This window comes from Vidua macroura, chromosome 9, assembly GCF_024509145.1.
Source record: "Vidua macroura isolate BioBank_ID:100142 chromosome 9, ASM2450914v1, whole genome shotgun sequence".
Lineage (NCBI taxonomy): Eukaryota > Metazoa > Chordata > Aves > Passeriformes > Viduidae > Vidua > Vidua macroura.
In genome coordinates this window covers 21,988,692-22,419,131 of record NC_071579.1, presented here as the reverse complement: position 1 = coordinate 22,419,131, position 430,440 = coordinate 21,988,692, and the positions used below count along the sequence as shown (strand labels likewise).

The 430,440-nt window shown below is 43.6% G+C and overlaps 2 protein-coding genes and 1 long non-coding RNA gene across 9 annotated transcripts; 1 reads left to right on the top strand and 2 right to left on the bottom strand.

Moving 5' to 3' along the window:
• Positions 1 to 15,337: 15,337 nt before the first annotated feature.
• KDM4A (lysine demethylase 4A) lies at positions 15,338 to 41,485 on the bottom strand. 3 transcript variants are annotated; one of them, XM_053984521.1, is made up of 22 exons: positions 38,363 to 41,485; positions 37,947 to 38,099; positions 37,578 to 37,753; positions 36,291 to 36,405; positions 35,337 to 35,530; positions 33,861 to 33,910; positions 33,252 to 33,355; positions 32,073 to 32,210; positions 30,947 to 31,197; positions 29,969 to 30,159; positions 28,700 to 29,049; positions 26,837 to 26,957; positions 26,095 to 26,273; positions 23,647 to 23,851; positions 23,275 to 23,351; positions 22,514 to 22,569; positions 21,623 to 21,731; positions 20,551 to 20,739; positions 19,703 to 19,873; positions 19,110 to 19,229; positions 18,425 to 18,517; positions 15,338 to 17,409 (listed from the first exon to the last, which is right to left on the bottom strand). In XM_053984521.1, the coding sequence occupies exons 2-22, from the start codon at positions 38,082 to 38,084 to the stop codon at positions 17,269 to 17,271; spliced, it is 3,168 nt and encodes a 1,055-aa protein (XP_053840496.1). In that variant the 5' UTR covers positions 38,085 to 38,099; positions 38,363 to 41,485; the 3' UTR covers positions 15,338 to 17,268. The 3 variants fall into 3 exon arrangements, with proteins under 3 accessions (XP_053840496.1, XP_053840495.1, XP_053840497.1); XM_053984520.1 differs by having other exon boundaries at positions 38,411 to 41,485; XM_053984522.1 differs by lacking the exons at positions 15,338 to 17,409; positions 18,425 to 18,517; positions 19,110 to 19,229; positions 19,703 to 19,873 and adding an exon at positions 20,105 to 20,345 and having other exon boundaries at positions 38,411 to 41,485.
• Positions 41,486 to 43,335: 1,850 nt separating this feature from the next.
• PTPRF (protein tyrosine phosphatase receptor type F) lies at positions 43,336 to 418,455 on the bottom strand. Of its 4 annotated transcripts, XM_053984683.1 has the most exons (35): positions 418,416 to 418,455; positions 328,643 to 328,723; positions 287,775 to 287,937; positions 237,634 to 237,779; positions 234,856 to 234,997; positions 150,007 to 150,195; positions 133,650 to 133,760; positions 116,931 to 117,200; positions 113,600 to 114,181; positions 112,907 to 113,040; positions 111,777 to 111,921; positions 106,256 to 106,561; positions 103,201 to 103,394; positions 97,039 to 97,065; positions 94,691 to 94,808; positions 91,896 to 92,474; positions 91,169 to 91,266; positions 85,701 to 85,954; positions 84,902 to 84,992; positions 82,009 to 82,221; positions 78,869 to 79,023; positions 75,549 to 75,664; positions 72,729 to 72,761; positions 69,739 to 69,836; positions 61,795 to 61,918; positions 59,731 to 59,906; positions 53,679 to 53,798; positions 52,450 to 52,604; positions 50,879 to 51,164; positions 49,121 to 49,299; positions 46,554 to 46,680; positions 46,201 to 46,326; positions 45,419 to 45,573; positions 45,154 to 45,289; positions 43,336 to 45,018 (listed from the first exon to the last, which is right to left on the bottom strand). In XM_053984683.1, the coding sequence occupies exons 3-35, from the start codon at positions 287,857 to 287,859 to the stop codon at positions 44,950 to 44,952; spliced, it is 5,739 nt and encodes a 1,912-aa protein (XP_053840658.1). In that variant the 5' UTR covers positions 287,860 to 287,937; positions 328,643 to 328,723; positions 418,416 to 418,455; the 3' UTR covers positions 43,336 to 44,949. The 4 variants fall into 4 exon arrangements, with proteins under 4 accessions (XP_053840658.1, XP_053840659.1, XP_053840660.1 ...); XM_053984684.1 differs by lacking the exons at positions 72,729 to 72,761; positions 97,039 to 97,065 and having other exon boundaries at positions 418,416 to 418,448; XM_053984685.1 differs by lacking the exons at positions 72,729 to 72,761; positions 97,039 to 97,065; positions 106,256 to 106,561 and having other exon boundaries at positions 418,416 to 418,447.
• LOC128811243 (uncharacterized) lies at positions 263,274 to 266,012 on the top strand. Of its 2 annotated transcripts, none has more exons than XR_008438273.1 (4): positions 263,274 to 263,375; positions 264,442 to 264,618; positions 265,352 to 265,432; positions 265,947 to 266,012. It is a non-coding gene; the product is annotated as an uncharacterized LOC128811243 (long non-coding RNA). The 2 variants fall into 2 exon arrangements; XR_008438272.1 differs by having other exon boundaries at positions 264,709 to 265,432.
• Positions 418,456 to 430,440: the final 11,985 nt, after the last annotated feature.

The window sequence follows — 430,440 nt, the reverse complement described above, 5'->3', positions numbered from 1 at the left end:
AGCACTGCGGTGCCTCCAGGCATGGCCCTGGGTGGCCCCTGCCAGCACCGTACTCGCTGTGAGGCTCCGCATTGTCACCCCACAGCGCTGCACCTTCCGCCAGCTGAGGCACCTCAGCTCCTGCCCGGCCGCTGCGCCCCTGCAGCGACACGGCATCGGCCGCCCTCCAGGCACTGCACTGAGTGCGCTGCGTCTCCCTTCAGGTGCTGCACTGCCCGACCGCCGAGCACAGCTGCGATGGCCTCTCAGCCCTGCCCCGCTCTGCACAGCCAAGCTGCAGCCACGACACGGCAAAGCAGCCCTGGGTTTGCTTCCATCACTGCCCCACCCAGCACCTGTCCCTACTGCACCGTCCAGCCACTGCCTTCACACTGTCGTCTGGCTTCTGCAAACCCTTCCAGCACTGCACACCCAACAAGGTCCTGCCCAGCCCCTGCACGGCTCTGCGCCACCTCCCCGGTGTGGCACAGCCTCCACCACTGGACCAGACCAGGCCGGGCGGCATGGGCCGCCCCAGCTGCCCTTCCACTCCACAGCACAGCTCAGACAGTGCAGCTTCCACACGCTTCCCGGTATGTTACAGTCTCCACCTTCTCACTGCACATCTGCCCTGGGACCAGCCTGCAATGCAATCTTCCCACAGTACTGCCCTCGTTCTTGCTGGCCCCAGCCTTCTAATGCTCCTTAGGCAGAAGGCAAGTGACAAACTCTAATATAACGCCTCTCAGGGATAGAAATGACAAAGGGAAATTATTATTCGTGAAGGGGAAAGTCATCTGAAAGGAAAGAAACAGTGAGGAATAAACCTACATCTTTAGTAACCAGCCCAGTGACCCTCCATTTGTCACTGATAACAGAAGGAAAACAAAAGGTCGTTTTAAGGGAATCTTAGTAAGATCATGTCCAGCATGGTAGCAGCTCCCACTGAGGTGAGCCCAAGTGCCGATGTTGAATGGCAGACGCTGCCTTCAACAGCACAGAGCTGGCTGAGCACTGTTGACAAAGGCAGTTGACAAAAGGCAAAGTTCCTGCTGGTCACAGGGAGAGTTGGTGGGTGCTCATACAGCCCCCTTTTCACAGCCAGAAACCCCACTTTGTGCTCTGCACAAATGAAGTCAGTGCAAGTTGGTTGCTAGCGTGGCACCCACGCAGACAGGCTTCCAGAGCTACCACGCTCCTCTGCAGAGACACAAGGGAGACACATGTCACACTGATACACCATTAGTTTTTTTGAATGCCAACAACAACTTCTAGATACAGCACAAGAGACCAACAGACTCATGCAAGCACCTTGGTATCACTGGCACCAATATCCCCTTGAGGAGGTATGTGGAGAGGGGACACAACCACATTCATGCAGCCCTTTCTATCTGTAGATCTGCCCCCAAGCTACTGTCCCACCAACCCCCAGTTTGAAGGGCTGACCTGCTCGGGATGCTTGTTGCTCTGAGGCAGTTCCCTTCCCTCCAGCTTCACAGCGAGCTGGCAGCCAGGGCTGATGCAGGCAGCCTTCTCCTATGGCCCCAGCTCTGCTGCCAGGCTCATTTCTTCCAGCAACTCCACCAACTTCTGTGCCACATCATGTCTGGCTGGAGCCCAGTTTTACCTCACAAACGCTTGCTTTATGCCTGCTCCTCTCTTCCCCTCTTCATCCCTCCATCTGTGTAAACTGGGTCTCGTCTCCCTGCTTCAACCGCCCTTGTCCCTGTGACATGGAGCTGCTGCACTGCCTGCTGTCACTGTGCCACATCTGCTCCAGCTGTCCCCAAGCTTCACCTAAACCGCCCCTGTACCGCATTTGAACCTCGCGGTGTGTGGGCACAGCAGGTGATCTGATTTCAGCGATGAGATAAGCGGGGACCTACAGCACGAAGCCAAATAGCAACAAGTCTGGGGCTTGCTCCTGAGCCCGTGTTTGTCACTCAGGAAACTCTAACCCTGTTATCAGGTGTCAGTGTGCTGCAAAGAGCCCAGGATGAAGTCACCCTTCTTGCCAGCCTGGAAAAAACTCAAAAGGCAAGCGCTGTGCATCTTGGAAAATCAGGTACCAGCGCCTGGCAGCTGTTTGATGGCCATGAGATGAATTAAAGCAATGATTAGTGGCGTGATTTGGTTCAAGTAGCAGGCCTTTAGTCTGAACATGTTCCTGCTTAGCTTACACATTTCATTCTCAGGCAGATGTCAAGCTGGATGTTGCTAGGAGATAGACAGCAGAGGAATAATTAAGTCTGATTAAATCCTATCATATTGCTGTGCTGCTTTCCAGAATGCTCTGGAGTTTTTAAAGCCAAACTGACCAAATGATCAGGCAAGTGGTCTAGCCCATCCTGCTCAACAAAACGCACTTGCAGCAAACCAGCTGAGCCTATAGCTACCCATGTGTCTGCAGAGAATTTCCTACAGCAGCACTGGCCATGATCTGGAGAAAAAAGGCTCTGGCAGAGGGCACAGCTGGTGGCTGCATTAGCAGATAGCATAAAACAGTTAGGGCTGGTCACTGCTTGGAGTAGGCAGTAAGGGGTCCTACCCTTGTGTCCCTGCATCAATGCTGCAGAGACACTCATGTTGGACTAAGCATGACTTGGACACACCAGCCTGACCATAAGCAAAGCTTCCTTCAGCCCTTTCAATTCATGCCAGAATTGCTCTGCAAATTTCCATCATGTGCATGAGGAGATGCTGAGCAGCATCTTCTCCCACCAGTAAATTAAGTTAGGCTGTAACTATCTGCATCAGATGCCAAATTCACCCATCAGCCTCCAGGCTTCCTTCATAGAGACTTCTAATCTCATTTTGTTTCTTTACCCTATAAAAATTGCTATTCTAATACTCACATTGTAATTCTCCCCAAAGGAAATGTCATCAAATCAGACCCAGTACTAATTAATGCAATATTTTATGATTAATTACATACCACTGTATACCACAGCAAAGATCTCTTTCCGTAAGGGCTAGACAGAGATTACCTCTGCTGATGCACAGGCTCAAGGAATGCAATCTGGGCTGTAAGACACTTGTAGTTTGTCTTATCTCTCTGACCAAACTTGTTTCATCTCACACACTCATTATGTATTATTCTTAAATGCAGACTCTGAATGTGATCAGACTGTGGAGAACACTTTACATATCTGGTGCTCTGGCTACTCTAAGAACAGAAATGTTAAACAGCATCAGCACCAGGCCCACACAAAACAAGTTAAAACAATCTGAATTTGGCTCAAAAATTCTGCCACCCTCCAGATGTTTTCAACAGCAAAGAATCACACTTACCTCTTTGGGAGCAAGTAAACACCTGGAGCCTGGCTGATTGCCTCCCCAAGTGCTCTGCCTGACTGGACCAGTTTTCCAAGGATCTTCCTCAGATGAAATGACCCAATGGGCCTGCCTGGCAGGTGGTTGTGCGAGTACAAGCCCCTGGCCAGCACCCTGCTCAGCAGTTCATCTCCTTGCAGCAATTCCAATACACTATGTTTGGTTCACTCATAGTTTCCAAGAGAGGGGGTAGGCTTGAATTGAAGACTCCCACTTTTCTGGGTCTGTTTCAGGAGTCCCTCACCCTCACGTTCAGAAGAGCATCCCACCTCCTTCTGTCTGGCTTCAGCTTGCAGACATACCATTTTATTCTGCCTTCTGCTTGATTCAAGATCCTTTCAGAGCCTGGCATATTCTCTTTGTGACACTACACATATGCTGCAAGCAAACCCCCTCTCATCCGTCTTTCTGAAAAGCTAAATATACTGAGTCGCTTAATTCTCTTTCTGCCAGGCTTTTCCTCCCACCCTCAAGCCATTTTTTGCCTTTCTGCTCTATAGAGCCTCTCTGATTTTCCTGAATCCTTTTCAAGATATAGAATCCCACAATGAGCCTCCCTAATGCTTTGACACAGGGATTTAATCTGCTTTTCCTATTTTCTGTCTTAAAGGGCTGCATTAGTCCTTTCTACCATAGCATCAGGATAAACATTCAGGCAGGATCCTCTCAAATCTTTTCCAGACCCCCTGCTGGCAGGTTAGAACCACCTGTATCTCAGCTGCACATCCAGGAACTGATGAATGGAGTTTGCTGGTTGGAGACACCTCCACTCCCACACACCTCTCTCACTTACTCCCTTGTCCTAGAATCATGGATGTCATGGTTGCCACACTTGGGGGGGCTTAGGGAGCTGAGCTTGGCAGGCCTTAGGAAGATTTGCTGAGCTGTCCAGGAGAAAATGTCCTCCTCCCAGTAGGTTACTGCACCATGAAAGAGAGGAGAGCACAGAACCAAGCAGTGCCTGCTGGCATGCAGGCTGGTTTGAGTGTCTGGGAGATATTTTGCAATGCCTGTTAATATTTTACCCATTCTGTCCAGAGTGAAAATGGTCACTGTAGAATCTGTGCACTGACTAGCTACCAGGCTGTACACCATGAACACAGCCTCTTAAAAAATAATAGGCTAGGTGAAGATTCCATCTTTAATTCTACTCCTTAAGAAACCAGCTAAAATAACCTGCCACCCAGCAGCCTCCCCAGTGAAACCTACCTGAGATCTGGGAGTGAAATAGGGAGTCTTGCTCAGCCCAGGTGCCATCACTGGATATCACAGTGCATTTCTTCATGCCAGTGCTGCAGGAACTTTGAATGAGCCCAGCTCCAGCTGTGCCATGCTGCCTCTCTGAAGCCAGGAGTGCTGTCCTTGAGTTTCTGAGATGATTGCTGAATAAATGTGAATTTCAGAGACGCTTAGAACTGTGATGGCCACGAACCTCAATGGGTTCATATTGAGCTCTCCAGACAGGCATTACCGCATTCCCATTCATACCATAAAAACACCTGAAAGAGTCAGGTGAGGCAGGCACCATCCAGCCACTGCCTCCTCTCAAAAGGGAATGGCAGGAGTGACTCCATCTCATGTGCTGTCACAGAGAGGAGGGAATTCGGCAAAGCAGTGGCACAAGAAGAGGCTGCAGCTCCCCAAACCAGCCACACTCATGCTACAGGCCCAGGTAATTTGCAAACAATTTGATGATTTAATCACAGACTCTCCCAAACACATGTGTTAATTTTTAATGAATGGTCAGCTGGTAGGAGGCCAGCATAATCTAAAGGGTCAAAGCAATGGGCAGAGAAATGTAGAGAGCTCCAGACTACCACTGGGTAGGTGAAAGCACAGCTAAGGGCATCCCAAGGCTGTTACACAGGGAAACTCCTTCCTGGGCAAAAGGAAAGTTCTGGGTGCTGAGAGTAGGAGCATTTATAGAGAACACTTTGCATTCTCCACTGCTTTCAGTAATGCTGCAGGATTTTAATTAAAAGTATGTATTATAAAGAATTAACGAGACTCAAGTAGATTAACAACTACACATATTAACAGATACATTCTGAGATCTGTCAGTGAGCCAAGGCTTAATGGGGAGACATCAACAACAGGAAGCCTACCTAGACCCGCAATGACCCTGGTCCAGTGCCATTTAATAGGTCTTAATATCAATAATCTGGATGACAAGATGAAGGCTTACATTTGGGGCTGATTAAACACTGAATGCTGCTTGCTGCTACAGCATGAGCTGAATGGCTTGGGAAAATTATAACAGCCCCCAGCACAGTAATGGGCTGCAAATGAAGGTTATTGGGAATGGAGAAGACAGGCTGTACTGCAGGGTGGAGAATCTTCCTGAAAGTGGGGGTGGGAGGCGAAATTAAGGAAAAAAAGCTGCAAAAGAGCTGTCCCTACACATGACTATTGCCATGAGCCTGCAGCACAGTATCTTGGCTCTGAAAGCCATGAGTCAGAGGGGCATGGAGGGGATTTCCAAGCAGAGCTACAGCTCTGGCAAAGCCAACTTGATGTCCAATCCAGCTACCCAAACTTCAGGCACAGAAATCCCAAGGAGCACTAACACCACCACAAAAAAAGGAGCTAAGGGTTGGAAATGTGACAAATACGGCTGCATAGGATGTGAGGAGTACAAGCTACTTCACTGCCCCAGGAGAGGGTCTCCTCACTGCCAGAGGGAACAGAGTACTGGTACGGGCAGAAGGAAGTGCAGAAGCCAAAGGTGGGAAGTTGAAGATGGGAAAATCTCAAGCCTGGAATTAAATACAGCACAGTCACTGAAGGCTGCAGAGGTAGCCATCCTTACCATGAAGCAGCTTGCAAAATAAGTTTAGATCTCAACTAGATCTCAACAACTTTAAGGTCTCAACTTAAATTTTTTGACATCTGTGTCTTGGGCATGAAGAAGAGATGCTGCATGGACATGTTTGCTGTTTTGCCCTGACCTGTAAGCACCCCTTCTGATCTCCTGTTCAAACAGCTCCAGCGAAAAGGAGGCCAGGACTGATTCCTGCAAGCCAGAGAAGGCAGTAGAGAAGGTGTGGAGGGCTCTGCCTGAGGACAGTTGTGCTCACCTGCTCTTCCAGCTCATGCACATATCTTTCTAAAAACAGGTACTACAGCCTGAGCTGGCTCTGTGGCATTACACTACCTGCAGCAGTGCTCATTGCCAGCTCTTGACCCAGGGAATGCGTAATTTCCAGCCTGGAGCTTTAGTACTTAATTACTTGCACTAGAGCAATCCCTTGTGCACCTTAAGCTGGCCTGCTATGGTGATGGGGCCACTAGCCATGGGCTCCTCTTTTCATCCTGTTCAGCCTGAACCTCCTCTCCATTGCTCCATGGTAAACTGGAGCCTCTGAACCCAAGTAATGCACCAGCAACCTTCACACAACACAGCAACCATTACTCATACTTGTTTCTCCCATACGTGCCGAAGTGAGCTGATGCCAAAACCCACAGCATAAGCACAGCAGCACAAGTGCCCAAGTCAGTGTCCACTTCAGGTTTTACAAACCTTCCCCATTTGTGTCACTCTGGTCTCTTCCCCACATGCCCAAAGGAAATGGTCAGCAATGCTGCCTTTGGTAAGCAACTCCCAGGGCATGTCTTGTCTGCAGAGCCACAGGCTGCACCCTTGTGGGTGACTGCCCCTCTCAAAACCCCATGATGCACCAAGGGACAGCAACACCTCCCAGAGTGCAGGGCCATGAGCCCAGAGAGATGCTCTTGAGGCACCCCACCTCCTACACATTGAGACCAGGGCAAGCATGATGCTCAGGAAAGAGATCAAAGAGATGGGAAGTAGCAAGGGCAAGGAGGCAGGAGGAAGAGAAAGCACCAGGCACCTCAAATGCTGCCAGTCACTGGGAAGGTGGTGGGAGGAAGTGCTGGTGCTACTGGTGGAGGTGCCTCCTTGTTGGTCATGAGAACAGCTGCCTGGCCTAGGGCACTGGGTTGGCAGGGTAGCTAACAGCTAAGGTAGCCCTGCCATGTCCCAGTGCTTTTCTTCTCCACTCCTGAGTGCTGAGGCTTATCTGCTCCCTCCTGGGAAAAGGAAGAAAGGAGAGGAGCCACCCAGCATGGCATGGGCCATAGGAGCTATGTGAGAGTGTGCAGGGGCTGTGGGCTCAGTTTGCACTGCCCTGACCCCTGTGCTGCAGGATGTGGCCAAGAGTTTTGTGCTCTGCGGGACATGAACATGCTTGGTTTTGGAGATTCAGCATTTGTGACAACCTGTGCATTCTTGCAGCTGCTTTGCATAACAGGGAGTTAGAGCAGCCAGGGGGAAAGGCTTCTGGGTGCTCTGTTTGCTGGCAGGATGTGGGCTAATAGCAGTCATGAAGAGGCAGCTGCCAGCCACAGGCAGAGGACGCAGACAGAAGGGTGCTGCTGAAACACCTCAACCCCCTCGAGTACATCACTCGAAGTCACACAAATCTATGTTGGTATGAGTGAGAACAGAACTAAGGGGACATTGGATCCTTGTGTAGTAAGTGGGATCCTAAACAGTGAATGTACAGAGCTGCCAGCCAGTGGAGGACTCTGCCTCTGTCCCAACAGTCACAGGGGAACCAGCCAGGCCAGCAGGTCCTTGTTTTCAGCTGCAGCCCACCCCACCCAGCCACAAGAAGGTGGGGACAAAGCTCCACCTCTGCAACAAAGCTTCTCCATCCTGCTCCATGGGAACCAACTTCCTATGCCACACCTAAGGGAATGTGAACTTTGTGCAGCCACAGCTATGCTGGGGGATGCTGTCAGATCCACAGGGTCAGGCAGAAGTAGCTGCTTAGGGCTAGAGCTTTCCAGGTCTCAGTAGCCAGAGGAGGGAGGTTTGCACCTGCAGCTGAACTGGTCCTTCCAATGAAGGGATGGGGTAAGACAAACACAGTGAGGTGTTGGTACCAGTGGCACCCTTCCCGACAGACTGGTTCCTGCTGGATGGGGTAGATTAGCACCACTGCTTTCTGCAGTCACCCAGACAAATCCTGTGTTCAGAGTCCAGCATCTACAACCACCTGGGTTGGGCATTTGAGCCCTGGTGTGCAGCTGGGTAGAGCAGTCCAGCCCAGCTTTCCTCTAACCTAGCCACAGACCTTGTGTAGGACAGTTCTCCCTCTGCCAGCACCCACAACACAGTCATAGCTTGGCAATGTCACCTCCCAGCAGCACTGTGTCATTGTGTGTGTCCAGGGCACTGGGGACCTGTTTCATGCAAGGCCTCCCAGCTTCAGACAAGCCTGGCCACAGGAGACAGCCTTGTGCCCCAGATCTCCTGTCCTCCATCAACTCACCCCAGTCACCTCCAAATCACTGCTCCTTCTGCTCCACCAGTTGCAGCCCCACACAGGGCTCTGATGAAAAGGGGAAGCTTTGATATCTTCTTCCACAGAACTTTCCAACAAGCCTCAGGCCCTGCAGAAAAGCCAAACTCCTCAGCTGAAATGGCTCCCCAGTTCTGTGACAGCAAGTGACCATGTGCAAGCATGCCACTGCCATGCTTCAGTCCCACAGCTTGAGATGCGTCCCTCCTTTTCCTTCACAAGTCAGGAAATACCCTTAATGTCAAGAGCCAGTGAGACCTGGGGAATTCATTAAGCTGCTCTCTCAAAAGCAGTGAAGCTGAACAAGTTCAGAGGGAGAAGGATGGTGGTATCCTGCACCAGCAGCTGCTCCCAGCAAGCTCAGAGCCACAGCACCCGGTCAGTGCTGCCTTCCCTGGGGGAACAGCCTACGCTCCTCCCATTGCACCAGGTGGCTGCAGCTGGGAGAGGCATCGCATGGTCTGGATGTGGAGTGAGCGTGTCATCTCTCCCTCATCAGCACAGCCAGGCCTAAAAATATCCCAGAGTGGGTTGATAGTGGTTGTGCTACAGTCTCCATTATGCAGATGGAAATGGCTGGTCCATGCCAGAATGCCTGGAGAAGCACCAGCTCCTCTGCCCTACACTGGCACAGGATCTTGGGATCCTGTGCTGTGCTGCAGAAATCTCCATAGGAGAGAGGTGCTAGGGACAGACCATGGCACAGCGCATCCCAGCCAGGCACAGCATCACTGCTAGGGATTTCCTGGTCAGGGCAGACAGCTCCATAGGCTTTGTCCCTCCTGGGTGCATGGGACTGAGCAGGGTGGGGAAGAGGGGAATGGAGTTTCACAGCCCACTGCCATGAACTCCTAACAGTAATGAAATGGGGAGCTGCCCAGGCAGCACATGATGAGTCAGAAGTGCACCCAGGCAGCTAAACTGACAGCACTGTGTGTGCAAGCATAAGGACACACAGAGCTGAAGGACAAGTTAGAGCAGCCAGAGCATGAGTGGGATGAACCCTCAGCCAGCCCACAGGAAAAGCCAGAGAAGCACAAGAGCAAGGGGACAAATTTACAGCTTGGCAAGGAAGAGGGCTGGCTGGCTTTGTACCCTGCAACATGTTGCCAAAGGGCAAAACTGCCAGCCTCTCCCTTCCCATCCCTGCACATCCCAGATCCACAGGGCATGACAGTGAGCACAGCTGCTACGCTGAGCCTGGTGCAATCACTCACCCAATAAACCTGACTGAGTGGGAAAAGCAGCAGAGACTGCTGGAGAAGTCAGGAAGGATGTAGCAGCTCCTGCAGGAATGGCTTACAGGATAAGATCATGAATCCAGTGCCAGAGATTCTGGCTCTGATACAGACTCCTGGCTGGGAGGCAGAGTCTGATTTCATCCCAGCCTCAGAGGTGTCCCCAGGATGCCACAATCATTCTTGACCACAAACCTGAAGTGCTGTTTACTTACTCTCACCGCATGGTGTGCTTTCCTCAGATCCCAGGCCAGCAGGGCAAGTCCCCTGCACAGCCAAACCTCTCCTGGAACAGTGACCCCGCATCAAGGCCACTCTGGCTGGGTGGCACTTCCCAGAGGCACACGCTCCAAGCACAGACCTGTCACACCTCTCCCTGCACAAGACTGTTGGCAGCTCCCACAACCTGCAGGGAGCTGTCGCCAGGGATCAGAGCCCTGAGCAATCTCACCTGCTTGTAGGGCTGGAGGAGAGGTTGTGCTGGGAGAGCAGTGAGTCCAAAACACCATATGGCCCAGCCATAGCCAGGCATCTGTTCACTGGGAAGTGGAAAGTCTGCCTCAGCAGGTACCAGGCACCTCTCCAAAAAGGCTGCACAAGGGCTCTTCTGTCCAGTGGCTTCTGGAGGAAGGATTCTCTAGGCAGGCTCCAGCCTGCCTGGAGAGGGGCAGGGATCTGCTGTGAGAGGTGATGACTGTCCAGCCCCTAGGATCACCCCCACAGCCCTAGCCCTGCACTCTCTCTGGGAATGATATGTGCAACCGCCACACAGCCAGTGCACAACTGGAGGCTGTTGTGCTCTGGTTCTTTGCAGAGTCTGCACAATGGCAAAAGGACTGATCCAGGTCCCCCAGTCTGCCCCTCCCAGTCTGATGACAGAGTGGAGGACACACACAGGCAGGAGGGATCCTGGGCAGCTGTCTCAGCCAGCATGGTCCAGGGTAGCAGTGAACAAACCAGGCTCCTGGGGAAAGACCTCCCCAGCACACTGTGCCAGTGCCTCACACAGGCAACAGTTCTGAACAGGCAGGGTAGTGGGGTAGGAGAGACCTCACTACTCTGGGCTGGAACCCCTTGAAAGGGCTCCTCTCAAGAAGGTGAGGAGTGAGGAGCAAGAAGCCCTGCCTCGTGTACTGGCCCATCAGGTGCTGACGTGCCTGGCTGCCAGCCCACCAGCTCGGAGTCACGCAGCTCCCATGAACGCTGTCTTTCTTCTCCCTGCTGCAAAGCCCTTGGCAGCCCCTCACCCGTTTCAACTGGGGAGGGAGAAGAGCCAAGATCTCTTTTTCTGTCCTTTCCCCTTGCCAGGCTCTGCATATGCTGAGGGCCCAAGTTGGGGTCTCCCTGCTGGTGACAGCACTGCAGACCTCTGTTCCCACAGGAGTCACCCTCCAACCAGCGAGGAAAAGCACGGTTGGTTCCAGCCCCACTGTGTGGACGGCTGAGGGTCCGAACAGGATTCCCTGTGCTACCTCTGCATATGAAAGAGAGAATGGCAGAATATGAGCATTTACACTTCTGCCAGTCCCTGTGGAGACCAGCGGTTAAACAGTGTTTGGAAACATCTATCCAGCTGGAACTGGGAAGGCCAGAAAAGACTCAGGACAGACCTATCTCTGGCTGCCAACACAACTGCTCTCTTCATCCTGCCCTGGTTCTGCTGGGCCTAGACAAGCAAAGCTGTGTTCCTGCTGCAGAGCCAAGTAGCCTGGGCAGCCATCCACCACAGGCAACCACAGTTCCAAACCACATGGGCTGCTTAGCCCTTTGGTGTAGCTGCTCCCCATCACCAGTTTCCTTGCTCTCCTGTATCACATCACTCCTGGAAAACTCCAGTTTTCCATGGAACTGTCTGCAAGTTAACTGCTCCTCTGTACCTGTACCTGCAGCCCATCAGCACCCACCACCCACACTAGATGCATCCATGCACACTATCCTGCACCCAAGACACTGTCATTTCTTTTTAATTGCTTGGGGCTATCAGGAAGGAAGTTTGAGTTAACCCCTGCTGTGAGGATAGGCAAGAACATTAGCCCAAAAGTTGCAGAGATACTGTATTCAAGAGAAGCAGTAGCACTTGAGGAAATGGGAGTCCAAGCATATGAACTAATATCAGCTCATTCACAATCATCTGATCCCCATGTCTGAAGTGTCTCTGGAGGTCCATGGGTACAACACATGCCTCCCTACGTTCAGCAAGAATGTGGGATTAAGTCACTGTACTTGAAGTAGTTTGCTTTGGTCTATAGCATGCTTGTTGGCCTGTAAAGACAGGTTTGCTCCTAACTCCATATGGAGGACTTCAGCCTGGATATGAAAACCACCCACCCACCTTGCCTACAGCCTGTGAGGAGGCAGCTCTTCCTCCAGCCAGCAGCGTGGGTAACGGTGAGAGCATTCCACTTCCTGCGGTCTTGGGCAGCATGAGGGGCCCATGCTGCCAGGCAGTAACTCATGGGAGGTAGAAGAGCCCAGGCAGCAGACCCATTTCATTTCTCTCCTGCATGAGGTACTGAAGGTGTTCACAGCCACTAGAACCATTCATAACAGTGAGAACGTTTCCTAAATGCTAAATTCCAGGCCAAAGACACCTCTTCTCAGGCTCTCCTATCTCACTCAGTTTTGTTTCAAAATTAACATGCATACTATACCATTTAAATCTTTTTCCAGTATCCTCCCACATACTTCCCTCATTTGCTAGGTGCTGTCAGAACTGTTTTGATGCTGGTGGTGTCACATTACTCATGCTGCAGCAAGGAGGCTGTGGCAGTGCTTCTGCATGGATCTGCCACAGCTTCATGAAAAGATGGCAATCAGGTGAATGCTTCCCATTTCTCTGGAGACCATTCTGGTGAGGTCAAAGGAAACTGCAGATACACACCCTCAGCTATGCTCATTACTGGAACCAAGCAACAACCACCACCTGGAGTACTGTGCTCTTCATTCATCCAAGGGAGAAATCTAAAGCTGTTCAACAGCTCTAACAGCAATGTGGAAAAATGAAGACTGATTATGGGAAAAGGGGAAAAACGCTTATTTTGACTTTTAGCAATACAACTATATTGTTGTTCATGTTCAGCTGAAAATACTACACACTTTACACTAATCTAAAAGCCCATACTGAAAGGTTTTGTGTAGTATCTACAAATTTGTCAGGGAAAAGGAGCCATTATCATTTTCCCCAAACTATGAAAGCTGGCTATAGGAATACCTGGCACCTTAGATTTTAAAGACATGAGCTCAAATAACACCACAATAAGCAAATTCCTCAAGGTTACTGATACACCAAGTGTATCACCAAAAATCCCTGAGCTAAAGTAGACGAATCTCCTTTACCTGACTGCCAATTCAGCAGGTCTTAACCAGCACTGTGAAATTCAAGAGTCAACACCAAAGCAAAGAACAGAGCTGTCTGAGACTGCACCCAGGTAAGATTTTTCTGATGACTCCTCTTCTGGCACTCTCAGCTACAAAGGGAATCTAAGGCAACTCAGTTCTTGCTGCACATGTCTCAGCTCTGTGTTTCAATGAGGAGAGATGATTCTGTGATTTCATCCCTGTTCTAGTTAAACAGCCAAGCCGGACTGGGTCCTTAAATAACAGAACTCCACTTAGGTCACTGAAAGACACCTGAGAACTCACTAGATAAGCATTAAGGAGATGAATATTAGAAAAGAATAATGCTAATAGAAAAATTAGAAGCATGATGAGAATTTCCAAGTCCCACTGCTTTAGTTCTTAAATTAGTTTACAGATTGTCTTTTTTGAAATTGGATTTATTTCTTGAGGAAACTGAAAACAACATACAGGCTACCAGTCTTGATTTCACCCCATGTTTCATTAAAAAACAAGCACAACTGCAGACATGTCAGACAACAGGAGCCCAGTTAAAGAATGGAAGAAAAGAGATGCATTTGAAGCCTTAGGATAAGTGACTATGCTCCTCAAATAGTGCAGAATCAATTCAACCCAGCTAAAAATACCATAAAGAGAGACAAGAAGCAAGGGGAATGGGTCCTACTACTGACAGTACTGCATCTGGTCATCTGAGAAGCCTGCTGATAGAAAAGAGGTCTCCTAGAAGTCCAGCCACAGGCAGAAACATTACTGCAATCAGGTGCTTTAGAAAGAATATAGTCACCTTTTAAAATCTTATGAAAAGTTATCTCTGACTTGTGAAGCTCATCCTGAATTAAGGGCAAGCCACTATTTGTTTATACAAAAACTGCTCCTCGTGGGTCCAACCTGAACTAGTCACAGATGGAAGCCTCATGAAAAGTGAAGAGGTCTACTGACTGCAGCACCACATGTAATGGACCCAACAAAGGGCCACCAGAGTGCACATTGAAGATGATTTTGTACTGAACATACTCAAGAAACACCTGACTAGCTGATAATCTGGCAGCCCCTCACCCTCACTGGAATGATGCTGTAAAAAGGCTAAACACATTTCCAAAAAAGCCAAAACCACTGAAGAAAATTATCAGACGTGATAAGAGTTTTGGCAATGTAAAGCCTATGTACATTTGAGACAGCTGCTCTGTACAGAGCTTTAACTGCTATCTGTTATACTTCAAGCCATAAACCAAATTGCTTTTGCAAAGTCAGAAAATAAAGACCCCTCAAACATAAGGGTCACTGATCTTAAGTTTGGAGAGAAGCCAAAAACACAGTTTAGTCCCTGCAGCAGTTAACAGTGTGCTCACATTTGAATGATGCAGCACAGGAACTGACAGGAAAATTGGGAAGGCTCTGTCTCAGAGTGCAGGAAGGCAGCAGTTTCCAACACAGTGCAGTCAACTGTGCAACTGTCAACAAGAGCAAATCTGGCACGTGGAGAAAACATGCCAGAAACAGATAACAAAACTCCTGCTCCAGAACAAAAACTATGCATAGGAGCTCCTGAAAGTCACTGAATATTGTCAGAGGTGATGGCAAAACCTGCTGCAGATGAACAATAATATACTGAGTTGGAAAGGACACACAAGAATCAATAAAATCCAACTCTTGGCCCTGCACAGAGCAGCTCCAAGAACCAACCCCAAGAACACCACACCAAACAAATCCAGCTGTTTCCTACTAGGTCATCGTTTTAGGATGAAGCTGTTGAGCCAGGTGTTTGCAGCACAGGTAGGTAGAGCATCTGGCACCTAAAATGTCCATTTAAGTTCTACCAGCAGTCTGGGGACAAAGCCTGAATGCAGGCACCTTTTCTCTGAAGGGAGAGTGGTAGATTGAGACAAGGAGTATATTTTTCAGTAACACACAGGTAGTGTTCATCCTATTAGAAGTTAATAGCAAATTAACTCTGACAGAACAGAGGCAAGTTTGTTAAGGCCCTGCCAGCTCTTCTCCACATTTGCTCATAGCACATCCCTTCAGAAGCTTACATACAAACTCAGATGTCAAAGCGCAGTTTCATTCCTATTGCCTGGACCAGATTAACTGCAGCTACCAGACTCAGGTTTTAACAAATCCTGGTTTTATCAAGCCAACTATCCCATTCATCAGAAAGCCATTTAATACCCTGAGAAGTTTTGAACATGGTAAAAGGGAAAAAAAAACCAAAACAAACCAAAAACCACAAAAACCCCCCATTATCTCCTTTCAGAATCTGTTTAAGCCTTCCAATACTGATGAACAAGGTATTCCACCACAAAAAATAGGACAGATTACCTCTATGCAAAACAGTGTGCAAATCTTTGCTATTTATCCTTCTGATCCTATAAAAATGTAGGGCTAAAGATTTTCTGTATAAAAGTTGAAGTTTATTTCTTTTCTGATCAAGAGTTGTATCACTACGCAATACTACATTTTATTGCTAATCACAAATTGATGCACCGGGGTTTCAGAAGGGTTTGGTTTATAGCGCTCCTATGTAACAAAAGGAAAAAAGTTACAAATCCAGACTTTGCAGACACATTGCCATGTCCCTATAGAAGCAGGGATGCATTAGGTCTGTTTCATTAGAAAATTCTCCTCTTGAACAGTTTCTGGAGAACACACAATCATGATTCTCTCCAGTAGGAAAATTCACCCCATGATTCCATGCAAAAAGAAGGTGGCCAATCTGCTCCACAGCCTAAAATCCCTTTCCTACAGAACGGGAAAGGAACGTGTATTTACATTGCTCCTACTGTGATGTGTTAATGCTTAAATTATTAGGAGCAAGTTGGCACATCTTCCAGGTACACCTACTACCCAGCTCAACTCAGCTTCCTATGGCTGGGTAGCAAATTCTCTCCACCACAACTGAGATGTGTCCTAATACTCTATAAAAATGCTACAGTAACCTTTACCAGACAGCAACACAGCAGCACTCCTGCTTCAGAAGAGCATTGCACAGCCTTTCAGTTAGAACACACAGCTCAGTGCATACTTCATCTGCCTCAGACCCAGTATTAGCTGCTGTAAGCAAAAGCCTGCGGACACACCATACAGTGCTGCCCCAGAGCAGCACTGCTTCAGATACCACTGCCCTATCATCCCCAACACTGTGATGCTTGGATTTCAAGAAGGGAGAGTTAGGACTGTCCCTTTAGTCATATTGCCTTAGAGAAACTCAAAACAAACTCTTTGGGAGCTGAATGTCTATTGGGAGCTGAACACCTATTTTTGTTAGAAGGCTGCACTTCACAAGGCTCCAGAGAGATTTCACTGGTTCTGAGGCACATACTATTAACAATTAAACTCATGATTAAGTAAGTCAAAAGCACTATCAGAACAAAAATATTAAATGGAAGGTTAAATAATTTGTCCTACAGGATTCAATTTCACATTTCACCTGTTCACACAAGCACCTCCAGTCTGTTCAGATTTGAACAGCCTACAGCTCAACCTCAGAAAGGAGGTGCTGAGAAACAAGAGACTGAAGCTGCTTGCAACAAAAAAAAATGGATATAAATATAAAAGAGGTTCCATTTCCAGCACCAGTAATACTGCCTGCTCAAACCCAGGTGTGGTCACCAGGGAGACTCCTAAATTCAGGAACATTATTCAGTTAAAACAATAGACCATACAATTCTGCAGCTGCCAGGATTCCTGGCAACAACTCCCCAAAGAGTTTGCCATCTGTCAAAATTGTCTCTAAAGAAAAAGCAAGACTGCTCAACAAGATGAAAGCAACATCCCCAAGCTGACTTATTTGGTAAGGACCCAACTTCAGACCAGCAGTCTGCAGGCATCAGCTTCAGCAAACAGGATCTCTTTCACTATACAACAGCTGCCTTACAGCTACTGCAGAGCATCAGCCTTTTAGCTTCCTTAAAATATAAAAGAACAAAACCCCAGAAGAAACCCTGGATTCAAAGCATCCAAATATGGTCTGTTGTACTGGAACGTTTAAATCCTTGGGGGAGGTGGGCATCTTCTTCCTCTGCCACAGGCAGTGTTTACTCCATGATGGCCCGGTACAAGGCAGGTTCAATATAATCTTCACGGTAGCGTGAATTGATCACTCTTTGTCTCTTCCTCTCTTGACTGACCTCCTTCTCTTCGAAGATCTCTGTGAAGCGCATATCTGAAGCGATTGACTAAGAAAAAAAGACAGAATTAGTCACTAGAGCACAGATGAAATCCCTGTCTCCACGTCCTCCTATTGCATAGAAGAAAGAACCAAGCCAAGACACATGGGAACATTCAGCTTTCTTCAAAAACTGACTAAACACTAAAAAAAAATATTTAAGAAACTGGATTTACAAGTCTGGGGATATGTTTAAGTGAACTGTAATTAAGAGATCTAAAGAATCTCAAGTTTCAAATGTAACAGAGCACTTAAATGCACAATCACTTTCTCAGAGTTGTAAGTAGAGTCAGCTGTTCCAATTTTCAAACCGTCTAGTACAATTTCTGCTTTATGGAGCAGGCATTTTAAACACCTGGTCACAGAATTCAGCTATAATACATTCTTTCTTAAGCCTCTAATAATCTGTGTGCCTGCCAACAGATCTGCATCAGGGTGTGCATGTTTGTGCTGTAAAGCAAGACACCACAGTGTGCTGTTCGCAACTACAACTTTTGTAGTGGAAAGTGCAAAGAAACGGGGTAAAATGGTGTGGGATCTCCACCCTTATTGATAACCAAAACTTAGTTGGAGACACCCCTGAGCAACCCTTTCTGAAAATTACCCCTGTTTGGAACAGGTGTCTGGAGACTTGCAGAGGTCCTTTCCCACCTGAATTATTTTACAGTCTCAAGAAACAGCCAGCTTTTTTGATGCAACCCTACTAAGAGCTTATCAGAAAAAAGGCTAAGTGAAGGAACTTGGCCATTCTTTGCAATGGAAGTAGACAATGGAACGTACGAATACAAGTATGAAAAGGCATGCTCTCTCAATCTCTGACTCTGTGATACAAACTCACACCCCTGCAGAAGGAGAAATTCTCTCCAGAGACAGAACTTTTTTTTTGTAGCCTGATCAACAACTGAGCTTTGCAATGATTAAGGAGAGCACCAGATTGTATTTTGCTGCCACCACATGCTCAGGTTGCTGTTCAAGCACAAATTAAAACAAACTTCTTTAGTAGAATTTGCACCCTGTTTACCTACCAGCCTTGACTTCACTCTCTTAGGAAGCTCCTCTTCAAGAGTATATACATCATCCCTTTTCACCATCAGCTGTGAACCATCTTCAAATTCCACCTAGAAGAGAACCAGAAGTTGTTCTGTCAGAAGTCTCAAGTTAGAACCCTGCCACAGCTCCCTAGAAGTTGCCTTCTCCCCACAGAGCTCTCTCGTGAAATAACCTTCTACCACTTGAAATCTATAAGATACATATGCAGCTATGCACACTGCAACAATCTTCAATCAAAACCTCGATAATCTCATGACATTAACAGCCCAGCAAGTTCTGGAATATTCTTTTAACACCTGACAAGACTGGCTGTTCACTTTAATACAGCCCGAATATTCATCCCTTTGGAAGCATGAAAGGCATGGTGCACTCTCACTACAGAAAAGCAAAATAAACTTATATTAAGTTGTTTAAACTACAGAAAGAGTGTGATGAAGAATTGCAGACCAGCAGTTTTCAGAAGTGGACATTTTCAGGTAGGTAGCCAGAGGTACCTACAGCTGCAAGCAATCACTTCCAGCAACTGTTGCCAGCATCTGTCATTGCTAACACAGTGAGAGTAACTTACCGTGGAGTGTTTAAGCATGACACCCCTATAGCAACCCTGTTAACATGATTGGCTTGTTCTGAGTGATGAATTTTTAGACATCAATTTTGTACCTGGTACATCTGGATAGCGTGTGACGCGACAAACTTGGCTCCATAAACTTGTCCGTCTGTCCATCTCACCTGCACGACTTCCCCTTCAGCAGGGGGACCTAACTGAAGACAATCTCGACTCTAGAATGAAGAGGGAAGATAGAAGAGACAAGGAAGGTAAGCAGCTTCTTTATGTGAAGATTCAGCAAACCCCCAAGGGGTCACACTGCACACCACCCCAACAATTCTCCATTTTAGGAGATGGAGAACTAGGCTGAAAGACATCCATTTATGTAATCTGCATTTAAATCCCAACACTCGTAACTTCAAAGTATTTGATGTGGGGATGGCATGCAAGTATCAGCAAGTTTTCCTTCAGACCTACCACTGCTAAGCAGCCAGAGATTAGCTGCACTCCCTGTTATACCTGTCCCTATATGGCCTCAGTTAAGTCACTCTCAGGTAACATCCCTAAGGCCATTCTGCAGCCCAGCTCAGCCCAGCCACTACAGGACCCAGGGAACAATTACCAGATCCCCTGATGTGCCTGCTCTACAGCAGCAAGAACTGACTCATACCACGTGTCCTATACACAACCCCACTATACAACATACCACAATGTCCTCTGGGTACAGGTTATCGCTGAAGGAGCCATCATCAAAGTTGACCTCGTAGAAAGTCTCCTTTGCAAGGCTGACCACTTCACATTGATAGAAGCGACCATTCCTGTGCTTACTGATGACTATCTGTCCAGGGGATAGATCCTGGAGTGCAGCCTTAGCTCGCTGAGAAGAGAAAAATCACTTCTTATACAATGACTCAATAACAAATGTGTTGAAGACCGTGGCTGAAGTGCTGGCAGACAACAAAGCAAAACATTTTAGCTCAGGTGAGCTACTCTACTTCAACACATCAACACATTAGAGAAGTTCTGCCTCCAGAATGTTAAATACCTAAAGTCTCATCTGTTATGTGCTACTGTCCTTAATTTACTTAGTAAATTAAGTTCTGATTCTTCAGAGAAGGCCCTTACAGAAAACTTTCTCTAATAGATTGTTGGTGGTTTTGGTTAAAAAGGCTGCTTGGGAACTTTAGAAATTAATCAATCACTTAAATGTGAAATTCTGTGACGACTCATGCAGACTGCTGGAGTACCAGCGCTAACTCCTGCATATTAAGAATCACAGCATAAATCTCCTTAGTGTTTCTCATTACAACAGCCACAAAGAGGGATGTGATGCTTCCAGTCCTTCTGGTCTGCAAACCAAATAAAGCACCTGACTAAGATCAGAGCAGCAGCAAGGTTAAGATCAGAATCCAAGACCAACACTGTTAGATTACATTATGTACTGTGAGGTGGCCAAGCCTTCAATGAAGTTTCAAAATAATCGCACAATTGAAAAACTTTTCAGTGCCTCCAAGACACTGCAGTTCAAATCTTGGGAATAACACACCTACACACCTCAGCCTGAGATGGAGTCTTATGTCTGAAGCAGGTAATGAAGACAACAAATGGCCAGTCATCAGGCTGCATCATGACTCCTGCTGCTTGGGCACAGCTGACGTGAAAGGATGTGGGACACCGGCCATGTGAACACTGTACACAGCAACCCGCAATTCTCTTTCTCCGTTTCTTGCAGAAGATGCATTTCTGTGGACAGGAAACTAGAGATTATTGGTTGGTACTAGGTTTTACCACACACCAAAGGCCAGCTAACAGCTTATCATATAATAGCTGTGCCATTTAGCCTCTCTGAAAACACTGCCGTTTTCTGACAAAACAGAAGCAGGCAACTACCAGTTTTAGTTCATCACAAGACAATAATTCATAAAAGTAAAGTAATGCAATAGAGGAAAAATGTAAATTAAATATCTATCAGCTCAACATGCACAAAGCATGCAACCCAAGGATGCCAGCAACAGATCTTAGATTAGATCAGCTTGCAATGCTCCAATTCAATAGGGCCTTTCAGCACTCGACTAAAAAGTTACATAAATACAAGCAACAAGATTAGAATCATGGGAAATGACCACAGTGGTAACAGTTAAATTCTGGCACTACTCAACTGGGCCTTGGGCAGTTGTAGGAAAAGAATGTTATCTGCAATGCATATGCAAAGCAGAGTCATTTTCCCCTCAACATTGAGATGTTAAAAGAGTTAAGTACAGCTGCTTTCCTGCTGAAGATTTTCACCCATTATAGGAATGTCTCACATATCCTGAGGCATCTCAGTGCTTGAAAGCAGTCAACTAAGCAAGTTGAATACTAGGGAGGAGAAAAACCAGCATTTTACCTGCCACATACTGAAAACCCTTTTGCTGGCTCTTCATGCGAATAAACATATACTAGAACAAGGAAAAATTTTAAAAAATGGCAATACGAATAACTGCCATCTCTCATACACAGAGTTGAGCAGATGATACAGTTCAGTCTGGAGACTGAACCAAGATTACTTGGGTTTGATGGGATAAGCAAAACTCCTCAGATTCTGAATAGACTAGAGACACCACTGATGAGCACAGGTGATCCATACCAGTCTGAAACGTTGCAGGGGGATTTTGCCAACATCTACAGGACTCCGCTCTGCGATGTTCACAAATTTTGCCTCCAGTACAGCCACAGCACACATCACATGAACCCACCTGTCAGGACAGAAGAGATGAAAAAGAAATTAATATGCACTGGGCCAACAGAAGATGGTTTGGAGTTTAAGTAAATACAGTTCTGTTCAAGTTTGCCATATAAACCATAATAAATAACCTTTGAGGATGATCAGTGTAATCTTCTTCCTGCTACTAACAGGTCACATGTAGGGCAAACCCAAGATTTCTTCATACTTAAAATCTACTACTAACAGGCTTAACAGGAAAGCAACTCAGTGACTCCTGCATGATAAAAGGCTGCCTGGGCAAGTTTCAGTTATTTCATGGTGCTACAAGTCTGCTCCACTGCTATGCTGCATCAAATAACTTTAGATGATCCACCCAAAGGACACAGGACAGGCAGCTGTATGCATATTTTGCTGTAGAGGTACCTTGAATTTCAATGTTGCGCTGCTTAAAAGTATGGTTGCCCTTTGTCATTAATGTAACCACAAATAAGATGGAAAATGAAAATCCTCAGTAGAGAAGGTGCTGAGAGATGTTAGTCCAATTGGAACCTTATTTTTATGTGGTAGGTTATTCCTCTGCATATTACAGCTCTGCACTATCAAATGCAGAGCAATTAACAGCTGCTATCAACAGAATGAGAACCAGGCATTACCTAAAGAGGTAAGAACTGCTGCATGAGAACACAATGAACACACAAAGTGTGAAGGGTGCTCTTGGGCACTCTGTTTCACCAAATGCAGTTTACCAGCTTACCCTCAGATGCTTAGGAACTGAGCCTCTCCTTAAAATCAAAAAAAATCTGGAATACTCACTTGTCATCATTGGCTCTCTGCAGTGCTCCTCCTCGTAAGGAACACAAACAGCAGTCCTGGAGTAAAGAAGAAAGCATTAGCTAGTGCACAATATTTGGTGCACCTCAAAATGCGCATCCAGAGGAAGAAAATGATTTTGATGTCAGAAGAGAGCTAACTACCTTGTACAGATCAGCTCCTCAGCTCTCAAAAGTTGCTGCCCTTAGGGCAACAAATATAGACTCCAAGTCTGTTGAAAGCACGCATAACCTACGACTGAAGGGTCAACTTGTTTGTTATGGGTTCCTTTTACACCTGCAATACCCTATATCCTTTTGGGATGTGCAATAGGATCTGGAAGAAATGTGAGGAAATAATAATCGAAAGGCTGACCCATTCCACTGACCTAGAGTCTATATAGCGGTTTGAGGGAATCCAATTTTTCTTGCTTTCTTCATATGTGCATACCTGCCTAGTTATTAACACAAGTTATTTTCTGGCTTAGAAATAGTAGCTACCATAAACTCAGACAGACAATGAATGGAGCTATTCCCACATTCATGCAGAACCATCTTCCCTCTGAGCTCAGCAGCTTTGCATTAGTTAAAAGGATAACACTATGGTTTAAAAGTACCAAAATGCAAGAGACTGGCTTCTAAACATTCTCTAAATTGTGTTCTTTTCATAGGATAATTAAAAAAAACAACACCCACAACACTATGTGAGCTAACTTTGCAGTCAAGTTCCCAGATGTACCAGACTCCATATGTGGAAAACTTTACCTCTCCTAACGCATTTTCTGTACACCGGGAGCACATCCAGTCTTCAGTGGCCTTGTCAGGGGATACACCATAACAACCTAGAACAGACATATCTCATTTAAGAGTTTATTTAAACTCAAACCCATTTTCCTTGGGCCCAGAAACAAAGCAGGAATTAAAATCAACAAGCCCCAGGATGATGTGTACTGGAAGCCACCCATGCAGCCAACTGCCTAAGCCACAGGCAGTGGGGTATATACCCAAGTATACACTCCTCTGGTAGGGCTGAACTTGGTCTATTTGTACATTAGATCAACTGGCAGAGGCCTGCTATGATGCACAGGCTCAGTATGGAGAACATCAGAGCTTAGGGTAACATCTGGATGCACTCACTCGCATGAACACAGACATGGCAATTCTTGCAGGTGATGAGTACACTGGTTCCATCTTCCTCCAGGTATGGAGTTGAAAGATTGAGGTCAGTGCTGCAGCCAGTTGCAGTAAAGCACATTTCAGGAATCAGGGGTTTCGTTCGGATCTTCCCATCAGCAGCAGCTGGAGTTACTCCAGAGTTTTGACTGCTGCCTTCACATTCTGCCTGTGAGGGATGGATAGGGAATTTAAATTTTACAAGTAAAATGGTCTCACATTATCTTTACTCACACATTATTTCATACATACAGCCAGTTTAAAAAAAAAATAAGGTACTGAAAGATCTGAGTCAGTAGGTTAGATGAAAATATATTTATATTTATAACTATTTATTACTATTTATAGTTACAGTTATAAAATCTCAGTTGCTGTGGCTTCAGAATGAAATTAATTTCTACTCAAATAGTACACTGAAAGTCTGAATTGCATCCCTCTAATGAGCAACAATATACACATCAAACTGCATCTCTTCTGACAGAAGAGGTGGAATCACCAAGCCCATCTCATGCTCTACAGGCAACACCTCTTCTGCATATTCCCCCTGTAATACAGAGGATCACAACACTGCTATCCATCAGTGTACACTGATCTTACCTCAGTATGGAAGGATTACCAACACACACATAGACACCTACTACAATCCCCATTACTTTTTCCCAGTGTAGTTCTGAACAAGTCTAATGGGCTTTAAAACTAATTTGTTCCTGGAAATAAACAGACTGAAAATGCAATTTCCCATATAAAGCTCAGGAGACTTTCAGGCTAATCTTTCATAATTTATTCTCCTAAATCAATGTCAAATCAAACAGCTGAGACATACAAAGTTTACAGATGTGTATTTCCATTAAAGCTACTCTTCTGAACAACTAAACAGAAATTAATTTTTCTCTTTGAAAAAATATTTAAACCACCTTTTGTACCTTGTAGGCTACCACAAAAATAGCTTGCCTAATCTTTTAAAATTACTGTTAGCAAAAATTGCAGTAGCAGAATGAATCTGCACTGTCCCTCCTACAGTGCCTCAAAAGCTAGGGAGAAAAAGTCCAGGTAAAGCTCACAGTTGGAAGGAAATGGACATCTTTTCTACAAGTCTTCTTTAGTCTAATTCTGTAAAACTTACTGATTTAAACTTGCATTGCATGTCAAGCAAAAGACAAAATGACTAGGGAAATCTATAACAAAATTTAAGAAAACAATGACTTTTTTCCCCCAAGCAGCAGATACTCTTCTTCTTCCCAAAGGAAAAGTGCATATTTGTCTGGCATTTTGTGCCAATTTTTTATTTGAACGGGTAACTGAAGTGAGTTCCCAGACTTGCTATAGACTTTCTGAAGTTGGAACAAAGACTCTAACCACAGCTCAAATCTTGGAAGAGTTTCTGCTCCACTGCCTGGTATAGACAGACATTTGAAAACCTGCAGCTAAGAGTTTTCTGCTCAACAGCAACTTACAAAAAAGATTTTCAGAGAACTTCAACTGTCCTCAAATCGCTAACTTTATACCTTTCAGCACTAGTAAAATCCTCATGTACCACACAGTTCCTAAATAGAATTTCCATTCCTAAGAACTTACTCTCAAGACAGAAATAGCAAGACTGAATAGAAACTATGGTCTGTGGTTTTCATTAAAATTAGGAACTATATGAAATATAAATCTTCAACAAAAATGTGAGGTCTTTATTTCCAAAACTGCAGTGAACATGTTTCTAGGGCCACCACAACTATACAGTCATCACAAATGAATCAAATACTCTTAGTGTATGGGAATGATCAAACTACCTCAAAGTTGCAGGTCAAACATGCAGACAACTATTCAAGCTACCTTAAAATTATTTATCTTAGGTATATCAAAAAATTCAGTGAGGGACTCCTGTCTGCACATTTATTCAACATGACAAAGGACTTCTGCACCCCTTCCCATGCTACTGTCATGGATACACTCCAAGACAAGACAACTTTCAATCTATACCATCTACAAACACAACCCTAAATTCTTTTAAGTAAAAGGTTTTCTTCCTTGCCAGCTCAAAGACCATGTACTATGAGAGGACCTAAAGTGTTTTCTCAAAAACATTTTAGAAGTGAAGAAGTCAGTCTGGAAAGGAGAAGTGAGATTTTACAGTCAGCTCCAACAACATTTAAGCTCCATTCTGTGGTTTGAGCAAAAGCCACAAAACACAAAAGCTTCTGCTGAACAGCTGAGTGAACCCCTGGGAACCCAGAGGGGCCCATCACAGGTCTGAGGATGTTCACCCACTTGTGCTCTCCTGGAGCAGCTCCTGGGGAAGACTGCAACATGGTTTAGCTTTTGTTAACTGGCAATATGCAAACCCACGTATTTCAAACTATGTACCACAGTAGCACCTACTCTGTTAGCTCTGTGATAGCATGAAGAGTCTTGGTTTCATACCTGATACGCCTGGAAGAGCATACAAACAGCACAGTATGGGGGCTGCTGGGCCATGGTGTGATTGTATTCTTTTTCAGCCTCAAAGTTTGGCGGCCGATTCTGCCACAGCTGGCTCAGTGGCTTGGCCCATGCTTCTGTCTCCTCAGCCTCTTCTTCAGGAGTTAGCTGCTCTGATGCCTCTGTGATAAGAGAGCATTCACTCAGTGACTATATGGCCTTTTATAGATGTTCTTCTTGTAAATGAAACTAAATAAGGCAAAAAGCTATGAATGGAGATCAAAGAAAGACTGCCAGAAAGCAAACTGACAGAAGGGTGATGGAAGCCAGTAACTCACTCTCCTTTCTAAGAGGCTTCTACTAATCAAGCAACAGAGCAGAACCAGCTCCAAATTAGATCTACATCAAAATTAAAGTCATCCACCAAAGAATTTGGCATTAGGGTTTTTCTTTTTTAAATACCGAATATTTACGTCAGTGACTGGAATATTCTAAGGCAGATGCAGTTAGGCAACAGTCTCTGGTACTGGTTTAATTTTGCTTTCCAAAGAAAATACAGGAAAGAAAGATGACACAATTTGAAAGAAAAGTTTAATGATACAATGAGATATGCACCTTGTCTAGGAAGCAGATATGCACTTACTGACTCCTGTTTATCACCAGTTACTTACTAGAATATCCCACACTGCCCACAGGAGCTGAGACCCTCTTTCCAATTTCCTGAAGAGCACAAGGCTTTACTTACCATCATCACTGATGCAGTCTTTCACCAGGAGCGGGTGATGACGGGGGAGTTTGCTCAACGGCTGGCGACGACCCTTGGATTTCTTACTCTCCTTCACGGAGCTTATGGACTCCTTTCCCACCTGGACCAGGAAAGCAATTCAGCTGTCAGTTAGCACGGGCCCTTTTGACACCATTTTGGAAGGAATTTACTTTGAACTTAGAGAAACTACTTCAAAATGCACACATGCTTCCACAGTTTCATTTCCAACAAAGTAACTTCAGCTCTAAACTCTTTTTCAAAGTGCTCAGAGCACTTTTGCTATGAAAAACTGGACAGAGCTATACTGGCTCTGTTGAGTCAGTAGAATGGACACTTTTCACGGGTCCCAGTGTAGCTTTTCATGCACATCTGTTTCTATAAAAAAATCATGTGAAAGACAGAAACAAAGAAAGACAAGTTGGATGGTTCAACTTAAAAGAGCCATGATAAGAAGTCTCATGAATTCTGGAGAAGTCTCAGTTTGTGTGTCACTTAAAATATTCCAAATTAAAAGTAAAAAAAAAAATAAATTTATAAAATAAACTAGAAAAAATACAGAGCTCATAGACATACCAAACTAAAAGGGTTATTTTAAATAAAGGACACTTTCATCCTTTCTGCTTATTACTTGTCTTGATGTCTTACCAGACAGACTGGAAGAAGGAGATTGCAACAACAGCTATTTCCTCTTCCCTTAGCCCCATACAAAAACAAGTGACACACTGACAAAATTACTACTAACCTGACAAGCATGGCAATAAAGGTAATGATTTCAACAGTCCAGGAAGTCTCCCTCTAGATAAGAGCCTACCCTTTTTTTAAAATCTGTTATTCTTTTAAAAGAAGTAGTAAATCTTTGATTAAATGCATCCTACATATGTTTAAATATCTTCTTTTCATAAACGAAGCCAGAAGAGAGCATAATAATCATGACCTCTGTTCTCTTACACAGAGTTGGACACAAGACTTCTAAGAAATATTGAAATTAGCATTCACAGTTACCACCTAATGGAAAATTTGTTTCAAAGTACACCACACAGGGGAAAACAATCCACACCCATTCAAAATTTCTCCTTTTCCCTGTACAGAGCATGTGATAGAGACATCAATATCTGCAACAGAACATCTTCAGTTTAAATAGCCATGACAACTCTCTCAGTTTCAGCTTAATTATCAAGATTGGTCTATCTGCTGTTCCTTTGGTGTAATTCTTGACTTCTTAGAAGTCATTACTGGCCTCCCATTCTCTAAACACAGATTTAAACAGGAAATCGAAATATTGGAAAGACACTACTAGAGAAGATTCTAACTCTTCTCTTAGGCTGTTTAATAAAACATTCATTGTTGGCTTTTTAACACTCAGATTTACATTCTCCCAACCAATATTTCTGTTGTATCCTTTCTCCTCTTTTAAAAGGACACAGATGTATCCATGTATGCAATTTTATATTAAAAACCTCTCATCACGTGAATGTGCTTGCAATAAAGGCTGGAACAAACCAGATTCATTTTAGGTACAAACACGTGTCTCTTAGTACAAAAGGACCTCAATCATTCTGTAACACTACCATGTCAAAAACATTAAGCTATCCTTTCCATTACGGCACTTAAATAGTTTAGAGATGTTCTCAAGACAGGTGATCTCCTTGCTTACTTGAAGGGCTAAGTATATGAGGCTTTCATCTGAATTCTTCTGTGTTTAGCAAAACCCAGAGGTGCAACCTGCTAAGCAAACACCAGTGGGATGAAATTGTCATCTGCACAGATAGGAAGTTTTGTCACAGCAAATTCCTGACCACGGAATTACAGCCCTTCAGCTTTCAGTTCTTGTGCCTCTCATACCTCTGTCAGCTCTTGCTCATTGACACCGGAGCTGGCACTGGCTTTCTTCCCTGAAGTCTGTTCACTGTCCGATCCGCTGGCATCCCCCTTCGCATAGCTGTGCACTGTGAACACCCCGGCTGGCCCAGGAAGAGTTCGTTTTGCCAGCAGATCAGACGATTCCGAGTCTGAAGAATAGGAAGGTGAGCTGGACTGAATACTGGATGTAGCACTCTGCTTTGAAGCTGGCAACACTGAAGTAGAATTCGAAGCATGTGAAATGGAGAGATCCAGGGCAGCTGCTTCTTGGTCTTCTTCCTCCTCAAGCTTCACCGGTTTCAATTCTTCAAATTTGGCTGAGTCCACACGATCTGGAAGAAGGGATATACTCACTTTTTCTGAAGTCTGGGCAGAAAGAGAACATTTATGCAACTATTTGCACAAAGCCAAACAGAAAAGCATACTACTACACACAGAAAAGCAATAGCACATCATATAAAGAGGAGATGATTAATTCAAACACCTATAAAATCACACATTGCTTAGTCAGAGAGAGAATAAAAACATCTGCCCATTGCCTCTCCTGTCACAAGAACCAGAGTATATAAAACAAACTAGCAGACAGTGAGTTCAAATAAACAGAGATGATCCTTTATACAGACGTGTATGTAGTTAAAACAGCCCAAATCCTGGCCATATGTTGCTGTGTGTAAGAGATTACAATCATTCATGGAAGACTTACTAGAAAAAAAAAAAAACAAACCAAACCCACAAACCAATAGAAGATTATTAAATACAAGCTGCAAAGGGCTGGAAAACAAAATACAAGAGTGGGCATCACATGTTTTCCCTGTTCTTGTGTTGTTCCACATGCCTCTTGCTCCTCCCCTAAGAGCAAGGATAACTCATCCTATACAACCTACATGAATTTTGTCCAGCCTACTTATTACAAAATTACAAGTAACACACCTATAAAGCATACCAGACCCACAGTACCAGGAAGTGTGCATATGTTTTACTACGCAATTCCTATAAACAGGTCACATTGCTCAAGAGATAAAAAGGAGCTCAGACTACTGAGGCATCCCATATATTTCTGTATGCAGGCAGGCAAAATAAAGAGTAAAAATCAAAAACTAGAAAATGGTAATATTTCAAGTCTTGTAACAGTAAAATTCTGAGGTACTACCAGTGGCTCTGACAAACCAGTCTGCTTTTTTGGACACAAAGGCATCCTACCAACTAGCATCATACTGAAGAGTGCCCCAGACAAGCCTGGCACACAGTTACCTGGAAGTTTGATCCTTTGTTCACCTTGCTGCCCAAATTCATTCGTAGGCCTCTCACGAGGCTCTGCCATGTCCGCTTCATACTGTGTGGAGCTCAGCTCCTCCTTAGGGAAGGCCTCACTCTCACTCACCTCCTGAGGCACTTCCAGGCAGACCCTGTGCCTTTTTGTTCCTATGCGGTGCTTGGGGATGCTGCAGAAGACAAATCCCTATGTCAGGTTAGCAAACATGTTACTGTGTTAAATTTCTGTGTGAATAAATAAAATACAGTCTAGTTTGGACCAGTGTTTTATGAGATAGCCTCTGGAAAGCCAAATATTTTCCAAATTATTCTGAAGTGTTTTTTTTGCCTTTAGAGAGAAAAAGTCAGTAATCCCTAGAGATGACTTCTCAGCATGCTAATCATGTATTAAGGCAGCTATGCTCTCTCTAGCCAGGCATTCTTTACCTTAAACAAAAAATCCCCTCCAAACAAAACCCCAAACAAATCAAACCAAACAACAAAAAAAATTCACCACCAAAGACTTTAGGAACAGTAGCTGGCACTGACTGAAAAAGATTTAACTGCAAAATGTGAGATGATTGAACCTGTTGACCTTCAGCAACCAGGAACTGCACACCAATGCCACAGCTTGCAGCACTGATTGTACCAGAATTTGCTAGCAAGAACTATCCCATGATCCTAATACAACCCCGTTTTCTTCTGGCCTGTCAGTGCAGGCTACACACTGCCAATTGAGGCTTTGGAGGTCTGTTCCAAGATGAAGAACTACCTTCCAAGCTGGTGTTTCCTGCTTACCACAAACTATCTATTAATGTGGACTTAAAGAGTAAAAAAAGTATTAAGAGTAAGCCCTGTTCCCAGGAAAAAGATTACTGCTAACTCTCACTATTCTATCAGAATGGCAAATATTTAATTGCAACTGGGCTCAAATTCCAAGAATCCAATAGAAAAGCAGAGGACTATATAAAGCTGTACCTTTTTGTCTCATCCCCATCCACCTCCTCTTTACACATCTCTTCTGTCTCCATCTCCTCAGCACACTGTTTCCCACTCTTGACTTTTTGCATGAGATCCCCTTTAAGGAACTCTGCTGCCTCTGGGGTTGGAAGAGCATGGTCAATGACAGTCACGTCCTTCCCAGCTTTCCAAAGCTTGTAACGGTCTGGCTGGTACTTCCTCACAAATACATCCATGGAGATCTTCACCATGTCCTTTCGACATGAGCACTGAAGTCACAGAAAATAATAAGATAAGGCCAAATACTTAACAATTCTACTCTGCATTTCTCTAGCATTTTGCTTTCAAGAGTTTAAGGAACAAAATCCCACACTCACATGTAATTGAGCCTCAGAACTCTCAAGACTCTTTCACAGGAAATCAAAAGGGTACATATTAGATTACTAAAAATGGCAGAAAAGCCAGCAAAAAACACGAAACAGAAAACCAGATATTATCACAACTAAGACAGAAAGCTCATCAGTCTTTTTTACACAGCTGCTGGTAGAAGCTGAGTGTTTTAAAATGAGCTCATACAGATACAGGCCACAAAACCAGAGACTATGAAGAAATCAGAGCCCCACAAACTCTGGGCCTACCCAGAGCAGTAGAGGTTCCCCTCCCCTAGGTATGGTTACAACTAGTGCTTCAAAGCATTCACTTCAATGTAGCTTCTGAAAACGTAAACCTTGTCTGCAAGGCACCTCTACAGGAATATAACACTACTCAATTTAAAAGTTCAACCAATATACTTATTTTGATAAGTCATTTAAACTACCAAAGTTGCATTCCAGGCTAAACAGTCAATAAATAATGGTTAAAATACTGGAGAAAAATACTGATGAGCTCTGCCTACCAAGCCTTCTCTTTCACCACTGGAAAGACAACCAGTTCCATGCTTTTCTCTGATGCCTCTCATGAGCTGCACAAACTTACAAAATAGTTACAAAGTTACAAAACATGTTACATGCTACCCATGGTTGACACAAGGCACTAAGCAGGACTTTGCTACTTCATGAGAAAATAGACATCACATCTTAAAAAGCTTGAAACCACTCTCCTAAAACAAACAGTGGGGGCTTAATGATGGCAACAGACCACTCACCAGCACCGACTGCTTCCCGTACTCAATCCACCGAAGAGTAGCAAAGTTGGTAGATTCAGCACAGTTAAAGCCGTGGTTAAAGCCAGCGTGATAGCTATAAGGGAAGGTTATCATGAACTCTCCAGCCTCCTGTGTCACCTAGAAGACAATTGAGACATCACAGTGTTATTCAGAGTTTAAGAAGGTACCTGGTGAATATGATTAAAAGGAGCTCCTGTACCCCTCACTGCAGCACATCTGAAAATCCAACTCACAGATGGTGGCTGGAGCTCCCTTCTGCAGTGGATAGAATTGCTACTGACCTTTGCTATTTTGCTGCTTATGTTAAATATCTGTTTACTGAAAAGCCATGCTCAACAGTTTTTTTACTAGCACACAAAACAACTGGTCAATTTAGCACATACATGGTTATACATACAAAATACTCGGTCACCAGCTATATGAACTTCATAAAGATACTTATCTGTATCAGCTACAGGTTTGGCTGAACAGTATCTAAGGTTGAGTAAATTTCTTTCCACACAGAACTTGAAAAGTTATTGCTGTTTACATTACAGCATAACTCTCAGTCAGCCTTCCACTGCTTCCTCTTCAACATTTCCCCACTGTAAAGGCTTATGACAAGACAACCCTTCAGCTGCCCAGGCAGATGATACAGTGTTTCTGAATAAGAGCTCAAAGACTAGATCTTTAATATCTCTCTGTGGGAGGGACAATGCCAGGTCATTACCTGAGAAAGTAAGGAAGCCTATAAAGTTAGCAATATAATTAAAAAATTAACAGGGGACAAGACTTATTTGCTATTGGGGAAGTAGACTGCAACAAACAAAATTAGCAGGGGAAAACTGGAAACAAAAGAAGAAAAATCTCACTTCACTGAATACATATCTAAACAATGAAGTGAATCTAACAGAGGAGATAATGTTTAGTTTTAAGTTAAAAAAAAAATCACAGAAAACCAAGCTTTTGTTTTTAGGAGCTCTTGACAGATTTTTCAGTCTCAATTGCCTTCAGGCCCCAACTGCCAGATAAATGGAAGTACAATAGGAAGGACTGCCTTATATCCTGCCTGTTTCTATTTTCCTCTCTAAGCATCTGCTACTGGCTGCTGTCAGAAACAAGACAAGGCTACAGAAACCTCTTGATCAAGCTGGTATAATCACAATTACTTTTCTACACCTTATCAAATGGAATTCCATATTTCTTCAGAATTGATGGAGAGATGAGAGTCATCTTGTGTCGGAGAAATGCTTCACAGCTTTGGGCACTTCCTGGGAAAAAACCTGTTTAAAATAAAGACAAGGAGAGATATTACCATTGTGCTCAAACTATATTTATTTTTCAGCAGTTTTAAGAAAAATTATTGTCTAGACACTTTTTCCCTACAAGTATGGACCACCTTATTTGAAGTGTGCTAGTTTGCCTGCTGAAGAAAAATGACAAGTCCATAAGATATATCTTTTAACAGCTGCCAGTTTGAAAGAACATAAGAAAGATGTCAGATAGAAGGATCCTCCCTTGGCCATAACTTTCCAGTTTTAATAATCAATAGCTAAGGATTTTCTCATTTAAGGTTAGACAGACTACAAGTTCATTATTTGTAATGTGACAATTTAATTTCTCTTGTGTGTATCCTATAAGCAAACATTCAGAAGTAATGTAATCTATATTCTAAAAGGCAAATTATCACTTCAGTCATGCCAACCTGTGCTCTCTAAAACAGCAGAAACCCACTGCAGCTGTCCAGCCCATCTTTAGAAAAAGGCAGGACATGAACTGCCTGATTACCTTTTGCAAGTCTCTCCAGCCGTTTCCCATGCTCTGGAGGGATGGAGTACCTGCAGTTTTAAGAACAAGTCTGTTAAGTTCAACTGACAACAACAAAATCTTGAAGTCTGACTGGAAATCATAATCAGTCATCAAAATGTGAATTACTTTAAAAAAAAATTCCCTATCTCTACACTTGTCTTTTTCAAAATTTGATATAAAGCAAAAAATCTTCATTGAGGACTTTTACCTTTCTATCCCAAGAAAAAAATCAACATGTAAAAGCCGACCATTTCTTTCAACAACTTTCACTGAAGCATTCAAGGAAGTAAAAAGTCTGATGTATGTAATTAGCAGATCTGTGCAGCAAAACATGAATTGCAATGAGAAAGGGAAGAGCACTTCTTGAACTGTCTCAGTTCGCAGCAGTGTAATCTCAGTATACTCAGTGCAAAGAGGAACACAGGGCAAGAAAGAAAATGGAATCACCTCTTTCAGCTGCTCAGACAAAGATGGGACTAAGTCAGGTGCCACATCCTTAACACATGCACAACTCATGGAGTGCTCTTTAGAGCTACGTCTCTCCCTGTACACACCTTTTTATGGGTGCCACAAAATTCCTGGCTGGTATGACTACAATAAATAAATCAACCCACTTAGTTTGCTTTCACTCTGGAATACAGTGCTATATTCTGAATAGATTCCTTGCTAAATTAATCAAAGATACTAGCAAAGCTCACTTCTTCCAAGTACTACTGTAGAAGAAGCAATAGCCAAATAGTTCAACAGACTGAACTATTCTGTTTCATGTTCCTCTGCTACTGCCACTGCATGGGGTTGTTCATGGGTCACATTGTGCTAGCTATTATTTGTTTCTTCAAATTTGTAATAAAAGGCAGCCAAAAATACTAGTTTCCAACAAAAGTGCCATGGAAACAATTGTTGAAGTTGCTTGAGAAATTAATTTGTGAACAGAAGGGCATGATTCACTCTTAAAATGCAACCCATGGTAGAGAGCCTCCCCTAAAAAGAATCGAGAAAGCTCAGACACTGGACAAAACCATTTAGTGACATCCAATAGCCTGATGTTTACATACATGATAAACAGCTACAGTTCAACGTCTGTTAAAAACAGCCTGTTCCCCCAGTGCCTGTGTGACCATACCTCTGTACGGTCACTTTAGAGCCTCAGGAAACGATAAGCAAGTTTGCCAAGTTTTGGCCCTACTACAGCAGACAGCATCCATACTACACTGTAATTCAGAAGAACTCTCTACATCAGGACAACAACCAGACCCTTCCAGAAGGTGACAAAACAAATTCTACTGAGGACAGGCACTGCTCTGCAGCTCCTTATGTGTTCTTGTCATCAGACAGAACTGCAGTGCAAGATTGGAGAACTGATAATTATTTTAGTGAATTCTTAGCTTTGTGACTGATTCCAATATTTTATGGTACTGCTTTTCTACATATAGAAGATTCCTTAGAAAATCTTACCATGACTTTGGTTCCCCAAAATGCAAGTAATTAATACTGTAGAGATCCATGTCCTCAGTGTGCCAAGCAAAGGAAGTTTTCCACATGCCAAAATACAGGTAAGGAGTATTCACTCCTTCGATGGTTATGCCACTTTCATTCTCTACAATATCCAGGATTGTATTCAATCTGCCAATATTCCATGCATCTACATGCTGAAAAACACAAGCCTCATGTCAAACAAGGATTACAAAGTACAAAATCACACAGCTGAGATGACAGTTTGCAAAAGCTTAACAGACACTTGTGAAACAGCACACCACAGAATGACACAGCTCAAGCTATGAGATAGTTCACCTAAACCCAAGTTCTGCATGGTAGCTTGCACAGTGATTGCTTGCTGGTCTTTTAGGAGGGGAAAAAATTACCAGTCAAAGTAATGATTACAAAGGAGAAATAATCACGAAACTACAGACTTAACAGAGCAGAGAACAATAGCTGACGTTGATTGAGTTTGAACTGATGTCTGAACCCTCTTTAACAAAACCACTTTTCCTTCCAAACATCTTTTAAAAGAATAAATGATGAGAATTTAGGAGACAAACAAGCAGAATACAAATCGTCTTTTGACAGTTATCATCCTAACACCTAATGGCTATAGAGCTGTCCCACAAAAATACATACACCAGAGGATACCAAAGCAGCATGTATCCACTGATCAACCCTTCCAATCCTTATATGCCTTTCAGGACAAAGCAATGCTTGGGCAATAGTGGTTTTTGCTTCCCTACAATGAAGTGCTAGCAAAGGTCCCTTAGAATGCTTCCTCTGTCAGCCGCCTAATCCAGAAGCTCGAACTATGCTAAGAGTATCATTAACTTGTTCCAAAAGGTAAGAGTCAAATGCCACATTAGTATTTATGGAATGCAATATACCAGGATAACTGTTACCTGAAAACCAGAACAGTTTCCTTACCTTGTCGTAGAGAGTGCCATTAACATCAGCCCCGTAGATGGGGGCATTGAATGTAAGGTTCTTCCAGTATTTTCGTTCAAGGTCTTCAAAGTCTGTGTACCGGGGTGTGCAGTACCTGAAAAAACCAACAAAGATACTAAAGACTTTGCAGTTTGATATTTGACAAGTCTGAAACAATGTTTTCCTTGACTGAAAGAATGGAAAGCTACAATAAAAATACCTAATGTGTGTTACTGGCCAGATGAGCAGTGAGAGCAGTCATGGCTCTGTTTCTGTGACACTTTGGAACGGAAGTATCAGAAAGAAAATTACTTTCCCCATTTCTCAGTTTACTTTCATTTTTGCTTTGTGCACTTTTCTGGGGTCAGAACAGTTTCACCTTCTAGCTGTAGCTACTTAGAAGCAACAATGCAGTCAAAACCAGAAATGATACAAAGAGAACAACTTTAAAAAAACCCCAAACAAACCCAAAGTTTTCTGCCACTGTGAAACTAGCAAACCTTCACAGACTCACCATGGTCAAACATGTTCTGTTTACCAGCAAAATACCTGCTCTTGATGCCCATTCCCTGCTAACTATATACTGGACTATATGTAGCTCTGGGGGATCAAATTTAGTCTTAAGACCTATTTAATGTGTGTCTATATACATAGATTCAAGACAGTTACACATATATCATAAAACAGTTAACTTCCATCAAATTATTCTATTAAACACAACTCTAAAACATCTGCTCTGTACTGCTTTTGAAAGCTAAAACAAGCTTTGATGGAATGACTATAGCTGGCAATTCCAATGCTATTTCTAGTTACTGAAAAGGCTATTTTGCTTCAACTCCTTTTCAAGTGATCTCTTCTTTATCTCCTTTTTTATATCATGAACATTCCTTTCTCCGCTACTTAGTAAGTAATTCAATGGTCTAGCTACTGGGGACAGACAGGAGCCCACAGCACAAACAAAAAGTTCTGCTGCCATTACACATCATCTTGCTGCACAGGTGACAAAGGTCCCCATGCACACAGCCCACTGTACAAGCAACCTCATCTGCCCGGGGCACGACATTCACACTGCTGACCCCAGACCGTACCAAGGACCTGGCCCCTGTGGGAAGCTGTGGATGCTCCTCCATCCCTAGAAGTGTTCAAAGCCTGCTTGGATGGGGCCCTCAGCAACCTGTTCCTGAGGAAAGAGTCCCTGCCCCTGACAAGGTGAGGAACCAGGTGGTATTTAATGTTCCTTCCAACCCAAACCATTCCATAACTCTGTGTGCCCGGGACCGGCCGTACTTGTCACTGCTGGCGATCCTACGGAACTCGCGGACCGTCATGGCCTTCTTCTGGATGTTGTACTGCGTGAAGAGCCCGGACTGCCCCGTCACCACCTGCTGGATGGGCGCGGGGATGACGAGCTCGTCGATGTCATCGTAGCACTGCCGGGGCTTCCACTCCTTAGGCGGCACGATCTGCGGGGACACAGGGGCCGGGAGCGGCGGCCGCGGCCGGGGACAGCGTCAAACTCGGGGAATTCGGGCCGAGCCCCGGCCGGGACGCGCCCGCCCCACCGGCGCCGCGGCGTAAACAAAGGGCGGAGGCGGCCGGTGCGCGGCCCGGGGCCGGCGGCGCGGCCTCCGCCCGGGGGGAGAGGGAGTGTCGCACCTTGGCCAGGCCGGCGCGATGGGCGCCCTGCGCCTCCACGTAGGCGATGTAGCGGCTGAAGTCGCGGAACTCCTCCATGGTGGGGCGGAAGGTCATGATGCGCTGCCCGGGGTTGAGGCTCTCCAGCTCCGAGGCCATGATGCCGGGCCGGCCCTGCGCGGAGGAGGCGGGGGTGTCCTTGCGGGGGGCGGGACACCGCACCCGCCCCGCCCTGCCCGCCCGCCGGCCAATCGCCGCGGGGTCCGCATCGGCCCTGCCTCCTCATTGGCGGAGGACGCGTGCCCGTCAGGATCCCACGGCTCGCTCTCCCTCTCACGGCGGAGAACGCCACCGCCTCACCCCCTCCTCCCGCCCGGCCCGGCCCGGCCCGGCCCGGCCGGCGCGGCGGAGCCCGAGTCCCCGCCCGCCGTGCTCACGTCGGCAGCGCGTCCCGCTCCTCCGCCGCCCCCGCCCGACCCTCGTACCAACGTCCGGCCGACGTATCCCTCCGCACCACGCGCCCAAAGAGTCCTGCGGGCCGCCGACGCCACCGCGGCCGCCCCGCTCCGCCCGAACCCCGCCCGGCCGCCCCGCCTCTTCCCTCCGCCGCCGCAGCCAATCGCTGCCCGCTGCCCTCTTCGCAGCCAATAGGAATTCGACGGCCGGCCGGGGCTGGGCGGCGAATCAGGAGGCCGGGCGCGGGGCGGTTGCTAGGCAGGCGGGGCCAGGCGGTTGCTAGGGGGCGGTGGAGCCGGGCCGCGCCGCGGCGCCTTCCGCCCGCGCAGCCACGGCGGGGGCTCCGCCGCATCCTTCCCGCAGCCTTCCCGCAGCCTTCCCGCAGCCTTCCCGCATCCTTCCCGCACCCCTCCTGTATCCCGCCCGCTCCCCGCCTCCGGGCCCCGCGGGGTGTCGCCGGGTGAAACTGATCCCGGTCCAGCGGGCGCTCAGCGCGAGGTGGACGCTAACCCCGGGTACGTGGGTGCTGCAGTGAGCGGCTGAGTTTCGGGCGCGGAGCGGTGACACACAACAGGCGTCTGCCAGCCGAGCACACGAACCCCGCTAATTATACTCCTACAGTTTCCGTGTGTAAACAAAGCCAGAGTAGAATTCGATGCTTTGCAAACGTTTGGCAGCGAACGCAGACTGAGGCTGGACCAGCACCAGGCCCGGCCCACGCCAGGGCGCTTGGCCAGCACAGTCCGGTCATCTAGAAACGTGGAAAAGTGCCGCCGTAGCCAGCGGATGTTGCCAATAATCCGCCACCGTTTGTGTCAAGGACTGGCACCTGAGAGTACGGCTTTAGCAGCAAATGCCTTTGAGTGTGTACAGGGCCGAGTGCTTAACAGACCCTGTCTAGGGACACCGACCTCTCCTTGGCTGGGACTGGCTGCGATTTTCAGACTCTGCTGTGCTAAATGCATTCTAAATCTCTAAGTGCCGGGGAGAAACCTTGAAAATAAGCACAACCCACCTGAAAAAGTTCACAGCTATCCTGAGAGACCACACTTGGTCCCTCATGCCTATGTAAAACCTTAATTTCACCCTGTTTCTCCTATTACGTGTTTCCTTTGCTGTCATGCTAGAGGCAGGCAGCAGCCCCGAAAGGCCTGACAAAACACCCCTCCAGCACAGGCTTTCCCTGTCTGCTGCCTCTCTGACCTGCTCAGATCTTGAGTCGCCAGGTATATACAGACCAAACCCCCAAAGCGGATTACAGCAGCAGCAGGCACAACACAAAGCCTCCTATAAAAAGTCAAACAACTGTCAGGTAACAGTTTTGAGACAAATTGCATTTCTAGCCATTGTGGTGCCTTGGTAGCTGCACTTGTCATCCTTTAGTCAAGAAACGCCAACTTTCTATTATCACAGAATCACAGAATGGTTTGAGTTGTAAAAGACCTTGAAGATTATCTTGTTCCACACTCCTGCACTGGACAGGGATACTTTCCATTAGAACAGGTTGCTCAAAGTCCCATCCAACCTTGCCTGGAACGTTTTCAGGGATGAGGCATCCATAAATTCTCTGGGCAATCTGTTTCAGTGCCTCACCACCCTTGTAGGGAAGAGTTTCTTCCTTACATCTAATATAATCCTGCCCTCTTTTGAGTTCAAAGCCATTCCCCCTTGTCCTATCACTACAGGCCCTTGTGAAAAGTCCTGCTCCAATTCCCTCTTTAGGCACAGGAAATTGTGTAAGGCTTCCCAGAGCCTTCAGTTTTCCAGGCTGAACAGCCCCAACTCTCTCAGCCTGTCCTCACAGGAGTGGTGCTCCAGCCCTCTGAGCATCTTTGTGACCTCCTCTGGACCTGCTCCAGCAGGTGCATGTTATTCTGTTATTCCTGTGTTTGGACCCCAGAGCTGGACACAGTGCTCCAGGTGGGGTCTCAAAAGAGTGAAGCAGAGGGGCAGAATCACCTCCCTTGCCCTGCTGCCCTCAGGAGACACAAGTCAGGCTTTTCAAGATGACAAGTGGCAGAATGCTCCTGTGAGCAGAAATGTGTAGGCATGGAAGCTCGATAACCTGTAATTGTTACTGGGGACTGAGATTGCTTACTATAACTGGCAAAAGGTCAACAATGAACTTTTAATTGGAAGGATCAGTATTGCTCCTGCCCTCAGAAATGAACCAGGTCAAACAGGAAAAAAAGGGAAAAAGAGAAAAAAAAAGTCACTCTTAACTAGGAAATGTAACAAATGAAAATGGCAATGTTGCTGAGGACAAGAAATTCGAGCACTGTGGGGGAAGGAGTTGCCAAGCTACTGTGCAGTCTGCTCAGATTTTTTCAGTGTTACAGCTATTCCTTTTTCCTTATTTAACAATTATTTTGCCTTTGAAAAACAAAATTTAAAGCAATGGTATCCCAAAGGGATACTGCTTGGTCAGGATGTTATTTGGAGTAGCTGATCTTTAAAGGTCTCTTTTAACCCAAACTACTCTATGATCCTGTGAGTTAATATCACGAGGAGGCAAGCCAAGCTTGGGCAGTGCCTGCACAGCTCCTGCTACAAGCATCAATAGTATGCATAAAAAATATGAAAATAGAAAGGGCAGAAGGGCACCTCAGTGCCCAGAAATTCACCTTTGACTGGCTGCCATTTAGCTGCTGTCCCACCTGCCAAACTATGGCCTTTACAGAGCTGCTTATCTCAGGCTGCATTGGGGCTACCTGGTATAACTAAGGAATGGAAAATTTTTACCAGGGGAAAAAAAAAAAGACAGCAGTAATAGCCCAGCTCCATTGCTCAGTGCAAATATGGTTGGTCTGTTTGAGACTCTAAATAGAAGAAGCTAAAGTGTCTTACAGCACTGTCTCCAGACCATTCCCTTCAGATCTGGAGCACAGTGTGGTACTGATACCTGAGGGTGGGAAAAGTCTCAAGCTGATACCAGAGAAAATGAGGCCAAAAAAATAAAAGCCAGCTGTGGTAAATCCTTTCTAGCTGGGAAAAGCTGAGCAGTGCAGCTCAGGAATGTCAGTACCAGGCCCTGGGAGGAAGCAGGGTGGCTCTGCCTGTAGTGTGGCACAAGCTGTAGTGCTGGCTCAGAGGGCAGATCAGGCTAGCATGTTTATCCACCATGCACCATGGGGTTTTTTTTTATTCCCCTTTTATTTTGTGAGATACATAGAAATAATGGGAAATAAATGTTGAAAGAATTAAGTGTTTTTAAAATTATATGAGTCCATTCCTTTTGGAGAAATGTTGGCTTTGTGTGAGCAGGCCAGAGGAATGGACAAAAGGGGCTGGAGAAATGCTGTCACAGCAGCAGCTGTTTTTGCTGCTCGCTGACCTCTGGGAGCCTGTCCCCTTGCCAAGGTGGCATATCCTCACAGTTTGTGCACTGAGCCTTTCCTGCTCTGTGAGGTCAACATGAAGCTTTGGCCATGTGGCCACCAGCAATAGCCTTGCCTCTGAGGCCTGGACTCACCCATGTTATTCTTTGTGCATTCCATGCTGAAGTTCTTCACCCTTTCTCTTGTGCTCCTCAGAAGCCTCCTTGTGCTTCTACTCAGTCCACAGACAAGCCCACATGTGGGGAATGAAGTGCAAAGTGTTCCTGAACAAGGAGAAAGGAGGTCCATGCACGTGTGCATGTCTGTGTTATGGCAACTTTTGGTGAGAATCTCTGCATTCAAGGCTGTACATGGACTAAAGCTTTGTGCTGCTTGTGTGGCAGTGCCTGGTAGCAGTGCTCAGTGAGTGGCAGAAGCATTGTCAGCACCTGTAGTTTGGCAGCACAGCCTGAGCTCTGTTGCTGCAGCACAGGCAGGTGCTCACTGCCCATCTCCCCGCTGGCTGGCTGCCGACAGTGAGCATGGTGCCCTTCCTCCCCAGAGACACCGTCTGTGAGCAGGTGTTCACTTGGCTGTGCCACTCTGCCATCCTGGGCCCCGTCAGCAATGACAAGCATCCCTGCCAGCAACACTGGCACGTGCCCACACACACCTGCACATGTGTGCTGCCTCACAAGGGCAGGAGCTTGCTGTGCCCTTGGATCTGCATCCTAGTGAGGCTGCCCAACAGCCCCTCAGGCCACTCTGCAGTGAAGCAGTGTAGTAAGAATGAGCCAGGCAAGGGGAAAACATTTCTGCATCTGGCACTTACCCAAGAACTCGTCCCGTCTGGCAGGGAACACTGTGTGTGACTGAGCTCCAGCAGTCACTGAGGAATCACTATGGTGCCCATAGCCACACCAGGAAAAGCCCATCAGTACGCCATACAATCCCACCCATCGCAGACATGCTGGCCAGGGCAGATTTGGCTCCCTTGGGAAGGATGGAAATACCATAGGGCCCCGATCCATGTGGTTCTGCCCCTTGCAGTGGCTTTCCCCTCACTCACCTGTGCTGTGTGCAGGTGCTGATCTCTCCAGGAGCAGACACTTGGTGCTTTGCAGTGCACACATGGGCAGAGCTGGCCTGGGCTGTCCACGCAGAGCAGGCAGGGCTGCCAGCCTGGGCAGGGGTTTCACACCTGAACAAACGAGTGCTGCTCTGCAGTCAAGGGGCCATGGGACAGCTTTACTGCTGAGCACTAAGTTTGAGTACATGACTGTGCTCAGTGCAATAGAGGAGTGTTACTGCAATGTCCAGGAAGTTGGCAATGACTGTGTTGCCACCAAAGCCATCACCACTGACCCCTCTCTTTCCTGCATGTCCAGCCAGCCAGTGCACTCTCGTAGAACTGCAGGTGGGCAGGAGGTGAGCACACACATGCACAAAGGAAATTGTGCAAAAAGGAAGGTTTCCAAGCTCCCTGCAGGCACAGGGTCTGCAGAGAGTGTGACGCACTCATGGCTGGGCTATACCTGTGGGAAAGAACTTACCTGCCACAGGCTGAGGAGTGTGCCCACTGCCAGAGGACTCTATGGCCTCTGCTTATTGCAGAAGAAACAGACAGGAAAGCCAGCTTGTATGAAACCCAATTATTCAAATTTATTAACATCAAGAATTATGCAATGATGCTGTAGATTTTTTTTATTAACAAATAGAAAACAGACTGTATACAACAGTGACCCCTACAGCACTATGCATCCACAAGGTAAAAATGAATGTGTCCTCCAACATTACCAACCCTGGATTGCTGATTTCAACGTAGCTTGGATTCTTAACATTCGGAATACATGTGATAATACAATTAGATACCCTTCCACCACCTTTATTCATAACTCAATGCACTTAAAAGAGGGCTGCTCACTCCCCATCTTTAGTGCAAGCGTGATATAATAAGGAGTATTAATATATAGTACCATTAAATTAAGTCCAGTAGTCTTGCCACATTGGTTCATTAGAACATCCTGAAGTAGCGGAAAGTACAATATTCTAGTGACTCTTTAACATTTGCAGGATAGCAGAAATTATAGATACACCCAACCTCTGAAGCCATGTGTACTCCCCTCCCCTTCCCTTCCCTGCAGTACCCTGCTTCCAAAGCGAGATGGTCCAGCTCTGCTGTGGATCAGCTGGGCTTGTGCTCCTTGCCTTTGTCAGTGCTCTGACGCGCTCCACTGGTGAGAGGTGACAGGATGGCTCTTGCACGCACAGAACCGTGGGATTAACACAAAGGGCCGTGTCTTGCTCTTTCCACCCCTTCCCTGAGGAACTGTGGGACCCCCTCACTACTCCTGCCCCCTTTCCAGCAAGACACACAAAAAGAGGTTCCAATGCCTGGAGCCCGGGATTTCGGGTCTCTCACAAACAAGGCGACGACAACTCACGTCATATCAGGATCTGCCAATACACACGGTCACTGGATTGGTTGAACACGTATTGTAATAGGACTGAACAGTTTCCAGCTGACAAAGGGACGCTTCTCCGGCGACCCCATATGCCCTCCCAAACCCAAACCTACTAAGGAAATAATGGGGGGGGGAGAAGACTAAAAAAATAATTGGTAGCTTAGGTCCAGTTCCATGAAATTTCATATTCTACAGAGGATTAAAAAGCCTATGGGGAATGGAGATGGGCAGGAACCACAAGCCAGCTGCTGCGAATTACCAAGGAAGCTGCACTAAAATGGGCAGAACCAGCAGTGACTGGGCTGAAATAAACACAGGGCAGTAAAAAATGTAAAAGCAAAAGGAAATTAAAAAAACCAAAACCCAACTCCCAAAGGTTTGGCGGGTCCAGTTCTGCTTGGGCAAAACATTAAGACTTGCAAAAAATAAAAAATAAAGAGAGAGAAGATTATAAAAACCACTAGTAACTATTTTACATGTTTAAAAAAAAGATCCCATTCCACCCACCTAAAGCCTTGCTGTGAAATGCAGTCGGCATGAGAGAGGGTGAGAGATGCACATGAGCAGAAATTCAGCCAGAGACTGGAAATGCTTTTGGAGTCGGATTCCCTCATTTGGCGCTGGGGCTAAGTTCCTAAATGCCGTGGTCAGAACTGGTTGGTGTGGAGGTCTGCTGCCTGGGCAGTACCTCCACCTGTACAGAAGGACTGAGGAATGGGCGGCTCTGGCTCAGAGGGACCCGTCTCCACTCCTAGACATCCCCACCGCGACTGGAGGAAAGCACTGTTACGTTGCATAGTGGTCGAAGCTGCCAAGGTACTCCAGTGCGGCTCTGTAGCACAGCTGGTACTGGTCCTGCAAGGCACCAACGAGGGAAACATGAGCAGTGGGGACACAAGGACAGTCGGCTGTAGGGTCCAACATCCACAGATACCAGGCCCCTCCCTTCTCCCACAGGTCTCCACTGCCATGCACAGGAGGGGAGCTCACCTCTGTCTGCACCATGGCCGGCCGCTGTGTCCGCAAGGTCTTCACCATCTGGAACATGTCCACCACGCCCTCGTAGCGCATCCTCTCCAGCACAATGCTGAGTGTGATGAACACGCCGGTGCGCCCGACCCCAGCACTGCACAGGGAGTAAGAGGGGCCACTGTGAGTCCTGCCAGCCCCAGAAAGGCTCTGCAGAGCTCCTAGGAGTGGTGCAAGCCGCTCCTGCACAGGGACCTGCTCACTGGGGCGAGGCTGCAGTCCTTACCTGCAGTGCACTGTGATGGGCCCATCCTGCCCAAACTGCTCCTTGGTCTTGTGCACCTGCCCAATGAAGTCAATGAAACCCTCTCCTGTCTTTGGCACTCCCTGCTCAGGCCAGTCTGTGAACTGGAACTGGCGGATGGTCCGTGACTGGCCGTCCTGCAGGGAGAGGGGTGTTAGATGTGAACCATCGGTGAGGGCCTGATCTCACTCCCCTCAGTGCTGGTGCTCTGACCTGCTCTCAGACCCCCTGAACCAGGCCAGGTGAGAAGGTGCACAGGCCACAGATGAGCCCAGGCAGATCATTTGCTGCATGTTTGAGACTTGTCTCTGTTCTCCCATGTTCACCCCAGGGTAGCTCAGCATAGCTGAGGCAAGGCTTTGGACTCCTACAGGGTGCATTGGGTCAGTGTTTGGGGCCCAGCTCCACCCTAGAATCATGTTTACTGTCACACAAGGGTCCTGTGCCCAGTCAGATGCTGCACACACGCACTCCAGGTGCAGGGGGACCTGTGTTAAATGCTTGCTCAAGTGAGCAGCACAGGCAAGGCAGGGTCTGGTGCTGACAGGGATCCCTGAGCTGTTCATGGGGCTGACACAGCTGGCAGGGCAGGAACCTGTGCAGAGAGGAGCAGTAGGTGGTGGGCAGCAGCCCTTTCTGTCTGCAGAGCAAGGCAGCATTTGATTTCCCGTTTCTCCAGGAGCTGTTGCATACTCCCTTGACTGGCCTGGGTAGGGCAGAGGCACGAGAGGCAAAGGAGCTGGGGAGCCAGCAGATGCACTCACCCTGGCATCCGTCACCTTGAACTCCCGGAGGATGTACTGTGGCATGTTGTACTCTGCCATGGGGTCCACCACAAAGTACTGGTACCGGGCAGAGCGCTCTGCAGGCCAGTACTGATGGCACTTCTCCTGTGGATGAGGAGCAGGGTAAGACATCAGCACTGACAAGCTGCTGCTCCCCCCTCCCCCCTCCTGCTCCCTGGGTGCCTATGTGGTTGTGGGGCCACAGGGTCAGCCACCACACAGTGGGGGGCTCACCCAGAGCGAGTGGTGCCAAACAGACTGGGGTGAGCCAAGAGCGTGTGCCCACAGAGAGCAGCCCCACAGCCCCCTTCTCCCCACAGCAGGACTCGTACCCGGCCCATCTCACGCAGCTTTGTCAACATCACCACAATGGTGGAGTCGTGCTCCCAGAGCATCCGCCAGAAATCCTCCGTGGTCTCGGCCAGTGGTCCCTGCGTGGCGATGTAGGCCTTCTGCTGCCTGTGACAAACATAATGGTGCTCAGAGCAGCTCCTCAGAGATGGGCAGCACTGCTTCTGGGGGCTGGTGGGCTGGAGGCAGGGCCCCATGGTACCAGGGAGCAAGTCTGACAATCCAGCTGTAGGATGAGCCATGGGCTCTGGGAGAGAGGTGAGCTGGTCCAGCACTTGTCTTCTAAGTACTCACCACAGACACAGTGAGCACAACATGGAGGATCCAGAAAAGCTCTTAGTCCTTGCTGGGGTCATGGCATCCCCAGCCCAGCCTCTTGCTACTTCTCGTCTCTAGTGCTGCTGTTCCACTGAGAGCCCTCTTGGCACCCAGGCCCCCACTAGCAGGCTGCCAGCACCCACCTGGGCTGGAAGGAGAGACTGTGCTTGGGGATGATCCCAGCAGCACCCCTGTGTTCCTGCACTTTTACTCTCTGCAATACCCACTGTCCTTCCCATTGCATGGGAAAACACAGAGCAGCTGAACCAGGTCACCTGGATTACACACTCCAGACAATAACGAGGGCACTGTGGAAACCATGAGTACAGTTTTGTCTGCTTTTCTAAAGCTTCAGAATTTGTTCTTGGCTCCACTGCCAACCAGAGCACCTCTCCTAATTGTCTGTGCGCCCTGCCCCAGAGTAGCCCCCACCCTGAAGAAAGCCCCCTTGGTGCTTTGGACTCAGCTCTGGCATGCTGGTACAGTGGCTCTCTGGGCTCCCAGCCTGGCACAGCAGAGCCCGGGCTGGCTCCACCACTGCGGGGCGCTGGAGCCCAGGGGACCAGGGCTGGCTTCTTCCATCCTGCCTTCCTCCCTCCGTTCTGCCTTCACCCCTCTACTGGTGCTATTTTTAATGGTGCTAAATTAATGAACGTGCTGCAGGGCAGCTGTAACATGCGGGATGCAGACAGGGGCTGCTTCAAGGTGGATTTATAACACATCATAAAAAACAGGGAATGGGGATGCAGAACGACGTGAAAAAGCTAATAAAGATGCAGCATCAGTGATATCTGCAGGACTTTGGGCCAACTGATTTCTTTAGATAACAAGAAGAATGTTGGTTCAAAGGAAGGGATGGGAAGAGATAACACAACTTGGGGATAGGGTAAGTAGCACATGAAATGGTACCACCTGCTGTGATGGCAGCCCTCTCTGTCCCTCCGTAGCATCACCAAGAGGCAAAGCCAGTGTTGCTCTCCATCAGCTCTGAAGCCAGGACAGTGGCTGCAGTCCATCTGTCAGACTCAGGCTGCAGCCAGGCAGCTGCCTTAATGACTGGTGGTGGATGGCTCTGTGCCACACAAGCAGGACATAGTGGAGGTTCCCTCTGCTCTGTGACAGCTCTTCTCCAGCCCCTTCATTCTTCCCCATTACTCTGTCCCACCCTGAAGGAGCCTGGCTTGCTTCAGTTTTCCTGTATTGGGATGCTCTCCTTTTGCTCCTTGTCTACTCTTGCCTCCACACAGCCCTTCTCCCTGGGAACTCTTGCTGGGCTCAGCTGCTGGAGCACAAGGCACAGAGCTGCTGGCCTGGCTGCACCCACATTTGTTCCCTTTGGCAGTGCCTTTTGCATCTGGGAGGTTACCAGCCCAAAAGAGGCAGGTGGGCAAAGCCAAGCTGGAAGGGACATGTGCCACATCTATCACTGCATCCCCCACTCCAGCACTGATAATGGTGCACATGAGGGATGACCTTACAGAGATGGTGCACAGACAGATGACAGGAACGGGCCTTTTATGTGCATCATTGTGATTTGGTTTGGATTATTGTCTAGGGGTTGGTTGGGAAGGTGATGTGGTCACTAGGTGATGTGGGAGGAGATGTGTCTTCTCTCCTGGCATTTTGCATCTGAGAATGAGATGTCAACAGACAGAGAGAGAAAACTTAAGCATTACTGCCTCACTAGATCTTAATTTGTGCTTTCTAAACTGTGTTCTGGAGAGAGTAACCTGGTGATGGGCTTCCCAGTGTCCAGCACCAGCCCTGCCTGAGGATCCAGACTCCTCCCAAAATCAGGACAAGGAACAAGCCTTGAGCTGCCCCCTGGATCAGCCACTCCGTGGAAGCACACTCCTAACTCTAGTTGCTACAGCAGGGAGGCAGGTTTGAGTTAGGTACTGTAGATATAAAACACAAGCCAAGGGATGCCTACCAGAATATCCCATAAAACCTCCCCAGGAGCCAACACAGCCTGCCACTCCAGCCATGTGGGCATCTGTCTACAGCAACACAAGCCAGCCTGGCAGCGCTCACTCACAGGCAGCCTTCACATATTGTAACTACACACGCTGCAGTGTCTGAGAAGATGGAAGGAAATAGATAAAATGCAGCAAAGTGGTCCCCAGCCCACCTCAGGCAGTCAGGACCAGTCCTTGGGAAAGAAAAGGCAGCTCTGCCTGGGTTTCCAAGCAGGCAGGACAAGCTGGCAGTCACCCAAGGAAATCCTCACCTGTAGCCATCTATGAAGCTGGCATTGATGTAGTCAGAGCCCTCAACACCCCGGATGGGCTGCAGGCAGACTCTTGTCAGCTCATACGGCATGATGTTCACGAGGCGGTTCTTGAATTTGTTGCACGGGAGGTTGGCACTGATGAAACGTGAGGTATGTGCTTTAGAATTGGCCAGCATCTGAAAGAGGAGGAGACACATCAGATCCCTGCTGGGAATGCAGCAGTCTGGGGCAGAATCAGGATCCTGGCACCAGTCATGTAGTGGAGTGGAGGCCCACAGCAGCTCTCTGACACACACTGAAGCTTTGTACCTCTCTGAGCCAGGGACGTATGCTTGGTGGCAGCAGGGAAGCAAAGCTTTTCCTCTTCCATCAATGTCTTGCTATTTACTTCTCACCCCAAAAGAACCCAAGAAAATCTGAGAATTGTGACAGTTTTAGGTAAAGAAGATCTATTTTGGGTTACTGTGAGACTCTTTGAGTCCTGTAAACTGGAGTAATGGTAAATGTGTTACTTAGATTCAAACAGAAGTCACTCTTCCTCCCCCCAGCTTTTTTTAAATTTTATTTTCCTTCCCCAAAAGACTGCCTCCAGCATCTCCAGAACCATCCTTCTCTCTATGAGTGGCAGCTTGACCTCAGCAGAGGATCTCTGCAGGGGGCAGGGTTGCTCTGTAGGGAGCAGTGCAGCCATGGGAGGCCCTCCCATATCCTGCTCCCCAGGGCTTCCCATGCAGTGGGCACTGCCAGGCCACAGAGAGGGGCAATTTCATTACTGTTCTCAAGAGACCTTTGGAGAAATGGAAGAAAAGTAAAATTTTGTCTTTCCTACAACAGAATTGCTTGAGCTGAGCACAATTCTGTGGCTCTCCTGAGGAGTTTCTCAGTGTGACCATGAGACACTCAGGCAGCATGTTTTACTGTCCCAGCCCCAGGATACCACAAGCTCTGATAACCACACGACAGAGCTTCTCAACTATTCCCAGTTTACATGGAAAGTCAATATTTTGCCTCTCCTGCTCCTCTGTCACTTGGTGGGAATCCCCAGGGTGAAGGTGTACTGCTGCAGTTCATTTCACAGCCTGCATGGTCTGCTGCCTCCCTGCATGAGCTATATTCCCCTGCAAGAGTTCACTGGACTAATGCACCTCATCTGAGAATATGGGCACTTAACAGAGCTCACTTCAGCTCCAAGGCTGTCATAAATATCTGCAGTTGGCATATACAGATACAGGCAGAAAAATGTGGGCTTGGCTTCTTAAAAATGGTGTGCCTTAAAACACTGTCTTCACCAATGCTAGGCAGTGAGGCTTGGTATTGAGGTGGTTAAAAGATTACAGAGCTTAGCATTGAAGAAATGAGACCAGAAATGTCTCACATATTTAAATTGGAGCTGTTTCCAGACAAGTTGTTCACAGTAACATCAATTATCACTAACATGATATGCATCTGATTTCAGATGCAGCTCCTGCCGCACAGTGAACCTACAGCAGAAAGTGCTGCTGGGAACTGCACATCCATCTGCCTTTTATATCATCCCCAGAAGCTGTCAATCCAGGGGGGACCAAGGCCGACACAAGCTTTACAATTCAAATGTATTTTAAATCACTGCCTACCTGCTTTAGAAACACACAAAAGAATAACCATCTGTAATGATCCATAGCCCACTTCTCCCAAGCCCTGGACGAGCGGCCCGTGGAATTCTGTGAGCAGAGACAGGGCACTAGAGAAGTGGGGTGCTGGGGCTCTGCCACCAACCTTGAATTCCAGCTCCATTTCAGTAACGCTCTCGCCTGGTGGCACCTGGGTCAGCTTCTGGATGTGGGCGAAGAGGTTGCGTGCGGGCACCTCGGTATTGCCGCACGTGGCGGCCTCCAGCAAGGCCTCATGGATGAAGATGTACTGGTCCTCCGTCTGCACCATGTAGTTGCGCTGGGAGCGCATGCATGTCACGTGGCCGTAGATGTCCACGGTCTTCTCGTGCTTCATCCGCTCCAGCATGGCGTCGATGACGATGAAGCAGCCGGTTCGGCCCACGCCAGCACTGCAGGAGCAAAGCACGCGGTCTGAGATGACACAGTCTCCTACAGATTTCACACGAGCTCTAACAGTACTTAAGAGATTACCCAGACTTAGGGCACACAAAAGGGGAGTAAAAGCTGCTCTCTGTGAGCAAAGCTTCAAACAGGAAGTGACAGGAGGAGCGAGGGAGAGAACCACTGGAGAATGTGAGAGGCTCCTCAGCCTTTCTGCTGCCCCCTTTTCACTGCTGGAGTGGAAAGGACATGGTGTCACCCTGCTGATCGCTGAGGTGGCTGGCAGCCCCTCCACAAGTGAAGGAGAAATGTGCTTAACAGGCAGGAGAGTGACAGCACATGTGTGTATGAAGTCAGAAGACATGAAGAGCAGGCTGAGCCCTAACATCAGTGAAGTCCGTAATTTCCAGCCTGCTTGTCCCCTAACCTGGGTCACTGTTTCCTCACCCATAAAACAAGCACGGCCAGCCTGAGAGGGGAAGAAGAAAGCTGAGGTTATGCACGACTGTGCTGAGCCCTTCACTCAAGCACCAAATGCCTCTCCACAACTGTTGGACGGGCAGTAGCAAACCTCAAGCTACTCACTGCGAGAGCACCCTGAAAACAACAGATACACTGTTGTGACATATAAACACAGACAGAGATAGGGAGCTAGGCATTCCCTCATTTATGGTGCAAGTCATATCCTTAACAGGGCTTTAATACAGCTTGTTTGTGTGTTAATTATACCCCACTACCATCTGAAACAGCATGAAAGAAGAGCATTAAACACTGCTGGTAAGGCGTATGCTGAAACAGCAATGATGGAGTGGTTTGTTCAGTAACAGTCCCCTCTTGGCTGCTACAAATAAATCTTGGCTGGGTAAGATGCTGAGCCTTAGTAGACTAATATTTTGTCTTAAGAGCTGTCTTTCTACCCCATGAAAGACTGTGGCTGTAAATACTGCATGTAAATGTTTGTAGAGGTCACTGCATGCATTTCTGTCAGTGGTGTGCATCTGAAGGTACCACCCACTTACACTGGGCACAGCTAATTTAATTTTTAAATAGCACTTGCAGTTCTGCAGGAAAATGTGTTTTCTGAGGCTCTCCATATAGCAGTGCTGTTTAATGTGATACACCAGTAGCAACAGAAATGCCACCACTGCATTACCACTGCTGGGCCTGTTCTGCTGCCAGCCCAAGCATGCAGTGCAGGTTATGTGACCATGAAACCTTTCCCACAAGAAGGGGAGACTCCACTTTCAGACAGGTTAAAGCTCCTGCAGCCAGAAGGCAAACACACAGTCCTACCTGCAATGCACAACCATGGGCCCAGCATCTGTTGGGTTACAGGCCTTGACCCGTCGCAGGAAAGCGAGGATTGGGGTGGGGTATTCTGGGACCCCGTGATCGGGCCAAGCCATGAACTGGAACTGTCTCAGCTCTGTCTTCTCATTGGAGCCATTCTGTCAAAGACAAAGAGGAGTTGTACTGCATGAGAACATCTCATCCCAGTGCAGGAACCCACTGACAGGGCAACAACAGCCACAGGCACACAAAGCTCTGGGTGATGAAGCATGTACTGGGCTTTCACCAGTGAAAATCTGGAGGAAAAACACAGGTTTACTGCAAAGCTCCTATACATACAGATGCTCTGTAGAAAGGCAGTTTTATAGACAACAGAGCATCTCTGCAGTAGTGGAGCAGACCACAGGGAAGGTGAAAGACTCTTCTGCACAGCACAGGTTCATCCTCTATACTCACTGCATGTTCAGGGAAAATGGGCACTGGGCATGGAAGGGCTACAGCAACCAGTTCCCTCCCTGCTCCTCTGCATTGTGATGTCCCTGGGCAGGGTGATCTGCAGGTCAGCAGACCATGCAGGCTGTGACTGCAAACTGCCCTGCTCTTCTCTGGGCTTGGCTGAGTGATCTATGCAGCAAGCAGTAGGACTGGCTGGGTGATTGCTGGGGTCTTCCTGAGGCATGAGTGTGTCCCCCCTGAGCACTGGGCTCCTGGCCCAGACTCAAGTCACACATAGAAGCACTTGCTGCAAAGCCTGTCTGCACTGACACGCTGCTGCTGGCACTGCCCCCAGGGATTTCCAAATCCTAATGAGGAATGCAGCAGGCAGGAGAGAAGGGTTTATGCTCATGTCAGAAACAGCCCCTCCATTTGCACGATTAGTGACAGGAGTGATAAAAATTCACTGCTTCCCATGTTGTTCCTCTAATGGGAGGACAGCTGCTACCTGTACACTCACCAGAGGCAAGAATAGCCCTGCTCTGGGGCTCATTGCAGAAAGCACACAGAAGAGCATCAAGTATCCTGGCCAAAGTCCAGTGGTAGCCAGATGCACAACCTGCAGCTGATCTCCTGCTGCCACCCATCTGTGAGACACGGCTCACGTGTGGACTGGCCACATGCCTGGCCAAGCCAGGTACAGCCAGTGGCCACTGCCTGTGGGCCATGGAGCACCCTGCAGCATTGGGAAGCATCTCTGCAATACGTGAAGCAGCAACAGCCAGCCAGTCCCATACCTTGTACAGCGCAAAGGTGCGGACGGTGTAAGTCGCCAGCTCGACTGTATCCAGCAGGACCACCTGGATCATCCCATAGGTTTCTGTACCCCGGCTCGGCCAGTACTGGTCACACTTTACCTGCAGGGAGGTGAGGAAAATGGGTCAGTGATTGGCTGCTGCTGGAGCATCTGGGATGAGAACAGGACTCTGCCCTTCGAAGAGTAAAGACAGAAATGAGTCACTGTGCCAGGGGCGCTCTAAAATCCAGATTTCCTTCCCCCAGAGTGTCCCAATCCCCAGCAAAAAGGCAGCACCCACTGGACCCCTTTCCGTAAGACTCAGAATCACAAGAACATTTTGAGCTAAAGGGACCCACAAGGATTATCAAGTCCAACTCTCAAGTGAATGGCCCATATGGGAATTGAACCAATTTTGGTGTTATTAGCACCATGCCCTGACCAACTGAGCTGATCTCAGTGAGTGGCTACTCATTGAAAGAGGGATTTTCCTTTTCCCCTGGAGCCAACAGTGGAAGTGGTGAAGGGGGCTAGGCCACCAGACAGAACAGCAAGAACAACACCAGGTACCAAGACAGTGAGCAGCAATTCCTAGCAGTGATTTGTGCCTGCTGTAGTTCTTCTCTGCCTCCTGTTTGGTGAGATTGGGAATCTTTGGGGCTTTGCCTGAACCACCCCCTGCCTGAGCTCTACCTGGATGAAGAGAAAGTGGGCAGTTGTGGGATGATGGGAGAAGAGCTAGTGCAGCAGGGAAGAGGAAATGGTGGTTTCTGTGGGCACTGCTCTACTCAAAGAGCAGCTGAGGTGAATGAGATGCAGTCTGTATCCTCACCAGGTCCCAGCTATGCCAGTCTGGCATCCTTGACCCACAGCTGTGGCAGGACAGAGCTGAGTCCAGCACAGTACACAGCAACAGGCATTACCTTTCCCGTAACACCTGCAGTCTCCAGGGTGCCCCTGCCAGCATTGCCTTGGGCAGCAAACCACCCTCGAGACAGGTGGGACACAGCCCCATGCCAGGACTCCAGCCTGGATGCTGTGTCCACCCTCTCTGCACTGCTGTAGGTTTGAGTGCATTGAGCATCACCAAGCAACACCAACCTGCCCCTGTGGCAGGTGGCACATCCCTGAAAATCTGCATCTCCCAGGTGTTTCAAAATGGCTCTGCAAGGACCAGATGGCAGCTTAGACACACGCACATCTTGTTCTCCCTCTGCAAGAAGACACAGACTGTGGCCAAACTATCCCTTCAGCCCCCTCCTGCAGGCAGCGCTGTCCCATCATGAAAACACTGCTCCCTTGAAACCTTCTGCCTTGCATCATCCTTATCACTCCCTTCCAACTCTGCAGCCAGAGTGCTTTGAGCTACTGGTCGCAGCTTTTGCTGCATCCCATTTGGCAGACAGCCAAACACATCCCCAGGGGCCCATCCCTCTGCCCTCTTCACCTCCCTGCACATCCCTCCCTGCTCACATGCTGCTGCTCTCCTCCTCCTCTTCATAGCTCAATGTTTGCAAACTACTCCTCCTTTTTTTTTTTTTTTTTTCCTGTGAAGCCCCAAGCTCCCTATTTAATTGGCACCCTGAGCATCCCTGTTTCATCTGGTACCTGGCTCCCCCACCCTGCAGAGCCACAGTGCCTGGCTGACAGGAGGAAGACTTAATTCCCACCCAGGTGCACCACACCGAAAATGGTTTCCCACCCTAAGAGAGAGGAGTGAATGGAAGATCATCTGTGCTTGTCAAGGAATAGTAAACTTAATTATTAGCAGAATGTGTTTACAGGGGAATGTGTGGGAAGGAAAACAATAAGCTTAATTAGGAATCAATGAAGTTCTGCCTTTTAATTGAAACCACTTGCAGCAAGGTGGGGCTTGTGAGAGCTAAGAGCTCTCATCCTACACTCTGGCTCTGGAGTGCAGCAATCTGGAGTCAGAGGGATGCATCTCTCCCTGCTTTTTGGGTTCCGCTCACAGTAAGGCCTGCCCTGACAGAAGTGCCTGGAGTAAGGCTGCCTAATGAGGTACTGCAGGTGCCTGTGCAAGCAGAACAGCTCTGCTGCCTCCTGCCCAGGATCTCCTGCTGTTTGGGCTGCTGTGCTGCCTTGGATCTGTGGCAACATGGCAGGCCCTGCAATAATCTCAGGATTCCTCCTCCTCACTTGGCACAGAGCATTTGATGCTGACTGGCTGCAGCACCAGCAACTTGGAGGTCACAAACATTATTTCACAGCTAAACTGATCCCATCCTCATGAGTGGATGGCAGCTGCAGGCAGTTTCCACGAGGTCTGAGTTTGTCTTGCCTGGCTTGGAGATGATGTGACCCTCTCTAAGGGACAGGAGAGCAGCATAGCATCCTGCAAATGCTGGGGACAGCTGTTTGCTGTGGTTTGCAGGGGCTGTTTCAGGGGAACAGCACAGCCTGTCCCTGTCCCTGTGCCTACACCTCAGGGACAGCAAGTCCCCTCCTGCCACCCACATGCTGCAGGGCTGTGTACTCGAGCACAAAACAAACTTCAGAGGAGTTCCCTGTGTGGGATAATAGCAATGCCTGGGTTGGTAATTGAAAATTATTTATTCATGACCAGATAAGAGTCAGTCACATTTTCTGCCAAATTTACCCATAATGTTTATGCCCCATTTTCAAGCTCTGTAAATTTTATGCTGAAGCCGATGCACTGTGGCACTAAAGCAGATAAGAGATGTTTTCTTCTGGCAGTGCTTGTTTCTCATTAACTTAAGGAGCACAGTAATGTCCTGAACAGCCATTTATTGCAGCTTTGCTGAGTGGCTCCTGTTCCTCCCCTTTGATGCCCTGAGCCCAAGAGCAGCCGGGCACCTCTCTTCAGCTTGAGAGCTGTGCTCTGCCCCTGGCCCTGCTCACAGACTCCAGATGGCACTGCTGTCAGCAGAAGGGCTGGAGTGTCATGTGGCTGCCAGGCTTCTCTTCCCCAGGGCCCTTGAGCACCAGCCTCTTAACATCCCCTCCTGGGGATATGAAATGCCAGGGGACTTCACACTCCAGAGATGGCTGCTTGGTGCTCTGGGCTGGAACAGAACAAGCCAAGGCACTGCTGTAGGAGACTCGGCTCTGCCAGGCTCTAGAGGATAGCCCAGGGTAGGAGAAATCCTGCTTTAATACCTCTCTCCTGGCAACACAGCCCGGCAGGGACACACCACGCTCACAGCTTCAGGAAAGCTAATCTACAATGTGTGTTTCTGAACTGCCACCAAATGATTCTGAAACTGATTGTAAAGCTTTGAAGGCAGCTAAATTGCACAATCCAGCCATTTCTATCCTTTATGTGCTTCTCACTTTGTGAAAACATGAAAAAGGGAGGATGATTTAGACCATCAAGCCAGCTAAAATTGCAGACCATAAAAGCTGATGCTCTTTAAAGATTTTTTTCCCCTCTGCAGCTCAGGAATCCTTTAAAGCAGTGTCACCCCCACAGGGCTGCCAAGCTGCTCCTGGTCCTGGTTGGCTTATCACAGCAGTGCCGAGGGTGACCTGGGGAGCTCGCCTGGAAAGGCAGCAGAGCCTGCTCTGCACTGGGCAGCTCGCCATGAGGCCTTGCTACCCACCCCAGGCTCTGCAGCTGGACAGACAGTCCTGTGCCTGTGCCAAAGCGCCTAGGCAAGGGGACTTTCAAGCAAGGTCACCCTTGGGTAATGCTGTGATGCCATGTGACTGCCTGGAGCAGTGTTGTCCCACAGCAGTGTGAGCATCAGCAGGCAACAATGCTGCAGAGACCCAAGGGGTTACCTCAGATGAAGTTTGAAGTCTCTGGAGCAGAATGAACTGCAAAACAGTGACTCATACTGAAAGTTTGGAGCAATGGGCAATGATTGGGATTAGGATCTTCACTGGTCCCAAAAAGCTCTTCACTGCTCCCAAGAGAGCTCTACCCCTCACCAAAAGGGCATGAGGAAAAGCAGAGCAGGAAGGTGGCTAAAAGCAATCTTGCCTTGAAAGATGCTGAAAAAGACAAGAAGAACACCCAGAAAAAATAATCTCTTGGAAGTCCACATTGCAGTTCCCTACCAGGGCCCTGCTGTGAGGGAATGCCCTGAGACACCTTCAGGGTACAGCAAACACATCCAGGGAAGTCTTTGCTGTGGATCACTGGTTCAACTCAGGAGTGACCAGGTTTCTCCACTGCCTCTCCTGGCAACCTGCCTCTCCCATAGTGCCAGAAAAAACTGCCCACTTCTCATTAGTGCTGGGGATGTGCCAAAGAGGCAGCAGGACATAGGCAGGCAGTGCCTGGGAGCAAATGCAGGGGTCTGGATCTGGTCAGGTCAGCCTGGAGCCCCTGGGCAGTCTGCCCAATCAGGCAGGCTTCCTGAGAGTCTCTGAAGGCTCTGGTCACCTCCTGCCCATAACAAGGATTCAATGTCACTAAAAGCCTGACCACACACACTGTGTTTGGGACAGAAACCAATACTGCAGGATGATACAATGGGGTGTGCTGGAGAGATAACATACAGCTCAGCAGCACAGACATTTCAGGCAAAGACAAGTCCCTCTGGGGTCGGAGGAAACCTGTTATCTTCAAGAAACATGCACCTTGGAGTGCCTTGCCATAACTAAGAAGCCCAGAAGTTAAGTGAGTCAAGATTCCAGGCATGGATTTATTTGGCAACCCAGAAGGGCTTTTCCTTGTTCTTCAAATATATGTTCCATCATTGAAATGTGAAGGCACAAAAAAGTCCCCATATAACCCTTAGCTGTACAGTGCAGTTGATCAGAAGCTTCTGATCTTGCTTAGCCTGTGTGCCAAGCCCTGAGCCACAGGGCAGGTCAGAATCATTTCCCTGCCTGTTTGGGCTGTGTGGGTGAAGTGGCCATTGGACAGAACAGGCAGGGCCCTGCAGCAGGAAGCAAAGTGCAAAGCAGGGGCTGGATCTCTAGAGACAGCTCATCTCCAAGGAATGCTCTTTTTACCCTGCAGGCTGTAGGGCATTTGAAGATGCCAGGAAATGCATCAACAATGCCTGTCTTTTGCACATTAGGGAAAGCAGATCTGTTTTGCCATTGATGACTGGGGGTTCCAGCCACCTCCTCCCAGCCAGGGTGGGCTGGGACAGCCCTGTGAGCATTTTGGTGCTAAAGCTTTGAAAAGGAGGGAGAGCAATCAGGCAAAAGTTTTAACTAAACCCAAACTTGACCATTTCTTCTGCTCAAGAATGAGCTTATTGGGCTAAAAATAATCAGTGCTTCACAGCTTGAGTGCACAAGCCCCTTCTGCTGTTGGCATGGCAACACTAAAATATTCTGCTAGTACAAATGCTCACCACTAAAATTTTACTTTTAGGAACAAACTGAATCATGAGAGGCAGAAGCTGCCTCATCCTTGGGCAAGCTTTGCCCAAAGGGTGCACCTGGGCACAGGAGCACTTGGCCACTGCTTACAAACTCCTGCTTCAGGGGCTGAGTAAAAACTTCTGTCACGAAAACTGTATCATCTGCAGTGAAGGCTCCCACTCCTTCTCCAGCTCATGCCTTCCCATGGTCTGCAGGCAGCTTTGCGTTTATTACATCAGAATATCTAATCCTGGCAGTGTAAGCTGATAATTTATACATGCTGTCATTGGACAAGGCACAAATTAGTCTTGTTATTGCAATGAGACCCTTGTCAGCCATTTCCCTGCATTGCCAGAAATGCCAGGGCCCTGTCAGGCTGCTGGATGCTGCCGGTCCCACCCAACTATTGCAGCTTCTCAGCTTCTGGGGTGGTCTGCACTCTTCATCTCAGAGCTTTCCTCTCCCCCTTTGATGTGAGTGATGTGGGCAGGAAAGGATGGGTGCACATGCAGACATGCAGGCAAAATAGAACTAAACGAGCAGGCGAGCAAGAGAAGGTTTTGCCACCCTTTTGCCCCACAGGGATATGCTTACAAGGCATTTGCTGCTGGGCTGCATGAAGCAGTGAGCCACATCACTGGAACTGCCCCTCCCTGGGTGCCCTTATGCCTTATGCTGTGAAGTGCTCCCATTCCTCCCTTCTTCCCCCCAGCAGCTCCAGAAAATAGAGAAAGCACACACTGTACCCTGGACTTCTCCTCCAGCCTGGTCATCATGACTATAGTTGCTGTTCTCTGTTCCCACACCATCCTCCAGAAGTCGCTGAGGGTTTCTGGCAGCGGTCCCTGCGTGGCGATGTAGGCGTTCTGCTTCCGATACCCATCAATGTAATTGGCATTGATGTAATCACTGCCTGGGACCCCTGCGGAGGAGGAAGAGGGCAAGAGTTACTGGGGTAAGCCCACAACCCTGTACCTACTGCTCTGCTGGGCCCCGCAGGCAGGAGAAGAGGCTGGCATTTTCACAAGGCTCTTGACAAGTCTCCTTTATGGGGTGATGTCAGGATCTCTCCCAGGGATCCTGCAAAGGACAGGGATGGTGCCTGAAAAAAGAAGAACCCTTTGTAACTCCCACATTAATGCAACAAGCAGGCAACACCAAAGCAGAGAGACAGCTGCCACACGCACACAAAGGAAAATTCACAGGCAGGAATATTAAGGAGCTAATTCGGCCCCAAGCAACTGACTGAAATAATTGTCTTAAATTCACCAGCAATTTATTATTGTCCTACAGCACCTTTTAAAAATGAGGCTCCTTTATTAGCTTGTCTCTGTTACCAAGGGATGTCAGGCAGGGATGTCCTCCTATCCTTCCTGCAGGGACAACTATTCTCAAGGAGCCAGAGATCTTCCTCCGTTGAAACCCTTCAGTGTGAGACCCCCCCTGCCGCCTGCTGGCAGAGGCTGCTCCAGCCCTCACAAGGCCTCCACCACTTTAAGGAAAGGAATTTTTCGTAAGGCCTTTAAAATGCAAACACATAGTTACTAAAATAAATTCGGCAAACAGAGGCCTGAGGCTGCTTCCAAACCCTGCTCAGCATGGGCTGCTCAGACTGCAGGGATAGAAAGCAGCAGGAATCTCATTGTCTCCCCAGGAGAGAGCATCTGCATTTCATTAGAGAAAGGAAATGAAGCTGGGGGTCACCCCTCGTCCTTTTGTCCTGGGGAAAAATCTACAGCTCTATTCTCCAGGTCTCAGCAGTCTCTAGCAGACACAAAGTGCTGGCAGCACTGGGGGAGTGGCAGCAGCTGGAGTGCAGCGCTTGGCTCCCTTGGCATGGGCGGCACGGACCTGGCAGGGTGCTTCGGGAACAGTTCCCAGGAAGGCACAGACACTACTTACAGAGACTGAGTCAGGCTGGAAAACAGGGATTCCCCCGTGTGCTCACCCCACAGCTGTCTGCAAGGGTTTGCCCATGAGCAGACATGCCAGGCCTTCACATAGCTGCTGCTGCTGCTTAGCAGGGCTTGCTGTGAGGGACTGTTTGGCCCCCCCTCCTCCTCTTGAAGAGGATGAGTAGTGCATAACCATTAGAAAAGGCTTTTCCATCTCCCAAAAAAGGATGCTAGTGACTGTAGGGCCACCCATGTGCAAAGCCAGGCCCCAGTTCCTTCCCCAAGCAGGGTACATTGAATTAGCTGTATCTTCCTCATCCTCCATCACTGGGCTCAAATCTGGGTGAGCAGAGCTGGGTGCTGGTTTATAAAACAAGGGGAGTGGGTGTGCTTGGGCTCCAGCTCCTCTGTGTGCAAGAGGACTAGAAACATGTATTAGCCCAAACTCCAGGGATGTGGGGCTGGCTCTTGGAGTCATGGGGGTCAACGCTATGAACACCAGGGCCTGATGCTCCCATGGAGGACAGGGATGTATGGAGTCTCATGTCCCAGGTGAAGGAGCAACCCTCATCCTGTGCTGCTCTGGGCACAGAGTTAGGACCATATATTGACAAGTCTCAGAGAAAGATACTGGCCCTACAATTGTGTTGGGACAGAGGGTGACAACTGCACTAATAGTGCCATGTTTCACCATGTACTGAGGAAGGCAGCTGAAGTCACACAGAGAGGACAGTGGGAGAGGAGGCTGCTAGGATAGACATGTTTGCTGACGGCAGTACTAAGAAGCAACCACACATTTGATCATGCTGATGCTTGGTGTTTGTCCCTGCTCAGCTTAGAACACAGAAAAAGATGGTCTCCTTGCTACAGTCAACTTCAGCTGCTTGATGGGGTGCCCACTCCAGTTACTCTTACCATCGATGGAAGTCAGGATGACACGTGAGTGGTCATAGGCTATCACATTTGCATAGCGGTTTTTCGGTTTATTCACTTCCAGGTTGGAGTTCTCCCAGGTGAACTGCTGCCCAGGATCAATGGACTGTGGAGAGAAAGAGAAGGAGGGAATTGGTAGCAGTCCCAGCACACTGGAGTGCTGCAGCACACGAGTTTCAGTCAGGAAATCTGCATTGCCCTGCACACCTCTCCCCAGGCCAGACACAGCTTCCATGGGTGTCCACAGCAGTAGAATCAAGCCAGACCACACCAAAAACTAGTTTCCCGTGGGACATGCATCCCACTATCTGCAGGCAAAGCAGTCCTTCACTGGGGCAGCCTGCTGCAGATAAGCCTTCATCTCCTTGGCTGCATGCTCATCCTTTCCTCTGGAGCTACCCATCAGCAGAAATTTGGTCCTCTGCCAGGATTCCAGAGAGACCTGACTGTGCAGATCTTGACCTAGAGGTTTTATTAGCTGTTGAACTGCAGTCTCTTGAAATATAGCAAGCCCTGGGTGTCTTGTGCCCCAGGAGCTTTTGGTATTAGTGTCCTGCAAGCCAGCCTGTAAGCTTTTGCCAGGGAATAGTCATGAAAATTAATAGGTTACTATCCACTGCTCCAGCTACTTATGCAATGTAAACATCTCTCGTTTGAGTTAATAGAGTGACAAGAAACTATAAACCTGGAGAAGAGATGTGGTTATAAATCTTGGCCTGCACACTACGCAACTGCCTGAAAAGCACACATCCCACTCCCACTTGGCCTCACACACCCAGTGCTTCTTCCACGAGCCATGTGCTGGTGCACCCAGTCCAGGGCTGCACTCCATGGACAGACAGCCTCTTCCCAAAGCCTTCTCTATCGTCTCAGTCCATGCACAAAGCAAGGTGAAGAAGGACCATCCCCAAAGCACCCCTCTGAGATGGGATGCTCTTGTTGTCCGAGAGACACACAAGACACGCAGGTAAGACACCTGCCTCATGCAGGCACTTGCTCTGCACATGCAGCCCTGGGCAAGCTGGGGGCAAGCAGCTACACCAGAAATCAGTCATCCCATGAACCCCCTTCCCCCCAAAATTAACAACACCGTCCCATCAAAATCTTCTTAAAATCTTGCTCCAGTTCAGGGTCTCTGACACTTTGCTGGTCCATGGACAAAACACTGGGGAAATAGGCCAAGGGAAGCACTGCACACTGTGCTCCCTGCAGGCATCCGCGTTCATTGCGTGGAAGAGCCGTGTCAGAAGGTTTCTCAGGCAGTGAAATGCCTGTCTGTCAGCTCTGGATCAGCTGTGAGCAAAAGGCTGAAGTAGGAAGCACAGCTCCCTGACTGCGCTGACATGAACAGCTCTCATGGTCCCTCTGCTCAGTTCCACCAACCACCAGCTGTGCACAAAGTGACACCCATCGATGTCCCCTCTGCTCCTGTGCTGTGGAGCAGGCACTTCCCAAGCAGCCGCAGTGGGTGCGGGCACTGGCTTGAGTATGGAGCACAGGTAGTGCCTGCATTGCTGCACGAGCCCTGAGGGCTTTGCAGCACAATGCAGGGCATGGCCAGTGCTGTGCCAGGTGACAGCTTGTCTCTCCCCAGGTGTGGCCCAGGCTGCCTGCAGGTACAGGGACCAGTGCTGACGAAAACAACAGGAGGATGTGACATCACAGCGATGCTAATAGGTAGTTTGGGAAATGTAGGATGTAAATAGACATTTCCTACAGAAAACCTGCAATTTTCTATTATCAGTGTAATAAGCAGGCAGCTGCTGTGCCCAAGAGGCGCTGCAGCCAGGATGGTGGGAGTGGAGGCTGCAAGCACCACTTTTGGCTGCAAACCCACTAGCCTGGCTGCCACAGGCCTTGCACACTCCTCTGCCCAGGCAGAGAGACATCTCAGCACAGCTCACAGCTCTCTGGGTCACTTCATTTCATTCAGGCACCTGTATTTTGCTTTCAGAATAGGCTGCTCAGGGGATCTGACCTTTAGATGCTCCCCACTCTCAGCCGTGTTGCAGGGAATACTGCTGCCCACCAATGGTGGGCCTGAACTGCAAAAGGGGAATGCAGAAACTATCAAAAACATGAAAAAAAAGAGGAATATAATATGAAAAGACTTTATGGTTTGGAGTAGAGATAAGTAAGAGGGGTTTTGATATCAGTCTGATCAATATGTACACTGAAGGAGAAGCACAAATAGTCAAACTAATGAGGAAAATATGGACTCATCAGTGCCTATTAGAAACATAAATAACACCTATTTTTCAGAAAGGTGGCCTTAGTCTGCACAGACAGCCCATGAAGAGACTTCACTAGCTGGTGGTGGTGCTGAGACTGGCTCTGAAAGTATGAGCCAGTAAGCATCTTCTTGCTGTGAAGAAGCAACCCAAGAAAGCACCAGGTGTAACTGCACTCTGTAAACACTGTCAATGGGCACAGGTCGGTGCTGGAGTGAGCCCTACCCCTGCAGCAGAGGCAAGCAGAGCTCAGTGCAGTTGTTCATGCTCAATCTATGCTGCAAATCACTGCCAAAAGGCTGCGGGGCTGACCCAGCTGTGGGATGCGGAGTGCTTTGCACAGCAAGTCTGTGTCCTGCCACAGCAGAGGAAAGGGTTATTTCCTGGGGGAGAACAAGGCTGCCAAGAGCCCCCAGAACGGAGGGGGAGCATCAAGGTGTTGCCATTAGGGTTAACAGCTTTGATGTGCAATGAGTATGTGCAGAAATGGTCTAATCATCATCAGCCTCTTAAGAGGGCAAACAGGTGAGAAAGTCAGAACTACTACAGCACCTGAGTGCAAAGAGGCTCTAATTAAATACTCCTGCAAATTAGTGACTCATTTAGAAGTAAAATGATTTAATTTAAACTCTGGTGATGAATTAATGTACACCTGTTCCCCCCTTTAAGGCAAACAAATGAGTAAATAAATGGGAGAATGATGGGCTGCTTGGAGAGAGTAGGAGCCCTTAGATGGAATAGTGGTTGGCAAGTCTTGTCCCATCTCTGTACAATGCTCTGCAGCCCCTGTGTGCAGCAGCACTGCCTCGTCTCCCCACCTTGCTCCACAACTGCCCTAGCACCAGGAGTCTGCTCCTGTTCCTTTCAGGGGGGCTCATGGGAATCACTGCTTCATCCCAAAACTTGATCAGAGTAACGGTCCCAACAAATACACTCTTCCTAGAAAGCAGAAGGGCTGGGAAATTGGAAAGAAATGAGCCAGGAGGAAACTTAAAAGCACCATGACTTTTGCTTTGCTTTAAAGTGACAGGGAGATGCTGTAAGACAGCAAGTGCAAATTAAGAAAAAGCCCAATTAGTAAAACTCCTCCTTCCCAGCATGGAAGTGCAAGGAACAATTTCACCAAAGCAGTTCAGGGATCCCTGCTGCTACTGCCATAAAGACAGAGTCAGACCATTGAAAAGGGATTGGAAAAAGGCTCTTTCCTCAACAGACTCTAGAGCACTTTACAAATGCCTTGAAAACATCCCTGAGTGCCAGTTTGACTCTCAGATACAATCCACCTCGGGCTTGCTGCTCCCCTTCCTTAGTGCAGTTCCAAAATGCCTCTGCATGCTGTGAGGCCCTGCTGCTGCTGCCTCTGCTGCTGGCAGGTGTGGAGATCCCAGGCAGGCAGTGCCCTGGGGCAGCACAGCAGCTCAGGGAGCTGCACAAGGGCATGGGGACAGGAAGATGCTCAGGCAGTGAGTGCTTCCTGTCCTTCTGTGAAATCAACCACATTAGCAGGAGCACTGACCACTGTCAATCTGCACCACGCCTCAAATGAGGACATAATGTGCCTCTGAATCAATTGCTGGCAGCACTTCAGCCTTATTATTCTTATTACCGGAACGTGAGCGCCGTGTGCCTGCCAGGCGGCTTCCCAATGAGCCATTAAACCCAGGCAAGCCATTAAACCAAGGCTCCCTGCTCCTGGGCCCAGCACCTCCTGGGCTCACTGGCCCCAGGGACCCAAGCACCTCTCCCACTGCCTAACCTGCCTTGCCAGGGCTGCAGGCACAGGAGGTGCAGTGTCCTCAGGGGCTCTATGGGAAATGGAAGTGAAGACAGGGTTTGGGCAAACCACCAGTGTTTCTCTCTATAGAAAACTGTGAGGAAAGGTCTGCAGCCTCCCTACCACACAGGAAGCAGGAGCACAGTGAAATCTCACACAATCTAAACATTACTAAGAACTAACGTGCCAGGCAGTGCCACACTGCCAGGCTCTCATCACCTGCTCTGCTCCTGGGGGCCATACACTAGATGGACATGCTGGATGGGCTGGACATGAGAGGCAGTAGCCACAAGTTGCAGTTTGGAAAGGAATAAGGAAAAAGTCTTCTCCTGGGAAAGCGATGCAGGATCTAGAGCACTACAAGAGAGCTGGAACCGGTGCTGTCCTGTGTTTGCTAACTGCACAAAAGGGGACAGCAATGCTCAGCGTGCTGGATCCCACAGCAAGAGTGTGAGATGTGGTGCGTGCCGACCGGTTTGTCCCAGGGCAGGTACTCCTGCACCGCCCGTGGGCAGGATCCCGCTCCGGGAGCACAGGCTGCAGCACGGGAAGGTGCCCACAGGAGGAGCTCCAACACAGCGACAGTGCCTGCCACCATCTGCACATCCACACTCAGGGGGCTCAGCCTTTATTCTACTTATCTAATTCCATTAATCCCACACTGTAAATTCGCTGTAGCTTTCACTGTACACTAAAAATGAAATACTTTCCTGGCGCAGCCAGGCCAGAAGCAGCTGCCAGACCCTTGTGCCCTGCTCCCGGCTTGCTGCCTGCCTGTACAGCGTGGTGGGGCTGTGCTCTGCCCCGTGCCAGAGCAGATGGCAGCAGTGAACTGTGCCTGCAGACGGCTCAGCTCCCAGCAGCTGTACTTCAGCCTCTCCTGCCGCACCAGAGGCACCAGGAGCTACAGCTGGGATGGCTCCCAGGTGCCGGGAGTGAGGGCTAACCCACAGCTCGTGAGCCTGCTCACTGCAGCCAGCCCACAGCTTGCTCTGTGCTGGCTTTGTCACATGGGCTGCACGGCCATGCAGGCTGGCAAACTGGTGTGAGCAATATTATTTGTTCTCTCACCTGTGGGAATAGAGGTCAGACGGCTGTGAGAAATCTCTGCCAGCCTTCCTGCCCCCTTCCCAGGCATGTGGGGAGATGCTGCTGACAGGTCTTGTTTCATGTCACCTGTGTCTAGGTTACCCTGCTATTGCTTGCACAGCCAAGGCAAGTGCCAGACTGATGGCTCTAGGCCAGCTGGCCTCAATGGTTAAAAGTGCTGTTAAATATTTGCTCTCTGCCTGTGGTGCCACTGCTCCTGGAATGTGAGCCATCTATAAACAGCCCTGCACCCCACAGAGATGTTAGGCTGACAGGCTGCTCTACAAAAACACTTAAAATGCAACTACTTCAAAGCACAATCAAACAGCAAATGGGCCTTGGGGACTCACCTGCCATGCCTTCCTCCCTTGTGTCTCCCTGCTCAGCTGTGCTATGCCCATTCTGGCAGCACCATTATGCCATGGGAAAAAGGCTCAGGCCTTCACTTCTCAAAGCACTGGGTCACCACTGCTTAAGGTCTGGGGCTCACAGAGTCCCAGGGTGAACACTTCGACTGTACCAATGCTTACTGCAAATGCAAGCATGTACTGAGGTGTAGTTCCTGTCTCTCAGGCTCCCACAGGGGCCACTCAGCCTGCTCCCCTCCCAGCTCTGCTGTTCCCACATCCACTCTGCAGATTTCCTTAGTCAGCAGCACAGGCCATGCCTATCCTGCCCTGCAGCTCTCCTATCAAAGGGAGCTGCTGCCCTGCCAAACCCACACATACAGGGACCAGGATGAGAGCAGACCCACTGCTGCAGCAGTCCTGCACAGGCAGCTGCTGTTCTCTTCAAACTCAGCCCAGGATTCTTCTCACTGGCATTTCAAATGGGAGATGATTGCATTGATCCCCACATACCAACAAGGTGCAACCCCTTCTACTTTTGGGTCCATCCTAGTGTCAAACACTGTACAAGCCTGTCACGTTCAGCAATTTTCTGATGATGAGGAGTCAAACACAGCAGAATCCAGGGGAAAAAAATTATGTGCAACAATCAGCTACTTAATAGCTGCTTCAACATGAGAAGTACAACTGATTGGTGCTCTCAACCAGCCATGATATTCTAAAGAAAGAGAAATGAGGAGAGAGAGGCACATGAAAGCAGCTAAGAGAATTTATTTAATGCTCATTTTTTCAAAAACAGTTCCCACAGCTCAGTATTATGCTGCAGGCTCTAATGAGCACAGGCCTAGTGTGAGGATGGGAGTGCAGAGACTGGATCTTGTTGAATCCCCACCGTGCAGCAGAGCCACAGCCTGCCTGTAGCAGAGTGGACAGCCCTGCTTAACATTTCAGTTGAACTGGTAGCAAAAAGCCCAAGGCAGACAGGTATGACTGCACACTTTGGCTCCACTGGCAGGACATACATGAGCACACAGGTAACTGCAAGGGAAGCACATTATTCCTTTAACATTTCCCAAGTCACAACGTAATGCTGTAGCTCATCTCTCTGGTTCAGACAGCAAATGCAGAGGGATGCCAAGACCCTCCACCTCGCATCCCAAAGCAAAAAAAGAACTCCGTGCCTTCCTCAGATACACACAGCACACCCTTTGAACTAGCTGGAATTCATCCCTTAACTTCTCAACATAGAGATCTGCTTTCCCTTTCCTGGCATATATAATCCTACCTTGTGGGCAAATGCTCTGATCTCATCTCATAAATCACTGTAGGTACGGTGCAGGAAGGGGTGGCCACAGGCACAGGCAGATAACAATTCAAACAGAAGTGATAACACATGCAAAGAACACTTCCCAAATTTATTCCCTTTTTAATACTAGTGGGGGTTTTATTTACAAGTCCCCTACAGCTCAAGAGGGCTCTGCATATAAGCACAGCAAAACATCATCCTGCCATTCCCGCTCTCATGGCTGCAGAGGAACTTTTCCCAATTTTAAACAGTTGCAACCTAATCATGCAGCCTGGAGAGTGCCAAAAAAAGTGAGGCAGCCCTCAAGTAGGTCAGCCCCTTTCCCTCCAAATTCCCTCCCTTTGGCAAGTTGTTCTCGGGGAGGACGGGGCTGGAGGGAGTTGGGCTGAGAGAGGTGCAGTAGAGGGGGTCACCAAACAGCCAGGACATGCCTGTGTGTGTGTCAGCAAAGGCAGCATCGTGGTGGATGCTGACAGTACCTACCATGAGGCTGCACCAGAGACACGGATAACGGTGGGAGCATGATCCAGAAGTGCAGGCAAATTTGCAGCTCATGACTGCAGGTCACAGGCAGAGAGCTTTATGCAGGGAGGGGAGCTTGGACTGCTCCAGGGCAGTGGGACGTTGGCAGAGTTTCTATGGGCACTGATGCTGAATAACACAGGCTAAATGCCAGCAGAGTCCAGTGGGAGATTAGAGGGAAAGCAGGAATGAAAACTCACAACACGTTTGTTGGCATCAGAGGACGGCACAGAGAGCAAAGCTTTGAACACAGATGGAAGTGAATGTGCACAGGATACTGTGGACTGAAATACATCAGCCAACCTGGATGGAGTGCAGCCCTCACAGAGCAGAACAAAGTAATCAGTGACAGTCCAGGTAGGCAGACATGAGCTCCCATTCACTCCTAAGACAATAACCATGGTGGCAGCATGGCAGGCTGCTGTGCATTCTCCTGCAAGGCCTTCTCCCTGTACCAGCCATGCTTCAACTGCTCAAGGTGAGCTCCCAGCACTGTGGGGTTGGCAGGGAGAGCTGGCAGGCTCCCAGGGCTGGCGTGGGGACTGACCATGCAGCATTGCTGCAGGGGAGGCACAGCTCAGCTTTCACCAGGCCCTCTCTGCCGGGGTCCTGGCCAGCACCACTCTACCCTGCTGCCCGTCCCGCTCTCAGGCTCACCTCGTACTCCTGGGAGAACTTCAGCCCATCGTTGGCCTTGAGCCGGTCGATGTTGTCAGCGAGGTCGGTCACGGGGATGGGGGGGTGGTCACGCATGCCTGCAAGCGAGACAAGGAGGGAGGAGGGAGAGGAGAACGGTTACGGCTCTGCATGGCCGAGGAAGGCTCAGCGAGAGCATGTGCACAGCAAACCCAGGAGGTGGGTGCAGGGCGGACACGCGTGACTATGGGAAGCGCCGGGCGGGATGGACGGAAGCTGACGGCATGCGGCACACACTCCCGGAGCGCGGGGCGGTGAACAGAACACAAAGGTGATGTGCAGAATGGGCATGACCGGGTGAGCATGCTCGGACAGTACAGCCACGGGCACACGGAGCAGGCCACGCAGCGGGCAGGGGCTCGGCCAGCCCCTGGCAGGAACAGGCCGAGGATACGCTGTCACTGCTGTCACTGTGCTTCCCGGGCTCCCGCTTGGCCTAAAGTTGAACACACTGGTGCTCTCACTGCCAAGGGCTTAGGCTGATCTTCTTGCTTACCCCTAACAATAGCATTAGCCACAAAGAAACTCTGCCAGACCCGCAGTGAAACCTCTGCAGTGCATGTGCACAGCTTTTTGGGTAGGCAGATGCTGTCACAGTCCTGGGGGCATTAGAGAAGGATGAGAAGGGCCCCACAGAAGAATGGCTGATCCCCTGGTAGGACATTGAACACCATTCTGAGAGCTGAGGAGCAGCTCTGTCCACAGCTACATAACTCCAGTGATGCTCCAGAAGCAGAGCTTGCTCCAGGGCTCAAAATCCAGCTCCTCTGGGATGGCTCATGCAAGGCACCATGGGCAGTGATGTGCCCTCCAGCACGTTCTGGGAGGCTGCTGTGAGCTGGGATGCAGCTCAAGCCATAGCAGAAATCTTGTCCTGGCTAAACCAGGGATGCAACATTATGGCTCATCCTGGGCACAGCTAAAGCCCTGCTCAGCAGAAAGGCCCAGAGGAAGGGATCCCACAGATCTCACACAGAGGACAGGTACTGTGGGGGTATGCATGTGGGATTAGGAGGAGCCCTCCTGAAGCCCTGGAACTCAGAGCTTAACCATCACAACCTCCTTCTCTGATGCTGAGATGTTGAACTGGCAGGAACGTGATTGTGAAACACATCATCCAAATCCCAAGGCTTGTGACTCCATTGGCTGCTCTATGGGTTTCCCAGAAACCCCACATGGGTAATGATGATTATTAATAGACTGAAGTTGTTGACTCACACCCAGGGAGACAGGCTGGAGCACAGCCAGAAGCTTCTCAATTGCTCAGGAGGCTGAACACTGCCACAGATGGCAGTGATGGGCCACTGAGGTGATGGAGCAGTCTCCAGGCTGGGTACACACATTTTACACGGTGGTGACAAGTCACAAGGTGATAACACGGAAGAGTTACACCTCAGACCTCTGCATAAAACATCTGACATCACTGCACACAGGCAAGACCCAATCCAACACACACTCATCCTGCCATCGCTCGGCAGTGCACAGCTATCCACAGATGGCCTGAGAACACATAGACAGGTGGAGAAGGAAATACCCCTATTCTGCCTTGTGGCGAGGTCCTCCTGCAGATGGTCCTTTTTGCCACTTCACTCATCAGGATCCCCGAGGTGGCTGAGCAAGCCCTCAAAGGGACAGAGATGATGCTGGTTTTGGCACAATTTCCTCACTCGTGCCAGAACTCTGAGGCTGTAGCTAAGGAGCAGCCTTTGCAGAGCTGTCACTCATGAGCAATTGAATGATGAGAACAATGTGGGACCAAGACAGAAGTGTGGGGCAGGAAGGACAGAGAGACTGGAACACAGCCACAGTATGTGCTTCTTCCAACACACTTATGTTTGAAATGCATTAGAGCCATGGACCACAGCAGAGCTGCAGACCCTCATCTCTGCTGAGAAACACAAGGTGGTCTCTCCAAACTTGTGTTTTGCCAGCCAGAGAAGTGTTGCAGCAACAAAAGAGCTGCAAGAGCAGGCAGGGAAAAAGAGGTGGTTGGAATCCCATTATGGTGAACCTAGAAAAAGAGCCACTGACAGTGCAGGGCAAGACGGAGATTTGTACACACTGCCAGGACTTCCACAAGTTCTTCCAATTGCTCTTGCAAGAGGACAGTGAGCTCACCATGAGGCTAGAAGAGCTCAGAGGTCTCACAATGCCTGCAGGGACACACATGGCAAAGCCCTTGGCTCTGCTTCCAGGGGAAGTATTTATCCTACATACTTCTCCCGTTCCTGTGTGCATACAGAGATGCCTGGACATCCCAGAGCAGGGTGGCCATGCTTTTATGGTTGGTTGAGGATTAACTTGAAGCTCAGAAGACAAGTGGTAAGGGGGCACTTTTATCTGCAGGCTGGTACTCCATCCGAGCTGCTAGGGCAGTAAGTGCCTCCTTTGTGCCTGAGATTCTGGTACCCACAGAATCAGAAGCAGTCCAGAGATCATTGTGTGTTCTGCCTAAGTCTGTGACAGAGGTGACCCAGACTAGGGAAACCAGTTTGCCCGAGGTAGGAAGAGAGTGTGTTCAACCACTGAAGAGTCTCCTTCAATTTGCCCATTTGGGGTTTTTAGCTGGTCACTCCCTCCAGAACGGCCAAGGTTATCAGCCCCACACAGGACCAGCTGCAGGCCTGACACCATGACAAGAGCCTGGCCTACCACTCTGAGGGGGTAGGAGGCTGGAGAGCAGGGAAAGGGCTGCTGCAGAGGCCTCCTGGCAGCCTGTCACTCAGGACCTTCCCTTCTGCACTGTCCTGCGGTGAGCTGCTCTAGTGCCGTGCGAGCAGTACCGAGCCTGGCCCCACACATCGCGTCAGAAAGTGAATCACTGCCATTTTACAGTCTGCTGTGAGTGAAGGTGATCTTCATGACATTGAAACAAAAAATACAGATATGAGAGAGAAAGGGAAAGAAAAAGCAAAAGGTATCGAAAGATAAAAACAGGAGTTAAAACTAACTTGAGATATTCGGGCAACAGGGGACACTGGCACCTGCAAAGAAAAGAAATGGGGCAAGAACAGAAATCCCATTAGCCTTTAGTCATCATTGCAGAGGTTCAGAGATGGAAAGACAACGAGATGAACATGAAAAGGAAAGCACCATATACCACAGCACCGGGAGCTTCCCTCCAGCATAGGACCAACTGCCTGGCCCTGGGGCTGCTCTGCAACTGGCTCTTACACAGCAGGCTGGTGGCTCTGGCCTGTGCTGTCCCGACACTGGCAAACATGTGAAGCTGGAGCTACTTGCAGGAGAGTGAGTCCACAGGCCTTCATGTGACACTGAGAGCTCCATTTCTCACTGCACACCACTAGCCCCACTCCCATGCCCCAGGGAAGCCTGCAAGGGCCAGTAGATGGCAGGTACAGGGGGATCTGTGCTACTGAGTGGCCAGGGGGACTGCACTCAGCCCCAGCCACCTCTGCTCAGTGCCCCTGAGCCTCCAGCTCGCTCACAGCTCATCAGCAGCACAACTCAGTCTCCTTTCATGGTGTATTGGGACACTGCCCAGTCCTGTATCCTCTCAGTGACTTGGTATGGCAGTACATTAGTACAGAGAGGCCAACAGTGGGGAATAACCCTTGTCTGAAGTGAAAACCACAAAAATGAAAAAGCTTAATATTTAATAACAGTAGACCAATTAATTATGCATTAAACAAGTTTTCCCTACTCAGCAAGCTCCAGCAGGGAGACCAACTATCAGGGCTGGTGGCCAGCACCTCTTGTCAGTGCATCCTCACAGCACTGCCTCGACCTCCATCAGGTGACAGGGGCAACAGCTTGGGCCCACTGGGCTTGGTGGATTTCATGCGCCTCATTAATGAGGACAAGCTCGTCAGGAGTGGAACAGTCACTTCAAGCTGCATAACACCCGCTTCCACCCCTCAGAGACTCACAAGGGATGCAGTGGGGAGAAGGGGAGGAGGACAGAGTGCTGCCTCTTGGTAGGGGAGCGTTGTCTGGCAGTATTCCAGGGTGCTGCTGCTGTCTCAAGTGAACTGTGCACTCTGGCTTGGTTTTGTCTCTCCAGAGAGCTCTGCAAACTTACCAAAGGAGCAGCATCTTTGGCTTATCCTCACTCACAGACAGAAAAAGAAAATTTCCTGGCTCCCTGTCTCTCTGATGGCAGCTCTTGAACCTTGCTACAGGTCTGGCAAGGGACATCCTTGTTGCAAACACCCTGACCTCTCTAAAGATGAAAGCAGATGCAAGCCTGACTTGTCACAATTCTTCATGCAATGCAAACCACAAGCAGACAGCAAAGATGGCTTTTGTGCCCACATGGAGACATGTCACAGAGGCCTGTCCCCACACACAGCTGTCCTGGAGGAGCCCTGTTTAACACCGTGCTCCTCCTCAAGAAGCTGCATGCTGTTGCTGACTGGGTGTGACCCCCTCCCTAGTGCTGCTCCCGGTGATCTGCCTGTTGAGATGTTCTATCTCTGGCACACGTGCCTTCCTTGCTCCCCACAGCATTTTCCTCCCGTGCTGTGACACCATCCTGTGCTGTGCTGTGACCAATTAATGTGCCAGCTCTGCTGGCAACTACCAGCCTGCTGCTGCCCACACGTGAGATCTGCCCTGGTTCTGCCTAGGAGAAGCACTAACTACAGACCCCTGACAGCTGCCCTGGCACAGAAAATGATGTGCCGGTGTAGCTCACCCCAGGTGTGAGCCAGACTGCTCTGAGTGGCAACAGGAAAGGCTGTTCTTGCCCCCCCCCGCCAGACAGAGCAGTTTTACATCAGGAAATGGCCCCTTCAAAACTCTCCTGTTAGATGAAAGCTCGTAGATGAATGAGCAGCAGGAGGAAAAGGAAAGTAGGTTAGAGGAGCTGCAAGTTAGAAGAGAGCTGTATGTGCCTCATTTGCTGCTGAACTGCTCCCTCCATCACAAAAGCCCAAGTGCTCCCTCAGTTCATCTACGACTTGGACTCTCTGAAAGGCTCTGAATGAGTCAGGGCGAGGCTGTCTCTGATCACTACAATGACAGGGACTGTGCTTTCGGTGCCATCAGAGACGTGCAGACACAAAGCAGCAGCACAAGACCTTTCTGCAGTGTGAAGTACAGTTGCCTCCACGAGCTGGCAAAGCTACAGCCTGAGGCATCCCAGGCCAGTGAAAGCAGCATGCAGAGAATGGCTTTTACTGAACTATCATCCTCTGCACTGAGACCACCATGATCAGCAGAGTCCTTCAGTGGGTCACAGTACTGTCTGCAGAGCACTGTAGTCTGCAGGTAGCTCTTCTCTTGACCCTTAGGTGAGCAGAGCAGGAGAGTCAGCACACCAAAGATCCCAGAATGAAGGTACTGGGACACCTTCAGCAGTGTAAGAGCTCTATGTACCTCCTGACTGTCCCAGATGCAGTCCAGATGCACCAGTTGTGCTCAGCACTGAAGCTCAGCCAGGGTGAAGCCAATTCAGCACCTGGGAACATCCCAGGTGTGAACACTCCCGACTGCATGGAGGCTCCTCCCAGCTCAGGACAACTGTAATGAGCTTCACACCATGTCTGACACACACCACACAACAGAGGTCAGCCCCATCCAGGTTCCTCAGCCTCAGGGGCCTGCAGTGACAGGGCCAGGGAGAAGGATTTGCAACCCAGAGAGCAGATACTTGGACATCCTTGGTCTAAAGCCCACTCTGTGTCACTGTGACTGAGAAGGTGTGGATTTCCTGGAGGGTGGGAAGGACTGCAACTCTGCCTCTGGCATGGGGCATGGATAAGGGGAACCAGAGGAAGCAGGATTCAAGAGGATGAGCTGCTCCTTACCTGGAGTCTGATAGTTGAGCCGCCTCATCTCCACTGGGTCAGATGAGTGGGCCAAGAGTGAGTCCTTCAGGCCGATGGAGTGCTCATCCTTGGAAGAGGGGGAATGTGCCCTTTTCCTGTGGACAGAGAGGGCAGAGACAAGCAGGTGAGTTCTGGCAGAGACTGGCATGAATCACCCTAGGAAGGAGTCTGGGTCCCTGTGTCCCAGACAGCCAAGAGCATCCCAGGCTCCTGGGGCTCCGGGTAAGTCATATAATCTTCCGTACCTCCAATTTCCCATCTATGAAACAGGAAAGATTATATATAAGCAATGTCAGATGTTTGATTAGTGAGGCAGTTTTGAAATGTGGTATTCTGCAGAGTATTTATTAGAGAAAATGCAGATAGATACAAGATGCTGTTTCCTCTTACCGTCTCTAGGAACTATTTCCTATAGTGGAAGGATATAATAAAATTTTTTTTCAAGTATTAGAAATATTTAAATATAGAATGCTGTAATATAATAGTGTAAAGGCTCTTCAGGGTGTGTTTTATTGGGCCATTAATACATGTCTTGAATGGTTGAAGGCACCCAAGGCGTGTATTAATGGAACAATAAAATACAATGTTGTCTCTTCATGCTATATTTATGCCTAAAGCGATGCCACCACCTCAGGCTCTTGCTGGAATTCACAGGCAAAGCAGGGACAGATCCAATCAAAAAGTGGACAAATGAATATTAAAGAAAATATAATTCTGCAAGAAGAGTTTCTAGAGAATCTCCAGGTCCCACTTCTAGCTCTAGATTACAAATATGGTGGGTATACCCAAGGGCTGGAGAAAGGTGATGGGCAGGAGCAGCACAGCAGTTCTCTCTTCTGAGCCTGTGCTGACCCTGGCACTTGGCCAACAGACTGAGCATGCAGAAATACACAGAGACTTTGTCTTTTGGCTACAGTCCCCAAATGGATTTTGCCTGAACCCCTCTGTTGACCTGATGTTTCCTGGAAGAGAGGGAGCTGTAGCACTGCTGCTGTACACAAATGCTAGCACATTTACCAGCCTGCAAATGGCAACAATCAGTCTCTGCTTTGGTCCTCCTTGTGAGGCCCCTGGAAGCACACTGAAGGGCTGCCAGGTTCTGCACAAAGGCAGCTGCATCCCTGGATAGTAATGACCCTGAACCATGCACGATCCCAAATGCTCTCACAGGCACAGGGCACTTTCACTTCCATCAGAGGCTGGGCATGCTGGGCTGCCACTAATGAGAGGTACTTAGAGAAAACATAGTGCATAAATCATGAGTGAAACCTGCGTGTGTTCCTTTTGTGGCCCAGCCTGTGAGCTCCATCTGCAGCCTGAGGCTGCAGCAAACACTGGAGCTGTTCAATGGAGTGAACCAGCTTGTGAGTCTTACACTACTCTGAGGCATCTCAACATCTCATAAGCCTTCCAGCTGCCTGGACCAAGAAAAAGGAGCTGAAGGACTGAGAGCATTGACAGAAAGAATGGAGAATACACAGCCAACAAATAAACCCCCTATCAGGAGCACAGCAGGATGTGCAATGTGCTGCTGTGTACCAGTCCTCAAGCAAACTGGGCCATCTTTTTTGGGGAATGGGCACAGCACATAATTAAACTTTATCTCTGTCTCATTAGCCCAGTCAGGGCAACTCCTAAACCATCCTCCAGACTCCAAGCTATCCACTGCTGCTCAGCTTCAATTCATTCCCATTACAGACTTGCCATTGTAAATATTACACACGGATACCTTTGGGAGAAAAGGCCTCCACAGAGAGGCTGGACAGCCAAAAGCACAGCATCACTCTGAGCACATGGGTGGTGCTGGAAGAGGATACACTGCTCCCCCAGAGGTGAGGATGCAGCAGGGACATGTATGTCAGGTCTGGGCACTGCAGGCTAGTGCTTCCTGGTGCTCCACCCACACAACTCTGGGACAAGGCAAAGCTAAGGCAAGGTGGGAATATCTTCTATGGGGCCCTGGTATAGAAATCCCCTCTGGGGCCATCTTCTCTCATTAAAGACCAGCAAACATGTTGTTTCTTACAGTTGCCCAGTATTCCCTCAAAGCTTCCTCATTAGAGACTGCAGGAATGGGCCTGCATTTTTGAGGGAACAGCTCTCAGTCTGAAGTGGCTGAGAAAACAAAGGAACCCCTATAACTGCTGTTATTGTTGGTTTTTTTTTTTTTGATTTTTAATTTAATTGCAAAAGCAGTCTGGGAAGTCTTTATGTTGGAAATTCTCCCTGAGAGCTGTGAGAGGCTGACAACTGCTAGGAGGCTGATACCTTTGAGGAAACAAAGTCTTTGTAAACTCCTAAGGCTGGCATGCTCCACACACCCAAAAACAAAGATGCCCCTTAATAGCTTCAAGCTTGGTTTTTAGAAAGGGAAATAGACTTGAAATTTTAGGAAAACAAAAAGATGAAATGGATTCATACCTTTCTTGCTTACTAGATCCAGGGAAAAGCAGGAACAGAAGAAAGGAGATGATCACTGACACAGAAAGGCACTGACTGCACATGCACAGCAGAACTCCATTTAATCGGACAACAAAGGCAGCTCCCTTCCCCAGCTAGAGAGACATATGTAAATAGAGAGCCCAGGAGGAGCAGAACCTCAGAGCTCAGCTGATAGAGAATGACCTATTGTAATTGAACAGGCTACAGGAACACATGCAAATGCAACCCATGGCTCCTCCAGAGGACTAACAATCATCACACGCTACAGTTACAACTGGAGCAGGACTGCTCTGAGAGGCAAAAGGAGGTGTCTGCTCCCACAGGGAGCACAGTGTGAGGGCAGTTCTGATCCAGTAGTCAGGACTGAGAGGCCCTAAGAAGAGAGCTCCACTATGATTTCAGCCTGGCACATCCATGCCCTGTTCTCACCACCAAGGTCATGTTCTTCAGTCAAAATTCACAGGAGGGGGGGCAGATCGCACAGATCAAGCAGGCAATTTCTATAGAAAAGCAGTACTAGGGAAGTTCCCAAGCTGCCAATCCAAGTTGTGATGAGAGAGCAGTCAGACTGGCTTTAGGGACAAAGCTGCTCTCTTCTGTCCCACTGTTCAAATGCTTCCAGAATCCACAGCAGCTGTGTCCTGGGGCTGATGTTAACTACCTTCTGCATACCCAGCCCTTCTGCTCTCTTACAAAGCAGCCTTCTGCTGTGCCAGGTAGAGACCTTCCTCCTCCCCATGACCACCAAGGACTGTCTGTCAGAGTACCTTGTACCTAAAGGTTACAAGGAAGGCCCTGAAGGTGCCAGTGCTTCTAGTGCTCATGCCATAACTGCCATGTCCCAGACTGGATCTCACCTTTTGAAGAGAAGTATGGCAATGACAATGATGATGATTAATATCACAGCCAGGACGGGTCCCATCACCCACAGCATCTCTGGTTCATCCTGCTGCTTCGCCGATGCCACTTCCATCACAATCTCATCCGAGTAGGGGCTGGCTGCATATCTCTTCTGAACAGCACAGGCAGGAGAGGGAGAGAAAAGCAAGCATCCATTATGCTAAAGCAACAGCGACGTCCCTGAAATGCTGAGGTTTCCCCTTGCTTCTGGCTAGCAGAGAATGGTCACACTTCTCAAACCCCAGTAACATCCCATGAGATACTCCCTCCCTTGGCATCGGTGGAGGTCAAGCTGTGGCAACAGTTTCTGTCTGGCCTGATCCATTCCGGGTGCCAGCAACTCTGCTCCTGTGAAACAGTTTCAATGCCAGCAACTTCATGGCTGACAAATCTGACCCGGAGGTGCAAAACTCAAGAAGCCCAGCTAAGAGCCCCTTGCCAGCCCTGGACTCTCTTGGATCCAAATCATAAGCTTTTGAATCCCAAACAATTGCACAATGAGGCTGGCTGATGATTCCTAAGTGGTTTACAATACCTGCTGTGCTGACATCAACACATCTCTTCAGGATAGAGTTATATTAGGAAAACCCCTGCTGGGCGAGGCGGGTTTTCTTAAAGGAATGAAATGACAGGAACATTTTCTACCTGATGTCTTTGATAAACAGACCTTAGAAAGAGGCTCATTCTTACAGGTTCCTTTCCTTTCTGCAACGTGGCAGCCCAGTGATTTATAACCTGAAGGGACAGCTTTCTAGCCCCACTAGCTAGATGGAATCAGCAGAGACCCAAACCCTTCCTGCAGAAAAATGACACTGCACCTGGCATTCTGCTGCTGTTTCTAAGGCTTATGGAGCTGTGTTGCATCTTCACAGCACAGCGCTGCTGGGTCAGAAGGGTTAAATGCTGCAAAAACAAATCCTTTCTACCTATTAGAGAGGGTCAGAGTTGTATCAGTTCCGTGCCTGTGGCTTTTGAGCAGCACCTGCTGCCAGGCACTAAGGAGTTAGAAAGCTCTGCTCCTGCCATAGAAAGTTTCGGTCACAGAAGAGGCGCCTGTGAATCTATAAATCTCCTGCTTTAAGGTTGGAGTTTAAACGTGCACTTCATGTCTTCACGAATGTGAGGAGAAGAAAGGGAAAAATCAAGCCTGCTGGTGTCACACAAATGCACATCTTTATTTACTCTCACAGGTGCCCTTGATCCCAGCCAGGCTGGTTTCAAACATGCATGGGGTACTGAAAATGCTCTTATCTGGGACATCCTTCTGGCAGCACGCACTAGTTCAGCATCCTAGCTGCTCTCCTCAGATTTATCAGCAGAGGTGCCACTGTCTGGGAAAGAAGCATGGGGTGTGGTTGCCACTTTGTGAAACCTTTCAGCTCTACAAGACCCCGTTTCAATAACTGAAATAGCTGCCAGCTCCTGGTTTAATGCTGTTCTTAGAGGACAGGACCACTGCAACCCATCAGACTGTTCCTACACCCCTGTGTCCAGTGCAAACAACAGAGGAGGGAGTCAGCTACAGCTCTGAGCATGGCACAGACGAGAAAGCCTGTGACTCCCCTTTCTTGGGCAAGTGGCTACTCTGTGAGGGAGCAAAAAGGCTTTGCCTGCGACTCCCCAGGAAGGTCAAGGTGCATCAGTGGTGGGGGAGGGAAGGGGCACCATCTCCAAAGCTTTGTGTAAGGGGCAAAGATTCATATTTTTTCAGACACGCTCTGGAGGCATTGCCTTCCAAGGGAAGTCAGATGCAGAAGAGATCAGAAGGACTGTTATCTCAGTGGCATTTCCAAAGGCAGACTGCGAGGTGCAGGTGCTCCTGCTCCCAGAGACAGTGTTTCTACCACATTCTGTCTGCCTTTGAAGAAAGGCAATGTTATGCTCTCCTGCTGACACTAGAGAGCAAACAATTTCAGAGGAGCTGGGTGGGGGAGATAGTGCACAGCCTCATGTGCACTATCACATGAGGACAGAGTGCCTCATGCTCCAAATGAAAGTGGATGTGATGTACCAGGGGATGCAGAAAGGTGGTCTGTAGGAGCAGGGTATATAGGAGGTTTGTAGGAGTGCTACTGCTGGCTGATGGCTTACTAGAGGTCTGTGCTAGTGAGAAGATGATGATTATAGTTGGGATCAACTAGTTAAGTTCACCTCTTCTTGAAAGGGATTGTCAGGGTAGTCATCTCAAGGCCTCTGCCTTACGTTGTTAATCTGTGACTCTTTTTTCCTCACTGATGTGCACATCTTGCCACAAGAACATGTGAGCTGGATGAGTAATGAAGAACCTAACCAGCCCTAATGAGCCATTACAAGCAAATGAGGCTGAGGAAGGAAGCCACAGCTTGAAATCCAACCAAAGGATTTGGTGCATCTCTATCATTTCCATTATTTACACACTGGCTGCTGCTACTGCTGCCACCACCACGCCTGCCCTGTGTTCACAGATGGACATTGATGTCCAGGTCTTGCAGTGCTGCTCCTTGCTTATGGCATCAGCCTCTCCCATGCCCAGACTTCCAGCAGGGAGACATGCAGGAGCAGGAATCCCCACGCAGCAGGGAAGTGTGCACCTTTGCCCTGCTGATAATCCATTGTGATGGGAGACGGGTTTGCTTCTCCAAATGCCACACCTCAAAAGTGAAATTTTGGGCAGAGAAGCGCCTGTGGGGGCAGGTTTGCAGGGGGAGCATCCTGTTCACTGCAGAATCTCAGCAGTTGCTGTGCAGGGTAGGATTTTGTGGACTGTTTTCTACAGACACTTAATTGAACCAAAGCAGAATGAGAACCCATCCCAACCATGTGCCAAGGTTCTGAGCACAGCCCTGCAAGCCAGAACTGAGCTTATGCAGAACATGTGTTGACACTGTCCTCCGCACTCATCTGTTATGTGGAACGCACGGTGCCATTTCCCTCCACAAACACCATTTATCAAGTCAATTCCCACGGCTGCCTCCGCTCGTTCAGGCCAGCGATGCAGCCTCCCTCCTCCCTTCACAGAAAACACTGTCATCCTGCCTTGCAGCAATTGCTCACCCTGCCTGCACTGAGCTCAGCTCAGCTCTGCTAGGACAGGCTGTGCCCCCCAGAAACTCCTTACCGTGTCCCCATCCTCCAGCGAGGCCAGCACGAAGCAGCGATAGCTCAGGTCTTGAGACAGAGGCTTGTTGTAGAAACCTTTGTAGTTCTTCTCATCACCCAGGGTGAAGGTCTCAGGCAGCACATCCACTTGAGCAGCAATGTAGGGCTTGAGTCTGTCTGCCTGGCGTCGCTGCCGCCTGCTCTGACTCCCCTGGCTTATGGCCTCCAGCAGCTGGGGACAAACAAAGTGCCATCACTACTGCTGACAGCATGACACCACCTTACACTGTCACCTTCCTGGCTGCAGCACGCGGCAGGGGTGAAGGGAAGGGAGGAGAAGGTAACTGGGTTTGATTTGTATCTGGTGGTACTAAGGAGCCAGAGGCAAATATTATCCATTTAGGCATTGCTGGAGCATCTGTCTGCAGAACCTCACTGCAAGAACCTCCACTAGGATCTCAACTTTGGAAGCATCCTGAGTCCTGGGAAGCTGACATGGTAAATGTTAGGGTTGAGACAGCCTGGCTGTGACTGTCCTCCTGAGTCATGTATCTCAATGGGCTGTGAGGGAACCAAGCCATGTTCTTTGGCCTAATTATTGGTCTGGACAGCAACTCACACTCTCTACAGACACTGGATGTGAATTACAGCTGATGCTGATGTTTAGGGGAAAAGTGACATTTGCTGTGTCTTTTCCTTCTGTCAGTGCCCCTGTATCTCACCTGCTGCTGTGCTGCAGGCAGAGCTTTGTTTAAACCACAAAGAATGGTAACAGATTTAATGGAATGTTCAGAGTAAAAATGGCAAACTTCATAGCCACAAGTTAATGAAAAAGGATATAACGCACAAAAATCCAATTGCACTGCTAAGAATGACTCTCAAATGTTTAAAGATCTCTTTTTCCAATGAATAAAAATGAACATCAAGTTTGGAAGAGAAATTCTAGTTCAAAATGAAGAAGGAGAGATGAAATACATTTCACACAGAAATTTATCAATGCAACATTGTCAGGGCAGATGTGGAACATCAAAGGGCTAGGGATGGTGATGTACACACAAAGTCACGCTGCTGAGCTGGGGTTACTCCCCCTGAGGAGGAGAAGTGGGTAAGAAACCCCTTACTCTTTCCCCTTGACAGTCCATCTACTTGTGGTTAAGGTTGCTGGAGGCTTCTGCCACTTACACATGTAATGCACAGCAAAAGACTGCATCAGAAAACTGCTAGGCCTGCAAAGTTCAGATCCTGAAAAATTAGAAAACTAATACTGCCTGTGCAAAATTAATTCAGCTGTCTTATATACGTGCACTGTGCTGCACCCTTGACTGCAGAGTCACAGACTATCTTTTCTGTAAGTCCCCTGCTTTGTTCAATACACAGGACAGACAGCGCTTAATCAAAGAGCAGATATTCCACATTTTGTTTTCTTCTTTGCATTATGCAGCCTGAGGCCTTGTTTATTGCTTACTATTCAAATCCAGCTCTGAAGACAAAATTAATAATTTCCTCATGGGCTTTTCTATGGTGCTGATCACTATACTATTACAAGTACTTCACAAACATTAATGATCTTATCTTCCGAACACCCATATGAGTCAAGATAAAAGTGATTATCCCAGTTTTACAGATGAAGAACAGAAACACTGCAACATTAATGTAGAACAAGTCCACTAAATTTGAATGTCAAATTGAAAAGACATCAGCTTGTTTTGTTTTTCAAGAAAACTTTGTATTTTCTTTATAGCACTGACTGTATCCAGTTCCTATTGACTTTCTCTGCAGCTGGGATGCTTAGGCTTTGCAAATGAGAGCTCCAGGATCTCAAACTGAGCGCTCAAAAACATCACATATGCAAGACACTGGCTGCTAATGAAAATTTTGGCTTAAATAATTCGCCTGGGGCTGGGTGAGATAGAGACAGAAACTAGTTCTTTTGATAGCTTTCAACCATCTAAAGCTGAAAACCAAAGCGACCTTCTTCATGCTGGTCTTCTTTTTCTTGTGACATCTGTGATGCTGGAAAACTTCTGCAATCAAAATATGCAGGAGACCTGTGGGTGATGGTTCTCCATCACATAGCTGTGCTTGGTTTTGCAGAACAGAACCACAAATACACGTTGTGGAGCTGGAAGCTTGCAAGAGCAACTGTGTGATCGTGTAAATAAAGCCACGGGCTGACTTGCAGCTTCTGTTTGTCATTTCTGAGTGCTTCAAGCTTGCAACTTTGTTATCTTAATGGATCTTTCTGTGCACGACTTCTTGGAATTTTTCCTTTACACTTTGGAGGCGGTGGTGTGTGTGGGGAAGAAAAAGTCCACAAAGCCCTTGCATGTGAGTCTCCTGACACCTGCACATGCTTGGGTATCAGAGCACTCCCGGCACAGGACAAGCTGCATCATGGGGTAATGGCTGGTGAATGCTCAAAGCCTTTTAACAAGTAGGTGTGAAGGGAGATTTGTGGGTTTTGTTAGATACAAGAATGAGCTCTTTATCTACACTGCAGGCTTAGGTCCTGTCCAGAGAGGGAAAGCTTCCTGACAAAAAAGCTTAATAAACTGAAACCAATAGTTTTCTATCCTAGCTTATTTTCAATATCAGATTGGTCATTTCATCTGAAAAAGGCTGCAAGGACTGTACGACCTGTGACAGGATCTGGCCAGAGCTCTGACACACTCAAGTGTGGTCTCCTTTGGGGGCACATTCTGGGAGGTGGCTCCTCCTTAGCTTGACTCCAGCCTCCTTCCTATATTGTGTCATGAAGAAAGGCTGAGTGGGCACCCATCCCACAGCCCCCATCTCTGATGTGCAGCCTGCACTTGTGTTGTTGCATCCATGCTGCTGCCAGGAGAGCTGGGTAGAGTGTGCTGGGCTGTTTGGGAACCACTTCCATCACAGCAGCTGCTGCAGGCTCCTACCTGGTCCAGCTCCATCTCATCAGGCGTCCGCCACCGAGCAGTCAGGGTGCTGGTGCTCTGGTCTGCTGGCACAACCACGATGTAGTACCACCTGGGAAGGAAGGAAGGAAGGAAGGAATTGTAAACACTGGACCCTGAGCCATCTCTCTGGCAGGTCACCAAATAATGTGTGCCATATGACTCAAGGATGACCTACTCCTTTCCTCGCCCTTTAAACAGCAAAAGAGCTCAGTAAGGAAAAGGCTGGTTTCCAGCTGCACCAGAGAAGAGAATACTGCCATTACCACTCATTAGAATAATGAAGATCTACAGACTGGGTTCCAGAGGGTGGTGTAGGAGCTGTGAGAAGGACATTTATATAATCGGATTGTAGCAAGAACCCTGGGGAAATTGTGCTTCAGCTCAAGGATACCACAGTAACGAATAAGACTTCCACAAACTCGCTTTTTTAATCTCCTTGAGGCTTTAGGCATTATTTATTTAAAGGATATTATACAGTGTCAGAGAAAGTCCCTCCTGATCCTCAACTGTATTTTTGCCGGTAGCATCTGGAGTATACCCACCAGAGTGAGGGCAAACTGTCAGAGAATTGTCTTAATTTTATTACACATCAATATTTGCTCAGAAAGAGCCAAGACCATGATCCATATTATGGGTAAATGCCTGCCTCTGTAACACAGCCTGCTTGGAAATTCACTCCCAGGTTACAAAATCCACATGCTGGCAGAGGTCTGCCCTGCCTTTCTCTCCCCACCCCTAGCCCCCCACCCTGCCTTCCCCACCCAGGAATGGCACCTACCGAACTGGCACAGTGGTCTGCACTTTGGGAAGAGTTAGCGTGAATTTTCCTTCCTGTATGTACTTGTTTGTGGCGATGGGTTTGCTTTGCAAGACATCAGGAGCGGTGCGGATTGAGACGAGGTGCTGGAGCCCCCCTGCACTGCTCCCACGGTTCATTAGCACAAAAGAATAGTCCGTGTCTGGCTGGAGGTCACTTATGAGCTTCTTCATTGAGTGGCCGTCCACCTCCACACTCTGGCTATTGTACAGAATCTGAAACAGGAAAAGGACATGTTCATGCAGCTGACAGCTGCTGCTGCAAACTCACACTCAAAATAGCAGCACGGGAGATGACAGTCTGGCTCTGGGCCCTCCCTCAGGTGGTTTGGCTACTGTATGCTTTGTAAACAGCCATAAATCTTTAGCTAAAGAAGAGCAACCCCCAGCAGAGGGTGAGCTGTGCTCCCTGTGCCTGGCAGTGATGGAGCAGAGAGGGGTCATCTCAGCCTGGGTGGCCAGGGCCAGCAGTGAGGCTGGGGGTGCCACACGCACTGCTTTTCAGTACCTACTTGGGGGAGGAATCCAGATGGCTGTGCTTTGCCCCCACGTGGAAATGAATGGGTCTTTGTTTCTTGTCTCACGAGGCTACAACACGCAATAGGCTTGTGGTGTAAAATCCTGTCTGCTTTAAATTGGTGTCACTCCCATGTCTACCAGCTGATGCCTGGTTGGATGCTTAATGCAGATCATCCCTCTCCCAGCAAGGTGACCGGGGGGGTTACACGCCTCACCAATGATCTGACAAATCCGGCACAGGGCTCACAAACTGGTACCCAGAATGGCGGCTCTGCAGGTGTGACACCCTGTCGTCATGGCAACAGATGCTGGCGCCACACAGCCGTGGGCAGGAGGTCGGAGCTGCTTTTCCCTGCCGTGCCTGCAGCGAGGGGCTGTGGGCAGGGCAGGGCAGAGCTGCTGGGGGCAGTGGGCAGCCCCCCATGCACCGCTTCCCCCTGTGGACCCCTCAGCTAACAACATTTCTCAATGCCCTGTTGTAGATATGCAGGACCCCCACCTCCCCGCAGGCACAGCAGCCATGGGCACTGCTGGATTAGCTGCTCCCAGCAGCCAATCTGCCCTGGGAACCTCAATCCTGATCCTGCTGGAACAACTCCTTACCCCAAAACCCTTGGTGCTGCCTCTGCAAAGCAAGAACTCACACAGCTCCCAGATACAGAAACCAATGGGGTGTAGACAGCTAGAGAGGCCACAGGTTGTGTCCCAGCCCATTTCTTTGCACCAGGTGAGTGTCCAGCATGGCAGGTGAGCGCTGGATTCCTGACAGTGGTGCAGAGACACAGCATGCCAAAAACTGGCAATGGTAGAGCTGGAGCATGTTAAACCGTGCCAGTTACTAGGTGTTACAGGCAGAGACCCCATGGTAAAATGTGCTTGGTTCAACAGTGGCCTTGAAACAGAGAGAAGACAGCTCTGTGGAAGACTAATTACTTGAAATAATTTTTCACCAGCTGTGCCCACTGTTCAGGCTGATGCCGGCAGCAAGGTGGGGGGCCAAACTTTCCTTCAAGACCCCTTTTCAGCAGGTGGCTGAACTCTACAGAAAGCTGCCAGCTTTCTAGGACAAGGGCAGCTGATTAGCACTGCTGTAATGTTCAGTGTTGGAGCTGGAAGGAAAAGGGAGGTCCTGGAAAGAGATCTGAAGGACACTGGAGCACAAGGACCTGGCTAGGCCTAGAATTTGCAGCTCAGCTTTTGTGTTATCCAAACAGCAATACCCACAGCATGCTTCAATCCTCTCCATGTCACTTTGCATGGAGATCAGGACAGGAAAAGATCTCCAGCTTTTCTGCTGTTGAGAAAAGACTCCTACCAGGTAACACAGCAGCAGAGAGAAGCCAGCTATGGAGAAGAGATGCAATCAATCTCATTTGTTGATGTGCTTCAGTTTTCAGGAATGGACTGCAAAAGTAAGCACCAAGTAACTAAAGTAACCAGTTTGCAGGGACAAAGGCCCTGCTGCTGCTCCACATGTGGGAAAGCTGTCAAAGGTAGCGTAGTAGAACAGCCAGAGAGAATTGTTTTCTGTTGTGACTCCTCTTATTGGTATTTCCTCCTAGGCTTTGATCCCTTTCTCCAAAGACATGCACATCAGCTGAGTGCTAAAATGAGTGAAAAATCAAAATGAAGAAATGCTTCTTGCAGCACTGGAATATCAGATAAGCAGTCTCTGACACAGAAGTAAGTACACCAAAGACAGGACTACTAGACTTGAAATCATCTTAGCAGCTTTGCTGTCTGGACCAGCACCACCCCTTCCAATGACATTGCAATAGTACAGGTCTAGATACACCAGATGCCAGTAAGTCAGGGCATGTCCTAGGGGAGCAGCAAGACCTCTCTTTCATGTGCTTCCACAGGGATTTGAACAAAACCGAACTTCCAACATTAAAACCTGAAAGGATGATAAGCCCACAGAATTCTGCTGCTTCTTGGAGAAGATTTCTCATTACAAATTCTTCCCTAATAAAGGCATCACCAACTGCTTCTCAGTGTGCTCTAGGGAAGACACCCACCAACTGCCTGCACATGAGCATGTGCTGGGGACAGAGCCATTTTCCTAGAGGAAGAGGAGGCAGAAGAGATGGTAGGCATTTCAGTTCACAGTTTCCCTGCCTGCTCTGCACTGTAACTGGCAAGGATACAGCCTCCGAATCAGTGCTAACACCAGATGATGATTTTTATTGTCACACACAGGAATTTGCAACCAAAGACAGTGAAATTGGCATTTGCAATGCTTTCCTGAAGCATTCTCTGCCGTCCCTCCTTTTCACAGCTGCTGCAGCAGTTCCACGTCCCTTTACCTGCCACAGCACATTGTCTTCTCAAATGCTATGCACCATTAGTTAAGGCCTCTACGTAAACCTTACACTAATGTAAGGGCTCAGAGACAGTCATTCATGTGCAGCTGGAAGATGCCCAGAAGCTCAAGCAGGAATGCTATTTAGAGGTTGCATCATGGCCCACTGGTAACTACCAGAGTCAGCAGCAAATCTGGCCCAAGGGTTCTGAACTGCCAAACAGTGCTGACCAGCCCACAGATTGCTGTAAAATGTCATTTCTGCTGCTACTACTCACAGGACAAGATTTGCAAAGCTAGGTGGGTCTAAATGTCACTGAAGTTCTCACATTTGATTTCAAGGCAGTACAGAAGGTATTGAACTAAAAGATGAAAAGACACATAGTATGCAACACTGGGAAAGATAACAACTCAATGGAAAAGTAGACAAGGCTGGAGTATTTGCAGGCAGGAGTAATTACTACATTTGATGGGACACACTGTGAGAAAGCACTGCCCAGCATTCTCAGGGGTTATTTCCAAACCTGTATCATTACAATTTTCAAAAGGTGCTGTTCCTTCTGTCCATTTCTAAAATAACTTCTAATGCTGCCTTTAACCAATATATCCTCTGTCCCACGTTAAATTGAAGAATGTATCCCAGGAAAATGCACGTTCCCCAAGGAGAAAGTTGTATCTATCTTGCACTTTCCATGAAAGCTCCAGAACAGCCTTCTGCAGGTGGAATAAAAAAAGGAATAGTGCCTCTGCTCCACCACAACTGCTGGGCAACATTTTACAAGGAATTTATCTCCTGGACCAGAAGAAGCTGTGAAAATTCCCCAAAGAGATCTCAAAACTTCATTATTGATTTGGCAGCAATGAAAAATCTTAAGGTCTCAGTTCATTCTCTAATAAAAAAAGCACTAGTCCTGCCTGTGCCTCACTATTCATTGTCGGAACAATATCTACTTTAATTAAATCTGTTAAAGTAGAATATGACACCCTTTGGGACACAGATTTAGCATGAGACTGTTTATCAAGTGTAGATAATACTAATTGTTCCCATGGAGATTTATCTGCTATGCTAGTTACAGTATTAGGCTCTGGCCTCAGCATCCCATGTGCCTGAATTAGAGGAGAGAGGTGAACCTTGTTTATAAAACCACAAAATCCTGAAGGTTAAGGATTTCTTTCAACTGGCACAATCAATGAGTTAGAGCTGACCCCCTTTGCTCCTGGCCTTGACTCACGTGTGTGTGCAAGTCTGGGAATATTCATAAGAAGAAAGCACTATTAGAGAAATATCCTTCAACACTCTGGTTTGCATGACTGCTCTTAAGTTAACAAGTGGCTAATGCCACCTCCCATGTCAGCTGAGGTTAACCCGCAGCAGGGGCAGACCCTGAGTCACCTTGTGATAGCAATCACAGCTATGCAGCTAGGAGAGGAGACAGACAGGGCATGAGCATTACAGCCCTGGCTCCTGGCTACCTCCAACCACTCCCCCATCCCTGTGGGGTAGTAATGCTCCCTTTCCAGCACTGCACTGTCAGACAGCAATGTGGGCTTTGGGCCACAAAACAAGGCAAAATGAAGCACACTGGCTCTGCAGCAGAGTGCCAAGTAACAAGGCTCTGTGAAGTTCCTTGCAGCCAGGTAGCTGAATGCTGATCCTAATGCGCCCTACATCTGGGAGTGCTTTGAATACCACAAGGTCTTCACAAAAGACTTGTCTGCTTCAGCTAAACTGTATGTTAACAAGTGCCTGCTATTGATCAAGGTAATTCAGCTTCAGGGTTTAAACAAGGAGAGTTAGTAACAAGGAAGGGGAGGTACTCACACACTTTGATGTGGATGCAGTTCAAGATTTCCCCTCACTCCCCTGGCCATGGATCCCCCACAGCTCATGCAGGCCTTGTATTTGCACTTTAGGCACAGCATAGAAGGAAGCATATGCAAGGAGAAGGAGAAGTCATACTGCCTCCACCAGCAGATTGGTGCTGAGACTGGGAAGATTATCTTCAATGATGTGACATGTTGGTCTTGTTTCTTAATGGAGAGAAACTGCACAGAGATCTACACACTCCAGTCTTTTACCCACATAAGTGACAAGCACTGGGGGTCAGACAAGAGCAGGCAGGCAGGGTCATCAGTGTTTTCTGCAGCCTGCTGGGTGACACCACATCCAGAACTGTACTGGTGAAAACAGAGCAGCATTCCTGCAGAGTTCCCTCTGTACTGACACATTTTGTGCCGCTCACACCTATAAGACCTTCAGGAAGTTTAATGATGCTTCTTCCCTTCACTCCCTGAGATTATGCCCTGATGCTCTGAAGTAACTTATGAAAGTGATATGGATGTTTGAAACAGGACATGTTATAAAAGGAGTTAGTTTTATTCACTGGCTGGTTTTCAGACCACTTTGTTCTGCTAATTTCTTGATTAAATCAGATTTTTAACTTTTCACACCTCAGCTCCATGTCAGGCATCAGGACAAGCTTGTGTGATCACCATCATGGAGCTACTACCACGGTGAGCCTGACCGATAGTACCCAGCTGATGCTGCTACCCACTGTCCTGCTCACTGCTAGAGGTGGAGCTTCCTGTCCTCCAAATCCCACTCTTACCTTAAAAGGCACTGCAGATTTATAGGAGTCAGGCACTTCCCAGCTCAGCAACACAGATGTTTTCATGACGGCATTGACACGGAAGTTCTTAGCAAACACTGGAATGAAAAACAAGGTATTTGAGCACTGTAAAGCCAAGTCAGGAGGGAGCCAGGTGGCAGCTCGACTCCAAGTCTCTTTGTCTAACTCAGCAGCAGAGGTCAAAGAGTTCAGCTACAGCAGAGAAGTAAGAAATGAAGAAAAGAGAGCAGCAGCCTTTTACCAAGTCTACAGTCTCCAGAGGAGTTCTGCCTTTTGACTATACTTTTCAGCATCACAGAAAGGAAGTTGTAGGCTGAGCTGCAGCCTTTCTCTATCCCCACTTCACTCACACTCCCTTGGCCTTTCGTCATGATCAAACAGCAGTGTTATTCAGGTACTGGATCTGCAGGTGATCCTACTCAGCCACCTGCTCCAGTTCAAGCAAGAGCCTTTCATGTACAGATAAAACATCCAAGTGTGCCTGTGGATGTAATTAAGGTACCACCAACGCCCCTCTCCCCCCAAATGGCAACTTTAGAAAATTTTCGCTGAGCTTTCCCTCACTGAACTAGTTTTAGACTAGGGAGCCACACAGTACCTGATGACAACAGTCAGAGCAGAGGGGAGCGAAGCCTCGTGAACCACAGCAAAGGTCCCTGTCCCGGAGGCAGAGCTTCCTGTTAGGGTTTGTTAGAGGGACACTTACCTTGCTCTACAGGCATGGTCCGGGACTGGATGCTGGGGCTGAGTGGCCCAGCCCCCTTATTGGTGCGGGCCCTCACTTTGATGTCGTAAGTGGTATCAGGTTTCAAATTTGTCAAAGTGATACTCGTGTCCTTGGTGATGTTAGCCAGATCCTGCTGGCTATTTATGTCCCTGTATACCACTGTGTAGTTGACGATCTTGCCGTTCCTTTCTGCCAAAACCGGGGGGTCCCAAGCAACTTCTGTGGTGGAAGTGGTGAGACCCACCACACGCAGGTTCTGTGGGAAGCCACTTGGCACATCTTCGGCAGTTGTGATCTCCTTCTCAAACTCCTCTCCTGGGCCAGCTCTGTTCTTGGCAGACAACTTGAAGAGGTACGTGGCCCCCTTGTGCAGGTTGGTCACTGTGTAGTGATGGTCTCTCTTCCCGAAGTCTATCGTGTTCATTTTTTCCTCATCCAGACGTCTGTACTGCAGCCGGTAACCCAGCAACTCCCCTACCATCTCCTTGGGTGGGTGCCACTGGATGAGGGCTGTGTTCATGGCTGTCGTGCTAATCATCATGGTGGGCTTCCCCGGGACTGCAACATAAACACACAATGACCATCTATAGCCTGGGAGGAGGGGAAGGAAGGACCGCTTCCGTGCTGCTCAGTCCGTGAGGATTGAGGAAAGTGGGAAAGTTCAGACAACAGGGTGAAGAGGATGACAGACAATTCACAGGGATAGAGGCAGACTGACCCTAATCCAGTGGCGAGGGAAGCTGGAGCCAGCCAGCTCTCGGTTGCCATTTTCCCAAGTGCTGCCATTTAAACTGGAAATAAATTCAGCCATATCCAGCCCCAAAATTCATCCCCTTTAACAGGAAATGTTTAAGGTACCTCAAAGCATCATATTTATCTCAGAGAAGATCTGAATCCTTTCCTCCCAATCAGTGGTCTTCAGACACTCCAGCCAGTGCACAGCACCAGGCCACGCTGGCCCTGATGCACTGTGCCACAACAGACACCCCGAAGCCCGATTCCAGTGCCCTGGTCTGTCTGGAGGCAGACAAATTTCATCCTGAAACCTTGCAGTTTTACCATCTGCAGAGGCAGCGAGCAGAGCTGGGTGGGCTGTTTGCCATCAGAATATATTTTGGTTTAGCTGAGAAGTAGATTCGTGATGTCAATGTCGATGTGAGAGGTGAACACAAGCGTTCCACAGGATTTCTGCTCATGCTGCACAAGTGAAGGGGTGTTTCCGTCACTGGTTAGGAACTGATGGCTTTAAATTGATGGTTTAATACCTTGATCTCCTTCAGTTAAAAAAAAGATGCGTCTTCACATCAGCTCAGATTTGTAAACAAATCAACTGATAGGGAAGATACTCAGAATCAAAGGCATGGGGCCACAGATATGAAAAAAAGAAAAAAAAAAGAAAAGGGATTGCAGCCAAACTTAGCTAAATATCCTTGCAGTTTTTTGAAATGTACGAGCCCACAGTCGAGCACAAGAGAAAACCGTATTTGCCAGAATGATGCCCGCTTTTTGCCATCAGAGGGCGACACCAACGCTCCCCTTTGAGGTCATGCCTGTAGTCGAGCCTGTACAAAGGCCCTGAGGGCGGTTTTGTAGGTATTTAAGACATACAATTACATTCCCATTGCCAGTGCCATCCTCCTTGCACTTATAATACAATGCCTAACAGCAACTAGTATTAAGGGACACAATATTTTCAAAGCTGATTCCAAATATTAACCTTAAAATGTGCATCATAACATGGGAAGATCCACTGTGGTTTACAGTACAACACTGGGCTATTTAGGAAGCTCTTCCTGTTTATAGGACAGCTGTAGCAATTTGATGAACAGAAAATACATCATGGCAAGGCACCAGGGAGACAGCATTTGAGATTGTGACAGTGGAAACTACCTCTGGAGCTCCCCATATGCAGCGCAGAGGAGATAGCAAGCTGTTCCTTGTTTAAAAGCACCAGGAACAAACACTCTCAGTTTGCACAAGCTGTATTCCCATAATAACAAGTGGTAAATACTGTTCCTGTGGCTGGTGCGAGGAAGCAGCAGGATTATTGGTTTTAGGACAGGCTAGTGAGTGGACAAGACAGTGTCAACTAGTTGGTACCACTGCCAAAGGCAAGCTTGACCACACCTGGAGGGAAGTGCCAGATGACTCCTGGGTGCTCCTGCTCCAGGCGCAGGCACGATCTACTGAGACAGCAGAACCAAACCGCTGGGATCACCAGGACCTAGAACTTGTGTCTGCAGCACTTCTATAGCAGATTTGTTGCATTCCAGATTTTACCATGGCTCTAGCAGCAGCCAGGCTCAGCTATGTAAGCACTATCAATGGCAGAGGGGAGCTGAGAAACCCTTCTTAGGAGCCCGCTGTGCCAGGGGCCCTTCCAGGCAGCACTGCAGTCACCACAGGAAGCAAGAAATGGCACTTGCCTAAAGGAACAAGGTGAGGACAGGCCAGGACTCCAAAGCTGAGGGAGAGCCTGGACTTTCAGGCTTCCTCTTTCCAGGTCTCCGGACTATGTAGATGATCTCAGACCCATGAGTTTCACTGCTCTCTCACCAGCCCTGGTATCGTATCTCCATCTGTTTGCCGCACTTTGCTCAAGCAATCCAGTGGCAAAGTCTGTTAAGCATGGGCTAGAGATCACAAGAGTTTGTACCTCTGCAGCATCTCCACCCCTCTTGCTTCCTCCTGGCCTTGGCCATGCTCCCCACGCACCTCTTGGGAGGTTCTACCACCACCCCTATGAGGCTGTGACACCTGCTCCCCACACTCACCTGCCCCTGTGGTGGTGATGACTTTGGGCTTGCTGCGGGCACCATCTCCTTTGGTGGTGTAGGCAGCAACTGTGACGGAGTAGGTGGTTTCTGGCAGCAGGCCTCCAATGACTGTCTCCTGGGAGCGCATTCACGAGGCAGAGAGGAGGCAAACGAGAAGAGTAAATACTTGTTACTGGAGTGAGCCAAACGAAGGCACCAGGGTCAGTGTCTCCAACAGCAACACACTGACAACACTCCCTGGCTCACACTCATGCATCGTGCTCAAACACACATGTTGCACAGAGCCAGCAAACAAATGCTGCCACTCCACCACTCACCTGCCTCATTTCAACCCCTGCCTTTAACACTTGGCCTGTTCCAGGGACCCACCAGCAACCCATGTCAGCAGCTGTGCTCTCCCACGGCTTCTGCCAAGAGGGAGATCTGATCCAGATATGGACCTGTGTGAAAGCTAAGTAAGAGGACTAAGGAGCTGTGAACCAGAGCAAAAGCCAGTTCACCTGGCTATGAGAATCTCTTGGGGGCTAATTCCAGGGTTTTTAAAGTTGTGTCTTGCAGCAGAGCTGTGGGGAGCACAGAGAGGCAGTGCAGGGGTGGGGGGCCCCGGGCAGGGAGCACCTGCAGCTCTAAGCATTGTGTTCACCCTCCTTGCCAGGCACTGGATTGCAGGGATGGGATAGGTCAGTGCAAGGCCCTGGCAAGACCTGGAGGGAAAACCTCCATCGTGGGAGGTCTGGGAGGGGGCAGATTCACGGGGTGCATCCTTGCATGCTCTGGCTTCCTCTGGGCAGGAGGAGGGCATGGCTCCACACTTCAATTTGAGATCAAAGAGAGGAGCACCGCTCCTCCCTCCTGGCCTCCAGCAGCAATGTGACTGGTGCCAAGGCTGGCTGGCCAGGCCTGTGAACGAGTGAGCTCAGTGAGCTCAGCAGCTCCCAGCAGCTTGGGCAGGTACCCTTGAGCAGCGTTCCTTTGTGGTGCTGTGGGAGTGTCTGGGCCATTAATAACCCACTGGGTTAGGGAGCAAGAGATGAGCAGGCTGGAGAAGGGGCTGGGGAAGCTTTTGGAAAGGAGGCAGAGGCTCCACGTTGGTTATTTACCCCTTCAGACAAGGCGAAGAGCAGAGATGGAGCGGAGTAAGTTTGAGCTGCAGAGAACAGGCAGCATGGGCACTGGCAGAAGCTGCTCCAGGGGTCTGACCCCTGCCCGGGGGATCCTTGCCAGCTTGAGGCATACGAGGGGTGCCTGTGGTTGCTCTCAGAGTGCAGCCACTCTCCCATCACTCACTCGCACAAACACCCACGCTATTAAACCTGCTGATTTCCAGTCAGTGCTGCTGGTTCAGGTTACCTGCCCAGGCTTACTCATCAAAATCACCACGTTACCATTGCAGAACCAGCCAGCCCAGAGAAGTATCAACAAGCACCAACAAGAACCCCGCCAAAATCACCGTGTGAACCAGAGTCCGATCCCAACTCCGCCCCTGCAGCAGATCGTGTGTGCGGGTGAGTGGACACACAGTCCCATCGGTGCCAATGGACCCGCGGGGAAGCACTCTCACAAAACCTGCAGACTCTGAACGTCCCAAGAGAATTCACTCCTCCCAAACCCATGCAAAGAGAAATTCTCACGCAAAAGCATGCCACCGGGAGCAAAGCAAGCAAGCTGGGAGGAGGGGAGAGAGATGAGGGATGGATGAAAGAAGGTCTGATTGCATAATGCAAACACAGTGCTGTCATGACAAAGCCACTCCGAGCAAGAATGCTCCGTATAAAGCAGGAGGAGAAATGCATCGTGCTGGGGAAGCTCACAGTAGGGCACGTAATTGAATTGCTGACTCTAAAAAGGTCATTTTCTAGTTTGTTCCTCCAAATTTATATCTCAGAATTACATGGGGAAAAATTGAATTTAACTGTTTAAATGTGATTGTTTTCTTATTACTATCTGTGTTTCAACCAAAGGTCATGGTTGAGGGTGTAGGTTATTTCTCATGACTACGATCAATGTGGTTTAAAGATTATGTATCTAATTTTACCACATAACTTGGTAGGCCAACTACTGCAGGATAAGCCTCCTGAGTTGATCACTTGAACCTGCCTAAAACTGCACTGCAACAAGCTGGAAATACAGATTATAGGAAATGTCAATTGCTTTTCTGCATTTAGGAGCAATCTAAATGCCAATTTTCTCTGGATTTGCTGCTTGTAGAAGGTTTCACAATGTAACTCTCCAGCCTCATTAAGGGAGTGAAAGGAATGTTTTGACAGTACTGTGTCTACAAAATTCACAAATCGATTTACCAAACCCCTCTCTTCCAACCTGGAATATACACAAGTGGTACTTACATGGTCGACGGAGTCCTCAGCTCTCCACTGACGAGGGAGAAAGGAAGGAGGAGAGAAAAATGGAGACACAGAATTTTAAGGGGCAACGTGTAGGAAAGGGATGACACTGACGACAACAGCAGGAGTTAGCAGAACTGGGTTGGGGGAATTACAACACTTATACACAGAGGATCACTTGACACAGGCTGTGCCAAGGGAAGAAATGGCATAGAGCAATTTTTGACATGCTGCTATAGCCTGCGCAATGAGTCTGAGATCATTCACACAAACAGACAAAGAGCTTCCTTCTCACTTGGGTGGCGAGTCACCCCTTACTTGCGTTTTTCTGCCTTTTCCATGAGCAGAAGCAAGAAGGGATAGGCTGTACCAGCTAGGCTCTGTGGGTGACTGCTGTCTCACAAGTCACTCACAACAGTTCTGTTGCCTAATCTGCAGTTTCTGTTCTAGTGATCCTCCAGTCACCATCTCTTGTTGAGAACCAAAGACTTCAATACACAAAACAGAGACACTCTCTGCAGGGAAGCACCAATACAGCATTTCTAGAGCTTCTTTTTCCTGTATCATTTGCAAAATGCTCTGGGGACTTCAGAAAACCGAAAAGTGCCATCTGTCAACACTGCAAGAGAAGCTGAGATCTCACACAGAGCTTCAGACTAAGTTGCTCCTCTCCAACTGTGGTGTGTGGCTTGGAGAGAGGTTCAAACTTGTGCACGTACTGAGGAAACAGCTTCTCACTCCCAGTTACACAACACCAAATGGCAAACACTCATATGGCAATAGCAGCCCTGCAGGGAAAGCTTCTAGACAAACTAATTCCCACCAAAAGCTCACATGGATTCCTGGCCATGGCAGTTCAATACAGGCTCTGAACTCTTCTGGCTGGATTTGGGGTTGTAGGGCATCAGAGCTGCATTGGGGTGATGAAACAGTAGAGCCTGGCTGCTGCCACGCATGCCCACAGCAGTGTTCTTTGTGGTTGGTGTGCCAAAGGAAGGCTTGCAGAGATCACACAGAACTCTCTCAGCCAAGGTGATGCGCTACAGCTCACATTACTAAATCTGCCTGGGGGAAGCACCGGTCCATGGGTTCAAGCACAGAGATGAAAGTGAAGATAGGTATTATTGCTCCTGATTCACAGTGTGAGACCTAGCAAACCTTGCTTCTGAGCCTGACCTGCCAGCTGTGAAACTGCTCAGATACCAACTTCCTCAGGACTCTGGGAAGCTCAGCTAACACAGTTGAAGTGTTTGGGAACCTGCAAGTGGAACAGAAGCACTAAACGGCATCAAAGATATAAGTTGCCTTTTGAACTCAGGCTATTTGAGGTGGCTTTCGAAGGCTGCAGCCTATCACAGTGGCATAGTACTCACCTCAGCAGTAAAATACATGGCATACTTTCAAAATATTTGCTATTTTATCCTCTAAATTCAGAGAGAAGAAGCTGTTGGAGAAATGTTTCTCTAAGATTTTATTATAGTTCACTTATTAGATGCCATGAGACTACAGTACAATTATTCCCTAAACCATCTTAACAGTAAATTTCAGCAAAGAGGTCAAGTTTCCCCTACATACTTTTTTTAAAGCCAAGACCCTCACTAAATATTATGGTCACTAAAGGATCTCTTTCCACACACACCTTGGTGCCATTTCCACTTTGCACACTTAGCTGAACCCAAGTCATTGATGTTTATGTCCCACCCATGCCAGCCTGCCCACACCATGGTCAACAGCCACACACTTCCCCCTGCTGATCTAAAAGCTGGCAGAAGTCCTGCCATAGGAAGGATCCAAGGCCTGGTACTCACTTCTCCTACAAAAGCATGTCCCTGGTGGGTGGAAGCCATATGGCTGGGAACACCCCAGCCTGCCTCCATGTAGCTACGGGAGCAGAATGTGACACCTCATTGCAAGGAACAACAGAGCAGAGCTGGGCTTGGGAGGCCTCTCACACCATAGCAGGGAATTTATCATGCCCTAGGATTTTAAACTGAGTGTTTAATGTTCAAACTCTGTTTACTCTAATGTTTCAGTGGACTTTAATCTTGCATTAGATCAGAGTGCAAAGAAATGCCTTGAGATCTGTGCTGGAGTAACAGCTGTGAAAAGCCAGGCCTGCATAAATACCTTGGTAGAAATTCAGTTTCATTACGAAAATTTAATCTACAGATCAAAACATTTCCTTCCTTAAACTAGCTCAATTGCTTCTTAACTGTTTAAGGTTGGTCAGTAAGACAAATTGATCTGAAAAGCCCAGGAGCAGTCATAAAAAGTACTGAGAGAGGGCTGTGTGCATGAGGCAGGATGGCTCTGGGAAGTGCTAAAGCTAACAGTGTGTATTTATGGCAGCTGCAATGCTTTAATGTTTCATTTTACACTTCAACACAGCATAGTCATGTCTCACCAGGGAATGGCTGTTTTCCCTGACCAAGGCTTTTGCAAAAGACAGATTCAAGCCCTCAACAGTCCCAGCTATGGGAAGCCAATATTGGTTTTCCTGCAGATCTTTCTTCTCTCTTCTTCAGTAACTGTGATGCAGCAGTGGAACTCCAGACATAAACTCAAGTTACTCGGTCAATGAGATGCAGAGGGGTCTGAGGGTACCAGAACTTCATCTTGGTCCTTCACTGAAGTGCCTCTTGGATGATGCCTTACAGTTTTGTTCCACTTAGGAAGCAGAGAACATCCCACCTCCGTGCCAGACTCCCACCTAGACAAGTACACATGTATGAGATGTTCCAAGTACATTCAGAGAAAGATCCTTGACTATCATGCAACGAAAGAGTGAGGTTGTAAATTCCTGTGTTGTGCCTGGGGTAGGTACTGCTCAGGGAGAATTGAAGTCTCTGCTTTCTCCTTTGATCTCAAGCCAACAGCTTGAAGTAATTGCCATTTCTTCTTCCTGCTCTTCTGGAGCAAGCTGGTGGGATGTGCACTTAGTTTGCATGCTAGTTGGTGAAGTGCCGCCTGCAGAGACCACACCACCCTCCTGTGAGCCTGCAGCCCTTCTTGTGGGCAGCACATACCTTTCCTGTGCCAGGGCTCTGTTTGCACAGCAGGAGGAGAAGGTGGCAGGAAACTCTTCTCCACAAAGCCTGACCTCTGTGTAGCCAGCTGTCCCCAGCCAGCCATGCAAAGTTGTTTGGGCAGGCTGGATCTGCAGGGATGGTGGAGTTAAAGCCCACAGCCCCTCCTAACATGCAGCAGCTGCCCAGAGATTGGAGACCAAGGAAATGAGGTGGGCCCCCTGTCTGCCCCTAGCAAGCTTAATGATTGTCCCCTGGCCCTGCTATCCCTTGCTCCCTTGAGCTGGCGAGGACTTGAAGTAGTGGTGGAGTGCAGCTCTTGCACTGGGCTCCTTTCAAAATCCCTCTCTTGGTGCTTTATGCAAGATCCAGGGCACAGAGATGAATCTTCTGCCATTGCCCACCACGGGACCCAGCTGAGCCGTGACAGGCATGGCCTGGGCAAGAGGTGCTGCAAGTACCTGATCCAGCCCTGCAGCTGCACAATCCTGGGAGCTCCTCCACAGGGTAGGGTCACATTTTCTTGTCCATCAGGCTGTCAGTAGGAGGTGAGAGCTCAGACTGGAAGGCACACAGAATTCTGACAGAGGTAATCAGTTACAGGCGCAGCCACGGAGGGGAGGGAGAGGCCTCAGCTCCATCACAGGACCTTCTTAACAACTGATTACTCTGCCGAGGCAGGAGGCTGTAAAATAAAATGTGATCTCTCCAGGGCCCCCACGTCTCTGCTGATGTTTCAGTCCTTTCTGCTCAAACGGTTTTGAAAGCTCAGAATCCATATTATCTGCATAGCTAACATCTCCGTTCCCTTGCCTTTTTCCTTTCATCTTCGTTTACTCTCGTTCCATTTCTCATCTTCAATAAGGAAAAATCATGAGTCAGCTTTAGTATCAGTGTCTTCACACTGTCTGCAGGAAGCAGATTATGTGGTACATACCTACTCAAATCAGCAGACAGCCTGGCTAGGCAGGAGGAGGGGCTCTGCCTACCTGTCCAGAGATTTTCTTCTCTGACCCCAAGATTTTCAATGCATTTAATTCTCTCCCTGTGCACTGGTATAAATGTTTGTGAGTGTTTATGAGTACTGAACTGTGGCCATCTTCATCCTATGAAGGGGCAGGTTTTCCAGTGTATCTTTTTGTTTTCTTTCATAGAAAATGACTCTTCCAGGACTACTTGTTAAATTTTCATCTGGCTGCTTGCAAAGACACGCACTGCTGTACTGAAAGATGGCAGCTCTTACAGGGTTCTTCAGCATCTGGAGCAGATGTATTTCATCACAAGCACAGGTCATGCCTGGCTTCTCACTCTTTTGGGAAATAGAGATCTCTTCTGCCAAGTCAGTGAAACCTCTTCCCTGCAGGGTCGTCATTAGTTTACCCAAAGAGTGACATGACTCTTTCAGAGTAGTTGCTTCTCTGCAACTACCATTTTCACTTCCAAAAATTACAGTGGATGAGTTCACCACCATACGCAGCAGGAAAAAATATCACAGAAATCAAGAACTTTCCCATATAAATTAACCAAATATGGAAGACTGACAAATGGCCTGAGAGGCCAGGAAACTTCTAGGAACTTGCCTCCTGGATGCACACATTGAAACTAAAGCAAAATCCAGCACTCCTTCAAAAGTTTCTGGCTCTGGCATCCTCATTCTGCACATCAGCATGGGATTTCTCTCTCTGAAATGTATGAGTAAGGAGTGAAAGCAGAACTGGCTGGGCAAGCATAAAATATTTGAAAACACCAAGAAGAAAAACATTGCCAACTTCGCCCACCTACACTTGGGACCAACCCATTAACTCCAAACTCCAGCTGAACAACACAGCTTCAATTGTTCTAACAACACAGAAAATTATATCCTCCTGGCATAAGTAAAGGGCAGTAAGCAGCTTCTCGAACTATTAAAACAAAGCAACATCTGAAGCATAAACAGAGACATGCCCCAGACAACACTGCAAAGGACTCTCAAAGTCTCTTTAAAGTTTTCCCCTTCCACATTATTACTGAGCTTTATCCTTTGGAACATGAGTGGGGAGTAAAGCTGCCTCTGTGCACTGCACTCCCCACTGACAAACGCATAAATGATTCACAGCTGCATTCAGGAGACAGATCAATTAATCGTTGCAGCTCTCCAGTATTTATACTGGGCATCATTCAAGCAAGCCAGCTCTGAATCGATTCCTTGCTGCTTCCAACAGCAGCAGATCCTGTTCTTCATTTATACGATTATCTTAGTTGAGAACAGCGTGGGTCATCCAGGATGAAGGACCCCTGTTCCAAAGAAGAGTTGTATTTCATCGCACACGGGGCACCAAAAACTTCCCTGGACCTTGGGAAAGAGGCAACTACGCATTCCTGGGCTGTGCAGAGTGCACAGCTGTGCCTGGAGCAGTGCGAGGGAAGGGGGCTGCAGCTCACAGCCAGTGAGGTATCCACGAGATGGGCCAAATATGAACAGATTGTTGTGTGAGGATTGCAGAGGACAAAGTCATTTACAGGGGATGTGGGCCTCTACCTCGTTTTTCTTCTTCCTCCCCAGCCTTTCCTAGACTAAGTTGGCTTCACCTACAGCTTTGTTTCAAGAAGCAATGCAATACCAAGTCCCTGCCCTGCAAAAGCAGGGGGGAGGGAAGGCTTTGCTGAGCCAGAAGTGCTGTTCTGCCTGGCATGCTGTGCCCACACAGAGGTGCAGAGCCACCCCTGTGTCCCACAAGCAGGCAGCACCTGGCGGATGGTATCGAGAAAGACATTTTGCCCTGAACACAATCAGCATCACAAAAGAAACAGACTCAAGGCTTATTTAAAACTTACTGACCATTTATAAATGGCAAAGCACAGTTTGCTCCAGCTAGAGTCTGCACAGGATGTGGCAGGCAGAGAGGTACATATCAGAGCAGGGGTAAGAGAGGAACATCATCCAAAACATCATCTTTTCTACGGTAATCCTTTCCTGATTAAACTTTTTACCCATGTTTAAGCCACAGTTTAAAGATAAACTGCTTGCCTTGCTCAGGCAGGCTGAGTCCCACGCTCTGGAGCTGCAACACAGGGCCAAGAAATACTTGGATCCAGCCAGCCTGCCCTCTGCAGAGAGAGAAGGTGCCATGCCCACCATCTGGTGGTCCCCACACTGTACCTGTGCTTCTGACAGCATGACGTCCTTGATCACTGGCTGCCCTCGGGGCTCGTTGTTTTCCAGCTTAACGTAAGTAACCTGATACCCGCGGATCTGCCCATGCTGCTTGTTGGAGATGGGCAGCTTCCAGCTCACCCGGATGGCAGTCGAATTCACAGACTCCACCTCCACCTTTCTCGGTGGGGCACTGGGCACTGCAACACACACGGGAGAACAGTTAGCAGGTAACACACAACCGCTGTCCACTACCTCTCACTCCTTTGCTACCTTCCCCCCACCTCATTGCCAGGACGGCCCCACTGGTACAAGCTTCCTGTACCTGCCCAGGACATCACACTGCAGTCTTTCGGCGTGACCACATCCCTGATCCCTTCCCTTTTGCTACTCTCAGTAGGAAAGAGCGTAACTGTAATATGCAGGAGCACCCCTAATGAAAGTAATTGTGCAGAATCAGACCCAAGGTCTGTCTATCCCTCTCATCTCCAGCAGCAGGGGATCAAGGAAGAACACAACAATGCAGCAGAATATAAAGAATACGGTGACCCTCTGCAGCTCAGGATGCCCTGGGGCACAGGCAGTAGTTTTAAAACCTTCTTTTCATCTTGCCTGGCACACCACCTCCTCTCAGACCCATCTAAGCTAAGCCCAACAGCCCCAGGTAGCATGACTGGGTGCTGAGTTTCTTTTGCAGGGAGCCCTGGTACCTGCCACCAGCCAGAGCACACACATGCTCTTCCCCTGTGACAGTGAGAGGTTAATGAGGGGGAAAAGCACCATCCTAAAACAATAACCCAGAGCTCAGAGACAGCAGTCACTGAACTCAGTCAGATAAAGGGGCCTGTGGGAATTGTGACAGCTCTGGGGACTGTATTTCATGCACGGCTAGCTGAATGCTTTTTGATAATAAAATGAAAAATTACACTGCCCAGAAAATATCAATTTTCTTGCAAGGTGAGGCCCGTTTAAAAATGTATTTATACCCTATTTACCATTTGGAAAAATTACCTCCTTATTATATTTCACTCTTGCATTGACTGTGACAAAAATGTCAATTCTAAAAAATTAGCTTCTCAGTTGCTCCTGGAAAGCTCCTTCTGGCTGAAGCAGCTGGGAGTAGAGGTGTGCACTCTCTGTGGAGGATACTGATGCTACCCAAGTGCCCGGTACCAAGTGAAGGACCTGGGCTCCATCCTATCACCTCATCTGCAGGACCCTTTTCACCTTCCACTGCCCTGGGAAAATCTGGAGGTTTGGAATGCCCCAATTCTCAACACAGCAGAAATCAGTATTGGATAATTAGGGATGGATACCTGACAAGCAGATGTAATGACTACTGCTATTTCAACCAACTAAATGGGAAGAAACAGCTACCCAGCAGGTAAGCACAGTTTTTAAGCTGCAGGGCAATTCATTATTTTTCCCCAGATGTCCTTCGTAATTGTAGATAATTTAATAAAATACAGAAAGGAGGAACAGAACATTTTAGCACCAAGAGGCCAACTCAAGGTGTGGGAATGGTGGGGGCTGTGCTTGAACAGTTACCCCCTTCTGCCTGGAGCAGCCTATGCTGTAATCCACAATTCACAATTCACTTAGTGCAGTGACCTTGCACAAGTCACAGGGCTCTCCTGTCCTGGCAAGACACCTGCCCACACACACAGATGGGAGTCCAAGTGGAAAACAAGATCCTCCCTGAAAACCAAACAGAAGCTGTGTGTCAAGCTCTGCTGGCATGAGAAGGTGGGAGGCCTCGGCAGGACATGATATGGGGATGCTGCAGGGACACAAAAAGATGTGAATATGAGCAGACCACAGTGTTTTGAGGAGCTCTGTCCTGTCCCACTATGGGAAGTATGTGCTGTGTCTGAGATCTAAACAGGGAAAGTTCAATTTGTTTTCAGACCACAGTTTAGCATTTCTCATTGCTTCATCATGGGTATCTACTGAGCATCAGCATGTCAGAGGAATATGAAATCATTCCTGACAGCTAAGCTGGAATGTCCAACCACGGTGCCCAAAAACTAACTGAGAGAGCTTGTTGTGACATTTCTGGGGTAACAGCTTCCCCTGGGCTACAATTCTGCTGAATGAGAACTGAAGCAAACAATACAGGCAGCAGGACACACACAGATGTGTTTGCCAGCCCAGGAATACAGTCAGCAAGCATTCTCAGACACCACTTTCAGAGCCATGGAGACATGGGGGACAGTGGCAGCCCATTTAGGGAAACTGTAACATGTCTGGTTTCAATTTCCTACACCGATTGGGTAATGCAGAGATCATGCTTTCTTTGCCTGGATGCTCCATCTCTCTTCTCCCATTAAATCTGCAGCTTTCTTGGGTCAGCATGAAGCCACAGGAGCTCCTACTGTCAACCCTGAGCTCTGGCACTTTCAAAGGAAATGGCTTAAATCATGATGACATAACTGACAGTCCTGCTAATACAAAGCAATTTCTCTTTAAAGCTGTCGTATCCAGTAAAGTGCTCTGTATGTGTGGTGTTCTGACTCTTGAGTGGAAGAGAAGCTTTATATAAGCTGTGGCTTGCCTGGAAGCTGGAGCAGGAAGCAGCTTTCCTGCAGTATCTACAACTTTCAAATGGATTGGTTTCCCCCTCTTTAGTTAGCTGGATTTCAGGTCAACAAGTAAACTTTAAGTCCTGATTTCACAAGAGAAGCCTTTGGCTGGGAGAGCTCATTCTGCCTTCAATAAAACCAAATCCTTCACCACCCACTATAAAACCACAATGGAAAGCAGAGCAATGCCTCCCTGCATGCATAGGAAGCACTGCTGACACAAACAGGACCCTGAAGGACCACGATGAGATATCTGACACAACCTGGAGGAAAAACAAGGGCCAGCAAAGCAATTCCCCAACCCCACTCCAGGAACTGTTGAGATCTGCTCCCTGGAGCATTGCTCCTGACAGCCTCAGGTCCTGCTTGAAAGGTCAATGTCCCTGCTCCCTTCCCCCCAGCCCCCTTTCAGCAACTCAGTTGTGAGAGTCCCTGTTAACCCATGGCAGTAGCTGAAGGAGCTGTCCAGTAGCACCTACCATCCTCGTCAGTGCGCACGTGCACGGGGATGCTCTCCGGTCCTGGCCCCACATCGGTGTGAGCCCTTACCCACACCTTGTATTCTGTCCATTTCTCCAGGTCCTTGATCTCCCAGCTGGAATGCTCTCGTCCAATGCCATCCACCACATGCTTGGTGTTGTCATCTCCTTCCACTGCCTGGTAGGCAATGGAGTACTGGGTGATGACCCCATTGCGGCTCTGGGCGGGCGGTGGCACCCAACTTACCCGGATGGTGGTGGAGCTGGTGCTTACACACTCGACTTCTTGGGGTGGGGCGGAGGGGGCTGGGGATAAATAAATGAAGTGGGGAGATGAAGGGAAATGAATGGAAGGATAAACCAAAATGCACAGGGAACTTTTACCCAGCCAACGGAGCACTAAACATACATGTGAACAACTACCTGCCATCCTCACAGATCATCAAAGATGGCACTAGGGGGGCAATTTATATTTGAAGGCCAGATGAACAGAGTGGAGATGGAAGTACTGTTCTGCATCAGAGAACACCTCTTCCCAAAGCAGTTCTGGACACTCGCTTTACCAAACACAACAAATGGCAGTAAGGGAAGTGGGGCATGTGGAGGGTGCGAGAGAGAGACTGGTAGGGAGAAGAAAGATGCTTTCAGTGAAGATCTGAAGCAGATGGAAACCAGAAGAGGTAGGAAGCTGCAGAAGGCAAGAGTGGCAGAAGGGAAGCTCACACACCAGACTGTAAGAAGGCTTGTGAAAACTCACTCCTAGACAAGAGGAGGAAACAAAAGTGGAAAAGGTGACTGAGGTTGGAGGTAGTTTGTCCTTGGTAGGGTTTAAAATCATGACCATCAGCTGTATGCTGCATCCTAACCAGGTTGAGCCAGGCACCATGTGGGAACAGGAGATAATGTGGTTGTGCTGCTTTGCACATGTCCCTGGAATCTGGGACTGATTGCTTCATGCCTGCCACACTGGTTACCTGCCTCAGTAACTTCCTGGCCCGTGGATTTGTACAGTAGAAAGTAAGCAGGTCTTGCCCCCTCCCAGGCAAAAGCACCTGCAGTTTACATTAACTTCTAAGCTCTGGCAATTTTATCTATCCACAGGAGGAGGAATGGGATCCAATCAACAGTTGCCTCTCATTGGGATCATTGGAAGAGAAGTCTCTTCACACAGCACATTAGGGAAGAGCAGTAAAACAAATCTGGGTGGGGGAAGAGAGATTGGAAAAGGAGAGATGATTTGGACAGAGCAAAGCATCTTTAGGACATCTGCCTGGTTCATTCCCTTCTCCAGCCTTGCAGAACTGCTGTCTGGTTGCACCAGGGCTCTGGCAGCATGGGAGAGCACCAGCTCTCACGGCAGCATCAGCCCCCAGTCATTTAGCCTCACTGCCCTGGGATGCTGCAGACAGCATGCTTGGACAGAAGGTAAGAGTGGAAGTCTGGAGAAGGAAAGGAGCCCACATAGTCAGGGAAGGAACAAGGGAGATGGCTCCATCCATGGGTGCTCATCTAGAAGGAAACAGTCCTAACCAGAGGGGACAGGGCATCATCACAAAAAAAAACCCCAAAAAACCAAAAAAACCCAAAAAAAAAACCCTAAAAAAAAACCCCAAAAAACCCCCAAAAAAAACGCTGTGCCATGGCAGGTGAAAGCCAGCTTCCATTCTTCACTGCATCCAGAAACATAGAAATGCCTGAAAAAAGACTGCTGCTCTTCCCCATGCTTCAGTCCTTGCAGCCACAAGTGCAGCAGAGCCAGCCTTGCAAGGGCACAGGAACAACCCTGTCTGCTCACAGGTGAACACAACCTACATCACTCCACACGGCAGCAAGGACCTCAGGTAATTCAAGCACTCATCAATGGTGCCTTAGCTTTGCTGGGCACAGGTTGGCAGTGGCAGAAGATCTGGAAAAGCAGAGGGCAGTAGGACCTCCAGTGCCACTGGTGACCTCTGCTTGCTGGGAAAAAGGCCCACTTGCTTGCAGAAACAGTTGCAGAGTGCATGTAACTTTTAATGCCCACTCCTGTGCTCAGAGAGCAGGGAACATTCCTGATGCTTGGGCTCAGATGCCTGGAGATGAAAGATGGAGGAGAGTAAATAGTGATGGAGCTGCAAGAGATGATGCCTGAACAGTCAGGCTGCTGCTATGGGAGCTACACTGGAGGAAAGAGAAGTCAAAGCAATGCGTGGAAGCAAACAGTTGCCTATGTGAGGGAGGCAGCACAGGATCAGCCTGCCATCTGGTATAGTGAAAAGGGAGCAGGGGTAAAAAGTGAATCCTCACACTTTTTTGGTTAATCAGCAGAGAAGTGGCAGGGAAGAGAGTAGGAAGATATAGCACCAAAGCAACACCTACAATGGAGGGCATAATGTAGACAAAGTTCCTAGTGGCATCCTTCAGACAGGACAGGTGAGACACAAGGGGCTTGGCAAACCTTTCCTTTGCCACTGTCTGCCCTTCACAGAAGAGACATGCTTTGACATGTCTCCAAAGCTTCCCTCCACAGAACCTCCACAGCTTCCCTTGGCATGCAGCAGTGAGCTCATTCTCCAAAGGTAGCTTTGGATGGCAGTGTGGGCAAGTCAAAAGTTGGCTGTTGACTGGGTAAGAGTCACACATATGATGTGCAAGTCAAAAGCTCAAATAAACAATTAAAGCAAAATAAAACTTGGTAACATGAGCAGGATCAACTTAAAATACACAAGGAGTTGAAGTGTCCCTCCTGGGGCCAGCGAAGAGCAGACTGGGTGGCCAGCATGCACCCACACATGCAGATGTACCCACACATGCACACTGTGCAAACCTCTGCTGCCTCCAGGCTACTCACGACAGCCTCCCACGATGGCCCACAGCAACTCTGTGCACCATCCAACCCACCTGTTCCTTAGGCTAGGGAAAAGGCAGACTTAGGACCCACCTTGGTATTTCAAGGGAGAACAGCATTTTAATGCCAAGGCCTAATGGGCAGAGAGCTGATGCTTCTCTCTTGCATCATTCCGCTTGCCTGAGGCACTGCAGACTCCCGGAAAACTCCCCCGTGCTCTTCAGGCCCTCAAAGCAGCACTGTAGTTTTGTATTTTTGCAGGGTGCTCAGCAACTAAGTGAGCAGCTTAGCAGGAAAGACAGCCTAGAAAGCAGCTGCCTGCTCAGGAGATGAGGTCTCAACTGTGCTGCTGAAGAGTTCAAAAGGGCACTGCCTCCCTCTGGCCTTTCCACACAAGCATGCCCACTACTCCTCAGCAGGAGTGCCACAAGAAAAGCAAGCATCCTCCTCCAGCCCATTAGTGAATCATTAGTGATCATGGGCCTCCTACCTTCCCCATGACTGGTTTGTCAGGGACAGGAATAGAGACTGAAGAGAGGCTTTTTGGAAAGCAGGAATCTGACTGCTCCTGCAGTTTGTGTCCACCTGAACATGCCAAGGTCCATGATCCAACAGCCTTTCTCAGGGTAACCAGATGGAAAAGTGCAAGAAGGAGACCAATTTGAAGCTGGGACCTGTAGTGTTCCTAGATTAGTAAGTTCTAAGGCCAAATGGGACCAATCCAACCATCTAATACAATGTGTTGCTAAGTAAAGACCAAAGGATTTCTGCCTGGAAGTTGTGCACTGTGCACACAACTTCTGCCGAGGTAAAGCACACCTTTCTAAAAGACCTACTTGATTTTGAGTCCCCAAGTACTCAAGGCTTCACACTCCATTGGGACTGTTCAAACAGTGGTTTGTCACCCTCACTGAGTAACTCAGCAGTAACTGCCAATGGCTTCTGTCATAGAATAGAGTGCCATCAGAAATCTTTTCAAGTAGGAGCCTGTAAACCAAGACCCAGGTCACTTCTTGGATCAGTCTAAGGATTCTTAGGTCCTTCAGTGTGAGGAGAGCTTCACTGGTCAAACCAAGGTACTCCTGTGGCTAAATGCCAAATCTCTTCCAGCCTATGCGCATTTCTTTGACTGAACAAATGCCAGAACCAATCAGCTACTGCACCACTGGCCAGTGAAGTGACAACCTTAAAACCAGACTGGTGTGAGATGCCTTGTGAGCAGACAATATGTAGAGTAGGTCATGATAAGATGTCTGCCTTGATGAGTCCATGAAGCAAATGTTTCTCTTACTTGGACTGTTGTGAGTCTTTGAAGGACTCATTTATGCATGGAGCTGTCTCTGATTAAGTGTGTTCAAGGATAAGAGCATCCACTGATGGAATTAATTTACATGGCAGGAGAATTACTTCCACCTTTGCTATCAATACAAAAGCTATCTGAAACAGGTATACATATAAAGCCCCATATCCAGAATTTGTTCCCAATGTTCAAATATTTATAACTGCATGATCTGAACCTTTCTCCATTTTCATACCTGTCTTTTGTGCAGCTCTAAGACATCATTAGCTCAATTAACGAGGTGGAGGAATGCATGGGACTGGTATGTTAATGAAGCTGAGTTTTCCTCAAAGAGAAGGTCATTCTATAAGTGAGCAGAGCTGCTCTTCCCTGCCAGAGCTCCCTTTCTAATGGCCATCTCACACTCCTGGTTGCTGTGCATGCTGCCACCCTCCCTGCAGGGAAGGCTGGCTTGCCTGTGCCAACTGCTCACTCCACATAGCGAGTAAATCCCAGACAGACGGTGCTAACAGAAATGTCTTTTTTCCCCCCTTTTAATGCCCTTTGCATAATGGCAAGCCCAAAAATCGTTAGTGAAAACGAGCTTATCGTAGGGCCCTTTGATAGCCCTAATCTGCTTATGTGCAGCACTTTGAGCTGCCAATCAGAGCAATGCAAACTCCTGCTCTGTGATCACACAGGGCAGAGCCAGGATGAAAGTGATATTGCCTGGGTCACCTCATTATTGAGCCTCTCTATTAACTCAACTGCAGCTCGTTCTGGTTTCCCCTAGCACTGCAGTCCCAGAAGCAGCAGCCTCACTTGCTCACACAACCCTGGCAAATAAGTCACTTTTCCAAAATCACTTTTCCAGCTGCCTGACAGCCACAGACACAACTGGTCTCACAGGATACCTCACCTTGCAATCAACTGTATGGACCAGGGATGGACTCCTGTGTAAGCAAGGCGGCTGGAATGGGGAGTGAAGGGATGAAAATCCAATGGTTTGGACACAGTCACATTTAGAGCCAAATACCCATATGCTGTCTGTCCAGACAGCTTGTCTGCATGGGAGTAAATTCATAGAGATGCACAAACCCACTCAAATCAATCTCTCCAAAGCAGTTTCCCAGCCTGTTTTACTCCTCCATCAGTTTTTATGAATCTACCTTTAGGGAAAGACAGTATGATCAAAAGGACACCAAGAAACAACTTACCCCTTGGGTGCACCCACTCTGCCAAAGAGCCCTGATCCAAACCCCAGATGACTTTCCCCATTACTCCCTTTAGCAAACTGCATGCCAGCATCTCTGCAAACCCACAAGGGCAGAGGCACTGGGCTTCTCTGTGCCCAGGAGATGGAAAATGGACTGCTTTTGCTTTGTCTTCAGCAGTGTTGAGTGTCAGGCACTTACTGGATTGGGCAGTTCTGGCTTCGACTGTGGGGGTGTAAACTCCTACCCCCAGCTCTGATCGGGCACCCAGACGGAACTTATACAATGTGTCTGGTTTGAGACCTTCCACGGCATATGAGGAGGTTGGGTCAAACTCCACCTTTTGCTGCCAAAAAAAAAAAAAAAGGAAACAGATCATTTGGTGTAGTTGGAGGATCCAGAAAAGCTGGTGTGCAGCCATTCCGTGCCCACAGAAAGTCACAGCCATGCTGCCAAACCTACCTTCAGTCCTGCAGGACTCCAAAACATGGAGCTTCCTGGGTGACACACCAGGACTCTGCAGGGAAGCAGACCTCTGCCACAGCTAGGCTACACTGTCTGGTGTCCAGACTGCACCCACTGGCCTGAGAGCTCTGTGGGTCCAGCTGGGTCCAGCTATACAAGTTCAGACAAGGGGCAGAGGACACAGAAGTTTGTTTTCTCCCAAGAGACAGTATTGTCTGTGAAATAGAGTAAAGCTCTTGTCCTATAGCAGTCGTGATCTCTAATGCACTTAAACACTGCTAGAAAAGTGCTTGTTTTGTTGACACTTCACCTGAAAGGCACTTATTTTTGGCAGCTCTCATGACACTATAATAAGAGGTGAGGGAGAGGACCATGGGACACTCTGATGGTGTCATGGCACAATTCTTGCTATGCTGTCTTGAAGCCAGCACTACCTTTGATATATCTTGAACTAGACTTCCTTTAGGGACCAGCAGTATATGTGGGAGGGCTCTCTCTAGGCCACCTGCAATCTGCTTTTTACATCTAACCAGTCCTGGGGCCAGAGACACATGTTGGAGGCCATTGCAGACTTGCCCAGAAGTGCGACTGTTTACAGGCACCAGCAGTAAGCATGCCTCAGGGATGCTGTCACAGCATTCTGAGCCTTTCCAGTCCCAAACCAGTCACTGGCTACTTTGCTTGCATGAACAAGTACTGCTGAAGTCACTTACACAGAAACCAGAATGCCATGTTCCTATTGCACACCACTGAGGCAGAAGAAACACAAAGAAACAGTTCTGTTACCACCTGGCTCAAGCGCACACCCTTCCCAAGCAGATAAACTGCCATGTCCAGCCCCAAGAGCTGCCAGGCAGGATCCTCACCTGAGTGCCATCCTCCCCTTCCCAGTACAGCAGCTCATATTTAGTAATGCGTTCCTGAGAGGCAGGCAGCCATGTCAACAGGATGCGGGTATCAGACTCTGCTTCTGCCTGGAAGTCAGCTGGCTGGGCAGGAACTGGGGAACAAACACATGGTTAGTGCCAGAAGAGGTGAGAAGAGTTGCATGACTTAGCAAAGTCAGCATTTGACTTTGTGAGGATCCTCTTTCATTTCTGCCTGAACATTCCTTCTCCCTGTACTGCGCTCTTAGAACATCTCAGGCCACAAGCAAGCACCTCTGTCACTCAGGTGGGTGACTGTGGGGATCATGCTCACTTCCAGACCCTGACTGCATCCCAGATCCTTCCTTCCACATGTGTACCCAGACCCCAGAATGGTCCAGCAGTCACACAGGTGCCGACATCCATGTCCAAGACTTTGTGTCAGATTTTTGGCCACTGTATCTCAGACAAAATTGTGGGCCGTTACTTGTACAGAGATTGATACCAACTCCCCAGGACAATCTGACCGCATAAATCCAATGGCTGTGGGGTGGGAATGCTCCCCCACCCTCTCTGACATGCAATCATTTGAGCACCAGTGCAGTTGTGATGCCTGGTATGGGTCAGACACTCAGCTGAGCCGCACAGCGCTGGGATGGCCACGCAGCCATGCTGTCTCTACTCCATACGTACCCCCTTGCTGTGTTTTGACCTGGATGATGTCCGAGGGGGGCCCGTCGCCCACCGAAGTGAAGGCCAGGACGCGGATGCTGTAGGTGGTGCCGGTGATGAGGCTGCCCACGGTGGTGAGGTGGCTGTCGTCGGTGTTGTGCTTCTGCCACATGCTCAAAGGCAGGTGTGGGTCGGTGGTGTAGTACACGCGGTACCCTCGGATCTGCCCATTGGGCTCCTCCGGCTGCTCCCACTGCACCAGCATGGTGCTGGCACTCAGCATCCGTGCCTGGACTTTGAGGGGGGGACTTGAAGGAGCTTGCTCTCCTGTCCGGGCCTCGACCAGTTCACTGGGGGGACCCCTGCCAATGTTGTTGACTGCGATGACCCGGAACTCGTACTCTGAGAAGGGGCTGAGCCCACCTATGCTGTAGCGGGTTGTTGCCACACCATCCACCTCCTGGAATTGGCCCTCCAGGGATTTGGGCTTGTACTGGATGACGTAATATGAAATGGGGTCAGAGTTGCCTGAATCCCAGGTGAGGGTCACGCTGGTAGCTGTTGTTTCAGTCACTAATGGCTCTGTTGGAGGTTTTGGCAGTGCTGCAATTGGAAGGCAGAGAGGTGTGATTTAAATAATTCAGTCAGCTCAAACCTTGCAATGTGCAAAGGGATAAAAATGGAGCTGCCACCTCCCATTAACATTCTTCTTTAAAAGGCAGAAATCATTTCATACTCTATAACATGCATTTTTATATTACCATATATTGCTTGAAGTGGTTCTTAATGGAAGGATAAACAGAGCAATCATGTTATTAGATGTGCTTGACGCACTTACCAGCAGCCGGCTAAATAAAAGTAATTCAACGGGGATGCAGGAATGTTTCTGTCATGGGGGTTCACCTGGCAGTGGGAAGATGCTTGCTGGGCTGGGCTAGGCTGGCCCCAGAAGCCAGGCGCACAGCTTATTTTACAAAGTAAAACAATCAGCACCAAAGTAATCTGGAGTTATGCTCTTGCTTCCAGAGAGGCAGTATCTTAGGCCAAAGGGAGTTCATGGGCAATGCTGTTAGAAGGGTTGATGGGGCAAGGCTTTGTAAGTATTACAGTACATGCAGGAGAGATACAGCCAGAGAAATTACCAACTTTCATATCCACTATTTCACTGGGTGGTGTGTCAAACTGCAACCAGACAGTAAATTGTTACACAAGAACTCTGACAATGATACCTCTGAAGGGTCAATGAGAACATAACTACTGCGAGCACACATTTCCAGATTTACCATTTTACCACAAGAACAAAGAAAAAGAATCAGTGTGTGTGAGATAGATTTGCAGAGTACACAAATACTTTAGTACAATGACTGAATTAAAGTCTACAGTAAGTTTAAATCTCCTACAAACCACTCTAAAGTAATTAGTGACTTGTAATGCAGCCGTGCTTGACAAGGAACTAGGGAAAATGCTCAACCCAAATTAAGATACTCAAGGATTTCATTCTTTGGCAAAGCCATCAGGTTTCTAGTTTCCACATGGTTCAGCTGAGGAAGGCAAGCTCCTTAGCACAGTGCATGCCTGCTCTGAGTACCAGAGGGAATGCCTTCTCTAGTGCTACTGCAACATGAATACTGAGAAGATCATCAGGGGCTGAACTGGCATGGCAGGGGAGGGCACACAACCCACAGCCAGACACCCCACCACTACCCATGGAGGACTCAGGGAGGGCAAACCCAACCTGCACAGTATTATGGCCTGAAGAAACATATTTCTTACAGTATCCTAGAAACTGGCAGCCTTCCTCAGACTTTCAAGGATACACGAAACTCCTTTTCTTTTGAAGAGCCACAAGTTTGACTCCTGACAGCTCTTGGGTGTGCAGTCTTCATGTGAGCAAGGGCAGGTCTGGTACTTTCAACACACTTAAATGCAATCAGTTCTGTGTAATCCTGCTTCTCCTGTCTGCACTGAAAATGGTCTGTTTGCCAGCAAGCACAGGAGAAGTAACACTGGGTGAAGGAGTTTGGGACAGAGGCAGCAAGATATCCAGAGTAAAGGTGTAGAAAAAGCAGATGAGGACACAAGGAGGAAGGTGAAGGGCTAAAGGAACTGAGCAAATTGCTCCCCATCCTGTGGCATCACGTCAACCAGTGAGGGAGCGAGGCAAAGGCATTCCAGCTGTGAAGAGGTAAATGCTGTGTACTGTCAATGTGATGGTGCAGTTCCCACCTCTTCCCTCCAAGACCAGATCACCATCCCATAATGGCCCTTTTTTCTGTACTCTCTTGTGTATCTACTGTAGCAAGGCAACCACTGTGTTCTGTATGAAAAGAGAGACTGGAAAAGGTACTGACAAGCAGGTGTTGTGAGTAAAGGGAGCTGGGTGTGGCTAAGGTTAAAAGCATCCTCTGACTAGCCAAGAGAATTTCCTGTTATCTCCAGGTCAGAGAGAGCTAACACTCAATTCTCTGATTTGTTCAAGCAGGAACTCTGTGCTAAAGGTGGCTTTAGTGCAGGAAGGGGCCTGCAAGAACAGACAGACTCAAAAGATTACATATCTGTGGTAATCCGAGCTACAAATCAACTGCAAGCAGAGAAGGAAACAGATACTGCGGCTCTGATAGGTCCCAGATGGGAAAGGCAGGACACCTTCAGCCTCCTGTTAGTGGGTGAGCTACCCTGTGGTCAGCAATTGGCAACAATATCCTCTTTGGAGCAAAGCTACTTGTGAAATGTCAGCAGAAAGTACAGCTGAAGGACAGCATCACAAGAAAAAGAAAGGGAAAGAGGCAGAGTAGCAAGGGAAGACATTTACAGAGAATTATGTAACAAATTTCAAATGAACATATATAGCTCCTCCCTGCAGGGAGGGAGGACGCTCATTCTGTTGAGGCTCATGGACACTTCACATTGCTGGGATTAACCTTCTTGCGTCACCCTTACTGCAAGAGGACATCTGTGCAAACGGCTCTCTCTGACTGCAGACATCCACAGACCCTGCCCCAAGACAGCCCATGGCCCACCACTGTGCAGAGCTGATCCTGCTGATGCACTGAACAAGCAGGACATTGCTGAGACAAACACACACTCAGTGAGGTTCTCTCATGGCGTAACAAGGACCTGGCCTGACACAAGCTTGTCTACCATGCCACTTGCAGGGAGAGAGAAAATGACCTTCAGAGCAAATATCATCATACTGTGAGCAGGAAAAAACAAAGTTGTGGGTTTGAGAACCTCCCTTGCAAACTGGAAAAGTCACGTAAGAGAGCAGTCTATCAGCTGCAGCCAAGAAACTTTGGCAAAGGGCTACATTGTTGAAACTCAAATAGGAGCACTGCAAGTAATAGTTCCTTACCTTTGACAGTGATCTGGGCTGTGGCTTCAATCATGCCAAGGGAAGAGATGGCCACGCAGGTGTAGTTGGCAGACTGCATGATGTTATTCAGCTCCAGGACATTCCTACCGACGGGCATCTCATCTTCTTTGGTCAGTTCCTCCACACCAGCCATCCACTTTACATAGGGCATTGGAGCACCTACTGCCACGCACGTGAGGTTCACGCTCCCCCCAGGCATCACCTCGTGGTTGCTCGGAGGGATAGAGAATCGAGGAGCAACACGCCGCACTGAAACAAGGAGGAGACAGCTAGTAGGGTCACAGAACCAGCAGAGAGTACTCAGTTGCACTGCAGGGATACATGAGGGGCAGTCAACATTTTTGCCTGTCTATCCCTCAGGACAGATAAAATGAAGAGCTAAAGCTGTTCACTACTTTGCCAAATTGCACACACTTTGCTCTCCTTCCTTAGCCACTGGCATCTTATTAGCAGAAGTCATTAAGAGATGGCTCAATCCCTTCCCTCCAAACATAGCCTTTTGAAATCATATTACTAACATGAAACATTCCTCCATTTAAATTACATCCTTCTAATTAGAGAGCATGCACAAATGCCAGTCACACACTTCACGCAGGGCCCACTGAAGCTCTGCAAAACGGAATCACCTGCTCAATTTATTAGCTCTGGAGCAAAGCAGCCCATTCCCTAAACCTCATAGGGTTTGGGCAGGGGCAGCAGAAGGGTTTCTTTTTGAATTAGCCCACGTGTGCTGCTAAATAAAATATAATTCCTTTCAAAATGTAACTCAGGTTCTACCTTGGCTCAGAAAATAGTCACCCACGCTGCATGACATTGTCAGGGCCTGAAGAGATCACCTTGCTGGGCAGGAGAGAACTAATCCTGACAGATGTGAGATCATATCCATTTTGACAGAAGAGAGCTGGGCTGGCAGAACCTTTCCCACCTTCGTGGCAGCTCTTTGGGAGATGTATTCCTCCTTATTGCATTGCACAGCTTCTCTTCTTATCAATCCCTTGCTGGGTATTTCATTCAAGACTTATTTGTAAGCAACTCTCAGCTACAATAAAGCTCTAAAGCTGCCTGCCATATGCATTCCCGTCAGGAAAATGACACTGAGAAATGAGGTTCCTTCTTCAGGGTTAGTGTTATGGGCCTATTTAAGCAAGGGTAGAGAAACAACTGTGCTCAGTAAATCTTTGTCTCCTCTGGGCAAGCTCATTTCAGTCTGTAGTCAAAAAGGGAAACTGCTTGGATGTGTCTTGCCCAGCAGCTCTGCTCTCCTCTAGCCTCCTCCACTGCAAAGGCAGCCCCGAGCAGCGGCCGGGGTCACGACTGACCGGCTGCAAGGAGCCTCTCCCTGCCAATTATGCTCCTCCATCAGTGCACTGGGCTGGTGGGGCAGCGACTGCCGCAGCGCTGGGGCAGGTGGGAATGGGCAGGAGTCTGAGCAGGGCCAGATCACAACAGGCCACGGGTGCAGCCTGCCCCATGGGTGATGGGGGCCTGGGGACTCACAGCTCTGCAGGCCTGGCTCCTCCACCGCGGCATCGCTGCAGACAGTAAAGCTGCTGACAGCCCCGTGAGCCGCAGAGGTGTCAGCTCCGCTTGCCAAGCTGGCTCTACCCAAATCAAATTTCACTAGTGCTCTCTTTGATGATTCATCCCCAAACCATCAGGATTGCAGAAATAGACTGAACACAGAAGCCCCCACACTTGCATGTACAACAGAACTAAGACTTTGTGATAAATTAAACAATACTGTCAACATTGTGTGTGTACTACACATAGTCTCAGTGACAAAACAGGGCTCATTAGCTCCTTACCAGCCAGGGTAAGGATAACTTAAGGATAACTTTCTTTGCAATTTTTTTTTTTTTTTGAGTATATAAATCCAAAGTCCTGCTGGATGCTTCTTTTAATCAATTATTAAATCTGAAATCAATACCTACATGAGCAATCACCAGTGAAGTGTTACCTGACCAATGGGGCAGTGCTCCCCAAATGAGACAGAACTGAAAGTGTACTCAAATGCTATGCAGCCATGAGAATACAGACTTAACCTGATGGACATGGCAATGGTTTAACATGATGGCATGTATTTCCAACCAAAACATCCCAGCACCATTCATTAAGAGTCAGGTTTATTTTCCAATGAACATGGTGTCGAATTATTCCAGGTAGAAGCTGTTCAAATTCTGTCCCCACCAAAGGACCAAACCCACCCACCCAAGCTGTATTAAAACAGAAAAAAAAAAGCAAACTTTGAGGATAATGCCATAGGTGTGCACAGAGCACTCACACACATGCACAGGCAAACAGGCTGGCAGGCACCGGAGGCCACTACAAAGTCAGACAGACAGTGGTGGAAGGGCAGGACAGGGAGTGGGAAAGCACACAAATACTCACATACAGGGACCTGGGAAGACAATAAACTGGAGGACACAAGGCCATGCAGAAAGGTCAGAGCCCAGCATGCACAAACAGATTTTCACTTCCAGCCCTGTGAGACCAGAGGCAGCACAGCCTGCTGCAGACTCCCCTCCACCCCGCACTGTGTCCCCATGTCAAGCACCTGCTTTCAGGATGCTCCTGGGGCTGTGCGAGTCCCATTGGTGCCGTGTCACCCTTGATGCCTGCAGAGGGGCACGACCTATGGTGGCTGTGCTGTCTCTCCTGAGGGATGTCAGCAGCTGACATCACCTGCTCCCCTGCAGGGAGGGGACAGGCACTTCACTGGGGCTCAGGGCCCTGCAGCAGCGCTCTGCAGGGTGATGGGAAGTCACTCTCCCCTGCGCCACACACACGGGAGCAGCAGAGGTGGTTGGTGCATTCCTGTGCTTAGAAAAGGGATGAATGGCAAGGAAAACTCTCCTGTGAATCAAACAGTATGAGACCCCCTCACCAGCCTTGACACGGGCTGTGCCTCCTGCACACCACAGCCTGCAGGAAGTTGTGTGGAGCTTCAGCTCTCCAGCCTGGCAACAGAGGAGTGGTTAAACAGGATTCAGTGGTGCATTCCTGCAGCCCAGAATGGCTGAGCTGTCTTCCCCTCATTTGCACACCGGCAGAGCTGCTGAGATGGGCTTGCTGCTCCGCACCAGAGAGCAGCAGTGCCCAAGGCACCCAGCTGCTAAAAATGGATGCCCTGTGTAAGGGTCAGCTCTCTACACGGGAGGTGGGAGGAGGTCAGGGCAGTGCCTTCAGTAAGAGATCTGGCCCAGACAGTGCTCTGTCAGGAGTATATGCAAGGGAAGGGATGGGCTCCATCAGCCTCCCATCCTCTTGGGGGATAATTGGCAGCTTCTTGTCCCAGTCAGTATGGAAGGAGAAGGGGAGATGCTGTCAGTTAGCATTAGCAAGAGCTGGCACAGCTCTCACAGCAGCTTGCAGAGCACCATCAACACATTCCTCGGGCTCAAGCCAGCAATTTAAGTTGCTTGCTTTTCTAGCATAAGAGTCTGGTAATAATTTAAATCAGTGTAACTCCTCAAAAAGCAGCATCCTTAGAATTTCTGTCCAATTTACAAGTCAAATCACATGGGTTATTACAGTCCATGATTCTACCTTAAGTGCTCCAGAAAATTTTGTTTTCTTCATTTTTTGCAGCAATGAAATTTCCCTTTTAATTACAATTTTCTTGACTAGAATTTGCAATAATTTTTTTAATCTTCTTTTTGGATAAGGATCAGAAGAAGGTGGTTCAGAGGTTTTGCAAGAACAGCAAAGGGAAAACTACTGTGAATATTAAAATTGCTTCAATGGACAATACTATAATTCAGGGGTTTAACTAAACCTGCAGACTGTCAAAAATGAGATTCATTATAATTCATCCCAAGAACAGGCATCATAAGGGCTCTGTGCTAGTCCACTATTGCACGTATCTCCCCGCTGAGAGCATTCCTTAGGAAGTGAAGTGAAACTCAGAGCAGTGAGTGCAGTGCAACCTGAGCCCATGCCCTGGATCTCACAGGACCGGGAGAAACGACAGTGTGGAGTCTGGCTCCCCACTCACAGGGGGGACTGCTGGGGGGAAGGAGGGGAGCAAGCAACACTAGAGCCACAAAGGTTGAGAAATGTTAATAATTCAGCATGCACTAACATGCACATTCCTTGCCTTGAAAGCGAAGAGCTTCAATTGATTGTCTGGCTCCTTTCAGCACGGGAGTGGCTGTTTCCACATGTCTCAGGTTCCCTCCAAGGGTGAAGTTACCCCTTTGGAGAACCAGGGACATCCTCCTCCCTGCTGCTGTCTGCAAAAGCTGTAGGCTCTAAGCTCAGGGCTCTCAGGCTGGTGTTGTTAGTCCCTCTCATGTGCTGAGACACTGCTGGCATCCAGTGAGGCTCTGCTAGAAACACAAGAGTGCCAGGAGGGTTGCCTAGGCTTCCAAAGTCATGCAGAACTGCTAGGGAAGGGGGAAACCAAATTTCCAAATTTTCCTGCTGGCTCCCTTGGCCACAGTACAGCTTAGCAGATGACAATGCTAAGACCTCTCCCTCTGGTTTGCAGAGATCCAGGCACCTCTCTTTGCCCGCTCCTGCTTCAGGGTTTCCTTTGCATCATGCCTACCTGGCATCTAATTCTGGGCCTCATCTTTCCCCTTCCTGCATGCTCATTGGGTGCTGCCTCATGGTGGTGGAGAGTTGTGCTTGTGCTCTGCACACTTCTCTGCTCCTCTGAGGCAATTCCAGCTGCTCAGGTCCTGCACCACTGTCCTGACAGCCTCTCCCCTTTGCTTGTCCTCTGCACGAGGGAACAGCAGCCTGAAGTCCTTTTTGCCCTGAAGGAGAACTAGGACTGCCTGGTCTGCTGCTCCTCCCCAGTCTGAGCACAGACAAGGCAAGCTCAGGGGGCTCTGCTCTAACCTCCCAGCTGGGATGAGCAGCAGAGTGCAATGCAGGGGCATATCTTTGAGAGTGTGAGATTGCCCAGCTTCATTACTCGAGCCAGGCAAGCTGAAGGATCCCCGGTCAACAGGGTGTGTTCTTGTCCTCACCAGACTGGTCACCTGCCAAACCTTCTGCCTTCCTCAGGAATCACCTCCTCCAAGTCGGGAAGGAGTGAATTTAGGAGCTATCCTCAAATATGATCATTGGTCTGCATGGTTTACTCATCTGTAGACACCCTTCATCTCTCCCCAGCGCTATCATTTTACGAAAAGACTTCAAACAGAAAGGCAGTTGCTTAAGTCTCACAACCTATTGACAGAACCAAGAGAAGGAGAGGAAAAATTGGAACCAGAAAAAATGCATTTACAGTCTAATCTTGTGCTCAAACAATGCTGTACTATTTATGCTCCCAATGTATCCTTGAGTGCTGACATTTTATAGACAATTTCCAAAACAGGGCCTTGCCATTTTTGGATTATATTTCAGCTATAACTTTTAGGTCTAATTATTTGTGCTGACAACCACATATAAAAGAGGATATATCATTACAGTGGTGCAGCACTGGAGACACATCAGCATTCAGCATACTGACATACTAATAGCAAAGTAAGGGAGAGCAAGATTGTGGAGCTCTGCAATTTGCATTTGCTCTTAGAAATTTCTCTGATGAAAATAACACAATATTAAGGAGGGGAATAAGAGAAAAGATCCACTGTATCAAGATAAAATAACTTGTTAATAAATAACCTTGTAGCAGTCACAGAGCAATAATTAAATGCATGGGTTAGCAGTACACAGTTTTAAGTAAAGCTGGAAAAATGTACGATGTAATTATCAGTGCCAAACAAATTATAAGCATGGCAAACCCCAATGGAATATTTAGAAACTAATTTCTGGCTTCACATTAAATATTTGTGTATGTAGGTATTTTTGGTGGAGTGGGAAGGAAGGGTTGACACAAAGAATGAGAAATTCTTCACTCCTGCTGCCTTATACCCATTCTCATCTGCCTCCCTTCAGCTAAACCATGTGGCTAAAACATTTAAGAGCCCTGTCAAAGGTTTAGTCTCCAGAGGCATCTCACAGCAGTGCTTCAAATTCACTGAAATCTGGGAGGCTTTGGGCCTTGGCTTTGATTTCCTCTCTTTTCTTCCTTGTTCTCATTTTTCATCATTGTCTTGGGCTGAGGTGATTTTATCATCCACAAAATCTATTTTTAGAAGGTAAACAACAAAGGTCCCATTCCTCAGTACAATCTAAATGAGAGCATGTTCCAGGGAGAGAAATGGGATCGAACTCAGTGTACTGAAACAGCCGCTATGACAATTTGTTAAAACTTGTTCCAGTGATGATCATAAGACAATTCATCCAGCTGCCTGATAGTCTGTGTGAGACAAGCCAGGGTCTCTTCCCCATGCCACCTGGGGAGCAGTGTGAGCATCCCTTACCTTCAGTGGGCGTGGAAGGACAGACCCCCAGAACCTGTTCAGTGAAGGAATCATCTCTGGAAACTAAATCCAGACTTCAGCCAGAAGCACCAGCTTTCCTCAGCATGAAATCACGAGTGCCTTGAGATAGGTCTGGAGCTAGATTTAATTTAAAGGCTGGAGCTGCCTTTCTCTACTGTCCTTTACTCACCTCTGGCTCTCTGAGAGCAGCAGGACAGAGCAGAGCAAAGCACCATTCAGGTTTTGCTGAGTGGCTACAAGCTCCTGTCCATGTCACCAGGGGCCTCCCTGAGCCATCTCTGGTATGGCTGGGGCCACTGCCAGAGCTCCCTGCTCTCCTGCCTGCAGGAGGAAGACCCAGCCCCAGAGAAGGAAGGAAAAGCAGACCTGCTTGTGCAAAGGGCCCTTGTCTGAGCGTGGACAGAGCATGGAAAATGGGCTACCCCAGTGCAGGGACTGCTGAGGAGCAGGGAAGGAGGAGCAGGGAAGTTGCCTCAGCACAAGGAATCTGGATCTCATTGAACTGCCCCTGCTGCCTTGTGGCAAGGGAGGGCAGCACGCTGGGTTGTCCTCCAGCTGAGATCAAAGTAAGCCTTTTGCCTCTAGAGAAAGTGAAAACTTTTAGAGCTTCAGGAGGAATTATGGAACCCACACTCTCTAGCAGCTTGTGAGGGGACTGATCATTCTGATCTCTGCTTCCAAAGACTGTTCTTGCTCTCCAGCCAGAAAGCAGCAGCAGTTCAGAGGTATTACACTTGCACCTAGCATGAATAAAGGGTTAGAGAAGGACCCCACACAGAGCAGCATGCACTTCTTTCTACCCTGCCTTTGACAAAACTGCCCTGGCTGGTATTTGCATGCAAAATATATTCTGTGCACTTTAAATCTCAAGCAACAAAGGCATGCAAGCAAAGTATCAATGCCATCACCAGAGTCACAGCAAACAGTAAGCAGATTTCACCAGGCACACTGTGGCTGTGCCTGGAAAGGAGCCAGTCTGCAAGGCCCCCTCCCCTTTTGGGGATGGCTCTCCTCTCCCTACTGGAAAAGTCCCATCTGACGTGGCGTACTGTAGATGGATAAGAAGTGAAAAGGACCAACCTTCTCGCTGATCTGAGAGATGAAAGTTTGTTTTGTTTGATGGCAGAGTGCGATGAAGATGAGGAGGGAATAAAAAAAGACAAGGAAAAACACAGAGAGTAAAAACAGGCCAAGCTTCATCTGTCCGCACACCACTGAAACGACAAGACAAGACTACAGAGGTCAGCCATGACTTCCCACCATGCACACACCACTCCACGGCAGGGACAAGAGGCCACACTCACACTGCTCTGGCCCAGAGCAGGGTTGGCCCCCTCTGCCTCCCTGACCCACTCACCACTCCTGGCGGCAGGGCAGAGGGGACTGCACATCCCACACATCCTCACGTGGAGGGTGCTTCAGGGATGGCCCCGCTCTGGGCCAGATGCTGGACGCACAGACATGTTAACATGTGCAGAACACTCACACACACACAGAGCAAAGGACACATGTACTCCCAGACACCCACTCCAGCTACAGAGATGATGGCAAAGGCACTTTAAACCCATCGATCACACACTGGGAAGACCATATATGTAAATCCAAATTTTATAAAGTATGAAAGAAATGCTCCAAGTGGTGAATTGAAAAATCTTCTACCATGAAGAGCTGTTCTCCCTCTCCAAACAAAGAGCTAAATACAGCAGAGAGGTATTAGGCAAGTGACAGACATGCGCAGTCTCAGTCTCAGCTGGGCTCAGTTTTGAGAGCCTTATTGGTACATTGTGCTGCGAGTGAGAGATGGACAAGAAATCAGAAGGACAAAAACACCCAGAGAACTGAGCAGGTCCCAGTTTTTGTTCCTGCGGGAGAGACAGCAGAAGGTTAGTTGCATTTTCCTTATAGACAAAGGAGATCTTATTTCTCTAGCAGGAGTGACCTCACTGCAACTGCAGATCTGTGGCATACCAGCTGTAATCGAACCCTCGCTGAGAGAATACACAAATGGATTTGATAGTTAAAGACTGCTTATGAGTCACATTTTTGATGGGGGAAGGAGAAGGTGGGGGAAGGAATTTGCTTTCCAGCAGAAACACTGCAAATTAGAGAACAGCATGTGGCATTATACAGAGCAACAGTACAGTAAGCCATTTCCAGCAATCAGAGGACAGGATTTTAACTAACACTGACACAGTACAGGCAAGGCAACAAGGTACCAATAACAGGTACCACAGTGGCTTATGGAGTGTAATGGAGCTCGCTGAAGAATAGCAAAACACTTATTTATATTTTTTAAATTGAATTGGTACTAGGGAAGTTGAACCAGCCAACTCAGAGTTTAACTGGTCCGTAAGTGAGGGCCATATCCAGCGAGGAGCCCCATCAAGACATCTTTAAAACAGTCCTAAGCTTGAAGTCCAGGTTTCTTTCATCCTGCTTTAGAAAAGGGATTTACCTCTTGCTCTATAAAACCTTAGCATAAGGCTCATTTGATCCTGCGAGACCCTGTGATGGGAGGGAACCTCTTTATTGCTGCTCCCAAGCCAACACTTTATTTCCTAATCTAATGGAGCGTATCACATCTGCATGGCTTCAGCAGGCAATAAGGGGCTCCTGCCTCCTGTTCAGCTCTTCCCAACAGGGAGGATTTGTTTCCTGCCCTTGCTCAGGAAGGACAGTGCTTCTGGCAAACCAGGTGTGCTTGTGGAAGGCTGCATTTCTGGAAAGCAGCACTAACATTGCAATAGGGCAACACAAACTCCAAGTGCTGCCAGCGTGGACCAACCTACTGCACCCACTGGGACTGTGAGACTGAAAGGCAAGAGGCTGGTGAAGGGTGTGAGACTGAGAGATGATGCTGGAACAGCTACAGGAATACCTTTCTTTGCTGCTGAAGCCCCCAGAGCCAACCCTTCCCCTTGGGAGGCACTGATAGACCCCGGCCAGACCAAGGGGACTCACTGTGGTGCCACTTGGCCTGCTTGGGGGCAAAGTGAGGGGTGCTGCTCCAGCTGGAGGACAGCCAGCAGCTTTGTTTTGGGGAATCTGGCAGGGATCACACTGCCTCAGTGTGCCTCAGGAGTAGGCTCCAGCAGTGGCTTTCCACAGGTGTTGACACTTCAGATTAGAGCTGGAATGGTGAGGAGACACATGTGAAACACTCTAATTCAAACAGACAGCTTTCTGGTTTGTCATATATGAACAAGTTTAGGACCTGCTATTTGTCATTAATTGCCAGATTATCTCTTAACCTCATTTTATATTAGTGGTTTATAAGCAATAAAAAACAGTAGCAGGCTATTTTGGAACAGCTGTAAAGCAAGACGGAACACCTGGGCAGAAAGTCCTCTCTGCTCTTCCCTTAGTTAAGGTTTAAACAGCTGCTGCTTTATCTGAGATAAACCTGATAAACAGTAAATTGAAAGTTTCATCTCCTTACAGGTTCCATTCACATGACCCCTTATCTCCAGTTCTCTATCCATGTCACTCCTAAGGTAAAAAGCATGTTTTATATCTCAATGGTTTTTCTGCTTTTTTACAGAACAAATAACTGAGCAGTGATGGTAAATAACATCTGCCTCCCCACCATGCAGGGACAGAGGCAGAGGATTTAAGCCTGGGGTTACCCAGAGTATCCCCTGTGCAGAACACCACAGCTCACTAGGCACGCTACTGCATCCTCACAAACCTGAGCTGCCTGGCAGCTAAGCTGAACATGCCAGTCTAAGTGCAAGTCAAGTCACAGCACAGAAGCCATCAGAGGATAGCAAACTCTAAAACAGGGCTCCATTTGAGATCCAAGCAGAAACAGCAAAGAAGCAAAGAGCAAGGCCATATCAAACACATCTGCCAGTCCTGACTGTCAGACGTCTTTCATGATCTACAGGCAGAAATTCCTATGCTGACTGAATTTGGCTTTTACTCTGTCACAGATGTGCTTGTCTGTGCAGCAGCAGCAATACTCTAACCACAGCAGCTTGTTGCAGAAAGAATGAATTTGGATTTATGGGGGGCTCTGCTTTTGAATAGTCTTGGTCATTAGCGACCTGAAACAAGGCAGGGGGCTGTGGCCAGAATATGAATGCACAGGTAAAAGAGTTTAGATCACTAGCTCAAACAAAGGAACACATTTCCAAAGCTTTTCAAAGTGGGAAGCTAATACTTCCCTAAAAGCATCAAGAAAGTTCATTATCCCAACTGGTATTGCAATTCTACTGGGAACTGCCAGCATCTGTCCTGTGTGAAAACCCTCTGGCACTATGCAAGGCATTAATATAAAGGCCAGCCCATACACTTTGGAATCCAAAAGACAGAGAGGTTAACAAAAACCCAGAGGGGGTGAACCTGTTCCTGCTTATCTCCAAAAGCACATCTTGTGTCTCAAGGATTCCACATAAATCAAATTTTATCCTTTACAGCTTTTAGTGGTATAGAGGAAGAAAAGGACAGATTGTCTTTTTTACACCAGATTACATGAGAATAAGACAACCTTCCATTATATCCGATGAACAATGTTCTCATGCCACAGTGATGAGTATATTCCATCCTAGAGAGACAGACAGGATGCTCAGGGTGCACAACCATCCTTTCCCATTCATAGTACACACACATGCATGCATGAATTCAATTATGAGCAGAAAATCTCAGAGCACCAGAGACGTATTTCTTAGTCTTTTGTGCAAGTGGATACAGAAGGGGAGGAAATGGACATTTAGTTGGCACAGATATGCAGGCCTAATTGTTCCACAGATGTCTGTGCAGGTCATGTGGGGAGGAGGGGGAAAGAGGTTTTCAAGTACATTTCTGTGTTGCATTATCATACACTGAGCCACCAGTCACTCTCCTTCTATTTTCCATAAAGGTCATTTTACAAATAATAAGACTTGAGCCTTGCAATGCACTTTGAACCATCAAAGGACTTTGCAAGGAACAAAACTGTTAAGCTTATTTAGTTGAGTTCTATAAAGCACAATGGAATCTTTAGATGGAATGTGCTAGCTGAAGGACAAAGGACGATTATTTATTAAACCACGATCATTACAAGTATTACAGCATAGCAGAATGCTCCTAGAAACACACTGATGGTGAACACACTTCCTTGCCAGGAGAAAATATGACAAAAATATTCATAGTAATATCTGGGGAGGAGAAAACTTGTCAGAAGCCTCCATGTGCTTCTCTGGCTCTGAAGGCGAGAGCAGCACGAGCCCCAGTGCTGGTGTCACGTGTGGCACAGCCCAGGCTGTGCTGGCCTGAGCCTGCTCACAACCAGCCAAGTGCACCTGCCCACACTGCAGCTGCTCTGACGTGGGTCCCAGCAGCACAGCCACAGCTTCAGCCTGCAGAAGCACCCGCGGGCAGAGGAAATGAAATTAAAAGCACTGAAATCTCATAAACAGGAGTGCACTTCCTTCAGCAGTGTCACTGGTGTCTGCTGCACTGCAGCATGATCCCGAGGTCAGGACTGTGCAGGGACACAGGGACGCTGTGGCCCTTCAGAGCCACGGCCTCCTCGGCCATGGGGCAGCTGCTGAGGACTCTGCTCTGCAGCCTCTACTGCAGCCTGCCTTTACTTCTTCTGGTGGTCCAGGGCACACATCTGTCCAGAGCAGCAGTCAGGGTCATCCAGACTGATTCAACTGCTGGTTCGTGTTTCCTGTCATCCAGGCATCCCCCTCACAAGTCTCTCCAGTCTCTGCTTGCCTGTGATCACTGCCAGGCCCTCAAGCACTGGCAGTGCCCCTCTCTGGTCAAGTATTGTCACCCTCATCAGCCCTGAGGAGAGGCAGGTTTAGCAGAGCACACTGCCAGAAGTGTGCCTACAGCTGGGCTGTAAACAAACGTATTCCCTTGTTATTTACCCATTTTTCAGATATCTCCAGTTTTGGTTGCTGACTGTTCAACCACTGTCCTCAGCTTTTACTCTTCTCCCGGCAATAGCCTTGAGCTTTGACTGCTGTTGCTATTTTAGCTGCTTTAATATTACATAAGCAGAAAATGTTCTTTTTAAAGGCGTCAAGTCTTCTTGCTCCAGGCCTGTGTCAGTCATTCAGAATTATTATTATTTACACAAGGTCCCTGCTGCAGTAAGTATCATATAGCCACAAGTAGCCATTTCAGTGAGCTCGCTCCGTGTCTGAGCCTAAGCTACGGCCAAGTTCTCAAGGGTAAAACCCTGCAGAGGCCAGAGAATTGCTGCTAGGGACAGAGCAGCAATCCGAATTTCATTTTGGGTGATGGCTCCTTGGTGAAATTTGGCAAATAAAATTTCAGACTCCAAGCAGGGTTTCCTGCTGCCAAATGAAATACTAGCCTGGCCTTTCAAAAAGCAGATCAAGAAAGCACAGATTTTTGCAGTAATACAATTTCTATTTACTGCAGTCTGATTTATTAGTTTGCAATTTGGGGACAAAGCAGGTAATTCAGTTTTAAATGGCCTTTTTTTTTTTTTTTTTAAAGGAGTTGTGCAGCTCCTTCTCTACAGTATGTGTAGCATTTTGGACTAGAGAATTCACTGCACTTGCCCCACTGGGATGTGCCTTGAAGGCCTGAAAAGCAGCACTTAAAAAGAGAAAACTGGGCAGCAGATTTCTCATTTGATGTCAAGTGTGTGCAGCCAGGGCTCCTGTAAGCACTGTTCTAGTAGCACTGGCATTGCTCACTGCTGTAAGCAGCACTGGGGAACACTTGTAGTGAACTCTACAGTGTATTCTTACATACAGTCTTCCTACTCATCTGCTTTGTGTGTAGAGACAAGAAAGGGTAGAAAACCCCTTCACACAGGGAAAGAGGAAAATAGCAGTGCATCTATTGTGGGGTGCACCACACAGGCCACCACCTTCACAGGCATTTTGTAGGACAAGACTTGAGGCTGAAAATTCTTCTCGTGGTGCAGATGTCCCTGAAGCTGTAGGCAAATGAAAAGTGAAATGTGTTCCTAAAAAGCCAATAGTATGGGTGAGTCAGTGCAATTACACTATACTCCCAGTGAGCATGACAAAATGACACCACCTTTTTCTTTTCCATACTAGGTCCAATCTGCCTTCTACTCTAAAATCAATTTCTTAAATATCTTAAATCAAAATCTTGGATCTTTTGCTGCTAAGTTAGACAGTAAACTCTCTGGATTAGAGGAATCACATCTTCCATGTTTCTATTCCCTTCCCTTCTCCCTGCAGCACCATCAAGTCCCAAATGTAATCATTGTTACAATATACAATATAGATGTAACCATGGACCACAAAGGGATGATTGTTTCTTCACGGTGGTAATGACAACATCCAGACCAGCACTGGCAAATGTGCTTGTGGTTAAAGGCCAGGGTAGGGATATGCCACTGTGCTCCCTTCAAAGTCCCTGCTATGGTCCAGATAGCCACCTTGCCCTGGCATGCTCCCTGCTCTTGCTTTCACCCTGTTCTTGCTCCTCTGACGGTCTGGATGTTTTGTGCCACCCTGCAGCAGTGGGAAGGAGTCAGCTCCCAGTGCTGATTCCAGCCCCATCCCAGCTCAGCAGCAGCAGCCAGATAGACCCAACAGTCCAGAAGCAGAAGGCTTATGAGGATTGCTTTCCAGCACACTTAGTAAGATGAAAATAATAGCTCCGAGAAAAATGCATCCATTTTCCTTTACAAATCCCTGTTGTGGAAATGTTTTAACTTTTAATGAAGTCCATCTGTGCAGAAGTGCTGGCTCTAAAGGATTTACAGAGACAAGACACTAGTGTAGCCTGCTACTTCCTCCTCCTGTTTTTCCATTGATATAGAAAGCCCTGAGCAGTGCCCAGATACTCCTTCTCAGCACCCAGTCTCTTCCTTTGTTAGCATGAAAAGTATAAAGATGCTAATGAGCCTGTGCTTTCTAACACAGCCCACTCACAAAGGATTACCTGGGAGGCTAGGAAAAGGGAGAATATGATCAAAAACATAAATCCCAAGAGTCAAGAGACAAACAAACATTTGGACTATTAGAAAAGCAATAGGCTGTAAATGAGAGCAGGCAAAAGCAGTCCCAAGAACTACACAGACTGGAAATTAGTGCTGCTGCTCAGCACTCAGCCATGCTTCCTGAGGAAGTGGATGACTGCTTGGGTATTCACTACAATGAGGTCAATCATTATAAAACCATCAAGCAGTGGTGGTGCAGCCCACAGACTTAAATTCCACTGTAATTTAGCATTAATTAATGTCCTCTCTAGTAAACATTCAGGCACTTTCTAAAGAACCTACTACAAGTCACTGATGTGTCTAATGACAATACTGTAGGACTATCACAAAAAGAAAAAATCAGGGATTTCTATCCTGCAACCCAGACTTGAGAAAGTAAGATATTTTTATTTTTTTCCTTGCATTAAAGAAATAATATAATGTTCCCAGTTTGAGTAACTTTTTGAAGTCTTTAACTAGTGTAGTTAACAATAAGACCTATTTTTTGGTAGAACATTTGCTATCAGAAACTGTAAGCAAAACTACCACCTAGGACCTAGTATGCACAGAGAATATCTTCTGATAACGTCATCATAATATATGGTGTGTCATGTCTTAAATATACAGAAGGACTTTATCAGGATCATGCAAGTTGGAGATTCACATTGTAAAGATTACGGGCAAGAAAAAGGCTTGTTCCAAACATTTATGTGTAAAAAAGTGACAGTTAACAGCAAAATATATGTTGAAGAACATGCTTTTGTTGGTGAACATGAGGATCCTCTCACATGTGCAGGCCACCCACAGCCCATGCTTAGCCCCAACGAGACAGATGAACCTTGCTGAGCACAAGCCAAGTGTAAAATCCAGTACATTCCTCAGTCCTCCGGGATTCATTTGCTAAACAAAGAGCGTTCATTAGTAAGAAACTGTAAAGTTGTTAAGAAGAGGCTTTTCTACATCTTGAAGCTTTTGTGCCTTTTTCAGCCACATGTCTATAGAAAATAGAACATTAACAGTCTGAGCATGTCACAGGAAGCAAAAGCATCCCAAATACTGCAGCAATACAGCTGGATATCCACACAAACCTATGCAAGAACAGCCAACCTGGTTACTAGCATCCTTTCTCTCAGAGAGCAAAGGGTCAGCCTGGGATGAGTTTTAGTACAGCTTGCCTGGAAAATGAAATTGCAAGAACACAGGGAATTTAAAATCATCCATAAATACATTGTGAGAGTGAAATGAGTGATTCCACTGCATAGATATAGCTTCATCTTCTGAATATGCTTAATTGGATACTTCAGTCTTCCAAAGACTCTTATAATCCAAATAAGGCTGCAAAATAAAAAAGCAGCCCCCACAATAAGCAAAAAAAAACCCAAAAAACAATGCCAGAAGCCACCCCTAGAAGCAAACACACAGCATGAGAAGACTTTATCATTCTCATGTCCTCTTTCCATACTAACCCATTCATATACAGCCTTTATGTATTTTCTTTCTTTAAATCAGAGGAAGGAAGAAATTTTATTATTAGTCTGTTGATTTACTATATGGAAATAAAATCTGGTTCTAACTTCCTAATAAGCACCAGCACAAGAATGTTCTTTCTTTTCTTGGGAAAACCCATAAATACATTTCCCAGGGGTTCCTGACCAATGACTCTAGTTCTACAGAGTTTCATATGAAGCAGCATTTTTTTTTTTTTTCTTGCTGAAATTAACAGAAAGTGTACAGGGAATTTAGCAGTTGCTTATCTCCAAGCTAATTCAAACACCTTCAGTGAGCAACAAAACTGCCATGAGACTATCCTAATATAAAACCTAGTTATTTTGGTATGTTGAAAGCAGTTTTAAATTGGCAACATAGCATAACCATTAGAAAAATTGCCTTACATGAATTGTGGCTAATTTCCAGCAGGTTCCCAGTGTGAGCCATTAATACCCAGAGGCTCAATCATTGATGCAGATAAGATGGATTAGGACAACTTCACTTTTTAAAGGTACACATTCCAAAGCAGAGGCCTAAATATTGTCTCAGTACAGCTGAGCACCTCTGGCTGGTCAGAGCATGACCAGATTTACACTACTCCACCAAAGGTTAGTTTATACTGAAACAATTAAGTCATGCCTTGATCCCAATCAAGATTACTATGACACAGAAGTTAAGGAGCTCAAGAGAGAAAGGAATTCCCATTCTGCTCGTGTTTCAGTATTTTACATAACACCATATAAACAGCAAAAACAGACTTGCTTTGTGAGTCAAACACAGCGTAGATCAAAGATATCACTGAACTTGCTGGTTTTTGAACAAAAGGCCCCATCACACAATCCACAGTGTAATCAGGGCGTGAAGGCAGGGAATGTTCTCCTTTCACTAAAAACCATGGAGATTTTGGGAAGGAGGAGAGTGACCCCCTTGGGTGGAAGCTTCTCTTACCTCGAACATAAAGGTTGGCTGGGGCAGAGTAGCGGGTTCCTGCGCTGTTGGTTGCAACACATTCGTATTTGCCTTGGTCTGACTCCTCACTGTTCTCTATTTGCAGAGCTCCTGTACACAAACAAAATGAAACAGACCATTCAGGTTATGGCAAATCTGGTAATCAGACCAACAGCGTCTGAAAAGGAAGGCCATGCCCCACACTTTTAAAGTATCTTCCTGGATAAATATTTCATGATGTTCCCTGGACCCATAAGATACCAGCATGCAGCCAAAGGTACCCAGTCTGCTGTTAGAAACTTGTGAAATTGATTATTGTTATTTTTCTAATGTGCAGGGAACAAATTACTGTTTTATTTCTAACCATCCCAACCACTTCTATTTTTTTGCTTCAATAAAGAAAACATACACGTACATACATATTAATTACAGCTTCATATGGGACTCCTGCCTAATAAAAGGACCTTTAATAAGTCTTCAATCAAAACAGGCAAGCACAAAGCACACTTAACTGTAGCTGTTTCTTATCTGATCCACACAAAGCCTAGCAAACACTCAACAAATTACAACCTTCCTGCAAAAATTGGCAGAGTCCCATCCCCCTACCTCACCACTCTTCCTTGGTGATGTCTCAAAAAGACAGCTCTTTCTGAGAAAACACTTTGCCTTTCATTAACTTTTTCCATGTTATTTTTTCAGATTTCATCATATACAATATAAAAACATTAGAAAGTTATTCTGAGACATGAAAAATACCCACCAGTGCAATACACCCACACTGCTGCACAGTGCTCATGTGAAGGCCACCCTCCCTTTGTCCCAGCAGTGCCTGCTCCTCCAGCTTTGGATCAGGAATTGCTGTTTATCCCAGGCTGCACATCCCTTGGGATATGATCTGATCCCATCCCCAAAGTGCCAAATATATGAGGGGCTCATGTAAATAATGGCAATAATTGTCAGGGCACACAGAGTAGCAATTTACATGGGGAACCTGTACAGTACCAGTGATGCAGAATTGAGCGATGGTCTAAGCTGGTTCTCCCTCAATCTACTCAGCACATTCCACTGGTGTCCAGCAGCACTCAGCCTGGCAGCCTGGCCTTTCATCCAAATTCTTGCCCAGCACAGATGACTGCACAACTGGTCACAACTAAACTCCCTTAACTGAGCTCCATATGCAGATTGAATGATGGAGATGCAGAGAAAGAAAGAAGCAGGATGCATATGACAGCAACCTGGCACTGCAGGAGTGTGTGGCCTCTGGAGTGGCTGCTTCTCAGCCTGCTTTCCCCAGGCATTGTGGGAATAATTTTTTAAGTGCCTCCAAGTGCTCAGATTCTCCTGGTTAGTACTGCCTGCAAGAAGGGAACTCTGCTCACAAACCATATACCAAACTAAAAAATGTTAACCCCTTTGCTTGTAATGATCTGAACTCATTTCTGCCTGCCACGGTTGAAAATGACCACTGAGAGCCGCACTGAGAATAGCTGGTGAAATTGCCTTCTCCCTTCTTGCTGGTTCAAGCTGCAGAGGTCAAACTCAGTTTTTCTTATCATCAGAACAGAAGAAAAACTAATGTGAATCAACCACTGCCACCTACATTATTTAGAAGGATAAATTGAGACTGTAGCATAAGCCTATATGTCATGGGGAAAAATGAACTTCCCTGGGTTCTGCCATATAATAAAAATGATGTACAGAGCCCTCCCTATTGTTGCATTAGTGCTGGAAATGAGGCTTTGGCTAGACAGAGAAAGCTCATTTGCAAAAAGTCTTTCCACCTACTAACAAAAGGACCTGCCAGCTTGCCTGGCCACAGCACTCTCTGGACACCCGCAGGCTGAAGCCTACAGAGCTCTGCTGCTTGATTCAGGGAGAACAGTGAATTTCTGCATCCTGTCTGCAAAAAACATCTTCAAGCAGACAGCAGCATGATAGGCAGTGGAGCAGGACAAAGTGTCCCAGCATTGACAAGATACAGAGTCAGAGAATCTAGAAATGGAAAAGACCTATTAAGTTACCTCGTGCATCCCTGGGGGCCAGGGCATGATTGTTCCCTGTTGTAAATGTACTTGTCCTGTGTCCAATTCCATTTTAAATGTGCCAAGTGATAGGTCTTTCACCACTTCCTCAAGGAATTGATGCCACTGCCTGGTTATGCTCTCTGTCAGGAAGATTTTCTCAGAACTCACCATATATTACCCCCCTTTGTAATTTCTGCTCATCATTCTTTGGGCATGCATGTGCTGCAGAGCTCATTCCAAGTGCTTCCATCAAGCTTGTCTGGGAAATGCTATCTGTTGCAAAATATACCCAAGCTTAATAAAAAACCCAACTGGGCTGGGCTGGAAGCAGAGTCAGTTTCAAGCGATAGTAGTGTCTGCCTAGAAAAAAAGATCCCTAGATAATTCTGCCATAAACATATGACCCTTTTAGCCATTTAATACATGTCACTGGTATTTTTTTACCCTTTATACTTGTGATCACTGTGCCTTTTAAATGTCAATCAAACTGGTTTTTATCTTTAGGGATCTCAATAGCGGAAAGAAAAAAGAGAATGAAGAAAATGAGGGGAGTTTCAAAAGAAATGCTATTATTGCCTGTCAACATGGACCAATTTCTAGAATCATACTATAACCATGCAATGTGTCAGCAACTGCCTACAAACTGCTCAGGGACATTGGGCAAGGGACTCCGGGTTTGTCTGGGTTGGCACAACTATTCAAATTATGATGTGTCAGAAAGAAGACAAGAACCCAGAGCAGAAGGAAGTTAACACAAACCTTTCATATGAAACAGAAAGAAAATAGGTCCTGCAATAAATCATCGTTGGACAAACATACAGATCCTGCAGCATAACTGACAGCCAGCAGAAACTGGAAGGATCATGGAAAACTGATTGCAGTCAGCAGGGCTGTAGGGGTTTTCTTGAAGGACAGCCTACAACTAAATGATGGATCCAGGAAAGTGTAGGGTGTCTCAGAGTACAAAGATTTATGAATAAAGTTAAAAAGTTCAGACATTTCTGGAATCAGAAAGTTGGAGACAGACATGTATCTGAGACTTGGGAAAAAAATACCTATAAAATGCTCTCAGCCCTAATTCAGTGATCCCAGAGAAAAAAAGACATCATCTCTTGAAGGGTTCATGTCTAGGCTGGACAGGACACATGGAGTACAGGAAAGTTAAGAGCTGGATTCTGAGTAGCATCTTTCCCCGAAATTCATGGAAGCTGCATCCAAAGACACTCAAAAGCACAGTGAATTCTTTGCCTTAACAAGTGCAAAGGATCTGATTTCTATTCCTAGCCCTGTCAACATCTCATAATCTGCGCCTCTGCAAACCAGGGCTAGAAAGGCTGATTTACTTTTATTCATTACTTTGGGATTTATGTTGCATAAGTTGCTGAGTGAGGTCTCATTCACACAGGATGTTACTGCAGACTTCTCACATGGACTCCCCCAGTGCTCCCGTGCCAGGTGCCTTATTCCCATTTGTGTGGCCGAGTCCTGATGTGCAGTCAGACAGCAGGGCTTCGGTGGATGCCTGAGGACCATCTACCACCAGGACATGGACACAAGCACACAGAGGAGCAGTCAACAGCTTGTTTGGGAGCTTGGGGTGCTCTGCAGCAGCACATACACATCAGAGTGAAACTTGTCCCTGCTGAGCACCACTTGACCCCCGCTGCTCCCCTGCAGAAGGGCTCCAGAGGAAGAGGGGAACAATTCCTCACCGCACTGCCATGTCACGTCACTCTTGCTTGTGCCTCAGACCTGCTCCTGATAAGACATCTCAGCTTATCAGAGAGCTGACAGCTCCTGAGAAAAAACCCAGGCTGCTCTCCTGTGCCAGGGAGAACAGTGACAAGGCAGAGTTTTCTAGGGCTGAGGGCAGGAGTCAGCCCTGCTGACTGACAAGCATTCCTTACTCTACATTCCTTATTCCTCTTTATGCTGGTATCTCCTTGCCAGCCTCTCCCTTTCCTCTCCTAGCTTTTCTTTTGCTCTTTAACTTGGGCACAGACAACAGCCCCGTTAGCAGCTTTCCAAGATACTTATCTATTCAAATAAACTTGTGCTCAGGCAGAATCATTAGTTGCAGTGACAGTGGTTAAAAGAAGCATTTAAAAAGGGCCCTGCATAGAGAAAGCATGAAGAAGGCAGATTCTGATAAGGGACGATTTTTGGCAGTGCTGGGTACTGTTGTGCCATGGAGGGCTTGTCACTCTCTTCTCTAGGTGACAACCCAAATGTAAAAGGCTCTGAGCTGCCATACAAATTGATCTTTCTGAAATCCTGCTCCGTAGCTCATTGGGAGCTTGTGCTCTCTTCTGCCAGAGAGCACTGCAAGGAGCCAAACACCAGAGCTCCTGGGGCAATGCTTTTCTGTATCAATTCAGGTCGGAGCTCCATCCCCAGCAGTGGGAACAGCTCTTTTTCTCTACCAGGGCTTTCACAGCCTCAGTCCTCTGGGCTCACAACCGGCAGGCTGACTTTTTGCCCTGGTTATAAAATCAGACATGGAATTAAATGCTCCTCTAAGTACCCAAGAGTCAGAGAAACCAGGCTGCAGATACAGCACTCATCTAAGGAAAAGACTTGCAATGCAGATGCAATGAAGCCAGCTACCTGACCAGGGCCCTTCCTTTCAGCAAAGAGGCAAATTTAGCCCACCTGCACACCAGAGCACATGGCTGTCCCTAAACCCCCCCCCCACCTTTTCTTTCCTCCTGCTTCCCATCAGCTTCTTTCACAAAAATACTACCTGACTTCTCCTCCAGCAGTATTCTTAGCACCCTCTTCAGCCAGTTCCCTCTTCAACAAGTACTCAGGTGTGGGTCTCAATCCCTTTTGCTAAAAATTTCCTCCTAGAGAAGGAGAATTTCTCTCCTAAAATCCAGAGAGCTGTGCAGTAGGTTCAGAAACAATCCCAGACCAAATAAGGACTCATAAATGTGAATATGGTGGACAAAGAAACAATATGAAGCCCTGACAATGGGAGAATTGGACTCTGACATCCTGGCTGCTGCCTGAGATAACAAACACTTGCTGCGGGAGCTGTGAAAAAACACCAAACCATGTGAGAGTCACTAAAAATCAAAATAAGTATTTCCCATATTCACTATTTTTGGTAATTTATAACAGCAGCATCTCCCAGCTGTTCTAGAGGATTGTACCTAGCCTCCACAAGCTACTGGCACTGCCAAATATGCAAAACAAGGTAACTACAAATGTATTTTCATTGTTAGTGTTCATTATGGTTATTATGCCTGAGAGGACAGGGATTGGCATACAAGGGGCCTGTTCTGGATGGCAGCACTGCTGAAAAATCACTCTTCTGAGCACCAGAGGCAGCTGCTGATAGTACCTGACTGCTGCCAGGAGCTGGACTCAGGCAGAGAGGGAGGAAAGGAGACCCAACATTCTCGGGAGCATGAGGCCTCCTCTTAGACAGGAGAGTTTCAGGATGCTCTGATCTCTCACTAGCAGGTACAGGGAATCTCGGGGGACTCTGCCTCAGAAACAGAACTACAGCACTGTCAAAAGCACAGTAACACCTCTGTGTGCTTCTAAAGGGACATGAGTCAATCTGAATGTGACAGTAAGAAAAATGGCATGACAAGCATTTCCAGGCACTACCCCACCCAGCCTCCCCCTAACATTTCTCCTGCAAGCAGATCTCATTTTAAAATTGTTTTGCTTTCTTTTGGTGACTGGAAAAGCTCAAGAAACAGGAAGAGAATCCTATAATACACAAAGTACAACCAAATGTACAAACACATACTCAAAAAGAGACAGCAAAATTCTTTTAGCTTCCTCTAATCTCTTTGGATAGCTTTACGCTCCAGCTCGCAGGATAGCGTTGAAATAATGGAGCTATATTTAAACCAGTTCACTTGGGACTGGAAAAGGTTTAGCTACAGCTATACAGAAGTTGGTATGGGTGTTTACCTGGCTTCCCAGACAGCTTCTGACACCCAAGTGAGCTGATCTAAAGTTAATTCAGACAGACCTCTGCTACGCTGACGTCTGCAAGGAAGAAATACTCTTATGTATAGGAACCTCTGATATTTCCTGTGGTGACAGAAAGTAACAAATAAATCTGACTGGAAAGGGATAATGCCTGAGATGATGATATTTCTTTACCTCCTCATGTGTATCCAATCTAGTGCCTGCTCAGCCCAGCACCCAGTAGAAACACAACTGCATTCTACTCTCTCTTACAGCCCAGAGCAGGAAAATGCAGCCAGGTTTCACAAAGGGTTGAGTGAGTTAAATTGCAGAGAAATGCTGGAAATTAACATCTTACATTCTACTTTCAAAATATAAATGGGGCAGAACTTGCTTAAACATGGATTTGCTGATTTTATCTGTGGGTCACCTTAAGAAGCCAGCTCTTGCCTAATCTGACAGGCATTTGCCAGCTCTATGTCTTTCAGATGAATAACCAGTGATTTCAAGATTAAATTACTATCTGAGGCAGTCCCAGAGGGGTAAAGAGTGAAGCTACAAATGGGAATTCTGAATTATGGATGGGAGTTCCTCCCATTTAAGGGAAGTCAGAAATGTCTTGGACAGAAAGGACCAAATATGTGTGGCTAAGGTCAAAAGAGTTTGTTTAGAGATAAAAATCTCTTCCTGTTTGGAGGGGTGCATGGTAGAATATCTCAGGTCATCCTCTGTAGAACCACATGCTGTTCTCACCAGGTGGGTTTGCCACTGCTCTGACAGAAATGCCTTGGACACCATCCCAAGAAGTCCATACACGCAACTCCTAGTGACACAGTCACAGCAGCAATGAAATCAAACCAAAACCACCCCTTCCCCCCAAACATTATCACCAAAAGGGTTCATTTAGCGTAATTAGTTCACCCTTCCTTTCAGACCAAATTAATGGATTCCAAAGCATCAAACTTACCTTAATGAGGAACAAGAGTGCAGCTGGGTATAGAACATGGCAGAACAGTCACTTCTACATGGACACAACCTCACCATCATAAAAGCACTTTCATCTAATCTGTCATTATCTTTAGAAATTCAATGACCTCCATTTTAAATAGAAGGCATCAGGCTGACAGAAATCCTCTAGGAGAAGCCAGAGAGCAGCACGTGGCTTCTGTTTGCTCTCACAGAAATGTCATATTTGACATTCAAACAGGACACATATATTTTAAATAATGTCAAGAACACTCTTAAAATACCTCATCAGGACTCAAACGGGGGTGGGAAGGGGGTGGGGGTGCGGGAAATTTATGTTTTATGAGATGGATGGTTCTTTTCACAGAGATGCCATCGATTCCCAAGCAGGACGTATGGAGCATCCATGTGGTTCTGGTGCTGAGTCACTAATGTCATCAGCTAGGCCGGGCATGCAGCAAAGCGAGCGGGGAGGCCCTGGGATGGCTGCACACTCAGCGTGCTCGGCCGGGAGCTCAGAGCGGATGGCGAGTTAGCATTCCATCTGTCACTTCATTTTAGCATTTGTAGTAGAAAGAGGAGATGAAGAAATAGTTTTAAGGAGTTTGTGACATCACAGCTGTCAATCTCCAGTGTTCCAAAGGGAGGAATGACATACACATAAGCCCATTCATATAAAAGTAAGGTTTGCAGTCTTCTTCCCTGACCCAGATTTGCTACAAAGGCACTTAATGCAAATACGTATCAAACACTAATTCACATTTACTCTAAAATCACTTAACAGGAGCTGAAAACATTAACTCCCAGCAACAGAACCAGTTCCAAGAGTAAGATTATTAACTTCCAGCAGTGATTCAGGGAAAAGGGTGAGGAAAAGGGAGAAGGGGGAAAACTGAACGAACGAGGTTGTGTTGATTTACAGGTAGTAGTCATTCTGTCAAGAAATCCAGAGGTCAGTCAAGAGGGGTAACCAAAATCACAAGAGAATTCAAAAGGGTCTTAGCACATAATGCTGATTAACACCCTAAAGTTAATCTAAAGAGACAGCTTTGAGTGTTTAGGCTAGAAAAAACAGCACTCCAATTGGAAAGTCATTACTGGTGCACACAGGCTGTGAAAACTACTACAGGGACTGAGCACCAGACTGGGCTGGGCTGTCAAACTAGGGCTGGGTTTAATTCATGAGGGCTTAAACAGCCAGACACGCTTCTGATTTATCTATTTAAAACAAACCTTAATGATGCAAAACAACACCAGAATGTCCAGCTCAGGAAGGGGGCGTCTGGGTCTGCGGTTCTCCACTATGCCATCACATTAGAGGGTGAGTGCACTTAAAAGAGAAACATGAGGAACACAAAGGTGCCTCTTATTCCAGAGTCACATTTGCTCAACCTTTCAAGAATTTTTCTTCTTCTGTTTAGAGTTTCATGACCATCAGCAGCAGCACAGATGAATTTGACTATTCTCTTGTGAAAATGTTACCTCCATACACTTACACCAAAGCAATCCATCTAAAACCCCCCGAGACACAAGACCTCAGAAGGTCACAACTGTGTGGGAAGTACAGAGACTTTCAGGAGCTGCAAGAGATAACAACTCTCCTGTGGTGGAGGCCTGGGAGCATTTCCCAAACTTTTGCAAACTTTCCATTGAATAACCCCCTTTCAAAAGTGCAAAATTGCAATGGATGAGTCTACAAGAAATCACGCTAAAACCCAACTGAAATAAACACACTAGTGGGAGAGTGCAGATGAGCGAGAGCACTGGCAGAGTTAGGGCTGAGAGTAAAAGCTGGAGATGAGAAACACCGGAGGAGAAGGGACAAGGCAGACAGGAAATGGAGTGACGTGACAACTGGAGGCACATTTCAGCATTCTTACCTCTGATCGGTGTACCACCTGGTGAGGTAATTTGAATGCAAATAAGATTAGAGAGAAGCATTAGTACAAAGAGGAAAGGAAGAAAATTATAACTAAAAAGCAGAAAGTTTTTTTTAAAGCTAGAATTTGTATTAGCGCGACAGGAATAAACAAAAAGAAACTGATGTGCAATAAAAGTCAGAGTGACACTCTCAGGAGGTTAGTAAAGCTTATTGCTTTCAGGAGTGCAGCATCCAGCTCTGCATCTTGCCATTAAAACCCCCACCCTCATGAAAAGGGGCCAAACTAAGCTGCCAAGGTGGCACTGCTGGCTGGCCTCACCACTTGCATTCGCCCACACCACTGTTCAAGCAGTTGAGATGGAGGACACTTTGGGGAGATGGTGCACTGCCCCTTCATTCCTCATAGGGAACAAGGAGGGTTTGTCCCGGGGCTGTGTGACTGTGAGTGTGCTGGGCAGGAGGGGTGGAAAGCGCATGGTTGCGGGCACTCGGTGCAATTTGGCTTTGAGGTTAGAATGACCAGTGGGACAAAATCTGCTTGCTAAAAGACATTAAACTAAGAGGAAAGTGTAATAAATCAGTTTTGAGTCATTCTCCACATTCGCATAACCCTTGCATCAGGTTCCCTCTGGCAAAGAAATTGGTGTCATGCAGAATTAACTTTACATACAGAAATATTTTGAAATGAAGTGGTTTCTGGTAATGTAACAATGGCACGCTAGCCAGACCTCTGTTGTTCCTGTCTAATTTGGATGTTAGCAGAAGAAAGGAATCCCTACCCTCTTTATAAGGCACTGGAGATAATTTTACATGCTGTAATGAAGAGTATCTTATAAGGAGGGCTTCTCTGGGAGTAAGGTTAAATTATCCTGTTGCAACAATCTTTAAAGGTTCATTTTATGAGGTCAAGGTATTTAGCAAGTGGAGGCTCCACTGGTCAGTGTCTTGATTTCAGTGTACAATCAATACTGAAGCATGATGGAGAAGCTCCAGCTGGGCAAATTGGCAGGGAACCCTTTTAATCCCCACTTTTGTCCCCTTGGTCTTAATTTGCACATATGAAGGCTGTTAGTATAAGGGAGAGATTCATGCAAATTTAATCTGTAGGCAGTTCATGGTATGTGTTGGTTTTATGCAGATTTGTAGGATCTGAATACCAAGCACTTACCAAAGAAAACTGAGGAGTTTAAACAGACAGAAAAATAGGGTTAAACAGGACACAGTGTGTCAAATCATGTTCAGTGTATTGATTAATAAATACCAGTATGCATACAAGAGTGTCGTGTATCTCAGATTTACAGCTCATTCCATTATCCACAACAATGATCACCCAATGGGAAAGAAAGACAGAAAAGAATTTCTGTAAATACAAAGAAGGCATATTTTAAGCACATTTAACTTGCCTCTTAAAAAGTAATTACAATATTTATACTTATTCTTTTTCTTTTCTAACTACCCTTCCTTTAGGCAGAGTCCCTTTTTTGAAGCAGGAGTGCAATTCAAACTACTCATTTTAGCATTTTCCTCTGCCAAGATGACATTATCCCATTTTAACTTTATGTCTGGTTATATTCTCTGATGCCTTCTATCCAGAGATGACTGAAGCATCAGGAAAAATCTTGCAGAGACTGAAATTGTGGGTAATCTCTCTCTTGGAATAATAATTTGCTGCTTACTTATGTATCTTAGTAACTACTTCTACCCAACAGAACAATAATACCCAGAGATATTTGCATGAAACAGCACAGCCATGGAAAACAGGCTTATTTCTCTCTGCCCGTTTGGAAAGTTTGCCAAGTGATAGTTTTGCCCTGTTTTGTCTAGGGCATTCCTGCTCTGGTGTATTGTGTGTCCCCCACCCCATCCCTTCCAATTTTCAGAGTTAAGAAAAGCATCAGCACCACGTGTCACTTCCTAGGGGAATGGTGCAATGACTTTGAGTACAAGCCCAAGGGGCCGAAAACATGACTTCCTTATCTCTCATCTGGCTGAAATAGGGTTTGTTGCCCTGTCCTAGAACTGAAAAGATTTGCAGGAAATCTTTTTATCTACTCTCTGCAGAGGCTCAACCCTTTCTCTATTATGCAATTGTCCATACAGAGCTCTAGAATCAACTGTATACTTGAAGCAGATTCCCTAAAATGTTAAATGTGGCCAGCTAAATTTTTCATGAGTTAAATACCAATCCTCCTGGCTTCTGAATGTAATCCAACCCTTGTGGGGGCAACACAGAGGCTTGCTGTATTTACTGCAGTGTTTGTTCCATGTCTCTCTCACATTTGCAAAGTTAAGACATTCACTTTTCACTCAGAGGACATCATTTACAGAGTGTACACAAGGCTTTTCAGTTGGACCCCAAATTTCCTCATCCAGAAGGAACAAAAGGAAGTTTCCCTTTTTTCTTTGCATCTTATGATGATTCATCTCTGGCTGTTCTCCTCTTAGGGTGTCCCTCAAAGGGACAAATCACAGCACACAGGCCACAGTGTTCCAATGTAAGAGAGTCCATCAAGTGATGGAGGTGCCATCACTCAAATGGTTACTGAGGCCAACTTGTGCCCTGTGATCACCAGGCTGCTTTATGCAAAGGGCACCCCAAGATCAAACCTTGTGTTTGAAAGGTTTGAAATACTTATAAGGAGAGTTTACTTCCTCTTCATGATAGCAGACACTGAGTAACACCCCATACATTCACCTTAGTCAGGAATGAGTACTGACCCTGAAATTCTCTGTGTACTGGAAGCATCCAGTCAGATACCCAAAGCAAGGAAAAACATAGGATGATACACTGGAAAACCCCGTGGGGTTATTTGTATCAGTATTTCCCAGCGAGGAGAAGTTCTGTTGGAGAAGGGACTTCACTCTGCTGACAAACTCATCACAGGCTTACTGACATACTGCTTTCTTGTAGGAACCTAAACCACCAAAAAATCACTCCAAAGCAACATCAACAGAGAAACCAAGGCTCGTGCTCGCTGCAACTGAGCACTAGAGCAGCGCAACACTGAATCCCATAGAACTCTATCAGTGCTTTTGGCTACTTCCTAGCATAGGTCATGGGGAAACTTTTCAAAAGTGAAAGACTGTTTGCCACCAGATGCCACCGGAAGTCTGAAGGTATTCCACAACTGCTGTGTGCACCGCACACAGCAAGACCCAGGTGTGCAGTTAGGTTCTTCCAGGAGACAAAATTTCAGATGTCAACTGGCTATTGTTGGCCACTATATTGCTTCAACCTTTTTCCAGCCAGTTCTTTCTGAGACAGCATCCATCCTTGTGTGGGTTCCCTGATCCTTTTGGATAAAACCACCCAATCTCCATTCTTTTAGGTTGTTCTTACATCTTGTCCCAAGCCAATGCCTATCTGGTGTCTGGACTCAATGCTGTTCCTTGCTAGGAGCTGAACATCTGCTGGATACTGACTGCTGGGTATTACCAGTGAAGCAGGATATGGACATCATGACTACTTCCCTGGGACAAAGAGGCACCACCTCTTTCTGCATATTAGCTCTGTGCATGTTGGGTATTCTTTTTGCTTCCAAGTAAGTAGTGCTTCTACTGATAGGATCAAGACTAAATGAAAATGCTTGGTGGTAACTCTGAGAGCCCAAATGCAGCAAGGTGATATGGTGAGCCAGCTCCCACTGCTTTTGTGTTAGAGACAGCTTCACTTTTCCAGAGAGTGACTGAAATCACCTGCAGAGTCCTCTCTAATACTTTACTTGCAGTTAATTGTCTGAAAGTTGCACTAGGATCTAGGGCATGGTTCTGTAACTGAGTTAATTGAAAGTGATTAAAAGAGAATGGTACTTTTTGTAATACCAAGTTCTCTATTAGATGAAAGATAATGCTTTCTGAATTTCTGGTGTTTCCTTACATGGCAAAAACTTACATTAACTAATGTTAAGTCAGAATAGCTATTTATTCTAATTTGACATTTTGTTCACAGGTTTTCCGAAGAGCAAGGTGGAAGAGCAATTCTTCAGCTATGAAAATCACTGAAGACATTCAAGAGCTTTGAGAGTATGAATTCCAACTGAGTTGCTTTGAAGTCCTCAGGAGCTTCTCATCCAAGTATCTGAACAAAAGGACTGTAAAGCATCAGCACAATCTGATCTATACTGAGAGAGCTTCCATCACATCATTAACTGATTTTAAAACATGGTTAGAGGTGCAGCATTGACTCTGGCTGCCAGAACTCATGTGTGTCATCACTTGCAATGTGATGACACAACTACAGTGCCTGGACAGTTTTAAAATCAGTTCAGCCAAACAAATTTTAAATGTGTTAGCATGCTGGGGAGGTTTCTCAGCCCAGAGCTGGCCTTAGATCCTGTGTCACTGACTGAGAGGCAATGAGTGAAGCTACACACCCAGGGGGGAGAACAGGGAGTTGTCCCGAGTCACTGCACTTGCAGAACAGCAGCCTTCCCACAAGAGGTGGGAAGTATTAGCAAGATGAACAAGGGAGAATTTGCTACAACCAGCATGAGTCAGAGACCTTGCTTTTGCCTTGATCTAGGAAAACAGAGATGAAACCCTGTATTTATTTGTGTTCTCATCTCTGTAGCTGTTAGCCTAACATTTACTTGCAAAACTACTCAGGAACTGGAGTTAAAAGAGAATTAAGCTTTACTTGGGAAGAAAAATCTAAGCAATGGTAAGAACTAGTTAAAAACCTCTCCAAATATAGAGTTATGCTGTCAGAAGGTGTAATAGGGAAAGTGCATATACACACATGTAGATATGATTACTGATAGAGGGAGAGTAGGATACAAGGCAGATTTATAAACTGGGTGTTTGCTCCTCACAAAGACACCAGTTTGGTGGGGTTAAAAGAGCCTACGATGGTGGCATGGATGTCTTAAAACCACAAACTCTAGTACTTGACAGAAGATGAACAGAACTCTAGAAACTGATGTTCAGAGCCCCCTGGGGCACATGATCTGACTGCATGCAAGTTCAAAGACCTGCCTGAAGCCCCCAGAGCACTGCCAGCCCACATAACTATGAGTGTCAGAAGAGAGCACCTTTCCCAAACATGCTGCTTCCTTACCTCTAACTATTTATACCATACTAGGAGCCTGAAGAAACAGAATCATCCCTCAACTCTCTCTCTACATCAGACTCCAAAGCTGCTTTGACCTTTGTGACCTATATTTTGTACATCTGAATGTAATATATTATGTACTCATTGAAGGTCGGACACTATATACACAATACTGGGCTCACAATGTGCTGCAGCTATTTTAACTATATTACATCTGTCTTGCTTTTATTGGGTTTTAATTAAATGAAATTAAATGAGCGTATATTAAGATTGAGATAGTATAAACTGACATTCATGCAGATGTGCCAGCCTGACTGTAAGATATGATCTTAATGGAGCAGAGACTTTGCAAACTATTAAACTCTACCATATAATGAGGTATCTATTTAAATACTCTTTTCTTTGAAAAGCAGCTCTGCCCAACTATGCTGTAGTGTTGGAGAGCTCAATTAACACCCTGCAGAATGAATGGGAAACTGCCCAAGCCATCACATTGCTCATACAGGGTGCTGCAGTCACCTAAGTGGGACTCAGGCACTTCAAAGTGCAGGCTCTACTTTACGTCCATTACAAATACAGGAAAAAACCACAAATGTAAACAGGGGTTGAATCTCTGGCCCATGAGAAGCTGCAAACTTCATGCTCCCCACTCATGCCAGGCTCGAGCAGAGCCTCGGTGAATCTTGGCATCATGGCACCAGATCCCTGAAAACGAAACTTCAAACTCATATTTGGAAGTCTCTTGCACTGAACTGTAGAAGCCTCCCATACTACATTAGAGAGCTAATCAATTTCTTTTGTGAGTCTGAGGATGTGCGTTGCTCATTGATTTCTGAAAGGTTCCCTTGACACCTCCCTTGGTAATTACTGTGTCTTCCGCAAGAAGCCAGCTCTAGAGTTTGAATCCCAGGTGAAATGTTCAATTGAGATGTTGCTGAAGAACAGCGAATAGGAATCAAAACTTGGACACTGTGACAGGCTTTACTAGTTTGTTTTTAAACTTTCTATCTCACCAAACTTGTGAAGCAGCTGGTAGAGAGGCAGCCAAGTGCCTGTGAAAAGGAGGCTGGAGAACGTACAGCAAGTGCATCAGAGGCTGCCTTGCTGCTCATTTATGGTAATTTCTGATGCTGATTTAGTCAGCTACGAAGTGAAACACATCCATGCGCACTTTCCTATTGCTGCTTCCTAAAGCTTCTCAGAATAATTAACAAGTGTGATATTTTCTTCCAGCACAAACAGATCAAGATTAAACCATGCTGTGGGGGAGATAAGCTAAAGGTCACTGGGAAATTTCATAAACTATAAATGCATTAGTATAATTAGCATTCACTGGTACATCAAGGTGGGATCAGGAGTGTCAGGCTGGGTTCTATTTTTGCTAAGAGTGATGTCTCACTTACCCACTCCTCCAAGTACAAACCTACTTATCATCCAAGCATCATCAAATGTATGCAGAAGGCTCCTACTATGGGGAAATGTTTCAAGACGTTCACCTTGCTTAGAAGATGGTGATTCCCTGGCAGCAGCACTCGTAATAAATAGCTTTTGAGTGCCCAGAGATAATCGTGGCCAAGCAAGGCAGTCTGTTTCATATTTAAGACCTCTCTAGATCAAAGTTGTTCCAGGTCTGGTCCCTTCTGTACGTTGTGTAGGGCACTGGGGGCTTTTTCCCCCAGATGAAAGCTGCTGTGTGGCTGTGCTGTGCCTTGTTAAACAGCCACTCTAATTCACATTGCGGATCTCCACTTCATCAGTGAATAAAGCAATGTTTTATTTTCTTTAATTCTCTAATGGGCCTTACAGTCCTGGGAGACTGAACAGTGCAGTAGAAAAACAAGAATTTCCCAGCGAAAATGAGTGCATTCTTAGCCACCCCCAAGAAATAACCATCTGTATTTCAAAAGCTAGTATTTGGCTTGTCAAACAAAATAATCAAAAAGAAACGAGGTATTTCAAAACTGTGTCCTTCCTCTGAAATCCACAGAATTGCTGCTTTTTGGATTTTTCTTTATGCTTGTGGTATCACGTAGTAAGGACGGCAATGAGCTCAACGGAAAGCAGAGCATTGTCTTGCAGAGTCTGTATCAAGAGTAAAGTTGCATATGACCACTGATTGTAAAATCTCAACCAGTATCTCACTATCCTGATTTGCACTGTGCTCCTATTAAAAATACCTGAGACTCACTGAGTTGGTAGTGAAATGTCTGAGCCTATCAAGGATTTGGGGCAATATTAAGACAGTCTACCAAAGAAGATATCAAGGTGATGTTCCAAAAGGTACGTCCACTCTAATAGACATTTTAACAAGCCACAATATCCTGCCAGAGAGGATCAGCTCCAAAAACTGTTTTTACATCTTTTTCTTGTAAAAGAAACAAGCTCAGAGCAAATTGACATTTGGGTTTAGAATTGCATTTCAGGGAAAATATAATAGCAGCATGTAAAGAGAAAAGGGAGGAAGAGTGAGGAGGCTGGGAAGGCTTACTTGCTTTGCTACCTTACCCGAGCGGAGTTGCTTGATTCGCCCATTGCTGGTGGCAGTATCCACGGGCAGGAAGTCCTTGAACCAGGAGATTTCGGGATCAGGGTTACCACTGGCAGCACAGAGCATCGTGGCTGTGCGGGCCTTCTCCACCACCTTCAGCTGCGGGCCCATGTCAATGGTTGGGAAGCCAGCTGGGAGGTGGTCTTCTGCAAGAGGAAAAAACACACAAGGTTAAAGAGAAACACTCCGGCCTACCAATGGGATTCAGCTGCAGTGACAGCAGTGCCACCCTACAGCATCTGTGCCTCTGCTGGAAAACAGCAGCCTGACTTCCCTACTGAGAAGGTTATCAAGCCCTTAAAGCACATTAGGCTCTATAATGAGCATTCATTACACCAATAGAAGCTTCCACTAAATTTAACTCCATTTAAATCAATTGCCTTGGGAAGCGTTCATAATTTTCATTGATATGTAAGCTCCATCCATTGTTGTTAATAATTCAGTAAAAGCAGGTATTTGACTTTTTGTGGGAGGACTGAGTTGAAGATAACAAACAAACACAAAGCCAAATAGTTTGAGGCATCTTGAAAAACAACAACTAAACAATAAAACCCCTTAGAAGGCTCCAGAGAGGCCCATTTTATCTTTTTTTTTTTTTTTTTGACTAGCATCATTTTGTCACATTGGTAGGATAGACTGTAAATATCTTCCTCATGCCTCCAAATCTGATTCCAAAGGCTTTTAGAAACTAATGAATGTAAAGCTAATGAGCCACACTCTGCTCATGAACCGCCTGGCCAGACTGTGCTGTGGCAAGCTCCTGGTGCATTTTCTGGGCTGTAGAAAGCAACAGAGGTGTGCAAGAAATGGCCAGTGCATGCTCTGGCATGGCTTACTACAATACTGTGAAACAAAGCACCCCCTTAACTGCTGAAATCATTCATATAGTAGGTAGAAGAACAGTTAATTGGGTTTGTTGCTGCAGAGCACGCTCAGGTAGGCTGGGTGGAATGCATTAGGCAGCCTTCACTGATAAGCCAAGGCGTGCTCCAACATCATCATTCAATAGCAGGCGCAGAACTGAGGTCACTTATTCATTCTGTGGCAAGATGTACTGTACTCTGCTAAGCCCGAACTGCAATCAAAAGAGCATACTTTCGCAGAAAAAAAAGAACTTGAAAAACATTAAGAAGCTTTTAAAGCACCAGAAACTCAATTATTTTCAGTATGCTTCTTTTTTCCCAGTTTTAAGGAACCTTAAGCAAACTTCTTCTTTGGCAAATCCAATTCTGCAATGCTCCCAGCCCACTGCAGTGTTTAAACAAACAAGACCTTAGCATCTTCCCAAGTCCCAGAGGAGTCTGAACTTGCTGCAATCTGATTTTTCTTGTTATCACTGCACATCTGTACTCCTCACAGGAAGATACTAGCAATAGGTCACCTCAGGTGCTCCCTTCTACCTCTACTGCCATACCTGCAGCACCAACATGGCCTGTGGTAGCTAATCTTGTATATGTCTACCTAAGATTTCAAGCGAATTCCCAAGACCCTTGACTTGTCTGCACATCAAGACTGTAGAACAAGGCAACATCTGCTAGAAACAAAAAAAAAAAAAAAGCCTGGGAATATAATTTAGATGAGAGTGATTATGAAGCATTCAAGGTTTTCTACAGGAAAAAAGGTTCCTGATGTTTATTAAAAGCACAAACTGCATTTTGTTTCCCAGATCGACCTTCTGAGAACCTCTCATCATGAGCAAACATAAATGGAATTATTTTTTTTTTAATGAAAGGTACTATGAAATTTAGTTCCTTTTAAATTTGCTCTCCATTGATTTTCAGCGACAAAAGGTACATAGAGCTTAACTGGAATGACACCAGCACCAGCATTCAATAGCAAGCAACAGAAGCACTCAATACTGAGCAACCACAATGTATACTCCTACATGGCTGAAAAGAAACAAAAGAAGGGTACACACAGAAGTACTACATGGCACAGACTTAAAAGCAAAGGAAGATACATAGAAAAAGCAGTAAATAATCACAGTCCCTTGGATTAAGGACAAGTTTGCCTATAGTACAACACCTTGCCATTTAGGGTGTTGAAAACAGATGTTTACTCTGGGGAGGCTGAAACCCTGAAGTGATCTAATCTAATCACCATGATTACCAATGACAATCTTTTCTGGTTTGCACAAGATTTTACAAAGAATGCACTGAGCTAAGTATCACCCAGTTAACTTCATCCGAAGTCTGTGTAGAGGCTTAGCACATAGCTAAAAGCAAACCTGAAACAAACCAGCATTTGTACATGAAATCTCTTTCCTGTCTGCAACGATCCCTGACCACAGACAGGAGAGACCAGAGAGTCCTTCACAGTGTCTGATCCACAGGTACGCGACCAGTCTGCTGCACTGGAGTGACTGTTCAATCAAAATTAGCAGTTTGTGATGAGCTACAGACCATTAGAAATTACACCATCTAACCTTGACTTCACGGAGTACAACAGAGAGACACTGATCACGAACACCCAGCAGCAAAGCTGCCTTTGCTGTACTAGAACTCTTGGCTCAAGCCTTTTCTACACTTTGAAGTTAAACACAATGCTGCTTCCACACCATCCACCCCCTGCAAGACCAAGTCATTACAGAGCCCAGGTGAGAACACTGGGCACTCATGAGCTGAACAAAGGGCACAGGTTACTACCAGGTGATGATCCTCAGTATCCACACCGCACGCAGTGCTGGACACAGACAAGCACAGCCAGCCATGCAAGGTTCATGCAGTGCACAGTCTTTTCCCTCTTAACTGCATACAAACCCCAAAACTATTGTGGCAAATGACAGTAGTAGAGAAATGGTGCATCCTTCACAGTCAGAGCCACAGCAGGTTTCCTGGGCTAGCACTGGTACTGGTAGAGCCCAGTTTCCATGCATGCCTGGAAGAACTCCAGCAAGCAGTGCTGGCATGCCTGCATCTACCAAGCAAGGACTTGCCTGATCCCTTGTCAATCAAACACAGAGGCAGAACTGGTGTTTAAGAGCAGCAGTGTGATTCTAGGAGGCAGTAGTCCGAGGTCATATCTTTGTGTGATGAGATGCCTAGGGAAATCTGACAGCTGGTCTCTGATGACACCTCAGACACCCAGAGGCTGGAGTGTACCTGCTGTTAGTTCCGTGGTAGCTTCAAGGGACATGTGCTGGGAACAAGTTCAGAACTTCCAGGGATGTAGCTCAAGAGGAGGACAAGCACCTTCTCCAGAGGTGGTCCAAGGTGTACTTGTACCATCATGAAATGGGGATCCTCAACCACTCCAGGTCTCCCCCTGTATTGTGTGGCTCTGGCAGCCCCCCAAAACCCTCCTGGAAAAGAGCGGCTTTGGAGAAAACCTGAGCTGGTCACACTGCAGAGCACAGCCCAGAACAAGCCCACGCCTGCCCCGTCAGCAGCACTCCTGAAGAGATAACAGGGCTTCGTTCCAGCCGGGCTTGGCACTGCTGACTTCACTGGGACAGCAAGGGATGTGTCCGTGTTCAAACACTACAGACCACGATAGGAGTTCAGAGCTGTTCTTGCCGTGCCTCGCCCTCAGGCAAAAGTCTAATCTAGGTATAATTATGAGGCTCAGTCATGCCTCGACTCCTTTCAGCCCTTGCTCGCTGTACTAACTTGTCTGCACAGAGAGCTTGTCAGTAATAGCCAACCTCCTATTCCAGCCAATACGAGGATACTCTTATTTGGGAAAATGAGGTTGTCAGCACTTGGTTTTATTTGAGGATAGCCAGTGTGCCTTCACTGAACATTAGAACAGGCTATGAATCTGCTTTCAAGTGCATACCATGGAAACCAGTTTTTATTTCTGGGTTTCAGGTACTTTCAGAAGGTAGACATTAGGTTACAGCAAGCAAAATCTACACACAACAGGATTTTTGGGGGCACTGCAAGCTCTGACTGCCTCCATAGACTAGTGCAGCAGCAGCAGAAATAATAAAGCAGGAAGAAGAGAGAAGCAGGAGGAAAGGAGAGGGAAACAAAAAGAGAGAAAAGAACAAATGAGTGGGTTTTGCAGTTACAAACTGAAACTTAGAAAATCCACAACCAGGCTAAGGTCTTCCTAGCAGTAGTCACCAAGGAGACAGGAATGTCCCTTTGGCATCTAGCATGACAGAATGGGCAGAGGATATCTCCCTCTCACTTGACAGCTCCCTTTGCTAATCTTCTTTCTGAGGTGACAGAAATCTAACCCCTGCTCTCATACAGCTCTTTTGTGCCAAAGATTTCTCATCTTTAAGGGAAAAGCTAAGGTAAGAAACGTTTCCCACAGCCCCAAACTGGAGCAGAGACCTCCTTTAGAGCAGCTACAATTACATGGCTTGTTCCCCAGCTCCCCAGAAAACTACCTTTCCTGAGGATGCTGCTGTGAGAGACATACCCCTCAGTGTGTCCTTATTTTCTGCATCACTCGAAATATCAAGTGATGATAAGGGACATAGAGGCAATTGCAATTTACGTCTTACAAGAAGCACGGATCAGCCCCAGCATGGAATGGTGTGTAGATAACAGCTGCTTGCAAAAATGGCCTGCAGAGGAGTCTGTGGTGAGCATAGCTGTTGACAGCTGAATCCTGCAGGATTACCCCCAGGATTTTGCTGAAAACTTGTAATCTCCCACAGGACAGAAAAGTTGGAGGAGCTGAATATCAAATTGCTACCAGCACAAACACTGTACAGCACTCACTGCTCTTGCAGCCAAGCAGTAGTGTTTTGGGGGGGTCATATCCTGACTTGGCACCTGTAAAACCTTCCCCCTACCACTGTTTATTTCCTCTGTGTCAACGTAGGAAATGGTATTTTAGAAATGATAGTGCGAACTGTAAACACGTTTATGGGAGTTATTTGTCACATTCTTCTTTCTATAAAAGCCAGGCATACTTACTATCATGAGTCCAATTGTTCAGACTGCTGAGGGAAAGTTAAAAAATGATACCAAATATAATTTGAAAATAGGAAAAAGTAGCTTTTCTATACATTACAGCTACAGCTGCGAGGGTAAATCTCTTGCAATCTATCAAAACCACTGCCCCACTGGAAGGGGTGCTCTCAACTCCTTCCAAGTGAGATATTGGGCCTTATCCCCATACAGGACTGGAAATGGCTTATCTGGGCCACTGGCTGCCGCCAGCCTGCATCAGCTGAGGAACTTCCAGATCAACATCAATTTTAGGGTCTCGGCAGGGATGATTAAAACACAAAGCTGCTTTGTTTTCAGTTCTGCCAGCTATCTGAAACCACTCATGAGTGTGTGGTGCTAGGGACAAGCCTGGAAATGGATTGAGGGCAGAGAGATCTCTGATTAATGTGTTTGCCTGTGGTCAGCATTGCACAGGAGCAGGATATACAAACCAAAAGCTATTTCACATGTTCCTTATCCATTTGGTGAGGCAGGCTGGGATTACACCCAGTTCACGTCACCAGGGCTGAACTGATCCTGCCCAGATGTGGTGGTTTGATGCACTGTAGCACAGGATGTTGCAGGGATAACCCTTGTCTACTGACAGATTCTTTCCTGACGGATCAAAGGAATTACTTTGCAAATTTTGCAAGCTTCCAGATCTCTCTTTGCGACACAGAAACGCATTTGCAAACGCAAAATTATCCGTGCAAGGACGATAGCCTGGGTAGTTGGCAATATTTACTAATGAAAGACGCAAGCCAGTAACATTGTAAGCACACCACAAAGCAGGACATCTGTTTGCTGAATAAACAGCCCTGATTCCTTCAGCACAGGTTTCACAGCACAGCTATTCAATTACCTCAAGACAATCAAAAGCAGTCAAGCAATCCAGAGGCCCAGAAGAACGGCATCACTTTACATGATAAGAAAACCCTGACATCGCTCTGTTCAGGTTCAACTGAAGCTGCACAAAGAGCATTTTATCAGCCATTTGGAGGCAATGGTCTCTTTCTGCATCCTTCTTACGCGAGTCCCTAAAGAGGTGCACCACAAATATTATCCAAATTCATGGTCTCCAAAGGCTGCCCAGTATTGGGCTACCGCCCATGTGGGGAGTGGCGGGCGGAGCGCATTTGTGCGAGCTGGCTGCAGGAGCCAAGTCTCATCCAGGCTAATGAATACCCCCTCGACATTGGCACCGCCTTGCAATCGCCTAAGGAAAAGGCGGGGCAGTGAAACCAACCTGTTTCAAAGGCAGCACAGTCTTAATTACTGGGTTAGTTAAGTATAAAACAGTTTCAGGCAGGCAGAAAACAGTCATCGATTGATGACAAGGCTTTTAATGACATATCTGCTGGCTTTGTATGACATCATGCCAACGTGACATGCTGAAGCCGTGTACTGAAAATGGGGAGAAGGGCACAGATGAATGGGTGGGTGTGGAAACAAGCTCCAGAAGGACTTCTCTGTTTCATGGTGCAACCACATGAATTACTACACAAGAGCTTACAGTAAACAAAATATTTGCTATCTCTTACAAAGATCACAGCACCAGCAAAACAGCTCACAAAAGAAAGAATCTGAGTCAGTTCAAAACAAAGAAAGTACTGTAAGGAAAATTCAAGAAAATACGAGACTAGACATGGCAGAAGAGGATAAACTGTCAAGCAGATTCCTGCTCCAGGGGCTCACAGCGTGGGAGCTCACAGGACCTGCTTGTTCCAGAGCTTATGAGTCCATAAAACGCCCAATGGAGACAGTGCTACCCTTCCAGTGCCAGAAGGGCACTGCTGACATTGTCCTCTCATGTCTGGACAGCAATTATCTCCATTTACAAGCTACCAATAGTTTCTCAGTAGTGTAGGTGGCCATCCCAAGCACCTGGTTATCTCAGAGGGAGCAGGATGGCTTTGCAGAGGCAGGTGCTCCCAAGAGTAAGACAAAGCAGCACCTCCCAAGTTGCTTTGATGAGGAATCAGGCTGTGCTCCTGCCAGGTCCCTGCGCTCAGGTAACGCGCAGTCACTGCAGCAATCTGTCCCTCCCAGGGCTGAGCACCCCACATCTGCCATGTTCACTGGCACTGGTGAACAGGCAATTCCTCTCTCCTTCACAGATAACCTTGTGCTTGACAGAGGAAACACAAAGATGATTAACAGCTGCTGAAGCTGACTCAGAGCAGAGGTAAGTCACAAACCTGGCCAAATTAAAGGTATGCACCCACAACCCACTGTTGCAGTTCTTAGTTTAGGGATCTTCCTAAGTAATAACAAGTTCCGCCCTGTATTGTGTCAGCTGCAGAGTCTGCTGCCAACTAGGAGACCTCAACCCATCCTGGAAGAAAACAATTATTTACAGCTTGATCAGATTAGATTGCAACAGTCAGAGGTGGCATTTACAAAATCCCTACCACCACAACATCCTTCTGTCAACCCAGCTACCTCTTCTGGCTTTCCATTCTGGTTTCCTCATAAAGACAATCACACTTGCAGCCTTGGTCCTGAACTCGAGTTTTCCAAGACTGAGATACCAAATATATCTAAAAGAATTTAAAAACTCCAGAAGAAAGGTGATAGCAGAAGCTTCTCTGCTTAGGCCAAACAAACTCTGTGCCACAGGGCAGAGCTTATCCAAGCTGATGACACAGCCTCACAGAGTACTGGGAAGTGTGATACAAAGCCTTAGGATGTGAGGAACAGCCTGGACCTCCTGCTCCAAGCCTGCTACTCTGCCACAAGTGTAAAGCAGTGCTCACAAACAACTCAAAGCCGAAGACACATCGAAACAAGCATTTTCCTGAAAGACCAGAGAAACAAGTTGTCCATGTTAGTGAAGTACTAAAAGAGCTTAGACTGTATGGCACTGAGAGTCATTTAAGGGTTCAGTGTATAGCATAGCAAAAACTCCATCAAGAAATGTCAGAAATGTGGATGAGGAAGAGCTTGCACAGAAATAGAATATATCTGCAAGACTCCCTGGCTGAGCAAGCACCCTTTTTAAAATCCTTGTTTGGCAAGGAAAAAAAAAAAAAAATCCTCCCTCAAAATTACAGCATGATTTCAAGTAGGTAAAAATAGAGTTTTCTGGGTCATATCCAACAGCTGATAAATAAGGCTAGGCTCTTTCAGTAACTACTACAAAAAAAACCGTCATCAGCTGGAAGTATGCATTGAAAAAACTCACAAAAGTTCTTCAAAAGCATGAATTCAGAATGGTTTTGCAGCCAGCTATTAAGACTCCATAGTAAAGGAACAGTAAAAGTCGACCACGCTGTGCTTTCAGGCAGGACTGTGCCATTTGTTGGTACCAGCTGTTGAATATAACTGCCTGTAGAACGGTTTTCAAACCATTGTTGCATTCTAATATTTTATACCGAGAAATACAGCATAATTATTGCTACTGGACGTTTCCTTGTGACAGAATATATAAACACAACCCCACTACAACATACCCAAAACTTCAATCTTTACAAGGAAAAGCATGGCAGCAGCTCTTACTCGTAGTCGAAATCATTTATTAATCCACTGCATTTTTCATACTACCTGCCCTGATGTGAGGTGTTATTAGCATAAAGATTTTCAGTTTGAAGATGTGCAATCAATAATGCATTACCATATGCCATTAAATCCAACGTGTGGTTAAATTAATAGAGCATTTGACTTTTGATCCATGTATGTTTGGTTGCAGTTCAGTGCAGGGAAAAGGGCATGAGAACGGAGTTAATCTGACAGCAGAGCTCTCCCACGCTTTCTAACATCAAGTTTCAGATTAAAGCGAAGCATTCCTGTTGCCACTCAGCTGGAATACTAAATCTGTTCATTTCCACTTCACAGGCCAGAATGCAAGATTTTCAGTCACTTAACTCCTACTGAAAGGGTTAGATTGTGCTAAAATCTGATTTACTTAGTTCTGCAGCCTGTTGCATCATTGTCAGTCCAGGGCTTCTCCTGTTCTGGGGAACATTGCAGCCTGCCAGAGCATCACTGGCCAACAGGTCTCAAGCAAAAACTTTGTTTAAGGATGTGAACAAGTTGTGTATTTTGACAAAATGTCCTGCTGAAAAAGTCTTCTTTTCCAGCAATTGTTCCAACAGGAAAGAAAAAGTACTGCTTTTCCTTGAATCTAAGCTACTGAAAAAGGAAGGTATTTAGACAACATGGATGAGCAACGACTGCTGACTTTTTAAGGAGAGAATGACCTCCCTCTTGTCTGTCTGTCACCCTCCCCAGCATCCCCAAAGCCCCTTGAGGTACCAGGTAACTGGAAGTTAGCAAACAGCACGGGGATTGAGGGCATCCTGTCATTTTGCAGACCACACCAGGCTGGGTGGAAGTGTCCATCTGCTGGAGGGTAGGAGGGCTCTGCAGAGGGATCTGGACAAGCTGGACTGACTGGCTGAGGCCAAAACTTATTAATATAATAAACTTATATTAATAAAACTAACTTATAATAATGAGGTTCAACAAGGCCAAGCGTTGGGTCCTGCACTTGGGTCAAAACAATACAAGACAGAGCTACAGGCTGGGGGCAGAGTGGCTGGAAAGCTGCCCAGCTTGGAAATGGAAACTTAAAGCTGTCCTCAGGAGGAGCTAGAGAGTTGTTAGAGAAAGCACAGAAATACTCTACTTCTGGCATTCACAACCAGCCAGAACTTTAAAGGAAAACAAGGATTCCCTCTGCTACCAATGAATGTCCTCCTGAAACACCTTTTTGTTCTCTGATCTCATGGACTAAAATGAAACTTTTTGGAATCAACCTCCAAATTTGCCAAGCTATGGGATGGAGTTGCTCTGTGATGCTGTGAAACTTTGAATTCCAAAGCCAGCAAACAAGGTGTGTGGGTGTGGGAAAGGAGGATGAACACAGTTCTTACAAAAGCAATGCTCCTCTGCAGCCAACAAGCTGAAAAGCATCAGCCCAGGTGCTCAACAGCTTGCTCTGCTACCTCTCCATATTGCCTCTTCCTTTACACCCTTCCTCCAGCACCATCCCTTCCTGCCTTATCATTAGATTTTCATGCACGTGGTTGTCTGCCATTTCCTTACTTGTAGCAAACTCTGTTTTGAGCAAATGCTCATAAATCATATAAAATAGGTAGCAAAAACAGTACATAGAACCAGTCCCAGTAAAGGCCAACACAGTAAAACACAAATTAAATTTATAGTCCAAAGCATTATTTCTTTGCAGTATTCAGAAAGAAAGTAACCTTTAAAAATCTCTAAGAAATATTCACATATTGACATAAGGTAGCTCTGTGACACTGATAAGGTTTCTCTGCTATCTTTTTTTCAGATAAATCCTATTTTCAAATGAAACAATAAATGTGAAGTTTCAATGGACTTGTTCTGTTGCAGCCAGCTCAGGCACAGAGGGTCTGCTAGCATGGAAGTCACTCAAGAACTGTAAGAAGAGCTTTAATTTAACCTCTACACCAAACCGATCAGTGACATGGCATCACTGCTTTCCATGCAGAAGTTTCAAAATACTCCATCACAGAAAATATCTTGGGTAAATAACTTTATTTACTTGGTGGGACACTGACTTTTTATAAAAGGGAAAACAGCAAGCCTTGACCAGAGCCAAAGACAGAAATATCCTCTTATTATGTTTTATGCCTAATGTTAAACCATCGCTCTCTAGAAAATCCATTAATTGCACTGCCTCCAGCATCACTTTAGCTGGAGACTCTGGTTACCCTAACAGTCTTTCAGAGACAGCAGGATGTAGGCAGGCCCACAGTAAACCAATGGCTACATGCAAACACAAGTAAGAAAGACACTGTTGCCAGACAAGTGATGGTTTTTAATGCTGGGATGATGTAATTACTCATAGTTTAACAGAGGGCATACTCTTCTTTTTACAGATAGCAAGTGTTGTAGAAGCTTAATATCCTATTTACTGCTTTGCCACAACACCCATCTTTTCAGAAAGATGTGCAATAAAAGGAGTGGCTGACAATTTCAGCCAAGGTTCTAAACAAGTCCCCAGTGCAGGCCTTCATGAATTAAAGAGCACACAACAGATAAATGGAAAGCTGGCGGTGAAATCACATCAAGACCAAGTGGATTAAAAAAAAAAAAAAAAAAAAAAAGCACCTCTTGGCTCCTGTGGTACTCATCTTGATCTAACCAAATGCAGGAAATCAGCTGAAATTCCTTTCCTGTTCAGGGAAAATGCATTCCCTAACTTTAGACATATTTGCTGGTAGTCAAGGGTTCATTTTATCAAACAACTATTACAGAAATTGTGGGTTTCTCCTACTTTTCCCTGGCAAGTGAGGAGGGCTGCGCAGTTTGGTGGCATGGAATCCTGACTTGCTAGGTGAGAGGTTGTCTTTTCTTTAAATATGGTCCCTGCCTTTTCCCCCAAAGTATTACATCTGCAAAATACAAACCAAGAAAGCTACACAGATACCTGGATTTGGCAAGCTTCAGCTTCACTGTGCTGGAAAATTAAATTAAGGTAAGCTTCAAAAAGGTTTTTCCAGTCTTGAAAATGAAAGGATTGTTGGCCTTATAGTCTTAAAGACAACCTGCCATTTTGCAACTGCATTGTCATTCCAGTTTTCTTTAGGAAGATCCCTGCACTAGCTCCATACATTAGTGGCTGGAAGAAGCACTTTCCACAGTAGCTATTGAGATTTCCTTAATTCTTATTCTTTTTTATTTGGGAAATCACAGAAGGGGGTAAGGAGGAGGTAGCCACTGTGGACTTCTCAGGATCTACTCATGCAATAAAGTCAAGGTTCAGGATAAACAAAATTGAGAACAGCTATAAGGGGATGCTGTGCTCTTGCCCTATCTGAGTATTGTTTCATTTCTGACTGATTGGCAGGCAGCATTTGACAGACATGGGCTAAAAGCTCCATGGGGTTGCAGGTCTCAGAAAATGATTACAGGGGGAATTGAGTGCATGAACTGGTTTGTCTCCCTTGCTCTGAACCATCTTTCCTTCTGCCTCTCACATACAAGCAGGTTGTAACTGCTCCTGCCAGCCCCTTTTCAGTGTTTTGATGGAAGCCACTCACAGCCTGGCTAAGGACTCTCCAGGCCCACATTTCCTTAAAACCCTCAGATGTTTACAAAGAGCTTTACAATAAGGGTGCTATTTACTGTGGTTTTTTTCCATTTCCTGGTGTGTATAAAGTAGCCAGCCCTGTTGTGGGACAGGACCTCTGCCCCACTCTGCAGGTACGTGCAGGGGTGACTGGCTGCCCATGGCTGAGCAGTTGCTCACACTTTCCCACGTTTTCAGCATGGAAGTGTTGCATTTGGAGCCACGCAGTCGCAGTATGTGCTTTTGCTGCTGCTGCCAACTCAGGGAAGTGTTGCTACATCTTTCTTTAACCCAGCTCAGGTTAGACCAGATTTTCTGGTACAGATAACAATTGCACTATTTACATTTCATACACCTAAAGGGCAGACACCCGGGCTTTGCTGGAGCAGATGTCTTAGGAGGAAGCTTGAAGACTAAAAAAGCATGTAAAAGCCACAGCTGCCTCTCTGACCTGCTCCAGCACAGCCCAGGTGATTTTGTCTGCACAGACTGCCCAAGCAGCTGACACGCACCAAGCTGCTCACTGCAAGGTGTCAGAAATGATAAAGCAATGGCACAGTTTGATTTACTGCCAGGCAAACACCGGCTGGCAGTGACCACACACGCAGGGGTCAGGCAGTGCTGTCCTTTATTAGCGCGTCAACCATCGCTGTGCTAACACGCTCACGGATTAGACTCCTGAAGCTGGATGTGTGAGCATGCTTGGGTATAACTAATTGGAAATAGGCCCTGAATTCCTAATAACCTAAGTTATGGTCCCTGGGATTTATGCCAAATTAAAGACAATTAATTCTCCTCTCTTGATTATTACACACCTTAATAGCTCTGTCCTTGAGTCAGTTCCATCCTTGATGTGCAGAGCCCTTTAGCTCAGTCTCTAGAATCTGATGTGCATGAAGAACGGTTAATAAGAAAATTCTGTATCAAATCTGAGTTACTGTATCAAAATCTCTCATGTTTTACAACAGCAAAAAACACAATTGGATTCAAAGCCTACTTCAGATCCCAGATTATAAAGGCATTTGCTGCATAGCCTCTGCACTATAGTCTTTAGAGGCCTTAAACAATTCCATGTTTCCCTTTAAGATCTTCTTTTAAAATACCACACAGCAGTATATACAGATAATCAGGACTGTTTTCATTAAATGATTTCAGTGAAGTTCACTGGCTTTATTTGATATACAAAAGACTATTTAACCTTCTCCCAAGACACTCTACTGATGTAATTACAAGCAAGAGATGAGGCATGGCTTTGCCAGCTGCAACTACTAACAGAAAAGAAAACTTTCTGTAAGCAGAGGCCGCTGTAAGTCTTTCCTACAGGATGTCAGAGGCAGGTATCTCCTTGCAGATAAAAATAATGTGAATCCTTTTTTTTCCCAGCTCACTATACAGTGCATAGGCTACAGGTGTCAGGACAATTCAGCTAGAGGAGAAGTGCTGGCACTCCTGCCTTAGGCATCCTTCATGCACCAAGTAAACAAGACCGTGTGTCCCTTTTCAGAGTACCAACAGGAAATTCCGCAGGGCAAACTCTACTGCAGCCCTAGAGACATAGATGGAATTTTCAGAGCTGATGGGGTGCCAACCTCAAGCTTGCCTGGGACAAGAGGGCACCCTTTCCAAGGACAGAAGTGGAATAGGCTGAATCTCAGCTGCTCATTTTTATTGAGCCAAAAACAATTCAAAATGCCAGGAGGAGACACTCTGCACAAGGATTCTCTGATGGTGGAGATGGGGAGGCTCAGACTCCTTGGGAAAATACCATCTTTCAGACAGGGGTTTTTAGACCCATGACCTGCCTGAGGGAAAACAAAGCAGATCCTCATCCTATCAGTGAAAACCAACAGTCCCAGTCTTCTCCAGACAACGTTCAGTTCCTCGTGACCAGACCCATGGCTCAGCATCTGGAGAAGATCTCAGGGATTTCTCTAGGAGACAGAAATGGCAGGGAAACCACAAACCCATGCGATCTGACCTAACTGCTCTTGAAGCTTCACAATGCAGACAGGGCTCTCCAGCAGACAGACAGGCAGCTGTTGGGATTTTCACCACATCTCCCCAACAGCAGACCTGAGGCAGATCTCTACAGAACCCTGTGACAAAGCAGGAAGGGAATGCCCCAGAAAAAAACATGAATGTTGCCATGTGAGAGCTGAAAATCCCAAGTTTCATATTGTCTGTTGAGTCCTTGACACAAAGCCAATACGGCTCTCCAAAACATTTCATTTCCTAGGCTTCTCGCTTTCTCTCGTTTTTGCTGAACTCTGCTCAGCAACATAACTGATTCCATGCCTTGTGACAGGAACATGCATCCTAAAATAATGGAAAGAGCAAGGGAGAGAAAATCTCTAAGGTAAAGCAAGAAAGCTCCCCCTCAACTTGTGGCTTATGAACAACCCTGGTTTGCTACAGAATGGCAAATCAACAGTTTGCCTGCCCACACACACAAGCAGCAAGCAAAACCAGAAAAATAAATGAAGCACGTGAAAATACAATTTTTATTTGGTACCATGAGGCAACATTACACTGGATAGTGTAATATTTTTTTTTCCCAGAAAGGTCAGAGAGCCCTCTGATTAAAACACCTGAGAAACCCTGGGTTGGGAAATAGAGCCCTACCAGCCTGGGAAGTTGAGCTGCCACAAGCACAAGCTTTGGACCCAAACTGTGACACATGAAGCACAAAGGATTGATCCTCCCCTGCAAACCACCTGCAAACAGAATAACAGCATCATCTTACATTTACACTGAGAATAGAAATTAAATTAGCAAGTAGATTTTGATCATGAAGTGACCTTTAAAAATGACTGAGAGAAGAAAACATTAGCCACCATTATTTGTTCTGATACAGATCCCTCCTGAAGGATGCTTTGTGGGCAAAATATTATTGCTAATTTTATTTCATGTTTTCAAACTTCTTTTAAGAATCTAAGATAACTCTTATTTTCTCATTTTTTCATAGACAGGCTTTGCTGTCTTCTTTTGTCATCTAAGCACAAACTGGGAAAAGTGCTGTAGCTGAACTTAAAGAAACATGGTCAATTTTGTGGTATTTAATAACATTTGTAGCTGAAAAGGCTAAAAGGGTAAGGAGATCTCACACTCTGGTACTTAACATATTCTCTTCTGCTTGTGCCACACACTGAATGGTGGAAAGAGTTCACGTCAGTATGGGAAGGAGAAAACACACTCTCCCTGGAGACACAACCAGGGGCTGGCCACGGCTGGAGGTCAGCCTGGGAGTCACAGCCAGCCAGACTCAGGGCAAGCGGCTGCACCCTGCAATCTCCTCTCACTCAGCCGTATTTATGACCACCATCAATACACTCACAATTGCAGCATTCGCTGCACAAATCTTTATGAGTTTTCCAAATGAAAGCGGGCTTTTCTTTCTTCCTGCCTTAAGCAGGTTTGTGGAAAGACTGCCAAAAATTGCACCTGGTTTATGGCTTCAACAACATTTCTTTTTGGCGCCCTCATTGTACTTCTTCCTCACTTACATAAAACTGCAAGGACTATGCAGAATTCAGGTTTGCTTTGTGACGTGCTCTTTGAAAAGTCAATACCGTTTAGAATTTGCTTTGACCTTGCATTTAGACAGACACAGTATCATGTACAACACCATCCTGCACACAAACTCCCTTATTCACACGTCAAGAAAGACAAGGATTTTGATTGCAAATGCCTTCTTGTCTTTGCATGCGAGGCCAGTTTTGCTTACATCTCAAATTAGGGCAGGCTTGCGCTTACAAAATTTGGTAACTTCTTAAGGTAGCTACCTTTATTTTAATTTAAAACCTCCCAAAATTAAGAGTGTAATCACTGTGCTGTAGAACAAGAACCATTTATGAGCATCATCTCTATGCCATTTTGTCCTTGCAAAGGTTTCAGACATTGGATGTCCAGTGGTCACTTATTCTTTTGGCTTTCATATGTAATATTTTAAGTAATTAAGCCTGAACTATCAATCCTGTTTTGAGGGTTGAAGCCACAAAGAACATGATGACAGGTTGTACCAGTTGAAATAACAACCCTTTATGAACCAACAAACATCTCAGCAGAGATCTGAAGTTCCAGCAGTTTTTCTACTTCCTATACACCTAGTTTCAATTCTCTGGGGTTGCATTTTTGTTCCACTGCCTAGCTGCATCTATCCCAAATCTCTTCATTCTACTGGCCCTATGTCTATCTCCACAAAAGTTTTGTTGGGAATGTCAGTGTGGTCCACTTTTGCTGGGCTGTCTCTCAGAACACATTCCTGCTTTTTAAACAATCCTGCTCTGAAAGACAGTATTTCATCTGGATTTGCACCTTTCTGGACTAGCCTTTCTAGCTATTTATCCAGTTACTTAGCACCAGCATGTAATCAAAACAGGCATTAAAAATATTGTCCAGTGTGAAGTACCTGCCTGTAGATCTCACTATTCCTACAATCATCTCATTGCTGTCTATATTTTAGTCAACAGACCAAGGAACTGAAATCTCATATATTGTCACTACCTCAACTAACAGGAAACACAAAGTTTCCACATCCGTGCACAAGAGGCGGGAAGCAGCTCACAGGAATGTGGAGTTGTTTAACTGGCCCTATGGATGTGGGGATGGAGAGCTTCAATGTCCCCATTTGCCAAACTCAGGAGGGGCTGGAGCCCTTTGGTGGAGTGCAGTACACACATTTCTAGAGCACCTGGAATGAAGCAGAGGTGTAAAGAAAAGTACAAGCAGGTGGGGAAGATTAATTGCCTTGCAGGGTTTGGGGACATCCTGGGAACAAAGAACGTGCTCCACAGCTCACAGGAGTCAGGCAGGTTGCTGTGCACCTCCCAGCTCTACTGAAAAAAATCTGCTGTTCCTAGTGCAGCGTGGAGAGGTGGCAAACACTACTCTGAATATTTGGAGCAGGTTACAACAGGCTGTGGCTCTGGTGGGACAGGTTTGTCAGCAGTGCCTGAGCTGCCTTCCCTGACAGCTCCCTGCAAGGCTGATCTTCTGAGCATGGGGGTGTGGAGGTCCGGGAAAGGAGCTGGTCCCCCGCACGCCCCGGGGCTGAGGAGATCAGCAAAGGCAACCAGCTGCAGCATGCCACAGCCAGGTGGCTGCCGGCACTTTGTCTTGCCTTGCTTTGTATTAGCATTGGACTAAGTGAGCTGATCAGGTGAATGATGAGCACCATTTGTCAAGCCAACCTGCAAAGCGTGCCGCACCCCCCTTGGTATGGAGGTGCTGGAGGCTCTTCCCAGGAGCGTGCTGCAATCCCGCCTGCTGCTGCTTTGTGAAGAGCTCCTCGTAAACTTGCCCATTTGCAAGCTGCATGCAACACAAGGCATCGCTGCAAACTCATAATTAAATTCATTACTCCATACAATTTTAAGCCATTCTTCAAATAATTACAGTAATTTGATAAGCAGAAATCACATAAACCTGCTGCAGTTTTATCTCTCCCATTTGCTGTCTGAAGGAAAATGTGAGTAATTAGTCGGATGATAACAGTCCGGGTTATGCAAGCAAAACAAAATTAGTATGATCCTTACTCAAAAAACTCTAAAATAAAATGAAACTGATGACTCCTTAGGCAGCGTGGGGTGGGAGCAAGGGGAATGGCAGCAGCCAAAGGGAGTGGGAGGACGGCACACTGCACTGGCCGCACTCCCCACGGCGCCGTGCAGGCAGGATGCTCTCGACAGTCGCCCGCCGACCTGCAGCTATCGCTCCTCTCTCCCGGGAAAGTCACATCAGGTAACCTTGGTAACTCGAAGGCAGGGGAGGCAGGAGGCGAAAGCTTCCTGCAATATTCACGGGACCATGACAGAACATTCATTAGCACTCTAATGTCAGGAGGAATCAGCAGCCCGGGTGGCCGTGCCCGCCCCACTCTGCTTCTCACCTTGTTTATGAGGTTCCTGACCTTTCCTGCTACGAAGCAGCAAGTTGGCAAACTGCAGCTCATGGCACGCTGGGGCACAGGGAGGACAGAGCCATGAAAAATTCACACCTGCCAGCATCTCTGGTGCACTTGAACTCTCAAATCAGGAGCCAGGGGATGTACAACATGCAGCATCTCTCAGAGGCCCTGGCTATCTTTTGGGTTCACCCACCTGCCAGGCTGCCAAGGCAAATCCACTGTAGTCATGAACATGATGTGGCCACAAGGACAGTGCCAGCACCCTGCTTTGAAGTAAGGGAGAAAGAGATAAAAAGAGGTGGAACTGGAGGCTATGAATATGCTGTGATTAGCACAGACCCCAGCTCCCTGGTTTCCTTGTGTCCTGCTCTGTCCACATGACTGCAAATTCAGAGCTGGAGATGGCAGAAGTCCTCTCTGTACACCCAGACTCTGAACCCTACAAGGGAACGTTTGGTGACTGAAGAGTTAACAAATCCAAAAATGCCGGGATGAGTTTCACTAGAGATAAGGAAACATGGAGTACATACTAGGCTGAAATAGAAATGTGGCCCGGCCGCAAGATCAATAAAGAGGAGAAGGCCAGAGCTGTGGTTACTTGGTGCTTGGATTAAGAGCTTCATCAGGTTTCTGCAATCAGATCTGATGATCCTACCAAAGGAACAAAGGAAAGGCTACAGGCCCTCATTTTAGAGAAGCAAACAAAGAGTCATCAGTTTTCTGAAAGTGACTTTATGCCTCGTTAAGACCCATCTAAATTATATACAAGATGACTTCCAAGTAATGGAAAAATGAATTTGCAGACAGTTCTTTTTTTTTTTTCATTTTATTTCCTCAAGGATGTGTCTCCAGCCAGCCTGAAACCAAATACTTGTTTTGGGAAGAAAAATTCCCATCCCTACAGGAAGATATTTCAAAATGAGCATTTCAGTTTTAAATGCAGCTGCACCTTTCACACTCCTGTTCTTCCCCTAGAGCTCTTAGTACCTTGGCCAAGAAAAGCTATTTGAGACCTAAGTACCACACATAATAAGCAATTTACAAATTGAAGTCAGATTAGCCTTAAATACCACTTTTTCCGGAGGAATTGATCTCAATGTGGCAGCCCCAAAGATATTTTAATTATTAAAAAAATCTTAAAATGAAAGGAATTTCACATCCTTAATTTGGAAATAAAAAAAAATCCCAAGTAAACCAGTTCAATGCAATATCAAAAGGAGAGGAACAATACACTGGAACAATATACAGTATACAATATACAGAATCCCACATGCTCTTTTTACTGTATTTTACCAGCTGCTAAAATTAAGAGTCAAATATGAGTGCATGAAAGAAAAATGTAACACAGAGACTGCATCTCCTTCCACTACACAGCCATGGCTTGTGACTCTTAACACGGTGCTGGGCCGACTCAGTGGCTGTCCAGGCACTGGTGTGGCTCTGCTGCTGCCCTCCATCCCCAGAACCACTTGACACCCTGGGGACAAACATCAAATCCTCCTCAGAAAGCTGAGTCAAAACTGAGTCATCACCAGGAAGGATGATGGATTCACTGCTGCTTGGGATTTTTCAGAGGAGATTAAAAAAAAAATATAAGCAGTTCCTTCACTGCTGGAAAAGCTGCATCCCTAGTGCACATGTGTAGAAGTTTGGGCTCTTGGGACAAAATGTGCCACCTGGGCTGTGAAGCCAGTGCAGCACCTGCATCACTGAGTAGGCTGGAGGCTTCTCATCAATTCCTGTAGCCCAGGGCTTCCCACAACTGCTTACTTTGCTCAGGGAGGAATTTTATTTGTAGCATGCCCAATATTTTGTTTCCTTCCCAGTTTTCCTTGAAGCAGCAGAGAGCAGCCATAGCTATACCATGGGGCTGGGAGCAGTGGTTGGGGTGGCATCAGGAATGATCCCATGAAACCTGCAGAAAGCTGAGGAATCACTAACAGATCTCTGGGGAGAAAAAGCAGATGGAGCCTGTGGGAGAGGAAAGGCTGCTTCCCCACCAGAGCAGCCCAGTGCAGCTTGCAGGGATGGCATGAGCCCCTTGCAAATACCCACCTTGCTTCATAGGAACCTGGGTATGAGCACCTCCCCTGAGCCTTCCATTCTGCTGGGATAGGTTCCTGCACAAGAACAGGCCTGTGTGTATCACAGGACTATCTGGTGACTGTCTGAGATGTGAAGACATTGGGAGAGATGACCTAATCTTCCTTCTGATCTCATATTACTAAAATCACAGGATTCTGCTGATGCAGAAAAACCAGCAGCAAACTCTGCTATTTCAGCTGTGGGTTTCCACTGGGGTCTGTAATCAATATGAATGAATCAGGCAGCTGGAAACAACTGCTACCATTTGGGTGGATTTGACCAGATCTAATCCTGTGTGCCTGCCAGAAAACAGTTAAAAGCCCCAGCTTGGGTGACAGCAGCGAGTCCTGGCAGCCCTAGGACAGGGCCACACTGCTGCTGGTCCTGTCACTGCTGCCGGGCTGGCAGGGCAGCTGGCAGAGCACTGCAAGCCTGCGGCACTCCAGACATTTGTCACAATTATTAGGGATTTATGAGGACAGGGATCGTGTCAGTTGTCTGTAATTTCACTCTGAATTATACCCCTCTCCATAGGTGGCAGTCTCTGAATTAAGCCACCCTGTAGGGAGAAAGGGAGATGGGACATTGAATGCCTCTTTCATAGACATCTCATCTAAACAAGATCTTTCATGCAGCCCCAAACGGTGGCTGGGGACCTTGGAGTAACTCAGTGTCCAGCCCTGTAGGAAGTTTCACAGCCCTGTCATGGGATGGCTGCTGGTGACCAAAGACTAAGCCCAGTTTATTGCAAGTGAGCACAAAGCCCCATCTTTACCATGCTGGGGATGTGCAGAAGTACTAAAACCAAACAAAGAGCACAGGGATCTGCCCTAGCTGGCTGTCTTTGCAAAGGATTGGCATCTGCAACTACTGGTTGTACGGGAATAGCTGCCTGTACTGAAAAAACCTCCAAGCCAGCAAAAGCAACACCCCCAAAAGCACAGCATAAAACACTTTGAAGAAGAGGGATACCACGTGATAACAGACACATTCAGTTGCAACACTACCTGCAGCTGCCCCATGTACACACAGTCCAAACCCACACTGTACTGTTTGAATTTGCCTCATACCAGTTTGAACCACAGCAACACATCAAGTGCTTTGCTCCCTTTCCTAATTACTGAGACTTAGCTCTTGGAATGATACCTGATTGTAGGGAATGATTTTTTGCAAATTTAACAGCTTGTCTTTTCCATACCTGAAACCCTGAAACTCATCAAGAAGGAAGCACTCTGGGGGGAATACATAATGTAGTAGAAGGCATGGTATGCACCTCTTTCTGTGGAACTGCAATCCTTAGCTTCACAGTTCACGCAGCTCCATTTATTGTACTATAGAGGGACTTATTGCACTAGCAAAAATCTGGTGCAATTCCTTTTATAATCATCAAAAACCTCTTGAAACTGGTGTTTTAAACAGTTGTACTAGGTTTTCTAACATTTTTGTTATATGGCATCATGGTAATTCTTTCTGCAGGGCTACATACTGAGGAACAGAACAGTACTACTATTGCTGCTCTTTGGATCATTAAACTCCTGTCTTTTAAAGCAATCAATTCTTGCTGATTCATGTTTAACTTTTCAGGGATGATTATATGAATTCTTATTACCCATTATTTCATGTGTGTTTTCAACAATCCTGAGTTTTAAGAGGACATCAGTATTACCATAACTTCCCACGGGATACTCATGTGAGGACATAAATTTTGAATGTTCTATAGCACCTACAGCAATCTCAAAATTCCCAGATTGTACTTCAGTGGTATGTATCTACCCATGGCAACTGGCCAGTGACTGCATATTTATGACTAATTACCTGCACTGTTTTCAAGTGGAAGAATCACTTAGTACAAGGTACTAAGCAGAAATTCTGAAGTCAAATAAATACGTATCTTGGAGTTAGAGAGAAGGCTGCAAACTCTCACAGCTTTCCTAGAAAACTATCTCAAAGCATTCTAGTTGAATTCTTCATTTAACAATCTGTATTTGAATACTTCTAAGAGACTGGCTGTCTATATTTAAAAATATTCCTGACAACTCTTTTTTTAAAGCTGAAGGTGCTCCAAAGCATGCCTGGCAGAGGAAGCTTATAAACTGTGGTGAGGACATAGAGAAAGCTTGAAGAGTTCACAGGGCAGGAGAGGGAAAGCTGCTGTGCTGAAGCAGCACATGGAGCTTATTAACCCCTGCACATCCAAAGAGAGTGGGCAGGACTGCCAGTGCTGAGCAATGCAGCTCTGTATGAACAGGGGTTTAGGATGTGCTACTGCCTAACTCAGCTTCCACACATTGCTGCTCTGTGTCTACAGCAAAGCTGCTGCCTTCTCCCCATGGAACATATCCTCAAATGCCCAGGGAAAACTACTGCCCACTATGCATGCTCATAATGAAGCTGGGGCTGTGGTTACAGTAGATATTTGTAAGCATGGCTCTCTAAAATATATATTAAAAAAAAGTCAGTTAAGTGTGTGCTGTCTTTACTGACAGATTCTCTTCTTCAAATTTTGCTTGAGCTGCATATGGCTCTGTAAAAAGCCATTCCTTTCTAAGCATCCTGGCTTTGACAACCATAGCCCAGATTTTAACACTGCACACAATTCAGCCACCACAGAAATTTGTGCTAATGAGGAAATGTGCCACCGAACTGTATCATTTTACATGGGAGAAGGAGGGAGGGCAGGGAAGATGCAGGCAAGGCACCAGTTGAAAGAAGAACTCATAAGGACATGCAGGCTGGGCCAGATGGCTCCCCACAGGCCTGAAGTCCACAAGAGTGTCAAAGATGCTCTTCAGCTCAGAAGGTGGAAATGGCCATAGCTGCCAGTTTGCTTCCCACGTTCTCCTCAATGGGAACAGACTGGATGGGAACACAATTGACTGGACTGGTTTGGTGAGTCTTTAAACATATTTCTAGAGATAAAGAGTCTAACCAGGCACCAAGCTGAAGTAACTCAGCAGCTACACCATCCCAATGACTGTGCACGGATAACCTGATTGTGATGCCAGCAACGAAGGAGAAAGTCTCAACACGAATGCAACCATTGCCATCCCCTCCAAAACTACACTCACCACATCTGATTGCCAGAAAGCATTAAGTCATTATGGAAATGCAGACAGAGGTAGAAAGTAACAGGGTCCCCACAACTTGTTTTTTTAATTTTATTTTGGTTTTCACCTTGGGGAAAAGGACAAAGACTTATGGTCAGGCAACTTCACAAACACAGTATTCAGAAGAAAGGAATTTCATGTTTCGTCTAAACCCCTCTGGGCCGAGCTGGCATTAGGTTCAAGTGAAGTATGCCACATGCCTCAATGGGAAAAAAGCAGATGGTGATAATAAGTGGTGGAATATTTCTGCTTCCCATCTCTGAGTGCTCCATTTACTCTTAACTAGCTGTTTCCTGCTCAGTGCAGCAGATATTGCTCCTGCTTGAGCACAGTCAACTGACCTGAAACGCTGTGGCAAGTTCATATCACGGGACCACTGGGGTCTGGGTCTTGGTTCCACCAAGCATGAAAATGACCCTAACATCTTTCTGTGTTATTTTAGCTATAGATACAAGTAATAGGAGACATACAATAATTTGATGGAAATAGCCCAATAGTGAGTAATGACTGCAGAAGAAAGGGTGAGCTTTGTGTTCTTAACCTAAAAATGGAACAGTGACATGGTAGTTATGAGCCATTACCAGAGGAAAAAGGGACATATCAAAATCTATACCTGACAACTGAGGTTACTGACATGCCAAACAAGGCAGCTTGTGTCAAATAACCTGAGAACAAGCCTGCTGGCACAGGCTTAGCTTAGCCCACAGCAGTGCTCCTACAGGTCACGTAACTCAGGTGAGCAGAGATGCTTTTGCTAGCTGGAGCGTGACTTTGCCAACGAGCAAAGTTAGGTTGCTTGCACCATCTGTTACCTGTCAGGTTTTCCACAGAGGTTTTTCTAAGGTAGTGTGTAACCAGCCAAGCTGGAGGATGGATCCTTTACTTAAACCTTTAGTTTATGCCAGATGTGCTGGCAGCTCTGTGCTATGTTTTCTTTTCCTCCTAACTGACAGTTGAGGAAACTTGACAGCATTTTCTACCAGCTGCAGCATTGCAGCTACATCATTTCCCACTTTCAGGGCTGCCAATTTCTCTCCAGTAACCTTGAGAAAGATTCCTTTTCTGGGAAAATGATGACACGTGAGCCCTGCATACATGTATCCCATCTATCCCTGCTATCCTTTCCTGAACAAGCTGATTTTAGTTATGTTCCATGTGAAGGGGATGAGAATAGGGGTTTGTTGTTAGTGGTCAATCTCTAACAGAACATGGTCTCAAAAGTCAGCCCTTCCCTTTACTCTGGCTTTACTGGGAAGTCCCAAACCAGCACTGCACACTTGTCTGTTTTACAGCGACCTCCCAGGACCACTGCAGAGCCAGTTTCATGGCTCACTCTCACCTCAAACAGGAACATCCACTCTGGATATCCTGCCAAGACTCAAGGCACGCTGATCCGGCAGTGTGAGGTTTTAGCACAGCTACAATCTTTCTGGGACCCCAGAGCAGGGACCTGCACTTCTACTGTCGAGGAATTTAAGTTGCCATCTGATGCAGAGATGAAATTGCAAGATGGAAGGACCTAGTTAACCTTGTGATCGAAGCAGTGTGCCTGCAAAGATGGAAAGGATGATTTGCTGCTAATTTGTACAATTGCTTTCTGGTTTCTCTCCATGCCACCCCATCAGACGTTACTTACTGATAAGCAGAAATTTAATTTCATTGACACTTCAAAATAACCCAAGTGAAAATCAGTTCTTTGCTGCTTCCAAGGAGAAGATCTAACAAGAAGCACAAAACTAAATTAATCCAGAAATTGCCTGCTATATTTTCAGGTAAAAATTACAAGACCAGAAAGAGTATTTGGTCACCTTGCCTGACCCACCATGGCAAATTTCATGTGGCAGCCTTCCACACTCACCTTGTGCTCTATTTCCACGTATGCTGGGCTGAAAGGTCTTGCAGAAATGTGTTCAGCGTCAGGTAACATCAAGGGAGAGAGAAGCCAATACTTCCAGTGGCAAATCAGTCCCACTGTTGGAGATCCGAGCCTTATTTCTGCTTCACTTTCTCTGGTTTCAGCTTACAGTTATTGATTCTTGTTCTGGTTCTGTCTAATGGATTAAACAGCCATTCCTTGCAGCTAGCACCTTTTCTCACTTTAGGCACTCATACTCCACAAATATTTCACCTCTTGCTCCTCTTCCTGCTAAATGCAACACACAGAGCTTCAAGTCTTTTGTTGCAGGGAATATTTTTTCATTTGCAGATTACTTTTTGTGGCCTTTTACATACCCCATATTGTAGTCAAGGCCTGCATTCCTCATTGTCAGAAATAAATGTGGGCACGTGAAACATTTGTTACTGCACTTGTCCTTAGGGTAACTTTGGGCAGTATAACAAAGGAAAAGAACCATCTCCTAAATAAAATCTGTACTCCTAGAAGAATGGCTGACCTCTCACTCTCATTTGTGCTTCCTCCTTTCCCAGCAACAACTTAGCTCTTCTGTTGTCATCTTCTACAGCTCCTATACATACTCAACATGCACTTCACATATAAATAAGGCTCATTCAAACACTGGGATGGAGAGCAGTCCACGCAGGAAAAATCAATTATAAACCCAGGTCTATTTCTGACAGTTTGATCTTTCAGAGAAAATGTTTAATGAGGGATTTTTAATGAAATATAAGAAATGTAATAATTCTTTCTACAGCAATTTTGGTTTTTATATTATCAGTCCTGGCAGGATTTCAGGAGTGGCTAGCCACGATCATGGTGCCAGGTCCTTGTCCTTGCAAGGTGAAGAATGGCTTGCTCTTGGCTGTCATTACAAGAGCATAATGTGACATTTGTCTAAGTAGCATGAGAGGAGCTCGGTGTTTATCATTAATGCCCACCAGGCCTCTGCAATGGCTCAGGTGAGAGGACAGTCTGACCCTGTTGCCCTCACTGGAAACCAACAAAGCACCCGTGCAAGGAACCCTCGGGGGATGCCACTGCGAGGTGGTTCAGCTCAACTACTGCAGTGCTGGTTACAGGGGACATGCAAGCATGGGCACGTTTGAAACCCCCATGTCTGACCTGCAGTGTGTCACACTGTCAGAAACCAGCTGCAGCCACTGAAGATTTTCATCTTGTCCTGAAGCTTACATCATGTGAAACATAATGAACCCCCAAATCTTACCTCACGTGACAGTAACAGCATGCTTAGGAGAAGGAGGGATCACACCAAAGTACTAGGCTTTGTACTTGTGCTTACAGGTTTCAGAGAGACAGAAAGAACACCCCAGGTGTACAGCAGAGTGTAGGGATGTCAGGTAACCTCTGGGCCCAGGACACCACAGCTACAGGCAAGATCTACACCAGTAAACAAAGCAAAAGGCTGATTGTACTGGCACAGCTAAAGAACTAAGTAAAAGAAACTACTGGAGAGGAGAAGTTGTGTGAGACCTTTGAGTGCAGGGCCCAACAGAGCAAACTGCATGAGAAAGGTTAAAGAGAACCAGAGCAGGATCTGAAGAGGCACTGATGACCTCCTGACAGCAGGGGAACAAGCCTCTGCTCCACTGATATCTTGATTATAATGGCAACTTTGACCAAGACAGACTCTTAGTCTCACTTTCACACACATTTAGCGTCTGAAGGAAACACTGATTGCAGAAAGACTTAAAACTGTTCATCCCCTCTTCAACTTTTTCTGTTGAAATTAGCCTCAGGTTCAACAAAGACAATAATGGAGACAACATGCAAAAAGGAGGAAGCAACTCTCTGAGCAAAAATCTAGCAATCAGGATTAGGTGACAACTTCAGCCAGTAATTAGTAAAATGGAATGTTAATTATTGCTACTCCCCTCTTCCTTTCACCATGGCTCACACAGCTGTTCATAAATTGATAACCATAGAAATGAGTGTGAGCCAAGCCTCGGTAGTTGGTTGGTATTCACACAGTATCAAAAGAACACATTTGCATTTTTTGCCAGAAGAATCAATTTACCTTGATTGATGATTGAACTTCAATAAGTTCTTTAATATTTTGGTCATTAACTGTGATCCCCTAACAGTGTCACCACCAGAGTGCTGTTGTATTTCCCACCATGGCTCTTGTTAGCTGCACTCTGTAATATGCTTGAACTTCTAACTGAGCCCTTTTAAATATTGATAATCAACGTATCTCAAAGATGATCCTTCAAAACAAAGCTCAGGCTGCCCAGAATGCTTTATGAGCACAGTGTCCTGTCACTGGACAGGCTGGACAGTGTAGGTAGATGCACAGGGTGCTGCTAAAAGCAGCAAAGACCTCTTTCCCACTGTTGGTTTTGTCATCAGTTCACTTTCCCCAGTAACACTGAAACATTGCTTCCGACTACAAACCCTGCTCCTGCTTCAAAATTACCTGCAGTAACTTTATTTTCCCTCTTAGCAACATTTCAAAATGAGAACAGTAGTAATACTTCTCTTTATGCACTGGGCTAAATGTAGGCAGACCTAAAACAACCTCCCTAATGATAGATATATGTCTAAAGTCAAAGAGATAGAAGCACTTAAAGTTGCTATAAAAGGAAAAAAACAAAATAAAAGACATTGTTGGTGTTTTGCAGTTGAAAAATAAGTGAAGAAAATAAAGAAATAGTAGTTGATGCAAACAGCAAAAAGAAATCTTCAGGGCATCAGGCAGCTCCACTTGAGTTGCAACAGCAGCCTCAGCACTGGACTCCTGTCCTATCCTGGCTGAGCTGTGACACGTGGGCTGTTTACTGTCACAAGAAAGCATGGAACTGTTCCTGCTACAGATATGAATGCCAGTGATGCAAAATCTGTCCCTGTAGAACATCTCCTGTTTGTACTGGAGCAGCACAGCCCAAGTCTATCACAGTTGAACCCTGGCCTAAAGCCATGGCAGACAGCTCAAGTACACTGCTGCTGAACTGGGGTAACTCCCAAGCAAGGTAAATTAGCCTATGCTTATCTCCACATGATCAAAACAAGATCCTTTCTGAGAGCCAGCAGAGCACTTGTGTACTGAGCCACATCACGTGGTGCAGGTGTATCCTCAGCTTTCCAAGGAGACAGCCAGCTCGCTTCCCGCCGCACACGAGCATGGCAGGAATACGAAAGACCAAGAGAAAAACTGCTAACATGGCAATGCTGCATTCAGAGGTGAGACGACTAATGAAACTGAGATAGCAGTGCATCTATTAAAGCCAGGGGACAGTGGGAACCTGCACTCTGCTCCTGCTGCAGGAGAGCTGCCTGTTGGCTCGCTGTTAAGAATTAAAATTGTGCTGTCAACAGTCTAAGTCTCGCACGATTACACACCTTTAAAGCCAATCAGGAAAAAAATAAATTCAGATGTGTGTGGCAGGAGTTGAATAGGGAAGATACCACAACAAATTTCCATTATCTTTTAAGAGCTGGTCAAATATTAATCACTATGAAATCTCTTGACAAAACCAGTGGTACAGTTCAGCCTTTCCAGATGTGCAGAAATACAGAGCATGAGGATCACAGGATCTTCCCATCTGTGCCAGGCAGTGTACCAAACCACACTTTGCTTCTCCACTGGCACTGACAGAGAGTTGATGCACTGTCCACAGCAGAAATACATCCACTGAATGTGGATCAAGGATTTCCTGGCCTATAGACCTGCTGCTGAGGTGACTCTCACATGAGAGCCTCTGCACTGGAGCTGACCTCCCCAGTCCTGGCAGCCTGCTCACAGTAGTCAATGCCTTCAGCTATAAGCAGGAAAAAGAAAGTTGCCCTATTTTATCTAAATTTTCTTCTATCCCTATGGAATAGTTCTAATTCTTTTCCCTTACCCAAACCTGCAAGTGATTATTTTTTTTTAAATGCCTTGTTTGTCTGTGGTATTCTCTGATGAAAAAGTAAAGATGCAAAGAAATTCTTACCTTTGGATCTTTTGTTTTTGCATCTCTGCATATTAACAGAATATTCAATGAACTCATTTAATACTTTTCAGTGATCTACAAATAATCCTTTGTGGTTTTGAAATGTGGCTATAGGCAGAAAAAATGACTGTATCATTTTTTTAACATAACTGTTCTGTTCCCTGTGTGTAATCAGTCATGTCTGCTAAGTATATTTACAAAAATGAAGCTAAACATCTTCCCATCCTATTGTTTTGCAAAATAAATGTAGCTCTAGGAGAGAAGGCTGGCATCTATTCTGGCTCATACATCATTAATAGAATTACATGCAAAATCCTGAATTGCTGTATCACTGAAGTAACATCCCAGTTTTACTCTGTTTTTCACTGAGCCTGCAGTGGTGGTAGCAGAGAGACTACCAACAGCAAACTTTTCATTCTGAAGTCAAACCTTTCTTCTTCCCTATCTGGAGTGAAAGATGGAAGTAACAAACATCCCCCGCCCTTCCAAATAAGATGAACTCTGTAGAAATATGACAGTAAAAAAGCAAGCTTTTCTGAAGAGCTGGCATGTATGTTCAAGCAAAATGCCTTAAACAGAGCCAATGGATTTAGGGAGATGCACTCTGAATCCAGACACATCTCCAAGCACACTGACATGACAGTTTCCCTGAAGCAGCTTCCTACCAAGGTGTTCTCACACTGAGGCAGTTGCTGGGGTTCAGCAAGATGGTTCTTGATTCAGCTTATTTTGGCTGAGCCTGTAGGTGACTTCGACCATATTTTCTCCCAGGTGCTGCTGCATTAACTGTATGAAGAATGCACCATGCACTGAAGCTGACAGAGACTTACAGCTCTGAAACAGAGACAGTTACAGCTGCCCATACATGCTTCCTTTCTTATTAAGAAAGAAAAAAGTGCTGCTGTTTATCCTGTTAGGATCCCTACAGCAATTACTCAGTCAGCCTGAAAGTGCAAATGCTGCCTCTGCTGTGTCCTGACTGGCCCCCTTGAGCTGCACCAAATCCAAGCAGCACAGGGAGTGTGCCCTGTCACTGCGCTGAGTTGATCTGGAGAGGTCACCACTGGGTCCCATCTCTTGTATTTCTGTGAAATCCTCTGGATTATCTTTGCATCTCGTGTCCAGTTCTCCTGCAGTTGGTCCCTGGAGAAAACGAGCCCTTCGGTGCTCAGAGGAGGCTCAGCACACATGCAAAGCCACTGGGAGGGACAAGCTCTGCAGGGCTGTGTTCTGACTGCGCAGAGAGGGCAGCCCAGCTCCAAGGGACCATCCCAGTGAGGCAGATCACCCTCACCAGGCCAGGCAAAGCCAACATGAGGAGGGAAGATGCAGAGTGAAGAATTGAGTTTTCAGATGCACTAACAATAGCAGTGACTTGTTGCCAAACAGAACTGTGATTTATGCAGCAATTCTGCTTTCACACAGGCAAACTCAAGCATCTGCCCAGACTTTGGCTGAGAAAATGGGGGGGGGGGGGGGGGGGGGGGGGGGAAGGACCCTTTGGGTCCAGCATGCATATGAGCAGACACCTGTGCATGCATGAGTGTGTGACAGTGAGAAAATACTCACAAGTGAAGATTTTATCCTTGATTCCTTCAGTTGAATTCCACCACCACTTATTTTCTTTTTTGGTTGCATCAAACTTGGCATTTTAAAAGCTTGTTTTCTGGTTTGGTGGTTTTTTTTTCTTTATTTATTTTTCCTTTAAACTCAGTGATATTTTGAATTTGTTTTAAGATGAATGTTGCTTTCATTCCCATCCCTGGTTCCTAGACTGCATTTCTGAGCCTCTGCTGCAATTTCACTACGTTTAGCACTTACTAGGCAATTATCACTGAGTCAGGTAGAATGACAGCATTTTTTTCAGTTCAAGCACACAATTCCATATTTCAGCGAGCTGATTTTTAAACTATTTAAATGTTAATAGCATCCACATAATTGTACAGATGAGAATGTCACCAGGTAATCCTTGTGCCTTCCAGCTGACTTCTGTCAGCTGCTCTTTTGCTTTCGTTATCAATGCCAGGATATATTTTTGATCGCAATTATTAAGGTGAAGTCAGAAACACTTTTATTTGTATTCCTAGGTGCTTGCATCTTTCTGCTCTTAAATCTCACCAGCCCATCATTTCTTACACTAGCAGAATCTCAAAGCACTGCTAAGGCCTCACAGGGTGGAATTAGTTTTTACTGCAATCCTCCATTTTCAAAACAACCAGTATATGATTGCTACAGTTCTCAGGGGAAACCAGCTTTAATGTGTGTTCATATTCCCCCTGCATTTCAACTCAAAACATTTTAGAACATCCAACATATTGGAGTGTGAGACAACAGAGGAATGTCCATTTGGGATCACAGGAAATAAACCACCTTCCTCTGCCTCCTCACAGGTTTTCCTTCGTTATTTTTTAAAATGGAATTTAGACATAAAAAACAGTATGAAAATCTTCAGACAGTTTCAAGGCAAATGTAGTTCTGCTACACCACTTTTGCAGTACAAGAAATTGTTTCAGCAGAAGGGTATGAGCAAATCCTTATAAGCTAAAGTATCCTGCTGTAACGGGAAATGATGAGGGAAAATGGTTTCAAGGAAAATCTATTACCATTCCCCTGTGATGGCCAAATAAAAAAGTACATGCTATTGCCACTGAGTCACAAGAAAAGTGAAATTAGAGAGAGTTCTGGTAATGTGCAGATTTTGACATGCAGCTCCTCCAAAAGGAAGTGGTACAGAAATAGTAACTGTCATACAGTCATTTATTAATAACTAAATTTGTTATACATATGCTCTGTGTAGACAGATTCTCCCACCAACTCAGTCAGCCTGGTCTGTGGGAACGGGGAGGGCAGCGTGGCTCCACCACAAAACAAGCAGTTAAAAAAAAACCCAAACATGACAGAAACAACACAGGATCAAAACAAGAAAAAGCAGCACAGACGAGTCAAGAAAGTGGAAAATCCAGAATGACTTAGTGTTGCTATGAAAGTTGTGGGAAATGAGAAGATAGCTGAACTAAGTAACAGAAAAGTAGGTCTGGTAAATAAGGGAGAACAGAGCTTCATTTAGGATTCCACTGCTTGAGCTGCTCAGCACTTTTTTTAAAAAAAAAGTATAGGAAAGAAAACTCAGTTTTAATGCCAACGTGTTATGGGAAATAGCTAACAAATTTACTATATTAATTGAAATTGCTTTAAAATATGTAGACAGGTAAGTCATCTGAGAATCCAAAAAGCAAAAGAACCTACTGCAAGAAGAAGGAAAAAGGGTGATCCAGGAATCACTGCCCTGTAATGACAAACCTGCCTATATTGAAGAGCTAGCAGGAACACAGGACTCATTTGGGATACAAAAACAGCAGGTGAGAACGAGTAAAGCAAGCTTTTCCTTCAGGCTGGATTACACAGCCGACAGAAGAAAAGTGTGCTACAGCACTTCTTTAAAAACATTCCAAAAACTGAAGCTGATGGGGATTAAATCCTGGTGGAGATGGCTGAAAACTTACTACATGTCCATAACTAAAGGGCAAAGATAAATGACAACACGCTATCCCTGAGACTGGTGTTAGGGACAGATCTTATTTAACATTATAATTAATCTAGGAATAGGGAAATCATTGTTAGTCACATGAGGAAAACCCAAGTGGCAGGTTATAATTAACCACTAACCCACCCAGAGTCTAAAGGGAGGAGGAGGCATCAGAATCTTCTATGCTGATAACTTACACACCACTTATATTTTCCTTGGGATTATAAAATGTTTCAGACTGTATTGTATTTTCACCCTGCTTGTTCGGATCACAGCTCTGACTTCACTGTCAAAATACACTGCAGTGAGAAATGAGGCAGCACACATAGCTCACTTCGTGCCTTTAGCTGGCATGTAGCATTGATACAAGGTCTCAAAGAATTCACCAAATTGGTCAAACGTCAGGATACAGCAACATTTGTATCTTGGATTTGTGAAGATGCGGGGTTTCTTCTTTGATGAAAAGCACCTGTGAAGTGCAGGGTTATTGTGCTCCCTTTTGCCATTTCTTGGATAAATGTCATCATTTTTAATGCTACCAATCTTCTTCTATAGCCTGCAGGAAAGATTTTCTAAGGCAAAAAAATGACTTGTAGGTGCTTAATTCCCATTAAAATCTACTGGGGAGATAAGTACCAAACAGCTATTGGAGCCTTTGGGAAAGTCTTCCTCTAAACCATTGTTATCTACCCTTTCAACACCTGAAATAAGTCACTCATGTAAGATCTATTATTAAAACAGGAGATATTTGAATCTGCGGTGAAATCACTTTGTGGCCCGAGAAGGAGTTTTTTGGCATCCCTGTGCAAGTATGAGACAAGATGCACTCGAATTCTGCTTCTAAGAAGATCTCTATTTTAGGCAATGTAACCTGAGAAGGAGGATGTGTCATCTATCTGACTCAGCACAATTGTCTCATTTGAAAACTCCACGGCAAGTCTTGACTGGTATTAATGAATAATTGTATTTGGTTTAGAGGTGAAATACTGTGTACATTAAAAGAGAGCATAGAGACCATGAAAGAACAAAAGAGCTCTGGACAAGAGATCTGCTGTTGCCAGTATTCTTGCTGGTTGCCTCTCTTGTATTTCCAAGGAACTACTTTTTGCTCTGGATGCACGGGCTCTGGCATTGATGATGAAATACTGATGACTTCAGGAGAAGTTGCTAGGCCCCCGCTCCCCTCCATGGGGAATATGTTCTTTGTCAAGGCATTTCACAAGTGGCTGGTGCTGGGGACCAGATTTAAAAATTGTTAGAAAGGCATGTCATACAGTCTGACCTGTGCACTGTCTCTGCACTCCAGGAATCCCTCCCCACTACCTTCATGTTTCTCCCATGGCACTATTCTTCAACAGAGCTCAATGGTTTGTAAAAGATGCACCACTGTCCTTGGACAGACCTGGAGCCCTGTGAAAGAAAGTAATTTTCTACAGTCACCTGAAAGATCTCTTGTGGAGCCACAGATACCCTTAATGTCTCTGGGGACCCAACCCCAGAAGAGACAAACAGGGTTTTGTGTCTCTTGCTGTCTGCTGAGTCTGCTGGGGAGATGGCCATTGTGATGGCAACTCTGACACTGCAAAAGGCTGAACCTGCTGAAGCAATAGTGAGGTAACAAGTCCATTTCAGACAGCACATATAGGGAGATTCACTGCTAACTTTTAATCAGCATCAAGTTAAGACAAATTGGAAGCCATGACCTACAAAGCAAGGCTCTGCAAATCCCTCTGCCAGCCTCCTGAGGATGGCAGCTCCCCCAGTACACAGCCACGATAAATGGATCCTTTTACAAGGTCTAACTCATTTAATCATCCCCTCTGCTTGCATTAACTACTTCTGCAAGGGTATCTTTCCTGTGTGGATTGCTTAAGTTAGGTCAAAAACCTGGTCTTGTTTTCAAATCCACATTCATGATGAAAGCCTCCAGTCTAAGACTTTTATTCTTCTGAGACCCTTAGAGTTATAAGCACTGTGAATAATTCTTTTGCTTTTCCTCCCAGCCTGCTATAGGTCTGTCTCCCTAAAGCACAAAACACTTTTCCTTGTTGAATTCTCTCCATGTGTCTCCTCTGTACTCAGTGAAATAGCCTTACATGATGGGCTGGGTCGAGGCATACAATGACCAGTCTCCCTTTGAGCAAGAAGCTTCTGTTCCCAGCAGAAGGGCTGAACCCTGGGTAATCTATTCACTCCCTACGTGGCAAGGGAAGCAGCAGGAGAATAAGTCACTGCACTTCTAACTGAAAAACTGTCACAGAAGAACAAATCTCAGACCTGAGCCTTCAACAATGAACTTTAATTTGAAAATGGCACCAAGATTTGACCTGAAGTGAACAGCTTCCCTTGATGAGGCAGACAATTAGAGAGAAAGGAGCAACCTCCAAGCCTTGACACTGCAGCTGGCCTGAGCCACTCCTTGGCAGGGGCAAACACCAAGCTGAGGCTTCATCCCCCTGAGATGATCAACTCCAGGGCAGTCACAGGCAGAGCCGTGAACCACTGGAGCCCCGTGAGTATGACAGGTTTTGGGTGGATCGAAAGGCACAGGCAGAATGATTGCAGAGCTCCCTGCAAGGCAGGAGCCTGCCTGACTTGCACAAGAGCAAGGCTGGCACCGGCGTGGCGCTGCTTTGTGCCTACATGCGCTGTCTCCCCTCTGATTGCACATACCCTTGATTTTGGCAGCATGTCATCTAACCCTAATGGCCCTTCCTAAATGGAATTTTCAGAAGTTTGTGTTTCCTTCTTTTCCCCACAGTAATTTTCGGTGCTTTGAATGTTTCAGGGATTCAGCTACATAAATAGATACCCTAATCTTGTAACAACACACTAGATTACATAATTGCGATTAGGATGGGTAATTACACAGTGCCCATGTGAGGCAGACAGCTTCGACACTCCACATCACAACTGTGCCAAAATATTTTATTTACAGAATACCAGTAGTAACTCCATAGGCTACCGTAAAACATTAATTTTTTTATACTGTTATACAAAAATAATAATCAGGAAAGTCCTTCAAGCGCTTTCGTTGTGTTTCTACTTTGTTAAGAAAAGACACACTGTTGGGGTTCTCCCTACCACGGAACATTTCAGCAGCAAGCCAGTTTTCACAGCCCTAGTAAGAGCGCTCCTGTTCACTGTAGAAATGTTACATATTAGAGACTATTAGAACACTTTCCTGAAGTAAAGCTCACAGAAGAAATTAAAAAAATGACCCATGGTAGTTATGTTTGTCAATGTATTTAGCTCTCATTTTGATTTGCTGATGAGCTTTTACCTGAGTGAATCACAACTCCATCCTAATGCCTGAGCTAATTCACCAGCTATGAAAACAACCTGGAACTGCATGCAAATTTTGTTTTTTCTTTTCCCTTATGACCTCAAACTTATACTACTTAGTGCTCCATCAAAGAAATGTCAAAAGTCACAAAGATCCTCTGTAAGACAGTGAAGCATGCAGCTAAAGCTCTCTATTGGCAGGAATTACACCAGGTGTTTTTTAAACAGCCAGCATTCCAAGGAATGAGATGAGGTTAAGTAACACGCCAAACATGACTCACGAAGCCTAAGGAAGGGTTTAGGCACTGCAGCCCAACACTGTAAATGTCACTATATACTGCTCCACAGAAAAAAACAAAGCGTGTGCTTGGTGACTCCAACTGACCTGACATGGGCTTAATTGTATGTTCATTTCACATAGAGAATAGGGTAGATTAGTATTTTCCATACAGCTAACCGGGAACGTCATTAAATAATCATGAAGCTGCATGAATACTGAAATGACAATCCTCTAATCACTGTCACATTCAGTGCATCACATGAATTTTTGAATCGACCATGACAAACACACACTAGAGGTTCTCACAGTGAACTGCTGTTATGTGAAAATACATTTTTCAGAGGTTTTATGAAGTTTAATTGCATGGGATGAAACATGACACCTAAGCATTTGATTTATTACTAAGCATGACTCTATATTAGCGAGACTGCAGAGCATACAGTGTTGTGGAATTATTTTTACTCTATCATGACAGATGGAGTCAGCGTTTGGTAAAGACTGCGTGCAAGTGTGCAGACATGCTGCAGGTGGGATCCTCTGCTGCCTCCTCCAAGCCAAGCTGTTATACTTGAAAACAGCACATTTCAGATGACGAAGAAATCATCATCTATGTTTTCAAAATGGCAACATAGATTTTAATCTTCTCTGTATGAAAAAAAATGTCTGCCTTGCCTAGAAAGAATCAAAGAAGAGAGATGTAAGCCTTAATGATTTGAGGTGATCTATGGAACAACAATCTTTGAGCATTGGTTATAATCCTACCCTATGACAGGTGTGCATTGCTCACACTGCAGTGGTGCACACAACAACCCCAGTGACAGACTGTGACTCCAGCTTCCAGCACACCCACGCTTTGCTTTCTGTCCCCTCACCCACACAGCGGGGGACCCCATTTTATGCTCTGCTCTCTACCACGCAGGACAGCACCCCATGATGCTTCCACTTCTAGAAGATGAACACATTACAAAAGATGAGCTTCCCTGCCCAAGCTGGACAGCGGAGCTGTCCCATACCATGGCAGGACTATGCACTCATTTCCACTTTGTGCCTTTAAAGCTGGCACACTGACAGCAGGGCTGAAGTGCCAGAGCAGCACCCTGCCTGCAAGGGCCCCGAGGAAGAGCCTGGATGTGTCTGCGGGGGCACAGCTCTACTGATGGCTTCTCTTACAAAAGGAGATACCACCCTGCCCTCTGCCCTCTCTACAGAGATGATATTTGGCAGTTGCATTTCAACCAGCTTTTCTTTTTTCTGTCTTTCCTACTTCACCATTGTGAAAGATCCTCCAGACCTGCTCTGCCATGCCCCAGCATGTACTGGTCACATGGTCTTTACAGTTGGGGCAAACCCCAAGTCACCATTTCATGTAAGCTTTCACTTAAGATTTCTTCAGCAGGGCCTGTATAGGATAATTTTGAAATTGTTACTCCATGATTTATGAGAAATGTGCTTAATACTTGAAAAAATGCTTTTAAAAGTGAATTCTCAACTGACACTTAACATAGTGTTGAAAGCCAGCAATACCCTCTCTCCACATTTCTTTTCTGAGCTGACACTAAACTTTTCTACAAAGCTAATTACATCGCCAAGAAAGGCATCTGACAATGTCCAATAGGCTTAGAAATGGTCTCAACCAAGGCCTTTGGCAGCAAGTTCACATTCTTCTGAGGAGAAACTTTATATTATATCTCCTTGACACCAAGTGCTTTGGACTGGCCCCTTTCCAGTAGCTCAAGATATCACTGCCCAAACTTAAGGAGTGCTTTGTTCCAGCTCGAAGCAAGCTTACAGCTAGATCAAATGGAGGTGGGAGTAAATCTCTGTATTTCAAGAAAACAAGATGACATCCACTTTAACTCCTACTTTTAAGAGAGGCCAAAAAAGGGCATCAATTCAACAGGATCAGAACCAAGTGTTTTATCAGAAAAACTATTGTTAGCTAGGATAGTTGAGCCTTGTATTCAGCAGTTTTACCAGTACAGTGTACTCTTGTGTGACTAGAAAAAGCTGTGCTCCCCCAGTAACTTGTTTCTGGGCCATTCTGACAGAAGGGGGACTGGCTTTCTGCCAAAAGCAAAGGTGCAAACTACACTAACAACCAGGAAAAACCACTGAAACAAATGCCCACGGTAATCTCTGAAGCTCAAGTAAACTCTCAAGCTCTCAGGGCAATTCAGATGCTTCCTGTTCTTTAAGTGTTGAGTTCTTTATGGTTTGGCTTTGTGCATGTTTTATACGGATGCTGACAAATACTAAACCAGCATTGTAACATTTCAAGGCTGATTCACTGATAAAATGCTCATTCAGAGGACTCCAGGGGACTAGATGTCATGTTCCCTTTCAAAAATATGGCTGAAGTGAGTATTCTGTAAAAATTCAAAACAGATCTTGGATACAAAGAGCAATGGAAGATAAGCGGTGCATAAGGGGACACTGAACAGGTCATGGAATCTTCAATAAATATTACTGGAAGTACTGAGGTTCGATTCATAACATCTCTAAGGACATTTATCATTATTACTGGCAGATTATGTGCTTTGTTTTAGGGGAAGCTGACAGAGGACTGCTGTTACAACTGTTCCTAATAGCTGATTACACATCATTACGGATACTTCAGCTTTGATTCTGGCCAACTTCTGTTGATTTATAAACACCATTGCCTACTTTAAAGCCTGCAATCAACCACATTATGCACTAGATAATGAACACACTCCCTAGCTTCAGGTAATAGGCAGAAACTCCATTAGACAATAGCTGAATGAAAGGGAGTTCTATATATATCTCTGTCTTCCGAAGTGTTCTGGTGTGACATTCCTACTGTATTTCTAAGAATGGTGTTTCCTGCCAATCATTCTGAATATGAGCTTAAGTCCTTGTCCTCCCCTGAGATAGAGCCTGCTCTGTTCACAGCTACACAAATCATGCTACAGAGGTGGACAGTTGGGAAGCCTTGGAGAGCCGCTTCCAAATTCTCTGCACAAATACATGCTGGGGCAGAGCCATACCTATACAAAACCAGGGATGAAATATAAAAAGCTGCAGAAATGCAGCATAAAAACCTCCTCCTCCTTAGTTTGCCATAATTTAAAATACAGAACAGAATAAAAACAAAGTAATTAGAAGGATAGATGAGAAAAGGCAGGTCCTCAAATCTCACTCAGAGTGGCCAAAAAAAGGGAGTCAATAGTAAAAATCATACAAAACATAAGACCTCCACTTTTTTTTTCTCCCTCCTCTGACGTTTCCCAGTACATCCCTAACCTATTAGTTCATCTTGCCAGCAATCATTCTCCTTTTCTGCGATGTACAAGGCCAAGCACATTACCAGTGCTTAACGAGCTATAATAATGATTGATGATTACATATGGACAAGGCAAAGTTAAGATGAAGAACCACATTAAAACAGCATCAGAATTTCAGAGAACTTTATCTCATAAGTGCTTAGGAATAAGAAGAGTAAAGAAGAGTAGCTACAAACAGCACTAAGGAAACCCTTCTACATCTATCAAGGAGAAAGAGAGATACACACAAAGAGAATTAATAAAAAATGGATAAGAACAAGCACTGTATATCCCCCACAATCTCTCCTGCTATCAGGTTAGCTGCAAATCTGTATAGGCATAACATATGCCAAAGCCTCAAACTACTCTTCCAAGCAAAACATTGTTTAGCCTTAAAATATTGTATCTAATTTTAAGTCACTACTTCTCAGAGGTTCCACTCCTTTCTATTCTGACTTCTGCATTAAGAAGCAGTGAAATTACATAGCTCCCAGTGGTGTGCATGCTGCAGGCAACACATCTATGACTTGTCCAGCAGAATTCCCTCAGAAGAAACAGAGAACCCATTTGAACTTAACTACCTGGGTGTTTACACTATAGCTTTCTGGCTGCTGGGGTAATATTAAAAGGTGACACTTTTTGGTAAAGGACTTTTTTTAAAGCTACAAAGCAGCCAGTCTTACTATACTTCACATAATTTCAGGTCTTCTTATGTTAACAATCACCTGATATGAACTGAATTCCTAAAGATGAAAATCTGTTTCCAAGATGTCTTCTGTCTCAGTGAGCTTTGGGGAGAAAAACTAGAGCTCTAGGTTTTTGGTGTTTGTAAAACAAAGAGGTCTTGCAAAAGATCCGTGTTTCATTCTGTTGAGTCCTGTGTGCATGAAAGGACAACAGACTCTGCAAAAAATGTAACACTCCATAACAGAACAATTTTGTCTTTTCTGTCCTGTCTTTTCACTCCTCTGTGTTTAACATGAGAGTTGTTTAAATCATAGCAGCATTGTCAGAAAGTCAGAGTTAAAGGTTTCATCTTACCATTTACAGACCGCCAGATGCTACAAGCTTGTTATATCCAATTTTGATTAGCTGTAAAATGAATCTACAGACAAATTACTGCTGTTTGCCCAGATAACTTTTCCTTTTTTGGATTCAGGATTTGTATCTGTCATTTAGCTAAGTAGCAGCCAAGATTACTGGCAGAGTATTCTCTTCATCCCTGGCCCTTTAGTTTCTGATAACTGTGGTGTAAACATATTACATCAGTGCAAGATCTCTACTGACTAACAGCCACTATTAAGGGCATTATATTGTACCATATTTATTTAACACAACTTCTGAAGATACAAATCACACAGCAGGGAATGCAGAAAGTCTGCAGAAATCTCAAACTTCTCCCTGCACCACATGGCCAGAGTCCCTTCAAAGCCTTTCTTTACACCATTCTGCCTTGCTGTCACTCAGCATTATCACGATGAAGGCTGAGCAGCTCATCTTTCCCAGTTCTCCTCTTCCTCCTTTCAGTTTCCGTGGCAATTGACATTATTAGTACTGTCCCTGTTGTCCTGCCTGAGGCCCCTCTTCCTTGGCCTTCCAGGCTGCTATGCATTTCCCATCCTATATTACATTAAAATCACTCCATTTTTCTCTCATCTTCACCCTGCGAAGTTACTGCACTGATTATCTCCCAATGAGTACAGTAGCTCCTCTCTTGATCTTCTAAATCCACCCAAGAAACCAGCAAGTAATCCTCATTCTTACTGGTTGCTCAGGTGAAGCTTTGTGAGCTCTGCTCAAGCTCCTTCCCACAGGGAGCACTGCACCATCTTCTGTTTTTCTTACCCTCACATATTTAAGATCTCCATATTTTCCTGCAAAGCTCTGCCTAAGGCTGTCACCTGCATATTTCTGCGTGCTGACCTTCCGGAACCTCCTTGAATTGGAAAGAGTGCCAGATTCACTTGGGGTTTTTTCTCCCAGTTTATTCAATATACCAGCCAAGGAATACAAAGAAGGGCTGTATACCCAGATACAAAAAGAGATTTTAAGGTCTTGAGGGAACACGAGATCATCAGTTTGATACCTTGTTTCATCACAGACTGTAAAGCAGCACAATCTTGCTATTCATACAGAAAATATATGCTTTAAAATATCTCCAAGAATATCATCCAGGCATCACTAAAGTCACGAGATGATGAAGAATTTGTCACTTCCAGTGCCAGATTGTTCCACCTTGGCCACCTTGTCTGCTAGAGACCTGTGCCTTGCTTCCATTTCAGTTTGCTATGATTTAACATTTCCAGTTATTAAGTCCTTGTAATGCATATTTTCACTTGATTAAGAAACCCTTAAAAAGTCCTTTTTCTCCCCATGAAATGATTTATAAACCACAATCAAATCCCTCATCATCTTCATATTAATAAAGCAAGCAAATTTATCTCCTCCAGTCTACTATTACATCACATTTTCCTCAATCTTAGATTATGTTTGTACCTCTCTTACCTCCAGTTTAGTACTCCTCTTAAAACACAGGGAACTAAATGCTCTTTTGATCTTCCCTATACCAAAGTGAGGTTTTTTGGTTTTTTTTTTTTTTTTTTTTTTTTTTACTTTTCTGTCTAGGTCCAAGGACACACTGTAGTCCTTTTCACCAGGCTGAAATGCTGAGCAAGTCACAAGGAAAACCCAGCTGCAGGCACCACATCAAAAAGGGCTGCTTCTGTATGATGGAAAGCTGGATTACTCTGCCCAACGACTGTGCAGCCTTGTGCATGGCTCTGGAAAAGCTTTTACTTATAAAGCCATGTAAAAACTTTACCCTCTGCACCAATCATCTCCTTACATTTGTCATCCACAAATACTAGATTTACTTCCCATCTCTCTCTCTTTGATGGAGGAGTTGCCTAGCATTGGAATCAGTGCCAGTCCTTGCCAAGTCCCACTAGAAACATCCCTGTTTGATGACTGTCCAACAAGAATGGCTTCTTAGTTCTGGTCACTGATCAAAGGTGACACGCTATCTTTCAGCACCATGAATTCCAATCAGATGCATTAAGTCAAATGCCTTACAAAAGTTATTATGTCACTACTGCACAGTTATCTTTATAAATTAAACCTGCAGTGTCAAAAAATGGAAATACTTTCTATAAATCTACAGTAGCTGGAATTGGCATTTTTTTGCCTATATAGACAAAATCTGTCACAAAATAAAAAATATTTTGAACTAACATGAATATTAGGCTTAATTAATTGGGTCAACCACTTGTTTTTTTAATATTAGTCTATCAAGGACTTTGGTAGTATTTTAAGTTTTATTAACAGGAGCTTCCAATTTTTAGAAGCTTAAAAATGCACAGCCTTTGTACGGGACTTCTAGTTACCTTCATTTTAAGCAAACGGCACCGATCAACATTTGCACACAGTATAAACCTAGGTCCTCTTGTACCCTTATCAAGAGCATCTGAAACAGTGACTGAAGATGTTGCAGGCTTTTTCCTCCATTACCACTTAGTACTGTAGCGGCCCTTGCCCACCAGGGCACTCAGAGTTTTCAAGCCTAGCTAGTCCAGCCTCACCATTAAGTGATAGGAAAAGTGAAGTTGTGTGTGAAAAAAGAAAACAAAGGCAGCTTTAAGGAGACAAGACGATTCCATGACAGATAGACAAAAGCACCAAGATGCAAGCATGAAAGCCTTGAAGGGAAGGATATGAAGTTCAAGCTTGCTAGGCAAAGACATCAGTGCATGAAATTCAGGGACTGGCACACAGTGACAACTGGCTCAGCAAGCTGGAAAAGAGATGTTATCAATATTCTGTGGGTGAACTCACACATACACATACTTTTCCCAATACACATGGGCTTGGCAGTTTCTCTCTTCAGTTCTGCCCTTTCCAGAAGTTTGTCACACTGCCATGCCAACAAAGTGTGCTGAAAGCATCACTTGGCAGTGCTTTCACAGTAAGCTCTCCTGGCTGGGGGCTATCCAGACTTCCTTGGCTCCACAGACTAAGTGAATTATCACAGCAGTATCACTTTCTCTCTGTAGAAGTACATGACTTAGACGGTTTGATGATGCCATCAGCAAGCTTCTCTGCCACCATTTCACATTTACCTGACTGACATCTGCATCCCATCACACAAGCAGACATGAAAATCCCCAATCACCAAATCACAGATTTAAGAACCAAGAGTTGCATAACATAACAGAAAGTTTGCTTCTCTGCTAACTTTGGGTTTCTGTCCTCATGTTCTTGTTGCTTGCCCGGAACTGCCCTAAAGCCAACACAACTCAAGCCCAGCAATGCCATCACAGGCTCGTATCATCCCAAGCAGGATACACTTCCCAACTCCTGCTGTCACTTCTCCAGCAACACTCTGGAAAGATAATTTTCCTTTACGCATCCAAGATCCAATTATTAACTGTTTTAATACAAGTTATCCCTTGAACTGTGCACAGCACTCCACAGTGAACAGCATACAAGGGAAAAGTTGTTCTTCCTTGAGCTCAATGTGGTTGCAATTGCTTAGCTTTCCCCAACAATCTTGTGCTTTTTTCCTAACCTCTGAGTGTGAGGGAGGATCTCTGTCATCTTGGTTTTCAGGAAGAAATTAGTGCTCTAATTCAGTTTTCAGTGTTTTGGGGTCTGCCGGCTTTGACAGCATGGGCTAATGACATGTAAATCTCTGAGGATATTTGAATGAAAATTATCATTCTTTAGCTTTTAAATAGGAACTGCTATCCCTTGAGAGCTGTTATCCCTCATTGGGTTAAGCATGTGGAGACAAGCTGCCTTGAAAATTTATTTTTGACAAGTGATGATAATGCTCCCTTCTAAAGCACTAGAATAAAACCTTCTCAAGGTATGTGGATTCCCAAATTGTCCAAGACGTAGATGCACGTAGACCACATGATGAATTCACAGAAGAGGATGGCAGGACAAGTCTAGAGCCTTAGGATTCTCTGTAGGCAGAAGCACTGTGGCAGCACAGCTCCTCAAGTTCAGCTCCCGCTGAAGGGTAAGTGCTTTGAGGCACAAGCAGATGCCAGGAGATAGGACGGGAAAGACAGGAGAAATTAATCTTCTCTGCATGTGTTTGGTGCTAGTTACTGAGCTAAGTGCAGGAGTGGTGTGGATGAGCTACAAACATGAGCAGGCACAGCCCTGCAGTAGATGGACCGATGGCCTGATCTGACAGGGCAGCTGAGAACAGAGAGTAATGGGAGCAGCATGACCCTACAGCCAACAGCCAAGGGAGAGGAGCAGATGCTTTTCCTGGGAAAGGTTGAGGAGCAGAAGCCTTTGTGAACACCATTCTCCCCCCACCCTGTGTGCTGTTCTTTAAAGGGTGAGTTTCGATGAAGTAGTATATTAGGATCAAGTTAAAACTGTTTCCATATAAAACTATATAATCCATAAAGCACAGACCACACAGCTACTGACCAGCAGGATAAGCTCCAAGCCTTTGGCGATCTTCTCAGTGTATGAGTGTGGTTAACCATTGATGCAGAACATTTTATTAACTATAAGGTTAATATAATCAGGAAAAAGGATCACTTTGCTTTGACCTGCTTCAGACAAATATGCAGACTGAACACAGGTGAAACTCACACCCTTGTCAAACAATTTGTCTTGCATGGGACCAGACCAGTTGCAGGCAGGGATCACAGCCTGGCTTGGCCTGCCAGAACATCCAAGCACTACTGAAAAGCCCTTGCAAACTCTTCTTACTGAGTGCAACAGGGAAATGGTGTTGTGCAGTGCACTGGTTATTGACTTTTCAATGCCACACTCATAAACTTCTGTGAGCGTCCCTGCTAATTCCACATAAACCAATGTGGTAAAAAATGTCAAGGCAATAGGACCACCTCTCCTTGCAGAGAAAACTGATACAGAGCAACACACATATTTGAACTCCAATCTATCACTCCAAAATTATCAGTGAAGCCAATTCTTCATCTGGAACCCTTCCTTTGCAAGCCAAGGAACTGCTCACAGAACAATCCAAACGGCAGTTTACAGCCCTTTGTGTGCCTGTGTTCCAACAGCAAGGTCTGCTTGCTGGAATGAAACCAAGGATAGAGTGGTTTTCTACCTTTCTGCCTTTAAGCCTGAGTTTGGACTGGTCTCTTTGTGGCCCTCAGGGATAGCAAAATTCCCAATTCATCAGTGCTAGAACATGACACCCACCTTTCAGCAGGTACAGCACACACACTATCTGTACACATGCTAGGAATCTGCAGGAGGAAGAAAGCACTCAAGCTATCTGTGCAGTCTTTAATTCCATTCTCCTAGCTCATCGGGCAGTTGTGACATACCATAAAGAGGAACGTTACTATTCCAGCAGAAGTCCCAGCAAAAGCTTAGGGGCTGCCTCTTTCCAAGGAGTAAGCCAGAGACTTATAGCCTTCAGAAGAAGATGGTGAACACAAGACTAAAAGTTCCTTTACCTTCCCCTTTTATTTATTTTTAAAATTCTAAATGTATGGCTACTTTAAAGAACTACCCAGGCTCGACAACCCCACCTCTCTTGGAGAGGTAGCAAGAGTGTTGTAGGATAGAAGAGTTATTCCACACCCTGAGCTACGGTGTGCCATAATACAAATGCCAAATTCACAAAAACCCATTTTCTGTCAGTACAACTGTGTTGGGTTATCTCGTGATTTTGTGCACCAGAAAAGCTGCTGTTTCTTAGTGGGAATGCAACATGAAAGAGCAGATTGGAACAAAACACACAACCCACAATCTCTCGATTCATATAATTAAAAATTAAACAGCAGACAGGAAAGCAGGCACATCTCCATGTGTCTATGTGGGTATTCATTTTTCAACAGAAACATCTGGTGTCTGAATAAGATATTTCATTCAGCAAAATCTGTTGGGTATAAGTAGTATCTAAAATATTTGGGTGCCTTGGAAAGCTCTGAAGACCTGCCAAGGAAGAGTATTGGAGACTGATGCACGGTGCCCACCAGCATGGCACCCCAACCTCGCCACGTCTCTCACTACAGCCTGGATTAATTGTATCCTCTACAGAAATACTGGCTGGGGAGAGTTGTTCTGGCACTTATGTGCCTGTAATGCCTCCCGATTTATATTTAAAGGATAAAACCCTGTATGGAAGGCACTTAAAGTATCCGAGAGCACAGGAGAATCACTGCTATTTACGTTTTTTCCCTTTTATAAACAAAGCCAGGCTTCAGCTGATTGTTTTGTTTACAGTAGAAGTAACAGAAGAGAGTTTTGCTCCTTACAGCCCATTAAACCTGTTTTTCTCCTACTCCTGTTCTCCTCCCCCTCTTCAAGCCTTTAACAAGCCACAGGAATACAAATCAGGAAAAAAACCCCAAAATCTCTCTGCTGATGAACTGCTTAGAAAAAAGTTTCAACTCAGCTGGTATTAACAGTGCAAATTTCCGACCTATTTATATCATGGATAATTGGTGACTAGAAATATTTGCATTGCTAATTTCCCTCCATTAAGAACAAACCCAGGGTCCCAATAATATGGCTTAATAGCTGCATTTAAGTTACTACCCCTTCCCCATCTTCCTTTTTTTTCTACAAGGAGTTTTTCCCCCTCTCCACACTTGAGTTCCTAAACAAAGAGATCATTCTTTCTTTGCTGCCATTACTACCAACAAACTTACAACAACAAACTTGACTTTCTCCTACCTAAGTGGAAAACAAAAGAGACAGAGGATGGCAAGGAAGAATGCTAATTAAAAATCTGTTACTCTGTGTGTTACCATTTCCTTACAATGATTTAAATAAGAATAGTAATAAATAAGTCAGCACATTTTTTCCAACATGTACAAAGCTGAATTCTTGTGTTAGGTACTTCAATTTTAAATTTGATGCCCTAGAAATATACGAGAGATTTGAACAGAATGGTTAAACCAGGCTTTCATTTCCATTAATAAGGGCCAGCATCACCCTTTAACTGCAGCTCCCCGAAAGCTACAGATGGCCACTGGTGGGTGATGGCCCTGAAGCCAGAGGGCTCTAGGAGCTGATTAGGAGGCTGATACGGCAGAGTTTGAAGTCTTACAAAAAGGCAATCAGCCCAAGTGCCCCAGGGAGAGGGAGAGCACAGAGCAGAGTGCCTCTGACTTCAACCAGCAGCTCTGTTTCACATAAAGGGACACTGTCAGGTCCCTTTAGAATCATGTTAAAATAGATGAGGCAGATTTAAGGGCTAAAAAGAAACTTTTCTTATGGTCCACTGAATCTGCATGCAAAGCTCATTGAAAACATTTGAGATGCATACCAAATTAACTGTACCGCGCAACCAGAATTAATTGTGTCCTTGACAGCGTGGCAGCCGATACCATTTGTTATCCTGTGAAGTCACTCAACCCACAAACAAATCCCTTCACTGCCATTTATGCCCACTGTGCTCCCATAAAGCATCCAGAACAGGTACCTACACCTATTAATAACGCTGTCACCGCTGCCACATTACAGAGGAATGTGAGCTATCGTGGTTCGGTGACATTTAGCTGATCCCTTGTCCTGCAAATTCAGCTGACCAATGCCACATTTCAGGAATGAGTTTTGCAGTGGTGAAAAGAGTTATACACTGAATCAGACAGCAGCCCAGCAAGCACTGGCTGTGCTGATTTACTGGGGCAGGCGACTGCATTGTGTGGCACTGTAGCTGTGCTGTGACAGCCGCCCCTCAGCCATCCTGCTGGAAATAAAGGCTGCCCCCGCCGCCGCAGCACAGAGCAGTGGAGATGTAACACTTCTGAGCAGAGGGAATTCAATCCTTCCTGAAACACAGAGGCCTTTTCAAAGAAGGCATCTGGAGGCTGCACAGTGCACCTGAATTAACAGCTAATCATCACAACTATAAAAGGGGAACAGACTCTTCCAACTCAGCCAGCCGGCAGCATAATCCAGAGCTCAGGGAGATAGGTGGCAAACATTTAACAGTAATGCCAAAATCCAGAAGGCTGGGAATTCTTCGAGAAAATCAAGAGGAATCCAAGCAGGTAATTCCAGGTGAGCTAAAGATTGTAGGATGACTGTCAGTCGAAAAACAAAACTTAGATGAAGTCACAAAGCCTGCAAGAAGAAACCAGTATGAGAGGAAGAACACAGATTTTTATGTGTGTGTCACTGCCAATACCACAATATTCGCCATCATATTTATGGAAATATTGTAATCTCCCAAGGGGATCAGTTGTTTCTACAGATCTTCTAAGCCCAGAAATGACATTCTTTCTTTGCTACAGTCATAGCAGGCCCCATGAAGCATCTGCATTCTCAAGAGGTGAATGTATTTTTCTGGTTTAGTACTGATAAAACCATAGCAGTGTATGACCATAAAGATATATTATTATTATATTATTGAATTCTAGGACCCCTGAACTCAGAAATTACCTTGCTAAAAAGTGACTCCCCTGACCTCTAAGTCCTGCACTGATGTCACATTTTCCTCAACAGGAAAAAAACCCTCAAAACTGGAAAGATGCTTTCCAAAAGCATCACACCAGAAAATACCACCTTTGTCTGCAAAGCACCCAAGAAACAGATCCAGTAGGGCTGGTGACAGTACAGCCACACTTCTGGTGCCACAGCTGCCAGGCAGAGAGATCCACTGAGGGCAGGCACCTTTGTGGGAATGGGAAACCATCAAGAGCAAGACACCACGACAGCACAACGCTACTGCTTGTGATAATGGAGTTGGCTCCACTCTCTCCCTGTCTGTCCCAGAAGAGCTGCTGTGTAGTTCAGTGAGGCCCCATGAGTAGCACTGGGGGAAGCAGAGACCATGAATACCAGCCTCTTAAAATGATTACAGATGGATTTGTTAGTAATACATAACACAGCTGAGCCCTTCTAAGTGATATAGTGCCAAACACAGGGAAGATTTTGTCCTGATAAAGTCAGACATCTTGAGTACGTAATAAATATGATATTCCTCCTCTGTCTAATGTAGGTTATGTGAAGCTGCTAAGACTGCAATTTTTAGGCTATCACTGTCCTTAAATTATTAAGCAATATAGCATTAGAAAGCTAGACTGAAGGCTGTGCATTGTAGTTTTGTTTCATTTTTTTTCCATGTGTGCCTGAATACTAAATGTGACTTTGGAGAAGGTATTGTGGTGCTAGCATGTATCAGGAGGATGCTTGGAGACTGACACTGTGTCAGGTGTCACTGTTGCTTACATTTATATTTTCCTTTCTTTTTAGTGCTTGTGTGGTGAAGAAAAGCACTCTCTAACCCACACTGTAAGAAAGCAAAAATTCTCTGTTTTGGCAATATGTTGTTATTAACTGTTTACACGTTTTAGCTGGCTTGAAGCTAGCTTGGTAAACATGTCAGGATATTTTAATGCCACCTAAAAATAGGTTTTTAGTTTGGTTCTAAGTTATTTAAAGCCTGAACCAGATATCTCCAAGATACCAGTACCTTTCCTAGGAGAATAAGGAAAACCGTATCTAAGAATGCCTCAGCACAGCCTATGGCACCTCCCCGTTTGATTCAGCAGGCCCAGGAGGCAGAACGTGAAGCTCACATGCATTCTGTCAAAGCACTTGTGGAAATCCAGAGGTTGCTAATGCTTGTGAGCAGCAGAGAAGTCTAGTCCTTGGTTATTTCCTTATCTCTCAGTCCCCTGAATGCAAAGGGCTCTGGAAGAAGTCTCATTTCATATCCCATTCTTAATCCCAAAGACACCTGGGCATCCCATTCCTCCTCCTACTCTGCAACTGAGTAATGCTCTCTTCCAGAAAGGAATATCTGTCCACAGAAGAACTTTCCAAATGATGACAGTAAATTCAGGGTAACTTCATGTTCCAGGAGATGTTGCTGTCTTTCCTGTACACATAAACCTACCAAACAGAGACTGTAAAATTCAGCTGCTTTATCCATACTGAGCCTCTTCATATTTTTCCTAATGAAAATGTAGTATCAGCTGCTTTTAATGGAGCAAATGATTCCTATTGCTATCACTGTGTATTATTCAGCCTCCAAGACAGAGATATAGAGCAACCTAGTTAAGTCTGTTCATAAAGAGACAGCATGAATCTGGGAATTACCTCTTTCTCCAAAGGAAAAGAAAATGAAGTAGAACTGCAGCAAAAGAAAATGTGGGGGTGCTGAGGATTTCTTCATACACCTGTGGAGTAATGGGGTGTTTGTCTCAAAAACCTCTTGTGGACATGCTATTTTATATGCATTTTGAGACAGTGAGGTGCTGTAGAATAACCTGACACTACTACAGAAAGATGGTAGCTTCATTTTCTTTTTATTGTTTTTTACCATGTTTTGAATTCAAAGCATGTTACACAGTGTATTTTAAAGCCTGACTTAACCATTAAAAGCAGAACTGGGGTGGCTGTGTGTGGGGGTGGCCAGGCTTTTGTTTGTAGTAGCTGCCTTTTTCATGAAAGGAGCTATGGGCCACTTTTCTCTGGGGTCATTCTGAGGCACCTGTAACTGAGGGAGACTGCACACACAGCTTTTCAAACTTTTAGCTTGTATTGTTCCTACTTTCAATCATGCTTTAGGAGCTAGCTGAGAAATTTTACAATTTCTCATGTTGGCTTGCTGCTTATAGGAAGCAGTAAACACACATTCATCTGATGCATGGTCAGAAATGAGCTAGAAATCCTCTGGGAAGAAAAGGGGAGAAATCTAGAGACTTTGCAACATTTATTTTGGGAACAGCTGTCTGCAGCGATGTCCCTGCTGAAGTATATGGTACCCTTTGCCAAAGACTGGCAATAACAGGGCTACTTGTTTTCAAGGGGCTTCTCCATCAAAACATGATGAGCCCCATGAGTCCTCTTCCCACTACAGCCATATTACCACAAAGACAAAATACACAGTGGTGCCCGTGTTTGTGAGCACACATTCACGTGTATATACCACCTATGTAAGCTGCTCCAGATAAAGAGAAAACTGGATTGAAAGCTAAACATCAAAACACACAAGGGGAGAAAAAAGAAAAGGGATCACTCCCACCCACAGCTCTCAAAACTCTGCTTCCCTGCAGGCCACAGAGGGAAGGAAGTGCGTATGCAGAGAGGCGAGTGGTGCGCAAAGCCCTCAAGGCACCCGTTTATCTGAGCTGCTTCTAAACTTACTAAATAAGCCTATTAGTTTCCAAAACCTGGCAAGTGAGGGAACAAGGCCCAGAAGTATGAACTGAGATACACTGTACTGTTTCAAGTGCATTTATATGCAATACCAACTTCTCTGCTGACTGCCCAAAGGTCACCTGACAAACAGGGGGGAGTTTTTTACACCACGTTAATTTTTGATCCAACACCACTTGCATACCAGATGGTTTAAAAATATGTATTCGCTGCCACTGTTTCTGCTCTGTTCAGCAGTGCCTGCCAATGTCTCGAGTTTATGATGTCTGTAGCAAATGTTTTAGTGTTGACATCTTCTGCGATGTGAGTGAAGATAAATTGCATTAAACGCTAAAACATTACTTACAGATGGAAAATAGACTGACTTCCCAGACATTTGCAAGCAGGGCATCTCCAGTTACGCTGTGGCAGAGGCTGCAGCAGAGACAGCCCAGTTTAATACGCAAAAATCAATTGGCATTAACCTGGGAAAAAAGCCACCTTTGCTTTCATTCCCACTTTGGGAAGTGCTGCTCTACCAACACAGGGTGCTGGAGAAAGACTGCTCTCTTTGTGTACACAAACAGAGCTGCACAGGAGCAATGCTGTATTGTGTCAGAATATGCAGCTGTAACACACTCTGCATCCTGGTGATACTGGAAAGCCACCCCCTGCTCGTCCCTCTCCTTTGTGAGAAAACATATTTAAGAAAATTACTGATAAGTATTTTCTCCTGTCCCAGTTTTAAGCCCAGCTATTTAGCGTGGAACACAGAATGGGAACTCCACATCCTGTTACTTCCACTGCATTCCCTATTCCCCTTCCCCATTCCCTTCAGTACAGAGGTTCATGATACAAATGTAATTGCTCTAATTTTTTCCACATCCTTTTGGGAGAGAGAATATTTCTTCTTTTAAAGGGTATTAGTAACCCTCTGGCAATTCCATTTATCTCTTCAGCACAGTGAATCTGAAAGAATCAGCCAGGCTCGCTCTTCCTTTCACCCGCTGCCGTGGTGGAGCCCACAGAGCACCTCTGGAGAGGGTGGGAGCTTCCCCTGTGTGCTACACACACACACAGTCACTGCACAGATGAGGCCAACACACAACAACACATGACAGCTTCATAAATAATGAGGGGCAGTAACTCTGCAATAATGAGGAATTAAAAACATACATATTTTATTTTTAGAACTGGCAGCAAGAGATTTGCTTGTTTATTTGACAAAGGTAAAAGATTTCTGATACTCATGGGGCAGCTGAGCAGGGAAGGAGTTAAAGCCAGGGTTTCAACGGTAAAACAAACAAGGCTAAGCCTCTCTGTTTCTCCAAGGTCTCCCTCCTTCCCTGCCCTCTGCAGAGGCTATAAATAGATTGCAGAAGAATGAAGTATGGGTGGGACCAAACTAGCCAGTCCCTTCTATTCTCCCTAGGGAAGGGGGAAAAAATAAAAATACCATTTGACTCAATTATTTCAGATTATGAAGAAATTACCACCCCATGAAAAATCTACAAGTGCTACTCCTAATTACAATATGCAGCCTTCTGATTTATCATCCTACTGAATATTTGTCTTTGAATTCTCCTTCCCTTCCTTTGCATCATTTTTGTGCATAGCACACATTTACTGATTCTTGCAGTCACATTTCTTATAGCCCACAGATTGCCTGTAAGGAGGAGAGGTGTGCATAGACAGGGACTGTAGGTGGACAGCATCATCTTTCCTATGCTCTGCTTTGTTAATTCTGAAAAAAAAAACTACCCCACTATTCTACCCCTAAATAAATCTGAAGTTTAAGAGAAATGCATGTTGCCCATCACCCCAAAGCTGAAGTGTCACTTCTCCAGCAGTGCTGTGGAGTAACACATTTAAAGGCAAAAGATTCAATGGAAATACTTAATGTACAACCTTGTATGCATCAAGGTAATCAGTCCTGACTTACCTTTCCAAGCTACTTCTTAACAGCATCACCAATTAGCAGAAAAGTTCAAGAAATTGAGTACTACTGGTTTATAATTTTTGTTTGCACTTGAACTCAAAAGTGAACTAACTGTTGCCTACCCCCTGAAATCTCTTTGAGTGCAAGCTGCTCTTAATAACTGGTGAAGGCAGTACAGGCACCAAACTAACTCTCTTGACTAAACAGCTGGGTGGACTGACTCCATCTCTCTGAAATCAGGATAGGCCCAGCTGCAGCTTCCTCAGAGTGGGAGGCATGAGAAAAGGATACCAGGAAACACTTCTCAGTAGTTAAAGCTCAGGCTCCAGGTAGTGCATCTGGAGATATCATCACAATTAATAGGGAAATGTTTCTAATTAGCACCAATTAAAACCACAGTGAGGGTCAGAGTTTCTGAGAGATTTTAACCTACTAAATTCAAAAAGTGGTTTAAAACAGAGGATGAGTGGAGGGTATCCTTTTTCTTATACTCTTAGACAAAGACCTTGCAGTTTGCTTTCCCTGAGCACTCTCAGGTGGTTCAAGCAATTCAGCTTTTCCAGAAGGTCTGGCTTTGTGGTTTGCAAGCATGCCTTCCTTGGGAGGGAAAACCAAAATGCTCCAGGTAGTCAGCACCTGCATAAGCACTCTTCACCTGCAGCCCTGGAAATGTAATGAGCTGCCTTACACCTCATGCATAAAAAGAATACCTAACTGCTAACTTACCCTAAATTTCTTTCTTTTGGAAAAAGAAAGTTCCATTCTTACACTTTCAGGCTTCCTTTATTTAGTATTTGGCTTTTTAAAAGCCAGTCACTTCCTTTAATATCTGCAGGGAAGAGCAGGCATAAGCACCTAATTACAAAAAAGGCAGAAGATTCATTACACATGCAGAAGGGAATTTGCATCACCCCTTCCTGGCAGATGTCTGTGCCCTGGGAGGCTGCATGCACCACCCACTTTGCAGCAGTTCTTGTCACAGACCAACTGAAGCCGGCCCTGGCCTGAGCAGGGGGCTGGGCTTGGTCACCTCCAAAGCTCTCTTCTAACTTGTTTCCTTCTGTCCCTCAGTCCCAGACTAAAGATAATAAGCTACTGAAAAGGAAAGCAGACCTGACACCTTCCTCCCAGGAAAGGACCTGTATGGCAGCAAAACTCCTCTTAAGGGATCCAGATAAACTAAGCTGCCATCCACACACAGCATGTCCTGTTACAGCACGGAACCCTCATCACACAGACAAAAGCAACCTGGTTAACCTCCTGGTGCAAAGCCTTATCTTGACTTTCCAAACTGAGTTTGCATCAGGTTTTCACTGTCTTGTCTCTGTGGGACTAAAGTAGAAGTTGAGCTGTGCTGGGTTTATGTGAAGCATGAGTACTGTGCACATAATGCTTTTATAATGCTTTGATAATAACTTGTTAACTGCAGAGGAGGCTGTATAAAATGAAGGCTACAAAAGCATTTCTCCATGGAAGTTCGATTTTTATAAGCACTCCAATTAATAAGAGTTCATTTTTGTTCAGCCACATCACTCTCGACCTATGACATCTCTCAAAGATGAAGTTCAAACCAAGAGGCATAAACTTGAGTTTTCTGCCCACAGGGAACTGTGCACACATGCACCAACACGTGCAGGCTGCTGGGAAGCCTGGCCACTGCACACACATTTTGCATTTCAGCCTCTAGTCCACATGTTGAAGCAGACAGGAAAAGTGATGGGCACCCATGCAAACAGCCCAACAGACATTACTGCCACAGGCCTGTTGGAGATGTGCAGAGCCATATGCACAATTCATTTTGTTCAGAGGTGCTGTGAGGGAGTGAGCCAACATCCCAGATAAGCAGGGCAACATGAAAAAGAAGAGAAGGTATTACTTTAATATAAATCCCAGTTCCTTCCTCTAGTTCTTTTTTATCATGGTTGTCATGTTTTTCCCACAGGCCACTGTCATAAAGAATGCAACATACTCCTCAGAATAAAAGCCCTGAAGGGATGCGGAAAGCAGAAAGCACACCTGGTCCTATCTACCCAATGACACAAAAAATTAGGGAGGCCTGGAAAAGGTGGCATTCCAGTTTCTCGTATGTGACACTCCCAGTTTCACCCTCTCCCCAGAACATCTACTTACTCACCCTGGGGCTCTAAACTTCCAAACTGGCTCTTCAAGGCAGCAGGGAGAAAGCTGCAGAAGCCAAAATCCCCATGTAACATAATTCAGTACTGGTCTGCCCAGCAAATGACACGATGTACAAGTATCCAGTGCTCAGTGGGAGATAGCAGCCTTTAATTCAGTAACTTCTCTATCTGGTTGAGGCAGGCTTCTCCTCTGCTTTTGTTTCCAGCCCAGGAACAATTTCCAGTAAGTCTTGCATTCACTGCTCCCAGCCTTATTTTAAAGAAAGAGCAGGTGCTGGTCAAAAACACCTGCAGGATGGGAGGGATGAGACTGTGCATCACAACCACAGGACTACCAGGCTTGGAGAGCATTGAGAGGACTGTAAGAGCATCAGTATCTACAGCACACAGCAGCATCTCCACCTCACCTACAGAGCACAATGGGCCCTGAAAGAAAGGCTGAGTGACCAAACTTTGATTACAAAGCTCAGCAACACAAGTGCTGCTGTGTCTATAGTCAAATGCAAAGACACTTTCCTGGGTCGGGATGGAGGAAAGCAAGCACATACAAGGCTGTGAAGAGTCTCAGCTTTGGTCCTTCTACCCTCCCCTGCAGCTTCTGCTAATGAGAGACACATTAAGTAATTCTGATTTCTGGAAATCCTTTCTGCCTGTACATATTTAGGTATTTTTGAAAATCTTCAGGATGCAGAACCATGCAGTCACAAAGGAAGTGGAGCACAAAAAGGAGGTTGGTGTGAGATGCTTGAGGGAGAACAGAAAGATTATGAGACAAGTAGTAGTAAAGAGACTAATTTCAAAGCATCACTCCATATAATGTGAAAGTCATCCCAGGAGATACCAGCATAGGAATAACATTCACTCTTAAAACATTTAGATTTTGAAAGAACAGAAATTTTTAAAAGAAGTTACCAAGATGTTAGACACCTTCACACAGATTTTTCTTGCATATACTTCAGAGAGACTGGAAGTTTGGGATCTTGTCCAGAAGGCACCTCACTGTGTCAGAAGTCCAAGTACAGCCTGTCCAGTTTCCAAGATCTCTAGAGAGTGCTGTCTGTTTGCACAGGCAACTGCTCCCTGGATAGAGGGGGCTACTTCGCTGTGTGGCCACTGACCTCAGCTTGAAGCAGCAAAACAAACTTTGCTACAAGTCCATGAAGTGTCTGCTCCAGAGTGCGTTTGTCATGTGCCAGTACCAGAGACCTCTTTTTTAATCAGGAAGCTCTACGAGGCCAATTTCACTGCGGAGCAAATATTGCTGAGTATTTTTCTTTGCAATCTACGGCCTCCAACTTGCTGTTAGCCAGGAATAACCAGCCCTAACTTGTCTGTTCCTACAGACTCTCTGGGAAACCAGAACATTTAGCAGGAATCTTCACTCTCATTTACAGGTAGGAAGCCCAGGTACAAAGAGATTAAGGAACACAAAAGCAGGCAAAAGGAGGCAGAAGAGTAAAAGCACTGGAAAAAAAACCCTTCAGTCCCTTGTCATCCTAATGGCTGAAGTCAATACCACACCCTTAAACACCTGCAATTCCTTCGGATAACAAGTATTTCCTAGCTCTTAGTCTCTGACCAAAAATACACACACAAATAGAAGAAGTTGTAGACTTCTGTATAATGATGTTTTAAGCTTACTCTTCAGGTAAACACCCCCCCAAAACAGTAGCCAATGTATTTCTCTCACTTAGACCCCTTAATAACCTCACTGTGAACACAATGAAAAAAGCTAAAACTACTCATTTCGTTACCTACTGCTCTCCAGATTAATCTCCATTCTGTGCTGCACAATGACAAGGTCACCATAGGGTTTCCATGCCACTGGGGCTGTGTAAGGAAGTATGCAGCCTGTACAAACAAAAGCAGGGGAATTCTTTATTCTTGTTCTTCCTAACCTGTGGTTTAATTCCCTTTCTTTTGTAAAGTGAAAACCAGTCTTTTCTCAGAACATAAATGATCAGTGCCAGCTTTCCCAAAGGAAAAGTATTACAACTGTGTACAGCTTCTGCCAAAGTTAAAAACCTTTCCTAGAAGGATCCTGGGTTTAAAAGTAAGCTCCAAATTCTCTAAAATAGTCACACACAGTCTAAAAATGAGCAGGTGCCTCATGAAATGAAGATTTAGAATCCAAATCTGCTGCCTTTCAGGTAAAAGGATTCCTAAGGCAGGAGCTCGTAAAGTGGCTTTTGTTAAGGTTTCATGCAAGTACCAAAAGATTGTCAATGACTAAGGAATGCAACTGTACCTCAACATTTACACCTCAAACAGCCCCCACTACTCCCATCTATTCCGTGAACCTACCATGCCTTCAAGCAAGCACTTATGAAGAAGCCAACACCACTTTACTGATGAGGGATTTATTCAGAACCCTGAGTGGAGAAATCAGGCTGGCTCTGGGTACAGCACAGCTGAACAGCCACAGCAGCTCCTGTCTGCTGGGTCCTGTCTGGGCTGGCAGTTGGCCATGCGTTCCCGGTGCCAAAGGGATTCTGTTGTACAGGCATGTGCCAGAGGCACGTCTTCTCCTTGGCCTCTTCCACTCTCACCTGAGTGGGGTGATGTACAAGCCCATGAGCCCAACGTGCACACCTCCATCTCCTCCACGACATGATGGTCAACACAGGATCTGAGCATGAACAAACCAGCTGAGCTCAGTGTGGTACTGCTCACCCCCCTCCCACACCAATGCATGCACTGCTCCACCTGAATGAGTAGCCCTCATGGTCAAATCATCCCCTGCTCCGGGGATCTGAGGATGAGAATATGCCTCATCTCCTCTGGGATGCTCCCAAAACTCCTATTCTTCAAGGAAAGGCAGATCTCCAAGCCCTACAGCATGGGATGAGCCCTCCTCCTGCCTGCCACAGGAATGGAGGGGAGCAAACCCAGCTTCCATTCCATGGGAAGAGAAACACAGCTGCACATCAGCCAGCCCTAGGCTGGGCCCATGAAAGGCACATAGCACTGGGGCTCCTAGGTAACTCTTCTTACACCCAGCCTTCCAAAAACTGAGCACTGGAAATGCTAATGGCTTAACAGCCCAAGGATGACAGTGAGCTGCCCAAAAGGCACTGAAACAGAACAGAGAGACCAGACATGCCATTTTTTTCCTCTGCTCATTGAAATTTATTGCAGCTAGAACTGAATAAAACAACTGAGATCCAGCAATACAGATAGCATCTGAGATTTCTTGCTGTCTCTGACAACAACTTGCAGACATTTGAAAGTACAGCCATAATCCCCCTTTCATTGCAGCAGAGAATGAGAGTGAAACACACAGCAGCCATCATTTTCATGAGGAGATCAAATCTGTTCCATCCCAAGCCCTCCCTAACCCACAGAACAATGCCAGGCAAAACCTTGAAACCTCACTGAGCCCATGTGTCCTGTGCTGAGAAACTGATGAATTTCCTAGGACCATCCTTCTGCTTAAAACACCAGGCTGATCTGTGATAAAGCTGCGTTAATACACAGTTAATGTAGACTGGCTGGTGGAACTCAGTCCTTCCCAGAATACCTGGTTCAGACCAACTCTAGTTTGCAAATGAACAAAGTTAATAAACACAGGCAATTTTACTTCTCATTAAGCATCCTAGCAAATTTACAAAATTCCCACACACTCTCAATGTTAGCCTTCAGAAGGACATACATATTAGGTACTGTCAGGTCCAGGTAGAACCTAGATCTATAACCCCCATATGCCATCCATCTCCTGCCTTCCTGCAGAGAAACCCCTCAGCTGCACCATCCTGAGACACCCCGTGTGTCTCTTGGCACAGACCATCCCATTCCCTTGAAAACACACAGGCAGCTTGAGCTGTGTGCCCCACCACACAACCCCACCCAACCAGCATGACAAGCCCTGTGTTGCTCGTCACGGCTTCCCCTTGCTCAGCCCCAGCACTGGGATCAGCCTTCCCATCACAACAGCCAGGAGGGGACTCACAGAGATGCACATAGGTTGTGTTAATGCTTTGTTTCTAGAGGGAACTTCAGTTGCCATTTGCAGCTTCTTCTCACCAGCAGTTTCTTTTCTGCACCACTGGGTGAGATTAAAGATATTAATTCATCGTCCAACACCATGAGGTACCTCACTTTCCTGTGAGACTGCAAACCGCTTAGGGATAAGTCTTCAGGAAACCAAAGGCAGCAATCAAAATAAGGTGATGGGCAGGCAGCACCAGCATGGTACAGAGGCAGCTTCCAGACAGAGACCACAGGCCTGCATGCATGTTCTCACATTCCTCCTCCAAAGGGAAGGGTTACGACAACCCCACTCATCGCAGATAAACTGCCTTCAAGGGGAAATGAAAACACATCAACACAGACCTGTTCAAGCACACACCTACTGTGAAAAGACTGTCCTGACCTGGCCCCTGGTAAAAATATTCCATCTGCTCAGGATCTCACCTATTACAGAAAGAAGGCATGGATGTTTTCACTTCAATATTTCTACACTTATCACCACTGAGAGAGAAAAGAAACTGAGGACTCAAAAACATTTCAAGTGTGAGGTAGCTATGTTATGATTTTCCAGGGCAGCAGCCAGGTGTCTTTAAAGGCACATCTCCATAGGCAATCAGTGACCCAACTATCATCGTGCCTTCAGAATATATTGTGGCATTTACAGCTCTGTAGAGGTTAAAATCAGAGGATGTCAGCTTCTATAGACTGTAACAAAATATGATATAAAACACTTCCATAGGCTTCCTTTAGAAATAGAAGAACTCTCATTCTTAGGTCCCTCTTATTTATTTTCACTGTCAAAGCAAGAACATGCTGAGAGGTAAGAATTGCCCCAGCCTCTTTCTACATAACCCAGGGGAGTTTCCTCTCATCACCCACAAACTCTTCCACACGATCCTTGTTACTCATGCATTGAAAACAACTAACAGGAAGCCTCATCTGAGAATTCTTGCCTTTTTCACTCCTGCAGAAAAAGCTAGCATAAAGCAAACTAGTCCATCACCTTTTCCCTACAGCATATAAATATTCAACACCCCCTGACAGCCTTGGAGAACGTTAAAATCAGTCACATTCTTACAGTGCAAGCATCTGTTCTTTCCTAATGTAAATCTGATTTGAAAAAATTTGGTGCTCATGAAGGAGACCAGAAATGGAAGGCCTGGATCCTTCTCTCATTGTGTCTGCTGGAATACCTCGGCTTTTCCCTTGTGCTTTCTGTAATTAAGCAAGCAGTATCAAGATTTTTCAAGCACTTATTTTTCAGTATCAAAGTTGGAGGTGAGTCTCCAGAGTGTGGTGGAGGGGTGTCTGCAGCCCTTCATTCCAAAAGGAGTTTCTGTGAGGAATGACTCTGAAATTCCTGTGCGAGGAGGTATCTCCTTTGTAGCTATACAAAGTATTGAACAAAACCACAAACCAAAGTCATGGCCCAAGTACTGGCAATCCTATAAAAAGAACAGCCACCAGGGAACAGAGTTCATTGCATCATGATGGCCCCAAGAACAGCTAAGGAACTACCACCAGTATCCCAAGGCTACCTAAAGGCATAAATACTGGAACATGCCTTTTTGGAAAATAATCAATCTCAGAACGCCATGCATCAATTATTACAAATATTTTTACTTCTTTACTAATATATGCAAAGCAATCAGATTACAGCCACAGGAGGTAATGAAAAACCAGCTAAGAGATAAGGGCCTTTTTCTCTGTTGTGCTATGCATGTTTAGTTCCTATGTTTGAGTCTGCTTTTGCAGTGCTTGGAGTGAATGTCAACTACAGAATTTTCAAGGCAGGGAGAACTGCAATCCAGCAAAAGAAATATCATGATCCCTTAAATAATGCGGACGCCTGACATGATGAGCCTCATTGCCAGGCTAAAGGTGGGGCCAAAATAATCCTACAGCAAAAGGATAGCATAAAGACTGAAAACAAAGGTCAAAGTAATTGCCACCAGTTTTGGTATAACCAGGCAGCTGAAAAGATGCAAGGAAAGCTAAGTTTGCAGGGGTGGAGGAGGATCTTATTTGATGAAGGGCTTCACATTCATTTTTTCCATCTGTGTTATCTAGTCTAATAAAAATGTTATCTCTTCCTACAGACGTTGTGTCTGAACAGCCTCTCTGTGAAAGGGAGCTACATGCTGAACACAGCACATGATGCTGTAACCTGGTCTCTACAGAGAAAACCACAGGAGACAGCTCTGGGCTGCACCCAGACACTGGCAAAGAGCAGACACACTGCACTGCCTCCTCCATGTTGGTACCCCTCCCAAAAAGATATTGCTAACACTGAATCCAGGGCTGTGGGAATGGTGTAAGCACGGAGAAACATAGCACTTTACAGAGAGAAGTTCTAGGGTCTCAATCTGCTCACCTTATCAAAGAGAAGACTGAAGGGTAACCAGTTCAAAGTGACTAAATGCCATCATGGAAAGAGAAATGTGATTAGAGTTTAGATAAACTTAATAGACAAAAGGCTGAAAGGCCAAACTTTTAACAGGTTCATTAACAATTGAAACAATATCCCATGAATTGCAGACAACTGCACATTGCAGACAACTGTCATATTATGATGGGATGCTTTTCTAGAATATCTTTTCCAGTTCAAACAGGAATTAATCCAGAGAAAGCCTGCATGAGAGAACACAGCTTTCTGACTTCCATAATCTCCAAATGCAGCAGAGCAGCAGTACTGGATTTCAGGACAGCAAAGCTAAGTCAGTTCAGAAAGGAGAACAGAATAATTCACTAATATCAACAGGAATATTTACATGAGCAGGACTCCCCTCAGACCTAGGAACATACAGCCAAGGGGTTTAATAAAAGTGACAAGCACAGAAGGAAGAAACCTACCACCTAATAATATTAAGGGAAAGTAGGATGTTAACTTAGGAAGAAAGCTGACATGTCTGAAACAAGAGGTGGCCAATGGAGTTTTCATATAGACCAAGTGAAACAGGAGGCAATAAAGATGTTATAGTGTTATTAGTTTTGTTCTGAGGTAAAAAACCAAGCTCACTATTCTGACTGGCAGATGCCACCAGCTCCTGCTGCAGGCCATGACAGGAGGGACTGAAAACAGGTACAGCATGGAGCCATCGCTTTGTAGGCTGTAATACTGTGATGCACATTTTAAATAGTCTTTATTTAGTACTGCAAGTGTTTCCCAGTTTGATTGATGAATCAACAAATCTGAAAAATGTTAAGTACCCGTATCTGACCACAGAAAAAGTTTAGGCTGATCCTGAAAGAAGAACCCAGGCATTGAGCCCTGTTTGCTTTAAAACCTACCAGAAAAGCTGCTTACCAAGCAGCCCCTAGGGAACAGTCTGAACTCCAAAGGCAAACATCCTAGGAGACCCAGCACTAAAGGTATTCCCCACTCTCCTCTCATGAGATTTGCAGACCAGATGTTTGGCAATGATATTTCCCTCTGTATTCTCTACCTGTTCTCAAAACAACTGTGGCTTTTTCAATTATCTGGGAGTTGATTTGTTGCTTTAAAAGAAACAGCTGCCCCATAAGTCTCTCTTTTTCACTGTGCTGCAAACATATGCAAGATGTTTATGACAGCAAACAGCAGGAGTGTTGAGGAGTCTCACCAGCACTAATTAAAATAGACTCATCCTACAATTTTACCCAAGTAGAACTGAGCTTGCTTATTTGTATAAATGCAAGGCTTAGCTTGCAAATACCAAAATACAGGTGTCAATATATGACAACTGTAAGCTGCTGAGAAGGGAGTTTTCTGCTAATCCTTTCAAGCAGATGTGTTGCAGCAGATCAAAGAACACAAGCTCCTACAGGCTGGACTGGCACATGTCCTGGGGACACAGCAAGGAAACGCTCATTGCTTCCCTTAGCAGGGACAACACCATTAGTATGAATATGGTAACGGGCATGCTTCATCTCTATCACCACAAGTCCAAGTAGGTGACTTGGGGGACACTAGGATAGGGCTCAGAACAACACAGTTAGTGTCCCACAAGACTCTGCTCTTTTTCAAGGGAGCAGAAGCTAACATGAGTGTTATGAAAGACAGTTCTGTGGAATGCAGTGCAAAGGAAGGAGACAAATTCAGTCAGGCAATGGACAACCCCTCCCTTGCTACTTGGTGCAGGGAAGCGAGCAACAGCGTCTCTTCACATAAGCCCCAAAGGTGCATGGATGAGACAGCTCTGCAGGGAAATGGCAAGGATTATAAACACAATTTCACTTTGTTGCTACAGGTGAACAAATACTGCTCTGGTAGGAGTCCAGTGCCACTGTTGCCTATAACTAAGCCTGCCGCACATAGACTGCTTCAGCCAACAGCTGTGTTGTCAGCACAAATAATTACCAAAGAGGGACCACCAAGCAAACAAGCCTTTCAAATGAACCACTCACTTCCCATGTTTGTCAGAAAAAAATATTCCAACAGTGAGATCCCCAAGCAATACCAAAGGCATCTTCAGGACAGGTACTCCATCTGAAACTCAGGACCTCAGGATAATGAGTACCTGTCCCATACAGAACAAGAAGCACCAAAGCTGAGTCCTAATACCAGCCTGTGCACTGTGCAGTGCCCCGAAGATTTGAGCCTTCTTATAATATTAGAGATAGGGAAGGTGTTTATCTTTCTTCAGATTTTGCAACTACAGCAATGCACTTTCCTTTCATTCCACACTAAAAACGAGGCCCAGATGAATGTGCTGGCCACAAGGAAACACAGAAAGGACAATGTGTATTCCAGTTCAGCTTTTTCAGGTTCATGTATAGTTCAATGACTTCTGTGCTAAAATACTCAATTTTCCAGGGATTTCTCCATCTACTGCAAAAATATTTAAGGGTTTTTTTTCCTCTTCCACAGCCAATATGATCTTTGTTACCTAAGGCCTCTAAATCTTTCTTAAGCCAATATATTCTCACAATAGGTTACCAGTCTCCAACATTTCCCCAAAAAATATTTAGACTCAACTTTTTTTTTTTTTTAATTATTAACCCTTGAGAGTTACCACAGACAGAGTTTAAGAAAGGCAAGCAAATGAGACTTGAGTAAGTGGTAGCCAAAATGACACTTGAATGACAGTTGGGAAGGTCTGACAGTGAGGTGGAGATGTATGAAAATATCCACATTCCTACTCACTGTGCTCAGACCGTACAAGCAGCTTGGTAGCCTAGGACAGACAGGTTGCCTTGGCTGTGCTAACCAGCCATGGAAATGCACCATTTGCACAACAGGGTAGCAAAACTTCTCCAAAAAGATAAAAATCTCAGGAAAACAGTGACACTCATCCTTGGAGAAAAGGTGAAAAGTTAGCATAAGCTTTGTTCTGCTCTGAGCAAGCATTTCTACACAGATGTGCTACCCCAGAGTGACAGCCTGTGCTGTTAGACCTCTTACCAACAGTTTGCATGGGGCTTTATGGAGTTAAACATGAAGCTTTCCTTCTCCTCGGTGTGCTTGGAGCCTAAAGCACAGAAATCATGTAGAGAAATTAAAACCAGGACTTGGGGAAATGAGAGGTATGAGATAATGTATCATTTTATATTGTCAGTGATGTATCAGCATAAAGTAAAAAAAGATTTAAAAAAAAAAGCATCAGCAAAGCCAGTGAAACCAATCTTTGTGGCAAAGACTCAATCTCCTGTTTTGCAGAAAAATGGCAGGCATGGGCTATGAACATTGCAAATGGCTCCTCTAGTTTTGGGACAGCATATCCTGAAGGACCTCACTTCCTGCAAGAAATGGCAGTAAGATTTGCAAGCTGCTATTAGGGTTCTGTCAAATTAATGAGTCTTAAGGGTACAAAGTTCCTCTCATGAATACAATAAACTGCTGCTATACTGATATAAGCTCTTTCCAGTTCAAATATTGATAGAGGAGTTGTGATCTACACTGGCATTACAATTTATGTCCAGTCTGGAGACATCCCTTGCTTTATAGACATAAGGCTAACAGGTTGGTTAGAGGTCAAAAATGAAGAAACAATTTTCATCATTCTTGATTATCTTTGAGAGATCCTGAAGCAGATGGAAGCTGCTCAGCCATTCAGCCAGTGTTACATATTTCACTCTGACAAGGCTTTGGCACCATGAGCAGAGGGAAACCTGAGCAAGACTATTTCCTCCCATTTAACCTTCTTTATTATTAAACCTTTCAGTCATCAGAAGAGCATTTCTTTGGTGAGTTGGGTTTTTTTTTTTAAACAAAATACAGAGTTTAAGGTACCTCCTTTTTACATACTCAGATCAGCGTCTTGAGACATGTTCTGGTTTTAATTATTAAAGCTGCTGGATGCTGTGGATCACTGACTGTAAGACAAAACTAATTCCTCTTCAGCCAAGCACTGCTAGTACATAACCCATATATCCCCAGATATTTGCTAGTGGAATGAAAGCTGGTTACAGCTATCTGGCTCAAAATTAACTGACAGCATCATTGCAGATGCAATTCATGACAAGCTCCATCTTTCAAGTCAATAATAACTTTAGTAGATTGCCTGGTTTGCAAGATAGCCCACCCTGAGCTACTGCCTCATGTCACAACCGACATTTAAATAATAAATGGCAGCTCTGTTTTATTCAGCAAGGCACAGTGGAAGCTTTGCTAAATTTAACCATCCAATTAGCCTAGCAACATTTAGGATTTGGGATTTTTCAGAGTTCACTACTTCCGAGGAGGAAAGCTCAGTTACACCAATTAACATTTTCTCTCTAAACTGTACAAGCAGCTACTTCCCCGTTCTTCCTCTGGTTTGAGAGGCAATGAGAACAACTGGGAGTCTAGCACCAACTTTTTAAGCTTCCCAGATGAAGAAGATATTCTAACAGGTAATGCCAACCCCCTGGCTTGCTCTGGGCTCACACAAAAATAGACTCTACTACTTTACCAGCACTGAGACACTGTTGCTGGCAGAAAATAAAACAAAACCAGTTTCAAATTAATTCTGTATAAAATTAACTATGATGTCTTAGCCCAAACCTTTTAATTACCTGCAGCACACAACACAGTCACAATTTCTTTTTAACCTTATGCTAATACAAAACACACGCATCTCCCAATGGCATGACTGCACACATTTCTTCTGCAAGCTCAGTGCAAGAGACAGTATGCCCAGAGATGGGCAATGGAAATTCTTCAGGTCACTTCAACCCAACATAAATACACGTCTACAGTATCTGAGCAGCAAGCACAGTGAATCCTGTTACATCCAGCTGTCTTTTCCTCTCTGTTACACACAAAGCTGTCTTTATAGAAAAAGCTAGCTTGTAGCATCTCTCCTTCGATTTATGCAGATCACACTGAGGAGCACAGGAGTGCTCTGAATATTAAGCTACTGCATCTAACTTTACAAAAAAAAAAAAAAATACATAAACTGAAGAGGAAAATCAGGGGAGACTTGGCAGATGCTGCCTGGGTATTTTATTTCAAACCTCTGGTGTATCCTCACATGTCTTTGAAAGTAGGACAGGAACAAGGCACCTGCCCCTAAGCAGTGGGGTCTGAGCAGTCACTTCCCAGCCAAAAACAGCTGCAACAAATTCAGTGCTTTTGCCTTTCAATTACCTGCCCCCAAGAACTAAAATACAAAGGGTAGCAGACTCTTGAGGCAGCACACAGAAAAAAAACTTTCCCAAATCCTGCTCAAAAATTCTGAGAATTTGCAATGGTTTTTAAAACACACTCATCCCCAGATTTCACAAGGACAGATTCTTTCCTAGACCTCTTCAGTTTAATCTCCTTAAGCCTGGAAGTTAAATCTTCATCTAGAGTGAAAATATTTTACCACTCGTAATCTAGTTACGAGTATTTACACAATTTGCCCCAAATTCTCTCATTACAGCTGCCATTCTCAATTATTCACAGGTAGTGGTACATGCAGTTTCCGTGGAAACCTGCAGATCACAACCAACTGATGTGCAGCCACTTGCAGGCAATGGGCACTCAAGCAGAACTGCTCGGCTGCATAATTGTGCTTATATTTGACCATTTGAAACCTATGGGTAGCAAAGGACTAGTTTACATTTCAGTGTCTAAATTTCAAACATCTTAACTATTCCAGGGAGCAACCAAGACCTTGTATCTCCCAAAGCATAATAAACTTGATGAGGAAGCTGTAACTTTTATGACATCGCATTTTCAGCATTTCACTATCATTTTCTGTATTTACCATTGAAAGTAAATGTCAGATTACTCTACCATAAAACTGGTCATAAGTGATTCACTCCATTACACTTCAGAACCTTCCTTATTTTTAACTAGTGAAACTCTGCCAGTCATTTGCCTGAGACTGTGCTGACTCTTTTTTCCTTCCATTACCAGTTGCTTTATTTTATTAAAAATGTGAATATTCGCATGATAAAATTTTTTTATTCCTTTAAGGTTTCTTTCAGCATTTAACATTCTGAATGTCACGAAGCCTCAAAAGCACTTATCTTAAAAAGGTTTCAGAGGCTCTTTGGAAATTCTCTTTGGATTACACTAATGCACAACAGAATAAAAGTATATCCTTGTCAGACAGAGCTGTGAAGCTACCCAATACTAAATTGCTGAGGTCTGACCATTCAGTGAGGGCTGTCCAGCTACTATCCTGAGCTCTTTAAGACAACAGACTCCACTATTTTTCTGTTTGAAAGACTCATGCTTCTCCTGATATACAGCATTCCACTGAGGTGCTGACTCTCACCAGGCACCTGCAATGCTTCATCACCCACACTTCCTATTTTCACACAAACTTCTTCACATTTTTTCCCCCTGCTAAGACAGAGGCCCTTCCATAGCACATTCACCAAGGCACAGGACTACAGTCCTTTCTTTTCCAACTGGATCTCTCCAGGATTTGAGCAACAGTTATGCTGTAACCAGTGATACTCCAGGCAATCATTTTGTTTGTGTTATCTCGTGTCACATGCACAGGTTTGTGTGTACCCACCTACTGCTCTGTCTCCTCCCTGGACTTTCAGATGGCTGTGCAGAGCTCACTGCAGCACGCTCTGCCTGCATGGCCATGCTGGTTCAGGGGCTCTGCTATGAGGTTCCACAATCCGAGCCTTCATTACTCTAATGACACAGTCAACAATGGCACATGAAGTTGCTGTGCCCCCTCTGTGAGCTGAGCCTCCTTCCTCCACTGCCATCCAGGAAACAAACTCAAGTTGCACAAGTAAGATGGTGCAAGGCCCACTTTTTTATCCAGACCTTTTCCACCTAGCATAGTCTCAGAACTGGAGTAGCAAATTACGTTACTGGTGTAAATCAAGTACTGAGTTAACCCCAAATGAAGAAGAGCCACCTCGGACACAATTACTCAAGCAGCATCACCCAATTGCACCTAGATGCTAGAGCAAGGAGCACATCTATGATGGGTGGAAATGCTCAACACCAAGAAATTAAGCTCTAACTGAAGAAAACAGAATAAAACCATTTGTTGCACCTGCATTATTCAGAGTTTAGGGTTTGCCAAATGTAATTTCCAACTTATTTGCTTTGGAAAATACTCAAGAGTTCATAGAGGGAACCCTCTACACGTTATTTAAAAAGGCAGACTGATAAGGTACTTGGAAAGTATCTTTATGAAAAACAACAGATCTATTGAGAGAGCAGCAAGTAGAACGCCTACTCTGCACTGCTGCACAAAGCAGCTGACATGGTAGCACACAAATATGTCCTGAAAAATGGCATTTAGTGTACTTCTGCTTCCCTGAAAAGCATTAGCAGATCATATGCAGATTCTTTTATAAAAATATTATGGTAGAGGAATAAACAAAAGCTGCTTTTAATTCTATTGTTGAAGTGAAAGGTTATCATCTAAGGCAGCTGACTGGCATACTAAAGATAAGTACAGTCAACCAACAGAGCTGCACCTCTATTCTAAACAAACTTTGGACTTCTGCGTACTCTCTTAAATGCTGCTTACTGGAAATGCAGCAGAACTTAAATTAGAAACAATGTTCACTTTCTCTTCCTAACTGAGAATGAAAAATAGCCTGGAACACACACTGGTGATGGGACGAAACACTGGCAAAACTTTCTATGGTTTAGCCAAAACTCTACTGAAACTTGTATTTAACTATAGGGCTTCAGTTCTAAAGATCCCAGTTTTCCATGAGTATCTGTCAGGAATGTCATGAAGATAGAATGGCCGCCTACAAGAAATGCAAAAATAAGTTTAAAAATGCTGAAAGGGTCACACTAACAGCACTACAGAGTCATTGTTAACTGTGTAACTGGAATCTGGGTAATTTCTGCTGGTGAATCGTTTGTCTGCACCCCTCTATCTGATCCTCCATAGAAGCTGTAAATTAATGCCACAAGAAGAACAAGTTCAAACTCTGTTATTTGGCAGTGAGGTCCAGTTTCCATGAAATTCAGCATGTCATATCTCAAACTGAGAAGTGCATAAAGTAATGAATCACTAGGTTATATTCAGATTCTGCAGACTCATTTTTCAGCCATAGAAAAGCAGCACTTGCCAGGCTTAGAATAGCAGCACTGATCTAAAGGCCAACAGTACTGCAATTCTAAAAAAAAAAAATGTATACCATAAAAGAACAGGTTAAGTGATAAGAGAAGGCATTTCAATTCTGTGCTTCAATGAGTGTTAGTGACACAGTCGTTAGGAAGGTGGAGAAGATGAGCTGTCAAGTTTTGTGACTTATGTTTCAGACAGTTTTGTTAAACATGCCATTTTTATTTTTTTCATGAACACTATCTATTTGCCACTGGTCAGATAAAGGCACTATTCAGCAGCACAGGATTAGATGGGACACAGGACACTCCTGAGTTCTCTTGCCTTTCTGCATATAAAAGAGGAAGAAAAGATCAAAAGAACCTGTTCTGTCTGGCTCAGCTCCGTTCCTCAATTCACTCCAGCATTTCTTAGGACTTGTATACCTCACAAATCACAGCTCAGCTGTGTTAGGTTTAAATGTCCTAAGAAAAAAGGGGAAACTGACTTCAATCAAGTGTTGATGGGTGACTGTCATTTACCATCCTTCATTTGCATCAAGTAGCTCAAATTCTTGAACTGGGGATCCTGAATACTAGGACACATTCACTGATCCAGGGCTGAATTTCAGTGAGGTAGGGAGTGAAAAATTGTCCTGGTGCTTGACAGCTTTTGAAATTTGCCTCTGCTGGGTAAAAGCCCTTGGTCAAGTCTGGAGATGGGGAATGTCCATGCTTCTGCTGCCAAAATTGACACAAGGAAGACCTGGATATAGCCTTCCACAGCTGCTAAGCTCTTGCCTTAGAGGGAAACACCCTCACCACATCTACTGAGGCAAGATGCAAAGCACATCCTGCCTCAAAATCATGGAGCATCTTACATTATAAATAACAAAGACAGGCTACTGCTACAAACTGCGCAGGATTAATGAGGCAACTTCCAACTTATTACAGCTGAATAAAAGAGAGTACAAAGTCATCTGAACACCAGAAATTTGAAAAAAATACCCTGAGTCACTGAGGTAAGTTCCCTCCTACTGCTTATCACAAAACCCCTCCTGAACTTTCATCTTTTGTCTAGTCTGACCCCGTACACTGAATCACCTGGAAAAAGGGCTCCTGGAGTCTTCCAGATGTGTACACAGTTGCCACAGGAATGAGCAAAACCATATGCTTAACCTGCAAGATGGAAGGAGGCCTGGAAGATGACACTTGAAAGGGCTCACAATATTCAATACTGTGCCAAATAAGGTAAAGCTCCACAGTGCTGCCAAGCCCTGTTTCTACCACATGAGGACACATAATTTTGCTATTGCAAACAACATAGGTTAAATCACAACTAAATATATCAGCACTTTTCAGCATGAAGACACAAGCATGGATGCAAAGAGAGCAATTAAATCCAGAGTCCTTTCTAAAAATAATAGCAAGAACCCACTGTCCCCTCTAGCACAAAGACTGCAGGGCATAAATTATATCAGACATTAACAGGTATCTTTTTTACAGACCACACAGTGAAGCTGGGAAACATCTTGTTATATGCAATATTACATGCACACCAGAAGTTAAAGTTCAAAGCATAACTAGATTCTTCTTTCATTAGTTTTACTAAATCCCACTGCCTTAAGTTCAAAAATGCCTGAGGAATCAGTAGAGGCCAGAGAAGTATGTACTTGTACTTGAAGGAATCATCCCTCCAAGCATGGTCCTTACAGACTTCTCTGGCACTCATAATTGACTCCTGGGAAGAAAAAAAACAAAACAAAACAAAACAAAACAAAAAAAAAAAAAAAAAAAAAAAAAAAAAAAAAAAACAAAAACAAAAAAAAACCAAAAAAAAAAAAACCAAAAAAAAAAACCCCCAAAAAAACAAAACAAAACAAAAAAAACCAAAAAAACCCCCCAAAAAAACCCCCCAAAAAAACCCTGACAGTTTCAATCATTTGCAGCTGTTTCTTATGGCAGCAAAATACAGCACAAATTGCAATCCATGTACTTCTAGAAAAGCACAAAAACAGCACAGGGAATTTCAAGATGATCTAAAAACAAAGCCAGGTGCTAGAAAATAAGCCAAACAACAGGGGCTTAATGAGCTCAAATGTTCAGCCTGTTGAAGAGGGTTTACAGAAGCCTACGTGGAAGAAGGGATCTCAGAGACACAGGGCAGAGAAGAGGGTTTACAATCTCAGGAAGAGACAAATGGCTTGGATTGGAGTGGAGATTACACAGTTTCAGCACTGGAATGATATATAAACAATTGGAGTAAACTAACTAGTTAGTGCTGGACTTACAGTTGCTTAGCACTTTTTTTGGATGGTATAGTAAATAATTTCTTAAAGACATCCTTTAATCTGCCTTTAAGAAATGTCTGCATGGCTGAACCAAAGAGGATGCGAGTAAGAGATACCAGACACAGACCCTCTTAGCACAGAGCCCACGATAAACTGGAGGTGGACACAGAGCCACATACACTGGCTGGTACGGGCTTGAACAGATGCAGTCTGCTCTCCCTGGGTACTCCCCGAAAGGCCTGAAGCAAGAGGAGTCTTATGGGTTTGGTTGCACTGGAAAGTGGTATTAGAGACAGAATGTAACCACAAGAAAATGCATTAACTACACAATACAGCCATAACCTTTCCATGATTTAATAGTGGGTATAGCTTGCCTCATCAATGCAAAGCCACACTCCATTAGACAGACAACTCCGGATTTCTGCTTTTATCAAATGCAAGTCTCTAATAAGGGCCAGTCTGAATACTGGTTTGAATTCAGGGTGGAGGCTAGGGGTAGGTTTAACAATTAAGACATTTTATGGTTTAATTCTTGAATTTCTGGTGCCAGTCAGTCTTTAAGTCAATACACTGAAAGTTTTTGAGGTCTTCTCAAAAGCCAACACCACCTCACACAAACTTCAAAAATTAAAATTCAGAATCCTGGGAAGTTAGTAAACCAGAAAATCCTGCTTTTGAGTTTGACATATTCGCCACGATTTGGTGCACGAAATAACCCCAAATGCTGCAAGCAAACACCAGGAGAAAGGAGGTGACACTTAAAAAAGTGGCAGCCTGCAAAGAGACAGACATCAACTCGCATTCTGCAAGGCCAAGGCTGCTGGGAAAAATCAAATTCAGCTATCTGAAATACACAGAGAAATCACAAAAAAAGTACAAGGAGAACCGAAAGACTTTCCCTCTGCCAACCACAACAAATGGCTCAGTAATACAAAATGTCAGTTGGCACTTGAAGCACAGTGGATGGCCAGAGAGAAAGTGCATTTTTAAATCATTAACACATTGGGAGCACACAGATGTGCAGTTCAGCTACATCTGTGCATTGTAATTTCTACAGTAGTCACAACTTAATGAATCATCAATTGTGACAAGATCAATGAACCGAACTGCACAACAAACTAAAGCTAGTAAATTCATGCCTGAGGCAAGAGCTAAAAGTTTATTTTATTATTTTTTTTAATACTTCTATAATTTTTAGTGTCTAATTAGTAAAAACACAAATCCTCCCAAACCCTTTTATTTTTTCATTCCTTTTGAAAGTCCTACCACAAAGCATAAAGATTTCATTCATGTTTGCTAAATTCAAGTCTGGATACTACTCATCTGATCAGCAATTTCTTCCTCAGGACCAGGAACACATGGCAGCAGAAGTTACAATGCTGGGATGTGCACTACATGCCTATTAGGTGGACCCTGATTAAGCCTACCACCTTTAGGCAAAACAACTGCTGTTTTTTCCACAAGGCCAGATTACTCCTGCAGGCACAGCATCAGCTAAGATTCTCTGCAATGCTACTTTTTGAAGGGACAAATTCACATCCAAAACAAGCAACCAAATAATTTATTTGCAAAGAATACACACTGAGTTTCCCCCTGGACTCTCCCCATTCAACAACTTCAATGCTGAGTTTGTCAATGACATGCATAATCCAGATAGGTTTCACATCAGTGATATTCTTACAGAAAATCTCTGTCCAAATTAACCAGGAGACAGAACCCAGTGCCCCATCTTCTAACAAAGAACATGCAAGCGAAGGCTTTACATGCTGACCTCTTCACTCTTGCAGGTAAACCATTTTCATCTCCACCATATGTAGGCTTTCAGTGTATGAATACCTGCCAAGGTTCAGCTGGACTCTTGTCTCCCTTCCAGACAGGCTCCAGGGAACAAGCAGCTCTGCTTAGCCTGGCTTGTTTGTCACACATTCAGAGTAGAGCTCCATCTGGAAGGCACTTCCATGAATTGTAGCACTGCTGGCATGCACTACTCTCCCTCCTAGGACTCAAAGTGAAGGAGATGCAAGCTCTCTTTAGAAGGCTGATTCTGTTCCAGCTCCTGACCTTCTTTATACTGGATGTCTTGTCACCTTGGACTGTGCATTCCCCGATTCATTACCTTCCCCTACAGCAGCTTTTGTTAGTACCACCTCGTGTGCAGCTTATGCATTTTTCATCAAAATATTTATCATTTCTGTTCTCTCTCCAAGGACTTTCTCCTCACTGGGACCAATTGTGGCAATGTCTAAACCAAAGAGATACAGAAAAATAAATTCCAATATTGCCTTGCTTGTAAACAAAACACCATTTTGGAGCTGTAGTACCAAAAAGCAAGGCTCTGTGTTTTTATGGTTTCCAAGAGGTTAATATTTCCAACACCTTTCCACTAGTATCAAAGCTAAAATATCATAATACCAGTTCTACTGCCTGTAGCACTTTGTGCAGCCAGTCTTACTTAAAGCATTCTGCATCCCGTGCTGACAGGCACTCTTACCACAAGGAAATTTTCCCCAGTTGCCCCTTGGAACAGCAACACAACAGTGAACATTTGCCCACTACAGCTGGAAAAAGATATAGCTCTGATTGCTATTTAGACTTCTCCACTCAACTCTAACATCCAAGAACCTGGAAAGGTTTCATCCATGCTGGACCCTTGTGATAAACGGATTGAAGGAATAGAGCACAGGATTAGCACGACAGATGAATACATTGCAGTGTTTTCCCATTGCAACATCCAACCTACCTCATCAAGGCACTAGATAATCTTGAAAAGACAGATCTTATTATACCTCACACCTGCTGGTTTCCTTAGGATAAAGGATTTGAAAGAGCTATTCCGGAGCTCTGGGCAGAAAAAATCTGAGCAGGTGGGAGTGCCAAAAAGAGTCACTTACTTTATTATCCAACTGAAATAACCACAAGAATAAACAGCTGTTAGAGAAGTCTATGGGGAAGGTGGTATTTTACTACTACAACACTGGGCTTCTAAGACAGCATGTAGAATGCATATATTTTAGGTTATCTTGCTTGATACTAAACAGACTTTAGTCACTAGCAGCTCAAGTTAAAATTAACAGCAAACATTCACAATAATTACTTCTTGCTTCCAAAATTAGGGCAAATCATTCCTTTTGCTCATTATCTGGGCACTGCATTTTAACAAGCATCACAACCATAGAGCCTTCCTGACATCATACTCTATATAATCAACACAAGACCAACAAGAGATCATAAGGATAACTACTTGTGGGACTTGTGAATAAGCATCATACATAGAAACCAGCTGTTGGAATGATCAATATTACAGGTTTTCAGTGCAAAACATGCTTTCTTTTGCATCTCAGACTAAGATAAAAAGGCAGCCCATCAGCAGCCATTATGTGATTTTCCTTTTTCCATAGGAGAGAAAGTTAAAATACTTGTTGAATGTTCTCTTCCACAGGTACAGTAAGAAACACCTGTACTCCCTACACGGACATGCTCTCTTCTGAACAGCTGCTGTTGCTACAGATTTATTAGCATGCACTTACATTCCACTTTCACACTCTTCTGTCTTACATTTTAAAATGTTGATTTTTCCAAGAATGACTTAATTGGGGCTATTACCTTATTTTTTTAGTGAGAGGAAGAATATAAGAACCTAAGGTGGTTGGATGGAACCTTCCTTGCACACAGAGTTTTTGCTTTTATAGCAGGAAGCACTGCGTTCCCCACAGTCATAGTTATCATACTCTGTACTCTCCAATCTCTGTTTTTCATTTAAGAACTTACTCTCCAGTTTAATCAAGCGGATATATTCTCCCACTTTTGCACAAGAAGGTACAGAAGACCACCATCTTAAGTGACTGTGTAAGCCATGGCATGCCAGTAAATGACAACAGGTCACTAAGCTGTGGGCAGTCTCTTGGTTATGAGCAGATATAAAAGATAACTTTGCAAAAATAGTTAATGCCTCAGAAAGGCTTTCCAGACACCTTGCTCTTGCCCTTCCATTTTTTCCTTGGAAGCAAAGCACGTGCCATTATCAAGCAGCATTTCTGATTAATTTCCAGTAGTTAAGCAATGAGTTACTACTTCTTTCAGAAGGCCATTCCACAACCTAACAGATTTCAAAGACTCTACAAATACACACCAGCAACAAACTTTATTAGTCAGCAGGAGACAGCAGCAGGACTGACATACCAGCTACGGAGAGCACATCTGTCAATAACAGGTTGCCACAGATGCTCTCAGAACAAGGCATCTTGAAAGAGATCCAGCCGTAAGAAAGGTCTTTTGAAATATCTGATGATAAAGACCTATTATTTTAATTTCCAGTGGTCACCAGTAGATGTTAAATCTGACAAGAAATATGTGTGGATTATTCTGAAAAGGTTTACAGTTACATAAATTATCTAAAGGAATTAAGGTCTTGTTTGCCTGTTACAAATGAATTAAATAAATTTCCATTAAATGCCTTTTACAATGAGGAAATGATTAATTTATAATTGTCGAGTTTCATGTCTTTTTTCTGCTTCTCTGAAAGACTTCTAGAACACTGCATACACAGTTCATTAATAAAAGTATTTTCTTTTGGCTGCCAGTCCTCTGCAATAATTTTATTATCTGAGAGTCACCAGGTCCATCCTCAAACTAGTTATTACCAAATAAACATTTGGAGAGCCAAATCAGGGCTCACTGTCACCTAATCAACTCCACTCTCTTGTTAGCTATTTTTTTATTAGTCATGCAATAATGGTCCCTATCAACAAGTTCCTCGAACATCAGTTTTGAAATTATGAGATTCATTAGCAGCCTTTGCACAAAACGTGGGGCTTGAATTGACAGTGCTGTGGAGATGCTGTAAATAAAGATGACATTCAAAAAAATCAAGTCAGAAGAGCCAAATCACCTTAAGTGACAGGAATAGTATGAAAGGTAATAAATAACTAGAATTTTTGCTGTAAGCCTGGCACATATTGCTTGGAAACACAGGGAGGGGAGAGGGAGAGATGAAGAGAAATTATGCTAGCCAGTGACCAACTGAATCAAGAAATGCAGCTATGACCCTAGAGTCCATTCAAACGTCTATCTCCAAAATTCATCAATTCATCAGGGCTTTGAAAAGGCCTTTGCAAGACTCCTTGTGTGCACATCCACATCCCATGGGCATGTTCAGAAAAGTCCCTGATATCAAACAGGAGCAGGTGCAGAATAGGAGGAAGCACTGAGACCAGGAGAATCAAAACCAAGACTGTCCCCCATGAAACTCATGCAGGGCTTTTACAGCAAGAGGAGGCTTAGTTGGCCACTTTCTGGTTAACTGGGACCTAAACTGGGACCTAAATAAAATAAATTATTTTATTTTCCCCAACAAAATAATCTGCTTCGAGATTTACAATATTTTAATTATACCTATGCTATATTTGCCTTTTCTTCCTCCATAATATCTAGTACAAGAACTTTACAGGACACGCATATCTTCCTTGGCAGCCTTCACTTTGCTGCTCCAATTCTCCTGCCATTTTCAGACTACCACTCTTTTTAGCCTAGGCCCGTGCCATGTTTCCCCCTGGTTTTACTGTCTACTGACACCATCAAAATCCCAGTGCTGTCAAAGCTTTCCAGCCATGGTTGTGGCCATGGGGGGCTGGGGCACATGGGAATGCCAGCCTTTCTGCAGGGATGTGAAAGGCAGCGCTGGTGGTTGCTGCCTCCCAGCTGGGACCGATGATCTGTTCCAACGGAGAGTCAAAACAGATTAGTTTAATCCACAGACAATTTAATCTAACCTGTCTGATTTCAAACTGGAAGAGAGAGGCAGAAGCAGTCATCTGGCCATCCCTGGCCTCAGCTGGGAGATGGCAACCCACAGGGACACCTCTCCAGCAAGACAGAAACCTGCCTGCATGAGCACATCCCTGCAAGAGAGTTAAACTAATCTGCTTGAACCTCATTTACCTATTGGAATAGGCTGAATGCTTTGACAGCAGAGCAGCACAAGGACAGCCTCACATACTTTTCATGACAATCTCCCAGGAAGCTCTAAGGTTTCACAGAGTGAGAAGCATCTTGTCTCAACACCCTCAGCCCAAGAAAAAAAGAGAAAATAATGCTAAAGACTCACTTATTCATTGTCATAACAGACAGAAGATACCAGTGGGTTGCCACAGGGCTCTGAATAAACGTCCACGTTTCTGAATATCTTCATGAGGGACTTTAGAAATGGAGCACATAAAATGGAGACAGCTACTACTGGCAACAGAATTTCTTAGCTGAACATAATTTCCAGTACCAAAGTCAGAACTTACAAACTGTTAAATAAACTTGGAATAAATCAATTATGTGAGACAAGAAGCTCTCAGAAGTCTTTTACAGGATATAACCGCACAATTACAACTACAAGCTACTTGGCAATATAAACCCTGTGTTACAGCTTTTGCAGAATTCTGTAAATATACTCCTATTCTTGTTTATTTGACACTTAAAAGTTCACTTGTTTTTATCTGGAAGTCCTTCCCAAATCGCAAGTGCTGCTTTTGGGCATTGCAATACCACTGAAACTTGCTGCTAAGAATGTGAAAACACCCCATCCTGTTACAGATGTCATCTCATAGGACCTCATTTGAGAGGTAATATGCAGAAACAGCCATTTGCTGCAAAAGAAAAACGTTCTCAAGATTAAGAGGTCAGTACCTATTCAGACACAACGTTTTATGGGAGTGCACAGCTCCAAAGGGTTCAGCTTGGCATTAACAATGTGATATTTCATATAAAACTTTTCAAAGGTTGTATTTCTTGCTTCATAAACTTGTGGAATGAACCTGGATGTTAACCTTAGTGCATGGCAGTCTTCTGAGGGAACTTGCTATCATGGATACATTACACGGTTATGTGCCATTAGTTAATCATTTAAACAGAGATAAGAAATGGAAATTATGGCATTTGGGTCTGATACGTTCTAAAGATCTGCTGACTCTCCTGTTTGAAGGAGAGACCAACAACAGTTAAAACTTTTCTTCACCTGAGAAAATTACTTCTTTGTCTTTCACTCACAGCCAAGAAAGTCTTTCTTGTTAAATATTATAAAAATAAACTATAAGAGCGGGACTAATGTTGTTACTGAATCCAGTCTTTAACAGCAAATAAATATAATATGCATAGAACCAGTAGTTTCACACCTGGATTAACATGATAGGTGCTCTCTAGATACCAAAACTTAAGTAGCTGAAACAGTTTTTCAGATACCATGGCAGTCTAGGTTTTGGCAGCATGACACGTAACGGTGGTACAAGTAAAACAGTCTCTGTAAATTTTCTTGGTCTAATTGAAACTGATCACAAATTCTCCTCAATCTTCTGTATGCAGTGGGACTAAGAGACCACCTCTTTCCCCTTGGAGGATCCTTTTAGCCACACTGGTCAGTACCAGGGAAATAACTGGAGTTGCTAGCACGATGAGAGGGCTCCTGAATTGACCCAACCAATACTGGGCAACCTGCTGTCAAGCAGCACAATGCACTCTATCCTTGTGAACACTATTTACACCCCAATAGCACAAGTCCACATGAGCTCAGATTTAGATTCTTTTAGGTGACAACCTGAACTTTGCAACGAGGCCACCACGAGTAGCTGGCTTAATGTTTCTCTTTTTAACAAGCACGAGACATGCCAAGACCCAATGAAAAGCAGACAGACTCAGGCTTCTTCATTCCTCTGTGCATCACTGCGTGTTAGGACACTTCCCTAAGCAGAGAAGCACGTGGAGTCTCACTGTGCTGGAGCTCCTGGCAAAGCCACAGTTACAGAGGTCCATGAATTGCCTGCCTCCCACAGCAAGTGCTATTGGGATTGCCTGTGTAGAAAGCTAAGAACAGGAGTAGGACTTCTGCAGTAGGATCACAGCAGTCTTTCTTCCCAGGGAGAGACCAAAGGATATTGGAACAGTTAATTAACTTTAAATATGTAGAAGAAAGACCTGTCCTCTCTTGACCAGAGACATGAAGAGAATAGTACAAATCCCAGGAGCAGCAGAGCACAGGGAGCTTTAATTCATTTACACAATCATGCAAACAGATTCAATTTCCACTCTGTAATTGTTTCAATTTTACAACAAATTGCAAGAAATTCTTCCTGGCAAAAAGATGCAAAAGCAATGAAGCCAAAGTACAGTGATTCAACTGATCCGTTTGTAACTAACCAAACATAAACAAGGATTAAACATAGCTAACTTCTGTTTACTATTCCAATGACAAAAATCACTTTTAGATGGATGTTTACAAAAAGGGCATATTGGTTCAGGCCTTCCGAGATCTAGCTCTCTGCAGAAATCATTTGTAACAGTCAAATGTTTACCATTTACAGCATTTCAAACAGGGTAACCCCAGGAACTGGAATGCAGCTGGCAGATGGTGAAAGAAATTAAGCTCATGACATGGTTCAGTAAACAGCAAATTATGTTATGCTAGAAGTGCTTGCCACCCCAGGACAACTGCTGCACTCAGAAACTTTCTAGGTGTGCTAGTTTTGGCTGGGATAGACTTAATTTTATTTATAGTAGCTTGTATTGGGCTGTGTTTTGGATTTGTGCTGAGCACAATGGTGATACCATGAGGATGTTTCAGTTCATGGTAAAACACAACACCAGGGCAGCAGTGAAACACTCCTAAACCTCCTCGACTTCTGTCAGCACAAAGCCAGCCAGCAAAACGTAACTTCTCAGGTTACCTTGAAACTGAAACCCACTGTGCAAGCAACTCTTCCTTGATTCTTCTGTCTGCCCTCTTTACCAGGAGCCGCTCTCCTGTGGAGCCTGGCAGCATTCTCCAGGCAAATAACTACATGCCACAAGATTAGGAGTCTGGGATAGAGGCATAGGGGATTTGCATAGATCTAAAATGGAAATTGGAGATGGTATTTTCATTTAACCTACTTAAAAAACAAAGGGAAATGAAACTGAATATATTTAGTGTCACTTGGATATGACTGCATGCTCTGGATTACAAGGGAGTGAAAAAAAGACTGCTTGTAAAGCATTGAAGGACCAGTTGCAATTAACTAGTTTTCCAGTTCTGGAAATCAAAACTGAATGTCCCATTTGGAAAGCCCCAGGAGAAGGGACTGATAACATACTTTGTATTTGAGCTACCTTTTTCTCCCAAAGAACCAATATACTTTTCCCTGCCCCTTGAAGACCCTTTTTTCCTGCTTTTCCATATCTTCCCATTGGATGGAAACTGCTGGAAAACAGACTGAAGGCATCCTTTGGTGAACAGGCAACCAGAGACAAACATCATCACCTTTCCCGACACCCCTGCAATGCAGAACATACAAGGAGTCTCATGGAAGGACATCATGGACTTCTGCACTCCTGCCATCAGCTTGTTGCTACATTCTCACATGCTGGCATCCTTCCTACTTATATTTTATATAACCTCCCTATTTAAAATGTTCTGTAATTCTCAACATTACCACTGAATAATATATTTATTAATTTGTTAGTGCCACTAACTGTCCCTGAGGCTTTTCTTAAGAATGTGTGTCAGCTTATTGATTCTAGCCTTCCCCCTCCCTGCACTGCTTTCCTCCTCTGCCAAGCAGAAACATACTTCTGTGCTGCTTCAGGTCATAATTGGAAAAAAGATAGAAATGTTCAATATGACTCATACATAATTCAGCTTATCAGCTACCCAGGAGAAATGAGAAGAGAAGGTATACGCATGTCTATTTCTTCTACTATCAACAGGAGAAATAATTTCCAGTTACACAAAGTATACGTAGTTTGGCCACAACAGGATCTGCAGTTAGAAGGGAAAAATGAGACACATGGAAGCAAAGAATAAAAGGGCAGTAGGGAACCAAATTGTTAAAGGAGATTCACTTATGTGAGAATTCCTGATTCCCCAGGAAGACTGGACTCATGCTTCTCTCTTAATAATAAGAATGAAGTAAGTTGGCAATTAGAAAGGATAATCTGCTTCTGATCTGTAAAACATCGCAGAAATCTAAATAAAATAAAGCTCCAGCTTAGCTAGCTACAAAGACATCTAGTAAGGAGCCTGCTAAACCCTAACTGTGACTTCTGGATTTAATGTTAAGGCCTATGTTCTAAAGGCAAATTGTGAGAAGGAGCATTGAAACTTACTGTTATAAAGGATTTTTAATGTAAAAATCAATACATGCTGTGTATTTAGCAGCATGTAACCACAAGGACGTCTATGATAAGCTTTGTCATGCACCAGGGACTACTGCATTAGTCAAATTCTTGAAAGGAAGTGCAGAATGCCTGTATCATTCAAACTGTCACCCGAGACCAATTACGGAAATTATTTTAACCCCAAAAGCAGAGGGAAAAATCCAGTCCTAGTTGACAGTCTTGAGAGTACCGAGGGTTCCACATGAAATGTGTCATTTTCAAATACCCCTACAAAATTAATGTTAGAAAAGTGATGGCATAGCACAGAACTTGGGCACTTAACACTGTTTTTTGGAAGCCATTGAGAGTAAACAACCACAATCAGGGCAATATCTACTTCACCAAAGTGTAAGCAAAAGAATATTAATAGTAATTAAAAAAAAAATCATCTTCACAAGATGCAGAAACATTATAATCCCTATCAGACAATGCAGAAAAATAAGATAACATGACTGAAAAATTACAGAGCTGTCCGTAGAAAAGGGAAATGTAAAACATATTTTCTTAAATACAAATACATCATAACGGAACCAATCTTCTTTGTCAGTTAAGCCAACATAAAAGGCACATGTAGCTCTTCATCCTCGCAGTCAAGCTCACAACTCTATATGCACGAGCACATACAAATTGTTAGGCAGCAAATGTTTCTTAATTTTGCCCATTACAACAGTGCCCAGCAAGGGGTCGATACTCTTCAGTTTGAGTGGAAAACACAGCCCCCCCCAGCCCGCAGATCATTCTTGACCTGATGGGATCATGTTCAACTATCATTACTCCCAATTAAACGAATTTTCCAAATAGAAAAGCAGGCTCAGTGCTTGACTGCTATAGACTTTTGCTTCAGCAGCTGTTAAATTGTGTGCTTGCATGTCTTTTCCTGTCTGTGGTGTTTCCTGACACTCCCTATTTATGTGGTGGTCTGCAAGTTCTACCTCATCAGGAAATCAGCAGGAGCACCATGGAGTTAAGAAATACTGTTGTGCTCCTTGATGCAAGGCATGTCTCTGTGGGCCTTTGAACACTTAACAGAGAGCAAATAAATTATTAGCGTGTGTGTGCATGTGCATACATATCCAAGATACATAAAGGCAACTACAACCAAAGGGAACAGGAATGTGCGTGGAAGAGTGGTATTCAAGCATCCAGTATCACAAAAATCCAGTTTCAGGAAACATTTAAATGTAGATCTGCATATTAACTGCTGAAAGAGCTCCACTGAGCTTTATGCACTCACATACACTACTGCAAAGGCAAGAAGTAACAAAAATAATGTCATTTTTGTCCCCCAATAATTTTCAAGTCTGTAGCACTTGTTACCCTATTCTTAATAATACTATTACTGGAGAGCAAGCTCATCTTTAAGATGCCCCACCTCCAGAAACAAGATACACAATCACATCAGGTATTGAATGATTTCTATGATTCCCATCACCACGGTGCCTGAGCACATTACAGTTGTTTAATGTATTCTTTGTCACAGAGCAGAAAGGAAAATATGATTACCTCTGTGCTATAAATGGGGATGGGAAAACAAGGAACAATAGGCAACTTGTCATGTGTGGCTGGCACACTCACCACTGGGATAACCACTCTCCTCTGATTCAAAATCCTACAACAATAAATACTTTCCAGTCTAGTTTTTCCATTACTTAGAAGTTTCTACATCATTCTATAAACCACAAGCAATTTGCCTAAGCCTTTTCTTGCTTGTAAGGGGTAAAAATGCAAGGGGTAAAAATCCATTCAGCCAAATGCCTCAGATTTCTAACATCTCAGTACATTTAAAAATTCCTATATATAAACAAATGATAGAACACATTTATGTGATGGAAAAACCCCACCTTTCCTTAAAAGCAGAAAATAATCCTGACGATTCAATATTAAAAAAAAAAAATATCAAGTGTTCACAAGCCTGTTTATATCTAATAAACTGTTTTTCCACAAACATTTAGCAGAAATAATACAGCAAGCAAAATAAAACCTGCTTGTATAGCAGACAAGGAGGAAAATCTATTCCTTAACAGGACAGACACAATTAAAAGTTGTGACTACAGTGAAAAACAAACACAACTAAATTTCACATCACATTAAAAACCTGAAGAGCAACCTGAAAATCTATGTGCTGATTTAATCCAGAAGGTGCAGCAACACAGATTAAGTTTCTGATTGTCAGATACAATACTTGGATACCCTGAAGATGGGTATTATATGAAAGCAAATAGATGAGAAAAGTATACAAATGTCTCTGTAGATAACCCTCCAAGTCAGAAATGACACCTCTCAATCACACAACAAAAACACTCTAAAGACAGCTCAGAACCTGCAATCCTTCCATGATTGTCTCAAAAATATGATGTTCTATTATAGGAGAAATTATAGCAACTGCTGCAGGAAGAACACAGCTTTACCCAATCAAGCTAGAATATCACCACGTCGTTTAAATGAAGCACATCAACATGTAGCTGCCAAAGCTACATCTCCTGCCACTTAAGGAATGCAAAAACTTCCCCCTTACCTTCTAACACTGTTAACTTGGCACTGGTGTTTATCTCCCCCACACTGTTGGTGGCTGTGCACTCATAGATAGCCTCATCTCGATGGACACGCAGGGGCTGTATCCGCAGAACTGATCCTGATCCATCATCAAACTCGATAACCTTTGAAAAGGAAAAGAAAGCACTTCATTACTGGTGTCTTCTGCAACAAACACTGAAAGTCAAAACAATCTAGGGGTTGAAGAACAAAAACCAAAACAAAACAAGCCCTGTAAGCCCTAAAATACCATACCGTGAGTTAAGTGTTCCAAATGCAGTAGCACAAAAATTTCAGTGTCAAGAACGTATTTGTCCTCTGAGGAGGCCAGAACAAATGAAGATCCAATGAGGTTCTTTATGGATCAATTAAGGTTGACAAATTATCAACGTGGTAATAAAGATGTGAATCTGATGATTTAAAACATCTGAGCCATATTTGCACTAATGATTTTACTAATCACTGATTACAATTTAGTGCCAACTTTCACCTTGATGGAAGAGGAGAATGATATACTCTTGTGGGATTGCAGGGAAACAGTAACAAAACTTGAATAAAACCTTGAGCACCTACAGCACATGCTAACTCCAGCAGAGTGAGGGGTTTTCATGTTCCTCAGCACTGGGTACTTTGCAACTCTGGCATAATCAACAATGATGTAATTACACTTCCTTCCCCAGCATAAATAAATTAAGTCTTTAATAAATCACTGTCTTTCCATCCATCCTGCTAAACTGCAAAATGCATTACTCTGATTTATACATGGAAGAAAAAGGTATTTATTAGTTTGTAGCTGGATCACTATATGATATTTTCTAACAGCAAGGCTGTGAAGGTACAGCCTCAAGCCACTATTAATGCCAAACTCACCCTTCTCCTATCACAGAGTACAGCAAACGTTGGAAATACTACCCGATGTGCAGACGGTGACAGCATGAGGGAAAGGCAGATGCCACCCACTCCTGTCTCTTGGGAACTGAGGGGGAGATGAAGAGACTAAAAGGATCCTTCATTCCAGACACAGATGTCAACCTAGGGCTGCTACCCTCATGCAAAACTTTCACCCTATTTTCAAGGGCCTGTTTAGGAGCACTTCCCACAGCGTAAAGATGAAAAGAGAGAAAACAGGAAGGAGGAAAACAATGCACCACAAGACTCTGCAGTGACAGGAGAAATAGGAAGAAATCAAAAGGTAACCAAGACCACTAAAAAATCTGTTATTCCTCATGCTGCAAGGAATAGCCCTTCTGTTTCAAGAAGAAACCCCTAATACAGTCAGGTAAAGAAACAGAAATATGAATATCACCATAATACACTTCAAAGAATTAATTTTTTAAAAACACTTATATTGAAATTAAACTGTGACGATATACTAAATCTTTACAAAGGGCAGAGCTACTGCTAAATTTTAAAACAAGACGAAGTCAGCTACAGAGATTAATTCACTTCAGTGATAAGGACTAAAAAGCTAAGAGATGAAACAGCAGAAATCTCTTTTGCCCTCGCTATCCTTTGAACAAACACTGTGTGATAGGAACAGAGCTACAACTACTAAGGGCCAGACAGATGCTGAGGCCAAAATGTTGTTAATTTGCTAACGATAGATACCTCTTCTGTGTTACAAGCTAGCATGTGTACATCAGATTTGGTTTTCTTCTCCATTTAAACTTAATTCCAAATTTTCCCTAATTAAGACTAATAATGAAGTAAAATTAATAGATATTTAGGAAAAAAATAATCACTACCTCCTGACACAAGCTATGCATCCAAACTGATGTGAACAAAAGTATGAAATTGTTCATATAAATGCATATAATTCACTATAAAGGTTGTGTCTACTTAAAAATTAGAATGTTTAAATAGTTACTATGCAACAAAACCTTTACCAGGGAAAAATAACCATGTAAAACAAGATTAAAATTGATTACTTTAATCAAGGTTTTCTGCTCACATATGAATTCATGATTAAAATTGGTGAGTTGAATCAATCCATTCTGGGCAGCAAAGTCATCTTGTGCTCCAGTCAGGAAAGCAAAAACATCAAAGACAGAGGATTAGAGGAAAGGCAGCAGAATTGTAGAAGGGTCACATTTGCAAGGGCAGTTTTAGAGAGGGGAGCCCAACACCAAAAAGGAAAGCGGAGAAAAAGGTGGAGAAAGTCAGTGAAAATGCATTTGCTATGTAAAATATGAACCAAATTGGACCCCTTTTCAAAGATGTTTCTGATACCTGCTCTTCTCCCTTCCTTTCTCTCCTACTTTAGCTCACAGGGATGTCAATTAACCCTTCACCATTCCCCTTCCAAGCACCTTTGTGGGAGGGATGGCAGTAGCCATCATTTAGAAAGATTTCCAATAGTGTTTTGGCATCTCACTTTTGAATTCGACTGGGGATAGCAGGTCAAAGAGGTGCCTTATAAATTCTGACAAAGAAAAGAGAAAAATACTGCTAGATGCAGCTCTTATCTGCCATCCAATTCTCTGTAAGCCCCAGTCTCCCATCTGAAGGAGGGTGTCCTGCTGGTGTGTTTCCAGCATCATGCTCAAAGGACACCACCTGCTCTACAGATTGCATTGCTGCAGGGAAGGAAACTTGCTTTACACTAAAGCTTTACACTCTGTATTGTAGTGACAAAGAGATACCCAGGTTGCAGTGATAATTACTGTGCAATTAAGATCTGTGAGGATTAGACTGATCACCAAATTTTCGGGTTTGGGCTTTTTTTTTTTGGCCACCCCCCCCCCCCCCTTTTGGTAATTACCTCAAACCGCTGAGAACTGACTTTCTTCCCCTTCTTCATCCACGTGATACGAGGTTTGGGCTCTCCTGTTGCCTGACACACAAAAGAGGCCACTCCTCCAGAAATCCCAATCTGATCTTCAGGAGCCTTCATAAACGTTGGCTTGCCTGGAAAAATAACCATATCACCCCCATGAGGACATAACATCAGATAAGCATGGAATGTGTCATGTTAATCTAAATTATAAGATAACTGGTGCTCTTACTACAAATCCAAGTTGAATAGCCTCAGCCACACAAATTCAGTGCAGACTGCAACATGACAAGGACAGTTTCTGCTTGAGTACCTTTTTCTCCTGAAACGAATAAAGTCCATCTGGCTTGCCTATGAATGAGGGCAATAGAAGGCTCCCCCCTGCCCCCTGGGCATTCATTCAGGTATATGACAATTTGGAACCATTTTACAGCTTATTTTTTAATAAATGGATTTTTGCAGATTCATACCATGCTCATAGCACTGGAAATTACAGAACAGCTGACACACCAAACCTACAAAATGTACCATATCTTGACATTAGTTTAACTGAGAGCTGTTAACACATCCATAAAAATTAACAGATACAGTTTTCAGTATACAAATAACAACCTTTAGTTTCATTTTAAATGTGGACTGACATAAAAATACTAGTTTAAGTATCTGGAAACCTGCAGAGGCTAGCCTATGCTTGTTAAGAAACTAATCACTAGAAATGAAAGTCAGCAAAGCAACCAAAATGGCATTCAGGCATAAAAGACTTGGCAAAAATGAAAAAAAAAAAAAAAAAAAAAAAAAAAAAAAAAAAAAAAAAGAGTATAATATAACACTTAAATAATCAATTAAGAATCTCATGAAAATAGAGCTGTGTCTTCAAGATTTACATAACAGATTCAGATGGATAAAACTATGTATCCAGGCTGGATGGTTGTATTATTCTTCTGTATTTGCTGTATGGGAAAATTTTGCACTATGTGATCCAAGGATCATCTTGATCCTCGTGAGAAGCATTTGATTTTTATTCCTATAAAGCACTAAAACATTTAACTCCACAGGGAGAGTTAACAGAGTCCACTCATTATGCCATTCCACACACAGGTCACACTATGGCCATGTTTCAAATACAATTCTTATCAACCACCTCAAAGACGAACCTGACCTATAAACAGGTCAGAGACAGCTGCTGGCACGTAGAAAGGAGCCTGAGTAAAAGAAGAAACCTGTTCAACCCCAAGATAACAAACCAATTACCCCAGCAGAGCTGCTGGTGGTTCCACACCTTCACATTCCACACACATCCATGAGTGTGTCCTTGAGGGAGAGGGGCATGACATCTGTCAGCCCAGGTGCTTTGACCTGTAGACAAACTGAGAGCTGAATTTCCCTGATCTAGGAGGGATACAAACTCAGCGATCCCAAAAGATGACAGCCTTTAAATTTACTTTTCTGACATATGAGAGATTTAAATTCTCTGGGTGCAGTTGCAGTTACAGCTGAACCAGGCAGGCAGTGGCAGCTCCTGAAGAGGGCAGGGGCAAGTGCTCTGCTCCTCACCCCCTTCACCAGCCCTCCCTGCCTCCAGATACTGGCACCTGAATCCTACAAGGAGCCCCAGCATCATCAAAGCCTCTGTGGAACAGATCTGGGCTCCTAATCTGGCACAAAGATGCTTTTTTCTTCTTTTCCAAGCAGGGCATGGAGAGCAGTGGCTCAGGGCAGGATGAGGCAGAGCCCAGGAGACAGTGCCTTTCTCTCAGCAACTGTGGAGCACAATTTCACCCCTGAACTGCAGTCCTGGGAGTTTTGGCTGAAACTGTGGCACCTCCTCAACCCTAGTTCCACCTTCTGGTTTAGCCCACATTAACTGCTTACTGAGCCCTGTCCATCCTTGGTGAAGGGAGCCCCCAGGACTGTGCTCAAACCCCAGGAAATGCCTTTTAAGACATGATGGCTGCTGTCTAAAGGCTTTGGCACATTGTCCTGACATGAACAGCAAGCAATTATTAAGTCTGCTTGCTTAACTGATGCTGATTCCACATATTTACTCATCTATAATCATGTCTATTTCTACTTAGTTTGTATTTACATATATCTCTGTTTATTCACTTCTCATCTATTCCAGAGAAATGTTAATTTACCATTCAGGCTGCTAGTGATGGCATTGTGATTGACTGTTTTGCTATGCAGTGTGCTGAGCTGATGCCTTGTATTGCACTTCAGCAGCTGATTTGGTTTTCTGATTTTCTGTTATTTACTCTGTGATCTTAGTAAAGTAGTGTAATTTTTTTTCAAATGGCAAATACAGCAGAATCCAAAAACTTTTGTCCTTGAAGAATACAATGCAATTTTATCTCTGACTTTATACTTACTCCCCAGCACATACACTGAGGACTTACTTTACTTTTGTACATTTAAAAAAGATCAATACTATTAAAACCAGAACAAAAGGAAACTGAACATTCACGTGCAGTAAAAGCTAAAAAACCTGCTGCCTTGATTTTACATTGTTGCAATGAACCTTTTTCCCCTGCACATTTGAGCGACACTGATTTCTGGAAACAATCTAAATCCTCCAAGACTAGTCACAGAAGTACACCTGTATATAAACCAAATTCTCAGTCTGAGAAAAGGTATTTCTACAAAGGCATTTTAAACATTTCTATGCCCTGAAATTTTGAAGGAAGGAAAGTACTAATTAAGCAAACCCATAATCCTGAGTCCTGGCCCCAGGACAATAGTCAGGCATGAGTATATTTTTATACTGATTGGTAACTCTTACAGCAAATCCCAATACTCATCTCAGTGAGAGCTAAAACAAGCACAACAGAGCATCCACTCAACTCTTGGTATCTGTGAAAAATGCATGTTAAGTGGACTAGACAACCTTCACACCTCCCCTCCAACCAACATCTCTGTAACTCTACTGCCCAGAGCAAGCTGCCACGAGACTATCACTAGTTACCTCCAAGGGGCAACCCTGTGGATTGAGACAGACCGTGATACAAGCTATCTTTTTTAGTCCATTTTTGAGCATTTGCACTCTGAGGGTAGTGCTAGAAACACAGTCATAAAAAATAAGGATGTATTGAAAATACAGATTAACCTACACATTGTCCTTTCCCTCTCCTTAAATTCAAAATGAGCAGTGTTCATAGAAGATTATTCATGTATGAAGTTTTAATTTAACTGTTTGTTGCTCAAACATGCTACATATAAATACAAGGAATTGTATTATTTAGCAGTGAAAACATATCCTTTCCCTGGTAACCTATGGACCAAAGCTGAAGATTTTCTGTTGAAAGCTTAAGGGGTCGGGGGAAAGGAAAAAGAGCCATTGTAGTTCAAAGACAAATCTCTGAACTATCAGCTTGAGGGAACCTCCTGAGCAAGTCTTGGATGACAGCAGGGAGAGGTGCTGATGGCTGGGTGCCCACCTTCACTTACTCCATCACATGGAGTAACAACTCCAGACTGGCATAGTTCCCCTAAGTCCAAAATACTCCAGTCTTTCTCTCCATGGCCTCTGTTTCGTGACAGATCCCTGGAGCACATTCAGGCCTCACACTCCGAACTAATTCTTGCTCCTCACTTCAAAACCAAGTTCCTGTTACACCAGGAATAGAAGTGCTCTCATTTCTATTCACTCACAAGCTTCAGGCAGGAGAATGGGAAAACTTTCACCTTCTTGGCCGAAATTTTCCCTGTTTAGTCTTTGCTCAAAATGAAATTATTCTAGAAAGCTTATGGGAACAACACAGTTCTGAGGAGGAAGACTGTAAAAAACAGCGTATTTCTTTTCTCTTGTAAGAAACTGACTTCATCTTATTTGGCTGGGGGTGGAAAAATAACTTGCTCAGACATGCTCTCCATTGAGAAATTAAAACCAAAAAACAACATTTCAGAAGAAAAGGACTTTCCTTTCACATTTGGTAGTGTTGAAAAAGCCACTTGCCGAGCAAGCACAGATTTGTGGATAATCCTATAAAGTGAATCCCAGAGAGGGCCTCATGGCATGGACGAGATGCTTGCAGAGATTTAGGCACACACTGCTCTACTGAGCTATCCTGGAAAAATAGCAGAAAACTCATGCAGTGTCCTGAGCTGGGTGTGTGAAGGGTTCAAAAGAAAAGCTCCTTTGAATTATATTCTAAAAGGTCAGCAAGAACGTGCAAAGAAAGCCAGAGACAGTCAGGTATGCTCTAACCAGTATGGCTGTTGTCTGCCCTTCCCTGCAAAACAGTGTGATGGGTTTGGGAGGGGAACCTGAAGCCCTCAAAGACAGAACCTCAGGTTTCCTGGAGAGCCACTGACACATTTCCTGCAGGGCACCTCAGAGCCAGACACAGCCATGAAGATGCCTCTCTCACCTTATGTTATATATAAAATCACTGCTGCTCCCTGCTATTCTGGAAGATTTGTTGTGAAACAATTCTTATAAATCAGAAAACCATCTCAGCACACCTGTTTTAAAATCTGCCCTACCGAATATCTGTAGCAGAAGAGTAAAATTTCAGTTCCCTTTTCCAGGTTTTCCTTTCTTTAGCAGGTAAGTTCAGTCACTTCACCAGATGCGCTGTTTTTAGGCTCTGCAGCTTCTTAGTGAACTCAAAGGACTTTCCCAGGGAGAAAAGTATCTCTTGTCAGATTTCCTTCGAGGCTGAGGACAGAGGTGTAGCCTCCCTCTAACTTGGCAAGGTGTCTTTTATGTGAACCATGGTCTTTGAGAAGTAACATACAATCTGCATTACCTGACTTGAATACTAGCCAGATCCTTGAAAAATAATGCTGGGTCCCGGGTATTTAGCACAGATGCTTGCATTTTGATAATCATTAAGCACACAATTGTCACATTAAATATGTTTCCTTGTAATTCTGTAAAAGCCAAAAATTTCAAGTGGCTGAAACATAATATATGCCAATATAAATATACATAATATACACAAATGTTAACTTGTTTTATTTCAAAGATCCATCATTTGCTTAAAATAAATGAGAAAATTAAATGGAATCCGGATGAATTTTCAGTATTTAGCACCCACATCAAATATTCCTCATTCAAAAATTTTAATTCAGGGCCTGGCAACATAATGTTCCTTCTGTTCTTGTGGATGTCATTTTTCCAAAAGATCAGACACAGGTTTGAGGGAAAAGGTATTATTGAACATGTCTGCAATTAAGTAAGTGTTCTATCAACACTCACTTGCTGTGAGAGATTTTAAAGAAAAAATCTCTGTCCTCATGATTACAAGTCCTCACTACTCTAAATAGATGGGCAGCCAAAAATAAGACTTGTGTTGTAGGAGAGGGAAGCTTATATTTTTATCTGAAAGCTTTTATGACTTGAGCTAAATTAAGATTGGAAGCAGACTCCTCTGTGAACAAAAAAATTACAGTTGCAATATAAGATGAACTGGATAAGGATATACAATAGGCATAGGAAATCTTACTTAGGTGCCCAGCCTAAATGAATATTAAGAAATTACTGACACTGGAATGAGCAGATCACAATGAAAGCAATCCTTGAGCCTGCAAATTGTGAAATTCAGGTTTAAATCCCTGCCTTTAACCTTCCCTGTCACATACACAAAGGCACAACTGTGCCTCACCTTCCTCTGTAAAACTAACCTGCTGTTCTCACATGGCTGCTGTCAAGACGAATATGCAAAAAATGATGATGTGGCTCCATTATAACACTGGGAAGAAACCAACAATGACACAGACTTCCTCATGTTCATGACTGACTTTGAAGTGGAAATGAAGTGGTCTAGAAGACAAAGGTGGTCCATGCTTTTATATACAGCTGAAGTATTTCTCCTTCTCGGTTTCCTTTATGATCCTGGATGACTGCTATCTGTGCATGGATGGATGCCTCCTGGAGATGCCTCTGGAGAAAGCTAATGGGTGATTCTTCTCCTAAGCATCCATTGCAGGGCAGGAGACAAGTCAGTGGGCTTTCCAGCTATCCTGATGTTTAATGTCCTCATGCTTTCCTTGCAACATACCCACCACTGTTTAAATGTAGTTCCTGTCCCTTTGTTATTAGCAGGAATACTGTTTGGCAAAATACAATTTTTCAAACTTGCACTTTTTATTCTTAGATAATTTATAGGTAGGAAGAGTCTGTTTGAGCCTTGTAATAACATTTCTTTAACAACAGCTTAGTAAAGCCTCTGTGGGCCTCAGTGAGCACAATCCTAATTCATTCCTTATTTCTCCTATTTTGGTTTTATTTCACTAAGATGACAGCACTTCGTAAATGAAACTTCTGTTCTTTATTGTTTGGTGCAAAGTACTTATTAAATAAATGCAAATGTATGTGATTGGGTGTTGCATGCTCAGATACTTCCACAATTTTCTTTTTATCCAGGATATGGATCATAACCCTCTCTCCCATACACTTTAAAAAAAAACTTAACAGCACCCCAATCACAGAAAATGGCACTCCAAATTCAACATATTCGTCAGATCAATCTAAATTACAGGTTACCTCATGTTACCTGCATATTTCCTCTTGTTTTTTAAGAGCTTATTCTGTTTTAATGCTTAAGAGATTCCCAACAGCTAGGACAAATGATTCTGCTATTTCAATCCAATTTTAGTGGTTGAGTTTTCCAGCTTCAAGTGTGAATGCCCATGATAATCAAATCTACAAACATTATCTCAGAGCAAGTTGCATTTCTCCCTGCCGCCTTCTCCTGACTTCCATGAAGTTACTCAGAGATAACTTCTGAGTTTGTACAAAATGAAATCAAATAAAGTGAATGAAAGTGAATGATTAATATCCAAAATTCCAAGAAGTAGATCTTTTAACATGTTCAATGACCTCTGTAACTTTCAGTAAAAAACACATTACAAAAATAACAAAAGCAGCCATCCAGCAGAAGCTGTGCTTCTCCCTTAACACCAGCAGGAAACACACTCAACTAAGATTCAAGGCACTCATTTCAGCAGGCAGGACCCACTATGCTTTATTTATCTGGAGTAAGCTTAACTAAAGGAGAATGCAAGGATACATGTCAGGTTAAACATATACTTTTATCAGTATTTGTAATGACTTAAGCTCAGAAATTCTGACAATCTTCAACTCCTGCTTCTTCACCATCTTGGCAAAGAGGCTCTTTCCTGAGCATAAACCCAATCTAAAGGCAAAGCCTTTGACAGGGCTGAGGTGTCTCTGCAGACACACAGCACGAATTCCCACACCCAGAGAGGCATTTTCAAGCCCTCTTTTTCCTTTTGCCAACACAGGATTTATACTCACAAGTTTAAGTAAAAATCAAGTATTTTTAAATTTCTTCTTGAAGAAACATCTTAAAATCTCCTGTGCCCTGTGTACTTCTAGTTCATGCCTGGACAGTTACATACACATCAACCTTCACCAACAGAAACTCAGCCTTCCCTGTTAAGTGCTGATGTTTGGATAAACCTGCTTATTCCACAGCAATATGGGTTAAAAGCCATTAGCTCACTCAAGTGTAAAGGCCATGATTACTGGATATTAATAAAATACAGCAACAGCCTGTCATCACAGTATTGCACTTTAGTAAATTTCTAATTGTCTCTTTATGAATCATGGAAATTGTTGACAACATTTAAACTCCTAAAATTAACTGACGATACTGAACCAGAATTGTCTCAGGCAGCCATCACACGAGAATGCTGTGCAAGACACATTCTGGGTGCTGATTTATTTGTGGTGTTTTATGCAGACAACTTAGACCTTAACGCAGTGGGGAGGTGGTTTTTCTCCATATCACATCTGCAGGGGGCCTACAGATTTTGCACACAGGGTGGCAAATTTTCTCCGTTATTTTTCCAGGCTGTTGTAATTGCAATGTCTTTCTCAAAGTGCCTGGCTAGCTATCAGTGTGAGCTGCTTTACATCTTAGTAAGAAAATCCCTAACTCTGGCTAATCCCTGGGCTTTGACTGACTCTCATCCATGGGAAGGGGGTGGGGGGGAAATAAATAAATCTCTCTACTATGACATCATTCTTACTTGCTTCCAATACCTGAAATAACACATAATCAAAAAAAGAAAAGTATTCCAAGAAGCATAAAGCAGTCCTCCATACAACTGAAGAATACTGATTAAAAACAAAGCAGAAAGAAAAGAAGCCCAGTAAAACATCCTTCTAGAACTTGAGGTTGCCTTCATTTCCCATCTTCTGCTTTTACGTTTCCCTAGAGCACTCACAGCTTGTGTGTGCAGCCTTTTACATATTTTGGGGAAAAGCCAGAGCTATATATGGGTTCAGCTTTAACTTCCCAGCATTTACACTAAGCATTACACAGAGCAGAAAAACAGAGGAGAGCAGAAAAGCACTGCTCTAACAGCAGACCTTCCAGCAGTCTCACAGAATGGTTTTCTGCTTTAATTTAAAACTGAAACCTGAAGTCAAATTTCCACCTGGTAATAGCTTAAAGGCACTTCCAATTAACTTGGTAATACACACTTTCTGAGTTAATAAATTTTTCAGCCTCTGTGTTTAATACAATTAAGCATTTGGGCCTTTGGCCTTAGACCTTATTCAGCCTGAAAAAGGACTGCAGGGAGACAGTCTCCAATTATCACCATTTACACAACATTCACTTAAGGGCTTTCAAATGCATACATATAGAACATTCATTTAATCACACACAAAAATCAGTACCTGAACTCAGGCTATATCTCTCTTGCACACAATATGTACAAGGGACAAAACCCCCACCTAAGGGGCGCTAAAATCAAGTCATCACCACACTGCCTAATGCAGCACAGAACAGCTGTGCCTGCTCCTAGCAACTTACTTTTCCTTCCATATCTGCATTTTGTTATTTGCAAATTTCTTCAAAACTTCAAAGTTAATAAAGCATATTGCATAGTGTAAAGAACCCGCTAAGATATGCAGAACCAGGAAACAGACAAAACTGAAATCTTGTGCTTGAAAAAACATGAAAATTAATTTTGCCAGCATGCCTACCACATTAAACACTTTTTTTTTTTTACACAAAAGGATTAAAAGGTTTTAATCCCTTTTTTTTTCTAAGCAGCTAGTTCTTGATGCAACAGTTCAAAAGGCTTTGCCAAGTTCAGGTTTTTCCTCTGCTTTTAAGAATTAAAAGCGAGTGCAAACCTTATTTTGTAAACAGATACCATAGTAGAATGATTCTAACAGAACAGGGAGCCAGAATAAGTGACCTCTTCAGAATATTTGTTACTAAAGCAAAGGCATTCTGGGCTCTCAGGAAGGGACCTGCATTTCATTTTAATGCCACTGTACGTTGCTCTGTCCTCCTCCTATAGCAATGAACCAAACTCCTGCCTCATCTACTGGTAAAGACGAAGACTTTCTGCTTAATGATAGCAAGCGCATGCTGGCACTTCTGTAATACAGTATTTTTTTTTCTATTTGTGTCAACTGTTTCATCCTGTAGCAGCTGTAGTACCGTCTGCAGAAAACCAAGAAATATTTAATTGCAGACAATATTTCCGCATTTAAATGTTTACCAGAGCATGGAGCTAGGTACCCAAGCAAAATAACTCTCAAGTGGGGGAAAGAAAAAATAAGTAGATCACAGATCACAGAATGTTCCGAGTTGAAAGGGACCCACCGGGATCATCAAGTCCAACTCTTAAGTGAATGGCCCGCACAGGTATTAAACCCACAACCCTGGTGTGATCAGCACCATGCTCTAACCAACGAAGCTAATCTCAGGGTCTCAATCGTTTTGACACAGCCTTTCCTGAAATTCCCTGAAAAACAGGTCTATTTTCCCATTAAAAGCCTTCCTCCAAGTCAGCCTCCTTGGGAGCTTGGATAGGGGTTCAACTATGATGGTTTGAACACTTCTGGGAGAAATCTTTCAGCATTTTTTACCCAGTAATGACGTATTTTTGCAATGGCTAAATGAAGGCACAGAGCCCCACACAACTGAAAAGCCCTTTGAGCAGACTTTCAACATCAGGGCTACCACCTCCACCTGGCAGCCAGACTGTGCTGACAGGGGGCTGCTGAGCAATTGCAACCCTCCACAGCAGAAAGACAAGGACTACACAGAGTGTCACAGCCACACTGCTCAGCGCCTGGGGGCTGCAGGGAGACAGAGATGCTGTACAGCCAGGAAAACTCCAGAAGCCACTGTGTCCTGCCCAGGAACCACCCCTGAGCTCTCCCAAAATGACTCTATATGTACGTGGAAAATCTCTGATCCCATATAACCAGATGGATGTTCAAACCTCACAGTAAAGAGAATCAGTGACAGATGCCAGAGATTTAGAGTTTTACAGCTGCCACAGCCCAGCTCTGCCCTGTGCACTGAGCAGGGCAGAGGCTTCACACCAGGAGTGCCCGGCTCCCTCCACCACCCAGGGCTTTCTGGTTCAGAAAGGACTGAGTTCTAGAAAAACATCAAAATTAATCACCTTCATGTTTGCTGCATTCTTGATTAAATTTTTCTAGCATCCATTCCTTGCTGTGTTATGAATTTAACAGATAAAATTAAAACCTCTTTTCACTTTAATAACTTTTCTCTGTGTAGACAATCAGCTCAGCCTCTGCTTCTAAACTGAGTTTCTTAAATCTCCAGCTACCACGCATGGTTCCAGATTTTTGTTTTCTGTGGCCTTTTACTTGCACCAAGCTTTTACAGGATTTCACCTGATTATGCACAGAATTGCAAGAAATGCAGAAAGCCAAAGTCCACATGGAGAAGTTACCATTTGCCACACTGTAGGAAGTTGCTGTGGCCACCAGGTTTATCGTGAAGCCAAGCAGATCATGTAATGGGACCACAAGGTGCTGAGTTTGAGCTACCAGAGCTGGCCGAGGATGCGTGTGCAGGTTAGAGGGTGCACTGCAGAGGAAAGGCAGCACACAGAACCTGTGGGGCTGGGGAGCCACCCCAGTGGGTGGCACTGGGGCTGCTGGGGAACCCAGTTATGCCACAGGATTCACAGCAGCACACGGCTCAGCTGGGACTGATCTGTCTAAAAGAGAAAAATCTACTATGTCATGAATTATCTCTTTTTCAGCACCTCTGACAGTATCTGTGTCTCTGGGAAAAGGGAAAACCAGTTAACATCACTACTGCAGCAGGTATCTAGGCAAGGCAGGGCACATATTCCATCAGGAGGGGGTATTTCAGTGTTCTCTATTCTCACCAAGCCAGAACACTGCATGCTACCCAGAAACAAACTTTCCTAGTTAAAAACACCAAAAGTATAACCCACATTTGTTTAGGAGTATTAGGAGTACATGTTCCTTGCTCACTATGGAGTCCTGCTGCAAGTCACAGACCTCACTGGGAGACCAATTCCTGCAGCACCAATTCCTAGGACATTAGCAGACCAAAATCCAACAAAAGAGTGGCAGGAATTTACAGCATATGATTAAACTCAGAGAAACTGGCACTCCTGACATGACGCTTCAGCAACTGCTTCCTCTGAGATAACCGAAATGCTCTGATTGCACCCAGAGACACAAACCATGTCAGCTGGTGGAGTGCCTGAAGAGTAACGTTTACCAAGCAGGAGCTCAGTACGAATACTGAGAATGTCTGTGAACAATGAAGAGCATCCAGTAGCTCCTGCCATTTTTTGGTTTATATTCTCTCATGTACCCTAACTCATTTTTATATTTTTTGCCATAACCTACTTTCAGATAGTATTCCATTTCCCCTCAACACAGACCGCCAGCATCTTCCTCCACATTCCTCCTCATGTCAGCAGTAAGTCCCAGTTTCATGCATGATTCACATGATCACAGAAGGCTGCCAGGCACTGTGAGGGTTTGACTCCTTGCAATACATTCACAAGGGTAAATTCATTGGGAATACCAGCCCTCACAGTGACTTCTGCAGTCTGGAAAGATGTTTGTGCGTCTCAGGTTTGGGGACAAACACATGGAAGGTTGCACGTGCCAAGAGAGTGAGAAGACAAATATGCTGCTTACAGAGACTTGCCATATTTGTATTTCCCAGAAGTGTATTTGCCTATACCACTTAATTTCATTCTCACTGCTGGACAAAACTGGTTTGTATCACATGCTACAAACCCAAGGGACACACACACGGATGTCAAACCTGCAAGGTTCAGCTTGTTTTTAAGCTCTTTGTGGAGACTACAGAGGATATATTTAGAAAACAAATTTGTCTCCTAGAGTGCTGTGTCTAAGTCTCCCTCACCCATTGCTGCTTTGTTGACTGAATCCCAACGTTCCTGGCTTCACACTCGATTTGCTGAACTAAAATCCAGACCAGCAAAGAGGATGACAAGCTACCTCAGAGCAAGTTAACTGCACCTCTTAGGCTTTATATGCAAGAGAAAGAAGGCACTGTTTCACCTTGGGGATATGACATTCCAGCATGTTTTGTGAAGGACATACACTGGGGTAAAACACAAATCTGTGTGAATCTGAGGCTTGAAAAAACATTCGCTTTTCTTAACCTACTGCAAGTCAGCATACTGCTACACCATAATGCAGCCTAAAAAGAACAGGATGACACAAAAGAGCCTGTCCAATTATGCCTGCCTCAAGTGAATTTTATTAGTCACTCAGGTCTATAAACAGTGAGGATAGCATACTTTTATATAGGCACATGGATCTTGCTTAAGAATTACCCATGCGGGAATAATCTCCTGCCTATCACCAATCGTTGATCTTCATGTTGTGTTTTGAAGTCTGACTTGAAGGTAGGTGCCTGCCAACTCTGCTTGTGTTCTCCAAGAATAAATGTTTATCGAAGGGGGGCTCCCCATTTGCTGAGCTGGAATTAGTTACACCAACAGGGTATCAAATGGGTTGTTGCCTGTCACTGTTATCAAAGAGGAATTTGAAACACAAACACTAAGCAGCAGCAACTGAGCACTGAAGCTTGTCAGAGCAAGTATGACATGGGACAGCCAAAATGTACAGACAAAGAAGGCTGGAAGAGGCTCTCAAGTACAGTCCTGTCCCATGGCCTCCTCAGGGTTGCAGTGCACAACCCCTTCTGTAAAGAGATCGTGCACCAGCTTAAAATAGGTTTGAGTTTTAGCTACACTTCTCACTGGAAAATGGTTCCAAGATTATGGTCATGGAAACATTGTGGGAAAACAGACTGCTTTTTAAAGTTATTTGTTGTCACTTGTATTCACTTGTTTGTGTACGAAACACAATCCTTTAGCTGAAAAAGGTTATGTTCCATCTCTGTGCCTTTTCTCTCCTTCCTCCAAAATTCTGAAATTCATTTTATGCCCTTCTTAAAACAGTAAAATATTTCTGTCTTACATAACCCCTGAGACTCCATAGACTAGAGATCTCATTTAAAAAAAAAAAAGACCCAAACAACAAAAACATAAGAGAAAAAGATACTGTGTGCTGATTCTTGCAGAATTCTTTGAATTTGCTTCATACTTTCTTCTGATAGAATCCATAATACTTTATCACCATCATCTTACTAAAAACATGCATTTGGGGCTTGGGCATCTCTAGATCACCATTCATCATCTTACCACCACATTTTTTTCTCACTCTTTTTTTTTTTTTTTTTAAATTAACTTATGCAGCTGGATATAGCTTTTGTTAATTGTTCTGTATAACTTAAACTGAACCAAGAACCCATTCAGCCTTATTTAATTTATAAGATCACATTTACAATGTCCTCATGAAATACCATTTCAAGCTTCAAGAAAACTTGCAGTTCTGCTGATCATGTGCAAGAAGTGTTTGTTAACAAGACTACTTAGAAACCTACCCTTGCACTTTCATATTCAAGTAAATGTCCAGATGTCCATTTTAACCATGGTTATGGAACAAAAAAACTCAGGAGGTGCCCTTCTGACTCTTATCTCCTTCTTGGATACAGAGATTTGGTGTCATTTTATCCTTCTTGGAATAATGATTCTTGAATAGATCAGTCAGAACGCTGACTGCTAAAATTAAAACAGCTTAAATTGAATGCAGGACTGTCACACATTGTCAAGTGTGCTACAGAAAGGAAGGAGGACAGAAACAGCTTCATCACTGCCCAAGCATGAGTTTGCAGTTGCACAGGAAGGAGAAACCTGAATTTAGGACTTGACAAGTATTAAGGAGAAAGGCACGTTATTTTTACACCCCTTCTCTCTTCCAATTCTTTGCTTATCATTTTATTGAGGAATCAGATCTCAACTGTTTGGGACATCAGCTCTGTAATTCCTCTTTCAGAATTCTGAAGTTTCCTTAAAATTCAGGGGTTTTACCATTTTGGCATGATTTAAAGAGACTGAATGTAGCTAAATGACTCGGAGTACTGCAAACCTCTTGTGTTTCATTGTTTTGTGGTTTTTTTTCTTTAACATTGATAAGACCATTCCATTTATGAAAGAAACAAGGAAAACCCTGCATTAGAAGTTTTAAAGGGGCTGTTATCTGGAGGAAGCCTTAGCAAAGCAGTAGTAGTGACACACACTTCCTAGGACTTGTTTTTTTCTATCCTTCTACTAACTTTCTATATAAATTCATAGAAAATTATATTACTAACATCTTAGCCAGTATATCCTAAGTAAATACTAGATGCTTGCCATTTTTTAGTATCAGGAATTCAAGAGAAGACAAGTGGTTTTGTTTCTATCATCTTTCATTAACTTTTGGTGACAAACAGCCAAGAAAGACCATGCAGCTGAGATAACTGCTCTCTGAAAGGGCAAGACATTCACTGATCGAAGAGCAGCTCAGCTCTTCCCATCCACCACCAAGAATCCAGAATGTGCTCTGCTTGTCCAAAGTGACATCCTGAGCCCTAATGTCCAGTGCTATAGGCCAGGCTGAAAAACAGAGCAAATGTTGAAACAAACTTGACTGTATTTCCTCTCACCTAAGCAAGTGACAGCTTCCTAAAATATTCTTGTCCTAGTCACTTGAGAAAACTGTGTGTTTTCAGATACCTTCTGACAGGTGTACCTGAAAAGGGTGGAAAAATACCCAGCACAAATAAAAGTTGGATCAGATATAACTGTCTTCATGGAGCCTGGAACAACTTCTGCAACAATATAGGTGAGAAAGGGGAGAAAATGCAAACTGTTTTCTTCTGTTCTTTATGGAAGACTCCATTCAATCATAAAACCATAGCTGGGAAGGGACCTCAAGAGGTCTCCAGTATAAGCTCCTGCTTGAAGTGGAACCCTTACCAGCTCTAGATCATTTGAGCAGTGGTGATGTCCAGCTGAACATCAGGAAGCTCTGAGGAATGAGAATAGACCACCTTCTTAAACAGCCTCCTCTGGTCTGCTCTGCCCTCCAAAAGGAAAAGCTTTTTTCAATTACTAATAGTGAACTTCAATACAATCTCCTCTGTCTCTCCACCTCATCTCTGCTAAACGTATCTATTACGACAGCTATTGAGCAACGGATGACTAAAGATGGCAGACACTCCGACTGCATGCATCCATCAGAGCCCACGTTTAAATAAACAAACCCACTATTTTCAAACATGGCTAATCACCACATCAATAGACCTATTAATTGGATTCCTCGACATGGTTGGATGCATGTTGCAGCAGCAGGGACTGGCTTCAACAAACACTGAGCTCTACTCCATCCATATGTCTCAAAGATAAAAGAAAAACTGGAGTGCAATCAAATGCAGTGGATTAAATAACAAAAGAAAATGGACATTGAATTTGTTTCATTGTATACATTCTGTGCACACATACACACACCCTGCCACAGTTTTGAGCATGTCAAGAGCTTATGATTCATGCAACAATTTAGTTTGGAAGGGACTTTTGGAGGTCATCCTTTCCAAACATCCACTTAAAGCAGTGCCAGCTTCAAAGATGGGTTCAACTCTGAAGCTGGATCAGATTTCCTGAGGCCTCCTTCAGTCAAGCTTGGAGTATTTTCAACAGTGGCCATTCCAAAACATCCCTGGGGCTCTGGTATGACACTTGGCCATCTTCATGGCAGGGGAATTTTTAAAAAAATTGTTATTATAGCTTATCACTGTTTCCCAGGTTGGAGCTTATGTCCCTGTTGGTTCTCATCATATCACCACAAACCTGCCAGAAGAGCCTGACTACTCCTGCTCTACACCCTCTGCTCCACCCCCCTCCTATTCTGCAGCTAAAGAGAGCAGTGAGGTCCCATTTCCATCCATCTCATCCTAAGACCAAATAAACCCATCTCCTCCCACCTCACCTGGCACAGCTGGTGCTCCAGAATCCCCTCAACTAGCTCAGTACCAGTGTATTGTGTGCCCAGACACGTATCATCAGTCCATGACGATGCACTCCTTCCCTCATCAGAAGATAGAATTTTTTGCTACCTGCCTTTAGCAGGAAGGGCTACATTTAGCAGTCAGTCCAGCTCTCCAATGTTTCAATGTGCTCAGGAACATCTACAAGCTCTCTGCTGTAAACATAATGTATGACCATTGCTAATGAAAGATGACTTCTTAAAATACCTCCAAGACCATATGAACAGTGCAGGATATCAACCTGCAAATTTATCTCTCATACACAGAAATATTACTTGACTAGCAGCCACATCCCTTCCAAATAAACTTCACTTACAATTATTTCCAATGTTTTCACATCTTGCAACCCTAGCTCAGGGAATGGCAAGCCCCTGAAGAGTGTTATTCTCAGGCACCCTGGAACAGTGTTACTCCCTGGTGCTTGTCATATTCCTCACACCTTTGGCTAGACAACACATCTATTTATTTTTTAATCAGATTTCTACTATTTACTTTCCCTGCTCTACTGGTTGTGAGACAAACAATTTTTCTGCTGTATTTAGCTACGCTCACGCAGTGCATCACAAAATCTGGGGGCTACAATTGTTACAATTTTAGAATCCCTGGCACTCTAAAGAAAAAGTGGTTCAATAGGGCTCCCACTACACAGGACAGCTACACACACTAACATTAAAACACTCTGAAAGACACTTCCCACTTGTGTTTCAACACATCACATCTATTTACATTCAGTTATTATGTTAGGTGTATGCACCAAATGAATCCCAGTTGCAGCTTCCACTAAGTAATCAAGTAACTGAGCATTTTAGAGCCACAAACAATAGATTTTGCCTTTTTTTGGATATACTAAACCAGCCCTTTGTTACTGCAAAAAGAGAGGTTGACATCTGAGATATAAAATGCTCAAAAGAAGGCTGTATCAGTTAATCAAAAGTGAATGACGACTGCAACAAACTTTATCAATTCTGACATGAAAAAATGAAAGCAGGAGACCACTATCCCAGACTGGCGATTCCATTAACTATTTGCATCAGTGTATTTTTACTTATTTTTGACTGTTCATACACTATCAAGAGCCATGTGGTAAGAGTAGCAGCATACAGAGGCCAGTGTTGCCAAGCCTAGATTTTCAGGAAACTGCTTTTAGCAACTCCCCAGCCCACTGAATGTGACCATGGTAGTAGGGAAAGACCAGGTTCTGCTGCCAGCAGCAATCACAGCAGACAATCTTTTTCTCTAACACAAGAATTACTTTAATTTTGCCCATGAGAAACTAAAGTATTTAGATTCTGGCACTATCACAAGAACTAAATGCAATAGGAAATATATTGCATGTTTTTCACATAAACAGATCTTCTTGATTTCTCAAGTGCTCTTTCATTTCCCATTGTATCCAGCACTTACAGATGTTTCTAGTTCCCACTCACATGCAGGTTCAAAAGCTAATTCATGGACACCAAGAGGTGAATTTTCATCACCGTGTTTTTTATCATGAGATCTCTTAGTATCAATCAACAAAGCAAGTGAACAACAACAAGCAGTTACTGGTTTCTCACTCTTACACACAAGGCATGTGACATTCTTGCCAATTTGAGAAGTAATGGTGTTGCTGGCCTACTAACCCCAGTATGGGGGAGATTCTAGAGAAACATGTGGAGGAGGATGCACTGATGGGGGTATTCAAACAGCGCCAACAAAACAAAAGCACCATTCTGTGGAGAGAGACAGGCGACTGGCCGCCTCTATACCAGTCCATCTTTTTTTCTCCCTGCCTTTGAAGAAACTGCATTTAATGGTCAGAACTCTAAACTCCTCCCAGGAAAAGCCGAGCTATTACTACATTTCAGCTTGATAAAGCCACCTTGTTTTGCATGGCAGAAGGGGAAAGTTTAGCAGTTTGTGTTACACACATTACAGTACAGTGGGATCTTTATGGAGGTTTGTGTGCAAGTCAGCAGGCAATGATTAGACTGACAAGGACTCAAATCTGAGCACTGACAAGAGAAACTGTCAATGTGTAACCACCACCTGTTCTCAGAACTCTGACTTTTTCCTAGGATCTTCCAATGGTAACAATGCAGAATTAGTCAAGTCTATCATTTGTGGAAGAGTCCTCCTTGATTAGCCATCCATCAGGGTGTACAGACAAGGGTATTTGCTGTCCTCTCATAACGGCTAGCTCCTTGCTCTTTGGAACATGGAAAGGGCTCTGCAAAGACAGCAGAAGTGCCCATCTGCAATCTCCAGGTAATAACCTACATGCTGGAGAAGGATGTATGTGCCTTGCTTGTCTGGATCCTTAAGACAGCCTGCTTTGTGTGGTGCAAGTGAAGAGGTTATTAAATCTTTCAGGTGGAGAGAAATGTTACTGAGACTAGCAGAGCAGCTAAGGCTTAACGTCTCCAAAGCTCAGTCTGGGAGCTCAGACTGAGAACCAGCTGGCTGGAGAGGGAGCTGACGAATGTGTTCAGGCTGGGCAAATCCTTTTTTTCTAGTACTTAAACACCCAGGACATGGCATAAAAAAAGAGCCTTTCTCACCTGCTGCATCCTCCTGGAGAAGGAATGATCAACTGTCAAGAAATATGCCCTCTCAAAAGAAAAATATTAACTGTAGAAGCAGCTTAATAGCTTCACTGGAAAGTCTAGGAAATGAGGGAACCAATAGCCACAGCAATTCAACCCCCTGCACTGAGGAAATATCCACCATGACAAGTGATTCCATCTAGTTGTAAGGTCAGCCACTAGAGAAAGGCTGCCCACAGGATGCAGCTAAATACAGCAGCTAACATCCATTAGCTGAAGAGCACAGAGCAGCAAGGCAGCAGGCTCTGCAGGTGGGAGGGATGAGGAGCAGCCAGGCTGGGCCCGCTGGCCCTCCTGCAGCTCTGCAGAGAAGGGAGCAGGTGTGCAGCAACAACTCCAGACAGGTAACAGTCATGGGCTGTAACCTGTATGTACACAGAAATGAACAACAGCTCAAGGTGCACTACTGTCATAATCCTCTGAATTATTTCCTGTCAAGCCAGTCGTTATCTTCCTGGTTTTTCCCTGTTTCTAATGAAATTCAGTGTTTCCAACAATATATTGCATCATACTGACTGCAAGCACACACAGTTTTCAAGAATACTACTACTAAGAACTGCCACAAACTCTGCATATTGCTGGGAACCTTGGCTACTCTGAGAAAGCAAATGAGCAAAACAAAAACTACCCAACAACTCCAGATAAGTGTGAGATAGCTCATGTGAACCATGGGTGAAACAACCTGACTGTCATAGAGAGTCTCAGCAGTCAGGAAAGGCTGGATGAGAATGGAAGAAAACAAGGTGACAACAATGCTGAAGTTTATCTTGCTTACAAAGGAAAGGAGGAGTAGTGGCAGCAGGGAAGGTGAGAACAGCCTTCAAGGATCTGGAAAAAAAACCTGCAAGATGAAAAGGAACTTAAGGAACTTTTTTTCTTTTTTTTATTTTTGTGCATGTCATGCAAATGGTCAACAATTCATAGTCACAGAGCTGCTGAAAGGACATTTAAGGTTATGATGTTTGGTATTTATACCTTGGGAGTATACCATACTCTCAAGGTATAAATATACTGACAGTTAAACACTGGAACAGCTTGCTGGAGAAATGGTGGGCTCTTCTCTCACCAGAAGTTTTTAAGGACATGCTAGACAAACATCTGTTGTAAACAGCTTAGAGCAATCCTGTCTGAGCAGAAAAAGGTGGGATGAAATTTCCTTCCACCACTATTTGCTGCAAGTAGAAATCTTCTATTCCTTTTTGAAGTTCAAGAAACATAGTTTTATTTCAAATTTTGCAGAGAAGCTCAGTCCTGGCCACAGCTGTAACCTCTAGGCTACAAAATACATGCAGGAGGACAGCTAAAGACAAGCAGATTCGGGTTCCTGCAGCTACAGGGCTGTCAGGTACTCCCACATCCCTTAGCTCCACTGGGATGAAAATATTTGGCACTGACAAATGGTAACTTCATATTACCAAGTATTCCTTTACTGTAGACATATTTCACCTGCTCCAGAAGACAAGAGAGCCCCAGCTGGGACCAGGCGGGCCTGCAGAGCCACCCAAGCAGTGCCCCTTGCCCCACATTGAGCACATGGACATGGTCTGCAGGCAGCCCACCTCCTGCTCCTCATTTAACCAGACTGCAGCCTAAACAACCTCTGATTTATACCAGCTTACAGGAACGGTTTATGAATTCATAGCTCTACATCAGACCACTAAATCTATAAACTATACAGGGAAAACTCCTGAGCAACATAAGGGATTACTAAGCTAGAGGGAAAAAATTCTAATGCAAGGAATCCCAGTACATCCTCCATGTATTTTAAAGAAATAAACATTTAAACAGCAATATTTTGGACTACTCATTTAATAATTACCTTAATTCTAAAGTTATTTATCATTTTAGCCTGAAACCAGCAATAATTAAAACTTTCAGGTCCAGGAACTGGACTTTCTACAAGCTTACCACCGTTGTTGTTTCTTAACACTCTTGTGTTCAACACAGGGGCTACTGAAAAGATCCTCCTTTTAAGATATTTAGAAACAAATCTTGGCACAAACTTTGTTTAGGTGTATGCTTTGTGTCTGAAAAACATTCATAGCACAACAGACCTCAAAGTTTTGGGGTTTTTAATGTTTGGTTGATTTGTTAGTTTAGTAATATAGCTGTTCTTCAAAGCAATCATAGAAATCTTTGTGAAAGAAATAAATAATTGAATGTCAGTTTCTTCACTAATCTGTTTCAGACAAGACAGCAGCAAAAAACCCAAAAAAAAATCCCAAAAAGCACAACAAAAGATTTGACTCTCCTAGCAGCTCCTCCTGTTTGAACCCCAGCAGCATCAGTTCCTGTTGTGTGGTGCGTAACACAGCGCTCGCCTCTGACACTGCCGCTCTGCCTGGCCCCTGGGAAGCCCTGGAAGGCTCCTGCAGACTACAGGAAAACCATCTGAGGAAGTCTTGACCATAAGGGTTGGCCAACAACACGTGATGAACACCACCTACAGGAACTAACAATGCCCACGTTACTGCTTGTTTTCAAGGTTGCTAAGGCATAATCTCAGTCTCTGCATTGATTTGGGTTTGTCCCCAAACTTGGGCACTTTGACCTGAATGAACAATTGGCAGCTTCCCACGGCAGTGAGCAGCCAAGGTTTGTTGTCATCAGCAGCTGCCAGGACACGACTCTCTCCCACTCATGCCTAAGGGTTCCCCTCTGATACTCCTGAGTCCTCTGCAAAAGGCACAGCAACATCTGGTTTTTGTGATGATGTAAGAGTAGTCATTTTCTTTGAGCAGTATTTCCATAAAGCTAACTCAGGGCCTATTTGCTACTTGGTGAAATTCTCAGTACAACTCGATCTACTGAATTTTTAGCACAGCAAAAATACCAGGATTGTAGAATCCCGAAGTTCTGACCTGAGACCAGAGCTTATTACTCAATCAGGAAAAGCAGATGAGCACAAGCTAGTTCTCCAAGATGGAACTAAATCAGAATTATAACAAAGTAGGATGGGTTTTATTTACCCATGTAACAAACTGCATAAATGGCCAATGAAGGTAGATGAAAGTCAGTGCTGTCTAATTTAAGGTAACATGTTTTGTAGGGAACAATTTAAACCAACCCAACACTCTTCTGGATTCCAAATTTACTGTAACCACTCAGAAAGGCACTGGACATAAGTGCCTAACCTAGATGCTTTCAGTGAGGTGCTCTGTGCAGTTGTGGTCATGAAAGTAGAAAGAGCATAGACATGGACTCGGAAGAAGACAGAACTACATTATTGCAAAAAGGCAAGAGAATTTTTAAGGCAAAATAATCTAATACCTACATCAACTGTGACTTGCCCTTGGACAGCAGGGTTGACAAAACTCTAGAGAACTGTCCACGAGAAAAGAGTGAGATGGGTGATCCTATTTCATACTTGCAAGAGAAACAGTAATTCAGCTGAACGTAAAAGTGATAAATTTGAAACAGTAAGTCTTTTGTTTTAATAGCCACACAACAGATAATTAACCTCTAGTCAGTGAGGTGCCCCAGAGCAGCAGCAGAAGCAGGAGGCTTGGTGAATTCCCTTACAGGACAATGGCTTAGGGCAGGAATGCCATTAATCAATGACCTCACTGTACTCTATACTATAATAGATGCATATTAATATTCATAGATTTTAAGGACTGAATGGTCCACTCTATCATCCAGCCTGACCTCCATTCTGACACAGGACGTGCTTCATCCAGCTCCTCCAGCCTCTGGTTCCTGTTAGGCTTTTCTCTGCTAGGTCAAAAGGGGCTGCTTGTAATACAGAGGCTCTAAGGAGGTTGTAATGCAAATTTTGGCTCAGCAAGATCTGGTGATAAAGTACTGAGCTGAGATCCAAGTGTCAGGAATTAAATAAACCCTACAGTTGTGTCAAATAATCCAAGAAGCAGGAAATGGGAAATGATACCTCTGAGCACGTGCAGTACGTGAGGAAAGCACACTCGCAGTCCCTCTCCAGATCCCTTTCAGGGTATGGCTGCACCTTTACAAGGCCACCCACAAATGCAGTGTGGGGCTTTCCATGATGTATGTCAGCAATATTTTTATGTTACAGATGATGGGATCACACCACTTCCCATTAGCCAATGCTTTTGGAATGGCAGTATGTTCAGGCCAAACATACGCTTTTAAGCAAGTCTGGACCAAAAGTACCCAGGAAGCAAACAACATTTTTATTCTTTTTTTTTCTTTTTTTTTTTTTTTTAATTATCCTCACCTCTGTGACACTGAAAGAAAAAAAGGAGGATTTGTATTCCTAATTTTAGAAGGGTTCAGCTTTTGGGTGACCCCTTCTCAGAAAAGGTTAATTCTTATGAACTGCATAGCTTAAATATGTTTCAATACAAAAGGGATCCTTTAAGAAGATAAAAACCTAAAACTTAGTGGTTTTTTTTTTTTAATCTATATAGTTTCCAACAGTTTCTAACTCATTATGGGTTTTATGGAAATGAAGAGCAATAATCCCTACCTTGATGCACTTTCCTTCAGACTTATACCTCTGTGACAAACTGTTAAAAAATAAAAAAGGTCGGCTTACCTGTCTAAGAATCAAGCAGTAACTGAAGCCCCTACAGCGAAATTCAGGGAGGGAGGAAAGAGGTGGGGGGAACATTCCTGTATCACAACCCCATAGCTGCAGAGAATGTGTGCCTGCTCCACTGCCTCTGCTCCTGTGTCCAGCCATGGTGGAAACCACACACATCATTTTTACACCTCTTGGTCAAGAAGAAAAGCAGCCACATTGTCATTTGTCAAAGCAAAGCTCCTGCCACAGCAGCAGCAACCGCACCCTCAGATACTGCTGACAGACAAATAGAGAAAAAAAGAATACTGCTTTAAAATGCTAGCTCCCCTCTGGCGCCTGATCCATAGGTCTGCCTGCCATTCCCTGAGCCAAAGCATGGAAAACCTCACTGGAATCTGACAGGACACGAGCCCAGTAAAAGCACTTTGGTGACTACAATGTAAAACCAAGTTATTGCACTGCTCCACCTGTACCCCTACATAAGTCTCGTTGATGGAAAAACTAAGTTTCAACAAACTTAAACATAAAATTTGATTCAGAGGAGCCTGGAACAGATAATGTCTGATCTTTGAAACAGGAACCGAATCCTGCTGATCAGGGCAGGACAAGTCCCTCCTCTTCACTCTGCTGCCTCTGAAATGCTGAACTTTCTCTCCAGCTCATTAAACACTTTCATAAGGAAGGACTTCAGCACTTACTGCCAGTTCAGGAATATATTACCAGTATTGGAAACCCTTTTAATCACAACAATCATCTGTCCCCAAAATTACAGATGCTCAAAAACACAGTCCAATTTAAAGGGCAACCATTTAGGTCAGAGATCTGTGGTGTGGAGATCAGTCTTGGCACTGTGGAGGGATAAAAGAGCAAACACCAGCAAGCCGTAACAGTGGGGTTCCTACAGAAACTGCAGGCTGGAGTAGCTGAAGTGTTTAAATACATGTGTGAGGGGTACGTGCACCGTGAAATGCCCCTGACACCTTGTGTAGAGAGGTCCTGAGTATGAAACTTGTGTCCTCCTTCAGGAGATCTCGCTAGGCTTGCTGATTTTTCTCCTACTACTGTTACACAATGAAGGTGTTCATAAATATGGGTAAAAAAAGCTCCAGTGCTGGAGGCAGCATGACTGGAAACCCTGATAGCATTAGGAAGTCCATAAACCCCATACTTTTTCTACCCAGAGCTTTCCATCACTTTTTTCTGTTGTGGCCTAATCTCCAAGTGTTCAGTTCTCTGTTTAAGCCCCATAAAGACATTCCTAAGGCTACAAGGGAAAAAGAAGAAAAGCAGCCTTGCATCTGTGAGAGACACTGGAGTTTCTTCTAAGCTGGCAGGAGTCAGCACAGACAGGCAAGATGCTGCTGCTGCTCTAAGAGAACCAGCATCAGTCTGTACTGAGGACTCAAAGAACTAGAGCCTGACACCAGCATAAGGACCCTCCTTCCTCTCTGGAAAGCACTGAGGCTTTAGGAAAGGGCTAGAGAGTCAGCTCTGGTCCTCTAGACAATAAAAAAAAACTAACAAACTCTAAGATCCTGTAAAACACTGCAAACTATTTAAGTTACATCCACCAACAGCAAAGCTGGCATTGTTTCAAGGGGAGATGACAGCAGGTAAAGTCTGTTTAATAGCACCGCTCCTCAGGTCAGCAATCCACACTGGGTTCACCTGAGCATTATCATGAATTATCAACACCGGTGAGCTTTCTCCCACTTCAGACAAATCTGCAGCAAATGTGGGGACTCTGTGTATTGGTTCCCAAGAGGGCAGAAGTAGGTAGTACAGGATACATTCAGCAAAACTTTCCAATTAAAAACTATTTACCAGTACAAACAGGGCTTTTGCAACTTTAGACTCTGGTAGCCAAAATGTCTTTTAAAAAACCACAGCGAGTTTCAATCTGTGTGGAGCTCTAAGCTATATTAATAGCATGACACACTTCTTCAAAAATGAAAAAAATCAAAGCTATTTTATATAGAAGGAATAGCGTTCTAAATACTCTCACTGCATGTGTTGGATGTGCTTCAAAAATACACAGTGCTGCCATACTGCTTCTTCTTACAGTTACTAAAACCATTTTTTCAGGCTGAGAATTGCTGTGCTCTGTTTCAGTACATGGCATGTTGCAGACAAGTCAAACATGCCAACACCTCCAATTTCTGCAGTCGTAGAGTGGATTTTGTATTTCTCTTTTCTCTCATCTCCACATGTTTCCTTCTTCCCATCAAACACACTTTAGAACTGAGCTCCGTCAGAATCCACCAGGAGACTCGTCCCAGCCGTACTCTCTGTGACATCTTTCTAGCCATGTCCAGTAATGCTGGCAGCCCATACCAAGGCTCTGCAGGCTGGAGAAGTCAGGGAGATGGGTCCAACTGCCATTTCCAAGGAGCCCAAACCACCTGCAGTGTTCCTGGAAACCCAAGGCACTCTGTCTCACAAGTGAGCAACAGGAACTTGTGTCAAAGAACCTGCAGTAAAAAACTCAAAAACGTGGACCAAGGACAGATCCTCAGGCCTATCATCCAAGCTAATTCCTTTTAGCTGACTTTATCTTCACATACACACTGACTGCACAAAGCTGTGACAGAAATTGCCAGAACAAGCCCAAGCTGGACTCAGCGAGACGCAGCTGCTGCCTCCGAGTGACCTCCACCAGCCCCCCACAGAAACCACAAGGAGCAGCAAAGCTGACACCCAGGGGCTCACAAGGGAATCAGATATTTAGCAAGATTATGCTATCTGCTAATCTGATTAGCCCCAGAGACTGCAGATAAACATAACAAAGAACAGCCGGACACCAGCTGTAAAACCCATCCAGTCAAGCAAATAACACAGCTGCCCAGAAAAGCTCAGCATCTGGGACCTGTCGCATGTAATGCTTTTAGGGAAATGACAGACTCGCTGCTCTCACGTTAGACATGGGAAAATGTGTTAATCTGTTTACCTTAAATGGATTTAACCTCAATCTGAAAAAGAGAGGACTGACTCGGATTCACACAGCCAAGACACTCGGGTAGCAAGGCACAGTGAGCAGGAGGCAGCAATCCTCAACACCATTTACATGGTTTGAAGGATGAGGCATGACACAGGTCAAACAAGAAACGTTAAGAGATTAAACAAACACATATGTAATTAGGTGTAATGTTGATTGTCTTCTGCCCCTGAAATGATAATCAGGTCCCACATCTAATCACTGTGGACACCTGAGCTTTAGGCTGATGGTGAGTCTCCGCAGCCAGTCCCTTCCCAATACAGAAAACACACACAGGGTTAGGGACTTGGGCTGGAGGTGGGGAGAAGGATTTAAAAACTAATACTTTTATATAAATACAATAATAGCAGAGAATTAGCAGAGAAGCTCTTATGCCTCCCTTATAGGAAATGGGCTTCTGAAAGACCAAAAGCCACCCAAATCACTTGCCATACACTGGCTGCTACTTTCACAACTGCAGAAGGAAAGGCGAGGGCATTATTTAACATGTCCACTTGATGTTTTTAAACACAGGAAAACCAAGAGCAACTTGCTCAAGGACTGCATTCATCACTGCCTGCCAATTAGAGAAACAAAACTGATCAGTCAGGAGGACACAAGTGGCACAATGACTCAGCTCAGCGCCGTGGAAACACAAGCACTCTGAAGTGTTCTGTCACAACAACGGGCATTATGGATATACAGAAGCAGGTCTGAAGCTTTTCAGTCACTCTGTGGCACAGCACTTCCCTCCCTTCCTAATTAGCAAACACTCTGCAGTAACCTCAACCTTCTCAACAGCTTTCACTTGAACTGTCCAAGATTCTCCAAGACTGAATTCTTATACACATTCATCTATGATGACAAAATCAGATCAGCATGAAAGAGGAAAACCTCTATTTCAGGTCGACTCAAATGAGAGCAGAAAAACTGGGGCCAGATGATTTCCCCACCACTGGAAGCAGTGTCAGCTCCGTGGTATTGCCACAAAATCTGGCACCAGAAGCCAGGAGAAAGCACCAGATCACCAAAGACAAGGATGCCCAAGAGGGCACCAGGAAACAGTATTTTAGAATGGTTTGGGGACGTGGGACAAGAAACAACACTTTTGAGGCCTGCTCGGGGCCATGGATATCCTGACAGTGCTGGAGACTAACTCTGGAAAGCAGCTATCACTTCAGTGCAGACTGAGGAGGAGTTGGGGTCTAGCTAAGTTCAGAATGACGGGGACACAAAAAAACACTTCTAAAGAAATTGTCTAAAATATGCATTTTCTATTTTTATGGCAAACACGACTAGTTGCTAGTATTCAAAAGCAATTATGCAGAGGCTGATCTATAAATAATGCAAAACCCAGAAAGGAGAGATCCAAACTCATTTACAGCACACCCCATGCTGTACTGAATAATGTTATGCCCCAGCTTTCACCATCCCCATAAAACAGAAATGCAATCAAAAAGCTGAGAAAGAAGAGAAGCATCTCCCCTGCTCTCCAGCCAAAAAGGAAGACAACATCTGAACCAAGGTAAAATTTAAGGTCATTCTATTCAGTACTACTTTCATAGATATAAAGCTTTATTTCTGCCTTTCCAACTCACCTGTTCTTTTCACACGTGTCCCCAGAAACTGCAAACAAGGTATCATGGAAATACATCACCCCTCACCTTGCTGCAATGTGCTCTGAGTAGATCCATACAAAAGATCACAGCATCAACAAATGTGCGACCCAAATTTCTTAAATGAACTGTCTAAGTCTCTTGCAGAAAGCAGTGAATAATTTAACTTGGAAGGGACATGTGCAGGTTAGTTAATCTAACCTCCTGCTCAGAGAAATACTAACTTTAAAGCAGTGTTTAAAGTTTAAAAAAAAAGGTATCTCAGGACCTTGCCCCGCTAAACTCTGGATATCTCCACAAATGAAGACTCCCAAGCCTCTCTTGTTCCTTGTTCCAACTGAGAACCACTCTCACCCTGAAAAAGTTTCCCCGTGTATTTTTCATCTGGCTGCAAACTGTGACTTTTTGACTCTTGTTTTTCAGTATGCACCTCTAGGATCAGAAGCATTTCAATTTCCCCCCTCAAAAAAATTTACTTCTTGATTGCAACTACTGAATTTCAAAAGAGTTCTTTAATTTTTTTAAAATTTATTCATCTAATATCCTTACAGCAACAATACCTTCCCACACATCCTCTCTGCACAACCGAATTTATGCCATTTACACTGAAAACGAAGGATTTTTTTCCTCTACTTATAGCTCAGTTAGTTTTGTTATAATGCAGTTTATAAAATTACATTTAATGGAGAAGGGAGCAGGTAATTTGTTTATTTCTGAACTGTGATGGCTAATGGATGGGGTGGGAATAATGACAGAATATATATTATGCTATGTTATGGTCGAACAATACCAGGAGAGAATGCATGACCTGATAATTTTTACCCTTCATTAAGTGGTCTATTGAGCTGCTTTTTCTCCATATCAGCTTTTAAAGCAGAAAAAAAAACCACTGCAAAATAACATATTACTTCAAATCACAAGATTACTCTTAATTAAAGCAAAAATTACTCATCTGTTTCTTAAATTCATTAGCAATAGCTGATAACATACCTAAAAATAAGGAAATCAGCATAAGGAGACTAACTGTAACTAGCCTTGTTAACTACCTTCCTCCATACATGCTGAGGCACTTTAATTCCCATGTCTGGAAAGACAAAGTCTGTGTCACTCCGAACATCCTTGCCAAGTCCTTCCTCCTCCCAGCAAGCCAAAAGCAGAGAGGGAAGCAGAATCCAAAGCTGTCTGCACATGCAAATGGAGCAGTGTCACCACCTAAGCTACATCAGCTTTCATCTTTGTGGCTTTTCCGAGAAGAAAATGGGTCTGTACAAAGACAGACCACTTGAACTGACGGTCCTGGTTTTCATCTACTTTCTTCAAGGAAGAAAACAGAGGGGCTACCAATGGGTTTATCTGTGTTTGATACAAGGAGCTGTATGCACCATGGGCATGTGCCTTGAGCCCTGCCCGGGAAAGGGCAATGAGGGAAGAAGTTCCCAAGGACACATGGAGGAGGGTACCCCACCATGCAAGGGGAATCCCAACCAAAACAAAACAGCTTCTGAGATTGATGAGTTCAACCAGGTTTTTTGGAAAGTTACCAGTGTGTAAAAATCCACAGGAAACAAAGAGGTTTGCAGGTTATGTTAAAACCCCAGCTATATGGCATGCCAGTAGTCTCCAGTGCAAAGTAACACATGATGGAAATATGGAGATAAGGGACCAGTGTGAAGGAAATTCGATTAGGCTCCCAGCCTAACAATGGAACATTTTCATTTCCTGTAGGGAAAATGGCTGATGTTGGTCAACCTCACCTGATAAAGGGCTGGCTGTTATGGGTTTCAAGAGAACTTTGATCTACATCTCACATCCCATTAATAGAGACAATAAATTACTCTCCCTTTTCACGACACAATGTGCACAAATAAAGTTCACATGTTCAAATGAGACAGAGCTTCTTCATGAGTGAGAGTGCTAAAACATCAGCAGTACATCAAAACCACTCAAGTTCACATGCTACAACTCCAAAAAGATCAAAAATTAATACCACTGAAAGGACATGCATTCAGTTTTGCAGAAATCACCAAGAGAATTTCTTCCCTAAGAAGCTCCCTTGTATTCAAGTTCCTTCTATCTCTGCCAAGTATGCTCATATTATAACTGAGAAAACATTTGTGGCATTTGATTCTCAAAGTCCATATGTGTAAAGAAAAGTTTTCCCAGAAAGTGCTTAGATAAAAGTCCTTTTCTGTGGTTTAAGCAGGAACACCACTAGTCAAAGTAAAAACATGGAGCTGGCTGATGTGCAAGAACCAGCACTTTGAAGCACTGCAGAGGTCACATTGTGGCAGAGAAATCCTGCTTCATAAAGCTTTGATGTAGAGCAGCCCACAGAAATATCTTCCTTGTTTCACTGAAGTACATTGTTTCTAAAGCCTCGTTCTTACTCAGCGTAAAATAAGCTATTATTGTTATTTAATATTAAAAAAGAGCATTAGTTTCTCTGTCAGCATTTCAGGCAAATGTGCAATAGGCAATAAAGAAGGTCCTAGGAGGGTCTAAACTGAGTTTGTGTTCAATAGTACCTCACTGACTTCCAAACAAACACCCCCAGTCAAAACCAGAATAAGTTCAGCTCCAAGTCACACCTTCCACAGAAGCAGCACCAGGCTGGGGTAAGAAACCCAGCACTCAGAGATCAGGCAGTGATGTGGAGGGACAGCAGCTCACCTTTCCACTTCACTTTTTTTGCTTTGGACTAAAAAGGCTTATCTTTATAGCATAAATAGTGCAATTTATACGTACAGAAACATATACTGGAGTGTTTTTTTACATGGTGTCTCTAGTAAAGGTTAAACACTGGCACGAAAATCTTGTTTTGGTTTTAAAACACTGTGGAGATCCCCATAAAACAGTTTCTGAAGAAAGCCACTGCAGTGGTTTGAATATCCTGAATGCTCAGAGTCAAGAAGGAAGAACATCTGCACGCACTTTTATGGTCTACTCAAACCTTAAGTGCTTCCAAACACACAACAGCTACAGCAATACTTTCGATTTAAAAGACAGAAGCCTATAAACAGCCCACATCATGAACTCCTCAATTTATCTAAGATTTCCTCCACTTATATTTACCTTATCCAGTTCCAATAACAAAACCCTTCAGTTTCCCAGTCTCTTCCACCCTCCATGAGAGCAAGAGTAGTCAAAGAGCTAAAACCCCACAAAAACCTGGAATAATCATTTGAAACAAGTGAATTTGTCCTAATCCCAACTGGCTGCCAGTGCAGAGCCCCCAAACACCACCTGCCCAAACCAGCCAGATTCCACCCTGCTCCCTTATACTCTTCAGGCTAGTTCTTGATTTTGTTTCTTTTCACTGAATTTGTAGAGCTGCAAATGCACTCCTATAATGTGATGGCTGAAATAAGATCAGGAGAGTTTTCCTGAAACATGAAGGAAGTTAGTGGGGGCGCAGGACCTGCACCAGCTGCCCATCAATATTCAGTACGTGCAGCTGCTCTCAGTGGCATCCTTGGAATTCAACTTGGCTAGGGAAAAAACAACTGTCACTGCTATTTTTTATGGAATTTCACCTAACTGCTGTAACACGCCTGTGTAGTTCTGCCCAAATTCTTACATGTGTTTTAAACACTTCAGTGAAACAGTTAAAGCTCAACGTTTATATTGCAGGAGTGCCTTGTTTGTACCTTTCCCTTTGTTGCCATCTGTCAGACTTCCTCACTGAAGCTTCTCGCAAGAAAAACATCAGTAATGGTAAAATAGCAGGAATTTCAACAGCCAGCTACCTCCTCCTCCAGCCCCTAAAAGGTCTGAGGTTTGTGTCTGTGAAATTTTAATAGGGGTCCCTTTCTGCTCCAGCACAGCCACATAGACTGAGCACAGCATCAGCCACAACCAAATGGTGCCAGTACTTCAATACCCCACCTTGCACTTTTTCCCTCTAACCAGTCTAAAGCCTCTTCCATTTTCCACTTCCTTCTAATCACCTACCCAGAATCCCCATGGCTGAAGCAAGAACATGCAATCCAGTGCTATGAGTCCAGCTGGTCAAGCAGAATGCCCTAAATCATATGGGATTTGTTCCACCCTGTTCCCACATAGGTACAAACATTAGCAGACTCACAAACTCCCCTGACTACTCATAAATGTGCTTAGGAGAAAATAAAGGATTTAAGAACATGTGTTACCTCAGCTTCTTCTCTGACTCAGTATCAGTGACCGGCCCCTGCCACCCTCTCCATGTTTTGGAGCCAGTCCTGCAGACCAGGCTCATACACCATTTCAGCACACTCCACCACAGCTCCCTTTTCCTCTCTTTTCTTTCTTTTTTTAAATGGAGAGACTTTGAGTAGGACTGCTTGTGTTACAACTTTCTGAAGTGCTAAGCACTTCACTTGAGCTATGAGTCATCAACTGTGACAGCAGCAGAAACATCTTGTCATAAGCAATGAGGAAACTTCAAATTAAGTATCCCACCAAATAATTTATGAAGATTGCTTATCCACAGTCAAGAGGGTTTGCTTATAAAAATAATTTATAATTTGATAATTATTACAGAGACAAAAATGTAACTATCCAAAATGTTAAATGACAAGAAGCAAAAGGGGAGGAGGGAAGTGAAGACAGGAGATGAGCATCTCTCAAGCACTTCTCAGGGCTCTAAAATGCAAATCTTTCTCACATACCTGTAAGGTGATCCATCTGCAAACATGTTGAGAAAAGGTATTTAAGTTTCCACAAGCAAATGAAGTTTTTCCCTCCTACTCACCCTTTTTGCAGCTTTAAAACTTGATACTCACAGCCTAGTCTCAAATTCTCCATATTTTTAATCAAGTCTCAGGACAGAATGCAGCTCTTCACTGTTCTTCCAAGGGATTTGTAATACACACCTCAGTGCTAAGATTCTCACAGTGGCAAGCACTGGAGACAAGCTGGAACTCTTTGTAATCCAAAAACTGATGGCAGTTTTGTCCTGCTAGTAAATGCTCTCATGGTGTAAGAGGAATACCAATATCTTCTGCATTTAAGTGACATTTCACTACTTTTTTTAAAAAATTTACTGCTCTTTGACAATTACAGGCAGGTCCATGCCTTCTGAAATTCAAACCTCTGAGAAATCAAAAACTGCTTTAACTATGAGACTTTTCCCTTCCAGAGACCCAGCACACTCCTTTCAGCTTCTTCAGCAAGAAAAACTGTCAATTCAGAGTACCTGTGTCCTTGCCTGCACACAGACCATTCTCTGCCAAAGCCCTTCTGTCTCAAGCACTGAATCAAATAGGTATTACACACAAAAGGGAGCTGCTATCACATCCTTATTCTCAGATTGTTCAAAAAATACAATTAAGCTTAAAATATGTTGGCTTCCTTGATTTCACTGCAGCCAGCTTACACACATACCCAGACAATGCATTCTACATAATTAAAAATAACTTTCTATACTCATATCTTGCTGCCTCTAGCTATAATCCAAAAACAGATGTTGATGTGCTGACTATTTCAGACCTAATAAAAGCATCCCTCTGGTTTCTGAGCCCTTTCACCTGCTTTCAAACCTCCACAAAGAACGGATGTCTTGCTACTGCTGGTTTTGCCCTCATCACCTCCTGGATAAAAAAAAACCAAAAAATCCCACCCATGTATGGTCCTGGAACTTGAATCCTTGTAAAAAATATTGTGTCTTGAGAGAAATTTTGTTATTCACTATTCAAAAGATACAATTTCCTTTTCTAGTAACACCTCCACGTGCAGCAGGTGCTAAAAGGCAGTAGAATGAATTATTTTAGGCATGTGGGTGTGCATGCACGCTGACCTTCTGGTACACAGCCTAATGAAGATCAGAAACCATCAAGTGCACGGATACAAAGAACCTGAATTCTCCTATGTATGCTTAGTAAAGCACTCAAGTGACTTTAAAGACCTCTGTCAATACAGAAAAGAACTGAATTAAAATTCCGAGCCTTCCAATCTATTAAGCATTTCCAAACACAGGAGGACGAGCACCAGGATTTGTTCAGCTGCCCTGCGTTGTTCTCAGGGAAGGAGTGTGGGCTCAGTCAGTCAGCATGCAGTGACTCAGCTCCATTCCATCAGCTCAGCAATTTAACAGCCAGTAAATCTAACCTGTGTTTTCAATCTCAATTGTAAAAACACTGCTTTAGCTTGGTGAAGGTCAATGAGTTACATTTCTGAGGGGCACCAGCACCAAATGGATCCTTCCCCAAATGATACTTCCCCAAAATCTGCCTCTGCACTTTGGTCCTGGACATGGAAGAGCCAGGAGAGCATCATGCAGCTCCTGGGATGTACCAGCAGTGGTAGGGATATCCTGGGCAAGCTCTGGGTTCTGCACTCGGGCCATGAACCAATCAAGGTGGTGAAAGCCCCGTCCTCACCATGGTGGCCCATGGCCCCCGACAGAGCTGCCAGCAATGCCCAGTGTGTTCCAGCAAGGGCTGTCCTGTATGACAGAGCTCGGCAGAGGGGAGCGGTGAACACACAGCCAGGGAGTTCAAATGGGATTCATTAATCAGGCTCCAACAGCTCCACTTCACTAGATGGAAGCTCTTTATAGACACTGCCTCATTTATTTATTTTTTGAATGCCCAGATTAGTTTAGTGTGAAGCTGTGGAGAGATACAATTTATCTGAGCAGATGATCCATAGATCACTGAATGAACACTAAACAGGTTCTTGCTGTCCACAGAAGAAACACACTGTGCACTCTCCCATGGCTGCAGCAGAGGAAAGGTGAATCCTTTTTTTCTAAAATTTAGCCCCCAGAAGTCTGGAGGTCAAAGAGCTGCCACTTGGTCCAACATGCTCAGCCCTGACTGAGGACAGAGCTGCAGCCTCTGCCTACAAAAAGCAGGGCCCTCAAATCAGAGGGAAATCAGCAAGTGATAACTAACCTGGCATACTGCTGGGGACAGGCCTTTCCCACACAAACAGCCTTTTCTGCTCACATCTGTGAATATATGCCTATTTAAAAAATAAATTATCTTTCATTCAGATTAGTTACTAGAATATCTCTTTCTCTGCTGAAGCAGATTTGTTCCTACGGTTGTATCTACTGCTATTCTGGGACTTGGTATTGTTTTCCCACTATTGCTGCAGAAAATGTTCAGCAGCTAATTGCACAGCCAAGTCCTTTCACATAATTTTCACTTTGACAAGAGTAATTAAAAAGCTAAACAGCTCGAGAACCAATTGATTAGGTCTGGAAGCAAAGCTCTGTTTAGGCGATCCTGAGATGCACGTGTACAGAACAGCAAGCGTTCGCAAAACACAACTGGGAGCGCATTCCTCAGTGCTGATGGTTTACTGTGATTCCTGCAAGATCTCGTTTTTGCCCAATTTGTATGAAGTGTTATATACACATATGTGCTGCACATAGATCATGCTTTCAAGAGTCAGGAAAATAAGCCTTACAGGACAAGTTACAGAGTATTTTCCTTCCATCATCTGTATCTGCAATCACCAAATAGCCAAAGTTTGCAAATGGACTAAAATACCTCCCATCACAGGAATGAACTACACAAGGCTATTTTATCACTAAATTTCATTTGCTCACCTTAAAATTGCTCTGAATTCTCTATAACAAGACTTCTAATATCATTACATTTCACACTATATAATTGAAATTAAAAAGCAAAGGGCTCCAAAATTACTACATATGTACCAAAATGATGAGTTTAGGAACAGTAATGGAATGGAATCTCTTGGAAGCCTGAGGTTACACAAAAACTTAAGAGATGCTCCCCATAACTTTTATAATAAAGCTAATAGTTCTATTCTTGAAAGAGAAGTTGAAAGGGTTAGCTTTAACCCACTTCCTTCTCAGTGAATTTTGGTCAGTTAGAGACTATATATTTGAAAAAATTGTCATGAAATGTGCAAGGTTTAAGACTAATGGGAACTTGGAGCAGCAATAATGAGAAACTCCCTCTATGCATACAGAGAGCAATCAAACACCTGGCTCCTCCTATGCCACCTGATGACCAAGAAAGTGCTGGTGCTCCTCAAAGCCAACAGCCCTGGCCTCTGTGTGCGTGTGGGGCATTTGACACAGGTTAGAGAACAGCTTCATGGCACAGGCCACCAACACACATGAATAAATCTTTGAATAAAGACAGCAGCATCTAAAAGAGAGCTGGGTGCATGTGTGCCTGCCTGCAGAGGGGTTTCAAACAATGGAAATCCAGTGCCAGCAGATGGGCCTTGGGTCATGCTCCACTGCATACCATCACTCCAGGCACAGCAATACCTCCAGAACACAAAACACAAACCTGAAACCTCTTTCTTTGATACAGAAAGTCAAAGGTTGACCTTAATTTTCCAGCACAAGTAAAATATCAAATCTTTTCAGGGAAGTCAAAGACATAAAGAGAATTGTGTCATTACATAAGTAGATAAGCTGAAAGAAGCCACAGAAGGTTCCACACATTCACAAATGTGATAATTTAGATGACAAATGTAGCAAATTAAACCCAACTTGTTAGCTAATAGAATATTTAATTATGTACTATGAACGATCACTTGCATATCTGGGAATTTAAACAATTATTTTTGGAAAGGGGGAAACGTTTCTGAGAACAAGGAGGTTTTAGCATCTGAGAGCTTTTCTACTGCATTCCCTTCCACCTTACCTTGTTTATAGCTCTATTCAGTAATAGTTTTTACTTGTTTCCTCGATGTCTTAATTTCCTGCAATAATACAGCTGCCATGAATAATTAAGCAATGCATTTGCTGCTCACTGAAAGCTGAGCAAGTGCTATAAATCAGTTCTGGGACCCTCTGCCAGCACAGACACAATCAGAGATCTGCTAATGTTGGCATTTCTTTCTGCAGGTGAGTGGAATGGAGCACAGAAACAGTCAAGGAGTGCCAGCAGTGCCAGGCTCCCTCACCCTGGAACTGGCATTTTGGGAGTGCCTGTTTGCATCTTTTCCCAAGCAGCAGGACTTCAAAGATGGTTTTGATGAGGGACAGCAAATGTAAATGTTCTGTATTCTTCACATTTACTCCTTTCTCACATTCCTAAGTTGCTCTCTCTTAACTGTCTCATTCCATAGGAAGGAGGAGAGCAGAACATGTCCTGAGTGTCCATTATTCCCTTCTCAGCACCAAAATAATGGACTGCTGTTCTTTGCTCCATCTCCACCTTATTTCTCCTGCTGCTTGTGGTTCAAACCAGGACACTACCAGATGGTAGTGAAGGGCTGAATGATCATCTGTAGTTAGGTCCATTACAGTCAGTGAAGGTTTATCTTGCCAAGTCACCCTCACTCTCAGACAGCTGGGCAGGCTGCATTTCTAACTTTTTTGTATATGAAGATGGAAGATAACAAGCTACAAAAGCAACAGCAATAACACTTCCTTCAACACTTCTACTCACATCCATATCAGAGGAGAGGAACAGTAAAACAACTTTCCACTACTAAGCTGAACAGGATTCACCTTTTAATTGGATGAGGTTTACAGTGCAATCACTTCAAGTGCAGCTGTGCAGCGCATGAGCCTCTCCACCTTGGCAGTGCAGGTATACTAGAAAATTAATCAAGACCAGGTATCCAGCCAGGCCAAGGAAATGTCAGGGTGGCCATCAGAATTCTATGTCTTAATTTGAGAATCTCCCCAGTTTACTAGAAGGTGCAGAGACTAAAAAAAAAATTTAAAGGTCAGAATGTGGAACAATTCATCACTAAATTTCCCTACAAAACAAACCATGCCGTGTTCCTGGTTTTAATTCTGTTGACAACAGATTGCACATATTTTAAAAACGTAACGTTTAGCAGCTGTGCTGCCAGTCTGCAGAGTTTGCATATATAGCTGTGATATTACCATACTCTATTATTCATAACAGGCAACAGACTTCATTCTTCATCTTGTGAAAAATAATTGCAGTTTGAAGTCAAAGTCTGATGGCAAAGAAACACCCAACATAATGGCCAGAGTTTCCAATATTCAGGAACTCATGTAATGGCTTGCATTTTGATTTAAATCAATTCATTAAAAAGACAAATCTCTTCTGATCTGTACTTCTTCAGCAAAAAGTACATGGCTCTTTTATGAAATCCAGAAATGGAAAAGTCTAGGTGGGTAAATAGCTTTTTCTTATCCACAACAAACATGCAATAAATTAACCGTAATCTTTTAACATAAAGCATGAGATACTCCCATCTCATACAGCCCTGGGACCTCACTCAGACAGAAATTCATGAGCTGATGTATAGCTATTTATAGCAAGAATGACTACTGGAAGGAGAAGGTAAAAAACCTTACCCATCTTCCCTTCCACTACCATTAACTTAACAGCATTCTATACAAAGACACTTTTTAATACATTTTCCTTTTCATACACATAAATAAGCATTTAAACATACTTTAATCAGAAGGTCTTGCAAGACCTACAGCATCCTTTGCAATTGTTTCTCAAAGCATTTTGTGCTGCCAGAAGCTGTTTCAATCCTCCCCCTCCCAAAAGAGCTGCTGGTCAGTGCTGCTCTGGACAGCAAAGCAGCATTATTTGCCTAGAGTGGTCCACATGCAGACCCTCCAATCTGCTCTGGGTGTTTCTGACAGTCAGTGCAGAACAGCACAGATGTTTGGTGCTGTCAGAGAGATGGGCTCCTGCACATCATGGTAGCAACCACCAGATACACACCAGAGCCCTGCCTTGGTAAGCAAAGCCCCTGCAACCATCAAAGCTCAGCCACTGGCCTCTGAACACATGTATAGCATGGTAAAGTCTCCAGGCAGAGAGCTACCCATAGATAAATATTTCACATGTACAGAGAGAAAAAAACAAACACAGAAATACCTGCTACAATTCACAGAGCAGAGTTAACTGTCTGGCTTTAGAAGGTGAAACACACACTGGAACAGGCAGCTGTCCTTTAGTCATGCACAGACATGGGCAAAAAGATAGCAAATATATGAGGCTTCATGAGAAAACTAGTGGATGTTTGCAAGTCTCATTCTCCCCTGTTTTCGCCCACCAGCACATTTAGAGCAGAACTACAAAGTCAGAGAAGGACACTGAAGTGGACTAAGGGCCTGGAGAACACTTTCACACAAAGCTACATAGTCAGAGGAAAGACAGTGATTGCCACTTGAGAGAAGGATAAAAAAGGACAGGATAAAGATATAAGAGTTATTAGGTGACCTAGAGAAGACAGGCTACGAGACTGCACCTTTCCTGGTTCATAAATGAAGACAAAGAAACATTCATTTTAAAAAATCATACTGCCTATTCAGAACATATCTGAGGGAACACTTTCTGTTTGCATACAAAATTCCAGAAATACCTCTGGAAATTCAATTCCACGTCCAACAATCCTGCATGTCTGTGAGCATTGCTTAGTGCCTGACCTGAACTTTTCAGCTGTAATTCAAGCACATTATTTCTTCTCCTAGCAGTGGATGGGAAGGACTGGCTTCCCCCCAGCTAATCCTTCCATTCTGGCAGTGGGATGCTCAAGATGAGATGTTTCACCAGAGGCCTTACCCATGTGAGCAGAGCAGAAAGACTATCAAATGTGTCCTCAGGATGGTACTCCTCATTTTTGCCTATCACTGTGATGTCTATCCCCCTCAAAGAAGCACTGCTTTCTCGACTCCTGTATGGCTTATGATCCATTAGCACTGCAAGACCTTTTCTGTATACCAGCTGTCTAGGCAGTTGTCTCTCATTCTGTATTTATGTAGCTGATTACTCCTATTTTCAAACATCTATCCACATTTTTCCTTATTGACATGCATCCTTTCAGACAGTTTCACCAATTTGTAAAGATCATTTTGAATTCTAATGGTGTTCTCCAACATGCTTGCCTCTCTTCCCAGCTTGTTGTTGCCTGCAAATTTAATAAGCATGTTCTCTATTCTATCAGAGAGATCATTACTGCAAATGCTGAATGCTACCAAACTGCCAAATACCCACCCTATGAGCAGATGTTTCACAGGAAAAAGTCTCATGAGGGAGCACTGAAAGCTTTACTAAAGATAAATGACATCTACTGCTGCTCCATTCACAAAGCCTGTTAGCCTGTCATTAAAGGAAATTAGATGGATCTGACCTTGACAAACATATACTGGATATTATTCCTTTGCCCATGTGGATAAAACAATATTTAGAGTTGTTGCAATTAATAAAGCTCTACAGAGGAGTAATACAAGTTCAGTTTCTGAGAACAGTTTCTAATTTTACGTGGGAAAAGGGAACTAATGTGGGTGGGGAGAAAAGGCAAGAGTATGAGATGATCTTTATTGTACCTCCTTAAAACATCTAGCATTTGTTGACCATCATTGGAGGCTTATGCTGGGATAATTTTGGTATAAATGGACCTAGAGTTTGACACCATCCAGCAATTATTGTAACACAAAATTATTCTGCAATTTAACATAAACTCCCAAAACACCACATGGTATACTGCATGTTACTCTTTATATGTTAAGTAGGGTTTCTTAAATTCCACAAAATTACACAGGAAGCTCTTCTCAGACAAAACACTACAGATTACAGACAATACCAGAATTTTTGAGCTGAATTTGCCTCCAAAAAAACCCTTTATCTGCAACAGAAGGCTGAGTGTCTAATGGAAAAGACGTTGAGCACTGCATAGATGCTGACTGAACAATATGGGGATTTTGTCCTAATGTGCAAAAAAAACCCAAATCATACTGTGCTTTTAAAATAGGGCACACAACTCTACAGACAGCAGTGTATTTTAACATTTCAGGAAAAAAAAAAAGAAAACCAACAAAACTTTGGCAGTTAAATATGTTAAATGTTCCATACATTTACTAACACAGAATAAAGGTCTGACAGGCATTGCCAAGAAAGACAAGACCAAGCCCCTGTGGCCTGCAGTACAACCAGAGAGCAACAAAAAACACTCTCTATTTCAACAACTGCCTCAAGAACCAGACAAATGCACTAGAAGAGGAACTTCATGGTGTCCATGTGAATTAATTCTCACTGCCCACGTTCCAGGCTGGGCGCTGGAGGACCTGCAGGACGCCTCTCCTGTGCACCTCTGGCGCTTGGGAAGGCTGAGATCACAGCTCTGGCTACACACACAGAATGAATACACAGGCAATTTAGTTACACACGAGCTCACACAGCATCCTTTACACAGTGATCTAGCGTGAAATTCCCTTTGCATTATTCAGCAGCCTGTTTTTCTATGGGTCACTCCTTCCACAAATCAGGGTCCGCTCTCTCTGGACATTGCTACAGATGCGCTTTGGTGGTCAAATGTTTTCAAAGACATTTTAGACTAGAGATCTATAAATATAACCACAGTCAGCTTTAAGCGTACAAAACTATTTTTCCACTCTCTTTGTTTTTAAGAGCATTCAAAGACAACTTTTGCAGAAAGAACCAAAAACAATTGTCCAGCTTATAAAATACAGTCCCTCAACTTGAACTTTGCCTGAAGACCAAGCAGGGCACATTTCAGCCATAAAAAACACTCATAAAAAGCTGAAAAGAACAGGTTATAACTAAGGAACTTCATGTTAACCCCTGATAAACTGTGTGCAATGGAGCATAAAAAAGCATATTAGAAGTTATATACAGCAAGTATAAATGACAAGTCAACAACCAGGACCATTACCTGTTACATCAAACAAGAGTAAAGGGAGCCTTTCTAGCTCTTGGACTACCCTCACCCTTCTCCTGAGAGCCATACAGAGTTTAGTATGAAAGTATGAATATGAAAGTATTTGCTTATGAGAAAAGTTTGCTTCTCTAAGGGTTTTCCTGTGTCCCGGAAAACATGAAAGCTTCTGTTTGATCTTAAGTAGGATTAAAACACATAGTCATCATCATCAGATCAGTATTTTAACCATTTTCAGCATATAACAAGAATCTCACTACTCATCATTCTGTTCTTTCAATGAATCTTCCCTCCTGTAAATTAAACACTCTCTAAGCACAATACACTAGAGCTGCCTCACTTCCAAAATGTCTTTTTTCCCCAAATGCAGGGATTGCAACCCTTTCTGAATGGTGCATGGTGACTCTCACATTTACCTCAAAAGACAGAATTTCAGTTTCAAGTTTGAAAACCAAGGCAATGCCCTGTCTTAGGAACAACGCCGAAGTGAGAGCTTTGCAACACACTCTGTCTGCCACTCACAGAAGTCCACAACTTTTGACAAGTGGGTGGAAAGGAACAGCCCCACCTGCCAGGCACAGCTGTGCTAATGCTGAGGCTCAAAATGGTTATTACAATTGGAGGTTTTCAGGGGCAAAATCCCTACATGTGTAAAGTTTCTGAGTATTTCCTGGCCTCTTTAAAATATCTTTTCAAAACAACCTTTAACAGAAGTAATATAACAGTTGAAGTGGATTTAGCTAAAAATAAACACAAAGAAAATACATAGGTGTTCTACATCCTTAAAACAAAGAGCAGAGGCTCAACAGTTACTGTTTTCTTCCTGTGAAAATTAACTGTCAAGGGCTTATATCACTCACCTTTGAGATGAGCCAACAAAGTTAGCATATGTAGAGAGAGTTTGTAAAAACATTTAAAACAATTTGCAAGAAAAGCAGCAAAAGCAAGCAAGAATTCTGAGTGATTCCTTTTAAATTTGCAGTGGACTGATGATGGTCCTTCCCATGAGATCCCAGTTACTTCCAGAGGATCCCCTATCAGCTCAAGTAGAATAACCTCATGTAGCAAATACAAACGAACTCCATATCTCTTCCTGACATGATGACTTTATTCTAAATACCAACTCAGAACAGTCACCCTTGGTGCAATGAATGTCTGTTGGAAAATGGTGGCATTTCCATTTATTTTAAGATTTGACCAGGTACTACCTATACATCTCAATCCAATCTTACAAAATACAAATTTCCTGGAAAAGATTTCATGGAAATTCTATTATTAACTACTGGGGGGGGGGGGGGGGGGGGATACAACAATGAGTAATATAAACAATGAAGGGCCATCTGAAAAGCATAGCAGGACTGCAAAATCATTCCAGCCTATACTACATGAAATGAAATATATTCTATAATTATTTATTTTTAATACCATGTAAATGCCTCTTATTGTGAAGGCTTAATGTTATGATACAAGAGAGAAACACAAAACTAACACACATTCAAAGACCTAGCATTGCAGGCTACAATTCATATAAAAATGTAAAGCCATCACCCTCTATAAAAGTGCTTTGATTTAATTCAGGGATCATATGTCAGTAAAGCGTGCAAGGCAGAAGACATTTCTATGAGTTAGAAGTTTCAGTAAGCACCCTACAGTGTTTTCACACCAACAAAATAAATGAGATTTGTCTCTGGCACAGACAAAGCACTGATTCTCACAAGGGACTAAACAGAGCATTCAATTAAGAGTACACCACTGCTTTTCAGCTCCTGATACATAAAGACAGACAACTTACCAGAGAAAAAGCACCCATGAACAGATGCTTTTTTCCCCACTCCTTTTTAAACCATGTTCAACATCAAAAAAGATTGACTAACATTTTGAGGAAGCAAAATTTAATACTCTTGGTTGTTCACAAAAATGAGCTTGATCATCTTATATTACAATATCATTCTGAAGCACCAGTATAATGAAGAGATAATCAAAGAAACAAAAAAAAGCATTCCTATTACCACATCATTGCTTTTTACAACTACTCAGCTAAAACACTGAAAGCTCCAGCAGATCTTCTACTTTTTCCCTTTCTGACATCAGTAGTAGTAATAGCCAGGAGCATCACGACAAACCATATTATTTTATCGGTTTTCTGGCACCCCTTTCCATCTGCAAAGGATGTTACCATCACTACTACAGGGTATTTTAAATATCTCCTTAAAATACACACAGCAGCCTCTGCAAATAGCCACAACTGATTTAACACCTGTGAATGAATGCAACTAACTTGTAATTAAATTTGGAAAGGAAAGGGTAAGCTTTACCAAAGTTGGTAGTCAGCTACAAACAGAAAGGGAAATTTACCTTTAAAGAATTACTCAGATGACTAAATGAGCTGGGACCCAGCGAAACACATTTTAATGTACCTAGGGGCAGATATTCATGAGCAAAAAGCCAAGTCCCACTCATGAAAAAGAAGTCTGCATCCTGGGAATCAGAGGTCCAGAAAGGAATTCAGAGGTCACAGTGGAGGACCACATTCCTAGCTGAATGCTGTGAGTAAAAAAGATAAAGTGCCATTGTACTGTTAGAAAATGCAGCCACTTGTCTTGGTCCTGGTCCCTTGACTTTAAAAAAACATATTGAAAAGTCTGGAGGATTAGTGAAGAACAATAAAAATTTTATCTGATCAGAAAAAAACCAAGATGAGTCCATTCTTCTACAACAAAAAGGACAAACTTTCAGGTTCTCTAACTCTTCCACTTCAAGTTGCTTCTCCAGGAGATTGCATTAAACAGCAGGAGTCTCCAGTCTCACTGACAGATGTTCTAATATCCAGTGTCTAAACCCTAAAAATGCATAAAGGTAGTTTGAAATAAATACACATTTGGAGAAGTAATGATTACTTGCCATTTTTACGGATCATATAGGAGATGGGTAAATTCTCTATCATTTAGTTTTCAAATCATGATTTGACAGCCTCCCAAAAGCTACGTGCTAGCTCATCCACAGCTGTAAAAGCAGACACAGAAATTCCTACTGAAATTATACAGCCTGAGCTACACAGGCCAGAGTAAAAGACTACTCCGATCTGATTTCTGGCCTTAAAATCTATGAATCTACACTGAAGATAAAATTGTAAGCAGGTAGTTCTATCGGTTTTCTGTATCACCAAGCCAATAAGCACACGCTCTCTCCAAGAACAAGTATTAAATATATCATCCCCTCAACATTTGTCACCGTGTTGGACAATTTACACGGATACTTAATCACAGGAAGTCCCTTGTGAAGGCAGGAGAGGAACTCTGGCTGTGCAGCCGAGTCCAAGTGGTGCAAATGGCAAGTGGGGATACTCAGCCCTGCACAGCAGCAGTGAGGGGACAACAAGCCATGGAGTAGAGGCAACAGTCAGAGCCTACACCTTGGTCTCCATGCAAACCACTGCCCCCTAGATGTCCCTGCAGGCTGACCACATGCTCAGAGCTGCCTGAGAGCAAAACCCAGAGTTGCTGCAGTTACTACAGCACCTCTCTGGGTTCAGGAGCCACCATTCACCGAGGGCTCCAAGAAGACAACAGGGAGAGATCACTGTATATTTATTCTGCTTTTACATCCTCCATAAGTCTTCGTACTGACCACTACTGGATGAGGGATTTGGGGCTAAGCAGACCTTTGACCTGTCAGCTGACATTGACTGATGAATGCTGGTGGTTTTAACAATACATAAAAAAGACAAATCATCGTGCTGTGATTTGTTGTGGGTAGCAACTCAAACAAAATTCAAGTCCTCTGCAAGCGCAAGGGCTATAAATGCAGAAAAAAACCCTGTTGTCTACTCTGTACACGATGTTTGTCCTCACAGCATTCCTTCTACCTTGATGTCTCCAACATTTAGCTAGGAGCAGGCAGCATTTAGGTATTTTACACAAAAGTGTAGAATCCATTCCTACCTAAATATATATATCTATATATATGATGAGTAAGGACACCAAAAATAAACACTGCGCAATAACTGTGGTTAATATTTCAACCCATCCCTTAATGACACCACCTCAATGCCTCAGGTACAGGGGTTTTCCTAAACAGTATTTTCCATGTTCTTTCTGCTGATGGGATATGTCAAGCTAGTCAAGGCAGAATTGCAGAAAATTAGTATTTACCTGTGCTGCAATACCTGGATCCAATCGCATCAATTACACATAATCACTAGATGCAGTGCATGGGGACAGGCACGCAAACAGGGGGAAACAAACTGATGCAAGGCAGCAGTGGAGAAGCCTCATGTCCAGCTTTGGGAATGGGATCCTGCTGCCCAGCTCTGCAAAGTGGCCATTTTCCAGGCTTGCACAACAGCAAGTCTATCTCACAGCATGGCCTGGAGCAGCTGTATTTGGGGTTGAACTGTTGTTGAGGCATCATTCGGTTATGAAGCAGAGCTGAATCAGGGAGTCAAAATGAGCCAAGCTGGTCTTGGGAGCACAAAACAGTATGGGCAGACAGCAGAGTTGGGAACAAGGACAAACTAGTGCCTTAACAAATGTTCCTTCCAGTGCTCTTCCACCCAAAACCTCCATATAGCACTTTAGGTACGATGCAAAATCCCTGGCAAAACAGAGCTAAAGCTCACCTAAAGCTAGAAAGGCCATCTTACTATTCTTAGACTCTGGGACATCACCATATCTAGAAAAGCCATCTTAGTACTCTTTATTTTCCCAACCTTCACAAGCATCAGCATCTTAGCTTTTTATTTTCTTTTTTTAATGTGTTTCCTCAATTCAATTAGCATCCAAGAAGCACTGATTGGAGAAAAACAAAAAACAAAAAACAAAACAAAACCAAAAAAAGGCCAAAAAAAAAACCACAACAAAAAAACAACAAACTAAACCTCAAACCCCCCCCACCCCCCCCAAAAAAACACACACACAAAAAAAAAACCATGTAAAGATGCACATCTTTCAGATATAAAGTAACTCTTCATTTCAGGGGCAGGGCAGCCTTGAGACACTTCAGACTCGGGGTCCCTTCTGGCCAGGGGAGGTAGGAGCCCAAGCTCTGCCTTGACCACACCAGCTCACTGAGGCACGTTTCATCTACCCCCTCAAATAAAAGCCAAGTTTGCTCTACCTCTAGAAATCAAAAGGTGCAAATTGTTTGTTTACCAGGTATCAATTTACAGGTAGTTGGCCTAATTCTCCCTTAGTTCTTTCCTTCTACAAGGTCACTTTTGAAGTGGTTTTATTCCTTAAGCCCTTTGAAATTCTGTGCAAGACAAACCAAAATATACTGCAGTTAGATAAGGCACAGGATGGGTCACCTAGTCTCTTCCTTTGGCTAATGGAACCTGTTCCCAGGACTTCAAAAACAAAGTCTAATTTTTAAAAAATCAAGACAACAACAAAAGACATTGCTGATGATTTCTCATGAGAGTATTGATTTTCCCCCATTTTCTCTGCATTTTGTTTTGAGAGGGGATTTTTGGGTTTTTATTTTATTAGAATAAATGACACATTTTCAAAAGCTAAAAAAAGCATCTTTTAGTTGACAATTGCACTGAACATTAACTGAAATCTGCAAAGCCATTTTTCCCATGCACAATCAAAAGCTGACAAAAAGGGAAGCACAGAGAGTATAAAAAAAAAAAAAAAAAAAACACCACACAAGCAAGCTGAGAGAGAATGGGTAAAACAGCCATCCTGAATCAGCTCTGAGCTGCTCTAATGGAATTAGGGTCACCCTGACAGAAACACAGTCAGATCACAGAGAAAATTTAATAATTTCTTATTGCAGTCTGTAAAAGCTGGGGAGGATTTGAAATAGCTGTCTGCCAAATTAGCACTTCTGTATCCACCGTTCGTGCGCATGTGCCCCTTCCCACTCACCTTCTCCTCCCAGCACCCCACCAGAGCAGCCAGGAAAGCACCACTCCCCTCCTGCTGCCAGGGAGGCACCCAGAAAGTCCCTCTTTTTCTGACACTCTGCCACTCAGTTTAACCTTTGGATGCCACTTCAAGTCCTCATCACTGACATTCTTCACAGCTCTGGTGACCTCGATTCCAGGGGAGGCACCAGCACAGCGCGGCGCTAATTCTGCCAGGCAATACACACTAAATCTGCTTTATCTCAGGCGTTAACATCCCGCTTTCTGCCAGCTGCCTTAATTGTCAGGAAGCTACAGCAGCAACACTGAGACGTGTTAAACAATAGCAGGTGAGGAAAGTAGGGAAGACCCAGCCACGAGGCACACTGCTGCCAGGGATGCAGCACAGCCCATCTCCAGCCATCCTTTTCCTGCTCCTATAAAAAGCAATTTGGGGACTGACTCCAGAAAATCCAGGGATAACCCTGCTCTCATTATCCTGTTGTTTTCAGTGGGGGAAATGCAAGAATGCTTTGCAGATACAGAGCCTGCCCATCCCTCCACTGACTCCAAGCAGCACTGCAATGGGGAAAAGGAAAAATCACAGTGATTTCTTGGGAAAAGCCATAACCAGTGCAATAAATAAATGCTCTTTCACTGAAGCCAACAGGATGCTATGGGGACTAAAAAACAGAGGAGTGTGCACATGGGGTGCTCCTTTCACAGCATCCCTCTCTAGCTTCTGGAAGCTCCAGTGTCATATCTTCCCCTTGCCCTTCACTACTGTCCTGAATCAGGACTCTCCAATGCCAGATTCGCTACTGCATCACTTGTCTGCATCACTGATGGCAGGTCCCATAAAATGCAGGGTTTGGAGTTGACATTTTACCCCTGCAGAGGCACAGAGCAGATAGGTCCTTTCACATAGCTCCCAGCCTCTGAGGGTCGGTGGCAAGATTCAGTGGGTAAGATGATAGAAAAACTCTAAGATGCTAAAATACATGGAGTTGCTAAAAACCACTTTCCATCCTAGAAAACCCTTGATTAATCCATGGTGGCTGTGGTGGTTAAAAGGTCGGTGCCCTCCAGAGCTGCCTTCCAGATTAGGAAAAAGTAATTCAGAGTGAGTCTGCACCAGAGAAAAAGACATATATACAGATAAACTTGCTGCTCAACACAGAAATGTTCCACATCTGAGACACCACACAGAAACAGAGCCAATTTTGTTAAATTCAAGCATGTGGAATTATTCCACAAAATTAGCAAACCACATCTACCACAATTTATCCTCAGGCCAAGAACTGTCCTGGGACATCTCAACTTTAAAGACACCAGCTTCTGCACATCTGTGATGTGAGTGATGCTTCTCTCCTTTGCAGGAGCCAGTATGAAGATAATAAATTTCAGGGAATTTTTATACACCTCAGAACACTTAACAAGTACTTCTCTATGCCAGATTCCAAAATGGGCTACAATGTGCAGACATAAAGTGATCTCAATAAGCACCTTTAACAGCAGCAGCAGACAGCAAAGTAAGCTGAGAAAGGAGACAGCTGCTGCCTGCAGTGTTACTGGGCAGCTCAGAATCATACAGACCCATATTAATCTGCTGCCTGTACAAGTCATCCCTAATGACAACAAAAGAACTGAATTTGCATGTTTCTTCTCATCCCTTCTTCACTCTTCTCTCCAGTTTCCCTAAATTTAGGTCTTCCTCTCAGCCAAGGACATTTAGGAACCCCCAGTGTGTTCCTACATCCAGCCAGGCTCCTACCAACATGAATCAAGATCTCGTTCAACTTTCACAAAATTATATCTAATTATAAGCCTGGCGACTAAAGCTGCAGTGAGAAAGAGAGGACTGCTGGCAGCTCAGGAGGTGCATCATGGTCACGTCATCTCCAATTCAAGCATCCCAAGAGCCCTGGGTACTTTCAGAGGCAAGAAGTATTCACAGCTGCCAGAGTCTGTGATGAATGCGCAGACATTTGGACACTGAAAATCAGGGTACAGGTTAAAAAAAAAAAAGGGAGGGGGTCTGGATAAATACTTGGGGATTGCTTAACAAATACATACCCCAAGATTACGCAAAAAAGCATCGAGGTTTCCTGCTTTCTGCATAACCCACTCCATAAAACTACTATATGGTGGTTTTAGTAGGCTATCATTAACCATGTTTTTGTCCTCTTGTCTGTCCACAGTAGCATTTTGTGCACATATTTCCCCTTGGCTGGATGGGGCTAATTAAAGCCAGTCACAACAACCCTATGGGACTACCAGGACAACAGCAAGGACACAACAGCCAAAAGTATGACCACAAGGAAACACTGTACTCCAATTCTGCCAAAATACAGGTGTAGGAGAGCTACACCAGAACTCACACCCTCTTCCCCAACAGCTTTCTCCAACGGCAAATGCCTGCTGACTCAGGAGAGATGTCTTAGTGCTACACAAATTACGAGAGCTGGCAAAAGAACAAGGAAAAGTAACAGGGATTACTGTGACCCCAATACTTCTTTCTTCCTCCGCCCCCAATTTTCTTTACTCATCTGTGCATGTTAGAAATCAAACTGTCAGGTTTTGATCTTGCAGCTTCTACAGAAATTCTTTCTGCACTTGAATAAATTTTGTCAGTCTTTTTAGTTCTACTTGTGCCCCTTCACACACACCCTGTTTATCTGCAATGCGCACACTGGGAAATAGAAGACTGGGGGGGAAGTTGTCTCTTAACCCTCAGTTTCCAGTACAAACAAAGTTTAATATTTCTGGAAATAAATTCTGTAAGGCATTAAAGCTCTCCAAAACCAAATGTTACTTACTGTCTGCTCCTGCTAAAGGCAGCATCAAGCAGCAGAGGATGGCTGCTGGCACAGTGAATACTGGGATACAGAAGTTAGGCACCATATTCCAAAATAGAAGCAAGTCCTCTTCAGTCTGAGGCAAGTGGTCAGTACATCCAGTGTTACAGACACAGACTTACTCCTGCAAACCAAAAGAGGAAGAAAAGGAAAATTATTATGACACACAGATTAACTGCTAGTATACCAACCTGCATTGCAAAGTCATCATTATAGATACTTTTAAAAAGAAATGTACCTATCTTCCCTGCATGAGCAGTAGAGCACCACACACGCCTCCAAATCCAATAAACTGATTTCAAGGGTCAGCAGGCATAAATGCATCTGTCTCCAAGTTTACCTTCATGTTGAGTCTGGTTTATGGCCTATTAATGCATCTTTTAGTTGCTGTTGTTCACACAAATAGTTCTGAAGCTGCACATTACATTCAAGAAACAGTCTTAAGCTTTTGTAACTCCCCTTCCATGTGCCCTAGACAGATGTGGTTGACTGCATGTGTAGGGAGGGTTTGCAATCAAATTGCATGTGAAGCAGAGCTTGGACCATCCAGCTGGGCTGGGGTACACCAGGCAAGTCTCAGCGGGTTCCAGCAGAAGAAACAGAAGCTGAATTGGATCAGCTGTCAGCTCACAGGATGAGAGCCACAGCAGAATGTTATTAAGGAAAGTGTCTATAAAGAGAAGCTTTACCCAAAGCAAACACCTCAGCTTCAAACTCCTCAAAATGGAGGCAATGACTACCTGAAAGGATTCATGATTGGGTATTCCCTCTCCAAAACAAAGCAAATCATCTTGCAAATTGTCTTAACTTGGGCATCTGCTTGAATACTGAAATATAGAAAATTTATTGAAAACCAACCAAAAAAAGGCAAGCATTTAAAAAGAATACAATTTCTGTGTATCTGCCTTCTTTATCTTTTAATGAGAATATACTCACTGTACTTCCATCTCAAAGTCTAAGGTCTACCTATTAAAACAGACTTTAAAGGAGCTTGCAAGCACCATGCCCTCAGCAACCACACTCAGCAGTGACAGGGGCTCACACCTTCAGTGCCAGGCATCTCAATGCAAGCCCAAGAGTTATTTAAAAGTAGACTGATTCTCCACTGAGCTGCAGAAGTTACCAAACTTACCAACACAGCATTATTAGGGAAAAAAATCTCATGCTGGCAGACGCCAGCCTGAGTGGACCCTGTGAGTATCCTTGAAGCAAAGCAGCTGCAACTGTGCACACTGTTTGTGGCCCAACATGCCACTCTTACTCGTGTTGGCAGACATTTCAAAAACATCTTCAGGACTGCTCTAACAAAGGTATTTCTGAATTTTGCTAGGTTTGGAAGCGTACTGTTTTTTGGAAACCGCTGAGCTTTTGATGGAAGTATCACAAGTTACAAACACGTCTACTTCTGACAAAAGCACGTTGCTCAAAGAATGCCAGCGATGATCGTGCCTAGGGAAATCCACGAGAAATCTCAAGAGACTCTACCTCGGCAAATATTTACAGTGCATAGTACTAACAAACAGGAGATCATGATTCTTCTCCATTCTGTTACTGTATTTGCACAGTAAATCTTTTCCCATGTTATAATACCGCACAACACAGAGAAATCTTTATTTATGCAACATCTTCTCCAGCCAAGACATCTGAAAATGCTTTACAAAATAACCTAGCTCTAACCTAGATGCAGAGAGAATACTGATCATCTCATCCTGTTTTTATTGTCTCAATGAGAAGGCATAAATCTAACTAAGTTCAGCAGCAAAATTTTGAATACTGCAGAAGAGGCTCTTTGTACCAGCCACACACTCAGTTATCTTTGCTGCCCACCAACTTCCCCATCCTCACTCAACTCTCACCAAAGGATTACTAAAAGCACCATTTACAAGTCTTACATAGCCAAGACAGATAGAGGTAGTTGTATCTTTACAGCTGCATAAGCTCTGTTCCAACCATAGCACAGTTCAGTCCCCAAGCAGTTGGCCCAGTGTCAGCCAGCTCCCCAGATATGGCCCACACAGGAATGGGAAGAAATGCCTGGATCAAGAGTGATGCTTATGCTTCTAAATTCTGCATGTACAGGGGTAACTTGTGCTGCCTGAAGAAGGGAACCCACTGAAGCACTTTAAGCAGCTTTACATCCGGCTCAACAGCAGCCAGAATCCTAAGAGGCTACTTTTCATGGGGACAGGGTGGGAGACACCAAGGGTTGAAATTACTGTGTCAAAACTAATCATGTGTGTCAAGCTCTGTAAGATTAGGGCAGAGAATGAGGTTTACAGGTGATGCTGAAACATCTTAGGTATTTGTCAGACCACAGTGGGGGTGAGCAGCTTTCAGAGAGCTTTTCCTCTTTCATTCACTTCCATTAGCAACAAAAGTGTCTCATCTAACGGTGTATCTTGAGCACAGATTGCTCAGAGTCTTGTCAATAGCACCTCCACAGCCCTCATTCAGAAGTAACTCTCAGGAACACAAAAACCTCAGTTAAAGAATAGGTCTGTCTCTTGATTTCTCTCTTCTTTCAGTAAATGTGATCAAGCTTCTCTCCAGTTTCAACAGATTTGTAACTTTCCTCTCTAGCCCATGAGATACATACAGCATGCACTATGCAGAACTGATGAATTGTCAGATACCCTACCAGATGCTTCATAGACTTGATCTTTTTCAACTGTTTAGTGCTCTAAATAATTTACCATCTGGTAGAAAAGCCAGATTTTCTTATGGCAGACTGCTGTCTGTCCCTCCAAAGTTAATAGACCACCTTTGGCCTTTAATGGGATCAAAATTTGCCACTTCCTCTTTCCATGGTTGCTCTGCTTATGGAAAAGTTGTCTGCATTCAATAATTAAAGAGCTTTAAATTGGAATGTTTTAAAATTTCATAAATCTCAGTAGCTGTCATTCTCTTTTGAAAGTGAAAATATTAAAAAGCTTCTCCCAGTGGTTCAGCTTTCCCAACGAGACAACCCAATACTCAAAGCAAGGGTGTCAGCTGAAGTTCAGTTAACCCTTAGAAGGGCCAGTGTTACTCTCATAGTGTAAAACAGCAATCCCGAACCATTGCTAAAGGCTTCCTTTCCTGGGGCAGAAGGTAGCCTAGGATGGAAAGCAGCTAAAAACCAGATAATACTGGTAAATTTTTGGCAATAAGCTAAACAAAGTCAGTATTGCTTTTGGCAAAATCAAGTACAACAGCAATGGACCAAATAATGCTCCTACAATTCTTAATGTGCCTTGTCCCCAGCAAACTCATGCCTCTTCAGGCATGCCTCTCTTGTTTCTGGACTGATCTCCTGTACACCAGATGATCTCAGTCCCTTCATTCTAAGGCCTCCTTTAATCTCATTGCTTTGGCCAGCATCTCACAACTAATATTGCGTTTGGGAGCCCAGAAGCTGTACAAGAAGGTTTTTCAAAAACACACGTACATTCTCATTTCTTCTTCTGCATCTGGTCCTGGCAATATTATAAACTCTAGACTACATAACCCAAAATTAGGCTGAGGCTAAGCACTCCAGATGGCTTTGTAAAAACAGCTTTGAGTTTAACAAGCTAAACTCCTGCCTCTGCTCCAAACTCAGTGTTAGAGCTACCGAGAGCTAGTTTGGCAGAAAACTAGAAAGCAGGAAAGCACAATAAAAAACTAGCAATCTTCATTTAAATATATCAGCTTTTTGCTGTGGGGCAGGTGGATGGAAAAGAGGCGGTCTTGAGGACATTTTTTGAAATCTACACAGTTTGATTCTTTCAGACAGCAGAAAAGGCTGGACTCATTTAAAACAGAGCCAAGAATACCAACAGCTCATATGGTACTAAGAAATTCTGGCAATGAGTACGTCTCACAGGAGACTGCAATGAGATTAGAAAAAGCAGTCAACTTTAAAGAGTCAAGAGGAATTTCAAACCAGCACTGAATAGCTTATGTCCTCTACGAACTCTTCTGTAAGATAAACTGAACTGAAACAAGTGGGTCACCAGCCAAGACTGGCACAGTGAAGAACAGCATCCCCAAAGCAAGCCTGCCCATTCCAAATCAGGGACAAAAACACTGCACTAAAATCACTTTTTAGGTTAAGCTACTTTGCAACCCAAAGAATCTAAGAAGTCAGCACAAAAAAGCTCCCTCCAGGAACCCCCATGCAGCCACGGAACTGCCAGGTTTCGTTGTGTGTTTGAATACTGACACTGCCTTTGTTGTGAAACGTCGTTAAGAGACTCTGGAGAAACTTTCAGGGTGGGAAGGTGAGCCCAGTCCATAAGCAATGTCCTTAGCTGACCTGGAGATGTCACAGTGTCTTTTCAAAAAGGAACCTGAAACAATTGTGTTTGTTTTTCAAGGTGGAAACTTCCTTCTCAAGGTGAGCCCATGTATGCAGGTCAGAAAATACCAACTGGGCACACCCAGACCATGGTAAAGACAGGGCTGAAATTACATCAGCTTCTCCCAGTGCTACTACACGTGCAACACCATCAAATTTTCCTTCTGGACCTCTACCCTCTATATTTTACACAAATATCTGAAGGGGAATCAGCGCTCCAGAGGGACCCAATCAACACAACACCACCTGATCAACTCTGGGTGTCACATCAGCGACGGCAATCATGCATCACGCAGAGCAATAAGGCAGCTCTTTATTCTGTTAAAAGTGAGAACAATAACTGGCTACAGCTCAGCTGCTTCACTCTGTACATAATGCCTCATCTGTGCTCAGAAGGAGGAACAGGAAAACCATGACACACCACATAACTCAAGACCATCATATTGCACACATTAAAAGTTGTGGAAGCAGTTACACACAAGCTAATGATTTTTCAATGTTTCACTTCACTACATTAGTATTCCTTTAGCATAGATTTCTTTGTGCTTTTCTGCAAGAAATATAATATAAAGAGACTTGGGGAGTACAGCAATATGGCCAAAAAAGACAAAATGAGTCTCATTTCACTCCAAACTCCCACATGCAGGGAATGTATTAGAGAGATTCAGTGGGGAGATATATGAAGATAGCAATGATTACAACACTAGAATAGATTTAGGGAGGAACTTCCTTTGAGCTTGCAATACAATAAAAAGGCCAAAAGCTAAAGAAACTGCCACATGAGCAAAGGTACCACCTCTGGGACCCAGGCATGAGCAGGCCCAGAGCATCAGTCTGGTGCTCTCAGTTACAAGGCTCTCAAACCATGTGGAGAGAAGGAATGAACAAAGCAATTCAAGAACCAGAAAGGATAAAAATCTCTGTCTAATCATAAGCAGTAGACAGACTGGCTGAGAATTTGATAGCTATCTGTAAGTACAAGAAGGATACAAAACACCAAGAAAGGAGTGGAGGAGTATAATTAGCCATGGACATGTAACTGTGAGAATAAGACAAAGCAAACATAAGTGTATGCAGAATATTCTCAGTAAACAGTTAAAAAAAAAAAAAAAGAGAGAAACATCCCTCCCCAGAAAATATCCCATAATCTGGGGAAAAAACCATAAACAACAAACTAATACAGGCTGCTTTGGTATGGAGCAATATATATAACGGCAAGAACAACTCAGAAGTACTTTAAAATGTTTCTCCTTATTTTGATAAAGCACAAAAAAAAGTCAGAAGTATTTAAGCACAAGCTGGCCCAGTTACAGGTCACTGTGATCCTGAACATGCAATCCCAACTTGACCAAAGGAGAGAAGCAGAGCCACTTTTAAGCAGAATACAAGCACAACTTGAATATTTCTGTCAGCTTTATTGGCTGCATTTGGTTCTGAAGACATTAATTTCTGAAGGTGTCATTGCCTGCAGACAATACTAGATAAGAAAGGGAATTTTTCCACTGGAACAAGGATTATGAAGGGCCCCGTTAAATAACTATGGAGATAAGTTAAAACATCCACTTAAAATATAGATCAGCCTTGAGCCTCACAAGCCCAGCTATCACTCACAGTGAGCACTAAGCACAGATTGCTGTAGATCACCCTACCCAAGTGTAAAGGCTCCCAATGCCTGCTGTAAAGTCTCCTTAAAAGAAGTAAACTATTGCATATCAGCCTTTCAACAGAAGTCTCTAACATTTACAGAATAGGCCCAGCACTGCATCCAGATGCATGAATTACAGATCCAGGGCAGTAGAAAGTCCCACAAAAAATAAAACTAAATTCACCTATTCCTTAACTATCAGCAAATTCCACTAACACGAAGAAACATGCTCATGAGTTAGACATTTCCAAAAAGCAAGAACTTCTGTGCTTTTTCTACAAATTATTGTACACGTGACAATATATTCCTAATAAAACTGACAATGCTGTAACAGGCTTGACTGAATTCAGCACAATAGAAAACAGTGAAAGGACTAAAATCACTAGGTATTAAGTCCTCTCCTCTACACCCAATTCCAGGGCACTAAATTCTGCACAGTCAGGGTGTAGACAGGTGGTTTTAAACTAAAGAGAGGGAGAGCTGAGAAACATGGTCCTTCTGGGCTTGCTGCTTACAACACACCACAGCTGAGTGCCATTGACTGTACAGCTGTGGTCCTGTTATTCCTGCATCTGGAACCAGCAGTGCCAAACACATTGGTTCTGCATCTCTCAGACCGACAGAACATGCAAGGCAGAGCAGACTTTAGTTCCACTGAGCACCAGAACTAATTTTAACCAAAATGGCAAGAATACAAATGATTGACCAGATGAGAGATAATTTGTCTTTCCATCCCTTCAAGGATTTGCATGATGTCTAATGGCTTGAAGCCAAACTAAATCCTAAATCAATTCTAATTCAAAATTAAATCAGTTTCCTCTTTGTAAGAACGCTTTTACTCTATCCACATGTCTACTCAGCCTCCTTAGAAGCCTCAGTGTCAAAATTTTTGAGACCTCCCAAAACCTGAACAAGTCCTTTCTCTGGCTTGGAGATTTTGAGCAACTTCTAGAAATTTTCCTTTGCAGAATCCAAAGTTGGATTCTGTGAGAACATGATCTTCAGGTATTGTGCTATTTTTGCAGTAATTTCTGCTTCAACCAGAGTACAAGATACATAAAGAACTTTTTTTTTTTGGCGCGGGGGGGGGGGGGGGGAAGTTGTTCTTTTTAACAAAAAATACCTTACGTTTGCTGAAAGTTCAGTTATGTTTTATGTAACATAGCATACTACTGGGGTCTGCTCACTTAATGCCTTTCAGATTAACAGCTTATTGTAAATCTGCTTTTGCCAAGACCTCAATTTCTGGAATTTGCTTACCTTTTATATTTAGAAATACTGGGCACAATACTAGTAGCAAGTCTTCTACAATATTTTCAGTGGTTAAAAACTGATGCAAAGTAATAATTTTCCTCTTTGGCAGCACACTCCTCCTCCTTAACTGCCTTCCTTAACCTTCCATCATCCAACAAGACAAATTTTCACACAAGACAATGGCACTGATTTGCCTGAATAATTTATCTTCTATGTCTAGTCAGCAGTTCTTCAAAGCCCACCTTGGATCTTTCAATTTTCCTTTTATACTCATTTTACTTTATATACTCTACTACTGATAAATGGGAGTTGGGTTTCCAAATTTTCATCTCAAACAGCTTCTCAAGCCTGCCACCTACCTAGAGCAAATTACTCCCAGCTAACTGCTTGCTAATTTAACTGCTTTTCCCAGTTTGCTTTCTTATGTTCCCCTATAGATTTCAAACCACATCAAGGAACTGATTCACTCCCCCCTTGCACCCTCCTTTTTTCTTTTCTACTCTTACTTTTTCCCATTATAATACTGGGACGCTTTGACTAACTTGTTCACTTTCTTGTAAGTTAGCCTTTCTAAAGTTTACCATCATTCTCAACATTTTCATCTTCTTCACCCCTCTGTGCTCAAGGATGTATTTATGCTCTATATTCACCACAGTCATGGCCACTCATGAAGACATATGTGAGGAGTCCACAAACACCTTCAACCTTGCTGATGCTGCAGCCAGGAGTGATTAAATAATCCTGAGAAACTCCTTGTGCCTGCAGCTATTTTAAGCCAGGTTCTGGAAAGAACACACACTGGTGACAAACCCTCCACCCACTGTCTCACAGCCTCTGTCACGCGTGGCAATTGAGTAAAAGAGGACTTACTGCTTTGATCCTACTCACAGAGACAATAATCCTTTTCCACAGGTCCACCAAGCACACACAAAGTGCCAAGTTCTCAAATACATCTTGGCTGCCACCCTTTCTAGACATGGGCACCACCAGCTGAGGAGCAGCAGGGCTCCACCAGACAGGATTCCCACCTGTCCCAGCCACCTCATCAGCCAGCCCCAACCTGTGCAGGAGAAGGCAGCAGCAGCCTGCCACAAGGATGGCTTCTTCCTAATGCCATCATTTAGCAGACAACTTATGCCCTACTGGAGGGTTTATGTATCCAATTAAATTTCCTATAATTTTCATCTTGTGAAACTATGAACATTTTCAATGCTAGATTTTGGAATTATTCTCTCCCAAAGGGCTTAGAAGTTAATTATATCATAGTTGTTATTACTGTCTCAACCACGGATACTGCTTGAACCCCATTATTGTGTGTGTTACTGAGGGCTAAAATAAGAATAGCTGCTGTTTCGGTGTGCTCTGGAGCTAGCCTTTCCTGCAAACTGCTTCCATAACCTTTGCCCAAAGATTATGTATGCTCAGTTTATATGCAGGTAGTTAACAGAGCCCAGTAGGGTAAACGGACTTATTACATTTATTAAACTGAATTCTCTCCATGCAGAACGCCCCCAGCATCCTGCAGTTCGCTGGCTCTGGAGGCATTTTGGCATTTGGAAGACAGCACCCAGAAATTCCCTCCGCAACTAATAAGCAAGAACTATGAAAGCACAAGTTTCATGCAATTGCCTTCTGTATGAAAAATGAAAACTGTTTCTGTAACCTCTAAAGAAACCTAGATGCAATCAAGCTTATTGTAATAAGATGCTAAATTTATGATTATTCCTTTTTATTTTTTTTCCTTCTAGTAAGGCCCCCTAGCTTTGCTTTGCTGAAAGAAAACAGCCTCTGAGGTGGCATATATGACACAGCACCAAAGTCATATTAAAGAGATGTAAATTAAAAAAGCCCAAGGTGTAATATAATGCTTATTGAAGATGAAGACACTAAAGGTCTGCAAATTGTCAAATTCCTGATTTAATGGCAGCAAGTCAATCTTAACTCTTACTACAAGAATTTCTATTCCTAAGATTTTATTCCAAACTACTTCTCTCTTTCAGTAGCACCTCAGGCTAAAAATTAAACTCAGGTTTTTTTATATCACATTCTGTACAGTAAGACACACAAAACATACACACATCAGATTTTTTCTCACTCAGATCTGAGGCTGTGCGTTCAAAACTGTTTGATGGAAGAAAATCAATTAATACATTTTACAAGGCTTCTTTGTTTGTCAAATCAAAGCAGTAGTTTCCTAGTTACTTCCTGTCCAGAGGGACTGAGATAACAGCTGCATCAAGGCTGCAGCAAATCCAACACTTTCTGGACAGACCAGCCATCTTCCATCTTTCATGCCACAAAGCAAATGCCAGGACTCTTCTAACAGGCCAAAATCTGCTTCCACACTCACATTCTGCCAAGTAAATTCATATGTGGGGACCACACGCAAGTGCTGAGCACTTACAGGCAGCGGACAGGAAGGCTCCACATGGCTGTGGATCCGTGCTGCCTGACACCTTATCAAGGATGCACAACCCTCATCTGCTTCGGATTACACAAATGAGAAAAGGTGGGAATGCTAACAATATTCTGCACATGTTAATGAACCTGTAATAATTGCCTCTGTAAACCTCAGAAAGAAATCCAAACCATAAAGCCAAGGCAAACATTACTATCTCTCAGGTAAGTTGGGTACGTCACCACCCCTACACAGCGCTTGCTGCTCCTTGCATCTTGCGTGAACCTGAACCTCCCACGGACCCTCCTCATCCACCATAAAATCCATGCTAAATTTATCACAGATTATGTGTGACTTTGCTTTTTATATCCAGCAATTTTCTGACTACTAGAAAAGGCATGCTTTACTAACCAAGGGTATTCAGCGCATGGCAGTTATGTAGCTACTTTCAATGGCTTTGTTATTTCTGCACTGGAGAGGCAGCAGGAGAGATCAGTTCTCAGATTCACCACAGCACACACATGGTACAGATAGAGACATGGGACATTATTCACCTCTTGGTGGTTCTCCATTCTATCCTATGGCTCTAAAAAAATTAAGGTTTGCAATTCAACCTTAAGTATTCAAAGGAGAAAAAGGCAAACAAAAAAATTTCACCCACCACAACATGTCTGCTTCCACAAGACAGTAGCTTGCTTTTGATTTTTATAATTCAGTCCTAAAAAGCTCCTCTTCCTCAAACCTTGAGAGCATTTCCTATGTAACTCAAATCTTACAACTTCTGTGCATTCTCTTTACCAGGAGAATGGTCCCATGCTAACAGTCTGAGTCAAGATAAACCTGAATTCTGAAAGATCAACCTGAAAAATAAATAAATTATGTACCTCACACAAAACTGCCCTTTTCTAATGGAGACTTCTGCCAATAGCAGATGGAAAGACCTTTGAAAAATAAGACATCCCATATGCCATCTGCAGCAACTTTGAGCTTTACTATTGAAATTATTCTCTCCTTCCAGGCCTTCACCTTTACATGACCTTGAGTAACACATAAAGAGGTTAACACATTATGTGCAGCTTCTTGGGATACTATTCAGTAAAACCTAAGGAAAGAAAATTACTGCTAGCTGTTTTTTCAATCCATTCGTGCATTAGAGTGCTGAAACACATACTTGGCGCCGCTGAAATCAGATTCAATGTACGTTTTAGCGTACTTAGGAGGAAAGCTATTTTAATTTGTTAGTTGCCAGAATGTAAAATCCTGAAGGGAAAAAAACTTCCAGCAGAAAAACAGAACAGATCTTAAAGGGGAAAGATATTACCTAGCTTCACGAAAAACCAAGGAAAGCTTAAGGTGAACCAGGTTAAGTACGGCTCCAAGAAAAGGAACATCCCCTTCTTCCTCCACATGGCTGATGCGGGTGTGGGGCTGACAGCACAAAATGCAGCACCTTGTTCATCAAAACCAAACATATTAAATTAACAGCAGCACAGTAACTCCTCAACTGCCAAGAAACAATGGCTCTGAAGCTCTTAGCGACATGTGGGGAACATGCTCCAAGTTTTAAGCATTTACTTTTGGATATGCAATGCCACCAGATGTCAAAGCTTTTTCTTACCTGCAGACTAATGCATCAAATTCCCTCTGAAAGCTTGTGTGCCCCAAGTCTACAGCTCTGTGTCCATCACTTCTAGATGTGTGCCCAGCCCATTAAAGTGGACCTGAGCCAGGCGTGAGCAGAGGGGTGGTTTTACCCAACCAGCAAGAGCACACAACACCACATTCATGCCAGTCCGGTGTTTAATCTGACTACAGAAAAGCAGGACAAAGTCATCCGATGCCAGAGCTCATATCCCTGGCTGCTTGACATCCAGGCAGTGCATGGATTCTGCATCACTCAAACCTGCTTTGGTTTTACCCTTGTGGGTTTTAGTAATTATGCACATACACAGAGAGCTTGCAATCAGCGTACTCTGAATTAAATTTTAACCAATAAATGAAGTATTAAGAGCCACAAAAAATTTTATAACATTTTAATTGTGTATTACAGAACTCATCTGGTAACACCTAATTATAATTCTAAATGAGCAGCAATTAACAAGCTATTTTACGGTGCCTAAGTCCAAAATAAACAAGGTCAGGACAGTCCTGCAGAAGGAGCTGCTAGTACGCACGCTGCAGAAGGGAGGCCAGTCTATGCTTGGAATGTACTCATTCCCCAAATTCTGCATCAAAGCATTACATTTTAGAAAGTGTAGGGAATATCACCCATCAAGATCAGGACTTGCTGTATCGCTGGATCCTTGTCAGGAAATGGACAGCTCTGCTCCTCACATACCACCCACAATGCCAGTGCTACGTTCACGTGAAGTGACACACACCAACACTGTGTCACTGATGGGGAAGGTAGGGGCAGGTCTGGCAGAATCAAGTGCTCTCACCCATCTCAGCTAGCAAAGACCCCAAAATGAGATGGGCTGAGGACAGAGCAACGAAGAAGTCTCTCCTTCACACAGAAGCCATAACACTCCCTGTAGTAAAGGCAGCCCACCTATTGCTTGAAACAATTAGTTAATCTTTCAGAATCATCCAACACTTCCAAGCAGGAGAAAGGTAGATACCGTAGACAGAGCCACAGATTTCCTGTTATAAATTCTAGGACATTTCCCACTGACCTAGATGCTCTCTCAGAAACTTCTTGGAAGGATCTTGCTTCTTTACTCCATGGCTAGTAAGTCAAGTCTTTCTAGCTGGTAAGCATCCACTAAGTGTTTCAGAAATAGTTATAGCAAAGAAGTTTTAGGGGTTAACCAGCAAAGGTTCAAAGCCCAGAAGCTTTATTTCAGAATGCATTACCCTTTACTGACGGGTTGGGTTTAAATTTTATTTTCATATTTTATCCCTTTAAAAAGAAACGTTCTTTGAGAATTGAAATGTGAGGAAAAAACCTCAGCCTAAATTATATGCAATGTACAAGGTAATTTTCTCTTTTCAGAGGGTAGACAAGGTTTCTGAAAAGGGCTTTGAGACAGACTCATGCATCTGTCTTTTGGTTTTTCCTTTACCACTTTTACTGTGTCTTCTAAAGAAAGTAAATCGCAAACATCTTTCACGAAGAAGAGGGGCCACTCCTGACTCTAGGGGAGGAGGCAACAGAACAGGAGCTTGCCTGATGAAGCTGGTATCCTCTCTGTAGGAGAAATGCATTAGATATTCTTAACTAACATTAACAACATGTAAACATTTGGAAACGTATCAATGATCAGCTTTTTAAGCAAAAGAACAAAGTACCCCAGGCACTGTCAGGGCTAGATCAGCAATCCAACTCTAGGAGATGCTGGCAACAGAAAATGTGCTTTATATATGCAGGTGGTTTATGAGAAATAATTTGTGTACAACCCTTTTTAAAAGAATACATGAAGGAATTTGAATAGTTATCTGTCATGAAGCAGTGCTTTTCAGAATAAAGATTATTCTGTTCTCCAAGCTCACAGACAACACAATTCCTGACGGATTAGCCTTCTGGGTCACACTGAGGACACCAGCAGTAGAAGCTAGCTTAAAGTGCTGCAGATTCCCCACCGCTCTGGTGTGCTTCTGTCCTAGCCACAGCAGCACTAAAGCTTCACACCAGATGGGTCATGGTGGTGTAGATCTCTGTGAGAAAGTATTCTGGGCTTGCTCTTCCATCAAGACTTACAGTCTTCAGACAGTCAAGTGAACCTGCATTTGTCCAAATGAGTGTGCCCGAGACCTGGCATCTCTTAAGGAAGCCAGGCTGATCTCTTGTCTGATAGGATTATTAAAAATACAAAATAAAAGTATGTCTCTCCCTCTGCAGTGTTCATTAAAGACTAATTAAGACTCAGGGCTAGCTGAACCAAGTGACCACCCCTGGTAAATAAGACCCTTTCTGAGCAAAGGCAAGGGGAACACTCCCAAGGGCTGAAATAAACAGTCAGGGCTTTACACATACAAGTATCCCTCAGTACCTTTCTTTCCCGGCAAACACGGAGAACCCTATCCTTTGATTGCATGACAAAATAGTATATCCATGGTGTCTATCACTTATACTATATAAGTATACTATGATATACTATGGTGTCTATCACTTAAAAGTCACCGACTGGCAGACATTTAACCACTGCCACATGCCTGTCCGTACAACCTTCTCCAGGAAGGGATCCATAGCAGGACTGTGCCCCAAGTCCTGTCTGGTGTTCAGCTACAACATCAATCCTGACTCTGTACCATGGCTGGGAGGAGGGCACCCTTTCAAGGGCCTGGCAAACTCCATCACACAATTTGCAAGTGCCCGTCCCGCAGCCTCCTCCAGAGGCTTCGCTGCCCAGCAGCACCAGCACTACAAGTGGAGCCAGCAGGACTTCATTTTTTAGCTGTTCAAACAGGAAAGGGAAAGCTGATCAAACCACTGCCTGAAGGGAGGATGCACCAGGAAGATCAAGTGAAACTACAGGCACAGCAGACTCAGAGGCAGCAGCCATCGCTAAGACCAAGGCTAAATAACTACCGACAGTCCTTTGCATGAACCAGGCAAAGCTGATTATTTTTTCCAATAGACCAACTAGCCTGGGAAAGACCACCATCCCCAAAACCTTTTCCATCAACTGTTCAAAAGAGTTGCTTGCAAATTACTGGAGGCACAAAAGCTGCAGACTCTTGGCTCTTTATCTTTGAAGGCATGCCACTTGAATTTATCACACTACATGCAAGTCAAACTTTATTTAGCTGAACGAGAATCCTATAAGCCCCCTTTTCCTCACCAGAGAGTGAGAATAAGCAGAACAGCTAGTGCCTTCTTGCTTTACTGAATTCATTATATTAAACCAAAAGCAATGTCATCTTAACTTGAAAGGACTTTTAAAAGAGCTTGAAGCAATTCTGCTGCTGTAGCATTTTTATATTTTGGATTAACTACAAGCCCTCTTAACCCCTCCAAGTTTGTAACAGCACATACTCATATCTTCCCAAGCTTTCAGAGCAGTCATCAACCTCTGAGCTGTTAGCAAGGTGGGAGTTAAAGCACACACATGTACAACTATTGTAATTTGACTCCTCTACAAGTTAAAGAAGTCCAAGTTTTTGGTATTTTTGTCCACAAGAAAGGACTTGCAGAATCTGGTAAATTATCTCAGACATTCCTCATGTCTCATGTGCAATTTCCCTGATTAATAACCCAGGCTCACAGGGGCAATGAAAAGGTGAAAATTCTACTACAGGTGACAGTCCTAAATTATTACTAAATGTTACCTTTAAAACATTTCTAATTAGCATTGATACAGAAAGATTTCTATCAAGAGACGTTCTGTAAATTCATTATTATCACTGACTTTTTAAACTGCTTTTCAAACAGGATTTTTTGATTTTTTTTTTGCCAATAGAGTGTATCAGAAGCTATAGAAAACACCTTAGCAGCAACTTTCTTGAAATGAAATATTAAAAAAACCACCCCGCTACCAATAACTGGTTCTGTTTGATGTAGTTTGTCATCTTTCTGGACAGCTGAAAGCCTTAGGCAAATGTGCAGGGAAAAACAGTGAACCATCTCATCCATCTTTTGTTTATTAAACCCTGAGTTTATTCAAGTGGCATTGAATCCTGAACTACAGAAAGTCTTCTGAGCCATTCCACACTCAGCAATTGAATCTAGGGGGCAGAGAGAATGCAAAATGTCCTTTACGTTTATTAACTTCTGGAGAAAGCATCAGATAACAAACCCTTTCATCTCAGCTCACACAGCTGAAGAACAGTGAGAAACAATGGCCAGAACCAGACCAGCTCCAGCATGGTGCTACCAGAAAATCCTTGTCAGGTGCTTGATACATGCCCTGCCAAGAGCACCTCTGTCACTCCTGGGCTCTCTTACCCTGCCTGTGGGGGACACCATCTACAAAACAACCAAAGAACCATTCATAAGCACTTTCAAGCCTTTTTCTGACCCTACTGTGTTTTCAGAGCAATGGCTGCATCTTGGGGAAAGCTGGACGTGTACTGGAGATGAAAGGTTGCCAAGCACTGCCAAGTTATCTCAGACTAACAGTATCTAGGGGAGATGGAGATGGATGGAGTCACAAGATTAAACTGCAAACACTCCTAGTTCAACACTAGTTTGAAAAGGGCTGTCTTTACTCTGTCCATTCACAAAATCATGGGGAAGAGAAAAGCCATTTTTATATACAAAACTGTATTACAAGAGTGCCCTAGAGGCCACTGTATCATTCATTTTCATACTAAATTCAATAAAAATACACCGTTCTTATTTAGATTAAACAGGTGCAGCACCAAGGGGTCTTGCAGCAGCAGCATTTAAGACCTTGTTGAGAGCATGGCCTTCTGTAATCGAAGCAACCAGCCTAATGAGGAAGCCAACATGGGCAATTTGACAGCAGTAGGTCCAGCCCCAGAGGTCCCATACATCACTGCCTATGTCTGCATTTCCCCTCCCTTTGCTATCTTTCCTCACACATTTCCTAATGCTCAAGTGTATACCAAGACAGTTGAGAGGATGCAATTTGTAATCTCAATTAAGCACAACATGAGGTAGCCAAGTTGATTAAGAAAGAAGGGGCCTAAATTAGCTTACTGCCCCTTTACAAGAATTAATTTCTATTCCAGCAGTGCCTATGGTGGTGTGTCCAGTCCAAACACATACCAAAGTAAACAGATGCACTCAATAGAGACTGACATTTTTCACATGGCATGGCAGGGGAGCTGTGTGCCTGCAAGGGTGCATGCACTTCAGCCTACCTGATCCATTAGCGCTTGGTCAATGACAAGGAAAGTACAGCCTTTCCTTCCCTTAAGTAAGACACTAATCTGTTACAACTCTACAAGCTAGGGCAATTAATCAAAAGTCTATCACACCATATAAAATGAAAATGGCTCAAAGATGTGCCTGTTCACATCAATTAATTATTAAAGGAGCATTAGCTGAAGCTTTTCACCTGCCATCTAAAAGTTCAGACTAATATGACACGACACGCATACAACCACTGCAGCACAGTCTACACCTCCATTCACCCACCCAGCTCTCCCAGTTGTGCCAGTACCTGCTCTGTTTCTGCAGACTGGTTCCAGAACACCCCAAGAGCAACCAGAGCCTGCCTGCTAGGGATGCTCAGTATGTACAGCTGGGAATCAGCAGGTAGCCCCTCCAAATGGCAATCACAACACGTATTTGCACATGTTTGCCTGACATTTCCTCTTCTGTTTCAAAATAAAGTCCTCAGGCAACAAGGCAAGGGCTTGGTAAAGGTAGCACAAGCATTCCTAGAAACCACCAACCGTGTTGTTTTCAGCTGTGTTCATGCTGCTGTAATCAATGGAAGCACTTAGCAGTGATGAGCACATACCAGCAAGAAAAAAAAACCCATCCTTTATGCCATGGTTGTTATCTTCTTCCAGACCAACCAATGAATCAAGATCACTGACTGCACTAGGAGGTGAAGCACTGGGAGGGCTGGTGCTTAATTAAGCTGAAGTAAATACACCCTGGCTCAGGAGCAGACTAGAATCACCTCCGCAGCACATAAACCATGAGCAGACAAGAGCATAGCAGCATCAGACCTGCTCATATTTCTACCACTTATGACCCAAGCTTTATTCTAATTGCACAAATTGAAGAATGATTAGCAGTTGTGTGGACATTAAATGCCCTGCTGATGTAACCTAAACAGATTTGCATTATTCAGAACAATTACATGAGGCCATAGCTGTGAAACTAGAATGAATCAAAACAAAAATATACATTATAAAACACAAAGCATCACCCCATAAACAAGGGGGATGGCAAAACAGCCTAAGTAATAATTTAAAAGCCGCACTCTAACATCATTCTTTCTAAAACTGGAGATGAAGGCATCTTTTTCATGAAACACCATAAATCCACTACAGTGGTGCTCTCACCCTTTACAATCTCTAGAATTAACTTTTATGGATATAAATATTAATAAAATTCACCCCACCTATGTTTTGCACCAGGCTGTTATGTAAGACTTCATATCCAATTTTATGATAAGTTTATATTTCTGCTGAGAAGTGTTATGCACAACTCAAGATCAGCAGAAAGACTGGGTCAAGTTAGACATCAGCTTCCATGAGCCGTGGGAAGTGAGTGGTAAGTGCAACTCTGACAGACCACAGCTGCCTGTGCTGAAACAACTTTACAGTACACTCCCCAATAAACTACCAAACAGGCACCAGCCCTCCTAGTGTCGTTTGGAAATTAAATAGTAAGCTACAACTTTAAACATTTTTGCCTCACCTCCCGCTTCTCACAGATGCTCCTCTTCACAGCTTATCTCCAAGTGGAATGGTGAGAAAAGGGGGACCCCAGACTGGCTGCCAGACAGCCTTTTCAGGCTTCATTTTTAATGCCATTACCTATGAATACATTACATTTACTTGGCCTCCAGTCACCTCATTAACCCTGGCAGCAAAGCAAGTAACAAATACAGCTAACAATATCTACTTGATAAGAAAGCCTCACACTTTTCCATAACACTTCATCTGAGGAGGTAAATCTCAGGAGGTAAGTTTGTAGCTGTTAACAAGTTATTTCCCTCTCCCCACAGAGGAAGAAATTGTGTTTTTCTCTGACAGCAATATATGATAGTACTGTCGTTACAGCTGTTTTAGAACAGCTTTAAACTACACTTGTGTTTCAGAACTACCTGCCAGAGCTCTTGTTCAAAACTTTCATCTCAATATATTGTTTCAAGGGAAGCTTTTAGTTTCAACTGTCCAAGTCATCAAGTATACAAAAGACTATACATACTTAAAAGTAGAGGATACAAACCCACTCACTGCATTCAAAACATAATTCACAAGCTCCTTCCCTGGGGCCTTCTCAGACTGGATGACCAGATTTTGTTCATGCTCTGAGAAAGCAGCACAGGTCTGTAAGATCTCAAAAAAGGTTCCCTAAAATCAGGGATGAGCCAGTGCATGAGATCTTGTTAGGCTTCCTCTGCACTGAGATTGCAGCCTCAGCTGCTGTGACTCTCCAGATTTTACTTAACCAGCAGATCTCATTTCTTCTACTTGACTCCAACAGAGATATGCTCAGAGTTTCTTTCCCAAGGACTTTTAAACAAGATGTGCACACGTATTCACACATCACTTGTGTGTCTTTTACATCTGTATATACATGTTTCTATAAAAATGACACTATGCATATATTTTATGGTGAATGCATTGTAATCTTCTTTTGAAAGTGTCCAACACCCCTATTGAGCTTTGCTTTTCCATCTGATACAGTGGAGCAGAGTGGCTGTTTTTGCAGAAGCCAGGCAGATCCAGAGCTCAAACCCTGCTTTCAAGTGCAAGGACTCTCACTGCCTTTTCAAGTGCCTTCACCTCTGCACCTTGCACTCCCCAACTATAAAGTGGTAACACTCTGCCTCCCTGACACTATTTAGTGATAACAGATTTTAAAAACCAGAAAAATAAACAAACAAAATCCACTACAAAACTCTAAAGAGCAAATACTGCTATCTTAAAAACAGATGCTTACTCCAGTTACCAGGCTTCTATAAAAACAAAATTACTCCGTGAACATTTTCTGAACTAATTTTAATCTTAAAATTACACTAAACCTTAAGTTTTAAGTGCAACAATTTATACCACCACTTTGGAACAAAAGGCTGCAAACCGTTTAAATTCTAGTTTTTCTACCTTAAGAAAAGCCTAAAAATATACAGTTTCTCTCCTATAATCCTGTAGCAAGAAGAGGTTTTGCTCTAGCAGAACAATGAGCTACAAAATCAAAACAGTCATCTATCCACAGATAGTGCATAAACACTGTATTTTTTAGCACTTCCACATACTGATTTTAGACTAACCTCCATCTCACAACAGTAACTGCATAAATGACCATTTCAAGAATGCTGTCATCCAAATGTCACAAAACAAAAGAGAACAAATGATACATCTACTTCCCTGTGTCTCCTCTGGCATTTAGAAGCTGGCACGCGAACAGAATAATCCAGCTCCTGTGCCTCATCTCACCCTTCAATTCCAAGGCTGGCTCCGGGATGGAGTGAGCATGGGGGCTGCACCAGGAGGTCCTGCCAGTACACCCCATCTCTGCAGCAGTTCCTCCATTTTGCAGAACAGGGTCCACTCAGCACTCATCTTCCTAATTACACATCAACAATTAGCTGGAATCTCGTTGGACCGTGCATGTCACCTGTTAACAGGGCCCCATGAAAAAGGGCTAAAACTGGCTGTGGCAGATGGAGCTATATATCCTGTCCATCTCTGGAGAGCCGATTTGTAATGCAAAACACTGAATTCAAGATGAGACCCATGGATACAAGGAAGCAATCAGAACCAAACTGATTAAACAAGACCCAGGTCTCAGCACAGCAGGCAGAATACTAAACAGAAACAAAGATACCTTGGAGAGGGAAACAAACCATGCACAGAGTCACACACCAGCCAGATCTTCCCTGAACCATGTGCCTCCCTCTTCAGAAAAATCACACCATTCTCCTAAAAACTCACCAAGGCCAGAAACATCCACATCCCAATCACTCCATTTCAGGTCCACACAGAGGAAAACTTCGGGTTCTTGAGTTGCCTGTTTTATAATGAGGAAGCCCAGGGCAGTGCTGCCGCGACCCACATGGCCAAAGACAGCGGTGCTTGTTGCACAGCTCTCCAGTTCAGATTTGCAGTGCCCCAAGTCAGAAGACTAGTCTGGATTATTAGCCTAGCCTCTCACAACCTTGGGCACGTGACATTTCATGCAACTACCACTATCCTGAACCCAAATTCTGTTTGACTTGAGCAAATCTGGACTCAGTATGGGAGGAATCCGGTCTGATGCCCAGTACAGATATCACAACATGGGAGGGATGCACTGCTCTGTATATGCCCTGTCACAAGACCCTGAGAGATGTGCCTCGATTCCAGCCTGAGTACTGCTGGCGCCCGCACCCAGTCACACCTTCTCGCTGTGCTTTTCATGCAGTATTAAAGAGAGTTTTTAAATCTCTGCATTGGGAACTGTGTTTTCCCTTATCAACACTGATCTGGCTTCACAGACCTCCCACTCGTTTTGCTTCATGGGCTAATGGAAGAGAAGAATTAAACAGACCTCTGAGCTCCTGCAGCCACTCTCTTACAAATACTCCACTGACACACACACATTTCTCAGCAACACCTTGCCCAAAAAAAACCATAAAGAAAAGTGTAATTTAGACTGTTAGCACTTTCTCCTATGAAGCACAAAAAAAACCAACTGCCCTAAAAGCTGGTTTTGTTTCGCTTTCTCTCCAGCAAAATGCTTATCCCTTGGACAGCTGCAAACAACCTCATACACTATTCTGCTGTCTTACACCTCCCTGCTAAGTGGATGATGTCACACAGCCTCACAAGAATAAAGATACTGTGACACACACAAAAAAATGAAACCAACTAAGCTATAAGCAAAGACTGTTTACGTAATGCTTCGAAGACACCTTTACACTGCCTGGGCCTCATAGCCAGTTTTGTTTTGAGCTTGTTTCTAACCCAGAGTTCAGAGAGAAGAAAAAAAAAAACTTTGAAATGCCAGTACAATGCTTGCCCACTGACTTAGCAAAGCACGTACTGCCAAACTGCTGCACAGTTTGAATGCCTCAGTGACCAAGTACTTTTGGAAAATTATTGTAATATGCACACATACACAAAAGAGCAACCTAATCATCAAAATATTGAGACACATTATTCAGAGACACTCATGTGGCCTCTAGAAGCACACTTCTTGATCTGCATGAACTGACTTCAGATATAAAAAGATGCTGTGGCTTCCCTTCTCCTCTCCTCCCCTGCACATCTCTTCAGGTTTCAGGGGTTTCATTTTTTATTTATTGCCTCTCTCTTAGCTTCACATAAAGTTTCTGTTATTCCACCAGATTTTATCCCTTTCTGCTTGGCAAATGTTGATTCTCACCCATCCTCCTACGTGTCTCACACGAAACCGCTTCAGCCTCTTTTGTGCAAGCAAAAAACACAAACCTGTGTACCCTTATCTTACCCCAAAATCTGCTGGTTCAACATCGTCAGCACTGCCTGGCCATTAGAGTTCAGTGTCTAAGTGAACCAAAGAAACTGCAGCCCAGAGTACCTCACAAGCTGAGGTGCAGCAGAGCACACCTCCACTGGCTGGCTGTGCTGGCGCTGACAGCGTGACAGAGCCCCAGGTCCAAGGGCAGGGAGCAACAGCCTCGTCCCCCTTGTGCCCCCCCAAAGCATCACTGCTCCCACACCATGTACAGAATTTGAAACTGATGCCCCTACAAGCTCTTGGCTGATGTGATTGCAGGGCATGTAACAATGCAGCCTTAAAATATCTAACAGGCTCCCCCGCATCTAATGAAGGGGAAAATGAAGGAAAAGCACCAATAATTCTATTCATGACCAGGAAACACTAATACCTAATCTTCTTCTCAGGGGGACGGAGGAAAAGCATGAAGAAAAGAAGACAGGCATTGGTGGTGATACCTTTACTCCATAGGTTTCTCCCAAGTAAAGCATCATGCCTTTGTGCCAGGCACTGCCTCAATACTACAACCCCAAAAAAGACAAGATAAAAAAAAAATTAGTTGTTGTTCCTTTAAGACATTCCTTAATACTGAACACGCTTCTCCACTTCTGCGTTCCAGAGCTCTGCTATCTGTAAACAAGAGGTAGGACCAGTACTTTGCAATGCCAAGTTCAGATCTTTGGATGGAAGGTAAAAAGCAAAGTAATATTACAGAGTACAGCATGCTATCTCTCATATAAACAACTTAAAAATCACCATTTAATGATAAATCTCATCATCAGGAGCATCAAGCACAGCATGACTGTGTCGAGGGAGTGGGGAGCTGATAAAGGTAAGATATCTTCTCTTTCTTGAAATTTTTAATAAAAATGTAGCAATGAGATTGAGTTTATTTTTGCTAGGAAATCTGCAGAATAAAATTACTGCTATTACTATATCCAGGTGCTTTACACGTGTATGAGTCCAGTCATTTAAGATTCAGCATAGATCTGCTCTCGAAGTTTAAAAAGCATGTCCCTACTTCTTCTTCAAGAGAGGGCACAATCAGCCAGCTTCCAGTTAATATGGACAAATATGATTTCAGCATTATTCATTATCCCAATTTCAATAACGAAATGAAAATTATTCCTTAAAATTAAAGTTTAAAAATCTAACTACCTCCCATTATTTTCCAGTCATCTAGAAGTTGATGCCCTCCAAGAGGTTTAATGGACCACAAAAGACTCTTCACTGACCATCTAGAAATACTAAGGGACTATTCCTGTAATGACCAGTTGTCTCCTCAGATAACAGTGACAGCAAGATGCAAACGCAGCCACCAGTGCATGCACTTTCTGGAAAAAGAACCTGCAAGATCTCTTCAAGTTGAAAATTGTATCAATCACAAGCCTTCACTGCAGAGCCAGTGTATCAGTTTGTTTTGAGGTTACATCTTTATACTTCAAATCTTTTGAACAAAAATCTAGAGTTCATCTAAAAAAAGCTTTAAGCAATAGTATCACTGGCAAATCACTGAAAGCCAACTGCCCAGTATCTACAAAGGAGAGGAGGAAAAGAAAAAAAACTTTTTTTTGTTTTGAGACTTGACTTCATGGTGCCAAAACTCATCAAAAAAATAGGCCAGTACTAGCATTGATACCTTTGAGAGTGCAACCATGTACTTTCAGATAGTTTAACTTCTACTTCAATGCTTTCAAAACCCATAGCAGGTTCTTTTAAGAGAAGCAGAGGACTCTTGGACATCAACAGAGTTCACTGCTACCAGGGCACATAGTCCCCAGGTTTTCACAACAGTCTCTGGTGTAAAAGCGTATTAATCTCTTGTAATCGAGACAATAATTTGCTAAGCACATCTTTCAGCAACACTGAGGGCTTGAGCAGTGACAGTGCCCGAGTCCAGTCACCTCCCCAGATGCATCAATAGTTTTGTGCCATGGATTGCATCGAGGAACTAGTCCAAGTTAAAAATAAATAGAAGGCAGAAAAAGAACACAATTCTCTTTGACCTGAAGCAGTCCCCTGATTTATTACCCTGCTGCTAGTGACAAAACAGGTTTAGAGTAAGCAGAAGGAGATGGACAGAGACTGGTGATGTCCAGATCATGTCTGCAAGAAAAGTTCTATCTACCACAGCAGCCCAATTATTGCATACTGTAAAACCTCTAGAAAAATATTTCAAGGCAGTGCTTTGATTGATTTTCCTTTGCAAAACAATCTCCCACCTAGGGTCTATAGCTACATTTTAATAACATCAGAAAAAAAAAAAAAAATAAAAACCCATGTCCCTCTGCAGGAAACAACCTGTAAGGAAAACCCCAGCACTCTTCCACAGCCAGAACAATGCTCTTCCCTCATCATCAACACTGCCAGGAGGTTAAAGCCTTTGCCAGCTTTCCAGAGGGAGAATCTTCTGGTAAGTGTTGTGTTTCAGCAAATCACTTTCTATTTCTCTTTCAGATCAGAGTCACTGCCACATGCTTCCTTACCTTTTATGAGAAAGAGGCCACAGTTTTCAGAATTTACAGCTCACCTGGACCAAGTTCTTTCAAGCAGCACATGTGATAAAGATCTATTAATGAGAACAGCCCCTCTTTGAAAACATACTTTTGAGGATTTGTCTCCTTTCTCAGCCAGACCAAAGGCTGTGTCTGTGCCCTGTCCTTTGACCTCGGAATCACAACTGATGGCAGTGCGGAGGCAAGACAGGACCTATAGTTCCCCTAACAACTGGAGAAAACCACAGAGAACAACCCATAGAGAGAGGTTTATATTCTCAAAAGTTCTTAAAACATTTTCCCATTTGTTCTGGGAAGTGGTTCAGAGTAAACTGTTAATCAGAAAACTCTGACAAGAACAATCTGAGGTAGCACATGATTTACATCTGATCCTTAGGTGTTGCTTTCTAGACAACAAGTGTTCAAGGCAACAAGACTGTACCCCACCAAAATGCTCATTTTTATAAAGCTTTAACAGAATGTTAAGTCACGATAATTAGGGCTCCTATCCCAATCTCAGCCTACAAATTGCTGGTCAACATGCAAAAAAAAAAAAAAAAAAAAAAAAAAAAAAAAGGTATTTTTTAAACTAAATAACCTGGAGAATTTTATTTCTCTCTTGTTTTACCAAATGATTAAATAGAGAGATCAGAGGCTCAGATTTCAGCAACAGATGCTTTATTTTAAAATCTTAATTCTTCCTGGCAAAACTCTGATATTTCACAAGATTAGCTTATTGATCAAAACAAGAATATGTATCCCAGGTAACCTTTGTTTTGAAATAATGAGATTGCAATCTGACTTGCAACATAGTTGTTACTCCTGTATCACCAATGAGCACAGTCTTTTATTATCAGCTTCTGAAATCCTTTGCACAATCTGGTTCTTCAGTGCTGTGTGGTTTGCACCCACAGTGGCACCGAAGCCTCTCTTAAAATGCCATTCGCAGTTCAAAACTGTTGCAATGTATTTAAAAACCATACAAGGAAAAGAAAACGAGCTGCACTTTCTTACACTCCGTAATTGACTTAATAATTTCCATAAACCCCAGTGAGAAGTTACCAGTTTGTCAATCTATACTCTTCCACATAACAGATTTTGGGAAAACACTTTGAAAAGGCTGATTTACTAATTCTGCCCTAGCTACCACTTCTGTAGCAGATGTCATCTAGCCCAAGAGAATCATCTCATTTAGAAGAGCAAAATGCAGCTACAAAGCTAGTCTAAATTTAGATCCACCACCAAGGAAGGAACATTTATGAGGGCATGGGAAAGGTCTGTGTTACCAGTACAGATGCAACCCAAATATCTCATCTACACCAACACGAATTGCTACTAAGTGTAAAATAAAATACTGAATTATGGATATACACAGAGCCTACTATATCTTGGTATGATTGCTAGAAACTCCATTAAGGTCATAAATACAGAGATAGCTGACAAGAAGCTCAACAGAAGGATAGCTGTTCTCCCAGTAGGAGAAAATACTCTTAACAACTACCTGTGGGATTATGAAAATAGGCTACTTAAGTATCTGCTGCTATTAGTGATACTGTTCCACCTGCCAGATCTGTGAGAGTTTTCATTTTGAATGCGTGCTTGGAATGCTTCTTTTATCAAGGGAATATAAACACCAGTCTTTGGGGAGGACAAACAAAGCATCTCTCCAGCACGGACAGCAGACCCACTCACAAGCCCGGGAAAAGCATCAGGAACTTGTGGTGTCAGCATGTTACAGAGGACACAGTCACTAGCTGTGACTGTGACAAAACACTACAATTGTCACTTGTGAGTGCAAGGGACATGGATAGGGGTGTCTGAACACAAACAGATCTCCAACCTGGGGACTTCACCAACCACACAAAGAAAAGAAGATTAAACATCCTGGGAAGCAATGAAAGAATCCTGCAAACACCACTGCTGAAAATGTTCAAAGAAAGAAAATTCTGCCTAACCATCACACGTGATTCTTTTCCTTAAATTTTTTCTTTGTATTTGTACACTAATTTGACTTTTTTTCCTCCTTCACTTGTCACTGTCATAGAACTCCCTCTTGATTCCAAAAATACTTTATACAAGCCTGTTGGGTTCACATGAAGACTTTGAGGACCATCAATAAGATAAAGGAGCACAAGATGCACCCACTAAACCAAAATTACAGACTGCATCTTAGGTTTCTAGAAAACAAAGGTTTGAGTGATTAACATGTAATGATTCCTAAAATTAAATAATTGCAGAGAAACAGTGCTGCTTAAAGAAACTGAGAATTCCATGCTAACAAAAATTAAAGGTAATTATAATGTGTATGTAAAGGGCACAGCATTCTGCGCGTTAAATCACCTTTAATTATGTTTTCTGGATTTGTAACACTGACATTTGAATTCCTAACACTGCACTGATACACCACGCTAAATCAAACATGCCAACAGCTCTATTCTGAATCACCTTGAAGGCTTGCAAAACAGAGCTGTGTTTGAACACATTTATCTTCTTCCTTACATTCTTTCAGCTATTGAGTGAGACCACAATGTATACTTCTGGAGTCATAATTGGTCACCAAAGCAACAGCTTGGATGCCAAAAAAGAGGATTTCAACTCAGCTGCACAGGGTGGTGGAAAGAGAAAGGTGATCACAATACCTCCATTGTAGCCTTGATCCTGTGACTCAGACCCTCGGTGAACTACAAGTCGTTCATGCACTGAATCCAAAATGAGTAACTGAGAAAGCAACTGAAAACAAGACTTTGTTTTCTTTTAACTTCTGTTCCTTGTACTAATGGCCTTTAAAGGGTCTGGGTGTTAACAGTGGATCGCAACAAGAGAGATGAGAAAGATCCATGGCTAGATTTTCTTCCAAGTGGGCCAAAAAACAAGTTTAAGAAAGTATTTCCTCTTTAATAAATTCTCTGGAAGTTGTCCATTTTCTATTTATTACCAATCCTTAGAAAAGGAGGTCTGCACCATGGTTAGTGCACAGTACTGACAGTAGACCTGGAGTTCCTTCACCACAAGGTAAAACCAGATGTTTACACACTAGAGGCCTTTTCTCATGTTGTCAGCAAACTGTGGCTGTATGCATGGAGAAAAAATGCCCACTTCTCATAATGTCATTGCTTAACCTCTTACAAAGAGCTTAGGTTTCTTTCCAGCTGATATTCTGCTGTAAGAGGAATGAGATGGGATATTTGTTTTCAAGTCTTTCCCCCCTTCTTAGTGATGCCCTTTTCCTCCCATGTGCTAAGGCAGCTGTTTATCAAGTTTCACAATCCATGTAAAAGAGGTAAAATTAAGGAATTTCCTTTGCTTGCCTCCTCTGTTTTAAAGGTGTTACATTACTCCCTTTGCAGTTTGTGGTTCAAGAACTGGAGCTGTTAGAAAAAAATATATTTATGCATATAAACACATTATTGAAAATATTTATGTTAATTCAATGTGACACAGAACCCTGTCCAGCTAGATCCCCAGTGGCTCAGCTGCTGCAGAGCTGGCAATCCCAGGGCTCACCAGCACTTTTCCTGTGTGCCCAGCCTGCCAAAGCACCAGCACACTTGGACCACCCCAGTGCCTGAGCAGCAGTGAATACCCTTCTCCATCAAACCCATCCATACGCTCTGCTGCTGCTGTTAGGCAGTCAGGAGGGATGCAGGGAGATAGCACTGCGAGGGCACAGTATCCCTCAGGCAGAGGTCAGCAGCAATCGGGGCATGCAGAAAGTCAAGACCAGCAGGGCTGGGCAGGGAGCTCCAGGAGCAGCGAGGCCCTGCCAAACCCAGTGCCCTGCTGGCTGTTTTCATCACTGCCCTGGCTGTAGTGAAAGCACTGCCTTCCTATGGACCTCAGGCTGACAGCACAGCTTTGTGAAAGGCATCTAGCACATCAGAGCTGCACTTCCAAAACCTCCAAGCAACTCCCAGCTGCTCCCTTCAAACCTGCCACGTGTCATATTTCCTCTGTTTCCCACGTAAGAAGGGGGCTGCAAACACACAGCATCAAACGCTGGAGCAGCAAAAAGCTCCTGCTGTACAACTCAAAACAACAGACTAAGAAAGATGGTTTGTCAACAAAGCAACCAGTGTTAACCCTGACTGCCACAGAAATTTCAGGCATTGAGGAACGATACGAAGAATTAAAAGTCAATCTTCAAGGATTTCAGAAGTGAACTGCCCACAGCTTTGCCTCTCTGAGGTTTCTACGTGATGAAAGCACACAGCCTTAACTAGCAGAGCAAGACAAAGAAGCAAAGCCTACTAAATATCTCCATAACAAATCTGCAAGAGTCGTGGCATGCACTGTAGGCAAAAGGTAAGTTAGGCTGGGATTTCTCAGTTTTCACTTTGTGATGACCTAAAAAAGATGAGAGTTTTACCTATACAGATAAGACAACAGGCGATTACCTCACTCCTATGAGTAACACTTAATAAAGATTTGATTTGACCTCGTTTTAGCTGCATTGGAGAAAGGCATCTCAACATCAGTAACAACAAAACAGTTAACACCAGCACTCACTGAAATGCTTCTGTATCTGCCAACCCTAAATACCTTACAGTCAGCAAATGGGATGGTTTTATTGTTTTTAAATACACACAGACATGTATTTCTTAATTATACTTTAAACCAAGAACAAAGGTCGCACATATGGTCTTAGCAAGAGGCAGCTATCTAGTCACTATGTTCTGTAAACAACGCCCATCACTTCAACCATTACCAGTAGACTTTTAGACTTCGGCATCTCTTGGCCCCTTTCATATTGGAAAAACATCATTAAAACAGATTAAAACTGCTATTCCAGTCAGACTGCTTATATAAAGTTTGAAGAAAATGTGTACCTGCAATGCTCTCCTTCAAAACAAATTATAAAATTGACTGTTATTTCAGACTCCTAATCTTGGAAAAAATAGTCTCACTAATCAGAGACTACTAAATCTACTCTCTCTCCTATTAAAACTATATATTTACATAATCACAGAACGGTTTCAAAGATGAATTTTTAGGATGGATACACAGAGTCCTCATATGTGTTCATACATGCTGAATTAAATAACTTTAATACGAAAAGAGTGTAAATAAAGTACAGTTTTACAATTAACATCTGCTTTATCTCTTTTTTTTTTTGTAAGATGACATTCAAGCTATATGCATGTATCAGAGCCCTTTATCTCACAATGCCATCTTCCCCCAGAGCATTCATGTCTCACTTCAATAAAATATCAGCATGCAGGGGCTTGAAACTGGCTTTACCTGCAGCAGAGACAATTCCCAGACTATCAATTTGTAAAAGCACTGGAAAAGTAGTAAGAACAATATTGACAGATGAGCTCTCCCACACTTTCCCTTGCAAAAGCCTCCACTCTGGAGCCACCTTACCCACAAATTAGTCTTTGGAAAGTTAATAGATAACCATCCATTTCAGTCTTTGAGTCTTCAAAAAAGTGGGCATGGGGTATTTTGGGTTTTGGGGTGGGTTTTGTTGTTGTTGTTTCCTCCACCCCCCTTTTCCTAAAGTAAATTAAACTTTGAACCATGCTTTCAGGAAAAGGTAAACTTAGCCATCAGCACAATTCACTTCTTTCTCTGGAACTTCAGTAACATTCAGGGTTTTTACTCAATGTGTAAGATATCCAGAGCTATTTTCAGAACTCTGAAGATACAACCCATCAGCAACGCTCATCCACAACTGGCACCTTGGGTGTTTGCCAAGTCTGGGGACCACACCATCACCAAGCTTACACTTTTGGTTAAAATTACTTTCATCTCATTTGCATTCCCTCTTTATATCTGAAGGAACAGACATAGCTTTAGGTCTTCTTGCAAAAAGGCCCTGCTGTAGCACTACAAAATTAAGGACAGAAGAATACCAACTCAGTTCAACAGGACAGCATCTGTCCTACTTACAATTCTCAGGAGGAAGCCAGGGATGTACTCGGGGAATGGATCTGTCCACTCCCACCTTATCTGTGGACTGTGGTTTTAACCTTGAGCCTATATTTAAATTGAGGGCTCATATTAAGCAGCAATGGGCACTCCCAACCTCAGGACATCAGTGTCCTCGGCAGCAGAAGGTACAGCACGTCTGTGCTCATTACCAGGTGTGCTCTAATTACTGCTATTACCAGCAGCCAGGGAAGGGCTGCAAGGCAGCTACTCTTCAAAGACAAAAGGCAGAGCAGGGCAGGAGAGATTACCCCAGCAACTGTAAATACTTTGCCATCTGCAGTCACTGGAATTAAGTAATAATTTTGAAAATACTCATTTATTCCCTGGCTACACCATGCACACAGGCACCTATGCTGACCACACTGCTACAGTATCCTAAGCATCTCCACACCTGCCTGATCCACGGGCCACACAAAGTAAATACAAAGAAATGTAAGTGGAGGCACACTCATGGGTGGAGCAAAAGCTCGTCTATACATAAAAACAAACAATACTTCAACCAACTGTTATTTTTATCCGTATGTAAACAGAATCACACAGAGAAAGTAAATCTTCCGCCTTGCTCTTGCTGTAACACTAAAGTAAGAGAATTATCTAGTATGGCAAAGGAAAGTAAATTTCTTAAGAGCCGAGCTGAAAATGCAAGCCCTGCACAGAAGGTGGGCTGAAGCACACCAGAGTGCAAAACAACCAGCCATGGAAAGGGCTCCTGAAGAGACAATGATTTCCAATCAATTAGGCCACTGTATAATGGATACAGCTGCCAGTGTCTGCTCTGATGCCAGGAAGCAGTAGAGGGTTTGGAATCAACACCAGATCTCTAGGCAGTGCTAGGGACTGTATAGAAAATGCACATGGCTTTGAAAAAAAAAAATATATATTAATTTCTGGAAAATTTTACAGTATGGTGGTACCAGGATCAAAAAATTCAGTGAGAAAAGGTCAGGGTGATTCAGCATTTTGGAAAAAATCCCACTTTAGTCTGTGTCCTGGCCGTGGACCAAAAGTCAGCAATGCCAAGTGCTGTCTGCCAGGCCAGGAGATGCAAGAAGACCCTTCCCTACCCCATGCTTGAGGGCAGCAGGAACCTGCAGCCAGCAGGGACTGGGGAAGAAGGTGCCATGGCCAGGGCAGCTCCAGGGACATCCAGAGGAGGAAGAGCCCCTGGACCATTAAGGGAAGCCTTGCTTTTGCTGCTAAAATTAGCACATGTTAGGAAACTGAGATTCAGAGACTCTCTCCTGTTTCTCAGCAGGGACCAGAGGTTTTTCTCTTCACTGGACACATGACTTGCTCTGATCTGACTCAGCTTTTGGAAGACCGTGAAAAGCCCTGACTTCCAAACAAGTAAATTTAACAGATTTCTGTGCTTCAAAGCAGGTGGGTTAAACTACAAAGAATTATTCATTCTCCATAGTTACTGGCCACTGCCATTCCTTTAACAGTGGGATACCCATCTAACACATACAGACATCAATATACATTAATTTAATCCACAGGTCCCTCTTCCCCTGGATAAAAGGCCAACTTTAACCCTATGCTACTGCTGGAAGGACAAGAAAAGCTCTGGAGGAGCGATGGAAAGAACTTGTTTCTCCACCTGAAAGCACCCATAATTATGAAGTGATGGATGTCACTAGTAAAAGTGAGTGATGTTTTTCAGGAGGGCTCTCATCTGTAACTGCACTGTTTTCAGATAAAATAACCCTTTCTGTCAGGCAGTGTCAGGAATGTCTACAGCCGATCAGTCACTGCTATCCAGAAAAAAATATGACATTTTTGTCATACCATCTGTAGTGTACATTGTATCAGCCCTTCTTCATTGTGTGCCACATCAGTCAGGGTCTCCACCCTGGCAACACTAATAATTGGTGGTCCTGAGATAAAGAGATAAATTGAAATTTTCAAAAACCTCAATCCCACTGCACATGTTACAGAACTCCTTTTGAACAAAACACCTTTTACTAGAGCCTAAAATCATATTTGCCATCTGGAGTCAATGACTATCAAGTAAAACTCAGGAGGAAGACCTGCTCACCACTCCTGCATGCTGGCCTACAAAGCGGAACCACCGCAAGAAACAGCTTGGAAAGAAGTCAACAAGATAAGCAGGATCATTTCCAACTCGGACACCATAAAATTTCACACTGTAACAATTTCATTTACAAGACTTTGACAAACATTAAACAAGGAGAACAAATATCTAACACAATTAACTGAGATTACACATATGGCCTAAAGTCTCCATGCCACTGTGCAAGAGCCAGGAGAGACTGTCCCAACAGGGAAAATGGGGCAGCTTTGTAACTACATGACCCTACAGACTTTCACAGTATCACAAAAAGCAACTGCTGGACCACCACAGCTCTGAACAAAGTGGCCTTGTCAGCTTTACAGCACTGCTTCAAAATCAAAACAAAACCAAAAACCCCATCAACATGATTAAGGAAATGGGACTGTAGAGCTAGACAGATCCTGAGCCTTTGGGAATTCTGTATGTGATCCCTGTCAAGCAGCCTGCCTATGTTTTTAACTGATTAAATCAGACCTTGACAGAAACCTTAAGTGTCAATTTCTCAATATTCTAATAATTGCATGGAATTCTTGCTAAGGTTCATGCAACAGATAACCACTCTGATGACAACACACTCCCTTTTCTACAGGTCACCTCACAAAATTCGATGGAGCTTGAGAGTTAACCTTTCATTACCTTAAAAGCTATTCTTGATCTTTAAACACAGCCAATGTATAATAATATTTAACCACTGCATGTTAGAGATTACATATCACTATTACAAGCTCATAGCTATTACTTTTGCAAAACACTAAGAAAAAATAGATGCTGATGTCACTGATCACATGTTTTCTATTTATTGTGATGGGAAATAATCAGCTTCTCTGATTAGGTACATGTTTATTATATCGCAAGGCAACAATTTCCTTCAAGTACCCAATCCAATCCACGTGCTTGACACAAACGTTTCTTAAAGGCTAGGAATTTAAACACGTGTCCTAGAAAATACACTGGTGCTTCTAACAAAGAAAATGCTGAAGCATAGAAGAAATTTAAACATTTGATTACACTGTTTCCTCTTGACACATGATTGAGAAAACAAACATTTTTACGTTATTAAGAGACACTAAGGGAAGCAATCCCTGTAGTATCTGGCCCTTCTGAACCGCTGGTTACCTGGAAAAGCACTGCCACTCACCTGAGACAAATATCATTCAAAAATTTCAACCTCTAAAGATAAGGAAGAAGGAAATCGCTTATTAAAACTCTGCATAAAGCAGGTGGGAAAGGACCTTGGCATGTCCAAATCCATGCTCAAAGCAGGAATGACTCTGAAGTCAGACCACGCTGTCCGGAGCCTTGCCCAGCTGATTTTTGAATACCTTCTAAAATGGAAGCACTACAAGCTCTCTGGACTCTTGCTCAATGCTCTTTCACGCTGAAGCTGAGCTATAGGAACTTTCCTTGCTGCACCCCATGCACTCTCCCTCTTTTCATTTCACTGCACTCCCCCTGGATAACCTGGATACTGCCATCACCCCACCCACCTGCCCAGGGGTGGGTGACCATGCTCAGACTCCCTCCCCCATGCCTAGGAAGCACTGCTCCCCTGGACCCCACTCACACATCTCCTGCTCCAGTCCCCAGCCACTCACAGTCTTCTGCCTAATTCATCTGGTTTTGGCACCTTGCTTGACTTGCCTTCCTCATACTTGTAACCACTAGTGGGATTCAACCTTTCCCATCAACTAGGACCACCTCTTGCCCATCCCTTGGCTGAGATGGCAACTGACCACTTGGTCCCCTCACCCACAGGCTGGTCAGACCCAGCTCCAACAATACCACTTCTCATCCTAGTCCTCAGCCTACAGCCAGCCCATGTTCCCTGATGCCCCATCCTTGCAGCTGTACACAGCACCGTATCTGGGGCCTCAGCAGCACCATTACCTTTAATTACAGTCCTGGGCATCCACTCCAGACACAGCTTGTCCTTTCTGAAACTGTCAGCTTGTGCACAAGTGATGATCCAGTGCCCATCCCAAAGCAGTCTTCCTGTGCTGTGCAGCCCTGCCACATCCTCACCACTTTGTATTTCCTCATTTCAACTCATTAAGTTGTAAGCTGCAGATTTCCACATGCCTTTTCAATCTACCACAGCCATTTAACTCTGAACTATGCTTCGCCGTGCTTGAGCACCTCTCAGTCTGGACTTACTTGCAGATTTAGTTAGTATTCCCTTGTCCACACCAGTAAAGAGAACAGCAAATAAAGCTCAGCCCAAGACAAACATGGGTGTATTCACACACCTCATGCCATCTCCCTTCTTCCCCTGATTTTCACAGTAAATTATGGGTAACTACACTTCAAACATGGTCCTTAAACAATCATTTGTTTACCATATTATTAAATACATATATTTCCTTATTCCAGAGAAATGTCACGAGGTTTTATCAGAAGCTATTGAAGTCAAGGTAACATCACAGGTACTGCTACGCCAGAGTCCTTATTTTCTTATCCTCCAGATTCCTAGAAACTGATTAAAATTTTTGTTCCAATTCTCCAAGCACTGCAGTTAGACTAACTAGTCTGTAATTCCCTGGATCTCCGTTTTTCAAACTGAGGTAATGCCATTGCCCTTTTCAGTCCTTCAGGACCTCTCCTAGCCTTCCCAATTTCTAAAAGATAATTGTAAATGGTTCAAAGGTTGCTTGGCTAGTTGCTGATGTACCCTAGGGCAAATTTCATCAGGCTCTGCCTATTTGAATACACCTATCTTATCTCCTTTGTCTGATCTATCCTTTTTCTACTCTGCACTTTACTCCTATCACCTTGTTTAAATTAATTAAATGTAAAGACACACTCAAGCAATACAATAACTACACGATGTCCATTTAATATTTTTATCTTTCAGCTATAACATTAGCAAAAAAAAAAAACCAACTCCACACTATTCATGTACTATGACTATGGCCTTTTGGAGATACAGAAGAACATTTAGGAAGACTGGTCTGAGCTAGACTGAAGACTGCAAATGGTTTAGAGCAATCCTCAAGCTGGGGTGTCTGAAGGGAAAACACTAAGAAATGTCAATAAACTCATTGTCTGTGCAGGAAGATTTAAAGAGAAATTTTAACTGCATTTTAGAAGGGACTCTGTCAATTACTAAATCAGCCTAGTTTGGTTTTTTAAGTTAAAAGAAAGAAAAATAATCCAACACTTCCCCAATAGATGAAACATTTGATAATCAAATGTACAATTTCCTGCTGACTGCCTAAGTTATCCACCACTGATCATTGCCAGGGGTGGTGTACTGAATTAGACTGACCACTGGTCCAAACCAGCACAGCAAGTCCCACTCCTCCATGAACACAGACAGGCATCTTGAAGCAAATACAATTTTAATGCATCCATCCACCTGTTCTAGCCGTAATTTACCTTTCATCAGCTGGAAATTACCACCCTCATGGCCGAGACGTGGCAAGACACTACAGGATCACTGCTAGTTTGCTTCTACACAAAGCAAAATGGATAGCCTTAGATCATCCTCTGTGATTCCTATTTTGTTTCTCAGCAAAATGAACTAGACGTGGTTGTGTGCTGTTACCACATTTCAGCTGAAGCACAGTAACTTCTTAAACGGCTTCATTCCCATCCTCAAAGACACATCAAGGCTCTGTTCTGTGATCCCCTAGGCAGAAGATGCAACGTTAATGGAGATTCTGGCTGTCACTTTTAAAAGCAGTTAGTGATTTGAATGCCTCAATTTCTAGTGTACCCATCCTTAAATGTTTTACAAGGTCCAATTGTCAAGAAATGATGAACACTCAAAAACTGCTGGGCAGAGGTTCCAATCCCACTTGGTGTTTAAATCCAGAATCCATTTTACCTGGTACTTCTACAGAAAATCCTTTTACAAAACTAAAACCCTAGTCCTAGTCTAAAGAAGGGGGAAAATCATTTTCTTTTGCTAGCTGTGATGAAAATGCAACAAATCCATGCATTCTTCCAGTTACACAAAATACAAGCAGCCTACCCTTGAATCTGAATCTGTGAGTATTTTCTTCCAGACTGATATACTGAAAACATTCTCTCACAAAATACAATAATCAGCTTTCAGTGAAACCTACTTTACTGAACATAATATAAAGCTTGATTTCCAGCACTGTCAGGAGAGAGAACCCACCCCATATTTCCAATCCATATATTGCTGGTACTTGTCCCTACTGCAAATGCCACCATCATAATTAGCAGAATTCATGGATCTCATCCTTGAGTTAATAATGAATAAAAACAAGGTATGAATAGAGAGAAGAGTAAAATACTGGTAGTCTCTGCTGCTGTTCCTTATTCCACTAGTGGAAAAATTCAGACTCTGTTTTAGTCAGAGGAGTTTGGTGTCATGCAATTGTTCAGTCACAGCTCAGCAAACCTCATTATTTCAGGCCTCTTTAGAAATCCCGAGTTTTGCCCCAGAGTAGGATGGGATGCGTATCCGCTTGCTGTGCACTGTGCCCCAGGAATGGCACAGCTGGTGCTCATGCCCAGCACAGCCCCAGGAGCTGGCACAGGCACCGGGAACCCCAGCACAGTCACAACTCCCTGCTTTTTAATCCATCACCCCGCTGGGCTCTACTTCAAACCCACAGTTTAACCAATACTGGCGGGTTTCAGCCAAGCCTCTGCTGATAGTAGACAGAACGAAACCAAGTTAATTAGAGTTAAATGTAGCCTCAAAGGAGATCTAAGCACCAAAACTCCTTATGCACGTTAACTTATACAGCATGTATTTTTAATGAGTTCAGCACTTGACTCGAGTTTAGGAAACACACACATGGGGTGGCAGCTATTCAAAGCCATTGCGCCAGAGCACGAGCAAGTGCTGACTCTGCAAGATGACAAGGTTATGTTGCCAGTTATGGAGATTCTACCTTTATTGCACAACCCTCAGATACCTAAATTTAAATTAAACAGGTGAAGTGACAACACAAAAGCCACCTACCAATAACTTCATCATAAAATACAAAAAGGAAATGAAAAAGACCAGAGGGCTAAAGCTCATATTCAATTTTGCAAATACGGTTAAATCTTGTAACATCTCTGGCATCTCCTGAGCCTCTTTTTCATAAATAAACTTCTGAAAATATGTATCCCTGTAGACAGCTAAAGCAAACACCTTCAAAGCAGATGGGAATTTTACAAGTGCAAATTTGGAGCTTTAAACCCCACCCTTCTATCTCTGCATGCATTCTCCAGCACTCATCATGTGAAGCCAGGTAAACGGCCAATAGTTGCATCCTTTGGGTTCCAATATATTAAAGCAATCTACTTATTTGTGAGATAAAATGACTTGCAAAGACTGTTAAATCCAAAAAATACATAGTCACATATAAATAAGGCTGAACTATGCCAACAAATTCTGCCAATGACTTTTTGAGCCTGTCATTTAAGTATAGCCAGAAAACACTGTTCACTCGATTACAATGAAAAGTAAGGGGTAACTCACTGTTTTGCATTAATTATATGTTCCAGCCAATATGGCATTAATACACAATTAAATCACTTTGAATCATGTAAATCTTGTGCCAACGTTTTGTAGAAATATGTAATCTCTATTGCAGAAAACAACCCTTCAATTAGAATATGGTATCATAACACACTTTCTAAAATGTAAATAAACTAAAGAATAAAAACATTCAAAGTATTATAAGAGGACAGTGTGACCTAATGACAACATTTTTACACTTTAAAGTCAGAATGAAAAAAAACTGTGTAGAAGTCTCAGTTTCAACTGCAATTCCAGTGGTATGCCACTTGTATAAAAATCCCCCAAACCACGATCACATAGATATACAGTACTTCACTAGCAATAGCCAGTTCAAATGAAAAATCTAAACTTTGTTTTTCTTTTAATCTTTTCAAGCAGTATTCACTTTAATACATTTCTTAACTTCATGACTGTAATATTCAAATGGATAGGTATTTTTGTATATCCCTGAAAATGCAACCATACAACAATTTTAGTTTAAATGAATGACAAAAGACTGCTTCAGGACAGAGTGCTGTCTCAAAACTCCTGAAAACTTAATCTGTATTCTGCTAATCTAGGTTACATTTTATCTTCAGGGGTCCTCCTGTAACATCATTCCTTGATGCTTTAGATTCAGCCTGATGTGATTGAAAAGGCTTCCTTTTCTTTCTTCTCCCATTCATCCACTTTGTTCCCAGGCTCTCCGTCCCCTCCTCCCAAATCATTATTAGGGAAATTATTTTAAAAGAAAACCCTACAGATAAACCATGACCTAGAACAGGGAGATTCTGCCCAATTTATGTTCCAGAAAGTTGATTTACTTTAAACGATATTATTGCATGCCACTCAAACTGTACTTCCAGCCACATTTTTTATTGACTGAATCTGTCATCTTTTCTTTCCTAAAACCTGAGTTTACTTTAAGAATGACAGAAGACCTTCTCAGGGTCAGCTGAAAGCACTCATAACTGCACGCACCAGGAAAGAAGTGCTATAAAACTGAGAAGCCCTCAAGGACAGCTGTTTTGCTGAGGAGCTGCATGACCAAGCTGCCGCCTCAGCTCCCGTGTAATGTCACTTCTCCTGGTTCAGTTCTATCACCAAGTAGTGCCCTCCCTGGGGGGTGGCCACCTCCAAACTAAGCTCTAGGATGCTTCCAAACACAATACAAAACAAAATGCAGACGATTAGTTAAGAAATGTGAACTTAAGATGACAGATGCTACCATAATTCAGATACTGTCCAGGTTTGCAGCTAGCCAAGCCTGCCCATCACTGGGATATACTCAGCCCTGCTGCCCACTGCCAGCCTGGCATCATGCTGACAGCTCTATGGGACAGGTGAGCCTGCAAGGAAGCTGGTGGGCAACAGGGAATCTGACCTGTCTGCACCTCTGCATACCCAGCACCTATTCATGTCCCGTCTCCTGAGCTAAGGGAGAAGGGGATCCAGTATTCAAACTCTGCTCTTCAGAGGGCACAGCAGCCCAGAGCCTTCCTGTTCACCCTCCTGCCTGCACCCAAATGCAATCATGCCAAGCCGGGCTCACCTCTCAGAAAAACCAAGCATGCCATACACCACAGCAACACATCCTTCCCTGCCCTGCTGCTGTGAAACACAAGGTTTCAGAAAACAGCCCTCCCATTGCATTGTCTCTGTATAACTTCGCAGGCAGCACATCCCAAACCCTGAGCACCATCTCCAGCTGCACCTGCCCTGCCCAGCACCAGGTGCTGGCAGGATCTCCTCCACAAGGCTCTGAGCCCAAAGGCCCTGGAGCAGCTTTGTCCCCGCCCCAGGACCACATCAGGAGTACTTTCAAACACACATACACAGACATATCTACCATTTGTAGATATACACAGACATATCTACCATTTGTGCTTCTATCTCCACTTAAGCAGCAACACCAGTTCTGATGCTAGAGAAATCTTGCCTGTTTCAAGCATCAGCATCTTAGCTAATGAATTTTTGCTACTCTTCCACACTCAACAAATATTGGGCGGAGTGACATATAGCCTAATAGACTGTTAAGGTCACTGGCCAGCTCTTTAATTTCATTTAGTACACTTTGAGTTCATGAGTCATTAAGGCCTTATTCTTGGGGACACAAGGACATGTAATACATACTAATAAAGAACATAAACATGATCTCGTATGTGTATTTTACAGATTGTGAAATTAGAAAGATGGCATTAAATATTTCTTTGCAATGTTATATTTTTCATAATTTTGATGATTTTAACATACATAAAAATATTTGTCATAGTCTGCTGGTGTATTTCTAACTTGTAACATTGCTGTAACTCTAAGAAAATTCTTTAAGTAGTAAAAGTCACATTTTAAATACCATCTTGAAGAGAAAAAAGGGCTCAAGGGAGACCTAACTTAAAAATTCCTTACTTAAAAGGGGAAAAAGACATTTTTCAAGCTGTTGTTCATGATATTTGATTTTATGATCTAAATTGTAATTCAGAGCACACATGTGTCAGGAAGTTTGCAATACTTTGGAAAGGGACCAGCATCACTAATCAGGCACTGAAATCCAATTTCTGGGACAATCTGGAAGCTCAAAGCTGCACATTTCAGCCGGCTTGGAAAGATCTTTGAAAAATAAAGTTAAACAGTAATTATACATAAGTGTGCTTGAGAAACTTTACACCTGTCTTGACATGAATCAGATCTTTGCATGGATGATGAAATTCTTGGCATTGCTTTAGGTGATTGGGATGGCATTAGCTTAGGCAGGGTAAGAATTCAACAGCCACAAGCCTAGACAGGTAGGATAAAGGAGTTACTGACTGAAAAAGGCACGGCAGCTTATCTGTGGAAGTCTAAACATGCTAATCATTTAACATAAACAGATCTGCTGATATTTTTAGAAAGGAATTTCAACTCATAAGTAACAATGTTTAAAAAAGGACACCAGTATCCCTAATCATATTTTCCACAGGTCCTCTCAGCTCCTTGCAGATTACTAAATTCAGACAAAGGAAGGGAAAAGAAAAAAACAAAGAAGTAAAAAGAGGAGGAAAAAAGCCAGAGATAGGTAGCTGGGTATGGCATTAGGATAATAATGAACTTGTTGGCAATTAGTGTTTGACTGCTGGCTATGCTACAAGACTCCTGCAACCTTTGTCTCCTTCTGCCTCAGTTCCTAGTCTGTAAAACCAAGTGAGAATATTTCCTTACCTCACAGGAATGGTCTCAGAATAAATCCATAAATGCCTGGAAGACACTGAGACACCACTGTGACAGAGGCCATAAAAATACCTAGGGAAAAAACAAGCAAAATAAGAATAAGTTTCAGAAGTGACCAAAACAGCAGAGATATTCACAGATTAAAAGGTACAGCAAAGATTAAAACTTTGCTTAATGACATGAATTCTCCACCCTGGGGAAGAAGCAGTTCAGTTCAGTACAGTACATGACACAATCATGATAATCCACCACCAGATGCAAGCAGGAAAGATGTTTAGAGATTAGCTTTGCCCTCCATGACAGGTATCACATCCAAGAACCCCAATCACAGCAAACAGAGCCCGACATACTGACAGTGCTCTTCCTCAGCCTCCACATCCAATTCTAACTGCAGCGCTGAGCTCTTCCAGTAGTTAAAAAACTTTCAGCCTAGCACTTATTCCTGAACAGCTTTTATCCATTTGTTTTCAGGCCAACATTGATCCAGCAGCTTAAACAGCTTTTCCCTATCCGTGAAGTTTATTTCTCTGACAATAAAAAATGAATTACACCACCTCCCTGTCAGGGCTCATTTGCCCACCCAAATCAAGCAAGTTCTTATCACCCCACACCAGCATCTTCTGCCCAATCTCATCCTTGTGGCCCGCCATCACCTTGCAACTGCCTAAGCATGTGTTTCTCCAGCATTTTCAGCAGGTAACCCTCTCCATCCCAAACAGTGCAGAGCAGAAGCTGCTCTCCTAATGCCTTCTAAGGTTATGACCCATGCTGTTACCATGGAGGTATGTCCCACTTGGACTGCTCTGGGTCTCAAGCTGAAAGACACCCTGACCTTTCACAGCACTGACTGTGCCTCCTACCTGTTTCACCTCTGAGCCCTCAGGGCACTGCTCTGTGGTGCCAGGGACATCATAGGGATCCTGCATGGTCTCCCTAAAAACATACCTCCTTATCTTGAGTGTCAACTCAACCCACAGCTGATGGCTTGAGCTCAACTCCACCGCTAAGTGTACTTCAACATGAGCCAAATGATGCCAGCCCTCAGAAGGATAAGTGATTCAAAATTATGCAAATGCACAGAATACATTATTTAGTCTTTATCATTTACAAAGTACACATTTTGTAAACAGTTTCAGCCCTCTTACGGAGAGTGTGATAGTGCCCTGAAATTTGGGTGTCTGATGGTTGCTACATCATGCACTGATCAACATAGCCTTGGTGGGAGAAGGTTTGCTCCAGTTCTGAAGTGGGACATGAGGTTTGAACAGCCTGCCTGCCCTGTATCCCCTGTGCTCAGAGATACCTCCACCTACCCCCTCATACACACAACAACTTGGAGATCCTCTCTCATCCCCTGAACAACTCAGCTGACCAGGAGAACAAAAATCCCCCCAGTTTTTTTTTTCCATTTCTGTGGGGAGAGGGCAGTTCCTTTCCTCCTGGCACTTTGTGTGGATACAGCTCAGGAGCTGCTTGGACAAGCACTGGAGCTGGTAGGAGGGGAACAGCAACCTCCTCCCTCTTGCTGGCAGTTTGCCCCTAGATCAGACTGGGACATATTGGAAGCTTCAGCCCAGGGAACCAGAATACACTCACCTTACCAAGGACTCAGATCCATTTAAAACTGTGCTCCAATAACCTTCACAAATAAATATATTATGCAATTTATGTTATGCAGCATTGACTTCAATGACTCTCTAGCAGTGCTTACACTACTATATTTACTTCTGGCACACACTGGCAGCCTTCACTGTAATTATTCTGAGCATGCTCCTGTTCTAAACCTGGAGGTCTTACCCTGCCAATATCTATACACAATGCTCCTCAGTATGTTTTCCATAACTTTGACCACACTGTCCTTCTTTCTTACATCCCTGCAAGCTCCTTTATCTAGAACATGTTTTGAGTTTTTCCTCCTTTCACACAGGGTCCCAATTTTATACCCCAGCACCTCTCCCTCAGTATCAGATCACCAACTTCCACCTCAAGCTGCCTCACACTGTTGGTCTCCATCCCTCAGGAGAGAATTTTAGACTAGCACCTTGGCACCTCCTGCCAGGCTCCCTGAAATTTGAAGAAAGCCCTCTTTCAGGCATGCACACATCCATCTTGATGCCCATGGCACAGATCAGCATACTAAATAAACAGAAGAGAAATTATACAGATTTGTTTTCTCTCTTCCTCCAGATTAACAGGATGACCATTTCAGTACTGGCTCTTTCCACTCTCTTTATCAGTCTTTGCTGCAGGAATGGCAGTTGCATCTGAGTGGAATCCATCCAGCAGTAAGTGGTTTGTTAATTCCCAGGACACATTGCATACAGAGAAGGATACTTAAGCTACTTAAAAAGCAACCCTTTATTAAATGCATAAAAATGCTTGAAATTTCTGTAAGCCAACACTTTAAATTAATGACTTCATTTAAATATATCAGTCTCTGCTGCTAATTGTTATCCAGCTTTTTATGCATTCTTTTAAATGTACTCCTTGGAAACCCTATAGAATTTGCTATAGTTCTAACACACAGTTGAGTCATTCATGGTACACATTCATGTATTTCACTAAAAACTTCTTTCTCCCAAAAGCTGAAGTAGCTTTTTGCATCTGTGTAATAGGGGCAGTTCAAGTCAACTATTCTCAGCTACACCATAGTGACACTATTGCTAGAAAGGGAAGTGGAAACATGACACTAAAAAAAAAATCAAAACAAAACACAAACCAGACCAAAACAACTTAGAAAAACAAAAACAAACAAAAAAACACCAAACCCAAACCACCTTTTCTACATTGAAAATATTAAGATGGAGCAAAGACTTTTAAGATGAGGTTAGAAAATATATCTGTCATATTAAGCATTGTTTAATAAGCAATTGAGGATTCCTGGAAATCCCTGCCACAAGAGGACCTGTACAGGCCGAAGTGATCACTTCTGCTCTGAATTTCTTTGCACCTATTCGTCTGACAGATATATTTAAAATTTTACACTGATTCAGTTTTGGATGTCTTAACTGACTTTATAAAGGAGATGCTCTGCTTATATAGGGAAAGGGCATATAAACATTAGGTACTTGCTGTTGAGTATTAAACATGAACAAAAAAAATTAATCAGCAGTGACCAAAGCGGTGATGGCAGTTCACTGGAGATAACCTCCTCCCTGCAGCACGCTGCAGTCTCCATCTCCTAATTTAGGCTGCTGGAGGCCTCGAGTGATGAAAGAGAGGCCATACCAATAGGATTTTAGCACAGTGAAGTACACACAGCTTCCTCCCTCCCACAAGTTAAACTTAAGGCCATCAGGAGGAGTGAGGAGGCTGCCAAGAGTAAGTGCCATGCTGCAATCCCCTGCAGCACCCTGAACAAGAGCCCAGCACCTCCAGCTGCACCTGGACACCTCTGCTGCTGAAAACATGAGCACTACTTCCATGGGTTTGGCCAGTTTCCATGTGCCAAGCCAGGAATATTTTCATGAACTCTTCAAGGCAGAGTTTTCAATCTATGAGACAGTGTTTACTGAACAGACATCAGCAACAATGAGCTTTCTGTGCAGCATGAACAACAGCAAGGAATTCCTCATCTCTTGGTGAGCTCCCATGCTGGCTGACGCTGCAAGAGGCACTGCAAGGGGCCAAGAAAAGCCAAAACTTATCACAAGAAAATGGCAAATTGTGAAAAACCTGCATCACAAGGTTACCTGCCTAGGCACAGCTTCAACAGAGCTCCATAAATACCTCACTCTAACAGTGACAGAGGTTAAAAACCTATTATCTTTCCCAAATGACAGACTGAACACATGCTCAATAGAACATCCCGCCTCACCAAGCTACAAAGTAGATTCTGCTTTTTCAGTTCAACAAATACAAACCACAGGGAGCTTTTTAAATGAAAGCATTACGAAGATTACATTAGGCAAGTCTGATCTGCTGTAAAACACTCACACACACCATTACGAAGTAGAACAACCTTTAACACCTGCTTTCTCTTCAAACATAGCACTACCTCTGTGCATGGTTTGGCTCTTAATGGAATGAATTCTCAAGCTAATTTGTATGGCTTACTCCACCAGCAAAGAATACTTCAAGTGTTTGGGATCTAGTGCTCCACTAACACTGAACTGGTGAGAATACTCTTTTAAGAGTGTACTCCACAGTGCTGCTCAGCCAGCTGCTGCCTTGTGGGACAGATCCACAGAGCAGAGAGTATTTTCACTCTGCTGCGAAATGTTGTGACACAAGAGGAGGTGCAGCAGCTGGAAAAGCATTGCATGATCCAAGCAGTGTTGAAAGCCATCATCATAAATATTCACAAGCAGACAGAATTGTTTTCTTACTAACAGCACATTGTTATTCACAAATATTAATTAGTTTCTAAATACCACCTGTTACTCAGCCCTGCCTCTGCCATGTGACATGGGCTCCATGGCTGGCTAGCAGACTGTCCACACTGCTCAGAGATTTAATGATGTTTCACTTACAGAGCTCACTCAGCTACTGGGAGGAGAGGAAGGGAATAATTACTTACTTGTGTCTTCCTCTGCTGACCTCTCTGGCAGATGAAACGAGCAGTTTTAATGGCTTCTGAAGGGAGGCTGGTCCAGTCCTCCTTAGACAGGAAGGATGACAACTGCACTAGTAGGTCTTTGGCTGGAGAATGATTTTAAAGATCCAAACTTCAAAGATCTCAGTGAGGGGAGAACTCAATCTCAAAACTTCTCCCCAGTGGAGGGAAGAAAGCTGCTATTGCAATCATTCACGTTTCCAGTGATCACTCACACTTCAGACAGAGCTGAGGCACCAGGAATTGCCTGTCACATCCTACAGTATAAATAAACTGCAGACTGCCAGGAGGAAAGCTGTTACAAACCTTGGCAATTTTCTTTGGATTTCTTTAGATCACTTCTTCAAAGGATCTCTCTGTACTAAGAGGTACAGGTGCAGACAGACAGCCAATATAGGATTCCTCTTCCTCCCCACCAGCAACAACCTCCTCCTAATTATGTGCATCACTGGTAACATGAGAAATTTGGGCAGAGCACTGATGGATCTGGTCAGAGCATGGATAAAATGCACAAGTTAGTAGTGCACTTAAGGTTGAAGTGACACAGATGAATGATGAAGTACTGTTTTGTTTTCTACAAACTCTGGATGGAAGATCCCTCAGACCTTTCAAAAACACTCCTCCTGCTCAGCATCCAGCAAAGACAGCCAGGGAGGATGAGCTTATCTTGATGAATTCAAATTAATAAAAAAAAAAAAAAAAGAATGGAACTATTCTGAGCCTCACTGGAAGAGATGAACCTGAAGCATTCTCCTCACAGATTCCAGCTGAAAGACCCAAGCTCTGAAATGCAGCATTTGGCATTTCCAGTACCTCAGGAAGCAGTGCTGCCTTTTCAGTGTAAATGTAGCACGAAGGATGTTATCCCACAGCTGCCAGACTCAATACCAAGGCGCAGACACAAGCTTGTACGTTTCCCAGGGAGGAGACACAATCTATTCAATACACCTTCCCATTACATCAGATTTTTCTTACCAGCATGATTTCACTGATACATCCCAATCTGAATACTTCTTAAATGGTTTTGGGTTTGTTTGTTTGTTTGTTTGTGGTTTGGGGGGGGTGTTTGTTTGTTTTGGATTTTTTTGTTGTTGTTTTTTTTTTCCCTGATCTTGTGCATCAGGCTATCAGCTCTACAGAACAACTAGAGTAGAAGAGCTAATAAATTTCAGATTTTAGATCAAAACCCAGAGCAATTTTTGCTGGAAAACATAACTGCAGGACAATTTAACCTTCTCTTTGCTAAATATGGAGTGGGGAATGCAGTCAGGGCTTGATATCCTCAAACTCCTAGTAGAAAAAAAATTCTGCCATAGTTCCTGCAGACAGCAATAACTCAGGACTATCAGGATTTTCTCAGAGCTTGCACAGCCTCACATTCAAGTATCTAAGATTATAAGACTGGAAAGTGGGAGGGCAAGGAGCACACACAAACATAGAGTCCAGTGAGTCCATAAAGTCCATTATTCCAGAGACTGACAAACATGGTACTCAATTTCTTAGGGACTTGAATGGCTGGAGCTGAAGTTAAGCTTCACTAGAGCTATATTTAGTTCTGCACAAATACAAATTAGGAAACACTTTCTTCTCAGTTACTAATGCAGTGAGACAGGAAACAATTATTTGCTCAGTGTCTAATGTTACCTTTGGTGACTATCTAGCTCACAGAAGCTGTATATTGTATAATAAAGAACCAAGCTGATATTCTGCAAATCAGTGAGAAAATTTATTTAAGAAGATGAAGAAGCATGTGATGTGAACACATCTGAGCTATACTGGTCTTAGCTATGCAGACAGAGTTAGTGCTGAGGCATCTTGTGCTTTGATAATAAACAAAGTCAGTTTGTTTTCCAAATTCTACATTAATTTATTCAAGAACTCTGTGGATACTCAAAGAATATCATGGTTCCCCTAAAGTGTAAAACAGAGCTGGGCACAAGGACAGAACAATTAAAATAAAAATAAAATCCATCTTTTATGATTTCAAGTGCCAGTTTCTCTCGATGAAAAATGCAATTCTGTGTCACAAGGGAGCTCTCAGCTCAGCAATTGCTTCAGTCTTCAATCTCTACAAAACACAAAAGACAACAAAATGCATGATCCACATGAAAGGCTAGTTAGACCTTGGCAAACCAAGCCATGATTGTATAGAGGAGTCCCACGTGCTTCAGAAGGGCTCAAAAGGCTGCACTCAAGCAATCTCAGGCATGTGGCTGAGAAGAAACCCTGCCCCTGCCTACTACAGCGAGAATGTCCACTAAGAGGCTTGGAGTTTCTAGGTCATCCAACACAGCACCTTTACACACTAAGGAAGTTAGAAAGAATACAACACTACTGCACAAACATGTCCTTACTTCTGGCACCACCAGGCAAATACTTGCAGGGCACTTTGCTGCAGGGCCCATAGTGAGTCACATGAGTATTTCCAGAGCTGAAGGAGATGACATTTCAATTTTGGCTTAACTATGACCCAGGATAACCAGAAAGATGCCCTGAGTATCAGCATTCTGATGACCTTTTCAATTCCAGATCCCTTTGAGATGGCAGGCAGATGAGCCCTTGGCGCCATACAAAAAAAACATCAATAACCCAGGTTTCTTCAGCCAAAGCTGGACTACTGAAATATATGCATGCCTTTGCCTAATCATCCACAGCTTTCTTCTGGGGGGAAAAAAAAAGCGGGGGGGGGGGGGGGGGGTGTGGAAACTGATAAACATTTGGTTTCTTGGTATTGTCTTTTAAAACATTATCAGTTATTTTGATAGTAGGTTCTTGGAGCAGGTCAAACCTGGAAATACAGGAGTTCTGGGCACAAAGCAAACAAACCTCTCAACAGAAGGCAAAACATTTCTTGAGAGATTCTGAACAATCTCTCTTGCCTACAAGTGCCAGGTATGACTAAGTTTGATGAATAAGTTACAAGGATTTCCAGGGAGAAATGACACCACTACTCCCACTTGTACAAAATCTAGGAACACTGTTTATGTTCTCTATCTTCTTTCAGGATCCTGTGGCAAGGGGGAAAATTCATGCCCCACCTTGGGCAACTCAAGATTTGACCAGGAGTTTTACCTTAGAAGCCCATAAAGTCCATGCCTATGTTTTACTTGCTACATGTTTACTGTAACAAGGTAATTCCTACAGTGCTTCCTATATTGATCAGCAAAACCCACGTGGAGTCAAAGATTTATCTTCTCTACACTGCTGGAGGGAGGGGGGCTAAATTTTTTCAGATACATCCAACTGGCACACTAGTATTTCATCCAAGCACCGCTGTACATCTCGCCCCCATTTCCGATAGCGTCAAAGGAGCGGGAACAGCCACGGATCCGCATCGCTCGGGTAGAGGTGCACATCAATAGTCAGCCCACAGATCTTGCTAGTACCAAAGGGCAGCAACTGCGTCATCTTCTTCAGAGACGTACCAGATTAAAGACTGTCCTCCATTTCAGCACTACTGACACTGCCAGGCTGGTAGACCAATACACGCACAAGCCTGATAGAACAACAAGTGGCTGGAGCTCTTCATGGAGCTGATGGAAGGTACGTGCTTTTTCTCGCTACTCCTGTACATGTAACACTACAGAGCAACACTCTCCATGACTAAATAGCAATAGTTGCTGTCAATGTTTACTGAAGCAACCAGTAAACATTGGACTTCCAGCATCAAGCACACCTAGGCCATGTTCACCTTCTAGTTTCCTAGAATCTTTTACGTTATTATATGACTCTATATTGCTCCTTGACTGTTCTCTCAAAAGAGAGGACGCAAGGCAAAACAAGGCTCTAGCTTGGAACAAGATGAACAATTACTCTGGAAGAGACTCATTTTCACTAGAAATCTCATTTCACACCTTTTCTCACTCCTCCAAAGAGTCATCCAGTTGCCCTCTTCATCACAGTGCTAAAATAAACAAGAGGAAAAGTAGGAATCTCCTTTCTGATATAGTTCCCCACGTTGTACCTCCTCTTCCCTCCTCAGAGTATTGAGCTTATAGACAAATGTACAATATGAACGGAATCTTGAAGAACTTAACAGAGGTTTATGGAATGAGGAAACACAGATAACTGGCATACAAATTATTATTAGCTACTAAGTAATCAAAGGGATAAAGACACATGTTTCAAGAATTATGCATAGCTAATTATTAGTAATTAGGATTAGAGTTACTCTTTTTAAGAAATTGACTACTATACATCAGCCTACTGTATCTTTTCTTGCATACAGAATAACTGGTACTGGAGAGGATGGATCTCTTTTCATCCAAAGTATCCATTCCCTAAACAGTCACCTCAACCTTGGAATCTGCCAAGGATACACCAAAAGGAATATTTCAAGCCACACACAAGATCTCAAAATCTCAGCTCTCTACATTGTATAAGCCACAGTTATACTGCTGTCCCAGAAAAACCTGTGCCAATTCCCAGCTAGCTTGGAAAAAAAGAACAGAACGTGGTTATTGCCACTTTATCCAGGATGGGCTAGAAAGGAGCACTCTCCAAGCACTGCTCAGTGGTTCCCCACCTCCTCTTTTGCAAGGTTTTAATTTCACATCAAGCAGACTCCTGCACAGAAGTGACTTTAAAGGACTCTAGAGAACTCTGAAAAGTTTTAGAAAAAGAGAAAAGCACAGAAGTATCTTGTCAACACCTGAAGAGCAGAATAGCTCTAGCACTGGGGTGCAGAAATGAAGAGATCTGAACAACTACATTACAAACTCCTAAGAGTGACACCAACAGGATGGACAAAATGAAGTCAGGACTAGAATTGTTCTTTTGAGGATTAATGGCTCTCAGCTTTCTTTGCTTGCCCAGTGGCGTACTCCACAGGACAGTAAATTCTCGCTGTAATGAAAAAAAAAAACAAACTTGTGTTTTAAGAAATGTTAGAAAATTAATGCAATACAATGGAATGGCTTGATTGGTTTTAATCCATCACAACTCGCTGAATCAGACCAAGCTCACATCAGCATTGCCAGAAGTGTGTCCTCCACTGCACTGAAGTGCTGATGTCTATCTGTCTCTCACAAGGCTTTTGACACAAAGCCTGAGGACCTAAAGAATGCATTAACATTGGAGAATCAGCAGCAATGTCCAAACCAGGAATCTGCTACCAGCAAACCCCAATCTAATTATAATCAATCTTTAACACCTTTACGTAACATACTTGGCTTTTTTCTTTCACATCCTCTAAAAGGGTAACAAATCAGAAACAGCATCAGTCTGTACAAACCAAAAGGTTTTTGGTGTTTTCCAAAGGTGTTTTCCTTCCAGAGCAGCACTGCTACCATCCCAGACATCTGGAATTCCAACAGTCATTACACTGGAACATCCAATCCCTACCAAAGGTGAGATGCAGCTTAAAACTGAAATACAGGTGTCGAAAGTGAACACAGGTTAACACATTTACTCTATCACACATTCATTACTACAGAGCATCTATTATAGATGCATATTAAATGTGGATGAATATACTCATGACATCTAGACAAGCATATTTTCAATTAATAAACAGCTTTCCCCACTCCCAAACCAAAATTATCATAAATTATAATCCTCAATGAGTGATCTCCTATAACAGAAACTATTAAAATAAAGAACACTTTAAAATGATATTTACAATACAAACACTCTAGTTTATGCTTAATAAAATAAGCCAAAATTCTGTCTCAGAAATGCCTGCATTTCAATTTTATATATGTGAATAAAGCACCAAAATTTCAATATACTGATAATCGTAAAATAAATGCATCACATATCTATTTTGCCCTACAATTTCACATCTATACCATCGTGCACTGAAATGCAAACATGGATTCCCACATATAATGGCTGCATCACTACTTCATGTTCAGCTGGATGATTAACAGTATCAATACAAAAACAATGGCCACCTTTGGATAGTCAGAGTTCTTATTTCTTGTAATCACAAATACAAGAAATCCTAATTTCTTTTGATCCTTATGCTTATCCACATGCTTACATAAGTGACACAGAATAAAAAAAGTCTCATGAATTTCTCTTTTCAAATGGTTAAGGATTTTTTCTTGAGAAGCAAAAGAAATGTTTATTTTAAGCATATACTTTAAAAATGTCCTAACATACTTAATAAAAAATAGGTTTATATTTCTAAAGGATTACAACATATTTTATATATTTGTAAATAGACATAAAATTAAAATTATACTAAACTTGAATACTTTCAGTACATATGTTTTTTAAAAACCTACATTTGCTTGCTATATCTTCAAGAAAGGCCAATCAGGAGGTTAAACAACGGAAAGCAACGCACTAAACCAACTCTAAATAATGAGTGACCTTTTGACTGATACAGAAATGGCTTTTTTCCTAATTTCAGTTAATCCAGTTAATTAAATTCAAAGACTTGTTTTGCTCAAAAGAAGAAATCAATTGAGAAATAACATAGCATGAAGTTTTGTTTTTGTTATCCAATCTAGATATAAACATTTAGAGCAAGATGATGAAATCTACCATTTACAGAATTCTCTGAGGCCAAAACTACTTTCCAGTCACTATTTAGAATTAATACAATAACTATTTTAAAACTTGAATGCCTTTCCTTACCAATCCAAAAAGCAAAATGCCCTACTGCTTTTCATTTATATACCAAATAAATTAAAGAAAAACTTAAGTTAACTATTCCATACTGTTTCATGCATTTTAACCGGATTCAAACTTTGACACCAATGCAATTTTATATTCAGCACTCAATGTTAAACAACTATTTTACTACCAAAAATATGAAGTACCTGGATGCTTATTTGGCATAGCCAGACAATTATAACAGATGCTTAGAAGGCTGACAAAAGGTGCTACCTTACTGTAAGAGCTGTACTTAGCAGTAAAAATCAAGGCAATCTAGTAATTACCAAACTACTAATAATTAACCTCCCCTTTGAGAAATGTAACAAAGTAAGATCAAAGGAACCAATTTACTTCAAAGTTTCTGCTTGATTTACACCACTATTTAAATCATGTTTCAGAGAATAAAATATTTATTACAAAGTAGCAAAAAAGAAAAAAAAAAAAAAAGTGGAAAGATTTAATGAACTCTGGCAATGTTCTCTATTTTTAGCATCATACCAAAATCACCATATATTTGGCAGAAATACTCCTCAAGGTCCTTGAGCTATCCTATTGGTTTTGTAGCTGATAGTATTTTAATTTCGGAATACTCAGATGGGATAAAACTCAAGAGTGAGTTATTTTACAATTATTTGGGAGCTGGGAAGGCTGGGCTGCTTGAATAGATTTCAGCATATCCCTATCCATGCTGGGATTGTGCTCCTGCTGGTGAATAGAAGCCTTCTAAGTACTCCTCATCCAGCACCGACAAGGAACATCTCAATGATACTTCAGAGCCTGCAGCGGGATTAAGCAAAACATCCCAGAGCTCCAACACAATCTCCTACTGATGAGGGAGAGGAAGGAGAGAGGACAACTTCTTATCACTGTCATGGTATTTTTCCTTTATTACAAGAATTAAAGAATTATGAGAAACGTACAAAGTTAATGCAGACAAATGATATTTTTTTATCTCACTAGTATTTTAATTAAAACCTTTTGTCATGTCTGCTGAGCAAGTTCAAAGTATTGCAATGCAGTAGCAATGGTAATGCAAAAGTCTTGTTAAGCTTGGAGAAAAGAAATGTTTTCAACTTTTACAAAATCAGCGACTGTAATTACTAGAGGAATAAATCAAATTTATAGCAGGCAAACACAGGACATAATTTTTTTGTGCAGCCATAAATGAGTTTGTTTTTGTTGCAATGCGATAAAGTTTAACATTTTCTGCATGTCAGACAGACTATTTTGATAATATTCTTTACATTTCCTCCTTATTAAAGAGATGAAAAATTTGCTATTAAGATATCCAAGTCATCACAATACATCTTGTTACTGGAAAAGCTTCAACAAAACCTTAAAGTACTTTTTCCTAACCTCATTAACACAATAAATGCATAGCCAGAATTCTTACTTCAGTATTAGACAATATTTTGTTCGTGCAAAATATCAAGATGTAGAATTCAGCAAATTATGGTAAATCAGTTGTTGTGGGGCTGTTTTTTAGGGTTTTGTTTTTAAATTCTGTTCAGAATGCTGCAACATGGGAGACAAAAGCAGTTTTGCTTCATTATATGCAAAGATTTTTTTTTCAATTTAACTGAACTCTAGACAAAAAAGTTGGCTTTTATTTTTTAATCATGCCATACACTACCTCTGCTATTTAAAAGTATTTTTCCATCTCCACTTTCACTACTAGCCTTTTGTGAAGAACAATTTCTGATTGCTAGGCTAGTTTTCATTTGCCTACCTCTATTCACAAAAAGAAGGAAGCATGTAAAATAGCACATTTAATAGACTTTAAAAACATGAATAGCATACATATGTAAACTGATTACAGTTTGCAAAACCTGAAAGTAATGTTATCAAAACATGGGCTTACTTCAGCAAACAATGGCACTGCTAACCACAAAAAGGCTCGAGCACTCACTGGCATCAAACCACAGTAGCACACCATGAACACAAGTGATTTGTTCTTTGCTTGAATGTCAGTTTTGGAGGGTAAATATTGTACACACACACACACGAATGCATTTGAGCACATGTACAAAGGTTGCCCATAACCAAATAAACCTGTAGCTCCTCCTTGAAAAAAGCATTTTTAAGAGACTGCCTAGCTCAAGTCAGCAAAACAGTTTGCACCAAGTTATGCAAGAAGTCTTAATTTACAAATTTCTCCTTGATGTGGCCTGAAAAATTACAATTGAAAGATAAAATATTAAATAGTGCAGCTAGACTGTCACCTCCAGTGAGAGATGGCTGAGCGATGCCACCACAACTGGAAGGATGGCTCCAAAAACGTTTCTGTGGGATCACTGTGGAAAGACCTTTATCAGCTAGTGACTATAAATTTATTTTCTGCAAAGGAACCTTTGGGCATAATGTGCACAGAAAGGACATAAAAGGCAATCTGTCTATCAGTGAAACTTAAAAGTAAATGTGAAGGCAGGAGAGGCAGTGTATTTTGTTGAAATATGTAGATGTGCCACTTAGATCTCAATGTGCACCACCTCCTGACACCAAAGGGTGAAATGTTCTGATCTCTGCTGACAATATTTATACTAAGAAAGCCTCCAATATTTCATTCAAATTTCCTAAATGCCTATGATCTCTTCTCTAGAAGCAAGGGAGTTGGGTGAGAGTCTCCTGCAGGTCTGGCAAACAGGCCACTGAGCCTGTGGACCATCTCACCAACATCACTTGTTTCTACCCCAGCAGCACACACCAATCTACTTCCAGAAGACAACTGTGGAACACAGAAATTAAATTCACTTTATCTACAGTAAAAAAAGAGAGACAATCCCTCAGCAAGGACCACTGCAGCCTGCACCACTAGCTGGGCAGGAGGCCAGCATCACCTGCACTGCTGGCCAAGGCACAGGAAGGCCACAACTCTGCTTCTGCCTGCAGACAGACCAAGCAATCAAATCATTCAGAGAGTTTTAGGTTTTCTCCTTTTTTCTCACTTCTGACAGATGATTCAGGTAACTTGTAGTTTTAAGTAAAAGAACACCAATCATGTCCTTTAGGAACAGGTTTTTTTGAAAGTAACAAAATCACCCCCTAATCCAATAAAGTCCTTAAACAAAACCAGTAACATTCCACCAAATGCACACGCAGAACTCTAACCCAAGTTCATCAGATGCATACACAGAAAAAATCTGAGTATCTGTGTAATACAACCCAGCTTTCTACAAGGCAATATAAAATATAATTATCAAAATATTGTAAAATATAAATACAAAGATTAAGTAATACTGAAAGAGGGCACAGGACCTAAAGGGCAATGGATCTAAAGATACACTTTTAAATATTTAACCAATTTTTCTTCCTGGGGGCACAAGATCCAAAGGCCAATGGATCTAAAGATACACCTTTAAATATTCAAGCCAGTTTTCTCCCTGAATTTTTATCATCCTATTAACATAAGTTTATACATTTTGTATAATACATTTGTGCATTATAATGTTTTTTTCAATTGTTTAATCTTCCTATTTCTATTTTTTTAACATCCAGCAATTGCTCAAGCCTCTGGGTGTATTTATTTTAATTAAATACAACAAAATCAAGTGAAAAGCTTTTGCATTTTCTGAAAGAGTAGACCACAGAATTTTCCTCCATGTGTCGCAATAGAGATCTGTCAGATACATCCCCAGAGTAACCCTGCAAAGACAATAGCTGTGCCAGCAGCAATTTGTCTGCATTGTGAAGGCAAATATTTAGCAAACAAAACAAAGAGTAATTTAATATTTGTATTGTGTTTGCACAAAGAAGTGCTGATCAGAACGAATACTGAATGCCTGGGGTAGCACCTTCCTCCCCTGCACCCCTACCAGGGCACACTCCCAGACCCCAGATGCAACAGGGGACAGACAAGGTCTGGGACAGACTGACACTCCAGCTGTATATGGTTCAACGTTATTTCTCTTTAAGCAGTCAAAAGCATCTGCTTTTATTCCACAAAGATGGATACTGACATATTTTGACAGAAGGCCTGTCAAGTCCCAGGCAAAACTGCACACCAGGTCACCTCACTCACATGCTCTCCAGTCCTCACTTGACCAGTGGGGTTGGCAAAGCATCACTTCTTTCTTCAACAATTCCCACTGGCATACCTGTGGATGAGTCTTAACTCCACACTGCATTCACCAGCCTCCTGGGTTTTTACTTATTGTAGAAAAAGTACACTCAAATCTTTGGTGAAACCAAATTATATACAACAGTGTCAGTTCACCTGAAAGCAGGTAGTGCCAAGCTCTGCCTCCTCTTTACCCACCACTGTTTACTCCCACTATCAGAACAGTGCAGTTCAAAACACTGAAGGTAAATAGAAAGGCTTAAAAGGCTTCCTCCCAGTATCCAGCCAGAACGTTATCTTCTCAATATTTATGCCTTTTCACTGCAACCAATTTCTACGATAACAAGAGGCTGCTTTTGAGGTAAACTCCTTACATTGCATTAAGTAACAAACTCCCAACAGCACTACAGATACTGCTAGAAAAGTTTTTTTTAAATCCTGCATAGATATGCTGGAACTGCACATGTAAGGAAGAAAACAGGATCTCTGTCTCTTACCCCACCAGGATGACAGTGTACAAATTCAATATAGATAAAAGCAGACAACACTCAAAACGTGCTACTGCTTTGGAATGTTACTTCATAATATTAATAACTACAAAACAGCACAGTGGTACTTCACAAATATATATATATATATTTTAATAAGCTTATACCAATGAGAAACCTCTTACCAAACTCACCATTTTATCCAAAAAATGCAAATACAAAATAAATTGCAAGGCAGCATTTTAGGGAGGCTACTTATGTTCACATTTATGGATTTAGTTATTGAATACAAGCAAAGTTTAACAACAGGAGTAGGAAATGAACAATTTCACATCATAAAATTGCCCTGTACTTTTTGGAAATAACCTAGTAGTCTGCTACACCAGACTCTACGCTACTTAGAAATTACTTCAAAGTCAGAACAAAACTGAGGGGCAAGCAATACTCCTGTTCTCAAACAAAGCTGTCCAAGTGGTGCTCCTGAAACTCACAAAGTATTCTCCTTTCCCCCCTCCTTTACACATCTTTCAAGATACATTTGCTTTAACTCTATTTTTTTTATGCTAACAGAAAGCCTTTCTGGATATTAGGTTTCAGCCTCAATTTCACATCTTTATATGTTTCACCTAATTCTCAGTCTTCTCCTCACCAATTTCAGAGATCTGGAGAAGTAATTTCCCAGAGTGAATTACTTATTAAAAAGCAAACATAGCAATGAAAGATCCCAAACTAGGCTCTGTGCAAGGCCAAAGTAATAATTTCAGCCCTGTGATCTCTCCCAGATAGCCAACAAAGGGGCAATTACAGAGTAACACCAAGACACAGCTCACATTTTGGGAGGATTTCACCCAGAAACATCCTGCTAATATTCACATTTAAGATCTCCCAGGGCCCTATTACTTCTTTCTTTTTCAATAACATACTGGATTTCTCTGGCATTCAAAACAAAATCAAGCCTTAACAATCCATGTTTTCCCAAAGCTTGCTTCCTTTTAATTGTGATAATACAAAAATTCATGCTGAACTATTCAGCTATGTACCTGGCCAATTTTATAGTTGTATTCACACCCTGGGTGAATCACATTTAGAAAATTATATATAAACATGGTGTGACATTCTGTCAAGTTATCTTTAATTATGTAATTCCATCCTTTAAAAAGACACAAAGATAGCTTATACAGTCATTTGGAAATTTAATCCTGGAATAGACAGCTGAAATGTGCCAGAGAAACAACATGATCATCTGAAAAGCTTCCAAGGGAGTTACAATTCCTCACTCCCTTAAACCTCAATCTATTACATGCTTATTACCTTTGTTTTATGGCTATCTCTTATTATCCAGCCTGCTTTCATCCATTCCCAAACGTTCAGAATTTTGTTATCTACATTAAAAAAAAAAGTATTTTTTTTTATTATTTAGAAGTATTAAAAAAATAAAAACAAACAAACAAAAAAGTATTGAAAACCCCAGTAGGGTGGACAAAAACTGCAAAGTATTAACCCAACAAAGTACACCTGACACAACATACCAAGGACAGAGGGCTGTCTTGCCTTCAGGTATCATGAACTTCCCCTCACCAGAGGCCCCTTCTTTCTCAAAGTTTCACATCAAGCTAAAAACCAAAAAAATAAAGAACTAGCAGCAAACCCATAGCCCAGTTTTCTCCTCAGATAAATGGCCAGTAGGCAAAGGAGATCTCTGTCTCAAATCCTCACCCCAAAACACCCCCATACCTGCCACTAGGTATGACTGAAGCTCCACCACAGCCAAGAACCACCTGCATGACTCACTGCCTCACTTCAGGTTTATTTGATAACAATCCTGCCTGATCCCCCACTATTAAAACTCAGCAAGTGATCTCTAAACCAATCAGGCTGGCCATAAGGACACACTTACTGCTGCAAGAACAAATGGTGTTGTAGCAGCAGTGTCCATTTCACCGAACTTTAAATTAAATTTCACATAAAAACTGCTTCAGATGTCCCTTAATCAGTCTCCTGTTTATGACTTTACACAACCCTACCCTATATACCAATTTGTCAAACACAGTAATTTCTTCAGTAACATTCAGTGCACCAAATGTTTCCCCATGCAAGTCAAGTGCTGACCCAACTCCTCCCATAGGAAAGCCAACAGAATGCTTTTAATACCTTTTTTTTCAACAGTTCAGTTAACCTTAACCCTGTTTCTCTTCCATTTCCAGCTAGATGGCTTCCTCAGCTGAAAAATTTAATTCCCGATAAGACAACCTATCAACCAACAGAAAATGGACTTTTGAGTAAGGACAACCAGCTGCACCAGTGCAGGTTGCTCAATTCTATTTAGATTTTTTTCCACTGCCCTCATAATCACCACAAGATCAGTGGACACAGAAATTAATTAAAGTGAAAAAAATCCTAATGTGCCTTGATTCCACAGGTGCTGGCAGCAGGCTGAGCCTGGCACCCGCTCTGCTCCCAGGAAAGAGGCACAGGCAGCTGCACGGAGAGGCTCCCACGCCAGGCAAATTCGTTCTGAAGGTAACTTACCACCCTATTAATGTGCCTTATAGACAGCTGTAAATTTGCAACATTACAGCACTTTATGATGTTAAATAATGCATTGCATGTTGCACAGATATTTTATTGTACATTTTTCCACTTTGAAGACTTTTGAGGCTCCCATACAAATTGCACACAGCTGTCTGATACTGGTAGTTGACAAGTTATTAAAAATTACATTATCTGATCATTGAGAAACAGAATGCAACAGTGCCGCTGTTTACTACGCTTTAACATGTGCATAAAACTGAATGTTGTGGTCCAATTTTTAAGTGCCTACCCTTAGGAAGAAATTAGTTTTTTAAATAAAGCTCTACTGCTTTTACAGCATCTGAATGTGAACTACTACATATTCGGCATATAAAAAAAAAATTCCCACTGTGAAGAGCTGTAATACAGTGAAGAAACTACCACTGGAAATATTGGAATTCTCTGGCTTTCCTGTAACTAAAATCCCCAAATAAATATTGTATTAGCATACCTGTTTGTGCTTCATTTGCTGATAACAGAGCTTGGTTAAGACTGGAAAAGCAGGTAAATTACAAAGCAAGAACTCTAAGTCAGGATAGTCAGTTTCCAGCTTGTTTGAACTTGACTGTATATTGCTAAGCTCAAGCAGAATATAAACTGCTGCCCTGCAACAGTTTAGATCACATGTTAAACAGCTTTCAAGCATACTTATTTGTATTTAAATATTGCCTGAAGGTTCTAAACCAAGATCATACCCCATGATCCTGGGTTTTCCACCATACAGTTCCTGTCTTGAAGACATTATGATCTAATATAGACAAGATGCAACAAAGAAATACAATGAGCAATCAAGGCAAGAGTGGGAAGTCCTCAAGTTAAAGACACAGTTAGTTAGTTCTCTAACTACTGAAAAATCCCTCTAGGCAGGGAGCAAATAAAGAGAAATAGTAGCTACCACAGGAGTTCTCTCCTTTAAGGAGCAAATACTTAAATAGTTCCGAGAAGCAGCTACATGCTTTGAAATATGAACCCTAACTAGCATTATGTAATATGATCTATAATCTTCAACATTAACAATTTGTGGCAGAGGAATAATAAGCCATCTACCTTCTTACTGTTTTCTAGACAATTGAAAAAGAATTGCTGCAAGTGATCAAGTAGCAAGAACTCACACAAACCCTTCAAGTCCTCTTGGTTTGTTCAGCCACTGCCATATTGCCAAAACACAAAGGTCCTTCATTAAAGGCATATAGGATACAGCTAGTCTAGAAAGGGGGAATTGTAGCCACTCACTTTCACAGCATTTTCAACAAGAAGTACAGTCACCAAGGTTACTCCCTGCCTTAACTAAAGGCCACCTGCCTCTCTACCAAAGCAATCTAAGGAACCACAGATTTCTGTGAGCACCCTTGCCCACTCATTCCTCCTTTGCAGATTTAAACCTCCAAATTAAATTTGTAGATTTTTATTTGGAAGACTTATTTCTTATCACCACCAACACTTTTGTAAACCTAGTGAGATAGTCTTCTGTATTAAGAGAACACTGGGAGAATAAATCTTCTATTTTGGATACTACCTCAATAAAAATTAAGTAAAAATCCCTCAATTTCATATCTCCAGTGCAGTAAGACACTCAGCAATGTAACTCATAATACTCAAAGCATGTAACAAACAAACAAGCAAAACTAACCACAAGTTCAAGTTGTTTTCCATGACCACATTCATCTTCCCAGAAGGCACACTTCACTGTGACTGATTTGTTCTTCCAGTGTAAGACAGCTGTTTAAGGACTAGTAATGGTGTTTATCACATGTTACAGTGGAGGATGGAGGGAACCATATCCTATAAATCCAAGCTGAAAGCTTGTCCAGGGGTGACACCACCATGTAGAACCTCTCTCCAAGATGAGTAAGGTCACCACCAAAAGAAAACCACTATCAGTGACAGTAAGACGTGACACTGCAACATCACAGGCAGAGAGATAAAACCCCCCCACTATTTACTAAATAACCACCAAGAACCAGGACCTGCAGCTAAAAATACTATGCATACAATCTCTGTTTTATTACTGAACGCTCATGCTCCAAAAAATATAATATGTAATACACTGAATCTGGGGTTCTGAGCAAAATATATGTAATATGGCACCCAGCCAAATACTACTGATTACACCACTGTCTCGAAAGTCTGCTGGCAAGATACGCCTTGTTTCAAAATAAATCCTGGAGCCTTCACTCTTTATGAAAATAAAATGTTATTTCTCGCTTATCTCAAATTACCAAATATTTACTTCCTTGGACAAGGAGAAAGACCTTCTTTGGGTCCTTTATTCCCACTGCCTGGCCATGAACATGAATATGCATAGCAGTTCAAAAGAATATTAAAAAGAGAAAGAAAGATAATAGGAAAAAAAACCTCCTACTATCAATATTTGAATAATGAGGCAGCTTTATCTTCATCAGTATATCAATTTATTCACATGGGGTGACAAGAATATATTAAAGCTATTCTGAAGTTGGGCCATTAAATTGCTTAGAGAACCTGTTAACCAGTGCTGCTGGCAATTAGGAATGCATTCTCACTGGAGGCCTTCTGTAGAGCCATGCTTCAAAGGGTCAATGTGCTGTACATTAACTTACCAAGAAACACCCTGAGAACTGCTCCTCTGTCATGTATGCTCAGTGCCACCAACTAATTAAGCCTACAGTTCATATTCTGAAGATGTCAATGTCCTCCTGCCAGTTTAGCATCTGCACAGCCATGGGAGAGGTAAATCAGATTAAAAAAGCAGCCAGTCTACACTAATGAATGCTGGGTTGGCTATAAACGTTCTCTATCCCTAAATAAGTTTTGCAGCACATTTGGACTAAAGTGTTTTTATTTCAGGCTCCTGCAGCACTCATGATTTTGTGCAGGTACTCATGTATGCACGTGTACATGCTTGCAAGGCAAGTTTACTTGTTACTTTTCTATTAAGAGGAAACTTGGCATCTCTCTAGAACAAAGCTGTAAAAGTTCTCTGGAATGCTGATCCTAATCACCAGTGAAAAACTTGTTGAAATAATGGTTCCACACCTTGCTGCAAATAGAGCTGTTCCACAAAGACTGGGGGAACAAGCATGAAACTGAAATAAAAATGAAGAAAATAAATGATGGGCAAAGAACAAGCAACCCAAGAACAAAATGGCAACTGCCAAAGTTCCGGTTTCTTTTGCACTAAGGGGATGGATTAAAATTGGTTTGCTCTCAAGCCCTATGAACAAACTGGAAGAAAACTGTGTTGCTCAATGCATGGATGAATTATCCAAAACCACCTGGATGGCTTACATCAGCCTTCAGTGACTGCAACAGTGATGATAAAAGGGGAGATGAAAGCCGAGTGCTGAAGGCACTCAGGGAATTACTGTAACCAGAGGGTAAGCCCAGCTCTACAACCCTCAATGCACTGCACATCTGGGACCCAGAAAAAGCTTTTCAAACACTCACATGGGGTGTGATTACTGCAGGTCTGATAGCAAATATATCAAGCTAGACTGGTACCAGAGGATTACAGAATAGCAAATGCAAATGTCTGTTTAAAAAAAAATGAAAAACTAATTTTGTTATCTAAATGTTGGCTGATTTGATCTCAGGAGTAATGAAATGTTTTAAAACATTTCAAAAGACAGATAATTAGAGACCTACAGGAAAAGGAAAGAAAAAAAAAAAACAGGATAAGACATAGCTTGGGTTAACCAGCAATAATTCATGCCCCATTTCCCCAGTATGTTTTGCAAATAAAACACAGTATTTTCTAAACATAATGTGGCAGGTCTCAATTATCCAGCTATCAGAAAACAACAATGCAATGATATGTAGGAAATAACCAATTTAGTGGAAGAAAATAAAAAAACCAATATAAGAAATCTAAGACAAATAAAGAAGGAGGCTAAAGTTAAAAGGTCAAACTCACAAGAAAAGAGAGGTTGTAGTAGTTAATAATAGATTTTTTCCCCAAGGGTTTATCCTGAGACATGTATGTTATAATTATATATATATATATACAAAAATAAAAGCAACTTGAAGACAAAAAGAAAACACAACTCAAATTTGCTAAATCTCAGTGTAGAGAAAAACATTTGTCACACACCAAGAATATTGTACATTTAAGGACAAATAACAGACCCAAGTACTACACACAAAACTATGCACTTGAGAAGGAAACAAGAAGAAATTCTGGGACAGTAATGTAGAAAATTATTAAGAAAGTAAAAATTTGGTATATTAGATGGAGAACAAGTAAGTTACACAGTTCAGAGAAAAGCTCCAGATAAGCATTTTTGCTGCTTACATTCTGCAAGGCTCAGTCCAGCCTTGGTCACCCACACAAAACCTTACTTCAAAACAAGACCTTACAGATGAAGGATCCTTGAAAACATTTAGGCAAAAAATTGGACCTTTTTTCATATATATATATATATATATATATATATATATAAAATTTTTTTTTTTTTTTTTTTTTTAAAGTTTATTGTGAATGCTTTACCCATTTTCAGCAAGCAACAGTGTACCAGACCATACAATTTGGTACTGGACAAACAGCCCAGGACAAACAGCCATCAAAGAGAATTTTTTTTTTAAGTGGTACTTGATTCAATGATAAGGAAGGCTCTGATGCAATTGCCTGCAAAAGCAGTGGACCAGATGTGACACGTACTGGTAAAAGGGCATGAAATGGGGAAAATTCTGAAGTGGCATTGGCATTGCTTTTCTCTTTAAAAGCGTCTTCAGCACATACCTCAGTGAAAGAATAATGGTGCCTGGTGAACTGGGAAGGCCACTTAGTGAAGGAACCAGATCATATAGGAAGCAGGGAAGTGAATACACAGCTCTCTGTATCCTCTTCTCTTCCTAAAATATCAACGTAACTGCTGCTCAGACACCAGTTCAATTTTAAAAGAAGGTTTGTGAAAAGAGACAGAGCAGAGTGATAGGAATAGCAAGAGATTTGTTTTACTTTGCAGGCCAAAAATAAAAAAGACCTGTTGTGTCACCCAGTGCCTTCTGCAAACCTGAAAGGTCAGAAGTATTTCTTAATTCCCTAATAAATTATCCCAGAATGTTTTTCTTCAGTTAAATTCTAGCTCCTGACATTGACCTCAACATCATTTTTCAACCTGAGCTTCACTAGAGGCACTTCAATAACATGAAAATGAGGGTACAAGGAATGGCACATTTTACTTCATGGTTACGTTATTTTGTTTTTAATTTAGAAATGAATTTTCAAATCCAATGGAGAGACTTCCCTTAGATCAACCTAATGCCAGAGGCAAGTGCTCCAACAGATAACTGATTTGAGGAGTAACCATTACAGTCGCATTGCCTCACGCAGACTGCTGTAATAACTCCCAGATAATGCAACCAAGTATCTCCCTCACACAAGAAAACTCAACATCAACAGCCAGGAACACTGGGGCAGCCTGGATGGCGTATTCAGCACATGTGGATTCCTGACAATTCAGTGCTTTTTGCTCTTTTTTTTTCTGCTGAAAATAAGATAATAAACTTAACAGCATCCCACCAGTAAAAGAAGAGCTATTTAGCCCCTAAAAGCCTACATAACTCCTATGAGGAATTAAAATGAATTTGTAAAGGACTAAAATCTAGTTAGTACAGTCACACCTAAGCAGGGGAGAGACGATGGCCTCCTGCATGTGTACAAGCCCTGCTGGAGGGGCCAAAGCCACAGCAGGCAGGCTGCCCCCAGCAAGCCACTTCAGTGCCCCTGACGTAGCACCAGGGAAAAGGCATGTCAGTGAGCAGGAAATATCAGACTGGGTAAGTGAGAACAACAGCTTCTGATCCCTCAAACAAACAATCCTATATTCTACTGAAGTAAAAGCTGGTTAAGATTATTCTGTGTTGCAGATCTGTTACTGTTCGTAAACATATCATTATATTTTGATCGGGTTGGCATCTCTTGTGTTAGGAGGGAAAAAAATTAAATCTTTCCTGAAGCAAATTCCAGAAATTATTACTATGTAAATATTCCCTTATTAATTCTACAGTATGTCAGTCAACACACTCTATACCAATATATGATGCATATAAAAATTATTTCCACTTCTCTTTTCCTTATTTTAACTAGTGCAAGTACTCCTCCTATTCAGAAATAACCCTAATTGAAGTTCCACTGATGAAAAGGAAAAGCAAGCCCCTTAAAATAAGCTATTAAGTCTTTTGTATCTCAACCTGAAAAAAGCAAAAGATTCATATCATTATCTTCTGCACAAAAAATGATGCATTTCCAGTACAAAGATAGCAAAGCCCTTACACTGCCTATAAACAAAAAAATTAATAATCTACATTAATTGCCATTTATTGAACAACCTATTTCCCTGAACATTTTTTAAAATCCAGAAGCCATCCCAGGCCAAACCAGTCCAGTAAAGAGCATAAAGGTGGAGTCAGGATCCAGAAAATGAGGGGGAAAAGTACCAGCACAACCTGTGCTGATACATACCATTCAAGGTAAGGTTGCTTCCTATACAGACTTGCATGCATTCAGTCCCTGAAGCCTTTTATAAGCTGCAGAGACCATGATGAAACACTTTTCATTTTGTAAACACACTCTTGCTTTCCGGGGGTTTTTACTGTAACAAAAGCAAATCCATGCTGCCAGAAATACTAAGAAAGAGTGGTCCTATAGGAGCTGGCAAATTCCATCACAAACCTCAAGTGAAAGTGCTGCTGAATGGTTAATAAACAGTCCAGCATTGCAGTCCCTCTTCTGCACACCAGTATAGGAATAACAACACGTGTAACACCCCTCCTGTGCAACATGAACAACACATGCATCTGAAGGAAATGCTCTATGCCCAATACAGTGATTATCAAAAGCAACATTTCAACCATAACGAGAAGCAAGGGAAAGAAGCCAGGGCATCTAATGTCTGAAATACAGCATTAAATAGACAGCTATTGCCAAATATCCAAACAGGTTTTGGACAGGCGGCTCAAACCCATTTTCGCTTCTTCACACCAAAACAGGTAAGCATGGGAATGTGAATTCCTAATCTTGAGCATGCCATCTTTGTTTCCTCTCCTCTCTGCAGCCTCTGAACATTTTGCTTTAAACATCATAAGTGTGGCAGAAAAAAGGAATAATTTCAACAATCTAGATGTTCATTATCTTGTCATAATGCTCAAGACTCACATGTTCTAAAAGGCTTCTATTCTTTCCTGTAAGTATTTTTATTCAAATAACCTCAAGTGCTGTAGAACCTGAAGTTAAGACTACAATACCCAGAGGGGAACCCCATATGTTCTCTTTTTCAACCCTGAGAAGAAAATAGGTATTTATATATCTGCATGCCAGAGAAGCACAACCCACTGTGCTCTACTGTAATGCTGCTGTATTAACCAAGTTATTGCCAGGATAAGCCAGCCAGGATCATCTGGTGGCCACACCAGATCTGAAAGCTCAGCTAAGCCTCCTGCTCTCAAAGTGGCCTACAGCAAGTGAACTGTAAAAACAGTAGCAGTATCAAAAAACCTCTCTGCATCAGTTTTAACAATTGTCAGTTATGGATTTTTCATGTTAGATCCTGTAACAGGCACTAACCACCCTCCTTTAGTTCTCTCTGCTTGAACATCTGACTGCTCTGAGTTTTAAAGTATTCCTGCCAGCACATGCAAACCCCTGTCTCAGAACCCCAGTGTCAGTACAGGAGTCAGAAACAAGCTTCCTTGTCAGAAAACTACTAGAAACCATAAATCATGGGGTTTTTTATCCTTTTTGTCCATATTTGTCTCAACTCCACAGAGCTTGTAGCTCACTGGTGACTGACTGGTCAAGCAGAGGCTCCACCTGAAGTTCTGCAATGTTAAGTGATTTTAGCAAGGGACCTTCTGGTAACCTTCCTGGAAAGCTACGCCTGCTGTGCCAGCTTGTTCACCTACAGCCACATACTCGCAGGCTCCTTCAAACAACTTTCCTCTCTGAGAGCTAATATTGACTCTTCTCCACATTCTCATTAAGTCTATTCTTTATTACAGTTTCTATCAATATGCCCTGTACATTTACTGTCTGCATCTCTTTGCAGTACTCATCAAGCTCTGAAGAAAAAAAGACAAAAAAAGGGGAAAAAATCCTGGCATCCCATTTGTAATCTTCTGTTCTTCGCCATCAAGGCCAACTTAAGTAATAGGTCACACACCAGAGTCAGCAGCTCATCAAGTTCACATTCAAATACTTCTAGAAATCTTGATTTAATACCATCTGGTCCTGATGATTTGTTACAGTTCCTTTCATGAATTAATTATAAATCCTATTCCACTGACACTTCAATTTGAGACAGCTCCTCAGAGAAGTCTTCTCTAAGAAAAAGGGTCTAAGGTATACAATCATTCTACAATCCTCTCATATGCAAAGAACAGTTTAGTTTCAACATTATCCTTCCTATCTTTATTAAAGGCTCCTTTTACACCTGGAAGCCAATCCATTTGGAAAAGGTTTCAATGGTGATTTTTTCCTTACATCTGTTAATACGATGATCTTCAATCTCAGAAGCAGACTTTCCTATTTCATCCTCACATTCAACTTCCCAGAATTCATGCCCTTTCCAAGTTTCCTTGTTTTATGATGGCTTCCTCTTTCTGAAAGGTGCCTTTTTACTTTTAGTAGGCATCTTTGATTTGGTAATATTGGATTTTCCCTTCAAAAAACACTTTTTTATTGGTGGCAAGTATAAACCTTTTTACACACTGCCGGTACACAGTCACCATGCATCCTGCAGCCACACTTGAACCTCTCTGTTAATGCTGTTTCCTTTATAAAGGAAAAGAGTGAAACAATTCTCATCTCCAAAATCTTCATGTCACTCTCATTACAGAAGTTGCCCATGACAGTGATGGGGGACTTATTGCTCTAAAATCAAGTACAAGACAGCCACTGTCGCAGTGGCTTTACTCTACTTCCACCACAAACTAATTGCACCAAGATGTGATTCCCTTCTCAGGGACTCTCCACCGAGCTGCTCTACAAAACCATCACTCACATTTCATGCATAATCCTCGCATAAAACTTGTCTTGACATGAAGGCAGCCCTCATAAGGGTATAACAGGCTGAGATTTTCATTCATAGAAGCTTTGTAATCTTCTCACTGTATACAGTAACTGCTCTTAATGTGCCAAAATAATTGTAGTAATTCAACTAAAAATGATCACTATTAAATATATCCAGACATATCCCCAGCAAGTATGAAAAAAATTCAGTTTCCATCTGCTACATCCAGAGAGATGGGATGCCCCACAGTAACTATGCAAGTATCTTCTATTGATTAGCCCCCAAGTAGCACCTTTGGTTTCACCCATAACACTTTCACAGAGGAAGGCTGAACAATTGGCCCACAGTGACAAGATTAGTAGTACAGAAACATCACCAAAACCTCCAGCTGAGATTGGAGCCGACCGTAAAAAGAAGATACTTCACAAATAGACAGGAATATTACCCACTCCATACATTTCAGCTTCAAAAAGCCTACAAATAATAGTGAGATTTGTAGCTGCATTGTCCCAAAGACAGGCTGCACAAGAATTACATGATCAGCACTCTATTCTTTCACTTATTTTTGCCTAAGAGCAAACCATAAAGCTATAGTAATAAAAAATGAAAAATTACTGCTTCCAGAAACTTATGGGCTTTGGTGAGTTTATTTGAATTTTTTTTGTCTGAGCTAGAAGATTAAAAAAATCCCAAAAGCTAAAAGCAGAAGAAACCCATAACATTTTCCTGTCCCAGACTGCTCCCACCATATATTTCTTAATGCAACCACTTACTCCCAGGTTACAAAACCCTGTAAAAAGTCAAGCTAGAAATTAATCAAGCACAGTTTTTGTAAAATGCTTCCTCAACTCATTAGAAATCTTCGCAAGTTTTACCAAAACAGACAGGAAAAACCAAACCAGTCAGTAATTTCAGTGGAATAGCACAAGGAAATTAATGAATTTATGATAAGGCGACCTCACCAGGGACAGTAGGAAGGTATGAGATAAAAGAAATTTCCACTGTGGAATGGAATATAATTACAAAATGAGAAAGCAAAGCTGGATCAGTTTTGAAGCTTAATTCTTAGAAGGCTGCTACTGAAAAGCAGGATTCATCAATATGCCTTGATGTAAAATTATAGCAAAGCAGGCAAATAGCAACCTAGCAAAATCACTAATGTGATTTGTATGGTCAGTAGAGATTGCTTTAAATATCACACTGTGTCAGTAGAAGCTGTTTTTCAATTCCGCATTTAAAGAACAACTTTTGAACATGGCTAATACTCACTGTCAAATTAGGATTCGGGTTTCCCCTCCGAATTACTCACACAAAGAAAAATAGCTCTATTTTACAAGTATGCCGAAAGCTGAATAAGTAATGAATACAAGTGTGCATGGATGTCAGGTAAGACAACAGCAAGAGAAGAAGAAATCTTGTGAATCACATGAGATCCAGAGGTCTCAACTAGTCACTAAATTTGATGATAAGTATCCATTGCCAAAACCAAGACATGGATCTTGGGAGAAAGCAGGACCTCTCCCCTGGGAAGGTTAAAGACAGTGAGCACAATGGTTTTTCTTCACTTCAGTAGACAAAAAGCAGGAGAGGGAAGGAAGAAGAGACAAAGACCCCAGCAAAAGAAGCAGCAGGAGATCTGAATATCCATCTTGCCCAAGCAGACTGGACTTGTCACACCAGAGGCACAGGAACAGCAGCAAAGCAACACTTTGAACAGCCCTTGCCCATCTAAAAGGCAATCAAAGCTGGAGAGAAGTCTAGTTTACAGTAGCAACCCCCGCCCTGTTTCTGTTTAATTTATTTGCTGCTTGAAAGGTTTTGAAAATACTAGAGGAAATTATTTACAGCACCATTGCTATGTTAGCCAGCTGCTTATGCACTTCCATTGACAGTCTTCCAGCAGACACATTGTGAACTGTCCAGAGTCACTGCTACAAGTACAATACATCAAAATTAATCTGGCACCTGCGTAAAATTTGGCAGTCATACTCAATAAACCGTTTCAACCATGATGCAGCAGTGACTGACAACTCACATGGAGTGAGCCGGGTACAAAGCTCCTCTCCACGCCTCATTACAGTGCCTCGACAGTCAGTATAAGCAGCACTGTAACTATTGCTATGAGGGCCATTACTCATTACAGTAGCCTACAAAGACACCAAATGCCCTCTGGAATCTCAAAGAGCGCAATTTTCTTGTAAAATACCGGCAGTAAATGCGATATTAAGAGGAGAGTCCCTAGAAGAAAACAGAAGCAGGGCTGCTGACATCACCCGTGGGTTGCACCTTACCCAACAATGGGTGACTGAACACAGACAAGAGCAACTCAATTTAAACTCAGAGAACAAGCACATCTGTAACCAAAGCACCATCATGTAACCATGAAATATCACACAGACATTTCATCACCGTTTTACATTCCTGACATGGTTGTGTTTCTCAGTGCAGAGCCTTGCCAGCAGTGCTTATCAAAAACCTGAGTGCTAGTGGAGAACGAGTCCTGTACCTCATGCCTGTCCATGGGCATTCTGCAGTCACAAAAATGTGTCTTATCTGGATAACTCATTGTTCTTCTTTTGTACTGTACAGCATTTAACAAGGTTGTGCATAATCATTTCAAGGCATGCAAATCATTTTTATTTTGTGTATTACCTAGGAAATTAAGTGCTGCCTTCTTCTTTTATCTTGTTAGTACAAGTCATTACATCTTTTTCATGTGCCAAGATAAATTTAACACATATTCATTGGTTTCTAAGGAAAAAGAAACTGTAGGCATCAAATTACACCTAAAATGCATTTAATTTCCTCTGCTCTTTTAATTGTATGTAAAGAGCCTGATTCTAACCCTGGTAAAAACTTCAGCTTCCCAAACCTTATTACTAAAATGTTATTTTCCTGTCAATACCACCATTTTATTTTTTGAAAAAGCTAACTACCTTTAAAAGATGCCACCTTTTTATTGACATACTATTTCCAAATTATAGCTCTATCTCTGTTAGTAAAACCTTATGCAACCACTGAATACAAAATGTGTTTCCTGGCACAAACCACCTTTTCCTTTCTGACACAGTGAGGTCTCTCCTGCTTTAATTTTAATGAAGCTCCTGCTCCAGTGTTCATACTTCGTGGGCACACGTCCATCACTGCTCCCCAAGGGAGCAAAGCACTAATCCATGATACTGAGCCAGCAGAGGGAGCACAGAACATATTTAGACCAAAACTCATAATTGATTCTTAAAAGAAAAGTTGGTCAGAGTCACTAAAATTGCTTGGATTTAAGCATCATCTTGAGACTGCAGAAGAACAGGCTGTTAAATATGGGGTTAAAGCCCAGGAACAGCATCTCTTCTAGCATCACAAAGTACCAATGAAGCCTTACATAATAATGTATTTTCAATTATTAAATGAGCAAAACACATTTTTGTTTTGGAGCCACGTTGAACAGCCACAAGGGTATTCTCTTTAGGCACTCAGCAGAGTAATGAATTGATCAGCTGCGAGGGCTGGCAGAGGGACAGCGGCTGCCTGCATGCACCCCTCTTCCAAGAGCTCCGCTAGAGCTGTCAAGGTCTCAACTCCTGCTAAGGGTCCAGCGGACATCCGTGCCAAAAATAGATCCTGGCAAACTCCTCTAAAATAGGCTAGATGAGCCTCCACCAGAATAGGAAACAAAGTCACATCTTACTTTGAGTTTTATTTAAGGAAAGCATGGCATAAGAAGGACAGCAGGCCCCAGTTTTACTTTCCAATAAAAGCTTAAAAATCAGTAAAAAGAGAAAGCAATTTATTTCCCTGCCATCCAAGGTCTAGGTACTCATTAGTGTACATAACTGATACATTTTGTGATGACCATTTTTGTACCAAACTTACTTAATTTGCTTTGTCTTTCAATAACACAGTACGTCTTTTCACAAAAATGGACATGGTGAGAAGAAACACATACAAAACATGCAAATTAAGAAATTCAGAGATGCAAGAGTATGCTGTGGGCTTGGTACAAAGAAGAAAACTTCAATTTACTTGTCTTAGTCTAAAACATTAGAATATTTTTCCTATTAACCCCACCATCAACACTTTCCTAAATGAGTGTGCCCAGAGCAGCAAGGGTAATGCAAGAGGAAAAGGAAGGAAAAAGACTTGGAACTCCTAGATGACCAGGAATATTTTGCTATACAAGAGTATGTAATAACACCCAAATGATAGGAACAAAGGTTAAAACCCTCCCATCAGATGGATGCCACTGCCAAGAATCACACAAGCCAGAGAGGCTTCAGGGAGCATCAGAACTAGTGCAGATAAATCAGCAATTAAGGTTCACAAGGTTACTTTCACTTCAAGCACCCTTCCCCTGCCTTCATCATTGCAACTTTGGAGTACTCTGACACATCCCTGTCTCACACATTCCTATGGCAGAGGTGGATGCTGCCCAACACCCAGAGCTGGCCCAGCTTGCACTGGCCAGCACCCACACTTGAGCTCCTCCACCCTGCACTGCTCCTGGCATGTCCTTAAGGGTATGTTCCATATTTGAGGTAGGTTTGTTTTGGTTTTTTTGTAGAGACAGTGGTGGCCAAGAAGGACAGGGCCTCTCAAAGCTCACAGCACAGCATGTTCCATGCAATTTACCAAAAGGGGAAAAAAGGTAGAATTTTGACTGTGAGTGAAGCTATTCCAAAAACTATATAAAAAGCCATGAATCTTTTGCAGGAGACACTAGGGCTGAATTCAAGTTTTGGATTTCTTTTTAAATTGTGTTTTATATACACTTTTGAAGAGGCAGTTAAGTAACTGATGCAGGAGACTTCTCTTTTCCCAATCCAAGTCGCAAGTTTTCATCCTAGTTTTCACCTCCTTACAGATACAATGATTTAAAAGCTTTTCTCTCTTTGCTGGCTAAAGACTGGACAACTGCGATTTTCAGGAGAAAAAAGTCCTCACTCTTCTGGCCACATATCTGGAGGGAAGAAGGCATCTCCCTGGCTTACCCAGTGCTCCTCAGTACGTGCCAGGAGGGGGTACAGCTGCAGCGCTGCTACCCTTAAGTATTTCCAAGCAGCAAAGCAAAGCTAGGATCCTCTGCACGATTTGGGTTTTGTTCTTTTCTTTCTTCCAGAAATAACAGCTGCCAGAACTAACAAGTATTGGTGACTCCACAGTCCCGTGCACCGCTCAGCTGCCTCCCCCAGTGACACTGGGGACAGCCTCTCTTGAAACAGAGCATCATCGTCAATGTCACTCTGCTGAAAACCATCACTCTGTCACAGCTATCCCTAAGGCACTTTCCTTTTGTATTCACCTGAAATAACAAGCAGCAGCAACTTTCCTCCTTAAATAGCTCATTCTATTGGCACAGTGTTAAGACACCCCTTCTAACACTGGCTAAATGTCCATGTTTTCTGTATCCATCAATAGTTCTCCGGGGTACCAGCACAGCAAAGTGTTTTGTATAATCCATTCCCCACAGTTATGGCTTTTAGTGATGCATTTTACCTAATGGCTATTGCCAGAGGCTTTAAAACACCGGGAAGTGGTGGACAGCATTGCCTGGGGTCTCTAAACAGTGTGAAAGCTGTGTGAGTATGTAAATTACAGATTTCAGGTGTCACTGCTTTAAAAAGAATGGTGACTCTAATCAAATTAGGGCTGATCCCGGATACCTCAGAGACCCAGAACAAGGAGCACTATTTCAACTCCACATCTACAGCCTTTGCAGCATCTGTCAACACCGGAGTAAACAATGAAATAAATCTGTGATGTTCCACACCTAAGGAAAATGTGCCTTTGCATTTCTGCCTGTTGCAAACATAGTTTAGATGTGCCTGTCTCTCAGAGTAGACTTAAATTTCAAAATTAATAAACCGTAGATTGTTTTCCACACAACACCACATCTATAACCCCTTACAACATAGCAGAAACAAGCCAATTGTAAAACTGGGGGTTTCTCCCCCTCTGCTTGCATGCATACTGTGTACATGTTAGACACTTGCTTAAGGTGCCATTCTTTCATGCACTTAACAGTTCCTGTGATCTACTTTGCTGTGAAAAATTCTAAACGTGCTCGTCTCTCTCATACAACAGGAAACTGTTAAATAGTGTTTCCACTCAGGGCACTTGAGGGGGTTTCCGTATCTCTCTACAGTGCTCAGTTACACAGAGGAAAGTGAAACATATGGCCATAAGGAAACTCAAGCATACCAAGACACAGATGTCTGCTGGAGCCTTCCATCTCTCTAAATTACCTCCACCACATTTGACAGCCTCCATCACGTCTGCAGATGCTGAAGCTCAGATTCTCCCTATCACCCCAAAAAGCATGTCTGCATGCTCCAGTGCTTCTTACCATCATTCTAAGTTTGCAAAAAGTTCAAATGGAAGTAACTTTACATCAAAAATATGAACTATTTTTCCAGTAAATACTTTAGTATTTATTCGCTTTTCGGCATTAAGTTTAAATCAAAAGCCCCCAGAAATCTCACAACCACCCAGTAAGAGTAAATTATTCATTACTGTTGTGAACAGTGACAGAAACACAAATCTCCCAAAATGCAACTTCATGGACAGCCCAGCATGCTACCAAACCACAGTGGTCAAGGCAACGGAATTTTAAAAAGACTCAAAAGACTTTTTCTCCAGTGAAGACATCATAGACTTAAAATTTTATAACTGTGCTAGTAGACTCATCACAGTCAGAGGTATTTGGACTAATATAAGAGCTGCATAATTAACGCACTCTATCAATTTTGTTCTGCAATGATCTCACATCTAATTGATGTAAGCACTATCTTTTTTGACTGATGGTCTATGAGCTGATGATGCATTGTCACCTGCTGTCCTACTATGGTGCTGCCACACAGCACATGTTTCCAATCTAGATAGAAAAGAGACTCTTTAACAGCAAGAGGTCTGAACTCAGAAACCAGCCACTGTAACCAAGATTATCTGTAAATAAATCCATACCATCCCTTAGCTTCCAACCCCTCTGTGTACCACTCTTCATAGGAAGGCTCTGCTGTGAACATCTGCACATACAAAGTCATTCAAGAAAGTACATTTCTGTAACTCTGCTTTTATGGGAGAGGAGAGGGGGAAAGAGTTTAGTCGTGTCCAAACACTGCAGCCAACAGAACCCTATGCAGGGGGCAGCTCTCCCTTCCTGGCAATGGCAAGGTTTTCATTTCCTAGTACTTCTGTGTAACTAAACCCCTAACAAATTTCCTGACTGAGCCTTGTGGAGCTCCAAACTGCTCCCCAACAGCCTCAATCCTCCTCCTTGCCCTGCCCAGATGCTCCCCAGCTAAGCCAAATAACAGTATCAAGAGGGCTGGCCAAGATTTCCACCAAACTTGCCTTTAGGAAAAACACAACATTGTTCCCTGTAATTATGGAGAAAACAGAGGATGAGGTCATAATATTGGGCAGGGAATCAGGACCCAACAAGGCTCATGGAGACAAAGGAAGAGTTGACTCTGCAGGAGAGAGATGCTTCATTGGCATCACATACTATGTTATCTTCCCACTAAGGAAAACGGCAGAGCTCTCCTTCAGAGACCACTTTTCCTCCTGCTGCCCTCTTCCCCAAAGAGAAAGGCTGTGTCAGAGCCACCTTCTCCTGAGGTGTCACACGAGCTGACCTGAACACCAGGACAGAACTGGGCTACCCAGCTGCACTACTCTTGACAGCCCTAGATGTGTTGTACCAGCATAGCATATCCTTTGGGATAAGGAACTACAGATCTTTCCATTATTGATTTGACTTTTAGAGCTAATAGCAAATGCAGGTTTAGAGCTCCACATACTGAGTTTTATGAGGCTTAATGTTACAGCAAGCAGCGAATTAACCAGGGGGCTGGGTCAGCTTGAGGAGAAGTGAAAAGAAATTACACTGCTACAAACTGAATTTCTTCAAAGCTAAGAGAAGTCAAAAGGTGTGTGAGGATGAGAAATCAGTATTTGAACTGTCAAGCTGGCAGCACAAAAGAGACTACAGCAGATCCCTCCCCACAAAGCACACAGAAATTTCAGCTCCAATCTAACCCAAGACAATGAAATCCAGCACACACTCTACCATGCAAATTTCTTTCCCTCCCAACCGTAAGCCTCAAAAACCATCCCCAGTGCCATCCTATTTTATAGAACATACACCTGTTCTACAAGCAAATGGAGGATTATCTTTGCTACCTCAACTCTGCGCTGAATTTTATTGAGCAATGTTTCTATAAGTTCCTGCTAGAGGGCTGATGTTCATTCAAACAGTGTAAACTGCATCTGACATGTTAGCGTTGGTGAGCAAAGCAACTCAAGCGAAAATCCACCACTGCCCTGAGCTGTATTACATGGAGGCTGGGGTCTCATACATCTTCATAATTATACAGGTGACAACAGGATAGTAGGATTTGCTGGGCACAGCAGAGGTAGGCTGGAGACACTATTGGCTGGGGATAATTCCCCCAGCTTCCTCATGCACAAAGCTCCAGTAAAGGAAAAAAAAAGGGAAATGTATTCTTTTACATTGTGGAAACAGCAGCACATGTCATATCCTTTAGCAGCAGCAGCACTAGAACTTTGGCAGAAGCAGCTCTTTCTACCATGAATAACCATTAATCCAAGATGGTAATTGAAACTGCGCCTATGTAAACTTCATTATTCTACTCTATGGCTGAGGTTCCTTCTTAAACACATATTCAAATTCAATAAATAAGCTTTTTTGACTCCACTGTTTACCGACTGTTTTCCTTACTATTAGACAACACCTACATGCAAAATACATGGGAGAAAAGGTACAGGAAGAGTGCAGGCAAATATTTGATGTGAACAGATTGGCCCCACTTTGCTCAGCTCACAGTATACCTAGCAAAGATACAGAACAAAAGAATACTTATTCCCCAAGTATCAGATTAACAAAACACTTCCTTCACATCATCACATTTTTTTTAGCACATGACAAGTTCACAACTAAATTTGTCACTTTTTCACATCAAATTATTTGTAGATACCACCAAGTACATTACCTACAGAAACAAAGTACTACTTGGACAACCCCAGGAAGACTGATGCCATGAGCTGCATTTCCTTAGTTTCATTTGCAGAGAATAGTTTGGACATACAAAGTAATACTGGTGATATTACTTATCAAAGTAATACATACTTTTTTAAATACAAAGTAAAATCAGTAATAACATCTGCATACTCTCTGGATAAAAATACTTTATTAAGTATGTGCTACAGCATTGAGGCTCATCCTCCCTGGTTCTGAAAGTTTAAAATGTTTTTGCTCTACCCTGTACTTCCCAGTGCCAGTGCTGAAGAGGAAAGTTTGGGTCAACCAACTTATGCATCAACCCCTGCCCTGTCATATCTCACCATCCCTTGAGGGATGATGTATCTGCACAGCTTCACAATGGACAAAGAGGTATCAAAGTCAGATGAGTTGAGGTATGCTGCAGGCTTAGCCAACATATGCAAGCAATCAATATATGAAATTACAAGGGAAGGTTCCAATTACATTTCATACACTGCTAGCAAATACTTTTGCCTCCTAATCAGCAAGCTCTAGTATTTGCAGGTGACCATAAGTTAGAAATCCAACTATCTGCTTTCCCCAAGCAGCTATCTGGAATGTGCTGATGGACAAAATCCAAAATACCAAAGGGGGAGTTTCTTGCATAGCAGCTGCTGGAGTGAGCTACCAAGGAAATCCCAGCTCTTGATAATTTTCAGCAGCAGAAATATACCATCCTACTGGGACCAGTGAAGATCCTCTCAATAAACACTACAAACTCTCATCTTAATTTCAGTATAGAAGACAGAATACCAGGGCACTACAGGTATAATTAGTCAGCAACCCAGTTGTTTCAGCTAAAGAAAGAAATGAAATTAAGGCTGTGAGTGGAATTACATTAAGAAAACAAAACTAGCTTCATCGCCACCTTTTACAAAATGGTATTTTGAATTAAGAAATGTCCTTTAGATGTGCTTAAAAGAAGTTTCTTCATATGGAAGTAGAAGAACACATCCACATACTGTGACTTTTTCAAAATGTCACCACTACAAACCTCAGCAATGACTAACAACAAAGTGTAATTCAAAAAACAATAACTACTAAATTTGCATTTACACCTAAGTTCTATGCAACTGAGACAGATAATGGCTATCAAAAGACGCTGGCAACAGGGCTTTTTTACCCCTTTCTTCAAACTGTGGGAAGTAGTTTTGCAGTATAAGGCACAGCTCATTATTTGTATCTATCAAGAAAGGACAGAGAAAGAAACACTCAGCTGAAAGTGTAACAGTTATGATAGGAAAATAGGCATCTTAGCTCTCTCCCAAAATCTCCCAATATAAATCCTTTCTCAGGGTTAGTTTTTCATTTAGACAAAGGACATGCTCTCCAGACACCACCACTAGTCAGTCCTTCTGACTGCAAAAACAGCTTCCCTTCCAAAATAATGAGTATCAATTGCATTTTCTACAATCCAGTAATTTGTTCCACTAAGACATTTTCAGGACCAGCTTCCTCTAAACAGCAAAAAAAAAAAAAAAAAAAAAAAAAAAAAAAAAAAAAAAAAATGGGGCCTTCTCAACAATCAAACTACAATAAACTGCTTGCTAGAAAACATACCCTCTTAAATTTATCTTACGCATCATTTAATATACTATTTTGAAGGAAAAAAGCTTCAAGTTAGAAACAGAGCATTTAACTTGATTAACTAGAAGTTGACAAATTCTAGTACCTGAATATCATTACTTATATTCAGTATTACCACTGTGTCTTGACTGAAGGGCAGAAGAAGGAAGACATCTTCAGCAAACACTCTGATATTTTAACATTAATATCTAATCAGAAAGTTTATATCCATAAATAACCATATATATATATACAGCACATTATCTAATACATGTGTTTTGAAATATATCAAGGCTAAACCATTGCTCAAGATAATGATGCAAAGCGTTGACTTAAAGCGTGCATTATTTACAAGAACAAGCACCAGCTTCAGAATTTTGAGCTCAATTTTCACTAGATACAATCTAAATTGCATTAAAAGCATATATATTGTGCTAACCAATAAAACAATTTTTCAGGAACGTTCTTTTTAACCTGCCTTTTTTATATATCTATAAAATACATTCATGTAAAAAAAGTATATTCTGCTGATGAGACAGTAAAAGTAAGTAAATCCAGACTGCATTTGAATGAATTTTCAATATGAAGTATATAAAATTATGCTGCCTCTATAGCCTAGAGGAAGAAGGAAAAAAAATATAACACCAGAGAATTAGGTATTTCACAGACTTTATTTCTTTCTAAACAGAAGTAGATTTCACAATAAAACACAATTCTGCACTGCTGTCTGGCAACTCTAATCTGGAATGAAGTTTGCAAAAAACAGGCTAGTTTTTCTTTAAAAATGTTTTACAGGAAGGAATCCTGTTAAACCACCAGTCATCCTTCTAGCAGAGGATACATTATTAACCAAAAAGTACAAATAGCAGCATAATGTTCAAACCTCTAGATCACATGAACTCATCATCCCTTCACCCGCTTTAAATCAAACTGTAATCCAAACTAATTAAAAACTAAACCCAGGGCTGAGAAGAGAGCTTTTGTTTTGAAGAGAGATGAGAAGTTTCATTAACCTCTTCTCTTCTACCAGCTTTCCACAACACAAAATTACTCCTGTGCAGTGAAAGGCCCTTGCACCCACACAGAGTCAGGGACTGCAGCCTTAACAAGAAAGTGATTTTTTGGCAGAAGGAGGATGCAGGTACACATTACACCATTACCCTCATCTCCAGAAGTCATGGGCCAACAGGCACCCAAGCTGTGATCCTAAAATCCAGCAACTTATATTTTCAAATGAAATGCAGAAATACACAGACCAGACATTTTTGTCTCTTTCAGGAACTATTCCACATGCATCAGTCTCACAGGAAGGCTGGTTATGTCCAGAGCATCAGTACACCCTGAGCTCCAGAAGAGGCATCACACCAGCAGGCTGGAGCACCTGGGAGCTCTGGGCTCCCCAGCAGTACCCATCTGTCTTGGAGGAGCAATAAAACCACGCACCCACTTTTCATTCTGTCACCTCCCCCACCCCTTACCACATATCCCTCAACCTCCAGGTCACAGAAATCATACCAATTCAGAGACTGATTTATTAAAGTCAGCACAGTCCTCTTCTACAGGTACGCACAAAATTTCTTTACAAGTGGCTAAAATGAATTTAAAACACTGCCATTACATTAATGCCACAGATATCACAGCAGTATGTGTGCAGCTTTACAAGAAATAGCAAGAATGAAAGCTAGGCTTTTAAGAAAACAATCCCAAACTCAAGGTACTTCTACAATCAGAAGTTTATTTTCCTTTTCTAAAGAACAATTACACAGATACAATAAGCCACCTGAAAGACAGGGCATGAGGCTTGTAGAGTAAATCTGTATTCTGGTCTCACACAGTGAGTAAATTCAAACAGCCATGTTAGCAGGAACATATGAAAATGAACGCTTTCTAGTATCTCTTGTATTCTGCAGTTTTAATGTCAATAAATTTGGATTCATTCAGAGCTAACAGATCACTCATACTGGTTTGGAACTAGTTCTTCCTCTGTGTTGAATTAAGTAAATTTGGGAGTTTTCCCCTTCCTGGAAAAAAACTCAGAAACGTGTAGTTTAGAATTTGAAGTATTAAATAATTCTCCATTACTGGAAGTTTCAAAAGATTTTGAGATGGGAATCAACTAGGCTAATGATCTCCTGCACTGCTTACATTTCAGCTAAGAATTACCCATCTCTATTGGCCATTGCTATCATGGCTCAACAGCCAATCCCAAACTTCTACTGAACTATTTATTTGGAGAACCTAGACACTAATGTGATGGAATTTAGTATTTTTAGATAGATAGATAGATAGATAGATAGATAGATAGATAGATAGATAGATAGATAGAAAAGGCCCACATGCAAAAAAGTGAAAGTACCAAATGCAGAGTCTGAGTAGCTCAGCAAGCCCAGGGAGCACAGCCAGACCTATAGCAACAGCTCTCCTCTCCTTTCACCAACTTCTTATACTTCCTTACTCTGCAGGATCAGTTAGTTCCAGTACCCAGGGAAACAGTATCTTAACCAGACCACTACAATTCCTTGACATTTAATCTAGAACAGCCACACCCGAGATTTCTCTGTGCTTAAAAAGTTTTCTTGAATTAGCTTGAGAAGTAAATTCTTCATCCCAAAAGGACAATTTATCATCAAGTGACCAACAGGATTCACAAAGTTTATGGATTTAAGGTTATGAAATTCATAATTTCTCTGAAAAACAGCTGATAAAACACAGACCAGGTCTGCAAGCAAAAAAAAATCCTTCAAACCCTCTCCTCTTCAGCAATGCTCATCCTGAAAAAAACAGTTAAGATTAAGATACCACAAGGGTGTAATCCTGCATCTCCCATATCACATGTCTGTGAAGCAGTAGGAGTTGCCCACCCTCTCCCTAGATGACTAACTCTGCAAACATTTCACTGGGATATTTGGAAAGCTAAGTGCATAACAACAGTCTTAAATTTATCCATTTCACAGCATCTGCTGAAAACACAGAATTAATCCACTGGCTTGGAAGCACAACCATCAGGATCACTCCTTCAGCCAGTGACTTCCCTGCCTTTGGCTTTGGCAGGCTACTCCAGGTCTCTGGGAATGCAGGTGCACCAACAACTGAGATAAATTCACGCAACACTGCCACTAAAGAGCACTGTCCCAGTTCTCACTTCTCATTGCACTGGTCCCCCCTTTACCCCAGCACCCATAGCACTTGGGTTTAGCTTGTGCAAAGAGCTAAAAGCTCCTCTAATTTTTACTTCTAATGAAGCACTGGAGTGACTCCCCACCACCACATGCTGACACTGGGACTGCACAAGAGGAGCAGGAGCTGGCAGCGAGAACAAGATCCCCCAGCATCAACAGCCTTTACATTCCCTTGGCTCTAACACTGAAAAACAGATAAAAGCAATGATGTGGGACAGTCAAAGTCTGAAGCACTACTAGAAGGACACTGGGGAAAGGGAGGGGAGTATTTTAACAAACTTTTCAACTTCATGAAGTCCAAAGCATGCTGTGATAAAGTTGGTAACTACAAATTTTTAGGTGAAAAGCTGCTAAAGCCACCACATCTTTGATCTACTAAGTCCCTTAAAAATTGCATCAACTGCTAATTACCTCCTGTAAACATGTTTTCTATGTTCTCTCTGCAAATTGTCTTGCTTCAACTATCAATTTGGCTTTTCCTGTAGCTTTCTTCTTTTCTTTTCTTCTAAATTGATCTCTTTCTCTTACTTAAGTATTTCTAAGCAACAGCAATGTCACCTTTTCACCTTCTCTTCAATGAACAGTTTGAGCTTTAAATCACTCACTAAAATGCTTCCCAAACTTGAATCATTCTTTAAGATTTAACTGAAAACACTCAAAACTGAATGCTTTTAGAAACCTGGACATTAACATGGGACATGTCTATTCCTACAGCAAACACATCACTACCAAATGTTAAGACAGCTCCACTTTAGTATGTTGAGACAATGTTTTTCCCATCTTTAAAGCCCAAGAACTTTTTAGGCTTTTTAACCACAAAAATCAGTGACAAATGCCTTGAAAATCAAATAATCAGATACAGGTAGTGGTACCCTTTTAGAGCACCAGTAAATACAACTCGAAGAAGGGTAGAAGTAGCAGAAAAAGAAAAGTGGCGTGTACAACAATACAAAAAACTTTGGTTTCATATCTCTGAGGGTTAAGCTGCAGTTAAGCAAAGATCTTCACAAAAAATTTCCAACTCTCCACTTTTACTTTTGTCACCCTATCACTCTAATCAGCCTTTTGCTCTTCCTTATACTCAAAATAAACCAAAAGAAAACTCAAAGTAATAACATCAGATAAAACATAGGAGATTTTTTTGCTGCCTCCACTACAAGTAAACAAGAGAGATGCCATTTATGAAAGTATAAAGCAACCTAAGGATGGTAAAGGAAAAATATAAAATATGCATTTACACATAAATATTTTACATGGGTGAGATAAGGCCTTTATAGTCAAACTGGGGGTGTTTTCAGGCATGATTTATTACATTTCATGCAACCTGCAGAAGGTTTTCTATATCATATAAATCCCTGAAGTACCATCTTTATGACTGCAAGCAAAACATACCCCTTCATGTCAATTTTATTTGCCTTAAATTCTGGGTTTGGACACTTTCAAGTCAAAATCAATGTTATACTTAATATACTCTGCAAAAAAACAAACAGATCTTTCTTTATGACCGCTAATAGTAACTTTTATAAACTTTAGCAAATTAAGTTGGGCTTAATGAAGTCCTAATGATTGATTTTCATAATTGAAGCTGACACTGCTCAAGGATGAAGAGATTCTTGCCTGTCTGCTGAGCAGGACAGTCAGTACAAGCCTTCTCCATAAATTACACAAAATGGGAATTGCTGTGTTTCCTAAAAGCTCTTTCTCCGAGAGGACCACCACTGCAGCACCAGCCATTATTTCCCCCTCAACAGTGTTCTGGGAGATTTGTAAAAAGCTTCTCTTTAGATCATGGGTCTGCAGTGAATCAGTGACTAAGCAGAACTAAGCCAACCACGCAGGCTTTTCCACCACCCTAAAACCCCTTTCTCTCCCACTCTTCTTGCCTCAGCTTCTTTGCCGGAAGCTGAGCAGTTCAGCCTCCCACTGCCAAGCTCTATGCATGCTGCCAGTAACAATGCAACAAGGGTGACAGGCACCTGTCCTGTGCTGGTGGCAGCAAACATCCTTCCAGCAGCAAAGAGAAGCGTGCCCTGCATTGCAAATTTGTACTACGAACATTTACAAATCTGCCAGAGGAACGGGATACTGGGTCACAAAGCAGGTCACCTGAAAACTCAGCGTTATGCAAAACATGAGCTGTATGCCTTCAAAAGTCATCCAAATTACTTTACTTCTACATAGGAACAATTCTCCTGAGGAGAAAAAAAAAATCACCTTGTTAAAATAACGCAGGCTGCTTAAAAATATTTTAATCTGTTTCAGGTCCATTGAAGTAAGCTACAGTATTCCTTCCAATACAACATATCTGTGGGCCAGAAACACTGCAGTGCAGGAAAATCTGTATTTCTAGCATCCAAAGGACAAATATCCAACTATAACGTACTGAGCATCCCACCTGGAAATGTCAGTTGTCTCTGACACCTCCCATATTTTAGATGCTTTGTTTTACAGCACAGGTTGAGCCAAGAAGGGCTCACCAAGCTGCAGCAGCACTGGCAGGCATGTGCTTTGTATCTGCCTGCAGACACAAGGAGGATCTGCAGTTACCGGCCACGTAGGCAGCACTCAGATATTTATACATCTGCATCATGGAAGAGTTTGAGCTGAGACAGGCAAAGTGAAGACAAGAACGCTTGAGTTGTGTCAACACATCCATTCACAGCATGGCAAACACCACCCTGCAAAGTGGAGAGGGCTGCTGTGGCAAGGTGCCCACCAGCACAATCAGCAGCAGCCACACATACTCCCTCCAGTGACTCCAGAATGGGCATCCTGGAACTGGCACCAGCACACCTGCCTGGATGGTGTGGGGTTGGTTTGTTTGTTTAACAGAGAACAGGTTGCCTGTCTTTTGCTAAAGCCTCCATCATTCACTCCCATGCAGGGGAACGTTAATGATGATGATGAATAAGATCCTTTCCAAACTGTGTGCCAGGCACAAAGCAAGAAAACATCAGCAGAGCAGGAAAACATGACTTAGCTATGTCAGCAGTGGGATCTTACCAAAAGCTGTTCCCCACATGCCCAGATCTGCAGCTGTGGGAGGGTTTTGGTAGAAGTACACTGTTTTTCTGAGGACTGCAGGCAGAGAGCACAGAGGCATTCAGGACCTCCTCTGCTCCTCCTGATCTCACTATGGAGTGCAGGGTAGAACTGTGATGGGCGTGCTCCTTCCGCAGCCCAGCTGGTCACTGAGCCCAACAGCAAAAATGCAGAATCCTCAGGAGGACACACTGGAAAGCCACTTTGAATGACTTCTGATAATGGTGACATACTTCCTTACACATTTTAAAATACATAAAGCATAAACACTTAATTCAAACATTCTTTAGTAGTGCTGTTCCACACCTGCTGAGAAAGCTTCTTGCACTGTATTAAAGACATGTTATATCTCCTATTAGTTATACCACCTGATGTCCATTCAATGTTTTTGCAATTCATTATATAAAGATAACTACTAATTTGTCAGCAGTACAGATATTTTAAGATATTGACAAGAAATGCTTCCTTTGCAAGCAAGGACAGTTTATTTTAGCAAATATCAATACTGTTTCAAGCTCTGCTGTAAAAATCAAAACTGACCCAAAAATGTGCATCCTAACCCAACTCGCTAAATTCCATGGAACATGCCGAAATCCACAGCTGTTTATAACTGCAGTATTATGCATCTGACAGTTTTATTTGTGTAAGAGTTTATGCTTTCATTATGTTCTGTCACTTGCTACATGGAATTTGTGTTTAAGAGGATTCCAGTGTATCATATCTAAGAGGTTTACAACAAAATCCAAATAGCTGAACTCATGGATACACCACGTCACTAGATTTAAGGGTTCACAGTAACTCCTTCTACATTAGCCATCATTTTTTGAGTAGACTCATCTACAAACAATACACAATGCTACAGAAAAGTTACCTTCAAACTGATTAAATGAAAAATCAATACACAGTATTATTACACCTGCCTTCCCATCCTTCTGCCATATATAAAAACTGTAAGAAAACCAGTTTTCACATATTTATTCTCAGGTCTTAAAAAAGAACACAGAAGCACATTTTCTTCCAAGCCCACCAGTTAATTAAGCGTGCCAGGAGCTGAACAAGCGGCAGAACCACAGTTGCCAGTAAAACCATGTAAACAACTAGTGACTGAGGAGCCAAGAACTAGAGTAAACAAGACTCACAATACAGACAGGATCTCCTGCACACACCACCATGTGTGCTATTTAAATTTTATAAAAAAGGAGGGGGGGGGGGGCAGAAAGTAGGCTAAATACGGAACATGTCAAGAGAAGCAAGGCTCACAGGCTATGGCAAACCAAACTACACGGTTGCACCTAGCAAATCTATTCCCTGTGGCTAGGGAGTCTTTTTTACCATTGTACACAGATCCTCCTCATGACGCTTCTCCTTCCAGTGCAGCAGCTGGGGAAAGCCACCATCTTCAGCAGTACATAGAGTGATTATGTCCAATCACCCTCACTCAGTCATCCCAAGTGCAAATATCTCTTCCTTGGGCAAGGGTATTTATGGCCTGTAATTTTTTTTTTTTTTTTTTTTTTTTTGCTCCAACTGACCTTATCATTCATTCTGCTGCTAAATTAAACAGCTCTCCACTAGAAATTCCCCACTCCTGAAGATACTTGCATGCTGGTGGTAACTTAGTTATTTTTGAACCTTCTTGGGAAATAAGGCACCAAGAGTGAGTACAGAATCTCAGGCAAGACAGGCTCTATAGACCTCAGGACCATACTGCCTTCTTTAAAACCCTTTCAGATTTTTAACACATTTTCCAAGAGTAAGTACAGGAACTCCACAGCATTAAAAGCATGCACTCTTACAACAGCCCCCTTTCAAGTAACACCACCACCTCTTTTCACCTGCATCTGTCTCTCAGTTCTCATAGGAGGCAATCAGGACAGCTCGCCATACTTCCTGCACCCTTACACCACTCCCCAGGCTGTAATCATGCTCCACTCTCTGCAAATCCAGTTGACAGAAAGCTTCTCTTAACTACAGATGATTTCAGTAACGAGTTATTTCATTCATGTAACTGTGATCTGTGGTGGAAAAGTCAAGCCAAGCTTATGTCACAGCTTGTGTTAATTTCCGCTAATGAGAATCCCAACAGTTGCAACAAATGGATCCATCCATAAACTGAGAAATAAAATGTTGGAATTACTTCCATGAAAACAATCTTCAAAGCATTAGAGAAAGTCTGCAATCCATAAAGTAAAGGCTGTCCTCCACCAGACACAAGTTTCACACAAGAACATGGACACACATCAGTGCCACAAAGGACATCAAAATATTAAAGCAGTGGAAATTAAAGTTTCAAAAGATTCACCTTTGTGCACTGCAGCGATGCTTGGAGAGGTATGGAAAACTCATCTATTTAACTAGGAAGGACCAATCAATCTCTACCATGAGGGAGATCCTACCATAAAGGATAAAACAGATGCTGGACATTATGTTCTGGGCTTAAGCATGAAATCTCCAGAGATCTATCTATCTATGGGAAGGAGAGGTAGCAACTTGTGTCTCCAGCCAGTAAGTCTTTTATTTGACCTTCACCTATGTAGCTCCTCACTGGCTTCAGCCAGGACACACAGCTGACACACGTTTCCCAGCACATGGCTGCCACGGAGTTCCGTGTGAAAGTCCGAGCCCTGGATCACAGCAGGTTGCATGATTGCCACCCCTAAAGAAGTACCCATTTATTTCACCTCTTCACCTTCTCCACTGCCTCACCACACAGAAGGACCAGCTGAACTGGAAGCCTACACCAAGAAGCTGCAGCAGGTTACAAAACATGACAGCACTCTCTGGTCCAGCTGCAAGGTGCAACACTGTGAGGAACAATGATGCTAATGAGAACCTGGACGAACCAAAGTTCACCCACGATTTGTTGCCTGCTCAAGTGTGACCATGAAATGAAACCCTCACACATCAAAAGACTGATCTCATTGTGCACTGTGTTGGACTGTATGAGGTATGAGGTTCAAGATAATGTACGGAAAATCTGTTCCACAGAGGTGGGAGATGTAAGCTAAGTATAGACCGAGAAAGTGTTGGCTTCTTACTGCACCTCTGTGCAAGCAGTAAATAATCTCAGTATGCTAGCTAGCACTCTAGTGAACTTTTACCCACTTCAGCTGATGGGAGTTGCATTACAAAACAAAATACTCCTAGAAAAGGTGTGGATCTGTAAAAGTCAACCACTTCAGTGTTATTAAATATTCATAAGGCAAGATTCAGTGGATGAGACTGTTCACGTACTCCGAATGTGCAATATGTATGGCAATTGGGATTTGGCACACTAAATGTAAGGCTCCAGCAAATTTTTGCACTTTTTCAAATTCCATCCTCAGAAACCGTGTATAAAGTTTAAGATACAGAAAGAGCAATAAAGCTAGTAACTGAATTTGCAGAGCAGTATATCTGATCTAACCCTCATGTCAAAGGCGCAGGCTTTCGAAAGCATATTCTCTTTAGTGTGAAGCTTCCCAGTATTACTTTTATGTCTTTAATTTGCTGTATTTTGTTAAATTTAAGCAAAGTCAAGATCTGATGATTTAGGAAAAAAAAAGCTCAGAGTGAAGCCTGAAAAATTTTTTAAGAATTTTGTCCTGGTTCTTTCCTCACATGTGGGTAGGGATCTTGACGACAAGCTTACCTGCATTACCAATGCTTGATTTAGCAGTCAGAAGCCTGCTATTTCTTCCTCCTGCATTTTTCTTGTAGCATAAACATCTAAAAAGCCTTTTAAATATTCACCTATTGATCTGTTCCATTCATCTATTTAACTAATTACATACTTGTAAAAAATTTTCACTTTTACAAATAAACAGGTATCTGCCATTTTCAAGCACCAGTACCAAATTTCCTGTAGTATGCAGCCTAATTCAGGGGTTTTGTTGAACCCTTTTAGAGTGCTTTTTCACATTCAAGAATTACAGGTTCCTTGTATCAATCCCAAAACTGGGTCACCTAAAAGCACTTATGAAGCATTTAGCAAGCACTACCAAGCAGAATTACAACCAACCCATGCTGTTTCATGGGTAATTGAAACAGCTAGGCAGCTTAAACATATAACATTTCATCAGACTGTTGTTGGAAAGACATTAATACTCATTTTTCCCTCAGTGGTCATGTCATTTCTTCCCCTTTACTTCATCTTCATAAATCCTCTAGAGTCTAAATGCAGAAGAGTGGATTTAATAAGATAGCCAGCAATGCACAATTAACTTTTCTCTGTGTCACTTCATGATTTAGTGACATGATGCTGTGAGTGGCAGAAGTGAAAAAGAGAGAGAATGTGGAAGCAGGGGGGGGAGTTGTTTTGTTTTAAATAAAGAAAAAAATTTCTCACCTCAGCAATAAATACAGCAGCCGAGGATCCAGTTTCTTAAACTCTTTTCACAACAATTCTTTCTGTAATACAAATCACTACCAAGGTGTTACCCAGACTTGTTTATGGCGCTTCTAAATGCTGATACAAATGAATATGAGAAATGATTCAATAACCCCTTCTGTCAAGGTTACACTGCAGTACAGATAATTTCTTCATGCTCCTCAATGAAACACTGGCATGAGACATCAATCCAAGTAGGGAATCTTCTCCAGTTAACACCAAGACTTCTCCAGCTTATCTTCCTCTTCCAAACACTTTAAATTGGTTTCAAAAAAGATTTTGTTCAAATTTTAAGTGGATTTATAGACTCTCAGTTTAAAAATAAGTGTGTGCAGAGCATACACTTGAAAGATTTAGGAAAGGTGACATTTGCCTCTCACAAAATTCTGTTTCATACAACATGATGGCAGCTACTGCCATCACCAGAAATCTGGGAGTTGTCATGCACCTTTTCTTGACATTTGAGAGTCACCTGGTGGCTGACAATAAAATGCTGATTTATGATCTGTAGACTTATATTTATTGGAGGGCAAAACTCCCCTTAGGCAGACATTGAGACAGCATAGCATACTTATAATCTTCTGTAGTCTCCTGAGAAAGCATATTCTAGAAGTTGCAAAGGCAAATCTGTGTAGGCTTGGCACTCTCATATGTAATTTTCATTTAAACTAGATTATAAAAGATAATAAAATGCCATTTTAAAAGCTTGGTGTTTTCCCTAACAAAATGGATGCCACTTTATTATATAAACTACAGTTTTTCTGTGGTTTTAAGAAAACGAAGCACAAATGCCTGCTGAGTCTCCCATCATTTCAGTGCCCTTCTAAGAAAACTGAGTTATTGATAAAACTGATATGCTGGTTTTGGCTTGTATAGACTTAATTTGCCACACAGTAGCTAGAATGGGGCAGTGCTCTGGATTTGTGCCATCTTGATAATTTGGAGGTGTTTCAGTTATTGCTGAGCAGGGCAATGAGCAGTGTCATAACCTTTTCTGCTTCTCACATCACTCCACCAGTGAGGAGGCTGGGGATGCAAAAGAGTTGGGAGGGGACACAGTGAGGACAGCTGACCCCACTGACCACGGGGATATTCCATGCCATGCTCAGCCCATAAGGCTGAGGGAAGAAGGAAAGCAGGGTGTTTGGACTGACAATGTTTGTCGTCACAAGTCACAGTTATGCATGACAGAGCCCTGCTGAACACCAGCCTGCCATAGGAAGGGGTGTAGGAATTCCCTGTTCTGTTTGCATGTGCAGCTTCTGCATCACCTAATAAACTCTCTTTATCTCAACCCATGAACTTTCTCACTTTAACTCTTCCAATTCTCCTCCCATCCCTACACAAGGGAGTGAGCAAGCAGTTCTGTGGGGCTGAGCTGCCAGCTGGAGTTGAACCACAACAGCAGCACTGATAGCAGGATTTGCACCACTGGAAAATTTTACTGTGCTTCTGAGCAAAGAAATGTCTTCTCATTGTAATAAAAAGCTTTGAGGTGTGAATGTTTAAAAGGATACTGTGAAACAAGTTGTATAATTGTTAAGTATTTTCAGGAAAAAAATCCACCTCAAAATATTAAATTCTGTCTCTGGAAACTGAATATACAATCTAAGTGAAATTCTCCATGGTACTGATTTTGCAATTTCATAATAAGGATCATTTAAATCTATAGAAATATCCTTTTCTTCTGGAAGAACAGTCTGCTACATGTAAAAATTATTGACTCGATGTAACCTACCCAAATTACACAATTAAAGTCAAATGCCTCTTAAACAAAGCCTTTTTTCAACTTTAAACCAACTTAAATGGCAAAGCTCAGTTGAATTCTTCAGAACTGCAGTTTCTTAGGTCAGTGCTGTGACCAGATTGAGTTCTGCTTTCCATGCCATGTCAGAGCTTGTTACCACACCCCACAAGCCCATTACTCCATATGCTGATACACCCACTGGACTGCACATCTCATCTAGATAACAAACTGAATTGCCCTGTGATCTAGTAGATCCTTTCACCATTTCCTCTCCTACATCTCAGAAACTTCAGTGAACACCAGGAGTGAAGATACCTCTCTCCCTGTTACTTCTGTTGCCCAGATCTTCAGCTTCAGGTGGACTCAGGAAGGAGTCCATGGGAGAAGACGACCTGACCTGAACACAGGTGGGAGGGCAGATGATGTGGACAGACAAAAGCAGAAGACGAGACAGGGATAACAGCAAGAAAGAACTGAAAGATGTAGTGAGAGCCACTAAAAACAAATTCAACATTGATGAATCTCATTACTGCTGAGCTGCTCAGCAAACAACTGAGAACCAAACACTGACCCAAGTGGAACATGATTTATTATCACCTGATATTATGAGTGGAAAGTAAACATTACAAAATACTAAGAGAGAGCATGTTACCTACATTACAAACTCACTTAAAAACCTTAAAATGCAGCTGTAGACCAGAAAGAGCAATGCTTCTTCTTTATCAAAAAGTCAGCAAAGGTGACTTGGTTACAATATCCAAGCAGCAAGAGGTTCAAGTCCACCACATACAGGAGAAAACTTCAAGTTGAAACCACAACTAGATGCGGAAGCTAGTTCAGATGAAAAGAGAAAAAACAAGTTTTGCCTTTCTAATGCTCTCAGTGGTAGATTAACTAACTGAACAGGATTTTCCTCCTGGCTACAACTTCACCTTGAGCTACATATCCTTTAGGAAATTTTGTCTTAACAAAATCAGAGTTAACACCCCAGAGCAGATGAAATATATTGGTTTGCAATAGACAGAAGAATCAGTTAAGGCATCTAACAACACCATCCCATGTTAAAGCCCATGGTTGAAGGATAAGGATCTACTAATACTATTAGTTACTCTTTGTTCACCATGAAGTGTGAACAGCTCTGATTCAACCCTGATGACAACCTGCACAGGATTCAGTGTATTTACTTGAAGAACTATAGTTTTTCCTCCAAACTTACTTTCTCTGTAAATCAAGAATTACAAAGCATTATTCCTTTTACTGCATGCAAAGGATATTTAAAACAGAAAAAAATTCAAAGGCAAACAAGAAAAAAAGACACCTTCTGGAATTAGAATAGCCCAGCTTTTTCCCAGATATGTTTCCTGACCTAAATGCATTTCTAGGCACAATTTCTTTCACAAAATCATACTACAGTCAGTTAATAAAACAGATGAAACTTGTGCTTAAGTTCTTAGTGCTTGAACTGAATACTTGAATTTTCAACCCTGATGTTCTGTTAACATAGCTGGTTTACAAAATTTGCAGAATGGCATTATATCCTCTGGGGAAGAAGAAAGGCAAAGCCAAAAGATACAATTCTCTAAACTAGGAGTCTGAAATCAATAATAAATCCGTTACTTGACAAAGATGATCAAATGATGCTCTGCAAATTAGGAGCAGCATTCCTCTTCCAAATACAATCTGGTGATAGTGGCATGATATGACAACACTGATGGATGTCAAATGCTCTTTGTTAAAAAAACATGCATTTCACAGCTTAAGCTACACACAGGATGAAGTAATTAATCTTAAACCTGACGGTGATCTGTCCTTATGTGAGGAAGAGAAAAAAAACTGCTTCCATTCTTTACCCTTCTGCTCTCTGTTAGGACTTAGTCAAGTTTCACATGATCTCCCTTGCCTCCAGGTTCTCCTGCAGAAGACCTGGGAAGACAGCTGGTTATCCTTGCTGCATTTCTCTGAAATTTTCTTTCCCTCCATGGAGGACTAAAAACTAACCATCATTCAGAGCACAAGGCTCACCGCAGACTAAGACAAAAATGCAATTTTCTTTTCATCTCATAGCAATTAATAAAATTGTTTTCTTTTTTGATCACTGCTGACCACACTGTGCAAAGAAACTGAATACTTATCACTTTCATCATGGAAAACTGAGTCTGGCAAAACAGAGAAGAATCCACTTGAGCAAGTATTTTAAAAGGAGTCTTTGATTAATATAGTTTTGCTGTCAATGGATACAATCTTGGTGAGATAATTATGTTTAAGTTACACTTAAAAGGTAGCTTAAATTCTACTGGACAAGAGTTCTTGGCAGACTGAATAGAGAGCAATGCAAAAACATATTTGAAGGTAGTTGGTGCTACTAAATATCAAACATAAAAGTGGAATGCTGTGAGGTAAATGCTTTGAGGCAATGTAATGAGCAGTCTACTCCTTGTTGGGCTTTGAGGATGAAGCAGTGCTAAATGCTGCCTAGGCAAGGGCTGTCTCCTTGATGAACAGGGGTAAATTTCTGCCCAAACTAGTAACACCAGATGCAGAACAGAGGATGAAAAGAAAGCTCCATCCATATTTTGAAAATTTATTTTGAAAAAAGTTAGTGCTGACTCCTTGCCCCCCACCTTCAAATTTCTACAGAGGTAGAAGTCTGAGTGTGTTTATTTTTTTTTCCACAGTACAACTCTTAGTTTTCCTACACTTAGGAAAAAAAAAATGAAGTCTTGCTTACAAATGTATTTCATCTTTTTCCACACGTGAACGGTTTTGGAAAGAAAAGTCCAAGGAGACTAAAGTATTCTCCAGCACAGAGCTCAGTGAAGCAGCTGTGACGCTATTACTCACTGTCCTGCCTGTGGTGAAAACAATGCCACAGCTATGCCTCAGTGGGCAACAAAGGAGTTCATTCTTCAGGGGTTTTTCAATTCTTTGTCCCTTGGCTGAGTCTGCAAACTCAGAAAGCAGGAGACGAGTTAATGTTCACCAGGACAGCTGAGACGTAATGTCCATAGGTGTCCTGTTTAAGAACTCAACCAAGTGGTACTTAAGATTTGTCTTTCAATCCACTGCATGATCATTTAAAGAAAGAAAGCAGAAGAGTGGAGTAGGAGCTGAGCAAGGAGGGCTTCTCCAAGTGCCAGACATTTCTGAGTCACAGATCACTCCACAGAGATCTAAGGATTTTTCTTCCCTAGTCATCCTGTAGTCATAAACAGTTATTTCTTCATTAAAAAATATGCCAGGTTCAGACGTTTTGCTGCTCCAGTTCAAAACCCTTACCCAAGTAACATTCTGAACTCCTAATCTCTTCTCGCCTCAGTAGTTTTCCTGTCACTGTCCACCCATCACTGCATTTCTCAGAAACTGTAGACTTCCTGTTTAATATCTCACTTACAATGACAATTGAAGAAATAATTTATTTCTATTCCCTATTTATAAGCTGCCCAGGAGCAAGGTCAAAGCAACTCCCCAGACATCCACTCGCAGTGAATGCAGTAAAAACACAGCAGTTACACTGCCTGAGAAACCACAGAACTGGTCTTCTAAAGTTCCCTTGCTCCCATCACTCCATACCCAGAAGGACAAAAGATGTCTCAAAACAGACTCCCTTACTTACACAGCAATACCAATGTATATGGATTTCATATGATTTACTACTACACCCTGAAGTGTAGAAGGGAGATAGAAAAGAGTCAAGACAGCAAACATGAGATAGAGAGCTCTTTGACATCCCCTTCTCTCTTGGAGAAGCAGAGAGAAGCTGCCGCTTCCCCATGGAGTGCCAAGATCTACCAAACCACTTAAACCTGTGGCTCAGAAATTGTCATTGAGGCATCCAGGGGATGAATGAAAATTAGTTATTGTCCCACCTAAAAGCCACAACTGATGACCAAGCTCAATTCTTCCCTAAGCTATGAAGAGGCAATAGGGGATTAATTACTTTTACACGACAGGATAAAAATGAATCAGTATAGGGTCCATCCTGTGCTCACCAAAGATGTAAGAGACATGCTGGAGCAGTTTTCTCATCCCCCTACATCCTAGAGGTAAACCTGCATAATCCCTCCTTGTCAGCTATGCTTTCTTTCAGAGACCAAAACACAACCCAGCACACAGTTCTTCTCATTTCTTGTCCTCTTCTCAAGCTTTTGGGAGATCAAAAGCTTGAGAAGAGGATAAGAAGATCCAGTGGATCCAAGGGAGATCCAGTGGTGGAGAGGTTGGATTGCTCAAGTAGCTATATCTAAGAAGACATTTCCTATGATACCTGTGAGTTCCCATCCTGTCTGTAATCAGGATAGGATGGGATAAGTAAGGGAGATAGTTTTCAATTCTACCCTTCCAGACAGTTGAAGGAGAGGAAAGTGCTACTCTCAGCTGAACAGAAACTGACATTTACCCATGATGACCAAAGGTGCTTGGGCTTTTAGTACCAGAAAAATGCCTTAACTACATACCAGATGACACAGCAGCATGACCAGATTATTTTCAGGTTCTAGATGCCCAATTCTCTTTATTTTTCCTCAGTCAGACACACAGGGTTTTTGCTTCTCCCATGTGTCCCCTACTTTCAGTAAGCAAAGACTGAGGAAGAGCAAAAATACTGTGCTGAAGATGACGATATAAAAAGGCTAAGCTCACTGCTAAGAGTGAGTTAAGAAAAACTGTAATACGAGTGCCTAGACTTGTCATTTCTCTTTGCTGTCTACTTAGTAGGTACACTCTAATTTATCAGCAGTCTGTTTAGACTGTCTTGTGCACACCAGTCTTCATCTATTAAGTAGCCATCCAAGCCACATTCTGCCAACTTTCACAATTTGCTTATGTCGCCCACTCTTCTTGCATAGGCAGCTGCTAAATCCTCAGCGTCAACTCAGCTGAAAATTACAAACTCCTTCTGGATAGCACTGCAGGTCACTTAAGAATTATTCTTTGACTGTAAGAACAGTGTTATAAAGGAGGAATTGAAAATAATTCAATGTTTTGTCATTCAAGTTTATTCTCACATTTCTGTGGTAACCCTTCTTGAATTTACTTTAAATATATGGTAATTTTTAACTACAGGTTTGGACAACAAAAAAGCAGGATGAATCATTCTGGGTATTTAAAGCCTACAATCAGACAGCTTGAGTCTCCCTTGTATTTTGTCACAGTTCTCAAGCCAAAGTTTTATTTCCTACTTATCAGCAGGAACACTTTCACAGGGAGCATTAATTCATTTGAATGTGCAAAACACTTGAAGACTGGGGAATTTTTCATATACTACAAAGCTTTAAAGGTCCATGTTCTTCCCTCTACATTGATTTTTGCTTTCTTTGTAACTGCATACTCAGAATTAGAGGGCATTAGAGCTAAACTGGGAAGATAGCACATGTGTATAAATATATCATGCAAAAATAAAACTGGGCAGATGCATAGAAAACACCCTGCAGCATGTATTACCCTTGTTTTCCTCATCACTGCATGGGCAACACATGTCTACTGGTACAGTACTTCAGAAGCCAGGACCACTCTGAGGGATAAACATAGGCCATAATGTTGGAGAGAAGATGCTGTGGGCAAGGGAGTCCTTTCACTATAGCTGCTCTCCAGTAAGCCACCAGCAATCGTACATTGGAGCAATGCAGAAAGTAGCTTTTAATTTGTACTGCCTATAACTCACAAGATGACACAGTTACAAAATACTCAGTTTGTATAAACAGCCTTAGATCAAGTAAAGCTTGCTGGAGAGTTGTCTCAGGTTGGATAAATCCATGATAGCAATCCATGTTTCCTGCTGTTTGTTGTTTTCTTTTTTTTCAGCATAGCTTTGAAAAATATTACAGTAGCAGCAACGTACACACACACACACACGTAACACTCCAGATTTCTGTTAACACTCAAGTTGTTGTTTTATTATGTTCCACAAAATGAGCTTCTCGAAAAATTCAAGACATTACTTACTGTAGACACAGAAACAACAGCAACCAGGTAACAGTTACATAAAGCAGAATTCCAGCCACGTCATCCAGTGGTCCAGTCTATAGCTATGTATATTGCAAAAGCCAAGTCCACAACTCCCACAGCCCATCAGAACAATTCATGTTGTTCTAACACACTGTCATGTCAACTAGACAGCAACGATGAACAGCCTCCATTGATTCCAACGATGTAACATTGAACTGCACATCTCCAGTTTGTGAGTTCTACATCAAAACCCATCTCAAATATGAAATTCTAAATGCAAACATTAATGATACATCGCAAAGGAATCCCAAAGTGCGGCTTTGGGATTTTACAATCATATTAGTGGATTTCCCTTTACTCCTCTCCTACTGAAGAGCTGCAACTCACTTGTCTTCCTCTAATGCAGCCAGGGCAGAACAGCTGGTGATAAGGTGATAATCCCCTCTGAATGCAGTATTTAACACTTACCTGCCAGGTGACAGGTCCTACAATGCAAGAAGATTTGTACAGTGAGGTCCTTTTACAGGGAAGTGAAGTCACCATTAGCCAAGGAGAGCATCAATAGCTGTGCCCAGGCTTACCAAAGCCCTTACCACCCATGATATGTACATCTGCACCTTTCATACATGCATAAAAGTTTATGTTAAGGGCTTCTGGGGGATATATAGATCTTCCTACAGTGGCAATAGACGCATGCATGGGCAAACAGGCTGTCACAGGACGATCCACCTCCTGGGCAGCCTGACATCCTCAGGTAAGGATGCTGAATTCTCAACAGTATCACATGAACTTTTTCAAGCCCTGCTGCTTTCACTCCAGCAAATACATGCCTGAAAGATATTTTAAGAGTCTTTTGAGAGAACTAAGGGCATAGAAAAACCCAGTCTGGGATAACAAGTCATGAAGTAGGAAGTAAGAAACAAAATTATACAAAGCATCAACCAAACAGCAGGTATCTGAAGCTGCAAGGCTAAGATCAGCACAAATTAACACAGCACCTATAGACAGAAATACTGAAGCATTTTCCCTCAACTTCAATCCAACACAAAATAAAAAATTCTTACCTGGAATTACGTATCACCCTGACATAGACTGACTCATGGCCCCAAGGAATCTCCAGAGGTACTACAGAACAAAGAAGGATGCAAAGAGCAATGGAGAAGAATAGGATCAATTTTCTCTCTCTTCCACTTCAACTTCTTGAACATTAATAAGTAAGTCAGCTAAGCCTGCTTGTTATTCAGTTCAGCACTCATTATCTGATTCTCTGTTATCGGTCACTACACTACACCTACATTTCTTGCCACACTCAAGGTATCTTCTCAAATCTCATCTTCCAGCAACAGTAGCACATGTGATGTACCCTGTTGGGTGATGAAGGCTTTCCTCTGAGTCAAACACAGGATGAAAGACAAGGAGAGACTTCTTTTACTAAAACTTGGCAGATGAAGACAGCAAAAATCATCCTCTGAAGTTCAATATGGCTATGACCTTACTGTTTTCTAAACCACTGCCAACAAAGTACCTGTAGAAACAAAGACACCCATGTAAAGTGGAAAAAAAAAAAAAAAAACCAGGAGTCATGACTTTAACCTTTTCCATCCAGACTGCCCTTCTCTGTCACTCTGTATAGGTTTCTTCACTTCTGTGTCACAAGACGCCAAAATCCAGGATGTTTTATGCTTTGCTGGTCATGCATTCCCCTGATTATCTCCTATTGGCCAAACTAAAACTGGAGAACCTGCACTGTGAAAAACAGTGTCACCAGAGCATCTGCAGGATCTCAACTCTCCAAAATTACTTCTTTACATTAGTCTCCTGTGTACCTGAGGCCTTCTGTGAATACAAAGTTACACTATGAGTTGCCTAACCATCTGGACTTCCAGCTTCTCCCAGTATCAAACTGGCTTCTCCACACTCTTAAAACATAATGTCAGCATGAAAAAATATTACACAGGACAAGCTATATTCTATTATGATGCAAACTTTTGCTTTCAATTGCGCTACCACAGTAGCACAATTAGTAACATCCTCTAGATACTGTTAAGACTTGTGGTAGTGAAAAGCAAATTCAATTTGAGAGAGTAGCTCACAGCAATGAAGACTGCAGGAAAAACATTGTACCTCCACCTCAGCAACCTGTAAGGTCACTGGACAGGCTTTTGCCGTAAGAAGTGTGGTGGAAAAAAACTGGGCTTACTGCTCCACTGGATACACTATTCCACAGTGAAGAGTTGGTTTAACCAGCTCTGCTCTGCAAGCATGCTGATTATCCCACATGAAGGACAGTTACCACAGGGATACACCAGAAAGCCCCATCAACACAGACAAGTCTTAACCCTGCTTCAGCCTCAAAACTGGAATGGAAACCCAGGAACTTAACTTGCCTGAGGAGCAGAGGGAGCTTATTTCTTATATAAAAAAGGTTTCCTGTAACCCATGTAAAATCCTCAGCTGTATTTGGGAATCACACAAAAAACAATGTTGAAAGCTCTCAAAATGTAATTCTCATTCCACATCTGAGACACTAAACCTCCTAGATTTTCCAGAGACACCAGCATCACACCCAGTACTGCCCAGGAGACACCGTTCCTTCCAAGCAGAACATCCACAAAGCAAAAGCCATTTCCATTTGCACGTAAGCTGCCAGTGATCCTGGTGCATAGACATCATTGGAAATATTTTTGCAGGATTTTGTAAGGACAAAACCCTATGCAGTATTTCCTAGATGTAATCTTCTACATTATACAAGGGGTCCTCAAACTGGCCTTTTCTCCTGTATTGTAAAAGTGTTGTCATGAGCTGCTTAAGTGATCAAACAAGCACTAAAGACTACAAGCAAACAGACCACAGCATGAAAAAGCAATGCCCACTTCAGAACACAGAAGCAAGGCACTCACTTATCCTTAATGAATTATGAATTGCTTTACACTTACACAATGTTTCCTGAAAATTTTTAAAATGAAAATGCAATATATCAGTTTTATTCTTCCCATTATATAGACAGGCAGAGACTGAAGTAAAATATTTCAGGTCAATCAGTTCCTGTGGCAATCAACACCACTAAAATTTAGGGCCACCACGTCCAACCCACGGTAACTGACATTCAATGCTGCTCTTCGTGTTGCTCACGAGATGGGCAGAGGGGCTGCTTTTGCCTAGCACAAGCACCATATTGACACACTGTAATCCTAAATGCCAAAGAAGCCAAACCTGCAGAGGCAAGAGGCAGCAAGCCCGCAGGGCCTGTGCTTGTTTCAATTCTGGCTTTGCTCTAGGAAACATCAGACACTTGACCAGAAGAATGGTGGGATCCTGTGGAATCACTTGTTATATTCACATTCTCTGGACAGAGAGAGAGAATTATGTCTCTCTATCCAGAGAATGTGAATGTCACAATCACTTATCTTGCTTTTTTCCCAGTCCCTCAGTTCTACAAGTCTTAGAGCTATTTCAACAGAGACAGATTTGACCTGTCACTCACACGGTTCAGGAAACCAGGGAAGTAGTAATTTATAACATTCTAATCTCCAAGTGTTTTATCTGCCTATCTTTGGACATCCAAATAGCCCATTGCTCTCCCTTTTTTATTTCCATTTTCTTTTTGCTGCCATAAGGATGTCTCAGGTTGCATCCCAGCAACAGTAGTGTTACACCTCACTACTTCAGACCATCCCAGGACACCACCGTGAGAGCCTCCTTTAATTTATTTGTCAATTGAGGTTCTTGTGAATCTCCCATACGACAGATTGACACCACATTCAAGTTAGCAGACCTGCCAAAATTTAATGCAAGAAAATACTGAAAGGAGAGGAAGACGTTTTGGGGTAGGCTGTTTTTGTTTGTGATTTGGCATTTTTTGGAACAGATACACCTGTTAATACAACTCATCAACCAACCATGCACAGAGGATGTTCTCCTGCTTCACGTAGTGGCTACAGACACATTTATGAAAGGAATTTAATATGCTCATTCAAACCATCCAATTTTCTGCAAATCAACCATGGTCTCCCCCATTTTAAATCAGATCTCTTCCAAATAAGGTCAAAAAACCCTTCAAAATGGATGTATCTACACCAGCAAGTTGTATTACATCAATTTGTACAAGGTACCATACCTAGTACCAGGCAGTGACTTAAGATACCTTGGTTTTATTCTCGGCTCAGCTGAAAACTCCATGTCAAATTATTTAACCTTTTACGATCCTATTTCCACAGGAATTTATTAAGGATAAAAATCCATCAATAACTACACATCTCTTATAACAGCCTGTATTGCTGCTGTCTCTAAGTACCTGCATGAAGACCTGGACAGACAAGGACTTGTGCAACATCTTCATGGGAAAGCAACAACTGTACATCTTTTAATGCATCAGCAAGGGCTGTTTCAAGGCTGTGAAAGTCCACCCAGAAACAAGACATTGGCTATGCTGAACAACAAGTGAGACAAGGAAAATAACTTCCTAACAAACAGCAACATTAACTCAAATTTCAGATGATCTCACTAGCCCAGGACAATACTGAGGGACAGAAAACAGTTGGGAAGTCTCTTTGATTTTCAGGAAATGGATTATGTGTAGAGTTGCAGTACGGTTTCACTACGGCAACTACAAAATACAGACTTTTCTCCCTTGCAACACTCAATGTCATCCCACACAAAATGGAGTCCCTTAGATTTTGTTAATGCCTTGCTCATACAAAAGCAATGGTGTACCACACATCCCAGGCTTGGGACACACCACACCTGACCAATGCTGAGAATAACTGCTAAGCCTCCGTTCCAGTGACTTGTGGCCACTGATCCCTTGAGACCGTCTGACCACTTGTTGGACCAGCCGGTGCAGCAGGCAGGTCAAAGGACCAAGAGCAAGAAACCCCATGTTCTCTTTGCCCAGCTTCAGTAGCCAGGACCTTCCTGCTCACACAACAGCTCTTTATTAAAGCCACGGGTGGGCAGTTTTCTGTAATGAGTGCCATTTCAAAGAGGATATGCTAACCAGAAACAAGACACTCTTGTTTCAGAGAAAGAATTTCTGCACATTTAATTAATCAGAAATGACTACTGTGCTTACATCCTACCTTAATCTGCATTTACTTCAAGCATAAACAAGACCCAGCTTTCCAAATTAGCACAGGCAAGCATGGCAACCATCTCTGGACATCAGTTTCTTGAAAATACTTGCCCAGCTCACCACAAGGATATTATGAGTCTAAACTAGTCTGTAATATGCACCTAGATCTTTTGATAAAAGCTGCTTCAGAAGTTATATTAAAAATATTAACCAGCAACTTTAATAATCATCCAGACCAACTCAAATCTTCCTAAAGGATCTTCCCTTCCACTGTGAATTTTAACTATGTATATTTCTTGCTTATTCTTTTACTTAGTAATTTTCAAAGACAAAGAAATTAGAGACTACCATGATGTTCTTAGTTTTAACATATCCAGCACCACACACATCATGTACCATAGCACATTTAAATGCACTAACAACATTAAAATCTCTTGACACCCACCCATAATAAATGACCAAGACTTAAGTTCCATAACAGCTAGGAGTACCAACAACATGAATTATAGCAATCATGGCTACTGGGTTTTTTTGTATGTATTTCAAATTACTTTGATTTATATATACGCTTATCTTAATTTTATTAAAAAAAAAAAAAAGAAAAAACAAGGCAAAGAAAATGTCATGTTTGTGCAAGACCTCTATTTTCTTGCCAGCACAATTTCCATTCTTATCAGTTGTCAAGTGGATTAACAGTTACTGTATACTCACTTTTCTTACCATTGCTCTCTGAGGGTCATGCCTGTTGTAAATAACCACCAGCCACAGCCCTTTTATTTTATCTTTAATCATGCATATTACCATTTTTATAAAATATTACTTGCTTAAACACTGAAGTATTTCAAGTTTGTTCCCTTCTGTGAGAAGGCAAATTAAGTGAACGCTTGGTGGAGGAAAGGGACCTTTAATAAACATCTGATTTGCTGCTGGATGGTGTTTCAGATTATATTTAAAACACATCATGTTTTGTTGACACCTCCCTGCACACTTGCTGGTATAAAGCCCAGCAAGAATGTGACTATGGCAACCGCAATAGGATATTTTTATATCTATGCATATGCGTGCATGTGTGTGCTCACATAAATACACACACACAACCCCGAACTGATTTAATTGACCATCAACAAGATTTTTCTCAGCTCTCATTTTCATAGGAACAGGTAACAATGTCTAATCAAATGGGCTGAGGAGGCAGCATTAACTTTTATATTATGAAAATCTTCCAAGAGAAAAGCCTGTAAAGGTACCAACATTTACAGAGTGTACACAAACACATGCTCACTTCAGAATGCTTTAGCTATAAGCAAAAAGAAACCAAAACGTCTGCAGGCACAAATTCAGTGACACCATCAAAATAAAAGGCATTCATTTTCAGGATCTTTTTTTACAGGACTTCTCACCCTCAGAACTAGATCCTCACTGGAGCATGCATGTTATTTTACAAGAGATCCAGACCCTCCTCTTCTTCACTAACAGTCCCATTCCTCCTCCTCTTTGAATACAGAACATGCAGAAGTTCCTTTAGTCTGCAAATTAAATAGCTACACACTGAGCTCAAATTGTTATTTCTGGTATTAATTTCTGTCTCCTGACAGATCCTGATAGGTGATGCAGGAAATTCGAGGTAACAAAGGCTTCTGTTTGCAGCAATAAAGGACTCTCAGCTAGGGGGGAATAAAGGGATCAGAATAAAAGGCGAATATATGGAGCCTACATACACTACAGAATATCTGTGTTGAGTCCAGCAAGCAAAAAGTCTAGCAGATTCAAAGCAGCATTAAGAAGTGTTAATCCTTTTACCTCTGAGCTATTCATGAGCAATATGCAAAGCTGTTCTTATGGCGTCGCGTTTGCAATGCTCCAGTTATGCTTGCATCAGCATTTCCATTGTGAACCCTGCTTTCAGAGATCTTTTACTTTGCCAAGTTTTAGTCTGGAACAATTTTACTACAAGCCTGTGAGATTTTAGTCCAGGATTAAGATTTAAGTCTGGTGAAGAAACGTTTGGACAAAATCTGCTTGGCTGTTTTATTTATTAGAGTGCAAAGTTAATCCTTCCAAGTTATTAGACCGGAAAAAAACCTCAAAACTATAATTTTTTTTTTTCAGCTTAGAAAAAGAAAAGAGAAGATTTACTCTCCCCAAGAATTCCTTGTCCCCAAATCTCTACAATCACAGAACAGATGAAGGTTACAGACCACAAAACTAAGGTACAATTGAAACATGCCTTCCTTTGTCAGATGTTTTCTTTCCTTTACAAATACAACGTGGTGGCCAGGAATATGAGGAAGGAAGAAGCATCTCACCATGGGCAGCAGGTTCAAGAGGGACACAAACCACAAGCTGCACATTAACAAGTGTAAGAAAAACATACAACGTTGCAAACTCCAGAACTTGTGCCACTTTCCTAAACAATATAAATAATAAACTTTAAACACCACAACATAACTTGCCAGGTAGATGATGTTCATTCACAGTGTTAGTGGGCACATAGACAACTGGCTATGCTACAAAAATTCACACAAAAATCAACACAGCATACATTTTAAGAGAGATGAGCCATTTAGACGAGACAATGTTTCAGTGTCCTTACCATTTTCCTAAAGCTCAACTCTCAAACCCTGGGACTTGCTGATGTGGCTCAGAGTCACCCATCTTTCGAGCGTCCTGTTCCGTAACAGGCGTGTCAGCCACACGCCAGCGTGTGTGTAACCCTCAGCAACACCCACCCGGTTTCTGCAGGCCCTCAGCAGTGTGTAGGGCCAGGGGCCACTCTGCCCCCCACAATGTGCTTCAGCATCTGCTCCACCAGCACAACCACACAGCCCAGCGAGCTGAAGCTCCAGTTTCTGCAAAACTTGACAACACGGACTGATGACTGCAGGAAAGCCCTTCTCAATGCAGCTAAACAGCAGCTGTAATCCAGGGGAAAGCCCTGGTTAATGAAAACCAAGACAACGTTTCCAAATACCATCCTTTTGTTAACTTCTCCAGATAGTACCCACCCCACAGCCCCCCAGTAAACATAACAGAATCAACACTTGGAGCTTCTCCCTGAAAAGCCTACATGGTATGGTCCTGCATACATTATATGCATCTTCATTCAAGCAGAGAGCTAAATGTTTGCAGGCTATGTAGCTTGCTTCCATATCAAAATCTCCCTTACAAACCAGGCTTCACAGCAAGACTTTCTGCCATGCCTAAACCACCTCTCCCACCTGGGCTGTATGATTATGCAAGCTGCCTATTGTAAACTGGATAAATCCTTTCAAGACAGAAATCCTTACCATGACTGCTGAAATGCACAGATTATCTAAAAGCTAAGGATGGAAAACACATTTATGAATGATAAAACATAATCCTAATTTTAGGTATCTCACCTGATCTGTTCTTCACCTTCTGACCAGACTTTGTATCTACTTAAAAAATTACCACTCAATATTTAGTATCATTCACTTTAACAATATATACATGTTTGAGTTTCTGAAAGAGTAACAGAATTAATTTCCTTCCCACAATTTACAGAAGCACTTTGTATTTTTGTCTGCTTTTGTGTTTTCCAGCTATTTCCTAGAGAAATGTGGTTTCTTATTGATCACTTGATACCAGTGAACATTAATTTGCTTCTAAAACTATGCTCCAGACTTGAAAAAAGTAGTTAAATCACAAAGCATCCACATAAATTGTATTGCCTGTTTTGAGTGTGTGTACATGTATGTGTGTATTCACACACACTTTTCAATTTTAGTTCTGCATCTGACACCAAGCATTATTTCCCTTTCTTACTTACTGATCTCCTTTTTCTTTCAACTTTGTTCCAGTTGAATTTGGGCAGAAACTGAGCTCAAAAGTATGCAACGGTGACCCTTAAAACATCTAAGCGTTTCAAAGGGTTCACATGAAATGGACAAGGTTTATATGTACATATTTTTCTGTAGCTTAAACCTGATGGATATAGCACAGATCTATCTACCACACATCAAAACAGTCTCATCTTTCAAGAATATGCTATTCATATACAATAAAAAATGAACTTTCCATCTTGTACAAGAAAAATAAATCTTTCATTGATTCACTGTGCATGAATGAGGCCACAAATGGAATTCACTATGTAAACCAGGGCAATACTGTTTTGTCTGCAGATGTAGAGTGAGCTACAGCTGCTGTAACATCTCTACTAACTTCAAACCCAGGTGGTATACAAATACCTTCCTAAGTTCAGCAATTTGATTTTTTTTTTTAAGTAGTGGAAGCAAAAATACAGTGCTAGGAAAAAAGAAGTTATGTTTACAGACCTTAATGCAAGGCACAATTTTCCACAAAAAATTAGTCTGAGATGCATTCATTTAACTGTAAATTTCCTTTTTTCTCTCTCATCGAACAAAAATTGGTAATTTTGATTTCTTCTTAAAAGAGGGAAGTTCAGGTTCCAAGCTACCCCCGGGGACAGCAGGTCAGTGCCACTGCACTTTGTGCATCCTCAGACAACAGAAGGAATACAGCCTTCTCCTATTTATCACAACCTTTTCTTTTGCCACTTCTGCATTTTCATGACTGCATAGTGTTTTTTCTTAAAAGGAAAACCAACCACCAAAAGAGACTAACTATGAGCAGCAGAACGCTCCCGGTCATTTTTTGTAGATAAGGTCAGCCAGAAAATGCCTGGAGGCTGCATGTTGGCCCAAAGAAACCAGAGTTTTTAACTCTAGGCTACCAAGCTCTGCACTTCATGCACACATACACAAAAACCCTACAAAGTAAGAAAATTTTGAACCTGTATGTTCACTGTCACGCACAAGTGTGTATCACCATATGAAGTACACCTTAAAATAGGTAGGGACAAAGGGAGAGGATCTCCTCCCCAAAACACAGCTCCAAAGCAGCATGACTAACTACCAAGCCCATGATGTGGTTTGAAGAATGGCTGAAGGACCAAAATAGTTAGCTATGCTACACACTGACAAATATGTTCAGTACATTGCCACAGGGATTAGAATTTTGTCTGGCTGTATTAAGTATCTTATTTAATATAAAGACAGGAATAAACCTTGCAATTACATTTTCTGGGAGAGTCTACAAAATAGAAAGCTACCAACAGAGACTATGAGACTATACATTAAGTCAGGAAAGAAAAAAAGTATCAGTTTCAACCATGAAAACACAAGCAGAAAAAAAAAAAAAAGTCAACACATGTATCCAATAAAAGGTAGTAACCCAGAGAGCAGCAGAACTGAGAGAGCTGATACAAATGAGAATTGCAATGAAATATATTATGACTAAGCAAGACTACAGCACCTAGCTATCAAAAGAAATCTGAGCTACAAAAGAAAGGTAAAGAAGTTCTATCCAACTACAAAGGAATAAAAACTGTAGACACAGAAGGTGGTCGGCTTAAGGAAAGAATGTGAGAGAGAAAGCAAGGCATGAACAGTAGGGAGAAGAAAAGAGCAAGAGTACCGATGTTCCTAACAGGCTTCTGGCCTGGGTGATGCGAGATGACAAAACATTCCTGGCCCAAACAACAGAACACCCATAGCACAACCACTCACCCAGAAAGGCTTCTATTAGATTGGCTTCTTGTTCCTTAACACACATACACACACATTAGGCAGCAACAGTCCACAAAGCACAGCAAACAGACCTATGAGAGAGCTCCTAAGAAGGGAAACTGTCCTGAACTAGATCCCTGCCAACAACAGCAAGTCATTATGATGCAAGAAAATACAAGTTTTAGTGGTAAATAATTATACAGATTTGGCACACAGGTGAACTGGGAACTACCACTTAAGGTGTTCATCATACCTAGAGTTTAGAGTTCTAGAGTTTCATTTGTGGAACAAAAGCCATGTGGCATTAAAAGCAGAATAAGGTCTGGCTGAAGAAAGGATTAAGAGTGTGAAGGTGGAAGAAAAAATTTAGAAACCACATTCTAAATTCTAATACAACTTAATACATTCTAATACAATCTTGTACTATGTAGAAAATAACCTGGAAGTACAGAAGTCCAGTCCTTCTCAAAGGCAAGGATACAAGAACCAAGATGTGATCGATGCGGGTTCCACCTCACAAGTATGGAGACTACCAGATTTGTGTCTCAGTAAGGGTGGGGGAGGACATCCTAACAAGAATCAGAAAGCCAGTTACCGCCTGCAGGGAAAGATAAGCACAGCATAAAAGCCAAAACAAGCTAATGCTTTGTGGCCATTACAAGGAGAGGCTGGGCCATTAATAAATTATGAAGGAGGAGGTATTAAAACCCAAGTAACTGGCCAGACTGACCACCTTTTAAAATCTAAAAAGGAAAATAAAGGAAAGTCTAAACAATTAGAATGCAATTATGAACTTATAAAACATTTATATATATATACCCACACACAAGATACTTAGCTGCAACAAATATGAGCAGTACCACAAAAACTCAAAATTTTAGACACCTCCATTGAGAAACATACAAAAAACCCCAGAGAAATCGGAATTATGACAGACAGCTCTTCTCAGCAAGCACTCCTTGCAATACCCACTACTGCAATTCTGTGCTTTTATCTGTATTACCTCAGTAAAGTACGAATTGATAGCCGTTACAAATGGGCACTAATAATTACAAATAAATGCCTTAGGAAATGTAGACATACATATCAGAGCCGCTCCTTGGAATAAGTGATACTATGGAGTTGGAAGACAAATTGGCAAAGAAGCTTAATAGATATAAACACTAATTCCTTTATAGAATATCTATAGATGAAAAGCATATTTAGACTTCAACTTCACAGAAGAAAAACACAAGGAAATTATCATATAAGGAAGCAAATTCAACTTCTCGAAAAATAATAGATTTATTAAGATAGGAGAAACCAAGCCCCTGAGACTCCTCAAAGATTATTATCATCTTTCAACCAAAATGAGAAATGGGGCTGATAGAATATGTGCAAAATCTGACGCAGCCCATCACTTTTATAGAGAATTGTAGTTCATAGCAAGCACAGAGTGGAAAAAATATTCTTGGATGTCAGTAAACCACTTGACTGTATCATATTATACCGTTTCAAAATTATTTAAGAAACCAGTTTTGACGTGGACAGAACATTGTACAAAAAAAAAACAAACTTCAAAAGAGAATGAAAATCATATACCGAAACTTTGAAAGCATCTCTCAAGGATGCAAGGAATTTTCTAACACATTCTCCTAAAAATCTTAGTTAATCATGCAGAACAGGAGTAAAAAGTGTGTTCTTGAAATCTGTGGATGATACTAAATTTAGGAGCTGCAAGCCCCAGCGAGGACAGAAAAAGTTGAGAAGCAGGCAATTAAAAATAAGGTTCTCCTTGGGAAAGTGCAGCGAAGACATCCAACAGGAAAATAATCTGAAAGAAATATTCAGTGGGAGTGACAAACTGAGGAGCCAAGAAATTCTTACAAGGTTTGCAGTGTGATCTGGTAGCAAGAAAGATTAATGAAACCTTGACTGCACATGCAAAAAAAAAAAAAAAAAAAAAAAAAAAAGCCACATCAAGCAAGAGGGATGCAGCAGCTAAATATGCCCACTTGGGTAGCAAGCAACATAACCAGACAAGTCTGCAGTAATAAAATGAATGCAAATACCACTGGGATAAGACAAGCTTTATTTAGACTACTATGTGGTAGTACAAGGACATGTTTAAAAAGGAAAACAGGGGTTAGTGTCTGAAAGCTTTCTTCTAACAGCCTTTCTAAAGCCCCAGTATTACAAGCAGACTCACAAGAGAGACTTAAACGATCACTTAAGAAGAGTTCACTCCCACAAATGAGATTAGTAGCAGAAAGCCGAAGATGTGCTTAAGGGTCTCCCACAGAAAATACCATGAGCTTGTTCTGCAAACACCTCTGCACAGACCTGGCAAGCTTAGAATATATAGGTAGTGCAAAGCAACTCAATACTGGGTCAGACAGTGAGTCCAGGTAGCTCACAAGTTGGCTGAAGGTCATTAATTTCTCAGCATATGATTAGATAAATATTTGTTTTCTTCTAAGCACAACTTTCATAACATAAGAATATCAAGGAAGAGGAAGGTAAACCTTTTGTTTGCAGAAGACATGAGCAGCAAACAGATACTGCTCATGTCTTCAGTGAGCAGTATTGTCTTCAGTGAACAGTACTGAAGGACTAAAATCTGACTTTTTTTCTTTTTATGCCAACTGCTTTATCTTAACACAGCATGTATTTCTAGCTTTCCTTAAAAAAAAAGCAAAGCAACAGGAGTGTAGTGGTACTTGGGTACTCCAAGTCTCTCACCACTGGGACAGAGGCTGAAAAAACACCAGGCACAAAACTCTATTCCTTCTACAGTCTCAAGGATCAGCCCTCTCCATGCAAAATCCACATATTTTCTTTGAATGGTGATATATATCAATAAACATGAATGCCAAACAACTGGTCAAAACAGAAGAATACCACCCTAGCATTTAGCACAGGCAGGTCACAAGACTTTGACTACCTAGTAATAAACTTTGTAGGGCAAGAGCTCTGGTTTCCTTTCACAGCTGCAGCACACGAACTTCAGTCACGTGTTTTAAAGAAAAAATGCAACGTAACTAAAAGCTGAGTTGAAGCATCTGCTTTGTTTTCCCATTCCTTTTCACAGTGCTTGACTAGCCCAGCCATGTACAGCCAGCCCGTCTCCCCACAGCACAGATCACTTCAGGAGCATGCATTATTCAGAAAACACTCCAAGTGCATTTAACACTGAGATTTCAGAACTCACAAACACTAGAACTTTTTAACAACTTTGCCAAGTGATGTTTATTGAACACGCCTGTTGCAACACAGAGGTTGTGCCATCGGTTTGGCACACAGTGCTGCAGTCCTGTGATCTTATAGCTGATGCTTTTCTCAAATACAAGATGGTTTTCAGGTTACTTCTGCACAGAGACGAGGAACGAACATAAGGGTGGCAACATTGCCAGATATATTCCAATTTCCACTGAGAATTTTTTGGACGCTAGTTCTAAATATATTATTTTGAACTGTGGATTAGACAAAGTATTTTAAAGAAATACGTATTCTCCCCAGCAATATACCCATTTAAAGACCAATTTGCTGCTCTGCAATCACAAAAATTACAATTTTTTTTCATCAATTTTTTCAATAGCTGTAGGTAAGTTAAATCTGTACAACTCCATTTTGTCATTTGAGGACAAAAGACATTAATTATCTGACACATGGGCTTTCAAGATGGAAATAACAATGCATCAACCACCAGATTTCAAGTCCTGTATTTTCTTCTGTCCTTTCTATTCAATCACACTTGCTCTGACAGTTTCTGTCAGGGTAACTGCAACCTCAGTTCTGCCTGGCACACTGAGTTTTTGCCATCACATTTCCCAAGGTTAAACTTCAAAGTTTAGAAACAGTTTTCTCCTCTGAGATGACCTTCAGCAATTGCCCCAGTTCTGAGAAATGAATGAAGTGCTCCCAAAACAAAGTAAATTTTAGTAGTAACCTGTAGCTAAAAAGAACACATAGGTATCTGACCTGCTTTAGGGACAGAGACTGCTAAAAATACTCCTGTCTGGGCAAGACTTTTGGGCAGACTTTTGGGATCATGGTAATTGGGTAATTCCTTCTGGATTAACTATATACAAGATTTCTGCTTACCATTTAACATATTTTGGTTCAATGGTATGAAACCATCAAATAAGGTAACACAGGATGTAGGATTGGTTTTAAGGGATCTGACCTATGTCCACAGAAGTCAGTGGTAATCTCTGCACCAACTCAGCAGAAATCACAGCAGATACCAATATTAATCTAGTAAATAAATATTAAAATCCATTACAGTTATACATACAGATAAAAAGCCAATCAAATAGTTGACACAATCTGTCAGTTTCCCACGGGAAGGTTATGTCCTCCAACTCATTTTTACTTACATAGCAGTCTACAAAGTGCACTTTGCTGATCTCACAGAGGTGCACAAGACGTCCAGCCTTAAAGCATGCTACAAGCAAGGCAGGATCTACCTTGAAGCTCACCCAGCCACCACCAACTTGTTACTGAGGCACTACTCAGCTTGGGGGAAGATGCAGGAACCTCCAACAGAGGTTCAGTTCCGTTTAAACTTCATCCTAGTGTTTTAACAGGGATTGCTCAAACAAAAAGTCAAGTATAGCCTTTAAATGTTATCACAAGTCCCAGTACGTACCTCTATAAATATATAACCTTCTGAATTTCAAAAAAATGACTTCTCATACAAGTGCCTGCTACGGTCTTCCTGAACACATCACAAGAAGGATTTTCAGCTCGCCCATCCTGAATTGACCCATCTCAAAATGTTTCAGATTTCCTTTTTATCTGACAACTCAAGAACAGTCTGCTGACCTAGATTCTCTAAATAATTTATTACATTCTAGACTTTTTATGCCCCTTCTGATTTGTCTTTTTTTGATCCAAGAGTTCAATTTCTCTTTATGTGAAATCTTTCTGGGCACAGATGATCACTGTCCACCTTTCCAACAACTCTCTTAATTCCTATTGCAAAGTTCCTACATAAAATTCAAATAGTGCTTTATTATTTACTTAGAGAATTTTAATGGAGTTTGAGATCTGAAGAACTTCTGTTTCAACTAAAGCATTTTGGCAAATTTGGAGGTATATCAAATAACATTTTTATTACTTTAAAAATTAGTAACATTGATTGAACTACACTGAGTCAGTCTTCTGTATTGATAAGATCAAAAACATATTGAGAGCAGTTTCATAGAAATTAAAATGCTTCACATGGCTTAAGACATTGCTTGTACTGTTGTCTGTAATACATTTACAAGCATTTCAAGCACTATAAATATTTTGCTATATATTATGAAAAACTCAGATGCTGTTTTCCAAGCTAAAATAAAGAAATATACAACTGGGTAATGTTTCACTTTCCACAGCATTCTGCAGCAAATCACTGGCAGCTACAAACAGGACTGAGCAATACAGGTGGAAAGTGGCAGCCGTGAAATCCCATGTCAAGCACTACAGCTGCAACTCCCTGGAGGAGGGAAAAGAGCAAACCTGGTGAAGAACCAGTGAATGAGAATGGAACTGTCAACCCAAGGTACCAGACCTCTGTGCACCAGGACAGCCAGCCTTGAGGTTCACCCACAGGGTTTGGCTGCCTGGCCAAGCAAAGCCCTCCTGGGACCCCAGACAGCTTCTGCTCTGAATCACAAGGTGCACAAATGAAAACAGATTGATCACCCTGTTCCAGCAAAAGTCAGGCCTGGATTCAAGGGAGGAGAGGCTTGGGACACTGATCTGTAAAAAGACTGCCTCTCCTGTAGGTGCAGACCTCCCTCAGGCTCACAGCTAAGGAGCTGCCTGAGCCCAAAATCTCCAAGGGGTGACCCACAGCACGACGCTTCAGAGACACAGCACGAGGAAAGTCACACCCCACCAGCATGAACAGGAAAGTGCCTTTAACCAAATCCAGTGGGAACTGAGGACAATGGAGAGAGTACAGGCCCATGTAAGATTCCTGGCAGGCTGATAACCACCGCCAGGCAAACTGTCACCAAGCTCAAGGAAATGGCAGTTTCTTCCTTGCACCAGGAAAAACGGGACTGAAGACCGTTAAACATGTTTGGACAACATCCAAAAAACACAGTGATCCTAAAAGAACAAAGATCTCATCAGATCTCTGTTCAAATCTGCCCTCAATAAAATGCTGTTAAAGGCTTGCATTTAATTATTATTTCTGGCAGTGCACCAAGGAGTAAAATAAAGAGGTCTATCAGGCAATGTGGAAGAAGTTACTGTATTGCAAATCACTCAACACACACCAGTTCCCCAAATGATGAAACAATCCAGTAGAAATCTCAGGCTAAAATCAAGTTGAGGACCCAAAACTGGTGACTAAGCACACCATGACTCCGGGCCATATCCCCGGCAAAAAAAGCGGTTGTGGTAGAAATTCAGGGAGCATTTTTCCCTCAAATAAATGGTTGTCAGAGTCACAGTACAACCCACTCCCTTCACTAAACAGTGTAAATTCTGAAAGCTTTTGTGACTATGATCAAAATAATTCAAAAAATACGTGCATCGAGATGTTTTTATTTTCCACCACTCTAAACGCCTTTCCATTTATGTAGCCTGTTTTACCTACCTTAATATCCACAATTCTAACACATACACTCCAAAAGCTAAACAAAATGGGCTACTTTTCTATAGATATTATCTACAACCACTCCTGCCTATATTCATATTGATGCTTTCACAATCCATCGTTTCTCCCATAATAGAGCATTTTCCTCCATGAACTACGCACTAATGGAATTAAGCTTTAAACAGGAAATTAGATTAAGATTTCAAGCAACATTTCAGCAAAGATTTTAAAAGCCAGGCCACCAGAAGAAAGCTGAGGAAAATAAGTGAATTATTTAATAGCATCACCCCAGAAGGAGTTTTACTGCATAACTGTACTGAATTGAGATGCTATAAATGATCTTCAGCTAGTTAGACACACTGAATTAGCACTGCTTTAAAAATGATTTGTAGAGCTTTCTAAAAAATACAAAATCTAAGTTTGTGAGAATCTAAAACACTGCAGAAGTGTTGAAAAGTAGGCCACAGATATGCCTATTTACACAGCCTTGCAAAAGCAGGGAGATTTTCTAGTCCTGTATAAAGTGCTGCTGACCTGCCTGTACCAAAATGATAATGGAAAAAAAAGTCTACGTGACATTTTGCTGGCCTGTCCACAAAAGATAAATTATTTTGACATGTACCACTAGATAGAAGCAGTAGAGCAAATCTCTTTTGGAATAAGTAATGTAGAACAATCGATGTAGAAAGATGAAGATATTTGTAGAATAGTGGGAAGTTATTAATATTGTAATATAATTTTAAAAAGTAAATACATTTTTTCCATCAATCTCAACTGTTAGTTCTCTTAGAAGAATTCAAACACAAATCTTTATCCTACATCATTACTGCTCATAGGTGCCTGTGACATTCAGAAGGTAACTCCCTTCAGCAAATCTCTTTCATTTTGGATAGCAACTTTTTTTTGCTACTTATCCAATGAAATAAAAGGTGCTGAAGATCACAGTCTTTTGGGGGGGTTCTGATGTCAAAAGGATGAGGCATAAGGCATGATCCATCTGCGTTTAAAACAAGTGGGCATATTCGCAAACACTGCTCTTTTGCACACATTAATAATGTGTTAAGACCTTGATCTGCATTTTTTACACAAAAGCACTCCTTCCAACAGGACAGAAAATAATCCACTTTCACAGAAGCAGAAAAATTAGCTTTTTACTATTCCCTCGGCAAGCAACATCTCTACGCTGTCACTTGCAGACACTAAGGAAAAAGCTCTGCTCCAGATCTAATTCCCACCACCTTCCCTTTTTCAAGCTGCTTCCATCAGCAGCAGTCTGGTTCTGCAAGGGACGTTACCAACTCTGCAGAAAGGACTGCTCACGCCTGTTTGGGCACTGCTGCCATCATCCATACTGATACCGAGCCCTACTCAAGCACCATTTGTCATCTACTTAAGCTTGCTGAAAACTTGAAGGGCTGCAACAGAATTTGATAGTTTGTGTTACTGGGCTGTAGCCTTCCACAAGTTAGCTTAAAAATCACCAAAGTCAGCATAATCATGGGAAGACTGTGCATCTGGGAGATGGGTGGGCTGTGCCACATCCAAATTATCTCATGGCTTACTAATGGTAAAAAGGAAAATATCTTGCTGCCTTCTCTGGGGCTGTATAGTCCCACCCCCTTCAGCATTTACTGCACCTCTGAACTGCTTTAATCCACTAACCAGCAGAAAGCTATTAAGCTCTTCCCCTTCCCCCAAAGTTAATTTTTTGCTGCTTCAGTGAAACGGCATCGACACTAAAATAGCATAAAGTAAGCCACAGCAACTGGGAGCACGAATGGGAAAGTAGCAAATTCCCCTTCTTGCGTTCAGCTTTTGCCAGCTGCAGCTTAACTCTTTATTGCTATTGCCCGAGAAAATAAGTTCCACAGTAAAGGCTTTACTGCAGATGGTTTGCCCTGTGTTAAGCAAACTGAGGACACAAAGTTCATGGAGTTCATGGCAAAGCACAGGACACAAACATAAAGACGTGCTGAGTCACACCACAAGCCCTGTTAGCCCAGTACCCTGTCTCCAACACAGCCTCTAAGCACAGCACTGGAGAAGAGCAAGAACAGGATGAGCACATCTGCACTTCCCCCCAAGCACATCTGTGGCCTTCAATCCTTTCACTGGAACAGATTTTCTTAGACTTGCATTTATCTACCAGGTAGTCCCCAGAAGAGCTTTTCCAGGAATTCTCCAGGCCTTCTGCCTGAAGAATGTGCAGAATGTTCTAGGTGCATGAAGAATGACTTCCTCCTGCCAGGATGAACTTGACTCCTTCAAAGTTTGTCTGACTTTTTCTTGGCTCTTACACACTGAATGAAGCAGATAAAATAGCCAAACTCTCTTCAAGCCAGTCACAATTTCATGGACATCTGTGACATCATTCTGCAACCATACCTTCCCAGTCACATGGAACTCCTGTCACATGGAAGTCATTCCAGGTCTCTAACAACTCATGTCGCTTTTCCCTGCAGTTCCTCTAGCTGCCCTATATCTTGATATGAAAGGGAGATGAAATATGATCTAATGCATGGACAAACCATAGACTTAGGCAAGGCATAATAATGTTCTGTATCTTATTCTTTATTTTTTTCATAGCATTTCATAGGACTTGATATGCTCTCTTTAGTCACTCCTAAGCACAGAGCTGATAACTTGACAGAAGTACCATGGGTCTCAAGACCCCATGAGCAGTGACAGTTAACCTGGAGTCCACAACTTTGTACAAGAAGTTCAGACAGTTTCCTGCTACCAGTGCAAATCATTTCACATTTATCTATAGCAAATTACTTTTAAGCAATATCAGGAACCTAGAAAATAAATGTCAAATTCTTTGAGTTAAAATCTCCAAGTTACATGAATCGCTGAAAACAAGACAGCAATAATAAGAAACCTACTTGGGACAGTAAGCTGCTGAAGCACTCAACTGCAGTAAGCAGGCAGGACAGAGAAATCCTACAAATGGGACTGCACATGTAACAAGGAGTTCCTTTAGGCTTTGATCTGCTAGTTATTTGAAACCACACAATGGCTGAATGAAAAAGGTACAAGATCCCAAAGGAATCAGATTCCCTGCTTCTCTGCAGCAAGCTTCTAAAGCTCCCCTTTTATAACCACCTTCACCAAAATAAATAAATCACTTCTGAGTCAAAAAAAAAATCTAAACCAAGGCATTTCCACACAATTCCTTTCATGTCTTTCCACTGCCTGATCTAGAGTCACATGCTCAGTCCTGACCTTTCCAGATTCTCCTCTGCCTCACCACACTTATTCAGACTATCAAATTCATTTAGTGAAACCATCCTATCCTTTCACACTTGACTCTTTTCACAGACAAGCAGTTCATTTTCATGCAGACCCACTTTTAACTTCAAAAGGTTGCTTTGTATCTCAGCTTCTGATGTCCCTTGTTTAAAACACTTTCAAATAAGGAACTGAAAAGCGTTGTAGCTGGGAACTCTCAGCTGCGTCTCCATCCCTCCTCAAAAAAGAAAAAAAAAAATCCACTATTAAACAAAGTGAGAGGCCATGCATCCACCCAGGATTTCTGTAACTTGTCAGTAGCTCTCACAGTTCACCCATGCACATTCAAGGTCACGGCCAGAGCTCAGAAAACTGAGCCCTGTGGTGGGCCTGGATCAGTCTCCTGGAGTTACCTTCACAGTGACACTTGCTTTACCCTCAGGCCTCCTGTGAAGTCATTCATTTCCACTTATCCGTAGCTGGTTAGAACGAGCCAATCCTTTTGAGCAGTGTCAGAAGGCAGTGACAACCTGACAGACACCTGGTGTCATCCCCTCTGACCAAGGCAAGAGCACAAACCCGTAGCACACCATTAGCGGAGAAAGCCACTCTGCAAACACATTTGTTACTCATGGCAATGCACACAAAAAACTGCACTGCACAACTGAGCTGTGCGAGTTATTTCACACCACGCCAAACAATTCTGCTTTCCTTTCCGATGGCTCAGACAACTGCGTTGCCCCAGGCAGGCGCTGCCCCCCTCTAAAAGCAGCACCCAACAGCCTCCACAGAGCTGACCATGAACGCTTTGGTCCATAAAGAGCACTTTTTACCCGTTCTGAGATGCTTCGGCAATCATGTGAAAGCAATTTAATTAACAAGATTATATGCAAACTCATAAAGCAATTAGGTGAAAAGACGGGGCAGAAACTTTGCCAAACTTACATCTTTTAAGCACACCTAGAAACTACATTTGTGTCACAGCAAACTACCATTAAAACTAATGCAGTGGCTCTATTAATCAAAGCATTTTTCACTTTGAGACCAAAAATACAGGAGAATAGTTGTTCATAGCTCATTTCAGAACCATTTTCCATTTAAAATATTTATAACTCAGTAATTTCAGGTGAGAAAACCATACTAAAAGAGTGGTACATTACACTACATTTTTCATTAATTTCCCTGCGAAACATTTGAGTCTCCAAAAATCTGACTTTTAAGTTAATTATGCACAATTTGGACACTCCAAAGTCAGGAATTTAGAGCTGAATCCCATCTAGTCACTCACAAAACCTTTACAATGAAAACACACTATAATCATACTCTTTTCTTGCTAGAACAGACAAAAAGGCATTATCGTAATTTTTAAAACCACATTTGAATTCCAGCACGGTTTGTTTGGGTTTTTTTGTACTAGATTTTTCTCCCATAAAATTTACTAGACATATTTCTATCAGAACACCTTCAGCAATGCATCCAGAAATGCACTGAGTTAAAATGCAGCAGCTGTTTCCTACTTACTTTCCTCAGATTTTAAGTACAGGAATTTTACTCAGCTCTAATACAGAGAATTACCACAGATCTTTAGAAAAGGAGGAAGACTAAATATCAGCATAAATATCTGCTCCCATCCCCTTGAATCTAAATGGAAACACAACGATTAAAAGAGTCACTGATTTTAAATAAATTTTACTTTCTTACATTAGCCACTGCATCAAAACCATAACAGTTAAAAAGTCAAACAATTTTCCAGCTGGCTGCTACAGACATTGAAAAACAAGACCAGTTCAAGATAATAACACATCCTTTGTATTAAAATACCGGTCAAGCTGCTGACAAGGAGACAAATGAGTTTTTAAGCCATTAGTATACACTCAAATAAAATTAAAAACAGTTCCATGGAAAGAAATTTGGATAACCATGATATGCCTCTTCCAGCACAATACTCCCCTTTGACTTTTTGAGAAGTTATTAAAACTGGACTATCTCAGCTTGCTGGAAATTCATTTATCCATTATTACAATATACAGTTAATGCAGGAGATTAGATTAGGTTTTGACAAGTCTTTTACACTTCTCAGGGCAGCACTGCTATTTCTGCCTAGGTTGGTAACTTTATCTACCAGCTAACCTTTATGGTGTTGACAATGTGCAATTAACAATTTTTTCCCTTGCCCCCGATTCCCATCCCACTGCAGATGATGCTGTTGACACACATCCCAGCTCCTCCTGGCAGCCTGGTCCTGCAACGGCCCCAAAAGCACGCGCCGTGCCCCCATACATGGCTCCCTTTCAAGATCTCACCAGACTTGGCAACAGCAGCAAAACAGAGCAGCCTCGAAATGGAGGAGGCCATCACCTAATGAAACATGACTAACAGGACTGCTGACTGTCCAAATATTTAACTGCTCTCCAATGCTGTGGGTCAGATGGGTTAATCAAATAAACTTGCATATCCGGAGGGATTGCCCATTATTTGTGTTTTCTTTAAGTCCTTACCTGACTTTAGACTCTGAAAAACTACCAAGCTGTGAGCTACTGTGAATATCTGCACATAAAACCTAACAATGAGACACCAGAGCTCTCCATCACGAGCTGAAAACGTGGAAAAGTTCTTTAAAAAAAAAAAAAGGCAGTTTTGCTGAATAATATGACAACTCTCTTCAGCACACAAAAGCAGCACATGCTGATGGGAACTGACAACACCTACACTAGGTACCTGGAAATATAACCCAAGTCATAGCACACAGCTGCACTGCAAACTCTAACATGTCTCTCCCAAACTTAACCATTAAAACTCATCAGAACAAAGAGGGGAAAAAAAAAAAAAAAAAGTGCCGAAATGGATGGACAAAGTAAATGCAAAGTATTTTCAGTGTATGACAATGGAAATGAAAATAAACCTAGGATTAAAATATAGCTTAGTGTCACTGATTTCTAATAGCATTTGTCTCCATTCAACAAGAATTTATGCACCATTTCAACCTGATAAGAATTTAATTTTCAGTAATAAAGCTTTACAAATTGAATTCAAAGGAAAGAAAAAAAAAAAAAAAACCATTTCCAGAGCTCCCAGAGCTCCACAACTACAGACTTCAACTAAAGGAAGAGGGAAAGCTGTCACTATAAAAGCAGAGCTGACATGCGACCTCTGGATACAGTGGCACTAGCAAGGAGCTATAATAAAAATCAATATTAATTCCACACACTTCTGTTTTGAAAATAAAGCAATGAAATTCCCTCACACCCACCTGCCAAAGGGATACAACTCAGACCAACTTTGTCAAAGAGGATGTTTAAAGTCTTTCTACGGGCATGTAATGGATTCCAAGACTGAACGTGCACTGAATGTTCAGTGAACCAAATAATTTTTAATAGATTCCTCAGGGGAGTTTTTTTTATATTTTTAAATCACTCTAAGACCTTGGAATGACAACCTGATTCAGAGGCAAAGAAAGGCTGTTCATGGGGTGGGGTGTTGTGTTTCTTATGGGTTTTTCGTGAAAGAGTAGCAGTCATGTCTGTTATGTGTACTTAATATGTACTTTAGAAATGTCTTCATTTCTACAAACCTTAAACTTTCAAAACTTCTTTTGAAAGCATATACTGAGGAATTTTAAAGTTCCCCCCTGCAGAAATACTACACAGCAAGTATAGAAAGTTGATCTAACAGAAAGGTGGGAGGAACTGAAAGCTGGAACAAGGCAGCTCGCCTCCTTCAGCCACAGTTGCAAAGAGGCAGTCATAGACAGCATTAACAAAACCATCAGGCCCATATATAAAAAACCCAAATGTAGCACAAATTAGATCAGTTTTCACATTTCAGATTAATGACCCTCCCCTCCCCAGGCCCCTCAAACTAATGCCCTCCTCAACAGCAAGGCCCCTATGACAGGACGGCAGATTCAGCACAAGAAGCAACCATCCCTTGAAAGAGGGAATTTTTCCAGCTGTATGAATAAGTACGCAAGAAAACGAGACAAGGAGCCTCAAGCGCTGCCGTTGTTAGTGTGATTTCAGCAGGATTAGGCAGAGCACGATGGAGGAAAAGCCTCAGACAATGAGTCCTTTCATACACCAGAAACAAAAACTACCGTTAATCACACCCACAATTCAGTTTCTTCCACTAATTCCTAATCAGACATCAACAAATAAAGCAAAACACTTATTCTTGTTTGAATTCTATGAAATAAAAACAAATGAAAGGAAGTGATCAGCCCGTGCTGTAAAAAATGTCGTTGCCTCTCCACCTCCTGATGGACAGGGAGCTGAGACAGGCATGAATGGTTGGGAAAGGAGCTTTTCCATAAAGCCCGTCCATAGAGAAGTCCAGAGTGGAAGAGTGCTGCATTAACAAGCAGGAGAAACTTCAAAAACCAAGAGACAAACTCAGTCAAAACCCTCCTCTGTATAAAAAAAGACCCTGCACCAGAGTCATTAGAAAAAAACATCTGGTGCACCACTTTGATTTTCTACATTAGTCACTGGACAGAAACAAAGCATCTTTTTTTTTTTCCAAAAGCAACAAATAATTGCAAATCCACTTCTACACATAACCTATCATTTATCACCTCATCAGCGACTGCTTGAGCCTGACAGAATTAAACACTCAAGTCAGGCGTTCTGTTAAAAGCAATAATTACATCGTTACTACAATATACAATAAAAATATAAACAAATCTGCCTGGCAATATTTTTATATGCTCACTGAAATATCACTAGACTCTAAACAGACAACATCATAATAACTAAAAAAAAAAAAAAAACCAAACAAACGACAAAAACACCAAAAACACCACCACAAAAAAAATCCACTTCCACCAAAGTATAGCTAATTCCAATTTAAAACTTTACCTACAGGCAAAAATACATAAATGATTAGCATTATAGTGTTCATTTTAATTACACTGTACAACAAAAATACAAGAACCTGATAACTTCCTTCAGATACTGAGAAAGCCAATATTCCAGAGCTTATATTCCTCTTATAACCTACACAATTATGTCAGCCCATCCTATCACTCAAATGCCAAAGCCAGAATGTCTACATTTCTTGTTGCATCTAAAACCTACACAAAAATACCAGCTCAAAGAAAAACATGGGGGAAGACAAAAAAAAAAGGCAAAACAGGAGGTCAGGAGATCCCTCACCTGCTCCTTGTGAATGATAACAATTCAAGAGCATCAAAAATTCACTGGTCTTCAAAGCTCAACTCTTCAAAAGTTTAATAGGGGAAAAAATTACATCTCTTTAATTCAAGCTTCCATTTACAAATGCTTTCCAGCAATGTAACTGCTGTGTAATGTGTTCTTTAACACTGCAACTCTGAACACTCAACGATCTAAGCAAACAAAACACAATTCATGATTTCTAGTGTGCTGAAGATGTTTTTCGTCACTGTAAGCAAGTTGCTGATCCCAGCAACTCTGTGCAACTCATTTTAAAACAAACGTCTGCCCATCTACCTTGATGGTTCTGGCCAATGAAGAAGCCTTTGATCACTCTGCAGCAAAATACTGCTGTGTCCTAAAGGACGCCCAGCTTCCTGACAGCAGGATGGGGGATCACTAGAAGAGCATGACAGCTGGCTGCCATGCAATACTTCAGAACTCTTCCTTTTTATAATTAATTATGCTCCTTATTTCTTCCACAGGCATAAGAAAGAGACTGGCACAGAGGTAAGTTGTAGCAGCCCACTTTGGTATTATCTTGTCTATGAAGAAGCTGCTTCAGGTAAGAGCCATGGCAGGAGCCAAGCACAGTTACCGGCAGCATCAGCCTGCTCCCAGAGAGCTGCTGGGGTTCTACTGTGGAGGTTCACATGCTGCACCTTCTGTGGATTTCTCCTGGGCACAGGCGAGAGGTGCCCCTGGCCACCACAGCCTTGGCCAAACACCCGGCCAGCCAGGGGACAGCAAAGAAGGCAAAGCAAAGCGAGATGGAAACACCTCCGTGCTAAGGACAGCACCGGCATGGGGGCAACGAGAGTCCACACTCGCTTCAGTCTCATCCAAAATCCAGCTGTGAGTAACTGAGACTTATACTTTGCACCCGCCCAAAAACAGCTACTGAAATCATGGCCATGCTACAGGCTTCTGCAAGCTCTCCCTGTCTTGGCCTGGCTGACTGAAGTAGGATCCAGCACTTACTGATCTGTGTTAAAATGAGCCCTCTGCAATGGGACAGACCCCAGGAAATTAGGCTAATTGACAGCCAATTTTAAAATGCCTTTTTTTTTCCAAGCCAAAAGAGTACATTACTCAAATGAGTGCATTACCGTAACCAAAAGCATAAAGTTTAGTTTTACAGGATCCAAAGACATAGTAGAATCCATAAAAAAAAACAAACCAACAAGATTTGCTAGCCAGATTCCCATCTCATCAAGTATACTAAAGGAGAAAAACTTTCCTGCAAAAGTTTATAATCCTACCTCTGTGTCAAGAGGCAGAATTGAAGCAGTAACACCATAAAATCTGCTGAAATACTTGTGTCCCCAAGTGTAACTCTTCAAATCTTCATTTTATTAATGGGAAGCTACTCACAAACAAGGCTATAGCAAGGAGACATTCAATATCTAAAATTCATGTTCAAAAATGCATGCTTCATCCTGAGGTTAAGTTTACAAGTACTTTTTTTTACCACATAACACAGGCGTTAGCATACACAGACTGTAAAGAAATTTTGGTGGTGCCAAAGTAGTCTCAACAAAACCACTGAGGATATCTATTACAAAATTATTTCCACACCTTCTCGTTCATAGGTTTAAGAGGCCAATTTTCTTTGTTTATGGTAATTATGTTTCATATTTCACTGAACTTTGACATGATAAATGTATTATTGGATTTTGTGTGCATCTTCTAGTCAATTTGTGTAATCTTGCAAATTTTGTAGTACAAGTAGTTAAAATACAATGGACAGTACATTCATAAATTACAGATTTTTCCTTAAGGTAACAGAATTATTATTGATTCTGCAACAACTAAACCTTTGATCAAATTTGGTGAAACAAATGTTACTTAAGATATAAACAAACAACTCCTTTGCATTTGAAGAAAACAGTAGTTTGTAAAAAGGAAACAACTCCATCTAAAAACAAGGTCACTTTTTTCTCCTTTGCCCCCATCTCACATCTTTGGAGCATGTAACACCTCAACACATTCTTAACTCACTGTGTCCAAAAGGCTCCTTTGCCATTTCTATGTTTATTCTTCAAGACAAAAGATCAGAAGCACAGTGTATGCCAGATAAAATATGTATCTTTTTAAATATGCAGCCTAAAATCTGAACACTGGACTAGCCCTTTTCATACTTCTCAGATCTAATTTATCTTCCCCATTAACCATCCTATCAAAATACATCTAGGGAGAAGAAAATCTAGCACACTGATATAACGATCAGAAACTCCTCCAGAAAAACAGATGCAGATCATCCCACTTCTTTACCTACTCAGAAAACTCTCTAGAAAAATTATTACTTTTAAGAACACTAAGATCTAATTTTGTGAGGAAATCTAACAGAAGAATCAAGTACCATCCCATTAATAACTTCCTGCTCCTACAGAGAGAAAAGATATTGCAAAGCTCAAGTGCCTGGCTGCCTTCAGCAGCAAGGATGACACATGAGAGAAGAATCCATACACAGGAAGGATAGAAAAGCAACCCTGTTCTGTGGATATCATAAAATAGAACAGATGTTATTCTTTGTATACACACATGCAATTTAGTGTTAAACACAGCACTTGCAGGAGGAAGAAAAAAAAAAAAGGAAGAGAGGCCTATGAAGCCAATAGTAGATAATTCCTCACCATGGTCAAGCACATGCATGCTTTGTTTGGTTTCGAGTGATGACCAGATTTCCAGCACTGCTTTTGAAAGAACAATGCCACATGCCCGGCCTTTATGTTTTTCCTCCATTCAATTTCATGTGACAACTCCAAACTATAAACTTCTTGTGCCAACCCAAATAATTCCTCTTTCTCAGTAATGCTGGAAGAAAGTACTTACCCACTTGCCAGCTGCAGCTGAAATTTTGTGCCAAGAAATAAATGTGTTTTGGACAGGTTGTAAACTGGAAGCTTCAAAGCCTGCTAAAGGACAAGAATAAGAATGGGACCATCCTATTCGTTCTGAGATTAATGGTATTGCTCTATTTCAGCTACACAGAGGATTGCATTTGATTAAAGCATCCAAACAGAGCTTCCTCTGAGTATAGTGCCCAGATATTAGTAGATACTTTTGTCAATTTTCATCTCAACCAGGCTTTTTATAAACATTGCTTCCATCCTTTGCTCCAAAAACCCTAACTTATCTCTGTATTTCCGATCTTTAGAATCAAGTTCTCAGATAATAGAGTCCTTGAAGTAGCAAGACCTGTTTCACCCTTTTTTTCTGCTAAGGCACAGGTGTATAAACATTGTGTGCACATTGACATCAAATAGCAAGTGCTCCAGCTTCCCCTACTTGGCCTCCTTCCACAGTCCCAGGAGACTTCGACCTTCCTACAGACAGCAAACACTTGCAGGCACTGGTCACTAAGCTCTCATGATCAACATAAGGCAAAGAAGACCAAGGCATCTTTCCCACTGCCCAGAAAGATGATGATTAACAGCACAAGCGACAGGCTTTGTGGCAGAATGGCTAAATTAGAAATTACAAGAAGAGATTGTGAATAGCTTAAAGTCTTCTACCTAGGGCCAAGTCAATACTGGGTTTCTCTTCCTCCTAGTGTTGAGTGGTTACTGGGTTTCTTAGTTTTGCAGGCTGGGATTCCCCCCACATTTCATCAGATGCCCCAGCAGCCACAGGTGATACACATGCATCCACGTGCAACACACAGTGTAGCAGCACACAGCTCTGATGCCCACACTTCTCTCTTCCTTGTCCTTCTCCCATCTCACACAGGCTTCCCAAGCAAGAACGTTACTGCCTGTTAACATGTTCTGGCTTTTTAGGGGGCTCTCCAAAGCTCTGTGAAGTTTCTCATAATGACAGTGTCAAAAGCATGAATAAAACCTGTGTTGTTGCAGTGGAAAAGTGGCCTTTTCCTCTTTAACCTACAATCATAGGCCACTTTCCCATGCTGACCATTATAACATTTTCATTTTGGCAGTGACCTGAATTTTATGTTCGCAAAAATGCTGCCAAACTGCCAGTTAAAAATTCAACTAATATGAATATGTAAAGATGAACATGTATAGTGCTAAAAAGCCAAGTACTCCCTCCCATCGAAAACAAAAATAGAAACAACATTAGTAAACACACATAAATGACGATGAGGTACATTAAAAGAAATATACGTCTCAAAATAAGCATCAGTTCCACAAACTTCATTTTAATGTAAGAGTAGTTACATCTATCACCTTCACAAATAGAGCCAAGCAGTGCTTGTTCCCCTTGTTCATTAAAGCTCTACAACTGGTACCTCCTGTATGCCCACATGCACCATTTCATTAAGCTCACTTGACATTAGATGAAGAAAGAGTACAAGAAAATTGCATATTCCCTGCCTAAAGTAAACTTGTCATTTAAACCTTGTGTATAGATAGAATTTGATATAGCACTGGCGCAGTGAGTCATTCGTCAGTTTTAGAGTTTGTACGACAGTATTCTTACATACGTTTTGCAATACTTTCCAGTTCGCACCACTCCATGTAATTACAAGTTTTTACTGGAAAGGAAGTATATATTTTGGGTTTGAACACTGCACTAAGAGGTGTAGAAACAATGCTTACTTTTATGATCAGATTTTGAGCAGAAGTAAATCCACAGAAGGAACTCTCACATACTGTATGAAAGATGAAAGTCAAAGCATTGCTTTTATAGGAGGGCAAGCAATGATGGAGAGCATCACAAATATTTCTCAATGATTTACTCCAAACATAAACATAAGCAAGCCTCCTGTCAGTTTCCTTCAAAAGCTGTTTCTTAGCTATGGAAGTTAAAACTGCATTCATTCAGAACACTATATAAAACAGCCAGCAGCAACTACAAGTGCTTTACTTGAAAATAATAGATGATTTCACATCCTTCTGTACCAGGGCAAGATATCACATTAAAAATTTTCCCTACTGTCTTACCTTCACCTTTTAACTTGCAAAACAGACATGAGTAATTTAACTCTCAACCGTGGTTTCTAAGAAGCACTAAGAAACCACTGAAACAGAAAGATTTGTCCTGATTAATACCACTAACAAGATCAGCTCAGACTATCATGTGGTGGCATCCAGCTCACTCCAACACTTCACAGGAAAGTTTTCAATTCTTCAACAGGAACAAGTCCCTGTTTTAATTTGCACACAGACACAGGTTTACTGTTCAGGTAAACTTCTTCAGTCTCTTAAAGCTGGTTATTATTAGTATTCCTTTCCACTATCTAAATTCACATCAAATGGATCTACTGAATTGTACATCTCCTGCTATCTGATAAAAAGCTGGAGAGAAAAAACACCCTTTGGCCAATTAGAGTCACCTGGTTAAGATTCAACAACAGGCAGCAACAACTCAGGGTTTTTTTCCTCCCAACTGCATATACTATGACCTACAAGAAACATTTTCTGCTTAAAAGTAATGCTTAAATGGAGATCTATGGCTGAACATTATCACAAGGATTGCACTTACTTGACAGTCTGCTATTAGCCAACTCCATTATCGCTATTTGCAGTTTTTAAATGTACAGATTCAGAAGTAACTGTACAAAGCCTCCATTACAAGTGGATTTATGGAAAGCCACAGCAATAATCATCTTCATTAGGCATATCTTCCCACAGCCCTGCATTATGTGGACACAAAGAGGAAAACATTTCTTCCCCGTTACTCACAAGCTTAGATCTTTCTCTTTATAGTCACAAGCTTTGACTGTCTTCTCTGCTTTTGCCAATGACAATTATCTCACATACTCAAAAGCAGAACTTAAGTTTAAAAAAATAAAATTAAAAATACCTGCATACCTCTCAACTCACAAACAATATACAACGTAGGACAGCTTCTACTTTCATTTTCCAGAAACTGACACTTTCAGGGGCAACATGAATGAGAATAAAATGTTGTCTGTGGCTTCTACTATTTTGCTAATGGCCCCAACCAGTATGCAGCCAAGACATATCCATGAACACCCATGTGCAAAGAAAAGGGCTGATGGGAATACTTGTAACTAAACTGAATATAAAAATCTCTTGATCTGAACTTATGCGTTAATTTTTGGCCATAAGCTGTTTTAACCCCTTCACATACATGGTCATGTTGCATCCTATTTCAAAAGCTACTCATAGGCTAAGAAACTTGCACATTAAGATGGTTGGTTAATGGCAGAAACTGAGAACTTAAATAATTCAACACTGTCACCCACCACACATTCAGATCACAAACTTGCTGCTTGCCACACAGATTTTACTCTTTGCTTTCGAAGTTCAGATTGCTGATCATGCGCTTCACAGTACAGCTATCTATTACTCCTACGTCCTCAGTCTCACAGCAAACCACCACACAAGAAATAATAAAATCAGGATTAAAGTACACTTGTTCCTTCCATAAAACCAACCTTGTGAGCCACGCATTTCCGGCATTATCATAATGAATGCAATGGACTTTATTTAAAAATCCGTTTTCAAAGCCTAACTGGCAATCTTGGAACAATCACCCAGCAACCAGACATGTTGATAAGTCATTTGCAGCACAGGACCTTAGTAATCTTAAATTAAATTTGTCATTTCCCTAGCATTTACCTTGAAAAATGAACAAAGGTGGTTACAGAAGCAGCATAAGGAAACTCTATTTGCTTTCTGTCCCTGCACAAGTTAGCTGCCTTCAGAGATCTCTAAACCAACAAATATTCAACTGAAGGTTTGATTATCCAGTTATCGTCAGCCCAAATCACTTTTTACAGCTGAGTTCTAAACTTGACAAGAGAATATTGTATTTGATACTGACAATACGGCTTCATTTGGTTACATATGAAATAAACACGAAACTCCAAAACGCTTCAGAACAGCTGCCCCAGTCAGTCTCCTGGAAACAGACCACATCTTTCCCACACAAGAGGTTCGCGGGAACAGACCTTTAACAGCGCGGAAATACTTTCTTTCATGGAATTTAATTTACGCCAGCTATTTGAACTGCTTGAAGTTGGTTCTTAACAGTTTCTGGGCGCAGAAACCACCGCGAAGGCAAACGCACCCGCCCACTGCCTTCGCCTCCCGCTCGCCCCGGGCTGCCTGCGCCCACCCCGCGCGGCTCCACGCGAGCCCGCCCGCCCCCCCGGGCGTCCCACGGGGGAGCACTGCCCACCCCACCGGCACCCCCGACCAGGCAGCGGCACAACAGGTTGCGGAGGCGGCTGCGGGGCAGGAGCTGGCCCCGCGGAGCCTGCAGCCGCACTCCCCGGGGAGAGCGAACGGGGGGAGACCGTGATGAACACCCCCACCCCGCTCTGGGGAGCTGGCACCCCGGGAGCAGCGGCGGTGCTCCTGCCCGCTCCCGCCGGGGGCCCTTTGTTCTCGCCACCCAAGACGCCGCCGCTCGGCAGCCCCGCGCTCTCCCAGGCGGCGGCTCACCCCACCGGGGGGGAAAGGCGCGGTCTGCCGCCCCCCGCTGCAGCGCCCTCCCTCGCTCCCTCCTCCCACCGCAGAAACGGCCGGCGCCAGCCGCGGGAAACGCTTCGGGCCACTGCCGACCGCCCCGCGCCTCGCACACGGCAGAGGCACCCCACCCGGGACGCCCCGCCGCGGCCGGCGCTACGCCCCGCGGGGCGCGACCCCTCTCCATCCGAGCCCACCGCCAGAAGTCCGCCCGCCGGGGCTGCCCCGAGCACCGCAGCCCGCCCGGGAAGGTCACGCCGCGGCGGCAATCCCCGCACCCCCGGCACCGCGGCGCCGGCAGGTGCCTGGCTGCCCCCCGCCGACCCGGGGAGGCTCCGAGGGGCGCAGCCGGTGGCCGCTGGAAAACCGCGTGGCGGCCCCAGCGGACGGCAGGGGGGCTCCGGTACCGCACGGCGGCCCCCGCGGGGCAAGCGGGGCGGCGGCGGGGCCGAAGCGGGCGGCGGGGCCATCGCTCGGGGGCCGCGATCCGCGGGGCTCAACAGGCGGCGGAGTTTGGCGGCTCCCAGGGAGACGATCCCGCCGTGTCGGGAGCCGAACACGGGGCTGAGGAGGGAGAGGCGACGTAGCCGAACCACTTACCGGGGCTCCGGGGCTCCGCCGTCCGCATGCTGCCTCCGGGCGCCGCGCGAGAAGCCGCTCCGCACCCCGCCGGCAGCTCCGCTCCGCTCGCTCCCTCAGCCGCCGCCGCGCGGGACCGCGCTCCGCGCGCGCCACCGCCAGCCCGCCCACGCCGGGGCCGCGCGCCGCGCCCGCCCCGCCGCCAGCCCAGCCCAGCCCTGCCCTGCCCGCCCCGCCGCCGCCACCTGCCGCCCGCGGGCTCACCTGAGCCGCGCTGGGCCCCGCGGCGAGGCGAGGCGCTGCTGCCGGCCGAGTCCTGCTCCGCTCTACCGCGGCCTGCGCTGCGCTGCCGCCTGCCTTGCCCGCCGAGTCGGCCCGCAGCCGGCGGGCAGGGCCCGCCCCGGCCAGGTGTGGGCGGGGAGGGCGGGGGGCGGCCCGGTGGGGCGGGCGAGGGCGCGGCCGCGGCCCGGGGCGGGCGCTCTGGAGGCGCCGCCGGAAGGAGCCGGACTGGCAGCTGGGGGGCCCTCGCCGATCTCCTCGGCCGGCTGCCGGGAGAAGGGACTACAGCCCCGCCGTGCCTCGGCGCGGGCCCTTTGCCCACGCCCGGTCCCTCCGCTCTTAACCCCGGGTTGCAGAGCGGGTCAGACCCGAGATGGCGAGGGTGGCCCCGGAGGTGCGAGGAGCGAGGGACGGGTTGCAGAACGGAGCCCTCCTCGCTCCTCGCGGGTCTCCGCGGCGGCAGCGGCTGAGCGCCGCGCTGGGACCTGTTGCGGGCTGTGATGGTTTGGCCGCGGCGTGGCTGTTCGCGGTGTTTCAGCCCGTGCGCTCGCCCAGCGCGCTGCTGTTCGTTTACTCCGTCCAGCGCTTCCTGCTCCCCGTCCAGAGCCCTGAACTGAGAAATGAAGAAACTGAGACGTATTTTCTGCGGGCTTTTGAGACGGCGGAAGGGTTAAGTCAGGCAGGCCCTTGCGCCGGGTGTGTTGCTGCTCTTTGGCTCCTTGCCCAACCCTTCCTAAAAGCCGGGGTTGCGTCAGCGAGGGCAACACCGCGGTGTTCGGCAGTTTCGCTCTGCTGCCGTTCTCTGCGCACCTTGCTGGGGTCACTGAGCCATTTCCCACGACATGATGATTTTTTTCCCCCCTCTGTGGTGTCCAGGATTTCTTCTCGTGTGTGGTAATTGTGTTCCTTTGCGGATCTTTGGCCGTTATCATCTCATTTCCTCCAGTCAGGTTGCTGGTAGGAGCCAAATAGTTTGTAGAGATTCTTCCTCTGTCCTGGCATTGTTGCCTCAAGCACTCTTAGGAGCACTGGACTTCACACTACTGAATGTGATTTCTGGCCCCTCATGTATCATTTGCCTTGGCCCTAAACTGAGTACCTAAAGCCAGTTTTGCACCCCTGCCACAGAGCAGGAAGCTCTGGCATCTAAAGCCTTTGGTTCTGGGGATATTTTCCTTCCTACATGGTATCCAAATATTGCTGCAAAACAGCCCTTCTGTGCATTTCACAGTGAGGCCACGGAGCTCAGAGTAAGTGGTGCTGGCTGAGTGCCACACAGCGCTGCCAAAGTGCCCATGGGCTCCACTCCCTGTGTTAAAATTTGGATCTGCTTCAGGATGCTCTGGAGCGCAAGACCATGGGGAAGGCAGGAGATCCCTACTCCAGACAAGGGATTCACAAAGCTGCCAGAGCCCCAGCTCACACAGCAGCCATGTTGGCAAGTTTAAGTGGGGTCATGTCTACTCAACCCCTATTCATTTTATGTATAAGCAACAGGTTATTGAAGTTTGCTTGAAAAATGGTAGCTATGTGGCTTGTCGTTCCTTTACTAATGTTGTCAGATGTTTAAGAGTTTTTTGAGTGGAGACACTGAAATGTCTGGCCAATCTATGGGATAAAATTTTAAGATCTTTGTAGACACCTAAAGATGCAGGTTTCTAAACACCTTCACCAATGTAGATTCATGTGACTGACACAGAGCTGCCTCATAAACTTTTGATGCCCTGAAGCTTCTAGCCAAGACTTGCAGGTAAATGATTGTCCCATGGGCGTAAGTCATTAATCATCTGAATGATGAAACAAAGGGTTTTCTTATACAGCTACCACCCTAAACTCTTTGTTACTCCCCCATGCACTCTATGCTTGCACGACATAAAAACCTGGGAAGCTATGAATAGTGTAAGCCCACTAGAAACTGGTGGTTTGCCCTCCACTTGATATGGGGTGGCTGGTTTGTCACCTCTTTACCTCTCTGAGGACTTCACAGTTATGGGGCACTGATCCTCAAAGCAAAGGCATCTTATTCAGAGGCTTATATAGTACAGGACACAATGGCATGTTGTCACCAGAGCTGTATTCTGTAAGGAGCTTTACAAGAGTCCTAAAGCCCTGAGAATGCTCAACAAGTTCACACAAAGCACCCAAGTATATCATCTAAGTAGCTCTCATGGCTCCCACATGCTCAGCCATTTCAGTGGTAAGCTTTTTGGAAAGCAAAGTCTCAGTGTGTATTTGCAGTATTGCATTTGGAGGTCACTGCTCCTGGTAGCTCTTCCTTCCCTTTGATCCAGCTCTTCAGGGTAAATGCACACACCCATACCCTTGTCCTGTGTGCCACTTGATAGCCAACTAGTGTGTAGATACAGTGGAGTTTGCCTTTAACATAATAAAGTGGTATAAAATCAAAAGACCAGGATGCTGATTTTTTTAAGACTTGTCAGAACAACTTCCCTTCTTGTTTCAGATATTGCAAAACTTGCTAAATGTTCTGGATTGAATCTGTAAGCTGCAGAGCTTGTCAGAAGCTTGTCCTCTCTCTAGCTGTTGGGTTTTTTGGGGGCAGTATTCTTGCTTCTGACTGTTTCTCACCTGATTTTATAGTAATTGTCAATTGTATTGTCAGGTCTACTGGTCTGATTCACAAGTGCCCGGTGCAATGCTCAACTTGGTGCTCATGTAAGATAATACATCTCCATCTGTAGATATGCTTGACAGCACAGCTTGAGGACCATATGGCCATGACTCTGACTGCCCACCATTTTTTCAATATTAGCCCCAGACTCTTTCATTTCCTTTGTAAGACAGGATTATTAGAATACTGTTTTGCTCCAAATAATAATAAAAACAATCTGTGTTGCCCATTTCTGTTAATCTCTTATTGAAGGAACTGAAGCCTTAGAGAGACAGCCCTGATGTTTCCTCGTCCATAGCACTAAATTGTCTGGGTTGAAAAATCTTTAAGAGGAAGTTAACAGCTTCCCCTTATTTTGCCTACCTTTAACTTGTACTTCTGAAGAAATGAAAGTCAGTGTTGTAATAATAGTACAATCACAGTGCTGAAGTGGTATTTGCTTCTGTTTCCTGGCCAAGACCCATAAGTTCCTCATGTATCTTTCTAGAAAGTACATTCAAAGGTCTTTCCCTTTCTGCATTGGTTGTCTCTGACTGGTCAGCTGGCTGACCAGTTCTGGTCAGGATGTGTGCTCTCTCTTACTGTAGCTTTGCATAGGGCTTAGCATGGTGGAGCTCCCCACTTGACTGACGCCTTAGAGGTCCTACTGTTGCCCTGATTTTTTAAGATTTTCTAAAGCCTTCTGAGTTTACATTCTTGTAGAAAACTTTCTCACGCAACTTTCTGTAAACAACCTATTGTTTTGCATTCCTTCACAGAGGCGGAGAAATTTGATGTACTGGTAGTTTGTCCAGTGTCCTTAGAGAGGTGGCACGTTCACCCTCCAATCCACTGGCACCTTTTTGAGAACTACAAATGATTGGAGTCAGAGGAAATAAATTCGTCTCTTCATCGTGACCAAAGCTGTGGTGCGTCATTTTTCCTTGTGTCCTCTGGTGACATCCTACAAAGCACATAAATATGAGTAACAATCCTCATAGTTTGTTTACTTCCTGCTTCTCACACCAAAGCAGAAAGCTAAGATCACTGGGGGAAAAGGCAAACAAACCAAAATCAAGCACCACTAGAAAATTTGGTCCTGGTGTATAGATATATCTTGGGCACTATTAAATGGGCAAAGTTTTCTGCTCCTGATTGAATAAAAGGTGCTAGAAGAAGACCCTGGGGATGCTGGTCACCAAGACAAAAATTGAAATGATCTCCTGCTAAGGGCTGAATTCCAGAGTACTAATGGCAGTTGGCTCATGGAAGACTCTTCTAAAACATAACCACTTACTCAGAAAAGCAGTGCTGCAGATGAGTATTTGCAGCATGGTCTGCATGTGTTCACACCCCATGAATATCAGCTTGGTGTTCTTTTCTAACCCTAAATGAGTGGCAATGGAAAGACTAAAATACATAAAATGTGCATGTAAGTTAAAGCAAATAATACACAAAATACAGTGACTTTGCTGCTGGAATGGTCTCTGCTCCACTCTGTGTTTACTGCTAAAGTTTGCATCTCCTCCACTTTTTTCCGTTCCTGTTGGTTCCCTGAGAAGCTGCTTTTCTGGCTTTCATTGTGAAGATACCTGTGCTCAGCCAGTCCAAGAGTTGATCTGGTAGTCTTCAGCTCCAATTCTTCATGGTTTGGCAGACCACAGGCTTCCAGGCTACAAAATACAGGCTGCCAAAGAGATGGAGAGGAGACCTGATCACACTGGTATTTGAGCACTTCCTAAGCTAATGTATTTGTCTTCACAAGATTTCTGTGAGATAGGAAATTACTACTGTCCCCCTTTTAGAGGTGAAAAACAGATGCCAGCAGAAGCTAATTGACTTAGCTAATGTTGCACAGGAGCTAGTGGCACAGCAGAGAAGTGAGATCAGCTGCCAGCCCCATTGCCATGTGCCAGAGGACAGGTTGACTCAGTTTTGAAAGCCCTGTCAGTGCCCACAGGCTTTTACAGCCCCGTGCAAAGGCAAAGCATGAGCTTTTCAGAGCACAGCAGCCCACGGCAGAAAACAGTAAGCACAAGCTTTCAGATCAAGGCAACCTATGAAGGAAGAGACAGATTTGTACTGAATTCCAAGTCAGGTGGCTGCAGAAATACCAGCCTGGCCCAGGTTTGCAGAGTGATTGGGCTTTTAGACTTGTTTTTTTGTTTTTCCCTAACTACCGTTGAGCAGTGATTCCTGGTATTGGATCAAAGCTCTCTGTCTGATTTCAGCCTTGCCAGATAATCTGTCTGGGGGCTGAGAATGCCCTTCCTCACCTTCACACCAGTGAAAGCAGGAGCTTCTGGAAATGTAATTTCAACCCAACCCAATCCTTTTTTTTTTTTTTTTTCTCCTATTAATTTTTAGTCCTGCTTACTTTTATATTCAGTTTTCAGACCATGTTGAAAGCATTTTAAAAGAAGCCATGAAGCAGTTAAGAAAATACTGGAGACTATGTTCAGAGACCTTAAAAAATCAATTATCTTTTGAAAGTTCATGTTGGGTTGTAAGCATGAGGCAAATAATGGCACTAATATAGCTCATGTGTACAGGAGTGGGGTTTGATTAAAGCTTTGAGACAGGGAGTGGTACTGTCTTATCCTTGCAGCAGACATATAGACCTTATTAGCAAGGTTAAACTTTTGTGCTGACTAAATTTTTCCACACTCTCTTTCTGCCATAAAAATCCACCTCAAATTTTTATCTCACAGCCAAGTTGCACGTGAAGTCATGCCGAATGTTTCACATTAAAGCAAGTATCCCAAAATACTGTTCCCCAGTGCCAGAAATTATTCTGCCCAAATGGCTTCTGCTTCCTCAGAGAATTCCACCTCCTATCAATTTCTAGTATTTTATAGGAGTGCCCAGCTGGTGCTTTTCTTTGACCATATCATCAACTTCAGTTCTGACTGCAGAATGGATTCTGCCCTTGGTTCTGCGTTCAGCAGCATCCACTGACAGCAGCCACCTAAAATAAAAAGATAATTCAGAGAACAGATACAGCAAAAGTAACTGGGAGAAGGATCACCCTGACCACGACTCTACTGCAACAAATGACAGGCAAACAGGACAAATATATTGGATTGACATTTATATTCCAAAAGGAGCTGACACAATTGCTGTCTACAGAATTTTCTTTTTAACTTGAAAGATCAGACCTAAAATTTTCTGGTGCACTAAATGAGGAACCCCATATTCTTACCTCAGTGTTTGAGAACTGTAGTCCTGAAAAAGTGGTAAGAATAAAGTATTGCCCCCACATCAGATATCCTCAGCCTTTTGTGTGTGAATGGCAAGAGGGTGTAAGGAGCCCTTTGACACAGGATGGTTACCATAGCTCTGCTCCACAGCTGAGGTCTGTGAAGAAGTCAAGGAGAAGCATTTGGGTGCTCCATTGTCCTACAGTAAAGGCACAGAGGAGGGGTTTGGGTCCTGCCCAGCTGTGTCTGTGAAAGCTGGGATCTCCTAGCTGAAATATTACAGGCGCCAGATCTGGCCTGGAGTGCGACAGGCAGCCGTGTACTTGGCAGAGTAGAATTTCACAGCTGACTTGTACTTATTCCTCTTACAGCCTGCAGTGAGTTCTCTCAGTGCAAAGCTCCACATGCGAGCTCTGGGCAGTGACCGGGCTGCAGCGGCCGGTCGGTGTGAGCAGCATGAGAATGTCACAGTGCCAGGGAAGGTGACAGTGCTGCTAGATGTGACTGTGGTGTGACAAACACCAGCAGTGGTAGGTACAAGAATCAGTCCTCCACTGGTCTGCAGGACTAATCCTCGCAGTGCTCACAGCCCGATTCACACCCAGGAAGAGGCCAGAATGAGAGATATATGATGTTTAATCTCATGAGCTTGAGCAGGACTTAAAGTTTCTCAGAATTTTTCTAGCCTATTGCAGAACAGTCTTGTATTACAGAGGTAAAATGAAATTATTTTCTTCAATTATTTTCTTCTGCTACCCAAAAAAAAAAAAAAAAACCAAAAAAACAAAAAACCAAAAAAAAAACCAAAAAAAAAAAAAAAAACAAAAAAAAAACACCAAAAAAAACACAACAAAAACACAAACAATCAAACAAACCAACAACAACAACAACCAAAAAAAAACCCAGCAGGGACCAGCTGTCTTGACAGGTCATTTAACACTGTTTTTGTAAAAATAGATTTGTATTTTATAGCTTAATATTTTAGAGTCTGGTGACTAGTTAAACTTCTTTCAGCACCAGCACCTCTTGCTTTGGGCTTCAGCGTTCAAATAAGTCACTGGTTGTCATGATTTACTGTGTATACTATGGGACAAGTGCAAGATTTTGACAAGAAAAGATATTTGGGTGTTATTTGAGGAGACATGGGGAAAGTCACTTAACTCAGTGTTTATATAGAATGGCTTTCTTGTTCAGAGGTCACCTCTGTTGGAATAACAGGTGCAGGCTTCAGACATCAGCTGCAAGGGCTGTTTTGTGCATCAGGGAGGTTATAGCTTTTCCTATTAAAGATGGTTGGAATTTCAGGGAATATATTTTGTTTGAATTTAACTAACCTTTCTATCATGACTGTAGGAGAAAGGTGCAGCCTGTTAGCATACAATTGCTTCAGTGGTGATAATACCAGTGTTATTTCTCAGCACTGTTCCCATTAAGATGTTCAGAGTAACGGATGTGGAAAATGTGTCTCAGCTTTTAAAATTTCTCTCTGCAAGTTTAAATAAGAGCAATAAACTGGGTGAGGAACAGGATATAAACAGGGTAGAGACTTTGTTAAAATTTAGAAATAAAGGATTTGCAAAAATCCTTTAAAGTGCTGCTCTGTGGAACTATGCTGTCAAAGTGGGGAAGAGTTGGCTCCTATAGTTACTCTGCAAATATTAGAATGGTGTTTGTGTTTGCTGTTAAAAGCAACTTGAGATGGCATTTCTCCAAAACTGAAGGGTTAGGTGAGTTCAGCAACTATTGGGCTGGCTGGGCATTCCTGGCCATTTCTTGCCTGTGTCCTGGCCCCTACAGAAAGCTGCAAGACTTCCTCCTCATCCTGTCTCTAAACCAAACTTCACCTGTCTGTTCCCATCTGCTGACCCTCATTCTAGCAGCTCTCTGGGCTTGTCTGTGTCTTTCTTTTCTTTACAGCTCTGTTCCCTCCTGCACACAAACACAGAGATACACAAATACACACACATACACACAAACAACCCCCAAAGCACTCCCGGCTGAGCACTTGCAGAGCTGAGTGACTGCCCTGGGGCCTGGCCATCTCCCTTCCTCCAAGCTCTCCTTGCTCAGACTGCCTCCACTTCAAACACCAAAATAGAGGTGCTGAACTCACCCACACTTCTATTTCTCTACCCCACATTTTTCTGTCTCCATGCCTTTTTAGGAGTTTTACCATGTCACTTGCCTTCATTTTTTAAATAGGTTCTTGGCCTGGGTTCATGGCTGCAGTATCTGAGCACCTTTCAGTCATGCATGAACTGATGTGACTCATGTCAGGCTTGGGTGATTTGTTCTCTCTCCCCATTCTCTCCCAAGAAGGAGGGCTGAACATGCTGTGCTGGAGTCTTTGTTTTGTTTGGGTAAAGTTTCAGTTTGTGAGATTTTCCTGTGAGCAAGAGGCAGAGGGTGTCACCCCCAATCTTCATTCTTTCATCCCTTCAATGTATTCTGCTGGTATGTTGAAGATTTTCACAATTTTTACGTTATCTCTGTGCTACATTCCTCTGATACCAAGAATATTTGGCATTGTATTTAATGACTAAAACCATCCTGAAGTATTCTGTCTTCTGTTTTTGTGCAAGTCAGTCTTTAACTATTAGAGGTCAATCAGAACATGCTGAGAACAAAGCAGTCCACGTATGTCCTGTCAGTTTTTACCCCTTCCTCTGCATTAACCTCTGCTGGTCATAGCAGGTCATGGGGCTACATGGATGTCTGGGCTGGACTGGTCTGAACAGTTCTGTGTCCTGTTTCCCAAAAATCGTCATTGATGTTCTTCAAGGTACACCCCCAAAATCCACAAACCCAGGAAAATTGTGGTCTTATATATTTTTTTCTACTTTTCATTCCATGGGATATTAGCAGGAAGATAACTTCTAGAAGGTGGATTTAGTTAGTGGTTTAATCTTCTAAGTAAGAACTCCACTTTGGAAAAGATATTGAAAGAAAATTATGTGATCATCAGATTCATATTTGGTTCAGGTGATGGACTTAGTTTTTGCTCTCCCTATCCTCCAGCCATTTCTGAGTGAAAGTGAAAACAAACAACTGAGTTCAGGAGGAGAGGTATAATGAACCAGGTGATTTTTTAGAAGTAGGTAAGGAACCCTAAAATTCTGAAACTATTCCTCTTGGTGATCATTAAGTAAAACTGCCACTCAAAATCTCACTTGCATAAGACACAAAATGATCTGTAAAAACCGTTGTACAAATAAGTTCCCTTGGGCATTCCTGTGGCTCACTGTAGCATCATACACTGTCTTAGGGATTGATTTAGAGCAATCGAAACTAATAAAAATGAAACTGCAAAGAAGAGGAGACAAGCCAGCTTCAGCTGTTCTGGTTGGGTGTGGGTTTGCTTCAGGCAGCTGGGAGGAAGATAAGCCATGTCTTCCATGTCTTCTTGCCACCCACCGCTGCCATCCCCAGCATTAGGGACAGAGCAGAGCTGCCACTGAGAAGAGCACTTCCCCATTTTCCTGATGAGGGGTATCTCCAGGGATACCCTCTGGCCAGGGACACTCAGTATTTTAAGAGCTGACCTTCACAGGGAGATGAATCCAGAAAAAGCTGGTGCTGCCATTAAGAGAATCCATGTCATCTTATTCCCACTTGATACCACATGTTCCATTACATTAACAGAAGTGACTGCAGTATCAATCAAATCAATTCTGGATTAAAACTAATCTGGAAAAAAAAATTATGTGTATTCCCATGCAGCCTTGCTTATGCTGGCAGCAGCACAAGGTGAAGGGCTGGGCTGAGGACGTGTGGCAGGGGGAAGGCAGGGATGCTTTCCACACCAGGACTCTTTTATGCTTTTGTTGTTGGACAACTGACACTTTCTTCTGCACTGTAAATTATATATAAATTTATAGCCTAATGTAAAGGGTATTGTTTTGTGCCTACTTTAATTTTAAAAGGTTTCCCTAGGTTAAAATATCTGCCAGTAGTTCCATCTGTAGGACCGAAGGCTCTGCGTGCTTTGGGTGCCGTGTTCTGTGCTGGCTGTGTAGAGCAGCTATAAATTCAGGAGGCTGCTTTGCATTACCATTGGGGCACACACAGCCCACACAGGGGTAAATCAGGGACGTACTTCATCTTTTTATATGTTGCATCTGAGAGACAAAAGGAGAGAGAACCTCCGTGCCAGAGAGTGAATTATCTCCACCCTCTGTTTTTTCCAGCTCTGAGCAGGGAGGCAGCCCCTCACGGTAGCAACAGTTGCAATCCCCCCAGCCCAACCCTGGCAACAAACACCCTCTTCTCCTCCTGTTTCCTATCTGAGTCTCTACCTCAAATTCCCAGCAGGATGCTGAGCCTGAGGCTTCTCCTCCACAGCTGGAGGCTTTGACATGCTGGAGGAGAGCAAGTGGAAGAGGGAACAGCTTGAAGATAAGCATGGAGGCTATAGGGGAAAAGGGGACAGCTACAGAATTTGGGAGAGGCTGGGTAGGATGTGAGTTGAGGATGGAGAAAGAAATAGGAAGTGGTCACAGGGATACAGAAGTTGGCAGCTCTGCCCCCAGAAACCTCCCTCCAGGTGGTTGCATTACACCTCCAGCCTGCTGCTCATAGTGTCCTCCACAATCCCATGTCCCTCTCCAGCCTCCTGCTCCAGCACAGAGCTTCCTGAAGCCCGACTGCCCCCTCCAAGCCACCGTTCATTCCACCTGCAATTCCGACTGCTGGCACCGCTGCCGTGCCTTCGGCGGGCTTCAGCTTCAGGCATCCTATTACATCCCTTTGGAAGCTGTTTTACTCTATTGTGGTTAAAAATGTGTATCTTAATTTCTACTTTGAATTTGTCCAGTTTCATCTTTATTAGCTTTTATTATCCTGCTCTCATCTGCTATAGAGCCCTTTAATATTGAAAAGCTGCAGACAGCCAGAATCCTCATAAGAGCTGGGTTCTTGCTCCAGGAACTGCAGCATATGCTCCTTACGGAAAAACCATTTTTCTAGTCTTCCTCTTATACAAACATCCAAATGAAAGTTTATATCTGAGCATCTTTTCTTTTTTCTTTTTGAGGGACAGTTGTGCTGCTGAAACTTGGGTGTCTCACTGAACTTTCTCCAAGTGCAGGTATTTTAGCAGAGGTTTCCAAATTTTCAAAACTTGGCAAACAGGGGTTGGAGTTTAAACCTCAGCTCTGAAGACAGTATCTAGATGTCCAGGCTGGGAGTAGAAACACTGTTTTTGGGTTTTGAGGAGTTCAGACAACAGTGCAGAGCATGTGGGCAGTGGTGTGTCCCCATTTCCCCATGCTCTGCCTTCCCACAGGACCCTGGCAGGTAAGGAAGGCTTTGAGGAGAGGCATACCATGAAGGTGATGTTCCTAAGGGTCTTCTTGGGGTGTTTCCTCATGTAACTCATCATTCACATCTTATTTATGCTTCCCTAGTGCATGACCAGACATACAGTGAGACTCTCTATGAAAATGCTATAAAGTAAAGAAGGGGTTTTATTGCATCGGCTTAAAGACTGCATCAGTCTTTCAAATGGCATTTAGTATTGCCACTTTGACTCCATAGATACAGCTCTGTCACGCTGCCATCATAAAATTCAACTTACAGCTTTGACCACGAGGCTGCACTTGGCAGTGACAGCCCAGCCAAGGAGGATGGAATCCTTTCCCAAGCTGAAGATGCATAATCCCTTGGAAGATAATTTGTCTGCGAAAAAAACACACATTAGTGGGATTTGTTGTTTGTATAACCCAAGAATGGTTTTAATTAAACAATAAATCTAAGAAGCAATTAGGCAAAAAGGAGTTGAGGCAAAATTGGTATTTTGAGAGAAAGCTGAGATATTGCACTTTAAAAATCAGACGGGCTGCATGTTCAGCAAGTATCTGCTACAGCACCTGTGGAAGAGCCACAGTGTGGTGTTGCATAAATAGATGCCTATCAGGCGAGAAGCTCCATGGGTAGATATGTAATTATACAACTTAAA

Bases quoted from the DNA above. Each gene is read 5' to 3' on its own strand.
- PTPRF (XM_053984683.1), bottom strand. From the start codon at position 287,859: ATGGTGCCTAACTTCTGTATCCCAGTATTCACTGTGCCAGCAGCCATC. The intron at 103,395-106,255 runs GTAGGTGCTACT...TGTGTGTTGCAG, and splicing joins CGTGCGCACTGACGAGGATG to TGCCCAGTGCCCCACCGAGA. The intron at 72,762-75,548 runs GTAAGGAGCAGC...TTTTCTTTGCAG, and splicing joins GCTCAACTATCAGACTCCAG to GTGCCAGTGTCCCCTGTTGC.
- KDM4A (XM_053984521.1), bottom strand. From the start codon at position 38,084: ATGGCCTCGGAGCTGGAGAGCCTCAACCCCGGGCAGCGCATCATGACC. The intron at 32,211-33,251 runs GTGTAGAAAAGT...ATTGTCTTCTAG, and splicing joins ATGGAATTCCATTTGATAAG to GTGACACAGGAGGCTGGAGA. The intron at 26,274-26,836 runs GTAAGTAAAGCC...CTCTTATCACAG, and splicing joins AGACTGCATCAGTGATGATG to AGGCATCAGAGCAGCTAACT.